This window comes from Ictidomys tridecemlineatus, chromosome 11 (assembly GCF_052094955.1).
Source record: "Ictidomys tridecemlineatus isolate mIctTri1 chromosome 11, mIctTri1.hap1, whole genome shotgun sequence".
NCBI classification, from domain to species: Eukaryota; Metazoa; Chordata; class Mammalia; order Rodentia; family Sciuridae; genus Ictidomys; species Ictidomys tridecemlineatus.
In genome coordinates this window covers 13,490,183-13,963,989 of record NC_135487.1, presented here as the reverse complement: position 1 = coordinate 13,963,989, position 473,807 = coordinate 13,490,183, and the positions used below count along the sequence as shown (strand labels likewise).

Genomic DNA, 473,807 nt, shown 5'->3' with positions numbered 1-473,807 from the left:
TTTTTTTTTTTTTTTTTTTTTTTGTGTGTGTGTGTGTGTTGAAACCCCCAATTTGAGACTGTTGAAGGATTTGGGAAAGACTTGGATGAAAAGACAGAAAGCAGCCAGGGAATGTATTTTCAGAAACGACAGCTGCAGCAGCCACTTTTGAACTCAGTGGGCAGTGCCAGAGCCAGGAAGGGGCAGAGTGCCAGCCCAGAAGGCGGGGCAGGGAACCACTCTCCCCTGAGCCTCCACTCCTGGGGGCCTGGCTCCTTTGTCAGGGCTTTGCACGTGGGATCCTCTGTAATCCTCAAATCAGCTCTGTGAGAGGGACATTGTCATTCCTAGTGGGAAACTGGGATCTGGAGGGTAAAGGAGCCAGGAAGTGGTGGAACAGATTCAGACCTACTTTGAGTCTGACCTCACAGTCCACTGTCCTGGTCCATTTTCTATTGCTGCAACTGAGTGCCACTGACTGGGTAATTTATAAGAAAAATAAATGTATTTCTTGTAGTCCAAGAGCCTGGCACCAGCATCTGGTGAGGGCCTCCTGCTGCAGGAGAACATGGCGGAGGGCCTTACACAGTAAGGCAGAGCCAGCGGGCTAACTCCGGTCTCTGTTCCTTTTAATACAGCCACTACTGCCATCCTTGGGGCCACACCCTTGTGACCTCATCTAATTCTAATCACTGCAAGGCAAGGGATCTCCATCTATTGATCTCCACCTCTAATTACCATGATCAAGATTTCTGGAGATGAAATTTCCAGAACATTGGAGGCTTATTTAAACCATGGGGGCTGGGGATGCGGCTCAAGCGGTAGCGCGCTCGCCTGGTATGCGTGCGGCCCGGGTTCGATCCTCAGCACCACATACCAACAAAGATGTTGTGTCTGCCGAGAACTAAAAAATAAATAAATATTAAAAATTCTCTCTCTCTCTCTCTCTCTCTCTCTCTCTCTCTCTCTCTCTCTCTCTCCCCCCTCTCTCACTCTCTCTTAAAAAAAATAAAAATAAAAAATAAATAAATAAATAAACCATGGTACCCAGTACACTGAGCCACCTCTGCAGTCAGGTTTCTCCTCACCTCCAGGCCAGGAGTGGAGTGAGGGTCAGCCAGAAATGGTAATCCAGAGATTCTAGTCCTTGCAGACATCAAGTCATGGTGGCAGGTCCTGTCACGGGGCAGCTACGAGGCTGACCAGACCAAGTCTAGCAGGAGACTTCTTGAACACAAGAGCTGGCTTGCATTCTGGTTTCTTGAGAGCTTCCTATCTATCGGGAGCTCTGATTTATTTTGGTGCTGGGGATGGAACCCAGGGCCTCCTGCAGTCTAAGCACACACTCTACCACTGACCTTCACCCCCAACGGGTGCTTTCCACTTTTTCATTTATAAAGTCTTAGGAGATCAAGGCTGGTATCATCATGACTACACCACAGATAGAAGTTGAAGTTCAGATCACATGGCTAGAAAGTGGAGATGGGAACCCAAGTAACCCTGGCCCCGAGGCCGGGACTCTTAGCCGCTGTGCCCTTCTGGTCCATGATTTAGAGCTCTGTGCTGCTACTGCAGAGCCGTGTGGCATTTCCCCTCCCCAAAGAGCTTCAGCTGTATGAGAGATAAGGAAGGGCTGAAGGGGGAGGGGGATCCCCATTGATTGACAGTCTCCTGTGTGTCCAGAACTGTGCTGGATCTTGCCACCTTGCAACTTCCTGGGAACATTGGAACTGTCATCATGTCCTACGCACAGAGGAGAGGAATTGAGGTCCAGAGGGTGAAGCAATTCAACTAAGGTCTCAGAACTGGGATTTGTGCCAAGATCTATTGTGTTCCAAACCCCATGCCCAAGCCGCAGAAGTAGGACAGCACTGAGTCCTCCGCCCACATTTCTCAGTTATAGTGTCAGGGAGAAGGACCCAATTTCCCCTAGGAGCAGGAGAGGCCACTCTGAAACTCCTAGGTGGCCGGGCATGGTGGGGCAAGCCTATAATCCCAGCAACTCCGGAGGCTGAGGCTGGTCGTAAATTCAAAGCCAGCCTCAGCAACTTAGCAAGAAAGACCCTGTCTCTAAACAAAAAATAAAAAGGACTCAGTGGTTAAGCACCCCTGGGTTGAATCCCCGGTACCAAAACAAACAAATAAAATGAAATTTGGGTGGCAGAGAGCTCCCACTTCCCCCTACAGATGGCAATTCCAAAATCTGACAGGGTAGGGTCACATTCAAAGACTCAATCAACCTCCCTCCTTAACTGTTTACGGAGCATCCATCTCCCATGTGCCAGGCTCTGTGCTGGGCACGCAGCAATGCAGGTGAAAGTCACAGTCTCTGTCCCTGAGAGAAAGAAAGCCTCTGTGTTAAGGCATGAAATGAAAAAGTTGTGTTTTTTTTTAATGTTCAAAAAGCAAGTTGTGCTGTTATCCCCACGCTATTTAAAATCCAGCTTCACAGAAGAGATAAATATATTTTGTTTGATTTTTCTGGGGCTGGGGATCGAACCCAGGGCCTCCCCCACACACTAGGCAAGTGTCCTGAGCTCTACCTCCCGCCCAGGAGAAATAAGTATTGAATATTTCCCCTGTGCCAGATACTAGGCGACACAAGCCCTTTAATAGAGTGCAATGAAATCACAAGAAAATAATGTCCTACCGCAGGGGACGGAACAATTAATTCTGTTTAGGGCAGGGAGAGGGAACCAAGGAAAGTTCGTCTCACGGATGATACCTGAGCTGGGTTTGGAAGGGCAAATAGGAGCTTCCAGGCAACCCAGGAGCGCCTTCAGGGGGTGAGGGCCACTGTGTGGAAAAGCCCTGGGGACATCAGAGTGTGTGGGTGTCCCGGGTGTGTGTCAGAGGGCCGCGGGGCGGGGACTGAGATGGACAAGTACCAGATGTGACGGGCCACAGGTGCCCATCGGAGGAACTGGACGGTAGCCCATACCCACTCACCCTGCAGAACGGGCGAGAGCCAGCAGCTGCTCCAGTGTGTCTATTCCAGCGCAAGAAAAGGCAGGCGGTGAGGGTGGAGGGGAGAAAAGAGCTAATTGCCAAATTTGGGAAAATGAAAAAATGTTCATCTGCAGAATTAATCCTGAACCGCTGCTATTTTCATTCTCCCGCTGGTGGGAAAAGGCAGAGCCGAGCCACGCTGCGGCCTTCTTCCAGGTGTCTGGAGCGAGGGCGGCCAGGCGGGGCTGGCTCCCACGGAGATCACAGGAGCCAGCCTTGGACGGCGCCAGCTGTGGGCATCTGGAAATCCAGCTTCCTCCTCTAGTCACTAGATACGGGGTAAATCAGAGTCCAGGATTTTCCCAAGGCAGCGAGCTTGGCAGGATATTTAAATAGCCTCAGACTCAACCAGAGCCAGGGGAAGGCTGGGCCACCCAGGGTAGAGGGATGTGGTTTCTAGACTCCGGAGGGGTGTGTGGGTGATGGAGTGAAGTCCCTGGGCTTGCACAGGGCTAGAGGCACTAGTAGGTAGTAGAGGCCTTTTACTGGGCCGGGCCCACTGGAAATGCAGGCTGGTCTCAGTAATGGGGCAGCTCAGTGGCTTTGGTGCATTTGAGGGTCCAAGGACCCAGACAAGAGAGGACCCAGACAAGGGAGGAAGGGCTCTGCTCTGTATCATCTCCTACATGCAGTCACTATTAATCCTCAGAACCCAATTAAATGAATTAATGCATGTCAAGAATTTTGCCTAGCGCTCGCCTAGCATGCGTGCGGCCCGGGTTCGATCCTCAGCACCACATACCAATGAAGATGTTGTGTCCGCCGAGAACTAAAAAATAAATATTAAAAATTCTCTCTCTCTCTCTCTCTCTCTCTCTCTCTCTCTCCCCCCTCCTCTCTAACTCTCTCTTTAAAAAAAAAAAAAAAAAAAAGAATTTTGCCTAAAACTTGGTGCATAGTGAGGCTCAGTATATGTTGTTAGTCAGATACCCAAATGGTTGTTTTTTTTTTCTTACTAGTGTATTTAATCCCCACAGCTCTAGGAAGTAGAAATCCACCATTTAAAAAATTGTTTTACGGGCTGGGGATGTGGCTCAAGCCGTAGCGCGCTCGCCTAGCATGCGTGCGGCCCGGGTTCGATCCTCAGCACCACATACCAACAAAGATGTTGTGTCCACCGAGAACTAAAAAATAAATATTAAAATTTCTCTCTCTCTCCTCTCTCACTCTCTCTTTAAAAAAAAAAAAAAAAAAAAAAAAAAAAAAAAAAAATTGTTTTACAGTTGAGGAAACTGAAGCACTTGGCTCAAGGACACACAGTTAAAATTGACAGAGCTGGAAAGAACGTCTACCGCTCAACAATGATAACAAAATGAATAACCCAGCCGGGCCCAGTGGTGCACACCTATAATCCCAGTAGCTCAGGAGGCTGAGGCAGGAGGATCTTGAGTTCAAAGCCAGCCTCAGCAATTTAATGAGGTCCTAAGCGACTCAGTGAGATCTGTTTCTAAATAAAATATTACAAAAGGGCTGGGGATTAGGCTTTTCCGGAAAGCACCCTGAGTTCTATCCCTGGTACCGAACCAAAACAAAGAGCTTGGGGGCGTGGCTTAGTAGTGGAGTGCTTGTCTAGCACATATGGGAGGCCCTGGGTTCCATCCCCAGCACTGCAAAAGTAAATATATAAAAAAAAATACATAAAAAATTTTAAAATAGGCAAAAGACTCTAGTAGAGGTTTCTCTGAAGACACACAAATGGTGAATAGTGAGCATGAGAAGACGCTCAGCAACACTAATCATTAGGGAAAAGCCAGGTGGAGTGCCACACACCTGTAATCCCAGCAAATTGTGAGGCTGAGGCAGGAGGATCACAAGTTTGAGGCCAGCCTCAGCAACTTATCGAGGTCCTAAGCAATTTAGTGAGTCCCTATGTCTAAATAAAATATAAAAGGGGGCTGGGGATGTGGTTTCGTGGTTAAACACCCCTGAGTTTAATCCCTGGTACAAAAAAAAAAAAAAAGGAAATGCAAATCAAAATCAAAAACCACAATAAGAAACCAGATGCAGTGACGCATGCCTGTAATCCCAGTGGCTTGGGAGGCCGAGGCAGGAGGATCTCGAGTTCAAAGCCAGCCTCAGCAACTGTCCAAGGCACTAAGCAACTCAGTGAGGCTCTGTCTCTAATAAAATACAAAATAGGGCTGAGGATGTGGCTCAGTGGTCGAGTGCCCCTAAGTTCAATCCCTGGTACCCCCCCAAAAAAAATCATAATGAGAAAGGGACTTCATACCCATTAAGTTAGATACCACAAAAAGAAAAAAGAAAAAGTATAAATACAGCTGTGGAAAAACTGGAACCCTGTCCCTGGCTGATGGAGTGACAAAAAATGGTGCAACCAGTTTGAAAAAACAGCAGGGCTGTCCCTCAAAGGTGAAACAGAGAATTATCATGTGACCCAGCAGTTCCACATCCACGTACGTGTCCCAAAGAACTGAAAGCAGGAGCGCAAGCAGACACCTTCAAACAGGTGCATTTTTGTTAGTAGCTGCATTATTCACAGTAGCCAAAAGGGAGAAGTGAGTCCAACGTCTGGAGACGTCTGAATAGATGAACCGAACCCAAGCCAGCCCCACACAGTGGCATAGTTCTCAGTCCTCGAAAGGAATGAATTCTGATCCATGCTGCAGCAGGGATGCATCTTGAGAACATGCCACGTGAAATAATTGGCTCACCAAAGGACAAATGCCACATGATTCCCCTTGCAGGAGCTACCTCAAATAGTCAGACTCACGGAAGCAGAAAATAGTGCTGTGGTTGACGGGGACTAAGGGGAGGCCACGCGGGGAGCTGTTGTGTAGTGGGTATGGAGCTCCAGTCTGGGATGATGAGAACATTCCAGAGACGGACGGTGGTGTCAGTTACAGAGCCATGTGAGCGTACTTTTTAATGCCACCCAACTGCACGATGTGTAATGTGGTAAATTTTACGTTGTGTGTATTTTGTTACCATCACCACCACAACAAAGCAACGAAGCTGGAATATCTAGGTCTGGCTGTCCCCAGAGCCCCTGGGGAGGGTTTCCTGGATCCACTTTCTCCTTCCTAGGAAAAGGAAACTCAGCGGCAGAGCAGGCAGTCGGAGGCTGGCACGGAGGTGCCCCGGGACTTGGTTTGGTGTGAGTTATCATGCGCACGTTCCTTGAGGTGGACTTATGCAGGAGAAAATTTCCAGTGACCTATTTCTCTTTGCAACCAGACGTGACTTCCTGGGCTCCCTAGGGGCCCAGCACAGTGGCCTGCACATAGTTGTCTCTCAACAGTGCTTGTCTGGTGAATTCTGGAATTCCCTCCTGAGGCACAGAGGGGAGCTGCGGCCTGTGCTTCAAGTGGCAAAAGCCCTGTGGGGTGGCAGGATACGATCAGATGGTGAGAGACACCTGGGTCTGGAAGCCAAGAGAGGCCGTGAGCTTGTATCCTGGCTCTGCTGCTCGCTTGCTATAACCTTGAGAAAATGCTTTCCCATCTGCTCCATCCCTAAATCCTGGAGTTTGGGAAAGGCAACCCCCGGAAGGCATCCTCAGCCCTGAATAGACTCCACAGAATAACTTTTTAAAAACTATGGTAACATACACATGAAATCGAGCCTCTCAACCATCTCATAATACTTTTTGCTCCCTGTTGCACCCTGGTGAAGCTGAACTATCTGCAGCCCTAGAGGCTGTAGCCACCTCCAGGAGTAGCTAAGGACTGGAAGCCATTATGCAGACTGTGGGCACAGTGTGGGGCAGCCAGCCCCGGGAGGGCTGAGGGACAGCAAATCAGAGAAGCTGAAAGGTGGCCGAGGGAAGGAGCTAAGGTTGTGGAGGCGCTTCCTCTACCCAGGTTGTGTTAAGGGTCTCTGCAGACAGGGTCCTCTCGTGGTTGCAGGCAGAGCTCTCTGTCTTTATTTTTGGTACTAGGAATTGAACCCAGGCGCGCTTTACCACTGAGCTACATCCCAGCCCTTTTAATTTTTCTGTTGAGACAGGATCTCCCTAAATGGGCCAGGCTGGCCTCAAACTTGCCATCCTCCGGTCCCAGCCCTCTGAGTTGCTGGGATCACAGGTGTGGCCACCACACTGGCTAGAGGCCGACCTCATGTCTTCAGTGGGCAAATAGCCCAGAGAAGTTAGGAAACTTGCTTCCGGTGGACCCACTAGGCTGTGAGGTTAGAGTCCAGATCTGTCTTAAAGTTTTTGACTACTGGGGCTGGGGTGTAGCTCAGGGGTAGAGTGCATACTCCACGAGGCCCTGGGTTCCATCCCCAGCACGCTAAGAAAAAGTTTATATCCTTGGAAGGGAACTGCCACCCTCACATGCCACCCTCCCATGGCCCTGAGACACGTGGAAGGGCCTGCTGGCCTGACTCTTTCCTGGGACAGCATTTGGAGCCCACGATGGGCATGCGCACCGCACAGGAGGAGCAAACATTGACTTCCCCACTAGGGTGTCTTTCCTTCTATTCACATCCCCTGACTACAGGAGCCCTGACTCTCCTCCCTTTGGGCCTCCCATCTCTACACCTTAATGTCAAGGTTTTAGATCTTGGGCTACCAAGGTCTGTAAGGACTCCACTGTTGGCAGGCGTTGGTAGAGCCGAGCACCTACTGAGACACAAACCCCTTGTGGCTAATAAAGATGATTTCTTCTGAGAATCCCATGGACTTAAGCTGAAAACAGCCGAGAATAAGAGGTTCCCTGAGGGCACTGGGCCCATGGACCTGGGTGAGGCAGGAGGCAGAACTGGACCCTTTTTTTTTTTTTTTGTAGGGGCACTCCACCACTGAGCCACATCCCCAGCCCTACTTTGTATTTTCTTTAGAGACAGGATCTCACTGAGTTGCTTAGCGCCTTACTGGTGCTGAGGCTGGCTTTGGACTCGAGATCCTCCTGCCTCAGCCTCCCGAGCCACTGGGAGGACTCTTTTATTAAAAATTTTTTTTTTTTGTAGTTGTAATTGGACAGAATGCCTTTATTTTATTTGTTTGTTTTTATGTGGTGCTGAGGATCAAACTCAGTGCCTCAGACATGCTAGGCAAGTGCTCTGCTACTGAGCCCTAGCCCCAGCTCAGGACTGGATTCCTGATAGACACGGCTGTGAGTGCAGACATTCCATGCAGACTTTTTTTTTTTTTTAAATATTTTTTAGTTGTTTAAGTATCTTTATTATTTATTTATTTATATGTGGTGCTGAGGATTGAACCCAGTGCCTCACACATGCTAGGCAAGCACTCTGTCCCCGAGCCACAAGCCCAGTCCCCCATGCAAACTTTTTTTTTTAATATATATATTTTTTAGTTTTAGGTGGACACAATATCTTTATTTTATTTTTATGTGGTGCCGAGGATCGAACCCAGTGCCTCACGCATGCCAGGCGAACGCGCTCCACTCGAGCCACATCCCCAGCCCAGCCCCATGCAAACTTTTAAAATGACTATGAAAAGTTGGGCATAGTGGCGCATGCCTATAACCTTGCAATTTAGGAGGCTGAGGCAGGAGGATTGCAAGTTCAACGTCAGCCTTAGCAACTTAGTGAGGCCCTGTCTCAAAATTAAAAAAATAAAAAGAGCTGGGTCTGTAACTCAGTGGTTGAGTGCCCCGAGTTTCATTCCCAGTACAAAAAAAAAAAAAAAGACATTAGGAGTCTGGGCGGAGGTACATGCTTGTAGTCTCAGCTACTGTTTGAGCCCAACCAGGGCAAAATAATTAAGACCCTGTCTTAAAAAAGGAGAGGGAGGAGAATGAGGAGAGGAAGGAGAAGGAGAGGAGGAAAAGAAAAAGAAATTAAGGCTCTTCCCACCTTACGCCCGATCCCAGTTCGCCCAGAGAAAAAGAGCAATGATCCCACATGCCAACAAGTCACTGGGTCATGAGAAGATTCCTAAGTCCCCCTCACCTGTCCCGCGCTCTAGAAACAGCAGAGGGCTGGCTGCTCAAGACCCAGAACTCCTCTCCTTCTTTCTCCTGATGCAGTGAGGCCTGGGCCCTGTTGCCTAGGACTTTTCCAGGATAACACCAAATCTCCTGGCAACTCACTCAGCAAATGTCACATCCTATTTATTGAGTGCTAGCTCTAAGGGACTCTTTAAATGACCAAGAAATGACCCCACATAAATGAATAATAGGTAAAATGTATTAAAAAATGACCATGAGGGCTAGGGCTATAGCTCCATTGGTAGAGTGCTTGCCTTGCATGCACAAGGCCCTGGGTTCAATCCCCAGCACCAAAAAAAATTAAAAAATAAATAAAAATAAGATAAAAATGTGACTATGAGCCAGGGAATGGGCTTTGTATTTTTTTATTTCTCACGATAACTTCAGAAGATAGAATCTATTTTACAGATGAGAACTGTGGCTTGAGGTGAAGAGTTTTCTCTAAGGTCATACAGCTAATTGGCAGGGCGGAGAATCACACTCAGATAATTTGGTTCCAAAGGGAGTGCCCTAAGAGGTGAAAGCTTCCACTGCCCCGGGGGCCCTGGGTGTCCTGGGAGCCCTGGCCAGCTCAGCCCAGGAGTAAGAAAAAGGGCTGCCTGCAGGAGGTGATGCTTGAGCCAAGCTCCAGAGCAGCAATTAGCCAATTGGCTAAGGGGACAGAGGATGGTTTGGTGGTACAGGTAATAGAAGCAGTCAGCATATAGGCCCCAAGGCAAGAATGATGGCATTGTGGCAAAAGATCGAGATGCTCTGGATTCAAGGTGGAATGTAGCAGCAGGCTGAAAGTAGCACCCAGATCCTAAAGGGCCCTGGATTTAGATATAATCCTGAAGTCAATGAAGGGCTTTTAACAGGCAAGTTAACAAAAATCATCTTTTCTAGCCAGGTGCAGTGGCGGTGCCTGTAATTCCAGTGGCTCAGGAGGCTGAGGCAGGAGGATTGAGAGTTCGAAGCCAGCCTCAACTCAGAGAGACCCTGTCTCTAATAAAATACAAAATAGGGCTGGGGATGTGGCTCAGTGGTTGAGTACCCCTGAGTTCAATCCCCAGTACCTCCCCGACTCCCGAATCAGATTTTCTTTCTTTTTATTTATTTATTTATTTATTTATTTTTTGTGGCACAAGGGATCAAAACCAGGGTCTAACACATGCAAGGTGAATACTCAACAGAGCTAAGACCCCAGCCCTTTTTACTTTTTATTTTGAGTTAGGGTCTTGCTCAGTTGCACAGGCTGGCCTTAAACTTGCAATCCTCCTGCTTCATTTTCCTGAATAGCTGGGACTTACAGGCATGTCCCACTTGCCCAGCCCAAAGCAGCTTTTCTTCTTGACAGTGACTCTGGCTGTGGTGAAGAGATGACTGTGTTGCAGGCAGTGTAGCAGAGCTGACCTGGAGTTGGTGCCTTGGGTTTGAATCTCAACAGTTCCACTTAAAAGTTACACGTGTTGCTTTTTCACCTTTGAATCTCAGTATCTTTAATCGAAAATGAGAATATATTCATCTTACAGATTGTTAGGGGACTGTGTTAATGTAAGAAAAATGTTTAGCACAATTGTACCTTGGCACATAGTGGGTAATCAATAAACATTAGCTGCTTTGTAGTAAGTAGTGGGGAGGTGTTAAGCAGGGCCATGCTTTTGGATGAGGGAGCTGTATCTTTTTGACTTTGCTCTCTACAAGCTTCCCCCTTTGATAGCCTGAGGCCAGAATCTTATCAGGGACGTTGACATTATTTTGCCCAAGGTCTATCTGTTTCAAAAGAGATAAATGTTCCTGAAGTGCTTAGCAAGGACCAGGCACACACTAATTGCCTGATGCTTGTAGCTATTAAGTTAGGAAATGAAACTAGCTCAGAAAAGAATAACAATTAAGCAATTATCAGTTTGTTATCACCCTAGTGTAAATGAGAAGTCAAATCTTTTTCTGGGAACAGGTTTTGATTGGGATAAAGAAGCCTGAGATCTCAGAACATAAAATGAGAATCTGGGGAACTTAAGGACCTCTTGGGAATTTTTCCAGGCAAGACTGGAGAGGCTGCAGAAATCCAATCCTAGATAACAAGGTGTTACAAATCCAAACGATTTAGGATTCCTCAGTAGGAAGTAGCTGCTGCCTTCCTGTGTGGAGATGGGGATGAGGTTTTCTTTTCACCAGGGAACTGTGGAGCCTCAGCCAACAGCGGTGGCAGTGGTGGTATCTTCTCTTTTATCCCAATGGGCGCTTCTGGGGACCCCAGGGGCTGTCATGAATTAAGCATCCACTACATGTAAAGCTTTAATTAAAAAAAAAAAAATAGAAGGCAGGTGGACAGGGTGAGGCAGTGTCGCCGGAGTCAGAACTGGGCTCTAACCTTGAAGGTCAACTGTTGTCCACACGACCCTGGCAAGTCTCCAGTTCGTTTTGAGCCTCAATTTCCGTGTGTGTGTGTGTGTGTGTGTGTGTGTGTGTGTGTGTGTGTGTGTGATGGCACTGAGCCTCTCTTGGCCTCAGTTTCTCCACTTGGACTGCACAGGACTGCATGAGCTAGTGAAGGCTCAGTGCCATGCCCGGTGGCCACTGGACTACTCCGAGATCCGGAGGCTCCTTTTCCCTCAGTGCTACTGAGCGCTCGGGGGACGAGGCTCTTGCACGGGGCTGGGTGTGCGGGGTGAGGGTGGGAGTGATCGTGATGGAGCCAGCGTGGGGATTAAAAGACCTTATCAACGAGTGTTGCCCCAGCATCCGACGGACGTGAGGAGAAGACCATGGGCTGCCCCCTCAAGGGGCGCGCCACTCCTGGGGTAGGCTTTCCGAAGAGCCCATCCAGAGCCCTCGGTTAAGGATGCTGACTAGATACGGAGGGTCACATCAACTTGGGACCAGGCAAGGTTCCTCCCAAAGAAAGTGGAATTCCGATCCAGGCTTGGCTGGCTCAGTCCCTGCCCAGCTGAGCGACCTTGGACCGGTCACTTTTCCTCCCCCGGCCTCCTCATTCCAATTCCTTCCCAATGAGTACGGGCAGCGTGTCGACATAATGGACGTGAACTGCGTCGCCCAGGGCCTCAGACTGGTATCTGTTATGCTAATAAGTGCCCGGGGCGGGCGGGTTCCTATCCTCCCGCTTTCGCTCGGGTTAAGCGGTTCTCTCCGCAGGAACTGGGGTTTGTCGCCTCGCCGCCCCCGCGGGCAGGGCTCTGCGGACCGCAGACTCCCAGGCCGTTACCATTGTTCTTCGAGGCTGGGCCGCAGGGGAGGGCTCTCGCCGGCCAGACCTCGCCTTTGGTCTCTCCCTCCGCCCCGCACTCGCCGGCGGCGAGCCCGAGAAGCCCCCTAGCCGATCTTTCCCGAGGCAGGCAGTCAGTCCTAGAGCGCTCCCGAACGGAGACCGAAGACGCGCCCGAACGCTTCCGAAGAATCCCGACCGCTCTCTGTCTCCGGAAAGAGCCGAAGGTGCTTCCCATCCTCGGCCTACCGAGTCATTCCGAAAATACCCGAAGTTTTCCGAGCGGCCGTCCTGCCGGACTGCTGGAGGCGGCCGCAGCGCCATGTTGGATGCTCTGCTCGTTGAGTGAAGAAAATCCGCCGGCATCGCCTGAGCCCCGCTACCGAGAAGGGCGCCGCTTCCCCCGGGGAGGGGGATAAAGACCCCCCGCCGCCGGCCCATGAGGATATTGCCGTGAAAGGTCCGGTCTCTCCGCCTCCTGCCCCCGCCGGGTCCGGCCCCCCCCCTGGGGTCGCGTTGTCACGGAGACCGGCAGCCGGTGGTGCTGGCCCGCGGGGCGGCTGCTGCTGCCGGCGGCGGCGGCGGCGGCGGCGGCGGCGGCGGCGGAGGGCGTGTGTGACCGGCCCCGGCCCCCTCCTCCTCCTCCTCCCAGCCTCCCCCCGGCCCCCCGCTCCCGCCGCCTCCCCGGGTCAGCCCCCAACCCACCCCCCCGCTGCCCCCGGCCCCTGCACCCCGGCGCGCCCGGTCCCGCTCTGGGGGGGTTGGTGGCTTCGCTTTGCCATGAGTTTACCGCAGAAACCGGCTCTGAAATCAGGCTCAGCGGCTGCAGCAGGAACCGGACCCGGCACCGGAGCGGCGGCGGCGGCGGCGGCGGCGGCGGCAGCAGCAGCAGCAGCAGCGGTACCGCCTCCTCACCCGGCGGCGGCAGCAGCGGCGGCGGCGGCGGCAGCAGCGGCCCCTCCTCACCCGAACATCAGGGCCCTCCAGACCCAGGCGCCCCAACAGTATCCTTTTCACCTTCCTGCCGGCCTTTCGGCTCTTGTTGCCGCAGCCCGGGGGGACCCCGCAGTCCGGGGGGACCCTCTTGCCCGCCGCCACCCTTCAGCCAGGAAAGGGACTGCCGCTCAAGCCCAGGCACCGGGCTTGGCCAGAGCTTTTGGGGTTCCCCGGCAGCAGCACTGCGGGGCGCACTGGGACCCTCCGCAGTACGGTGAAAACTAGCTCCACTCGGCCATGCTTCTGCTGCCCTTCCCTTTTAGATCTGGGGAACCTTCTCTCTTGTCGCTGCCTCCTCTTCCTCCGGTGGCCCCCCTCCCCTTTATGGGGCAGAATTTGCTGGTGCCTGGGATCGACCCCGCAGGCGAGGCTTTCCTCTGGTTGTGGTGAGGATACACACCCTCCTACTCCTCCTCTCCCTTCAGCTCCCTTTGCAGCGGGCCTTGGTGGGCTCCCCGAATCATTATTAATACATAATAAACTTTATTGGTAAATTTCCTGTTTGAAACCAATCAGCTCGTTCCCGAGGTAAGTTGGATTTTCAGTCTACGGTGAAACGTACAAAAAAGCCTTCCCTCTGGCTAATGTTTTTTTTAACGATTGGGGGAGTTGTGATGTGGTTTGTGGTGGAGCGCGATCTAAGGAGGAAATGTTACACCGGACGCTTCCCTGTCTTTGACCTTTTTAAAGGAAGAGGAAATTAACTGACATTACCCATCACCCCCAAAGGTCTCACTGCTTGGAAGGCTTGTGTTAGGACGAATATTTCTAAAGGGCTTTAATTTGCTCTTCGTAGGCCTGATGTTTTCCGGGGTAGCCGGGCTCCTGGAGGAAACGCTGGTATTGTGTCTTACGTTATTTGCTCGATGTGGAATTTTGGACAGCTTTGATTGAAAAGTCTTGGTGATGAGGTGTTTTAGTCAAAAACTAGCTGAGGAAGGTAGAACATTTTATTAATGAATTCCATAGAGGCATAGAAAGGTGTTAGCTACCGAGGGTAGCATTTCATGCACCTCCTCCTCCTCTCAAGCCTTGTATTTCTGTTAATCAATAATAATTGGTTGGATGTGTTTTGGGGTTTGAATCATGATGAATTTGATTTTTAGAGATAGTAGGATGTTTGAGTAAGTAACTCCTCTGAGGGCCACAGATTATTTCACAATCTAGTTTGATTCTTGTCTGTATCAATTACTTTGAGAAGGAAAAGGCATCTCCCTTCCAGAGTCATTTCAGGTCATTGGTTTTTGTCAAGTGTCATTTTCTCTGTTCTTTAAATATTGTTAGTCCACATTTTTCAATGCAGGCATTGTGGCGCAGAGGAAAGATAAGTTCCATTCCAGTGTGATGTGTGTACTGATTTCACAATGTTTTTATCCTGCATGATTCTGTTCAATTAAGAATTGTTTACCTATGAGAATGTTGAGTGTTGCTCCTGGAAAACCTGGTTAGTTTTGATTAATATCCCTAATTGTTTTACTGTGAGAGAAGGTTGATTGGCTTGCCTGCTTCAAGGTAGAGGTCAGTGCTGGATTTCCTAAGTACTTCTATCTTCCATTAGTACTTTGTGAGTTTAAGTTTTTTTCTAATTTCAGTTTTTTCCCCCTTATTTTCCATACTCTTGGGTAAGACTGGAAATTTCTGTATTGTGTCACCAAGTGCATTATTCATTATCTGCATTTTTGAGATGTTTTGGCAATTAAATGGAAGTAATAAGTAGGACTGCATTGCTGACTATGACAGTGCTTGGTGAATTGAGTAACTTCCTAGACACAGAGACTGTGATTTGAGTGTTTTTTAAGTTTGCTTTTCTCAGTGGTTTTTCGTGAAGAGAGGACTTCTAAAAGCTCTGAGTTGGTTGTAACAGAAGCAGTTACTAGTTCTGCAACTTAATTTTCCTTTGAATAAAAGAAACAGTTAGAGATAAATTTAAGATATTATTTTCAGTGGGGATAAGTTTTAAACTTATCTGGTATATTAGATACTTAGTTTTATGTAACTTCAAGGTTTAATTTTGTCTCATGTCATTGAATCTAAAATTAATTTTCCTCTTGATGTATATTCTTCAACTCGTTACCTTCCTTTCCCTTTGCTTTATGTACTGAAAGGTTACAATTGCTAAAATATAAACACATTATATAAATAGTAAATGAGTTAGAGGTTACAGATTTCATCAGAACACACTAGTGGGGAAATGATATCAACTGGTAATGGAAACTGGTTAGAAATGGATTGAAACAGAGCAGTTCTGTTTTTCTAACCTGAGGGAATGTGGGAATTTGTATTTAACACAGTGGTCATCATGTGATTAGTTGATAACATTGAAGCATCCAGGCTGGAGTGCAGAACTAGAGTTGCTTTTTCCATAGCTTGAATAGATCAGTTCCTCAAAATATATGGGTACAGCTGTTTGCATCAAATTAAGGAGTTCAGACATTTTTAATATATATAAATAGGAGCGAGAGAGTCATATGGCAAGGTGTCCTTCATTTGTACTTAGTGTTCAAGTGACAAATGATAAAACGAAGGGAAATGTTAGCAATAATGAATTTGAATGTAAACTGGAACCTGCTTAAGTAGGCATCAGTTTTTCATGGCGGGACCCATAAAACCATTTCAAGTAGAAATGACCTCTTTGACTGTGAAGATGGGGCTTGGTAGATAGTAGGGGCTGGAAGAAGAAAACTCTGATATGAAAAATGCTAAAAGCAAGGGAGAAATATGCTTAGAATTTTGATAACATAAGCCGACATGGAACTTAGAGTTTTTATTAAATTGTCACTTCAAAATATTTGCACTGAAGTCAGACACAGTGGTACATGCCTGTAATTCCAGCTGCTTGGAAAGCTGAGGTAGGATTGCAAGTTCAAAGCCAGCCTAGGCAATTTAGGGAGACTCTCTCAAATTTAAAAGGACCAAGGGATGGAGCTTAGTGGTAGAGTGCCTGCCCAGCATTTGTGAGACCTAGGATTCTATCCCTAGTGCTGGGGGAAAAAAACTGCTGTGAGGTCTGCTTACCCCAACCTGTTAAGAGGTTGAGGGCTGGGCTGGGTGGTGCACACCTATAATCCCAGTGGTTTAGGAGGCTGAGACAGGAAGATCCTAAGTTGAAAGCCTCAGCAAGTTAGTGAGGCCCAAAGCAACTCAGTGAGAGTCTGTGTCTAAATAAAATACAAAATAGACCTGGGCATGTGGCTCAGTGGTAGAGTTCACCCTACCCAAAAGAAAAAGGTTGAGAGAGGCTGTGTTGAGAATATTTAACATTTTTTTGGGGGGGGAGTTGGTGATTTAACCACTTTGACTTTTTTTTTTTTTTGGTGCTGGGAATGGAAGCCAGGGCCTAGCACATGCTAGGCAAGTGCTCTACCAATGAGCTAAACCCCTAATCCTTTAAATTTTTTTTTTTGGGTACCAGGGATTGAACCCAGGGGTGCTTACCCACTGAGGCTGGCTTTGAACTGTAGATCCTCCTGCCTCAGCCTTTCAAGCCTCTGGGATTACAGGTGCATGTAACCGGCTTAATATTGTTTTGAGGCTGGGTCTCCTCAGTTGCTCAGGCTGGCCTCAAACTTGGGATCGATTTTGGAATTGATTGAATTTGTTATCCTTTTGTCTCAGTGTCTGGAATAGCTGGGATTATAAGCATGTACCATGGCACTTGGCTCAACTTTTACATTTTGATGAAAGCTGCTTTGACCTTTTCCACAGAAAATTGTCCGTACACAGAAAATCTGGTTTAGATTTTTCAGGACATTCTTGGGTCCCTGTTAAAAGTCTAACTCTTTAGATTGAAACTGGTTATCCTTCAGATTATCAAGACAAATGAGTTTGAATTCAGGTGCCCAAATAGTTTTTACTTAAACAGAACAATTTTATAGTCTATTATGAACACAAAGATTTTTTCTTTATATGAAAAGACTTCAGAGTGTAATATCTCTCAGGGCTGTAGACATTTCTGGGGAGTCTAGTTGCTGTTTTGGGGCAGCCAGATTGATGAAGAAAATTGGGCTGGCTAAGGTGGTGCACACCTGTAATCCCAGAGGCTCAGGAGGCTGAGACAGGAGGATTCTGAGTTCAAAGCCAGCCTCGGCAATTTAGCAAGGTCCTAAGCAACTCAGTGAGATCCTGTCTGTAAATAAAATACAAAATAGAGCTGGGGATGTGGCTCCGTAGTTGAGAGCCCCTGAGTTCAATCCCTGGTAGCCCTCTCCCCAAGAAAAAAGAAAATCAGTGCGTTCTTTGAAGGAACTAAATTCGTAAAAGACCCATGTCAAACAGAAAATGGCTGTGTCTTCAGCTGTTTTGTCATAGAAGTATGATATTATTATTTTGTACTGGCAATAGAACCCATGGGTACTTTACCACAGACTATATATTCCAATCCTTTTTATTTTGAAACAGGGTCTTGCTAAGTTGCTTAGGGTCTCACTAAGTTGCTGAGGCTGGCCTCAAACTTACCATCCTGCTGCCTCAACTTCCTCAGTTCCTGGAATTATAACAAGTACGTGCTAACTCTGTTATGCATCTAGTCTGGGAAGAAGGAATTAGGGATTCCTAGAAGAAGTTGACATCTGAACTAAATTAGATGCATTGTACCACTACACCTAGCTGATATATGTGATTAAAAACCAATATTCCTGTTGCTGTTTTTTTTCTTTTGTATTATAGTTTTCCTTTTTTTAAAAAAAATATTTGTAGTTGTAGATGAACACAATACCTTTATTTTGTTTGTTTAGTTTTTTTATGTGATGCTGGGGATTGAACCCAGTGTGTCATGTGTGCTAGGCAAGTATTCTACCACTGAGCCACAACCCCAGCCCTATAGTTTTTCTTTTTTTTCCACCCTCTGTTGATTTTCAGTTTTATCTTATAGGTTGGAGCCAGTAATGTTTGCTGTATTCTTTTTTCTGTTTGCCAAAGCTAGATCTAAAAAATAACATTAGTAGCAATAATAATAATATCCATTTATTGAGTGCCTACTATCTGGGAACCATACATGCATGATTTTATTTATTTCTCCAAGAATTTTAATAAGGTAGATATTGTTGCTGTTTTATGGATAAGGAAACTGGAGTGCAGAGTAGTTAGTAATGTTGCCAGGGTTATCTTCCCAGTAAAGGGTGGTCTGTGTTTTGCACTGCTATGACTGACTCCAAGCCTATAGTTGCCGTTTTTATTATGCTGTGCTATTTCTTATGCAACCTGCATGTAAGAATGAGAGGAAGAATACTCTCCTATATTTGAGAGCCAGGGGAAAGTCTATATACAGAAAAGAAGCTCTGTGGAGTAATCTAGAACATAGTGATACTGTACCATATTTAATTAGTTCATAGCTACAAACTGCTAGACAAGTAGGTTATCTTTATCTCACTGATCTTTAAGCAGAAATTCTTTACATTAGACTCAATTCGTGTTTCTCCTTGTTCAGAAGTCAAGAAGTCCTCCAGCAAAATATGATAACTAGTAACCAGGCCCTTGAGCATGCCTCTAGACAACTGCTCTACCACTAAGCCACATCCACAGCCCCAAAAGGTTTGTCTGCTAATGGTTTGAAAACCATGCGAAAACTCTATCCATTTGTCATTGTTAAAATGAAGAGGACTTCCATTTGGGCCAATTATATTGGAGCTTTGGCATAAGTGGTAAAGTTGGGCTGGGGTTGTGGCTCAGTGGTAGAGCACTTGCCTAGCATGTGTGAGGCACTGGGTTTGATTCTCAGCACCACATATAAAACAAATAAATCAATAAAGTCCATTAATAACTAATAAAAATATTTTTAAAAAGTGGTAAGGTGAATTCATTTGTTCATTTATTCAGCACCTTCTGTGTGCCAGACTGGTGCTAGGTCTGGGGTTGAGGACTCAAAAGAACTTGGTCCACTTAGGTAAACAGATAAAATATCATGAGACAAGTACAGTGCTAACTCTATTATGCATCTAGTCTGGGAAGAAGGAATTAGGGATTCCTAGAAGTTGACATCTGAACTAAATCAGAAGGATGAGTGTTACCTCAGGCTTACCTAGCTTCTCTTCTGCCACCTACTTTTCCTAATTCCATTGTTGTTGCTGATGCAAGGAATTTTAATAAAGTGCATTTCAATCATGTTTGAGTTTTTTTTTTTTTTCATTTATTTATTTGTTGGATCTGGGAAGCTAGTGAAGGTGCCATAGAAAGCAGTGGTAAACGGGCTGGGGATGTGGCTCAAGCGGTAGCGCGCTCGCCTGGCATGCGTGCAGCCAGGGTTCGATCCTCAGCACTGCATACAAACAAAGATGTTGTGTCCGTTGAAAACTAGAAAATAAATTAAAAATTAAAAAAAAAAAAAGCAGTGGTAAAAACACTTATTGCTATAGATTCAAAGTATCTTCTGCACTATAACCTCAGAAATTAATTTATGAAGAGAAATGCAACTAATCTTTGCTAGTTTTCCCACTTTATTATATAATAACCCTCCCCTTTTGATATTAAATACTGGCTTACAAATGGTACCTGCTAGCCTTAAAATGTATGATTTAGTTTGGTATATTCAGCAGTGCCTCTGACATGCAGTAGAAAAATCTGGGTTTGAGTTTGGCTCTTCCATTTTAATAAATGTATTGTATTACAGTAGTCACATTAACTGCTTCTGGTGTCAAGTTTTCCCTTCTCTAAAATATAGAGGTTATCTTGGGAGGCTGGGGCAGGAGAATTGCAAGTTTGAGATGAACTTGGGCAACTTGTGAGACCTCAGCAATTTAGGGAAACCGTGTCCTGTAATTTGAGCAACTTGGAGACTGAGGCAGGAGGACTGACTGATTGCCCTTTGGAGGACAGCCTCAGCAATTTTGTGAGACCCTGTCTCAAAATTAAAAATTTAAAGGCCTGGGGGGAGCTGGCATTGTAGTTCGGTGATACAGTGCTTGCCTAGCATGTGTGAAAGAAAACAAGAGTATTTATGACATTTATAACTAAGAGGAAGAAAAATGCTCAGGCATGTAGCTCAGTTGTAAAGTGCTTCTGAGTTCAATCCCAAGATCCTAAACCCTTCCCCCAAATTAAAAAAAAAAAATAGATTCATTTATCTAGTGATCTTGATTTATATATAATTGGTTGTGATTCTAAAGATTATGCTTTGAGGTTTGTTTTGTTCTTCCATGTTTAGGGGAAGAATTTATAGGGACTAGTTGATGGTATTTGTCTTATGGACAGTGACATTTTTCTAGGAAAACTTATTATTTTTTTAAGTCTTTTTTTAGTTGTTGATAGACCTTTATTAATTGATATGTGGTGCTGAGAATCCAACCCAGTGCCTTACACATGCCAGGCAAGTGCGGTACCGCTGAGCCTCTAGTTTTTGTCTTGTTATTGGGTTTAGCCAAAGAGATTAAAGTGCCCCAATCCTGTTAGCTAGTGTCAGTTGTGGGATGTTTTGAGACCAAAAGGTCTTATTTAGTGTCTGGCTCACTCAGTTGGTTCATTGTGAAGTATGAGGGAAAAAGTAAGTTCTGGAATAAACTCCTGTGATAAGACATAATCTATTTTTACTTTAAGAATAATACATTGGGGCTGGGATTTGGCTCATCGGTAGAGCACTCACCTAGCATGGGCCGGACCCGGTTCGATCCTCAGCACCACATAAAAATAAAGGCATTGTGTTGTGTCCATCTGCACCTAAAAAAATAAATATTTTTTTTTTTTTAAAAAAGAATAATACATTGACCTAAAATAATAGGAAACTATTATTTTACTGATTTTTAGCCGTGCGTATGACTTCAAGCAGTGAATAAACTGCAGCTGAGATTTACATGGATGAAATACTGCAGGATCTCAAGCTACTTCTGAATTCTCAAATGGCTTCTAGTTCCTTGGCTTGCTGCCAACCAGAAGGCATTTTTCAATCTCCTGTAGCCTCAGCTGAAATTTGAGACAGTTTAAGCTATTTTAAGTGTATGTGAAATTTGTCAGTTTTTATGACCTGTATTAACTAGTAGTTGTTTTTTACTTTTTTTGAGCCTGGTGTGTGCTGGCTGAGTCTTGTCAATAGAATGTAAACTCCATGAAAGCAGATTTTTGTCTTTTTTATTCACTGTGGACTTGTCAGCATCTATAATAGTGCTTGGCAGATAGTAGGCAATTGGTAAATATTTATCACATGAAATGTTGAGTAAGTTGGAGTCTGGGGATCAATTTCAGGTAAGTTTTAGGGCAAAAATAGATGGCATCACAACTCAATTTTAGCATTCAGGAGTGCCCTAAAATTGTTTTGCCTTGATATGTAATCGAATTGAAAATGGTTCTGTAATTTCCTTTGAGATGGGATATCATTGACCCAGTTTATAAAACTTAAGTGGCAGACTTGGATTTGAAGCATATTATTGAGGTTTAGGGTTGATATAAAGGCCAAAGAGGAACATCTATGGTCAAATGTTAGTGTTCAAAAACTTGTTTTGTGATTACATGAAGCAGGAAATTTAAAAAATAGAGAAAAACAGGAAGTAAGAATCATCCATAATCTTGTTATGTAGGGGTCACCACTATTAACATTTAATATTTCTTTCCTGTTCTTTTTTTTTTTTTTGTATAGAAATTATTTTTGCTGGGGACTGAACCCAGGACCACCTGTGCCCTGAACATGTGCCCACTATGGATTTTAATTTTTTGAACTTAAAATTTTGTCCTTTTTTGTAATACAACTTTTTTTTTTTTTTTTTTTTTTTTTTTTTTGTGGTTCTGGGGATTGAACCCAGAGCCTTGTGCATGCAAGGCAAGCATTCTACCAACTGAGTTATATCTCTAGCCCCTTTTAAAAATATAACTTAAGGTCAAATTCTGTACAGTTTGTATCTTTTGAAGTTTTTTTCTCTTTCTTATGGCACTGGAGATTGAATTTGGGGCCTTGCACATGCTAGGCAAGTTCTTTACCACTGAGCTACACCCAGCTTTTGCATCTTTGTTATTTTGTTACTTGACTGTATCTTTTATCAAAAATTACCAGCTGGGTGCGGCAGTGGTACACGCCTATAATACCAGCTGCCTGAGGTAGGAGGATTGTGAGTTCAAAGCCACCCTCAGCAAAAGTGAGGTACTAAATAACTAGGCGAGACCCTGTCTCTAAATAAAATACAGAAATAGGGCTGGGGGTATGACTCAGTGGTCGAGTGCCCGAGTTCAATCCCCAGTACAAAAAAAAAAAAGAGAGTCCCCCACAAAATTAAGAAAGATTTTTATTGGTGCATTATAATTATTCATAACTGTGAGATTCATTGGAAATATTCACTTTTGAATAGTTAGTTTAGAATATAAATGAACTTTTGGTTCTCAGGAATGGTCTTTTTACCATTGGTGTGTGGCTCAGAAGTTATGACTGCTCATTAGAAAGAGGAGAGCTCAGGGGCTGGAGATATATAGCCCAGTTGGTAGAGTCCTTGCCTTGCATGCACAAAGCCCTGGGTTCAATCCCCAGTACCACAAACAAAACAAAACAAAACAAAACAAACTCTCAAACCTTTATCAGTAAGTCAAACATTTTTCAGTTATTGTGTCTGTAATAATTTACAATGCTAAAACTCAAATGCAACATCACATTTTCCTCCTATGATTATTTACATTATTACATTTATTTATTCTTTAGAAACCACTGTAATCCATATATTCATACTAAATTTTGAGAAAAGCTAGTGGCCAGAGTGGTGTTTGTATACATATATAGTCTTCCCTCCCCTCCTCTTTTCTCTTTTTCTCTCTTTTTCTTTCATTGATGGAACAGAGGATTGAACCCAGGGGTGCTATACCATTGAACTATGTCCCCAGCCCTTTTAATTTTTTTGGTTTTGAGGTGAAATCTCCCTCAGTTGCCCAGGCTGGTCTTGAACTTGCTCCACCCACCCCCCTCCCCATTTCAGCCTCCTGACTTTTGGGGATTATGGGCATCACCACCATGCCCAGTTTATTTCCTTGATTTTTTTTTTTTTTACTTGGTTTTCAGGAAGTGTTAATATTATCTAGGGAGTGATTAAAGGGAGGAGGAAAAGACCATACAGGATTCAGGTGGAGTTAGGAAAGCAGGCTTGAAGTGTGGGAACAAACAGAATTTTGGAATGACAAGAAAAGTAAGCAGAGAAGAAGAGTGAGTACAGCCAGTTTTGAATCAGAATATATCAGAATATAATTTTTCAAGGAGAATGGAAAGGATTGAACCCTGAAGGTAGAAAAAAGTAATGTAAGAAAGGATAAATTGGATGACTCCTGACTTTTTTTTTTTTTTTTTTTTTTTTAGTAGGCCCTAGGAAATAGTACATAACCATATAAGTTGCCCCCAGTTCTCCCTGCCCTAGGCAAGTACTAATCTAATTTCTGTCTCATGTATATAATATTATATAAGTATAGAAGTCTGAGACCCTAGGTTTAATACTTGGCACTTCAATAACAAACAAACGAAGACAAAACAAAAAACTTGAGAGATCAGTTAAAAAGAAAGAAAAGAACTTAAGACCACTGTAGGCAGGGTTTGTATGGAAAGAGGGGATATGTATTATGAGCAGGTGACCAGCATGAGCAAAGATTTGGGCTTGGAACAAGCATGGTGTATGCTGCATTTTCAGGGACCTGATCCATGGGCTTGGAGTGGAGGATTCTGGTGGCAGAATATGCAAGATAATGAATCTAGGTTCTAGGGGTTTGGGGATGAATAGAAGAAGTTAGACTTTTTATATATGTGAATTCTTTTTTTTTCTTTTTATTACTAGGGATTGAATGCAGGATCTTGGAAATATAATATTTATCTTTGTATTGTTGAGCTGTGAGTTATTTTGGGCTGGGATGTAGCACAGCATCAAAGCGTCTGCCTTGCATTTGCAAAGCCCTGAGTTTGACCCCCAGTTCAAAAAAAAAAAAAAAAAAAGACAAGAGTTATCTTTATATTCTGAGTATAGACCATTGGTCAGAATCGGGATTTTCAAACTTTCCCTGAATCAGTCTTTTCATTTTCTTGATGATGTCTCTTGAAGGGCGAAAGTTTTTTAAATTTTATTTATTTTTTTGTGGTATTAGGGATTGAACCCAGGGGTATTTTACCACTGAGCTTTGTCCCCCAACTCTTTTAAATTTTGAAACAGTGAGATAGTGTCTTGTTAAGTTGCCCAGGCTGGCCTTGAACTTTATGGTCCTCGTGCCCCAGTCTCTGGAGTATAGTGGGATTGTTAGTAGGAGCTGCTGTACCTAGCTTAAACCAAATTTAGTCCTGTTGTTTTTTTTTTTTCCCGTAAGAGTTTTATAATATTAGGTCTTTGATCCATTTCAAATTATTTCCTGTGTACAATGTAAAGTGGAGGTCGAACTTTATTATTTTGTATGCAGATATTTGTTGTCTCAGTACCGTTTCTTGAAAAGACAGTTCTTTGCTTAGTGAGTTATCTTAGTGCCTTGTCAAAAGTCATTTGTATTTCTTTTCTCTCTTCTTTTGTGGTACTAGGGATTGAACCCAGGGCCTCCCACATGCTAGGCAAGCACTGTACCTCCAGGCTTCATCCCTAGCCCTGTATTTCTTTGTTTCTTTTTTTGTTGTTGTTGAGAAACCGACATTGAAACAGTATTTTTGAAACTTTGTTTTTGTGCAAATTAAAATCTGAAGTGGGAAGATTAGGAGAATAGAAATGGCATCACAACTACAACTAGTTTTTTTTTTGTTTTTGTTCTTGTGTTTTAGTACTGGGGATTGTACCCAAGGTACTTAACCACTTAGCCACATCCCCAGCTCTTTTTATTTTGGGACTGGATCTTGCTGAGTTGCTTAGGGCCTTGCTAAATTGCTGAGATTACGGATTTAAGCCACTGCACCTGGCACATGTAAAGTTTTATAATCAAGCATTTAAAATTTACTGAGAGATGTGCTGTTCATAAAATATGGCCTATTGAATAACTAAACTAATACCATTTCTAACTTTCTTATAAAACAGAATAACTAATGAAATATTCTGGCTGCTTTTATTCTTAAGGTAAATTCCCACTAGGCAAGGATAGCCTTGTAAAAAATGAAAGTATAGGCAGTTGACTACTTTACTGTTCTGGGGCAGACTTGGAATTGTGTGTGAAGTTACAGATTCTTGGGTTATTGTATTTCACATTAAATGTTAGTTCTGTCCCAAGGTATTTAAGTAATTTTAAATTTGATTTTTGATTTACAAGGTTATATCCTCGGGCTATTCTAATATATACATTATTATTTAAAATTTTTTAAAAAGTTGTTGATGGACCTTTATTTTATTTAATTGTATGTGGTGCCGAGAATCGAACTCAGCGCCTCATGCATGCCAGACAAGCTTGCTACCACTGAGCCACAACCCCAGCCCCATATGCATTATTTTAAAGAAACAGAATTTAGTAAATAGTATTAGCCTCTGTCAAACAGGATTCTTTTTGCTATTTAGAAAAAGATCACGTGAAAGGAGAGGCATTTTATAATTTTACAGGTCTAATAAAAACCATGGTTATTGGTTTTGGACAGAATTTTCCACTAGAAAAATCTCTTGAGGGACTTAAAATTGAAGTATTATAGTGAGGGAATGGGATTACTGATTTTGTAAGATTATACCTACTTTTTAAGTTCTGTCCATTTGGGAGGCTGAGATGGTAGGATCATGAGTTCAAAGTCAGCTTCAAAAATTGAACAAGGTCCTAACTTGGTGCGATCCAGTCTCAAAATAAAAAATAAAAGGGGCTGGGATGTGGCTCAGTGGGTTTAATCCCTGGTATCAAATAAAAACAAAAACCAATAAGGGAAGTGGGTCTTAATCTATATAGAATTTTAATGACATCACTGGTTAATATTGTTGAATCTTTGAGGCTAATATTGTCAACTGATACTTGCAATTGTTGATCTTTTTCAGAAGTATTGGAATTTGGAACCAGTCCAACTTCCTGAGGTAACTGCAGTTCCAAAGGCAGACAGCAGAGTACTTGACCTTAACACGTACCCTTGCTTGTTGTGGTGACTTAGGCAAGGCAGTGAAAGCTAAATGCCTCTTTAGAAAGTAACTCCTATAGAGTTACTTTTTTCCCCTTCATAATTGATAAGTAGCTTGTGGGAGACACTTTAAGACTGTAAATAACATTTCTTCTCCTAGTGGATTTTGTCTGCAGCAGTGACTTCATTCCTGTCCTCCTTTTTTTTTTTAATTTTTTTTAGTTGTAGGTGGCCACAGTATCTGTCTTTATTTATTTTTTTATGTGGTGCTGAGGAACAAACCCAGTGCCTCACAAGTGTGAGGCAGGCGCTCTAGCACTGAGCTATAGTCTCAGCCCTCCTGTCCTTCTTTTAAAAAATCACAATTAAGGAATCCCCAAATTAATACACATTAGCTTATTTTCCCCTTATACATAGTAGACTCTTTTAATATGTTAAAAGATGTGTTTGAAGAATGGTTACCATGAATCATTGATTATTCTAAGTTGTAGGGGACTTTTGCATCCTCTGGTTCAACTTTCTGTCCCTAATGCCTTTGCTCCAGAGGCTGAGGGGGGAGGTCTGAGTATCTTTCCTAAAAATAAAGTTTGTGCCAACTCAGAGTGATTTGAGATCTTCAGTGACATTGACCACTGACCTAATAGGGTGACCAAAGTTCTCTTTTTTCCTATAAAGGGCCTGATTTGAATGGTAAATTATATGATTACCCCATCTAGTAACTGTTTCAGAGCTTAGAAAATTATGAGTCTTCTATGCTATTTCTAGATGTATTACTGATAATTTTGAGACAGCATTTTACATTCTTTTAACAATTTGTGTTTAATCTTTTTTAAGTTGTGAAGCTCTTTAACATTAGTATGTGAACCTAAATAGGAGCAAATTATTGTTAGCCCCATTTTTTAAAAAAGAAAAACTGTATTTTGAACTAGTTTTTGACTTATAGAATATTAATATATTCCATACCATAGTACAGTTTTCAAGAATAGGAAATTTATACTGGCACAATCTCATTCAACCTTTATGTACCTCATTCATCTTTTACCAATTTTCCCATTATATCCTGTTTCTGTTCCAGAATCCTAATAGCATTTTAAATTTTTTCCCCTTTTTTCTCTCTTTCTCTTGTGGTATTGGTGATTGAAACCAGTGTCCTTCATGTTAGGCAAGTGTACTACCACTGAGCTATAATCCCTGCTTGTTATTTCTTTTCAGTCTTCTCTAGTCTATAAATGTCCTTCGTCTTCTCTTTCATGACCTTGACGCTTGTGTGTGTTACTCAGGTTGAACCCAGGGCATGGCACATGTTAAATACATGTTCTACCTCTGAGTTACACCTCAACCCTGAACTTGACACTTGAAAAGATTCCTGATCAGATATTTTATAAGATGGCCCTCAGTTTGGATTTATTCAGTGTTTTTTCATGAAAAGAATGAGGTTATATGTTCTTTCTCAGTGTATCATATTAGGAGTGATGTGTCAGTGATGATAAGTTTATTAAGCTGGTGTCTGCTGGTCTTTCTCCTATAGAGTTTTTCCCCTTCAAATTGATAAGTAGCTTGTGGGAGATACTTCAAGACTACAAATAAATGTTTTTTCTCCTGGTGGATCTTGTTCTTTTTCTTTCTGCATTTATTGATTGTACTTCTATGAGGAAGAACTTTTTCTTCTTATTTATTTATTTGTATCATCATGTGCTCATAGGTACGTATTTTATTCTGTGAGTTAATCCATAATTATTATTTGTTTTGTCATTCAATTTGTTCTGGCTTTGACCTTCTGGGGTTCCTTCAGGTTGACTCCTGAGTTCTCTGAATAAGCCACTACCTTTAAAAAGAAAAAAATTTCTTTGCTTTCTGGTTCACAAGGTATTCCAGCCTCATGTTGTATTTTCCCTGTCTCTGTCTAGGGATCAACCAGTTCTCCAAGTACTCCCTCCTCCTTGGGGTGTTTGTCACTGAGCTACATGCCTAGCGCTTGTTATTGAGACAGGTCTCATTAAGTTGCCGAAGCTGACCCTTGAATCTGGAATCCTCCTGCCTCAGTTTCTTGAGTAGCGAGCGCGCTACCGCTTGAGCAACATCCCCAGTCCCCCAGCCCTTTTTTATATTTTATTTAGGGACAGGGTCTCGCTGAATTGCTGAGGCTGGCTTTGAATTCGTGATTTTCCTGCCTCCGCCTCCTGAGCTACTGGGATTATAGGCATGCACCACCGCACCCAGCTATTCATTTTCTTATGTCCATTTCTTACATGAAGATAGCATACTACAGATAATTTGGGGTCTTGTTTTTTTTTTTTTTTTTTTCTTTTTCAAACAAAATTATACCCTGGGGGTTGGAGGTATAGATCAGTGATAAAACACTTTTGAGGTCCTGGGTTTGATGCCTAGCACCACAAGGGAAAAGTATACTCCAGAAATCACTGTGTCTGTTCAGAAGATCTTTCTATTCTCTTTTATAGCTGCAGAGTATCACATTGTGTGGGTGTACCAAGTGTCTTCAGCCACCCATATATGGTGTTTAGGTTGTTTCAAATATTTTAAAGTTACAGAGATGTTGCAGTGAATGACCTTATGCTTATGTATTTTGTATTATTGAAGGATTCTCTTCAGATTAACTATCTTTCTGATACATTAAATAGCTTTTTACATTTTTAATTATTGAGCGTGATTTTTTTTTTTTTTTTTTTTTTTTTTTTTTTTGGTGAAGGGCGTTTGATCGAACCCAGGGCCTTGAATGTCTAGGCAAAATATCACTGAGTGTTATCCCCAGCTGCAGTCTGTAACAACAGAGAATAGTTGACTCAGTAGTGTCTGGGTTACTGGATATTTGAATTTTATTGTTTTTATTACTTCACTGTGAGTATGTTGTTAAGCTTTGAGTATTAGATGGGAACTTGGATTAACTGAATTCTTATCCTGAAAATTTTGAGAGTATAAAATAGTTTGTTTTGTTCTTTAGAGTGTTTTCTGCATTTTCAAAATATTAATTCAGAAGCATGATATTGTTACAGTTCTTTATTTTTTTAATTTTTTTAATTTTGGAAATTGAACCCAGGACCTTGTTAGGTGGCAAGCACTCTATCATTGAAGATTTGGGTAGACTTGACATTAAGGGGAAGGACATCTATAGTTGAGGGAAGTGGTGTGAACAAAGTCTTAATTCAGAAATGGTGAATGGTGTGTTTGCAGTCAGAAGACCCATTTGGCAGAAATAGAAAGCAGTGAATGTGTGGTGTGGGGGACAGTTTTGGAGAATCATCCCATTGCAAGGGGAGGTTTTTGAAGACCTTGTTATTAGAGAAAGGTGAAAGATTGGATGGATTGAGATGGACAGGAAGCATGGATACTACATAGTAGGCTATTGAAGGTTTTCTGAGGTTGTGCTGATGCACATCCAGACTAGAGGAAAATGAAATGGAAAGGATGATCACATCTTGAAGCTGTCATAAAGGAAGAAAGCTTAGGGCTTGAATATCGTTGATGAAGAGAAAGCATTAAAACTCACTCTGAAGTTTGTTTTGTTTAGTATTGTGGTAATGGGCATCAAACCCTGGGCTGTATGCTAGGGGACACTGAGCCGTGTCCCCACCTTTTTTTTTTTTTTTTTTAAATTGAGAATACGGTTTTGCTAATTACTCAGGCTGGTCTTGAATTTGGGTTTCTCCTGCGTCAGCCTCCCGAGTAGCTGGGTTTATAGGCAGCTGTAATATTTAAAGACTAAAACATGATGTTGTCATTGATGGAGTAAGAAAGACCTAGGATTTAATTTCCTACATCATTTTGAGAGTGGATAGATAAGTTCAGTTTAGGACAAGTTGGGTTTTAAATGAATGGAGCACTCCATTTAACAAATGAAGATAAGTAAAAATGTTAAATAGGGAAGATGGAAGCAGAAAGGATTGGCAAAACAAGTCCATGATAATATAAGCAAAATGGAGAGTGAAGAGAAAAGCAAAAGATTTTTAGTAGTCTGTGCAGTGGCTGGTTATTTGAGGAAGCTACAGAAAGAGGAAGGAGCTGCTGAGAGGAAGTAGAGAACCAAGGAAACACCCTCATTAAGCTTTCCAGAATAGGTTCCTGCTGAGCTTTGTTTATATAGTTGGAGAAGTGACATTTAATACTTAACAAGAACATTTGAATTATGTGTAAGTCATTGTTTTTACATATAAGGAAGATTGAGGACTAAAGAGGAGTTTTTTTTTGCTTAATTTGGTCCTTAAAGGACTTGTTTTAATAGTTTTGTATAAGTCCATACTTTCACTTATTTTCTTTGATCCTGTAGTTTATAATTTAAAAATTTGAAATTAATTACTTTATTTATGGGGCTGGGGATGTGACTCAAGTGGTATCGCGCTCGCCTGGCATGCATGAGGCACTGGGTTTGACTCTCAGCACCACATAAAAATAAAAATAAAGATTTAAAAAAACCAGTCAAGATGGTAAATTAAAAAAATACTTTATATATGTATTTAGTTGCAGGACAGAACACCTCTATTTACCTATCTAATTATTTATTTATTAATTATGTGGTGCTGAGGGTCGAACCCAGTGTTTCATGCGTGCAAGGCAAGTGCTTTACCACTAAACCACAACACCAGCCCTGAAATTAATACTTTAAACTGCTATCTCTCTTACTTACTCATAGACTGCTATTGAGATTCTGGGCAGTAATTACTGTGAAACCATTAATTTGAATCTTTTTTTCTTCTTTTTTTTCTATATATGCTAATCAATAATTGAGCATAGCATGATAGGGTTAAAATCCTTAATATCCACCCCTACTAACACTATGCTGTACTTCTAATCTCAACACCATTAATTGACAAATTTTGTGTAGAAGAAAAGGAACTATTTTAGTTAGCTGATTTTTGCCTCCATATTATGGATTGATGTATAATTTCTTAGACTTTTTTCCTTTTTTTTTTGAGACTGTGGTCTTACTTATGTTATCCAGGCTGTCCTGGAATTCCTGGATTCAAGTAATCTTTTTGCCTTAGCCTCCTGAGTAGCAGGGGCTATAGGTATGTACTTATGCCAATCTTAAGCTTTTTTTTTTTTTTTTTCTTAAATCTGCGGATTGAACTTAGGGGCACTTGAGCACTGAGCCATATCCCCAGCCTGATTTTGTTATTAGAGACAGGGTCTCACTAAGATGCTTAGCGTCTCCTCACTTTTGCTGAGGCTGGCTTTGAACTCACAATCCTCCTGTCTCAGCCTCCCAAGCCACTGGAATTACAGGCATGGGCCACCCCTCCCCCAGCCCCATTTTAAGCTTTTTGAAATAATGAAAATAACTTGTGGATGATAAATGTGTGGTCCTAAGGTATCTAGCTTATAGGTTGGAAATTGATTTGTTGTCTGTTATTCGCATTAACTAGGAGCTGGTGGTTTGGCAGTCTGTTTTGTATGAAACAGGACAAAGCAGAGTTGGGATACTTGCTCCAAAGGTTCTAAAGAAAAATCTGGGGGGCTGGGGTTGTGGCTCAAGTGGTAGAGCACTCGCCTAGCATGTCTGAGGCACTGGGTTTGATCCTCAGCACCCATAAAAATAAAATAAAGATATTGTATCCACCTAAAAAACTAAAAATAAATAAATAAAAAGAAAAATCTGGTCTGGGGTTGTGTTGTAGTTTAGTGGAGAGTACTCATCTAGCATCTGCGAGGTCTTGGGTTCAATCCTCAGCACCATATAAAAATAAATAAAGGTATTGTGTCCAACTACACCTAAAAAAGAAAGATTTTTCTTTTTTTTAATATTATGTATTTTGATTGAATCATTCAGTACATTCTGGGCTAAGCACTAAGGATATAGAAATTATATATAGTTTCTGCTTTCAGGAAACTTATAGTTTAGAAAGCAAGTAAGAAGGAAAACAGGAATCTTTGAGCATAGGGTCTAATGGGACCTCTGTAGGACGATCATTGAACTTGAGAGGCAGAGGTGAATGGGAGAAGATTGGGAAGAATGACGGAATTCAAAAGCTTCCTAGAGAAGGGGATAGTTCTGGATTGAATCTGGAAGAACAGATAAGCCATGTGAGGAACAGGAGAGGGATAGAATATTCCAGCTAGTAATTAGCATGTCGAACCAGGATACTGAAAAATGACATTCATTATTGTTAGAGCCAGGGTTTGCAGGGGAGGAGTGGACAGAGATCACAGGAAGGACTCTATCAGCCATGCTAAAGAGTTTGAAATTTACCCAGATGACTGTAGAAAGCCATTAGAACTATAGGGTAGATGATGTTAAGGGCAATTTGTGTTTTATAAGATTCCCTCAGAATCTGGCAAGGTGGCACATGCCTATAATCCCAGCTCCAGGGGAGGCTGAGGCAGGAGGATCACAAATTTGAGGTCATCCTGGGCATTAGTGATACACTAAATAAAAAAAGGGCTGGGGATGTAGCTCAGAGGCAGCTCCTGGGTTCAATCCCAGTACTACAAAAATTAAAAAAAAAAAAAAAGATTAAAAAACAAGGAGGAGGTTCTTAAGATGAGGAGGAGGTACTGGGTATATATAGAGGGATATCACATCAGTAGCTCTGTAGCTCCTTTTAGTTCATTTAGGAATGTTGAAATATTAGGTTGATTTGGCTGCTTTTCCCCCCTTAAGTCAGCATGTTGTTATGTTGCCCAGGTTGATCTGAACTCTTGGGCTCAACTGATCTTCCTGCTTCTGTCCCAAAAAACTGGGACTACCTATGCATACCACCACCTGGCTTTGGGTACCTTTGAAATAGAAAAGGAAGTTAGTTGTGTTCAGAGTGTAATACCTAGGTAAATCATTGGGTATGAAACCAGTAAGCAGTTAAGAGGAATTTTTCAGTCCAGTCCTTTATTGGAAATGAAAACTTTGAAAAAAACTGGGCAGACCGGTAGTTGCTAGGAATGCTGAGGCAGGAGGATCACAAGTTTGAGACAGCCTGGGAAACTTAGCCACACCCTGTCTCAGAATAAAAAGGGCTCGGGCTGGGGTTGTAGTTTAGTGGTAGAGTGCTTGCTTAGCGCGTGGAGGCGCTGGGTTCGATTCTCAGTGCTGCATAAAAATATTAAATAAAATAAAGGTATTGTTTCCAACTACAACTAAAAAATAAATAATAAATAAAGGTATTGTGTTCATCCACAACTACCAAAAAAAAAAAAAAAAAAAAGAAAAAGAAAAAAGGCTGGGGACCTAGCTCAGAAATATAGCAGTTGTGTTTTAGATGTGTACTGCCCTGGGTTTGTTCCCAGCACTGAAACCAAGTCAAAACAACCCATCAAAATTTTGAAAAAAATATTTAGAGAAAGGGGATTCTTCTTATGACATAAGGATTCTTAAAGATGAAACTTTTTGACTCTTGAGAAGTGAAACTGAGTTGAAAATGCTCAAAACCACAACCAGAGATCTTCTATTGGGTGTCGGAGGTTTCTGTGCCTTTCTGGCCCTCAAAAGATTAGCAGTTTGTTTTATCTACTCCCTCCATTCTTCTCTCTGTACTTTAAGTAGCATTGTGTGATCTAAAAAAAAAAAAAAAAAAAGCCTTTGACCTATTATTTTGGTTATTGGAAGTACTTTTGTGTGTGTGTCTGAGCATGTATAACATTAGTAGTTATGTAGAGACCTAGGTTATTTGGATCAGGCACATTGCAAGTGATAAGAATGATTTTTGAGTGGTCAATTGTCTGTGTTCTGGTTCATACATCTTAAGAAATGAACTAAATGCCATTTAACCAGTAACACTGATTTTGTGGATAAAGACTTACATTAGTTCTGCTTTGAGAAACAGAGTTATTTATTGTACTTTAGGAGCTGCTAGATGAGTCTCATGCTTCTTAACCCTTAACTAAGAAAAATGCAGCTTGCTGACAATAGGTGGTTTTACAGGCCTGTGAAACTCAACAGCATGTTCAGCAATGTAAACAATGGCAGCTGTCTTTTGCTGGCTTCTCTGTTATTTGAAGTGTAATGAAACTGCTTCTCACAAATGGCTTCACCTGCTGACTCATCTTCCAGCCCCTAAACAACTATAGTGCCCAGCATTATTTAATTCGAGGACTGAGAATAAAAAGAACCAAAGTCTTAGAACGTGAGGGTTGGTGGATCAGGAAAATTTTCTAACTCAGCCCTTATTAAATGGCCTCAGCTATCAAAAAGAAACATTACTGTGACAGATGCCACAGTGATACTTAAAAAATTAGTGATACTGCTTTTTAGAATGCCATTAGAATCTTCTGAATAAGCAAAGACCTTTTCCTTTTGTGGGAGTGGAACTCAGGGACACATGCTAGGCAGATGCACCACTGAGCTGCATTCCACCTTTTTTATTTTGAGACAGGGTCTCATTAAATTGCCCATGGTTTCAAACTTGTGGTCCTCCTGCATCCGTCGCCCAAGTATCTGGGATTGTAGGTGTGTGCCACCATATTCTAAGGGAGGACTTTTTTCTCTCTAGGAATCCTTGAGATGTAGAATTTTTTATGCTTGCTTCAAAAATAATAATGTTATTCAGAAAGTGGCTAAAAGTAGTTGGTAAAGAAGCACACATTTGGGCTGGGAATATAGCTCAGTTGATAGAGTGCCTGCCTCGCATGTATAAGGCCTTGGGTTTAATCCCCAGCACCACCACCAAAAAAAGGCACAAATTTAATGACTGCTGTACACTTCAGGAGGTGGGGGGGGTTGATGTAAAAAGAGTGGCTTTAAAAAAAAAATAGAGTGGCTTTTGTGCCTGAAAGTTGTTTTAAAAAAATTTTTAATTGATTTCTTATAATCTTTGATGATGATGATGATTATTTTGTATGTGGTGCTAAGGATTGGACCCAGTGCCTCACATGTGCTAGGCAAGCACTCTGCCACTGAGCCCTAGCCCCAGCCCCTGAAAGTTTTTCATATAAATAGAAAATAGGTTTGAGACAGGCATAATGATAGTGACTCAGGAGTCTGAAGCAGGAGGATCTAAGTTTGAGGCCAGCCTCAGCAACTTAGCAAGACCCTGTCTCAAAAATAAAAAATAAAAAGGGCCGGGGAAGTGACTCAGTGGTAAAGTGCTCCTGGGCTCAATCCCCAGTTTAAAAAAAAAAAAAAAAGATTTGAGAAAGGAGTGGGAAACATTGGAACATTTAGGAACTAGTTTACTAACAAGTGTATAAATTGATCCACCTGATACTTGGATTGTTAAGGAGGCTTGCTTAAATTTATATGAGCTCTCAGATCAATGTTTTAGATTTTTTTTTTCCTGGTTGTTCTGGAGATTGAAACCCAGGACCTGCGCATGCCAGACAGCGTTCTACCACTGAGCTACACCCCTAGCCTATGGTTTAGATTTTTTTGATGCAAAAAAACCAAATCATTTGCAGAGATGATTCTATATTTCTATAGATAGAATAGGATTTCTATAGATAGGTCCAGGAATCTGCATTTTTTTAAACCAATACTCCAGGAAGTAAATATTCCATAGTCAATAAAGTGAAACCATTGATGCAAGGTCTCAGGTTTTTTTTTCTTCTTTAATTAATCTCAAGATTCCTTTAAACTATTGAATATTGTTGAGGACCTTGAAGAGCTTTTTTTTTTTTTTTTTTTTTTAAGTTTGAGACAGGGAAGCATTTATTAACACCACACGCCAACCAGCAGGGCCAACCAGCCACTCCAAAACAGCAAGGCAGTTAAAGAAAATATATTTAGTAAATAAAATGATTGGGCACAGTGAATTGGTACCAATTGAGATGGTTTGGGGATTGTTGATGCTAAGATAACAGCACCCTGTGAGGAAAGAGAGGGAGGAGGGGGAGGGAGATAGAATTGAGCGTGGGTACAGATTTGCCCTTGAGATTCAGGCTTGGCAGAGGGGAGCAGCTCGACCCAGGTGTCTCTGATTCAGCCATTTGCTGCTTAGTGAGGTCACTCTGGCCCGAAACCCAAGGAGCACAGGGTGCTCACCAGATATCAAGACAGGGACACAGTGAACCATGAAAGCCACGTGCACTTGGGAGACAGGCAGACGAAGCTGTCACTTACCTTCATGATGAGGACCTCAAAGAGCTTTTGCTGTATGAAATATATCTGTTAATATTTATAATATTAGATATTAAAACAATTGAAAATATTTATTTAATTTAAAAATAACAGTTATAGACCCATTAGATATTAACAAATAACTTTTCTGAAAATGAAAAATAAGTTTCTAAAACAAATGTAGTGATAAGAGTGGCTTTGTTTTATAGTGGCTTCTAGCTCAATAGAAGATAGCTAGATTGTCATCCACTTCTGCATTCATTTTTTGTATATAATACACACACACATATATACACACAGTCACACATTTTATTTGTTTTAGTACTGAGGTTTTAACCCAGGAGTATTCTACTAATGAGATATATCCCCAACCCTTTTTATTTTTTTAGTTTTACACAGGGCCTACTGAGTTGCCTCGAACTTTCAATCCTTAGGCCTCAGCCTCTCTTTGGGGTGGTGGTGGTGGTACCTGGACTGGGAATTAAACTACGGGGCACTTGACCATTGAGCCACATCCCTAGCTCTATTTTGTATTTTATTTAAAGACGGGGTACCTTGTTGTTGCTGAGGCTGGCTTTGAACTCGTGATCCTCCTGCCTCAGTCTCCCAAGCCACTGGGATTATAGGCATGCACCACCATGCCTGGTGGAACGTGGATTTTTTAAAAAATATTTTTTAGTTGTAGGTGGGCACAATACTTTTATTTATTTATTTATTTTTGTAGCTGTAGATGGAAAGCATGTCTTTGTTTTATTTATTTTTATGTAGTGCTGGGATCAAATCCAGTGCCTCATGCGTGCTAGGGAAGCACTGTACCTCAGAGCTATAGCCTCTATTCATTTATTTTGATTGGTGCTAAGATTCAAACCCAGTGCCTCACACATACCAGGCAAGCGCTTTACCACTGAGCCACAATCCCACCCCCAGGTACTTGGATTTTGAAAAATGAAGGTAGCTAACATTTGCCTCTCTGCAAGGGCCTCGTTTGTCAAACAGATTGAATTATTATACATTGTTTTTAGAGAGTGAAGAGAGTTTGAAATAACATTTATGGATTTTTTTTTTCATCAGGGAATTAAGGGAGAAAAAGGGTGGTTTTGTTTTAGTTAAGTAGAAACATAACTAGTTAAGCATTGTGTTCCTTAAGTATTATGATGAAGTTAAGTTTTGTTAGTGACATCATGACAAGTAGTTTAAAGTAGTACTTTGAATATATGCATCATTAAAAAAAGCCATATTTTTAATGATGTGGCAGATTAGTGCAGCATTTTTCATGATGCCGAATCTGTTATTTATTATGGAGTTTTTCTTTAAAGTCCTTTGCCATCTTGTCCTTACTGTTATGGCTTTTAGCTGGGGCTGCAGCAGGGCTGAGCCAAAAATGGCTGCTACTGCAGCAGGGGCGGGCCATAATGGTTCTGGTGATGAAGCAGGAGTAGCAGCTTGGGGAGAACACCCTGGGTCAGGTTTCTCTTACCCGATGTTGCCCCAAGAATTAGGCTTTTTTTGTGGAAGAGTTTCTGTATTGCAGATGCTGCTGTTGGGAGGGATGCCACTGAGTATTGGGATTTATAGCCTCAGCAGGGGAGCCACCTTTTCTCTGCAGCAGTAAGAAATCTTAGCAGATGCTGTCATTCTTGCGCAGGATTGGCCATTTTCAGAATGCACTAGGGCTTACCTGTGTCTCTCAGTTGATGAAAAATAATTGTTGAGAATGATGCTGATTTCTGGCTTAGTGGGTGAATTTACTGAAATGTAAATCATCATTGAGGGATGGAGTGGGAGAATTACAAAGGTCTTCCCCCATGTGCAGCTGGGTAAGGAATACTGTGCCACATCAAAAGTAGATAAGGTGGGAGATATGTGGTTTGAGTAGAAAACTGAAGTTGCTTTGTGTGCCCTTCTGTCCCCTTCCAGAGTGAATCACTGCCATTTGATGGGGTGTGTTTGTGCTTGAGTTCCTGTTCTTTCTGTGTGTGACTAGAAGATAGGCATGATGTAAGAACACCAAGATCTGCTGCTTAGCAACCAGGAAGATATGGTATATCTGGATGGACAGTAACATACTACTTCGTTTCTTTTTCAGTGTGATGAAGAGAAAAAAGCTTTTCTGCTTAAAAACAAAAAACCATACCAAAAAGGCCCCTTTCCCAGAAAGGCCATATGTGATGTGATCATGGTAGAAAACACAGAAAAGAAAAATAGTCATAACTCCGAAACTCAATGACAACTGTAAACATTTTGATAAAATTTCCTCCAAGGAATTATTTGTACACATGTGTTGGCATTTAGGTGTTTATGTATATACACAATATTTGGATAGCTGCAAATAATTTTGTTAATGTAACTTTATATATTTTTTTCTATTTTGATATATTGAGGTATTTACAATTCAGTAAACATTTTGAGGGCCTTTTTTTTTTGGTAGTCGGTATGTCAGTTTTGAACTCAGGCACTCTACAACTGAATTACATTATCTAGCCCTCATTTTTATTTGTATTATTTATTATTTTTTAGTTATAGATGGGCACATTTCTTTATTTTCATTTCTTTATTTTTATTGGTCCTGAGGTCTAACCCAGGGCCTCATGCATGCAAGGCAAGCACTTTACCACTGAGCTACTACCCCAGCCCTCATTTTTATTTTATTTTACTTTTTATTTTTTGTAGTTATAAATGGACAAAATGCCTTTATTTTATTTGTTAATTTTTATGCAGTCCTGAGGATTGAACCCAGTGCCTCATGCATGTTAGGCAAGCGCTTTGCCACTGAGCAATAGCCCCAGCCCATCATGTTTATTTTTTGATATAGGCTGTTATGATTCTGAGACTGGCCTCAATCTTGAGATTCTTATTCCCCAGCCTCTTGAATAGTTGGGATTATAGACACGCACTGCCTAACCCCTATTGCTGGATTTTTAAGTTAACAGTTTTGCTCTTAGGAATTCTGAGACTAACATCTTTGTTCATAATGTTTTTCCACATTTCAGACATTGCATTAGTAAAAGTAAAAATTACTGGGTTAGCATTGTCAACATTTAGGTTAATTGACACATATTGACATCTTTTCTTTTTCCTTCTTCTCCTTGGTTCACTGGGGATTGGAATGCAGGGCCTTACACTCGCTAGGCAAGTTTTCTGTCAGTGACTCATACCACCAACCTGCAGACATGTATTTTTACTTTGTTGGTCTGTATTCTAGTGCTTGCTGTGATTTTGCTAGCATTAACTTGTGTAGTTTTTATTTTTTACTTTTTTTTTTTTTTTTTTTTGGTGTTGGGAATCAAACCCAGGACCTCACATGCCAGGTAAGCACTCGATCACTGAGCTAGACCTCTAATTAAATTTTTGTTAATTTGATAGGTGAAAATGATATACTATATTTTAATTTGTATTTCTTTTTCTTTTCCTTTTTTTTTTTTTTTTGCAGTGCTAGGGATTTTGAATCCCCCATGCAAGTACTTACTTTGCCTCTGACCTACCCATTCCAGCCTCTGTATTTTTCTCCTCCTCCCTATCTCTGTTTTTTTTTTTTTTTTTTTTTAAATACTGGGGATTGAACCCAAGGGTGCTGAGCCATACTCCCAGCCATTTTTTAAAAATATTTTTATTTAGAGACAGGTTCTTGGAGTTTCTTAGGGCCTTGCTAAGTTGCCGAGGCTGGTTTGGAACTCATGATTCTCCTGCCTCAGCCTCCTGAGCTGCTGGGATTACAGGCATGGGCCACTGCACCTGGCTCCCCATCTTCTTTATTCTTTTTGGTGGTGCTGGGGATTGCCTTGCCCATTGGGACCCATTCTTTGTTATGTAAGGACTCATTTATTATAATCTTTGTGGCTCTTTTTACAGTTAGGCCAAATTGAATCTCAGTTTCATTGTTGAACCTTTTGTTACCCTAGCTATTCTAAGGTGTTTGAGTCTTGTTCTGTTTCATCTAAAAGTGACTGAAGCAGATACTGTTAATTGTTAGGGGGAGAGATGTTATCTCTAAAAGATTACTCATGGATTCTTGAGGTTAATTTTTGGAGCTTTGTCTCAAATATCAGAATCATGTCTTTGTTTTGGAGGATAATGTAGGTTGAACCTGGAGCCTCATGCATGTTAGGTAGGTGCTTTAAAACTTCACTATACCACAATCCTTTTTTAAATTTTATTTTGTGACAAGGTCTCCCTAAATTGCCCAATTTGACTTCAAACTTTCAATCTGCCTGCCTCGATATCTCAAGTAGGCGGGATTACAGGTGTGTGCCACTGTGCTCTACTCAGAATCATCTCTTAAAACATGAAATCCTCCCCTCCTGGCCACCTGAAATTGATTTATTGTATGTTTGCTTTCTTAAAATATCTTGTATGTTCAGTAAGTGTTTGTTATAATTAATTTTATTTATGTTGTGTTAAGAAAAACCAATAGATGTATTTTATTGTACATTACAGAAATGCATTAATAAGTGGAATTCCCTGTAGTTCATTCCTTCTCAGTTAACTGTCTGATGTCTTTCTCCAGAATATTTTCTGTACCTGTTTTTTTTTATATTTATTATATATATATATTTAGTTGCAGGATGACACAGTATCTTCATTTCATTTTTATGTGGTGCTGAGGATTGAACCCAGAGCCTCACATGTGGTAGGCAAGCCCTCTACCACTGAGCTACAATCCCAGCCCTTTCTGTACCTATTTTAACATTTCTAAATTTTAACTAAAATTGGATCATCTGCTTCATAGTGTTTTTTTCTTGTGGTAGTCTCGCTTTATCAGTGGTTTTGCATTTTATGATTTCAGTTGCCTGTGATCTACAGTAGTCCAAAAGTAGTAAATGGGAAATTCTAGAAATAAACAATTCTTAAGTTTTAAATAATTTTTATTATAATATGTTGTTAATTTATTGTTTATTATTAATATTTTATGTATATTAAACATGTAGAGGGTTTGGAATACTATCTGAGGTTTCAGGCATGCCCTGTGTGTGGTGGAGCCTATGTTCTGAGGATAAGGGAAAATTGCGGTCAGATTTTTATTCTCTCTCTCTCTCTCTCTCTCTCTCTCTCTCTCTCTCTCTCTCTCTCTCTCTCTTGTTTTGTACAGGGAATTGAACTCAGCGACACTCCACCACTGAGCCACATCCCCAGTCCCATTTTGTATTTTATTTAGAGACAGGGTCTTACTGAGTTGCTTAGTGCCTTTCTTTTGCTGAGGCTGGCTTTGAACTCATGATTCTCCTTCCTCAGGCTCCCGAGCCGCTGGGATTACAGATGTGGGCCACCGTGCCTGCACTTCTTGATTTTAATGTAGATTCTTCCACTAGTTATCATATTACCAAACCCTGAGCCATTGTGGCACTCAGAGGTGCCAGGTGGCCTAGCTTTGTTTTTTGAGCATGCCCTCTGTTGGCCAGGACTATTTCAGGCCCAGATAATAGGTTTGCATTTTAGTAACGGAAATGAGGAAGATGGAGAGATGCCTTCTATTTTAGAGAGCACCTGTCAGAAAGGAGTCATATGCTAATTATACTTTTTATCAAGAAAGGAAGCAAAAGTTGGAGGGCAACTAGCAGTGTATAGAATATAGGATTTTTATGAATATGTACCCAGTGGAATCATGAACTCATAATAAGTGCTTAGTCGGTGGTAATTTATGTTTTAGAGCAAGTCCTGGGCTGGAATTGAGGCTCAGTGGTGGAGCACTTGCCTGGCATGTGTGAGGCCCTGGGTTTGATCTTCAGCACCACATATAAATAAATAAATAATCCGTTGACAGCTAAAATTAAATATATATATATTTATTTTACAAGTCCTTTGAGTATCTGCTCTTTGCCTAGTTCTTTGCTCGACTATATTTACTCTGGAGCTTTAAGGAAAACTGGTGACAAATTTGCTTGCGTATTTATTTATTTATTTACTACTAAGAATTGAACCCTGGGGGAACTTAATAACTGAGCCATAATCCCCAGCCCCAACCTTCATTTTTTAATTTTTAATTTCGAGACAGGATCTTGCTAAGTTTCTCAGGGCCTTGCTAAATTATTGAGGCTGGATTTGAACTTGCCATCCTCCTGCCTCAGCCTCTGAAGCCACTGGGATTTTAGGCGTGTGCTACCACACCTGGCTCAAATATATCTGTTTAGATAAACTGCTGATTTACAAATTAGCTTTACTCTTTTTGGATAGATGTTCATATGAAAGAATTAAACACTCATTTATTAAACTGAAATAAAAAAGCCTGTTGTATGTTTGCTGAGTGTTGAAAAGGAAGATTTTGAATGAAATAGGTTTCTTGAGATATTCAGTCTGGGCTAAATGATTCTTATACCAGCTCACACACCCACATATAAAAGAATTTAAAACAGTGTAATTGAATCATAATCCAAATAATAGAATTATGTTTTAATTGTATCTTTTATTCAACTTTATGATACTCAGAAATTCACCAATAAAGTCTTTGTTAAATGTGTCAGAGAATATTGAAATCTCTAGTCATGAACTTAGAGAGTGAAAGCATGTTGTATAAATTTTCCCAAGAGATTTTTCAGCTTGTTTGCTTCCCCTATCCCTACACCCAAGTTCAGTAAAATTATTTTACTTATGGTTTGAATTTTTAAAAATTTAGTGTTTTTGAAATATGATTTTTCAGTATTTAAAATACTAGATATGCATATTGAAATGAATTATAGAAATGAACATGGTATAGAGTTTGGGGAGGATATTAGTGTAGATTACCTACTTAGCATGCTGGAAGGCTCTGGGTTTGATTCCCATCACCACCAAAAAAAAAAACAAAAAACGTAAAAACGGTGATTTCTGGGTCTACAGCATGCATGTACTTTCAGCTGCTTTGCAGGGGATGAGAAAGGAGGATCATATGAGACTAGCCTGGGTAACAACCAGATCCTTCTTACTGTCATAAAATTCTCATTTCATTTGGCATATTTCATTGAAAGAAGATTCAGTTCTGGGCTTGGTATGTTCTTTTGTATGGATCAGATTTTAAAGCTTTCTTACAGCTTCAGATGTAAGAAATAAAATGTATTAAAAACTTACAAAGGAGACATTTTGTGCTCTTTTAATGACAAAATATAGCATTTACTTAAGAACTTGGTGCTCCAGGGCACCCAAAGCTGCATGAGTACTATGTCAAGACAATAGCTCTTTATCAGTCTTTTGTCTGTTTAAAAATATTTTAATGGTGGCTGGGCTGCACACCTGTAATCCCAGTGAATCTGGTGGCTGAGAGGAAGGTCAAAAGTTTATCTGAGCTCTGTGGGTTAAGCACTTCTAGGTTCAATTCACAGTACCAAAAAAAAAAAAAAATCTTCTACATTAGTTTGTATTCAAATTATGAATGACAGCAGTGATTTCATTTTAGCAAAATATTTCTCTCCTGTTATTTCTACTTCTGGTGTTTATGTTCTAACCTTGTCATTGAAGTTTTTCTTCTGTTGTGAGTAGTAAATAGTTTGCAGTTTTAGTCATGCATTTTGGAGGCCTAATTGAGAGGTAATTCTGACCAATGGGATTAAATAAACTTTGACTAGAGGTGATAAATACATGATTATGTTATGGAAGGAGAAAGTAAATTGCCAAACCAGTGCTTAAGTAATAGGATTTGTAAGGCAAATTTGGCCTTTTGCAGATGCTCATCATTCCCTTTTAAATGTAGGCTTTTTTTTTTTTTTAATATTTTTGGTAAGATTCCATAATCCTGTGGAAAAAACACTAAACTTTTCTTGGCTTTCTTTTTACTCTGCCTTTCCCTTTACCTGCTTGATCTGCTGCTAACATCTGATATTTTCTTTGGGATAATTTTACCTCCTTGTGCTCAGACTCTTCCTCTGTAAATCTGTTAAACAGACTACACGAACTTCTAGGTCCTTTTTGACCTTATATTTTTAGTTTTTATTTAATTTATTTATTTATTGTGGTACTAGGGATTGAACTTAAAAGTGCTCCACCACTGAGAGCTATGTCCCCTACTCTTTTTAATTTTTATTTTGAAACAGGGTTTCACTAAGTTACTGGAACTAGCCTCAAATTTATGATACTCCTGCTCCACTATGTCTGGTTGGCCTTATGTTTTTATTAGCCCATGATTAGTGCAGAAATAGCCCTTTGTCCCTTTTCCCATCTTTTACACTAAAATACAGTAAAACCAAGTATCAGTTAGCTTTGCAAATATCTTTCACATGTATTCTCCTTATCTCATTGTTCTACTCTAGTGAAAACTGGAGGTGACTTATATTAACCCAGTATATATTTTTCTGTACTGCTACAAATGTACATTATAGATTTTCAAATCTCTTTATTATTACTTTAGCTGAAGAAGAAATCATTAGAATTTTTAAATCTCAATTGACACATGTATATTTTTTCCAGCTTGTAAGGTATTTTCTGAACTTAACTTCCAATGCTGTATTTTTTTTTTTTTTCCTCCTCTTCCTTTTTTCAGGGCTGGGGATCAAACCCAGGACCCTGTGCATGCTAGCTAGGCAAGTGCTTTACCACTGAGCTACACTCCCAGTCCATTAACATGCTTTTTTTTTTTTTTTCTTTTATACTATAGATTGAACCACCAAACCTTTTTTTTTTTTTTTGGTACCAGGGATTGAACTCAGGGGCACTCTACCACTGAGCCACATCCCCAGCCTTATTTTGTGTGACCCAGGTCTCACTGAGTTAGTTGCTTAGTGCCTCGATAAATTGCTGAGGCTGGCTTTGTATTCTGGATCCTCCTGTTTCTGCTTCCCCAGATGTTGGGATTACAGGCATGTGCCACTGCACCCAGCCACTATTTTTTACTTTTTCATTTTATTTTACTTTTGGATACCAGAGATTAAACCCAGGGGTGCTTAATCACTGAGCCATATCCCTAGCCCTTTTTTTTTTTTTTTTTAAAAATTTTGAGACAGACTCTTGCTATGTTGCTTAGGACCTCACTGAGTTGCTGAGGCTAGCTTTGAACTTGTGATCCTCTTGCCTCAGTCTCCTGAGCTGGAATTACAGGTGTGGGCCACTATATCTTGCAACACTCTCTTTCTTTTCTTTAAAAAAATATTTTATTAGTTATTGATGGACCTTTATTTGTTTACCTTTTTATATGTGGTGCTGAGAATTGAACCCAGTGCCTCACATATGCGAGGCAAGTGTGTACCACTGAACCATAACCCCAGCCCCTGCAACACTATTTTTCTTAATAGAGTTTTTAAGTCTTATTATTGACTGATAACTAGGAACTTGTAATTTGAAAGAGCAGATTTGATTGTGAATGCTCAATATTTTGAACTGTTAAGATTTTAATCTTCTGAAGTTTAGGGACACAACCATTTTAAATTACTTTACTCAATGAAATAAAATTTTATGTGATATTTTATTAAATATGTACAGTTGTACTTATATATGTATGTATAAATATATAAACCAAGGTTAGTAAATATTATCAGTGTTGGCATTTTTATTAAATATGGTCTGTTCATTGTTAGTGGGTCTAAGTAGAAGAAGCTAATGACATTGATATCCACAGTGGAAATCTGGTAATACAGTTGAAGGACTGAACCCTAATATCTCTACTTTCTTAATTATAAATGAGAATAGCAATCTTTGTTAATAGGATAATGAAGAGGGCTAGAATATATGCAATGCCTTGAACCAATCTGGGTGCTTTATCTTCAGCAAGCAGATATTTTTCAATCTTTAGTGTTTGTGATCTTTGGATTTAAAAGGCTGCCTGAAAGAAAGTCTGGTCTGTTAGTAACTACCTTTTAATTGTTGGAGGTGGTAGCAGTGAGTGGAACAGCTAAGTCAGAAGCTGCTGCTTTTATATTTTGACACATTGATAGATAGAACTGTGGTAGAAGGTAAAACTGTTTTCTTCTTATTTTTTGAGGTGAGCCTAAGTTCCCCAAAATGGCTCTGAATTTAGTGGTCCTTCTGCCTCAGCCAACTTGAGTGACTAAGATTATAGGCAGGTGCCATCATGCCTGGTTTCTGTGTTTCCTTCTTGATTACTTCACTTTTATATAAGTAGCAGTGATATTCCAGTGTGGCATGACATCAGCCTTTAAGAATGAAAATTTGAGGGGCTGGGATTGTGGCTCAGTGGTAGAGCACTCGCCTTGCAAGTGTGAGACCCTGGGTTCGATCCTCAGCACCACATAGAAATAAATAAGTGAAATAAAGGTATTGTGTCCAACTACAACTAAAAAAAAAAAAAAAAAAGAAAGAAAGTGAGAATTTGAAATTAATCACAGTCTGTCTATAAAACGTAATGTTATTTAACTCTGGTATATTGTCAGTTTTGCTTTAATAGGATTTTTAAAAAGAATTTAAACATGGAAAATTTGACAAGATGTTTGTAGTAGAATATTTGAAAACTTTAAAAGAGGGGTGGGGAAAAAGATCTGCTATAATTTCATTATTCAGAGGGAACCTTTGTGGTAGTTTGTCCTGGGCTCTGCTTTCCCTTTCCTCTCGCTTGCGCACTCTCCTGTGCCTTATTCATGTGCAAGTACTTTACCAGAAAGCTACATCCCCACCTCTCATTTTCTTTTATTTGCTTCAGTTCTATAGTATTTGAAGCTATAGATGGGACAAGAAGAATCAGGAAGGTTTTTAGAAGGGTTTTGTTTTTGTTTTTGTTTTTGGTAGTGCTAGGGATTGAACCCAGGGCCTTCTGCATGCAAGGCAATCACTCTCTCAACTGAGCTATGTCCCCAGCCTTAGAAGGGTTTTGAATATTAAGTAAAATGTTTGGACTGCTCAGCATTTTAACTTTTTTTTTCAGGATAAAAGCACTTTTTACTGAATTAGTTTTGAAGATAACTATCAATATTCAGTTTGGCATGGAGAACAGTTAATGTTAGTAATCTTATGTTGCCTTCCTTTTTCCTGCACAAAAAATTCTAGGTTGACAGCTTTTTTTCTTTCACTATTTTGAAGCACTGAAAAAAAGGATTGTCTTCTGGCTTGCTTAGCATCTGACAGTTCTTATCTTTGTCCTTTGTATATGTAATACTTTCCCCCTGGCTGCCTTGACTTTGATGTGTCAAGTTGTGTTTGTTGGTTGGTTTTATATTTATCCTGCTAGGAATTTCTCTAAGCTTTGTGGATCCATGATTTGATATTTTTCATTACTTCTATTAAACTCCAGGCCATTGTCTTTCCAGTATTTTTGACCTAGCCTTTTTTCTTCCTCCTGCCCCTTCCTTTCAGCTTTTTTCTTCATTTAGACCATTGTTACTTTGCAGTGTCAGTGGATTCCCCTCTCCCTCTTTTCTTTCTTTTCCGGTTTCACTTTGGATAAATTCTATTGATGTATCTTCATGTGTCTTTAGGTTCATTGATTCTTAGTCTGTTTACATTGTATTTTTTTTTAATTTCTAGCCTTTGTATTTAACTTTTAGAATATTTTCCATCTTCTTGACGAAATTACCCATCTATTCATATATGTTGGACATCCTTTTCCTGAAGTCCATTAACATATTAATCATAATTAAAGTTCCTTGCTGGGTGTGGTGGTGCATGCCATTGATTCCCTTGACTCTGGAGGCTGAAGCAGGAGAATCTCCAGTTTAAGCCCACCTTCAGCTACTTAGCAAGATCCTGTCTCAAAAAAAAAGGGGGGGGCGGGGCTAGAAATGTAGCCCAGTGATAAAGGACACCTGCATTCAATTCCCAGTACTACAAAAAGAAAAAAAATTAAAATCCTTGTCTTGGTAGTTCTAGCATGTGGGTTATATAAAGTCTACTTTTATTGATTATTTTTTCCTTTCAACTCAGATTGTTCTCTTTTTGTGTCTGTTAAGTTTAGATTAAATGTTGAACATTGCATAGGGAACTTTAAATAGTATTGTGGGCTTAGAGATGAGCCCAGTTCTTTTGGGTCATTAGTGTAGGGTATCCAGTCATGATCAAGTGAGCTAGTTTTGTGTTTTGTTATCATAACCTGTAGTACATCACAAGCTTCGGAGTCTTTCTGTGGCTGCTTTACTCCAGTGAGAGAATAGTGTAGCTTGCTGCTTGGTGTGAAGATGGTGAAGGAGGAAGTTTTCCTGATTTAGCCCCCATCTTATGCGGATCCTGTCTTCAGAAATAGAGGCCCCAGAAGTGTGGTTTTGTCAGTGCTCCCACCTCTCCTCCCTGTTGCAGTTACTGATTATCTTGTATTTGTGATTGTTTTGGTTGAAAGTTTCCTATCCCTTGCCCAGTGGTCCGAGACGTGTGTGTTATATCAGTGTAGTGTCCTGACTTAACAGGGGTAGAAGCGTTTGTTATCTTCTTATTCTGGCAACAGATTTGTGCTGATGTCTTAGGGGAGAAAAAGTTTGCTGCCCTTTCTCCTGTGGCCTTAAGACTGTTGCGTCATAGAAGAAAAGGAGCTGGAGAGTCCTAGGGGGCCTTGTGCCTGTTCCCAGCTGTAGCTGATCACCTCCTGCACTCCTGTTCAATCCAGTGGGACTCTCTTCTTTCTTTTGCTAAAGACCTATTAAAGAGCTTGCAAGTGAAGGTAGAATTCCTGATGTGTCTAGGACACCTGTTTGGGAAACTGATAGCTCACACTTAGCTTTTAGGTATTTATTAAACTTTAAGCATATATTCTTCTTATTGTTGTATTACCACTGTTTTTCTCATGATCTCTTATGTATGGTGTATGTTCTGTCCTTTATTGGGAGACCTTGTCCCTCTTTGGAATTCAGTTAATTTGGTTTCCTTGCAACTTCAGCTCTCTGATGGACTGAAGAAATGTTGGGATGTTTTATGTTATGTGGCCTTTTCACCTTTTATAGTGGGTTATAATGTTCTTTGCAACTTTCTGTATCTTAAACAGAAATATCTAGTAATAACCTTTAGAATTAATTAATCTGAGTCAACCTTTATTCCCAGGAGGACTCAGAAAAGTTGTAATCATTTCAAGAAAGATTATAAAAACATTTGAAATACTAGGTTAAAAAATTATGCTAGATTAGAAAATCAAGGCAACAGGAAAAAAAGAACAGGGATTAAAACATAACCAGGCAGCTTTTGGCTCTCTGAGAACAGATAGATAGGGCCCTTCTGAGAGGACCAGATTTCATTGTTCTTTTCAGTTCTTCTTCAGCTTCCTTCCCCAAGACCCTCAATAAAATGGTTTGACCTCAAGCAAAAGAGAAATAATAAAAATAAAAACCCAACCAGGTAGATCGTGAGTATTCTATGTAAATGAATTCCAAAGGCCTGGGATGATTTCTGCACATGAATTTGAAGTTTTGATCTGATTTTTTTCTAAAAGTTTTTTTTTTTAATTGTTCTTTTTATTTTTTATATGTGGTGCTGAGGATTGACCCCAGTGCCTCACAGGTGCTTGGGAAGTTTTCTACCACTGATCCACAACCCCAGCCCTGGATCTGAATTTTATAATGATCAAAGCAAAGTCAGTGTCCAGACTTTTAATAAATTCTTTTTTTTTTTTTAAGCTGGGTTATGGGGGAAGGGGGAGCTCTCCTATCTCTTCTGAACAGTCTTAGCAAATTGTCTTTACCTTAACAGGCAATACATTCTTTTTTCATGAGTGTCTTTTATTTTTTTGGTGTCAGGGCCGTGTGCATATAAAGTTTTTACTCTTACCACCAGCAGCCCCTGTGAATACATTTTAAATAGTGGAGTGCATTATGTAATACATAAGATAATCTATCTTGAATATAGATGTCTTGTACCTTGTTTTATTATGTTTCATTTTGTTGTATGTTGCAGATACTACATTTTCCTAAATCCAAGGTTTATTGCAAGCTTCTGTCAAGCAGATCTGTTGGTGTATATTTTCCAACAGCATATGCTCTCATACTACGTCACATTTGGTCATTCTTTTAATATTTCATATTTTTTCGTGGTCTGTGGTCAGTGGTCTTTGTTATTATAATTGACTGTACCTGTATAAGATGGTGAATTTAACTGATAAATGTGTATGTTCTGACTACTCCATTAACCTGCTGTTCCCCATTCTCTCTCCCTCTCTTCAGCCCTCCCTATTTCCTGAGACACAACAATATTGAAATTAGGTCAGTTTATAAGCCTATAGTAGCTTCTTAGTGTTGAGAAAGCCTAGAAGTGAGGAAGCCAGTGAGGAAGGCATGTTGTGTCTGGTGGTAGTATAGTGAAAACCTAGCTGTAGAGCAGAATGTTTTTGAGATGATTGCTGTTCCAAACATCCCAGAGTCCTTCAGAACAGTCTATTAACATAATATTGCTGGGAGTCCAGGATGGCTTTATGCATAGGTGGGGTTAAGGAATTTATTCATTTGTTCACTTATTCAACAAATGTTGCTTTTGTTTTCATACTGGGAATTGAGCCCAGAGGTGCTCTATCTCTGAGTACCATTTCTAAGCCCTTTTTAAGTTGCCTAGGGCCTTGGTAAGTTTCTGAGAGACGTCTTGAACTTGTGATGATCCTACTTCAATCTCCTGAGTTGCTGCAATTACAGGCGTGAGGTATAATGCACCCTGCACCATGCCTGGCCCACATATTGTATTAAGAGCTAAGTGTGTAAAATGGTATGTAAACAAGCCCTTTTCTTACAAAACTTGTACTGGAGGAGAAGGATAGTATCCAAACACATAGTATCAGAGGGGATTAGTGCTGGGTGGAAAAATAATGCAGAGTTAGATTGGAATGGTGCCCCAGAGAATGATTAGAAGTTGGAGCAATTTGTTACTTTATGTATTGTGATCAAGGAAGGCGTACCCCTCATCCCCATCCCAGTACTGGGGGTTGAACCCAGGGCACTATACCGTTGAGCTACATCCCCAGCCCTTTTTAATTTTTATTTTTAGACAGGGTCTCCTTAAGTTGTCCAGGCTGGCCTGGAACTTGTGATCCTGCCTCCCAAGTAGCTGGGATTCCAGGTACACCATTCTGCTCAGCATGAAGGCTAGTTTTTAAAGAAGAAATTTCAGTGAAAGATGAAAGTGGTGGAGATTTAAGGGGATATCTAAGTATCTAGTGCAGAATGTGTGAGGCAAAGGAAAGAGAAAGTCAAGAGTCTGAATTTGTCCTCTATACATAATATTTGAGGCAGTATAAGAAGGCCAGGTGTTGTCAGCATAAGGTCACAGAAGTAGTCAGGGGCAGGTTCCTGTAGGTCTTGTAGAAAATGATAAGCCATTTTGGGTTTTATCTTGAGTGAGGCAGAAAACCATTAGAGGGTATAGAGCGCAGAAATGATATTTATGTGCCTTATTTTATAAGGGTACTGTGATTTAATGTATACCTACCATCTAGATTCTGTAATATTTCATTAAACTGCTTTATCATGTGTTGATCTTTCTGTTTATAAGTACCAGAAGACCCCATTTTATTCCAAAATTTTGTTTAGTTTCGTAGACAGCATTTAAAATTATTCTTTTAGAATAATTTTTCTTTGAGCATGGTAGTATACTCTTAGAATCCCAACAACTCGGGAGGCTGAGGCAGGAGGATTACAACTTTGAGGGCAGCCTCAGCAATTTAGTGAGACCCTAATCCACTTAGAGAAACCTTGTCCTCTTGCTATCTCTCTGTGAATATCTTTGATACCTGATGCCTTGTTTCACTTATCTTGACATGTTTGCTTATTTAAGTCTCTTAAGTTCAGAATCAGTATGTTGTTTTTAAAATTTTTTTCATTAAGCAAGATAAAATCTTGCTTTAAATATAATTTTATTTAGAATCAGTACTTTATGTAAATACAATAAAATATTGTGGTTGAATATGGGCTCTGGGGTTAGAGTACCTAGCTTTAAATAACATTCTGCATTTTTTTTTTTTACTTTTCTTTCTTTCTTTTTAAATATGTTTTATTTATTTATTTTTTATGTGATGCTGAGGATTGAACCCAGTGCCTCACACATGTGAGGCATGCACTCTACCACTGAGCTACAGCCCCAGCCCTTGACCGACCTTCCTTCCTTCCTTTCTTTTTGCCTTTTCCGTGCCTATTTTTCCATTCTGGAATGGGGCTAAATAATAGAAATTTTCTCCTAGGTTTGTTGTGAATGACTTAATGTGCATAGAACAGAACCTCCTCTAGGAAGTGCCTAGTGATATTAGTTATTGTATTATATGGAATACATAACCACAGAACTCATAAGGGCTTTTATTATTAAAAAGTGAGGTCATTGTTTCAGTTGTGTTTTAAACACTGTTTCTAGGCCTTCCCTGTTTTTGTTTCACAGTAACTTTGTCAGCACTTGAATGATTTTGATGGAATGTGCTAACTCCTGGAAGGCCATTGGTAGTGTGTGGTTCATTTTTCCATTTTCAAATAAACTTGTGACTAGTAAAAGTTTAAGTGTTAATATCGTTCTGAAATTTATCTCACACTGGGAACAAATGTAACTTGGGCTTGAGTAACTAATGTACTTACTTATATTTCTCTAAATATAAAGGATCATCTTAACTAAAAATACTGAGTTCAGTTTTCTCATATTCATCTGTCTTCTGAAAATTGCTTAAATATGTTAATATACTCTGATATGCTAACATAGTAACTTTAGAGCTTTAATACCATTAAATAAACTTGTTTGTTAGATCTGTGATTATAGAAATATTTATTAACTCAGTTATTTAGGGTGAAGAACTGTGATGTCATGTTTTATCATAAGGTATTCTCTAGTTGTTTTCTCTTTGAAAAGGCTCTTCCTTTTATCCATATATGCTCCATGTGTAAAAACCAGATTTGATCTTTTTACACATTAGTATTGTAACAACTGCACAGTTATTGAGAAGTCCATGGCTCTTAGTGGATATATACTTAAAATAAATTTCTTGCCTCCCAGTTCATACCAGTGTAGTAGCTGATATTGTCTGGTTTTTTTTTTTTCTTTCTTTTTTTTTTTTTGTAGTTTGGGGGCAGAGTCAGTTTGGGTTAGGACTTGTGAAATTTATTTTTATTTTACTTTTTAAGATTTTATATATATATAGATAGATAGATAGATAGAGAGAGAGAGAGAGGGGGGAAGGGAGGGAGGGAGGGAGGGGGAGGGGGGGAGAATTTCAATATCTGTTTTTTAGTTTTTGCCGGACACAACATCCTTGTTTGTACGTGGTGCTGAGGATCGAACCCCGGGCCGCACGCATGCCAGGCGAGCGCACTACCACTTGAGCCACATCCCCAGCCCCACTTTTACTTTTATTGATTAACAGTTAAGATAAAGAATGTGTTCTTTAGCATTTGTTTTTACAAAAATGAAGGCGTTTATTTGACCAGTTTAAAATGGTTAATTTTAATCTTATTCAGAAATTATGTTAACTATTTAGAAATGTACTTTGTTGAGAAGCCAAAAGAAATGCCACTTTAATGCCTTCTTTAAGAAAGATTGCATAGAACAATTTAAAAACCAACACCCTGAGATATTTTGGGTGGAACGATTTGAGAAGATTTCAAATTTCTGAAGAATTCTGACTTTTGCAAATTTCCTCCAGCCCCTCCCTAGAAGGCTGCTGACTACCCCCAATCTGGCCTCTGCCTTTGTTCTTGCCTTAGGGAGTTGGCATTCTATAGAAGCAATTTGCAGTTTAGCTTTTAAATTTGCGTATAGAGTATCTGGTTCACTAGCTCTCCACTGAATAGTATTTCTGTACTTTTCATGGGATCTATGTGATAGAATATTGCTTGATTATAATCTGTGAAAGAACTTTTTCTGCAGATGTTTGTTTTCTGTTATTTAAAATGTTTCCTAGTGCAATTTAAGTCTTCTCTCCTCCCTCCTGCATTTTCATCTCTCCACCTACCTTTTCATCATGGTACCAGTAAATTCTAAGCCATGGTGTTGGCCAGAAGGCTCTGATTTACTTCGTTTTAGGTACTGAGGTATCTCACTGTGTTGGCCAAGTTGGCTTCAAACTCACTCCTTTTTTACCCAGTAGCTGGAACTGTAGTTGTGTGCCGCTATACTCCATAATTCCTTTCTTAATGATTTTTTTCCCCAAAGTATTTATTTTTCAGTTGTAGTTGGACATAACACTTTTATTTCACTTGTTTATTTGTTTATTTTTGTATGTAGTGCTGAGGATCGAACCCAGGGTCTCGCATGTGCGAGGTGAGCTTTCTACTGTTGAGCCACAACCCCAGTCCCCGTTATTTTCTTTTTATGTGGTGCTGAGGATTGACCCAGTTCCTCACGCATGCTAGGTGAACGAGCTCTACCTCTGAGCCACAATTGCAGCCCAGTTCCTTTCTTTTGATTGACTGTATTTTTCTACCTTTTCCTCAGTGTTTACTCTTGTGTTATTTAAGCATACCACTGTTATCAGAAAGATGTCTTAACAACCATTAAATACTTTGATAATTTGCCGGTAAGAGAATATGGAGACAATAATAAGAAATTTTCTAAGGGGAAAATGCCTGCTCATCACATGGAACAACAGTTTCCACAGGGGTTTTTTTTTTTTTTTTTTTGGTACTGGGCATTGAACCCAGGGACACTTGACCACTGAGCCACATCCCTAGCCTTTTAAAAAATTTTTCTTTAAAATATTTTTTTTAAATTTTGAGACAGGGCCTTGCTAAGTTTTATTTATATTTTAAAATATTTTTAGTAGTAGTTGGACACAATACACTATAATAAATAAACTCAGCGTCTCACAGGTGCTAGGCGAGTACTGTACTGATGAGCCACAATCCCATCCCCCTTGATATGTTTCTAAGGCTGGCCCCAAGCTTATTAGTCTCTGTGATTTCAAATGTGCACCACTGTGTCCTGCCAGAGAGTTTTCTTTTAAAATTGGATTTGGATTATGTTACTATGTGTTACTCCTATGTTGACTTCATCTTTCCCACTGTGCAGTTTTACCTTGATACATGATTTTGGCTTGCAAGTGTTTATTTAGGCTCTGCAGTCATCATGATTCCAGTCTTGCCTGAGTCTGGACCTGTAGCTGTGTGAAACAGCAGCACTACCAGTCCAAGCTCACTTGCAGGTCTTTCACATGTGTTATGCAAACTGGCAGACTAAGCCCTCAGCTGATGTGTTAATGCGTTGCAAAGAAGTTTTTCACACATTTAAATTGTGTTGTTTTTTTTACATCAGAGTACTCAATATTGTTGGTCTGGACTATAGTAATTGAATTATAGCTGAATCTGAATTAGCCCAAACTGAAGAAAGTCTATCATTTGACCTAGCAGGAAATTGTTTTTATTTGTGCTAACTGCCAAAAGTATTAAAATATTAGATACATGAAAGCACATTAAAAAATGAGATGTTTATTTAAAAAATATTACGTTTAAATTTGTAACTAATTTTCCAAATAATTTGTAATATGTGGGGGATAAAAAAGGTCATTCTTTTTTTCTCTTCCCTAGTATGAATTAGTTATTTAATATTTTTGTTTCCCAATATATGAGAGGATGGAAATTATTCGACTTCTTGTTTTTGTTTAGAAATTACAATTTATTCTTTAGTGTGAAGGAGTTTTCCTATCTTGAAAAATGTTCACCTGACGGTTAGTATGGTAGGAATATACTATAGTAGAAGTGCATTATTAGGAGCTCATCTAAAGTTTTATCCTTTCAAAATGAAATACAGCAACATTGGGCTGGGGATGTGGCTCAAGCGGTAGCGCGCTCGCCTGGCATGCGTGCGGCCCGGGTTCGAGCCTCAGCACCACATACCAACAAAGATGTTGTGTCCGCCGAAAACTAAAAAATAAATATTAAAAAAAATTCTCTCTCTCTCTCTCTCTCTCTCCCCCTCTCCCTCTCTCCCTCTCTCCCTCTCTCCCTCTCCATCTCCATCTCTCAGTCTCTCTGAAAAAAAAAAAAAAGAAAAAAGAAATACAGCAACATTTTAAGTTTTCCTTTCACTCGAAAATTTATTGTTCACATATTCATGAATACACTCTAAGAGGGGAAATAGAGGATGGTGGCTACAGGGAGTGGAGCTCAGATGACCTGAGTTTTTTCAGTTGTGCTCTGACTCTAACTAGCTTGTATCTTTGGGAAAGTTCCCTAACCTTTATGTTCCTTAGCTTCCTGAAAATGTGAAACAGGTTTACTAATAGAACCTACCTTACAAGGTCCCCCCCCCAATATAGGGATCGAACCCAGGAGTGATTTAATTGGTGGGTCAAATTCCCCAGCCCCTCCCCCCAAATACTTTTTTATTTATTAGTTGTAGATGGACACAATACTTTTATTTATTCAGTTTTATGTGGTGCTGAGAATCGAACCCAGTGCCTCACACATGCTAAGCAAGTGCTCTACCACTGAGCCACATCCCCAGCTCCACTTCCCAGCCCTTTTAAATTTGATAGGCTTTTTTTTTTTTTTTTGTAGTTGTGGATGGACAGAATGTGCCTTTATTTTTATGTGGTGCTAAGGTTCAAACCCAGTGCCTCACATGTGCTAGGCAAGCACTCTGCCACTAAGCTACAGCCTCAACCCAGTCCTTTTAAATTTGATACAGGGTCTTGCTAAGTTGCTTAGGGGCTTGCTGATTTGCTGAGTCTGGCCTCAAACTTGTGATCCTCCTGCCTTAGCCTCCTGAGTCACCGGGAATACAGGCATATGCTACCAGGCTTAGCTACAAATTGTTTTAGGTCTTTCTTTTTTTTTTTAAAAGAGAGAGAGAGAGAGAATTTTTTAATATTTATTTTTTAGTTTTTGGCGGATACAACATCTTTGTTTGTATGTGGTGCTGAGGATGGAACCCGGGCCGCATGCGCTACCGCTTGAGCCACATCCCCAGCCTCTTGTTTTAGGTCTTAAGTGACAGATACATGTGCATGCTTTGTATGGAGCCCACCTTAAAGGGAGTTATATGTAGAGGTCTGCTATTCTTGTAGTGCTTGCTTTTAATCCCCCACACCTTCCCAAAGCTGTGCTAGACTGGGAGGCATTTCTAAGTAGCTTCCCTTCCTGTCTCTTCCAGCATCCCCTTTTCCTGTGGAGCAAATTGAGGTAGAGCAATTGAAAATTTTTTTTTTGTTTTTTTTTTTTTGTATAGGGGTTTGAATTCAGGGATACTCAATCAGTGAGCCACATCTCTGGCCCTTTTTAAAATTTTTTATTTTGAGACAGGGTCTTGCTGAGTTTCTTATGGTAAGAAACTCAGCAAGACCCTCAGCTAAGTTGCTGAGGCTGGCATTGAACTTGGATCCTCCTACTTCAGCCTCCCAAGCCACTGGGACTACAGGTGTATGTCAACAAGCCTAGCTAGACTTTGGTTAAAAAAAAAAAAAATTTTTTTTTTTGGTTGTAGATAGACCCAATACCTTAAATTTTTATTTTCTATGTGGTGCCAGGGATTGAATCCAGTGCCTCACATGTGCTCCGCAAGAGCTTTTTCCCCGAGCCAAAAACCCACCCAGCCCAACTTTTCATGGTGTAAGTGCATGTTCTTATTGGACTATTAGACTTTGAGGTTTTCTTTTGTTGTTGCTGTTGTTGTTTTGGTACTAGGGATTGAACCCAGGGACACTTGACCACTGAGCCACACCCTCAGCCCTTTGTATTTTTTAATTTTGAGATAGGGTCTAAGTTGCTTAGCGCCCCACTAAGTTCCTGAGGCTGGCCTTGAACTTGAGATCCTCTTGCCATAGTCTCCCAAGTTACTGGGATTATAGTCATGTTCTGCTGCACCTGGTTAGACTTCCAAAGTTTTAGAATGTGAAACCTTCGGCTACCACATGTGTGTACTTTAGCCATTCCTGACCACTGTAAAAGAACCTCCCATCTTTGAGGGTTGTGGTATGTTTTATAAGGCCAAGTGGAAAGGTGAAAGTCCATTTAGGTAGTATTTTCATATTTTACCTTAGATCATATTTTAGGCTCAATGCTGAGTTTTCATATTTCTTAAAATTTAACATATCACCTAAGTGTTAACAGACCCATGTGGTCAAATACAAAGATCATTATTTGCACTTGGTGCAGCCATTTTAAATAAACGTACTAGGAAAATGATGCTGTCATTTTTGGCAAATTTTTAGTCTATTAATCTTCACAGTTATTTCTCAATCTAGTTCATATTCATTTTACCCATTTCCTTTAATTATATCTTATTAAGTCTATTTAGTCCAATAATTGCCTTTTTTTTTTTTTTTTTTGGCTCCTGGGACTGAAGTCAGGGTCACTTAACCACTAAGTCACATCCCCAGTCCCCCATGCCCCCTTTATGTATTTTTATTTAGAGACAGGATCTCACTTAGTTGCTTAGGGCCTTGTTAAGTTGCTGAGGCTGGCTCTGAACTTGCTGTCCTCCTATCTCAGCTTCCTGAGCTGCTGTTATTACAGGTGTGTGTCATCACGGCTGGCTTATTAATTGCTTCTTAGTTTGTATCAAATTATAAACTAACAATAGCACTCCAGGTTCCAATTAAAAAAAATTAGCAAACAAAAATCCATTACAATATGCATAGTCTTTAGTAAATATGTCCTGTAGATTTGAATCCAAGATACCAGGTTTTTTTTTTTTGTTTTTTTTTTTTTTTGGTGCTGGGGATCGAACTCAGGGCCTTGTGCTTGCAAAGCAAGCACTCTACCAACTGAGCTATATCCCCAAATGTTTTGTTCATTTTTAACAGATAGGGCTCTCACTGTATTGCTCAGGCTGGCACCAAACTCCTGGTCTCGTTTTATTTTTTTTTTTTTTTAAAGATAGAGTGAGAGAGGAGAGAGAGAGAGAGAGAGAGATAATTTTTAATATTTATTTTTTAGTTCTCGGCAGACACAACATCTTTGTTGGTATGTGGTGCTGAGGATCGAACCCGGGCCGCACGCATGCCAGGCGAGCGCGCTACCGCTTGAGCCACATCCCCAGCCCTCGTTTTATTTTTTAAATAAAAATGGAAATGCTGATTTGCTTTATGTACATAGCATATAAAATGTATGTGTTGTGGGGTGGAGGTGGGGAGAGAAAGAGAGAAGGGGGAGATATGTCATCATTACTGGAAATTTTCTTGAGTAAAAATAGAAGTGTGGGGGCTGGGGTTGTGGCTCAGTGGTAGAGCACTTGTCTAGCATGTGTGAGCCACTGGGTTTGATTCTCAGCACCACATTTAAGCAAATAAATGAGGGTCCATTAATAACAAATAAAAATATTTTTTAAAAAACAAATATGGGCCCGGGGTTGTGGCTCAGTGGTAGAATGTTTGCATGGCATGCTTGAGGCACTGATAGGATCCTCAGCATCACATAAATGTAAAATGAAGATATTGTATCCACTTAAAACTAAAAAATAAATATTTTTTTAAAATGTTAATTTTTTTTTGTATATATAACCCCCGCCCCCATAAAATATTTGTGGGGAATACAGGTAGGAAGAAAGAAGCGGGGGAGAGGGAGAGTGAGAATGGCCAGAGAAGCTAGGGCTTCAGGCACACATGCCTCTTGTACCCAGTTCAAGATACCAGTTTTAAATGTGTATATCCACTGAAAAGGGGTTAAAAAAAAAAAGACTATGGTACTGAATATGAACCTCAACAACTCATACAACCCAACCTGAATTTCTGTACAAAAGCAAGAATGTGAACTTTTAAATCAGACTTGTGCTAGAATTCAAGGTCCACTACCAAGTTAAGTTTCCCTTTCTATAAAATTGTATTCTTAAAAAGACTGGGCCAGCCGGGGATGGTGTTGTATGCCTGTAATCCTGAGGCTCAGGAGGTTAAGACAGGAGGATCGCAAGTTCAAAGCCAGCATCAGCAACGGGCCAGGTGCTAAGCAACTCAAGTGAGACCCTGTCTCTAAATAAAATACAAAATAGGGCTGGGCATGTGGCTCAGTGGTTGAGCACCCCTGAATTAAATTCCTGGTACCAAAAAAAAAAAAAGCCAGGTGTAGTGGTACATGCCCATAGTCCCAGCAGCTTGGGAGGCTAAGGCATGAGGATTGAGAGTTCAAAGTCAGTTTTGGCAACTTGGCAAGGCCCTGTCTCAAAAAAAAAAAGGGTGGGGTGGGGTGGGGGTTGGGAATGTGGCTCAGTGATTAAGTGCCCTGGGTTCATTCCCTGGTACTGAACAAACTAAAAAAACCAAACCAACAACCACTTTAGTGCATTTATTTTATATTTTATAATAACTTTTATCCTGTAGTATTCATTGTTTTCATAATTGTGAATACCCATATTTTAGAAATTTCCTTCTCCTTTCTTTTTTTTTTAAAGAGAGAGTGAGAGAGGAGAGAGAGAGAGAGAGAGAGAGAATTTTTAACATTTATTTTTTAGTTCTCGGCGGACACAACATCTTTGTTGGTATGTGGTGCTGAGGATCGAACCCGGGCCGCATGCATGCCAGGCGAGCGCACCACCACTTGAGCCACATCCCCAGCCCTCCTTCTCCTTTCTTAAACCTATAGTGATTTGACCTTTTATATAATTTTAGGAAAGTCATGTTCACTAATTTTAGAAGCAGTTTTTCAAAGTGCTTAAAATAATTATGTGTAGGAAATTTCTGGAAAGATGCAAAATAAACTGGACAGTGGTTACTTTTGTGAGAATTAGATTGGATGGTGGCAAGTACTTTTCACCTTACATCCTTCTGAACTGGTCTTTTCTACTTCATATCCTCTGTATTAAGTGGAGGTTTTCTTTAGTAGTAATCAAGTGGTACTTAGGTTGTGGATGTAAATTTGTTTCTCCTGTCTTCAAAGTTATTTTTTAATTTACCAAATAAAGATAGCTGGCATTCTTTAATATATTCCATTATTCTCACTGAAATAGTTTTATTTTCGAAATAGTATGGTTTCTAGAAGCCATTCCTTTGGGATGTATAGAAAATTCATTCATTTGTAAATCATGACCTAATAAAAAAATGAGCCTGCAAATTGTACATAAAATTGACTTTTTATTACTGTCACGAGAAAGGAAATTTAGCTTTGTGAACACTGGCAAATTACTTAATTTGAGTCTTTTTAACCCCATCGTTAATCAAACATTCATTTTATTTGATTATCTTCCAGGACCTCTTCCAAATCTCTTATTGTATAGTTTTGTACCCATGCAGTAATTCTTAAGTGTTATAGTAAAATTTCTAATTAAGAAAAGTCTTGCTAACTATCTGAATAAAACTTTAGTTAATAAAATGTGTTTGCATTCTGATTGTCTCATAAGTGAATTTAAATATAGCTCTGCAAAAAGTCAGCCATACACATACATAAAAATTTTAGTCATGGAGATAAATTTGAAAAGAACATTTCCAGTAGTGGCAATATATTCTCTCTCTCATACATACACCATGCTCGCCCACAAGGGCACACACTCATTTTATGTGTGTGTTTTATATGTGTAAAGCCTGTCAGTATTTGTATGTTTACTCTTAATACTGGATAAATGAGCTTTGTTTTGTTTAAAACTTCAAAGGACATGATGCCTAATGCTAACTGTAGCTTCATATTTGATTTCACAGTGGGTTATGTATTGGATTTTGTTAAACTCTCTCAGCTCCCTCACCAACTTATTTTACTTGGTGAAGTTAAGGCAGTGAGGGAAATGTGATTCACACCATGAGGGTCAAAGTGTACCACTGAGATGGGAGGTCTCAATAAAATGCTTAATAAAACATTGAATTGTAGTTTTATTAGAGAATCTTATTTGGTTTTGTGGCCTTTTGAAAAAACACCTGAACAGAGAAATGAAATGGTTTTCTTAATTTTAATCTTTTCTGGTGTCTTCTCACACAAATAGAGGGATTATCCATTCCTGGAGTCCAAAGTGGAAGACAAAAGACTATATCCTCTGTGATTTTCTAAATGAACTAGATTGCAAGGATCAATATGAAATAGAAGTGCCATTCCTGGAATCTTGTTTAATAGCAAGTATGATATAATGTAAGCAGGGTACACAAGTCCTTCTTGCTCGTCTGTGTTAATAGACAAAGGTCCAGCAGTGGTGTGCTTGGAAAGCTTTTCTGTGTCTATGTGACCTTCGTCCTTATTGTAGCCAGGCAGCTGAGGAGATATCCCCTAAAGAAGCAAAACTCCCCATCCTCCCACTTCTTTTGCTTAAAAAAAAAAAAATTATATACAGGGACACTGAAAGGCCTTGCATTGACCAGAAGGACAAAGAGTGCTTTCATCCTCAGGGTTTAGCCAGAGCCGGTGTGCAGGGCTCTTGTTAGGCTCTGCACTAACCCTTTCTCTTACCACCCCAGTCTCATTGTTCATGCTTGGTGCTGCAACAACTGGATCATTTTCGGTGTTTTTCTTCCTTATTTAAAAATAAACAGTAGAGAAAGAAAAATCCAGTTTCTTGCAATGAAAAATGGAAAGTAAAGCTTTTTTTGTTATTGATTTGGATAAAGTAAGTACCCTGTTGTATCTAAGTGCAGCAGTGTAAGACTTGGTCTTGGTAAAATTTTCCTTATTTGTTTTAAAATGTACAGTCAAACAGGGCTGGAGTGTAGCTCATTGGCACAGCGCTTGCCTGGCTCCAGCCAGGCACTGGGTTCATACCCCAACACCCCTCCCCCTGCCAAAAAAATCCTCTTTATATTATCATATCTCATTTAACTTGATTGTGCTTGTTATTAATCCATGAATTTCTAGAATCTTTCACCAGTGTCAGGGGAAAGATTTATCTGTTTATTTCCAGTAATGGGGATTGAACTTGGGGTGCTGTACCATTAAGCCACCTCCCCAGCCCTTTTTATTTTTTGAAGACAGGGTGATGAGCCTGGCTTTGTAATCCTCTCTGCCTTAGCCTCACAAGCTGCTGGGATACAGACTGTGGCACCAGGCTTTTGCCCTTGTTTTACACTTTTCTTATATAGAAATAAACCATCAACATGAAATACAAGATTTTAAAAATTATTTGTTTTATTTGGATATATAAATGTTATGAGATAGAGCTGGACTATATTTTACAATTTTATTCCCAAATTAAATTACGCAAGAGTTCTTTGCCATTTTTTTTCACACAAGTGATTCATCTTTAATGAAATATTTAATGTATGTAGAAAATTATAGAGAATTATGTAACAAATGCTTGTGTACCTACCATTCAGCTTTGTTGTATTGGCATGCTTTAAAAAAATGTTTTTGGTACTGGGGATGATTGAACCCAGGATTTCACGCATGCTAGGCAAGCGTTCTAGGCATCCCCATCCCTTTTTCTAAAATTTTGAGACAGGGTCTCATGAAGTTACTGAGGCTGGCCTCCAACCTGACATCCTCCTGCCACAGCCTACCTAATCGCTGGGATTACAGTCACCATGCCCAGCTTGATATATTTGCATCATTATTATTTTTAATATGTTTTTAAGTTGTTGATGGACCTTTGTTTTCTTTCTTTATTTATAATCGATACTGGGAATTGAATCCAGTGCCTCACACATGCTAGGCAAGTGTTCTGCCACTGAGCTAGAACTCTAGCCCCAGCCTTAATGTCTTATATGCCTTGTGAAAGTTTATGATTATTTTATATTATTTTATTACCTCATCTGTCACAAAGTTTTTAAGTAATTTGTTAAGGTAATCCTAGTATGTCACAGTTCATTACCCTTACATAATATCCACTGGAAAGTATTTTTGAGCTTTTCAATCTTAATCTTACTATTATTATGTGTGGGAAATTTTTAGATACTACAACTTGATTGTCACTGTTCTAAAATGGGAATCTAATATACATGGTGAAACTATGTAGATGGTGAAACTATGTAGATATGTTCTATAAGCTGTTGTATGTGGTTGAAATAAGAAGGAAGTTTTTTTTTTTGTCAGTGGTCCAGCAGCTATAAAACCTGTACTTATTATTTTTTTTAAATTTAGTTGTAGATGGACACAATACCTTTATTTATTTTTATGTAGTGCTGAGGAATGAACCCAGTGCCGCCTCACACATGCTCTGCAAGTGCTCTAGAACTGAGCTATAATCCTAGCTTCTGTACTTCATTTTGAAATTTATATAGGAAAGAGGAATTGCTCTTAGAGTTCTTTATAGTTAGCATTGGTTTATTGTGTGCCTACTATTTGTGCCAGATACTGAGTTAAATGCTTTACATAAGTTGCTTCATTTAAATTATACACCAACTCATTTATCTATCATCCATCTATCTATCTATCTATCTATCTATCTATCTATCTATCTATCTATCTATCTATCTATGTATTTATTTGGTGGGGGTTGCCTGGGATTTAACCTAGGGGCAATTTACTACTGAGCTACATCCTCAGCCCTTTTAAAAAATATCTTAGAGTTTCTCAAGGCCTTGCTAAATTGGTGAGCCTGGCCTTGAATTTGATCCATAGCCTCCTGAGCAGCTGGGATTACAGGAGTGTGCCACAGTGCTTGGCTGTACATCAACTCTTTGAAGTAGATGATGTTATTGTCCTGATTTTCCAGTTTAAGAGGCACATAGTTGTAGATGTTTAAATATAACTTGTCCTGGCAGTCATACTCGGTAGTAAGCGGAAGAACTGGAGTGCTAAAACCAAATTGGTATGAGATAAGTGGTTGGAATAAACTACCTCCTGAGGTCAGTATTACTAGAAGTATTGTAAATATCTTTGGTACAGTCTGAAATTGATTTGTTTTAATTAAATTCTGGGCTTCAAGTTGAAGTATATTCAAATTCTTTGAAACCAAAGTGTTGGCTGGGATTGCTAGTTCTAAAGGACTTGTGTGGAATGTGAGTGATTGAACCCGGAGCTCTTAGACTTAGCGAGTGTCCTGGCTTAGTCTATTAGTTCTGGCACCTGGTTGATACAGACATCTCATGGTGGTGGGTATGGTAGGTTCTTACCTTCTTAAACCTGCTGCCAGAGAAAAGGAAAAGAGAGCTGGGAGAGAGGAAGGACCAAGGGGGTCTTCACTTTCACAGTGATTTGAACTACTCTGATGAGTGAGAGGAGGAATGGGAAGGACCTGTAGTGTAAGATCCTAAGAATAAGTTGAAGAAGGAGAATTATATGACCATGGGCTGAGGCCTGCGTGGAACAGCTGTGGAGAAAGTTTTTGTTTTTCTACTGAGATATAGCCACAATCGTAAACAACGATTCATAAACAATTCATAAACAAACACCACACACACACACACACACACACACACACACACACACACGGAAACACATGTATTTTTTTTTTAATTTCATTTTTTATTTTGAGACTGGGTCTCACAAAGTTGTTAAGTTTGGCCTCAAACTTGGAATCATCCTGCTTCAGCCTCAGTGGGATGCTGGGATCATAGGTGTGTGCCACCACCTCCTGTTGCCATTTCTACATTTTAGAATTTTACTAAACATGAGCTAATGAAATGCATTCCAGCATACATTTCATTTAATTCCTTATTTTTTCCAGAAATAACATTAATGAGTAATCATATTTAGTTGTTCTTATACACAGTGGTTCTCTGTTATTGTGAATGAAAAGCCTTTTGGATTTTTCATGACCTCATTTGATGACCATTTTTGAGTTAGCATGGCATTGCTAGTTTGATAGGGTGCCCTTACTTGCTCAGAGAAATGTGCTTCTGGCCTACCCATCTTGATTTACTGAACTTGTTAGTACTTTATTTTGTATATTTAAGGAGTGGTGAAAATTTTACTCCTAGCATCAGTCATTTAAAAAAAAATATAGTTAGAGAGGGACAGCATGCCTTTATTTCATTTTATTTTTTCATGTGGTGCTAATGTGTGATAGGCAAGTACTCTGCCACTGAGCCTTAGCCCCTGGCAATCAGAGTCTTTATGAGGGTATGTGGATTTTTTAATGTCTATACTGTTGAGAGAGTCAGAATTTTAGTAATTAAAGTAGGACTTTTTTTTTTTCCTTTTTCATTTTATCAACATTTTCAATATCAGTGTTGGGTAAAACTTCTGGTTTCTTAGCTCAAATCCAAGTAGTACCAAGGTGGGCTAATAATTTCTAATAATGATAGTGTTCTTCGTGTACGTGTATTCTCAAAAAAAAAAAAAAAGAAGCCAGTTTTTACCTTTCACATAATGTCTGTGATGAAACACCATAAACTATTCATTTAATTATGTCTTGACCCTTGAGTATATAATTTGTCAAATATTCTGTGTGATAAAATGGCACAAATCACTTCTGTTACATAGTTGTCTGATAATGAAAACCACTTGTATAAGTTAGTTGTATGCTCATCTATGGTCTTTTTAAAAATTTTTCACCATTTTTACTTGAAAGAATGACAGACTATGCTTATTCATGCTTGAATATTTCACAGATACATTATTAAAAACTTGAATGTTCTGAGTGTGGTGGTGCATGCCTTTAATCCAAGCAACTCTGGAGGCTGAGATAGGAGGATCATGAGTTCAAAGCCAGCCTCAGCAATGGTGAGGCCCTAAGCAACTCACTGAGACCCTATCTCTAAGTAAAATACAAAAATAGGGCTGTGGGTGTGGCTTAGTGGCCAAGTACCCTGAGTTTTAATCCCCAGTACTCCCCCAAAAATAAATAAAACAATAAGAAAAGGTGAATGTTCCTTTGTCTTCAAGAAAAACTGTTGCTAATACTAAAATTATAGTTTTCAAGCAAAAACTGGAATATTGAGGCAAAAATTTAGAATATTGGAAGAGTTTCCAATATCCCTATCCCGCAACCTTGAGAGCTTCCCAGTACTTAACAGTCTTCCCTAATGAGACCAGTGGTGGTATTAACAGGTATGAGTTTTGAGATCAAACAGAGATATCAGGAAAGGTCTGCATAACTTAAAGTACTGATAATTACCGGATGATCTGTACATAATGCTACTAAATAATGCATAAAATGCAATGTGTATGAATTGATTTCAGTGTAACAGTATATGAAAAATTTGGAAGTATGGTTTGGAACTAAGTTGCTTGTAATGTTTAAAAATTATCCCTTATTGGGCTGGGATGTAGCTCAGTGGTAGAGCACTTGTCCAGCATGTTTGAAGCCTTGAGTTTGACCCCTAGCACTGCATGAAAACAAAAAAGAAATAACAAAAAAATTAGAGTAAAATAATTTACTGAGTTTTGGTGTAATATTGAAACAATGCATAGTAATCAGGAAAGACTGTTAAAATGCCTCTCTCTTTTCCGGGAGAGGAGATTTTCTTCATAGACTTAAAATGTTGCAATGTATTGAATGCAGAAACACATTTAAGAAGTCATCTGACTTATTAGATTTATCTTCCTTTCTTGATGTTAAAGACATTTACAAAAGTGTAAAATAGTGCCAACCTCCCCATTTCTTGTCACTTGACTGTTTTTCCAAATAAAAAGTGTTATTTGGGTTAAAATATAGTTCATATATTATTTTAGAATAAGTTAATAGATACATAAGATTCAGTCAGCATCTTGCTGGGTATGGTGGATGCCTATAATCCCAGCAGCTCCAGAGGCTAAATATGATTACTCATTAATGTTCTTTCTGGAAAAAATAAGGAATTAAATGAAATGTATGCTGGAATGCATTTCATTAGCTCATGTTTAGTAAAATTCTAAAATAAATGTAGAAATGGCAACAGGAGGTGGTGGCACACACCTGTGATCCCAGCAGGAGGATCAAGAGTTCAAAGTCAGCCTCAGCACAATAATGAGGGTCTGAGCAACTCCGTGAGATCCTGTGTCTAAAATAAAATACACAATAGGGCTGGGGATGTGGTTCAGTGGCTAGGCGCCCCTGGGTTCAATCCCTGGTATCCCTACCCCCCACCCCCATGCAAAAAAAAAAAAAAAGCATTTTAATATCAGAGTCCACTTTTTTTTGGGGGGGCTGTTCTGAGGATTGAATCTAGGGCTTTACAGATATTAGGCAAGGGCTCTACTACTTAGCTGTATCTCCAGCTCTTTTATTTTATACTATTTTATTTCATTTTGTCTTAATTTTAAAGCAAAATCTTGCCAAGTTTTCTAGACTGGTCTCAAACTTGTGATCCTCCTGCCTCAGCCTCCTGAGCAGCAGGGATTACAGGTATGTACTACCAGGCCACATTGTTAAAATGTTTGTCTCCATGGCCTGTTATTTTAGATTTATCATTTTTTTCTCCTTTCTTCCTTCCTTTTTTTTTTTTTGGTGGTTCTATGGATTGAGCCCAGAGACTCGGCATGTGAGGCACATTCTCCACAACTGAGCTACATTCACAGCCTCTGTTCTTATTAAATCAGATTTAATGACAATTGCACTTAAGATAGCGTTTACTTATAATATCTTTTCTTACGTTCTTTCATCTTTTTTTTTTTTTTTTTTTTTTGCATGCAAGTGTTCTTCCCTCCTTTTTCCTTTTCTAAGTATAGCTTGGAGGTTAAAACCATAGGAGACAGAAAGAGATCAGGTGAGCTGGGCACATGCCTGTAATACCAGCTGTTAAGGAGGCTGAAGCAGGAACCTCATAATTTCAAGGCTAACCCTGGCAGTTTAGGGAGACCCTGTCTCAAAATAAAATTGCTGGGGATGTAGTTCAGTGGTAAAGCGTTTGCCTAGCATGCAAAAGGCCCTGGGTTCAATCCTCAACACTGTTCCTTCCATCTAACCCCCACAAAGTTTATCATTTAAAAATTAATCCTCTTGCTGGCTCTGGTGGCTCATGCCTGTTATTACAGTAGCTCGGGAGGCTGAGGCAGGATGATTGTAAGTTTAAAGCCAGTCTTGGCAACTTAGCAAGACTTAGTGAGACTCAGTCTCAAAATAAAAAATGAAAAGAAAGGCTGGGGATGTGGCTCAGTGGTTAAATGCCCTTGCTGAAATTATTGGTAAACTCCCGCCCCCAAAACAAAAACCCTCTCCATCTAGGCTTGGTGGCATATGCTTGTTATCTATCTACTCAGGAGGCTGAGGCAGCAGAATTGAATGCTCAAGACCAGTCTGGGCAACTTAACAAACCTCTGTCTTAAAAATTAAAAATAGACAGGGCTGGGATGTTGGTCAATGGTAGAGTGCCCCTGTGTTCAATGGTCAGTACCAAAATACATAAATAAAATATCAGTTGTTGTGTCTGTCATATTCCAAGGAAGTATGCATCCTACCTAATCTTCATAATAATTCTGTGAGACAAATTATTACCATTTTATGAAGAAACAGCTTTGGCAAAAGGTTAAGTAGTTGCCAGTTTAGGAAGTAAAGAGATCAAAATTAAGTCAGCTCTTATTTTTCTTTAAAGCAGATACTTTACATTTTGACTGTTACTTTCAAGCAACATAGAGTCAGCACTTCTTTCTGGTAATTTGTTTTCCTTCTCCCCCTTTTTTTTCTGCATACTTAGAGGTCCCTCTCTTAACGTGGGTCCTCTGGGTTGTCAAGTCTTTTTTATCTGATTGGTCTGTGGTAACTAGGCAGCTGGTGAGGCTTCTTAGGCAGGATTTTCAAATAGGACTTGGATGTTTGAGACGGCATCTGTACTCTATTAGGAGAGGCTTAGTGTGGTTTTGGTGCCACATCCCCTTTTTCCCCAGTCTTCACGTGAGAGAGTGGTCCTTTGGATCATTCAGACCAAGACTTAGCTTGGCAGAGTAATCCCTACCCTAAAAACCTTTAAAACTTAAAAAGAGAAGCTTGCAGCTTTGGGTTCTAATTAAGTTTGGAACTAATTTACTTCTGTTAATTCTTTAATGAGGTACATGCTAAAAAAATCTGTGATCTAACTGGAGGAAAAAAACATTAGATTTAGAAATAATGATGAAACAGTATCTGAATAGTGTTCTCTCATCTAAGATATTATTTATTAAATACCTACTCTGTATATACTACATAAGTACCTTCTAGCTTCTGTATAATCATTTAATCTATTTTAAAAAAATATTTATTTTTTAGTTATAGGTGGACACAGTATCTTTATTTTACATTTATGTGGTGCTGAGGATCAAACCCAGTGCCTCATGCAAGTTAGGCGAGCGCTCTACCTCTCAGCCACAACCCCAGCCTCTGTTTAATCTTTTTTAAAAATATGTTTTAGTTTTAGATGGACACAATATCTTTATTTATTTATTTTTATGTGGTGCTGAGGATCAAACCCAGTGCCTCATGCACTTGAGGCAAGTGCTGTACCTCTGAGCTACAATCCCAGCTCTCATTTAATCTTTACAGCAGTTCTTGGCATCATTAATTTCTGTCTTTTTTTATTATTAATAAATAGAATAACTGAGGCTAAGGAAGGAAAGGAAAATGTGATCTTTTACAAACTAGGACAACCAGGAATCCTATCCAGGTAGTAGTTTGGAGTTGAAGGGAATTAAAGTTAAAAGAATGAAGGAAAGACATTTCAGATATTAGGAGTTGTATGAGCAAACAAACAGGAAAGTGCCTGGTGTTTTTTCTATTTGAGAATTTTTATTTTAGGGAGTTCAATAGGAGGGATCTCAAGTAATTGTGGCAGTTGAATCACAGGGTTTGAATTGGAGGTAATTTGGGGAGTGATTGTTTATTGATGACCACAGTGTGTTCAGAAAGATTGGTCTAAGAATGTGCAGTGTGAATGGAAGATGAAGAGATACTAATTGGGAAAATCCAAGTAGCTACTGCATATAGAGGCTACAAGACAAGGACTGGGCTTGTAGCTCAGTGGTGGAGGGACTTCCATGGCATTTGCAAGGCCTTTGGTTCAGCCCCTAGGACTGAAAAACAATGGAAGGAAGGAAAGAACAAGAGATATTTGATGTTTGATACTAGAAAAGAAAGTATCTAGAATGCTTACTTGGTACAGTCATAAAGCTTGGTGGGAGGCCAGCTCTCCCTTTGTCTGAGTTTTACTAGAATCTTCATGTTAACAGCCCAGGACACTGAGAGAGAGAGATGGCAGAATCAAAGCAGCTTTCATGGTTATATGCTCATAACCTAATGGTATTGTTTGATTTGAAGCATTAGGAAACATTTAGAATCTTTTTTGGGATTGATACTGGGAATTTGAACTCAGGGGCGCTTTACCACAGCCCTTTCATATTTTATTTTGAGATAGGGTCTCAGTAAGTTACTTGAGGGCCTTGGTAAATTTTTGAGGCTGGCCTTGAACTTGTGATCCTCTACCTCAGCCTCATGAGCAGCTAGGATTATAGGCGTGTCACTGTGCCTTAGAAGTTTTATATGCTTATCTGTGCTTGAATATTTCATAACAAAATACATTAGAGATATCAGAGATAGTCATTGTTGTCAATGACTTAAGTTTTTTTTTTTAATAATGTCAACTGATCTTTTTTTGCTAAACTGTAGTATTACATTTATGTGGAGGGAGAAGAGTTAAATCAGTTAAGTGCTGGGAGTTAGAATGTAGATAACCTTGAATTTACATTTAGAATGCCATCTTTAAAAGTGACATTTGGGTGTTTTAGCATTTTTAGACTATTAAATTGGAACATGACACTGAATATGATTATATTATGCTTGAATTTATGGAAGAAAGTCATCTTGACTATGTTCATTGTACATAAGAAATTGATAATGCTGAAACACTTTCTATTCAGGGCTGTTTTTTAATTCCTTTCAGAGTTTGTTGTTTGAAAGAAATGCAGCTGACTGTTGTAAGAAAGAAAACATCTTTCTGGGAATTGGGTGTGTCTACAAAGAGAAAGGAAAACACAGTTTTTCCATATCTCAGAATAGCCAAATAAAATACCATTGACTTCATATGAACCTGCATCCTAAGAAATCATGTTTGAAGTTCCATTTGTGGGAATTTTTTTCCCCCTCAGTAAGGACATTTTAATTGAAGATTGGAAGTAAATTATAAATGATGTAAAGTTTTTATTCTCCTTGTTGATGCTATTTTAATCAAAAGTTAAAAATAGCTTAATTTTTTGCTTGTGATTGAAAATTGACTTCTGTTATCATATTTGTTCATTGCGTCGGTAGAGGACCTGCTGTGAGATGTACTTGCAGAATGCTTTTCAACTGTTGTGGGCTGTGCGTTTGCAAATAGATGGAGTAATCTAAAATGTTTGGGTTCTACTTTGATCTCATTAAGAATGATGACTACAGAAAGAAGGAAGAGGATTACATTTTCTGAGTGGTCATGGTTAGTATCTTATATTGTTATTTCTATTTATCACATCATTGATTTAAAGATGAAAAATTAGGTTTAACAAAATTTTAATGGGGTAGGGACTTTTGGAGAAAATTTTGGTAACATAATTCTCCTTGAAAGCTAGCCTGGTGGGAAAAGTATCTTCAATAATATAGGTCTTTTGGTATGAGACGGTTAGGTGAATTAGTTTGACTAATGATACTGGTTATGCAGATATAAATAAGAGAAGCAGTTCTGTCTAACTGATGTCTCTCCGTATAAATTTCTTTGGGGTTGAGCTCTGTTGCTATTCTGCATCTACTAAGCTGCTCACCTTGGGAAGAGCTGTTAAATTAGATTTGACACATTTGATAGCAGAAGGAAATGCTTTCAAGAAATGAATAAGTATCTGTTTTAGATTCACTGTCCCATGTGTCAAAGATCAGACTGTGTCTTTGATAATTTTGTCAGTATGGAACAGATAGCATTTTTTGGCTTTTGTGTTTGTATGTTGTGGTATGTGTCAGATGCTTCCAAAGGTGTACTTTTCCTCACCACACCTTTCATTCTAGCTTTTCTAAGATCTAAATTAGGAGAGCTCTTGGTGCTTTTAGGGAATTACTTAGCTGGAACCTAGGAGGTGCATCCTTGAAGGCCTTGCCCTCTGGATAGTCCAGAGAAAGGAAAAATCATGATCTTTTTATAGTAAAGTGCTTTATATAATTAGCATCATCACAAGCCTTATTTTATTTAGTGATTCTGCATTCTTATAAAATTGTGGTGAGGAAACAGGTTTGAGGAGGTTAGTTAATTTCCCAAGATAATCTAGCTAGTAAATGATGAATCTGGTATTCAGGTTTTTGTCTTTCCTGACTCTGAAGTCCATACTCTTCCTAGAAGGTCCTTGTTTGACAGTAGTTAGAAATGTACAACATAGTCTACAAGTAAATCAAATAGTTCATTTTGTCCTAAAATATGTTTTATGTTTATATTCAGTGACATATTAAGGAGTTTATTGCTTATGGTATTAAATTTTCATTGCCTGATTTAGTAGGAGCCTGAAACTTCTTGTCCTGAACCCTTTTTCCTGAAAGATAACACCCCAAGATTGATTAAAAAATTAACTTCTATGGCATATTATGCAGAATTTGAGAGAAAAATTCCAGTGTTTAGGTATAGATTGTTTGCTAATAGTAAGGAAGAAAAAAAATGTGTACCAGCCGGGTGCAGTGGCGCCTGCCAGTAATCCCAGCGACTCTGGAGGCTGAGACAGGAGGATCGAGATTCAAAGTCATTGCTTCAGCAATGGCGAGGCACTAAGCAACTCAGTGAAATCCTGTCTCTAAATAAAATACAAAATGGGTCTGGGGGTGTGGCTCACTGGTCAAGAGTGCCCCTGAGTTCAATCCCTGGTACCGAAAAAAAAGAAATGTGCACCATACATAGCAGTGAATAATAATATTTTGAAAAAGTTCTCTTAAATTGCTGAATACAAGTGACACACCTAATTCTAGCTATTCAGGATGCTGAAACAGGAGGATCACAAGTTTGAAGACAATCTGGGCAACTTACTGAGATTCTCTAAATAAGACAAATTTTAAAATGGGCTAGGATGTAGCTCAGTGCTGGCCTGACATGTGCAAAGCTCTGGGTTCACCTGGCATGGTGGCCCGCACCTATAATCCCAATGGCTCAGGAGTCTGAGGCAGGTTTGGGAGTCAAAGCCACCTTAGCAACAGAGCAATTCAGTGATACCCTGTTCCTAAATAAAATACAAAAAAGGGCTGGGAATGTGGCTCAGTGGTAAAGTCTCTCTGGGTTCAATCCCCGGTGCCCAAAACAAAATACAAACACAGACAAAACAAAAAGCCCCGGGTCCAATGCCCAGTACTATAAGAAAAAAGACAGTCTACTGAATTCATCCAAATCTTGATGTGAGGACTCCCTCTGGAGAATCTAGGAGATTTGAATATGAATTTGATTTGCTTCATTAGCAAATATTCATTTTAAGAAATGAAAATAAGATGGGGTTTTTTTTTTTTTTGGTAACTTTACATTTTAAAATTTCTACTTTAATATTTATTATAATTTGTGTTGAAATCGGCCACACAATTTTTGTTTCAATGTTGTATTAATCTTTAAGGTTACAGTATTATGGGAACTGGTACATACACAAGTGCACTTCTTACATCAAGTCCTGGAAACTATGTAAATGATACTTCTCTTTTAACTCTGGTCACCAGGAAGCTCAGATTCTAATTGATATTCATTATTTGTATTGTGAGAACTTGTAGCCTGCTATTTTTCCATTATTTACTTTATTGTAGTACTCTATTATATATGTCCTTTCTAAATCACTTTAAATCTGTTGTGGAAAAAAACAAAACATCATAAGATAAAATAATGGAAAAATAAACTCTCCCATGACCAGGGAAGAAACAAATAAAAAAGACAATAAAAAATCTTGTAGTTTAATAAAAGAAGATAAATTTTGTAACATGTTAATATGTTGTAGTTTATTTAAGCCTTTGTTTTTAGAAATTATTAATACAATTAAGTATTCACTTTACTAAACTTTACTGTTCCTACACTGGAAGATTGTAATGGAATAAGAAAACCGAGAGCCCCTATATCTGCCTTTCTCTCCCACTCCACTCTAATAGTGGCCAGTGAAATAGACAATGGTAGGGGCTGGGGATGTGGCTCAAGTGGTAGCGCGCTCGCCTGGCATGCATGTGTCCTGGGTTCAATCCTCAGCACCACGTACCAACAAAGATGATGTGTCCGCCAAAAACTAAAAAATAAATATTAAAAAAATTCTCTCTCACTCTCTCTTTTAAAAAAAAAAGAAATAGACAATGGTAGAAGTAGTTATTTGTGTTTACATATGTTAAGAGAAGTTTTCTTGGTATCTGCATTTTTATTTTTTTTTTAAATTTTATGTTTGTGTTAGGGTCTCACTGTGTTGCTTAGGGCCTTGTTAAGTTGCTGAGGCTGGCTTTGAACTCCTGATCTCCTGCCTCACCCTGTTGATCTGCTGGGATTACAGGTGTGTGCCACCTTGTCTAGCAAGAGGTTTCTTTAATAACATATGCTTATATTTACTTTAGGAGTGCATCTCTTTACAAGATGTTCAGTGTGATTAAATAATAGGAATATCTGAGCCTTTGTCTTTATACTTACAGTTAGGATTAGTATTGTTTTCATATTTTGTGATTTTTTTTTTTTTTTAAAGATAGGAATGTCATGCTTTTGGTACTTGGTGTTGACCTTTTTATCCAGCTTTAAGGATTATGTTAACCTCTTCTTTACTTACCTGCCTACTTCAGGAGTGACAGTGAACATTGATGCCCTAAATCTGAGACACAAGTAACTTTCTACAGCTGTATATATCTAATTAAAATTGAGCATAACTATTGTTAACTAATTTCTTAGTTAAATAGAAATTAGCTCCTCTTCCTTTAAAAAATATTATTGTAACTTGTATGAATTGCCATGACAGTGCTTATGATATCACTTGTTTTTGTACCAAAACTATACATTTGAGAAACCTATTAACTGTGTGACTGTGTTTTGAAATGCTCTGCTCTGGAGGCCTGGAACTTATATCTTATCCAACAAAACCTGTGAATTTAAATTCTAGGCCATTTTAAAAAGTAAAATTTTTAAGATAATTTCAGTGGCTCAGGAGTCATGATAGCTAACTTTTTTTTTTTTAATGAACCCAGGGATGCTCTATCACTAAACTACATCCATAGTTCTGTTTATTTATTTATTTATTTTTTGAGACAGGGCCTTGCTAAGTCATTTTTTCTATTTACTTATTTACTGGCTTGAACCTTGTGATGCATCTGATTCAGCCTCCATGTCAGTGGAATTACAGGTGTTTGCCTTCACATCCTACTGGAAGCTAACATTTATTGAGGGTTATTATATTACCAGGCACTGCTACATTCCTTAATATAGTGTTTTTTGTTTTTTTAAATGCTGAAGAGATTTTTACCAATTTGTTGGATAGGGTATAACTGCTCATGTAGTCTTAAAATTGGTTCTCTTGCTTTCTGGAGGGCTGACAGATCAGTTACCCTGTCTCCATGTATCAGCAGCAGTGTAAAGGCCACGTAGTGTGAGGCCACATAGTGTAAGGCCACAGAGTGTAAAGGCCACATAGTGTAAGGCCACATAGTGATGTGTTCCTTGGACCCCCCACCAGTCTAGTGGTGTTCCTCCCGCATTGGCCACTGCTGTGCAGAGTGCTTTGCTTTGCTGAATCCTCCTTTGCTTTCTTTTTAATGTGGATTGTTTGCTTTTTGTCTTTGTTATCAGGGATTGAACCCAGAGGACCTTAACCACTTAGACACATCTTGTTATTTTTTTTAAAAAATATTTATTATTTAGTTGTACGTGGCCATACAATATCTTTATTTCATTTTTTATGTGGTGCTGAGGATTGAACCTAGTGCCTCACGCATTCTAGGTGAGCATTCTACCACTGAGCCACAATCCCAGCCCCATACCATCATTTTTTATATTTTTATTTGAGACAGTGTCTCACCAAGTTGCTTAGGGCCTTCATAATATTGTTGAGGCTGGCTTTGAACCTGTGATCCTCCTGCCTCAGCCTCTGGAATTGCTGGGATTATATATGTGTACTACTATGCCTGGCAAATTGTAGTCATTTCAGTTGCTTTTCTCATACAAAATTTCTTGACTCAGGGCTACATTCAAGGCAAGGCAAAGCCTATAGAAAAAAGGAGGACAAAACCAGATCAACACCCCCCCCCACTCCACCAAAAAAAAAAAAAAAAAAAAAAAAGATACAACAGTCATGCCCCTTGTTGGACATTGGCCAATATAACTTTGTTCCACAATATCCATTTCTGGTATACTTTTCAGAGTCCCCGTGCATATTGTTTTATATGTCTGGAATTTTCAGTTGTGAGAGAAAGAGACTGTATTATTTGGGACTTATTCAATATTAGCTTGGTCAAAAGCCTTCATTCTTAAAATCATTTTCCTTTTGTTGTTTTTGGGCAGCATAACCATATACAACTAGTGACATTCTTGCGTTGCTTTTTAGGCCTTATAATTCAATTATTAGTTTAATTGGGCTTCATTTTCTGTTGTCTCAATTTTGTCAAGATTCTGTTTTTTTCACTTACAATTTATGGATTTATTTATATATATATATTTTTTGCTTACAAATTGTAACTTTAGCAGATGGCTAATCTCTCAAGTGTATTGAATTTATTTTTTTCTGACCAGTTATGTGCAGGGGTATACCTTACTCTAGCATCCTTTTTATATAAACTACAAATTATCTAATTTCAATCAGTATTAATGATATCTTTTGGGTCAATATAATAAATCAAATTAGGTGAAATTTGCAACTGATCAGTTAGCTGTACTCAAAATGGGGTTTATTTCATGGATTTCAAATGGGAGAGATTACTGGGAATCTTAAATTAGAAAATTAAGCATAGGATTAGATTCAAAATGAAATGGATCAAAATCAGCATGATGAAATTAAATAAGCACAGAAGGAATCCCAGTGATTTGGGAGGCTGAAGCAGGAGGATCACAAGTTCAAAGCCAGCTTTAGCAATTTATCAAATTTGCCCCCCAAACCCCCAAAAGAATTCACAGTAATTTTTTTCCAGAGTAATTTTTATAGCTATTGAATTAATTGTGATTCTTCATTTTGTAATTGTACATATTTATTGGGTACATTTTTAAAATTTAATATGTGTACAGGTATAATGAGTAAATCAGGATAATTAGCATCTTCATAAACATTTGTCATTTCTCTGTGTTGGAAACCTTTGAATTCTTCTCTGCTCATTGTTGGCTTTTTTTTTTTTTTGTACCAGGGATTGAATCCAGGGGTGCTTAACCACTGAGCTGCCTTGGTGATATCTTTTTTTGTTTTTTAAATTTTTTAGTTTTTAGTTTTAGGAGGACACAATATCTTTTTTATTTTTATGTGGTGCTAATAATTGAACCCAGGGCCTCACGCATACTAGGCAAACGCGCTACCACTTGAGCCACATTCCCAGCCCTGGTGATGTCTTATGAAATAAAAAAATTTTTAATTTTGGCGAAATACAGTCTCAGTCTCTCCCCCCCCCCCCTCTCTCTCTCTCTCTTTCTCTTTCTCTCTTTATAGGCTTTAATGGAAGCTTCAGTTCTGCTTCAACTTAGAAAATATTTAAGTGATAGACTTTATTTTCTATTCAAGCCTTTGAAATTAACAATTTCTCTAATTTATTAATTTATGGTTGTTACTACTTTTGGTATCATACCTAATTGTCAAATCCCAGGTAATGCAGATCTGTGTTTACTTCAAAGAATTTATTGTTTTAGCCTCTGCATTTAGGCCTTTAATCTGTTTAAAGTTAATTTTTATTCGTTTAGTGAGTTAGGTATTCAGCAGCAGTTTTTTTTTTTTTTTTATACCAGGGATTGAACCCAGGGGAACTTAACCACCGAATCATGACCCCTGCCCTTTTTTGTATTTTATTTAGAGACAGGTTTCTCACTGAGTTGCTTAGGGTCTGAGACTGGCTTTGATCTCATGATCCTCCTGTCTCAGTCTCCTGAGCCTCTTGAGAATTACAGGCATGCACCACCCCACCCTGCCCTTCTTCACCCTGCCCCCGCCTCCTCCCCATTTTTTTTATGATATTTATGATTGAACCTAGGGTGCTCTACCACTGAGTTACATTCCCCAGCACTTTGTATTTTTGAGACAGACTTATTACTGAGTTGCCCAGGCTGACCTTGAATGTTTATCCTCTTGCCTCAGCCTCTAGAGTAGCTGGATCTTCTGGCATGTGTCCCAATGTCTGATTGGAAAAGGTAATTTTAAATTGTCTTTCCATAACTAGTCAGTTTTAAATCAAGCTTCAGTAGATGTGAAAATTCCAAAGAGTGTAATTTAGGACCTTTTAAAATATTTTTTAAACATCTTGAATTCATCTGGATGATTTTTCTGTAAACTTTTTTTTGGTCAGGTTGAGGATTGAATCCAGGGTCTTTTGCAAGATAGACAAATACTTTACCACTGAGCTGCATTCCCAGCCCTCTGTATTTTTTGTATTTTGAGACAGGCCTTGCTAACTTGCTCAGACTGGTCTTGGAACTTGTGATTTTACCCACCCCTTAGCCTTAGCCTCCTCGCTTAACCACAGAATTCTTATAGACTTTAAAAATATATGTAGATTCTTTCTCAGTTTTGACTAGTACATTTCCTTTTTAAAGGTCAGTTAAAATTTCTTGGAATATTTAAAATTTCTTCAGAATATTCTGGTTTGTTTAAATTGGAAATCTTCAAATTTTCAAAGAGCTATCCCATTGGGTCAGTGCTAATATTAAAGGGTCTCATGATTTCCAAAACTGTATTTTAAAAAGTGCCTCTTTTGACAAATTATTTTGGTATCTTTGTGAAAAATAGGGTATAGTCTAACAATTCTTCCATTATTCTCAAGTATTATACAAGTTCACTTCCTGTTCATTGTCAAAACTATGTGGAAACCAGGAGAAAGTAGAGAAGGCTAAGTTGCCTGATATTACCATATTGGCCTAAACCCTGAGTAAGAAATCGTACAAGAGTCACGGCTGTGGCATGCTGTGCTATGCTGTGCTCATCGCTTTCAGGTCTTCCCCAGAAGAGGCAAAGAAAGCTGTGTTTCTCAGCAGAATGATGACAACATTGCAGAAGAAAGAAGAATGTGGAAAGGGATCAAAGAAAACCTTTGCCCCACCTACACAAAAATTGCATAGCATGATACCACGTGGTCCCAACTCACACAGAGAAGAGACCCTGGGGATCAGTTCTCTAGTGGCAGAAGCCAAGGCAAGCCCACCAAAAGCCAGGTTAGAAAAGGAGGAGAAGCAGCTACAGAGGATGGTCCAGGAGTTGGTCAGGAGAAAAAAGGAAAGGCTTAAGACAAGCTCGCACAGAAGAAGGAAAAGGGAAAATCAAGTCTTACCAATGCAGAATTTGAAGAGATTGTCCAGATTGTGCTTCAGAAGTCCCTTCAGGCGTGCTTGGAGATGGGATCTAGTCTTAATTTTGCAGACTTCCTGTGTTCAGACCAATTCCCAGTCAGGCAAAGAACCAGGCATTGCTTCTGCTGCTGATAATGATAATGCTGTTGGAGAGAGGAAAGTGGTACCTCATACTCCAGAGACTTCAGCCTCTGTAGAAGATGTCCCAGAGATAAGAACATCTAAATCGGCCCAGCTGGTTCCTGTACCCTCTGAGAAGAAATTAATAGACTTTCCTTAAGCAAAAGAAAGAGGGGGGAAGCTCATGATGAAATAATGGAGAAAGTTCAAGGTGGGCATGAGTGCAGAGAGAAAGACCAACCAGAGAAAATGATTCAGAGTGATTCTCAGATCACAGGTCATCAAAAAGGGGAAGAAAGTGGTTTTGGTCAGTGTTTAGTTTGGGTCCAGTGTTCCTCTCCAAACTGTGAGAAATGGAAGCAAGCGGATGCGTGGGAATATTGACCCTTCAATTCTCCCAGATAATTGGTATTGTGACCAGAATACAGACTTGGATTATAACTGCTGTGATATTTCTGAGGAGATCTGGACAGGGTGTGAGAGTGATGTGGCCTATGCCTCCTATGTCCCAGGATCCATCATCTGGGCCAAACAGAATGGTTACCCCTGGTGGCCAGGCATGGTCGAATCTGATCCTGATCTGGGGGAATATTTTCTCTTCGATTCTCATCTAGATTCTCTGCCTTCTAAATACCACGTGACATTTTTTGGAGAAATAGTTCCTCGTGCTTGAATCCCAGTCTGCATGCCAAAGAATTTCCAGGAGCTGTCCCTGGAGCTAGCAGGAGTGAAAAAGTACAGGAATAAGGACTACAGCCAGAAACTGGTGGCAGCCATCATGATGGCTCAGAAGGCAGAACAGATCAACATTGGGGAGCGGGTCAACTTATTTGATTTCTGGAGCTGTTACAGTGGATCTGACAGCAATGGGGATGGAAAAGACCTAATTCTTTCTGTGGCTAACAGCTCAGTGTCCTACTTGGAAAAAGAAGAGGAGGAATCAGAGATAGAGGAGGAGAAAGAAGAGAAGAGAGACCCAACTTTGCCTGGACCAAAACACATTCAAAAAAGCCCAAGGCAAGACGCATGACAGATGGACAAGACAGGACCCTGAAAAAGAAGATAGTGAAAAGACCTCTGGGCAGTGAATCCATAGTGTCTCCTGTACCCATAACGGGAAGGAAAGAAGGACAAGGAATTAAGATCTGGACCAGCCAGGCCTTAAGAAAAAATTTCAAGTTCCCCAAACTAAGGCCTCAGCAACCAACTTGTCTCAGGAAAAAGAAGTTAGAATGATGCCAAAGGGCCTGACCCACCAGCTCATCACACGGCCTGTCCCTTGATGGGAAAAGAAGAGCCTAGACCCCAGGAACCACTGACTAAGGAGGCTGAAAGTATCCCCACTGAAGATGAAGCTTCCAGTGACCTGGACCTAGAGCAACTCATGGAAGATATTGGAAGAGAGTCCAAGGAGCAAGGGGAGCCACAGCATGGAGAGGATGCAGAGGGGTTCCCTATGGTCTTCTTTGAGGAGTAGTCCTCTGCTCTCACCCTACTATTCTCTGCAGCAGGGGGAAGAGTCACTTGTGGGGGTACCTGAGCAGTTGATATTTTTGGGGTTGTTAATTGGCTACAAAGTTCAAGTCAGTGGTGCAGTTTATGTGTTAATAAAGCAGGTTACTGATGTGAAAAAAAAAAAGAAATAGTATAGAAAAAGCCCTTTGCAGGGGAGGGGAGGGGGGATAATAGGGGATAGGAAAGGTAGCAGAATACAACAATTACTAATTGGGCATTATGTAAAATTGTGGATGTGTAACCAATGTGATTCTGCAATCTGTATTTGGGGTAAAAATGGGAGTTCACAACCCACTTGAATCTAATGTATGAAATATGATATGTCAAGAGCTTTGTAATGTTGTGAACAACCAATAAAAAAAATAAATAAATTAAAAAAAAAAAAAGAAAAAGCCCTTTGCATTATTTGTTTTCTTCTGTTGACATTGTTGCCTGTTTGTGGAGCAGTATTTGTGTGATGGTATTTGTATTCTTGCTCGCTTTCCATGTGGAAATGATAACTATGACCATCGAGATAGTAGCTTTTGTTTTAGGGTAGTTGGGCAAGATTTAGAAACATTCATCTGGTTTCTGTAAATGGAACATTAGCGTTTGAGCAAATGAAAGTAAGATTATGTTGACTTTCACTCTTGTTTCTAATTTGTGAAAATCTGCCTCTTTTCCTTTTTCCACATTTTAAAAAATTGGTGCTTTATAGTTGTACACAGTGTTGGTGTTTGTTGTTACATATTCATACATGCACACAATATGACAATATAACTTGGTCACTGTCACTCCCCAGAAAATCTGCCCAGTGCCAGTTGTGATTGCCGTGGATCAAGAAGGTTCATCTTGTAGAGTGTTTACATTCATGAGGATTCAGTAAACATCTGTGGTTACAAAGCTATTAACCTCTTCCTTCTTTCATGGTATAAATAAAAAAACATATCATTGTGTAATCTCATGGATTGTTGGATTTCTTTGATTAAACAGATATTATCTAAGTTTTTTATTTGCTTGGTCGGCATTTAATTTAGAGTATATGTAGTGAGTACTTTAATCATTTCATTTTACTTATTTTTGAAATTTGCCTTTTTTATTGGAGTTAGTCTTTATTCAGTTACTTCATACCATCTGTGCAGTCTTGCTAATGGTTTTGATTGCATTTTCTAAGTATGTAAGTCAACAATTTGAATAGGTATGCTACTGCATTTTATTTTGTTGGTACTGGGGAGCAAACCCAGGGCTTTATGCATGCCAGACAAGCACTTTACCACTGAGCCGCATCCCCAGCCCACTACTGTATTTTAGTCATAGCTTTTAAAAAGTTAAGGTCAACATGTTTTGGAGCCATTGTGCAAGTATGTTATACTGTTCTTTGGTCAAATTGGAATTGTAAGTGGTAATATGAAAAGCTGTTTGCTTATTATCTTAAGTTCAAAAGGAAGTAAGCAGCTAATGATTTAGGCTGGAGATTCAGAGCTTGATTAGAATTGATAATAAGCTCAGTGGCAGTGGGAATTAGGAGGAAGTCTGCTGTAGAATTTGCTGTGTGTGGTTTCTTTCCCTTTCCTCCTTCCTCTGTCCTCCTCTCCCTCCCCCCCCCCCCCTTTTTTTTTTAACTGTACTGGGGATTGAACTCAGGAATGCTTTACCACTGAGCTATCTCTCCAGCCTTTTCTTATTTCAAGGTCTTACTAAGTTGCTGAGTGCTGAAGTGGGATTACAGGCCTACACCACCATGCCTGCATCTTGTGTTATTTCTTCAGGAGAAAAAGTTTAGTAGGGCTGAGCTCATACTGATTTATGTAGGCCTTTTAAGTGAGGTAGTGGGCTAAACATCCTTGTTATAAGTTAATGGGTTTTTAATTTTTGTTTGAAACAATGCCTTTTATTTTATTTATTTTATTTTTATGTGGTGCTGAGGATCGAACCCAGGGCCTCGCATGTGCTAGATGAGCCCTCTACTGCTGAGCCACAACTCCCACCCAAGTTAGGTTTTTCTGAAGAGATAAAGTTTACATTCCATGTAATTCATACTTTTAAGAGTTCATTGTTTTTTAGCATGTTTATGAAGTTGTACAACCATCAACACTATAATTAAAGGAAAAAATTGCTCCCATAAAATAAGTTTTTCTGGCTAAATTCATTATCTGCATAGATTGTAGTAATGACTGTTTGCCATTGGACAGATAATTGAGCTTGAGCTAAGAATTCAGAACTTTTCAAAAGTTTTTAGTGATGCTTCTTTGACACTTTTATGGAGCGGACTAATAATTTAGATCATCTTTTTTTTTTTTTTTTTGATACCAGGGATTGAACCAAGGGGCGCATAATCATTGTGCTGCATCCCCAGCCCTATTTTTGTATTTTATTTAGATACAGGTTTTCACTGAGTTGTTTAGGGCCTCGGTGTTGCTGAGGCTGGCTTGGAATTTGCCATCCTCCTGTCTCAGCATCCAGTATTACAGGTGTGTGCCAGCACTGGGCTTTAGTTTATCTTTAGATGGGCCAAACATATTTTGAAAAGTTTGTGATATTTTTCTATCTAGCTATTAAATTTTGTGCCCTAGAACTGGTTGATATAATAGGAAGAGCATACTTACAGACTATGAGGAGACATGGTCTGGATATGTAATTTAGCCTTTTGAATTTGGCAGGTTACTTAAGGGCATAATATTAAGTGGTTCAGTGCAGACAGTGTAATTGGTTAGTCACATATCAGTCTTGAAACTGTTCTCTGCATTTCTCTTTTAATTGTTTTTATTTTAATTAGTTTTTTGTACAGAACACTCCACCATATTCTCTTTGTCATTTTACAGGGAGCAAAATAAATGAAGTCAAGGGGGAAGATTATTTGTTAGTGTATTGTTTGCCAAATGAAAGACTGTCTCAGGAAGCTTGTAATTATAGTAATCATTTTAGTTTACAAAGCAACTAATAGACACCATGAGTCCTACCTTTTCTTTGTACAGTTAAGGGAAGTAGCTCAGCCTCTTGGGCATAGAAGATAACTTACTTGAGAAGTTATTCTCCATTGTGAGGATTAGTCCTCACTGGGAAAAAAGCAATAATGTAGTAGTGTTTGGTTCTGTAGAAGAAGAATGACTGTATTTTCTACCAGTCATGTGACCACAATGCAGAAGTCTAATGCAAAGAAAGTTTAATTTCAGCTGAGGGATAATCTTCATTCTGAAGAACTAACTAACAAGCTTATATTAAGGACACTTGTCCTAAAACCTATTAGGTTTGTGCTTTGAACATTTTGTGTGTGTGTGTGTGTGTGTGTGTGTGTGTGTGTGTGTGCATTGTTTGGAGGAGGCTGTTCCTATGAGAAATGTTTTAGCTTCCTCACTTTTCAATGCAACATTTTAAACCAGTTTTTTTGTGGGGGATGGTGACAGGTGTTAAATTATTGTCTGAGGCTGGTAGTCTAAAATGCTGTCTAGAGACTGGTATTGTCTCTGACAATTAAAGGGTAGGTTTTTTGGTTTAGTTCCCCTCTTTAACCTCAGTAAACTGGTTTGGCTATTTGGATATAAAGAATTTTACTTCTGGGGCTGGGGATGTGGCTCAAGCGGTAGCACGCTCACCTAGCATGCATGCGGCCCGGGTTCGATCCTCAGCAGCACCACATACCAACAAAGATGTTGTGTCCGCCAAGAACTAAGAAAAAATAAATAAATGTTAAAATTCTCTCTAAAAAAAAAAAAAAGAATTTTACTTCTAATAATTCTGTCAGATTTTGGCAACTTGTGGTCATTCCTTAAGATTAAAAAAAAAAAAAAGGGCAGAAATTACTATTTGCAGCTTTTACTTTTTCTTCCAAACCATCTTACTGAATTAGAAAGGGAAATGCTATGAGAAGCATTAACTGTTTTTTAAGAAAAATTTTTAGTTGTAGATGGATACATTTATTTATAAATATATTTATAAATGTATTAACTTATACAGTTTATATTTATTTTAAAATTTATATTTATTTATAAATATTTATAAAATTTACAAATGTTTATAAAATTTATTCATAAATAAATATATTTATTTTTGTTGGGAGGGTGGAGTTTCCAGGAATTGAACTCAGGGGTACTTAACTACTGAGTCACATCCCCAACCCTATTTTGTATTTTATTTAGAGACAGAGTATCACTGAGGGCCTTAGCACCTCGATTTTGCTGAGGCTGGCCTTGAACTCTTGATCATCCTGTCTCAGTACCACCGCCCCGGCTGCATTTTATTTGAAGGAAAAGAATCTTATTTTGGATTTATGACATTAAGAGTCTTATTTTTGAGATTAAAAATCATTGAGAATAGCCTCAGTTTTGTTGGCACCATTGGATTTATTGTCATTCTGTAAAAAAAAAAAAAAAAATTTAAACCACACAAATAATTTGTATCCAGTTTAGAAGAACAAATATATTAGCCCATCACCCAGGGGTAATTGTTATTGATCTTTTGTTTGTCAATTTTTTTTTCTTGTGATGCTAGAGATTGAACCTGGAGGCACTCAACCCACTGAACTACATTCTTACTATCTTTGTAAATTTTATTTTGAGATAGGGTCTCATTAAGTTGCTGTGTATGGCCTTGAAATTGCAATTCTCCTGCCTCAGCATGCTGAGTCAGTCACTGGGATTTCAGGTGTGCACCCTTTTTTTTTTTTTTTTTTAAAGAGAGAGTGAGAGAGAGAGGGACAGAGAGAGAGAATTTTAACATTTATTTATTCTTAGTTCTTGGCGGACACAACATCTTTGTTGGTATGTGGTGCTGCTGAGGATCGAACCCGGGCCGCACGCATGCTAGGCGAGCGCGCTACCGCTTGAGCCACATCCCCAGCCCCCTGGGTGTGCACCCTTGTGACCACCAGATTGGTTGTCATTGTTGAAGAGGCCTGGAATTCACAAGCATTTTCTATTCCAAAATATCACCATACCAGGCAGAAGAGTTTTAAAGTTGAATAAAATGATAGTCTTTTGTTTTGAAGTTGAATAAAATGATAGTCCTTTGTCTTTAAACAGAAGGTCTGTTGATGTGCTAAAATATTTTAATCTATATAATGTCTGTGAGACTGTTTTTGAAAATGGGGACTTGGTGGAGTGCTGTGGGCAAAACCAGAAGGAATGAATTGTGTGTTCTATTCCTGTGATGTAAGCAGAACAGACTGGGCCTTTGTCATCAATTTTCACTTGATGAGTTAGTGTTATCTTCCTGAATATATTCTGGTTATCCTTCTCTAGTCTTTTTCCATAGTAAGTATAGGTATTGCAGTCTTATCATGGACTTAAAGTTTGGAAAAGTTTTATAATTGTTATTTGTTTTGAGTTTCCATGGAATGTATATAATAGGAACCACTTTTGAAGAGATTGGAATAATCACATTAGCAAAGTTGAATTACTTTATTTTCTAGTTTCTGTGGAGGAAAAAGTATATGACTGCACTAATTGAGTAAAAAAATGCTTGGTTTTAGGCAGAATTTTATGGTGGTGATTTTTCTCTTACTGCTAGTGCAGTTCATTTTTGAGTTCTCTTATCCTTAACTCACCTTTCTAGAATTCCTAGAGGACCTGTGCCACAGCCTCTTGAGGACCGAATCTTCACTCCTACTGTCTCAGCAGTCTACAGCACGGTGAGTGTCTCAAGTTTGTCTTATTGTATGTCTGTTTTTGCACTGGAACACTTGGCATTACAGGATGTGTTTGGTTGTTTGATATATGACAAGAGTTATGTGAAAGGTTCAATAAACTCTGAATAGAACAAGATATATATGATACAATAAGATTTTTAGGTCCAAGAAGTGTATACCTGCACCTTTTTTTCTTTCCATAAATGTTAAGCTTTTGCTTTGTATTATGATTCTTTCCGTACACTTTTTTGAATTTTTCTAATCTTTATTTTATTTATTTATTTCTATGTGGTGCTGAGGATTGAACCCAGTGCCTCACATGTGCTAGACAATGCTCTACTGTGGAGCCACAACCCCAGCCCCATTTTTAAATTTTTTCTTAAATAATTTTTCTTTTGCTCTTTTGTTTGTTTTTGTACTAAGGATTCTACTCAAGGGCACTCCACCACTGAGTCATATTCCCAGCCCTATTGTGTATTTCATTTAGAGATAGGGTCTCGATGATTTCCTCAGCACCTCACTTTTTGCTGAGGCTGGCTTTGAACTTTCGATCCTCCTGCCTCAGGCTCCTGAGCTGCTGGGATTACAACGCCAGGCTTTTTTGCTTTTTTTTTAATGGATAAAACACCTCATTTTATTTATTTATTTTTGTGTGGTACTGAGGATTGAACTCGGGGCCTCACATGTGCTAGGTGAATGCTATACTGTTGAGCCACAACCCCAGCCCCATTTTTTTGCTCTTTTTAACTTTTTTTTTCCCCTTGTACCTTTCCCCTTCCTGGTTGCATATAAAATATGCAGGAAGATTGGAAAAGTGAATAGTAGAGGAAATTTAATTTTTTTATATCAAATGATTCATTCAGATTAACAGGTGAAGGTATATTTAAAAGAGGATGAAGGTAATAAAATTAGAAGCACATTTTAAATGCTTTATAGTGAATCTCAGGAAATTGAAAGGATTACGAGAGTTAAACCTATCATTTTCAATATTTAAATTCCAGCTTTGTGTGATAGTGTACCACTATATGCCCAGCTAATAGGGAGGCTAAGGCAGGAGGATCACAGGTTTGAGGCCAGTTTCTGCAATATAGTGAGACTTTGTCTCGTAATTTTTAAAAAAGGGCTGGAGATGTACGTAGATGGTAAAACACATAGTACTGAAAAACACTTTTAATTTTTTAAAAATATATAATTTTAGTTATAGGTGGACATGATACCTTTATTTTATTTATTTATGTGGTGCTGAGGATCGAATCCAGTGCCTCATGCATGCTAGGCGAGCACTCTTCCACTGAAGCCTAGCCCCAGCCCTGAAAAACACTTCTAAAGATTTCAGTTCTACATGCCATGTAATATTATGTGCTAATAAGCAAACTTATAGTCTGGTAGGGGTGATGAGTCCTTAAGTAATTATGATCTCAAGTGACAATATAGAGCAGTGATTTTTATATGTTTGAGCTATGAATCACTTTTAGAATCTAAAAACATTTGCAGTCTTTAAAGTACTGGGACAGGGAAACATCATGTTTGTCAGACATATTTCTTTAAAAAAATATATTTTTAATACTATAAAAGTATACCTTCATTATTGGAAGTATTTTTAAAATTATAAAAAGTTACAGAAAGAATATGAAAAAATTCTTGTAATCCTGAATGATTTTTAGAGACAACTACTATAATCATCTTGTTTTGGATGTAGTTTCATGTCTTTTTTTCTGTACTATAGGCTGAAGAGTAAGATGTTCTATCCTAATTGGTGACTTTATATTAGCTTATCCTGTATTGTTTCTTAAATACTAAATGGTTACAATTATTATAAGAATTTAGTCATGCTTTTTTGGTCATGTTTCTAGAGCTTTTATTGTGTATACTTAAAATGTGCTGGAGTTTTGTTTTTATGAGATAGACAGTAATAAACAGACACCCTTCCCCCCACACTACTGTTGACTTGTATGCTAAAAAATGCGGCAGGATAGAGGAATACAAAATGACCGAGCAATGGCTCCTAGGGAAAGTCTTTTTGAAAAGGCATTTAAGAGTTGGGTATGGTGGTGCACACCTATAATCCTGTCCTGCCTTCCTCCCCACAAAATAGGGCTGGGAATGTAGCTAAGTGGTAGCGCAGTTATGGATTCACTCCCCAGTACTACCCCCACCCAAATAAATAAAACACAACATTTCAGACTTGAGGTGTAGGGGCTGGGGTTGTGGCACAGCAATAGAGTGTTCACCTACCACATGCCTTGTGTTCGATCTTCAGCACCACATACAAATAAATAAATAAAGGCATTGTGTCCAACTACAACTTAAAAAAAAAATGACTTGAGGTGTAGCTCAATGGTAGAGTGCTTCTCTGGCATGTCTGAGGGTCCTGGGTTCAATCCCTGTCCCCGTCCCCCGAGTAACTAACCAAACTCTGAAAAGAAGGCATTTAAGCAGAAACCTTAGAACACTTCTAGAGAAATTATTTATAAGAGAAGGAACATTAAAGAAGAGGCCCAGAAATGGCAGTGGGCCTACTCTAGTCTTGGGAATACATGGGTGCCAGTGTGCTGAATTGGAGAGGTTGGGTTGGTCTTGGTCATGTATGTGCTGTAGACCATGATGTAGGTTTGCGATTTTAGTCCAGTTGTGATGGAAAGTCAGTGGAGGATTAAGAGCAACAGATCTGAGTTACTGGAGCTACCCCATGGAGAGTGACTGTGATGAGGGCAGGTGGTGGTGACATGGAAGCATAGGGCTTAAAGCATTACATTGTTTCCAGTATTTGCTGTTATGGAATAACTTTGAATTTAAAGCATTTTCTGTGTTTTGGGTGATTTTTTAAAAAATAACTTTTAGAAATATGATTATTGGCTTAAAGAATAAGTATGTTATTAAGATTCCTCATAAATAAGGACATGTATAATTCTGTAAATTTACTATTTTGGTGAGAAGATTATCAAAATTCTTCGAGTGGTAGGACAGTGCTTGGTGCACAATTTACATGAAATATTTGAATCTTAAAGTTTTCAAATTAGTTAATTTAATGATACTGGGGATTGAACCTGGGGTGGGGACGTCTCACATGCCAGATAAGTGCTCTGCCCTGAGTTACATCCTTACCACTTTTTAAATTTTGAGGATCTTTTTTTTAAAAAAACATTTTTTTTTTAAGTTGTTGATGGACTTTTATTTTATTCAGTGCTGAGAATCAAACCCATGCTAGGCAAGTGCTCTATCACTAAGCCACAACCCCAACCTGATGCACTTACTTTTTTTCACTCCACAACTTTTGATATTTATCCACTTGGTGCTTTTGTTAATGATTTGTCCCTTTAGGTTGATGGGTAATATTCTATTATGTGAAGATGCTACAACTTTATTTGTTAACTTTTGAAGGACATTTGGGTTATTACCTGTTTGGGGCTATTACAAATAAATTTGTTGTGAACATATGTGAGCAGATATTTATGTGGTCATATACTTTCATTTTTCTTTAAAAAATTTTTTTTATTAGTTACACATGGCAATACAATGATCTTGACATATCATACATTTGAATCAAATGGGGTATAATTTCTCATTTTTCTGAGTGTACAGGTTACAGAATCACATTGGTTTTACAGTCACGTATATACATACAGCAATACAAGTGTCTATTTTATTCTGCTGCCCTTCCTATCCCCTCTTCCCCCACTCCCCGCATCACTTCTCTCTACCCAGTGTAATGTGACACACTTTTTTTCCCCCTCACATCATCATACATGTATGACTCAAAATGGGATAGGGAGGAAGAGCATAAGATTACCATTAAATAGGGAAGAGAGGTGGGAGGATCTTTTTTTTTTTTTTTTTTTTTAAATATTTTCTTTTGGGCTGGGGATGTGACTCAAGCTGTAGCGCACTCGCCTGGCATGCGCGGGGCACTGGGTTCGATCCTCAGCACCACATTAAAATAAATAAATAAGTGAATAAATAAATAAATAAATAAATATGTTGTGTCCACCAAAAACTAAAAAATAAATATTAAAAAATTCTCTCTCTCAAAAAAATTTCTTTTTGTTGTTGTTTATAGACCTTTTATTTTTTTTTCAAAAATTTATCTATATGCAGTGCTGAGAATTGAACCTAGTGCCTCATACATGCCACTTGCTACTGCTTAGCCCCAGCCCCAGCCCCAGCCCCAGCCCAGTTTTGAGGATCTTGCTAAATTGCCAGGGCTGCCTTCAGATTTGGTGATCCTTATGCGTCAGCACTCCAAGTAATTGGGATTTGCAGGTGTGTCCCACCATGCCTGCATGGATTTAGTTTTGCAGTTAGTTTTTCAGTTGGACTTTGGCTGTTTATAGTGACTATCATATGTGCAATAAAAATTAAGTCTCTTTTTTCACTTTTGCAGTGTTGAACACATTAGATAAGAAAATACGTGCCTGGGTGCTTTGAATTCCTATGTGTCCCTTGTCTCAGCCTCAGAATTATGTATTGGTCATTATTCCTCTAGTGTCTAGTTTATTAGCATTATTGCTGTGTTATACAATGAAGGCTAACCCTCAACTCACCTTTTATTGCCTTGGCATATGGCACCCATGGGTCACGTACATGGAGTTGGTTAAATTCCTTGAAAAGGAAGTCTTTAAAAAGTACATAAGATTTTGATTTTTTTTAATGTCTGTTATTCTGTCATTTAGACTTCAAGTCTGATATCAGTCATCTTTGATAGCTTTTCTGCTGATAATCAGAGAAGCATCAAAAGTTTAACTTGAGCATTTGGAATTCCTTTCATGATACACGCCTGGTTATTTTGCATTTACTTTATTTTAACTTAGTATATATAAATTTGTCCTTGAGATATTTATCAGGGATGAGAGAGAAGCTTATTTCATTATATGTGAGTTGTAATGTAAAGAAAAAAGAATCAAGGAAATATTTTTAAAAGTCTAGTAAAAGCAGCATCCATAATGGTATAGAAGAATTGGAAAAATTGGAGAGGCATAAGCTAATTTGAAATATAGTAACTGTTAACTTTTTTATTTTCACCCTTTTGTATTGAACTATGTAATTTTGCCATGTTGTATAGTTTTTCTTAATTTATTTTATTTAAAGAATTAGATTTTGACTATTATTATTAATATAATTGTGGAGATAAACTTAATGAAATAATGATTTTTACATAGGGATTGGAAGTCTGTATTCTGGGAGATTGGAAGGATTGCAATATTAACTCATTATGAAAAATATCCTTGTAAATTATTTAAATTATTCTTTTATAAACAAATTAGTCTTTTTTTTTTTTTTGGTTTCCCTCACCTTTATTTATTTATTTAAAAAATATTTTTATGTTTTAGTTTTCGGTGGACACAACATCTTTGTTTGTATGTGGTGCTGAGGATCGAACCCAGGCCACACGCACGCCAGGCGAGCGTGCTACCGCTTGAGCCACATCACCAGCCCCTCCAAGTGTTTTTTAAATACCAAGTTTAGTATTTAGTATACCAAGAAGGTAGTAGAGGACGTAGTGGATATTTATGGAACCTTTGGTGGAGTGTCAGGATTCTAGTGGATTTAAGAGGTTAGCATGTTTCTTACCTTAGATCGTTAATTTACTGTGGCTACTAAATCAACCTAAAGTGAATTCTCAATTTTTTTAAATCATGAATTTTATTGGTATTAAAAATTAAGTGGGCTGGGGTTGTGGCTCAGCGGTAAAGTGCTCTCCTAGCACGTGCGAGGCACTGGGTTTGATCCTCAGTACCACATAAAAATAAATAAAATATGAAATAGGGCTGGGGATGTGGCTCAGTGGTCAAGTGCCCCTGAGTTCAATCCCTGGTATCAAAACAAAACAAAACAAACAAAAAAACCCACTAAAACCCCCAAAACAAACAAAACCAAAAAAGCATTCTACTGTCATGTATAACTAATTATCACTAATTTAAAAAAATTTCAAATAAGTCCACCTTTAAATATTGATGGTTAGGTCACATGTAGTGGTGCATGCCTGTAGTCCCAGTGGCTCATGAGGCTGAGGCAGGAGGATCTCTAAGTTGAAAGCTAGCCTCAGCAATTTAGTGAGTCCCCAAGCATCTTAGTGAGACTCTTGTCTCGAAATAAAAAAATAAAAGGTGCTGAGTATGTAAATCAAGGGTTAAGCACCCCTAGGTTCAGGTTTAATCCCCAATACTAAAAAAAAAAAAAAAAAAAAAAAAAAGTTAAAGAATGCAGTTATATCACATTGAAGTGTTAGAAGAATGAAGTAGGTAGGTATATATATGACTTGGACTGATCTCTGATATGTTCATAAATGATTGTCATGGAGTAATTATTGTGTCACTGTATTTATTTATGAAATAATTATTTGTAAATATAAAAAAGATTTGAAAGAATATATATCATTTTACAGGGCGGGGGGTAAAGGGTGTTAGATCCAGGAACACTATACCACTGAGCTACATCTGTTGTCCTTTTAATGTTTTATTTTGAGACAAAGCCTTAGTAAGTTGCTGAAGGTGGCCTAGAATTTATGATTTTTCCATTTCATTCCTGTGTTAACTAGGATTACAGGTGTGTATCAGTGTCCCCAGTAAATCAAACTATTTTTTTCGTTTATATTAACTGTAGCTACATCCCTAGTTTTCCCTCTTTTTAAAAAGTATTTTTAGTCATAGATGGACACAATCCCTTCATTTTATTTATCTATTTATTTATTTATTTTTGTGTGGTTCTCAGTGCTCTACCACTGAGCCACGATCCCTGCCCCCATCCCTACCCCTTTTTGTTTTTTATTTTGAATTAGGGTCTTGTTAAATTGCCTAAATTGGTCTTGCTCCTTCCACCCTCCTGCCTTGGACTTGACTCTGGAGTGGGAGTTGCTGGCATGTGCCAGTTTACCTGCTTTCAGACTATTAACGGTATTATCCCATTAGGAATAGAATGAAGTGGAATTACTACTTTAACTCCCCGTTTTAATAATAATAAATATATTTACATATTATTTTAGCAATTAAAAATCAAAAGTAAGCTTTAAAGTTATTTTTCTTCCTCACCTTTAGTGCTAGTGATCTGATTAGTAATTCTGTCCTGATTAAATCAGTAGATTCACAGTAGCCTTAAAATATTCCCTAAGGCCCCAAATAATATTACATTAGTAGTAATAAATTGTGACCTTCAATTTTTCCATTGTTTCCTGTATTATTGTTATCAAACTTCCATTATGATAGTCACATCTAAGCCTTGTATTAAATTCATTTTGGATTGAATTTTCAAAAGTTTTTAATGTATCCAAGATTATATTTACATCATTTCCTTATTTCTGGTTTTCCTTTTTATTTCTTTAGAAAATTAAAAATAAATAAATAAAATAAATCTCATTCTTACCCTCTTCAGTTAAACCTCTCACTCAGCACTTTTAAATATTTTTATGGAGTTCAGATGCTGTTGCTTGCTGCTATTTGTTTTTTTCTTAGTTAAAAAATCTTGTTAATTAGACCCAATCTTTATTCTAGCATGCCTTTCTTTCTTATTGAATAACAGGTTTGCCTATCTGTTGTGGTAATCTGAAAAGTATTTGAAGTTACTTTTCTATGTCCTTGTAAATGTACAGCAACCAAAAAAGTCTTTGGCCTCATGGAGTCTGGTGTTAAATCTTTAGCCAAAACATTGGAGATGTGGCAAAGTTATTAAAGATGTCGAGGTAAATAATTCAGTAATAGGTTATTGGATGATATATATTTGCAGGATTTTGTGTCAGATGAAAAAGAGAAGAAAATAGTGAAAACTATGATTGTTGAAGTCTTTTAAGAGTTCTCAATTTACCAGGCAAGATGGTGGTGCATCATTTTAAGTACATGTGGGAAAGTAAGGAGGTGACATTAATGACTATATAAATTGCAACCAATATCTGTAAATAAATTGTAAATAACATTTATTGGTAGAGTTCCCATGAATTCTCATTAGGCAGAAGTACTTGGAAGAGGCTTGGATATGACTCAGTGTGGTGAAGAGTATGTGCCTAGAATGTGCAAAGCCCTAGGGTGTGATTCCAAGCACAGTCTCCTCTCCCCACCCCCAACAAAAAAAGAACTTTTCTTATTGAGGAACAGGTTTGCCTATCTGGTGTGGTAATCTGAAAAGTATTTGAGTTTTTTTTTGAATAGTATTTATAACTGTTCTTCCATGTTTTTTCTTTCTCTTTTTTCTTTGGGTACAGGGATTGAACTCAGGGTCACTTGACTATGGAGTCATATCCCCAGCCCTTTTTTGTATTTTATTTAGAGACATGACCTCATTGAGTTGTTTAGCACCTTGTTTTTGCTGAGGCTGGCTTTGAATTCCCAATCCTCCTGCCTCAGCTCCCCGAACTGCTGGGATTATAGGCTTGTGAACTTTTTAATTGTTTTATTTTTTGGGGATTGAACCCAAGGCCTTGCAAATTCTAGGTAAACCCTCTATCACCAAGCTGCAGTTTCAGCCCCTTGAAGTAACTTTGGGAAAATCATTCATTCAACTGCAATTCAGTTGTACAGCATTCATTAAAATTTCTGAATTTTGAATTTTGTTTCTGTTCATCTTTTACGCTGATTAATGACATTTATGAAAGTTGGGATTCCTTGTTAATATTCAGTGTAGATTTGCTCCTTAAATGTTAAGTCAGGTATCTAATTAAAATGTTATTTGGTATGTATTTATTTGATTTTTTTTCTCCTTCAAAAGAAGGATTAACTTTGAAGATAAAAAAGGGAATAGGGTAACACTGGGGTTGGCTCAGTGTAGAGTGCTTGCTTAGCATGAAACAAACGTATTATGTCCAACTACATCTAAAAAATGAATATTAAAAAAAGGAATATGCTATTGTGAAATGTCAATTATTAATGGGTTTTGAATTTTTCAGATGAAAACAGTAGAAATAATAATCAAGTTCCTTTTGGAGAATTTTGGAAACATTTTTTACATTATAGAATATTACATTCATACTCATTTAATAAATTATTACATGTATCATATAAACAAAACTGATAATGGATTGGTTTAAGCCAAAATTGGTTAAAGGGTATTGGACTAATTTCGTGACAAAGTTGTAATATTTTTAGGAAAAAAGTAATGAAGATCATTTTTACCTCGAGGCATACATTTATTATTGTCATGAAGTTGGTGGCATAAACAGAGAGATCATTTTTAGCTGTAACCTTTGATAGACACAGGCATATTTACTGCTTTACAAAATTCCCTTTTATTTTATCATGCACGTCTGTTCACCAATGATGCCTGGACAAGTGATTGTGAGGGTTACCAATTCTGTTCATAGTACATTTTAAATGTTGTTCCATGGTGGTTTATTTGCCCTACATCATGTATTGATATTTAGTTGGTAGTTTAGTAGAAAGGTATTCAATTTCTTTAGCTGTTACTAACCCCAAAGATCCTTGGGTTTTCTGTCATTTTTTTTTTTAAGATTTATAAATCAGCAGTTTAATTTTTTGCTTTGCTCAATAAACATTTGTTTAGTAACTTAAAAAAATTCAGACAAATTAATTAAAAACATTTGTCAAGTATCTCAAACTTGTTCAAAGGAAGAGACTTTGAAAGACCAAAGAGTTTTTTTTTTTAATTGATAGAGGTATTTATTGTGTGGGTGTTCAAATATGTACAACAAATCCTGGCAATATGTACAATTGTAATGCACCAATAAAAACTCTGTGTAAAATAAAAAGGTATTTATGGAAAAGAAAAGGAAAGAGGCTTAATATTGATGTTTGACTAAAGGTACCTAGATTCTGATGGCTGTTTTGTGTATGGGTGTGCTTTTTGGAAGAAAAGTCATTACAGTCTATCTGAAATTGATCATGCATTTTATCAGGACTGCTAATTATTTTTTTAGAGCAAGCTTAGGCAGTGAATGTCTTGCAGTTCTTCTCCATGTGGAGCAACATTGTGAAACACAGTCAGGAGACACGGTGTTGAGAAATTTATCTCAGGGAAGGTGAGATTTGCCTAGAGTTTCTAAGGATGAATAGAGATGTGCAGGTGAAAAAGATACATATGTTTGTGAAGTTTGATAAATACTGGAAAATTTAGAACATAGCAAAATATTGGTTGTTGAATTTTGAAGTCCACCATGATGTTATAAACAGGAATTAAATAAACAACAGCTTCAAATTGGAATGTTGGTAGTGGCTGGAAGTTGTACCTAACTGCAATACAGCAAATGTGGATGCAGAAAAGTATATGCACTAAGAGCTTTATTGACATTCCATAAACCTTAAATATATTTTTCCATAAAATTTGATGTTCATATTGCTGAATTTGTGTGATCATGAAAATCTTTAGATTACATTTAGTGTACAGTATATTGTATAACTATTTTGATGTCCATTTAAAATAATTATACAATGAAAATAACTTTATTTAACAAGATTAAATCCCCAGGGATTTTAAAGTTTTGCTATTACCCTAGCAATGGCACTGCAGGTTGATGTTTTTTTTTTTTTTTTGGTACTGAGGATTGAATCTGAGATACTTTGAGCTACCTCTCCAGCCTCCCCTGTTGACCTTTTTGAGACAGAATCTTGCATTGTTTTCTGAGCTGGCTTTGAACTTGTGATCCTCCTGCCTTAGCCTCCTGAGTTGCAGTGTCCCTTGTAGCAATAATACAGCTAGCAGTATGCATGTTCAGTAGTCTGCCTTCTGCTATTTTGGGTTAACTCAGTGGACTAAAGCATGCAGACACAACATGCTAGGATTGCTAAACCTGTCACTATTATGTTAATGTTAGCGTTTGTTAAACTTTAGTAGTCAGTATTATCTGGTATACTGTGTGAAACTATGTACATATTGCTGGGACCTCACACAAAACAGATGTCAGAGAGGCCTACGGATTTGCACTTTAAACCTGTTCCCAGGTGGTGGTGATGCCTCTGATCTCAGAACCCATCTTTTGAACCACTGCTTTAGGATTAGCAGAGACTTTACTGTCTCCTATACAATCTGCATAAATGAAAACCAGAGGAGGAATTATTTCAATCCAAAACTGTTCTTTAGTTATATGCTTAATATTAGAATTTTAAATCAATAGTTTAAATATTTGTAAAAAGATTGAATACAATAGCTACTATTTTTGAAAAAAATTACGGATGGATACATATTTTATTTTTTTTATGTGGTACTGAGACTCAAACCCAGTGCCTCACACATGCTAGGAAAGCGCTCCACCAGTGAGCCACAACTCCAGCCCTAAATAGCTACCTTTTTTGACTTTTTATGGAGCAGGCATTGCAAACCATGCTTTAACGTGTTAAATAAACTTGCATGATAGTCTTTTAGTTTTCTCTTTTACAGAAGAAACTAAGTTCAAATACTTTGCTTATATACTTTCTTTGTACAGGAGCCAAAATTCAAACCCAGTTCTCTTGACTCTTAAGACTGAGTTTCTTGGGTGTGTTCCTTATTTTAAGTTTTTGTTTGGAAAATGATGATCTGTGACTCAGTCTCAGATTAGGGACATACATCACATGTCTTATGTGAGTTGGACTATTAAATATATTGTGGTTTTGATAACTGAATTTATGCTTTCTTATATTTGAATACTAGGCTCAGAGTTCTAACCATGGAATGAAAAAGAATTCACTTACTTTGAGTAAGTCACATAACTGGTTTATTGTAGCTGAATGAAGAGCAGTGGAAAAATAAGTAGACCCTATATTTTAAAGAAATTAAGTTGTAAGATGGGAAATGACTAGTACCATTACAGCTATTAAATATATACCAACAATCTTCCAACTCTGTGACAATGGAATTTTGAACATGTAAAAGAGAATGTGCTCTATTAAAAAGCCATCACCCATCACAAAGCTCTCAAATGTTTCTCTTCAGGACAATGGATAGCCTATGAAAAGGTCCTTAAAAAAGTAGCAGATTAATTTCTTCTGGTCATATAGAATATTACTGTTTGTTATGGGTAATTTTACTGAGTGGTTTGGGCTTAGTTAGGGTTGATAATCCTTACTACTCTCCAGTTTTTTCTTTAAAGTAGTTATCCTTAATTGATCAAGATTTTGTTATTGAACTGGGGAAGATCATTAGAATTTTAATTCAATTCTCTAGGCTACCATTCACAATAAAAGAAATAAAATCTGGTTGCTATCTTGGCCTCTTTTCTGTACTATAAGGCAGCTCTGGCTACCTGAGGTATTCCTCAGTTGATAAGCTTAGTAAGGTTTACACCCACATAGTGATATCATAGTGAGATTTTCTTGAGTTAATAACAGTATAATACTTATATGTCTGAGTGGCCACTTGTCTGCAAGTACTGTAATAAGTACTTATTATGTCTTATTCTCTGCCTTAAGGATTGAAAGGAGACACAGAGTGAGACTCAGTGCTGCCTGCTTTGTGTGGCTTTGTGTGGCTTTGGGAGCGCCAGAGGATTATAGTACCAGCTTGTCTTCCTCAGCTCCATCTTTGGCTTAAGAAGGATTTTATAAGCTAATCTGGAAAACTAATCACCAAGTTTAATAGTTTGTTCACTATAAAATTAATATGTGCTTGTTAGAAACCAAGAGAAAAGTATGACAGAAAAAAACTGGTTTGTGATCTTGCTAACGAAAGGCTCATGCCACCTTTTTGACATGTTCTTTGCAGTAGTTTTGCTGTAAAAGCTATCAGAGTACTAAAAATTCTCACCCTGTTTGCTTTACTTAAATTTATGCCATAAAGTAACTTCTTATTGTAAAAAATGTTTTTTCCTAAATATATGTTTTGGGGATGTAGTTATTTGTTTTCCCAATGGGTTATGTGTTTTTACTATTAAAATATAAGATTCAAATGGCTGATTTATAGCTTTAAATTTTTTTCTGATTGAATAATATTAAGTAACAAAAATAATTCCAAAAATTGTAAAATAATGAAAAGCACCCTTTATCTTATTTTTTAGAGAAACACCTATTCTTTAGATTGAATTATTCCATGTTTCATATTTTTTATAGACATATAAATTGCACACACATAGCTTAACAAAATTCATACTTAAAATACTGATTATATGTTGCATTTTATCTTAATGCATCATATTTATTTATTTATTTTTAAAAATTTTTAATTTGTAGATAGACACAATATCTTTATTTTTTTTTGTTTATTTATGTGGTGCTGAGGATTGAACCCAGTGCCTCCTGCATGCAGAGGCAAGTACTGAACCACTGAGCTACTACCCCAGCCCTGAACACATGATATTTATATTGTTCTGTATCAGTGTACAATTGTACATCATTTTATCGGACCTTGAATGTGTCATTAAATTCAGGACTACATCATTCTATGATTTTTGGTTATATTGGGAAGAAAGCCACTTTCAGGGTAGAAACGTTTTTAAGCAACTGCTCCTTTTATACTATGATTTATATAACTAGTCATATGTCGGTGGATATTTGAGTTATTTCTATCTTCTTGCTTTTATACATGATGCTGTGATGAATGTGCTTGCCTATAGATCTTTATTATCTAGATAATTTCTTTCTGATTATCTTTAAATAGCTTTAGCATTTGCCCATCTGTTTAATGAAAATGTTCAGAACATGGCATGTACATGCTTTTAATAAAAGCATATAAATATATATGGATTTCTGATGAAAAGAAACAAGTCCCCATCTATTCTTTTTTTTTTTTTTAAGAATGATTTTTTTTTAAGTAGTTGATGGAACCTTATTTTATTTATTTATATATGGTGCTGAGATTTGAAGACAGGGCCTCTCATATGCCAGGCATCCCTCTACCACTGAGCCACACCCCCAGCCCCTCCTGGTCTGTTGTTTACACCCATCCACTTTCAAACATTTTTGTTTTTATTTCCTCTTCTATTAACTCTGTATCTCTAAGCAGTAGGAGATTTCTCCTATTTTTTTAATTTTTATTTATCATTATCCATTGGCTTTTACTTTGACAAATGGTATTTTAGTTTTTTTCTTTCTTTCTAATAATCCTCTATTTGCCCACGTCCTTCCAACAGAGTCAGGTTATTTTTATTCCTCCTTAACAACTAATTAAGTGAACTTTGGGAACATGGAGTTTGGGTAATTGATGAAAATCACATTCTAAAGTGAATTAGAAAAGAGTTGTTTTCTTTCTAAATTCTGTTTCTTCCTTAACTCTTGCCTTTTCACTCTTTAGTCCTCCTCCCCCACCCTCCATGTTTTTTTTTTTTTTTTGTAAAAGAGAATTTATATTGAAGAAAAATGATAATCTCCATGCATCTTTTCCCTTGGGATCCTCCAGAACACCCACGCAGCCTCTAGATGAAGCTGACTAAGCATGAGGAACACTATTTCTCTATTTAATCTAAATGTAGAGTTTTAAGTATGATATCAATTTTATCTCTTGGGATTTTCTCCTATGTACTGGATGAACCTGAATGAGTACAGAAAATTTGGTTGTAAAGAACATGAGTGTACCTTTTAGAAATTTTGCTCATTTCCTTAAAGAATCTTTATCAGAGGATATTTCTTTACACAGTAAGTCCTTTAGTCACTAGCATATGTGTGTGTGTGTGTGTGTGTATGTGTGTGTGTGTGTATATATATATATATATGCTTGAATATATATGTGTATATGTACACACTTATATAATTTTTATAGTTTTTTTGGTAGTGCTAGGAGTTAAACCTGAGGACTTGTGCACACTCTACCACTCAGCTATATTCCTAACCCCTTTTGTTATATTTTTACTTAATTTGTTTTTTGATGAAATGGGTCCATGATCAGCTCTTACATTTACTGTACTTTTTTTTTGTTTGTTTGCATTACTAGTGAGTGAACCTATAGGTGCTCTACCCCTGAGCCACATCCCTGGTCCTGATAATTTGTTTTTGTGGGCATATCAACAACAAAACAGATTTGAGGAATTAGAGAGCTTGTTATTTCAAGTGATAAAACTCATTTACACCCCTGTCCTCCCACCTGATTGAACTCAGGTGAACTTTATTAATAAGCTACATCCACAGCCCTTTCTATTTTTTGAAACCGGATCTAGCTAAGTTGCAGAGGTTGTCTTTGAACTTGGGGATCCTTCTGCCAAAGCTTCCCAAGTTTCTAACATGTACCACCACACCAAGCCACCTATTTATTCTTTTTTTTTTTAAGAGAGCGAGAGAATTTTTTTTTAATATTTATTTTTCAGTTGTTGGCGGACACAACATTTTCATTTTTATTTTATGTGGTGCTGAGGATCGAACCCAGTGCCTCGAACATGTCAGGCAAGCGCGTTACTGCTTGAGCCACATCCCCAGCCCCCACCTATTTATTCTTAATTAACACATTCATATTCTAGAAATAATTATTGATCTTGTATACATACAGTATAAATTCATGTACTTGTACTCCATGCTTATCAATGCATATTATATTTAAATATAATTTCGATAATGTTTCATTGTGGGTAGAAGTATTTATTGGTAAATTACACCATATTTTCTCCTGGTGTAATGTATTTGCAGGTAGACATCATAAGTCCTCTCTGACATTCTTTTTTTAAAAAAATTTCTTTATTTTTTACATGGTTCAAACCCAGTGCCTAATGTGCTTTATAACTGAGCTACAGCCCCAGCCCTTTGATGTTCTTGATTAAAGTCATTACTGTTTTTGAAATTGGTCTTTTCAAATTTAAACACTAATGAAAACCATCTTCTTACTACCCAGTTTGCTTCTCCAATTCTAGCCTCTGTGTACAGCTCTCTCCTATCTTTGCTAAGATATAATTAAAATATCTGCCAGAGTACAGTGGTACACACATGTAACCCCAGTGACTCTGGAGGCTGAGGCAGGAGGATGGCAAGTTTGATGCCAGCCTCAGCAACTTAGTGCTATCCCATCGTTAAATAAAAATAATAAAAAGAACTGGGGGCGTAGTTCAGTGGTTAAGTGCTCTTGTGTTCAATCTCCATTAATGTACAGAACAAAAACATACATTTTACTCATTTAAATAAATGTATAATTAAGTAGATTTTAGTATATTTATAGTTGTATAGACAATCAACAGCACAGCTATTTTTAGGACATTTTCATTATCCCCAAAAGAAACCTTACATTCCTTGGTCCATCACAGTTCCACCCACAGTGGACAACCAGTTGGTCTGCTTTGTTTGTTTTCTTCAAATGATTTTCTTTCTTTTTTTTTTTTTTTTTTAAATATTTATGTTTTAGTCATAAGTGGACACAGTGTCTTTATTTTACTTAATGTGGTGCTGAGGATCGAACCCAGGGTCTCATATGTGCTAGGCAAGCACTGAACCACAACCCCACCCCATCAGATGGCTTTCTTACAAGCAATATGTGATTTTTCCACAGCCTGTCTACAGTCTCTTGAACCAGTCTTTTTTTTTTTTTTTTTTCACTTTATTCTCTTCTCAGCCATTACTTTTCAGGATTCTGTCCTTAATTCTTGGTTGGAACTGAACTGTTCTCAAGTTGTATCTCAGATGCCACCAAACTTTTCCAGATTCTCAGACTTACTTCCTTCTGGCTTGTTGCTGTACTTTAAATATACATCCTATATGATTTTTCACATAGTTTATTTTTTTATTCACCTGTGACTTCCTTTCTATTGAGACCTCCTCAAGGACAAAGACATTATCTTTGTTACTCTAGGGCTTAATATAGTGCCTAATAGAGCATTGGTGCACACTAAATATTGACTGATGCAGGGCATGTGGACTGAGGAGTCACATTGAGTGAACAGTGTTCCTCCTGGCTTTTATTCTGTGCTAACATCAACAGAGTCATTAGCTTAAAAACATTCCTTTTGGTCTTCTCTATGATATGAAGTCAGTGTTGATATTGGAACTGCTGAAATTTGGTTGATGATCTTTTTTTTTTCTTGGTACTGGGGATTGAACTCGGACACTCAACCACACATCCCCGCCCTATTTTGTATTTTTATTTAGAGACAGGGTGTCACTGAGTTTCTTAGTGCCTCGCTTTTGCTGAGCCTGGCTTTGAACTCATGATCCCAGCTGTGTTGAAAATCTTTTAGTCATCTCATGTCTTTTGGAATTGTGAGGTTTTGATTTTAGTTTCAGACATTACTGATTTATTCTCTGTCAGTCTTTGAGAAAGAAACCCTTTGAAGAAGCATATGAGCACAACCTGGAGTAAGCAGTTAATATAGACCAAATGGATTTCAGTACTGGTGTTTGCCTTTTCTCTCTCATTTATAATTTTCAAACTTTTTCATGTTTTCATTTGTTAGTCATGGCACTTAGATCAGATGCTATCTAGAACTTTGATAATGAACCTACCTCTAGATTGCTTTCTCTAGCCTTGACCCCTTAAGCTTAAATTCATAGATTGAATAGGCTACTTTTTGTTTCCATTTGGATATCTAATTAGCATTTAAACCTCTACTCTTGAGTACTGGCCTCTTAAATCTCTTCTCCCTGCCACCCTCTGTATCTTCCATCTAGAAAATGAATATTTCAAGCCATGCTCTTAAAAACTGTCCCCGATTTTCATTAAGCTGTCACTCTCAAACGTACTACATAACTTGTTTTTTCTGTTATGCTTTTCCTCAGCTAGAATGCCAACTCCACGAAGACAGGGATGTGCCTTTAAGTCCCTTTTGTATCCTATGAACCTCGAGCAATGCCTGGCATAAAGTTGGTTCTCAGTAAATAAAGTCCAAGTGTTAACCATCAGTCCTTATTGCTTTCTGTTTTACCCTGTCAGTGAAACGGTAGCAATTACTCTTGGCTTTACCTCCAAATTAAAATTCTTATAATCCAAATTAGTGCATTTTTTTCCTTTTTAATTTTTTTTGTTGTTGGTAGACCTTTTTTTTTTTTTAAATTTATATGTGGTGCTGAGAATTGAACCTGGTGCCTTACATATGCTAGGCAAGTGCGCTGCTGCTGAGCATTTACTTTCATCCTTTTTATTACTACTGTTTGAAGCCATCATAAGTTATGGCTAAAGTTATCTCTGTGGCTTTTTAACTCACGTCTCTGCTTCCATTCTTAGATTGTTCAGTTAACCAACATAATCCTTGGAAAATATCAGATCTAGTCATGCTACTGATTAAAATTTTCATTTGATTCTTACTGGGGGGGGCGGGAATTCCAAAGTCTTTGCTTTGTCTATGAAGCCCTTAAGTAATCTGCCATCTCTTTTCAGCCTCCTGAAGTACTGACTTCCCTTTCACTGCAATAACTTGAGTCAAGTGGATTTCCATCCCTTGACCTTATTAAGACCTCAGGGATGGTCTAGCTTTGTAGCTCATTGGTAGATTAGTTGCTTAGCATATTTGAGGCCCTGGGTTCCACCCCAGGGCCTCAAAAACAAAAACTTCAGAGTCTTTTACTTGCCACTTTTCCCCCCAATGGTGTATTAATTTTTTATTGCCACCTAATAAATCTCTGTAAACTTTTTTTTTTATAGAAAATGTAGATTTATTTGTTATGCTATTACAAAGACAAAACAATTATCATTAGAAGTACTTGGAGGACTTTCATTTCAGTTCACTGTTCTGTTACAGAAAACTAACCTAAGATGGTGGAAATTAAATGATATAACCTAAGAGGCTATACAGGGTAGACTGGTAAAACAGGGCAGAAGGAGCAGAAGGTAGCTAGAAACACTCTTGTCAGTGGCAGGATCTGTAGCTAGGATATTTCCCAGGAGGCTACTACAGAGGCCTGAATTAATTAATTTGGCCCCCAAATCAGTAAAAGACTCTTGACTCTGTGGAGAATAACAAAGGCTGATCACTCTGAGATATTTGCCTTTTCTTCCCACACTCCAAGCTCCTGAGCATGTTTATCACAGGTCTGCTACCGTACAGATGATTCATACAGCAAAGGCAGGAATTATAGACTTACTCATAGGGTACTTAGCACAAAGTTTTGGAGTAAATGATAAACTACAAGTACCCCCTTGGATGAATTAATTCACCTTTAATAAAGTTTGTAGTTCCTTCTGCTGGTGACAACTTGCTGTCTCAGGATAGTCTGTCTTGAGAAAGAACTGGTTTAAATGTTGAGTTTTGGAGAAGGAAAGACTTTCATCAAGCCCACTCCAAAGTGGAAGAGGCACCAAGTTCTCTCCTAGTTATAAGCAGAACTTTTAAGCAACATAAATTATTTTCAGAGATCAACATCTGCATCCTCAGCAACTGTTGGTGTGGTGTCTATCTTCATGCCATCTTCATAATCTCTTACTGAATCTTCCGTGCCGACCCCAGCCATGTTACACTGGCTGCTCACAAACTGAGAAAGTATTCCTTCTAGTCTCTCCAGTGTGGCTTGCCCTTCTGCTGTTAAATGGGATAATCCTTCTTCATAGGTGTAAAATGTAGGAATACCTCCCTGCCTTTGTTCATGTGCTTCCACATCATATTCTTCTCCATCATAATCATCTGAGTCTTCATCCTCAGGATCTGGATGCAAAGCCTAGCATTCACAAATTGCAGTGAACCTCACCTCCAATGCTGATTTATCACTAGGCACAAATCAAAATTCAGTAATAGGTTCAACATCATCATCACTATCTTCCTCCTCTTCTTCAGCAAGAGATTCTTTTGATTATTCTCCAAATTTGCCATTCACCATAACATACAAATGCTCTCGAGGATAAGCATTTAGGTCTCTGGAGACTGAATGTAAACTAATGGTGGGATATTCCAGTGAGAATCCTAATCCAGAACCATCTAACCAAGACAGGCGGCTCTCTGCGATGTAAAGAGCGCCAATACCAAGGCCCTTTCCTTTCCATTCAGCACAGCCTCTGTATCTGGCTGCTGTTGCTGAAGCCCCTCATCCTGCCCCAGTGGCGGGAAACTCTTTAGGAAGCTCATCGTACCTGGGAGCATGGAAACAGATTCTCAGAAAGCTAAGACACAGCAATACCCGCTCGCTGCAGCACGCCCTGGAAGCGGTGGCAAGCACCCCCAAATCTCCATAAACTTAACCGTTTAAAACATTATTATTTCTGTGGGTCTGGGCACTGCTTAGCAGAATTTTCTCTTCAGAATCTCATTAGGCTGAAATGAAGATTTGGCAAGGGTATAATCTTATTTTAGGCTTTGGTTCACTTTCGTAGTCACTAAGGTTGATTGAAGAATTTATTTCTTTGTGGTTGTAGTACTTAGCTCCCCTACTGCCTTGCTGGCTCTTGGGTAGAAGTTGCTCTCAGCTTCTAGAGGCTGCCATCGTATCCTTAGAGTGTGGACCTTTTACAGTACAGCATTCTGCCTAGTCTTAGAGGTCTAGAGGAGAACGTTGTCTGTGATGACCCAGTCTGTCTTTGGAGAGTTCATCTGATAAATTCAGGCCCACCCAGATAATATCTCTTAATTACTTCAAAGAGAAATGATTAATTTCCTAGGCACCAGAGTGATATCTTCAGGGAAATTATTCTGGGTGTATTACTTAGGGAACATTGAGAGCCATCTTAGAATTGTTTATAGCAGTTCCTTGTCTCATCCCCAAGGATTCACTTATGGTATACTCTTTGTTACCTTTTTTATAGCTACCCAGTTTTGGAGGGCAGGTTTTTTCTTCACTTTTGCTAATGAGTAAGGCAGTTACATTAACAAATGAAAAAACAGCTAATGTATTTCTGGTTTCTATTGGCTAGTTACTAAATATGAAAAGAAAAGCAGCCCTTTTGATTGAATCTGGTGCCGAGTCCTTAATAGAACTTGCATGGCATCTGTTTGCTTGAATATTAATTTATTATTTGAATCGCATGAATTTTTCTTTTTTTTTTTAAAAAAAAAGATCAAAAAATACTTGACTATCTGGAATTTCATGAAATTGAACCTAATAAGCATAGCTAAGAGTAGGAAAAGGAGGAAGGCATTTTCTTTCTTTTCTGGCAGATAACTTCAGAATAGTGATAATAATGTTCAAGAGAACTCGAAAAATGTAATAATACTAAATTAAATGTCCTTTTAGCTATTGTAGTGTTCCTTGTAGTTGAGTAAACAGATTTTCTTTATTTTTCGGTATTTATAGATTTTGAGAAATAAATTCTCTCAAGGAGGAATTAGGAAGTTATGAAAATCTAATGAGAGTGAAAACTCATTCTACTGCTTGATCAGCATGAAATGTTGAGTTTCAGACACTGGGTGCTGCAGGAATCAAACGTGGCCTGGAAGTACATGGGCAAGGCGCCTTGACTTCTACCAGGAGGGTGGATGGTCCTCCTGTTTCTATTCCTAGCAAGCGGTTCCCCTTGCTTATGACAGCAGCAGCTCGAGGTTACAGTATTCGGGATTGGCTAATTTTAAAGTTGGGGGAGCGAAGGGCTATAGTTAAAATGGCTACACTTAAGGCTAAATATCATATTCTGAAAATGGACCACTGAACTTTCTCTTTCTCACAGTTGAAATTAGCCAAGTAAAAACTTTGGGATCTTTCCAGTCTTCCCCAAATGAATTTGGTCATTTCCATGTGGGTGTTGCAGCTGTTGGGATGTTTTTAGATGACCTCACTAAATAAACTTCACTTTGAGGAAAAAAAAATAAGCAATGACTTCTCAGACATAAACCATGTGCTTTTTAGTTTTACATGAGCCATTTATTGATAAGAAAAAAATCATTTTACTTGATAGTATCCTGGAGTTTATCATTTTAGTAAAGATTTAATTACTGTTTTTCTCAAATACTTTTTTTTGGGGTGGCGGGCAGGTACTTAGGGCTTGAACCCAGGGATGCTTAAGCACCGAAACATATTTTGAGAAAGGGTTTCGCTAAGTTGCATAGGGCTTTGCTAAATTGCTGAGGCTGGTATTGAATTTGTGATCTTCCTGCCTCAGCCTCCCTAGTTGCTGGGATTACAGCTGTGCCCCACTGCTCCTGGCTTAAGTACTATTTTTTTGTTGTTGTTAGATATATAATGAATAGGTAATAAAACACTGTGACAGGTACGGTGGTACATGACTAATTCCTGCAACACTGGAGGTTGAGGCAAGAGGATAGCAAGTTCAAGATCAGCCTCAGTAAAATAACTAGAACCTAAACAATTTAGAGTGGGGCTGGAGTTGTGGCTCAGTGGTAGAGCACTTGCCTAGAATGCGTGAGGCACTGGGTTCGATTCTCAGCACCACATATAAATAAATAAAATAAAAGTCCATTAACAACTGAAAAAAAGGGGCTGGGGATGTGGCTCAAGCGGTAGCACGATTGCCTGGCATGCGTGCGGCCCGGGTTCGATACTTAGCACCACATACAAACAAAGATGTTGTGTCCGCCGAGAACTAAGAAAAAATAAATAAATATTAAAAAAAACTAAAAAAATATTAAAACAAACAATATAGAGATACCCTGTCTCAAAATAAAAATTTCAAAAAGGTCTGGGGATGTAGCTCAGTGATAAAGCACCCCTGGGTTCAATCCCTGCCGGGTTTCTGTTCTCGTGACTAAAAGGCTCAGGGGTCACTCCAGATAAACTGGACAAACTGGGCTGCATGAAATAACCACACAAGAGACACAAATACCTTTTTGTTTGGGGTTGCTGTGACCTTAAGGGTCCTCTGACCTTAAGAGTCCCCAGAAAGAGAGTGAGAGCACCTGCTGACCCCTTTTATTGAGAAGTTATTTAAATGAGGCAAGGGGTCAGGTCTCAGGGGCTGAGTCTATCTTCATGATGTCCACTGTCAGCAGGTTGACTGACACCTGGGTAGGCTACACCCAAGGGCACAGTAAGAGAAGGGGACACACACAAGGCACTTCCATGGAAGATTCTATCCTAAACAGGACAAGGAGCTATATTACAAAGCAACAGGTGAGCATAGCTTCACCCATGAGGCTGTAGCAAGACACACCCATGTCCGATCCTCGAACCCAAGAAGGGTGGGGAAAGCTCTGCCACATCTCTGCGACTGAGTGCCTCAGACCCAGCTGGGGAGTGTGACCCAAGTCAGGTGCAAGGTTGGTCTCCCACAAATCCCCACTACCAAATAATGTAAAATACAAATTGAAACATTGGCTTGTGTGTAATAACAATAATTTATGTTCAATCAGTTCATATTTGTGTATAATTCAGTCATAAGTCTATACATGAATATTTGTAGGAAATTTATATTTGGCTGGACATGGTGTTGCCTGCCTGTAATTCCAGTGACTTGGGAGGCTCAGGAAGGAGGTTTGTAAATAGGAGGCCAGCCTCAACAATTTTAGTGAGGCCCTAAAGAATTTAGCCAGCCCTGTCTCAAGATAAAATATAAAATGGGCTGGTAATATGGCTTAGTGTACTGTTAAGCACCCCCAGGTTCAATTTCCCGGTATGAAGGAAAATTTTGGAAAATTTGGAAGCTCGTGTCCCTATTTATCTGGAATTACTGTATGACAGCATTGTATTGCAGCTGAGGATCACACTGCTCCCTAGGGAAAGCAGAGATGGGTAGCCATTCTTTCCAGTTCTCCATGTGTCCTAATTCCTGTTGTTTACCCCTGGCCACTTTCCTCCATATTTCCTGCATGGTATTTATTTCCATGGCTCTGTAGTCAAGAAAGAACGATCATGTTTAGGGAACTATTACTATTTGAATATTGTAGTATATGATTGATAATTCTTAATTGGCCGGGGTACTTGATGGAATTAGAAATAAGTTAGTGCTAGATAAATAACGACTCACCTTAGGTTGCACGGTCATTAGGATTTACCTTAAATATTTCAAAAGGATCTTCAATTTATATTGGTCAACAACAATTAAATATCATTGATATCATGGGACACTGTCTTTAGGTAGCAGTCTAGAATGAAATTTCACTAGCATGCTGAAGTTTTCACTAAATAAAAATTTCAAGAGGTTTTCTTGCATCAGTGTTTCTTTTCTGAGATTCTTTCTACTCTGTTGAATAATAGTGTAACTAGTAGCAATGTAACCAATATTTTATTTCAAATATTAAGTAGATTGCTTGTTTTTGTCTTTAATCTTTTTTTGGAGGCGGGTGGGTTATGCATAAAACAGCATAAAACTTATAAGCAGAACTTAATAATAAAGCAGAAGTTGTATTCTCACCCTCTAATTAAAAAAAAAAGATTCACCCTCTAGTTAATAAAATGAGCTAGGTGTGATGGGTCACACCTATAATCCCAGTGGCTCTGGAAGCTGAGGCAAGATAGCTGGATCATAGGTAATTCTATTTTTAAATTTAGTAGCTAATGCCAAATTGTTTCCTAAAATGGTTGAACCAATTTATATTTCCAGAAGCATGTGAATGAGAATTCTGGAGGCTCCACATTATTGCCAGTGCAAGGATATTATCTATAGTGAATAAAAATATATCTCGGTCATATTATCTTTTAAATGTAAATATAATATAAATTTTGAAAAATGGTTGATGATTTTGATTAGGATTAATATTTTATAGAAGATAATTTTTCTTAAACTTTGAAGGTGGTTAGGTAGTTGCCAGAACCTATCCCTCTGCTTCCTGTCTCATAATTGAAATCCTTAGTCAAGTAGTACTTTTGGTTTTGACAAAGTACATTTTCTCTTTCGCTTAGACATACACACATCTGTCTCTGTTTGTCTGTCTGTTGATCGGGATAGAACCAAGGGCCTCATGCATACTATGCAGTATCTCTATCACTCAGTCACATCCCCAGCTAGACATTTCATTTTTTGTTCCCAGGAGTACTTAACCACTGAGACCCATCCTGAGTCCCCTTTTAAAAATATTTTATTTTGCCGCAGAGTCTTGCTAAGTATCGTGTCTTGAATTTCTCTTCCTCTTGCTTTAGTCTCCAGGGTCATTGAAATTACAGGCTTGTGCCACCACTCCCTATAGACATTTGCATTTCATGGAGCAATATAATACTTTAAAAAAGGATTCTCAAGGAGGGCTTTGAGGCACTAACTTGTAATCCCAGCAACTCTGGAGGCCTCAGCAGGAGGATTGTTAACTTCAAGGCCAGCTTCAATAATTTAACTAGATCCCTTAGCAAAGTGAGGCCTCACCCCTGGGTTCATTCTCAGTATCTTTATCCCATTCTCCCCCCAGAAAAGCATCTGAAGTAATTTTCAGAAAAAGAAACTGACAAATACTGAATTTTATCAGTAATCGTTTTCATAGTTTTTGTCATTATATAAAAGTGCCTCTTAACGGGTTTAACTAGTGTCTTTTTTCTTGTTTATTCTTGATTACTTTATATATTTATTTCAGTTGGTACCAATTTACATATTTAATGTTTTTTGTTCAATTATATAGCTTCATTTCCTGATTGCTTACCATTTCTAACTTTTTTTTGTTCCTTCATAGTATTGTTGGATGTATCTTTAAGTTCCTAATTTCAATTTCCTAATTTGAGATTATTTCCTTAGTGCACATACCTCAAAATGGAATAATGGGGGGGGATATAGCTTTGAGACAGTTATGACTCATTGCCCTATAGTTTTGGGGACATAGTATACCTATTCATAGTATCCTATGTATATTCCATTTGTTTAGATCCTTGCCAATAATACATGAGCTGGTTTTTCTTCTTTTTTACTTTTGCTAGTTTAATTGACATGCACTTTGCTGATTTAGTGTTTGCTTATTTTAAGTTAGTGGCATTTTAAAAAGTTTTCTATATTATGACTTCTTGTCCTGGGCAGATTTGATCATCAGTTGTTTTTTCAGTGTAAAATTGGAGAATTGATCTAACATGGATTTTATATAGCTGACTTCTTTGTTTTCCTTTTATGTCCACTTTATTATTATGTATTTTTATACCAGTGTCTAAATATTTTACCTTTTATGTAATATAATATTGATGTTTTACATTACTGGAATATCAAAATGACTTGTTCTAAAAATACATGGTAAGGGCTGGGGATGTGGCTCAAGCGGTAGCACGCTCGCCTGGCATGCGTGCGGCCCGGGTTCGATCCTCAGCACCACATACCAACAAAGATGTTGTGTCTGCCGAGAACTAAAAAATAAATATTAAAAATTCTCTCTCTCTCTCTCTCTCTCCCCTCTGTCACTCTCTCTTAAAAAAAAAATAAAAAATAAAAAATAAAAATACATGGTAAGAATACATATTTATAAGCTTAGTTGGTGAGAAATTTGCTTATTAGTGTTCATTTCCAGATAGTTTTCTAAAGTAGATGTTTAATTAGCAATCCAATTTTTTCCTCTGGTGAGCTTTATAAATGTTGTAATATATGGTAAATCTTGTGCTCTTAGAAAATAATGTTCACTCAAATTTAATAGCAAAGTTTTCCAATAAAATGATAATCAAAATTATTAAGAAGCAAGGAACAAAGTAGATTGACAATTATAAATCTTAATCTTTGAAATGCAAATTAAAAGTAACTGAGATTTCATTTCCAGTCACAATGGAAGTTATCCAAAAATACAAGTAACAATAAATGTTGTCAGAAGTGAGGAAAAAGGTATACTCATTCATTGCTAGTGGGACTGCAAATTGGTACAACCACTGTGGAAAGCAATGGGGAGATTCCTCAGAAAACTTGGAATGGAACCAGCATTTGACCCAGTTATCCCACTGCTTGGTATATACCCAAAGGACATGGCCACATCAGTGTTTATAGCAGTTCAGTTCACAATTGCTAAGCTGTAGAACCAACCTAGGTACCCTTCACCACGTGAATGGATAAGGAAAATGTGGTACATACACACAGTGGAATATTATCAGCCATAAGGAAGAATGAATTTATGGCCTTTGCCTGTAAATGGATGGAACTGGAGACTATCATACTAAGTGGAATAAGCCAATCCCCCAAATCCAAAGGCTGAATATTCTCTCTGATATGTGGATGCTGACTCACAGTGAAGGGAGGAAGGGGAGAAGGGGAGGTTCACTGGATTGGACAGAGCTGGGTGGGGGGAAGAGGAATATCGGAATGGGAAAGACAGTAGAATGAAGCAGGCCTAACTTTCCTATGTTCATACATGAATTACATGAGCAGTGTAACTCCACATCATAGACTACCACCAAAATAGGAAGTTATACTCCATGTATAAATACTGTGTCAAAATACATTCTGCTGTCATGTTTAACTAAAAATTCAAAAAAATAATTTATAACTTAAAAAAAAAGCTTAATCTTTGGTCACAGATGTTAGCATCAATTGTGGCTCTGGATTCTAGCTAGTTTTATAGGAGTTTGTTTTAGCTTTGCAGGTACCTGAACCTAAAAGTGTGTTTTTGTTTCAAGATATGTAAGGGATTCTAGGGCTTGATTACCAACAACTAGACTTCTGTAGAGCTTCTGACTGAGGAAATTCTGGGAAAATCTAATGTCATTTGGAGACCACTTTGCTTTTCTTCCTGGACAGAGTTTTGAACTCTTGGATAGAATTTAGAATATCTAAGAATTGAGATGAACGAAATATCTAATTGAATTTTAGCATTCTTTGAATTTTGAATGCAAACAACAGTTGCAGTGATATAAGACTAAAGAATATACATTACTACAGTATGAATTGGTCTTAATATTTTTATATCACTGCAGCTGCTTCTTGATTTATGATGAGATCATATCCCCCAAACCCATCAAAAGTTTGTAAATATTTAAGATGAAAATGCTTTAAATAACCTAATGTACTGAACATCATGACTTAGCACAGCCTTCCTTAAATGTACTTACATTAGCCTGCAATTCTGTAAAACCATGTAAAACAAAATTCTAATTTGGAATTGCACCTTAAATATCTTACATTAGCCTTCAGTTCTGTAAAACCATGTAAAACAATATTCTAATTTGGAATTTGCACCTTGAATAGGATCAAACCCAGTGCTTCCTCCCCCCCCCCCAAAAAAAAAACCAATCATGATTGACTACACAGAAAGTGAAAAACATAATAGTTGTATAGGCATGCTTTTGAGCTGTTATAAAGTAAAAATTTGAATGTGGAACCATTTCAAATTGAGGATTGTTTATAATTAGTTTTTCTTATCTCTCTTTTTTTAACTTCACACATTAAGAAACATGATTGTGTATTTTTTATTTTATACATTAAAAAACATGATTATGCCAGGCGCAGTGGCCCACACCTGTGCCTCAGGAGGCTGAGGCAGGAGGACCTTGAGTTCAAAGCCAGCCTCAGTAAAAGCGAGACACTAAGCAACTCAGTGAGACCCTGTCTCTAAATAAAATACAAAAAAAATAGGGCTGGGGATGTGGCCCAGTGGCTGAGTGCCCCTGAGTTCAATACCCCCCCCAAGAAAACACATGATTATAAAAACATATCTGTATTTTCTGCTATATTGCCAGAGGGTTCGTGGCCCATCAAAATAAGAACCATACTCTAGGTAGTGTGAGGTGGTACATGTCTGTAATTCTGTCTACTCCAATGGCAGAGGCAGGAGGACCACTAGTTTGAGGCCAGCCCTGGCAATTTGGTGAGACTATGTCTCAAAATAAAATAAAAAGGGCTATGGATGTACTCAATAGTAAACAGTTTGCCAAGCATGTGTGAGGCCCAGTTCAATCTCCAGCACTGGGCATGAAAAAAAAATGTTTCATGGACAAAAGATTTTTTTTCATGTTTGTAGAGTATAAAATTGCCTAGCATTCATGGAGGTTTGCCAAAATGTCATTGTTAATCTAGGTTTCTGTCAGGGAGAAGTGCCTGGTAAAATTGATTGCTATACTCTGGGAGTGACCCTAGTGAAGTAGTTTCTTATTGATCATGGTCTCATGGACAATTTATTGCCAGCAAGAAATGGAGAAAATATAATTCTGAGTACATAAAAGCATGCTAATTTTTTTGTGTTGTTGTTATATAAGTTCAACATCATTGCATTACATTAGAAAATATAAATGGGCAAAGAGATACATGTAATGTTTTAATATTTTTATATTTTCTCCTTATAGAGCTTTTAAATATTGTATGTATGTATTTGTGTATCTGTGAGCACACATGTAGGCAAACATGCATGGAGAAACATGTCTACATATGTACATGTATATGTATTTTTAGATAGACTTTTTTAAATTAAAAAATCAAATTGTATTTTGTAATAACTTGCCCCCTTTAGGTTCAGTTTTATTGAGGTATTATTTTTATAGAGTAAAATTCACCCTTTTTTCCCCCTGTGAATTTTAAGGAACATATATAATTCTTACTAGTCAAGATAAAAAAAGTTTTGTGACCTCCAAAAATCTTCTTGTGCTCTTTTTATAATCCTCTCCTTCACTGTAGCCATTTATTTCTTTTTTGTTCCTTTTACAAAACAGCTGTGTGAATTCTTTCACTTATTTTTCCTTATTAAACGTCAGGTTTTGATATCATACTTCAGGAATCTTGTATCAAATTTATGGAAATATTCATGTGTATTTTTTCTTACAATTTAAATTTTTCATTTTTGAAAATTTAAGCCTTTATTTATTTTGGTACTTATTTTAGTGTAACTTTTGAGTGGAAAACCCAGTTTTTAAAGATGAGTTAACTATTTTATCTGTATTTATTAGGATTGGGTTACTAATATAATTTTCTTACTAAATTTTGATTTCTTTACAGGTAACACAAGTAGCAAGACAGCCGGGACCCCCAACCCCTTCCCCTTATTCAGCACATGAAATAAACAAGGGGCATCCAAATCTTGCGGCAACGCCCCCGGGACATGCATCGTCCCCTGGACTCTCTCAAGTAAGAAAAACAGTTTTCTTGGGGGGGGGGGTTTCAGGTAAAACCAGCATTTCTGTTTTTCTAAAGCAGACCTTAGAACAGACTTTAAAGTAGCATTATAAAATATTTTTAGAGTAATTTCTGTTGGGTCTTTAGTATCTTTAGACATAACCTCCCATTTGGTTTCAAATATTTATTTTAGTTTGGAGTGATTGAAAACTGCCATTGATATTTAATATTCCTTTTTTATTGTTTAACAAATTAAGAATGTGATTCTAAAGTTCATTGAAAATATCTTTACAGACATGGGTTTCCTTTTCTATGTTTAATCTGCTGTAGTCTTCCTACCTCAAGTTTTTCCTACCTGGAATTTTTTCCCCCTCTGCTTTTTCCCTCGAGTAACTTTAATGGGAGTTTTTGTATGTTGGTTTGGTTTTCGATTTTGCAGGTAGATAATTTGAATTAATAGGCTTAAGTTTTTGTTCAGACATTCAGCAACTGGTTGAAGATGCTATGTCTCTGGTTCTTTTTCATTTTAAGTTTTTCTCCATCACATGCCTATTTGGGTTTCCTTGTGATTAAGACCTCGCTGGTTATGAAGTATCCTGTTGGAACGTGGAGAGAGACAAGCCAATAACCTTGACTTGTTCTGTTTGAGATTGTCAGTATTACATGTCAGAGTGGCTATTTTTAATATTAAAATTATTTTTGTGTCATTTTTAATTTTTGCTGTAATATTTTAGGACTTTTAGATCTATGAAATAGTAGGAGACAATTGAAATTACTTAAAACGATTATAAAACTGATGATTTTAAGTTAGGCGCCGAAAGTAATGAGGTTTATATTACAGAATGTTTAGAAAAGGAATTCCAACTGTCAGATCACGACTGGTCTAGCTTTTTTTTTGTTTGTTTTTCTTTTTTTGAAATTTTTTCCTTAGTTGTAGTTGGACACAATACCTTTATTTTATTTATTTATTTTTATGTTGTGCTGAGGATCAAACCCAGTGCCTTGCACATGCTAAGTGAGCACTCTATTGCTGAGCCACAACCCCAGCCCCTGGTCTAACTCTTTTAAGTAATATATGAATTAATTTGTCATGGACTTATTAGTAGTATGCTTAAATTCAGCCCATATCAGTCTAGTATAATTGTGAGTTTTAAATATTGAAAGCAAAACGAAAGGAATTCTTAGTTGTTTAAATAAGGCTCTTGTGTTGGTTTCTGTATCACTGAGTGGAGGCACCCGACCTGTAATTAAAGTGTATTAGGTCTTAGTCTCATCAGGAAAGGTAAACCTCTTAAATAATTGTAATTAAGTTGAATACAAAAAGTGCAACATAAGGAATTATTAAATCAAATTGGGGTTTGGAATAGTGATGGATTGACTAAAAGGAAAGAAATCTCAAGAATCCAAGAATAGTAGATGTATGGAGTAGCTGCTTCTATTAGGGCTAAGGTGACTCTTCCTTTTTAATGCTGATATCAAAGCTGTTGGTCCTTCCTTTGAAAATTCCTCAAAATTTGCCCTGTAGTGAAGATTTGGAAAGCTTCCTTCTTTACCACTAATAATCTGTAGCAAGGAGCTACTGCAGTGTATGCTGGACCAAGGCTTTTATAGCATGTCTGCCAAAGATAATTCAGATAACATTTCTGAATTATGAGTGCCAGTTGGTAGAGCTGTATGTGTTGCGACCTAGACTTGCTGCATAAGTTTATTTTGTCTTCTTCCTTACTCAAAATTGGAATTTGGTCAAGATAACAATGGCAAACACAGTATACATTGTCTTGTACCTTTTTTCCCTTTATGTTAGATAGTGTTAGGGTCAAGACTGTTATTCTTAAACTAAAGTCTGGACTCTTAGGAAGGGGCATGGCCGGTCTTTCTAAGTAGCATTGGTGTCATGTCAAGTTAGTAAAACTTACTGGAAATCTACTGTCTGGAACTCACCAGAATTCTTCCTTCTATGGTGCTGAGGGAAAACTTGTTTGCAGGGAGGTTTCTTAAAAGAGGCTCTCTGCTGCAGACCTGCCAGAGAGTACTAGGAATGGCTTTTGGCTGCTGGAGACAACTGCCTGCTGTGCAAGGCAACAGAAGCCTAGCACTGAATGGGAGCTGATCACAGGAGAAGCTAAATTTTGGAGATGCTATCTGGACTGCAGGAGCCTATTGCTAAGGCCATGAAAACCAAGAAGCAAAACCCACTCTTCTTGCAATATTGCTACAATGCCCTCTACTGACAAAAAGTTTGACATTGTGTCAATCGAAATGTCAAAATATTTATAGAGCACAGATCCATTTTCACACCACTGGCAAAAAGGGTGAATTTTGAGCTGAAAGGCTAGCAACTGATAATTGGCATATAGGGGAAAGAGTTTTTTCCATTTGAAATTCTTTACTAATTTCAAATTGTGATTTAACCCAAGAGTGTGGCCCAAAGCACTAAGGTTTTCTGAACGCCAGGACATCATCTGTCTCCTTACACTTTTTTAACATAATAGGATAATAGGGTAAGGAAGGCTTTTTTAAAAAAAAATTCCCTTAAATTGTCATACTTGACAAAATGGAAAGTTTTGTGGAAAACTCAGTGTTCCTAAGTTTAACAGTTTAAACGGTTCATGGATCATAATGAAAAGCAGGACTTTGAAAATAGAGTAGACAGGATTCTAGGCTTGGAGTCAGATAGACACTTTTTGGTTTTATGATATTGAATAAATTACATAGTGGGGTATTGGAATTTTACTATTCTCTGAAAGGGTTATTATGATGATTATGTAAAATTCTGTCTCAGAACAAAATACACTACATTTGAGTAAGTGACGTTTTTTATTTTGTATATATATGTGTGCATGTGCTTTTGTAGCCTTGTCTGCTAACTCTTCTGTCTAGTATTAGTATGAAACTCAGAAACTGTCTTTGAAGTCTTTGCCTATTCCTGATATTAGGATAAAAGTAGGACCAAGCTTGGTCATTTTCTCTTGGTGATAATGTTTTTTATTATTGTGAACAAACTATTAGATACAAATCAACCGAGGAGAAAGTAACAAACTAATTTTTAGCCACATGCCCTTTTTCAGTGTGATATTCTCCTCTGTCTCTCTGAATTAATCCTTTTCTACAGAATAGCCAACTGAGGGCTGGAAACATAGCTTAGTGGTAGAGCTCTTGTCTATCATGCTGGAAACAATAGAGCTGTGAAAAACAAAACAAGCCAGGCATACCAATAAAATAGCTCCTTACTTATAATATTCAATGGTTTACACGAAATTATTCTATTAGGTTCTTTTTTAATTTTTATTTATTTTTTTGTAGTTGTGGATGGGCAGAATGCCTTTATTTTATTTGCTTATTTTTATGTGGTGCTGAGGATCGAACCCAGTGCCTCATGCATCCTAGGCAAGCGCTCTACCACTGAGCCTCAGCCCCAGCCCCTATTCTATTAGGTTCTAAGTGAAAGAAGGTATAATGAGGAAAGTGTATTACATAACTTTGAAACATAAAAGACAAAAATGTGGAAAATTGTTCTCAACTTCCTTTTTTTATATGTGTTTGATGGACCTTTATTTTATTAATTTATTTATATGTGGTGCTGAGAATCAAACCCAGTGTCTCACACATGCCAGGCAAGCGCTCTACCATTGAGCCACAACCCCAGCCCATCCCAGCTTACTTTTTACATTTTGGTAACAATAGATGATTCATCTACTTATTTCCCTAAAATTCTTATTTTACACATGCACATGCATGCCACATGAAAGCACCTGCCTGGTTTTAAGGCTTTTATGTGTATTTTCTTTTTTGTTACTTCACTTGTCATTCTTTCTTTAAGCACCCCGTCCCTTAGAGATTTTATTTAGTCAAAGTCAGACATTAGATTTTTATAGGTTAATAGTTAAAATGACATTGTCAAACTGTAACATGGTGAGATAATAGAATCTTTTTAGGTGTGGATTCTTATTAGTTGCCCTGAAAGAGTTGCACTGCAGCACTTAGGAAAGGGCATGGCGTGTCTTTCTAAGTATGTCCTTACTTTAGGATGGTAAAGAATTTAGCTGGTTGCAGTGACACATGCCTGTAATCCCGGTGGTTTTCAGGTTGATGCAGAAGGATTTTGAGTTCAAAGCTAGCTTCAGCCACTTAGTGAGGCCCTAAGCAACTTAGTGAGACCCTGTCTCTAAATAAAATATAAAAAGGGCTAGGGATGTTGTTCAGTGGTAAAGCACACCTGGGGTCAATCTCTGCCTCCCCCCCCAAAAAAAAAAGAATTTAAGTTATTTTGGGGTGTAGATCTCAGAGGGTTCCTTTCTGGAAAAGTACACACTGCTTGGGAGTAAAGAGTCCCAACCTTCCAACCATTATTTCAGACTTAACCATGTGGAAGTTTCTATCAATTCCCTCATTTCCTCTTTGTAAATAAGAGGTATATGCCAGATGTGTTAAATGGATTTTGAATTTCCCTTAAGATCTCCATGGACTTAGGAAACCAGCTTCAATGTAAACAGTTATCAGTGTGAAATTTTAAATTTAAGATTTAAAATGAACTATACTTTGCATTGTTTCGTTCTGTCTTTAAAATATGTATATATCAGAACTTTATTCAGATTATTTGAATTACTCATGTAGTTACAGAAAAAGTTGAATCAATTTATTGTTTAATTGGTGATGCGCATATACTTTAACATAGTTAATTTTCACAAACAGACTAAACTGTAACTGATTACCTGCTTAATCAACATCTAGATTTTTTCTTCTTTCTCTTGATCTTCCTGTCCAGACCTTTGAGCTTTAGGAGTTATGCTTGCAGGAATCAATGAGAAGACATGCTGAGAATAATGCCAAACAAGCTGGGTGACTTTTTTTTTTTTTTTTCCTTTTCCTCTCCTGTCTACTAGTTTGGAGATTTCATTTGATTTCTTTTTTTTCTTTTCTTAGTCATGTTATGTAGCAAACTGAGATAGTACATACTGTGTGATTCAATGATTAGAGTATTTTCTATGAAAATACTCAGCAAAATACTTTTTCTCTCAGGTATAATGATTAATCATGATATTTACTTTAACACTGTAGTTTTCATCAGTAGTAGAGAATGAGTTTCTAAAGACTTCTGGTCCCCACAAGATCTTTTGCTTTTTCAGACTTTATTTTCATTTCGGGGATCTTATACTAAGAAAAAAGTCTGTTCTGCCTTGCTGTGTCATTGACTATTATAGCCTTGCAAGGTGCATTTTTTTACTATTAAGATGAATTTTTATTTTACTTCATGTAAGTTTTTGAACTATTTTTGTATCTTATGTGTCCTTTCCTTTATTTTTGAAGAAAATAAATTTTGAGTTTGATAACTATGACAAACTACCTTGCTAACCAGTATAAATAAGAGTGAACATTAGTTTTATTCTTTTTTTAGTTATAGATGGACACATACCTTTATTTTATTTATTTATGTTGTGCCAAGGATCGAACCCAGTGCCCCACATATGCAAGGCAAGCATTCTACCACTAAACCACAACTCCAGCCCTTGGTTTTATTTTTAATCACACTTTTGTTATTGAAGTGGATGAATTTTGAATTTACTTCAAAAATTCATATATATATATATGTATCTTTATATATATATCTTTTTGAGGGGGAGGAAGACCAGGGATCGAACTCAGGGGCACTCTAGCACTGAGCTGCATCACCAGTCCTATTTGTATTTTATTTAGAGACAGGGTCTCACTGAGTTGCTTAGTGCCTCACTTTTTGCTGAAGCTGGCTCCTGAGCTGCTGGGATTACAGACGTGCACCACTGCACCCAACTAAAATTCATACTTTTAATGTTCCCTTTCCACACTTTGAAATGTATTCTGGCCATCTAAGTGTCTGAGTTGAATGGTGTTTGAAAGCCATATTCAGGGAACATGGGGTTTTGGTATCACCTTGGGTATCTGCACTACTGACTGCATTGAGTGCTTTGTTAGTGCTTTAATTCTGTTTAGTTGTTTTCAATTGATAATATGCAAGTGTACTTAAAAATTTACTTTTTGTTGAAAATTTCTTCAACAAATATTATCATCAGACACTTTATAAGTAACTAACCTTTGCAAATTCATTATTGTGAAGTAAGTTAGGAAGGTGTATAAAATATCCAAATCATTTATTCTTGTCATATGCTAAAGAATAGTGGTAAACACTTCTAAGTTTTGTTAGTTAATTCTCTAATCCCATGTTTTATTTTATTTTAATGTGGCAACATTGGATTAGAGAATTTCAGTTCTCTTTTGTCATTTTTGTTTTTATTAACAACAGCTACAACTGTATTTATAAAGTAGGACTTCATCAAATGTTTTCCTGTTAGATGTTTCATCTTTTATGCAGTCTTGGGTCTGTTCCTGAAATGTGCCTAGAGCAGTTTTTGTATGCTGATTATGCTTTACTTTGTTTTGCATGTAACTAGCAAACAATTTCAGTGATTTAAAAAATTTTTTTTTCTTTGTTTAGTGCAATTATTATTCAAACTAGTCCCCTTAAACCACGAATATGAGGTTCTATTGGGCAAATCTGCAAGGGTAGAATCCTTATTTTATACATTTATGTATTAATTCAACATTTTTTTTTAGCAAGGATTTTATAAGAATAAAATTGTAATTTCATAAGTATTTTTTGTCTCTGATGTAAGCTCAGTTTTTTATTGGTGATGTTCATTTTCATCTAAATTCTATCAGGGCAAAAGAGATTTAGAATTTTGTTTCTTTTATATTTGAAGAACTGTTTCTTTTGTATATAATTGAAAGATTCCTTTTGATTTCTGTTCCTATCACCTACTATGAAAAACATCTCTCAGCTTTTCCCTTGCAAGTTTACCTCTTTGGAAAATCACACTTACTGCTCCTAAATTTGGAGGGGAAACTCACTTTAGTACTGCCAATTCTGTTTTTAAAAATCTGATTGTGGCATTCAGGGTTGTTTATTTATTTATGTTTTTGAAAATTGATGTTTCAATTAGGCTAGAGAAATTAGCATGTGCCAGTAAATTTCGGGATGGGAAATAGAACAGGTACCTTTTAAGCATGAGTTTGTTCTTTGTTTGTGGTGCTGGGGAACAAACTCTTGGCCTCACATATGCTAGGCAAATGCTTTACCACTGAAGTGCATCCTCAGCCCCAGAACAGCTAAGTTTTATATATAATTTGGAAGTTGGGTAATTAGACTGTTCAATTAAAAGTGCTTCTGAGGGCTGGGGATGTGGCTCATGCGGTAGCGCACTTGCCTGGCATGCGTGGGGCCTGGGTTCGATCCTCAGCACCACATACCAACAAAGATGTTGTGTCCGATGAAAACTAAATAAAAAAATAAATATTAGAATTCTCTCTCTCTCTCTCTCTCTCTCTCTCTTTTTTTTTTTTTTAAAGAGAGAGTGAGAGAGAGAGGGGGACAGAGAGAGAGAGAGAGAATTTTAACATTTATTTATTTTTTCTTAGTTCTTGGCGGACACAACATCTTTGTTGGTATGTGGTGCTGCTGAGGATCGAACCCGGGCCGCACGCATGCTAGGCGAGCGCGCTACCGCTTGAGCCACATCCCCAGCCCTCACTCTCTTTATTTAAAAAAAAAAAGTGCTTCTGACATTTCTGACAGAAATACATATTTCATGTATGTATGGATTTGGAGAGCTGTGAGTTATAGACAGGACTCTGGGGGACAGGTCAGCAGAGGGTGTAAGTACCATAAAAATGTAGATGGCAGATGGATATATATGCTTATTCAGATTTAATGGGGGAAGGGCAGTGTGCAGTTTGTAGAGATGTAGGAGAGGGGAGAGGATAAGCTTCATACAGAATTATTTGTTTTAGGGCTGGGGTTGTGGCTCAGTGGTAGAACACTTGCCCAGCATGTGTGAGAAGCACTGGGTTCGATCTCATATATATTTGTTTTATAAGAATAAGATGAAAGGTTTACACTACCTTCCTAACTACAGATATGGTATTTTAAAAGTTATCTGTCTTTATAGAACTAAAAATTATCAATTTCCATGAATCAGCATTAAATGAAAAGCAGAGAACACAAATCATCTTGCATGGTACTTTTAAATTCCATCAATGAATAGTGGAGAGGTTTAGTTGCATTTAGAGCAAGTGGAATCAGTTAATTGTAAAGAATGAATACTAAGAAGTAGAGGTGACTATTGTGAGTCTTTTAACAGTTTATTTTACAAACTAACAAACTTGTCTTAATGCATGAATTTGTTTCCTGTTGTTTTGGTTTTTTTTTTTTTTCCTCCTTAAATGTCTTTTCTATTCACTGTTGGTGGTTATTTTGTGTGTCTGGGTAGCAGGGATTGAACCCAGATGGGCTTAACCACTGACACCCCCCCCCCCCTTAATTTAAAATTTTCTGTTTTAAAATTTTTTTCACTAAGTTGTTGAAGCTGGTCCTGAATTTGCAAACCTTCTGCCTTAGCTTCCTTAGTTACTAGGATTCTAGGCTTGCTGTACTGTGCCCTGCTAATGCCAGTGACTTTTTATTTTTTTAAATAATGAGGATTGAACTGAAAGCTGCCTAACCACAGAGCCACATTCCCAGCCCTTTTTTATATTTTATTAGAGACAGGGCCTCACTGAGTTTCTTAGGGCCTCACTAAGTGGCTGAGGCTGGCTTTGAACTTGTGATTCTCCGGCCTTAGCCTCCTTAGTGCCACCAGGCCAGGCTCAGTGATTCTTAATTTTAGACAGTATGCCATAGTAGCAAAGACTTTATTAATCCAATTATTTTATTTTGGTACCAGATCTTGAATTCAGGGGCACTCAACTAACGCATATTTTTTATTTTATTTAGAGATAGGGTTTCACTGGATTTGCTTAGCACTAGGCTTTCGCTGAGGCTGGCTTCAAATTTGCAGTCCTCTTGCCTCAAACTAACGAGCTGCTGGGATTATATGCCTGCACCATTGATCCTGGCTAATCCAATTCTTATAACTCTTTATTACCTATAAAATTGCACATCGTCTTTTACAGTTAATTTTTCAATTTTGGTCTGTTTATTACAGATAACATAACAACCCAATTATTTGAGCAGGAAGTCATGGCCAGCAGTTGTCAAAGTTTTGTCAAAAAAAAAAAAAAGTAAATTACACTATTTCAAATTTCGGGGGGTGTTGGTACATGAATTTTTAATACACACCAAATGATTTTATATAGGAGATGCTGAAGTAATCTAGAAATTAATACCTGTAGGAAGCAGGTGACAGTCATAGAGCTGAGGTAGTGAAAAAAAGAAATGTGGTGTTGCCCTAACCTAGGAGTTTGCAGGGTAGGCTTTAGGACCCTCGTTCTGACCTCTGTTTATAGAGTCACTGTAGGCTGGTCCTTGACACCAGAAACTCAGTAGGCAAGACACTGAGATGAGGCTGGCACTTTGCTGCTGCCATTTCTCAATGGGTGTGAGAGGCATGGATTATGGGGTCCTAATGGAACTGGTGTGTGGCACCATACTGACATAGGGTTAGAGCACCCTCCCAACTGGCAGATGGGGGACAGCTGAGAGTGGTGAAGTAATTGGGCAAATAATTGTAAAAGGATATGTAACTTCCTTAGCTGATAGGAATCAGAAAATCCCAGTGAATTCTTTTTACAAGCCAGGAAAGGGGAAATACAGAGAAAATGTGACAAGACAGCAGGACTGAAACATGTTGGTAGTAGTAATAATGACATAATTTAATTCCCCATTTAAATAGTTACTCAGATTGGTCATAAAGTAAAATCTAGGTATATGCATTTAAACATGACACAGAAAGGTGGAAACAAAAGCATTCGCAGGAATGAATAAAATGAATAAAAATAAAATTGAAAGTAGGTATAAGCCACCTGTAGAGGTCAATGTATAATGCAAGGTCAATATTTAGTGTTGGGAGCTGGGGATGTGGCTCAAGCGGTAGCGCGCTCGCCTGGCATGCGTGCGGCCCGGGTTCGATCCTCAGCACCACATACAAAGATGTTGTGTCCGCCGAGAACTAAAATAAAAATAATAAATAAATAAATTCTCTCTCTCTCTCTCTCTCTCTCTCTCTCTCTCCCTCCTCTCCTCTCTCTTAAAAAAATATATATTTAGTGTTGGGACCTTTACAGAAGAAAGTTGTCAACCTCTGGCATATCTGTAAACTTTTTCTCTGTAAAGGGTCAGATAACAAATATTTTGGGTTTTGTAGTTTGCAAACACCTTTCTTAGCTAGCCTTACAAAAATATGTACAAAGGACTATAGTTTGCTATCCCCTAATATAAGTGACACAGTAAACTTATACACACACACACACACACACGAAGGATACATATATATGAGAAATAGAAATTTTGTGCACATTCAACTATATAGATTGTTCATCATGATGTTTAAATGATTGGTATCATTTAAACATCATGATGAACAAACTTTTTTTTTGTTTTTTATTGTTTTTGGTACTGGGGATTGAACTCCGCATTTAACTACTGAGTCACCTCCCAAGCCCATTTTCTATATGTTATTTAGAGACAGGGTCTCACTGAGTTGCTTAGTAACTCGATTTTGCCGAGGCTGTCTTTGGACTCGCAGTCTCCTGTCTAAGCCTCCTGAGCTGCTGGGATTACAGGCGTGCACCATTGTGCCCAGCGTGATGAACAAATTTTTAAAATGTGAAGGTGCTTGCTTCCATAACACACATACTAAAATTGGAAAAGCACAGAGATTGGCATAACCATTGTGCAAGAGTTTCACACAAATTTGTGAACTGTTCCTTATTTTTCAAAGTGAACCTCACTGTTAATATATAAGTATAATGCACTAATAGAGACATTAAAAATTATATGAAGAACTTTAAAATAATTGAAGATATTTGAACATCATGTTTAGGAAACCTTTAAAATTATATGGATAAATTTTACGATAAAATATAAATGACTGGATAATTTAAAAGACGTGTTTTAGTGGCATTTCTCATTCAACTAAGACAATGCTATTTTCCCCTAGATACTCATGGACTTTTGCAAAATTTGATCACTTTTTGGACTACAGAGGAAAATGTTAAATTCTGATCATATTTATATTTTTTTCTGAATATATTTGTAATAGTTTAACAACAAAAGAAGAAAAATTTATTTAGAAATATGATTAAATTAAAACTGAAGATATGCAATCTTTAGAAATGAATGGCAGACAGCATTTGTTTTTTCTTTCTATTTTTGCAGTCCTGGGCAGTAAACATAGGGCCTCACAAATGCTAGACAGTATTTTAAGATGAAATTTGCGCGAAACTACTAATGTGTTACTAAGACAAAAATGTGTATGTAACCTATAAGTGTCTTCAGAGAAAAGAAAAATTGTAAATGATTAATCCAGTGATTTGAATGGAGAACTATTTCACTCTAAGGTCAGGATTATAAATTTTTTCTCAGGTATACTCATGCTAACTTCTTTTTTTTTGGGGGGGGGTACCAGGGAAACTTGATTATTGAGCCACATCCCAAACCCATTTTGTTTTTTATTTAGAGACAGGATCTCACTGAGTTGTTTAGCACTCCACCATTGCTGAGGCTGGCTCTGAACTTGAGATCTCCTATCTCAGCCTCCTCCTGAGCCGCTGAGATTATAGGTGTGCACCACTGTGCCCGGTTTCATGCTTGCTTCTTATTCTGAGAGTTTTCATGGAAAATACTAGCTATAAATGCCACAGTGATATGTTTTAATATAAGCAGTCAAGATTTTTATCAATTTGGTTAACTACCTTGAAAATATCTTCAGCTTTGAACTGACCAGCTAATGCTCTGTGTTGTTTATATAACTAACTTGTTGATGGTGTCAAAATTTTATATGACTGTGGGAGGGTTGGAGTGATAGGGATATCACAAATGATGACTGATCTAGCGCATCTTTTCAGAAGGTATTGACCATTTGTTTTTGGAAATATGTTTATCAAAGCCCTTTAGTGCCCATTGCAGTGGCACAGGCCTATAATCCCAGAGAATCTTGAGCCTAAGGCAGGTGGATTGCACGTTTGAAGCCAGCCTCAGCAATTTAGCAGGGCTCTGTCTCAAAAAAATGAAGGGCTAAGATTGTAGCAGAGCACCCCTATTTTTAGTCAGTAGTATGTGGGCGTGGAGGAAGCCCTTTGCCTATTTTTTAAAAATCTGAATGATTTATATTTATTTATTTTTGTTGAGTTTTAGGAGTTCTTTATACATTCTGGATTGCAGTTTCTTATAAGTTATATGATTTACAAGTATTTTTTACCATCTTGCCTTGTATCTGTTAAGTGTTTTTGCACAGGTTTTTGATTTTGATGAAGTGTGATTTCTCTTGTTTTTTCTTGTTTATGATTTTATTCATAACATTGATAAGAAACCATTGAGAACTTTCTTGATGTTCTCCTCTAGAAGTTTTATACTTTTTTATTGTTGTTGTTGTTGTTGTTGTTGTTGTAGATGAACACAATGCCTTTTTAATTTTATTTTATTTATGTGTGGTGTTGAGGATTGAACCCAGTGCCTCACACATGCTAGACAGGCACTCTACCGCTGAGCAACATCCCCAGCCCCAGAAGTTTTATACTTTGGTATAAATCTTATTTTTAGGTCTATGATTCATATTTATTTACTACTTATTATTACAATTTTTTTCTTTTTAGATACACATTTTGTGTTTCATTGTTGCGTTAATTTTTGTTTGTGTAAGGTGTAAGGTGAGGACCAGTCTCATTATTCCTGAAGTGTACACACACCCAGTTTTCCAGCACTGTTTGTTAAAGAGTATCCCTTCCCTACTAAGTAATCTTGTTGAAAATCATTTGATCATATCTGCAAAGTTTATTTCTGGGCTTTCTGTTCTTTTCCTAGTAGTCTGTATGTTGTATTAATTCTAGTGCTATTCTGATTTGATTGCTGTAGCTTTGCACGGATTGAATATCCCTTATCTGAAATATTCAGAACCAAAATTGTTTCAGATTTTGGAGTTTTTGCCTGGAACGTGGTGTAGAGTACTGAATTTTTGGATTTTGGAATATTTTGGAGTATTTACTGAGAATGCCTAATCTGAAAATCTGAACTCTAAAATACTCTGAGTCCACGTTTTGGATTTTGGATCTGTATAGAAAAAAACAAGCTCAGACTTGATTTCTTCTACTATATATACTCTAACAACAAAGATTACTTCTCATGCTGTGTAGGTGTTTTCCCCCCATCCTCCAGGCATGCAGTTCAGTTCTGTTGTAGACACCAACTGGTTACCTCTACTTCAGGTCAGTTCAGTCATTTATTTATGTGGAGGAGCCTCAGATATCTTAGATTGAGGGCATAGTTGCTGAACTGATCCCACTGCAGTTCCAGTCTAAAGCTTGTGAATCCTGAAACTGACAGTAAATTGGGGTTCCTAGAACCCCGTCTTAAGGTCTGATAATTTGATAGAGAGGCTTACAGAACTAAGCGAGACATTCTATTTAGATTTGCCAGTTTTATTGTAAAGGATATTTTAAAGACATAAACAAGCAGCCAGATGAAGAGATACACAAGGCAAGGTGTGGATGGGTCTCCAAATTCTATCCCCATCTAATTGGGGTGAACCACCCTTCTGATTCAAGTATGAGTTCTCATTCACCTTCCTGAAAGCCTTCACATGTTTGACTGTCCAGAAGTTCTCTGAACCATGCTGTTTTGTGTTTTATGGAGACTTCATTACACAGGAATAACTGCATATGTGCTGAAATGTGATTGGATGAAAAGGATATGATCTGCTGAGTGCTGGTAATTCTAGCTACTCAGGAGATCAAGATGAGAGGATTGTGAGTTTGCGCCCATCCTGGGTGACTGGTCAAACCCTGCCCCAAAACAAGAACAAAAAAGGGCTGGGAATGTAGGTCAAAGGTCCGTGTAAGGTATCCTTAACCCTTCAAACACACACTCACACACACACACACACACATATATATAATTTAATGCTGATAGACCGGATGAGAGTCCCAGAAGATGGAGAATCCCATATCGAGGCCTGTCCGGGTTCTTTTGTATTCCTTCCTCCTTATGGGGCAGAACCCTTTTCTATTATGAGGGTCTTAATTTTCTGTGAGACAAGGTAGGTCAGTCAGCAGCCGCCAGGAGGATGGGGAAGGAGAGAAGAGGCTTAAGGGTTTCCCTGATCAGCCTTGTGTAAGAAAAATTCTAGTTTCTATAGTTTGTCTTGGGGAGAAAAAGGTACATGTGAAAGGGGGCAGAAGACAAGAAAGACTCTTTGCTTTCTGGGCCTCAAAGTATCCAAACATTTTTCTAGTCACTTAGGAAATAATAAAGGCTATGAGCCAGGAACCATGGATGACCCTCCCTGCCATATGTATATATATGTCACATTTATCCGAGGAGTATTTTGGACTTCAGATTTTTTAATTAGAGGTACTTAACTGACAGGAAAGTTTGAAATCAAAGGGAGACTTTCAATATTTTCTTGCATTTTTAAGATTGTTTGGCTCTTTGGTATCCCTTGCAATTCCATATGAATATTTAGATGGGTTTTTCTATTTTTGCAAAATTTGTTGTTCACGTTTTGATAGGAATTATTTTAAGATGTGTATATCAGAAAGGGCACCACATTTCCCCCCTAATTAGAAGAAGGAATCATTTCTTACAGGTGGAATTAAGTACTTTGACATAGGTACCATTAATAACCAGGAATGTTCTTCAGTAAATAGGTAACTTAAAAATCTTTTCTGAATTACTAGATGTAAGAAGAACACATCATTTTTGTCCTTTGGTTTTTGTTGGTTTTTGGAAACGAAAACTTTAAAATGTATTCTCCTTTGAGGTTTGATGAGCTTGCCCTAAAGTTCATTTCAATTAAAAAAAGAATCTTGTACCACAGGATTAAAATGAAGTTCCATGTCAATGTGTGAAAGCTTCTAAATGTTCTACTTGGGAAGTAAATTTTCTTTCATTTGTAAATCCTGGGATCAAAAGAAATTGTGATTCCCATGGGCTAGAATTCTAGGTTTTTCTTCCAGTGTGGAATGTCTACTTTGTTATTTTCTTGGATCTTCTGTTAAATCTCAGATAATTACCAGTTTTATTTGTGGCATGGTGTGTGCCTCTCTTCTAAACTTGTATATAGATTTTCAGAGTACTGGGTTTTGATTTTTGTTCTTAAGGAATCAGGGGAATGTATTTGCCCAAAGCAATCACAGTTCAACAGTTAGTTCTTTGCATGGAACACAGTGTAGAAACTGATTTCAGTTTTTACTTTTTCAATATTTATGTATATGGAGATTTTCTTCTTTCTTCTAAAGCAGTAGCAGATTTAGAGAAAAATGTTTTGAGTTACCAAGAGTACGCATTATAGAACTCAACATGTGAGCAAGAGCGGCCAGTAGCAATTTCTTTGAAATGAGAAGTCACTAAATGTCCAGCTGCCATGTTCAGGAAGTCAGTGAAAAGTTCTAAGGTGTGCTAAAGGTTCAGAGGGTGTATGAAGGTTCACAGAAGGAGTTGGACAAAGAAGCTTGACTAAAAAGCCAGCTCATTCATTTACACAATCATTTGACAATAGTTAAGAATGGAGGGAAGGGCTGGGGATGCGGCTAAAGAGGTTATGCGCTTGCCTGGCGTGCGCGGGGCGCTGGGTTCGATCCTCAGCACCACATAAAAATAAAATAAAGAAGTTGTGTCCACCGAAAACTGAAAAATAAATATTAAAAAAAAAAAGAAGGGAGGGAAGTAGCAAAAAGTCATTGGAGACAGGCCAGCAGACAAAGGTAAAGTATATCAAGGACCTCTTTGCTTTTTAAGAGTGATTGTCTTAATAATTTCAACATTAATTTAGCCAGAAACATGAAACCAGAAGAGGGTAAAACAATAACCCTCGCCCACCACCACACAGTCACTAAAGTAACAGAGGGATTATAAACATTTGTATAAAATGAAAACGTCAGAAGGCTGATTGCATTCAGAAGGCATCCTTGACCAAATCTTTGTCCTTGTCTTCTGCTTAGATGCAGTTACTCTAAAAGCCTTAAGAAAAACAGATTTATTAAAGAGTGGCCATCTCTCTAGGATTTTATAAAAGATAGTTTTATACTAGAAGATATTAAGCATAACAGGCTCATAAAGGAGATCCCTTGCTTTTTGGATCGAAGGACAGGTTCTCCTAAAACATACCACATCCCTCAGATAAGGGAGCTTGGTAGAAGGATCTGACTGAAAATATTTAGAAATAATTATAACTAAAAGCTGCTCTTCCCTGTACTGTAACTTGAATGGTAACAGAGTGTGATCCAGTGTTTATTCTGTATTTTTATCAGATTGCCATATTTAAGGTTGATATGTTTGTGGTAGATAACATTAAAGGTTATTCTTAGAGCATTTCTCACTTCATGGTATTTTAAGTCATTTATAATAGCTGCATGACATAAGTACAACTTTCCCCATTTTGTAGATTGAGGTGGTTGAAATTGTTTCATGTTCCTTGTTAAGGGACCAGTTCCAGGTCTCTAGTCACCAACCGTTGACTCTTCCTTGTGTTCTTATAATTCACCATAGTATTTTATTTTAGGCTCTTTTAAGATAAACCAGGTCTTTATAAATCCTTTTGAAAATACAAGTACCAGTTAGAACATGATGTTTTGAAATATTAGGTTTTAATTTTATTAACAATCATTCTGAAACCACTTTGGGAAACATAATTGCGCAAAATTGGGGCCTTATAAAAATTCATTCTCACAGCGTTCAAACTTCTGATTCTTCAGTGTACACTTGAATTGGGAATTTAAGAAATTAGTGGAGGGAGGAGGTGGTGTGTTGTGTCTTGTGTGGCACTTGAAAGGAATGAGAACTCTGGCTGGGGACATTACAAATGGTAAGAAACTACCAACTAAATAAAGGTGGTCCTTGAGGCTATGGAGAGATTTAGACAGTAGTAGAGGTGAGAGTGGTGTCTCTTGGTGTAAGGAACAGAAAGTGTCACATTTAGCAGCAAAACAATCAGCAGTGCAGAGATATATATATACCTTTGCTATCTGGGAATGCAGTAAACCACAGCATTTCCTTTATTGGCTTATGTTGCTTTTATTTATAGACTTGGGGGAACTGAACTCTTACTGTGTAGGAAAAGGTAAGCCTTGAATAATACAGTAACTATTGTGGGAACATAAGTAGCCTGCCAGACCGATTTGTATTGTGAATACCATCCTGTTATTTAAATGTTAGTTGTTAGGAGCACAGAATTGGTTTTATGTGTAATCCAGTGTTTCTGTGCTCAGAAATGGGAGAGATCTGGGACTCAAAGTCCTGTTTCCCCACTAGAATCATCTGATGCTTAAGTCCTGTTTTCCATAGTTCTCATTTAATTGCTGGGTATGAGGCCTAGGCGATTCTCATGGGCATTTGGGGTTAAGAACAAAGCAGTATGGCAGCACCATTTTTTTTTTTTTTTTTTTTTGGTATCACAGACTGAACCCAGGGTTGCATAACCACTGAACCATTCCCCCTTTTTATATTCTATTTAGAGATAGGGTTTTGCTAAGTTGCCTAGCACCTTGCTGAGTTTCACTTTGAACTCAGGATCCTGCTGCCTCAACTTCTGAGCACTGGGATTACAGGTGTGCGCCCCTGCACCCTGTGACAGTAAGTATACCCACTGCCTAAAGGCCCTTTTGCTCAAGGGTTTTCAGTGAAAGAAGCAAAAAAGGCTCTTGTATCTGAGTGTGGTGGTGCACACCTGTAATCCCAGCTGCTCAGAAGGCTCAGGTAGGAGGAACTGGAGTTGAAAGTTAGCCTCAGCAAAAGTGAGACTCTGAGCAATTTGTTGAGACTTTGTCTCTAAATAAAGTATAAAAAGTAGGGCTGGGGATGTGTCTCTGTGGTCCAGTTCCCCTGAGCATTCGAACCAGTACACAAGAACTTAACAATTGGGACATTTCTTAATTCAGAAAAAAATAACTGTGGTGATTGAGAAGCCATTTCTGTTTGGTAGCTACAAGCAACTAATATCTTTTTTTCTTTTTTCCTTAAAAAAAAAAAAAAAGAAAAAACAGATAATATACGTCTTCAAATTTCTTTTTAAAGTAGCAAAACTTTTCCCCCATATGACTAGTAGTGCCTGACCCCATAGTAAGCCTCTAAATCTTTTAATGAATGAAAATTAACTATAGCTGCAATTTCCTAAAATTACTACTTTTTTGGTTGATGTAGTATGCGTATTTTATTTTACTTAACAGAGAATTCTTCTTGAGTAGTGCTGTTAAAAAAAATTTTTGGAGGGGGCACAGTTCAGTATAAATTTATTTTCCATATATAAGCTAGAAACAAATATTCTGTTTTAAAACTTTAGAGGACTTTTTCTGAGGAAGGGTATGAGATTCTTTAATAGATATTATAATTATTCTGTTGTTATGACTCGAAGATTGAGTTCCTAAGCTGGACAAGTCTTTTGTCAGGATAATATGGCAGGTCTAAAGTCTTTTAAACCAGTTCAGTATTATAATGAATAAAGAATTGATGACTTTTTTTTTTTAAAGCAGGTGACCTCATTTATGGTTTGAATATTCCCAGAACATAATACATAAATAAGCATTTATTTATTTGGTGATTAGGTATAAAAAATACTGTCTCTTCCAGTGGCTAGGGAGGCTGAAACAGGAGGATTATGAGTTCAAAGCCAGCCTCAGCAGAAGCGAGGTGCTAAGCAATTCAGTGAGATCCTGTCTCTAAGTAAAATACAAAATAGGGCTGGGAATGTGGCTTAGTGGTTGAGTGCCCCTGAGTTCAATCCCTGGTACAAAAGAAAAAGAAAAAAAAGAAAAGAAAAATAAATACTGCCTCTGTAGGACTGATTATACATGTTAAGGTGTTTGAAGAAAGAGAGAAATCATCTTTGTGTGTGTGCATACTCAGTTATTAGTATTTCAACTTAAAGAGTGTGATGTGAAATCAGTTTACTTTTCAAAATTGTCTTATTCTAGAACTGTTTTTTAAAATATTTTTTCATTGTAGTTGGACATAATACCTTTATTTATTTATTTTTATGGGGTGCTGGGGATCACTTGCTAGGCGAGCGCTCTACTGCTGAGCCACAACCCCAGCCTTAGAATTATTTTAATGATAAATATTTTTTAGAGCTGGGTTGATAGAGTAGTATGCCAAATACAGTTGTTGAAGTGGGTAATGAATGATTTTAGAGTGTACCTCAATTTGTGTAGTCCTGCTCATTAAATATGTTTTTGAGGTTACAGTAAATAATTGAATGGCCTTACTGTGGAATAAAACACATATTATGACTTAAAGAGTTGTTGAGTTGCCTAAAACATTCATTTAAAAATTTGCAAAGGCCCCAATTAAGTAAGAGAACTATTTGTGGTAGATTGCATTTTAAACATAGCCCTTTTAATTTTCTAGTAGTACTGCCCCTCATGGTGAAAAGAGATTCCATTCAGAAATGAATAACCTCTCTACTGGAGCATTTTTGAAGAGACCTTGGGTACTTTTCAGCATTTAAACTATGATAAAGTCCCCAAAAGATTTCCCTCCTATTATCTAACTAGAAAGAATTGACCATATAGTCTTTCCATTCTCTCTGTGGCAAGGAACTCTTTCTTCCTATTCAAACTATAGACTCTGCAAAGGAATTCTTCGTTTTCTTTAGTATAAAGGATAAATACTTATGTATTTAGTATAATAGTATAAATACTGATGTATAAATACTTTAGTATAAAGTATAAATACTTAATGTATTTAGTATAACACATAAGTAAGCATTTACCTACAGAAAGAGAAGCTTCATTAAAAAAAAAAAGAGAAACTGGGGTGTGAATCCCAGTTCTACCTTTTGATAATTGTGATATCGTGGGTAAGATATCATTTGTTAAATGGAAATAACAATATGTGCACCCAAGAGTGATGTGAAAATGAAACCAAAGAACAGATGCAAAGGCCCTGACAATGCTGTACACTCAATAAATGTTTGTGGCATTGCCTTTGTTACAGTACCTTTTGTGTATTAATTTTATTTATTTTTAAGTTTGGAAGTGACTGGGGGTGTTTCAGTGGTAGAGCACTTGTGTAGCATGCCTGGCCCGGGAGCGAGTAGAAAGGTTGCAGTTAATTTTATGGAATAAATTGTTTGTCTGGTATTTCATGATATTTTATTATCTTGATTCTAGGACTTTTCTGGGCTCTAACAAGTTCATGATACTTTAATCAAACTGAAAACCAGGCCTGATTAGTAAGCATTAGTATCATTAAATGTATTGTTAAAAGCTTTTATTAGCTTGATTCTTGCTATTTTTATTCTGTGTGATTTATTTCTTTCATAATGTTGTTCCCACCCCTCGTTAAAAAAAAAAAAAGCTTATATACTTCAGCGAAGCTGATATATAGAGTTGTTTAGAAATTCCACAACCATCACTCAGAAAGTCATGGAAATTATCTTGTTCTCATTTAGAAACACAGTGAAATTAACATTAATTATTCCAAAAATCATTCTGCAGCATGAATTCTCAGGCAAACAGTAGTGCACATGAAAAAATAAAAGTTCTGGCTGATAAACATATGTGTTATTTGCTTTTTTGAGAAGCAGTCTTCGTTCTGTTATGATGGACTTGTAAAAGAGTCTAAGTGCTAAAAATAGGTCATTACTTCCTGGTTTATGTATACAGGTCTGAGATGTTACATATGGCCTTTTGTTCTTTTTTCTCTATCACATTTTCATTCCTTTTTTACCTTTTGTTCATTAGTATTATAGCATCTGGGCAAAAGAAATTATGGGTAATATTTAATCCACTGGTGTTGCTCTTGTAAATAGAATTTAACTCTTGTAAATAGAATTTAAGATGAGGAATTTTGTAAACAATCCCTAAAATGATATCTTGATCTAAACAGCTGAAACATTTTTTACTAAATCAAATCAAATAACAATTCTTCTTCAGGATTAGAATGGGCCAGGCACAGTGTCGTATACCTGCAATCCCAGCAGCTCTGGAGACCAAGGCAGGAGGATTGTGAGTTCAGAGACAGCCTAAGCAATTTAGTGAGGCGCAGAGCAAGACAGCAAGACCCTGTTTCTAAATAAAAAATGCCAAAAGGGGCTGGGAGTGTGGCTTAGTGGTTAAGTATTCCTGGTATAAAAAAAAATTAGAATGGGAAAGAGGATGTATTTGGCTAGATTGATTGTACTTTGTTTCAACTGAGGGTTGATTGAGATTTATTCCAAATTATCCATAAGAAACATGTTTAGAATTAGATAGATTTTGATTTATAATGTAGGTATTTTTGATTTATTAGATAAGTTATGTCATTAGGCATGAGAAATTCTGCCAAAGATTAACTAGTAATAATACGAATGAGAATTTGTCTAAAGAAGAGGTGTTATTTTTCATCTTTCCTGCCTATAATTTTCTTGGATATTTATTTATGATAATTTATAACAATTTGGCTCTTAAGGGAAACATGTGTACTGCATTCATAATGTTATTGGTTATAGTAGAAAAGTTGGAAGTAACAAATAAGAAACCTCATAGATTTGTTGTGGTAAATAGGAGTCATGTGTTTTGATGTCTATTAAAACCTATTTGAAGCTGGGCACAGTGGTGTATGCATGTAATCCCAGTGGTTTAGGGTTCAAAGCCAGCCTCAGTCATCTATCAAGGCCCTAAGCAACTTTATGAGTCCCTGTCTCTAAATAAAATATAAAAAAGGGCTGGGGATGTGGTTCAGTGGTTAAGTGCCCCTGAATCCCTTGTACCCCAAAACAAAACAAAACAAACAAAACCCCCCAAACCTATTTTAAGCTGTTAGAATGTTTCCTTCCTTTTTGTCAGGTTTTACTATTAAGACAACAAGTAACAAGGTGTTAGAAACCCAATCCTTCTACAGTTATTTGGGTGTCAAATAACTTGTAGAGTACATACTGTGTGGTAGGCACCAATGGGTTTATATGAAAAGGGCTACCCCTCAAATTTTAAACAACATATTTGTTTTCCTTATAAACTATCAACTGTGTACTTAAATCATTTATTTCTCTGAGAATTTTGAATATGCCTAAGTTTATGTAATTCTGTATTCTAAGCTTAAGAACAAACTTGGGAATTAGGAAACTTGGTTTTGCCATTTGCTTATCGAATCTGTCTCTGCTAATATCCCATTAGTAGGTCTTCTGGGAAGCCCATTGTTTTCTTAAACTTTCTCTCCTTTCCTCTATCTACTTACTCTATGGAAATTTCAATAACATTAGCTTCCTATAACTTCTTCCAAGTGGATATTCTTAGTTTTCTTTAACATTCTTTGTATCTTGAAACGCACGCTCACCATTTTCCTGGCCCTTCCTGGAGAGGAAGGAAGTGCATACATATACAGTTGTCCTTGTTGCCATCATCTTTAATTTTCCTGGAAAGATCTCCACATTCTTTGAGAATTTGAGGTCTGACTACCCCCCCCCACCTCTTCTCTTTTCTTTTCTTTTCTTTTTTTTGGAATTGGGGATTGACCTCTTGATTTTATGCATGCTAAGAATATACTTTGCTATATGGCTCACAATTTCTGCATTTTACTCTTTTCCTCCATCTATCAGGTGGACTTCTAGCATTCATTGTTGTCTCATCTAGCCATTGCACATGGGCTCCTGTATCATCCTCGTTTCTCCCTCCTCTTCTTCTTTTTTTTAATTAAAAAAATTTTAAATACATTTATTTTATTTATTTTTTATGTGGTGCTGAGAATCAAACCCAAGGCTTCTTGTGCTGTGACAGAAGAGCCCTGCTGAGCCACAACCCCAGCTCCTTTCCCTCTTCTTTACCTCTTCAGAGTAACAGCATGTCTAGCAACCCATAGAGGCAAAGTCTAGTTCTGTACTATTCAATGTGGTAGCCACAAGAGCCACCTGAGGCTTTTTTGTACTTGAAACAGGTAGTATAAATTGAGATATACTGCATGTATAAAATGTACCAGTTGTCAAAGCATTGGTACAAGAAAAAAAAGAATATAAACATCTCTCATCTCTAGTTTTTTAGGGGCTGGTAGGAGGAATTGAACTTAGGGGCACTTGACCCCTGAACCACATCCCCAGTCCTTTGTTGTATTTCATTTAGAGACAGGGTCTCACTGAGTTGCTTACTAGCATCTTGCTTTTACTGAGGCTAGCTTTGAACTCATGATCCTTTTGTCTAGCCTCCTGAGCCTCTGGGATTACAGGCATGCGCTACTGTGCCCGGCTCCCATGCACATCTTGACATATTATTCATACTCCTTATAACACTTTGTATGTTTTCTTAGTTGTTTGGTACATTTTAAATTCCTATTTACCGGAATCCTGTCCTTTTCAACGGTATCTATTTAGCATCTTCTAAGTTAAAAAAAAAATGTAAAGCAATTTTGCTTTGAGTCCTTAGTAGTTGTATTAAAAGTCTAGAAGATTTATCTTGCTGTTTAGGGATGCTTTAGAATGAAAACCTAGGGGATATATTGGTCATCTCCAAATCGGACAAGCTATATGGACAGTGGAATGATACTGGATCCACCTCCACCTGAACTGAAGAGGCTGTTTTCTCTAAAGTAGATGCATCATAATTGAGATGAGATATGCCAGCCCTAATTTGCCTCTTGTTTTTGCTTGCCTTTGTTTTTGTAATGTCAGGAACTTGGTGTATTGGTCAAGGTGGATACAGATGGGGGTAGAATTATGTGATGCCTAATTAAGCTTTATCATGAATTGGTCGCTGTTACTCAGGGAAAGTTTTCAGGAAACTGCAACTTATTGGTGGGAATGGCCAAGTGTTGTGGTAAGACAGAAATTTCCACTGAGTTATGGGGAACAGGAAGTGAAGAGCCTGCTATGGGTAGGTGACTCAGCTGTTCGGTGAACCTATCTCATGTGATTGAGTTTGTGTGTTCTGTTTATTCTTGGCAGAGTAAGTACATGGAGTCACATTACACAGCAGGCAAAATGTTTATTTAACCAGCACAGTGATGATCTAAATATAACTTGTGGGGTACTTTGTTTTTCTTACTATATTTAACATCACAATGTAGAAAAATCAAAATGGAGACCCATCATTAAGTGCTTTCTCTTACAAATAACTTTTGCTATATTATCAGTCAGTACCATTTTGCTGCTTTTAATGTAAAGGTGAAAATTTGATATTTAACTATAAACTAGGGAAAAAAGATAGTCTTCTAATTATCCAGAAAATAATTCAGCACCATTTCATTTTAGCATGTATTTTAGACACATGGGCCATCATTGAAGTATTTATGTTCTGAAATTTTTATATAGGAACTCATATTTTTGTGTGATTATAGTAAATACTTTTAAAAATGGAAATATTAGTATTATAGTTTTTAAATTTTATGTTAAATTATGTAGTAATATTTTGATTTTTGTTTACTCATATTGTACTGAAGGTCAATGCCACCTGTACTGTAATTGAGTCTTCATTGTATCAAAACATGGTCATTATTATGCTGTGTACTTATTTATATGCTTGACTCAGAAGGAAAGAGCAGTGGAATGCTGGGCACACAAAATAATCAATCTGTTCATTTGGGAAGCAAAGTTTATGATTTATTATTTTTGGCATTTACATGTTCTCCCTCTTTTGTTTGATTACTTTTATTTTATTTTTAAATTTGTTTAATTACTTATACGTGAGAGCAGAATGCATTTCATGTTTTCGATCTTTGAGGTTCAGGATATACACTGTACGTACCAAGTCTCGGATTGTTTTCTGAAAGATAAAGGGAAACTAGATTTATTTCAAAGAAAGAAAAGCCAGCCTTCTGTTTACAGTAATGCCTATTGAAGTGGGAATATTGAATAATTGTAGTAGTGTATTGAGTTATATTATGTATAGTCCTAGATGTTATGTATAAAGTAAGTAATATGTATTAGTTTATGGTTGATTAAAAGACCTTGCATTACAAGCTTGCACTGTATTAATTTGTTTTATTCCATTTTAGCTAATCAAATGAGAGGATTTTTCAGTATTACATTGTTAGAATATTTGATGAGATTTAAATTCCAGCAGTTTTTATATTCATTAGGAATTTTGTGTTACCCTAGAATGTAATATTGACATGCATATCTTCTGATTCACTTTACCTAAGTGGGACCCAATTTAGCCATCATTTGAAAGGCATTCCAAAAATTGAGCCACTAATATGGGTCCTTTTCGTAGTAGACAGATGGCAGATTTGTATTTTTCTATTAAGATTACCTTTCCGAAGAAAAATAAGAAAATGGTTTCAAATGAACTCTGCTAATCCACAGGGGTAAGTTGTGATTTGGGGAAAGAGGAAGTAGTTCCCCAATTCCTGTCTTGTTGTAGTTGCAACAGCAGACATCTCATTGAACCTCCTGATTTTCAATCAAACACAGTGTTTTCCCTCTGTGATAGAATAATTACTTCCTGTTTTCTTAAATTATTCGTAGTTTTTCTTGATGATTATGTAGTTTTTAAAAGCAATATCTCTTAATTTGTGAGATGGGAAAATATGAATTATTTTTAGGTCCTTTTGACTCTTAGTAATAAAAGGAAACGTTTTTCCCTTAAATGTTCTATGCAGACTACTAAGTGTTGATTATAATCTGTACTGAGTGGTTTTTGTGTAGCTGCTTGCCAGTTTTGAGATCCATGTGTTATATTGTTGCTTATCAAGTTGTCAGGTGTTAGCCAGCTCTTTTTTTATCATGTACTGCTTAAAATTCAAGAAGGTACAAGCAGGTATACACATGTATATATGTAAAAGTATGTATTAATCCAACATCCAGTTAAATGGGTAAGTGCAGTTGGAACAAACTTGTTTGTTTTATTTATTAGACTTTTGTGATAATGCTATTTTAATTTTAGACATATTTTTAATTGTAAAATACATACAACATAAAATTTACCAAAATAAGCTTATGTTGTTTTTGTTTTGGTACTATGGATCAAAGGGCATTTCTCATGCTAAACAAGCACTCCTCCTCCAAGCCACACCCCAGCCCTTTGAACATTTTTAGTGTATAGTTCAATATTAAGTAAATGGAATCAAGCAGTATTTGTTTTTCTGTAACTGGCTTATTTCACTCAGCAAAATGTCCTCAATATTCATCCATATGGCGTAGTGTGCTGTCAGAATTTCATTTCTTTTAAGGCCGAATATTTTTTGTGTGTAGACATAATTTGTGTGTCAGTAGACCTTTAGGTTGCTTCTGCCTTTTGACTTCGATGAATGATGCTGATCATTTCTCCCCATATCCTTCCTTTTTGTTTATTTGAGTTTTTGTAGTGTCATATTTTGATTCTCTTTTCATTTCCCTTTATAGATATTTTATATTTGTGATTATCATGGGAATTATGTATAAAATACCAGTATTAAAAGAGTATAAAGTGATAACTTAAATTGCTTGCCAAAGTCTTCTCCTTTATACTTTGGTCCCCTTTTCTTTATGCTGTTGGTATTACAAACTACACCTTTGTGTGTATGTGTGTGTGTGTGTGTATCCATTAACATTAGATTATCATAGATACATAATTATATTTATTGTGTATCCATTAACATTGATATGTGTGTGTGGGTTTTTTGTTTGTTTGTTTTGTTTTTTTGTTTTTATTCCAGGGATTGAACTCAGGGGCTCTTAACCACTGAGCTACATCCCCATCTCTTTTTATTTTTTTATTTTGAGACAGTCTTGCTAAGTTGCTAAGGCTGGTCTCACACTTGGGATCTTGATGCATCAACCTTCAGAGTCTCTGGGGTTATGGGGGATGTGACTGCTCCTAGTAGATATATACTTCTTAATGCTTTTATCTTTTTTTTTCATTTGTTCTAATCAGTTATACATGACCACAATGCTCATCTATTCATTGTATACAAATGGAGCACAAATTTTCACTTCTCTGGTTGTATACAAAGTAGGGTCACACCATTTGTGCAGTCAAACATGTACCTAGGTGCTTTTATCTTTTAAATCTGTCTGCTGATAATCTTATTGATGATTTTTTTTTTAAAGAGAGAGTGAGAGAGAGGAGAGAGAGAGAGAGAGAATTTTTAATATTTATTTTTCAGTTCTCGGCGGACACAACATCTTTGTTGGTATGTGGTGCTGAGGATCGAACCCGGGTCGCACGCATACCAGGCAAGCGCGCTACCGCTTGAGCCACATCCCCAGCCCCTTATTGATGATTTATTGTATACCTCGAGTCACCTACCTTGCTCCTTAGAAGATTCTTTATCTGTCTTTCAGTCTCTGTTTTACATTCCAAGTAATTGAACTTCTTGCTTTTGTTACCCATCTTTACTCAGATTTGGGAAGTGTTAAGCCACTGTTTTTTGAATTATATTTCTGATCCCTTTTCTCTTTCTTCTTTTGTAATGTGAGTATTGGTTCACTTGATGGTATACCATAAGTCCCAGAGGCTCTGTTCACTTCACTTTATTTTCTATTTTCTTCTTTGACTTGATTGTTTTTAGTAATCTTGTTTTAAAGGGCGATGATATTTTCTTTTGTTTACTTGATCCAGCATTTGAACCTCTCTAATAATTTTTCCCAATTTATTTACTATATTTTTCAATTTTAGAATTTTTCTTTCTTTCTTTCTTTCTTTTCTTTCTTTTTTTTTTTTTTTTAGAGACATGGTCTCCCTTAGTTGCTTAGGGCCTCACCGTTGCTGAGGATTGCTTTGAATTTGTGATCCCCCCTAGCTTCTGGGATTACAGGTGTGTGCCACCATGCCATTACTAGAATTTTTCTTTTTTTATAGCTCTTTTCTGATAGTGAGATAGGGATTTAGGATAAGGAGAGAGAAATGGGGAATCTTAGGGAAACACCCTTCAAGCCATTCATTAATATAAAGAAAACATTGTGGTAGACCTTGTCCCCACACCCTTGTATATTGAGGGAAATATACCACCTCAGGAAAATTGGCGTAAAATGGTGCAGCTTCAGCCTGGATCCACCTCCAGTCCAGCCCCTGACAACATTGGACCTTCTATAAACATTGGACCCCCAGCCCAAGTCAAGACTGCTTCTCAATCTCAAGACAGCCTACATTCTCTCTTGAATGTATATCTGCCTTCTTAAATAAAGCTCTGTCTGGCTCATGCCGAAATGCTTTTCCATCACGTTTGCCAAGAACCCCATGGCCCCTGAGTTGAGTTCCCTCTCCTCTGGGAACTTTTGAACCCTTTTCCAGAGATGTCTCTTCTCCTTTGACAGTAGTCTCATTTTGTTTATATTTTTTTCTGATTTCATTTAGTTTTCTGTTCGTATTTTTTTTTTTTTTTGGTGCTGGGATTTGAACCCAGGGCCTTGTGCATGCAAGGCAAGCACTCTACCAACTGAGCTATAGCCCCACCTCTGATGTATCTTTTATTTATTTATTATTTCTTTGTTTACCTTTATTTTTGAAGTCTTTGTCAAATAATTCAAGTCTGTTTCCCTATGGGTTCTGGAGATTTTGTTCCTTTGGATGGGCCATGTTGCCCTCTTAATTTTTAGGCCTTATGGCCTTTTATTAGAAATTACATACCTGAAGAAAGAGCCACCTCTTTCAGTCTTCATGGTCTGTCTCTGTGCTAGGGCAGATTGGCAGTCATCAACCTGGCGTTAAGGTCATAGATGTTTTCTTTGTGTATGTCTTCATGCCCATGAGTATACTTCCCCCAACCTCCCTTGGTATATGTGGGTTCTTTTAAATGTAATGCTTACCCTTTGAGTGTTCTTTTAGGCAGCAACCTAGGTTCATGCCCATTGCTTTCCAGTGTCTTGGAGCCAGTTTACCTTTCAGTTAACCTCCCCTGCTAATATAAAAACTATGCCTCTGTTCCCATCAGCACTCCAAATCAGTCCTGTGGGCAGCCCCTAACAGGCCTGAGTGTTGCAAACAGGTTCTACTTCTTTCCTTCTGTCATAAGGGAAGAGCTGGGAATTGAGTAGATTTCTCCTGACTTGTCTTTATAATTTAGTTATGTAGAGCCCAGATAAATTGTAAATTTTATGAAGTTACAGTGTAGATGGAAAATTATTACTGAGATCATAATAAAATGATGTGCTACACCTGTGGAAATTTTGGAGAGTGAAAACAAACTGTCCTGCAGTCATCAGGCATGAGAAAGTCTCTCTCTTTCTAACAAAAATTTAAGTATAGGTATACAGAGTGAACTTTTCCTATTTTAATAGCCAGAGGCAAAGGAGGAACACTTTCAGTTCTAGTATAATTAGAAGCCAGTGTTTCAGCTGTATGCTTTGTAGGGTCCCTCCATATATTTTTTTTAAAGTTGTAGTCAGACACAATACCTTTATTTATTTTTATGTGGTGCTGAGGATCAAACCCAGTGCCTCACATGTGTTAAGCAAGTCCTCTGCCACTGAGCCACAATCCCAGCCTCCCTCTATACTTTTAAAAATGATAGAGCGCATGCCTACTGTGTTGATGTCCTGGGTTCAGTTCCCCTAACAGTGCAAAACCAAACCAAACCCCAACTCTTCAGAGTTTTCAGTACTTTCAGTGTGTTATATCTGTTAATATTTACTACAGAAGTTAAAATTGAAGAAATTTTGCACACTTATTTTGTTTAAAATAAAAATTAAACAACATATTAGGTTAACATTCTCATGGAAATAATATCTATCCAAATCAAATAAAATGATAGGAAGAGTGGCATTGCTTACAATATTGTAGATCTTTTTAATATCTGCCTTAAAAAAATTATTTGGAATCTCAGATATATTCTGCCTGATACACAGTATATTCTATCTGTTGAAGCACTTGAATGGATTATTATCTATGATTTTTGTGACATTATATATTGGTCATTTGGAAATATCATTTCCCTAAATTAAGCATATCTTCCCTACTAAAAACTTTTATGTTATACAATATAAAATAACCATTTTTATAGTATGCAATATAAAAATAATTACATTATCATTTTAAAAATCTTTATAAGGAAGTATGGTCAAGCTCGTGGTGGCAGACACACATTTCCAAAAGTTAATTTTCACTTGAAAATTTGAATTTTAACATTGGTGATTACTTTCAGTTTTTCTTGAAATAGCAGGTTGCTTTGTTCATTTATAAGAAAATATCTGCCACATACCAAAGTCTACATAAACAATAGTTTGTTAGTAAAGGTAAAGTTTGTCGTTTTGAAAAAGCATTTAGTTTGCCTTGTAACTCAAATGTTTGTATAAGCACTTTTACTTGGTGAAACCCTCTTACCTCTGTGCTGTAGAATTGTTTCATGTCTTCTCATTTTTTCACTCAGCATATCGAACAGTTGTTTGCATGGCATTTGATTCTATTTATATATCATTTTTAAATGAGCAAATTATAGAGTCAGAAAATCAGTTGATTGTCTGGATATGGTGTCAACTTTAATAGGGCAGAGTAGTATCATGGATCCTGTGAAAGAACTTCTCTGTATTTGTAATAGTGATTACAAGAATCTATGCATTTGCTAAAATTGCATAGGACTAAATGTACTCACAGATATTGATGACTAGAAAAACCTAAGTTAATGGATTGTATCAATGTGGTTTTTCTGGCTGTCATCATATACTATACTTATGTAAAATTGCTGTTAGTGCAAGTAGATAAAGAGTGTATGGATACTCCCAAAGTCCATATGTATAATTATCAAAATAAAAACTAGTAAGTTACTGTTGTGACATTCTTAAATACTGCATTTTTTTTCCTTCCTCTTGTAAAAAATAAGAATGTAAGGTGATAGTGTTGGTGGTAAAGAATACAAAGACTACCTTTGCCTTGATTTTTGCTAAGGTACCAGCACCTTATTTCCCTGTCATTTGTGCAAATGTCATCACAGGCAGATAACATCTTAGTATTAATATTATAAAGTATTCTAACTCTCAAATCCTCAGATAGGTTGACATACATGCCCAGGGCTGTGATGCACACTTTGAAAATGAGTGGCTTAAATTTCAGTCTTATTTAGTTGGGGAAAACAAAACTCATGCTTATAGTTTCATAAAAAGTTCCCTGATAGGTATGTGATTCTCTCTACAGTGTTTCATGTTATACTCCTGTTTGTTAGATTTTACTGCACTTCTCTAAATGTAGAGTTGCAGAAGTTTGTAGTGATAAATTATAGGCATCAGAAGAGTAAAACTTTTATTAGTAGCAGAATTCTAAACCTGGCCATATGTGACTATTTAAACTCGAAATGATTAAAGTATATATAAATAAAATTTAAATTGTATGGTTATCAAATGTAATCAGTTTATTTTGTAACATGAAGAAATTCTTGGTCTCTTGTGAACTGTATACAGTTAACACTACTCTACCCTCAAAATGGTTGTTTATACCATTTGAGTGGCTCAGTGGTAGAGCACTCACAAGGCCCTGGGTTCGATCCTCAGCACCACATAAAAGTAAATAAATTAAAAATAGAGGCATTGTGTCCAACTGCACATAAAAAATAAATATTTTTTAAAAAAGGTTGATTATAAATTGTGTTTTCTACCAAAATAAAAATTTTTATTTGAGTAAAATTCATTAAATAAAATTAAATTCATTTTGTCAGTTGCATTGGTCATATTTCAAGTGACTGTGATTTATAGCTACCATTTTAGAGAGTGTACATATAGAACATTTATAATCATTTTAGAAATTACTTTCTGTGTTGATTGGGTAGAAGATAGTTGTGAAGAGACTGAAGGTACCTGCAAACATGTAACAGCATAGTCAAAGAGTTGGTCTAGACTTCAGTATAGTGTGATTGTTTCTCTGATAACATTTATGTGTCCGATATTTGTTACTAATACGAATGAATTAGCATATATGTGTGCATTTATATACATATGCATAATTGTAAAGAAAATTAAAAAAAATTTTAGTTGTAGATGGACACAATATCTATATTTATTTTTATGTGGTATTGAGGATCGAACCATAGGCAAGTGCTTTACCATTGAGCTATATATAGTCCTAGCCTTATAAAGAATTTTTAAGCAAGTTAAGGATTTTTAATTTAATTTAATTTTGTCGTAACTCTTTATTCTTTTTAATTTAAAAATTATTCCAGGCTCTAGGGTGATAGAAACAGATTTAAATGTAGTACCCTGTGCATTTTCAAATTTTACATTCCAACTTTATAATCAATCTGGATTTTTAAAAAAAATGAGTCATGTTTCCCTAAATGGTGATCTAGTTTTCCTGACATATTTTATTAATTTTCTTATGTTCTGTTGATTGATTTGAAATGCCTGTAATATATTCTCTGTAATATGTGGGTTTATTTTAACATTTTGTCTCAGATTCATTCCATACCATTAAATTATTATTAGTTAATGGTATAACCTTTTTATAGATTCTATAATTCTATAAACAAATTATAGAATCGAAAATTAATATTTTTTTGTAGTTGTAGATGGACACAATGCCTTTATTTTATTTGTTTTATGTGGTGCTGATGAGGATTGAACCCAGTGCCTCACATGTGCTACAGAGCCACAACCCCAGTCCCAAATTATTATTATTATTATAATTTTATTTATTTATTTATCTATTTGTTTATTTTTAGTTGTAGGCAAACACAATATCTTTATTTTTATGAGGTGCTGAGGATTGAACCCACTGTACTAGGCAAGCACTCTAGCACTGAGCCATAACCCCAGCCCCAAATTATTATTTTTTAAAATACTGTTATTTGTAGGTGAATACAATACCTTTATTTTATTTATTTGTATGTGGTGCTGAGGATTGAACCTAGTGCCACACATATGCTAGGAAAGCACCCTATGAGCTATAACTGTACCCAGCCCACCATTAAATTATTTCTTTTTCAGTGACTGCAAGGACTGCCTTCTCTTGCTGGATAAATGCTTCTTATACCTATATTCGTCTCTTTATTGATAATTAAAATTCTCAGAAAATAAAACATTCATATCTCAGACCTCACTTATGCTCAAAACCCACAGTATGGTGTTTTCTTTGTGTTAGATTTCAGTAAATATTATTGATATTTCATTATGATTTATGAGTTGACTTTCTTGATGTACCTATTTTCTTTAAAAGAAAACAAGGGTTCTTTTGTACATAAGGATTATACATTATACAATTTTCTCTTGTCACTTAATGTAATAATGTAACACACATCTTCTCATGCTAGTATATGTACATTACCTCATTCTTTTAAGATTATGCTGTATTCTCTCATTAGTTAGGCATAGCCTAATTTCACCTGTCCTATATATGGCAATTAGAATGTTTCTATATTTTTTAGAGCGCACATTATGAAGTTTCCATAGAGTGAGTTCCGAGAAAACGAATTATAGAATCGAAAATTGAGTAAATGTTACCTAATGGTTCTTTGAAAACCTGGTAGCCCATCTGGGCATATTCACACATATGCCCACTATGGCAGTGTCTACTTAAAGAATTTATTCTTTATGGCAGTGTTTAAGAAAGAATCTTAAGGGCTGGGAATGTGGCTCAGTGGTAGAGTGGTTGCATAGCACATGTGAGGCCCTGGGTTCAATCCTCAGCACCACATAAAAATGAATAAATAAATGCATAGTGTCCATCTACAACTAAAAAATATTTTTTAAAAAAATTGTCTTAAAGCAGGCTGGATACAGTGGTACACACCCGTAATTCCAATAGCTTTTAAAGTCAGGCAAGAAGAACACAAGTTCAAGGCCAGCCTTGGCAATTGAGTGAAACCCTCAGTGAGAATCTGTCTTAAAATAAAAAAAGGGGCTGGGGGTGTACCTCAGGGGTGAGTGCCTTTCTAGTATGTGTGAGGCCCTGGGTTCTACCCTCAACACTATAAAACAAACAAATAAAAGATCCTTAATATTAAGGGAAATGATGTTTCATCTTTGAAAAATTCCTGAGTCATAGTAAGCTATGTTTTCTGTTGCAATGGTTTTTGTACGGTTTAGTCCATTGTCAAATGTTTATTTTTTTAACATATCTATATTTTGAACTAATTAATATGTGGAATTGTTAGCTTATTTTGTCTTGCAATGGAATTCACCCTCAAATTTCTGTTTTTGGTTAACTTGCCCAAAGGAATGTTTTTAAAATAGTTGTTATAAATTTAAAGGTCATTAAGTTCTTACCTTACAAAAAGAGTGTTTCATAAGGACTGTTGTGATTTGCTTGTCTTCACTGGTATTTTGTTGACAATTTGCTAGTTTATATACTGGCTAGTTCTGTTTTTACTGTTGTGTCTCCTCCCCGTACTGGTGCTGTACACACTGAGCTTTATCCCAGCCCTTTCTTTTTCTTTTTTTTTTTTTTTAAAGTAGTAGAGGGACACTACTACTTATTTATTTATGTGGTGCTGAAGATTGAACCCATTCCCTCTACCACTGAGCCCTAACCCCAGGCCCTTTCTGTTTTTTATTTATTTATTTTTATTTATTTTTTAAATTTTTAAAATGTTTATATTTTAGTTTTTTCGGCAGACACAACATCTTTGTTTGTATGTGGTACTGAGGATGGAACACGGGCCGCACGCATGCCAGGCGAGCGCGCTGCGGCTTGAGCCACATCCCCAGCCCTCTGTTTTTTATTTTGATACAGGGTCTTACTAAGTTGCCCAGGCTGTCCTCTAACTTGCAGTCCTCCTCCTTCCCTCAGCCACCTGCTTTGTTGGGATGATAGGCATGCATCACTGTGCTCAGCTTTTGCATTATTTTTCAACAAGGCATACTAATAAATTAAGGAAAGTATTATAGAATAAGTTTACCAGTGAACTTTATTAATCATGCCATTAAATACAAAGGATAGATAAAAGATAACAGAGGCATCTTTTACCAAGTGCACTGCTTGCAGCAACAATAGATACAAATCATACTCATTCCTAAGAAATTTCTAAAGGCAGCCATAAAGAATGGACAAGTGGTCAGAGAGAGAATTGAGTAAGCGGTAGGTAAAATTTGTTTATTAAATGCTAGTGTTAAGTACCCCATATTGTTAATGTTGCTTGTATGTATGGCTCCATTAGACATGATTCTTTGCATTTAGATACAATTGTATGCAGTCTCTAAGCTAGTTCTTGGCATATATGCAGTGTAAATATAAGATAAAATGTATTTGGGGTTTTAGGATTTTTTTTTAAATTTAGAATAGAATGCCCAAGCTACAGTAAAATGCAATTCTTTGCTTTATTAGTAATCATTTGGGAGCAGTGATATAGTCTATAGAAGGCCCATTGGGAGCAATCTTGATAGGACACCACTCTGTGGTTAGGGGTGAGTGTTATTACAGAAAAAAGGAAGTTTGTATCTGAATGCTAATCCATGTACTTCTTTTTCCTTTGATTATCTGTTGTAGTTTTTGTTTCCAGTGTTGATAATATTACTCAAATTTTAATGAGGTCAAATATCATTATGCATGCTTTTAGCATGTTCTATGAAAAACAGTGGGTTACTTTTCTTTGGTCTCTGTAAGAGCTCACTTTACTTTTGAAGTATAGAAAGAAATAATATTTTTACTGTTTTCACAAGTTGTATATTTTAGTGTTATAATATTTTGACAACTAAAAGCTTATACTTCACATAGCAATTGAATCTTAAGAAGGTATCTAGATATCCTAAAATCAAGGAGATTCATCACAAAGAAATTAGTTTCTGGATATTTGATGATTTTCTTCAATTTAATGAAGAATAAAATTAACATTTTAAAGTTATATCCAAATGCTTTTGTAGAATTTGAAGAAGTACTGTTCTGATCTAAATCTGGCCAGAATTGATTTTAAAAAATCTTTCATATACCACATTTTCTCCTAAGGTGAATAGTCAAGATTTTCAGCATTTGACCATGATATGTAGTAAAAGCAATCTTGGTGAAAAACAAACCTGAATAATTTTGGGGGGTTTATGTTTGATCCAGTTATTAAGTATTTAATAGAAATGAGATACTTACTGCCATGTTTTCCAGTTTGTGAACAGTTGTAATAGAACTTTGGTAAGAAATTAAATCAACCTCATGTTGAATCTTAGTGTTATCTTTAGAGGGAACTATAATAATAGATATCCTATTATAGGTTGCCAGATATCCTCTGTGTCTGTTATGAAACTTTCAGTTTTGTTTTCATTATTTGAAAGACATGATGAATCTTTTCAAACATTTACTTTAAAATTGGTGAGCCTAGTTGAACTTCTGTCAAATGGTAAACAGGGGCCAGAAGTTATAGATAATTCATTTATTCATTGAAGCAAAGTTGCTACTTTCCAGATGTGTCCTTTATATAGTTATATAGTATAAGACACTTAAATTTTCTAGTCTTTGATTTCCTCATTTATAGAACTGGTAATTGTGGCAAGTAAATTTAACTGCATAATGATTTACCTCATTAATCTCATTTAATCTTAGCAACTGCTTTGTGAGGTTAGGTGGTGTTCTGTTTTATATTCATAGGGAAAAAACAATTCATGCCCAAACCAATCACAGCATTAAGTAGCTATAATTACAATCTGAATTGAATTGGTTCTGTTTCCTGAGCTTCTTCGAATTTTACTTTAAACATGTTGTAAATCTTTTCTAAATTCATTCTCACAGTTTTTAGCCTTTATGTCTTATTTTCAAAAAAACCTATGGAAGTTAATATGGGTATGATCACTTAATTTAGGCTCTTATAAAGTTCTTACCCTTTGGTTTTTATGGGATCATGTAGAAGGATTAAGGTGTAGGCTTTGGCAAGAGACCAGTTAACTGTGTGCGCTACTAGTTGTGGTTATGAGACGTCTTTCATAAGGGCTGCCTTTGGGTAATGAGTTAACCACAATTGAGTTGGGTTCTGTTTGTGACTTGGACTTTCCATTTCAGAAATTGATGCATTTACAGTGGGTTTTCTTTCCACTCAGAGTTTCAAATAATTGTGCCTCATCTTTGGGTTGCTGTTGAATCCTTATTATGGAGATTTACAGTAATTTATAAAAAAAATGCTGTGCTGATCCTTAGTTGCTACATATTGTAATAAGTTAAAATTTAAAAAATAGAATTGTAAACCACATTAATAACCATTTTCATTAACTTTTTTTACAATCTTGAATTTGAGATGCCATGCCATATTTTTTCAAAATATGATATTGTTCTTGCCATTCTTTGACAGACCCCTTATCCCTCTGGACAGAATGCAGGTCCAACCACGTTGGTATACCCTCAAGCCCCTCAGACAATGAATTCACAACCTCAAACCCGTTCTCCGGTAAGTAAACAAAAGCTTGTTCCAAATAATATTTTCCACCTTAGTTTGTGTGTGTAATAGCCTGGGTTCATTTGGCAAGTATTTTTACTGGATTTTGGACATTTGTTTCATAGTTGATTTATTATTATTATTAGTGTTATTGGTTAGCATTGCATTTTCAGACCTTATCTTAGGAATAATTTGAATTTATTATGAAAAAAAGAGGTGGAGCTTTTAGGTCATTTTTGCCTGTCTGTGATGATTCTTTAAAGTCTGGTTGCATTCAGGTGTACTTCATTTCAGCTGTTAATGTGAGTGTTGTACTGTTCAAAATCCAGAAGAGTAAAGCATAATGATTTTTTTAAAGTAAACTGAATTTTGCTAAGTAGTCTTAAATTCTGGTGGTTTGGGAAATAAGACTTCTGACTCATTGTCACTGGATCAGTTCTAATCATTTTACAGTGTGGACATGTGCATGACATACACCAGGGGTGTATTCATTTCTTCAAATGGTAAATAAATTGTCATACAAATGCAAATGCTATCATCCTTTTTGTTTATACTTCACCTGGATTGCAACAAGTACTACAAACATTGAGAATTTACTCAAGGTTCATCCTTCTGTCTCACGAAAATATACAGTGGCTTCAGCTGTCCATCCCTTAGAACATCGTTTCCTGCCCTGCATGATGAGCTTTGGCTAGAAGGTGTTTCTGTAACAGCTTTCATTGTATCTCACATCCCTCTTTGTACCTCAGCTCTGTGTATTCTTCTGAATACAGAAAATCTTCTTTTTGTTCCCCACCACTGCTTTTTTGCCTGGAATACAGGAATACTTCATTACATTAGCTCCTATTCATTTGGTTTTATGCATGAATCCAAATTGTTGAAATGTACCAAAGACTTGGTCAAAGAATTAGGACAGCATAGACTGCACCAAAATGTAATCTCTTTCTTACCCTCTTCCTGTCTTTTCCCTGTGGCCCTCTTTTCCAATACCTGGTCTTAGATCCTGGTTCTCCCCACTGGGTGGAAGAACCATTCCAAGGAGGAGGGACTTTTGTCCTAGTTGCCTGTTTGCTTGTGTGTGTCTCTCTCTTTCTCTCTCTTTCTGTCTCTTTTTCTTTCTTTCTTTTCTTTTTTTCTTTCTTTCTTCTTCTTCTTCTTCTTTTTTTTTTTTTGCTGAAATGGTCAACCCAATGTCTGGTGCAAGTTTGTTCTGAGAGTGGTTTGGGGATGTGGACACTTGACTACTTGGAGCGGGCCTGGGGTCTCATCAAGTCAATTTAGATAGGCCCTGGTTTTAATCATTAAGCATGGAACATTATGGTAAGCTCTGATTGCAAAGAGTTCTGTGGACCTCTTACCCTTCCCCCTTTTTCTAATTATTGGAAAATAAAAGAATTAAATTTACATGGTTAGAATTGGCGCAAAACCTGACTGAAGAGCTGCATCTCTAAACCAGTTTTTTTGACAGCCCAGCAGAACAGTGCCAATACATTGCACAGACAACTGGAAGAGGAGGAAGGTTTTGGAACAGACTCCCGTTTACAGGTCCTTGGCTGGAAGAGGCTGGATAAAATACTGCATTGTAAGCAATATAACAAACTGTACTTCTTGCAGGCAGTGGTGCCTCTGGCACTCATAATTTTTGACCACATCCACTTATTGGCTGATGAACACAAATGCATTGATTGCTTCCTCTCTGAAAGTCTAACCTAGCGTGGCAGTTTTTGCCAGGCATAGCGGGGAAAAGAATAACAAATTGGGTGGGTCTTCTCTATTGGGAATTAGTTAGGAATAATTTGGGGTTTAGGTTTTTCTTTATTTTGAACTTGAAGTGGGATATTCTTTTCAGATAAATTTGAATTTAAAAGATAAATTTCAAGGCTTCTTTAAACCCCCCCTTTCCATTTGATAATTGAATATCAAGGGGGAAATTACCTATAGTTGTCAGCCATTTTTCTGTGGTCATAAACTCTTCAGAGACTATCCTTTATGCAGTTTTTTGCCATCTGCTCTGCTAGTGACCATTACCACCCCCATTACTAAAAACCACACATATAACATTCCATTACATGCCCCAAAACAAGTGCAAGACTAGCAAAACCTGGACTATTCTTGCTTATTGTTTTGGGTTTGATATTCTTTATTTTGTTTATGTTGGTGCTGGGAGGGTGAAGTTGGGGTATGAAATATGGCAGTACTGCATTTTCTGTTTACATCCCAAGTTGCCATAGTCTAGTCTCATTCATCCCACAGCTGTCCTAACTGGGAAGGAGAGGAGAGGTAAGGTGTTGCACTAAGGAAGGGCACTTCCCATGGCTTTGTAGAGCAGCTGAGGCTTACTCCATTCTATTTCTGCATTAATAGGCCATTGGCAATTACACAGTTTAGGCTTTTCTGTTCTTCATTGGGCAGCTGACCTTGCAATCAGGTGGCTTCAAATGCCCTCACTTTTCTGTCAGATTATCTTTGTGCCTTTATTTCTATTTGAAACTTAGTATCTTAGTTAAGTTCATAATGTGGGACATCTTATTAAAAAAAATACTAATAAGCTACCTATCTATTTCATTTTCTTATTGTTTTGGAACTCTTAAAGCAGTTTTTTATTAATAGTCTGTTAAAAATAGTGAAGCTATTGATATCTTGAAATTGGGAGAGAGAGAACAGTTTGGCTTTTGTAATAACCTGTAACCATTGGTTATTTTTATATTTTGTGGTGCCAAACACTAAGTTACATCAATGTCACATTGGGTAAACCAAGTATGCATAGAAGGGTGAGTGCGTGAGTGGATGGGTGGGTGGCATTAACATCGATTCCAAGTTCACATAAGGCTGCTTTCCTTTATATCTACAATCCTCACCATCTTAAAGACCCCTCTTAAAAAAAGAAAAAAGAAAAAAAGAAATTTTCTCTTTTTAATTAGAGCCAGCAGCGACTACAGTTTGTTCTGTTGCTTACAGTTACCCTCAGCATTAAGACTATTGTCATTCCAAATGAAAAATTCAATAGCCAATGGTGACTAGTGCAAAATAGACTAGGGTACTATCTCAGGGTACTTTCCCACTACCTTAAGTTGTGGTTTTCTTTTCTTTCTTTCTTTTTTTTTTTTAATATATGTATAATTTTATAAGGTAGTCCTCTTTGTTAATGGAAAGTTCTCTACTGAATGGAGCATTCCAAATATGTAAAGTTTCAACTATTATATTAGAGCTTTGGAAACGGGGCCTTTCTGTGGAACAGTGATAAGACAGGTACTGCTGTACTCAGGTTACTCTTTTACATGGCCCTTCTCTCCCATTTTCTTGAAAATTCTCCTGTGAAGAAACATCTTACTTCCACCCCCTACTTTCATATCACATGGGTGGTATTGCTTATTCTTGTCCATAACAGAGATATGATCTATTTTGTTCTCGTAATTGGAAAATTAAAAGACATCAATTTCTTTGAAGATAATATTTTCTCCAATAACCATAACTGCTGCTGTGACCACTATTCTGAAAAACTGATTATAGTGTTTAGCCAATTATTATGGCCCACCTAACACACCCCTACACTATAAATCATTAGGGAGTCTTTCATTACTTAAAACAATAGTTGATATTTTTGTTTTTAAGGTGAATTCTTGACAGAATTGTCTTCTGGGTTATCTGACATTTTGGCCATTTGGTCTAATGCAATTTGTTTACATTTTTGTGTGTGTGACACAGTGTTATTTGGGAAAACAATTCTGAAACTCTTGCAAGATTCTGTTGCATATGATTTAAATTCTGAGCACGAAGGATTGTTTCTTAATCTTCAGTCTAATTTATCTGTGATAATAAATTCATGGAATGTTCTTCATAGGAAGTATGAAGGTATTAATACTTTAAAGGTATTAAATAAAAACCCTGTGTGGTTTACACTGAAAACATTTACTTTCTAAATATTTTCATTATTAAAGGGGGTGATTAACATCATCCTACCTAATGTATTAGTACTATATAATATATAGTTGTATATGCCCCTGTATCTTTTTCGGTCCTTTTTAATTGAAACATAATGGAAGCCAAAGTTTGCTCTGTTGAATTGTTTGATTTTAGAGGTTTGGCAATAGAAATTTTCATGAATGAAGAGCTTTTCTTCCATTCTGAGTTGAAGGAAGCTTTGGAATATGTGTTATTGACTTTGAAGCACTGTATGATTTAGCTGAGGAATTAGGTTTCCTTTTCCTTTTATTCTCATAACAAATAGCAATAGGGACATAAGTATAGTGTTTGCTGTTCTCAACAAATAAGAATGAGAGATTTGACTTTTTAAATTCTTTTTTCCTTCTCAAGCCTATAAATAGTACCATTTTGATTAATCATGTAAGACACTGATGTTATTTACCAGCTATTTGCTTTGACATGCCTGGTATTAAATTTAACAGTTAAGTATATTTAAAAAATGTATTTTTCATAAACCTTTATGCTTTAACTTCAAGAAATAAGAGGAAAATACAGAAACTTCAAATTCATGTATAAGATCCCTCATTTACGTTAAGAAAATTTGCTATTAGTCCTGTTACATTTATTTCCTGCCAGACATTATAATGATCTCTTGGCTATTTCTTGTAATGTAAACGCATTTCTCATGTCATCTGGCTGTATCAGTTACATATAGCATACTTGATTTTCATGTTTGTCTTAATATAATCACTCAGTGTCTAAAACTTTCATCTGCCTGATTTAGGCTTTATTTATTTATTTGTTTATTTGAAGTATTCCTATTAGAGAGTACTCTAGGTATCTAACAGCTTAGCTGTTTTTCTTCCAGCTGATAAATGACAAACTATCTTGGTAGTGTTGTTAACCTGTTGAATCTTAGTACCTGTCTGTCACTGTCCTGCAGCAAAGCTTTGACTGTTCTATGTTTTTTTTTTTTTTCTTGTGGGTTTTTTCTTTTGGCATATTGTGTGACATTTTGGTTTTTGTTGTTGTGTTTCTGACTCTTTGTGCCTTTCCTTTTGTGTTTGTTTTCCCTCCTTTTCTCAGTTTGCAGCGGGGCCTCGACCTGCCCATCATCAGGTACTGTACCCTTGCCCCTTCACTATCACCCTTAACTAATAGGCGGGAGCTTCAGTAGCTGCTGACTCTTAGAATGCTGCCACCCAGGGAATCACCCAAATTACTCTTTCCAGAGTAGTTTCTATCGGATGTAGTTCAGTTCTTATTGTCCTTTACTAATTCCTTTGCATTTTGTTATTAATGTACCCCTTTGCTTCTGTTCACAGCAAATTTTTTTAATACTCTGATCTTTTTTTTTTCTTTGTAAAAATTAGACAACTTTGAAAATTTAGATATATTAAGACTTCACAAACTTTGTTGATCTCTATATTGTTGAAATTTAACTGAATGGAGCAGGCAACATTCTAAGGGTTTTCTGTTAACATTCTGATGTAATTTGTTTTGATGTGTATAAAATAGCTTTAGTATTTCTAAAACCACTATTAATATCAATTACTAACTTAGACCTAATGACATTAACAACAACATACATTGAATTGCTGTGTAAATTATCTTTATTCTTAGCATACATATAGAAAATAGATGCCTTATTTATGTTTAATATTTTTTGCCTACTGGTTTATTAAAATGAATTTATTATAGGAATTACAATTTTAAAAATGTGCATGCCAGTACTGTGTTATTTATCAAAACTTAGCATTTTGGGAGAACAAAGACTTTCATACACACCTTCCTCCTACTTTGGAGTGTTCTGAAACATCTTCTCCCAGTGTCCTGGGAGAAGTTTAGGGTAGACTCTGATAGATCAAGGTTGGTATTACCAGCTCTATTGTGTAACCAGTTGTTTTAAGCAAGTCTTTCTGAGCCTGTTTCCTCATATGTAAAATATGGATAAAACAGGGATAACACCTTCTTTTACAGATTATATACACGTAAGGTATTGATACAAAGTAAGCAGTCAGTAAATGATAGCTGGTTTAAGTATTATTTTTATGCAACATAGTACTGTCAAAAATATAAGGGAAATATTACCAGTATTTCCCAGTGGTGTCATATTTAGAACTTTTATTACTGACTAAATGGATACTGTTTAATTGAAGGCCTTCAGTACAAGAATCAGTTTCTTAAAATGTCGTGCTTCCAATTTGGATAACATAATGACCTTCCACATCCTGAAGTGTTAAAAGTATTTTGTAGGAAAATTAATTTTAAATGAATCGGATGTCTGTCTAGATTTCATAAAGAAATAAATCTCGGGTAGTTTTTAGCCTTAAAAGATAGTATTGTAGGGGCTGGGATTATGACTCAGTGGTAGAGCACTCGCCTAGCATGTGTGAGACACTGGATTCAGTCCTTAGTACCACGTAAAAATAAATAAAATAAAGGTATTGTGTTCATTTATAACTTAAAAAAAATAGTATTATAAAGTGCTTTAAGAGTTTGGACTTTGATCTAGGCATGGCTCACTTGTAATCTCAGCAACTCAAGAAGCTGAGACAGGAGGGTCTTAAATTCAAAGCCAGCCTTCGCAATCTAGTGATCCCCTAAGCTACATAGCAAGACCCTGTCTCACAATTTAAAGAAAGTGTTGGGGATATGACTCAGTGGTCATGGGTACCTGGGTTCATTTCCCAGTACCTGCACATCTCTCTCACCTCCACCTGCCGCAAAACAAGGGGGTGCGGATCTGGACTTGCTATCAGGTAGATAGACCTAGGTTTAACTGTTTTTAATCTTCTCAGCACTGGGAATTAATCTTAGAGGTACTTTACCACTGAGCTACATCCCTACCCCTTTTTATTTTGAGAATAGGGTCTTGCCAATTTCCTGAGGCTGGCCTGAAGCTTGAGATCCTAATTTCTCAGCTTCCTAATGATTCCTTATTATTATCTGAGTGTTCCCCCTCAGATAATACACAGCTTCAGTTTTGTTATCAGTAAAATGGAGATAGTAATACCATCTCAAGATTAATATAAAGAATCAGTGAAGGCTTGGGCTGTGACTCAGCAGTAGCACACTTTCCTGGCATATGTGAGGCACTGGGTTCAATTCTCAGCACCACATATAAATAAACAAAATAAAGGTCTGTCAACAACTTAAAAAAATAATAATAATAAAAAAGAATCAGTGACATAATGCAAGTAAAATGATTAGCAGAGTGAGAATCTAGGACATAAAGGTTACTACTAGTACTGAGAAAGATAGGCCCTTAGGTAAAAAGGTGATATTATAACTTTCGTTTTTTAGTTGTGGTTCTAAACAGTACCTTTATTTTACATATTTATTTTTATGTGGTGCTGAGGATAAATCCCAGGGCCTCGCACTTGCTAGGTGAGCTCTCTGCCACTGAGCCAACAACCCCCACCCAAGATATTATAATTTTTTTATGCAGTTTAGTCCAGGCTACATATGCAAGGTTGAAATTTCATTCCCTGTCAAGCCAGATTCTCCTAAAAGAGAAATCTGGGAAATCTGCATTCAAGAACCAGAGTCAAAGAAACATGTAATTTGCGAATTCAGTGGTGAAAAGGAATTGGAAAAGTTTTCTGAGCTGTCTTTTTTTTTTTTTAAGTTATTGATAGCTCTTTATTTTATTTATTTATTTATCCGTGGTGCTTAGAATCAAACCCAGTGCCTCACACATACCAGGCAAGTGCGCTACCACTGAGTCCCAGCCCCAGCCCCCTAAGCTCCTTGATATAAGGCACAGTTTAGTTTCTGTTTTTTTACATGTTCACTTTGTATACCTCTCTTTCTCTTAAGGCAGAGCATTAGTAAACGGAATTAACATTACCCTTGGCCTCATTTCTTTTTGTAGATTGTCTTGCAATAGACTGATGGAATGCTGGGTAGGTTTTGAAACTAGTACCATATTACAAAATAACCCGTGCCCACCTTCTTATAAGAGTAGCCAGGTTCTTATAGATTGTTTATTAGTTTTAAGTTCTTATTAGTTTTTAAGTTCTATTTCTCTGCTTGTCTTCAGTAGCAGTGGTCTTTAAATCAGGATATTATAAGCATTTATAAATAGTTGACTGAGAAATTTGGTTTTTTAACTTTTTCCTGAGTTATTAAAGGCATGTGATATCAGTTTATCCTTACTTCATTCCAACAATCCAGGAAAACTTTTAGAAATCTATGTGAGGCAAGGTTTTTCATGAGTAATATGATTCAGAAAAGTGTTGGCAGGTTAATCTTTAGTTGTGCTCAACCACTGAGCCACATACCTAGCCCCTTTTTATTTTTTATTTTGAGACAGGGCTATACTGAGTTTCTTAGGTCCTTGCCAAATTGCTGAGGTTAGCCTTGAACTTGTGATCCTCCTGCCTCAGCCTCTTGAGTTCCTGGGATTACAGGTGTGTACCACGATGCCTGCCCGGCCTGTAGTTCTGTTGGCTTCCCTGCAAACCAGGAATACCATGCTGCATTTAGAATTATGTCGATTACTTCTTCCTGGTACCATCAGTTTGTGGCTTTTGCAGGGATACTTTAAATTATTAGATATTTTCTTTCTTTTTTGTCGTGGTGTTTTCGTTTTGGGCTTTTTTGCATTTTATTACCTGAAGAGCTTTTGGAATTGTAGTTTTCTTCAAAGGTAAAATAAAAAGTGTTGAGTCATTTTATTTGTAAAACACTCTTAGCTTTTTTTTTTTTTTTTAACACTGAAAATCACAAGGTAATTAGAGACTGAAAGAACAGAAAATACATTCAGAATTAAAACAAGCCGTTGGGGCCTGGGGATATAGCTCAGTTGGTGAAGTGCTTGCCTTGCATTCACAAGGCCCTGGGTTCAATCCACAGCACCAAAAACAAAAACCCCAAAACAAGACATTGATATGATTTTTTAGATTCTGACTTGTTTATTTCAAGTGTTTGGTCTTTGAAATCTGTGTAATTGTGGTTTAAAGTTATGTATGTACCTATCCTTATTTTACTTTCAGGTTTCACAGTAGAGATCAGGTGGTTGATTGCATACCATGACTTAGTCTTCTTTTCATTATGAGAAAAACCAGGGAATTAGTATTTAGAAATATTCATGGAATCAAATAATTTCACACCTCGAAGTGTTTGTAAATGCTAAATACTATGCATAAACAAACAACAAACTTCAAAAACCTTGACAGTATGTGCCACCAAGTAATATAGTACCTGGTGACAAGCATTGAAACTGCATTTTCTTCCTATTGTAGTTTGTTTTGTTTGGAGGGGGAAGAAACAAAACAGAAACAACTCCCACCCCCAAGAATAATTCACTTATGTTATTTTTTCAATATAATCCCTAAAGATTTCTCTACTGACAATGGTGCTGTTGTATGTCTAGGTTGAGACATATTTGTATTGCTTTAGGTAGTTTCATTGAGTTTTGAAAGTGAAGTAAACCACAAGTGAAGGTTTGTGGTTTGCCTCTAGGGTCAGATCTGGCATGTGAATGTGAATAGGATAACAGATCAAGCAGCTAAACAATCTTGTGACCAGAACTCAGAGCTTTATGAAGGATAGTGATAGGCATTTGGATCTGGGGTCTTGTTCACATGGAATTATAGAGTGGGGAGCATGAAGAATGGAGAAAATGCCTATCAGGAGTTGACCCTCATGCTTCAGCTTTTGTAATTACAAAATGGGTACAATATGCTCATAAGTGATAGAAATTATGTAATATAACCCCTATTTTTTGTTGGTGTTTGGGAATTAAAGTGCCTGGCCTGCCATATAACAGCCAGGTCTGCTCCTTTAGCAGCCAGTCAGCTTGCCTTTTTCTTTTCCCAAACATATTTGATCTATGAATGAAGTCTTCCACTAGGATGCTCACTTCTCAACTGTTTTCTTAGGGATCTGACTGAATACCCCTTGTTCTTGATAGAATTCTTAGTTTTTCCTTATCTGACCTAATATTCCAGGGCAGCATTGTATAGTACAGTTTTCTTTGATGATGGAAATGTTCTGAATCTGCACTGTTCCGTACTATAGCTACTGGCCACATGTGATTATTGAGCACTGGAAGTGTGGGTAATGCAGATAAAAACCTGAATTTTAAATTTTATTTCATGAAATATGGCTAGTGACTACCACATTGGAGAGCTCCACTCTTGGCCTTTCATCTTCTGATTCTTGGTGAAACCTAAATTATATAATATTGACCACATGTAGACAGGGAAATACAAAAAAAAAATTTAGACTGAACTTTCTTAGTAAATTATGAATCAGGTTGATACCTGGGTGATATCCCACTATGTGGACTTTTTACTGCTTGTCCTTTTGTAACTTGTCAGAGAATCTTAGCCTGTCCTTCAACAGCATTTTAGACTTTGAAAATATATTCACCAAAAAAAAATGTCTTAATTGAAGATCTTACTGCTTATCCTTCCAGTACCCTGACTTATATTACTGCATAAAGATAGGGATGTCAGGAAACATAGTTTTGGCATGTTTATTGCTTTCCCAAAATAATAAGTACTCAGATTTCCCCTCCTCATGTGGGAAGAACTGTTGTGATTGAATGGGATTTTTTTTTTAATATTTATTTTTTAGTTTTCAATGGACACAACATCTTTTGTTTGTATGTGGTGCTGAGGATCGAACCTGGGCTGCACGCATGCCAGGCGAGCGTGCTACCGCTTGAGCCACATCCCCAGCCCATGAATGGGATTTTTCTGGATGCTAAAACTGAGTAGAGATTTTCAAAGAATTTCTGATTATATAATTTGTTAGAGATGTGTTTGTTTTTGATGCTTTCAGTGAGCAATGTCATGCAAAATAATGCATCATAATTATTAGCAACTTCTAAAAAGCATTTATACTATTATTATTGGCCAGGAAACTTTGGGTAGTGTGGTAAATTATTGCATCTCTAGAAGAATTGTACAAGAGGAAACATTTTTCTCGATGGCTTTTGGAATGTTTCTGGAAAAATAAACAATCATGAATATTTCACCTTCAGCCTCTTTTTTAAGTGTATCCTAGCTCTTTGAATCTGCCCCCAATTATATATCAAATGAGTATTGTTATTCTGCTCTGCCATTCTACTCTGGCAATATGGTAAACCATTAAAAGACAAGGAACTTAAGTACTTGAACAGTTGATTCTTTTCTTGTGCATGGTTCTCTCTTTTCTGTTCTAATGGTCATGTAGTTTGGTATTGCATGATCAAGATGTTATCTAAAAAAATCTGTACAGTCTGAACTGATTGGTTAAATTTGCCAGATAAATGCTTCAAAGGAACAAATAGCAAGAATCCCTATATGAGCTTCCAAACCAAACAAAGAGCACAGACGTGAAGAGCATAGCTTATTGACAAATTATTTATAAAGAAGATTTAAGGGTTTTAAATTATTCTAATTCAGTACTAGTCAGTGGCAAAATGTAATTGACAAAAGCGTTTCTGTGATTCTTGTTTTCATTAATGAATCACATGTGGTAGTACTTTGAGAAAATGTTGCCCACTCAGCAACAAATAGTTTCTCTTCTCCCTCTTATCCCCCTTCCATGCCCTCCTCTCCATTTCTCTTGTCTATTTTTGGTTTTAGGGACTGAATCAAAGGTCTCTTATGCTAGAAAAGTACTCCACAACTGAGCTTTGTCTCCAGTCTAGCAGATATATTTTGAGTGAGGCAGACCTCACCTGAATAATAATAATGTTTGGTTGTGTATTTTGTGAGACTTTTGATTAATGGGACCAAATTAAGAGGACAGAGCAAGCTGGCCAGGAAGTTCAGAGTCCATGTTGACAGGTGGTGAGAAGGAAGTGATTGGCTTGGGAAAAAAATAGTGGAGTGAATGTCTACAGTGGTGACATTCTTGAGGTAATGTGGAGATGTGTCACTTAAGGAGAAAGATCTGACTTCACTGTGGTTTTAGGGATACACATGGAGTGAGTGGGCAGATGATACAGACTGAAAAGTTTGGAGCCAGTAGAAAGAAAGCATTTCACTATGAAATAGAGCTGTGACTTGGGTTGCCAATGGCATGTTGTGAAAAGACTTTGTAGCTTTAGGTAGATGATAATACTAAATGTCATATGCTGTCCTTCCAACCAGGAGTGTTTGACTCTTAAAATGATTCTTCACTCCTCCAAAGAAGAAAAGGAATTCAGAAGGATTGTAAGCAGTTGGGGAAAATCCCTTCTAATATATATTCCTTTTAATAACCTGGGTTTATTGTCAATGCCCATTCATCTGAGAATCTGATTTTTTTTTTTTTTGTCCTACTACTAAATCTAATTCTTCATTTGTCATTGGATACTTGGAAAGAGGCACAGAAATAAGAATCCACTTTTTTTTTTTAAATTTCTTTTAATTTCTAGCTGGTACAGCTTTTCTAGACCTATACATATTAAAATCTCACAGCTCTATTTCATAGTGAAATGCAATTCGGATACTGATGACCACACTTGTTTGAAGTATGTTGTTGTTCAAGGTCATGAGAAGGTAGCTTGTATAATAGTTAAAAGTACACACCTAGAGGCTAGAGGTATAGCTCAGTGAGGGAGCACTTCCCTAGCATAGGCAACCTAAAGTACATACCTGGAACATGACTGTTTAAATTGTAGATGGGAATTGACCTTCAGCAAGTAACTTAACCTCTATATCCCTCAATTTCCACATATCTAATGGGGTGTTAATAGTAGTGCTTGCCTTTGAGATTTGCCCTGAGGATGTTGCTTGGGATGTTTCCTGGTAGGTAGTAAGTACCATATAAAGTGTCACTGTTGTTATTTAAAGAGCCTATATACATTTCTACCTAGCTTCAAAGCTGAAATCTTAGTGTATGAACATTATTGTATGTCAGTATAACTACAAATTTTGTGTTTTGTTGGCTTCTCTGTATGTTAATATTAGGAGTATCATTAGAAATACTTTTTGTTTCAGTCACTAAAGGAAATACTACTCTAAACTCCCCCTGAATAAGATGTAACCTAGGTTATTCTAGTTACAAATTCCATTAGAATAATATGAAAATAGTAGTTTTTAAGAAAAGTCTTCCCTAAATGTTAAAATTATGGGAAAATTTTGCCCGTATCTATTTTTCTTCCTCTGTGTAAGTGAATGTGTAAGTTTCTTCCCTTCTCCTTTGCCACCCCAAAGTGCCATGTCTTTTTAGGCAATTATGTGAGTGCCTTAACAAAATTTGGTGGTAATATAACCAAAGTAGACTATCTATCACCTTTTTGATTGTTTTCTTGTTTTGGCAGTCCCCTAAGAGTTGATGGAAAAGGATCTCAGTATGACTCTTTTTATCCACTGTCCTTGATGTCTAGTAATAGTCAATAATTTGAGCAGATGGATGACTTTCCTCTCCTTGAAGCCTGTAACATTTTTGTGGTCCTGATATATTAGCTGTGTTATCAAAATGCTTAAGTTCATCTGGGAAAAGTGTTAACAACTCACATACATTTATATATAATAGATTGCATCTGCTGTGTAGTTTTTGAAACTTCAGTCCAGCAATGGGAAGTTTACTCCTTCAGTGTTCCTATTTGAAGACAACAAAAGTTGTTGTGCCTGTCACTGCAATGTGTCAGTGGAGATAACTAGGAGTTGGTTCTATAGTTTGGGCCTATCCCAGGTTCCTGGGATATCAACTCTGCCTCTTGTGCTTTCTTTGCATCTCTATCAGCTGCTTTGTGGCCTTCCCCATTGGGTTCCCCCATTCACTTCATTCTCCTGTTTATCTTTCTCTTGCTTTTCTGACTTAACCTCTTAGGGGCTTTATTTGCCTGGAGGTGTGAAGGTTGAATGGGGATGAGCCTTGGGCACTAGATTACAATTTTCCCACCTCAGCACAAGATGACCAGTTGCTTACACTTTTGGAGTATCTCAATGCTTAAGAATACGACAGTCCTGAGTGGGCCCAGATGCCAAAGTTTGGTTTTATTTGAACCAGTTATAACACTCATGTCTAGAATTATGAACCAATTCAGGGGATCTTGGCTCTAGACAGCATTTAAAAATTATTTTTATAGCTCTCCATTTTAGATCTGGCCTATTAGATGTCTGATTGATTAGTTGAAAAGAACAAGTTTCTATCATGCAGAGTCTGACATAAATTGAAATTTTTAGTTATTTCTTAGGACATTTACAGACTCCTAAATAACAAATGACACTTTTATTGTTAAATCTTATCTCTATTTAAGATGGAGAGTAAATCATAGTAAAGCTAAATATAATAATAATGGCCAAATCATATAATGGCCATCTATGAGCCTAAGTAGGAATCAGTAGTTCCAACTATTCTTGTGCTATCAAGCAACAATCGTTTTTAAGATGATAAAACTTTAATTTTTTGTTGTTGTTGTTACTGGATTTACTTATTTTCAATTGAATGTGATTGAAGCTTTGATTCCACATGTGTTTGAATTCTCAAGTGGAAAATTGTCATTTCGATTTTTCTAGACTTCTTTCTTCTCCTATGATTACTAAATAGAAAGATTTTTTTGAGCTGCATGCTGTGTCTACCCCTTCCTACTGATCTGTAAGCTTTTCCATTGGCTTTCTTTCTGTTTCCTGCTGCTTTCTTGCTTCATAATTGAAGGGAGGATTCAGACCCATTCAGGTAACAAACTACTGGTTCTGCATGGCCTCTTTATTTCTCTGTCCTATTATTATTATTATTATTAGATTGGTTGTTTGCTGATAAATAAATGCATTCATGTTGGAAATATGTTATTGGTTTACAGTTTCACGGCTTTTAGGCTTACAGTGAGAACCATAAATAATTATAGGTAGTGGTTGCTGTTTGAGAGATTGGAGTTCTGCTCATTCTAGACCATTCCAGGCCTGTCTAGATTTTCTATTTTGATTGCAAACTGTTCTAGAAAGCAAAATTGAGTTCAGGTTAGGATGGCATTTTGTCACCTTTTTCAAAAAGAACGCTTAGTTCGGCACGTGACAACATATAGATCATTTTAATTTTCCTTGAATGAACTGGGATAAAATTTTTACATTCAGGGCTGGGAATGCAGCTCTGAGTTAGAGCACTTGCCTACCTTGTATGAGGGCCTCAATTTGATTCCAAATACAAGAGGGAGAACACTTGAGAAAAACTTTATTATTCAGAGAGACTTCTTAAAACATTTTATAAAACTTGGGTGGTAATTTTCGGGGGAACTCCTTTTAATTTTTAACGAGTTGATTATGAGCCACCTATTATGAAAGAGCAACAGTTATACATCAGAAAAGTTTTAGAGAAACATCAGATATTCTTTGAATATATTTATCTTAAAATTACATCATGTTTTTATATTGCATTTAAAAATTAATAATATGGTCCAGGACATTCATTTTAAAACAGCTGAGGCTTTAAAGTTGAGATTACCCCATTGTTTTCAAATGTGAAGACACTGATCAGAACTTTACTTAATATATGAAGTATATTTTGTGAACCCATTCATTAGGCAGTTTATTCTCTTTTCATGTATATTATGTTTCGAATTGGAGTCCATCAGATTATTATTAGTGGAAAAAGGAGAAAACTCAAGATAGTAAAACATACATATTCCCCTTAATTAAAAAAAATTCTTTCTCCCCCTCCCAGTTTTTCCAGAGGCCTCAAATTCAGCCTCCTCGAGCCACCATCCCAAACAGCAGTCCTTCCATTCGTCCTGGTGCACAGACACCCACTGCAGTGTACCAGACCAATCAGCACATCATGATGGTTAACCATCTGCCTATGCCGTACCCAGTACCCCAAGGGCCTCAGTACTGCATACCACAGGTAAAGTATCGCTCAGGCCCAGCTAGGCCATTGATAAAGTGGGAATTAGCCCAGATTCTCATCAGAGACTAGCAGGGAGGGTGGTTGATATCATTGATTTTTTGGTACTGTGTAAATTTTCTCATTGGTTATGAAGATCTAGCCATTTGGTCACTTCCCATAAAATTACAATAAGATAATTGAATATCTTCTTATCATGTATATAGGTGTGTATAAATGAATAAGAATTGAATATAATTGAATAAGATAATTGAATATCTTCTTACCATGTATATAGGTGTGTATTTACTCAAAAATTCCTAAGATGATGGAGACATGTAGCTCTTACCTTTTCTGTTTCCCACAACCAGACTGTTCTACTATAGACTTAGTAGTTATTTTGTTCTTGTGATGTCATTTATTGGCACTAAAAGTTAACAGCCAGAAGTCATTTTGTAGTGAGCTGATGGTTGCCTGTGTTGATTTGCTGAATAGTTTTACTTTCATTTTGCTTGCATCTGGATGGGAAGCAAACATTTTGATTGTGTATAACCACCCGTATCTTCGCCTCTTTTAAATGATTACACACACACACGTATTACTTGGTTTTTCCATAGTAAGCTACCTTCATATTATGCATGAACGTCTATACTTTTTCTCTTCTAGTACCGTCATAGTGGCCCTCCTTATGTTGGGCCTCCACAACAATATCCAGTTCAGCCACCGGGACCGGGTCCTTTTTATCCTGGACCAGGACCTGGGGACTTCCCTAATGCTTATGGTAAGTAGGAAAAAAATCAAACAACTTCTGCTAGTTTGTTTTATTCAATTTGTTATTTCAAAGGTTAGTTTAGGCATTGAAGCTTACTTGTGGGAAGGATTTGGAAATAAAATCTTGCAAACTTCTGTCTTGAAAGCTACCTTTTTTTTTTTTTTTAAAGAGAATGGCTTACAAGGAAAGAGTATTATAGGAGTATATTTAGTTCATGACACCTTCTGAAGGAGTTGGTAGTTCTGGTTGAATGAGCCCATGTGTCAGTCGTGACATCTGCTATGATGGCATAAATATAATTATTTCCCTTTGATTTATTTTTTTTCAGGTATTTACCTCCACCCTGTATCTGAGAGAGTTTAGTAATGTCTGTCTTTCCCACTGGGATGTAATATCCACAAAGGCAGGGATTTTAGTTTGTTTTATTTACTGCTATATCCTCAGCTCCTGAAACAGTGATTAGTAGGCACTTGGAGAGTGTATGTGGGAGGACTGAGGATAACTCAGTGAACTTACGATTATTTACCTGCAAAATTGAGATATATTCTGTGCCATGGGAAGGTTTGAGGATTAGTTCAAGTAAAAATGCTTTGAAAAATTAAAGGTGGTTTTAATGCCACACTTATATATGACATTTAAGCCAATACTGAACCAAGATGTATTAAGAAGTACTTATATTACCAATAAATTTTTATTGTATTTGACACTTAATTTAATTCTGCAGTATTATTAGGGATATAATCAGTGGATACTAGAAAAATTAAGCTTAAAAATTAAATAAGCATTGGTCTCCCCCAAACTCCTAATACCAGCAAAGCAGACCTTAAAATTTTAACTGGCCTAATATAGTAATCTGTCCATTAGCCAGTTTCCTTACATTGAGATTTAATAGCTTAGTTAAGAATCTTTACATAAAATTGATTTATATTAGAATAGCCCAGGGAAGTTTTTTTTTTTTTAGTTTTGAGGTGAAATCAGCAAAGCAACCATGTATACCTGACTTTGCTTCTTTTAGAGAAGGTAGGTACCTTGGCCAATATTAATATTGTCTTTTGAAATTGCCATTTCAAATATGTATGTTAATCCTCGTTAAATGCCTTGAATATATGTTTATTTGATATTTTTAGAACAGCATCTAATTCAAATATGTGAGTTTTTTGTTTGTTTTTTCGGGTTTTTGTTTTTTGCTGGGGATCAAACCCAGAGCCATGCATATGCTAAAAGTAAGTGTTTTTCTCTGAGATACATCTCCAGCCCCATGTATATAAATTTTAAAGTTAAAAATAACACATCCAATACCCAGTTGGTTTGTGGAGGTGGGCAGTACCTGAGGAGACAGGGTCTCACTGAGTTGCTTAGCGCCTTAATGTTGCTGAGGCTGGCTTTGAACTTGTGATCCTCCTTCCTGTCTCAACCTCCTGAGCCACTGGGATTACATGCATGCGCCACTGCATCTATCCCAGTTTTTGAGATAAAATATTGCTGGTACTGTTCAAGTATTCCTAATGTATCCCTTGAATTGAGCTATAAGTCACTGTTTTCATACAGTGTATTGATCTTTATTCTGAAAATTTAAATGAAAGTAATTTGTAAGTATAACATTGGCTATCTTTTTAATTATTTTTAAAATAGGAAAATTGTAAGATGAGCTTCTTTCTTTTAATACTTATTTTTTCGATTTAAGTGGGCACAATATCTTTTTTTTAAATTCATGTGGTGCTGAGGATCAAACTCAGTGCCTCAAGCATGATAGGTGAACATTCTACCACTGAGCCACAACCCCAGCCCCTAAGATGAGCTTCTTAGAATAAACATACTAGAATTAAACAATATTTCTCTTTTAGTATCATGTTACAAAGAGAGTGTAATCATTTCTTATAATTATAAAATCATTTTTAAAAGGTTTCTGTTTACTCATAGATTATGTAAATCACCTGTGGACTCTGAAAACAACTTGGGTCAGATTTTTACTACAAGTTTCTAACTGCTCTCTCTATTGCTTTTTATAAATGACTGCAGTGTATAAACTATGGATGAGTTTTCATGAAATCATTTGTAGATTTGATTATACAATGTTATACCATATTTTGACTTGCTTTATTTCTGTTAGAAATGATCATTTTAATGAAAATGAACTCTGTTGAGGTTCACTTATTGCTCAGGCATTATTGATGTCTGTTCTGTTTAATAAGAATTCTGTTTTCCCCAGTAAATTCTTTTGCAAGTCTAACTACCATCTAATGGGTAATATATTCTCTGGATTTAAACACTCTATGATCTTAAATTACTTTATTTCAACCAAGTGTGTTGTCCTACACGAGACCTTGTCTGAAAAAATAAAAAAAGGGCTGGGCAAAATTCCTGGGTTCAACCCCAAGTACCCCCCCCCCCAAAAAAAAAAGACGAGAAAAGTTTATTTTATTATGAAAATTGTTAATGCCAAAAATTGAAATTATAGAAAATATATAAAGCTGAAATAGCCAGTTTCTTTTCATTCCCATCCCCTAAAGAAGCAACATTTCATGGTTTGATTTATATTTTTCCATTTATCTCAAGTGTACATAGAACTGTTCATAATATTCTAAAACTTTCTGGAGGTTTATCAATCCCTCCTCACAGAATATTCATAAACATTTCATTTCATATAGGATTTTGTTTTTGGAATGAGTCATAATTTATTTAATCCTTTACTGTTAGAAGTATAGATTATTTTCACAATTTGGGTAGCCGTTTCAGATTTCAAGTTAGGCAGTAGTAAAAATCTTTGTATCATAATGAGAGGGTCTGGTGCAGTTGTTTCCATCAGTTATAAGTCCCTCAGATGTAACATCTGGGGACAGCTGTTCTGGTCTTCATGGTGCAGAAGCCGTGAATATTCCACTCCTATTCCCTGTTTTTGGAACCTTTTCTCCTCTTTCTACTCCTAGGTCGTTGTTTTCACCATTTACCTTTTCTGTTGGCATGGATTCAAAATGGATGTGGGAATAGGATCAGAGTTTGTGTCCTGTTCTGAGACAGAAAAGCATCCACTGGCAAAACCTATTAGGAACAGATCCTGAGACTTGTTCCTTCTTGCTGTGCTGCTTGAGTTTATGAATTAAATGGTCTTCTTTGCAGAGGGTTTTTTTTTTTTTTTTTTTTGCTGGTGGTTTCTTTTGGGAGCGGGTATTTAATGCTGGGGATTGAACCCAGGGCCTTGTGCATGTGAGGCAAGCATACTACTAACTGAGCTCTATCCCCAGCCCCTTCCTTTCCATTTTTAGCTTTATATTCCACTCTAGCATTCTATCATTTTATTTCCATATGTACTTGAATTCTTGAATAATGATTCTCAAGTATTTTTGTCTTCATCAATTTCTTTAATCATGATCCAGAAATTCTCCTAGTTCATTATAATTCCTGGAGTGTTTGTATAGTTTCAAAGAAAATGAACTAATGATAGTATTTACTCGATATAAACTTTTCAGTTTTTCTCTTGTTGGTGTTTCTTAAACACTTTGAGGCCTTTCTTCTTGTGTCATACAAATACCTAATGGAGACATGACATTATTTTTAGGTCAATCCTATGGGATTTTGGCCCAAAGATGGCAAATTTAGATTCATGGGCAAAAGAGGGTGGGATGGTTAATGGGTAGTCATTGCAATAATGTTGGTAAAGGGGGAACAAAAAAAAAGGGGGGGGAGAAAGATCGAGAATTAAGCATAGTTACAGTTTCTATTCACTCTTGCTTCAGACCAGTATATTTCACTTTCTTCTAGTTTTATATGATTTCCTCCTCTCTGCCATCTTTTCCTGAACTCTTTTGGGGTTTTCGTGTCAACCTAGACATTGAACCACTATCTTCATCTTCATTTCTGAAGAAAATTCAAAGTTCCAGATGTCTTTAGAAGGCCTATAATGTGTAAAACATCATGAATAGGTATTATATGGAATGCAGATGTTAAAATATTTCCTGTGGGCTAGGGTTGTAGCTCATTTGTGGAGCACTTGCCTAGCATGTGTGAGGCACTGGGTTGATTCTCCACACCACATAAATTATATATATATATATGTCCAATGACTGCTAAAAAGAAAATATTAAAAAAAGTAAAAGATATTTCCCTGTCTTTCTAGATCTTACCATACATTTGTTTCATATTTATGCTTTCGTTTTACCAATGAGAAGAAACCTAACCATTGGTTACACTAGTAGTACTAGACCTTTTAATACCATAGGCATGTATAATGAATAAAAAATGAAATAAATGAGGTATTATTTTAATATAAGAAAGGTATTTTAACAACAAAAGAGTAGTACTGAAATTTTTTTCTTTTCTTTCTTTCTTTCTTTTTTTTTTTTTTGCAGTAGCTGGGGTTGCAGTACGAGGCAAGCAGTTCTACCACAGAAATACATACCCAGCCACTTTTTCATTTTTCATTTTGAGACGATATCTGGTTTAGTTGCCTGGTTAAGCTTGAACTTGCAATCTCCCTAGATTAGCATGAATACCTGATCTTAGCCGAGCCACACTGCTGACCCGTATGGCATTTTTGGGCCTTTAGTAATGCTTTTTGTGGAACCATTGAATAGTTGGGATTACAGGTATTTGCCACCAGGACTGGTGGACTAAAATAATTTAAAAATAGGCATAGTTCTTTATAAAAATTGAAGTTGGGAAACCTATAAGAATATTTATGTGTATTTCATGGTTATTATTTTTGTATTTTTTTTTAAATAAATGACAGCAGAATGCATTACAATTCTTCTTACATGTATACAGCACAATTTTCACATCTCTGGTTGTATATAAAGTATGTTGACACCAATTCGTGTCTTCACATATGTACTTTGGATGATGATGTCTGTCACATTTCACCATCCTTGCTAATCCCCTGCCCCTTTCCTTTCCCGCTCACACCTCTGCCCTGTCTAGAATTCATCAATTCCTCTCATGCTCCCCTTCCCTATCCTTATATCAACCTCCTTATATCAAACATTCGGCATTTTTTTTTTTGGGATTGGCTATGTTTGCTTAGTATTTATTATTCTCCAGTGCCATCCATTTACCTGCAAATGCCATGATTTTATTCTCTTTTATTGCTGAGTAAAATTCCCATTGTTATTATTATATACATTTTGCCACACATCATTTATACCTTTTAGATAAGTTGGGGTTTATGAGCCACTGATGTAGGTCAGCAGTTTTTCTGTAAGGGACTGGATATTAAATATCTCAGGCTTTGCAGGCTGTATGGTACCTATTGCAACTATTCAAACTCTGTCCTTATAATGTAAAAGCAGCCTTGGCTGCCAGGTGCTTTGGTAGTGCCTGCCTGTACCAGCTATTTGGGAGCCCTGAAGTGTAAGGATTGCAAGATCAAGTAACCTGGACTATTCAGTGTTATTCTGTCTCAAAGTGAAATGAAAAGGGGTGGGAATGTAGCTTAGGGTTAGAGCACTTGCCTAGCATGCATAAGGCCCTGGGTTTTTCATGCCTAGCACCACACAAAATAAAGAAAATGAAAAAAAAAAAAACACATTCACAGTAGGTAAACTACTATTTGGGAATGTCTTTCAATACTTGGGGTTGTTGTTGTTGTTGTTGTTCCAGGGATTGAACCCAGGGGCACTTAACCACTGGAGCCATATTGCACTTTTTAAATTTAAAGATAGCATCTTGCCGTGTGTCTGAGGCTGGCTTTAAACTCACAGTTCTCTTGCTTCAGCCTTCCAAGCCCGTGGAATTATTATATGCATGTGCCTCCATGCTTGGCCCCAATTCAGCTTTATTCAGAAAATAAATGGTGGTAGGATGGGTTTGGCCCTCAGACTATAGTTGAAAGACTGATCTAACTAAACCTACTTCATTCCATGCATAGGAAACCGGAGGTACAGAGATAATAAATAACTTTCTTATCTGATAAATGGTATGCAAAAATTATTTTGTGTGTGTGTGTGTGTTTTAATGTAACTGGGGATCAAATCCAGGTTTTGTACGTGTCACATTTTTAATAGAACAAAAAGTATATTTCAGTGTTCCTGTTGTTTAGTAGGGTAGATTTCTTCTGCTGGTGCCCACATTTGAGAAAAAAACTTCATCTTTTACTTGATTGAGTTTAACCACACTGTATTGAAAAAACACCCATTTGTGTCAGATTTATTCTGCAGCATGTGATATACCAGCCTTCTTGCCAATTGTGTTGACTCAAAAATGCTTCATTAGAAGAATGCTATATCTGTTTGTTTGTTTGTTTGTTTGTTTATTTTAAAGAGATTCACCTTTGACATCTTATTTTACTTAGCTTGAAAAATATGGGGAGGTGGGCAGATTATGTTGCTTGTCTAGCTGCATTTGAAACCAATTTTAAGAGTTAGTTTTCTGAATTTCGTAGCTAATGATGTAATAGGGGACTATAAAATTATTAAAGCTCTACTGTGAGTATAATTTACTTGCTGGTAGAAGATGTCTATTTGGGGTTTTTTGTTGTTTTTCTTTGTAAGTTTGCATTGAACTTAACTGAAACTCTAGTCTTACCCTATACCTACCTCTTTTCTAAATACGATTCTCTAAACCTGATTCATATCTTTAAGGTCTTAATACTGCAAATCTTACTGCTTCCAAGAAATTTTCACTTCAAGATGGTGAGGATGTTGATCATATAAATGACAGTGATAATAAGGCCAACAGTATTGTTTGTTAGTAACACAGATTTTTTTCCTGTACCTTTACCTGAAACTTCATGCACATTTATTTTCTTTTTCATATCCTTGCTCCTACAGTAGACCCATCCTTTTATGCACATGTTAGATTCCATCCTATACCCACTTAAAGCTGTCACTATGCTATTCCTCTTTTCCCTACATTGTCACCCGTTAACAGATGATATGTTTTTTATGCCAATATTAAATTTGTTTCTTTTAGATGCCTTATTGTTCTTTAGCAATAGCCCCTTTTCACCATTTACCTTCCACAAGAAAGCTTTCAAGAAAAAACAGTTATCTATCCTCACTGACTTCATTTTCTTTTGTCATTTTTACTTATTGACTCTGCCCACATCAGACCTACCTCTACCCTGTCACCTCTCTACCCAAACACCTTTTTAGGGATAACCAGTGATTTCTACTTTTAACACATCTTGAGTTGCACTTTCAGGACCTTTTGACACAGTTGTACACTTCCTCATTCTTGAATGGTTTTCTTCATTTCAATCACTGCCTTTCCATTTCCTTTGCTGATATTCCTTCTTGTTTTCTCACCTAACAAAGATTTCAACTTTTGGCTGCTCCTGCTGCTGCTTTAAAAAAAAAAAAAAAAGTATACTAATTTCATAAACTATCTAATCTTGTGGTTTATGTTATCTGTATTCTAGCAATTATTAAAAGGGTATACTGTAGATTTGTGTCTTTTTTTGCTTATTTGGTATTTCCATTTGAAGGTTTAATAAACATCTCAAACTTGCTCAAAATTGAACTCTTGATTTATTTCCCTTATTTTTCCTCATTTCCATGAATAATGTCTCTGTTCTTTCACTTGCTTAGGCAAAACACTTTCATAGTTTTTCCTAAGTTGTCTTCCTCTCACACCAACATCCATCTCTTCATCATATCTTCATACTCTGCTTTCAAAATATGCAGTTTATCTTCACTCCTAAGCACTTAGTTTGATAGTAATTACAATAATCATTTAAGTTTTTAATGTGAAAAGGTTCATTGGGAGTACCAGGGATGGAAGGTATTTTCAGGCACATGGGCAGTATAGTCAAAGGCATGAACAAAGTGAAGGAGATTGATTTTGTTCAATTTGGTTGAGATTGGTGTACTCCAAGGATGTAGTAGGAATACGTTAGAACTAGGGCAGCGGGTTCCATAAGTGAGAACGTGGAGTTTGGCCACTGTCTTTAGGCACTTGTTCATTCCCCTCCCCACAAACTTTAGGACATTTCCCAGGTTTTAATCATGGCTCCCTATGGCCTGGTGCTCCATCAGTAAGAATCTCACCATCCTCTTCTCCCCAGATGATTAGGATACTCCCCCTTTTCCCCGACCAAGCCCCCACACAGACTCACTTTTATTTAGGAGTCACTATTGCAGGTAGTGGACTGGCAGAATATGATGTTTTAAAAGCAGCACTATAGTTCAATTTATGTTTTAGAAAGATAACCCTGCTGTCAATCCACAGGGGAGTTCTGTGTGTAGTTGTTTTCATATTAGATGTTTATGAATGTTCAAGAAGTTGCCTATTTTTGGAGTAATTTCTTGACCACTTTAGTAACTGGAGGAGAGCTTGTGGGAAGAAATTACTCAGAATGTTGAGTAGATGATGTTTATTTACTTTTTAAAAGGGATTCTCTAGTGACACAGTGTCATTGATGGTCTTACAATGTGTTTGACAAAATAACTGAATGCTTTTATTTTTTTCAATTTCTTTAGGAACGCCTTTTTATCCAAGTCAACCAGTTTATCAGTCAGCACCTATCATAGTGCCTACACAGCAACAGCCCCCTCCAGCCAAGAGAGAGAAAAAAACTGTAAGATATCTTTATTAATTTTTTATTTAAAAAGTCACATTATTCACATATCAAATAATTTTACTAAATTCTTATCTCAGTTTACATAAGTGTTCTTTTGGTTGTTGTTTCTTCCTTGATAGCCTCACCATTTAATTCTACCTGGAGGATTTTTATTGGCATGTTATTGAGAAGTTGTACTTAGCGTTTGCTTGATATCAGCTTTCACCATTCACTGGGCTATATGACAGCCTTAGAACTGATGATTTAGTGTGCCAAGTTCTCATTCAGTGGGAGGAATATTAGCTCAGTTCTTATATACTGACCATCTTTTACCACCAATCCTAATTAGCTCCCTGCTAACTAATAGAAAAAATAAGCCAAAATATTAAAAACAACAACAAAAACATCCCTTTTATGAAATAGATTTAAAAAAAAAAATCAGCATTTCGAAGTTTTCTAAATTTTAAAAACAAAATACTGAGACTTTGTCTAATAAGTTATGCCCGAGAGATTTAAGTATAATATAGAGTATAGAAACATAAAATTCAAATTGCAGAGTATTTTTGTAAAAGAGAGGCTTGTGATCTTTTATAAAATCGATGATGTTTATAATCAAAAGACACTCCCACATTCATACAGAATAAAGTAGATAGAAATAATGTTACAGCATTACTTTTGAAGCACTCTAATAAAACTGAATGAGGTTTAAAATGTGATACTTTATTATTAGGACCAAATTACTTGTGAGTGTTCATTTCATTATAAACAGGACACACCAGTGTAGTTTCTTGACTCTACAAGAAATTGTACAGTTTGTATAGTTTCTTGTAGAGTCAAGAAACTATGCTTTGGAAATGATGAATCATGCTACAATATTTTCATAACTTAAACAATATTTTCATAATGCAGAAAAATGAATAAAAGTGATAATGAAAATGGAAATCAGTAATAATAGATATTATTGTTAAATAAACTAGAATAAATGAAGCAATACTTAACCTGAAAAATTAGCTGATGTATAAATTTTAATTGAAGAGTCACTCCCCTCTAAATTTCATATCCAGATGATTTTGTTAGTGAATTCTGAGAATTCATCCAAGAAACTTTACCTGAATTAAGCTATACAGATCAGGAACAGCAGAGGGGGCCCTTTACACCAGGATGGATTGCCAGGACCTGTTCTGACTTCGATAAAGCACCTTCTCCACTGACATCTATAAGCATAGGGGCCTTAAAAAATCAAAATGAGACCACTCACTGTTCTGTGATTAGCATTTTCTTAAACAAAAAAAGTATATCTTGATGATTATTCCATATCAGTATGGTAGGTTCTTTTTTTTAACTGATATTTAATTGCAAAGATGTAGAATAGTTTTTTTAACTATTCTGTTCTTGATTTGCCTTTTTGACATTTTGATCTCTTCTCTGGGAAAAATAATACTTCAGTGAGCTTACTTACAAAGTATTGGGTAAATTTCTATTCCTATATTGCAGGATGTGTTAGAGAATCATTTAGGTTATTTAAAACTTTATTTTGCCTAGTAACTTCTAAATGTGAAAATGGTTTTGTGAACTCTGTAAATAAAATTAATATGACTGTTTTGTGGGCTAGGGATGTGGCTCAAGCGGTAGCGCGCTCGTCTGGCATGTGTGCAGCCCGGGTTCGATCCTCAGCACCACATACCAACAAAGATGTTGTGTCCGCCAAATACTAAAAAAAAAATAAATATTAAAAATTCTCTCTCTCTCTCCCTCTCTCTCACTGTCTCTCACTCTTTCTTTAAAAAAAAATGACTGTTTTGTTAAACAAGTGTAAATATTTTACAGTTTTGATCTAGAAATTCAGCCAAGTAGGTTCTATTATAGCTTATTATTTTAATTAGTTCTTCTCAGAGGTAATGGTCTAAATTTCTTTGAATAGCCCTATATGTTTCTGTGATTGAAGTAATTTCAGATGTGGTGATTATGAACTTGATGGTTGATAGATTTTTCAGTTTATACCTTTAACTCATATGCCTGTAAATCTGCTAAGTAGACACCCATCTCTTCCTTTGCCATTTTATTACTCTTGTAGATAAGAATTCGAGATCCAAACCAGGGAGGTAAAGACATAACCGAAGAGATTATGTCTGGAGGTGGAAGCAGAAATCCTACTCCACCTATAGGGAGACCCACTTCCACACCCACTCCTCCTCAGGTAAGGCAGAGTGAGCCGTGATGGACAATGGTGTTGATTTGTTCATTAAATGCTACTGAACTCTTCTTTTATCTATAGCTACTTTCTGTGCTTTCCATTTCCATCAGTTGTCTCATAGCCTCGAATATCTAAATGGTATTTAAATAGGCATATTATTTCTCTTTGCAAATTGTTACAACTCCAGATTTTTATTGGTAATATTTCTATGTATTGTCTTCACATTCAGAGCACAGCTGCTGTCACTATTCCTAATGAATTATGATACCAAAAGGAGCCTCATTCCTATGGAAATCTCATCATTAAATGAGTATTTTATGTTTTCAGTATGGAACCTGAGGAATTAAATGTTGCACTATGTAACATTAAGGTTGAGAATTTAAACATTTTTACCAGTGTTGCTTACAAACGAAAGTTTGCCTGTGTCATTCAGAGCATATTTGGATGTATAACAGATGTACTTCTCACCTTTGAAGAATACATAAATCAGCTTCTCGAATGGAAAGTGTTGTCTTTAATTATTTACAAGAGTTATTTGTAAATTCTGTCAGGCACAATCTTGGTGAATGTAGTTATGTTGGTCTCCTAAGAATTTGCTTTCTTATTTTTAGAAATCAAGACATTGTAGGAGGAGTTGTAAATTTGCAATACAGAATGGAATTCCCCAAATCTGAGAAAGTTTTTAATTTCATTAGTGCGTCACCTTAAATTGTGATAAATGATTCAGAGTTCAGTGTTTTTCAAATCTTTGAAATTCTCTAACGTTTGAGCCCGGAATATAAAAACAAAAGCAAAGTTATTAAGGAGTAGGGAACTTCCTGCTTCCCTCTTATGGCTGGATGAGGAGATTCCTTCGAGCCTGATTTATAAACAAATGATACAGATTCTCCAATATAAGATATTTTCAAATAACAAACTGTTGTCTTGATTTTAGTAGTATAAGTTTAAAAATATTCTTAAATATTGAGCTCACAAATAGATGTCTTAAGAGTCCCTTGAAAATTTTATGAATTTGAATTGTCCTACAATTTAATCCTCTGTTATAATGATATGTTTTAACTTGGAAATGTTGTTAGTCTCTGGCTGATGATTATCTCAGACTTCCATTATCCAGATGAGTACAAAAGTGGCTGTCTAGATATGTGATTTGTAAGGTCATATTAATGATTGCTCTGTACCATTCCCTATTTTCCCCTCAGCAACTGCTCTGAAGTCTGATTAACTAAGAAGGTCTTATATGTAGTCTCTTCCCTGGATGTAAGCATGAGACAGACAGAATTTCCAAACTGAAATTATTTACTTAGGTGCTCTATCAGGTGAGGGTATTCTATGACAAAAATTTTCGATCAGGGCAATCACATTTTAGTCTTTATTGTCAAATATTAATTAAAATATACTGTCAAGAAGTATAGTTGACACCCTATGTTGATTTGTATTTAAATTCTTAAACATGTATTTATCTTTTTGCATTTAGATTTCTTAGGAGGTATGGGTTTGTTTACCTTTTTGTCTTTCAACCTCTTAAGCCTATCCTATTTTGATTATTTCTCTGTCCTTAGCTGCAGTAATGACTTTACTTTCTATCTTTCTCCAAGGACTGTGGACCTAAACATGAGCTGATGTGTCTCAGTAATCATAAAAGTATATTAAATATACACTTTGGGGTGAGAAAATGTCCTTAGTCAATAATAGTGATGTTGGTAATTCTCTTTGAGAATTGTAGTATATCTATAAAACTTAAGGTTAGTAGGTGATTTTTCATTTAAATCCACACTTTGTAAATCCATTGTCCTTTCAAGTGCATAAAATTCATGTAAGGAGGGAATAACTTTTTAACAGATGTGTACTAGAAATATATCGAAATATATATTTTTCCTAACACAACAACAGTGCAAGCATGAAGATAACTGATAATGACATCATTTTCTGGAAAAATAATAGAAAGTGGGGCACATGGTGAGAGAGGACAAACATGGTTAAGGAAAATAGTTATTCCTGCATGATTATTACATTTTTAAAAACTGTTGATCCATTGTTTCAAAAGAAGCTAGAAATCCTTCCATATCTTTAACAAAAATGCTGTTAAGTTTTATGTTTTATTTATTTTGGCAACTAATTCCATTAACTGATAGTACAATTCCAGCCAAAGAAAATCAAACAGATTTAGCGTCAGGGGTTTTAATTTCAGCGCAATTCCAAACAGCTCCTGAACCACATCACTGCTGAAGGGACAGCCCTCTGCATCCAAACTTAGTTCTAAAAAGTTCCGAAGGGCTTACAGGGTGCCTCCCTATCACTGAGTTAGTTCTAGACTCTTCAAGGGACAGAATTAACAGCACAGACTCAATAGTGTCAGATCACAGAGACCCACCAATGGAAGAAATAGTACAAAGGGTGTAAGGGAGAGAGAAGAGACAGAGGCAGCTCTTCAAGCTTCAATACCTGGATTTATAATAAAACACAATGTAGCGTGCACAAGGGATATTTGTTGAAGCACGCACTGAGTTTGATTTTGGCAAGCTCTTAAGCTGTTGTGATATTTTCTAATTTGGTCTTGACATCTTTTAAGAGTGGCTGTAAATCTATATAGGCCCCTCTGTAGGAGAGCTTTGACCAGGGGCAAGTTAGGTTTGAACGTGTTGGTCAAGAAGGTACAATAAGGAAATTAAACCAAAATATATGGATCCCCAGCACCACCCAAAAAAAAAAAAAGGAAAGTGGGGGTGGGGTGGGGGTGGAGTATTTTTTATCCCTTGGAGGTTATTGACCTTGTCAGGAGGTCAATGGGAAGCCTAGAGGCATCAAGGAGCTCAACCAGCAGGCGAGGAGAAGGGAGTAGAAGAAGAAATAAAGATCTGTGGGCCATGCTTTTATTAAGCTCTGTGGGTGTTCTCTCTTAGGCTTCCCATGTGGTTGTGGTTTGGCTAATCTAAAGAAAACAGCCTTGAAAGTGAAACTGATTTACCCTGGTGTTAACCAGTGGGTTTTATCATGGTCAACAGCTGTGCAATGTGTTGGGTTTTCAGTCAGTGAGATGAGAAGCAACCTATATCATGGGGCAAGTTTTATTTAGGCAAAGCCCAAAGATTGACACTGGGTTTCACATAACTTATGTTTGATGCTTAATCACTAACTATATTAAAGACGTTCATAACAAAAGCTAAGGGTTCATTGGCAAACTGCATTGGGTTTATATGAGGAAAATGGGGAGGAGAAACACATTTTTTGCTGCTGCTGATTTTTTCCTAAGAAGTAATGAATGGAATTTGAAACTGCCCTCGAGATTTTTATATATCATCTGTGTATAAAATCTGCATTTGTGTATACATGGACCCTTACAGATGATCCTAATGCATAGATTTAGGTGTTCTCTGGTAGATATCATGGAGAGAGGTAGAGTACTAGAAGTTGGTCTCTGTCACTTAGATTTATGACCTGTGATAAGAATATTAAACCCTTAAGCTCCTATTTTTTCATAATGAAATGAAAAATGAAAGATTTTGCTCAATAAGCTTATAATTTCTTTTTATCTCAAAATGGAAGAAAGGGAGAAAAATTGTTACTTTTTTCCAGCAACAAATCCCTTAGCTGTTGCTGAAGGCAACAAGGTATAAGGAGTATTCCTGTACTAAGAAGTGTGCAGCTGCCTGATAGTCTTTAGACTGTTAGGAACCAGTGGTATATCAAAGTCATTAAATTTTTTTTTTTAATTAAGTCGACATCTTTCTTTTTCTTATGTTCCTTTGTCTTTCTCATCTTTCTTTTTCAGTTTGTGTTTGTTTTTTGGCTTGGTGTTTTAGAATTTTTCTTATTTTAAAACAAAGTTATAAGGTAGGAAGGGGTCTTGAGCAGATACAAGTTAGGAAACTATTGATTGCTTTAATATCTCAGGAGATATAGGTAGCCTGTCTTGTCAGTAGGTTATTTAGTCTTACACTTGATATCTGGATATCTCAAACTCTGACCATTTCTTAATCAGTTCACTTCATGCTTTAGCAAAAGTTTCTTAAAGGTAGGTTGAAAGCACTGGTAAATAATATTCATGTTATAAGTTCATATGTACAGTAAGGAGGTGAGTTCCTGATTACAGAAGTCGAACGTAATGTAATATAAGTTTAGTCTTAAGTTTTAAAGTACCATTTTGTTATCTCAGTTATAAGCACTGGTGAATTAATACCATTCTCTTCCCTGAAATAGACAGGTATAGTTTTTAGTGTTGACTGCAATAAGATAATGGTTATTTTATTAAATCACACTTCATTTAAAAAATTTTTCTTAGTTTTATATGGATACAATATCTTTATTTATTTATTTTTATGTGGTGCTGAGGATCGAACCCGATGCCTCACACATGCCAGGCAGGTGCTCTACCACTGAGCCACAACCCCAGCCCAACACTTCATTTTTAATAGTTGAGCATTTATAACCTTCCTTGACTTAAAAATGTACTTTTCATTAACATGAAAACCTTATAAAGTTAATAGAGTCAAAACTGTGATATCATAGTGAACAGAGCCTTTAGGTTGTTAAACTGTAGTTTAACCCGAATCGTACAGTCAATCAGTGTTTCCGACTTAGAGTTGTGGAACAGGGTTGTTTATTTCACCAGGTCTGTTTTCCTTAAGGTTTTATTAAGATTCTCCAGTAAGAATTTCCTAAAGGAATTGGAAAATCTGAATTTGGGAGTACTTATATTATTCATTTTTGGAAGTCAGAGGTACAAGTACATTTTAAGTTTTTTGGGTATCCCAATAAAAATTCTCTTTGAGAACATTAATCAAACTAAAACTTATGTCTTCCCTCTTAAGTAAACTTTTTTCACATAATTCCTCAAATTATATAATAGTCTTTGCTTTTACTGTGGTCTGACTTCACTTTGATGCTCCATGTCAGAATCCATTGTTGTCTGTGTGACAGTGCCTATTTTCACTGTCCACTTTCAATCAGATATGAAGAAGTGATCTTGGAGACTCATCCTTCAGCAACTATGGTGTTCACAGTTGTCAGGGATTACAAAAAGTCTTGCAAGGAATCGTAGGACTCTCTGGTTCAGTCTTTCGTCTATTATTTAAAATGTTTTTCAAAATGAAAACTTCATTTTTTATGTGTGTACAAATGATATTTTCCTTGAAAAGAACAGTAAAGTTGATAGTAAAGAAGGAATTTGCTACTCTAAATTCTATTACTAAGCATTAATCTTTGTTAATTTTGAGGTGAATTTTCTCCCAGGCTTCTTTCAATGCATATTATTTATTAGAGTTCATAGAGCTATTTCACACTCAGCATTTTTTCAGAGATTATTCATAAATATTCATGTTTCACTATAGGTGTATTACAATTTTGTTTTTCCAGACCTGTACATGTAAGAAAGTATAATTTTTAATGGTCATCTGCCAATACTTTGGATGTACCATAGTTGATTGAATTCATAGGACTTCATATTGTTTCTTGTTTGTCACTAATATTAACAGTGTTGTGGTGAAAAATGTTGTGTACCTATGTTTTGGTTATTGTATTTCTTACCATCTAAACATTTATTGGTTAATCTTGTAACATTAGTATAAAAGAATACTTCTTTGTCTAGTTTTGCTTCTCTGATAGATTAAAAATAATGTTTCAATTTATTTTTACTTATTGTTTTTGGTGTCCCTGGTTATTTTTGTGTGTATATGAAGGTATCTTTTGTCTTTGATACACTTTTTTTTTTAGATATTTTATGTTTATCTGATTTATACGCACTCTATATGTTAAATTTTTTTTGACATATGTGAGTTGTCTGTTTTTTTGCCACTATAGCAATATCATAGACTGGGAAATTTATAAACAATAGAAATTTTTTTCACCCATGCTTCTGGAGGTTGGAAAGTCCAAGAACGTGACATTAGTCTCTGGATAAGGCCTTCATGCTGTATCATGCCATGGAAGAAGACAGGAGGGTGAGGAAAAAAGGGAATAAGAAAGAGCCTATCTCACTTTTACAATGAATCTATTCCTGCAATATCAAAAATCTATTCCTGAGAGCAGAACCTCATGCTGAATTACCTCTTATTAGGCCCCACCTCTGAACACTGTTGCACTGGGAATTAAGATTGCAACTGTGAATTTTACTGAACACATTCAAAACTCAGCAGTATGTTAACATTTTTCTTGTTTAATAATTGTGTTTTAACTTTGTTAATAGTACCTTCTGTCACAGAAATTTTAAAATGTTTTCATTTACAAATTTCCATACTTATTTATGTTTGGAGATTTATAGTTTGAAAGACTTTCCCATCCTAGATGAAAGTTTCGATTATTTTACATTCACATTTATATTTGATTGATACAAAACTAATTCTGATATATAACCATGAAGTATGGGTTGTACAAATGGCTTTTTTCTTATTTCAATATTTATTGAATAGTTTGTCATTGTCTCTTTATTTTGAGATGTGATTTTAATCATTTACTGTACTGACTTAAATACTATATTATTCTTTTTTCTGCTACCAACAACACAGACAGGACAGGGTGACCTGAAGAGAGGTTTATGTTGGCTCATGATTCTGCAGGTCCCAATGGGGAGGGGCTGCATCTGGTCTCCTAGACAGAGACCTGAGTTGTGATAAAATGCATCACAAGGCAAGAGACAGGGAGTGTGTGTGTGTGTGTGTGTGTGTGTGTGTGTGTGTGTGTGTGTCTATGCCCCTCTTCTCATATGGCCACCAGGACTCAGTCACTGGAGCTTCATGCTTGTGTTCTTATCTCCTCCTAACTGCCTCCCAAAGATCCCACCTATGCTTAGCATAATCCAAAAAAGTTTCTGCCCTCTTAATACCTCACCTTGGGGTTTAAATTTCAACACATAAAATCCTGAGGAAAACTCAAACCATAGCCAATCCTATAGTTTGTAATACGTATAATATGTTTAAATGTATAGAGAATTCGAATCCATGCATTAGAATCCATGCATTTATTTTTTTTTCAATTTTTAGTTGTATTTGCACACAGTACCTTTATTTTATTTATTTATTTATTTTGTGTGTGGTGCCGAGGATCGAATCCAGCGCCTGGCACATGGTAGGTGATCGGTCTACTGCTGAGCCACAGCTCTAACCCCTCAAGGATGTTATTCTTGCTTCTATAGTTTTTGTTTATTTTCCCCCTTCCCCTTAGGCACTTTAAAATAATTTTCTTAATATCCTCCAGTTTAACTCAAAGCTTTTTAATCTTCCTGATACCATGGTACCTTTTCCTTGTTGCAGAGGAATATGTGTTGTTTTGTCAAGTCATGTTTAAAGGAAAACATTTCATCAGTGCTTTAAGCCTGAGTAAACATTCTGTAGTTTATTATGTTATCCTGTTATTCTCTTTTGCTTCATATGGTTAGTTTATCTGTTCGTGTATAAAGGAATTTGAGTTTGCCACCGCTGTGTTTTTTTAGGTGTTTGGTATACTTACCTTGTTTTCCTGTTTTTGGTAAATTATACTATAATCTACCCTAGTTGCTACAGTCTTTTTTTGGTTGGGGGGGGGATACTGGGGCATGAACTCAGAAGCTTTACTACTGAGCTGTACCCTCTGCCCTTTTTGATTTTGAGACAGTCTTGGTCAGTTGCTAAGGGTCTCCGTAAGTTGCTGAATGTGACCTTGAACTTGGCAATCCTCCTGCCTTAGCCTCTGAATTGTTTGAATTACAGGCAAGCACCACTGCGCCTAGGCGTCCTCTTTAAATCATCTTTCTCTCATACCCCACATCCATTGCTTCAGCAAGTTCGAGCAGCTTATTCTCATCTTCTCACTGCTACTGTTGTAGCCTAAGCCACTTTGGCCTCCTCACTAAACCACAGGAACTTTCTAATCATCTCCTCTGCATCCATTATTCAGATTAGATCCCATTCCTTCCTATTGAAAATCATCCAGCATTTCTCCACTGCTGATTCAAACATACAAGCGTTCATAGTCATACAGTTTTGAAGATCCGTACAAGGTCATATGTAACATTGGCTACATCTCTATACCCTCTCATCCACCTTCTCCACATTGCATTGCTATTGAACTCCTGGCCAGCTTACTTCTGCTGCAGGACTTTTGCTGTTACTGTTCTTCCATGTGGAATGCAAACCTGCCTCTACTTCCTCTGGAAGGCAGTCTTTGACACTCTATAATGACACTCCCAGACTCCTCTGTCTGTTCTTTAATTTTATTCATAACATTAGCCTCTGCCTGACACTTTGTGTGCTTATTTTCACATTTGTCACCTGTCTCCATCATATACAAGAAACACTTTATCTTGTTTAGCACTGAGCTTAATGTATGATACTTATTAACATCATTTTAACGTGTGTGAAACACTTTTCTATGGAGAGGACAAGATTTTCATTTCACAGCTAAGAATTAAGATCAATAGGTGAAAACACTTAAAATAGTTAAAATTGTCTAAACTTGACATGAACTCGACCATTGGAAATAGTGAGTTCATGTCACTCAAGATTTTCTAATACAGCTGGTAGTTTCTTGGAAAAGTGTAAAAATAAAGAACTAATCTTTATTGTTTCTATTCCAGTTCTTACATCCTATGACTCCAGCATAATATTTCTTGTTTACTCATTGTTACTGTTAACATTACTGCTGTGTATTAAAGTATTCATCAGGCCTGGGGATATAGCCCAGTTGGTAGAGTGCTTGCCTTGCATGCACAAGGCCCTGGGCTCAATCACCAGCAGCCCCCCTCACACACAAATATATATATATTAATATCATATATTGCTAGGTATAATAACATTTTGGAGCTTCAAGTTTTATACCCAGTTTTCAATCTGATCTCCACACTCAGGTGGCTTCACATGCATTTCCATACGTTTGAATTCATGGTCTTTCTTCCCCCTACCCCTTGACCCCCAGTGTCACCTCCAGTGTGACTAACACACTAGGTTTCTCAGAAACTAGAAACCTAATGTCTTTCTTTTTACTCCTCTGCTCATCATTGTTTCCCCTCCATAGGGGAATGGAGTTATGAACTCCTGTTAGTTTACCTCCTGTGTTTAAATCAATTTTTTTCACATTTACCCATTACCACCAAAATTAGTTCCCTTGGGCTGCTTTGCTAACCTTATAAATTGTATTCTTGGAACTATCTACCTCCCTCCAGTTCATCCTCCATGAGTAATTAGAATTAACTTTTAAAAACATAATTCATATTATGTCACATTGCTGCCTTAAAACCTGTACATGGCCAGGTGCATGCCTGTAATTCCAGCAGCTAAGGCAGGAGGATTGCAAGTTCAAAGCCAGCGTCAGCACCTTAGCAAGACCCTGTCTCTAAATAAAATATCAAAAAGGGGCTGGATATGTGGCTTAGAAGTTGAGCATACCTGGGTTCAATTCCTGGAAATAAATAAATAACCTGTGCCTGCCTTACTATTGCTGTGGAAATAAAAGACTGAAATCCTTGGTGTGACGTATAAGACTCTCTCTGTTCTGACCCCTGCTGCCTCATTTTATACCAGGCTTACTGGTCCTTCTGGTATTATTCTCACCTTCTCATACAACTTGGTTGATCACATAATTCTCTTCCTTTTGGAGACTTCATATTGGCTGTTTCCTCTGCCTGAAATGCATCCTCCTACACTTTCTATGCCTATCCCATGGGTGAATCCATATTGACTCTTTAAACTCATGCTAAATGTTGCAGACAGCTACTGGGGAGGCTGAGGGAAACAGTTTAGAGTGAGCCCCTGCCCCAAAATGAAAATTAAAAATACCTGTGGATATAGCTCAGTTGTTTGGTGCTTGTGTACCACATATAATCCTAAACAGCACCACCAACAAAAAAAAGTCTTCCACATACATATACAAAGTCAGGCCCCAGATTATATGTTAGCTCTGTTAATCGTTTCCTTTGGTCCATGAACCTAAAAATTATGTCCAAGTCACCAGTAGATTCTCAGTGTATTCCCATACACAGTATAGATTACCACATATTCTTACACATGGAAAATACAAGGAGGAAACACCTGTACCACATGCACCCCCTTTGTAATGATTCAGTGTGGGTGATTCTCTGCCACTTATGAGAGAAGCATGTTTTGGTCCTTTTTTCCTTTGTAACTGAGTATGTTAGGGTTTTGATCTTCAGTGGATGCTGTACTTGCTTTTTGCTCATATACACTTTATACTTGTTTATGCTCTGGGTTTATAGACATTAAATACATGAGATGTTTTATACAAGGATTATGTTAAAGTTACTAATAGAACTTGAAAAAATAAATTATGCTTTCATACCTTTAATTATAGAATATGAAACATTGAAGTAGCCTCTTCAACTGGCAATAAATTACATCAGCTTTTTTTAAGAATTTTTTTTTTAGATGTTGATGAACCTCCATTTATTTATTTTTGGTGCCGAGAATCGAACCCAGTGCCTCACCCTGCTAGGCAAGCACTCTGCCACTGAGCCACAACTCCAGCCCTCCATCAGCCCTCATCATTAAAATTTTTTATTTTTGTAACTATTTTTAGTCTTGTGCGAACTCATAATATAGGTATGCACATGTTTTCTGTCATATGCCAGATAGTAAAATTTTTAAGCATTCTAACTATATTATCCCTTTCATCTGTACTCCTTTGTCATTGTAGCCCCCAAAGTAGCCATTTATAATATCTAAATAAATGAGCAAGTGTATTTTGACAAAATGATATTTATGGACACTGAAATTTGACTTTACATAATTTTCATGTGTCAAGACATTTTCTCCTCTTTCTCACAACCCCAATATTAAAAAATGTAAAAGCTGCTTATTTTGTGGACAGTACAAAAACAGACATGTCACCTCCATAATTGCTGAGTATGTACTTAAATATCCTATCGTATACACAGTGAAAGTAGAAAGCATTGGATGGTGACCTATTTCTGCAGAAACAGTATGCTGCTATGTAAAGAAGAATTAATTTGAAATTGTACGAAGTATTTAAGTAACAGTTGCAAATGTCATTAGTATTTTACCTAGTAGGTAAACATTCTGTTTTTTAAAAAAGTAATTAATTCCTCCAGTATCTGGGCCCCATTTGAGACCAGTGCTTTAATATATAAATCTTCATTAAAATTGTCTCTCAGCTAGAATTTATAAAGGAAGTTCATTTCTTAGATACTTTTAGGAGTTGAATTTTTTTTTTTGATACTGATTGCCCATTAGGAATGATTTTTACAAATATTAATTCCCAACAGTAGTTAATTTAATTGAATTTAATTGTATTCTCAATAATGTAGTTTAATTTCTTTATGTCAGTGAAAATGCTTATACCGTTGTTTGTGATGTTTTCAGTTATAGTATTAAGGTGTTTCCTGATTTTTATGAATTATTAATTAAATAAACTGTTTATAGTTGAGTAACTTCATTAAGAGATCAGAGGTGATGGGATGGAAATATAGTTCAGTTGGTAGTGTGCTTGCCTTGCATATACAAGGACCTGGGTTCAATCCCCAGCACCACAAAAAAAAATAGAATAGGTGAGATTTGAGGGTTAACTAAAATTTGAGATTATACTAAATTAAAATTAATCCAGAATAAGGTTGTTTAAAAAATTATATGTTAATATGTTGTCAGTTTTGGAACTGTCAGAGGTCTAGAGAATGTCAAAGTTGTAAAAAATTGAAAAAATGTAGGATCTTTAGTTTCTTTTCATTTTATAATTGAGGATACTTGAATAGTACTTCCCCAGGATATTGCTGGATTTGGAACTTTTTTTTAACCAACACATTATCTCAGTCCTTTCTTATCACTGTTTATTATACATAAATCCTTCCAAGGACTTTGCTAATTTAAAAATGTCTGTGTAGTTGTCTCTTTTATATAATTGAAGGGACTTTACATTGAAAAGTCCTTGGATCTAAACAAATTTATAGGTATGAGTAGCATTTTATTGTCTTTAACATTTCATCTGATCTGTGGATGTCATTTTGTTGACTTTCATTTTGGTTTTTAAGTTCCCAGGCAACTGTGGAGTAGTTAATATTTTTTTCTTCTTTTAGATCCTTAAGACAGTTTACAAATCTTTCTTTCTTGGGAAATGTGGATAACTGTTTATTAACTGCTAAGTAACATGAACTGTTTCCTTTTTTTCCGGATCTGTTTTCAGCCAGTAGAATCATGTTTTTATTTTTAGCTATGAAGCCTTCCTAATTCTTTATTTAAAATAGTACAGGTTTTTTACCTCTTGAAATTAAGGATTCAGGGTATAGTCATCCTCACAGTACTATATATTTATTTATTTCTCCAGGATTCAAAATAAAAGAAATAACTGTTCATTTTTATACACATGGAATACTCTTAGTAGTCTTCATTTCGTAGTAATTATGGAATGTGAGCACTTTCAATGTCTAATGAATAGACAAAATTGTAGCATTTTCCTCTTTATCTGCAATTCTATTCAGTTCACATTCATAGTCAAATATGAATTACATGTTGTACATTCTGAAAAAGCAGTGTTACCTCAGTGGTACCTATCATCGTGTATATTTCATTTATATTACCGTTTTAAGTCTTTTAATATTTTACTAATCCTCATTTTTTTTAAACTGGCCCTAATCTAACCAGACTCTTCACATCTTCATCTCCCTATCTCATCCTACCCCCACAAAAATCAATACAGAATTGGGCAGGAAGCTCTGCTCTGATAGCACCAGTTGAATTCAATGTAGATTAAATTACAAAAATATTGACCTTAGATCTCCGAGGAGAGACACTGCTTTGTTTTGTGGCTTTTGTATAACCCTGAAATCCCGAAATATCTGGTTGGAATGTGATGCTTTGTCCCTTCTTGTGTAGTTCTGTTCCCTCTAAGTTGCATAATGGCTGTAATTTTCTCAACCTACTTGCTTGGATTTTAATAGGCATCTTTCATTCCCGTACAATGGCCAAGTCAATATGAGAGATTCCTCATGATTCTGAAAAGCCACATATTTTACTTGGCTTTCTGATTCTGAAAAGATACCTAGAAAGTGAAATGCATATAGATGGTTTTCTAAGTTGCATTTCATCTGTATGATCACAAGGACATAAATGAACAGAAATCTCTACTCTTCCATTGACAACTGAGTGTTTTTAAACCCTTCACATTTTCATTTGTCCTGCTTTTGAAAGATGAACTACTTTACTAGGTAATTTTTTAAGTGAAATTGGCCAAATCCTTTTGGTCTTTGACTGGGAGGATTGTAAATTACTTCTCAAATGTGTCATCTTTTATTAGGTTGAAAAGTCAGCATGTCCTTAGAAGGAACACTAGAAAATGAAATGTACTAATAATTGTTGTGTTGTCTTCTCTTAGTGTGATTAATAGTAATCATCTTTTTTCCTTCCCCCTTTCTTGCTGCCTCTTTCCTTCCCTTCCCTGTCTTCCCATGTACTTTTTGAATTTATTATAAATTGACCTATGTTTTTTTCTCACTTCCTGTTTTTTTTTTTTTTTTTTTAATAATTTTGTGACCTCCTGCTCTATCTTCCCCATTTGCTTGGGTCCCATGTTGCTAGTTTTTATGTTCGCATGCTCATTATCACCCTTTTTTGTACTTCAAATCCCAGCAGCTGCCCAGCCAAGTCCCTGAGCACAGCCCTGTGGTTTATGGGACTGTGGACAACGCTCATCTTGCTGCCAGCACCCCTGTCACTGCAGCTAGCGACCAGAAGCAAGGTTTGTGTATGACTATTTTCCTCCCTCTTACTTAATAGTCTCTTTTTTCTTAATTACATTGCCCTTAGCATTCAAAAGTAAAACATTTGGAACTATTTCATCACTCACTTTTAAACAAGTCTTTGAGATTGAAAATATTCTACTTCTGGGAAACTAAAGTAGGCATTATTAGTAAAAAATTTTTTTTACATTTATTAATTCCTTACTATCTTTATGTATAGATAAAAACTAAGATGCCTCAGACTTTTTTAAAAAAACAAAAAACAAGGGTTGGAGGGGAGAGTAAATCAAAGCATATATTATTTTACAAGAAAAACACAGATTGATTTATACATTCAACCTGTCTTTGTGTAATTTACTATTTTACAAAAGATGAATTGTTTCCCCTTGCAAGATTGGGCTGCTATTACTCTCACCCTAATTAGAGAAAGCATTGTTCAAATCCTGGCTCCATTGGGTACTAGCTAATTGGTCTTGATTGAGATCACTTATGCATCTCACTTTCTTATAGAATAGGATGAAGGCATACCTCACAGAGTTGTGAGGACATGCCTAGCACATGAAAAGTGTTTAGTAAATTAACACCATTATTATTGATGTAGGAATCATACTAAGTATTCCCTGATTGACCTTGAAAATGAAGTGGCAAATGTTTGTTGAAGTAAATACCATGCCTTTTGGAATAAAAATGGAAAACTTCAAGGGAAATCTTGTGCCCCAAACTGGATATCAAAGTCTTTCCTGCTTAGTTGGATTTTAGCCCTAACTTTGCCAAAATTGGGAACTGATTCTCAGAAAGAATAGGGAGAAGAAAGTAATTGAGCATGCTTTCTAATGGTTTCTAACTTCATTCTAAGAATGGGTGGAAATAATATGTGTTACCTACTGGCTTTTTTTAAAATACTTTTTTAGATATAGATGGACACAATACCTTTATTTTATTTATTATTTTTATGTGATGCTGAGCATCGAACCCAGTGCCTCACTCCTGCCAGACCAGCGCTCTGCCACAACCCCAGCCCTATGTTACCTGCTCTCTTGAGTTATAAATTCCTAAAACAAGCCAGGAGTGGTGGCGTACTCCTGTAATCCCAGTGGCTAGAGAGGCTGAGATAGGAGGATCATGAGTTCAAAATCATCCTCAGCAATGGTGAGATACTGAGCAACTCGGAAGACCCTGTCTCTAAAATACAAAATAGGGCTGGGGATGTGGCTCAATGGGGTGAGTGCACCTGAGTTCAATCCCCTGTACCAAAAAAAAAAAATTTTTTTTTCTTCAAACCTTAATATGCTATCGCTGGCTATTATTAAATATATTTTCTAAAAATTATCTTTAAAATAATTGAAATGGCCCATAAAATGGAGTCATTTAATATTAAATATTTTTGGCTAGACTGCAGTTTATCACAGGTATAAACCTTCTGAAAGATGGAGTTGTAATACATGATTTTAGTGGTTTTTCTTTTTTTTTTTTAACTTCATGGAAAGGTAATATGGCATTTTAAAAATAAGTTGTTTTTTTCCCTCCTACCGAGTATTTAGAAACCTACTTTAAACAGGGGTGGTGGTGGGGGTGAAGGTGAACAGAGGCATGTCTTGCATTGTGTTTGTTGTTAAAAAGTAGTTTTAAATCAAAAGATAGAAAATGAACCCTGACCTGTCATGCTTTTAGAAGTTGCATTGGCAAATACTTCTTTACTACGCTATGTTCAGAGTTAAAGGTAAATTTTTTAATATTAATGTCATCAACCTTGAAGAAGGTATTGAGGAAGATTACTCCCTACTCCCATTTAAGTCAAAATTTATAATGATTTTAAGCTTTGTGAAGAAGTTTGTTTCAAAATTTTACTTCGTTACACTTTTGCCTAAAAGAAGGAATAACACATTTAATGTTTCCTGTGCAGTGAGACTTTGAAATGTCATTGCATGCTTTCTTTATAGCTATGATGATATATGATGATGATACTTCTCATATACCTGAGGACAGTATTATCTCTTTTAGAGTTACTTTTCGGAAAAGAATGCTAAGATTTTCAGATTATGAGATTCTTTGTTTTATCATATATTCCTAGATTTCCAGACAGGGAAATATAGAATTCATGAGTTTGTTCAGAATTTTTCTTGTGAGGGCAGGGGGAGTTAGTTGAATAACAGAATCCACTTTTCAGGGTGATGTACTTTGTAAATAAGTGCGAATTGGAGAAAATGTATATTAACTACATTCAATAGAACTTATAGATAATCCTTTGCAACTACTTGCCATCTTCAATCATAGTACTAAGTGTTCACCAGAAAATTCAGTAACTATTTTATAATTCTAGCCATAACCTGATGATTAAATAGCCTTCAAAGTAAGCTTTTGCTTTTTATGAATTTACTAATTCATCATTTTTATTGTTTAGCAGTGCTGGGTATCAAACCCAGGGCTCCACACATGCTTTACAAGTGCTATACCATTGATATACACACCCTGCCTTCACAGTTTTTTAAACATTTAAATGTATTTGTATACACACACACACACACACACACACACACACACACACTTTTTTTTTTGTACCAGGGATTGAACTCAGGGGCACTTGACCACTGAGCCACATCTCCAGCCCTATTTTGTATTTTATTTAGTGGAAGGGTCTCACTGAGTTGTTTAGCGCTTTGCTTGTGCTGAGGCTGGCTTTGAACTCAAGATTCTCCTGCCTCAGTCTCCTGAGGTGCTGGGATTATAGGCATGTACCCCTTCACCCAGGCTAAACGTATATAATTTCCATACTATTAGAAAGTGCTCACCATATTTTAGATGAATGTGCTTTTTTTATGCTTACATTCTAAAATTTTTCCTTAATCATATATTCCTTTCAAAATTTAAGAATGCACATATAAATTGTTTAAAAAGATTGTTATTACCTCCCCAAATATATTATCTGTTCTGCAGTTAGCAACGAAAGTGTCATTAAGTGAAGGGTTTGAACTAGGTAGCAGAATTTCATGTGAGTTCCCCCATCTCTTTCCTGCTTCATTTACCTAAATAATTCTATTTTCATGAGCCTTTTCTTCCCAAATTAGAAGAACATGAGCTTTACAGTCATTCTCAGGCTTGAGCATTTCCTGGTTATGTGACCTTCAGTTTCCTCATCTGTAAAACAGAAACATAAAACTTTTCCATCCCACTAAGGGAACCATATATGTATCGTATTTAACCTAGTCCCAGTCACATAGATGTCTCAGTTTTTGACATGAAAAGCTGATATGGTTTTCAAAAGACAAAGGTTCCTGAGAAATACATTGTTTCTCATTTGTTTAGTGTTTTATGAAGTCAAGGAAGTGCCTCATATTGATATGTAGAGAAACCATTCAAATAATTAAAATCCTTGCTTGGTGTTCATGGTGTAGACACAGCTGAAATAATTACTGTTTCCTAAGTGAGAAAGTGTGTTCAATCTAATGTTTTTGAGACTGTGGCATAGATAATTAATATAAACAGCTTTAGAGGGGGACTTGTACTCTTAGTGCTTGTTGAAAGCACCTAGTGTGTAGTATTTAGTGAATGGTATTCTGCTGTAATTCAACTGTTCCCAGCAGTGTTCAGCTTGGACTCTGTTGGCAGTTAGGACTGCTGCTGCTTAGTCAAAGGCGAAGGTCCCTCAATTGCAGGCTGCTTAGCATTCCTGGTTTCTTGTCTACTAAATGACATAAACACCTTTTCAGTAGTTGTTAGACTTGTAGAAACCAAAAGGCTGTTGGTTCCACCACCAGTTAAGAATTATCTTTCTTATAAATATGGCACATTGATTATCTAATCTATGGATATATGAAATGAAAAGATCTTTACTCATTACCCAGAGACTAGTGTTAAAACCCAATTTGGTAACTTAAGAAATACTTAACACTAGTGGGTTTAATCTCTACATGGCAGGTTTTGTCCTGTTTTTAAAACATTTTTTCAATTAAAAATAAGTATATAAACTTTTCATATGACTAATCTTTTCAGGCCCTATTTTTACTATTGAATAGTATACCATTATATGCCTAGGCCATCGTTTATTTAATAAATTGTTTGTTGTTTGACATTTGGTTTATTCCCCCCACCCCTATTATATGTTGCCTTAAATACTCTAGACTAATCTATCTTGGTTCACTGTTACATAATTGTTTCCTTAGGAAAAAGAATTAAAGATGGAATCCCTACCAATTCCTAAAGGTGGCCAAAGTCTTAATAGTCTTTACAAAGGGATAAAATACATCTTATGTATTGCACTTTTCAGTTTTCTGTAAAGCTTCAGTTTCCTGTAGTTAAAGAAATTTTATGTCAATGAGACGCTCTTGAAATAAATTTTGCTTCTAATTTTCTTAATACTAGATTTTTTTTCAAAAGTGTTATAGTTCTCTCAGTCCTATATTCTTGTTAGATTGTTAATGTGAGAAGTACTATTGTCTTCTTAAATTTATTACATCTTGAAGGCTGTTATAATTTAATATTCTTGTTTTGATTATTTTGTTTCCTTTTTGTTTGTTTCACACATGGCTAGGTAAGTGCTTCACCACTGAGCTAAACCCTTAGCTTCTGATTTGCTTTCATGAAATGATATCATATAATATCTGTGATCAGTGAGGCAGTTACTGCAGTGAGTTGGAAATTATTTTCATCAGATATTTCAAGGAAATTAATTTTTATCATACCATACATATTCCACCCAGAATTTGTATATATATATAAATATATAGAGAGAAGTAATTTCTATACATATGGGATATATATATATACATTCTGGATGGAATATATATTGTTCTGAAAACTATTGTCTCTTTGCCTGACAACTTATTCAGAAGAATTTGGCTGTGAGACCCTATTGATCTTATTTCACCACTACTATAAATAGGCAAAGTCCAATTTAAAAGCCTTTGCTTCTATATCCGTAAATTGATGTGAATTTGGAGACTATAAAGTGTAGTGGAAATTATTGAGTTAACCTTTAACAGCTTACTGGTAGATTTACCATCTGTTTATCTGATTAACAACATACTGTTTTTTACAGACTTAACTACAATTTATTATAAAGACTGATGCATGAATTATAGAGGAGAAAATTTCTTCCAGTTTAAATTGTCTTTTCTTTTCATTGGAGCTTCTTACAGTGCTTCAAAAGCACAAGACTTAACATCAGTCTAAATCTCATTTATTTTCATCCTTTCAGGGATGAATCTTATATCATTTACCTGGAAATTTTGTTAATTAGCATCACTTTTATTCTCTGATACTGTTATTGTTACAGTTTCTCTTTTTTCCTAGATATTATTCTGTTCATGTTTTATATATTATTCCAAAATATTACAGACATGTTTAGTCATTGTTCTTTTTGGTTATATTTATCTGAGCATTAACTCTCTTTTCTCCCTGACGATTTACTTTACACATAAAGACACAAGGTGCATTTCCATTTCTATACCTATTTCTGGTTATTTAATTTGGGAGAAATGAAAGTTAATTTCTAAACTTTTTTTGTGCATACTTAATTTCACTAATGATCAGTTTCACTGATATGAAACTGATCAGTGGTTTGTCTTAAAACAGAATTTATTATCCAAGTCATATCTTTTATTTTTTACTATTTTTAAGTTGTTAATGGACCTTTTTTTTATTTATATGTGGTGCTGAGAATCGAACCCAGCACCTCACATATGCTAGGCAAGCATTCTATCACTGAGCCACCACCCCAACCCCAAAGTTTTTTTAAAGTAAAGATTCCTCCAAATGGTTAAATATATGGAAACATCAGTCTGTATAATTTAATTTCTGATTATTTGACTTGTGCTGTATTTCCACTATAGTGTAAACTTGGTGGAAAAGTTTTCCATAAGGAGCAAGATATGGTAGAGATGCAGATCTGCCTACCTTACAGTATGGTTTAGCTTCATTCTTGGTGAGCTTTTCCATTGTACTCTTGATACAATTTTATTTGGTGAGTTGATCCCTTCTCTTACTCCAAAATAAACTTTATATGTATTGGAGACCATGTAATAGTGGGTGTAACTAGAAAAAAAAATGACAGTGTTTTTGAGGTACCAGATGATTTGTGATGAGATGGAAAAAAATTGTCTAAGGCATTACAGTGTAGTCTTTGGTCCAAGAATTGTTATTAAAACTTTTTATTGTTTTTTTTTTTTTTCTTCTCCAGAAGAGAAGCCCAAACCAGATCCAGTGTTAAAGTCTCCTTCCCCAGTCCTTAGGCTAGTCCTTAGTGGGGAGAAGAAAGAACATGCAGGCCAGACAGCTGAGGCTACCACCATAGAATCCATACCAGAGCATCCTCTGCCTCCATCACCTACCACCGTTTCTTCAGTTGCTCGAAGTACAGTTACTTCCCCCACTTCCGCTGCTCTTGGTAGCCAACCAATATTCACCACTTCTTTAGATGACAGATGTGAACTCTCTTCCTCAAAAGAAGATACAGTTCCCACACCCAACCCTATATCCTGCACAGAAACATCAGACCCTTCACCAACAGATGAAATTGACAGTAATATATGCAAGAAACCCTGTAGTGTAGCATCTAATGATATGCCACTGATTTCTAGTGCTAACCTAATTAATGAGATGAATGGAATTAGTGAAAAATTACCAGCCACAGAAAGCATTGTGGAAATAGTAAAACAGGAAGTATTGCCATTGACTCTTGAATTGGAGATTCTGGAAAATCCCCCAGAAGAAATGAAAGTGGAGTGTATTTCAGCTCCCATCACCCCTTCCACAGTTCCTTCCTTTTCTCCAGCTCCTCCAACTCCTCCAGCTTCTCCCCCTCCACTTCCAGTCATTGTTCCTGCTGCTGCCTCTACTGTGACTACTCAGAGTGCTCCCACTGCAGTACAGAGAGTCTTCGAAGAGGAAGAAAGTGTAAGAACTTGTCCTAGTGAAGATTCAAAAGAAATTCAAAACAAAGTAGAGGTAGAAGCAGATGGGCAAACAGAAGAGAATACAGATTCTCAGAACTTAAATTCAAGAAAGAGTCCTACCCCAGGTAAGCTGTTCTACCATTAACAATCTTATGTTTGCTGAACACGAAGAAGAGGCAGTGTTTGAGTTAATTTTTAATTGGCTGCTTTCCTTGACTTCCAGAAACATCGAATGAATGCTGAAATTCCTAGTCTGGTTTCTTCAGTGGTGTGTTTGTGTTTTAGTACAGCCTGCAAAAGAGTTACTTCATTGTCTAAAAATGCAAATGAGAATTTCCAAATATACTAAATGCCTCCAAGGTATATGTCTCTGTACACATTGGGTCATTTTTTAAAAATTTTTCTATAGTTGATTAATATTTCCTCAGTGGTTAATTTTTTTTTTTTTGCTTAGGTGCTAGAAATCAATAAAACCAGCATTGGTAGTTCCTGATGCTTCTTACCAATAAACCCCTAAGTTAAAGGAAGTCTTCTGTGTATGAGCTCTTTAAATCTTAGGTTTAGGAAACAACAATGACAACCTCAAAGCTTTACAGCTACATTTGGAAAATGAACGTGTGCTGAGTAAATTGCAGATAAATGTGGTGTTCTCCCACTTTTTCTTTTTCTTTTTTTTAAACTTTTTTTCTTTCTTTCTTTCTTTTTTCTTTTTCTTTTCTTTTTTTTTTTGTAGTTGGACACAATTGACTTTATTTTATTTACTTATTTTTATGTGGTGCTGAGGATCGAACCCAGGGCCTTGCATGTGTGAGGCGAGCGCTCTACCGCTGAGCCATAACCCCAGCCCCCCCTACTTTTTAAAGTTTTATTTATTTTTTTTATAAATTTTTATGTAATTAACACATTCAAAGTTGTATATTCTTCCCAATTCCACTTGCTTTTTAATGTAGCATCACCTAGAATCTTAGGAACTGGCCACTAGGTTTAAATTTTTATCAATTTTTAAAAATTAAACTTTTGATTTATCTGATGTTTATTACCTGATAAGTCAACCCCCCACCCCTAAGTATATTGGGGATTTGACTTTTAACAAGTCTGTACAGCCCATCTTTTTCAGCGTAGTCATGTGCTATATAATTTGCTCTGTGTATATGGCATTTACTTTGCTTAAGCAAAATGGGGCATGTGGACAAATGTTTTCATTTCCTTATGTTGATCTTGGAATTGGATTTGATCACGAATGTCCTCAGAATTTGTTTTTAACTGTGGACTTGGTAGGCAGACTTGACAAACCAAAAGTCTGATCCCTACTCTTAAGATACGGTTCTCCTGCCCAGCTCAATTCTTTAGGTAGTTTCCTTATCATTGTCCGTGGAGGTGTTGGTCCCCTTGAACTATAGAATATCTAGTTAAGCATAGTGAACTAGTTGTGAACCTAGGCCTTGCACCTAAATAGTCCTCCCGCACTTTTTCACCTTCATTTTCCTTGAAGTAATTTATCAGTCAAGTGGCCTGATACTGGACATTGCCCAAGGATGATGAGAGTGGAGTACTCTCCTTCTGTCCTTGCTATTACACATTTGTTTGAAATGAAAATATCTTGGAATTAGTAACTAAAGAATAAAAAGAGCTGTGTTTTGTATGACTAGCAATGAGGTAGAAATTGGTGGTGATAGGACGTAAGTCTCTTGACATGGTAGTTAGTAGTTCTGTAATTTCCCTTTTTGTTTAAATGTCTTTAGAACCAATTGTCAATTAGTCTCAAAAACCTTTGCAACTATAGCTTCCCCCACCTTTTTGTCTTGGTATTAGAGATTGAACCTGGGGTGCTTTACCACTGACCTACATACTCCACTCTTTTTGAGACAGGATCTGACTCCATTGCTTAAGGCCTTACTAAATTGCTGAGGCTTGCCTCAGCCTCCCAAATTGCACTTACGTATTGTAGTGTAAGAAATTTATAAATGATAAATGTATAAATGATAACTAGTTTTTTTTTTTTTTGGACATCAATAGTTTTTTTTGTGTGTGTGTGTGTGTCTTGTTTGTTTTTCATTTGAGAAATTCTCTTGCTTTGTTGCCCAGGGTGGGTCTGAAACTCCTGGACTCAAGAGATCATCCTGCCACAGCCTCCCAAGTAGTTTAGGTTTATAGGTGTGTGCCAGTGCACCAAGTCAGGATAAATTTTGGGTGCCAGCTTTTCAGAGTAGTTTCTGCCTAAAAATGAATTGCTTCAAAGGTGGCTTCAGAAAGCACTTGCTTTTAATGGGTATTACACATAAATAAAACTATACACAGTACAGAGATACTGTGTAGTATAGTATAGTATAATAGTATATTATGTATACATACATAAAAATGCTTGTATTATATATTTATGTGTGCATATATAAATATATGTATATATTTATATATTTTATATATGTATACATTTTACTATACTACATAGTATCTATGCTATTGATTCAGTACTGTATAGTATCTCTATATTAACTACTGTGTATGTGTGTGATGTCAGACATGAGGTCTTTTCTCCTTTGCTGGATACATTTTCTTGCAGTTATTCCTGAGTGGAGCAAAGTGCAGTGGGTTTGGATGCTTAGGGATTGAAGAATGACTCTTTATGAAATGAGAATTGTGTGTTTGTGTGTATGTGTTCACTATGCTTGTGACAAGCCTCAGAGATTGGACAAACTTTAGACTACTTATAATATTTGGTCATTTTAAGAATTCAGTGCAAAAAACTGTTAAGGGGTTTCTTGAAGTCTCGGGAATCTTTGTCATGATTTTTGTTCTTCATGGGGAAGAAAAGAAAGAGAATGTTTTTATGGAAAAACAGTTTTAATTTATCATCTGGGAATTCATTTTGTAGAATTTCAGGCATTCTCTCTGTTATAAAAATCAGTATTTGAAATTCTAGGGGGTTTTCCAATTTTTTAATTTATTTTGGTTTTTTTCGATCTTGTTCATAGTGTATTCTTTCTTTGTATATGAGCACAGGTAAATGTTCCTGAATAAAGATTAAGGACAAGTTCTTCCAAAGTAGTTTTGTATTTACTTTATCTGCTGTAAGTATTTAGGACACTATTAGTTGGAATTTAGTCTGGTTTATTATCCTAAACCTGCATTTATACCCCACATAGTGTGACACAGGTGCTGATGTTTCAGGGTTTCAGCAGTCCTCTCCTCCTAGCTGAAACAGTCCTCTCTCCCCATATGGGTGTTGGAATGTCAATTCTTTGGCACGATGCCCCACACCCCTAGACGTCTAGCCCAGCAGAGCAACTGACCTTCTCCACTTGATTGCCTTCCAGAAGTTCACCTTATATTCTCACAAGCTCAGCTAAGAGTGGAGGAGGTTTTCCAGATTCTGTAGGTCACAGGACAAGAGATTTATTTCTCAAATGAAGATATGGTTGAATGTTTTAGGAAGATGTTAGTAAAGTACCAGTTCATATACCCAATCAAGTTGCTGTGCTCTCTTTTGAGTTAAGTATAAATGGAGCATATTTTAATTCAGGTGAAAAAAATTAAGATTGCTTTCTTTATTCACAACTATATGAGAGTATTGAAAATACTTTTAAAGAAAACAGTAACCATAAAACTAGAGTAAAAGTGTTGCATTAGTGTGAAAAAAAATCTTATTTCAGCTGGATTAGGGAATTTTGAAATGTATTTTAACCTTTCCTCAATTTACACATTCTAAACAGGATTTGAAATGTCTTTGGAAATTTTAGTTGCTGAGGCCAAAAGTAGACCACCAGTGGTTTGAGTGTCTTCCAGTGATCTTAACACACTGTGCATCCTTATCCCTTGACTTCATGTTTCTCTACAGACATATATCCTGGAACCTGAGTAACAGGACCTTCTTACACATTGCTCGTTTCCTGTCACCTGCCAAAACCAGCAGAGCAATCCTTAAAGCAATCATTCTTAACTCCCTTTTACAGGGACTTGATTCTGAGTGATCCTTTGAGATAGGTTTTCCCCACCTAATTTGAAAACTGTTTCCTTCAAAGATGCCTATAAAGTACATTTCCACCATACCATTCTTATTTTCTTTTTATTCTTCATAGCACAGTCTTAGCTATTTCCTGGAAAATACTGTTGATGGGTCAGATTCTGTCCTTCAGGGAATGCAAAAGGAGCCCCTGTGCCCAGCATCTTGCACAGTTTCCCTTTGCCTCTTCATTTGAGATCTCTCTCTCCACTTCTTTTTTTTTTTTTTTTTTGTAGTTTTAATTTTGTACTTTTAAATGGACAGAATTCCTTTATTTTGTTAATTTTTATGTGGTGTTGAGAATCAAACCAAATACCTCATGCCTGCTAGGCAAGCCCTTCGCCACTGAGCCACGAACAGCCCAATAGTAGTTCAGGTACTTGCAGCAGATCTTCCAAGTTTGGTTCACTGGATATTAAGTAACATATATGTCCTAAAGTAGACAGTTTGTTTAGAATTCAGCTCCCTTTCCCCCAGGCTCAATATAACCCTCCTTCACTATGAGGGACCACTGTGCTTGACCTGCTTGACTTGAACTACTCCTGGAAAACCTGTCCTTGTGCACACAGCTTTGAGGATTGTTACCACACCTTTAAAAAGCAATTCTCCCTGCTAATGCAGACAAAAGCCCCAAGTGCATTTTCTGTAATATATATTTTTTTCTCCATGTTCTATTTTCATATTAAATATTTGGTAATTTAGTTGTAGTCATGATGAAGTTATCTTATTAGTTGATATTTATAGAAACTTTCTCAGGCATCTCAAGCATTATTATTTTAATTGATCAATTATTCCTAGAATATAATTGTTTTTTGTTATACTGATGATCAAAATAAGGCAAAGAATGTTAAATCACTTTCTCAGACTCATAGGAGAATCATAACCTTTTCTTTGTCTCATTCTTTTTTTTTTTCAGACACGGTTTCTCCATTGATTCAAAATTCTTTAAGTTTTTTTTTTTAGTATTTATTTTTTTAGTTGTACACAATACCTTTATTTTATTTATTTTTATTTTTGCTGCTGAGGATGCAACCCAGGGCCTTGCACTTGCTAGGCGAGCGCTCTACCGCTGAGCCACAACCCCAGCCCCCTTTAATTTTTTTAGGATTTGTCAACAATACATCTGTATATATGTTGACCATGATTTAGAGGGAGATGTGAAAGCCCACCTATTTCCAACTACAAGTGGTGACTGAGCTTCCATTATATGTTTATTTTGTCGAGGGCCTCAATAGGAAGTGAGATTTGAGCAGAGCTGCCTGTTTTATAATCTCTAATTTTTCAGTCCTTTTTGCCTTTGGGGAAACCTGCTTAGCAAAACTTTCTCTGAATCAGTGCTATACCCTTACCGGGGATTAATTTAGGGGCACTCGACTACTGAACCACATCCCCAGCCCTATTTTGTATTTAGAGTCAGGGTCTCACTGAGTTGCTTAGCGCCTCAGCCTCTGGGATTACAGGTGTGCACCACTACATCCAGCTAACTATGGGATTTTATAATGCACCAAGGATGCGTAATAAATCCTTGCTTTACAAGTTTTATTAGGAAATCAGGAACTAAGTTGCTTAATTTCATTTGTTCTGGCAACATTAATTTTATCCACTGTGACATACCGTCTTCTGACTTCTGGACCACAGTCATAATTCAAAGCAAAATCTCTTTGCACCAGAAAGGCAGTGGTTTTACATAGACAAAAAAAAGTGTAAATATTGGGATGGATAAGGTGAAAAGATGAGGGAGCTCTTCCTTCTGTTAAGGTGTGCTTTATTGTTTGTAGTGATTCCATTTTTTTAAAGTTATGGGAAGTTCTGCTCTTTGAGTACCATTGGCAGTGTAGACTCACTGATGTTCAAATAGGAGATTGTTTTGTTTGTTTTGTTTTGTTTCCCCAGCCAGGTTTACATATTTAAGGTTCTGTGCTGTGAACTTTATTCAGAGATGAAAAGCATTGAGTAGACAGGTAACTACTTGTATTGTAGTCTCTTCTCTAATTGATTGACATTTTTGCCCCTGAACTAGATTTACCTTGAGTTAAGTTTCAATCTATTCTGATGATTATAAAAAGAGGCAATAGAGAGTTTACTAAAATGTAGAAATGCCTAAGAGGCTGCAGAAAGAGAAGTAAAATATAATACAAAGGCCTAGAGTATATGCTGAAGGTTTATTAGAGTCGTGTTAGTTATCACTGGGAATTACATAATGTACTGTTCTCTGCTAAGCTTTTTTGGAACAAACCACCTACTTAGAATCACTTTCCTATTTCATCTTCCTAATGACTTTGACATACTATGTCATCAGGATAACAGATGAACTACATTCTTCATGCTATTCTTCCAGTCTAAGATGCAAAATAACAAAATAAAAACTGACAACCAATATAAAAAAAGAAGGTAGAATCAGAGGAAGAAGTGCAGGAATAAGGTAGAATTGAAAAGAGAGTATTGTTAGAAATAAATACAAGCGTTTTGAAGTTACATCATCATTTTCATTCCAACTCCATTCTTTACTCTCTCCAGAATGGGAAAGCTCTCTGTGGTAAAGATCTGAAATAAGGACAATGTGTAACCTACCTAACAGAAATTTAACCAGTGTTATAAAGAATATTACCCCTGGATTTAATTTTATTTGTAGGCCATGTATTCTTCAACAGATTTTTAGTGAGCATCAATTATGGACTAGGCACTGTGTCAGATGCTGGATATATATCGATCACCAATAATACACAATCTTTATTCTCAAAGGGCTCAAACTCAAATAATTATATATATATACACACACACACACACACACACACACACACACACACACACACATATTTTTGGTACTGGGGATTGACTCCAAGGGGATTTAACCACTGAGCCACATCTCCAACCTTTTTTACTTTTTATTTTGAGACAGGGTCTTGCTAAGTTGTTTAGGGCCTACCTAAATGCTAAGGCTGGCTTTGAACTTGAGATCTTTCTGCCTCGGCCTGGGATTACAGGTATGCACCCTCTCCACTGAGCTCAAATATTATATTTTTAATTTGAATCTTTATGTAGAGTAACAGTACATTAAAGATTGGTGTTTATTTGTACCTCCATAGAGCAGTAAATGGACCTGATATTGATCAAAAGATCGGAGACCAGAGAAGCATAAGTCTTACAGAGACAGATTATGAGGCTAATAGTCCAGTGATTTCATTTTCATGTAAAAGAATTCATTTCAGAATCTTTGGATTTGAAGAGGCACTTAGATGAGAGTTAAATAAAATCATTACTTGAAACCAGATAGAAGTCTTGATATTCTAAGAGGTATTTGTCCAGTATCAAACAGAAACAGCAGGAGATGATGATAGATAGGAAAATGGCTGAGAGACTTAAGGATTGTGTTTGTATCAGAACATACAAAAATGGTACCAGGAATTTGAGTATAATGGTGAGTAAAGCCACTGAAATTGTGATAAGTTGTCATCCTTTGCTACTGTGAGAAAAGTTTGAAGAACAAATAGATAGAAGAATGACTGTGGTAGTATGAGATCTCAGGGATATCTGAAGGGAATAGGGAAGGAAAAAGAAAAAAACAAAAACTAGCAAATAGCTAGACGAAAACACTCCAACCTGTTAAAGCATGAAGAGAGGAGCACAGAGTAGTGCATATTTTCTTCCAGTGTCCATCCCATTCTAGAGCATAGCCCAAACATCTGACCAAGTTGGGGCTTATAGACTAAAAACTTAAGAAAAACATTGTCTCCTCACCTAGCGGTATCAGAAATTGGACTCTGATGACAAAAACTTGGATCCTGCAGTACTCTTTCTGCTAAGCATTTTTGACTATGAAATCGCCAATTCATTTCCTGGATTAGTTGAAGGACTGGTGTGCCCATCCCCATTGCAGATGTCTGACATGGCAATCCTGTTGAATCGTCCATGGACCTAAGAATCATGGTTTGGAGACCAACAGCTGTTGTTTGGGTGTGATCAGGGACTGAGACCAGCTTATGTAAGGAAGCCTGCTCTTGAACTGGTATATTACTTCACCAGTCTACCCAGCAGGATAGTTTCCATGGAGCTGCTTCTGTTTTCTTTTTCTGACCTTGCAGCAACAACTTATTTACCTCAATTTCTCTAGTATTAAAATTCTGTATCAAAATTTTCTTAGCTTTTCTTGGCCTTTGCCTTTTCAAAATAGGTACTTGAGAAGTGGAAAAATTAGCAGATTATTTTCTCTTTATAAATCTGAAGCATTGCATTTAGGATTTCATATGGATTAATTTTTCCTATGAGTGTTTAGATTACATAATAGATTCTTAGCATTTTAAAATTCATTCAGAAATAAATTACGTGTAAATTTTTCTGAATACATCTGTTGTGTAAAATAATTAAACTGTTTGAATTAGTCATACAGTCTCTGTTGAGAAACAGGCTATTTTCAAAAAACATTTTAACAATCAGTTACATATTTTATCAGCTATATGTTCTATTTACCAACCTTATTTGTCTATTAAGATGAAATTTATGTATATAGGACTAACTACAGCACCTACTTAGAGCAGCTTACCTGCTGAGCAGAAATACTGGAGGCTAGACTTTTTTTTTCCTTTGTGAGACAGGGCCTCATCAAATCAGATCCTGCTTTAGCTTCCCAAATTTCTGGGATTACAGGTGTGAGCCACTGCACCTGTCTTCTTTTAAGGTACTGTGTCTCCCCTGCACCCATTTGCTTTATGATATATATAGAAGGAAAGAGAAGACTCCTCCTTAATTTCAGCTTAATTAAATTTCACAATTCTTTTTCTGTTGGTTGTGTTTTCAAAGATGGCACATTTACATGAAAGACAATTTCGTATGAAGTCATAATAAAATTTTAAATTTTGACTTGGCAGAAAAACAATCAAAAGACCTATGATGTATACAAGGTTAATTTACCTATGGATAATACTTATTATTACAATTTTTTAGCTATTAGTTTAGCAAATATTAGAATGTCTGTTACCTTGGAGAATGGAGGAAATCCAACACTCATGTATTTTTGATAGAATGTAAATTACCTCTACCTTCTTTTCTTTTTTCTTTTCTTTTCTTTTTTTTTTTTTTTTTTTTGGTATGATTGCTTGAACCCTGAGGTGCTTGACCAATGACCTACATCCCAGGGTCTTGCTATGTTTCTTAGGGCCTCCCTAAGTTGCTGATGTTAGCCTTGAACTTGCTATCCTCCTGCCTCAGAAAGGATTACAGGTGTGTTCCTCCATACCTGTCTTATTTCTACTTTTGTGGAACTAAGTCTGACCATTTCTATTAATAAATACATATATAGAAAGAGAAAGAGTATGTGTTCACTTTTTTTTTTTTGTTAACCTATTTTGGAAATAAAAGTTAACATTGGATACGGCGTGTGTGTGTGTTTGTAAACACATACATATGGACAGTGCATATGATAAAAAGCAAAACATAGTCTCTTTCAAAAGGAATGGTGCATACATACTATAGGATATTGGGCTTCTTTATGACATAAATTTGTATAATGATCCAGGGATTTTCTTAATAAATTTAATTGAAAGCCTTTTGCAGAATACTAATAAATAAACTTGTATATTTGGTTGTGATTATTTATATGAACCATAAACACTATACTTAAGATTGTTAACCTGCTGGGGCAAGATTCACCTTAGACAAGGAACATTGGCTGATTTGGAGAAAGAAATTATATTTGTTTGCTCCAGTTGATACTTTAGGCATTTAAAACAAGAAGAGGAGATTGGAAATATAGCTACCTGGTATAGCAATTAACTACAAGTTCAAGGTCCTAGGCCCTGCACTGCAAAATAATAATAGAAGAAAATTTTTAAATAAAGGCAACTGAAGTAAGGGAGGGAGGGAGAAAAAATACTCCTTGGTATCCCACTGCTTGGATTTAAAGATATTTGATTTCATAAATGGAAAAATACTATACCTGTAACTTTAAACCCTTTTTAAGGTGCTCAGTATTCATAGAAACACTACCATTTTGTGGTCAGTGCATAATTAGGTACATGACTATGCTTAGGTTTTAATTAACACCTTCACTGAGATGTAATTGACATTAGATTAACATACAAATATTTAAAGCATTTTACTAGTTTTGATATTTATATTATTTATTTTAAAAAAAATACTTTATTAGTTGTTGATGGACCTTTTTTAAAAAAATGTATTTATTATATGTGGTGCTGATAATCGAACCCAGTGCCTCCCATATGCTAGGCAAGCGCTCTGCCACTGAGCCACAACCCCAGCCTCTAGTTTTGATATTTTATATACTTTATATAAACTGCCTCTATCATCAAGATAAGATTTATTACTTCCAGATTTTCTCCTTGCCTGTTTATCCTTAATTCTATTCCCAGGCAAGCACTGATCAGCTGTTTGTCACTGTAGATTGGATTGCATTTTTTAGAATGTCATATAAATGAAAATATAAACTCTTTTATGTGACTTCTTTCACTCAGAAATTTATCCCTGTTGATTGGGTATTTAGTAACCCTTTCGAAAAGAATTGCTGAGTGTAGATTTGCTACTATTTCTTCAGTGGATAGATAAATTGGTTGTTTCAAGTTTTGGGCCATTATAAATAAAGTTTCTGGAAACACCTATGTGCATGTATTGTATGGATGTATGATGTCATTTGTTTTGGTAAATATCTATGGGTGAAATATCTTGGTTACATATATACATTACATATAAGTTTATCATATATGTAGGCATATATTTAGTTTTTTCAGAAATCTCAGTTAATGTTCCATAGTACCTGTGCCATCTTATATTCCCACCAACAGTGTATAAAAATTTTGGGCTATGCTTTTGCTGGTGAATTTTTTTCTATCCTTTCCTATACATATGCAGACCTATTTCTGAATTTGCTCATTTTCCCACCTTGATCTAGTTGTCTATTTTAATGACAATACCACATTCTTATGATGTAAGTCTGAAATCAGATAGTATTAAGTTCTCCAATTACATTCCTATTTTTCAGAATTGTCTTGGCTGTTCTGGGTTCTTCCCCCCCCCCATATAATTTTTGAATCAGTTTTTTTATTTTCTGCCCAAAAATCTGTTGGCATTTAATTGTTTTACACTGTTTCTACAGTCAGAATTAACATATTGCAATATTTAGTCTTCTCATCAATGATATTTATTTAATTCTTTAATTCTCTAGAAGTACCTCATATAATAATAAGGTCTTTTGTTAAATTCTTTTGATGCTCTTATGAATGTATGTTTTTATTTATTTTTGTTAATCGGTACTATGTGGAAATGCCATGTATAGTAGTTTTTGTCTTGTGTCCTGCAAAGTTCACTTTTTTGGGGGGCCAGGGGTGAGTACCAGGGATTGAAATCAGGGGCACTCAGGACCACTGAAGCCACATCCCCAGCCCTATTTTGTATTTTATTTAGAGATGGGGTCTCACTGAGTTGCTTAGTGTCTCACTTTTGTGTTGCTTTTGCTGAGGCTGGCTTTGAACTCGAAATCCTCCTGCCTCAGTCTCCTGAGCTGCTGAGATTATAGGCGTGCACCACCACACCTGGGACAGAGTTCACTTTATACTAGTTTTATTCACCTTTTTGTAGAGATTTCCTTGGATTTTTCTACATAGATTATGTTTTATATGAACAAAGATAGTTTCACTTCCTGTATAACTAGATGAGCTTTTTCTTTTTTCTAATTAATTGCACTAGCTAGAACCTCTATATCAGTGACAAATGAAGTGTTGAAAGTAAACATTTTGTTCCTGTCTCGAGGAGAAAACACGTCTTTCATCATTACATTGGATGTTAGCTACAAGATTTATTTATCCAGTTGATAACTGATATTCATCTGCCCTCATGAGGACCATTGGCCTGTGTAATTCTCATAATCATCATTTATATACCTGGGTGCTGCTGTCCTCAAAGGAATAGATACTGTTTTTTCCTTACATATTTGGTAGAATTCACCAGTGAAAGCATGAGTAAAATATAATTCATAATGAAGAAAAAAATCAATTGAAACTGACTTGAGGTACTTGGTAAAATTAGCAGAATGACGAAGTGTTGTAACTATATTTCATATATTCAAAAAGCAGAGATAGGAATTGACATAATGGAAAATACAAAAGTTGATGGAACTAGAAAACTTATATGGAGGACTTGAAGAGTGTAATCAGCCTACCTCATCTAATTGACATTTTATTAAACACTGAAATAGCAAGTACACTGTGGCAAATTTAACAAGATAGATCATACACCATGGTGCATAAAACAAATTCTAATGAGTCTGAAAGGATTCAAGTGGAAAGTGGTATGTTCTTTGACCAGGTGCAGTTAAATTAGAAGTTGAGAAAAATATCCCTGGAAATCCTCCATATATATGGAAACTAACCACATACTTCTTCATAACTCAAAGTCAAAAGGGCACCTGTCAACTGTTTTGAACTGAATGCAAATGAAAACCCACCAGCAAAATTTGTGGAACATTCCATATATTTACTGTTGTGACAGATCATCTTAAACTTAGTGATGTAACAATTTGTTCTTTCAGTTTTGGAGGTCAGAAGCACAAAGTAAGTTTCACTGGGCAAAAATCAAGTTCTCAAAAATCAAGGTCTCTTTCCTCTGGAGGCACTATTGAGAATCTGTTCCTTCCCTTTCCATTTTTACAGGCTTCCTGAGTTCCTCAGCTGGGGTCCTTCCTTCACCTTCAAAGCCAACAGGAGAGCATTTTCAAATCTCACTCTTAGTCTCCTGCCTCTTCTTTTCACTTTTGATTTCATTGGATCCACTGAGTTAATTCATGATAATGCCCTTCCTATCTCATGATCCTTAATTTTATTACATTAGTGGTACTTTTGCCATGTAAAGTTAATATTTATGGGCCAGGGTTTAATGCATGGATATTTTTGGTGTTCTATTTATTTTTATTATTTTTATTTTATTTTTGCCTACCATACTACTACGACAATATTTAGATGGAAGTTTATACCACTAAACTGCCTATATTAGAAAAAAGAAAGAAATTTATATTGTTGACCTGATCTTCTATCTACTGAAACTAAAAGAACAAATTTAACCCAAATGAAATAATTAATGTAGGAATTAAATGAAATAGAAAACAGGAAAAAGCATAGAAAAATATCACACTATTCTTTATTGAGACTATCAATAAAATAAACCTGGATTTGACTCTTGTTCTGATGATGTTTTACTGTTAATGCCAGAATGGAAACATTTTTACTTGTGTTATATATGTCTGTCTTTGATTTATTATGTATGTCTATTTTAAATCTAGACTTCTTGTTTATCATACTTTTTGGTTTCAAGGGCTGGACTTGAGGACTGTCTTACACTATTTAAGCTTCTTGTGAAATAGTCGTAGAGCAGAAGCCTATTTTTTTAACACATTACTGGAAGCATAATTACCAAACAAACATTTCAAATACCGCACCCTGAATATATCCTGAAAAAATCACTGATGGACTTAGCCTCCAAGTGTTTCTTTTGTGGGCATCTCAGTCACCCACTATTCTCACATATCGTATTGCCATCGTGATTCTTCGCCAGTTCAATTACAGCTTCATTGTAAAACTTAGCCTTATCTTACCTGGTTTTCTTCTTCATGCTGCACCAGTTTCCTATTTGATATTTTTTTAGATTCCCATTAAGAATTCTTTTAAAAAGTTGGAGGTGGTGACAGAATAGAATCCACAACCTATTGAAACCAGTTTGAGGGACAAATCTCTTCAGCATGAGATAGTCCAGATGATTTAGTGCGAGCCTGTAGGATCAGAAAGCTGTGCAAAGATAAAGCAAAATAAAAATGTAGACAAAACCTCAGGAATGAATGAGAGAGATTAAAGTAAAGCATTAAGGGTAGGAACTCTCTGAAGGTTCCATTGATGGAACATTCTATTCTGTTTAGTACAATTCTGTGACAATGCACTTGGACCCTTGCCCTTCCCTCACCAGTAGTGAAGTATCAATACAAGTCTTCATTTCCTTTCCTTTTTTTTTTTTTTTTTGGTTACTTTAGAGGTTTTGGACAGTTTAATCTCATATTTTAGAATTGGGGAGGTTGCCGTGTGATCCAGGAGAATGGAGAGCTGCAAGACTGCTAACTCGGGATCTCTTGGCACCAGCTCCTCAGCTAGTCTGCTCAGTTCAAGCACTCCCAGGCCTTTCCATTCTTGTTAATAGATTTTTAGGGGGACAATCTGCCGACCCATAAAATCCTTCCCACGAATGTATAAAAGCAAAAACAAAACAGATTGAACCCCAGTATGGTTTTGGTTCAGGGGATTGACTCCAGGAGCACTTTACCACTGAGCTATATCCATAATCCTTTTTATTTTTTATATTGAGACAGGGTCCTAGTAAGTTGCTTAGAGCCTCACTGAATTGCTGAGACTGGCTTCAAATTTGTACTCTTCCTCTCGACCTCTGGAATCACTGGGATTATTGTCGTGCATTATTGTGCCTGGCAAACAGTTTTTAATATTTAGTAAACATTTACAAAACTGCAGTAAGCCATCACAGATATTCCACTTATGAAATTGCATACTAAAAGTATCGATTCCTTCCTTCCTCTCTCACTTCCTTTCTTAGTACTGTGGTTGAACTCGGGGGTGCTCTACTACTGACCTACATCTCCTGCCCACACCCCCCCCCCTTTTTTTTTTTTTTTTTTTGAGGCAGGGTCTCACTAAATTGTGAAGGCTGGCCGCAAACTTGCCATCCTGCTGCCTCAGCTTCCTGAGTCACTGGGATTATAGGCATGCACCCCATACCCAACAGTGTTGTTGTTGTTACTGTTTGATACCAGGGGGACATAACCACTGAAAGACATCCCCAGCCCTTTTATTTTTTATTTTGAAATCATCTCACCAAGTTGTTGAGGCTTCCTGTCTTAGCATCCAGAGTACTGGGATTTTAGGTGTGCACCAGTGAGCCAGCTTAAGTCTTTCATAGAGCCAGGCAGATAATAATCCATTTCATATGTATTCTTTATACAACAGTGACTTGTCCTCCTGTGATAGGACTTCACCAATTTAGTTTATCCTAAATTTTGATAATTTTGGTGACCATCTGTTTCATTCCATTAATACATGAAATTTCTCATGTTTCTGTACCAAAGCAAAGAACTAGGTACCCAGGAAAAACTCCCATGACAACAAAGAGATAAAACAATCTTTCATGATGTTTCAGTTACAAAGAGTTGGCTCCCTGGTTCTTAAATATTCTGTAGTTATAATGCTGATAAGAGGCTTCTTTACCTTGTCCTTTTTTGGCCTTGAACCCAGGACCTCTCACATGCTAGACAATAGAGAAGTGCTGTGGCACTGAGCTTTGTCTCCAGCCAGTCTTCTTTAGTTTTAAAGATTTACATATATATGGATGTGCATATATATTAAATCCAGTATATATATAAATTTGCCAGAATTACCATAAAGCATATCAGGAAAGGGATTTGTCAGGATTTAACTCATCAAAAATTCAAAATTCTTCGGCTGGGGATATAGCTCAGTAGTGCACTTGCTAAGTAGACCCAAAACCTTAGGTTCAATCACCAGCTGACAAAAAAATAACGTAAATCCAAAATGTTCTGGACACATACATCTAACATCCCACTCTCATAGCTTAGTGAAAGGCTAGGTGCACTATTATTGTGTGTCCATGGTGATAAATTGGCTGAGGTTCATTGCTGCTAGCTGCCCAGCATTGTGATACATAGTATCATGTATTGCCCTAACCTGGGAAAATAGCAGAATTCAAAATCTGGTGTAAATTCTTCCCGAATGCCTATTTCTTTCACATCATTATGAAATTGGAAAATCAGAAGTCGATATAAAGTCGCAAGTTTTCTCTGGCCAGAAATCTAAGTAAAAGAAGGAAAGGACTGTTTGTTTTTAAGACCCAGGAAATATTGAAAAAACATATTAAACTCATAATTTACTTGGGTACTTATCTGATTAATGAAAACATAAAAAGAAATTATCTAGTAAAGGGAAGCAATATTAAATTTGCCTATAAGGTATCTTTTATTAAAGTTGATTTCAGTTTTAATTACAGAGCTAGTAAAATACCTCATTATTAAACAGTTACCTGTCATCAGTACAGTGGCACATGCCTGTAATCCCACTGATCATAAGTTCAAGGCCACCCTCAGCATGTTCGAAAGACTGTCTCAAAGTAGAAAATGTAAATGTCTTGGCATGTGGCTCAGTGGTTAAGCACTCCTGGACTCAATTTCTGTCCACCCCTGCAAAAGAAATAAACTAAGGAAGGGTCAGCCTAGAAATGTAGCATATGCAATATGTTATCAACCTGTTTCACATTCTTTTAATGTTTCCTTCCTTCCTTCCTTTCTTCCTTTTTTCATTATAAATGTAATATAGGTTGAGTATCTCTTATCTGAGCTTGAGGCTAGAATTGTTTTCAGTTTGAAAGTTTTGAGCAGTCCTGGTCTGGAAACTGAAATGCCCCAAAATCCAAAACTTTTTGAGCCTTATATTGGGTCTGAAAAAGTTTCTGATTTCATAGTTTTGAATGAAGATTGCACAAACTGTCCTAAGACTCCCATGAGTTCTCCAGATCCTCAGGAGAAAATAATACACAAAATTATAATGTTCAGAGTGAAATCAACATAGTTTTAAGAATGCAGTGTAGAGTGGTTGTTTGGCATGCCCTGAGGTCATGGGTTTGACCCACAGCATTGCAAAGAAGAAAAAAAGTAATCTAATAATCTAGTAATCTAATAATATAGCAATCTAAAAAAAAATAATCTTTTTATAATCTGACCTAAAATCCAAAACAAAAAGCTTCCACATAAGTGATACAAGGTCAAACAGGGCTTGAGGGTTGGGATCTAGGTGAGTGGTGAAGTGCTTGTCTAGCATATGTAAAGTCCTGGATTCAATTCACAGTACAACATACACAAAAAAAGGATTTGAAGTAGCGAATGAAAACCAACTTGAAAGCTTTACTTTTTTTCTCCCAGTTTTAAATTATTGTTTAAAACATTGAGCCAGGCACAGGAGAGTCCACCAGTAATCCCAGTGGTTCAGGAAACTGAGAATCTGGGCTTCAAAGCCAGCCTCAGCAGTGGTGAGGTGCTAAGCAACTCTGTGAGACCCTGCCTCTAAATAAAACACAAAAAAGGGTTAGGGGTGTGTTTCAGTGATCAAATATTCGTGAGTTCAATCCCTGGTACCAAAAAAGAAAACTGAAAAACAGGAAAAAGTCACCCATTTTTCAAATAATGTAGTCTAAATATTCATGGTTTTCTTATCCTTACATTAATAGTTCTATGGCTGTAAATGTATATGGGATATAGTATATTGGGATTTTTACATTTTGTCCTTTTCCATTTTTTCAACCTTCATTTAATCTTTATTTTGCTGTTTCTTTCTTCTGTGGTGTTGAGGATCAAACCCAGAGCCTACTACATGGTAGGCAATTGGTCTACCACTCAATTAAGCTTTATAAAACTAAATATGCAAATATACATGTAATTGTAGTTTTTATAGTACAAAAAGTAGAATATGCACCAGAATATTCACAATATCTCAAGAGATGTGTCATAGTTTTTTGTACCTTTATATCTTTCTTTATATCTTTTTTATACTTTATATACATGATTTAAAAATAGATTAATCTAAGTATGTTCACGCCAGTTTATGCCTTTATACATGTACTTTGTTGTGTTTTTTTTTTAACATTACAATTTTTTTTTAACAACTTTATTTTACTTGTTTATTTTTGTATGTGGTGCTGAGGATTGAACCCAGGGTCTCACACATGCGAGGTGAGCACTCTACCGCTAAGTCACATCCCCAGCCCCTGCATTACAATTCTTTTTTTTTTAATGCATATAAATATATTTTATAAATATAAAAACCTTTGTTATATTATTAATGCTTTAGAATACTTGAAATGTTAAAACACTATATCTTTCATTTAAATTTAATTTTGTGTTATTTTTTGTAAACAATGCCAAATAATGTTTTATATAATGGGCATAAATAAAGTAACACTGCTATCAGATAATTATATTGCAATAAACTTCATACCTCTTTGTTATTTTTTGCCATTGAATGTGCCAACCCATTCTTCATCGTGCTATTTTTGTGGTCATTTAGAACAAAAGGGTCAAATTGATACTATTGTCATTTAAAAGGATGATATGATTAACTAACGGGAAAGAAGATATCATCTGCAGTTAGTCTCATGGGAGTATATGCTAAATGATCAAAAGGAAGTTCCACCCAGTCTCCTCCACTATAGCAACATCAAACTTACTTATAATTTTCTTACTCTAACCAGTGGATCTCAATTGGTTAAAATAAGATTGGTGTACTGAGATGGATTCAACCCCATCGTTTTACAAGCAAAATTATTTGAATATGTATTATTTTCATAATGAGTTATTCAATTTTTGATAGATTCATTTCAGAGAATTGGAATATATAAATGTGGAATATGAACTGTGTAAGCCCTGAATTTAGAGAATCAGAATTTTGGATAGGAATCCAGGTTCTATTTTTTTTTTTTTTTTTTGGTTGCTCAAGATAATACAATGATCTTGATATATCATACATTTGATTCAAATAGGGTATGAATTCTCATTTTTCCACATGTACAGATTGCACTAGTATTGCTATATGTATATATGTGGCTGTATAACCAATGTGATCCTGCATTGCAATTCTTAATACATATATATACCACAATTTTTGATTCTTTGTATATGAAGTATGTTGACACCCAGTTCATATCTTTATACGTATACCTTGTATAATGATGTCCATCACGTTCCACCATTCTTGCTAATCCGATACCCTCCCCCTTTCCGTTCCATCCCTCTTCCCTATATAGAATTCATCTATTCCTCCCATGCTCTCCCTCCCTACCCACTAGGAGTCAATCTCCTTATATCAGAGAAAACATTCAGCATTTGTTTTTTGGGATTGGCTGACTTCACTTATCTTCTCCAGTGCCATTCATTTACCATTATGCAGCATTTCTGACATCTATATGGGTCAGGATTTTAGACCAAAATCTATGATTTAATTATTTTTGGAGTTTTTCTAGAAGATAATAATGTTTCTACAAAGAAAAATTGGAAAAGACCTTGATCCAGATCATGGTTTTACACAGAGCAGTTCCATGGGATACATTGTGTCTTAAGTGCTTTTCACTTTTCTGTATGGGCCACTATTTTATGGAAAAGTTTTTCTCGGTACTCTCACTCACTCCCTTCCAGTGAAACTTTCAAGGAAAACTTTTTTTTTTTTTTTTAATGCACATGGGTTTAATATAAAACAGTAAATGGATCTTACTACATCACCCCTAACCCTGTTCTCCTACCTCATTGGTTGTCTCCTAGTTTGCATTGAGATATTTGTTAGCTCTTAATTTACAAAAGTAGCAACTTGACTCCTAGAGCCCATATGAAAAGTAAATGAAAAGCATCTTACCTCGGGGATGACTTATAAGACATCTCACTGTAACTGCACTGTTTTCCTTTTTAATCTTAAGATGGAGTCATTTCTAGGTTTGATGTGGCATAATTTTCTGAGATCTGTGTCTATTCCTGGAGTGTTAGTTAAAAACTGGAGTATTTGAAACCTGATAGTGTCTTTTTTTTTTTTTTTTTTTTTTTGGATCGGGGTTTGAACTCAGGGGCACTCCACCACTGAGCCATATCCCCAGCCCTATTTTGTATTTTATTTAGAGACAGGGTCTCATTGAATTGCTTAATGCCTTACTTTTTGCTGAGGCTGACTTTGAACTCGAAATCCTCCTGTTTCAGCCTCCCCAGCCACTGGGATTATAGGGCGTGTGCCTCCATGCCAGTCTTGATATAGTTTGTGTGTGTGTGTGTGTGTGTGTGTGTGTGGTGTTGGGGATCAAACCCAGGGCCTTTGTGTCGGAGGCAAATACTCTGTCAACTGAGCTATGTCCCCAGCCCCTCGATGTAGTTTTTGACATAAATTTTAAACCTCTGCAAAAAAAAAAAAAAGCAAAAAATAAATAAAATAATTTTTAATACCATTGATTAAACTCTATGTCCCCAATATTTTTCTAAATGTCTATATAGGTCATTTCATAAATAAATTATTTTTTTCTCATAAGTAAAAACTTGCAAAAACCTTAAAATAACAATATGGCTTTTTGGTTACAATATACATTTATAATACCTCTGTCACACAGTGCATTTCCTGTTTGTTCAGTCAGCAGATTTGAGTGCCACACTATAATGAATCAGAAAGGAGAGAGGAAAGCCTTAGCTTATCTTGAATTTATTTCCCCTCGTCTAGCTAGTTTGCTATCAGTTGTCCTACACATCAGGCTGTTCATCTCTGTCTCTTCTGATCCTTGTGCCTTTTGTCTCTGTTTTCTTCCCTTCCTCTTCTGCCCCCTTTCCCCAAACCACACAAATTTTGCTGCCCCTCCCCATCAGTAAAGGTAGGAGAGGGGCTGTATATCATTATCTCACCAGGGATTAGTTCTCTGTGTTTCTGTGTTCAGTTTTTAAATGACTGTCTGTTGGATAGTTTTGTGCTCTTTTCTGTCCACCTCTTTTTTCTAAGTTCTAATCAGTATTTTAGTCACTTGAACAAGGTAAATAGCAGTTCATTGTGGTAAATGGTGATTCTTAAAAAAATAAGTAAATAAAATAACTCTTGGAAGATTTTAGGGTTGGGTATATTTGATGTATTCTTGCAAAGAAAAGTTTTATATACATCTTACTTTGGTTTTTGTTGTTTAGCAAATACTACTTCTGAATTTATATTTCATCCCAATGAATCCTACATAAAATGATCTTCCCCATTTACATGAACGGAATTTAGAGCTGAATTCATACCAATAAGTAGTAAAATAACATTTAAAATCAATTGTACAGATTGTCTGAACTCTGGAAAGAATAAAAGCAAAATTAAAAGTGAAAGCATTTTGGAGGATGCTTTTAAAACAGGCTGTTTCATATATATATCAAAAGATCCGTAAAACGTAGGCATTATAGGAGATTCTTATTCCATGGAAGACTGTGAGGCAATGGTAATTTTAAGCTCACCCATAGGTTCCAAACTTTGAGAAGATGGTTTATTTTGAGTAGGCTACAAAGTAAGAATTACAGGTGGTCCACTGTTGTTTTCTTGTTTATTGTGGTCCCTGAGGAGAAGACAGACTAGTTTTGAACTATGTTATCAAAGATTTATATAATATTTTTGCAGCTTGGGAGGCTGATCATGAGTTCAAAGCCAGCCTCAGCAACTTAGTGAAGCTCTGAGCAACTCAGCGAGACCCTTTCTCTAAATAAAATATAAAAATTGCTTGGGTTGTGGCTCAGTGTTATGATAGAGTAATTTTGGGAAGAAGTGATGCATGTCTGCTTTCCTTGTTCCCCCAAACTGTATGTCCACACCCTCTTGTTTTACCAAAAAATATTTGTGGCTGTCCCAGAGTTGAATTAAATGATCTTACATTTCTGTAGGGAATTTGATTAGTTGATAACCCTTTGTCTTTGGGTTTGTTCACTTGTGGTAATGCCATGGTATTAATGACCTTTCTTTGTCTCTTCTCTCTGCCTGTCCAACTTCCTCTTGTGTGTTGTCCTGCAAGTTACCTTCTGCAGTATTGTTTTACTATTTTCTGTATATCATTTGATAGTTAAATTATAGTTAAAATTTATATTCAGGTTTTGAATGAATCTATGGAATGTATATGCCAGGTGAATTTTTTTGTAGGCCTTAAAACCTGGGGGTTGTGGCTCATTGGTAAAGCGCTTGATAAGCATGCATAAGGCTCTGGGTTCCATCCCTAGTATCACCCCCTACCCCAAATCATTTGTAAGCCTAGTCTTCCATTTGGAATTTTTGATACAATAGTGAAAATAACCTCTCTTCTTAATTTTTACCCCAGCAATATTATATAGACTGATATAGTGTAATCTGAGATGAAAACAAGTGTTGTAAAAGTGCTTCTATCTAGTGAATCCTCAATCAAAGTATCTTTTTGTTGCCTAGAAAGATTTAAAAACCCAAATCTCAGACAAATAATTTTTATAGTTTAAAGGCACCTTGGCTATCTAGTATCACTCCAGTGCTCTTGAACTATTCAGAGGCCTGAGAACGTGACATGCCTAGGATCACACAACTGGTTTAATAGGAGTCCACCCAAGTCTAGAATTGGCTCAAAAGTCATTTTTCCTTTGTAGATACTACATACAGGTTGAGTATTCCTTCTCTGCAATGCTTAGAAATAATAGGATTTTTTTAGCTTTCAGAGTTTTTCTGATTTGTGTATATTTACATAGACTTTATTGATTAAATATCCCTATTCTGAAAATGTGAAATCCTCTGAATTTTAGATTTTGGATTTTGATGAATATTCGACATCTATATTACATGCATAGGTGTGGCCTACTATGAAATAGAATGAACCTAGGCCAATGGTTGTAAATCTTTGAAATGGTACGAAAACATTTGCCTTTGCAATATCTCTGAGCTACAACTCCTTAATTGTTCACTTAATCATTTAATAGTCTCCTTGTGCAGGTGAAGTTCCACTGAATTTGAGTACAGGTATCATTTAACTCTAATTCCCTCTATGCCTTTGCTTGGCAAGTAATGGACATGATCTTGTTTTTCAGCTCAAACAGTCATGACTACACCAAAGACATGGAAGAAACCAAAAGATCGGACCCGAACCACTGATGAGTTGTTGGAGGCAGAATTGGAGGTAAGAGACAACAAATCTCTTTAGCTTATCTTCCGATAATTGGTGCCATTTCAGGTATGAAGTTGTACTTCTTTTAGTACCATTTCCCAAACAAAACTTAATGTATTTTGTTCAGAGACTAATTTTTTAAAATCCATTTATAGTAGCATTTTAAAAAGATTTTTAGTAACATGTTTAATTTTATTGAATTATTGTCTTTTAAAATAAATCTTCTAAACTTGCCAACTTTTGGTTAACTCTTCCCTTCCCCATAATTCAGTATTTTCTGTATATTAACCTAAATGAAGATTAATCTGGTAACCAAAAATGGTTTTTAAACGAAACCATTAGCTGGGGTGGTAGAAATATCCAATCCAATTTAGGGACATTTATTTTAAATCTGTTGTCTTTGTATCCCAGTAACATAACTTTTTCTCATGTGGGTGGTCCCTCTTAAAATAAGCCTCACCAGATTTTGCTGTAGGTTAAAACATAACAAGTCTAAGAGTTGTTGCAAAGAAGAATCAAGAACAAATTTAGTCTTAAGGCTTGCCCTGACAATTTTCTAGTATTAATCTCAGCATCTTTAGTGTTATGTATTAAAATTTATACATATGGGCTGGGGATGTGGCTCAAGCTATAATGCGCTCGCCTGGCATGCGTGGGGCACTGGATTCGATCCTAAGCCCCACATAAAAAAAATAAAGATGTTGTGCCCACCGAAAACTGAAAAATAAAAAAAAAAAAATTTATACATAAACAATCTACATGTAGCTTTCTTCCCTTTTAAGCTAATCTTATAATCTACTTTATAAAGTAGTTCTTACTGAACATTAACATTAAAGTGATATTATTTAAAATGTAGCCATTATTTGAAGGTAACTTTAGATGCATTTACTTCATAAGGCTTTACTGGCTAGTTAAATTTTTATCTCCTCTTTCAATTAACCAGTACCCTTTGTTTCTTCCCTGTCATTGCTCTTACATGGTGCTCAGTTACTCACAGTTGTTTCCCATAGCAACCACTAAAATGTTAAATTGGGTTTATTGGGATAAGATTTGTCAATAAATTAATAGAGATGCATATATTTGCTGTGCTCCCCTTGTAGCTGAACAAGAAAATTATGTTCCTTTAGAGAATAAAATACCTTCTAGAGGCAAGGGAATTATATGCATTCCTGGTGTGACTACCAATTCATAAACTCATTTCCCTATAGATTCAGCTGGTTTTTTATCCATTTTCTTCTATCATACTTCATATTCCTCTGTGCTGTGGCTATCTTTCACAGAATTGTTGAATGTTAAATGAATGTACCACCACTCCCATGTCCTCAGATGTTCATCTTGTTCTTTAGCTTGGAACTAGCAAACTTTTCCCATGAAGGCCCAGTTAGTGATCCGTGTCATAATTCCCAAAAGCAGCTGCAGACAATATGTAAATGAATTAAATAGTATATTCTAGTAAAATTTTATTAGTGGACACTGAAATTTAAATTCCTACATCATGAAATTTTCCCCCACCATTCCAAATTTAAAAACCATCCTTACTGATCATGCATTGCAAAAACAGGTAGTGAACCAGAACTGGCCCGTGGGCCATATTTACCATAAACTTACATTAACATGTTATTCCTCAAACAAGAGAACTTATATTTGTTTGGAAGCAGTCACTTATTTTCTAACCTCATAGTTTAAAAATAAAATTTTGTAAGTCATTTGCAAATATAGACTTCTTTCAGAAATCCTTGTCCTTTACCTTTCATAAAATAGGATTTGTTAGTTTAACAAATATTGGATGCTTTTGCCTTCATTTCCACTGATTAAGCTCTCCCTCTCTTACATTATTTTCTCAAAAATAACATGTTTCCATCGGACGTGGTGGCAAACACTTGTAATCCCAGTGTCTTGGGAGGCTGAAGCAGGAGGATCATAAATTTAAGATCACCCTCAAAATTTAGTGAGGCCTTAAGCAACTTTGTGAGACCCTGTCTCAAAATAAAAGTAAAGACAGAGCTGGAGATGTAACTGAGAAATAAAATGTCTTTGAGTTCAAAGTCTAATACAAAAGAATAATTATAATTTGTTTCAAAGGGGACATATTGGGGAACGATATTGACCAAATTATATCATATAGTTTTTCTCGTGGGTAGATGGGGTACTGGGCATTGAACTCAGGGCCACTCAACCACTGTGCCAAATCTCCAACCCTTTTTAGTTTTATTTAGAGACAAGGTCTCAATGAGTTGCTTAGTGCCTCGCATTTGTTGAGGCTGGCTTTGAACTCATGATCCTCCCGCCTTGGCCTCCCACGCCTCTGGGATTACAGGCATGTACCATGGAGCCTGGCTTGCTATATAGTTTTTATGTACAAATATGTAACACAAAGTCGCACTGTTTATAATTATAATGTACCAATAAAAATATGGAAAAAATTAATGTGTTTCAGACACGCTTATATACTGGATTGTTAAGTCAGTACAAACATTTCAGCAAGTTCTTCATAGCTTAGGAAAATAACTTGAAGGATGCTTTGTTTTAAAATTGCTTGTTGGAGTCTTGGTAAACAGCCTAGTGGTCAAATGCTTGTCTAGCATACTCAAGGTCCAGGGTTCAATCCCAGCACTGCAAAAAAGTAAAGAATAAAAATAAAATAAACCTGGGTGTGGTGGTACTCACCTATAATAATCCCAGCTTCTTGGGAGGCTGAGGCAGGAGGGTCAGAAGTTTGAAACTGCCTTCACAAGTTTGTTAAGACCCTTTTGCAAAAAAAAAAAATAAAAAGGATTTGGGATGTGGATCAGAGGTTAAGCACCCCTGGCTTCAATCCTTAGTATCACAAATATAAATAAAATTTCTTGTGAAGCTGTTAAAATTTGTTTATAACTTTTGGGACATTTCATCAATCATTATATATACATAGTTGCAGTCTGATTTTCCTATGTTTTAAAAACCTCACTGTATTAAGAAACTTGCTGTTTCAGTTAAGTAGATTGTGTTTCAACAGGTTCCTGTATCTGGGCATGGTGGCGCATACCTGTAATCCCAGTCTGAGGAGGATTGCAAGTTAAAGGCCAACTTCAGCAATTTAGCAAAACTATGTCACAAAATAAAATAAAAAACAAGGAGGGATGGGGATGTACTCGGTGATAGAGTACCCCTGTATTCAATTCCCAGCACCCCTCCCCACCCACATACATAATAGAACAGATTCCTATAAAGGATTCACATTTGACCATTCAGCTAATGTGGTGCTCTTATACTTCAACCCATTTTTCTGAGTGAGCAATTCAGGAACAGTTACTACATTTTCAGACTAGTTTGATAAGAGTTTTATCATGCTGAAAGAAAATTCATCATCATACACATTTAATTCTCCTATTTTTGTTGATTCCGTTGACATATCCCTAATAACAGTATGCCTCAGACTCTGCAGTGATTCTGTTTGCTAAAGTACAATTTGTTATTTATGTGTGAAGTTTACTTACACTTCTTTTTTACAATTAGGAATTGAATTTTGAAATAAATTCTGTTTTTATGTGATTCAGCTTTACAGAAAAGAGGACCCAGTAAATGTTCTTCTCTAAAATACGTTTTTTTTTTATTTTAAAAGATTTGAAGTAAAAATTCTACATAATTATATAATGTAGATATCCTGTATTTACATATTCAACACATCAATTATCAACGATCTAGGAGACACAATGGTGTCCTGTTGTGGTCCCCGCTACTTGGGACTCTGAGACCATTGCTTGGGAGCAATGAGATTGTTGAGTCTGCCAGGAATTTGAGGCCTATCTGGGTAACATTGTGAGAACTTGTTCAGGGAGGAAGAAAAGATTTTCTCGATGACTTGTTCTTACTTATAAAATTGTATTTCTAGGTCATTATGGGTTCATTTAGACCATATTACAGTATAAAATTTTTTTTTAATGAGGCTTCTGATTATGATTCAATTTTAGTAGACCTGTTATTCTCAAAGCTTAAAAGATGCCTCCTTTCTGCCACATTTTATAAAATCATTGTCAAACTTTATTTTCTTGGAATTTTACATCTCTCTCTCTCTCTTTTTTTTTTTTTTAAGTTTCCATGTACTGTCCCTGTCTATGGTTGTGCATGTATGTTTATCTACATTTGCATAGACTTTCCTTTTCCATTATTTGATCAGGGCTTGAAAACATCTGTTTCTAAAAATAACATTTTAAAATTTAGTATCTTTGATCCATGAAGAAGAAAATTTACTAGTATTACATCTGTTGTAATACTTCTTTTATGTAAGCAAGTAGGATTTTTCACTCAGACTTTAAAAAAATAAAATAAAACATTATTTCATAAATAGTTTGGATGAATACCTACTGGCATTACCTTTTAAAGACTGTTTAAAGTCTTCATCCCCACGCTCTTCATTTCTTAGCCAGAGGACAACATAACTGTTTTATGTAGGGTTGTGTTGAATCAGCCCTGATTTTTTGGCTCCTGATCTAGTATGGAGTTACCAACTGGGATTTCTCTTTCCTCAGTGCTAATTTCAGAGGGTTATGTTCAGAGTGCCAGCCTTCATGGAAAAAAAAAAAAAAAGATTTAAATTTCATATAGAGCTTTATCCCAAACAGTTTTGATGGCTCATGAGGACCTTAGAAAGTCATTTTGTTTGATATCTGACACCAAAATAGTAAGAAATAATACGAGGAATAATTTTAATTCTTTTTTTGCCTTTAAAAATAGATTTCTTACTTCAGAACCCAGATTTCTCTCTGCAGATTTGTATTCTCAGCTTTTCCCCCCACGTTATAGCCTCAGCGAAGACTGAACCAATAAGAAAAACAGATTTTAACCAAAAAGTGTCTTCCTTATAAATGATGTGTGATTTCCTTTTAAAGACTTTCAACTATCCCCACGCTCTTCATTTCCCAGCCAGAGGACAACATAAAATATACTCTCTAGTGTTTCTTTTTATATTTGCTGAGCTTCAGTGGCATGAGGAGGAGTGCTTGTTTTAGATCTCTGACTAGGACTCTCATGCTCATCAACTTCCAAGGATTAGCAGTTCTTTCTTTTCTAACTTTGATACATTTGGATTTCCTTAGTCACATGTGAAAGCATTTCAGTAGCCAATTGAGTTGTCTGCTTTATCCCAGATGATGAAATGTAGAAAGATTTTTTTTTTTAAAGTTATAATTCTAGTGCCAAATGCTGAATACAGAAATTGTTATCTGGAATGACATGCTCTTCTAATTTTTGAGGATGTAGATGTAGGGCTTTATGTATATTTTCACATACGAAAAAAAGGTAACTTCTGTGTTCACTTATGCTTTAGCCTAAAGCTGAAGAGCTTTCAGTTGACAGAGTACTTGAATCTGAACAAGAAAAAATGAGCCAAGGGTTTCATCCTGAGAAAGACCCCTCTGACCTAAAAAAAGTGAAAGGTTTAGAAGAAAATGGAGAAGAAGCTGAGCCTTTGCGTAATGGTGCTGAGAGTGTTTCTGAGGGTGAAGGAGTAGATGCTAATTCAGGCTCCACCGATAGTTCTGGTGATGGGATCACATTCCCATTTAAACCAGGTAAGTTCACCCCTCCCTGCCTTCCTGCGTACCTCTTTCTTTCTCCCCTTTACTTTGCTGCCTCCTCAGAGACACTGGATGAAGGAAGAGGCTTAACACAGTGTTATAGATTAGTGACTAGCAAATCCAAAGAGTTCTACACTGCAAAAATGATATCTGAAGCTGGTGCTCCAGGAATTTTTTTTAGCATTGGAAGCACCTCTGGGAGAGGGAATCCGTTAGTACCAGGCTGTTGGAATTCAATAAAAAAAAATTTAGTTTTGTTTTAAATCAAGGGGCCATTATAGATATGACCATGTTCCTTGACATTGTCATTTCATAAACTTTGAACTTGCTTTATTGACAGAAATCACTCTGTAGAACTGAACTCTGACATAAATCATCCAGAAAATATGACTTAATTATTGAATGCCTGCATTATGGCAGGTGAAATGTGTGGAAGCACTAAAGGACCCTTCAGCAAACCATCAAATAAATGTATCAAACTTGTGCTCTAGGCTGGGAGTGTGTAGCTCCATGGTAGACCATTTATGTAACATGCATGAGGCCCTGAGTTTGACCTCCAGCACCACAAAAACCAAATTAACAGCACTAATGTCCTCATAATCTGTAAACCGTGATTAACTTTGAGATTTATGGAGAGAGTTAGTGTGAATATGTGGGGAAAGGTGATTGGAAAAGATGCAAGGTTTCTCTTATTCTGTCAGTTTTACAGTAAATTTGGCATCAGGTAAGATTTGATTGTAAATGTACTGTCCCTCTAAAAAATAAAAGTGCTTCAGTTGTGGGTCATAAAGTCATTATATCTATTACTGTGAATTATAAGTGAAATTTTTGAAAATCATTGATTTATATGTAGAACTGACAGAATAAGAATAAAAAATAATAAAAAATCATATACTGATTTTTTCCTACCAATAAACTCCCCTAATGAATTTTAAGAAATTATAGTTATTCTCCTATTTCATCCCATTTTTAGAAACTAGTAGACCAAAATAAGTTTTACGCAGAATTTTTAATTTTTTAACTGTAGGACCCACTGTTTTGAAATTGCTTTTCATAATCTAGGCAAGCACTTGTAGCCACCAATCCTTCTTCAGGAAATTGAGATAGTATTGCCGTTTTTAGATTATATAAATCATACTTTTGTTTTACAGGGAAAGGTACACAGTTATGGGCCTCAACTATAATTGACTGACTCTCTTTTATCCCTATAATACAGTACCCAAAAACAAAATTTGGATAAAAAGCAGCTTAAAATTTAGATCCTGAGGAACTCTTAGCTTTTTAATAAATAAAGTAAATAGGGTTTGGGTGAAAATATCTGCAAAGCCAGGCACAGTAGTGCATGCATGTAATCCCAGCAGCCTGGAGGGGCAGAGATAGAAGGATTGTGAGTTCAAAGCCAGCCTTAGCAACCTAGCGGGCCCTAAGCAGCTCAGCCAGACCCTTTATAAATAAAATTTTGTTTAACAAAAAAAAGGAGGGGGCCTGGGATGTGGTTCAATGGTTAATTCCCCCTGGGTTCAATCCCCAGTACCAAAAAACAGAAAGAAAGAAAAGAAAATATCTACAAAATTCTCCCAAAGCATTCATGAGTATATAACTTACACAATAGAAACCACTAATATAAAGAGAACCTGGTTTGCTATCATAAAGTGATCTGGAGTTTTGCCAATTAAAAGAAAAAAATCATGGCTTGCTTTTATCATCCAATAAAATTTTATATGGAAGTTCTCCAATTTTATATAATAAGAATAAGGTTAAATAGAGATAGCTAGTACAGTAGCATAGTATCAAGGTAAGTGGTATGCAAAAAAAACTGTTTTAAAATTCATTTAAAAATATTAGTTCAGAGTACTTTTAGAGTCAGGATATTTGGAGAAAGATACATACGTTCTGTTTTCAGGTACTTTATTTTCTTCTTATTAAACCACAGGCAAGGATGAAAATTGGCTCAGTGGTGGAGCACTTATCTAACACAGGATGGGGAGGAGCCCTTGGTTCCATCCACCCCCCCACCCCAAAACAAAAGCTACTTAGATGGTTCGTTATCTTAAGGAAGTTTTTTGGTTTTGTTTCGAGTTACCTTTTTCTTTTCTTGAAAACATTTCCAAGTAAATAGCTAAAGTACCTCTGTTTTTCATGAAGCCAAGGATTGCGCCAAATTCCTTATTTCTGACATATCTAAATGATTGTTATTTGACTTAGTGAGCATTATTATATGTCCCTGACCAAAAGTTGATTAGTGTGGATGTATTGAAGTAATTTCTGATGGCTTCCAATTATTATTATTTTTTTTTATCCAGAAGTATCCAGGAGGGTTGAAAACACAATTGGTAGTTTAAATTGTTTACATGGTATTTTCTGTCTATAGTTCATTGTTGCCTTTGGTTTTTGTTTCCTTGTTTGTTCATGAAGAGATACATGTTGGAATCTATTTGTATAAACAGTTTTCTGCCTACATCTGTCCCTCTTTCTAGAATCCTGGAAGCCTTCTGATACTGAGGGCAAGAAGCAGTATGACAGGGAGTTTCTGCTGGACTTCCAGTTCATGCCAGCCTGTATACAGAAACCAGAGGGCCTGCCACCCATCAGTGATGTGGTTCTTGACAAGGTAAGCTGCATTCTCTGAGAAAGGTAGGTCTTTGGGTGGAGCTGGTTTTAACTATCGGTGTAAATATGTGAAGATGTGAAGTATAAGCAATTTTTAAGAACTATAATACCACAGAGCATTTGAGTAAAAATATATAATGTATAAGAATTAGAATTTCCCAAAGCATTGTTGGATTTTAGGTTAGAGGCATGTTGAAATCGACATTTGAGTGGTGATTTTTTAAAAATTCATTAATTTGTCTGCTTATTATGGCTGTTTCCTAGTAATGTGGTAAAAATTTTGTGGTTGTTGGGGGAAACATATGACTAAATTGACACAGAACTCTTTCCCCACTGTTCTAAAATTTTCTTATGTAATTCTAGCCTCACTGAGGACAGGTCAGAAACCTAGAAAGCTACTTGGAAGAGTAAACTTAAGATGGGAATCAATATAGTTCAAATAAGGGGTATCTCAATTTTTTTCTTAGTGATTTAAGCCTCCAGTCCTGTTGGGATAGGTAGGCATCCTTCCTGATTTTCTGTATGAATCATGGACTTAATGGATGCAAACAAAAATTATTACTGTCAGTGTTTGTTGTTTAGATTAAAAGGAGTAAAATGGGGTGCTTAAGTAATTTCATAAAAATCAAAGATGAACCAGTGCTGCTAAAGAAGTTGGAAGGTTTGGGGTGGGTTTTTTTTTTTTTTTTTTTTTTGGTTTGTTTGTGTGTTTATTTTCATTTTGTGGTATTGAGGATCAAACTTAAGGCCACAAGCATGCTAGGCATGTGCTCTACCATTGAACTGTAACCCCAGCCTCTGAACTATGCTTGAAGAGGAACTTTTATCCCTCATAAAAATATTAATTTTCTTATGGATTGAGATACCTGCCCTTTATGCAGATATCCAGCATCTGCTTATACTGACCTTATTTATATTATTTTCCTTTTCCACAGTAATAGGTCTTCCTATATCTGTGTCTGTATCTAAGTGTCCTCTCTTAGGTACCTGTGTGAGGATAGTTGAACAATTAGTGGTACATTCAGAGGCTTCGTCATTATTTCAGAGTGCAGGTGTTGTATTCAGTTTCATCATGCTCTTAGAAAATATTTTTGCCTATCTCATTACCTTATTTTTCTCTTGCTTTAGCCATTCATTAAATGATTTTTCACCGAGCTACTTAGTTTTGCTGACTCCAAACTCATGTTATATGCTTAATCAAAGTCAAATATCTCAGTTTAACAAGGCAGACAAAATGAAATTTTTTAAATGGATTTCACATGAAACATTTCTCCTTTGAGACTTGTCTACTCTCTGTATGTGAATTACTAATCTTAAAATGACAGCATCAAAACCAAAATGAACAATAGCAAGATATCTAATAGGCCATGCTCTGACACCCTGGTGAATATCTTCTAAAACAAATTTCAAAATTTGGACATATTTCAGAAGATCTCAAAATACCTTGCTTGTTTTATATCCTTCTGTGGTTCTCTGCCATTAACTGATTGTGTGTAGCGTTAATCAGTCCCAGGACACAAGAACACTATGTTTGCCCTGTGGCTCTGGAGCTAGCCCAGAAGAAGCTGCCATGGGTCAGGTTGACAACTTTTTAGTCAAAGGTTTTTGTTAATTCTTTAGCACTGAATGCTCTGAAACCTGTTGTAAGCTTTGTTTTTCCATCATGCAGATCAACCAACCCAAATTGCCAATGCGAACTCTGGATCCTAGGATTTTACCACGGGGACCAGATTTTACTCCAGCCTTTGCAGATTTTGGAAGGCAGCCACCTGGTGGAAGAGGTGTGCCTGTAAGTGTAAGTTCCCTATAGTCAAAATTAGTTAGAAAAACTTTCATAGATTCCATAACATCTTGTCTAATGGCAAGACAGAGTGGCTGATTATTAGTAGCTGATTCCTGTAATAGAGGTGAAGACAGTCCTCTCCATACAAATATTAAAGCAAATAAATACACTTGAATCATTTTTACTTGAAAGAAACTGGTCTGCATTAATTTGATCTTGATTTTCTTTTTGTGTTTGTTTCTTCATGTTTATTCCATTGAATTGACTTGCAAATATTTTTAAAAGTAGACCAACCTTTGATAGCATTCCTATTTTGTTTTCAGGTATCCTGGTATACTGCAGATCTCTGATGACATTCAGTAATGTTCATCTCTTTGTCTTTGTTTCTACAGATTTGCAAAGTGCAGAGCAGGCACGGATTGCCAATTCTGGAACAGAGCAAAGCCCCAAGTTGCACTCCACTGGCGATTGCACACCCACCCCTGAAGAGCCTGCCTCTAGGGGTGCGCTGAATCATTTTTCTTTTTTAAATGATAGCCTATGGTGTTATAATATTTTTCATTTTGCTTTTCTTATTTACTTTAGGTTGTGTAGTCAAAATGTAAACAAATAACATCTATAAAAGACTAGTATTGGTAAACTGCAGATTGCCATTGCACCCCCAGTGGCAGGCTCTTCAGCGGTGGAAGTGGCATCACCAATGGACTTATGCTGGGGCGCTGCACTGTGCAGGATTCGGCAGACACTGCCTACTCCATGCTTTGTAGATTTGCAGAAAGCATGGGGGAAAGTTGCCAAGGACATGACTGTGTCATTTCCCCTAAACTAGAATAGCATAGGGTGCACTTAATCCAAAATCTGAATTAACTCAGGGTTTCATGTGTATTTTGAAGAGTTCTCTTTTAAGAGAACTTTATTCTGTGCTTATATAAACATGTTTACATAAGGTGACACTTTATTTCCTCATCACCTTTTTATTTCTGTAATGGCAACTTTTTTTTAATTGGTTGTTCAAAACATTACAAAGCTCTTGATATATCATATTTCATACATTTGATTCAAGTTGGTTATGAACTCCCATTTTTAACCCGTATACATTTTGCAGAATCACATCAGTTATACATCCACGTTTTTACATATTGCCATACTAGTGACTGTTGTATTCTGCTATCTTTCCTATCCTCTACTATCCCCCCTCCCCTCCTCTCCCATCTTCTCTCTCTATCCCATATACTGTAATTCATTTCTCTCCCTTGATTTTTTTTCCCTTTCCCCTCACATCCTCTTATATGTAATTTTGTATAACAATGAGGGTCTCCTTCCATTTCCATACAATTTCCCTTCTCTTTCCCTTTCCTTCCCACCTCTCATCCCTGTTTAATGTTAATCTTTTTCTCATGCTCTTCCTCCCTGCTCTGTTTTTAGTTGCTCTCCTTATATCAAAGAACACATTTGGCATTTGTTTTTTAGGGATTGGCTAGCTTCACTTAGCATAATCTGCTCTAATGCCATCCATTCCCCTGCAGATTCCATGATTTTGTCATTTTTTAGTGCTGAGTAGTACTGCCTTGTGTGTAAATGCTCCACTTATCTATTGAAGGGCATCTAAGTTGGTTCCACAGTCTAGCTATTGTGAATTGTGCTGCTATGAACATCGATGTAGCAGTATCCCTATAGTACGCTCTTTTAAGGTCTTCAGGGAATAGGCTGAGAAGGGCAATAGCTGAGTCAAATGGTGGTTCCTTTCCCAGGAATCTCTATACTGCTTTCCAAATTGGCCGCACCAATTTGCAGTCCCATCAACAATGTACAAGTGTACCCTTTTCCCCACATCCTCTCCAGCACTTGTTGTTGTTTGATGGCTGCCAATCTTACTGGAGTGAGATGGTATCTGAGGGTGGTTTTGATTTGCATTTCTCTGGTGAGCATTTTTTCATGTACTTGTTGATTGATTGTATATCCTCCTCTGAGAAGTATCTATTCAGGTCCTTGGCCCATTTGTTGATTGGGTTATTTGTTTTCTTATTCCTTAATTTTTTGAGTTCTTTGTATACTCTGGATATTAGGGCTCTATCTGAAGTGTGAGGAGTAAAGATTTGTTCCCAGGATATAGGCTCCCTATTTACCTCTCTTATTGTTTCTCTTGCTGAGAAAAAACTTTTTAGTTTGAGTAAGTCCCATTTGTTGGTTTTTGTTTAAATCTTGTGCTATGGGTGTCCTATTAAGGAATTTGGAGCCCGACCCCACAATATGTAGATCGGAGCCAACTTTTTCTTCTATCAGACGCAGAGTCTCTGATTTGATGTCAAGCTCCTTGATCCATTTTGAGTTAACTTTTGTGCATGGTGAGAGAAAGGGATTCAGTTTCATTTTGTTGCATATGGATTTCCAGTTTTCCCAGCACCATTTGTTGAAGATGCTATCCTTCCTCCATTGCATGCTTTTAGCCCTTTTATCGAATATAAGATAGTTGTAATTTTGTGGATTGGTTTCTGTGTCCTCTATTCTGTACCATGCTGTTTTTGTTACTATTGCTCTGTAGTACAGTTTGAAATCTGGTATCGCTATACCTCCTGATTCACACTTCCTGCTTAGAATTGCTTTTGCTATTCTGGGTCTTTTATTTTTCCATATGAATTTCATGATTGCTTTATCTATTTCTACAAGAAATGCCCTTGGGATTTTGATTGGCATTGCATTGAACCTATAGAGAACTTTTGGTAATATTGCCATTTTGATGATGTTAGTTCTGCCTATCCATGAACAGGGTATATTTTCCCATCTTCTAAGATCTTCTATTTCTCTCTTTAGGTTTCTGTAGTTTTCATTGTATAAATCTTTCACCTCTTTTGTTAGGTTGATTCCCAAGTATTTTATTTTATTTTTTTGAGGATATCGTGAATGGGGTGGTTTTCCTCATTTCCAGTTCAGAAGATTTGTCGTTGATATACAGGAATGACTTTGATTTATGCGTGTTGATTTTATATCCTGTGTAATGGCAACTTTTAAAACCTGCTTCAGAATAAGACTGCAGCATGTGAAAACAAATGTTACTTTGTATATATTTATTTATTTGCCTGAAGCTAAATACTTATTCAAGGTACTTTATAGCATGATGGAGGTGCTACAGAAAATTTCCCTGATCTGGAACATATTGTTTATTGAGCACCATCTCAAAGACCTCCATGTGTGTGAAAATCTGTTCACACACAGGTTCAAGGTGTTACCTTTATCTATTTTTTATAAATATTAATTTTTTTTTTACAGCTTGAATTTCCTCACCAAAATGTCTTAGAAAGCAGCTTTCTAGAAACTCTTTTATAACCTTTTTCCCCAGCACTATTTCCCTTCTTGATAATTTCAAATTATATTTGCATTACCTTTTATTCTGGTTTTGGTTTATAACATTGTTTTGCTAACATTTGAAATAATGTTCATGCCATTTTTCTTATTCTCTAGATTATAGCATCTGTGGTTACTTAAAATTGCTTTGTTCATGCCACTCTCAGAAGGTATGAATTACCGTGTCTCCTCTTCCAGTGTATATTGGCACTTATCATTACTAGGGTGCTTTTCATTGTTTTTCTAGTAATTAGTTATAGCAAAATGGAAATATCAAAAGAGTTTAATAAGCTGTATATTTTAAAATATAGACTATAAGTACAAAATTAATTTTAAAACCATGTCACACTGTGTATTTGACCACTCATTCTTATTCCTACATATGTCAGACGAGTTATTCTGATGCATTCAAAGTAATGTGACTGAGAATAAGATATTATCTAGAATTTCTAATGTCTCCCCAAAGATCATTATTATTTAACTAGTTTTCTATAAGTAGTTTCATTACATGTCAAAAGCTAGTTTTTATGGGAAATTTGGATCTGTCAGGGTGGTATTGATAATACAAACATTAATACAGTAGTTACACTTCTAGCCTTTACTGTAGCTAACAGACATTCTTCGCTTAATTTGTTCAGCTCTCCTTGGTGTGTTAATATAGTTCTAGATGTTCACATCATAGGACATAAATGTCTTAACATATAAAGGAGCAAAAAAATAATGCTCTTTGGGGAAAAATAAATAAAATAAACAGCAGCTCAGCTCTTTGTAGTTTCTGGTTCTATACCTCTGTCATTTTCACCAGGTGTCCAAATTGGCTTATGATTAATTACCATCCTAGCATATTAAAATCTGTTAGATATGCTCCATAGTATGGCTTAAGTATCTATAACTTGTATTATAAACATTTTTGCAATAGACTTACTTGTTACAAAAGAGTTTTAATGTACAGTAATTGTTTTAAAAATATTATACAAATGTGCAGATTCATACAAATTTTTATAAGTATTCCTTGATGGACAGTAAAGTGCATATCTGTTGGAAATACCCAGAAGGATCATCTCTGTAGGTTTTGTTAATCAAATTGTTTGGCAGTTTTGATGTTAATTTAATAGTACTCTGTTTATAGATATCAGAGAAAGTGCTCCAAAAGAATTGTCTTAAGAGCAACTATGGACCTTGTTTAATAAATTGCCATTTGTAATCAGTTTAAGTACCCTTGAGATTAACTGATCTGTTATAAAAATCCTAGGAGTCAAGAAGTTCCTGTATTCATATAATCTCTCTATAAAGGAACACCTGGTTACCTGTCTTTGAAAATAGAGCAAATGATTCTGTTTTCTTTGATTATTCAAGTAAGCAGAGGATTTTTTAGTTATAATCTCTAAAAGACATAGAAGCAATGAATATTAAATTCTAAAATAGATTTGTATATTTCTTATTTAATACATTTTTTTAAATTTAAAATTAGTAAAAAAAAATTAAACTTGTAGCTCACCTAGGGAAAAAAAAAAAAAAAAAAACAACTCTGACTTTAAATTAGAAAACCCCAAATTTGGACACTTTAGGTCCCAGTTTTGTGTGTGTGTATGTGTATGTGTGTGTGTGTGTGTGTGTTTGGTAATAAGTCATTCACCATGTGGTGCTTCTTTTGAAAAATAAATAAATAAATTTATAAATATAAATATATAAATTTATAAATATAAATATATAAAATCTATAAATCTGATGACTTGTATTGTTTTTTTCTCATTCAAAAAAGAGACATAAGGGCTGGGGTTATGGCTCAAAAGAAACAAATATTTAAGTCCACTTGTCACTTTTTTAAAGACAACCCTTTTGATTCTTACTGATGATTGATGATGATATCTTGTATAGTTTTGAGGGGTTGTTTTTGCGGTACTGGGGGTATCAAACGCAGGGCCTTGTGCATTTTAAATAAGCATTCAACTATATCCTACCTGTCCTTGCACAGTTTTAAGGTCCTTTTACATACTTTGTATCCTATAATCCTCAGAATAAACTTTTATCAGTAAAACAGACCTTGTATTTATGAGAAAACTTAAAATTCAGCAGATAAGAAACTTGCCAACAGTAATTTTGCTCATAAGTAGGAGATTTGTATTCATGAGTCTGGTTCTTCTGTCTCCTGATTCCAGATGTTGGTATTCCAAACAGTGACATTGTTTCCACACTGAAAACGTGAAAGAGTTGGAGATTGATTAATTGTACATATTAAGGATTTTAAAACATAGTAAATGTTTTTAAATATTTGAAGGTTCAAAATATATACATAAATATTTGTGAACCCTGTTTATCTTATATTTGTACAGCAATACAAATATCATTTTTAAATTTATCATGGGAACTTGCATGGAACTTTATCTTGGACCAACAACTTGCCAGTTAGCCTTTCAAGTCTATCTTTTCTTTGAAGCATTATTATTATTTATTAATATTTCTCACTTCTGTATTTCCCACTTGTAAACCATACATATTTATCTTGGGACAGGTAAAGGAATAAAGCATAAATAATCTCTGTCACTTTGCATATTAAAAGGTTGACTTTCATTGGCATTTGCTGTAATTTTAGGAAATGTGCACACAATGACTCTTAGCATGCTTTTGAATTAATTTCCTTTCATTACACAGACACATTTGTATACCCACACATATTTATGTGCAACTATGAAAATTAAATGTGTTAAATTGTTTGCCTGAGCTGTGTCATCCTAGCATTGAAAGAGATTGAAAGTCAACGTATTCGAGTATAACCTGGATTATAAGAACCAGACAGTACTTGGTTTACTGCAATTTTCTTTAAAAAATTGTTTGATCTGGACTACCAAATCAAAGTTGCAGTTAAAAATAAAAGTTCTTGTGGAGGTACAATTAGGTTTAGCAGCTGTTACCTGTTTGTATTTTTTAGTTTTTACCGTCTTTCTGAAATATCATTTCTGATACCTCTGTGTTTAACTGATCTATTTTTTTAATGTTCACTAAAATGTATTAGATCATATTATCATTACTATGTTCTTAACTGGATATATTTGACAAGATTGGTATGAATTCCCCAGAAGTTCTAACTTTTGATCCTGATGTATCTCTGATGTTACTATTTGTAATTAGTATAAGAGAATAATTTTGAGAGTGAGTGGTGTGTAAAGGATTTTATCAATTTAAACCTCATACCAAACTATCTTTTTATATAAAGTATATTAATGAAGTCTATACTTAATTTGAAAAGGGCAACATTGGGTCATTAAGTAAGATATGATACTGGTCTGTGCCTTATATGAAGATTATTTTCCTTTCCAATGTCAATATTTGTTCAGCATTTAAAATAATGTATCAGAAACAATAAAGGTCATCATCATACAACAACATGTCTGAGAGGTAACAGGGCTTAGGATCAACCCAATGTTTTATTTATTTCTTTGTTTTGTGTACTTGGGGATTTAACCCAGTATCAGTTTTCTACTAATCTAAATAACCCGCCCTTCTTTTAAAAACAGAGTCTTTAGTGAGACATGAGCTTGAGCTGCATTGATTAAGGCCTCATTAAATTCCTGAGTCTGGCCTCAAAATTGTGATCCTCATCTCTTAGCCTCCCAAACCACTGGGATTACAGGCATGTGCCACTATACCAGGCCCAATGTTTAATCTTGCAGATTGATTTCCAAACATTTAAGGGAACTATGGTTATAGATATTTTAACATTCAGAAACGTAACTTTTAACTTACCCTGTTAAATCCTATAATAACAATACTTAATATGGTGACTGCTGCAACATGTCAACCTATATTGGTGTTTACAGGAAGAGTATGGTGGTAACCTAGGAGGAACAGGGAGCTAACTAATAGAGAAAGACATTTTTTCAAGGAGTAATTTAGTTTGACTCTCATTGATTATAAGAAGGGCTTATTTTGGTATTCCTGACCCAGCAAATTTAGAGCCATTCAGTATGGTCTGCTTTAGGGATATGTGAGAATACATACCTCAGTGATATAGAGAATTTTAGTGATGAAGTTGAATGTGTTTGTATTTTACCCTAAAAATGTAAAACCCAGTTTTTAAAGCAAATTTATGACTAATAACGTCTTACCTGTAAATTTTTTGCAATTATGGAAAGTGGTCAGTCCTGTTTCATAACTTTGTAGATGTTCAGCTAGAGATAGTCTTTTCCACTGGGAACAACTCTTTTTGTTTGTTAGTTTTGCCACTGGGGACTGGGGACACTTCATACCCAGCCCTTTATTATATTATTACATTTTTTAATTTGAGACAGGGTTTCCCTAAATTACTTACAGTCTTCTTGCTGCAGCCTCCTGAGTTGCTGGAATTACAGGCGTGCGCCACCACGCCTGACTAAAAGCACCATAACTTTTTCCTCTCATTTAGGACTTCAGAATCAAAAAAAATTATAGAAGTAGAGAACATTATATAAGTTCATGGTATTCTGGGGTTACAGCACATCTAACTTGAGGGCCTAATCTTGTATCTCGAAGTATATGGTGTGAACATCAGGCTTGAATTGAACAGCAAAACAGATACAGTAAATTGTTAAGTACTCTGAATAGATATAATATTCTTGTCCTAGTTGTTGAACGTTGGGCCACGGAGATCTCAACCTGGACAGAGAAGGGAGCCCAGAAAGATCATCACCGTTTCTGTAAAAGAAGATGTGCACTTAAAAAAGGCAGAGAATGCCTGGAAGCCCAGCCAGAAACGAGATAGCCATGCTGAGGATCCTGAAAACATCAAAACCCAGGTGAGAACAGGAGCAGATCCTGACATTGTTCTAGAGTTAAATCATAACATTTTAATTTTTCTCAATGTTCTTTTGCCTTATTAGTATGTAGAAATATCAGTTTAAGACTTTTTATACTTCTTGTAAAAACATTATTCTAAAAGCTATCATGGATTCTATTTTGTCTTGAAATTACCATTTCTGTGTTTTTTCAAAACAGTTATGTCTGGAAGGATCATATATGAAAGGCTTCTATCATTCAGGCTTACATTAATGTTTTCTTTTCTTTAAAATACATCTTTATATTCTCTATGTTAAAGCCCCTTTATCCTGTGCTAATCTTATCTAATTAGTACATTGCTCTAGTCAGTTGTTAGGCCTTCTTTTTTTCATACCAGGGATTGAACCCTGGGGCACTTAAACCACTGAGCCACATCCCAGCCCTTTTTTATATTTTGAGCCAAGGTCTTGCTAAGTTATGTAAGGCCTTCCTAAGTTTCTAATGCTGCCTTTGTACTTGTGATTCTCCTGCATCAGCCACCCCAATTGCTAGGATTACATGTGTGCACCTCTGAGGCCTTCATTTCTAAGAAACTAAAATTTGGAGTTTTTTGAGATAAAATGAAATTTTCTGTATCTTTTTGTTTATATTCTGCTCTCAGACCTCCTTAGAGTAAATTGAATGAATTCCTTTTTTAATCCACAAAATATTAATTTTTGCGTATCAAGTTATATAAAACTGTAATTCCCATTTTGTGGTACATTACCTAGGTAACATCTGCTGTCTCCTTTGGATGTTCTTGTTTCTAGGCATTCACACTAGAATCTCTCACAGATCACATATTAATTTTTCAGTCTTAATTTTTTTTTTAACATCTTTTATTTATTTATTCATTCATTCATTCATTCATTCATTCATTCATTCATTTATTTATTTATTTATTTATTTATTTATTTAACCATTAGCAGTTTTAGTGTAGCAGTTGAAAGATCCAGCTCTGGAGACAATCCTGATTCTGTTAGGCAAGTTCTTAATCTCAACTACAAAGTGAAGATAGAAATAATATCTATCTCGTAGGACCAGTGTGAAGATGAACTGAGATTATATGAAGCATTTGGCATGGTTACCAGAGCCTAATCATGTGCCTAGTATTTTGATGTCCTTGGACATGTCTTTGATTTAGCACCAGCAAAGAACTTCATACAGATAGCAGATAATTATTGAACATTTGTTAAATGTTTTAAACCAACAACAAATGTTGTTTATACAAAGCAAAGACAAACATGATTTGATCCAGCAAAAAGCCAAGCTGTCCAACCTTGTTGGCTGTTTGCCTTTGTTCATCCCTTCAATGATGTCACAAAATTTGTCAGAAATCTCTAATTATGTCCTCCTTCACATTCACTGAAATCAAGTCCTTTATTTTCTGTCTCATCTGAACACACCTCAACCTTTAAAAAAAAACAAAAAAAAAAACTTCTATACTCCTTTTCTATAGTCCTTTCTTCGTTCCTCCTGAGAAATGCTTAACAATAATGGAGACCTAAGTATCTTCTTAAGACAGTTAAAAATTCCTACTGGATCTTCATTATTGTTTTGTTTTAATAGGTAAGACCCTTGTGTATTGGTGCCTTATGTCATTAGATTATTACTAAACCTGTGAAGAATAAACAGATATTGTCCCTTTTTTCCATGTGGAAATGGTATCTTCAGGAAATAAGTTTCCTATAGTGCTATGGTTATGGGGCAGTCCAGTTCTTGTGACTTGTAATCTGCTTGTCTTTACTCTGTAGCTGACCCCCTCCCATTCAGAATTCTTATCTCAGAAACAGAATAATTATATTAACATAAATGCCATTAATTTAGTCTTTTCTGCATAGGTGTACCCCATGTTGCCTATTGTTCTTGATATTCTTTTCATTTTGTTAAATGAAAAGAAATAATATCAATATGTTATCAAGAAATAATATCAATATAATAGGTTTTCTTTTTGCATATACCATCAGAAAACTCTGTCTCTCTTTTATCCCTTCCACTCTACACATTATCTTCCTTCTTGGTGAACCGTCATGTCCCCACGGCACTTCCAGGAAATCTCCACCTGAGATTTGTCTGCACCATGCTGCTGTACTGCTTTGGTGCTGGTGCTGCTGGGTTCCTTTGCTTCATCTCTCTGTTCTTTGTGATGCCTAGATCTAGTTCTGTTGCCTGATTCACTTGCCTGAAATACTGATTTGACTTTTTCTCTTCATCTGAGCTTTCTGATTGATTGATTGATTGATTGATTGATAGATAGATAGATAGATACATATATACATACATACATACATACTAGGGCTTGAGCTCAGGGGTGCTCTACCACTAATCTGTATCTCCAACACTTTTATTTATATTTTTATTTTGAGACAGGATCTCTCTAAGTTGCCATGGCTGTTCTGAAACTTAGGATCCTCCTTTATCAGTCTCCCAGGCTGCTGGGATTATAGGTATTGCCATACCTAGCTTTATCTGTGTTTTATAAAGTAGCACTGAAGAGTCATTTTCTCTCACTTCTAATGAACACTACTCTGATATTTCCAGTTTGTTCTCTCTGTCCCCAAAATAAGAGTTTTCAGTATTAATTCCTTCCTAAGCTGGGCATGGTGGCACACGAATGTAATCTCAGAGACTCAGGAGGCTAAGGCAGGAGGAACACAATTTCAAGGCCAGCTTGGCAGATTTTAATGAGACTCTGTCTCAGAAACGGATGAGATTGTGGCTTAGTGGTGGATGGCCTCTGGGTTTAGTCTCTGGTACCACTCACAAAAAAACCCCACAAACTTCTCTGGCATTTGATTGTATATGCTCATTGTGTTTATGGTAAGGATTTTAAGTGTAGAGGGATTAAGAGAGAGAGAGAGAGAGAGAGAGAAAGAGAGAGAGGGAGGGAGGGGGAGAGAGAGAGAAGCAGGGAGGGAGGGAGGGAGGCCGGCCTTCCTAGGGCTAGGGAGTGGTAAATGTTTGCAACCCCCAGTATCAAAATCAAACAAACAAGGAATAATCCCTTCCTAAAACATTTTCCTCTTTCTCAAATATTTTCTCCCTTTTCTTTTCACTTAGCCAGCTTTTTCCTTTCTTCATAATCTAGCCCAGTTCTCCTTTCCTTTTGAGGTCATTTCTTGACTAGTGCAGTGCCTGTGACCTACAATACTCCATTTTCTGGTGTTGCTTTATCGCTTTGTAAATATCTTACCTGTTCAGCTAGGTTTTGATACAGTAACTATGCCTTATATGTCATTTGTACCTAATGTCGAATTTTGTAGACATGAAGTAGAGAATTACAAATGAATGAGGATTTTCAATAAATACTTATTTCCTATTTATTGTCCTTTTTTTCTATGCTTATTATTTTCTGAAAGTAGAAATAGTTGATGCTCTTTTACTAATATAAAGGTGAGTTTAACATTTCAAACCTGAAAGAAGATATTATCTTGGTTGACTTAAGCCTTTTTTCTTTGTCTCTCTTTTTTGGGGGGAGGGGCGAGGGTACTGGTGATTGACCCTTTACCACTGATCTACATCCCCTCCCTTTTCTTTGAGACACTAAAGTCACTAATTTGCTGAGATTGGCCTCAAACTTTAATCCTCCTCCTCAGCTTCCCAAATCACTGGTATGACAGGTGTGTGCCACTGTGCCCAACTTTTTTTTTTTCTTTTTAAAAATCAAAACTGCCTTATTGCTGAAAATTTTGCCAATGTAATTTTTTAAAATTTTTGTTTGATTTATTATCTCCTGCCTAGAGAAAATGTTAGCATTTTCTACACAAATTCTAAATATCCTTGTAGTCAAGTATTTTTTAAAAAATAAAATTTTATAAGATTTTGTGTTATTATATCATAGTTTCTTGCATACTTACAACTTTTTTTGTCGACATAATTAAATGAAAGAAACATTTCTTTTTTATATACATTTCTATTATTGTTGGCAAATACCAACACTGACTGCCACCTCAATCAAGATATAAAACATTTTCATTAGACCTCAGTATTACCTTGTACTTACCCTTTTTCCTCATGCTCATGTCTGGTAATCAGTAATCTATTCTGTCCCTGTAATGTTTCTTTGAATCATTTTAACCATGGCTTCCTATACTTAGCATATGTATTTTATATTCACCCATATCATTACACATGTCATGAACTGTTTTTGTGGATGTTTTCTTTTAATTGTCCAGTAGTGTTAGTTTGTTTATTCATTTACAGGGTAAACAGTTGCCAACTTTTGGCAGTGACCACTAAGTTTGCCATAAATCTTTACATGCAGGATTTGTGTGAACATAAATTAGTTACTTTGGATGAGTTCTTCGCTGTGGGATTGGTGAATATATATTTAACCTTATTGTAAAATGCCAGTAAAGTTAAATGTTTTCCAGACTGGTTTTAAGTTTGGTGTTTCTGCTGGCAAAGAATGAGAGTCTCAGTTGTTTTTCATTTTCCCCACCATATGCTGTTTCCTACTTTTTAAAGTTTAAGTCGTTCTAATGGATATTCTGTCCGTGTATCATTGTAACTTTAATGACTTTGAACATCTTTTCATGCACTTTTTTGCAATTGCTACATCTTCTCTGGTAAAGTTTCTGTTTATATATTTTGCCCTTTTTCATTGAGTGATATATTTTCTTACTGTTGACTTTTCATAGTTCTTTACATATTCTGAGTTCTCTACATATTTACAGATTTTCTATGATATTCTGTTCTTTATGTTCTTATTTTATAACAGTGTTTTTCACAGAAAGCAGCTTTTTATTTTGATGATATATAGTTTATTAATTTTTACATTTGTGGATTGTGCTTTTGCATGCCATTTCTAGGGAAATCTTTGCACGACACTAGAATACAAAGCTTTTTTCCTATGTTGTCTTCTAGAAGTTAATAATTTTTATATTTAGTTCTGTGATCCACTTTTACTTGAGTTTTGTAAAAGGTACAAGATATAGATCAATGTTCATCTTTATTTTGAATGTCCCGTCATTCTGTCACAATTTGTTGACTAGACTGTCTTCACCATTGAATTCCCTTTGCATCTTTGTTGCAAATCTGTTCATCATATATTTGAGACTGTTTGTCTATTCTCCATTCTATTCTTTTGAGCTATGCGTCTATCCTTTGGCCAGTACCACAGTTTTTATTTAGTCCTATATATAATTAATATTGAAATCAGATTATATGAGTTCTCCATTTTTTCCCCCCAAAACATTGCTCAGGCTTTTCTCTTTGGGTCTCTTTCATCAGTGATTTATTGTTTTTGCCATACAGCTCCTGTGAATATTTTATTAGATTTTTATCAAGCTTTTTTGTTGTTGTTTTTGATTTTGATGTTATAGTAAATGGCACTTCAACAGATTTTTATTTATTTGCACTTGTCAGTGTACCCTGTAATTGCTAGACTGACTTATTATAGTAGCTCATTTTGTAGATTGTTTATCATTTTTCTACATACACAGTTACATCATCTTTAAAGTATTTCTTCCTTTCTAATTTGTACACTTTATTTCTTTTTCTTTGTCTTATTGCACTAATTAGCACCTCCAGTATGATGTTGAATAGGAATGGTAAGGACAGATATTTTTGCTTTGTCCCCAATCTTAGCAGAAAGGTCTGAATCTTTTACCATTAAATAGGGTTTTAGATTCCCTTTTTCTAGCTGAGGCAAGTTTTTTTCATTCCTAATTTGATGAGTGTTTCTAAAATATCATTTTAAAAGACTCTTGCCTAGTATTTCATAACATAATTTATATTACACTGTAATTTAGAAAAAATCCTATAGTTAACACATTGAAGTTATTTTCTACAAAGGATTATGATAGAAATTATTGTATCTAAAATCTTTTTACCTATCCCTAAGGGCACATCCACAGTTTCATAACTTTTGATACATATTGTCACATGGGCGTTGGAAATGTCCCCAAAAGGGCTGTTGACTAATAGAGTGTGCTCTTGAGATGCACAAGGCCCTGGGTTCAATCCCCACCACCAAAAAGAAGAAAATAGACAATATTCTTGCCAACAAAGTTTAAATGTATTTAGTTCCTAGAGTTCTCATCATCAGTTAAAAAAAAAAAAGTTGGATAATTTTTTTATAAATTGCTAAAATAAATTTTTTTAATAAATTATATTTTTAAAATCCTTCCAGAATACATCTTATTGTCATAGTTAGGGTAATGTTCTTTTCTTCTTTGTGATTCTTTAGGAACTTTTTAGAAAAGTTCGAAGTATCTTAAATAAATTGACACCACAGATGTTCAACCAGCTGATGAAGCAAGTGTCAGGACTAACTGTTGACACAGAGGAGCGGCTAAAAGGAGTCATTGACCTGGTCTTTGAGAAGGCTATTGATGAACCCAGTTTCTCTGTGGCTTACGCAAACATGTGTCGATGTCTAGTAACGGTAAGAAGAAAGGAAGGAGTAAAACCAGAAATCTCCGAGAGGTATATTCTCCCCTCACTACACATTCTTCCCAGAAATCTTAATGGGGCAATGTAAAGGGGAGAATATATTTTTAGCACTTATTAATATAATATCCTTATTGGATAAAAGAAACCAACCTTATTAAAATATATCCACAGGGAGGGGATGTGGAGAGCAGGGTGAAGTGGGCATGAAGTAGTCCTGTCAGCATAAGGGAGATGGAGCTGCTGTGGCAGGGCCCTTGCCTGGCCTGTGAGCCCCTGGGCTCAATCTCCACTGCCTCAAAAAATAAATTAGTAATGTGAAATTATTGTGTAGGAATCAAGTTTCCTGGGACATCATGTTATATAATATTAAAGCAACATTTTACTGAATTTGAAATTAAGTAACTTTTTAGTTTTAATTATAGCTTTTATGAAAACAAAAGGATGATTTTCTTATGGTTAAAAGGTTTAAAACTGATAATTTCATCTTTTAGAAACTGTTAGGTTTATCTTTACATCATCCATAGCTCTTATTTCTCCACATCCTGTCCAAACTAGGAAAACAGGATGGGAGATCAGTTTCTGATTGGTGTTCATTGTACTCCAGGTATTCTGCAATCATACAATGCCACATTCCACCTGTGTTTTCTCTTTTACTGTTACCAAGGTACTTGTATCAGAAATGCATGTCCTTTAACATTCGGGATTTTTCTTAATTATCACAACTTATTATCATCATACCTTGCTTCTTAGAAACAAGCTGTGAAAATGCAAAAGTCTGTTGTTCTACCAATATTTTTGAGTATCTATGTCAAAGGTAGGTAAATCTGTTTGGATTTGGAAAAAGTAACATCTTCTATCTTTAAGGAAGTTCAAAATACATAATTGGAAAAAAAAACAGTATTTTTGAGGGGAAAAAAAAACATGTTTGTGATGTTACAGTTTGTTGAGTGTGATTGAATAATTTAGACAAAATATAAATTAGACAAAAACAAAATCATTGTGTTAGTAAAAAGATAAACTTGTATGAAGCAAATAATGTGTTGGTCCTGAGGTGGTGTGGATAGGGGAATAGGTAAAGAGAAGAAAGAATGTGTTCCAGGAAGGTGCCTGTCTGAAGCAGTAAGCATTTAATGATGGTTACAGTCCTAACTTTGAATTCTCACACTTCTAAGTTTAAAATATAAACTTTAAAAGTAAATTTCAAATTCCTACTCTGCCACTTGCAAACTTTTTAACCTTACTTAATATTCTTGGTTTCAGTCCCTAACCCCAAAATAAATAAAGGGGAATAGTTAATCATCTCTTTAAGCCTCAGATTTTAATCCCTAAAATAAGATTGATTCATACAATTTATGGTATTGCCAGGATAAAGAAAGTAAATGAGTTAATTATTTAATGCTAGAATGAACTAAAATATTCAATGAACTAGATCAGTAGTCTCAATTGGGGCCTCCCTCCACCCCCCAATTGCTGGGAATTAAAGCTCTCTACCATTCAAGAGTACATTTTTTTTTTTTTTTAATATTTATTTTTTAGTTCTTGGCGGACACAATATCTTTGTTGGTATGTGGTGCTTAGGATCGAACCCGGGCCGCACGCATGCCAGGCGAGCGCGCTACCGCTTGAGCCACATCCCCAGCCCTCAAGAGTACATTTTTAAGAAAGACTTTTTCAATTTATAAAGCAAAGTGATGTAATGGATTTGGCTTTCCAAAATTGCTTTGTAAATAGGACATGTATGCACCTGTATACATATGCACAGGGACACAATATACACAGGTGCCTCCTCCATCAAAGCCTACCTAGGTAAAATACCACGTAAGGCTTACAAATAGCAATGGTATGTCATGCCTGTGTGTATGTCTCTGCCTTTGCTTGTTCAATTACAAATGACTGAAGATGCCTGCAAAATCCCTCTTTACAAACAGCAAAGCATGTAACTAGAATTTAGCACCTAAATATTTTAGGAGGAAAACACTTCAAATATGAGGCAAATGGAGAAAAGTGGTCAAGAGAAATTTCCTATATCTAAATATGTACATAAATATAATTTTTAATTGGATAATTGCAACGTTAAATTGCTGTGCTTTGGGCTGGGGATGTGGCTCAAGCGGTGGCGCGCTCGCCTGGCATGCGTGCGACCCGGGTTCGATCCTCAACACCACATACAAACAAAGATGTTGTGTCCGCCGAAAACTAAAAAATAAATATTAAAAATTCTCTCTCTCTCTCTCCCTCTCTCTCCCCCCCCCTTAAAAAATAAAATAAAATTGCTATGCTTTTGTTTCAACCATAATTGAAATGGAAGTTTCCATCTCAGAACCCCTCTAGAATATTGGCTCCCAAGGACAAAGGCTTTTTTCTTTTGTGTTCACTGCTTAATTCCCCTTGCCTAGGATACTTCCTGGCATAAAATAAACCCTTGGACTGTGTTGTGAGTGAGTGGGTGAGTGATTGAAATGAAAGAAAACCAACTGGAAGAAGTTTCTTTGATGCTAGTGACTACTTTCATTGCTTTCTATCTCTGTTATGGTAGACATGCTACCTCAGCTACAAAGAATTCTTTGTTACGTGAGATCCAAAACTTGTAGTGTTGTTACATTAAGTGCTTAAAGGCAAATCATGTGAAAAGTGACAAAATAGACTGAGAAGGCAATTGAGATAGTAAAACCTCAAACATATTTAAAGCCCTGAGGGGTCTAGGGGTTCAGCTCAGCAGTAGAGTGAACTTACCTAGCATGCACAAGGCCCTGAGTTCCAGCCCTACCACCAAAAGGAAGAAGAAAAGAAAAACAGAGGTAAAGAGAGAAGGCAAGCCCGCCAACCAGCTTGCAATTACAGACATGAAAAGCCAGCCTTAGCAAAGTATGTTGCCAGAGCAGTAGGAGGGTTAGTGATATGTGGCTGACCCAAATGAAGGTCACAAATGTGTTGAAGGAAAGATTGATCAGAAATGACTTACCTTTTCTTAACTGACCCCGCTTTTGAATTGTGTGTGCATCACTTACCACTGTCTCTTTGAGTATATCTTTTTTTTTTTTAAGTTGTCAATGGACCTTTATTTTATTTATTGATATGTGGTGCTGAGAATCGAACCCAGTGCCTCATACTTGCTAGGCAAGCACTCGGCCACTGAGTCACAACCCCAGCCCCTTCTGAGTACATCTAATGAAGAGATATATATATATATATATATATATATATATATATTTTAATATTTATTTTTTAGTTATTGGCGGACACAACATCTTTGTTTATATGTGGTGCTGAGGATCGAACCCGGGCTGCACGCATGCCAGGCAAGCGCACTACCGCTTGAGCCACATCCCCAGCCCATGAAGATATATTTTGATGTCTATGTTCACAATATGAGTAGTCTGATATGTATTTGGCAGGTGACTTACTAAGATCAGAAAATAGCCACTGATACATAGTATATTACCATGGATTCCTGTCATATTTGAACAGTGACCTTATTGTTGTTCACATTTTAAAAGAGTAAAACGTACTTTAGAAATCAGTTTTAGGATTAGCACATAGTGTTATTTGTTTACATTATACTGGTTGTTCCAAATACTTTACCTCAGACTAGCATATACTTATGCAGAAAAATTGTCAGTGGACCTTGGGTTACCATTAGCATCTATATGTTCTGAGAGAGCAGTGAAAATAATATGCTAACCAAGGTCAAAGCCTGAACCTCCATTTTCTTTTTGACTATTATAATTATTGCACAAATGATAGCCTTTGATGATTCTGTTAGTTTGATCCTTTTGGGGATAAGGATTGTCTGGCCTCAACACTGACAAATATGTTAGTAGTACAAATTCTGCTGGTACCTTTGGAAGGTGACTAGGTTAGATGAGGTCACAGAGTTAGAGCACTTTTAGTTATAGGTTAGTGCTGTTGTAACAGGAAGAGATACCGAAGCTGCTTCTCCTTTGTATGTGAAGATACAGGAAGAAGTCAACTGTTCAGGCCAGGAAATGGGTCCTCAGCTTATCTGCCAGCATCTTGATTTCTGACTTCTCAGCCTCCAGAATTGTGAGAAATAAATATCTATTGTTTAAGCCACCAGTCTGTGTTATTTTTTATAGCAGCTCAAGTATATTAAAGCAAATAGTCTTCATGTTTTTCCCCAGCTAGCCAATTTCAGTGGGTTTCTGATCAGCCAGTATCCAGCAAATAATACATTTTGACTTAATGTCATAGTTCTGTTGAATTTATCTTCTCTTAATGATCCCAGATTTTTTTTTTTTTACCATGAATCACTATTCTCAGAGGATATGTTCTCATTGATCCATTTCCATTTTTGCACAGCCTAGTCAACTATCCCCAGAGGACAATAAGATTATGTTCCAAAGAAGTCTTTTTAGGGAGCTGTGTAGATAGTCGTTGATTTAGTAGGGGTGTGTGTGTGTGTGTGTGTGTGTGTGTGTGTGTGTGTGTGTGTGTTTTTCCCCCAAACATGTACTGTTCTCCTGTTTATTTGGTTTTTGTACTTCTGTGTGAATGTGTCTAAATTGCTTATGCATAATCACGTATTTTTTAATGTCCTATACCAATGAAATTTCCCTTGACCATCATTTGGGGATAGCAGATGGTTCAATTCTCTTGCTTTTCATTCTTCTCTTCTTATTGCTTAGTGAGCTAGCTATTGCTTATGTTCTTTCTTGTTAGCTCTGTTATTATAAAATAGATGACTCTTAATTTTTATTTATACGTATGTCAAATACAGATTCAGGTGTTTAAATACAGTTTTATTAGTTGTTGATTCAGCCTTGACTATATGGCAGCCACTACTGTTTGCTTTACCTAGACTATCTATTTAATCTTCTCAACAGCCCTAAGAGATAGATGTTATCATCCCCATTTATGAATGAAACAGATTAATTGAAGCTAAAAAATCTGACCAAAGTCACATAACATTGCTAGAATGACAACTGTCTCCAAATCTCCTTTTTCAACAGCTATTTTTAGAACATCTTGGAAATGAAGGGACTGAGTCTTAATGAATTAAGTTATTGAAGTACACACAGTTGATTTTATAGAGCAGAGATTTAGACCCTGATTTTGTTGACTCAGAATTCATAGTCTTTCAGTTTTAATGTTCTAAACACTTGTTGTAGCTTACTTAACTGACTTATTAATTAAAGTGTTTCCACAAAATCTGTTTTATTGTATGCTCAAAGCTGTTCTCCCTGTTGGACACAGGTACTATACTTCCTTTGTTTTTGATATTGAAACTGAAAGTTGGATTAAAAGAATTGCCTTTGTGTATATAGCAAGTGAGCAGATCTTTTGATTCTTAAACTAAGTCTTTCAACATAGCTTCCCTACTCCTAAGGGGTTAAAAGAATTGATGAGAGATCATTCTTTACCATGAATCTAAAACACAACTCCCATGACTTCCTTGCCTCATTTGATTTCTGTTTCTGTCACCCAAATCATCACAAGTTATATTTATTTCATTTTTTTTTTTTTGACTGATTGAGGGGCATTAACTCTGGTCCCTCTCACCATATGGTGTGACATGGGTTTTCTTTTTGCCCACGTTTCTCCCACTTTCTGCACAGTAACTCCATAATGCAGAAAGCATCATTCGGGTTGATAGATTATGCCCCAGAGCATTTTTATCTGTCAGTTATATACTTAATTTACTTGATGTTAGTGAATATGACAAGAAGATGGAGAGGTCATTATTTTTTTTTTAACTTGAGTTCCTAAATAGCAGTAAATTGGATATAAGTAAATTTTTAGAACCGTTAGTTTGTTCTAGAACCTAAGTCACGTTGGTACTCTATTATATACCAGTCTGTTTATGGATATACTTTATGATACATCCCATTTTCTTTGGCATTTCTTAGTATTATCATGTATTTTCGGTCTTGTATTTTAGAAGATGAAGTCCACTTTGGCTTTTGCTTTGGAAAACTGTTTCTTTTGTATGGCATTTCTCAAAGGTTGATGAACTCCTCAGCCTGCTTATGGGACTATGGAGTAAGCCTATGAAATGAACTATACTTGCTTGTATTTCTTTGGCTTAAATTTTATATTAGCTTTACTGTAGTTGTCTAAAAAACTTATTTGCTCATGTTCCCCTCTTTCTAAGTTAATGTTTCCTATTGAAAGAGGAACCTGGTGCCTCAGTTGATTAGAACTAGATATATTAAATAATCTTCCATTTGCAATAGGGAAGGAACATCAGTCCGGCACAGCTACACCGTAGCATCGTGCCCTCCATTCTCAAGAAGTTCTCTAACTATTTAGCTTCAATCAGCTATCCAAGTCCATTCTGTTTGAAAATATTAACTATTTTGTGAATAGAAATAGAGTGTCTCTTCTTTTTCACCATTTTCTCCCATTAAAACCTGGAGTAAAGAGCAAGTATTCATTTTAGAATTTAGGGATCCACTTTGTGATTCTAGAAAAGCCATTTTGCCAGGTTATACAACAGCTATTCAAAATTGTGCTGGGGAAGTCATATGTAAAATAAAATATTATACTCAGAATTATTGCTATAATATGATTCATATATATGTGGTGGGCAGGGGGGGTGCATTCTTGGGATGGGGCCTTGTGCATGCAAGGCATGCACTCTACCAACTGAGCTATATCTCTAGCCCTGCTACATTTTTTTTTCTTGAGACAGGGTTTTATTAAGTTGTCCAGGCTAGCCTCAAACTTGTGGTCCTCCTGTCTCAGGTTCCCAAGTACCATTATTACAGTCATGCCGCTATATCTGGCTTTCTTTGTATTCTTAACATATTCATAAGACCATCGCTGTGTTTAGCTACAAGTAACCTTGAGAATATGAGCTATGTGGTTACTAGAAACCAGTTATTATTGGATGTGGTACATCTTACCTCCAAATGGCCCATTTCTCCTCTGGGTCTTTGTATATGTCAAAAGAATATTTCTAATGAAATATTCTTTGTTAGGCTAATTTTGGAGAAATAGTATATTCTTTTGGCACAAAAGAAGTGACTAGTTAACATACTACTGATGATCAGGGTGAGTGCTAGAATTATTATTAGGACATTTCTCCTGAGAAAAGATATTTTAGAAGTCCCCAAATGTCTTGTCTTCTACTTCTTCCTAATGATCTCTAGGAAGTTCTCTCCTCTGGCCTTGAAATTCTCCCCTATCTTATGTCATTTTTATTTCTTTAAACCAAAATGCTTACAATGGTAATTTAAAGAATTAAAATTATAACCCTTCAGAGTTAGAAGTCTAAATAAGTGCAGGGTTGTAACTAATAATATGACAAGAATCCTAAGTCAGCTGGAAGCATGGACATAAAAGATATGTTACATTTGTGTGAGAATCCGTATATTAACACTGAATCATGAAATGCCTGAAATTTAAGTTGTATAGGGTTATAGCATGCTTACCTGTAGTTCAGTCAGCATTGTTTTGCACAATAAAGAAAACAGGTGTTTTTTATGCCTTTAATCTTGCTCTTTTGCGTTTTCCTATCTGGATACAGCTGAAAGTACCCATGGCAGACAAGCCTGGCAACACAGTAAATTTCCGGAAGCTGCTACTAAACCGCTGCCAGAAGGAGTTTGAAAAGGATAAAGCAGACGATGATGTCTTTGAGAAGAAGCAGAAAGAACTGGAAGCTGCCAGTGCTGTAAGTGATTTCACAGAAAAACAATGCTGTTTGCTTTGAGTATTGTCAAATAGAATTTTCTCCTTTTCTCTTTGAGAAGAGGCCTATAGACTTTTCTTTTCTTGCAGAGGTGCCGTACTGATATTTAGGAGAATGCTTCATTCCTTTTAGTGTGAAGTATTAAAACAACTCAACCCTCAAAGCCAGTTTTAATATTCATTCTAAGCCTGGACTTCAGAGAAGGTCACTGAGTTCTAGAAATCTGAATTGGATGCAAACTTTTGGGGATGTTCTGTTTTCTGAGGAGTAGGTCTGTAGTTATATCATTTTCAAGGGCATCTCACCCCCAGAAAGAGTAAGGCCCACAGACCTTGATGTCTCTTGGTGGGACAGTGTTCATCTTCAAGATGCTATTATTCTTTCTGGTACAACAGCCAGAAGAGAAGACGAGGCTTCATGATGAACTAGAAGAAGCCAAGGACAAAGCCCGACGGAGATCTATTGGTAACATCAAATTTATTGGAGAACTGTTTAAACTCAAAATGCTCACCGAAGCCATCATGCATGACTGTGTGGTGAAACTGCTGAAGAACCATGATGAAGAATCCCTGGAGTGCCTGTGCCGCCTACTCACCACTATCGGCAAAGACCTAGACTTTGAGAAAGCGAAGGTAAAAATCCAGAAACTCAGAAGCCTTTAGCAGGCAGTCTTTGTTGGTTGCAAAAAACTTAAGCTGTCAACAGAAGTGTTGCATTTTACTCCAACAATCTACTCCATTTGTTTTTCTTATTTTGTTCCACTCATTGTCATTGATTAAATGACAGTGCTCTTTACCACATTTGCATTAAAATTAGAGGTAAGGAGCATCCAGTTTGTAGAATATTCATGTATTTGTCCCTTGTTCTTTTTTCTCTACTTCATGACCATTTTATAGTTCAGTTGTTTGTATGGCAAAAATCAACTGTGTATACTTCAAAAGTTAATTCATTGAGACTCAGTCCCTTCATTTCCAAGAAGTTATAAATGAAGGAGAATATAAAATAGCTGTTCAAACAGGAGTTTTGGAGACTGTCATCATTCTAGCTTTAATTAATCTGTTTTATTCATTGGGGATAATAACATCTATCTCTTAGGGCTGTTGGGAAGATTAAATAGATAGTCTAGGTAAAGCAAACAGAAGTGGCTGCCATATGGTAAGAGAAGAATAGCTACCATGGACTAGGCCTGATGGTGATGGAGAAATAAAGAAGTCCCAGTAACTTGCTTAAGTCTGCGGTCTGATTACTGACACAATTATTCAATCAGAACATAACAAAACATTAAAAATACTGTAATCCACACCTAACATTGTGCTGTCCACAAGGAATGTGGAAATTAGAAATAGTTGAACGAAAACAATGTCAGAGCTGGGCATGATGGCACATACCTATAATCCCAGCACATTAGTGAGATCGTGTCTCAAAACAAAAAATTAAAAGGGTTGGGGATATAACTCAGTGATAAAGTGCCTGTGGGTTCAATCCCCACTACCAAAATAAATAATAGTGTTTATTATGTCATAAATGTTTTATAACCTCTGTGTCAGCTAGTATTATGTATGGTTATAACAGAACACCCCCCCAAATCCATCACTTATACAGAGTTGGGGATTATTTCTCCGTAGATAACAAAGTTCAAAGGCACACAGTTCCAGCTTAACATCTTAGCATTCCTAAGGCATAACCCTGGTCCTTATTCTTAGTAGAAGACAGGAAAGGAGCAAAGTACAGTCACATCTCTCTTAAAGAAGGTTTCAGAGCTACAGTACAACTTCTTATTTATATTTTGGCCTGTAATTAATCACATCACCAAAGTCATCTGCTTGGGAGCCTAGAAAATGTAGTCTTTAGTTTGTTGGTCACATGCTCAATTAAAAATGGTACCGTTACTTTTGACTGTAAGCTGTTGTTCCTAACTGCTAATCTACAATTTTAAATTAGCATTTAACATGTGAATTTGTCATCCAGGAATACTAGTGATTTTGTCTTTTGCAGCCGCGTATGGACCAGTACTTTAATCAGATGGAGAAAATTGTAAAAGAAAGAAAAACCTCATCTAGGATTCGATTCATGCTGCAAGATGTGATAGACCTACGGCTGGTAAGTAAGAAAAAAAAATAAATTAGCCTGCCATTCCAGTCTCTTTGAGTTAAGTAAGGATGTCCTATTATTTATAAGCATTAAAAACTTAATGTTTTTGCTTCAGGGCTTAGAAGGTCTGGCAGACCTCCATAAGGAAGTTACATGAAAGAACGAAAGGTCTCTTGCCTATTACATGTTTCTTCTTAGTCCAGTTATCAAACACATTACAGTTTTGAAATTGACCATTCTGAATTCAAACTGTGGTCAGTTTGTAAGCTAAATAATCAGAAAGTCTCATCTTCACAATGACACATTTAACTTCACTGAGGCTTACATTTTTAATCTCTAAAACTGAGAATGCTGCCTACCTTGAAATTTTGTTATAAAGATTGAATGAGAGGGCAGGGGATGTGACTCAAGCGGTAGTGCGCTCGCCTGGCATGCGTGCGGCCCGGGTTCGATCCTCAGCACCACATACTAACAAAGATGTTGTGTCCACCGAGAACTAAAAAATAAATATTAAAAAAAAAATTCTCTCTATCTCTCCCTCTCCTCTCTCACTCTCTCTTTAAAAAAAAAAAAAAAAAAAAAAAAGATTGAATGAGATAACTATGCAAAGTGCCAACTCGAGATGTCAGTGTTTTCTTCTCTGCTGTCTTTCCTGTAGACCTTCCTGTTCTGCTGCTTTTTTTCCTCTTTTCGTATACCAGAGTTGGGGTTTATTTCTCCTTATATAAACAAAGTTCAAAGACACACAGTTCCAGCTTAACATAAGGCATAACCCTGGTCCTTGTTCTCAGTGGAAGACAGGAAAGGAGCAAAGTACAGTCACATCTCTCTTAAGGAAAGTTTCAGAGCTACAGTACAACTTCTTATTTATATTTTGGCCTGTTTTCATTCTTTGTCTTAGTTTAATTCTGATAGGGACTGTCCTGCAGCTGAAGATGAATATGGGCACTATCTCTCTGTCTTGCATGCAGGCCAGTTAGCACTCATGATGGTTAGCATGTTTTGTTAAACCCAGATGAGACCTTAGGATCCTTCTTATCACCAAAGTCCTTCCCAGCTAATCAGAATTTGCATATTATTAAACTAGTTTCTAGCCATGCCCACAAATCACTTTTATTAGGTTTTGGAACTGTGTCTGAGAATGGAAGGGAGGAGTGTAATTATACAGAGACAGCTTTCGTCCCTACAGAGGGGAAACCGGAGGGTGGATTGTATGCACTTAGTGTCAGTACCAGAATCACAGTGTTGAAGGAGGAAGCCTGCTACTCATCCTTGATTTAGAGCCTCTCTGAAATATGATATGACCTGAGTAGCAAAATGCCTGATTTTGTCAGTACCAAGGAATCCTTATTCTTCTTGATTCCTTGTCCCTCTCTGCCTGTGAATTGTAGAAAATGATGGTAAAATACATTTGGCCCAGCTGGACGGGGTTGATTAAGGAGAATTTAATTCTGTTGCTCTATTCTCTAGACTCCATGTAGTGTCATATATGAGATAGAAACTGCCATAATTTCAGATTTATAGGTAGCTTATACTTTTCCAGCAGTACATACATTTTAAAGATTTTTCGATTTTATTTCCAGTTATCTCACTAGTAACCTTATTTTCTACTTTTATAGTGTAATTGGGTATCTCGAAGAGCAGATCAAGGACCTAAAACTATTGAACAGATTCACAAAGAGGCCAAAATAGAAGAACAAGAAGAGCAGAGGAAGGTCCAACAGCTCATGACCAAAGAAAAGAGAAGACCAGGTAAGGGTGGAAGGCCACTGAGCTTGGAAGAACCTGGGAATCTGAGGGGTAGATATGTAAGAATTCTTTATTCCAGTGTGAAATGAGACCACTGAGAATAACCCAAAGAATGAGAGTGACAATTGTTAAGTGAACCATTTTCCCCTAGATATCAGTCATTGCTTATATGGAGTGGTGCATGCCTGTAACCCAGTGACTCAGGAGGCTGAGGCAGGAGGATCGAAAGTTCAAGGCCAACCTCAGCAATTTAGTGAGGCCCTATATCAAAATAAAAAGGCTGGGAATGTGGCTCAATGATTAAGCACCCCCAGGTTAAATCCCCAGTACTAAAAAGAAAGAGAGAAATAGAAAAAAGTAATTTCCATCTAACTTTTCACAAAGTATTCTAGTCATTAACTACAAAGACCAGATGTGGCCCTGCCTTGCCCACACTGAGTATTCATTTGTGTCATTTGGTTTTTTTAATAAGTCAGTCAGGTTCATGGAGAGCCAATATAAGCAGAGGACTCTGCTTGATATTTTCATTCTGTGGGCACTAAAGGGCCTGTCACCAGTACTTGCACAGCTTCTTTTGTCTTTTTCCTTGGTTTTGATTGAACTGGCTGAGTTGAAAATATTGCTCTCGGGCTGGGGTTGTAGCTCAGTGGTTGAGTACTTGCCTGGCATATGTGAGGCACTGGGTTCATCCTGAGTACCACATAAATAAATAAAGATATTGTGTCCATCTACAACTAAAACAAAAAGTGTGTGTGTGTGTGTGTGTGTGTGTGTGTGTGTGTGTGTATTGCTCACTCTTTCTAATGACTTGGGATAATGAGAGACTGGCTCACTCTGTTCTCCCTGTAGGTGTTCAGAGAGTGGATGAAGGTGGGTGGAACACGGTACAAGGGGCCAAGAATAGTCGAGTACTTGACCCCTCAAAATTCCTGAAAATTACTAAGGTGAGTGTGACATTTAAAATTTAATTTACAACACTTCTGCCATAAGTCTCAAAAGTACTTGCTCATAAAAAAATAACCACATTGCAAAGCAAAAACAAAACCACATTGCATATTTTGTGGCATGGTTGTTTGGGGACAGATACTTTTCTACAAGTTAGTATTGTTCAGTGTATTCTACATACCTGTTTTAGCACTAGTTCATTTTATTTCTGAGTTTTTTCTTTTTTAAGTTTTTTATTTTTTAATATATATTTTTTAGTTGTAGAGGATCGAATCCAGTGCCTCACATGTGTTATACAAGCTACAGACTCAGTCCTCTGAGTTTTCTAAAGAGGAAATCCCTGGGTTAATCCCAGCCACTTGGGAGGCTGAGGCAGGAGTATCAAGAGTTCAAAGCCAGCCTCAGCAAAAGCCAGGCGCTAAGCAATTCATTGAGACCATATCTCTAAATAAAATACAAAATAGGGCTGTGGATGTGGCTCAGTGGCCAAGTGCCTCTTCAGTCCCCAGAACCCCAAAAAATTTAACCAGGAGGGCTGGAATTGTGGCTCAGTGGTAGAGTGCTTGCCTGGCATGTGTGAGGCACAGGGTTTGATCCTCAGCACCACATATAAATAAGAAAAAGATCAGTTGACAACTAAAAAAATTAATATTCTTTTAATTTAACCAGTAAAGATATTAAATTCCATATCCAAGGACTAAAAGAATTCTCAGAGAGCCTATTAGAAATCATTCTATAATAAATATTTAATATATTCTCCCTTCCTCTCTCTTGAGAAATCATGGGTAGAAAGAAGAAAAAAGTTTCTTTTAGCAGATGTTTCTAGCAGTAGGAGTCGATAACTATAAGTAGGGCGAAGAATTTAAGGGAATGTTAAATTTGATAAAAGTGGACATCGGCACAGCTGAGGGGTTTGTGCAGATGGTTTGCGAGTCTCTCAAGACCCTAACTTGTAATTGGTTTTCCAGGGTTCTCAGGGCTGGCAGCCTGCCAGCAGAGTGCTGAGCACAACCTAAAACTAATGTGAAAACACCAAATGAGAAAAGATAACTGACAAAAAATTAAAAGAGTCAGAAAACTGGATAATAAAACATACAAATGAACTAAGTCATTTGTATCTTCATGGTTTTGTCGAAGCTTTGCTTCAGAATAAAGATTCCCCTTCAGAATGTCTCCATGTAATTCACTATAATCATATTCTCTAGGATTCTAGTATATTCTTATAATTGTTGTTTAGGTCACAGAGCAGGACTTTCGCTTCTCAATACAAATTGATTCCCATCCATTTCCAGCAGAAGACAATTTTAATTAAAGCCTTACATTTAAAAAATTGCTCTAGCATCAATTCAGCTGGTACCTAATAACAACATTTTTGTTTTTAAATATTACATTTTTGTGCATGAACATGATAAGGAACAATTCTGGAATCAATCCTCCACATCACTACTGTCCTATTTTGAAAAATAAGTAAAATTGTGTGTTAATAAAATTTGTGTATTCAGATAGTAGTTCTGTAGGTACTGTGTGTCAGTATGCTACAAAAAGTTCAAAACCATTAAGAATATTTATTGTTAATTGATAGAGATTTGTATAAAAGTAGGTCACATAGCAAAGCAGTACATCCGGAGTTGTCAAAATATAGCAATACTTTCATTAGAAAAAACTGCATTCATCTTTTTGTAATTCTGTTCACTTCTACTGAAGTTGTGCTTGGCTAGTGAAACGTGAAAGATATCAGGCACCTTAACTCACTGCACTCACTGTCCATTATTCCATTCTTTTATTCCCCTTTATTGAATACTCTCATTCCACCCGCCATTCCTCACCCAATGTGAAAATTTTGTGTCTCTTAACTTGCTTTTCCACAATAATGTAATATTTGTGTATTTTCTTTCTTTTATCTTTTTTAAATTAATGGGCACTATACAAGAGGAACCATTAGAAGCTTCTAACATTTTGCAAATTAATAAACCATCTTAAATAGGAGGACTTGAGGGCATTCCCCAGACCAGTGCCTTCAAATTTTGTTCTGTGGAAATGAATCCAAAGAAGTGACTTAGAGGTTTCAGTGATCCCACTTTAAAGGGAACAGTTCCAGTTTATGTTTCTTAAACTGGCATTCCAAACAAAATTTGTTGCTAAAATTGGTTCTACTGAACTGAAGAAGAAAAAAAGAAAAACTATTTTAGAATATTTCCTATAATTGACTTGTGACCACTATATTACAGCCCACAATTGATGAGAAAATTCAGCTGGTACCTAAGGCTCAGCTGGGCAGCTGGGGAAAAGGCAGCAGCGGTGGAGCAAAGGCAAGCGAGACAGGTATGTGCACTGGCCTTCTTCCAGCCTCCTGCTAGCTTCTCCCTTGGGATGCTCTTCTATAGTCACTGCATAACGATTTTAGGAAAAGATCTGTAGACTGATCATGCCCCAGATGTTATTTTGGTGGCCCTCTCTAGCATAAACTAAGATTTACTCATTGAAGAGGATCTTTGGTTAAACCATTTTTAAATTTTGGCAAAACCTTTTTAGTTCACAATGTCTTTTTCATATACTTCTATTTTTGATAGACAACGGTAATTATACATATTTATGGGATATAGTGTGCATTTCAGACGCACATATTATGTATAATGATAAGAGGGTAATTGGCATATTTATCAGCTCAGATGTGTATATTTCTTTATTTGGGGAACATTCAGAAAACTTCTAGTAGCTGTTTAAAATGTTAATTAACTATTGTCAACCATAGTTTTTCTACTGTGCTATAGAATATCAGAACTTATTTCTCCTATCAGTTTAGCTAAGTGGTTAGGAATTAAATCTGTTAGGGTCCTTTGTTGTTGTTCACAGTTCAATCTAGTTACAGATATTACTGGGGCCCCAAGTTAAAAGGGAAACTCATTATGTTGAAAAAGAGTGTTAATTCATAGAAACATTTAATTTAAAGGGTTTATAAAGAAAAGCTTAAAATATTTTTAAAATTTCTATCAAAAATCAGTTTTTGTCAGCTATGGCTTTTTTTTTTTTTAAATTTGGTAGTTATAGATGGACACAATGCCTTTATTTTTATTTACTTTCATGTGGTGCTCAGGATCGAACCCAGGGCCTCATACATGCTAGGCAAGTGCTCTACCACTGAGCCCCAGCCCCAGCCCCAACAGCCATGACTTTTTTTTTTTTTAAGAGAGAGAGAGACAGAGAGAATTTTTTAATATTTATTTTTTAATTTTTGGCGGATACAACATCTTTGTTTGTATGTGGTGCTGAGGATCGAACCCGGGGCCACACGCATGCCAGGCAAACGCGCTATCGCTTGAGCCACATCCCCAGCCCCAGCCATGACCTTTTTAACTAAAAATGTTTGAACCATCACAAACATGACTGCTATCTAAGGAAGTCCAAAGAAAAGCTAAAATCTTAACCTTCTCATATATTCTTCCTACTAAGAACTTTCACTTAACTTTTTAAAAAATTTTAAAATGTTACAATTCATTTAAACACACATGCATGATTTTACATAAATGGGATCATAGCATTTGTATGCACTTTGTTTAAGTGCAGTATTTTGGTTTACATTTGCCTGCCTCCTTCTTGCTATTTACCATAAGCATCCCTGTGCCCTGTAAGGATAATTTACATGTTTTTAAAGGTGCACATGCTTCTAATGAACAAATGTTTTTAAACACTATTTACATACAAATTTCCTCCAATGCTTTAGTTCTCAAAAGTAGATGTACCAGGAGATTAGCATCACCTGAACCTGTTAGAAATTCATGTTCTCATTCCAGGTATAGTGTTTCTCACCTGTAGCCACAGCTACTGGGGACACTGAGGCAGGAGAATCCCTTTTGCACAAGAGTTTGAGACCGATCTGGATAACATAGAGATCCATCTCTTAAGAATGGAAAAAAGGGCTGGACATGTGGCTCAAGCAGTAGCGAGCTCGCCTGGCATGCGTGCGGCCCGGGTTCGATCCTCAGCACCACGTACAAACAAAGATGTTGTGTCCGCCGAAAACTAAAAAATAAATATTAAAAAAATTCTCTCTCTCTCTCCTCTCTCACTCTCTCTTTTAAAAAAAAAATATATTAAAAAAAGAAAAAAGAATGGAAAAAAACAAAGAAATTCCTTCTTGGGCCCAGCCCAGGAAGGCAGATTAATGAGCATTTGCATTTTAGTCACGTGTTTGTACCTTTTTCTAAAATCTTAACACCTACAGATGCCTTACGGTCAAGTGCTTCCAGTTTAAACAGATTCTCTGCTCTGCAACCTGCAGCCCCATCAGGGTCCACGTCAAACACATCTTTAGAGTTTGATTCCCGAAGGGCTTTAACCAGGTGAGAATTCCACTTTACGAGTTTATTCAAGGCTGTCCTTCTTCCCATATGTCTGTGTCTCATATATATGTAAATTATGATGGTAACCCTATGAATATCTTCTATCATACCTAAAGTTGATTTCTTTTACTTTTCTCACATACACATACACACACACACACACATACACACTATATATATATATACATACGTGTGTGTGTATATGTGTATATATAAAAATATGGGAGTTTTGTTTTGTTTTGTTTATACAGGAGATTAAACCTAGGGGTGTTTAACCACTCAGCCACATCCCCAGCCCTTTTTATTTTTTATTTTGAGACAGGGTCTCACTAAGTTGCTTAAGGCCCTGAGAAGTTGCTGAAGCTGGCCTCTAACTTGTGATCCTCTGGCCTGAGCCGCTGGGATTACAAGCATGTGCTACCACACACTATGATTTTAAAGTAGGAACAAAATTAGGTATTGGGTTTGGGATGTGATGGGGCAGAAGAGTATAAGTTTTCTGACAGATAACTAAGAATTTGCTCCTTAATACCCTCTCACACACACACACACACACACACAAACACACCCCAAAGAGCACTGGAGGCATGTCTAGGGCTTGCGAAACTACTACTCCTGAATGTTGTTGAATAATGTGACATGACATCCCACCCATACACTTCTGTTACACTGTTCAAATTATGTGAGATTGTCCTTTAGCTTTCACTTGTCTCTATGCATATTCTGCTATCTTTCTACTTTTTTATTGTTGTTGGCTAGTTTACATAGTCACTTATTCTATTGGCTGGTTTCTATAGCGTGATTGGGGACCTATGGTATTGTGATAGGAGAAGAGGATTTTTGATACATGCACTTTCAAAGTTGAAATTTCTTTAAACTTCCAATACTTTTTTAGAAAAATTAATTACTACAGTTTGATTAGGTAAACCTTCTAACTATCTTACTCATTCCCTAGGCTTCTGAAACAAAGTATTCTTAGCACCTGCCAACTTTTCAGGAGAACTCAAATTGTCATTTGCTATTGAGGCATTTGTTGGCTGTTTGCTCTGTCATAAGTTTTTGATGGCTTTTCTTTTTAAGTACTTATGTATGTTCTTTCATAGTGGTTAGATCTTTGTCTACCTCGAGTCTCTTTTTTCATATTTACTTCACTGCTTTTGAACTGTCATGATCTGTGAACTGTTGTTGCAGCTGTTTAGAATTGTCTAAGAAAAGAAAAGAAAAAGTTGAGTGAGTATAGTGGTACACACTTGTAGCCCCGGTACTAAGGAGGTGGTGTCCACCTATAATCTCAATGACTGGAGAGGCTGAGACAGGAGGATCACTAGTTTGAAGCCAGTCTCAGTAACTTAATGAGACCCTGTCTCAGAGTAAAAAGTAAAAGGTTTGAGAAGTTGTCCAGTGGTAAAGCACCCCTGAGTTGACTCTCCAGTCCTCCTCCACTCCTCAAAATAGAACCATTGTTTTTTTTTTTGTTTGTTTTTTTGTTTTTTTTTTTTTCAAAGACTAGGGCAATATACATGCCTATGGCTGTTCAAAGCCTACTTCTACTTGGTTCTTTTTTTTTTAATTTATTTTTAATTTTAGGTAGATACAATATCTTTATTTTATTTTTACGTGTTGCTGAGAATCAAATCCCATGCCTCACGCATGCTAGGCGAGCGCACTACCACTTGAGCCACATCCCCAGTCCCCTCTACTTGGTTCTTAATAATTTCCATGTTTCTGGAGAAATAAAGTATTATCATATAATTTCTTAAATAGTGATTTCTTGTTCTTAGGACATTTGTTTCCCTTTAATTCACTATTCTCTTGCTTTTTATCACTGTCTTTCTTTCTAAAAGCAGTTTTAAAGAACAAAATAAGGAGTTGCCATTGTCATTTAATATTTTTAAGTAGGTAGAGGTATAGTTCAATGGTAGAGTACGTGTTTAGTTATCTCAAGGCTCTGGGTTAAATACCTGGCACCGAAAAGGAAAATTAAAAATTCTAAGTAGTCCCTTTTACCCTTAGAGGACAAAACTTAAATAAAATACCTTAATAAATATTTCCTTCAAAGCATTCTGGGTTTTTACTTATTCATTCAAAAAATTCTACTTTGAAATATAATTTGTACTTAATGCATCTAGTTACCTGTGGAATGTTATTTTTCATGCCTTCAGTGTCATTTGATAAGTTGGATATAAAGGAGAGAGGGTTGTCTTTCTTTTAAAAAGTGTTGTTTTGCCTTTTAAGTCGTGGAAGCATGGGCAGGGAGAAGAATGATAAGCCCCTGCCACCTGCAACAGCTCGTCCAAACACATTCATGAGGGGCGGCAGCAGTAAAGACCTGTTAGACAATCAGTCTCAGGAAGAGCAGCGGAGGGAGATGCTGGAGACCGTGAAGCAGCTAACAGGAGGCGTGGACCTGGAGAGAAACAGCACCGAGGCCGACCGAAACAGAACCAGGGAGTCAGGTTAGAGACTTTCTAGGGACAAGAATAGAGAAAGATACAGCCTTAAATTTGGGAGGAAAACCACAAAGGAGACTTTGTGCCTGAGCAGAGTTCAGAAACAGCATACCAGAGCAGCACACGTGCCTGTGCCTTGACAATGACAGGACCACTCCATCATTCTGTAACACCATTCTCATTCCCTAGTATGTCTTTGCTGAGAAGTCATCAGATTTCCCCTTTCTCTGTTAAATGTTATGGTGACAGAGTTCTCCTGCTGTATGTTAAGCAATCTGAATTCCTCAGGAGTCTCTTCAGCACCCTTCCTTGCACTGCTGTTAGAGAGACATGGCCATCTAATGTCAAAGATTTTACTTTGTTAAGCAACAAGGTGTCAGATTGTGTTTTGTTGCCATCATCTGCCCTGGCACCTTCTGTGGGTTGGATGCGTTTAGCATGTGTATGCTTAAAGACTTGCTCAGGTGATAGTATAAACGTCACTTCATGTGTTTAACCTGTGTTTCAGTTTTCTCATTTATTAAATGGGGTTAAGTGTATCTACCTTAACTCTATAGGGTTATTGCAGATGAAATGAAAAGGTAATATATAAAAATACTTGGAACTTTATCTCATAAATAATAAAAGTTTTCAAAAGGTATTAGATAGCATGATGATGATGATGACAGTAATTAAAAATAATTTAAAGAAATTTTTTGGCATTTTCTCAATCTTAACTATGAAATAACACTAGTTGCTTATACCATTAATATGGCTTTTAAATTTGTTTGACTATTTAAATTGTTCCTTTTAACCAGTCTGTTTAAATAGACTTTAGAGGCAAATTGAAATTTCTTTTTCCAATTGAGAATAGGCTTTAATTATGTAACTTTGGGGACATTTGATGTTCTTAGGTACTTTGGGAACATAATAGGATAAGAAATGAAAATATGTATGTGCAGTGAGTAATGTGACATAGCTGATCTGCACAGAAGTACGGTACAACTGAGAAAACCTTTACGAAGGAAAGGAATGTAGTTCTTTGAGAGAAATTAACAAGAGATCAATCTGGAATCAGGGCAGAGGGACCACTAGGAATGAAACAGGTTTACAAGAAAGGACAGCTATGGAACAGATAGTAGGAGAAGCCATGGCATGTTCCAGCAAATGCCGTAGGCCCGTGTGGTTAGAGCTGTGGTCAGCACAACCCTAGCCTATGTGAATTCTGAAGGTATTTTGTGCTCCTCATGGAAACAGTGTAGAAGAGTCAAAATACAGAAAGGAACAGAGAAACTCGTAGACTCTAAAGGTGTATAATATGCCTAAATATTGTTGATTATTATTATAAATTATGAAGTTAATTAGTGCATATCTATGCCAAAACTTTCTGAATTGTTTTTACATCATCTTGCTTCATCATACTTACATCTATTAAATGGCTCTATTGAAAAAACAGTGTAACAACATAAAAGTAATATCACTTTCATATGGTAATTTTTGTCCTTTTTATTTTCTCACTTTTTAAAATTTCATTAGCAGTGAAACCAGAAATGTCAACAGTGTCAGCCCCTGACAGGCCTGTATTGTCAGAAGAGGAGATGGAGAGAAAGTCCAAATCTATCATTGATGAATTTCTACACATTAATGATTTTAAGGTAAAAGAGATTTAAATAAGAAAGAAAGCAGCAGGACAGAAAGCCCTGTGACAACCATGTTTAGTAACTTGGGTCTAAATCAGATGTCATTGTGACTGATAAAACTTAGACTGAGTGATCTAAATTCTACATGGTTCATTGTGCTTAACTCTGATGCATTCTGCCAAGTATTGTCTTTCAAATTAATTCTGAGGTTCACAACATGGAGTGGTTGGGGAGAAGCTACAGGTGCCAATCCAGTCTAAACCAGGGAAAAACAAATTGACTTTGATATTAATGAGCAAAAACAGTACACAGTCATTGTAAGGTATTTCTTACACCCAGTTATACTTGCTGTAGTTGTTTAAACATTCCCATGTTAACCCTGAAATATGGCTGGCATTATTTTTCTTTGTTTTGTAACTGAAAAACTGAAACACAAAGGGGCAAGTGATGTTCCAGGGTCTGATGGCCTAAATGAGACATTTAAAGTCATGGCTTTCAATATGTCCCTCTTTAGCCCTTACCTTCCCCCTGTGTTCATTTTAAGATGGTAGTGAGCAAAATAGATGCTGCCTGGCATCATGTGCTCTGTAGTGTGTTGATGGAGACAGATCATATACAGGTAACGCCACAGTTATTTAAATTGTAGGGTCTTAGGAGATTATATACTGGACTGTAGTTTGGTGCTCTGAGGTCTGGAAAGGCTTTTTTTGTTAAAATTATCTATCTGTTGGGCTGGATTGTGGCTCAAAGGTAGAGCGCTTGCCTAGCATGCATCAATCCAACATCACATGTAGCAGCATCACCTATAACTAAAAAAATAAATATTTTTTTAAATTGTCTGTTAAAATATATCACATATATTAACTACTTTTGCTTTGGCATTGTCAAAAATACTTAAGACACTTGAATTCTTAACAATATAATCATTATCTGCTTTCAATATACATAAATCACATTGGTTAGCCAGGCTTTGTGGCACATACCTTTAATCCCAGCACTTTGGGATGCTGAGGTAGGATTTCAAGTTCAAAGCCAGCCTCAGCAATTTAGCAAGATGGTGTCTCAAAATAAAACAAAAGGGGGCTGGGAATGTGTCTCAGCACCCCCTGGGTTCACTCTCCAGTACCCAAAAAAAAAAAAAAAAAAAAATTACCTTGGTTATCTATAGCCCAGCTCAGAAGCAGGGAGCAGTTTTTGATAATGAGTAAGATAGGACTATTTTGCAGAAACCCTTGGAAATGCAGCACCATAAGTGAAGATTAATTGAAAAGGAGCTAAAGAATGTACCTGATGTACTATATTTTATTAGCTAATTTCTTGGCTAATGAGAGTGTTCTCGTAAGCTGGCAACCCAGCTCTTTTTCTTGCATGGAAGTAGGGAAATGTGAAAGACTTAAGAGCAAGTTGAATAGCTATGGACAGTGTGAAGCAAGTACAGAAAGGGAGAAAGCAGTGGGGATTGTCTTCAGACATAATTTGATGGATATACAAAGTTAGTGAGTGACAATTTTAAAGATGACCCTGTGGTGAAATGCAAGTACAGGAAGAAGATAACCTCACGAACACTTAGGTGTGCAAGAATATCCTTTGGAGGATCATGAGCCCCAGCCAGGTCTGCAGTATGAAGGGGGCAGAGTTAGTTACAACTTCAGAATTCTAATTTGCAGTATAGTAGAGGCAGTTGTACCTGCAGAGTGGCCCTAAGAACCAGGTAATAATATTCTACATTTATTGAGACTTACTCTGTGCTGTTCTACATATTTTATATGTATTAGTTTATGTAATCAAAGTTGATATTATAATGCCTGTTTTTACAGATAAGAAAGCTGAGATGCATAGACATAAAAGTCACTTGCTCAAGATCTTACTGCTAATAAGCAGCCAATTAAAAGCCAAACTTGAACTTCAGAGCCCAAAATATGCTTTATCTCGTCCCCTTTAGGGTATTAGTATGTCAGGCTAAAGAATTATAGAATGCATCCTAAGAGGGTTTTTTTTTGTCTGTGATCCTCTTCATAAGTGCCATAAATTAATATTATTGAACCTTTATTTTATGCCTGTCAAGGTGCCAAGTGCTTTCCTATATATTTTTTATATACATTTCTCCTTGTAACCTTTTGATAGAAAGCACAGGCTAAAAGATTGTTCTACTCCTTAAGTCACATATTAGTAAGAGGCAGAGCCAGGAATCAAACCTTCATTTGTCACACTCCCACATTTTGGGGATACTACCTGAAAGTAACATAATACATACAATAAATAATATCATCTGCTTCTGTGGACTTACATTCTAGTGCAGAGACACAAACAAGACTGACCCTAAAGATAGTTCAGGAATAATTAAGCTGTAGCTACAAAAAGAAAAACAATGTTTCAGTACAGAGAAGTAAAACTAGGTGGTATGATAGCCAATGGGGAGATAATCAGAAGACTATCGGAGGTGTTACTTCTACTGAGAGCTCAGAGACAAGAAGAAACAAATCATGAGAAAAGAAGATAGCAGGCAAGGTTGTGAATTGCTATGATACAATTTGTTGACCCTTTATGGAGAAACTGACTCTTCCTGCTGGGGGACACATAGGGTATATATGGAGAATTAAATACTTGAATTTATTCTACCTTTTCCCAAAAAGTAATTGTAATGATGTTGATGAGGTTAAAATGAGGCAAAAACCCAACAAGGATAATGAGCACTTGAAACACCAACAGCAACACAACAGCTGCCCTGAATGCTACAGAAATACCAGTATCATGAAAAGACAAAAAAGAGTTGCGGGTGGAGGGGCCTGGGGATATAGCTCAATTGGCAGAGTATTCACCTCACATGTACAAGACCCTGGGTTCAATCCCCAACACTACCCAAAAAATAAATAAATAAATGAAAAAGAGAAGGGGAGTCTGCTTTAGATTAGAAGAGTCTAAAGAGACATGGCATGGAACGTTGGTTCTCAACAACAAGAAGCTATTTGGACATTTGGGGACAATTATGGAAATTTGAAATGTCCTGTATATTAGATGATATTTTTATCTAAATCAAAGTGAAGACACATAGTTTTACACTGGATTACTCTTAATTTTTCTGTAGTTTTGAAATTTTTTTAGGTAAGAACAGAGGAGGTATAAAGTAATAGAAGGGAAAGAGAGCAGTCCCACTGAGATACCAAGAGGAGCCTTACATCCCTTACTTCCCTTTGCACATGTAACTTCCAAGAGGAGCTGCTTTTTACAGAAATCTAACCAAGAGATTTTGGACCAGAGTAGCAACAGAGCTGCTCTGGCTAAGAGTAGGGAGTTAATGCTGGTGATGGAGCAACCTGGCTGTCAGGCTTTCATTCCCTAGACCAAAGATATTAAGCTGGCCAGATCATTTCCACAGTAAGCACTGGTTAACAGAGCCTGGCACAGAAACCTCCTCCAAGGACTTTAGCACTTAACCTAATCATATCACTGAAGTTTAGCATTCCGAAGAGGAAGACCTCTTTCATGGAGATGGGGAATGTCTTAACAGTCCCAGCCAAGGTATCTGGGCTGCCATGTTGAGGCCTTCAAATCATGGCATTGAATTTCAGTGTCATAATATACCATTTTCAGTTTCTAAAATGATCAGAAAACAGGTGAATGTTATGTAGAAAAATACCTTTGGGCTCTGATCTTCTAATTGTTTTTTGAATAAAATTATTAACCTACAAATGTTGGCCTTTTGAAGATCTCTCTCTCTCTCTCTCTCTCTCTCTCTCTCTCTCTCTCTCTCTCTCTCTCTCTCACACACACACACACACACACACACACACACACACACACTCATAAACCCAGACACCCATACGCCTGCTAGGATCTCCCTATGTTGTCCAGGCTGGCCTCAAACTCCTGGGCTCCAGTGATTTTCCTGTTTCTGCCTCCTAAGGAGTTAGGACTATATGGATGCATGCCATCGTACCCAGTTTTCTCATTAATATGACTAACTTGCCTATATCAGTCTACCTTTTACTGGACTTTCAACAAACAAAAACTTAACTTCAAAAACTGTCTTGTTAACACAGCTTTCTACTGACTTTATCATAAACAAAAGATTTTAAGGTTGTTTAACACCAGATTTTGGAGCAAGCCTTTATTTGCTATTTGAACAGGAAGCCATGCAGTGTGTGGAAGAGCTGAGCGCCCAGGGCCTGCTACATGTTTTCGTAAGAACGGGAGTGGAGTCTACCCTCGAGAGAAGCCAGATCACCAGGGATCACATGGGCCAATTGCTTTATCAGCTGGTACAGTCAGAAAAACTCAGCAAACAGGACTTTTTCAAAGGGTCAGTATCCTCCTCAAGAGTACCATTCAGGGGACTGGGATTGTGGCTCTGTGGTAGAGCGCTGGCCTAGCATATGAGTCACTGGTTCGATTCTCAGCACCACATATTAATTTTAAAAAACAAAATAAATAAATAAAAGGTCCATAATAACTAATAAAAATAATTTTTAAAAAAGAGTACCATTCAGTAACTAGCCTTCTTTTTCCATACATGAAAATCATGTCCACTGTAGTATGTTGAGCCAATATAATATATTGATCATACATTGCTTGATTTGATGCTATTTTTTAGATTGTGTTTGTACAGAAAGGTTATCTTCTGATTTTTCTGTGTTTTATTGTTAGACCTGCATCATGATGTCAGTAGTGAAGCTGACCTTAGCCTCAGGGAAACTCTGAGCTCTTCTCCATCTCATTTTCATGTAAACCTGCTTATTCTTTTGAGTTTACTTTGTGAGAAAAATTCTGGAAAATTGATTTTAAACCTTATCCTTTTAGTAAACCATGGTTATTTGGACCAGAAAGTGCTCGCCTCTCCACTGTAGCCCCATAGCAATATAACTCCATTTTCTTAATGATTTACACTGTTACAGGTTGACTTCACTATAATTCTAACCAGTGACTGTTGGTGAGATTTGGCTGTCTTTAGCGTTGTATCCCCATTTGAGCAACTTCTGGCATATTATGGTGCATCTTCACCATAAATGCACAGGTTAGGTTCTTTGTGACTCAGCCACAGAATCTTACCCTGGGTGAGATTTTTAAATCAATGTTCAAGCTATACATGGTCATGCACACCTGAAATCCCAGTGACATGGGAGGCTGAGGCAGGAGGATTGCAAGTTCAAAGCCAGCTTTCACAACTTAGTGAGACCCTGTCTCAAAATTTGAAAAGGGCTGGGGATGTAGCTAAATGGTTAAGCAACCTGAGTTCAATCCCTGGTTATGTATAATAAATAAGTACATACCTTTGTATATATAAGTTAGAAAAAATTTCATATCATAAAAAAATTTGTTTTTGATTTTTGGTTACCAAATTTTGCACCAAATATAAGCATAGAATCACGTCCAGCGCTGTCAGATATCCATTCTCTAAAGGAATAGGTATTAAGACCTTTAGGTCTAGAGATCAAACTGGAATCTACCATCTTACATTGACTTGGGCATATGCTCACTGAATTGGTGGTGGTATGAATTCCTTGTAAAACTTTTTTGCCAAGCTCATTCTTCTAAATTAAATTCATATATGACGAAATGCCTCTTTGTACCTTTCTGTTGTCATTTCAGATATGATTAATCTCTTAGAATGTAACTATTAAATACCATTTTTGAAAAGTGATGACATTGTCCTTGAGGCCCGAGAAAATTCATAATTGTCCCAGGATCATTAAGAAATTATCTTTCAGCAATAAGCTGGGTTTATATAAATTAAGGGGCTAGATTAAGGCCATTTGAATCAGTTAACTTAATAAGAAACTTTAGCAAAGCCAGAATGATGTCCCAGTTTTATGAGAGAAATCTGTGCTTCGCTGCAGTAAACAGCAAGTAAGAGCAAATGAAGGCACCTTCACTCTTAAAATCAAACTAAGGTCTCTGATCCCAGCCAACCTAAAAATAGGTACAAGCTTCTAAAATTCACAGTAATGGAATCTTTCTATATCACTTTGTAAGGATTTACATTTGTTCCCCAGACTTTCTGGAAATGAGAGTGCTAGATTACTGTTCACTGTGTTCTGTTTCTTCTGACAATAGTCAGAAGTTCCTTCACATCTAGGAAGTGTAGTCTATTTCCAGGTTATAACTGAACTTACAAAATACTCGTTTAATTTCTAGGATTTCAGACAGTTGCATTTCCCTTTTGGTGATTTCCTGAAAGAAAACTATCATCAGACATGGTGTTTACACTCTCATTAGTGGCGGTACTATTGCTGCTGCTTAGAATAACTACCACAACTACCCCCTTTTATTTAGATGGTAAATGAGATCAACATTTCTGTGTCTCAGCAAATCACTTCATCATTTTACATCATTGCTTCCTTCATTGCGGTGGCTCCAGGCCTCACCTTTGATAATTAGCTAGACCTTACCTGGCCATCTTTAAATCAAGTCTTGTGCAAGTTGTGGAGATATATTTGACAATATAGCACCCACCTTTTCCTAAGATGGAAACAAAAGGATAGCCCCACATGTCATTATTCATCAAGAACCTTCTTGCAAGAAGCTCAGAATTGCAAAGTCCATACTGTTCAGATAGGTCATTTCATAGGAGCCACAGACACTTCCAACACCCAGAAGATCTCTGTTCTTTCAGAATATTTTCAGGATCACCTTTGGGTGCTACTGCTGAGATGTCAATTTCTGAGCAGTCAAGGAAGCAGTTTCTGCCCAGTTCTCCACCCCAGGAATGACCTGGGAAGCATGGGAGAGCAGAAAACTCCAGGTGTCTGGTCCTGGTCCTGATAATATCATCTAATGTTCCCTTCAGGGCATGTACTGCTAATAGTGTCCTGAAATAGAAGTTTCATTTAGGCTTTATAAGTAAACCTTAGATTAGCTTCTTTGGAATTTTCCTAAAAGATTCCATATAACTGTGAGTATAGTAGTTGCTGTGTATAAAACCTCCACAAAGACTACATCAAGCCATTCTTTGGGAATTTTCAGGACTTGAATCTAAATCCTTCATGAAACAAATTAGGTATATAGGTAGGTCGGTTGCTTTACATTAGTGTACTTGTTTATTTCTGGGTTTTCTTTTCTATTCCATCAGTTTTGTCACTTCCATGCTGTTTGATTGCATTTGCTTTACAATATGTTTTGCCCAGGGAGTGTGTAATGCCTCCAACTTTTGTTGTTTTTGCCAAGATAATTTTTGGGATCTTTTGTGGTTTTATACAAATTTAAGAATTCTTGGGGCTGGGGTTGTGGCTCAGTGGTAGAGTGCTCCCTTAGCATGTGCAAGGCCCTGGGTTGGATCCTCTGCACCACAATAAATAAATAAAATAAAGGTATTGGGTCAAATACAACTAAAAATATTTTTTAAAAAAAGAATTCTTTTTTCTAGGGCTAGTGTTGTGGCTCAGCAGTAGTAGAGCGCTCGCATAACACGTGCGAGGCCCTGGGTTCAATCCTCAGCACCACATAAAAATAAATAAATAAAATAAAGGTATTGTGTCCATCTATAACTAAAAAATAAATAAGAAAAAAAAGAAATATTTTTTTCTATTTCTAATGACATTGGGATTTTGACAGGGATTACCATATTGGGTGGTCTGAATTTGAGATATCTTTCCATCTATTGATTTTCTTTAGTTACTTTCATTAGTGTTTTAAAGTTTGCATTGTGCAGATACATCTTTTACCTCCTTGGTTAAATTTACACCTAAATATTTTTGTTGTTGTTGCTGTTCTAAATGGGGGTTGGGATTGAAGCCCAGTGGTGGAGCACTTGCCTACCATGTGTGAGGCACTGGGTTCAACTCTCAGCACCACATATACATAAATAAAATAAAGGTCCATCAACAACTAAAATAAATAAATAAATATTTATTTATTTATTTAATATATATATATATATATATTTTTTTTTTTAAACGGGACTTTCTTTTCTTTGTGTTTTGCAGTACTGACAATTGAATCCAGAGGTGCTTCACCCAAGCCACCTCCCCACCCCTTATTTTTCAACACAGGGTCTCAGACTAGCCTCAAAATTGTGATTTTCCTTTCTCAGCCTCTCAAGTTACTAGGATTACAGATATGTATCATGACACCTGGCTAGACATGGAAATTTTTTTAAATTTACTTTTTGGCAAATTTGTTACTAGTTGATAGAAATGGAACTAGTTTTCTCATGTGCAGCACAGTGGATATGCTGGTCACTGCATACCAAGAGACAAAGATGTGGTATAGCTCTATTTCATTTCTACAGTCCACAAAAGATATGTATTATGCAAAGATAATTATGTAGAGCATCTGCATACCTAGGATTTTTTTTTAAATCATGCAAAAGAACTTAGTGACTACAAACATTAAAAAAGAAAGTCCCACAGCTCTGTTCTGTGGAAATCCTTTGCTTAGCCAACAACAACAACAACAAAAGTTTCTTATCAGGATTATGTTTTTAACCACTAATTTTATTCTATAAACTGTTCCATTGATGAAAAATAGAAAACTGCTTAGTACTGTAGTCCCAGCAGCTGGGGAGGTTGAGGCAAGAGATCCCAAGTTCAAAGCCTGCCTCAACAACTTAGCAAGACCCTGTCTCAAAATGAAAAACCAGAAGAGCTGGGGACATGGCTCAGTGGTTGAGCACCCCTGGATTTAATCCCTGGTACCTCATAAAAGTGAGGAGGATAGATACAAAACCAAGGCAAGAATATGAGTATCTTATCTTTCACTTATGATGTGAGATGGTCATAGTTGAAAGGACAGAATGGCTACAGTTATCTCTTGGGTATATTAAATAGCTTAATCTAGAGCCCACAGAATGATCTGGCAGGATCAAGTGATTAACCCAGAAATCCTGGAATCCTGCCCGAAGATGTTCCATAAGTGGCACATTAACAGCTGAAAAGTGTGCATATAATGAGAACAGCCAAGTGTCTGCTGCATAGAAAATTTGTGTCAAATAATTGCAAGTGGTGAGGTCAGTAGGTTGACAGTAAGGATTCCTGAAACCGAGTTAGATGATGTGGCTGAGCTATATATTGTTTTGAAATAACAGCTCAAGAGAGGTGACCTTACCTTGTAATGGGAGCTCTTTTTAAGTGAAAAATTTTAATCCTGTGTAGCCTTCTAAGCTGAGTGGCATATTCTGGCTAGAAGCTAGAATTGCAGTGAAAAGGCATGTGCAAATTTAGAGCTCGGAAAGAATATAAATTCAAAATACAGCCAGCTCTTAACCTCTTCATTCATTCCTCCCGTGTGCCATACAATCATGTGCATGTCCCCTTCACCTCTGTTTTTATAATTTTAAATAGTGCTATATTCACACAGTTAACAAAGACTTGAATTATTTGCACTTCTGAGTGAATAGCTGTTATTTTCAGCCCGAAGAAGGCTGCTTATGTATTGTATTTGACTTTCTAAGTTTCATGTTTGATTCCCAATTATTTTACTTCACATTAGGAAATATTTATATCATAAAAACCTAAAACCATTAGCTTTTCTTTTGCAGTACAACAGTTATGAGGATGATAATGTTAGTAATATCAGACTCTCTTATATCCATCCAGTTTTCCTGTCATAAGGTCCTCCAGGGCAAGGTTTTTTGTCTTTCTTTCTCTTTGTGCCTGGCCTGCATTGCAATGGTTAGTTGGTGCTTCTGACTTCATAGAGGGTATAATGTTAACTTTGAAGTATGAGATTACTTGGATAGCCCTTCACCCAGGACTTTATATACAACTATCTCTGTTTCATATTAAAATCTTTCAAATGTCACCTCCATACAGAAGTATTTTTGGTTCATGCTCTTGAGAGCATTAGCCCTGTCACAAGACTCCTTTTGTCTGTTCTGTTCCTTTTCTCCTGCACACTAGTATAAGTTCTTCAAGAATGGCAGTTTGTTTATCAGTCACTTTATGGCCAGACCAGTGCCTGACATAGCAGGTGCTTGATATGTATTTGTTGAGTGACTGATTTTTGGTCTCTTTATTTAATATTAACATTTTAATTATATTTGTATTGATTTTTTTTCCTGTTCTTTTTCAGTTTTTTAGAAACTTTGGAATTGGCAGATGACATGGCCATTGATATTCCCCATATTTGGTTATACCTTGCTGAACTGGTGACTCCCATGTTAAAAGAAGGTGGAATCTCTATGAGAGAAGTTATCATGTAAGTTATATTTATTTTGGATGTATATCAAGTTAAACTGACAGAGAACTCACCTGACTTTCTAGCATAATATTGTCCCATTAATGGCTCTGGAGACTCTTAGATACAGCCTGTGACTCTTTTAGACTTCTAATTTTATTTTGAAGATTTTACTAGATTTACACTAGAGACAGATTGAAGATATGATAGCCCTGTGGTCCATTGGGGGTAGCAGTGACTATTGATAATGCTCTAGTCATGTCACTGGAAGATGATTGCTTCTAGAAGCTTAATGTTAATCTGGCTGTTCTATCTATCATTGTTTCAGTTGTTGTCAGAATTTACATTGTAGTTTGTCATACTGGTACCTGCATAGTACATGTTCATAGTTATAATAAAAGTATTGCTAGATTTGCATGTGTGGGGGGAATGGTTACTGCATTATATAGACCAGTACTTCTGTTCTTCAAAACAGTAGTATTTCCCCCACAAATTGTTGATATATAAAAATCTGACTCCGCATACTGTTGTGTATGTCCCCACCCCAGCATACCCCCCCCTTTTTTTTTTGGAGATGCACAAAGTATATGTATTGCGGCACATAATTCAAGCATATGTATGAGAATCCTATAATAAAACAAAACAATAAAAATGATTTAGCTTTGTTTAATTCAGCATTACCTCACATAATCAATGAAAGAATCCTTTACTTTGAGGAAATACTGGAATCATTGCTATCCTATAGAATGAAGTTTGGGAAATACTAATTCAGACTAAAATAATTGGTCCCTTTCTATTTCATCCATATTCTTGAGAAAAGCTTTTCTTTTTTACAATACTTTATGACTAAGCTTCATAATTCCATTACCTACAAAGGTACTTCTCCACTTTCTGCTTGAAGTGGTACTTATGTAAATAGATTACTGAGATTGATCTTTGTGTTGCTTCCGTCACTGAAGTGGCTAAAGAAAAAAACAAAACCCAGGAATTCTAACATCCCTTTTCTGCTTCTCCAGGAAGCATAAGGTGACCCTAAAGTCTCCAAAAGCCTTCTGCTGAAAAGGACTTGGAGCATATCCTAGAGCTTTGACCCTGCTGACTTTTATTTAGGTTACAAAGTGTCTATTTGTTTGACACACATTTTTGCTTACTACTTTAGCACAGAGAATTTCTTCAGAGGTACTTAATCACTGCTCCTATCTTTTACAGAGAATTTAGCAAACCTTTACTTCCTGTTGGAAGAGCTGGGGTCTTGCTTTCTGAAATATTGCACCTTCTATGCAAACAAATGGTGAGTGTTCAACTGAGTGTCAGACTCAATAGCATGTTAGAAAGGGCAGTGATCTTGATCGTGTGTTTTCTGTGAACACCTCAGGTCTCGGTGTACAAATAGTTCCATTTCCTTTTAGCCTTTGAACAAAGTGAGGGCTCTGCTTCAACCTTGTTTCCTTCAGAGGTGTATTGTCCTTCTGTTTACCAGGTCTTGGGAAAGAATTTTCTAATCCTAACTAGATTTACTATAGTTCTAAAGAATCTTAAGATATATTTTATTTGTGGTTGGTAATTTTTCAATGAAAACTGCTCTGCTTTTAGAGTAAGATAGGATTCATAGAATGATTAGTTTTGTTAACTTTTGGGTCATTTGCATACAAGTCTGATTAAAAAGAATTGGTAAAAAAGACTCTGCAGGATGGTGAATTTCTTAAATTCACTTTTGTTAAATATGTAGTCAGTGCATGGTTATTCTCTGCAAAGCTCTCTGCTTGGCTCTCAGTCTACTAAGATTAAACTAGAGAGTAAGATGGATATATCTAAACTAATTATTTCAAAAGCATGTGGAGGTGCTCTATTAGAGGTCAAAGAGGCTGAAGGATGTGTTGTGGCATCCAAAGGGGGATGAAATGTCTAGGAAGAGAGATGTCAAAACAAAACAGAACTCACAAATGAACATTCTGCAGTGATTTCTAAAGTACTCAAACCCAAGCCAGAGATATTGGTATGTTTGATTACAGAGTTTCACAGATACTGAGGGTTTTCTTTTTTTTTTTAAGTCAACGTTCATCTCACTCTAAATCTGCAGAAGATCTTCTGTACCCCATTTGTGTAGTAGTTATTCGTAGATGGATGCACTAAATAGCCTGGCTCTGCTGATTATTTCTATTAATAATATTCTTTAGTTAATGATGCTAAAATTTTTTATTTTACTGAACTCTGTAGTTTTTATGTTTGTAATTCCCTCCTTGGCTATAGTCTTTATTTAAAACTCAAACTCTTCTTAACTTTTATTTTTATAAAAAGAAAACAAATTTCTACTTATAAATTAAACCATATTTTCTTAGACCATAAACTCTGAGCCAGAGAGCCTGATTTCATATCCTGGATGTATCAGGTTATCAGCTGGACCTTGGCCTATTTACTCTATGGAATAATTTATACATCTTCTTAGATGCCAGCTGCAAACTCAAAACATTTTTCTTTATCATAGTCTCTGTCCAGGCAGTGGGCTTGTACCTCCTCATGTTTTTCCAGCTGATGACAGCTTTGCTCTATTGTTTCTTGGGCTCAACCTTGTACTCCTTGCCCACAAAACACTTCTTATGCCTAGTTCAGGAGCAACAGGTGCCTCTTATAACAGGAAGTATAAATGTGATCTGCAGTGGAGAGGGATTCCAGTGTGGCTTGTGAGTGGCTCTAAAAGCAGGTACATGTACAGAGCCATCTTTCCATCTAGAAAACAGACAGTGTTAAATTTATAAACCTGCATGTATTAGACTCTTTAATGGTCATATTAATAAATCCCGAATACCAGTTTAATGTTTCCCAGATTAGTCATCTGATAAATTATTCAATCTAAATAACTATACTTCAAATATTCACCATTATATTTGTATACATTCAGACCTCTTATTTTGAAAGTCAAGAATCCTAAGAGATTAATGTCATATTAATAAGGAAAGGTTTTCATTTCACTCTTTTTTTTTTTTTTTTAAGATCCTGGGGATTGATCCCAGGAGTACTCTACTACTGAGCTACATCTGCCACCCCTTTTAAATTAGATTGTGAGATAGGATCTTGTCAAGTTGCCAGGTTGGCATTAAACTTGAGATTCACCTGACTTAACCTCCCAAATCACTAGGATTATACCCATGCACCACTGTACTTGGCTCATTTTTTACTCTTTAGGGTTCTACGTCCTTGACCTCAAGCAAGCTTTTTTCTTCTTCTTCTTCTTCTACTTCCAATGTAAAAATTAATGGATTGGATTTATCTCTCTTTTAGAGCCATAAGAAAGTGGGCGCCTTATGGAGGGAGGCTGATCTCAGCTGGAAGGACTTTTTACCTGAAGGGGAAGATGTACATAATTTTCTCTTGGAGCAGGTGGGTAAGAACAAGACTTATATCTTTTTGTTGTTGTTTGTACCAGAGATTAAACCCAGTGGGGCTTAATCACTGAGCCATATTCCCAGCCCATTTTATTTTTTATTTTGAGACAGGATCTTGTTAAGTTGCCTCGCTAAGTTGCTGAGGCTGGCTTTTGAGCTTGTGATCCTTCTGCCTTAGTCTTCCAAGCTGCTGGGATTGTAGGCATGTGCCACTGCCCCAGGACTGTCTTCCATATGATACCAGTTGGTCTGTTTCATAGAGGAAAGGAAGATAATTTCATTAGTATTCTGGTATTAAGATTAGATCAAAATAATAATCTTAGTTAAGAAATCATCTTAAGTACATGTTTTAAGGGCACTCTCCAACTGTACAGTCATTAGAGGAAAGATAAAAGGTATGGAGAAATTTTAAAAGACAGCCACACTTAGAAAATGAGCTAAATAGCCAGGCACAGTGGCACACATCTAGAATCCAACTATACAGAAAATCACAAGTTCAAGGCCAGCCTTAGCAATTTGAAGCCCTAAGCAACTTAATGAGACCCTTTCTCATAGACAGAATAAAAAGGACTGAGGAGGTAGCACCCCTGTTTTCAATCTCCAGTACCATATCTCTAAGAACTTGAAATGAACTGATAAGTAAACCAGGTGATAGTACTAAAGAAGATCCAGGTGTACTGAGCTCTGGGCCTGGGAAAGGCAGAAGAAGTATGAAATACTCTTTTGGTAATGGGAACTAGAATGCCCCTTACCAGATAGAGGCCTGGAGATAGGTCTACACTACTTGAAACTTCACAAATAAATAATTTCAAGAAAGTGGAAACAATCATAGCACTAGTACCGTAAGCTGGCCTGCCTGCAATCTTGATAACTGGATCAAGAAATCTACAAGGTAGAGGACTGCAGGACTGATTTAGTCTGGCCCTAAATAAGTAATTTGGGAGAAGGGAGAGTGGTCTGGGTAGAGGCAACTATAAAACTCTGTTAGACCAAGGAAGATGAGAGAGAAAGAAAACAAAACTCTCTCAAAATGATCTTGCAAGTCAAAGTAGTTGAACAGTTGAGGAAGACTAAAGCTAAGGAAGGTAATAAATCAGCAGTAAGAAGAAAATAATCACTATAGGTAAAAAAGAATAAGAAAGTAATCAGAAGTTGACCTTAAAATAAATGTATCAAGCTGGGCATAATGAAACACACCTGCAGTCCCAGCTACTCAGGAGGCTGTGGCAGAAGGATCATTTGAGCCCAGGATTTTGAGGCTAGCCTGGGCAACATAGCAAGACCTGTCTTTGGATATAATGCAATGGGGGTATAACTCTGTGATAGAGCACCTCTGGGTTCAATCCCTAGTTCAAAAAACAGTAAAGTAAGTATATTGTTGTGGATAAAGACAGCGTACTAGGTTGCCATGGTAGCTTTCATTTGGGTTGGTAGGTAGCTTTCATTTGGGTTGTGGAAATAAATGGAGGAGCTACTGCCAAACAGTAGGAACCTGTGGAAAGCACAATTTCTGATGCACTATTGGGCTCCCAGAAAGTAGACAAATTCTCTTTCAAGAGATTAAAAATAAGAGGAGAGAGGAAAAAGCCAGAGACGAAACATGAATTCTGAGCAGTAAGCACATGTGAATACCATGTTGCCCGAAGAACAAATGCAAGAGATTGTGGAAGAAGCTGAATTGGTTCAGTTCAGCATTAATTACCCTGGCTCTAGAAAAAGCAAGCCACAGTGCTCTTTAGAGAAAACATCCTTAACATTGGTCTGCCCCCATACTTTTTTTTTTTTAAATATTTTATTTACATTTTAGTTTTCGGCAGACACAACATCTTTGTTTGTATGTGGTGCTGAGGATCGAACCTGGGCCACACCCATGCCAGGGGAGCGCGCTACCGCTTGAGCCATATCCCCAGCCCCTGCCCCCACACTTTTTATCCCCCCACAAATACACATTACCTAATATATGGCTTAACCCTTGTAGAGTTCATGTAGTGTACAGTGAAATGAGTCACCATGAATGAGATCGAATAAATAAGCAGAAAGTGGTAGATTTAGACTCCAGTGACTTGAGGTAATGAAATTATCTATCAGTCAGAATATAAAATATCTCTATATAAAAGAGAGGGAATCTCCAAAATGAGCAATCAAGAAGCCATTAATCAGAACAACTGGAGAGGTTTTAAAAAGTGAATACAAAAATTAGCTGGGTGTTGTGGCACACTCCTGTAATCCCAGCCACAAGGGAGGCTGAAGCAGGAGGATTGCAAGTGCAAGACTAGACTCAGCAAAGTAGCGAGACAGTGCCTCAAAAGTAAAAAATAAAAACTAAAGAAAACTTTACAGTACAAGTTTGTTGCCTTCTTCCTTAAAAAGTCACTAATTTTGGATGGATGGTGCTGGGAATTGAACCCAGGGGTGCTTTACTGCTGAGCTACCTGAGCTATAGCCCCTGCCTTTTTTTTTTTTTTTTTTTTTGAGACCTGGTCTTACTAAATTACAGAGGCTAACCTCAAACTTGCAATCCTCCTGCTTCTGTGTTCTGAGTGGCTGGGATTACAGGGGTGGACAACCCCACCTGTCACCAGTAATTTTGATTATAGACTTGTTGTTAAAGAAATAGTATTGCCCAGTCTGGCCCCAGACTCCGGATCTCAAGTAATCTTCCTCTCTCAGCCTCCTGACTGTGGTGTATACCACTAATGCCAGGTTTACGGAATTTTTTTAGAACTACCTAAGAGTTAAACAATTTATAGGATCATTTTCACACTTGGATTCAGAATGGTCTGGAGGTATTTTAAGAATTTAAAGCCAAACCATGGGGTATGACAGCTCTATAGTGATACTAATATTGAACCAATGGTTATATACCGAATGGGAGTTAAATTATGCCCTTGCCTAGGACTCATGCCCAGCTTTAAAGAGCTGTGTTCCTACCCAAGATTGAAGTTCATAATGATTTGGAGGTAAGCATATCCTGAGGAGCAATCATAGCAAGCTTGTTTGTTTGCCTATTTTTATTTTTTTAACAGAGAATCAGATAAAACTTATGAAAAATTAGAGAAATCTTTTTTTTTTTTTTTTTTTTTTTAGAGAGAGAGAATTTTAATATTTATTTTATAGTTATCGGTGGACACACATCTTTGTTTTGTATGTGGTGCTGAGGATCGAACCCAGGTCACATGCATGCTAGGCGAGCGCGCTACCACTAGAGCCACATCCCCAGCCCCTAGAGAAATCTTCTGAATAATAATAGAGTGATGGTCTTTGAAAACTAAAAATATAAATATGTTCTGTTGATCTTTTTGATTCCTGTAAAACAGAAAGTATAGCCCGTGGCTTTGTTTCCTCTCAGGATGATAATATTGTACTACATTAATTTGTTTTACATTTTATGTTTCAGAAGTTGGACTTTATAGAGTCTGACAGTTCCTGTTCCTCTGAAGCACTTTCAAAGAAAGAACTCTCTGCTGAAGAACTCTGTCAGCGCCTTGAGAAACTCATTATTGAGGACAAAGCAAATGATGAACAGATCTTTGACTGGGTAGAGGTATAGAGACCATGTGATCCTCTCTGCCATAGAGATAAGGAAGGTTCTTGTGTGACCCTCTCAATTCACACACCATATCTTTTCCCTTTGTGAGAGTTTTTAAAAAGAAAAGATAAAAACATAATAATTGAGCTCACACTACATAAAGATGTTTGTTACTTTTATCTAATCCTAGCATTAGTAAATCTGTTTATCTCTTAGCAGGTCTGTCTTTCCTATTGACCTTGTTTGTTAATATCTTTTCTTTTTTATTTTTTAGGTTTAAGTGGACACAATATCCTTATTTTACATTTATGTGGTGCTGAGGATCGAACCCAGTGCCTCATGCATGCTAGGCGAGCACTCTACCACTGAGCTCCAGCCCTATTATCTTTTTTTTTTAATATATAATATTTATTTTTTGGTGTAGATGGACACAACACAATGCATTTTATTTTTATGTGGTGGTGAGGATTGAACTCCAGTCCTGCCCGTGCTAGGTGAGCGCTCTACCGCTGAGCCACAATCCCAACCCCAATATCTTTTCTTAATCTGTAGTCTTCTCTTCATTTTTCTTCAGGTCTAGTCTATTCTTTGATTCTAGAATTATAATATTTGGCTCTGATTCATAGAAGAAATATGCAGTTGATATTTTTATAACAGAAGAAACAGATTGTTTGAAGAGGTATTTATTATGTAATTACATTTAGGTAATTAGTTTATTTTTCTCAAACTGTGCTTCAAATCTAATCCCTTTGAGAATTTTAATTGATATTCAGTGTTTGAAATTGCTCTGTCAAGCCAGGCATAGTGACCCACACCTGTAATCCCAGAGATTTGGGCCAGCCTAGGCAATTTAGCAAAATTCTGTCTCAAAGTAAAAAATAAAAAAGGGTTGGAGAGGGCTGGGGCTGGGGCTCAGCTGTAGAGTGTTCGCCTACCACGTGCGAGACACTGGGTTCCATCCTCAGTACCACATAAAGAATAAATGAATAAATAAAATAAAGGTATTGTGTCCAACTAAAACTTAAAAAAAAAAATTTTTAAAAGGGTTGGAGATATACCTGTAGGTTCTATCCCCAGTTCCAAAATGAGATTGCTCTGTCAAACTGTTTATTAATTATTGTTTGATTAAAAAAGTAAGGGAACATTATTATTTTGTTTCTTCTTCAAAAGTAATTGTTTAACCTTTGCAGAAATAACTCTGAGGTTAGACTAGTCTGGCTTCAACTCAAAGTATTTTTAAAAAGGTATAAACCAGGAACTAGCTATAACACATAAATGGTCATGAAACATTGTACACATGGCTTTTGGCACTTTCTCCTGCCCTGCATCACCTCCTCTGCTGCCAGTTCTGGTGCCACACATTTCTGTTCTGAGGGAGACTGCTTGTGAAGCCTCTGGCTGGAGCACAGTCCTCCGTGGCCACTGCACTGCTGCCCAGAAGAGCTGGCCATGTCACTCAGGCTTTCCGTCCACTCTGCTCCCATGGAGCCAACAGTTCCTCCCAACTGATGATGAAGATTAGGCATTAAACAAAGAGAACTGCTAGTTCATCTACTTCAGTCTTAAAATTCATCAGTACTGGGCTGGAGGCGTAGCTGCGTTGTAGAACACACTTAGGCATGAGGCCTACACTCAATCCTAGTGCCAAAAAAACAAAAATTCATCAGTACTAAACTTACCTCTAAATGTCTTTGAAATCCTTAACTTTTCAACCCAGCAGTTTATAACAATGTCTTTAATTTTCCCTGGCTAGTCATTTCAAGCTTGACCCTCTTCGTGGCAAGTACCATACATATACTCTATTCAAAGAGGCTGAGACAAGCTTTAATTTTTTCACAGGCATAAGGAACATAAACATTGAATAATATTTAAAATACCTGCCCCCAAAAATGTCTCCCCATCACATTAAAGTTAAAATGAAAGAGCAATGTTGGCATGTACACACAGAACTGCACAGTGCTGAGGAATACTCCCCTGCAGCTATGGTGTGCTAGCCCCTAAATTATAGACCTGGCTAGATCATTAATACGGATTATTTATTGAGGAATCATGTTTTTAATTGGCTTCAAATACACATGATAAGTCCTCTAAGACCTAAATACTGCTACTTGGAATATTTTCACATAGAACTGGCCGTAGCCAAACTATTTTAGAATGAATTGAAAATTTAATGTTTGCAAGGATGTGCAAAAATGTGACTCTGTCTGTCCTTAGTGCCAGGTTAGCCCTGGTTTGGGGAAAATAATTTCTGTGGTATGCAAGGGTACATTTAACTGTTTTTTGTTTTGCCTTTTTGTTTGTTTGTTTGTTTAAACTTAAGGCTAATCTAGATGAAAACCAGATGAGTTCACCTACATTCCTTAGAGCTTTAATGACAGCCGTTTGTAAAGCAGCTATTATAGGTAAGTGACATTTCTGGAAGTAGGTTTTATTTATTTATTTTGTGTGTGTGTGTGTGAATGGAAAATTTATTTGCTCATTTCTTGCATTTGAAGTACTATTCTGAAAGTAGGTTTTAGTATCTGAAATCGTTATTATTTCCACTACTGATTATATGGTCTGATTTTTTATTGTCTTCAAATCTTGTCCTGTATAGCTCAGTTTTTGTGCAAATGGGTAGCATTTCTGTCTACCCTGCCTGACCATCTCAAATATGGGACAAATAGATGTTCTTGTCTCCAAAGAATCCAATTTGAGCAGCTACTGTTCACCTTGTATTCTACAATTCAATAAGTTGTTGCATGCATCCAGGGGTGGGAGGGTTTGTTGTATGTGGCTCCCCTGCCTGTCCTAGTGCTGAAGATGGAACCCAGGGCCTCACTTATGCTAGGCACCCACACTTCCACTCAGCTACATCCCAGTCCACATGGAGCTTTTTCCTTATCTATTCACGTCCATCATTCAAGACCACCTCCTTCCATTTTGGAGTTATAATGAAGGGGTTCAGTATTCTTAACCTAATATCAACGGAGGGCTTTCTCATCAGGAAAGTCACATTTTATAATAAATGCCCATATAAGGAAAAAAAGTACCAGCATTTTCTCCTGCTCTGTGTTGACTTGATTTTATGGGAATTGACATTTTTATTGGATATTTCTGAATTATGTAGATGAGATAAAATTAGGATTGGTAGAAGCCCTAAATATTCCTTATTATTTAACAATATTTATGAGGACATCAACTTAGCGTTAGGTGGAAATCCACATTTTTGGCACTCAAGTAAGAAAAAAAATCTTATCAGTTCAAGAGTTGTCTCAGAGGGCTGGGGATGTGGCTCAAGCGGTAGCGCGCTCGCCTGGCATGCGTGCGGCCTGGGTTCGATCCTCAGCACCACATACCAACAAAGATGTTGTGTCCGCCAAAAACTAAATAAATAAATAAATAAATTCCCCCCCCCCTCTCTCTCCTTTAAAAAAAAAAAAAGAGTTGTCTCAGAATTTCAAGTCTTTGTCATTCCACATGTAAGCTCTCTGGGGCTGGGGTTGTAGCTCAGTGGCAGGGCACTTGCCTAGCATGGGTGAGGCACTGGGTTCAATACTTAGCACCACATAAAAATAAAATAAAATAAAGACATTCTGTTGATCTACAACTATAAAAATTTTACAAAAGAAAAAAAAAAGCTGCTGGGGGTGGTGGCACATACTTGTAATCCCAGTGGCTTTGGAGAATCAAGAGTTCAAAGCCAGCCAACTCAGTGAGACCCTGTCTCTAAATAAAATGCAAAATAGGGCTGGGGATGTGGCTCAGTGGTCGAGTGCCCCTGAGTTCTATCCCTGGTTATCCCCTTCCTCCACAAAAAAAAGAAAGCTTCTGGCCATGCCTGTTATCCCAGCAGCTAAGGACGTTGTCAGGAAGATCAAAAGTTCAGGGCAAGCCTCACTGTCTATCAAGGCCCTAAGCATCTTGTCAAGACCCCTGCCTTTAAATAAAAATAGTAAATGCTGGGGATGTAGCTCAGTAGTAAAGCTTCCCTGGGTTCAATCCTCAGTACCAAAAAAAGAAAGACTTTCCTGCCACTTAATTTAGCTTCAGAATTTTAATTTTAAGATTTTCTGTAGGGTGAATTGTTTTCAAAGTGAGTTTTAAGTAGTAGGTGAACACAATACGTTTATTTTATTTTTATGTGGTGCTATGTATCAAACCCAGTGCCTCACGTGTGCTAGGCAAGAGCTCTACCACTGAGCCACAACTTCAGCCTCTCAATGTGAGTTCTTTAAGGACATAAGTCACAAGCTATGTAGAAAGAATTCATAAAATTTTTTAAATGGAACCATAAGACTTCCCCATTTTAAAAATCAAGGTTTAGGCCAGGTGTGGTGGCCTGTGCCTGTAATCCCAGCTCTTATGAGACTGAAGCAGAGGGATCACAAGTTTGAGGCCTACTTTCCAGCCGAGGGCCTTATAAGGAATCTAACCACTGAACTGTACCCCAGACTTCTAATTTCCTTTTATAATGTTGCTTAAAAGTACTCACTTGAATTCCTATTATTATTATTATTATTATCATTATTCTTCCCTGGATTTAATTCTCAATACTGAAAGGGAGTGAGGAATTAATCAAGTTAAGGAGTGCAGAAGCTGCTTTAAAAACCATATTGGGGCTAAGGATTTGGCTCAGTGTTACGCACTTGCCTTGAATATATGAGGCCCCAAATTCAGTCCCCAGCACTTAAAAAAAAAAAAAAATCCCCCAAATCCTAAATTGTATCCCATGATAACTTCAACAGAGAATAGAAAATCTCATGCTTCTTGGCTGAGGAAGCTTTCCTCAGCCCCTTTTTATCTTGCTTTTATCTCAAAAGGCATAGAATGAGGGGTTTGTTTGGTGTTTTTTTTTTTTTTTTAAGAGAGAGAGAGAGAATTTTTAATATTTATTTTTTTAATTTTCGGCGGACACAACATCTTTGTGTGTATGTGGTGCTGAGGATCGAACCTGGGCCGCACGCATGCCAGCGGAGCGTGCTACCGCTTGAGCCACATCCCCAGCCCTGTTTGGGGTATTTTTTTTTTCCCTCCACTATCATAATAGTCTTTTTCCTCCTAGGAATAGTAAAATGGTCCCAACTCTTGTATCCTTCTGGAAAGATTTGGATGAACTGCCACTTTAATTTTCTTTTTTTTTTGTATGTGTGCATATGTGCATATAACAATGCTTTTATGGACTACAATGTAAAATTTTGATATGTTATCTTTCCACCAAAGTGACAAAATATTGGGGGAAAAAAATCAAGAGAAAAGGTTTATTTGCCTCACAATTGCAGAGTTCTTGTTTGCTTGGCTCCATTTGTTTGGACCTGTAATGAGGCACAGCATCATAATGGGGAGCACAAGATATGGAGCAAAGCTGCTCACTTCGTGGTGTCTGGAAGCAGAGAAAGAGAAGGGTATGGGCTCCCCATGTGCCCTTTAAGGGCATGCCCCCAATAGCATAACTCTTCCTTTCACTGGATCCTGCCGCCTAGTGTTTCCACCACCTCCCAGTTGCCCTACAGGCTGGCAGCCGAGCCTTTAACATATGGGACTTTAAGGCACACTTCATACCCAAACTAGAGCAGTTTGTCTACAGTGTGGAATGATTAAATCAAGCTAATTAATATATATCCTTTTTGTATCTTTTTCATGGTGAGTCATTTGATTAATATTGCTTTTGTAGGTTGTTGTAAAACTACTGTCACTTTTTCATTATAATTAAAGGTAAATAATTGGGTGCACTATTCTTGAGGGATACAAGAATTCAAAATGCATCTCTCCTCCATTTTTTATTATTTTTGAGACAATATCTTATTAAAAATATTAGAGCATTTGGATTTCAGAATCTTGTCTTGGAGCCCCTTACCTCCTCTTTCTGTACAAAACCCTTTGAGTACTATTGTCAAAAAACTGAAAGTGGTTCTGTGTGTTAAATCCTTAAGTATAATGCCTACTTCCTCTATTTCCTCTAGCTGACTGTTCTACCTTCAGAGTGGACACTGCTGTTATCAAGCAGAGAGTGCCGATTTTACTCAAGTACCTAGACTCAGATACAGAGAAGGAACTGCAAGCACTTTATGCACTACAAGCATCAATAGTAAAACTTGATCAACCTGCCAGTAAGTTTGCCTCATGTTGTTATAAATTAACCAAACTAGTGGGTGAGATTTATCCAGACCAAGACTTCAGAGGTGAGTGAGGATTTGAAGATGGGTAATAGAAGAATCACTAACAGTAACAAAAACTCAGCCAACATCTTAAACATATCTGATATTGTTTATTTGTTTCATTTTTGTTTTTGGAGACAGTCTTACTGTGTTATACTAGCAAGCCTCCTCCCTCAGCCTCCCAAGTAGCTGGAACTATAGCCATATGCCACTGTAATGGGTTCCAAATTGAATTTCTTACAGACTTATATGAGAAAATGTCAAAAAGAGCCAGGCACAGAAGTGCATTACCAGCTGTTCAGGAGGCTAAGGCAGGAGAATCATGAGTTCAGAGCCAGCCTCAGCAGCTTAGTGAGGTCCTAAGCAATTCAGCAAGACCCCGTCTATAAATAAAATATAAAAAAGGACTGGGGCTGTGGCTCAAGGGTTCAGTTCTTATTACCAAAAAAAAAAAAAAAAAATGCCAATAAGAAAACTAGTTTAGGGCTGGGATTGTAGCTCAGTGGTAGAGCACCTGTTTAGCCCTTGTGAGGCACTGGGTTTGATTGTCAGCATTGTATATAAATAAATAAAGATCCATTGACAAATGGATAAAAAATATATATATTAAAAAGAAAACTAGTTCATATTAGAGATTTAATACTTACTTTAGAGGAGATCTGACATGTTAAGGCACTGGGTTCAATCCTCAGCACTAGGGGGGGGGGCAGGGAGAGGGAAGAAAGGAAGGGAAAAAGGAAGTTGTGTTCATCTACAACTAAAGAAATATTTTTCAGGGCTGGGGATGTGGCTCAAGCGGTAGCGCGCTCACCTGGCATGCGTGCGGCCCGGGTTCAATCCTCTCAGCACCACATACAAACAATGATGTTGTGTCTGCCAAAAACTGAAAAATAAATATTAAAATTCTCTCTCTTCTCTTTCTCTCTCTCTCTTTAAAAAAAAAAAATATATATATATATATTTTTCAAAAAATGTTTCTGGGGTTGGGGACATAGCTCAGTTGGTAGAGTGCTTGCCTTGCATGTTTAATCCCCAGCCATCACAAACAAAAATGTTTCTGTACCATTAGTTATGGAAATCATGCCACATGTGCCTTACATGCATTTAATGAAGCAGTCGTGACTAAGAAACTGAATTTTTCATTTTACTTAGTTTAAATAGCTACATGTGGCTAGTGGCTACCATATTGGACAACTCAGGTCAAGGGCATGATATTGTGAATAGTCTCGGGGATAATACTTTCCAGAATGCTCAGACATCCAGCAAAAACCTTAATTATAACCATGGCATATTTAACAAAGTATTTTAGAATAATTTTCAGTTACAAGTTACTCATTCTTGGCTAACCAGACAAATAAGGTAGCCTGAACACACCCTAGTCTTAATGATACTGGTAAATTGATAACTCTGTTAAATCTTAGAAGATTCTTTTAATATTTTGTGACAGCTGGTACACGTTTGTTTTAGAGATGGCACTGAAGAGTAGTTCTTGGGCACTTCTTTGTTGGGATGTTTTGCAAAAGTTTTGCTTCTATCCTGGAGCTGCTGAATCTCTCCAGGAGATACAGGAACAGATTAAAGCTAATTATCCTAAGAGTGCAAGTGAAGAGCCATCTAAGTCTGAATCAGAAAATATGATTATTTTTTCCTTCTCTCAAGGTCTTTGAAAGATCATTTAAAATCCTAGCTTATTTTTCTATATTGTTATAGGAAGAGGACCTTTTTGTCAAATGAGACATCAAATGGTTGGATGAAATTGATGCTATATGCTTAGCCAAATTAAAATGTCTTCTGTAATTACCATAATTCCATAAGTCATCCCTGGAGAGCTGTTAGTTTTAGATTTACCAGCAACAGAATTGTGGCCACTGGTTCCCATTTTCCTATAGACTAACCAGAGTTTTAGAAAAAGAAAAGTGATTTCAGTAACTCTGAAAAAAAATTTTAATATGACTCATTCTTTTTTTTTTTTTAAAGAGAGAGTGAGAGAGGACAGAGAGAGAGAGAGAGAGAGAGAGAGAGAGAGAGAATTTTTAATATTTATTTTTTAGTTCTCGGCAGACACATCTTTGTTGGTATGTGGTGCTGAGGATCGAACCCGGGCCTCACGCATGCCAGGCGAGCGCACTACCGCTTGAGCCACATCCCCAGCCCCTATGGCTCATTCTTAATCTAATGTTTGTTGTTTATTCTGTTACCTCCTTCCATCATTAATCTGAGTGATTAGAGAGCTGATAATAAATGATTTCTTTTTCTTTCTTTTTTTTTTTTTTTTGCAGTGATGTATATTGAACCCAGGACCTTATACATGGCTAAACAAGCACTGTAACACCGTCTAGCCTCAAGGAATTTTTTTTTTTTTAAGAATAATAAATGTAATTTTTATTCTGGCTTAATGCCTCTACCAACTTACTTTCTCTCCCCCCACCCCCATTTTTTCTTTCTTTTCTTTTCTTTTCTTTTTTTTTTTTTTTCCTTTTTGGTACCAGGAATTGAACCCAAGGGCTTTTAAGTATTAAGCCACATTTCTCCAGCCCTTTTTAATTTTTATTTAGAGACAGGCTCTCACTAAATTGCTGAGGCTATCCTTGAATTTGTGACCCTCCCGCCTCAGCTTCCAGAGCCACTGGGATAATAGGCCTGTGCTACAATAAGTTTCTACTCTCTGAGGAATATAGAGAATTAAAATTACTCAATTTGGACATTTAAAACAACAAATAACTTACGTTCACTGGATAGAAATCCAGATGAGATAGCTTTTGCCCATGTTTTTTCGTATGAATGATCACTCTTTTCATTTTTAAAACACAGCATTTGAAGGGGAAAAGAATTTACCCTGCCTTTTTTCCCCTTAATATTTGTTAAAATTATACTGCAGACTTTCAAAAAATGGAAAAAAAAACTATAAAGAAAAAAGTAAAAAGAAAATTTAAAAAGAAAGTGATAAGTACTCGTTTTTATTTTTCAATGTGTTTAGATTGAGAACTTTATAAAATGAAATGGCTTTACCAATATTAGAAAATAGTTTAAATTGAATGAAATAGTAGGAATAAAAAATAATTTAGGCTGCTTAAATGGTCTTTTACTCCTTGTTGGATAAGGAGTTGTGTAGGGTTGGTGTTCTTTGTGGGGCTGAGCTGAAGCTGGGCTCTTCACCCGGACTGCATCCATATGTAGCCCAGCTGTCCTGTAACAGTGATTATTTTTTTTTATTATCATTTTTTTAAAGTTAGACTTTATTGAGAGAGAGAGAACTTTTCAATATTTATTTTTTAGTTCTCAGCGGACACGATATCTTTTTTTTTTTTTTAATTGGTGCTAAGGATCGAACCCAGCGCCCCACGCATGCCAGGCGAGCGCACTACCGCATGAGCCACATACCCAGCCCCCTGTAACAGTGATTATGATGAATGTTGTTGATGCTCTTTTCTGGGAGAATGAATGTGCTTTCATTCATTCATTGCTCTTCCTCAAAACTACAGTGTCCCAAAACTGATGGCTTATTTTGAAACCCTTACAGATTTGCTACGAATGTTTTTTGATTGCCTGTATGACGAGGAGGTGATCTCCGAGGATGCCTTCTACAAATGGGAGAGCAGCAAGGACCCTGCAGAGCAGAATGGGAAGGGCGTGGCCCTGAAATCTGTCACTGCGTTTTTCACATGGCTGCGGGAAGCAGAAGAGGAGTCTGAGGATAACTAAAACTTCAAATACACAAAACGAAACAAAAGAAACAATTTAAGTATTTTTTTAAAAAGTTTCACGTCTTCGCCAATCACAGTGCAGCAAGGCCAATTCTCGCAGAAATCCCCACGTGTGCACGAGTGGGAGAGGGGAAAGAGAACAAAGGTGATCATGGAGGAAAAAGGTACTGGAAACAAGTAAACTTCCATCCTGAGGGCGGGAGCACTAAAACCAAAATACATGTATTATTTATAGAAAATATTTTCTGTTTTAATCTTTTCTTTTTAAACAAGGACTCATACTTAAAAACACATTTAGCAAAAAAAAAAAAAAAAAAAAAAAAAGTTGAGAACTTTTAATTTATTTTAAGGACTGCAAATGCCAGTGTGTAATTTTTTAATTTGCAGTTTCTGTAAACAACTTGTATAATAGAAAAGCAGAGAAATAAATGTCCCTTCCCTTCATATGCACCTCACGTTTGTTTTAAGGCATAGTAGTTAGTCCAGATTTGAGAAGGTTTGGGGTGAACAAGGTAAGAAAGATATCTCTCTTTCTCTTTTTTTCTTCTTTTTTCTTTTCTTTTTTCTTTCTTTTTTTTTTTTTCTGGGCATCAAATCTTTCTGCCTGCCTCTCAGCTTGCTTCAGAAAATTAAAAAAAAAAAAAAATCACAATAGTAATCAAAACATACATAACCTTGGAACAGAAGGAAATGCTGTGGACCAGAGAACTCCAAGATTGTTCAAAAACAAAAAGTGCTACCCTGGAAAAAGTACTCTTAATACTTTTGAAATCTTTAGAGCAACTTTAAGGCTTGTAAATACATAGAACAAATATTTAAAAAAAAAAAAAAGAAGAAGAAGAAGAAATTGACTCAATACTATTTCTTTTCACTTTCAAAATATAAAGAACAAAATAAAGACAAACATTGCAAGTTTAAATGAAAGTAAAGCGACTTCTCCTTTTGACAGCTGTTGCATGTGTGCCCATCCCTGGGAGGTGCTATCTGGCTATTCATTATCTAATCCAAATCATTCCTGAGGAGTGTGGTATGTGTATGTGTGTGTGTACGTGTGTATGTCTTTTTAGTTCACAAATGAAAGCTATTTTATGGGTAGAGAGGGCATTTGTGTTTGGGTGGGGATGCTCTTCTGGGAGTCCTGGAAAAACTTGAAACTCCAGCTAGAGATACACTTTAAGTAACAGCAAACCCAAGGTGACTTTTAAAATGACAAATTCCCCATTGTGTATCAGGGTACTATTTTACTTTGAGATTTCCACTACCACTGATTTTTAAAATCTCTTCTCAATTGCCTGGAATATTTAGGAAATCCAAAGATGTCTTCTGAAGAATGAGGGGGGCACCTAAGTTATGCTTTTTCATAGGGGTGGGTTTAAAACCAAACTAGTACCATATGTGGAAGGTGACATTGCTCCCCAGCTCCAGCTCCGTGCAGGCCATACTGGTGAGTATAAAGCCAATTTATGAAGAAAACCGGGCTACTTCCAAATAAATAGTCTTTATGTTTTGTATCTGGATAACCAGAGATTTCTGTCAGCTTCCATCTATTAAAAAAAAAAATAATACAGAATAAGACTTGTGAAACACAAGAACAAAATTTTCTCAAGCAATTAAAGGTTTTTCATCAGTGTAATTGAATACAGTACAGAATCATGCTGTATATAAGCCCACTGAGACCATTCTGAGTGGTGAAGAATTGAGTCTGGAAAGTCTCTTGACAAACTTGTGACAATATTGCCATAAGAGATGAGGCCTGAGAAGTCATTTGGGGTCTGGATACAGGCCCTGCCTGGGAACCCTCAATTGGAAGCAATCATCCAGGTCTAGGATATACTAAGTTTTAACTGCCTTCAGAATCAAATTCAGAGAATTCTGATCCAGGAATCTCCTGAATAATAGGTTTTTAGAAGACTATTAATAACACTGGGGGGCTGGGGATGTGGCTCAAGTGGTAGCGCGCTCGCCTGGCATGCGTGCGGCCCGGGTTCGATCCTCAGCACCACATACCAACAAAGATGTTGTGTCCGCCGAGAACTAAAAAATAAAAATATTTAAAAAAAAAAAAAAAAACACTGGGGTGTGGGGTGGGGAGTTAGAGAAGGCAAGTGGCGACTGCCTCTTGGGAGTCAGTGGCTGTCATTTGCAGGGATCTAACCAGGAAGGACTTTCAGGTAGTAGAGATGGCCTATTCATAATATTTTAGATATAGACAAGTGTTAGAAGTGGAGGAAAGAAATATTTTTAGAAGGAAAAAAGGGGAGAAAAACTTAAAAGATATAAACATTTATAGTACAATAACAATATTTGAAATCTCACCTGTAGCAGGAAGTATGATGAGGAGATTACAGAGAACCTTTGGTAGCTTGTTGCTGTATACAGGGAATGAAGTGGCCAAATATGGGCTGGAGTTGTAGCTCAGTGGTAGAGCACTTGCCTAGTATGTGTGAGGCACTGGGTTCAATCCTCAGCATCACATAAAAATAAATAAATAAATAAAGGTATTGTGTCATCTATAACCAAAAAAAAAAAAAAGTGGCCAAATATGGCAAAGTGAGATCATTGCTCCCTACTGAGTCCTACTGAGCTGTGAGGTATTGTACTGAGTGTTCCCTCCTGTCTTCTTGCTGGAAAGCAAGGTTTGATGGATTTTGTTTCAAAGAAATAGGAGCATTGGCAGCCTGTACTCCTTCAAGATGTAGCAAATGTGCTGTTATGCAGGCACAGTACTTTTGTAACTAATTTAGGTGTCTGTGGTTATATTCAAGCCAGTTAACTTATGGGTACATTGTAACAAGTAAAAGTTTGGTCATTTTGGCCAAAGGAACATGATGCCAAAATAAACTCATTGTACATTCTTTCATAGGCCAATAAGTTAGTCACAGCTGCATTGTGTACTAGTTTTAGTCAACAAATACTTAAAGGATAGAGGTTTAGCTCAGTGGTCAAACCCATACTTAGCATGGGTGAAGCCCTGGGTTCAACCCCTAGCTCTGCCTCAAAAAAAGAAAATATATATATATGTACTGAGTATGGAGTGTGACAGTGCTGTAGCCCTCTGATCTCTTGGAGCTCCTGTTCCTTATGGAAACAAAACTAGAGGTTAACACGCTGCAGAAGACCCTCCCTTGCCAAGTGTCTATTCCTTATTCTGGTACATCTTTGGTTTGTTTTTTGTCTCCCATTTGCAACAATTAAATCCAAAAGCAGCTTTTGAGCTACTCTCCAAACAAGTTTTCATTTGGGGCTTTTTGACACATCCTTTCGTTTCAGATGACCCCATTCAAGTCAAAAGGATTTAAGCTGGGGACAGAGAATAGGCTGTTGGATCCAGCTCTGTGTTTTCATTACTCAGGGTTTGTTCTTTTAAAAGAAGAAAAAGAGGAATGATCCAGCTTTTCAGTTTTGATCATTGTTGGCACTTCCTCCTGTGTGCCTCATTTTGGAGGGAGTAACCTTTTGCATTGCTTCTATTTGTTTGCATTTCTATTTCTTATTGAGTTACAATACCGCACTATAAATTCACCCTTGTAGAGAGCACAATTCAGTGGTTTTATCATGTTCACAATTGTGCAGTCATCACCATTGTCTTAATTTCAGATCATTTTCCCCCTCAGAATATAATCCCATACCCATTAGCATTCACTCCCCATTTGCCACTCTCAGCCCTAGAGCCGGTAATCACTGACTGACTTTTGTTCAGGGACCTGAAAGCAGGGATTAGTCCCTGAATTTTCCTTCTTTAAGTACGAGTGTAACTTTAAAAAAAAAAAAAAATCAATACTTTTGGTGGTTGTACAGAAACCCCAATAAATAATAAAAAGAGTTTGCAAAGCCATTAGCTTCTGTTTGCAACACAGAAAATACATGTCAATTCTGGACCAAAATAATTTCATTGAAATACTAAAAGTGATATGGAAGAATTAAAAGAGATTTGCAGCAACTGTTTTTAGTGGTCAGCTACAACAAACCAAACTAGCAGCTGTATTGTTCATCAAGAGTAGGTTTTAATTTACAGTTAAAGAGTGTCTGGTGTTTAAAAAAACAGCTTATGAATCATAAGACCAAGGTTGAAAAACAGAAATTGTATTAACACCACCAGCAAGCACAGGGTCCTCTCAGTATTCTGCCCTCCTATTTTTGCAGGATGCACACTCCCCAGTGTTGTACACATCATTTATAGTTATTAAAATCAGTCTCTATACAGGGTACCTATAGGGTAGTATTAAGTCCTGAAGAAGCACCAAGCAGTTTCATAGGCTTAACAATCCAGATCACAAATTCTGAAGATAAAATAGATTCCATTTTGCCTTAATTTTTATTTTATTGGTACTGGAAATTGAACCCAGGGCGCTCCAGCACTGAGCTACATCATCAGCCCTTTTAATTGTTCTTTTTTTTATTTTGAGACAGGGTCTGGCTAAATTGCCCAGGCTGACCTCAGATGTCCAGCCTCTTGAGTTGCTGGGATTACCAAATTTAACTTTTTTTTTGTTTTTGTTTTTTGATGTAACGTGAAAGTATGTTTACAACTATCAGCTAATGGTAAACAAGTGCCTGAACATTCCCTTCTGTCACTCTGTGGACTGGCAATATATGACCTGGGAAGTCTGCCATCCTAATACTGGCAACAAAAGTCTGGTCATTTCGACCTCTTGTTTCTTGTTACTTAAGTAATTCTTGCGTTTCGGATTCCTTTGTGAGTCGGTCTTACCACGGTGTACTCTAGAATAGTTAAGGCAGAGCTGGAGTTAGAGTCTGGTATTTTATTTGTCCTTTTCCTTGAGGCACACTTGTACCTAACGTCTGTTTATTCAGAAACCTGAGCTGCTCACTTGCCATGTGAGAACCGCTCAGTAAAGAAGAAAAACATGGCCAGCGCAGTGGTGCACACCTGTAATCCCAGCGGCTCAGAGGCTGAGGCAGGAGGATCACGAGTTCAAAGCCTTAGCAAAAGTGAGTTGCTAAGCAGCTCAGACCCTGTCTCTGAATAAAATACAAAATAGGGTGAGAGATGTAGTTCAGTGACTAAACACCCCTGGGTTCAATCCCTGGTACCAAAACAAACAAAAAACATATAGTATTCAGATATGACCTGCATAGCCAAACCGTCCCAGCCACTTGGGAGATTAAGGCAGGAGGATCCTTTGAGCCCAGGAGTTTGAGGTCAGCCTGGGAAACATAATGAGACCCAGTCTCCAAAAAGAATGTTACATGGATGACTTAGTCAAGTAAGAGTAATGGAAATTGAGAAATCCTATAAGTTAACTGACAATAAAAGCCTGGCATTTCAAAATTTGAGATGCAGCTGAAGTTCTACTTTCAGGTAAATACATGGTCTTAAATGTCTTTCAAAAAAATGTGGACATGCCAAACAGTGAAGTACACCTGCAAGTTCTAGCTACTCGGGAGGCTGGGCAGGAGGACTGCAAGTTCAAGAACAGCCTGGGCATCTTAGCAAGACCCTATCTCAGAAATTAAAAGCGCTGAATGGCCGAACCATTGCACAGCATTCCTGAGACTCTTGGTTCAATCCAAGAAATCTAAAAGGCCATCAGAGGAACCAATTGGAGAGAAAATATTTCGTGGGTGGTTATCAAGAGTTCATAAAGGAAGAAGTCATGCATGCATTGTAGTGGAAAGAGGTTCTAGACCAGAATTGGGTTCTGTGGCAAGTACAAAGAATGGTGCCTTCAAAGAATAAAGAAAGGATTGCAGAATATGATAAGAAGTCATTCATCCTTGAATGTGCCCTATTAAATCAATCCAGGTTAACTTTTTCTGGACAAATAAGGGGAAATAACTTTTTGAAACTTGCCTTTTACTGTCACGGTATATATGATGATTTTTTAACCACACAGGTTGTTCCGTAAGATTAAATGGAGCTAAAAAATCCTATCACTTCATTTTTGCAGTACATTTTCTATTTTGTATAAAAACACAAATATTTACCACGTTACTGTTGCCTACAGTAGAGTAATGTGCTGTTTAGGTTTGTAGCCTAGGATCAATAGGCTATACCATACATGTGTAGTAGGTTATCCCATATAGGTGGGTAGAAGTACACTATGTTTGTACAACTATGAAATCTCCTAAGGCATTTTTCAGAACACATCCCCCGCCTCATGAAGTGACTGTATGACCATCCTGTCATTTAGAATTCATAGATATCAATCTTGATTTAAAAGAAAAATTATTTTTCAACAAAAGAAATCACAGTGCTTTTAGAAATTATATCCAGTCCACAGAGTTAGCCACACAGTATACTGAATAAGTGCAGCCTCTTGGAGTGAGCAGTTACAGGCAATATCAGGGTTAATCAAAGTATGGGCCTTGGATAGCAGCACCAGTAAGTATCACCTGTGAGCTCATTTCAAGTGCAAATTCACAGACCTCAGATTACTAAAACAGACCGTGAAGAGTGGAAGGAACCCAAGAAACTTCTTTTAACCAGATCTTTGGGTGATTTCTTGGTGCACTGAAATTTTAACCACTGCCCACCAGTAGTTCACCTCCCTGCCACAGTTTATAAAGCTCTTCCAAAAGCTCATTAAAAGCAAGCAAACTTTTAGAATCTTTGGGCTTTTGCTTTCTCGTCTATAATACAGAAACAATAAGCCCTTCCTACAGCACTAATAATACCTACTAAATATAAACAAATTTATATATAAATATATATTAAATACATATATTAGTAATATCTATTCAGGCAATGCAGGGTGGCATCTGACTGGTCTTTCCACCATGCTTGGACATGTAAAGTGGTACTCCTTCCTTTCACTAGGTGGGTGCCTGAGCACAACAGAAGACTTGTACTTGGCAAGAACTGTGACCTGTGCTTGGTTTCTGGGAGGCAGTGTCCCCCCAACCCTGCAGAATTCCTTTTCACCATGCAGTCTGTATTTCACGCCTTGGGGAAAACATAGTGAGTGTATTTTGAAGCTTTGGAGTTGGAAAAACAGGTATAGTAAAAACAGCAATAGTATAACCCTGCCAGGATGTTTCCACCTGTTTTTTCATCTATTAAAGAAAACACAGTCTTTCTCATAATTTTATCATGAGGATTAATTAATGGAGATCAGATAAAATTGCCCAGAATTTCTGCCTAGGGTACCTAGGCTCTGCTCACCCATATCAAGTGTTTTTTCATTCTACAACCTTACGTCACTTTTGGCCACATACAATCAAATGACACTGTCCATAAATGTAGGAGATTATGGTGGTTTGCCTCCCAACACTTAATAGTTTTATCATTTTTTTTTTTTATGGCTCAGTGGTAGAATGCTTGCCTAGCACATGTGAGGTCCTGGATTTGATCCTTGGCACCACATAAAAATAAAATAAAGGGATGTTATCATCTACAACTTAAAAATAAAGATATTGTCCATCTATAACCAAAAAAAAAGCTTAGTGTCCTTTTCAAGTTATACATTGTACACATTGCTCTAAAAAGAAAATGAGTGTGCTTTTTTTTTTTTTTAAATGAATACTGTTAAAAATGCATGTTCTGTCACATCCAGCTCTGGCCTTGTTCCTACTGGAAGAGATGCCAACCACTTTGGATAAATAGATTCTTATATTAAACACACTCGCTGGCTGGTTAGACCAAATTCCAGTGTTTTCTTACCAGTATCATGGACTCAACAAGCAGAATGTGAAGCAGAAACACAGAAAGTATGTTAAATTTCATCATGGGCTTTTTGGTAAAAACATCTGTTGGGAAGAGCAAGGAGCATCACAGATAAAATGTGAATTTTCAGAGTTGAACAAATGGTTCCAAGAATTATGCTACTCTTTCCACAGTATGGGTGACTGAAGGTCACATGTTTGAAGAGTATTCAAAGTTAGTGCAGTTTCAGCTTGTTTTATAACAGGAAAAGGTCTTTTCCATCACCATATTTTTCAATCTCTCCCCCAATAGGATCTAATTTTATAAATCTGATTTAAAGAATTCTGTTGTTCCAATCACAGATTTTTACTCATGTTTTCCTTTACTGTATTTTTTTTTTTTGGAGGTGGGGGATCTTTTCAAATGCCCCCATATCTACATGGCCTGAAAATTTCAGTTTGCTGGGACTTCCCTGGTTTAAGAATGGAAAATTCTGCCTTCCACTACCTGCCCAACCTTCCCACAGTAGATAAACAGAGACAGTTTATCACCTGGGTATCACTGAACTGCCCTTACTTTCTCAACTCAGATAATCCCCAGCCTGACTGACCTTGATGCTCTTAAAAGATGAGCCTTTAAAAAAATTAATTAAAAAAAGAAAAAGAAGATGAGCCTAGAAAACCACATGGAAGGAGGGACATATTGTTGACACATTCACTTCATATTACACAGAACTGGATATGATCTGCTTTTTAAAAAAATATTTAATGGTAGATGAACACAAAGTATCTTTATTTATTTTTATATGGTGCTGAGGATTGAACCCAGTGCCTCATACATGCGAGACAAGCACTTTACCACTAAGCTACAGCCCCAGCCCCTGGGTATCTACTTTTAAGTAAGTCTGGCAAGTAGGATCTCTTCCATCTGTGTAAAGTGCAGTTGCTTGCGTCTGGCATTGTAAAAAGAGAAAGACCTATCAACGTAAGAACCAGAACCTGATGAGAAAGGCTGCAAAGCCAGGCCTGCTATTTTCTTTGGAGTTTGCACAACTAAGTACCCCGTTACCTTGGTCCTAGATTCCCTTTGCTACAGGATGGAAGACGCCTCTGGTAACATTTCCAAGTGTTTTTGATCCCTTGAGGGCTGAGTAGCAACTCCAATAAGTCAGATGCTGCAAACTGAAGAACAAACTAGACTTAGTTTACTTAGTTTACTTTACTTCTTTCCAGTAAAATCTTGGCACGTTCAGAACTCAGGTAAGGGTTGTAGGAAGAAGCTTGATTCCTATTCGACACCTAGGACACAAGTTCCCAAATTCCAAATGGCAAAATTAATTTAGTAGATTGCAAGGAACATTTGAAAAAAAAAAAACAGGGATGTATTTTAGGGCAAATGTTATTTTGTAAAAACTTGCTTGATTTTTATGTACTGACTCATAGTTCTTTGTTCAGAAATGTTGAGATCAGATAGATATATTTCCAAATTCGGAAATTTTCAGTTAAAGAAAAGTTTCAAAGTTGACTGATGGCATCTTGGCCTCCTTAACACTACAAACAATACAAAACTGTTGTGGGGCTGGGGATATAGCTCAGTTGTGCCTCATATGCACAAGGCCCTGAGTTCAATCTAGAACCACAAAAAAAAAAAAAAACACCCTTTGGGGCATGGGGCATGGAGTGATAGTAAACCTTTATCATCAGCCTCCATTTTTTTGCTAAGTATTTGAATTGTTCGATCTCTTGCCATCTCTTTCCAAGCTGACGCTTATTTTGAGAGTCACTTCCAGTCTTTCTGGCTGGAAACCAGAAAAGTCAAGTAACCACCAACTGTCAAGGCCATACCTTCTGAAGTGATCCATTAAAAGCAGAAGTCTGGCTTTTAATGACTTCTGCATGAAATTGGAACCCTCAGCTATGATTCTTTGGAATAAAGATCAACCCTGTTAAGAACAAAATATTTCTTTCCCCACCAGCCAATCAAGAGTCTTCAGGGGCTGGGGTTATGGCTCAGCAGTAGAGCACTTGCCTCCCACGTGCAAGGCCCTGGGTTCGATCCTTAGCACCATATAAATATAAATAAATGAATAAAATATAAAATAAAGTATAAAAAAAGAATTAGTCTTCAAAATTCTCCTTACTGACACAAGGTGGAATATTAATAAGACTAGTAGATGTACATTTCTTGGGGGCAGGGAAGGGGGACGGGGATTGAACATGGGCCGCTTACTCACTGAGCCACATTCCCAGCCCTTTTTTTGTATTTTTATTTAGAGACAGGGTCTTGATGAGTTGCTTAGGGCTTCACTATGTTGCTGAGGCTGGCTTTAAACTCATGATCATCCTATCTTAGCTTCCCAAGCTGCTGGTATTACAGGTGAGCACCATCGTTCCCAGTGGTAGGTGTATCTTGTGCCTGCAGTGCAGTACTCTAGTCATTATTAGAAGCTACAGTTGCTTCAACTTTTTTTTTTATCTTTATGCCTAACAATTCAAAGTCACCTACTTTGTTTTTCTGTACAAAACATGACCTTTTAGCCTAACAGACTTAAGTGACACATATTCTTAAATTTGAGGAATAACAAAACAATAAGCCATTTATTGCCTTGACAACAGACTGTCAAGTCTGCAAAGCTTGCAAGACGCTTAAGTTTGAACAAGAATCTGACTTTTCAAAAAGGTTGTTTTTTTTTTGTTGTTGTTGTTTTGTTTTTAAGTTAGAAATGATAGTTACACAGCAAGGACTTATTAACACTTTCATTTGGGGGTTGGGGGTATTGCTCCCAGAGTTAGACTCCCAGGTATTATTCTTCTGATCCCTGTCAAGGGCAAAAACTGGTTAAAAGATATCATTTTTGGTTAGAGTAATAAGATGTCATAGAAGAGAATAAAGATTAAACCAAAGGAATAAATATGAACATGGAACTAAAAGGATTCTTGGTAGCAGTATGACAAGGTGTTTTTGAATGAGAGGGTCTTCTTGGTGCCTAGAAATCCACTCTTTTTTGTGGGGGCAGGTACTGGGGATTGAACTCAGGGACATTCGACCACTGAGCCACATCCCCAGCCCTGTTTTATATTTATTTAGAGACAGGGTCTCATTGAGTTGCTTAGGGCCTCACCATTGCTGAGGCTGGCTTTGAACTCAAGATCCTCCTGAGCCACTGGGATTACAGGTGTGCACCTTGTGTCTGGCTAGAAGCCCACTCTTTGACAGCAATCTTCATAGATTCCATAGGGGCTAACCTGCTCTTGCAGGTTGCCAAGGTGGATATTTCAACCAGTGTGGAGAGTTAAACAACTGTTTACCTTTTTTTTTTTTTAATCACTGAAATCACTAGTGACCTCAGTAACTTTTTTTTTTTAAAGAGAGTGAGAGAGAGACAGAGAATTTTTAAAATATTTATTTCTTAGTTAACGGCGGTAACAACATCTTTGTTTGTATGTGGTGCTGAGGATCGAACCCGAGCCGCACACATGCCAGGTGAGCGCGCTACTGCTTGAGCCACATCCCCAGCCCAACTGTTTACCCTTAAAGGGCACAAAAATCATATCATTTTATTACAAAACACAATTGAATTAAATTTCTAATTCTAGCTCAAAGTAAAACAAGTCATGTTGGTGGCATTCAAGAGTCCGAGGCAAGAGAATCGCAAGTTTGAGGCCAGTCTCAGTGTTTAGACCTTTTACAGAGAAAGGAGTAAATGTGGGGCAGTCTGTGATAACTGCATGATTCTGCTCAGGGTCCCCATTCTAGGAAATCCCTTCTTAGGAAAGCTCAGAAACATGAAGAAACATAGGATTTGTGAACTAGAAAAATATGGTTAACCTGGTGCATGCCTAAAGTCCCAGTGACCCAGGAGGCTGAGGCAGGAAAATCCCCAAGTTCAAAGCCAGCAACTTAGTGAGAGCCTGTTTCAAAAATAAAAAATAATGGGCTGAGGGTGTGTTTAGGGGTTAAACACCCTGGGTTCAATCCTAGTACCAAAAAAAAAAAAAAAAAAAAGCTAAAGATGTTAGAGATGAAACTCAACGGTGCAATGCTCCTGAGTTCAATCCCCAGTACCACAAAAATAAGTAGTCCAAGTGACATAAACTATAAAATCATACCCCACAGTTTTTAAATTAATATACAGCTACATATGTAAAACAAAACTGGCTAGATATTACATTTAACAGAGGTGAACTACTTTAACCAATGACCATGTATAAAAAATAAATTTCAGACCCCTTTATAAATAGAGAACTTGGGGCTGGGGTTGCAGCTCAGTGGTATTGTGTCCATGTACGACCAAAAAAAAATCTAAAAAGTAAAGAATTTAGAGCTTCAGTTTTCTGCAAGTGACAGCCTTAGTGCTGGCTTCTGCATGTGTTTGTGTTCTTCAGGAATAATTTTGTTTCAGGGTTTTCCTTTTGTGTGTGTGTGTGTGTGTGTGTGTGTGTGTGTGTGCGCGCGCGCGCGCGCGCAGGAGGGGAAAGGGGTATTGAGGATGAAATCCAGGGCTTGTGCATTCTACCAATTGAGCTACATCCCCAGCCTCTGGGTATGTACCTATTGTGAACGACACAGCAAGTTTTATTTTTGTTTTTTTAATTTTTAAGCAAAAATCTGAAAGAGCAGAAATCTACCAGTTTCCTTTTGAGTCAACTTCTTATATGAGATGAGGCTGACACATTTTAGAGTAAAGGAAGAAATGTAGGACGTTTCAATTATATGAATTCATAAAAATGGAATATGTCTTTAAAAAAGGAGGCAAAGGACTGAAACATTAAAAATGAATGTTGTGGCTCAGTGGTAGAGTGCTCGCCTAGTATGCATGAGGCACTGGGATCGATCCTCAGCACCACATAAATATAAAATAAAGATATTGTGTCAACCTAAAACTAAAAATAAATGAATAAATAAAAGAATGTGAACGAATGAAGAAATTGCACAAAATGACGCCTAGTCCTTTTACATTTTTTCGGCACTGGGGATTAACCCAGGGGCACTTAACCGCTGAGCCACATCCCCAAACCTTTTTTTGTAATTGTTTAAAATTTAGAGACACGGCTTAGGGCCTCCCTAAATTGCTGAGGCTGGCTTTGAACCTCAACCTCCCAAGCTGTTAGGATTACAGGCGTGCACAACCGCGCCTGGCTCCATAGACCTTCTTAACAACTTTAGTATGACAACGGGAGTAAGGGAGAATGAGTAATGCCATCAGGACATCAGTGACAATCTTCACCTAGAAAAGAATCCTTGGTGGTGGTGGTTAAATTTGAACTGATGGAGTAGTGATTGGCTATGGCTGTGAAACTGATACGAAGGTTATAATGCTCATGGCAGGGCCAGGGGAGCCTGGCTAGCGTTTAGTTTTATAAAAAACCTTTAGAAAGACTGGCACACGCATGAGTGTTCATCAACTGCTGTGCGCTTGGGGAATGCCAATTCACTATTTCCTATATTCATTACCTGCAGCCACTCCCTGTCCCCCCAAAATACATCAGGGGAAATGAAAACTTTAAGCATGAAGTCTTTCCAAACTGGTTTTGAAGATTTACGCCTTTTTCTATTACAGTAATTAGGATTTAAGTTGCTAAACTATGTTGAAACCAACATAAATATGCCATTCGAAGGCATTCCCTGTCTTCGGATGGCTGGGTTTCCTTTTTGGGTAGGGAAAGCCCCACGCCCACGTGCGCGGATTAGGGACCGTCTCATAGATGAGAAAAGCAACTTTTCAGACCTTTGTCCCAAGTCACTACACTACACTTTCTTGAGACGTTCTGGGACAAAACTGAGGCTCTGTATTCTCTGCAACTGTTTTCCCAAATCCATCACGGTCTTTGAAGGCAGCGTCCCAAGTGAAAAGTGGGAAGTGTCAGCTCCTCTAAAGGCAGACGCACCGCCTAGCGGAAACCCAGGGAGGTCCGCAGTCTGAGCTGGAGCAGAGAAAGGATAAACAGGGAAACCAGTGCCGCCCCGGAGCCCTACCACGTGCACCAACGCGCCGCTCCGCCCGCGCCCCAGTGGCCAAGCGCCCTCTCGCGCCCCCTCGCGCCCCCTCGCACCCGGCCGGGGCCGCACGTCCCGCGCGCTCCTTCCGCGCGCGCGGGGGGGCGGGGCAGGGCGGGGGCGCGCGCGCGGGGCCGCGAGTAGGGGGGCGGGGCAGCAGAGCTCGGCGGCTGGGCCTGGAGGACAGCGGCGGCGGAGGCGACCAGCGGCTGCGGGAGAGGCGCCGAGAGGCCGTACGGGACACGGGCGCCAGGAACAGGGAGCGCAGAGGTAACGCAAGACGGAACAGGCGGGCGGGGAGTGAGCGCGGGATCGCAGGGCCCCGAAGGCGAGTGGCGGAGGCCGCCTGCCCGGGGCGCCAATGCCGCTCCCCAAGTGGAGGGGGCGGGGCGCTCGGGTCTCGGGAGGAGGCGCCTTTTGTCTGCCTTTCGCGGCCGCTCCGCCCTCTCCCCTCCCCCCTGCGACCTAGCCCCCTGCCCCTCTAGCGGACGCCTCCTCCGGGGCCCTCCGGCGCGCGCGCTCCCGCCCTTGTTTTGTTTGGACTTGGGGGAGGAGGGGCAATGTCTCCCTGGCCGGGCACCCCCCCTGCGTCCCAGCGCGCCTGCGCCGGCGCGCGCAGCCGCGCCCGGATTGGCTACCGTCTCGCGCATGCTCCTAGGCCGCGAGGCCTGTCGGCCGCCGCGCCCTCCCCTCACCCCATTCCCTCAGCGGCCTTCGGAGCCGGTTCGAAAGATGCCGGCGGCGGTGACTGGCTGCGGCGGGCCCGCCCCCCGGGTTCTCCGCCCCCCCCCCGCCGCCATTATGGAGCTCCCAGCGGTGAGTGTGCGGAGGCGAGGCCCGCGCTTCGCTGTCTCTCGCGTGGCCAGGTCGGGCACCGCCACGTCCTTGCCGAGCGGAGCCCGCGGCTGTCACCGCTCCGAGCCTCGGCGGTCGGCTTCCGCTGCCCCGAGCGCCCCTGCCCTCTTCGCCCGATTCTCTCCCAGCTGTCGCGTGTCCGCCACCGTGGCCCTATAGCGCTGCCGCTCGCTGCCTCGCCTCTTTGTCTTGGCTGTTCTTGTTCGCGTCCCTCCGCTTTTCGTGGGCGCGCTGTCTGCTGTCAGCTTCCCTGCTATGGCGGCCTTGCGCTTCCGTTTTCCCCTGTGCCTCACCTAGGACTTGGAGCCCCCGCACCTTAGGCGGTGTGGTTTCCATCAGAGCAGTGCTTCCGTAGGCTGTCAAAAGATAGCATCGCCAGCCTGAGTGTGTGTAACCAGGTGGAGGCAGAGTGGTGAAGTGAGAGCGCTGCATCTGAATTGACCACTCTTCTGTGGCCGGGGACAGTCACCTAACCTTTTTGAGACAGAAAATTCTCTCCTGCACAGCCAGAGAGGACTGGTGGGCTGTACTAGCCCTTCCGCATGTAAATTCTCCCTTGGTCGGTTCTTGTACTTCCTGACTTTTCATTGCATTGACAAGCTAGAGGCCGCTAACAAATACGGCTTAGAAATGCACCCGGACCTTTTGAGCAATTGTCTTGACTTAATAGTGAAGTTAGACGTGACTGGTGTTATTTTGGAAGGTATTTTGGATTTGTTTAATCTGGCATAGGCATAAAACTACTAGCTTTTAAGAATTTTACTGCTCCTTTCAAAAGTGTAATTTGTATCAAAGTAGATGTGACATTTTAAAGAGTTTTTTGAGTTTTTATTTTTTAAGTTTACTTGGAAGTTGAGGACTGGAAGTTGGTTGAGGAAGTATACAGAATTCATACATAGATGAAAATCTTAACTCTACCTATTTCGATTGATGATCTGGAGAGGAGGGACCACATAGTGTCTTTGGCATCTATGCTCGAGGTTCACAGACATGAAATATTAATTTACTTTAATATGAAAGTGAAAAAAATTGTCAGCCAAAGTACAGGGATTCACATTTTACAGGACTCATTATATTTGAGTATAGTGAAAGATTTTGGATCGGGAACAGTTTGAAGTACATAATTAGTGTTGTTAGACTGCGTAGAGTAATACATATACTTTCTGGCAAATTAAGAAACAATAGTATTTTCCCTGAAATGCATATTGTTAAAATACCTTGTTAAATACCTTAGTTTTTCTGTTTCTTTTTCTTTGGTTCTTTTTTTTGGGTGGGGGGTGCGGTACTGGAGGTTGAACTCAGGGGCACTCGGCCACTGAGTCACATCCCCAGCCCTGTTTTGTATTTATTTAGAAACAGGGTCTCCGAGTTGCTAAGCACCTTGCTGATGCTGAGGCTGGCTTTGAACTCGCAGTTCTCCTGGCTCTCCCGTGGGGATTACAGGCATGCGCCACCATGCCCTGCTTGCTTTTCCTTAATATGGAGGGAATACAACTGAAATTTTGAAGTTTTTATTTCTGCAAGTTCTTTATTGCCTGCATTACAACTTAATTTAGGCATTTTTGACAAAAGCAAATCTTTGTATTGTTAATCTAACATTAAACTCATAAAACAAAACAAAACAAAAAAGTGAGAACCACATAAACCACAGGTAAATATGGATTATTTGTTTGGGGCATATATAAGAACTCAGGTGAAAAGCATATTTAAGTTTCAGTTATTCAGCCTTTTACAAATATTTGTTGAGCGCATATTCTGTGCCTGGTGTGTTCTTGGGCACTGAGTATACAATAGTGAACCAATTAGATAAGAACCCTGCCAGGGAGCAAGCATGGCAGCTTTTTTGAAAGTCTGATGATTCAGAAGTGCTGTAAAAAATGTTTAGTTATGAGGTACATGGTGAGGTTAAGGCAGAGTCAATATTAATTATATAGAGAATTATATAGAATTATATCCATATAATTCTCTTTGTAATGAACAGTGAATTTATTAAATAATCATTAATTCATCTGTTGTATAGAAAGTATTACAGACTGAAGTTTTTGTGTTCCATGACATTAGTAAGGGAGTTCAGAGCTGAGGCAAACATTTTATTTATTTTTTATGGTAACATTTATTTAGGACTTTATTTTATTTTCATTTAAAATTTTTATTTTAGTGTGAACACAAGGAACTTTACTGCTGAACTACATTCCTAGTTCTTATTTTTATTTTGAAACAGGTTTCACTAAGTTGCTGAGGGTCTCACTAAGTTGCTGAGGATGGCCTTGAATTTATGATCCTATGCCTCTCACAAGTCACTGGGATTACAGGCCTGTGTCACCAAGCTCAGCTTTTGTTTTTTTTTTGTAGGGGATCAAACTCAGGGCAGTTGCTCTACCACTGAGCTACCTTCCCAGCCCTACATATCTTAATATTTATCCCAAATAACTAGGTTAAGTGTTCTTCACATATGCTAAATACAGTAGTAGATACCATCAGGTGTTTTTTTTTTTTCCCAATAAATATTTATGAAGCATTTATTGTATTTTGGTTGCTGTTGTAGACAGTAGTGGATTAAAGTCCTAGTCCTTTTAGGGCTTATATTCCATTAGGAGAGACTTAATAACAAGTAAATATATATTAAGGTACTGTTAAATGCTTTAAAGAAACCTGAAGAATAAGAAAGATGAGAGGCCTTTCTAAGGGAGTAATATTGAGCAGAGACCTGATTGAGAGGTCCAAGAAAGAGTTGTTTAAGGAGAAAAGTAAATACAAATACCCTGAAGTGGGGAATGAGCAGAGCACATTGCAAGAGTTAAAAGAAGATCTGTGTCTTTGGAATTAAGAAAGTAGAGTGATGGGTAGTGCAATAGAAGATGAGATTAGTGGAGTCAGTGGGTGATTTTGAGGTTGTCAGGATCTGGTTTATCACATTGCTGTGTCCCCCCATTCCTTTTTAACACTTGTTTTAATTTTTTTCACTTTTTTGGGATACCTGGGATTGAACCCAGGGCCTTAGACATGCTGGATAAGTGCTCTACCACTGAGCTATATCCCAGAGCTTAAATTTGATTTTGAGACATTCTTACCAAGTTGCCCAGGCTGGCCTCAAACTTGTAATCATCCTGTCTCGGCCTCTCAAGTAGTTGGGATTCCTGTTATACTCCACCTGATCTGGCTGTTTGTTTTAATTTTGAGTAATTTGAAGAGGTTTTTGCATTTTTTCCAGTATTTTGTTTACAAAGAAAAAGTGTGTGTGTGTGTGTTTAATATCAATGAATGGGGATTCCTGAAGGTTGCTATTGACTTTGTGGTAGCATTTTCTACCCAGCTGGTGTTATTGTGGGTTAAGAAAGAAAAATTCATTAGCAGTATCACTTTACCAGGGATAACCCCATTGTTATTTGTAGTGTTTGCATATAAAAATATCAGATTTGCCTAGTTTTATTGTTATTATCAAGGAAAATACATTACTATGAAAATGCTAGTTGGGTGAATAAACAGGTTTGTGTATTGAAATCATCTCAATAGATTTTTAATTTTCACATACTTGAATACTACCCTTAAGCCATCCTGGCCTTCTTTTCACAGATAAGAAGAAAACAATGATTTTCATGTTTGTATTTTGAGCATTTTGTGAAGTGAATTGCAACATAAGCATTGTATGTAGTTTTTGAAACAGTTAATTTTAAATATTTGTGGCTATTCGTACGTAATTCACTGTTGATAGTAAATTTTAATGCATTAATTTCTCTTCAGTTTTTTTCAGTTGCCCTTCCTTGCAACTATATCAACTATATCAGTTGATACAGTATATCTGTATACTATATCAGTATACTGATACTATATCAGTATCGAAAATATATTATTGCTCTCTATGTTCCCATAAAGATTTTCCCTATGAACATGAAACTGTTCTGAATTTGGGTTTTTTTTTGTTTGTTTACTTTATCCTAGTTTGTCTTAGCTTGAAATTATTACCTGACAAGTTGAAAGTTCTTTAATTCCTAGACAGGATTGGTGCTTAAAAGTAGAAGTTGAATGTCTAGTTTATCATTCCTCAACTTTTTGTTAATGGTTCATGAGCTCAGAGATCTACATTACATGACCATTTTCTTATTGAGAAGTTTTATTATAAAATATCAAGTCCCCAGATGAGATTTTTGAGGAGGGGGACGTGTTAATGATAAGATAAATTTGGTGACAATATAGATTTTATCTTTAAATAATTATGTACTTCTGTACTCATTTGCTTACATTAAAAAATGTATCAAGGGCTGGGGTTGTGGCTCAGTGTAGAGCGTTTTTCTAGCATATGTGAGGCACTGGGTTCGATTCTCAGCACCACATATAAATAAATAATAAAATTAAGGTACTTTATCTACAACTAAAAAAATATTTTTAAAAAAATGTATCAGGGGCTGGGGATGTGGCTCAAGCAGTAGCGCACTCGCCTGGTATGTGCGGGGTGCTGGGTTCGATCCTCAACACCACATAAAAATAAGAAATAAAGATATTGTGTCCACCTAAAACTAAAAAATAAATATTTTAAAAAATGTATCAAATAAGGTCTTAGAAGCATACTTTTGTAAATCCTTAGGTCATAGTCTAAATTTACTTCTTTGGGTTTAGAGAAGGGTCTTAGAATGTCACGTTGCTTGGTATTTTTTGCCCTTAATAAAGAAAAAACAATACTTAATAAAGAAAAAAAATACTTCTTTAATGGAGATAGAGTTAAGAATACAGTTAATTTTTCTGACCCATGAGAATAATAACAAAAGCCTTCTCTTTAGTTAACTGATCTTTGACTCCACATTTGAATAAACCATTTCTTCGTCACCTATTCTTTCTTTCTAAATGCCTGATGTTATTAGGAAGGCATGGGGTTAGTTTCCTTATGAGCTTTCTTGTCCTTGTTGCCTTTATTCATGCGGAAGGTGCAACAGCTGCTGTGGCTCATGCATTCGTCTTGGTTGATGCTTTACATAGTCTATATTTTGACTGTGGTTTTATCTTTTTTAATAATAACTAAGTCATCTGTCACTTAACTATAAGTTTATAGTTTTTTCTCCCTCTTTGGATGTATAATAAATTTAGATGTTTTAGTTTAGTTTTGTTTTTGTTAATCTTCACACCAGGTCTCTTCTGTGCTTTAGGTTGACTCTTCACCACACTGAAACCGTTAGGAAAAATCCTTGTGGTTAACAGCAGAGGCTTCAGAGTGTAACCTGTACTCGGGCCTAGAAATTATTTTAAATGGCGACTGATACGTCTCAAGGTGAACTCGTCCATCCTAAGGCACTCCCACTTATAGTAGGAGCTCAGCTGATCCACGCGGACAAGTTAGGTGAGGTAGGGGCTGACGCATTCTTGAAGCTCACTCTTGGATCAATCCCTGACTTCAGGCCTTGCTGGGTTCTTCTTGGTACATGTTCCTTCTCTTATTTTGGGGAGACTAGGTTGTGAATCTGAAAAGATCAATAGATAAAAAAGTTCTTTTCATCTTCCCCTTTCCCTAAAATTCCTGAGAAAACCTCCAAGCTTCAAAATGTATTCCAAATCAATATAATTATTTACATTTGAAGTTCTGTCTAAAATAAGATATTTTGAAGACTTTTTCTTAAAAATCATGTCACTTCAAAAAAACTTTGGTTGGTAATGATTTGCATCAGATCCTGGAGTCGACTTGAAGAATTATCCTACATCTTTTGACGTCCAGTTAGGCCCCTTGAGAAAGAAAAGAGAATATTTTTATACATGTTTGATTATGGCCATCTCTTTTCCTAGAAGGTAGAAGATAGCACCATGCCGATTCGTCGAGCTGTGAATTCTACCCGGGAAACTCCGCCCAAAAGCAAGCTTGCTGAAGGCGAGGAAGAAAAGCCAGGTAAAACAAAGCAGTGGTACAACCTAAAAAGACAAAAAATTTTACTCCAAATTGGAATAATCCATTAATCCCTTTGAACTTAGTTGTTCTTTTTTGTGGCTTAAGTGTTTTGGGGGAACATTCAAAGAGGGAAGCTGTAGCTATTTGTATGTGACTTCCAGACCATGTGGGTAAGATTTTACCTAAAGATTTTTGTCTCTAAAGATTTTTGGAAGGTGAAACTGATGTTCTTGGAATTAAAAACAGAAAAACAGGGAGAATAGGATCAGTTAAAGAGCTGCAGTCTGGATATGCAGTGTCATGGAGATAAGACTCTGTGGAGTCATGAAAAACTTGGGGCTTTCAGGATGGACAGAGAAAAATTTATCCAGAAATCATAAGGCCTTAAGGGAAGTAAGTGGATGATCAAAACATTGTGTTTAACTGGTATTTGTGGAGAAGAGATTGGCCAGTCAGAGGCCAATGAATGGAGAGAAATGTAAATCCATCAGCCTGGAGTACTAGTGTTCTTTTATGGCGTCATTAACAACCCGGTCTTCTTTTCCCTGCCTTTGTTTTTGCAGTACTAGGGATTGAATCTAGAGGTGCTCCACAATTGAGCTATATCCCGGTCCTTTTATTTTTTTATTTTGAGAAAGGTCTGAGTTGGTGAAACTGACTTCAGATTTGGCAATCCTCCTGCCTCAGCCTCCCAAGTGGCTGGAGTTGTAGGTGTTAGCCACTGTTTTGCCTTTTTCTTTTTTTTCCTTGTCCTTGTGACTTCTTTCTTTGCTTATTCTTTTCCTTTTTTTTTTTTTTCCTTTCTCCTTTTATCTCTAGTTTACCAGAGATGAGCACACTGTGCTTCTCTTGTCAGACTGTTAGAAATATATATTTACTGATCAGCCCAGGTTAAAAAAGAAAAGATATGCATCATTATTGCATTTATCCCTTGATACAGTAGGGATAAGAGAAAAATTTATTCAGAAATCATAAGGCCTTAAGGAAAGTAAGAGCCTGGATTTTGTCTCAGAATCCTCAGGAGCACAAGTATAGCACAAGTGTTTTGGGCACTCTGGCCTGATACAGTTAGGTAATATGGGAATTGGAACATTAAGAAAGTAATGGGTGCACATGAGTTCAGGATTGGTTATCTGCCCAGCTCTAGGATAAGCTACTAAATCACTAGTAATATCAGTTTTCAGGATCCATGGTAGAGGATTTAGATATGTAAGATATTAGAGAGTCAGCTAAAAATATGTAAAATAATTGTTACTTCCTAAGTTCTATATTTGTTAAATTTTTTCTCTGTCAACTTTTTTGTTAAATAGAAATAATTACAGATTACTCATTTTAAATTTTATAAATTAGTTGGATACAGTACCTTTATTTTATTTATTTCTTTTTATGTGGTGCTGAAGATCGAACCAGGGCCTTGCACATGCTAGGCAAACACTCTACCGCTGAGCCACAACCCCAGCCCATTAAGCAGTAATTCTTAAACAATTATAAGCATACCTCAGAGGTGTTGCAGTTTAGTTCATGATGACCTCCATATAGTGAACATGATAAAACAAGTCATACAATTTTGGGGAGTTCCTAGTACATATAAAAATTACATTTATACTATGCTGTATTCTATTAAGTGTGTGTCAGAATTATGTCCAATAATCTATTAAGTATTTTTAAATAAAATAGTACTGCTCAGAATGCTTACAATCATGTGAATGTTCAGGGACTTGTAATCTTTTTGCTGCTGGAGAGTAAAGTGTTGATGACCACTGACTGGTGGTTGCTGAAGTTTGGAGTAGATATGGCAATTTCTTATAATAAGATAACAGTGAGATTTGCCAAATTAATTAATTGATTTTTTTTCAGAGAAAAGTTTCTCTGTAGCATTAAGTGCTGATAGCATTTTATTTATTTGTCTATTTTTTACATATTTACTTATTTTTTGTGGTGCTGGAGATTAAACCCAGGGCCTTGTGCATGTGAGGCAAGCACTCTGCCAACTGAGCTATGTCACCAACCTCCTCCCACCCCATCCCCACTGGGCGGTTAACCATTGAGCCATATCCCCAGCACCCCCAACACCTTTTTCTTTTTTTGTGGGGGGAGGGGTACCGGGGATTGAACTCCGGGCCACTCAACAACCAAGCCACCTCCGCAGCCCTATTTTGAATTTTTACTTAGAGACAGGGTCTCACTGAGTTGCTTAGTGCCTCATTTTTGCTGAGGCTGGCTTGCGATCCTCCTGCCTCAGCCTCTCAAGCTGCTGGGATTACAGGTATGCGCCACCACACCCAGCTTCCCAGCATTTTTTAATTTAAGAGAGAGAATTTTTTAATATTTATTTTTCGGTGGACACAACATCTTTATTTTATTTTTATGTGGTGCTGAGGATCGAACCCAGTGCCCTGTACATGCCAGACGAGTGTGTTACTGCTTGAGCCACATCCCCAGCCCCGTCTTTTGATCTTTTTTGTTTTATTTATCTATTTATATGCTGGGCTGAGGATTGAACCCAGGGCATCACACATTCTACCTCTGAGCCACAACTCCAGCCCCCACCCCAAGCCCTTTTTTAAAAAAATATTTTACTTAGAGACAGGGTTTTGCCAAGTTGCTTAGGGTCTTGCCAAGTTGCTGAGGCTGGCTTTGAACTCACCATCCTCCTCCCTCAGCCTCCCGAGCCGCTGGGATTACAGGCGTGTGCCACTGCGTCCAGCAGCATTTTCATTTTGAATAGAGCTTCTTTCAAAATAGGAGTCAGTCCTCTCAAACCCTGATGTTTTATCAATTAAGATTTTTTAAAAATATTTATTTAGTATTTGTTTTTTAGTTTTAGGTGGAAACAATATCTTTATTTTATATTTATGTGGTGCTGAGGAACCCAGTGCCTTATGCATACTAGGTGAGCACTCTACCACTGAGCCACAACCCCAGCCCTGTCAATTAAGTTAATGTAACATTCTAAATCTTTTGTTGTCATTTTAACAAATTTGCAGCATTTTCACCTGGAATAGATAGTAATACCTCAAGAAACCATTCTTCATCCATTCAATTTTTTTCATAAGTTTTCACATCTTTAGACTCCCTTTGTGATTTTAGTTCTCTGCTGTTTCTACCACTTCTGTAGTTACTTCTTCCACTGATATTTTGAATCCTGCAAAGTCATCCATGAGGGTTGAAATCAGCTTCTCTCAGACTGTTGATATTTTTTACTTCCTCCCAAGAATCACAGATGTTTTTACTGGCATCTAAAACGGTGAATCTTTTCCAGAAGTTTTTCAATTTACTCCACCCAGATCCATCAGAGAAATCATTATCCATGGCAGCTGTGGCCTTACAAAATGTATTTCTTAAATAATAAGACTTGAAGGTTGAAATTACTCCTTGATCTGTGAGCAAGGAGGCTGTTTTGCTTTCTTAGCATGCATGTGTTCACTGGGATAGCAGTTTTAATTTCCTTCAAGAATTTTTCCTTTGCATTCTTTTATTTTTATGTGGTGCTAAGGATCGAACCCAGGGCTAAAAAACTTGGCTACTATTTGTCATGGAAGTCTTAGCTTTTGGTCTCTTTGAGCTTACAATATGCATACCTAGTAAGCGTAATCATTTCTTGGTTTTGCCTTAAAAGGAGAGATATGCACTTCTTTTCACTGGAACACTTAGTGGTCATTATAGGGATATTGAGTACCTAATTTCAACATTGTGTCTCCAGGAATAGGGAGCCCTGAGGAGGGAGAGAAAGACAGAAACAATTGTTTCAGGAGAGTAGTTAGAACATACATTTATCAGTTAAATTGACTGTCATTTATGTACATGTTTTGTGACAGGCAAAATGATTACAGTAGTAGCATCAAAGATCACAGATCACTGTAACAGATATAATACTTTTTTTAAAAGTTTAAAAGCATATGATGCTGGAAGAAATGACATCAGTAGATTTACTCAGTTTAGGGCTGCTATAAAGCTTCAGTATATTAAAAACAATAACAGTATTATCCACAAAGTACAATAAAAATGAAACCCAAAAGAGATATGCCTCGTTTTGTTTTGTTTTGGTGCTGGGGATTGAACTCAGAGTCTCATACATACAGAAAATAATGTAAAATTAAACTATTTCAGGAAAACCCAGTAAATGGTCCTTAGCATTTCATCTTTTTTAGAATAAGGCAATATGTAAAGAAACATGCTTAACTTATAGAAAGTTCTTACCTGTGCACCAGTTAGGTTAAATTGTTGAGGTCAGGGGGCAGTTTGAGATAATGTCAAAAAATAGTACATCTTGGGCTGGGGATGTGGCTCAAGCGGTAGCGCGCTCGCCTGGAATGCGTGCGACCTGGGTTCGATCCTCAGCACCACATACCAACAAAAGATGTTGTGTCCGCCGAGAACTAAAAAATAAATATTAAAAATTTCTCTCTCTCTCTCCTCTCTCACTCTCTCTTTAAAAAAAAAAATAGTACATCTTATTGTGGAGATCTTAAATACAGTTATTACCTATATCTCCAGTGATACCATTGTTATAATGAAGGTCTACCCTTATACTTTGTGATCCTAGATATATAGGATAGAGTTGTGGGAACATTGTAGACCAAAGTAGGACAAGAATCATTCACTCAGTACAAGTCTTGACCTAATGATTCACCCTGAAGCATTTACAAAATCCTCATAACTGTGAGGTAAAGATACTGAGACTCAAAGATGTTAAAGAAGTTGCCCTAAGATTATTGAACTGGAAAGTTCTAAAGAGTGAACTTGATATTGTGGATGAAACAAAATTGCTAATCTGCCATGACCTCTTAGAAAGTTATTGTTTTGTGAAATACTGTACCTGTGCTTCATCTAAATCCAAGTGGAGTATGCTTTGGTGTATTTATAAATGATGGATTCAGTTTCCGAAATTAAGCTTTTTATTTGCAATTTTTCAAAAAGCCTGAACTTGAATCTAGTTGTATCTTAACCTAAAAATCTTCAGTTTTGCCCAAGCCCCAAAAGTGAAGAGTTTGGAATAGATTAGTCTATGGAAGCCTGGGACAGGAATTGCAGTTAATAACTAACTAGTCTGAAATTTGTGGTTTAGAATTTTAATTTGTTGAGAAACTGAATTCTTTTACAATTATGATTTTGCAGTTTGGTTGTAAGAAAGAAATGGTATTCTTCTATTCTCTTAATGTGAAGGCCACAAATAGTTTTCATCATTATTCTGGTAATTAGTTCACATAATTTAAATGCTCAAACTCTTCAAGTATATACTTTTATTCTTTGCCTGATTTTTGCCACTTGAGTTCTTTGAAGTCCCTGCATAAGCGTGCCTGCAGTTCTGTTTTATGGTAGCTGCTGAAAGAAATATGCTGTGAAGAACAGACACAAACAACAGATCTCATTGTCCCCAGCCCTTTGTATTTCTACTCGTTCTCCTCATTCCACCTGGAAAAGACATATTTTCAATTCTCTAAGATTTGCCTGTTAAATTAAAAAAGACTAAGTTTCTTAATTATGGGTATCATTGATGTTGCAGAATAATCAAAAGATTTAGGTATATGTGTAATTTCCTGGCCTTTTCTTACATAATTGTCTGGATAAATACTTGAACAGATAGTCCTACTGACAGAATGAGAGAGAGCTGGAGGTGTAGCTCAGTGGTAAAGGTGAAGCCCTAGGTTCAGTCCTCAGCACCGTGGTGGTGGGAGAAAAAGAAAATTCTACTCAGAATTATTTCTTCGTATTTTAGAATTCATCTGCTAACTGGAACATTTGGCTGGTCTGTTTAATTTATTTTATTGCCTTAACTCCAATGTATCTGATTTTTTTTTTTTTTTTTTTTTTAGAACCAGATGTAAGTTCAGAGGAATCTGTCTCCACTGTAGAAGAACAAGAGAATGAAACTCCACCTGCTACATCTAGTGAGACAGAACAACCCAAAGGGGAACCTGAGAATGAAGAGAAGGAAGAAAACAAGTCTTCTGAGGAAACCAAAAAGGAGTAAGGAGTAGACGTTATTTTTACTTACAATTGGAGATTACATAAAAGGACTGCCGATCAGAAGTATTACAACATTGGTTTTTGCTAGGTGTTTGCTTTTGGGACTTACTTTTTAGAATTATTTGAAATAGTTTTATTATGTAGTTATATGGCTTATTAGAGTATATAGTAGTTAGAACAGTTAGAGTCATCCAGCTGTCTTTACTTTTGGCTTTGTGGTGTTTTTATTTTTAGAATTCACTGTGGGAATTTCTGATACTTTAAGCGTTGTCAAAATCTCAATAAAAAGTGAAACATGGGTGTAAAAATCTGACCTGGAAGATATTTAATTGTTTAATTCCTACTTCACTGCCAGGAGTGTATTGTTTCCTGTGCTTCTATTATAATAAACATCTGTCAAACCTTGCTAGAGTGACCTAAAACTGTATGCTTGGAGACATTTTCTTTTTATTTATTTATTCTAATTAGGTATATATGACAGCAGAATGTGTTTTGATTCATTGTACATAATTGCAGTACAACTTTTCATTTCTCTAGTTGCAGGTGAGGTTGTACAGGATCATGTAGCATTGTACCATGTGTGCTGTCATACATGTATCTTTCCTGCCCCCAGGCCCCCTTTCCTTCCCTTCTTCCCCTTTGCCCAATCACAGTTAATGACATTTTCAACTGGTGGTGATGTTAAACATTTGAAAGCAAAATTTGCAATTGATGATTTGTATCTATAGGAGATAGTAGCAATTGTTTTTTAATTTTATTATTGTTTTCGTTTTTTTGCAGGATAACTGGTATTATTCTTTCAGTAGGTGGCCAGGATGGTTAGAGATTACTTTTTAAATAAAATAGCAATAACTGTACTTTCTAGATGTGGTATAATCCTGAGGAAATTCTTTATTCTGTTTTCATGTTTATAAGTAGCTATCCTTATTTTTAAATGTGAATGAAATACTGTTGTTATTATTTAGAATAAAATTTTACATAAGGTACTTGCCTCAAATTGTTTTGATAAACATAATCTCTAATTCTTACAATACCTTGAATGTCTTACTATTTCATAGCTGAGGTGACTTAGCCATTACTTGCTAAGATCATATAGCTAATTCTACAGAGTGTTCTAGCTAAAACTCCAACCTAGTTTTCTGCCTTCTGAGTTTGTGTTCTTTCTGTCATATGATATGTATGTATTGTAGTGGTAACTAGTATACATTTTTATGTGTATATATGTATTTTAATGTACTGGTCCTTTATACCAGTGATAACTTATTGGATTCCTCTTTTGCACCTAAGAGAAAACATCTTTTTAGTTCATTTATAGCACCCAGTGTTATTTAAAAAGTAATATTTTGTAAATTTTTCCTTATTGTACATATTAACTTGGTGCATAAAAAAGTGAAAACATTTCTTTTTATACTTCTCTAGTCTTTTCCCTTTTCTGACTTTATGGTTGTCCATCCAAGGAGGATTGTTTTCAGGGATTCTACAGATAACCAAAATCTTGAAATGTTCATGTCCCTTAATGAAAATAGCATAGTACTTGCATGTAATTTAGGTACCTCCTTCTATATACTTGAAATCATCTCTAAAATTATTTATAATACATAACTGTTCTGTATTGTTTAGGGAATAATGACAAGGAAAATATTTGTATGTGTTCAGTACAGATGGGATTTTTTTTTTCTTCAAATATTTTCAGTCCTTGGGTACAGAACTCAAAAATATGAAACCCACAGATGCAAAGTGCCAACTGTATCTTTATGAAGAGCTTGTCTTGCATAATAACATTTTGTTGTTGTTGTTGTTTTGTTTTAAAGTGAGAAAGATCAGTCTAAAGAAAAGGAGAAGAAAGTGAAAAAAACCATACCTTCCTGGGCTACCCTTTCTGCTAGCCAGCTAGCCAGGGCCCAGAAACAAACACCGATGGCTTCCTCCCCACGCCCCAAGATGGATGCAATTCTGACTGAGGCCATTAAGGCAAGTTTTTATTTAAAACAATTATCTTGGATTTATCCTGTTCATCTTTTGCTTATTTGAAAATGGCATACTCTGTCCATACATTGTTTTGCTTCCTAAAGGAATAATTAAAAAGCCATGTTGAAGATCAAGTTTTTTAGTATAATCTCATTTGGTGAGTGATGTTCTTTTTAAAAATTCATATTTATTGTAACAAGTAATTTTTAAACTTTAGAAGTTTTTTTTTTTTTTTTACTCAGATTATTAAGTAGAGTTTTTATTTGATGGCTGAAAATGTTAATTCATTCAACAAACATGTAAGGATTATCTTCTCTGAGTCAAGCAACTCTGCTAATGATACAGCATAGACATAGGTCAGGTCCTTTCCCTCATAAAATCTGATTGTAACTAAGGAAATAATTCTGTTTATTTGTGTGAGTTACTGGGGCTCAAACCCAAGGCTCTGTGCATGTTAGGCAAAGTGCTCTACCACTGATCCACATCCCCAGCCTAACATTATTAAAAATACATATTGCAAGTCAGATATTCATAGCAGTTATCTTTTACATCTGAACTAAGACACCCTCTTAGTTACATTTTGTTTCAGTACCTAAACATTACAAAATATTGCAGAATTATCCTCCTTACCTAGCTTATGACTTTGCCTATAACTCATTGCCTTTCTTTAGCTTATTTTTAATATTTTAGTGATATTTTCTTATCTGATGCTGTATTGTGTAAATCTGTATAATTTTGTATTATTTCACATGATCAAACCATAAGAGGAGTTAAAAACAGACCATTTTTTAACTCCTCCTTAAGAGAAGTTAAAAACAAAACCTCATTTCAGGGACCATGTTGCTGGAGTCTGGGTAAGGATTGGGGAAAGAGGGATTCAGATCATTTTAACCAAGAGTGGTGTACATAGGAAGGAGCAGTCAGGTTATCATCTGAGAATGAACTGAGAAGGGAGATCCTCAGACCTCTTTCTTCTTTCCTTAAGGTTTTTTAGGCTCTCACCTCCTTAAGAAAACTTTCTTTTTTTTTTTTTTTTTTAATAAGACACAACAGTCATTGCTTTTTTTTTTTTTTTAAGAGAGAGAGAGGATTTTTAAATGTTTATTTATTTATTTTTTTTTTAGTTTTCGACGGACACAACATCTTTGTATGTGGTGCTGAGGATCGAACCCGGGCCGCACACATGCCAGGCAAGCGTGCTACCGCTTGAGCCACATCCCCAGCCCAAGAAAACTTTCTTGAAGCCAGACAGTGGTGTTATCCTGTACTTGCACCTACTCTAGAGGCTGAAGCAGGAGGATCACTCAAGCCCAGGACTGAGTTTGAGGCCACCCTGGGCAACATAGAGAGATCTTGTCTTACAGAAAAAGAGGGAGAAGCTTCCTTGGTTTAGAGAGCTTGACTGTAGTAAGGTCTTTATTCTTTGTGTAGCCTCTCCTCGGGAATTTTATTTCATGACCACTCAGCCTGGGTTTGAAGTAGCAGTTATTTCAAGCATGAAGAAGGGGACTAGGGCTGGGGTTGTGGTTTGCCGGTTAGAGGGCTTGCCTAGCATGTGCGAAGCCCTGGGTTCAATCCTCAACACCACATAAAAATAAAATAAAGGTATTGTGTCCAACTACAACTAAATAAACAAAATATTTAAAAAAAGAAGAAGAAGGGACTAAAATTTTAAAACAAAAAATTAAGAACATTAGGTTAAGGCTGGGGTTGTGGGTTTTTTTGTGTGCTTTTTTCTGTTGACATTCATAGAATGCCTGCAAAGATATATTGGTTCTGATGTGCTAAAACTCATTCCTAAAAATTGCTAAGACATATTTTCCTATAAGTAATAAAAATATTTGACTTTCTTCATTTTGCCGGGGAGGGGGCGTGTTACCAGGGATTGAACTCAGGGCCACTCAACCACTGAGCCACATCCCTAGGCCTGTTTTTGTATTATATTAGAGACAGGATCTGGGTTGCTTAGCCCCTTACCCAATTGCTGAGGCTGGCTCTGAACTCGCAATCTTCCTGCCTTAGCCTCCGGAGCTGCTGGGATTACAGGGGTGCATCACCAACTTTCCTCATTTTAATACTAAAGATCTATCTTCTCAATACAAAACATAATTAAAATAGAGTATTTGTTAATATACAGACTGTTGTTCATGTGTTTCTGAACAAGTTAAAATTGTTGCAAAAATATGTAATAATTATGTATTTCTCCACAGCCATTATGAACTGAAGTTATCTGTTCATTCTTCCCTACCTTACTTACCATCTGTTATCAAGTTCACTTCCAAAATAACTTATTTTGAAAGTATGTGTCAAGTTCTCTAATAAAAATAACTAGTTTAAAGTAACGTATATGGTTTCATAAATCTGTTTTCTAGGCATGCTTCCAGAAGAGTGGTGCATCAGTGGTTGCTATTCGAAAATATATCATCCATAAGTATCCTTCTCTGGAGCTGGAGAGAAGGGGCTACCTCCTTAAACAAGCCCTAAAAAGAGAATTGAATAGAGGAGTCATCAAACAGGTATTGTCGGAAATAAGAATATTTGGGTTGGGGGTGTGGCTTAGTGGTAGAGTACACCTAGCATCTATGAATCTCTGGGTTTGATTCCTGTTATCAAATAAACAAAAGGAATAAGAATATCTTGTGTGTACTATGAATCAAAATGCATTTTGCTGTCATATATACCTAATTTAAAAAATTTAAAAAAATATCTTTTGTATCAGCTATGCTATGTTGTTCATATTTAGTATCATTTAGGATCTTTATGTTCTTTTGTGTTAAAAATAAGTTGCATGATGTTAATACTTAAGCTTAACCTAATGTTAGTATTTAAGATTAGGCTTGAAAAACACATTGCCAGTTGCTTTTATAATTAACTATCCTCCTGAAGAGCAGAAGAAATAAGGTAGTATAATTTTTATTTTCCTTACTTAGTTGGATTATTTTGGAGACTGCTCGTGCTAGAAATCACATAGCAATGAAAATGCGAAGTAGGTTAAGGAAGCCTGTTATTGCAGTAGCAAAGAGGACAGTTGCTCTTATCTTTGGTTTGTTAGCTTTGAAACCTAATTTATTTGATTAGACTTTTTATTTATAAATTAGCTTTGTAAATAGGTTCATCTTAATTGGTTAATACTTAAAACTATCAAAGACTGTTAGAAGAACCAGGGAAACCTGAGTTAATTGAGATCAGTTCTAGAACCAATGCTGATTCCAAGTATAGTCTATGTTATCTTGCACAGTTATTAAGAATTGCTTAGAACAATAGCCATGACATATTGAGTGTGTGTCAGGTGCTTATGGGTTCATCAGTGTACTAAGGATTGAACTCAGGATTGCTTAACCACTGAGCCATGTTCCCAGCCCTTTTTTTGTATTTCATTTCAAGACAGGGTCTTGCTGAGTTACTTAGGGCCTCGATAAGTTGCTGAGTTGGCTTTAAACTCAGGATCCTCTTGTCTCAGCCTCCTGAGATGCTGGGCTTATAGGCATGTGCCACCCAGTGAAGAGAACATGTCTTGCTGTGTGGCACTTAGAGTCTGGCTTTCTCAAAATATGTAAAATTGCCGGTATAGTGGAGTTAAGGTCTGTACGATTTTTGATTATTGTGAATCAGCTTTAAACTTGTATGAGAGTAAGTGCTTTGTAATATGTGATAAGACTTAAACATACAATCCTGTGCAATATTTATCAGATTATTAACCTTTTGCATAAGGAATAATCTGCAATTAGTAAACCATGGTGAAGCATTGCAGCCTGAGACCAATGGGGGCCTAAACTTGCCAAGGAGCTGTTTTCTTCCAAGACAGCGAGGGGTTTTCTCATTTCTTTTTTTTTTTTTTAATTACCCTGAGAGATTTTTGTTCCTTCCTTTCATGGGATAAATTTTATGTTTTGTTTTATAAAAGCTGATAGTAGATTATTTAACCCAGTTTCACAATAGCGTTCTTCCCCAGTTTTATATTTGTGGAAACAAAAGCTCAGAGGTTTGAGTGGATTGTCCAATTTTGAATAACTAGATGGTACCAGAGCTAAGATTTCATCCCAAGTCTTTTGACTCCTCTTCTATTGTTCTTTTGTCTCTGAAGAGCAAAATAACACTTCTTGCATCATGCTTTATAATTCTCTTATTCTAGTATAAAGTTACAAATATTAGAATAATTTAAAATAAAAATTATTTTACTTCAGGTAAAAGGAAAAGGTGCATCTGGAAGTTTTGTTGTGGTCCAAAAAGCAAGAAAAATGCCTCAGAAATCTAGAAACGCAAAAGTAAGTCAGTATCACAGTTTGACCACTGAAATACTATTACTACTCCTAAAAATAGCAGATATATGGAGTGTTTACTATGTGTTGTTTTTTCTACCAAGACTACTAAGGCCGAGAAAGATGATGAGTAATTGTCTAGCTAGTAAGTAGAATAACCAGGGTGCAAATCCAAGCACTCTAGCCCAGTTAAGCCCATGGTCTTAAATGCCTTACATTGAATTATGGGCAGTTGTATGAATTATATAACCTTTCATGAGTTTTTTTTTTTAAGTAGAGGAGGTATGAAAGTATATTTTTGCCCAATAGTAGATCTAAAAACTATATTCAAAGCCAATTTTCTTTTCTTTGTAAATACTAACACTCCCCCAAGACATAATAATTTCACTTATGTAAAATATTTCTGCAATAATAAAGGGAAATGCCTAATATTCCATCTATGTCAATACTTAGAATCATGAAAATTCCCCTGTATCTTTTTCACAACTCTGAATGTTTTTCTTTTTCTTACCGCTTTCTTTTTTTTTTTTTAAATAAAACTAACACTTTGAAAATAAACTTTTGTGTACTTTCTGCCACTACACTTCACCCTTTGTTATTGAAGGCTGATAATGAATTAAAATCTTTAAATATATTATTCCCACTTTTAACTCTCAATATAAAGTTTTTATTGGGAAGAAATGGCACATAAGTGAATTTAACTCCAGTGTGGTATGATTTACTTGAATGTGGGAAAAAAGTGATTATTTTCTATTTGCTAATTGAATTGGCAGTCGACTGAGGAAAGCCCTTGAGTTGTATATAGAAGTATATGAACTCTGAAAGCTTTATATTCTGTAATGATCATAATTTTTGTTATTGCATTTCAGAAGAGGAGCTCTGTGGTAGATCCAGAACCACAAGTAAAACTGGAGGATGTCCTCCCACTGGCCTTTACTCGCCTCTGTGAACCTAAAGAAGCTTCCTACAGTCTCATCAGGAAATATGTTTCTCAGTATTATCCTAAGCTTAGAGTGGACATCAGGTATTAGCCATTGATTTAAATCATGATTTCATGAGAAAGGAGACAAATTAAATATTCAGGAAGGAATACTTTTTAATATATATTTTTTTAAATTATTAGAGCTATGTTATACATAGTGGGATTCATCCTGACAAACTCATACATGTATAGAAATCAATTTCAGGAAGGATGGATTACTTTTAGCTGAGCTTTGCAGTTTTTTGTTTTTTGTTTTTTTTTAGGGTCCCTCTCACATTGTATTTTCTTTTCCATATCACCTTATATAGTTTTTTGAAACTTAAGCCACATGGTTTTTTTTTTTTTTTTTGGCAAAGGGATTGAACCCAGGGACATTGAACCTCTAAGCCACATCCCCAGCCCTTTTTAAAAATATTTTATTTAGAGACAGGGGCTCGCTGCGTTCCTGAGGCAAGCTTTGAACTGGCAATCCTCCTGTGAAATAGCCTTCTGAGCTGCTGGGATTATAGGCATGCGCTACCGCACCCAGCCACATATTCTTTTATAAGATCCTGATAGAATATAGGTGTCCTTCCTTATTTATGGGGAATTGGTTTCAGGACCCCCCTTGATAGTGTGCTCTACAAATTCTGAAGTTTTTTAGTAAATGGTGTAGTATTTGCATATAGCCACATGTATCCTTCTGCATACATTAAATCATCACTAGATTATTTATATAATGTAAACATTATGTAAATCATTTTCATACTGCATGGTTTAGGAAATAATGGCAAGAAACAGTTTGTACACAATCAAAGACACATTTTTCCCCTGAATATTTCTTTTTTTTTTTTTTAAGGCTATGAACTTTTTTCTTTTTTAATTTTTTAATGTTATTTATTTACTATTTTTATGTGATTCTGAGGATTGAATCCAGTGCCTCACACATGCCAGGCCAAAGCACTCTTCCACTGAGCCACAACCCCAAACCCCTAAATATTTCTGATCTGCTATTGGTTGAAGCCCCTCCCTGTTATAGAACCTTGTGGACTTCTGACTTCTAACTGTAACTGTAACTTCTGACTGTAACTGTTTACCTGTCAGCTGTATATACTCTTTTTTTCTTTAATATTTTGTTTTAGTTGTACTTGCACATGATACCTTTATTGTATTTTTATGTGGTGTTGAGGATCGAACCTAATGCCCCGCATGTGACAGGCGAGTGCTCTGCCACTGAGCCACAACCCTAGTCCCCATATATACTCTTAGATACTCATTTTTCATTTAGATTTATTATAGAGCATGAGAGAATTCAGGCTTCAATAAAATTTAGCTCCAACCTGGGCACAGTGACTCACACCTGTAATCCTACCTGTAATCCCTGCTACTTGAGAGACTGTGGCAGTAGGATCACAAATTCAAGATCATCCTCAACAACTTAGTGAGACCCTATCTCAAAATAAAATATGGCTGGGGATGTAGCTCAGTGGTAGAGCATTTTTGGGTTCAATCCTTAATTTTGCAAAAATAAGTTAAAACTTAGCTCTATTCACAAGTAGCATATCTTCATTTTAAAAACATTGAAAGAATTTTGATAATTTTTATCATCTGGAATGATCATTTAAATTATCACATTTGCTCAGTTGTGGATTCATGCAGACATTAATTTGTTTAAATTTGTGATTCTCAGAATGTGAGTTTTAAGTGTGTTTGTAGAACATCTTTGTTGTGATGATCTTTGGAAGACTGGTTATTTAATTCAGAGTCATTCTACAGAAGGTTATTTTACTGAATATGTATCCTTCTGATACATTTTAGTCCAGTATTTACTTGGGTTACTTGGGTGAATGAGGTTTCAGTTCGGAAGCCACGGTTTCAGTTCAGAAGCCACGTTTTCAGAAAATCCATTTTTGATCTTGAAACTACGCAACATAAGTGTTAGTGAAATAGTGAAAAAGAAAAGGACATCATAAGGTCAGAAAATATGATTTTAATAACTTGACATTCATGCGTCTTTATGCTATGAAATATGGTTAGGCAGATATAACTGTGGATCAGAAATGCATTGTATAATGCATTTAAAGATGGAAACACATTTCATTTTTATTTCCCTTATTCTCTATTTTTTAGTGACTGGAAACTATATTCTCCCCCAGTAATAAATATTTTTTTGTTTCATTTTTTTTTTCCTTTCCTAGATTTCTACTCTATTTACATAAGAATGTGTGTGGTTCTCAGTGTGATTGTACTCCATGTCTGTAATCTTTTGAAACATTTTTTTGGCATCATCTTATTGAAACAAACTTTGCCTGATAATAATGGTTTGTTTACTCAAAGATGCCAGTGAACCTGAAGACCTTTATCCATGACCTCCCCTGCCCCCATCCCCATAGCTAATTCTAGGAATTGAACCTATGGATGCCTAACCAATGAGCGACATCCCCAGCCCTTTTATTAAGTTTGAGGTGAGATATATATACATATTTATATAGATGTATTTTCAATTTATTTACTTACTTACTTTTGTTGTCAGTGGACCTTTATTTATTTATATGGGTGCTGAGAATCGAGCCTGGTGCCTCATACATGTTAAACAAGTGCTCTTACAACTGAGCTACAACCCAAGCCCTTCATTAATAATCTTTTTCTCCACATTTTTTATTTTTGCATTATACTTGTACATAATGATGGAATTTGTTGTTATGTATTTGTACAGGTACTCATAATCCATGACTTTTTTATTGGTAGCTTTTTTTTTTTTTTGATACATTTTTTTCCCTCTTCTGTGAAATCATTGATTTTCTCTACTCTGATCACAGTGGAGTCCTGTCATACACTTTGAAAATGGAGCCCCACTTCCTTGGCCAAACAAAAGAACAATTAAAATGTTTCAAAAATATGAATTGTTGGGTTGGGCTATAGCTCTGTAATAAAATGTTTGCCTGGCATGTGTGAGGCACTGGGTTTGATCCTCAGCACCCATATAAATAAATAAAGATATTGTGTCCGTCCACAACTAGAAATACATACATATTTTAGAAATTATGAATTGTGGTGTAGCTCAGGGGTACAGTGCTTGCCCAGCATGGGCAATCCCTGAATTTTATCCTAGCACTGCAAAAAAAAAAAAAGAAATAAAAGAAATTGCCTATGCTATTTATATTTACTCCCCTCCTACTTTCTCAAACCCACTTTTTTTATTTTTTTATTTTTTTGAGTGGGGACTAGGATACTGAGGATTAAACCCCAGGGATACTTAATCACCAATCCCTATTCCTAACCTTTTTATTTTTTATTTTTGAGATGGAATCTTGCTAAGTTACTGATGTTGGCTTTGTACTTATGATCTTCCTGCCTCAGCCTCCCAAGTTTCTGGAATTACAAAGCATGCGCCACCTCACTGAGCATATAAACCTACTTTTGTCACACTTCATCCCCATGTTTTACTACTCTTTGCTCTTGGCGTCACAGTGTCTTCCACATTGCAAATTTCTTAGCCTTAAGTTGCTGCCCTCTCACCAGCATTTAACATACTTGATTCCTCACTACTTAAAACATTTCTTCACTTGCCCTCCAGGGTATGACACCTTCTTGATGTCTTTTTTTTTTTTTTTTTTAGTTGTAGATGGACACAATACCTTTATTTATTTATCTTTATGTGGTGCTGAGGATTGAACCCAGGCCCTTCTTGATGTCTTACTGAAGCCTTACTACTCCTCTTTTCAACCTTTTAAGGATTTCATTGACTCTTTAATATAAATAACCCCCTGTGTTACACCTTAGGCCTCTGGTCTTTTCTGTACATACTCACCAGTAATTGTTTCCATTTGCAAACCTTCAAATACTACCTGTACACACACATTAATTCACAAATGTGTTAAATATAATCCACATCTCCCTTTTAACTCCATATTCAGATGTATAGACACTGTTCAACATCACCACCAGGATGTTTAACTTAAGTATCCAAAACTGAACTCTTGATTATCCTCCCCAACTCCAGCAAAACAAGCCCTGCATTCTTCCACATCATCTTACTTTAGTTAATAGCAGCAGCATCTTTCCAGTTGTAGAAACTTTGTGCTGATTTCTTCTTTTTTTCTATGTCATCTGTAAGCAATTATTTGGCTTTATCTTTAAAAGATATCATTAAAGCTGGGCATGGTGGCACACACCTATAATCCCAACAACCTAAGCTCTAAGCAACTTAGCTAGACCCTGTCTTAAAAAAGGGCTGGGGATGAGGCTCAGTGATTAAGAGCCTTTGATTAAATCCTTGATACCAAAAATAAAGTATTGTTGAACAGACTACTTCTCATCACCTTCACCATGAATCTCTCCCAGGCTAATACCATCTCCTATCTGTATTAGAACACATAACCTCCTGCTATTTTTTCCAAGGCCCCCTTCAGTCTATTCTTTGTTTTTTTAAATACCTTTAATTTTATTTATTTTTCTGTGGTGTTAAGGATCGAACCCAGGGCCTTGCATGTGCTAGGCGAGCACTCTACTGCTGAGCCACAACCTCAGCCCACCCCCTTCAGTCTATTCTTAACATTGCCAGCCAAAGTGAGACTTTAAAATGTACGATCATGTCACCTTTCTAACTCAAACCCCCCATTGGCTTCCCAGCCCCCTCATAGTTAAAGAAAGAGTTGTCGTTTTTCAATTTTAACATTTTGTGTAAAAAGGGGCAAATTTAGTGAATTATTTGGTCTTGTACACAAAATTATAATTTTAATGCTTTTCACATCCATGCTGAAAATTTGCAGTTTGGTTAAAATGAAAGGAACACACATTTCTCCAAAGGAATTTTTCATACCATTATATACATTTCATGAGAAAGTTTCAAACACTTTTTAATGATCACAAGTTACCAGAAAATAAAAGATTAAATTTGTGCAGATATTGATCTATATATCAGATACATACAGAAATAATGTAAAAACCTATGCAGTTTACTTTGATCTCTATTCTCAAAAGATTTGCCTAGGGACAGATCCTTTTCTTTTGTATAAATGACTGTGGCTTTATTTAAAATATGAAAATCAAAGGAAGAAACCCAGTTTAACCTCAGTATTTTTAAAATCCCTTCCCAACATCACAGAATCATTATCAAATATGTAGCACCATAATACACATGTTGTTGAGAGAGGTTATTCACATCACACAAAATTAGTAATAATAATAAAAAAGCAAGAGTCTTTAAAACAGCCCATAAGACATTACATGTCCATTCCATCTCTGACCTCAGTTACTGCTCTTTTGTCTTTTACTGGCCTCATAGATTACATTTGCTGTTTCCTTTGCCTGAAAGGTTTTCCCTTCTTAATCTACTTTGCTGTTTTTTTCCAAGGCCCCTTTCAGTCTATTCTTTTATTATTATTATTTATTTAATTAATAATTACTTTACATCAGGTTTTTACTCAAAAGGCCATCACCACAGACCTGTCTTGACTGCTTTATTATTATTCCAAGTTGTAGGTGAGTGCCTTCTCATTGTGTTGTCACATGGTAGAAAAAGCCTTTTCTACTTTATAAACATTCAATTTTGAACATTTTCAGAATGCATGCAAAAATAAAGAACTATCATACTAATATCATTCCTAACAAAATAATAATTGCCTAAAATCTAATACCAGTCCAAGTTCACATGACCCAGTTGTCTCCAATGTGACCTTTTACACTTAAGCTGCTGAGATTTTAGTCAGACATGGTCTACATATTGCATTTTATAGATATGGTCAACCAAAACCTCTCTCCAGCCCTGGCAACACAAGATTTTAGTCAAACATGGTCTACATATTGCATTGTAAAAGAAAAAAAGAGAGAGATTCATCCTTTGCTTAATTGTTAAAGCATGTCACTGTTGTAGACTAATGGTAATAAATGATGAGTTTTGGGGGTGCCCTAGCAGTTTGAAAATTTGTTCTTTGTATGATACCTGGTTCTTTATGTATAGGTAATAACTTTTTGCTTCTTTGATTGGAAAAAAACAAAGGATGCCAGCAGAGTCAGAACTTTAGATTAGGAAAAACCCTTGATCTTTAAATTTTTCTTTCATTGATGTATTTATTACTATATTTTGTTTTTTGTTTTTGTTTTTTCCTGCAGGCCTCAGCTGTTGAAGAATGCTCTGCAAAGAGCAGTAGAGAGAGGACAGTTAGAACAAATAACTGGCAAAGGTGCTTCGGGGACATTCCAGGTTAGAAGCCAAAGATTTGGGTTTCGGATCCTCTTTATAATCTAAAAATGTATTGAGAAACCCAGAGAGTTATTTTGTTTTTTGGTACTGGAGATTGAAACCAGGGGTGTTTTATCATTAAGCTACATCCCCAGCCCTTATTTATTTGTTTGTTTGTTTGTTTGTATGTATTTTTTAGTTGTAGATGGGCACAGTATCTTTATTTATTTATTTATTTTTTTTGTGGTGCTAAGGATCAAATCCAGGGCCTCACACTTGCAAGTCAAGTGCTTTACCACTGAATTACGATCCCAACCCATTCTCTCCCCTTTTTATTTTTTAAAATTTTGAGGCAATGTTTCATGAAATTACTTAGAGCCTCACTAAGTTGCTGAGGCTGGTCTTGAACTTTCGATCCTCCTGCCTCAGCTTCCCAATATGCTGGGATTATAAGCATGCGCCATTGCACCCAGCTAGAGTTTTTGTTGATGTGGGTTATACCAATAGCAGTATTTACTGTATTAGAAATTAAAACTGAGGAAGTTTTAAAATACTTACTAACTCATTTAAAAATAATGGGTAACTTGCTGTAGTGACTCATGCTTGTAATCCCAGTGAATTAGGAGACTGAGGCAGGAGGATCACAAGTTGGAGTCCAGTCTCTGCAACTTAATGAGACCCAGTCTCAAAAAGGACAAATTGTAGCTCAGTGGTAAAGCACCCCAAAGTTTAATTCCCAGTACTGTAAGAAAATTTTTAAAAATTACATTTTTCATGGAAAATAATTATTTTCCCTCAAACTTTTTTTAATGAAGAGAGAAGCACTTTTTGTATTTTTTTGCAAATGTCCTTAATATCTAGCTTTAATAGATAACTGGTATCTGTTCCAATGTATTTGGAGTCTATGAAGAATGTCCAGCCTCACATAGAAATACAGTTAGAAAAAGGTGGAGTATAGTAAGAGAACTTGCAGAAAGTTGTGGATATTGATTGTTCTTTGATCCTACCAAAAGTCTACAAATGGTAGGTTGGTTGTTTTCAATCTTTATTGAGGTATAATTTACTATATACCCTAATACATACTCAAGTTAAAATTTATAATTCAGTGAATTTTAATCAATTTATGAATTATTGACACCATTGAATTTGGGACATTTCCAGTGCCCAAAAAAGATCCCTTGTGCTCATTTGTAGTCACTTAACATTGCCACGCCTAGCCTCAGGCATCCTGGTGATCTTCTTTCTCTATAGATTCTGCACATTTCATAAAGATGTGAAACCGTTCATTACATGGCCTTTTGTATCTAGCTTCTTTCAGTTTTACATATTGTAGCATGCACCTGCACTTTTTATTTATTTATTTTTTAGCTGTAGGCGGGCACAATACTTTTATTTATTTATTTATTTATTTATGTGGTGCTGAGAATCGAACCCAGTGCCTCACACATGCCCAAGCAAGTGCCTAGCCACATCCCCAGTCCCTGTCTACAGTTTTTTATTACCAAGTAGTGCTCCATTGTGGCTCTAGCATTTGTATTATCTGTTCATGAGGTGATGGATATTTGGATTATTTCTACTTTTTACTTAAATTGTGAATTCTGCCTGTGAACGTTTATGTCCAAGTCTTTGTAAATACATACACTTTCTCTCTCTCTCTTTTTTGTCAGTATTGGGAATTGAACACAGAGGCACTTTACCACTGAGCTATGTCCCCAGCATTTTTAATTTTTTTATTTTGAGGCAGGGTCTTGATGAGTTGCTGAGACTGGCCTCAAACTTGAAATGCTCTTGCCCCATGCTCCCAAATGCTAGGGCTTCAGCTGCAGATGTGTTTTCATTTTCCTGGGATATATGTCTAGGAATAGACTTGCTGGGCTACAGGGTGAATTTGTGTTTTAAGAAACTGGCATTTTGAGGGACGAGAGGTGGGAGGGAAAGGGAGAGAGAAGGGAAATTGCATGGAAATGGAAGGAGACCCTCATGGTTATACAAAATTACATACAAGAGGAAGTGAGGGGAAAGGGGAAAAAAAAACAAGGGGGAGAAATGAATTACAGTAGATGGGGTAGAGAGAGAAGACGGGAGGGGAGGGTGGGGGGGATAGTAGAGGATAAGAAAGGCAGCAGAATACAACAGACACTAGTATGGCAATATGTAAAACAGTGGATGTGTAACCGATGTGATTCTGCAATCTGTATACAGGGTAAAAATGGGAGTTCATAACCCACTTGAATCAAAGTGTGAAATATGATATGTCAAGAATGATATGTCAAAACTATGTAATGTTATGAACCACCAACAATAAAAATTTTTAAAAGACTGGCATTTTGCACCATTTTATATTCCCATCAGCAGTGTATAAGTTTATCTGTATTCTTGTCAACATCTGCTCTTATTCTTTTTATTATTAGCTGTACTAGTAGATATGAAATGGTATTTGATTACAATTTTGATTGGCATTTCCCTAGTGATTATTGATGATGAGCACTTATAGGCTGTTAGTTTCTTTCATGAATGTCTATTCAGATCTTTTTGTCCATTTTAAAAACAAGGTTATTTGTTATAAGAGTTCTTTTTTTTTTTTTTTTTTTTTTTTTGGTACCCAGGATTGAACTCAGGGGTGCTCGACCAATGATCCACATCCCCAGCCCTATTTTTTTTTGTATGGGGAATTAAACTCAGGGGCACTCAACCACTGAGCCACATCCCCAGCCCTATTTTTTGTATTTTATTTAGAGACAGAGTCTCACTGAATTGCTTAGTGCCTCACTTTTTGTTGAGGCTGGCTTTGAACTCGCGATCCTTCTGCCTCAATTCCCTGAGCTGCTAGGATTATAGGCCTGCGCATTGCACCTGCCCGAGAGTTCTTCATCTAGATAAAAGTCTCTTATTAGATATGACTTGGAAGTATTTTTTTCTGTGACTTTATTGATAGTATCTTTGAGAACATAAAAGTGTTTAATTTTGATGAAGTTTCATTTATCAATTTTTTTTTTCGCTACCAGAGTTTGAATTCAGGGGTTCTTGACCATTGAGCCACATCTCCACCCCTATTTTGTATTTTATTTTGAGTCAGGGTTTCACTGAGTTGCTTAGCGCTTCATTGTTGCTGAGGCTGGCTTTGTACTCGGTGATTCTCCTGTCTCAGCCTCCTGAATCACTGGGATTACAGGCATGCACCACCATGCCCGGCATTATATATGAAATTTAAAAATTGTTTGTGCTTTTGATCTTTAATATCTGTTACCTAATTTAAGGTCACAGCAACATTGAAAAAGATTGTTCCTTTCCTTGTTGAATTGCCTTGACACCTTATCACAAATCAATTGACCATAAATACAAGGGTTTATTTCTAAACTTTTCAGTTCTGTTCTGTTGAACAGAACTATTTTTTTTTCTTTCTTTTTCCAGTGCTGGTAAGTGGAACCCAGGGCCTCACACATGCTAGGCAAGCATTCTACCACTGAGCCACATCCCCAGCCCTGCAAATCCGTAATGTTGTAACCACTGTCTTGATGACTATAGCTTTAGAGTGAATTTTGGAATTTGGAATTATAAATCCTCTTTTTTAAGAATGTTTGACTTCTGGTGTGTGTGTGTGTGGCGGGGAGCCAGCTGAGATTTTGGTGGGAATTGTATTGAATCCATAGATCACTTTAGGAAGAATTGTTATCTTTACTTTTTGTCTAGTTGTTTTTTGTTTGTTTGTTTTTTAGGTGGACACAATATCTATTTTATTTTTATGTGGTGTTGAGGTTCGAACCCAGTACCACTCTCATGCCAGGCAAGCATGCTACCACTTGAGCCACATCCCCACCCTTTTGTCTAGTTTTTTAATCCATGAATCCCAAAGGTCTCTTCATTTTTGTGATTTCTTTCAGCAGCATTTTATAGTTTTCAGTCCATAATCTTGAATTTATTTTGTTAAATTTATTCCTGAGTATTTCCGAGCTATAAGGTATGAAAGGGTTTTCTTGATTTAATTTTCAAGTTATTCTTGCTAGCCTATAGAAATATAGTTGGCTTATCTAAATATCTTGTATCCTGACCTTGATGAACTGATTTACTCATTATAATAGGTTTTTGTTTGTTTTGGTAGATTCCTACATATGGGATAATGTTGTCTGCAGAGATCATTTTACTTCTTCCTTTCCAATGTTGATTTTTGTCTCTCCCTCTTTTCCCATGGTGTCTGATCCTCTGAATCTCTCCATGTGATTTGGGCTCCTCACCAGAAGGGTGGTTGCAGGATCACAACTTTTTTCTTGTGATGATTAGCTCCCAAAAGGAAAGAGGTAGAAACTGCAAGGCCAGGAAAGAGCTTCCCTTGGAAGTAGCACAGTATCACTTATACCGTATAAAGATTCACAAGCATTTGCCCAGATTCAAGAGGGTATAGGAATACTTTCCAGCCTCTGATGTGGGGAACTGGTAACAAGGATGCATTGCTGAAAAGCAAATGGAGTAAAAGAGAATGTTGTGGCCACCTTCAGAAAATGTAGTGAGTCACAGTAACATGGTCACACTAATCTTGATGACTTTTTCTTTTGCATGTCTGATTCTTAGAAATGTCCAGTGCTATGTTGAATAGAAGTGTGAGAGTAGACACCCTTGCCTGTTCCTTTAGAAAGCATTTAGTCTTTCACCATTATGTTAGCATTAGGTTTTTCTTAAGATTCCTTGATCAGTTAAGAAAATTCTGTTCTAGTTAATTGGGAAATCTATCGTGAATGGAGTTGTATTTGGCAAATGCTTTTTCTTTGTCATTTGAGATGATTATGCAGTTTGTGTTCTTTATTCTGTTAATAGGGTCTGTTACATTGATTTTTGTGGTAATGACTTAAAGATTAGTTGCCATGACCTTTATGTATTTTCTTCTATAAAATATACTGGTCTGTCTGGATGTTTGAATGAATCTTTTTATTATTATTATTATCTTATTATTATTATCATCATCATTATTATTATTACTTTAGAAGTTGATGGACCTTTATTTTATTCATTTATTTATATGTGGTGCTGAGAATCAAACCCAGTTCTTCACACTTAGTAGGCAAGCACTCTACCACTGAACCACAACTCCAGCCCTTCAATGGATCTTTTAACCAAGTATAATAATGTAACAGTGCATGGGTCATTTGGAAAATAATGGTTCGCTGGATTATGCAAATTTTTTAGATGTTGACATTTCATTGGATAACAACAAAAATCAATTATCAACTCTTATGAACAGTACTTAAGTATTTGGAAGATAGCAAGCTCACAGTGAGAGATGCAGGTTTTCCACAATTCAGATTTTCTATTGAAAGGTTGACTTTTACATTGGCAACAAAATACTGTTAGTTAAAGTGACAGGCTTACTTAATTCATTTTCAAGATTATGACTTCCCTACCCTAAAGTTTGAACAACCTATCTCAGTTCCTTCAAGTAAAAAGGGTATTCCATAAAAATGTGGCTGGTTCAGCTACAACTCACTCACACAGGTACTTTACAGCCACTGTCATACCCCCATATGTGCAGCAGATGTGCTTTACTTATTCTTCCCCTTCCATCCTGTAAAATATTAAAAGAGGTGCACTCGCATGGTTATTTAAATAAAATAATTGTAACTACTTCATAAAGGGCATTCCTAAATGAAATCAGACCTCTTTTCCCCCCTATAAACCATAAATATGTAGCAATGAAGATGACAATAACTACTTGTACATTTTTCTGTCTCCACGTTGATTTATAGTACGATGACAGCAGTTTTATTGACCAACAGTGCACATGTCAACACAGTGAAACAGGCAGATCACATGAAAATAGTTACAGTCCTCTGAAACGTTCTCAGGAACCTCTAGGGGTTTCGGGACCACTCTTTAAGAACTAGTATTATGGAGCATTCTTCATTTTCTTCTTTGCCTGTTTTGCTTATTGTGCTAATCTCATTCCTCAGTTTTTTAGCCTTGAAAAAGGCTATGTAATTTTCTATTTATGATACCCTAAATATTTATCAAATTTTTTCTTTTGTTTTTTTTTCCTTATAGGATTAAAAAGGCTGTTTATTATAATTACTCCATTTTTCAGATCCAATAAAAGGAAGTATTTTCTGTGGGGAAAGCAAATTAACCTACTTATTGGGATAGAATTGTAGGTATCTCTGGGTTAGGTTAGCTGTTACTGTTTTAGGGTGGATGGAGGGGTAGATAGAAGGAGAAAATATCCATAAGAGGGGTATGGGCTCCTCAGTTAGATTGAATACCTGGTAAATGGGAAGAGAAAGTCCCTAACCTGACAATTTATTGTAAAACATATCTGTGCTGATGCAGGAACTCCGACCCACCTGGTGCAGAGGAGTCTTGTCTTGACCTGCTTTGGGAGAGTGTTGTCTTGATGCTTTTCTCTTCCTCCTTGGAAAACAGCTGAAGAAGTCAGGGGAGAAACCCCTACTTGGTGGAAGCCTGATGGAATATGCAATCTTGTCTGCCATTGCTGCCATGAATGAGCCGAAGACCTGCTCCACTACTGCTCTGAAGAAGTATGTCCTGGAGAACCACCCAGGGACCAATTCTAACTATCAAAGTAAGAGTCAGAGTTGAATTTAACTGGGATCAGGGCAGTTTTCTTGGGGGATGAAGGAACCAAAAGAGAGATGTGTCAAAGCATTAACTATTGACAGAAAAACCAACAAGGAGTAGCTTTACAAATTTATCATTTATGAAAAGAAAAACAAATCATCAAGGTGTATCCTTATTTCAAGAGGCTGATCGGAAGTTGATTTTACTTTACTATAAAGGTTTCTGGGATATTTTTTTTTATTATTGTAATTTAGATACATCTTTACATTCAAAACACCTCAATTATATTTTTGCCTACTTCTGTTTGCCTGCTTTTGTTTACCACAAAATGTATTTTAACCTTAAAATGAAGCCAGTGGAATTCTTAACTGCTTAGACTATTTCTTACTGACTTAAGCTCTATAACAAAGTATTTTGTTTCAATAAAGTATATTTGCCAGGCTGGGGTGGTAGAGTGCTTGCCTGGCATGTGTGAGGTACTGGGTTTGATTCTTAGCACATATAAATAAATGAATAAAATAAAGATCCATCAACATCTTTTAAAAATAAAAATAAATTAACTATATTTGCCTCAGGAGGTGGTGATTTGAGATTAGATACCTTAGTTTATGAGATCTTTCATAAATATCCAGTGTGAGATGTGATTACTTCGTAGTGAGCTATTAGAATAGACACTAGGATGTAAAGTGAGGAATATGGGAATCAAGTAACAGAAAATGCAAAACAGACTACTACTTAAGTAAGAAGGTAATTTTGAAGTCATGACATTAACTTAACATATGCAGTATGTATTTCTTCAACATAACGAAGTAATGCTTTCTGATTGTTTTCTTACCTACTTTATAAATTGGTATTTTTATCTTTTCCTTACTGTATTTAAAATATATATTTTGTTTGTGATTTACCCTTTTGGCCAAGTGTGCTAAGAAAAGATGACTTTTAACTATTAACCTTTTCAGTTTCACTGATTTTTGCAGCTGTTTTTTGTACATTGAATTGCAATGTTTGTTTTACTTTGCAGTACTGGGGATTAAGTCTAAGGAGTGCTCTACCCACTGAACTACATTCCCCAGCCCTTTTTATTTTTTTAATTTTCAGACAGGGTCTTGCTAAATTGATGAAACAGCCCTTGAACTTGAGGTCCTCCTGCCCCACCCTCCCAAGTCACTGGGACTATAGGCGTGTGCCCCCTTACCCAGCTTCATGATATGTTTTTGATATGTCTTTGTATAAAAGATGAGAATTAATGAGGCCTTCAGCATCTACAATATTATTTTGTTACTGTTTTTAGACTTGTGAGGACTTTGTTCTGTTGATCTTTGCAGATAATTCTCCTAGATGATTATTGATACCTATGGGTATATAATAGATGTTTGAATGAAAAAAAATAATGAAATATTTTGTGTTAGGTCTGCTCTTAACCATTTATGTGTTAGAAGTTACCTAACTAGGGCTGGGGTAGTGGCTCAGTGGCAGAGACCTTGCCTCACACATGCGAGACCCTGAATTCAATTCTCAGCACCATATAAAAATAAATAAAATAAAATAAAGGTATTATGTCCAACTACAACTAAAAAATAAATATTTTTTTAAAAAGAGAAATTACTTAACCAGTCTAAGCTGTGAAATGAGGAATTTGGCTCAGTGGTCTCCAATGTCTCTTTTCATCGTAATTTAACATTTGGGGGGTCAGCAACTGGGGCACTCAACCACTGAGCCACATCTCCAGCCCTATTTTGTATTTATTTAGAGACAGGGTCTCACTGAGTTGCTTAGTGCCTTCTTTTTGCTGAGGTTGGCTTTGAACTTGTGATCCTCCTGCCTTAGCCTCCTGAGCCATTGGGATTACAGGCATGCGCCACCATGCCCAGCTATAATTTAACTTTTGCCAAATTTGGGGGCACTAAGTAAGTGTTTGGTGAACTAATTTAATACCTTTGATCACGAAGGAGTCACTTAATGCATGTCAATTACTGTATGTATTGAATTACCAAATATGAACAAATACATAACTTTCTTTATTCCTGAATTTTTGTTCAGTGCATTTGCTGAAGAAAACTCTACAGAAATGTGAAAAGAATGGGTGGATGGAGCAGATCTCTGGTAAAGGATTCAGTGGCACGTTCCAACTCTGTTTTCCATATTACCCCAGGTGAGCACTTGGCTCTTACTTTGAAGCATTGGTCATTGTGAATTTAATCAGATTCTAGTTGTTGTTAAATTGAATACACTGAACTGGAAACATTTGAAAATAAGACCTATAGCAGTATCATTTTGGAGTAGAATAGTTCTCAGACAAGTTTTGACTACCTTTCTAGAGTTTATTAGTAATTATTATATTATTATTAATCATGCATCAGATTCTTTGAGATCCTCAGATGTTTCCCTTGCCCCCCACTCTTTTGTAGCACTAGGGATCAAACTCATGGGTGCTATACAACTGAGCTGCACCCCTAGCCCCCCTTTTTGAGGAGGGATTAGGGATTGAACTCAGGGGCACTCAACCACTGAGCCACATCCCCAGCCCTCTTTTGTGTTTTATTTACAAATAGGGTCTCACTGAGTTGTTGGGGCTGGCTTTGAACTTGAGATCTTCCTGCCTCATCCTCCCAAGATACTGGGATTAAGGGCCACCCTGTGCCACCCTGCCCCATTTTTTGGAGCATAAGTTGTCACTTTCCCTTTTTATTTATTTATTTATTTATATACAGTGCTGAGAATTGAACCCAGTGTCTCATTTATGCTAGGCAAGCACTCTACCACTGAGCCACCATGCCACCCCTACCCTTACTCTTTTTGAGACAGGATCTTGCTAAGTTGCCCAGGCTGGCTTCAAACTTAGGATCTTCCTTCCTCAGCCTCCCAAGTCTTAGGCTGGCTTTCTTTCTTTCTTTCTTTCTTTCTTTCTTTCTTTCTTTCTTTCTTTCTTTCTTTCTTTCCTTCTTTCCTTCTTTCCTTCTTTCCTTCTTTCTTTCATTGAACCCAGGGGTGCTTAACCACTTAGCCACATCCCTACCTTATGCTTTCATTTCCAAAATTCCCTGGCAGAAATGTCTTCTTTGATATAATGAGAGCAACTAAGATCAGAGCAGGGAGGAAGAGCAGGAGGAAAAGATTAACATTAAACAGAGACATGAGGTGGGAGGGAAAGGGAGAGAAAAGGGAAATTGCATGGAAATGGAAGGAGACCCTCAATGATATATAAAATTACATATAAGAGGTTGTGAGGGGAATGGGGAAAAAAAAACAAGGAGAGAAATGAATTACAGTAGATGGGGTAGAGAGAGAAGATGGGAGGGGAGGGGAGTGGGGATAGTAGAGGATAGGAAAGGTAGCAGAATACAACAGTTACCAATATGGCATTATGTAAAAATGTGGATATGTAACCGATGTGATTCTGCAATCTTTGTAATGTTTTGAAGAACAAATAAAATAAAATAAAAATAAATAAATAAACAAAGTACCCTGGCAGGTACCACTAAGATCCTAGTTTAGCAACAGTCAAGTGTAACTTTCTTTTTTTTTTTAGAGAGAGAATTTTTTAATATTTATTTTTTAGTTTTCGGCGGACACAACATTTTTGTTTGTATGTGGTGCTGAGGTTCGAACCCGGGCCGCACACATGCCAGGCGAGCTTGAGCCACATCCCCAGCCCAAGTATAACTTTTTTAATTCGTCTTTGTGTACAAATATAAATGTTACTTGGTTGAATGCATATTATTTGAATTTTAAGCAATGAAGTCTTATATTCCAGGGGCTGGAGTTGTGGCTTAGCGGTAGAGCGCTCGCCTTGCACATGTGAGGCCCTGGGTTCGATCCTCAGCACCACATAAAATAAATAAACAAAATAAAGATGTTGTGTACAACTAAAAAATAAGTATTAAAAAAAAAGTCTTGGGTTGGGGTTGTGGCTCAGAGGTAAAGAGCTCGCCTACCATGCGTGAGGTACTGGGTTCAATTCCCAGCACCACATAAAAATACTTGTCCACCTATAAACTAAAAAATAAATATTAAAAATAGTCTTTTATTCCAATTTAAAGATGTATTAAAGGGATCAATATTTTTACCATTGAGGGCAAAACAGAGGGGATCCTTGTTGAATTTCTTTAGCCCTTTGGAGAGACTTAGACATTGAAGTCTTTTACCATTAGTGTAAAGGCAAAAGGTACGCACTACTCTGCAGACCGTTCACTGCTATGCAATTGTAGCTCATATGGTACTAGACCACTCAGGAGTTTAATAATTGCTTACAAAATAAATGAGTAAGGATCAATTTTATTAAATGCTGGGAGGTAGGGAATAATATATGGGCTGGGTCTTTGAAGTTCTGTCTTGAATGTATGTGTTTAAAATGTTTAGTTGTAATCTGATTTTTTGTGTGTGTGTGTGGTACTAGGGGTTGAACCCAGGGCCCCATGCATGTTGCGCAAATACTGTTATAACTGAACAACGGGAATTCCCCACCCCTTTTTCATTTTAAGACAGGGTCTCACTACTTTCCCCAGGCTGATCTTGAACTTGTTCCTCATGCCAGAGCCTCCTTAGTAGCTGGGATTATAGGTGTGTGCTTCTTGCTCCTGGCTGTAATCTTACATTTGTAATTTAACTTGACATTACTGAGCAAACGTGGACAGAAGTGGGGATTGTCCAGGGAAGAGCATCCAGGTTCACATTATTTTTTCCTGACAACTATGGGACTTCTGTTTTACCCCCTGGCACCTTAGCCCAGGAGTTCTGTTTCCAAAGAAAGAGCCAGATGATTCTAAAGATGAGGATGAAGATGAAGATGAGTCATCAGAAGAAGACTCTGAGGATGAAGAGCCACCTCCTAAGAGAAGGTATGGATCTGTTGAAAACCCTTGTTATGTTAGGATTGTAGGTGTCCTAGAGCTGAGATAGTACTAATGGAGGGACTGAAGGCAGAGAAGTGTTTTAACCCATCAGGATCCTTTTCAGATTCTGAATTTATCTTGAAAATTCAGGGACTCTGAATTTAAAGCAATGTGAACATGTAATGTGTTCTTTGATCAAACCTATACATAATCATAGAATGGTTATTCAAAGAAAAATAGTTCTATATTTTTGTAGGAAAATGTTATGAAGTTATGTGTAGATTTCCATGAATTGGTTGAATTTTACTCAATTTTAATAGAGTCTCTAGTGAAAAATTAAGCCACATTCCTATTCTTAACATAGGTGACTTGGATGTTTTCTGTATTTCTTTAGGCAGAGCAACTGGTTGTCCTGGAAAAGTGAATCTCTCATGTACTGACTGCCTTTACTCTTTATTATCACAGGTTGCAGAAGAAAACCCCAGCCAAGTCCCCAGGGAAGGCTGCATCCATGAAGCAGAGAGGGTCCAAGTCTACACCTAAAGTTCCAGCTGCCCAGCGGGGAAAAGCTAGGCCACTTCCCAAGAAAGCTCCTCCTAAGGCCAAAACTCCTGCCAAGAAAGCCAGACCCTCACCCTCAGTCATCAAGAAACCTAGTGGTAACTCCTCAAAGAAGCCTGCAGCCAATTCAAGAAAGGAAGTGAAATTGCCTGGCAAGGGTAATAAATCCACCATGAAGAAGTCTTTCAAAGCAAAAAAGTAAATTTTATAGGAAAAAATGGGTATCATGATGAAATTAAGAATCTTATTTTATAAGGTCAGTGTGCATTTGTTTCAGTTTTGATGCTTATAAAATTACACTTTTTTTTGTCCAGTATGAACTATTGTGGGGAGGGAACATAAATAAATCAATTTAGGCATTGTTAGCTTTAGGTGCTGTTTTTGGTGCCTGCCCCTTCCCTCAGTCATTTTAATTTCTGCAATAATCCTGAACTTGCCTAAACTATATAATCTATACTTGTCCTTTTTGCTTCCCCTACCCCAACTCCTATTGTTACTTTTCCTCCTTCCAGTTTTATCTAAACAGTTGCAAAGATTTTTATATTTGTAGAAAGCATCAAGAACAGGATGCTGGTCAGGTGCTGGAAGTAAAAAGGAGACAGTGTAGCACTGACTTCATTGTGAGCCTCCTCCCTGGAGACATCAGCTATGGCTATAACACTTAATCTTATTTGTAAAAATCACTCCACTAACCCTTTATCTCCAACTGTAAACACAGAGACAACTTAGCTTTGGAAATAAGCCCAACAGTACAAGCTCATTAGATTTTGAAAATGTACCACCTCTTTGGGTCATTTCTCACATTGATCAAACCTCTAGGTATTTTCCACTGACCCAGAGAGCATTGTATTCTCTTAACAGCAAGCACAAGTTCTCTGTACCACTTGCTTTTTGACTGAAGGAGAATTATAGAAATATATTGAATTTAATTTCTGGTGTCACCTGTGTTACCAAAAATCAAAATATATAAAATCTTCTTGATCAAATGTTAAAATATATTTTTGAATATTTGGAGCATGAGTTGTCACTTCCTGTTTGCCTTTTTTTATAAGGAAACGTTGGAGAATTACAGCATTGCTAATGTAGAAATGTTAAGTGGAAAAACATACAATTTGCTAAAATAAACTAGATTCCAGATTCATCTGTGGATATTTTTTCCCCCTCCTTTCTTTCCATAGCACTTTTGATATCAAGCAAGTGGCTTCCTTTTTGAGATATTAAAAAAGAAAAAAAGAAAAGAAAAAAAAAAGCAAATGAAGCCCTACTACCTAACCCTTTTTTATTTGTATTTGTTTTAGTGTTGTGAAGTTGTGTTAAATAGCACTAGCTTTCTACTTGAGAAATACCAATTTCTGGTTATCATTTATCTTCCCTGTGGCACTTGACATTTTAATTGTCTTAAACTTTTTGGTGTATATCTCCTGGCCCCTTGAGAGCTGGCCAGAAGCAAAAGGTGTTTGTTTTATATTCATTCCACTTGCATTGTCTCCTGGGATCCCTTCTGCAGCTTAAGTATGGCTGGGAAATGGACTTGAGAAGATTGGCTTGAAATAGATCAAAATCATGTGTGATCCCATCATGCGTTCATTGGAATTTGTGTTGCATGTAAGGCAATCTTTCCTGTTGTAAATCTTCCTTTTTTTATGTACATATATTTTGAAAAATATGAATAAACATGAAATTTTAAAAGCTGCTGAACTGTAGCTTATATTTAAAAATTATCTAGTATATCCTCAGAAGTAGCTAAGTGTAGCCGTCCCTTTGAGTCTTTTCTACTCCTGGCAATGGACATTACCACTTTCTTTTTAAGTACAAGCTCCAGTTTATTTGCTTTTAAATTCTTATGTTGATGATAAGTAATGTTTCTAGATATGTTGATCCTGGTTATTAATGATTTAAAAATTTTAAAAATCACTTTGTTGGGCTGGGATTGTGGCTCAGTGATAGAGTGCTTGCCTGCCATGTGTTGTGAGGAACTGGGTTTGATTCTCAGCACCACATAAACATAAATAAATAAATATCCATCAACAACTAATAAATATTTTTTTTTAAAAAGGAAAAAAATTTCACTTTGTATTAAGGACCATTTCAAAGTCATAGAGTCCAGTCTTTCATAGTAAATAAATGCTCAATGTTCAGATAAATCCTTGGATTGGGGGAAAAAATTACAGCACTGCAAAAGATAACAGACAATCACTGGAGTCCTAATTCTAGAAAGTTTCAGACAAGTAATAGGTCTTAATAATATGGGTTAGGTACCTGTGCTAACTATTCTATTTTAGGGGGCTAGGAATATAGTTCAGTTTAGAGTGCTTATGAAGAGTAAGAAATCTGCTCACTTAGCTGTTGAGAGCCACAGCCAAAGGGGCCCCAGCAAACTTCCAGCTGCCAACTGATTGGCTCCTCTGCGGTGATGGTCATTGGGTTGTTTCCCCGCCCTTTCAGACCGCGGAGCTGCTCATTGGGGGACTTTTTTTGGCTCCACCCATGTGACCCAGCCAATCGGCCTCAAGAGCAGGAGGAGTGGGGGAGGTTGAGAGGCTTGTGGGAAGCCTGTGGTGGCAGTTGGGCTCTGAAGGTTTTTCCTGAGGAGCTATGTGGTTTGGTGTGTGTGTTCTAAAAATAAAGTTCCTTTCTTTTGACAAGTGGCTCCTGAATTGTGCCCAGCCAGACTTCGGCATTTGGTGGCCCGTATGGGGAATCGAACCCGCGACCTTGGCATTATCAGCACCGAGGACCATATGTAGTATTGGACAACCTAAGGCAGGCACGGTCCCTAAGCCACATGTTTGTTGTTTAAACAGAGAGGGGGAGATGTTGAGAGCCACAGCCAAAGGGGCTCCTAAATTGTGCCCAGCCAGACTGCAGCACTTAGCCAAAAAGTTCTGATAGACATTGTGGCTCTCAGGCTACGGTGCTCTCCTGGGATAAGCAAACTGAGGAAACCAGATAGTATTCTATGGTAGTATTAGAGAATTACCAAGTAATTATACAGTGACTTAAAATAACAGGGTTGAATAGGTAACATTTCTTTGTAATACAAGGTCTAATATGAACAGACTTGACTGAATTAGCAAACGTGACTTAATTTTGTTTCCCAGTCCTCTACACTTTTTATTTTAAATAAATGAAAACGGAATGCATTATAATTCTTTTTTTTTTTAACATTTATTTTTTAGGTGTAGATGGACACAACACAATGTCTATATTTTTATGAGGTGCTGAGGATTGAACCCGGGTCCCGCCCATGCTAGGCGAGTGCTCTACCACTGAGCCACAATCCCAGCCCCATTATAATTCTTATTACACATATAGAGCACAGTTTTTCATATCTCTGGTTGTATATAAAGCACGTTCACACCAATTCTCTGCATTCCTACTAAAACAAGTCCTTTCTCTTCTATGCATAGAATATAGTCACTGAAGGAGTAGGATGGGAAAATCCAGAATCTTTAAAAACTGCCAAGGGAAGGCAATGAAGATGGCTGTTTTTGAGTGATTGGTTTTTTGTTTGTTTTTGTTGGTACTGGTGGGTTTTTTTGTTGTTGGTTTTTTTTTTTTTTGGTATTTGGAATTGAACTCGGGCACTCGACCACTGAGCTACAACCCCAGCCCTATTTTGTATTTTTTTAGAAACAAGGTTTCAGTTGCTTGGTGCCCCACTGTTGCTGAGACTGGCTTTGAACCCACAATCTTCCTGCCTCAGTCTCCTGAGCTGCTGGGATTACAGGCAGGTTCCACTGCACCCAGCCTTGAGTGCTTGGTTTTTAATTCTGGTTTTGCCGCTTACTGTGACCTGGAACAAGTTACAGAATCTCACTGTGCCTCAGTTTCCTTTCTGTAAAACGGGAACAGTAAACTATGACTATGACAGTGTTTCTCGGATTATATGTGATAATGTGCCTTTGGAAAAAACTCAGTATTACCACTTGTTATTTAGAAGTGGCAAGTGTCCCAGCCCCCCACTTGTTAAAGGTTTGGTCATTAGCATGTGGGCACTGTTGTAAGGTGATAAAACTTTTAGGAGGTGGGGCCTGGTGGGAGGAAGTTAGGTCATTGGGGGTGTATCCTTGAGGGGATTGTGGGACTCCAATTCCTTCCTCTTTCTTTCCTGGATGCCATGAGGTGAGTAGCTTCCTCTGGCATGTGCACAGGAAACTGCTCTCCTTATGGCAAACTGCCTGCCACAGGCCCAAAGGCAACAGGCAAATAAACCTTCCCCTTTTTTTTTTTTTAATATTTCTTTTTCAATTATAGTTGGACACAATACCTTTCTTTTACTCATTTATTTTTATGTGGTGCTGAGGATCGAACCCAGGGCCTCACAAGTGCTAGGCAAGCGCTCTACCGCTGAGCCACAACTCCAGCCCAACCTTTCCTTCTTATCAGTGAATTATCTCAAGTATTTTGTTACAGTAATGGAAAGTTGACTAATACTTCATAAGATGGTCAACCTTATGATACTTTACCAAACATACTCAAGGGATTATAGAGAAAGTTCCCTTTGCTAAGCAGAGATATAATAGTGTTATTTATGCATTTATGTACAGTATCAAAAGAAAGTCAGTGGTAAGCTGGGTGTGGCGGCACACCCCTGTAAAGCCAACAACTTGGGAGGCTGAGCAGAGGATTAAGTTCAAGACCAGCTGTAGCAACTTAGTAAGATCCTATCTCAAAATAAAAGACCCTGTCTCCAAAAAATTGAACTGAGAGTTCAATTCCCTACTACTAAACAAAGAAACAAAAAACCTTATTAAATTTTTTTTTTTTTCTAACAGGGATAAAAGCCATCAAAGTTAAAGATCTTGTAAGAAATGACAAAACTTCTCAGGGAATACTTTAATGGTCTTTTTCCAAGAAAGACCAGAATTTCTCTTTCATGGATAAAACCAGAATTTTTATTTACCCCAAACAGAGTTAAGGTAATTAATATGATTTTTTCAGGTTCCAAAGATGGGAAATCTTAAGTATATAATCGTGATTTTTAAAATTAAAATTTCTCTTAGAAGGTTAAAGTGCAGTCATTAGTGAATATGGTTGCCTTAACTTCTTTTGACATATCAGTCTGATGACAGAATCTCAGTTTGAATGAGAATAATTTCATAAACTCTTTAAAGTAGGTTTTTTGTATTTTTTTATTTTTAAGTTTTAGGTGGACACAGTATTTCCACTTTACATTTATGTGGTGCTGAGGATCGAACCCTTGTGCTTGCTAGGTGATCACTCTACCACTGAGCCACAACCCCAGCCCTTTAAAGTAGGTTTTAACAAAAAGCAAACTATGACTACAGCATGCAAAATTAGGTAAATCAGGAATTATGGAAAAATAGCAAAGGTATTGAAATATTTAGCTCTTGTTTTCATGTAATTTTTCTGTTAATTATACCCAATGGACAAGATTAAAACACATCTGTTGGGGCTCGGATTGTGACTCAGTGGTAGAGCATGGGGCTCTGGGTTCAATCCTCAACACCACATTAAAAAAAAAATAAATGAATGGATTAAAGGCATTGTGTCTAACTACAACTAAAAAAAAAAACTGTTTTCTAAGATTTACGCAGGATTACACTTTCATGAAGTAAGTTCACATGGTTGGGCAGGATCAGGTTTCATCTATGTTAATGCTTCTGTTTTATTACTAAAACGAGGTCTTCATGTGTCTCAGCAATGGTATCTTTTTTTTCTTTCTTTTTCAGGTTAAGGAGTTAGCAAACAATCCCTCTCTGGGCACCTGCTGAGGTTCATGTATCAAATGAGCCCATAAGCAGTTTCAGAGTGTAAGAAACACTGACAGTGATGAGCTGGAGTTGTAGCTCAGTGGTAGAGTGTTTACCTGGCATGTTTGAGGCCCTGGGTTTGATCTTCAGCATTTCATATAAATAAATAAAAGATCCATCGGCGACTAAAATATATACACACACACACACATACACACACACACACTGCAAATGAGTTCACTGAGCCACCAAGTGAGTACAGAAGCCACTTAACTATTGAAGTAAACAGAAAGTCACAGTTGGAAGGGACCTTGAATGATCTAAACTTTTCACCCTATGTTTCCCTGCCTCGTGTACAACACAACCACTACCTATTATTCAGTATACCTTTTCAAAAACAAAGGCATAAGACAAAGAAACCAACCAAAATCCTACAACTTTGATTCTAGAAAATCAAGAGAATCTTTTTTTAATAATCTCTGGGCTTATATCATGAAGCTGCCACAGGAGGTTCCAGACTGGGGCTTTCTATACAACTAGATACTGGCTTAGTAATCATGAGCTAGAATGTTAGAAGTGCCAGCTCTTAGACAAATTCTGAAGGAAAGAAATCTCAGCACCCTGCTGTCTTGTTACCTGTTTTGATTTGCCTAAAACCTAGAGTTTCACAACATCCTTACTTACCTATTTCACTGTTCAAGAGCTTTTGCTTTTAATGAAATTTTTCTTGTGATAAGCTCATTTGCTTATGTTCTGTTTGTGTAACTCAAACTTGGCCAATACATTGTATAGAGTAAGAAATTTTCATTAATTCCAAATTGATCCTGGTTAGTATACAACTTAGCATCTAGCACGTTGTAGCTGTGGTTCTGTGCGGTGATTCTTGGGGACTGTGTCAGTTACCATTTGTGTGTCCTTGCCCCTCCCCCACTCAGTTTTCCTGAGCCTTGATTTTGTCATATGTAAAATAATGGGCTTTGAATCTATAATCCTTACTTTTTCAGAATTTCAGAGAAGCAATGTGGGAGGCTCCAGTATCAAACAACCTCGTTGGCTGCACTACAGTTAGGGTTGCGTTTCAGAATATTCGGAAAAACAGTGTTTTGGGAGGTGTTATTGTGGTGGTGGTGCTGGGGATGAAATCCAGGCCCTCATATGTACTAAGCACCTTCTATTACTACATGCCCAGCACTGACTGAATTATTTTTAAATAAATGAGCCCAAGTATCCAATTTTATGAAGATTCAGTTTTTGTTGTTTACCATTTGTTGTAGTTTCTCACCCAGATAAATTCTCAAAAACACACGAAAGAGAGCATTAACTTTCAGAAGTAAGTAAGTTTAGCTAACTTTCCCAAATTGAATAAATTCTAAGTCCTCCTTAGTGATTTTGCACACTGATAGTCCAGGCAGCAAAACCTGGCAAGAAGGTTCAAGATTATCATACCATATGCCTGCCTTCCTGCCTTGTGGGTTTTTTTTTTTTTTTTTTTTGGTAAATCTAAGGACACTTTACCACTGAGCTACATCCCCAGTTCTCCCGGCCCCTTTTTTGTTGTTCTTTTGTTTGTTTTTTGAGAAGTGATCTCACTGAGTTGCGGAGGCTGACTTCAAACTTGAAATCCTTCTGTCTCTGTTTCCTGGTTGACTGGAATTAGAGGCATGTACCACCAAGCCTGGAGAAAACACACATTGTTAGGAACTTACCTATTAGAAGATAAGAAAGGCGGGGGAAAGGAAGAAATAAACACAGCACTGAATTTAAAAATCCAGTGAGCAAGCAGGTGGTGCATGCCTATAGTCCCATTTGCTCAGGAGGCTGAGTCAGGAAGATTGCAAATTTGAGGCCAGCCTCAGCAGTTTAGCGAGGCCCTAAGCAACTTAGTGAGACTGAGTCTCAATGAAGAGGCTGTGATGTGGCTCAGTAGTTAAGCACCCCTGGGTTCAATCCCTGGTACAAAAAAAAAAAAAAAAAAAACCAACAACAAAAAAAACTCCACAAAACATGAGAACTTACCCAATTAGATTATGATCAAAAAGTCTATATAGATCAATCGATCAACAGATAGATAGAAATAAATATACAGTTGCCAATACAGATATCTATCTATATATGCTGGCAAGGATGGAGAAAAGGGGCAACTCTTTTACACTATTGGGATTGTAAATTAGTACAGCCATCATGGAAAACAGTACAGAGGCTCCTCAGAAAACTACATGTACCTATAGTTTTAGCTACTCAGAAGGCTGAGGCATAAGGATCCCTTGAACCTGGGCCAGCTTGGGCAACAGTGAGACCCAGTCTCAAGAAACCCTAGCTGGGCATGGTGGTGCATGCTTGTAATCCTAGAAGTTTAGGAGGCCAAAGCACAAAAAGTGCAAGTTTGAGGCCAGTCTGGGCCACTTAGTGAGACCCTGTCTCAAAATAGAAAAGAACAAGAACTGGAGATGAAGCTCAGTGGTAAAGCACCTCTGGGTTCAGTTCCACTGCAAAACCAAAAACAATCAACCAGCCCTAAAACCTACTATCTGATCCAGCTAGATGTCAAGGACATCCCCCTCGCTCCCATGTTCATTGCAGCATTATTTGCAGTAGCCAAGATATGGAGTCAACTGAGGTGTCCATCAACAGATATAGTGGTATGTACACACTATACTAGTCATAAAAAAGAATAAAATCTCTTGTTTGCAGCAACATGATTAGAGAGGACATTATACATTATTATGTAAAATAATAGGTGAAATAAGCCAGACAAATGCTGCATGTTCTCATATGTGGGATGCTTAAAAAAGTTGATCTCATAGAAGTAGAGGCCAACAGGTTGGGGAAGGTGGTTGTTGGGGACAGAGATACAGTTAGAGGAATATGCCTGGGGTTCTATAGCACAGCAGGGTGACCATAGTTAAAAACATTGTGCATTTCAAAATAGCTAGTGAAAAGGATTTTGAAAAGAAATGATATATTAGAGGTAGTACATATGCCAATGGTCCTGATTTGATAATTAATTACATATTGTATACATGTATCAAAATATCACATTGTACATCATGAAACTACTATGTGTCAATTAAAAGATAATAAAAAGCCAGGGAGCCAGGAAGAGAAAGAAGCCAGGTGGGCTTCTTAGCTGCGGCCACCAAAGGTCTAGGCAGTCACCAGTTGCCCCCTGGGCCACATATGGAGCCTCAGCTGGTTTCTTTTTCAGTGTGGACGTAGAGCAGGGCTTCACTGAGAACTGAAACTACTTGATATGCAATTTTTTTAAAACTCCATTAAATGTTACCAGCTTGCTGGGTGTCGTCATGCACACCTAGTAACCCAGCTACTCGGGAGGCTGAGGCAGAACGATCTCGAGCTCCAGGCTAGCCTGGGCAACTCACTGAGACTCTGAAAATAAAACTTGAGTGGTAAAGTGCCGGGGTTTCAATCCCCAGTACTGGGAAGAGTGGGTGGGGAAAGAGGGAGAAGGGGAGGGGGAGAGGAGGAGGAGGAGGAGGAAAGAAGAGGAGTCAGTATTAGTCACTGTATCAGTTTGCTCAGTCGGCCTTAACAAGCACAAGAGACTCCACTCTGAACAGATACTCATGGTCTCACAGTTCTGGAAACCAGAAGTCCAGGACAACAGGACCCACAGGGTTGGTTCTTTCTGAGTCCCTGAGGGAAGGGTCTGTTCCAGGCCTCTCCCCTTGGCTTGCAAATGAGCATTTTCTCCCATCGTCACTTTGCCTTCCCTTTGTGCCAGTTAATGTCCAAATTTCCTCTTATAAGGACACCAATAATATCAAATTCAGACCCACACTGATGACCTCATTTAATTTAATCACTTAAAAAAAATTTTAGGTGGACACAATATTTTTATTTTACATTTATGTGGTGCTGAGGCTCAAACCTAGTGCCTCCTGCATTCGAGGCAAGCACTCTACCACTGAGCCACACCCCAGCCCTAATTTAATTCTTTAAAAAACCTCTGTGGTTAAATTTCAAGATATTGGAGGTTAGGACTTCAATGTATGGATTTGGGGGAGAAGGGACACCATTCAACCCCTAATTTAAAACACCAGTGATCTGCATCACCTATTTTAGGGGGGCAGTGTTGGGGGTAAGTTGCAGAGATAGCCATCAGGATGCTCCTAGGAGAACAGAATGGCTGTGCTCAAGGGGAAAGTCACTGTCATCAGGAGAGGGAGTTACCTGGGGGACAGAGGCAGTAGCGGAGGCAGTAGCGTGTGCTGTGCACAGTGGGTGAGCAGGAGCTGCTGCTGGGCCCAAGCCCGCTGCTAACGCACTCTCTTGGCTCCAATTCCCAGTCCTATTGTTGGAGATCAGCTTCTCACTGATGTGCTGCTGCTTCCCACTCACATTCGTCAGCTGGCAATTCCAGTGCCAGAGTCCGGGATTTGAGAGAGAAACGAAGATTATGATAGCAAGCTCACACCTGTGAGGTTTAGTAATTGTCGTTGACTCATCAGGAAATACCATGACATGGCATGTGTGCTAGCGTGTGCAATCATGACTCTTACCCTACCCCATCTTCCCTTTTTTTTGTCATTCCCTTCCCTGCTTAATATGGGAAACTCCTTTGGGCTTCCTGCACAAGGTGAGTCATTAATCCAATGGTTGAAGCAGTGGCTCTTGAGAGCTGTTCTGCCATGAATGGCAGTTTTAGATACATATGCCTGGCCTGGGCGGAACTAGGTTGGCTTGCCCAGGAGACAGATGACTGACATCACTGAAGTTCAACTTCAACATAAACCTTTGAGCCTATACCTCCAACGTACTTTTACTTGGGGGAGGATACCAGGGATTGAACTCAGGGACACTCAACCACTGAGCCACATCCCCAGCCCTATTTTGTGTTTTATTAGAGACAGGATTTCACTGAGCTGCTTAGTGCCTTGGTCAATTGTGGAGGCTGGCTTTGAATTCGCAGTCCTCCTGTCTCAGCCTTGTGAGCCTCTGGGATTACAGGCGTGCACCACTGCACCTGGCTGCATTTATTTTTCCACGTAGGACTTTTGTGGTATTTTATGTTCTGTTGTAAATTTGTGTCATTGGGACCTAGCACAGTGCCTGCCATTCCTTCTGAAAAAAAGACTTAAAAGGCAAAATTCTCCCTCTGGGTTTAGCTCTTTTATCAACTGAATTTAATTCCTTGGATTTTGACCTGAAACAAATTCCAGTCATTGTTTTTAGAATTGTTTGTATCTGAGTGAATTATATGTATCAGAAACTTGTTGGTGTTGGTATTTAATAACAGTTCCTTGTTTTGCTTTCTCTACATAGTCTCAAAAGAGGGACAATGGATTTAGTAATTAGTGTGACCTCTTAAATTTTACATGCTTTTAAAAAAAGAGTTGTAGAGGTGAGTTTTTTTTTTTTTTTAAAGAGGTAAAAGGAATTGTCCCTTTAACTTCTGAGTTTCTGAGTTTCATAAATTGTATTTTCTGAGAGCAAGACCAACCTACAAACAAACCTTGTTCCTTCTAGGTCCTGGGCTGGAGGCTGGAGGCTGGCAGTGGTGAGGCCACTTGACACATGGATTCAGTAAACCCTTGCTGTTCAGTCACATACAAAAGAGACTCAAGAATAAAAGCAAAGCCTAATATCAGCTAGTGTTTGCTGAGCGCTTCACTTACCATGCGTCAGTGCTGTGCCAGCTTTTTGCCCCCATTAACTCCTCTGAATCCTTACATGGCTGTGAGTCAGGGTGGTAACACCACTTTACAGATGAGGCCCCTGAGGATCAAAGTGATTAAGGTGTTTGCCTAAGACCCCACTTCTAGTAAAAGGAAGTGCCTAGATGTGGAACATGCCAGGAATTACATCTCACTGTGGCCTCTGGCAGGGTTTCCAGGTGCCCAAGGAGACAAGTGGAATGCCTAGTATGGCTGGAGTGGCTCAAACCTGCCCGGACCCTGAGGTCCCTAGACCCAGATCCAATTTCCCAAATTGGCCTCTCTTACGGGATGCCTCTGCCTCTGCCGGGGCACGCAGGCTTTGGACCCTTGTGTCCTGGCTTTTCCGTGGTGTGGCACATGGACAGTTTACGGCATTTTATGCAGATTTCAGGTTTAATACGCCCCAAAGGCTTGGCTGACTCGAATTTGCTCTTTAATTTTTGGCACCTACAGGGAGCCTGGCCTGATGCAAACAAAAAAACGCTCTCCCGCTCAGCGCCGCGGCTGACACTGGCTGGATTCGCTTTCCCATCTTCCTCATCTAAGTGGATTTCCCTGAAACTCAAAGGACAGGGTCAGTCAATCCTCTTATGAGAACGGCCAGACGGGAAGAGGATGCCCGACACCCCTGCCCCCGGCTGTCTTGGGGCAGAGGGAAGGTGAGACTGGTCCAGCTGCCCAGGAAGGCCAGGTCAAAACCACCATCTCAAAACGCCTACTGAGAGCCGGCTCTGTCCAGCGCCCAAGGGCTCTGTGCAGTGAGTGAAGACTGGCCCGGGTCAGGGACGGCTTTTCGGTTGAGGCTGGAGAGTCGCCATCTGGATGACAACCCTAGCCCAGGCAGAGGCGCCCTCGGCGAGCAGGGACAGCGCCCCCATCCCCCGGCCCTTTAAGGTGGAGCGCCCCAGCGCGAGTCGACGTGGGCGGCGCCAGGGACCCTCGCGGCTTCTGATTGGTCTGCGCGATCGAGCGGAGCGGCATCGCGGGCCCCGATTGGTGATGCTGGGGGTCCGTTCCCGCGGCCACGTGGGGGGCGCGCGGCGCGGAGGTGGCAGGGGCGGGGCGGGACCGGGACTCCGCGGCTCCAGAGACGCGCAGGGCTAAGCCGAGGGGACCGCGGGACGCAGCTGCAGGGACTCGGAACTCGAGAAGCTGCGGCCGCAGTGAGTGAGCGCGGGAGCTGGGGGGCGGGGGTGGGTCCGGGGCGCAGAGGTGCGGAGGGTCTCGGAGAGCGAGGAGCACCCGGCGCCTCCGTCCGTCGCGCGTTTCCGTCACCTCCACCGTGTCTCCTGCGGCTCCTTGGCCTGAGGACTTTTTCTGCCCCGCCTGTGGGCTGTGGGCCGAAAGGCTGGCCTTGCTCCTGAGGTCACAGCCTACGCTGCGGAGCGCTCTGCTCCTCCAGGGGGCTAGCCCCGAGCCCCCACGGGCAGCACTTTCCTCTCAGATGTCTTCTGTTGAGGGAGGCCGTCCTCGACCGCGCCGTATTAAATAACATCTTCTCTTTGCACCACTGAATGCTTTTCTTCAAATTATCCGATCCCTCACTGAATGTCGTCCCTTCACCCCAACTTGGTGCTTTGTGAGGCCTGGGACTTCTGTCCACCTTGCACATGGTTGATGCTTAGAAATGTTCTCAGGAGGAATAGGTCAATGAGCAGCCCCAGGAGGGGGCCCCTATAATGATTCTCACTTCACAGCTGGGGAACTGGAAGTTGAGAGGCTAAGGGACTTGATAAGGTCACATCAGCTGACCCTGTTGGACCTCAAACCATTTCAGTGGTTGCAGCACAGTCCAGGGCAAGTGGCGCTGTTGGAGCAGTGTGTCGGAGCAGTGGGAACCAGGCAGGAGATTGGAGTTCTTGGGGCAAACTCAGGCCATCTGGCACATAGCCAGAGGGGCAGCAGCCATTCTGTTGGTCATATCTGTCCCCAGCACCTAAGATATTCCCCTGCCCCTGTGACTGCTTCCTTGACTCACCTGCTGGGCAGATTGGGACCCACTAAACTGCAGGGGTGGACACCCTGTTTATGTGGATGAGGGGAGTCAATAGAAGGGTACCGTGGCCTAGGGACAGTGTCCTGGTTTTGCTTCCCAGTGTCCCTTTTTGTGCTATATGACCTTGGGCAAGTGACTGACTTCCTGGACCACCTTCGGCTGAGCTCAGAAGCAGATTAACCTGTCCAGTTCCCTGTCCAGTTCTAAGCAGGGCCACCTCAGAAGAGCAAGAGGAGAGCCCCAGACTCATTCCAAATGTCTCTTTACCAGGCGCCTGTGTAAAACTTAACTCTGGTTCAAAGAGAAGTGGGTGTTTGTACCTGAAATGGGTGAACAGGTCCATTTCCAGGGTTAGGATGAGACTGGTGCCCACCCTGGTCCTCTGGGAACCTCCCAACTCCAGTTGAAATGCCCTGAGGCTAGGGAAGGAGGTGAGGAAGGGAGAAACTGTTTCCAAGGAAGCTGAGGACCAGAGGGACAGGTAAGGATGGGACTAATGGTGGATGGGGTGGGCAGTAGAGAGCCTGTGACCTGACCTTCCCACCCCTGACACTGGGGGACACTGGGAACACTGAAAACTGCGGCTCTGGATCTGGAGGAAGGAGGCTGTTTGCAGCCCTAGACAGAACCAGCTGTCTCTGTGTGTGAGTGTGCTAACCCTTGTGGCTCTTTCTTCTCACGCTTAGTGCCAGAGGGACCACCAGGTGGCAGGGGCAGGGTGTGAAGTGTGTGCTTGATTGCTCCCTCCCAAAGCTCTCCTTTGTCTCTTGCTTTTGTCTTCTCACCTGCTCTGTTCCCACTTCTGTAGCTGTGGCCTCTCTATCCACTGCCCCCTCCCATGCTTATTTTGTGGTCCAGCCCCGTGATGTGATTATGAAGTTAAAGAGTGGCTTCACTGGGAGCCCTGCCCCCCTCCTTACCTGTAACAGTCGTCACGTGGCTTTAGAGCCAGTTGCACATCTAACTTTGCTTTATTTAAACATCAAAAGTACAGTAGAGAAAGGACATGATGTGAAAAAGGACATGATGGATCAGAAAGCAAAGGGTGTGACAGCCCAGAGAAGCAGGAGGGGGGTGGTATGGGGAGACCTGGGAGGCTTCAAAGGCACAACGAAGCCTTTATTTTCCATCTCTTCCTGTGCTGGCTGCTCATTGAAAGTGGTAGATGGCTGTTGGCTTCTGTGTACTAGCCTGAGCCTCGAGCTGAAGGTCATAGGCAGGTACCTGGGCTCTTGGCACAGAGCTTCTGTCCGGCAGCACCCAAACCCTCCTTCTCCAGGCACTTGCAAAGCTGGGTTGCAGCACACCTAGGATATGCCCCTCCCTGCCCAGGTCCTGTCTGACTTCTCCTGTCTCCTGGTGGGAGTCACAGCTCCAGGCTGGCCTCTGTCTTGCTCTCACAGACCCCAGGGTCTGCTGTCAATGTGGCCCAGACAAGGAGGCAACTAAAAGTTACCAGACCCTGTGGTCTTCTTAAGCTTCCTCCCGAACAGCAGTTTTTGGTGTTCCTATTCCCTGTGACCACGTTGTTGAGCATCAGCTCCAAGCCTGGCTGGCACTGTGCTTGGTACCTGCCCAGCACTGAGCTCTCATGGGTACCTCTCATTATCCCAGGTTTGCAGATGAGAAAATGGAGGTTCAGGAGGTGAGGCAGCTTTCCCGAAGTCACGCTAGATTTGGATCAGGAGCTGTCTGACCAAGTCAGTGGTTACAAGTCGGCTAGTGAGAGAACTGGCCAGAATGGGGGCAGATGGAGGTTCTAAGTTGGCCTCAGGAAACTCTGGACAGAGCTGAGGCCTTGGGAGGCCTTGGCAGAGGCATTCGGCCGCACTTTCTTGCAACCACTGGGACGCGGAGGCATTGATGCCACAGTTGTTGAGCACCAGCTGAGATTCTGAGCTCTAATGGGAAACAGGTACTGTCCCTTGAGCAGTCTGGTAAGGGAAGTTACTTTGCTGCCCACTAGTGGATCTGGGCTGTGAGCCCAAGGAAAGACCAGAACCTGGGATGGGAAGAGGGTGATGCGCCGCAGCCCCCGGATGATTGTCCACCTTCTCCAGGTCCTGATTCAGCTTGAGTGCGTGGCCTGATTGGGTTCTGGGTTTGTGATCTCAATGTGACCAGGTGCTTTGGGAAGGGGCTGGAATCAGGCTGGGCCAAATGAGCCAGGACTTGAGAAGCAGGTCCCCAGCCTCATCAGCTCTGGCCATGCAACTTGTGAGCGGGCCACAAGGCTATTTGAATGCTTTCTCTCCATGAGAACGGGCGCCGTGAAGGCAGGCAGGTTTCATCATTCTTTTCAGAGCTGTGTTCCCAGGGCCCAGGACACTGTCAGCACATAGCAAGAACTCAGCGAGGATTTGTAAAATAAATGACCGGAGGGTGAACTCGGGGCCTCTGATGGGGGCATTTGCCTTACCTGCTTGGAAACCAACTTTCTCCCCTGCCCTTTGCAGCTTTGTCTCCGTGAAGCTTGAAGCTGGGCATCCTGGGGGCCATGCAGAGGGCTGGGGCAGGGGGTCGGAGGGCCTCCGACTGCGGGCCTGCCCCTTACCGGCCCAGGTGCATCACCAAGTTTGCCCAGGTGGGTGGGCTGCTCCCTCCAAGTGTGCCCTGGTGGGAAGTCTTTGGGGACAGGCCCTGGGGGTGGGGAGGAGCTCGGGGTCAAGGACCTGCTTCCCCGTCTCCCTCCCTGACCCAGGCTTTGTGATGTGTGTGCACACACACGAGGAGTTGGGCCCTCAGAGGGCTTGAATGGGAGAGCAGCAGAGCCTGGGTCTCTGTCACGGCCCACGGCTTGCCTAGCAGAGCAGTGGGCCAAGCGGGGGAGACCTTGGAGGATGGGGTCAGGAGCTGTGGGCCTGACTCCCCTGCCTTGCCTCATCCTGCCCCCTCACCAAACAGTATGTGGGCTCCTTCCCTGTGGACGACCTGGACACCCAGGACAGCGTGTGGCTGGTGCAGCAATGGCTGTGGGCCCTGAAGGTGAGGGGGATGGGGACAAGGAGACACCTCCCTGGTAAGGATCACAGTCTTGGGATGTCAGACTGGGAACAAGCCCTGAGACTAGATCCAGCCCCTCCCCAGTCATAAAGAGGGCATGTGAGGCCCCCAGAGGGGCAGGATGAAAGGGACTTGAGAGGTGGCCCAGTGGCTACCCACAGCCAGGCTCCCAAAGCTCTGTCCCTCATGCCCAGTGAGTCCCTTCCCCTGGCCCTGCAGCTTGAGGCCACAGCCAGTAGACAGGGGAGGTGGTCGTGAGGTGACCACCTGTGGCCTGCCTGGGGGTGTTCTGTATCCCCACTTCTCTCCCTTCTGGGGCATCCGTCGCCTGGAGCTTTGTCACCTGGCAGACAGGGTGGATTGGCTGAGCAGGGCCAAGCCTGGGAGGTGACAGCTTCTCCCACCAACACTCTTCCACCCAGGACTGTCCCCGTCGCCGTGCTGTCATCCTGAAGTTCAGCCTTCAGGGCCTCAAGGTCTACAGCGGGGAAGGAGAGGTAGGAGCTCAAGAGGGTCAGGTGAGAACTCAGCAGGGACAGGAGTCTCCTCTCTCAGGACAAGCTTGCTACCACCTGCCCTGGCCTCAGCTCAGCCCTGGAGAGCTCCTCTGGGGGCCCCTTGTGTTCCCCTTTGCTCTGCCTTTGAGCACTCTTTCTTTTTTTGGTTTTGGTTCTCGGGATTGGACCCAGGGGTACTTAACTACTAAGCCACATCCCCAGCCTTTTTTTTTTTTTTTTTTTTTAAATTTTGCAATAGGATCTCACTAAGTCATTCAGGGCTTGGCTGAATTGCTGAGGCTGGCCTTGAATTGCAGTCCTCCTGCCTCAGCCTCCCACGCCACTGGAATTACAGGTGTGCGACACCACGTCGAGCTGGACATTCTTTCTTCAAGGGCCTGTCCCCAGAGTCAAGCTCTGGCAAGTTTCTCATCCCTGGCCCTCCAAAATCTCCTTTGGGGGCCACCCTTTGGCCCAAAGCAGGGACATTATCCCACGAGGTTTTGGTAGGTACCATGCCTGGTATTGGACACCCTCCTGTGGCTGCAGAAGGGGCCCATCTCAGCTGGAGATGGCAGCAACCCCTGCTTGGGTGCCTGTGCCCCAGAACCATACCTCACAACTGCAGTCCCTCTCACCTAAGGTCGTGGTGAGCATGGAGTCCCATAGCCAGGTGTTGTGGGCTCCTGAAGTTAGATCCTGTGTCGCTTGCACGGGCTTCCCTATACCTATCAGCAGCCCATCAGAGGGGTCCTAGGGTTCTACCCACGTGACACATGTCACAGCAGGAGATGCTCAGAGGACTGCACTTAAACGGAGAACCAGTGGCAGAGCCAGGGTTCATTCACTGTCACATGGCCAAGTGTGACCCAGGCATGCAACCCAGGGCTGGCCACTACACCATGGCAGGAGATCACTGCTCTGCCTCTGGGTTCCATAAAATAGGGGCAATGATCCCAACCTACGGGTCTGCAACTGGGACAAGCCCAATACCACGTGAGGGCGTTATGGGGTGGGCCTGCAAGGAGTGAAGGCCCGTACCCCAGGAGCAGGTGGCCCTGCCCTAGGGTGCAGGCTAAGCGTAGGTGGTATGTGGGGCCCCAGGACTGGCCACTGCTGCCCAGGTGGGGTCTCATGAGGCCCCGCTCCTGCTCTGCCTGTCCAGGTGCTCCTGATGGCCCATGCCCTGAGACGCATCCTCTATTCCACCTGGTGTCCTGCCAATTGCCAGTTTTCCTTCATCGCCCGGAACCCACGCAGCCCCGCCAGCAAGCTCTTCTGCCACCTTTTTGTGGGCAGCCAGCCTGGAGAGGTATCGGGCCCGGGCTGGGGCAGGGACACCACTGAGGCTTGAGTGGGTTGTGCTGAGCGCCGGGGCAGGTTTCAGGGACAAAGGCCTTTGAGATTGGCTCCCCTCCAGGGAGCCTTCCAACCTTACCACACTGGCCCCTGCTTTGGCTCTGCCCACTGAAGACCCTCTCAGGCCAGTCAGGGGCCTTGCTCTTGGAGATGGGCGGTCTGGCCAGGCCTTTGCTCATGCCGCCCTCCTTGCCTGGAGGGCTTGCCCCTCCTTTCTCACCCCACTCACCTTTAGGGCTCTGCCCACCTCCACCCCTCTGCATGGCTCCTCCTGTGGAGTCCTGTGGCAGGACCACACTCCAGCTGCCCGCTGTCACTAATTAGAGACATTTGAGTTCTTTGAAAGCAGTGCCTTGGTCCGGGTCTCACTGTCCCAGGGCATGGCCCTGGGCGGGTGGTAGGGTGGGCACTAGGCAGGAGGTCTGGGAAGTCAAAGCCAGCGTGGCCGTAGTGTGACTGAGCCGTGACAGCCAGTTTGGCCAGTGGAGGCCGGGTTTGGGTCCATCCATCAAGGCTTCGCTGTTACCGCTGAATGTCAAGCCCTGTGCTGAATAGTGGGGTGACAGGTAGCTGAAGCTCACGGTGCCAGCTTGCTGGGTCTGGCTGGCATGAGTGTGGGTGGGATGTGTGGAGCTCACTTCTCTAGCTCCTCTGAGGAGCGCAGGAGGTGGGGATGAGGAAACTGAGGCACACAGAGCGCCCTGTCCTGCCCTGGGTCACGGGAGCTGCAGGCTTAAATCAAAACCCAGGCCCTGCTCATTGCTCTGAGCGGGGCTGGGGCAGTTATGGGGAGGGATGGTAAGCCTTGGCGAGGTGCATGTAGCCCACCGTTATCTCCCCTGCTCCCAGCATGAGTGACACTTTGCCATGGTAAGTGCCCCTATGTGTTAAAGGAATGGGGCCCTTGGTAGGGAGGCTGCTTGGTGGTGAGGTTCTAAGGGATTAGGAGGAGTTTTCCCAGGAAGAACAGCGAGGGGCAAGGGGCTCCCTAGCCCTGGACTGTGGGTGGCTCATGCCCAGGTGCACCCCAGGAGGCTTCTCCCAGCTGCGCCCCTCCCCCTCCTCAGGTCCAGATCCTGCACCTGCTGCTCTGCCGCTCCTTCCAGCTTGCTTACCTCCTGCAGCACCCGGAGGAGAGGGTGCAGCCTGAGCCCTGCCCGGGGCCTGCAGGGGACGTGTCCCTGAAGCCACTCTCCAGCCCTGGGGGCCCCCCTGCTATGGTGCGGGAGCCCTTCGGCCGTGATCAGCTCTCACAGAACGTCCATGCTCTGGTCTCCTTTCGGCGGCTGCCTGCTGAGGGGCCAGTGGGTGGCGGTGGGGTATGCAGCCCCCAGCCCAGGGGTTGCGGGTTAGGGCAAGGGCTGGGGGGGGGGGTGTTGGACAAGTGGTGGTTTGCCTGACCTGGCATGGCTGGGCCTGAGTCTGTCTGCCCATGGGCCCCTCTTGGTGCCCTAGAAGGAGCTGCCAGAGTCCGAAGGCCGTGGGGGTGCCCGCCATGCCCGCCTGGGGAATCCCTACTGCTCGCCCACGCTGGTGCGCAAGAAGGCCATTCGCAGCAAGGTGATCCGCTCCGGGGCCTACCGAGCTTGCACCTATGAGACACAGCTGCAGCTGTCGGCTCGGGAGGCCTGTGAGTTGTGGGAGTGCCCCTGCCCCTGTGCCCCAGGGCTGGCGGAGGCCAGTGCCTGCATGCTCTTGCCAGGCTGTGGCTGTACCCCATGGAGGCCTGTGTATGAGTGCGTGTGCATGTGGGTCCCTGGGTGTGTGTGTGCCTCTGGGCTTGCGGGGTGGTGTGAACTTTAACTGGGGAGTGGGTGTGAGTGGGACTGTGGTGTCTGCAGGGGGCTGGGTGTGCACCTTTTGGGCGGGGAGGGAGGCTTGGTTTGGAGACAGATGATGGGGAGAGGACCTGTAGTGGTTGGGCAGGCCGGCGGACATGGAGGGATCTGGCCACTCTCCCTTTGACCCCTGGGTGGTCTCCATAGTTCCTGCTGCATGGGAGGCATGGCCCCGCACTCCTGGTGGTCCCTCGTGCCTGGTGGAGAGTGAGGGCAGCCTGACAGAGAACATCTGGGCCTTTGCTGGCATCTCCAGGTAGGAGGGAACTGGCCTGGCCTAATGTCCAGTTCCTTGGGTTGGGCAGAGAACTGGCAGGGGGCCCCTGCAGACCATGACATGTGTGCAGCCCTGTGTGGGGGCAGAATGACCTGGCTTTGGTGACGTCAGGCCTGTCACAGGCCAGCCTCTTCCTAGAAGTCAGCTCTTTAAACCTCTCTCCTGATGGGGTCTCAGAGGACCCCTGGGGAATCTTTGAGCTCCTGAGAGCTCCTTCTCATTGACTAGCAACTCTGGGCCAAGTACTGTTGTGGTTTTTTGTTTTTCTTTTTTCCAGTGTTGGGGGGGGTAGATCAGGCTGGGGACGCTTTGCCACTGAGTGACATCCCCAGACTTTACCTCTCTTTTTGGGGAACAGGGTTTCACTTGGTTGCTGAGACTGGCCTCAATCTTCTGATCCTTCTGCTTCAGCCTCCCGAGTAGCTGGGATCATAGGCCTGCACCACGCAGCCCAGCCAGGCGCTGCATGTGGAAGGCATTTATTACTTCCCAGGCTGCCTCCGTGCTATTGGGGTTCTGTCCCTCCCCAAAGCAGCAGCCTGGGGCTGAGACCAGAGCAGGGCTCTAACTTCAGCGTCTTGCTCTGCACCCCAGGCCCTGCGCACTGGCCCTGCTACGGAGAGACGTGCTAGGAGCCTTCCTGTTGTGGCCTGAGCCAGGCACCAATGGCCAGTGGTGCCTGTCTGTGAGGACGCAATGCGGGGTGGTGCCCCACCAGGTCTTCCGGAACCATCTGGGCCGCTACTGTCTAGAGGTAAGAAGGAGGCCCCTGTCCCTGCCCTGTCCCATCTCTGGCTCTGCCTCTTGCCATGATGCCCCACCTTTTCCTAATTGGTGACTTCCTGAGTCTACCTCACATCCTGTTTGACTTTCTCTGGCCCCACCCTAATCCCACTTTCCACCCCCTTCCTCTGCCTGCCTTGCTTTCCCACACCATAGCCCATCTTTAACAGAGGAGGATACTGACTCAGAGAAGACAGGGACTTGCCTGAACTCACACAGCCTCTGGGATGGGGTAGTGAGGCTTTTCACACGTGTGCTCATACTTCCAAGATGAATGCCTCAGTCCTTCCCAGGTTGGGAAGAGAGAGGAAGTGGTGTCTGGCCCTGCCATGACATCATAACTCGAAGCTCTGATTTCTTGCTCTCTAAAATGGGTCCCTGGGGGACAGGGCACTGGTGTGAGCCTAGGGCAGGGAACTGGAGCTGAAGACCCTTCCTCCCCAGCACCTGCCTGCAGAGTTCCCCAGCCTGGAGGCCCTGGTGGAGAGCCACTCTGGGACTGAGCGCAGCCTCTTCTGTCCCCTCGACATGGGCCGCCGGAACCCCACCTACGAGGAGCAGGACAGTGGGCCTGAGGGCAGGCCCCTGCGGACTCTCCGGCCCCTGGGCCATGCCAAGTCTGAGGCTGAACTTCAGGGCCTGGGCTAGGCCCTGCTCCAGGACTCCCTTACCCAGCCCCCAGGCCTTCATAGCTGCTCTGCTCTCCCTGCTCCCCACTGGCCACCATTCCATCGGTCTCTGCCCCGGATCACTTTTCCATTGCTTTGCTGCCCGTGGGAGGGGAGCCCTGACATTGGAGATTTTTCAGTGGCTTCTCATAGGACACGTAGTCGTTCGAGGTTCCAGGCGGAGCTACAGGGGTTCCATATCTTCTGAATGGCTTTGGGGCTTGTCCTGGCTTCCACACTGCTCCTCCACAGAGCTCTCCGAGGGTTAGGAGGCTTGCTCACCAGCAGAGGTGCAGCCTTTCCTAAAGAGACCAGGTCTCTGGAGAGCTCCCAACAGGAACCAGACACAGAGGGAGTGTGAGTGCACCAGCTCCGCTAGCCATTTGGCTGCCAGGGCCCAGGGTGCATCTGCAGTTAGCTGCAGACTGCAGTCAGTTTGGTGGCTGCCTTGGGAAGCCACCTGATGCTGGCATTTCCTTTATGCAGTGCTGACCACAGCCATCAGGGGCTGCCCCACTTACCAGGCCAGTCCCACTGGGGATGGGCAGGGCAGAACCATCCACAGGTAGAAGTAATGTGAGCCCTGCTAGAGGAGGCCTGGCCTCAGCTGGCTATGGGAGATGCAGGAACCATCCTAGTGTGACTGACGAGTCCAGGGATCCCCTTCATCAGTAAGCTCACTGACAAATGTGAATCTGCCCGATTAAGTGCTGGGACAAGTTCATTTTGGATGAACTTCTATCCTGAGGCAGAGGCCCAGTCATGTGTCTGGGGACCACCATCTTCCCATCTGGGGTTGGCATGTGCCTGTTCAGTGCCTTGAAGGTAATGTATTTCAGACTCCCTGAGGGAGAAGGCAGCACCAGCAGGATAGAAAGAAGGGAGGCACCCCGGGAGGGAGAAGGTGGCCTCTTGGAGGGTCAGGCCTGTGGTGTCTGCATCTAGCCCCTCACCAGGACATGATCTGGCCAGGGACCTTGTCAAGTGAGGTGTCCATTTCAAGGAATAGAGGGGACATGTCCTCAGGGACTTGTCACTGGAAACGTGCCTGACTTCATCTGAATGGAGGTGGGAAGCTGGGACTCCGCAGCCACCCCCGAAACCCACCCACTGCCCCTGCAGAGCACTGGCCGGCTGTGGGAGTCCCCAGCTCCGAGAGGGATTTAGTGATGCCTTGGGCCTAGGACAGGAGCATCAGAGATGTGCACTTAAGGGAACCAGTGATAGGCCCAGACTTGGGCATGGCTCATCTCTGGGAGGGCTGGGTTTTTTGTGTCAATTACCTGTGTGGACAAGAGATTGGGGGGAGGGGACGTGTTCAGCACACTGAAGGGACAGGCCTTCCCCAAGCTCTTTGACATTCTTCAAACGGCCTTTATAGGTGACATGTTAAAAAAGGGGCAAGATTTTTGGCCCACGCTTGCGGGCTCCCCATGTCTTGATTAGAGACCACATTTTTGTCCTTGTTCCTACCAGTGCCACTGGAGAGCCCAGCTTTCCTTACTGTGTGGACTTTCAAACAAATAAAACTCATGTCTTCAGATGGTCTAGTGCAGACTTTTCTTTAGGAGGCATGGTCTTCATCTACCTCACCTGTTGGTTTTTGTCATAGTCAGCTGGTGCAGGGTGGGACGCCAGATAGAGGTTTTGTCCTCAAGGGCTCAGAATGTCCAGAAGGACCATAGGTAGGTGGGTTTAACCAAATCATATCCTTCTTCTGCTTTAAACCCCTTAAGGGAAAAGATTCAGCACCTCGTGCTCCAGCAGCTTGCCATAGGACCTTTGCGCAGCCCAGACAGGTCTCACTGACCCCCTTCCCTTTGCTTGATTCAGCTCCTCAACTGTCATGTTTTAGCTCCAGTCAGTCTCAGGATACCTGACCCGACTGCCTAGACTTAAGTCCCCCCCCACACTTCCTGCTGTGCTGGGCCTTTTAGCTGCCAGACAAGTGCTCTACCATTGAGAGGCATCCCCAGAGGATCCCGTTAGTTGTCCCACCAACTGGTTCTTCAGTTCGTAATTGCGTTCACTGATGGGATTTTGTGGGGGGTTGTTTTCAGAGTCAGTCTCCCCCGCCAGACTCCGGCCTGCAGGAGGGCTGTCTCCCCCACACCTGGCACCAAACTGACACTGCTTCTGTGCCGGGGGACGTTGCGCAGAGCCAGTCTGGTAGGGCCAGGTGGCCTTCGCAGCCCAAAGACTTTGGCTCAAGTTTTTTTGTTTGTTTTAAAATCTTGAGTTTAAGAAAGAACAGGGTGGCATCAGAGGAGGCCTCGAGCTGTGAACGCTGCGGGCTCTGGGCGGCCTTCCCCCGGGTCCACACGCAGGTGAGGACAGAGGACTCCTCGGTCGCCTGACCCTGCGTGAGGCCTCGCTCCCGAGAGCTCTCGCCCCGAGGTGACACAGGTCTCACTGACCCCCTTCCGGCGCGGGATGGACGCCTCTCGGCGCTGGGGCCGTGGGAGCCTTGCGGCCGGGCACCGCTCCGCGGCCCGGCTCTGCCGCCCAGAGAACGCGCCGGGGTTGCGGGCCGCCCTGTGACGTCACGGCGTTGCCCGGCAACGGCGAACGCCGTGAAGGCGCGCGCGCGAGCAGGCGGCTGGGGCGGCTCCGGGCCTGGGTCCTGCGGCGGAGCCCGCAGCGCGGATCTCCCACGTCCCCCGCCCGGGCCCGGCCCCAAGGACCGGCGAGCCCGGGCGCGGGAGGCGGCGGCGGCCCCGGCTCGGGTCCTGCGACTCCCCCGCGGCCCCTCTCCGCCTCCTCTCGGGGAGCCCCGCGGGCCCTCCCAGCCCCCCGCCGCGGCCCCGCCCCCGCCGCCAGGCCCCGCCCCCCGCCGCCGGCCGCCGGGACCCCGGCGTCCCTGTCGCGCCGCGCCCGGCAGGTCCTGGCGGCGGGGCCATGGCCTCCGAGTCGGTGAAGGTGGTGGTGCGCTGCCGGCCCATGAACCAGCGCGAGCGGGAGCTGAACTGCCAGGCCGTGGTGACGGTGGACTGCGCGCGCGGCCAGTGCTTCATCCAGAACCCGGGCGCCGCCGACGAGCCCCCCAAGCAGTTCACCTTCGACGGCGCCTACTACATGGACCACGTCACCGAGCAGATCTACAACGAGATCGCCTACCCGCTGGTGGAGGTGAGGGCGCCCCACAGGCCGCCTTCCAGACCGGAGGGGCCTGAAGGGACAGAGGGCCCCCAGGGCCCTGCCCCCAGCCGGGCAAGAAGGCCCTTAGGAGGGGGAAGCAGGTGGCTAGCAGCAGGTTGGTCTGAAGACTGTGTCCAGGCCAGACACAGCTGGAACCTGCCTACCTACAGTGGCCATCCAGGTCTCCACTGAACCCAGCGCCAAAGCTGGTCTGGACCCCGTCCTTTCCAGACCCTTTCCTGAAGAGCTCCAACTCCCAGGACCCATCTGCCGTCCACCATCGTCCCAGACCTTCAGGGACCCTGAAAACTCTAGCCCCTTCCCCAGCCTCCTTGAATCACAAGAGCCTCCGGTCTCCCCTCAACCTCCAGCCCAAGCCATGGCCTACACTTGCTCCCCTTTGAACCTCTCTCCCTGGCACCCTGATCCTCCCCTGGGTCAGCACCTAGTAGTAGCATGGAAGGGTCTCAAGGGGCCCTGCTTCTGAGAAGGCTGCAGGTCAGGCTTGTCCTGGAGGAAACCCTAACAGGTCTCCTCTGCCTCAGCATTTCAGGCAAAGGGGGCGAGGCTTCCTGGCTTTACAGGGCTTTTACCCTCGCTGTTGTGACCTGTGCTCCATAACAGGGAAGGCACTCACATTTCACACGTGGGGAGACTGAGGCCCAGAGGGAGCAGACTTGCCCAAGCTTCTGGCAGAGATGGGTTGGGAATGACAGACACCTCCTGTCTCCTGGCCAAGGGTTCTTGTTTTTCCACTGTCATCGCCCTACCACTCAGTGAATTGTTGATTCAGTGACATGTCATGGGCTGTTCCATAAAAAAAGGAACAGTGGGGTGATGCTGTATGCGCCCTCCATTGCTCAAAGCTGTGGGGCTTGGTGGGATAGCTGAGGCTCTGGGAAGTCGTGTCGTGGAGACACTTCAGCTTACTTAACTCAGTGCTTCCAAAACGGATTTGGCATGGCCACTTTGTCTTTTGGCCAGCGGGCCCCCTAACATCCTAAGAGCACTCCCTTTGGCTGCTCCCATCTCTTTTGCCAGGAACCAGTTAAAACCCTGGAGAGGGTTGATGTGTCCTGAAGCCCAGAGCTCCTGGGTGACCAGGACCTGAGCAGAGACGATGCCCAGAGGATGAGGGAAAGTCCCCCTTGGGGATGCTCCTGGACTCTAGGGATAGCCAGGTTATCCTCTGCTGGCCTGGATTCCCAGGCTGCAAGGGACCTGAGAGATCATCTGATCCAGCCCTCCTCTTTCATCGAATCCATGAATGTCCACTAAGTGGACACCAGCCCTCACCTGCGTGTGTCCACCGAATGCAGTTCGCTTCCAAAAGTGCCCTGTTTCACCTGGGTTTGTGGGTTCTAGGAAACTGTTCTTCATACTGAGTCAAAGCCCTTCCTGGAGCTCCAGGGACACTTTCGGTGGTCCCTGGCAGATTTGAAGACCATGTTCTCTCTTGGCCATCCTCCTCTAGGTTGTTAGCCTTGCTCCTCCCGGTCCCTCCTCATCCTGGAATCATGCTGTAAGCAAGCCTCTCTCAGGTCCCCAGGAAGCCCCAGCTTGGAGAGGGAAACACCACAGACAAGGTGATGGCCTGTCAGAGCTGCCCTCCAACTCTTCTTCTCCTGCGTTCTACAGTGCCAACACCTGCCTCTGGACGGTCCACAGAGCCTCAGACTCCCGTTCACTCACTCACCCAACTAACTAGCATCTCCATAAAGGCCCCTATTCTAGGCATCGGGAGTGCATATAAAGGAGATCTAGATTCTGCCCTCAGCAAGCTCAAGGTCAGGGGGAAGAGCTCCTAAGCTAACAGTTCAGGGTGATGAGCTAAAGGGAACCAATGGGGAGGACTTCCAGGGGGAAAGGAGGTCTCAGCTGAGACCTGAGAATGAGAAGAGTCAGCTGGGCAGGGAGGCAGAGGAGAAGGCCCTGTGGGTGGAGACCAGCATGCGGCATTTGATCTTCACAGGAAGAGCTGGAGTTACCATTCCCGATAAGAAACGGGCCTGGAGAGTTACGGAACCAGTTAGGGACAGTCCTATCCCAGTACCCAGTTCCCATGTCTATCTGCTGCCTTCTATTAAAAGAAGCATGCAAATAATATGCAAAACACATGCAAATCTCACACATGTTAGCTCTGAGTCCTGCTCCAAGGGCTATCTGGCTGTTGACTTAGGCCCAGGACAACCTCTAGGAAGCCTTTAGTCCAGAACCCTCCCTTCATTCCTGCCACACGAAGCCCCCAGCAATTCTGCCTTCATTTTCTGCCCTTTTTCTCCCCCACTCCTTAAATCCGGGCTCCATTCCTGAGCTTTTGTCCCTGGGTGACTTTTTCAATTCTCCTCTCCACACTGCCCCTGGTTGACTTAGGATGCCCTCCCTTGTACTCCTCCTTCCTGTCCTGCCTGTGGCCTGGTTGAGGACACTTCTTAGCCTGCAGCTCTGCCACCTTTCCCTGCCCCTTCACACCCAAGGCCTCAGGGTCACCTCTGCTGTTTTGCCCCTAGTCCATGCAGGGGCCATATACCAGGCTTCTGCCATGGCCAGGCTGAAGAGGGTGAACCTGTTTTCTGAGACATCAGTGCAGTAGAAACCACAGAATTGGCCCCTGGGACGTTTGGAGGAAGCAGAAAGGGGATGTGGGGCAACTTAGGATATGTTTTAATTTTAATTTCAATAGTTGGAAAAATATATAATCTTTAATGCAATGTCATGGGAATTATTGCTCAGGATGACACCAGGTTAAAAAAAAGTCCATTTCTGGGGCTAGGGATATAGCTCAGTTGGCAGAGTGCCTGCTTACATGCACAAGGCTCTGGGTTTGATCCCCAGTACCCACACACGCACACACAAAAGAGTCCATTTCTGGGCTGGGGGTGCAGCTCAGCAGTAGAGCACTTGCAGAGCATGTGTGAAGCCCTGAGTTCCATCCACAGCGCACACAAGAAGCAGTCCATTAACTGCTGATTTCATCAAAACCCTTTAGTGAATAGTAACACAGGTGAAGTGGCAGAACTAGGGCGGCAATGCAGAGTGGCAAGCTTTTGTGACTGGCTCCGTGTGTGCTCTTCCTGTGAGGGTCTGGGGGTATCAGTTGTTAGGTGGGACTTTTTCAAAAACTTTGTTTTGCCTTAGAAATGACCTAAAATTTTTTTCTACAGAGAGCACGATCCTATGCAATTTCCTGGGATGATGAAAATGCTCTGTGCCCTCCCTCCAAATAGGGCAAACAGGACGAGACTATGCTGCTGAGGAACTGAATTTTAATTTTATTTAATTTTAATTAAGTTAAATTTCAGTGGCCACATGTGGCTTGGGGCTACTAAACTCGATGGTACAGTTGACAGCACTTTCCAAGGCAAATATCCCTTGAGCCACATACATAATTCAAGTTTCTCTAGTGGCCACATTTTAACAAGTAAAAGGAGACAGTTAAAACTAATTTTAAGAATATAGTTAACCTGGGGCTGGGGTCGTGGGGCTGGGGTCATGGGGCTGGGGTTGTGGCTCAGTGGTAGAGCACTCACCTAGCGCAGGTAAGGCCCTGGGTTCGATCCTCAGCACCACATAAAAATAAATAAATTAATTAAAGATATTGTATCCAACTACAACTAAAAAACAAATATTTTTTAAAAAATAATTTATAGTTAACCCAAGCTGGGCACAGTGGCGCACGCTTATAATCCCAGCAACTTGGGAGGCTGAGGCAGGAGGATCAGGATCATAAATTCAAGGCCAGCTTCAGCAATTTAGCAAAGGCTCTAAACAATCTAGCAAGACCCTGTCTCAAAATGAAAAAATAAAAAGTCTGGGGGATGTGGCTCAGTGGTTAAGCATCCCTGGGTTCAATCCCTGGCACCAGAAAAAAATATATATATAGTGAACCCAATATAAAAATACCATTTTAAGGGAAAAGCACAATAACAAATGTTATCTTCAAATAAGAATATTAATGAGATATTTTATATTTTTCCTTCATACTAAATCTTTGAAATCTGGTATGTATTTTACACTTTTGGCACATCTCCGTTTCAATCATCAAAATGAAACAAAAAATAAAGTTGTGTTTTATGGAAGAATATTTTGTATTGCTTCTGTCTTTGTTGTTGTTTTAATTTTGTTTTTGGCACTGGACATCGAATCTATTGATGTTGTGCCACTGAGTTTCATCCTCAGCCCTTTTTACTTTATTTTTTTATTTTGAGACAGGGTCTTGCTAAATTCTGAGGCTAGATTTGAACTTGCAGTCCTCCTGCGTCACTGGGATCACAGGCCTGTGCCACTCCTGCTTTTATTTTTAAATTTAAATTAATTAAATTTTTAAGAGGCTGAGATGTATCCAGTGGCAGAGCACTTCCCCAGCATGTATGAGGTTGGGGTTTGATCTTCAACACCACAAAAGAATGTTTTTAGTTAAAATAAATTCATTTCCTTATTTGGACCCGGCACGTGTCCAGTGCAACTAGCAGCTACCCCAGTGCACGAAGCAGCTGTGCAGTGCAGCTGTATTTCTTTTCTTTTTAAATTTTATTTTAAAAGTGATGGTGTGATGGTGCACCCCTGTAATCCTAGCAGCTTAGAAGACTGAGGCAGGAGGATCACAAATTCAAAGCCAGCCTCAGCAATTTATTGAGGCCCTAAGCCATTCTTTCTCAAATTAAAAAATAAAAAGGACTGGGGATGTGACTCAGTGGTTGAGTGTCCCTGGGTTCAATCCCTAGTACCAACAAAAAAATTTGTATTGGTGCATGATAATCATGCATAATAGTGGATCATTGTGCATACTCGCACATGCATATTATATCTCTTTTTATGTAGGCTCTCTTCCTGTTCGGGTCCCATTGGTACTGTGGAGCCACTCCATGTTTTCCCAGAGGCTTCATGACCCTCTCTCTCCTGGCCCATGGGTTTGAGAAGCCCAGCCTCAGGACATGGGCTCCTGCCTGTCCCCACTCTGATGGGATTGGAGGGGTTCCATGCGTGAGGCCCACCTCTCTGAGAAGCTGCAGGAACTCACGCTAGTCACGATTTCCTTGGACGAGGGAGAAGAGTTCATTCATTCACTTCTACCCCATAAAAGTGAGACCTCGTCTTCTTGGGGACCTGTGAATAGCGGCTCCTGCCTTCTTGTCCCACAGCTCTGGGGGCTGCCCGCTGAGCTCTGATGTGGTCCACAGCAGAGGTCCTTCAGTGGAACCAGGTGTCGGTGCCCGGTAGGCCCTTGAGCCCTGCGAGCCGTTCTCTGGGGGCAGAGACCGTGTCCTTGTCCACTCTTGTCCAGCCAGAGCACGGTGCCTGGCACAGAGAAGACAGCCAGTCCCGGGGGAATAACTGTAGAGATGAGTGAAGAATGATTTAGAAATGGCACCCGAGTCACCTCCAGCCTTCCTTCCCAGCCACCTCTTCTGTGCCCCCCACCCGCCCCTGCTCCACCTCTGCTCAACATCTGTCCCTTGTGTCTTTGCTCCAGCTGTCCCCTCAACCTGAGGTACCTTCTTCCTGTCACCTGTCAAAATCCAAGCTACCCTTTCAGTCCCCCAACCCAGTTGGACCTTTACCACCCAGAAGCCTGTGCCTGGTTCCTGCCATGTCCTGTTTCACTTGTTGGCACCCCTCTCCTGGCCGGTACCTCTGTGGCCTGGGGTCAGCCAAGTGCTTGCCCCGTGGGAACAGATTCCTACCCCTGGACTACAAACTACCGGAGTTGTACCTTAGGCCTCTCCACTCCTTACCCATGCCCCCGGGTTCATTGGTGGGATACCCAGGGAATTTTCCGGAGTCTGTGGGTCTCTGATTGCCCACCTGGGCCTGGTCACCTGAGTGCCTGGTTTTGGTTTCCTCCCATGCAGGGAGTCACCGAGGGCTACAATGGCACCATCTTTGCCTACGGCCAGACGGGCAGCGGAAAGTCCTTCACCATGCAGGGCCTGCCAGAGCCACCGTCCCAGAGGGGCATCATCCCCAGGGCCTTTGAGCACGTGTTTGAGAGTGTTCAGGTACGGGCCTCTCAGAGGGAGAGGGCAGGGCCAGCGCCCCAGGTGGCCCCAGGGTGTTTCTGGCCTGTGCCGTGGACTGTGGGATGAGGTCAGAGCCCAGCCTAGACTTGGCGCAGATCAGGGGTGGCAGACACTGGTTTCTGAAAATCCTGGTGGAAGAAAAACTTAAAGCTGAGAAAATTCTGCCAGTCCCACGTCTTCCTCCTGCCATTTTTGGATCTTAGCACTCACTTGACATTTCCCGTGGCTGTGGAGGTGGAGCACTACAGCCGAGGTGGTTATAGCAATATGGCTCCCTTTGTATCAAGCAGTTGTCACGGACCAAGAAAGGCCCCTCGCGTAATGATCTCGCTATCCAGCCTGACCACCACTCAGGGACACGAAGGGGCTGGGAGAGCTGCCAGAGATCAGCCCAGAGTCAGTGCTGGCTCCAGGCCTTACCTGTGGCCTCAGTTTCTCTGCCTGAGTAATGGACAGGCTTCTTTTCTTCCCCATGTGGTTTATTGACAGAATTCTGCAACAGGGTGAGGCCTGAGGCTCCCCTGAGCTGGAGAGGTGGGGGCTTTGCCAGAAGGATAGGAGGGCTAGGCCGGGATGGGGACTCGTGTCATGCAAACCTGCGTCACCCTCTTCTGGTGATTTGCCGGCTGTGGAGGCCCAGGCCTGGCAGCCGGAGGGAGGCTTTGGCCTCAGATGTCTCTGTGTGTCTAATCGCCACAGTGTGCAGAGAACACCAAGTTTCTGGTCCGGGCCTCTTACCTGGAGATCTACAATGAAGATGTCCGTGACCTGCTGGGGGCTGATACCAAGCAGAAGCTGGAGGTGGGTACAGACCCGTGTGGGGAGGCCATGGCCTCCCTTAGGAGTGCAGGGAGCGCAGCCTGCGGGTGCAGGTGCTGGTCTAGACCAGAGTCAGCCTGTGGAGCTTCAGAGTGTTTTCTGTCAAGCCCACGGTGCAGGAGAGGGGTTCATGGGCCTCCCACCCAGCGCACGAGGGCAGTCTGGTCCTGGGCAATGCCATGTCTGAGTGTTCAAGCAGAGGGAGTTTTGTGATATATTTTTACTTAAAAAAGTGATTTTCTTTTAAATATTCATTTTTAGTTGTAGTTGGACCCAAGACCTTTATTTTATTTATTTATTTATTTATTTATATGTGGTGCTGAGGATCTAACCCAGGGCCTCACACATGTTAGGTGAGTGCTCTACCACTGAGCCACTACCCCAGGCCCTTGAAAAAGGGATTCAGCCGGCAGCTGGAAGTTTGCTGGCAGCTGGATCATCAGCCGGCAGCTGGATTCTACTTGTAAGAAATAACTATGGAAATCTCTAAGGGCCCTTCATGCTAAAAGAGAAAGCTTGGTCCCATTTAATACCTGTGGTGACCTGCTGGGTAAAGATTTTCATTTCTAATTTACCACTGTGGAAGGGAGGTTTAGAAGGGGTCATGAATGCAGGGTGCAGGGGCGCACACCTGTCACTCCAGGGACTCAGGAGGAACAAGGCACCGAGGTAGGAGAATCGAAAGTTCAAGGCCAGCCTCAACACCTTAGCAAGGCCCTGACTCAAAAAGAAAAAGAAAAATGTGTGCGGGGTATAGTTCAGTGGCAAAGTGACCCTGGTTTCAATACCCCATACGAAAAGAAAAAAAAGAATAAAAGGAAAAAAAAAAGGGTCATTAACTTGTCTAAGTTAAATATTGCAGCAGCAGGCTGAACTAGGTCTGTCTGATTCAAGGTCCCGGGTCTCAAATGTCATTTTGCTGCTGCTGAGCTCAGGTTCTGAGGCCTTATTCCCTTTGAAAGGGGACTCAGGATGGGGCTGCACAGGATCGCTGAGTGTTGAGGAGGGCAGTTGGGAAGAGCGGCAGGGCTTACTGGTGCCCAGAGTGAGCGACTTCCTGTTGGGACTGAGAGAAAGGAGGGTGACTGTGATGGGCTGTTGCGGAGTGGAATCCTCCAGGGGCAGCGTCAGGACAGATCAGCAACTCGCAACAGCTTAGAAGGTTAGGGCTGGCTCAGTCGGTGACCCTTGTGCAAGTTTCATAAATTGTCCTCAGTCTCCTAAAAGCCTAGACTCAGGATGGCTGATGTCACTTCACAGCGGTGGGGAGCAGAGTTAGATGTTTGGGGTTCTATCCAGATAGGCAGAACCAGGCTGGGCTTTGGGGAGCCCAGGGAGGTCAAGAGACCTGCCAGGACAGGGTGGCCAGCCAGTGGCCGGGCTGGACTCAGGTCTGAGGCTCTTGGCCTTTGCCTGGCGAGAGGCACTGCTATGTCTCCTGTCGGAGGCTCCTTATATGCTGACGGGTCTGGCCTGGTGCAAGGAGAAAAGAGGCCAGTGGGGGATGCTGACCCCGCTGTGCAGCCAGAGCCCCGGTGGGCCGTCTTCCTGCCATCTTCCCGCTGCTCCGGCTCTGCTGCTGCCCGTCCGACCAACCCCCGTTGGAGGCCAATAACAAGCCAGTGATTTCAGTTCCAAGGAGGGAGGGACAGTCATCCGTTGATTCACTTATCAACAGAGGCTTACTGGGAAGGCCCTGTGGGTGCCAGGTGCCAGGGCCAGGCCACGCGCTGCACCAGGAGTGAGCCCCTCTCGCCTCCCAGGACTCCAGCCCCTCCTCCTGCTCACTCTGCAAAATGGAGCTTCTTCCTCTCCAGGCAGGAGCCCGGCCGCCCACCTGGAGCCTCTGTGCCATCTCCTCTCTCCTGGCACAGCTGAGTCAGAGCTCAGCCCCCAGACGGGAAGCAGGGCGAGGAGGCAGCACAGCTCCCGTTGGCAGCTGCAGAAGGCCAGGGGCTGGGCCACCTGTTTGCAGCCCTCCATCAGCCCGCGCTGGGGCAGCGGGGCCTCTCCTCCGCTTCCAGGACCCTAGACGACCTGGGGACCCCGGAGGCGCCTTCCTGCCACTGCACACACAGGCTTCAGGCTTGGTGAGCCCGCTGCCTCCGGCTGCTGGGGCACAGGCCTTAGGTGCTCCCTCAGGCTGTCCCCGAAGCCTCCTGTGGAGGGACTGTTCTCACCCTTGACGGTGAGGAGGAAGCTGAGGCTTAGTGCACCTTCCTGTGACCAGCCAGGGCTCCCCTTAGAAGAGTGGCGAGGGGTTGAACTCGGGGCCACATTTCAGCACAAGCTCTAACCTGGGCTTCATGGGGGCCTGTTGATTTTATAATTAGAGGTCACTGGGTCAGCAAAGGCCTGCAGGTCATTTTGGGGTGTTAGTCTCCCTTCCCCGAGCTCCTGCAAACACCCGGGACCCGGCCCAGTGGTGTGTGGGGACAGGCCCATGGGGCACGGGGCTCAAGTTGCGTCCCCCCACCCGCGTGCAGGCAGAGCATTAGGGCCTGCCCCTCCCCATGGACTGGGACTGGACCCTGGACACGTCCCTGATCCTGAGTTTCTCTCCTTCCCTGTCTCATCCCGGCCGGTTGCCATGGTGACCTTGCTCTGAGCAGTTACCAAGGAAGGGGGCATGCACTGGCCGCTCGATGCCCCTTGGCGTCTTCCCAGGGCAGGGCGGGAGGGTGGCAGGGGAGGAGTAGCAGGAGGACGCCCCTGGGGCATCACAGGTGAGGGAAAGACTTCCTGGGGCTAAAACAGGGGAGACCCCCTCCTGAGGGATGTCCCTCGGTTGCTCAGGCCTGAGTCAGTGTCCTTGTCGTCTTTACGTCCTGGTTCATTGAGCCCCGCTAAGTACCTGCGGCATTTGTTTTAGATTGTTCCCTCCACAGCCTCGGAACAGTCTTGCAGAATTAGGATTCATCATGGCCACCGCACAGACGAGGGACTTGGGGCCCCAGGCAAACGGATTTCCCACCTAGCAAGTCACAGACCAGGTTTCCTGCCTGAGTTTGTCTGACTAAATAAGAAACTGGCTAAATAGGTGCTTCCTGAAGGCAGGTGCCCAGGCCCTCCTTGGGCTCGCTGTGCACAGGTGGGTTCTGAGTTCCCGAGGTGGGCAGGCCTCAATACTGCCACAGAGCCCTGGGCTGGTGTCCAGCCACACTGTTTGCAGGGACTCCTGCTTCTGTCCTTTGTGCTCCTTCTTACCACCACAACTAGGACAAGGTCAGCCCTTTGTCACTTCAAGCTGCAGTTCTATGGGATGCTCTCTTTACCCTGTCTCTAGAGCCTTCTATCACCTCTAATAGCTGTGTAGCCTTCAACAAGTTGCTTAGCCACTCTGTGCCTCAGTTGCTTATCCATTGCATGAAAGCCCTTCAAGCTGGGTCTGGCTGCTTCTGCACTTCACACCTGAGTAGAGGGGCCCAGCCTGTGCTTGCCCACACACAGCAGGGGCCCAGCCCACTGGGGACCCTTGAAGCTGCCTGGAGCAATGCATCTGAGCCTTCAGTGTCTCCAAGCAGTAGGGCCATTTGGCAGACAAACACCTGTTGTCCTAATTCATTCCGCTCTTGCCAGAGTGGTTTTGTTTTCCTCTCACACTTGAAAAATATTGCCTTTCACAGCTCTGTGTCACCGCTAAACAGCGTGGCTGCCTGCAGATCCAGCCGGGAGCTCCCGGATGTGCTACCTGGTCCCTGCTATTGCAGTTAGATTGGGCCAGTTTGATCCTTGGGGGTTCTGGGATGCGATGCAAATGGCCCTTCACTGCCACCTCCAAGGGCCTGGGGACATCCCCGTGGCCCTGGAGGAACTGCAGAGAGGCAATCAGGAGCCACATGGAAAGATTGGAGACCAGTCAGAGCCCTCGGGTGACTACAGAATCAGCCCCAGGGAGCTGAAGCCCCCAGTCTGAGAACCACTTCTTGGGAATTATTCTAACAATGACAGCCCAGACCTCAGCTGCATTCCGCAGGCAATTCCCACACACTGGGCGCATGCTGATCATTGTCTGTGCCTTATTTTACTGGATCTTTACTGTAGTCCCCTATCTCATACCCATTTTACAGATGTGAAAACCGAGGTTCGGGTTAGGTCACTGGCCTGAGGTCTCACAGCAGGCAGGAAGCCAGGGCAGGTGCGCTGCCTGGCCCCGCTGTGCTGCAGGAGGGCCTGGTTGCCTGGATTGGCCCTTTCTCAGGTTTCTTGGGGATCTCTGATCCCAACCTCGGAGGCAGGAGGCTTTGGCCCGACCTATTCCTCCTGCCACAGCTGAAGGAGCACCCGGAGAAGGGTGTGTACGTGAAGGGGCTGTCCCTGCACACGGTGCACAGCGTGGCCCAGTGCGAGCGCATCATGGAGACGGGCTGGAAGAACCGCTCGGTGGGCTACACCCTGATGAACAAGGACTCCTCGCGCTCCCACTCCATCTTCACCATCAGCATCGAGATCTACGCCGTGGGTATGTGGCGGGGTGGGGGGAGGGAGGCCCCGACCACCTGAGCCAGGTTCCCGCAGGCCCCAAGGGAAACTGGGAAGAGATGCCCTGACCCTGACCTTTGGGAACAGCTGGTGCCCCCTGCTGGGCCCCTGCTTCCTGGGTAAACAGCAGTACCCAGGGCTGAGCCAGCTCCACTTTTGCTCTTTTTAGTGGCACTAGGGATTGGCCCGTGCTTAACCCGGAGCCACATCCCCAGCCCTTTCTATTTTTTATTTTGAGACAGTGCCTCACTGAGTTACTGGGACTGGCCTGGAACTGGTCATCCTCCTGCCTCGGCCTCCCAAGTTGCTGGGATTACAGGCCTGCACCGTGGCGCCCAGCCCGGCACTTTTTTTCCTATGAAATTTTCAGACGTAGTTGGACTCTTCTGCTCTTTGTGGTTCTTTCGTGGCGTTCACCCCAGGCCCATCTCCTCACCGTGTCTTTGTGATCGTGTGTGGCCAGAGGACAGCCCATGGCTCATGCTCTTTCTAACCCCTCCCCAAACAAGGGGTAAAACCAGCCTAGCGCTGTAACTAATGCTGTGAGGGACATCTTTGTGCTCAAAGCCTTTTCTGCCTTGGGAGGCATCTCCTCGGGTTAGTTAGATCCCGGGACTGGACTCAGGAAACAAAGGGAACGAACAGGTTCACGGCTCCTGGTACATTTTGGTACATTCTGCAAATAGCTTTCCAGAGGAGTAGTATGAAGTTTCTTCCCCCCGCGCCCCCGCTGTGTGTGTGTGTTGGGGGGTGCTGGGAACTGAACCCAGGGGTGCTCGACCACTGAGCTACATCTCCAGCCCCTGTTTTATTTTATCTTGAGACAGGGTCTTGCTAAGTTGCCCCGGCTCACCTGAACTTGTCCTCCTGCCTCAGCCTCCCGAGTGGCTGGGATTGTAGATGTGCACCTGCCCCCACAGCTCCCCCCTTCTCTTTCTCCTTTTAAACCTGAAGAACGAAGCCCCTTGCATGTCTGTCACTACCGGGTGCAGCCAGACTTTTACTGCTGTGCCCATGGACACGACTCAGGCCAATGCTGGTCCAGCCCGTGGGAAACAGGGAGGAAGCTCCGTGCCCCGTCCACTCCCTCCCACATCCCGAGTTTGGGCCTAGTTCACAGAGAAGTCAGAAACAAATGATTTTTACCCCCTTTCTCTTGGGGAGTTTTGGTGACCTCGTGACCATGACTAAGAACCTCAGTGGCACGAAGCAGCAAGCTGTCGTGGCATGGGCTCTGCCCTCAGCCAGGGGCGCCAGGGTTCTGCCAGTGGGTGCCCTGTGGGACCCCACCCAGTCAGGAGGGTTCGGCTCCCTGCACGGGAGGAAGGCTGAGCTTTCCAGTCCAGGGGGAAGCCATTTCCTGCAGTTTTGTAGCCACTAAGGGACAGAATCAGGATGTGACCCTCCAGATCTGTGTCTTCAAAAACCTGTTTCTAAGCCCCGTGCTCCCAGCCAGTGCCTGGCTCTCCTGTCACCCCCAACGCCCAAGGTCTGCTCTACTGGCACAGCCCCAGGCCCTGCAGAACTGTCCCTGTTCCCAGAGGAATGAACCCCCAATATGTGCTGGCCCCAGGTAGATCCTGCAAGAATGTGCCACCAATCTACTCTAGAAGATTGCTAGTCTCACTTCATGGATGTGTGAAATTGAGACTCAGAGAGGTGCATTGCTCTGCTAATGTCACACAGCAAGGAGGAGGCAGGACTGCATTGGGAACTAGGTCCAAGGATTTCTAAAGCATTTGTGTGTGTGTGTGTGTGTGTGTGTGTGTGTGTGTGAAAGAACACACAAGAAGTCTGTAGGAATTGATGTGGTGGCCAAAAGGAATCCTGCTGCCTTCAGAACACTCTGTCCCTCCCAGACTGCGCTCTCTGGAAAAAGATAGCCCTGGGTTCTGGTCTTGGCTCTACTTCTTGGCAGCTGGGCGACCTTGGGAAAGTTACATGCCCTTTCTGAGCCTCAGTTTCCTCCTCTGTAAGATGGGCACAATGGTTGCACCTCCTTTGTGTGGCTCCTGTTGGCCTGATGTGAGGCCTTGGGTGGGTGGTGGGCCCTCAGGGCCTGGTGGTGAACTGCCATAGCTACCGAGGACTCACCCACGGTCCGCCTCCCGCCTGGTTGTCTGCAGACGAGCGGGGCAAGGACCACCTCCGAGCCGGCAAGCTGAACCTGGTGGACCTGGCAGGCAGTGAGCGGCAGTCCAAGACGGGGGCCACCGGGGAGCGGCTCAAGGAGGCCACCAAGATCAACCTGTCGCTGTCCGCCCTGGGCAACGTCATCTCGGCGCTGGTGGACGGGCGCTGCAAGCACATCCCCTACCGCGACTCCAAGCTGACGCGGCTGCTGCAGGACTCCCTGGGCGGCAACACCAAGACGCTGATGGTGGCCTGCCTGTCCCCCGCCGACAACAATTACGACGAGACCCTCAGCACGCTGCGCTACGCCAACCGGGCCAAGAACATCAAGAACAAGCCGCGCATCAATGAGGACCCCAAGGACGCCCTGCTCCGGGAATACCAGGAGGAGATCAAGAGGCTCAAGGCCATCCTGGCGCAGCAGATGAGCCCCAGCAGCCTGGCAGGTGGGCGGCCCGGGTGGCAGGGAGGCTGGGAGCAGCGCCCACCTCCGCCTCCACCACCGACATGGCTTCCGCCTGGCCCTCCCCTAGGAAGAGGCCAGTCTGCCTGACCTGTCCCTCAGCTGCAGGCCCTTGTCGCCCACTCCCCGCCTCTGGGCTCATCTGTCACCTGCCTGCCCACGTCTCTGGCAGCGTCGTGAGCTCAGCAGCGGGGTGACTCACTTCCCCACGCCCCACCCTGTGCCTAATTAGGCACCTTGTCATTGCGGCTTTCACGCCCAGGCTCGGCTGTCATCTGGCAGGGGATCGTGCCAGGAGTGGGCCTGCAGGGTGCGGCCGGAGGACTCTGGGACCCCCCTGTTCTCAGTCCCCCAAGGAGGGAGCAGAGAGCCTGGGCTCATCCACTCCGGCCGTCCTGCCCACCGTCCTGTGCCCTCCGTCCCACGTGGCCCTCCCTCTGCCCACGCACCTGCCATCGCCAGTCACCCATCACCAGTCACCCATCACCAGTCACCTCTCCCTTCTCATCTGCCTCCCGCCTCCCAGCCAGGCTGCCTGCGCACTGTCTCCCCTCCCTCCCCTCCCTCCTCCTCCATCTCCCTCCCTCCCTCCCTCCTCAGTCCATCCCTGCATTCACCCATTCTGACCACCAGCCCCATCCACGGCCACCCACAGACCCATGCTCCACCCTGCCACCCACTCCTCCATCTTTCCTCCCACCCACTGCCCACCCGTCCAGGATTCCCTGAGCACCACCTCTTCGTGTGGCTGCGTGCTGGGGACACAGCCATGACTCAGACCCAGGGTCTCATGGGGCCCAGGTCTCCTGGGCCAGAGGACGCTCCAGCAGACTCTCACACAGCGACAGACTATAGGGCAGAAAGGAGTGTGTGGCCAGGTCTGTCTAGGGGTAGCCCGTGGCCAGTCAGAGAAGGCGCACAGAGGAGGCCGTGGTGAGCCCGTCTCGCAGGGTGAGAGTGGCTGCTGTGGGCCGCAACACGCAGATTGCTGAGGAACACGGGGCGGGGGCAGAGGTAGCCAGCTCACCTCCTGTGGGAATGGAGGTGGAGGCCACGCTGGCTTGTTTTTGGCCGGGATCTGGGAATGGCCTGAGAGATGCCCGTGAGACCTCAGCCTGGATCTGGCTCACAGGCCCCCAGACAGCCCAGGCCGCCCTGGCCAGGAGCTGAGCCTCCAGCCAGGCCTGTGGAACTCCAGGCTCCAGGAGCCTCCCCCGGTGCTGGCTAGGCCTGGCCTTCCCTCTGGCTCCTGGCGTGTTTCTAAAAAAATTTTAGCAAAATGTGAAACGTTTGTCTGCGTTTGCTGGTCCCAGTCTTTCTCCCCGCTCCCTCTGTCCTCCCTCCAAGGAGCTGTCCTGTCTCTCCTCCCTCCATGGTCACCTTTGGCTTTTCTGGGGTTTCTGGGGGAATCCAGGACCTGGCAGGGGGACAGCTGAGGCCTGGCTGGTTGGAGTATTTCTGCTGGGCTCACAGGCCTGTCCTAGCTGTGGATTTGGGATCTGGCCTTGCGCCCTCCTCAGCTGCACCCTGCCCACTGTCCCCCTTACGCCGCTCCACTCCAGCCACTGGCCTCTAGTGTAGTCCCAGACCTGCCCCCGGGGCCTTCACACTCTGTCTGGGAAGCCCTCCCCTGGATTCTGCCTCCTCCTCCTCCTCCTCCTCCTCCTCTTCTTCCTCCTCCTCCTCCTCCTCTTTCAGCTCTCTGCCTTCATCTCACCTCCTCTAAGAGGTCTTCACAGTATTCAAAGTGCAGCCCTCCTCGGGGTCCGTACCTCTGAGCCTGCTCCCCGAGGTTGGTTTCTCTGTACACATCTCCTGTGACAGGTGACACGTTTTGCTTGGTTCTGTTTTTGCCTTTCTCCCCTGGTGGAAAGCTCAGCATGGCTGTGGAGTTTCATGTGCTCTGTCCAGTGCTGCACCCCAGGGTCTGGATGCACCTACAGATTTGTTGGATGACCAACGATACTTTATATAGAGACGTGTCTTTTCCTAGTCGCTGCGTGACTGATTTCTGCTTAGTTCCTGCAAACCCAGTGCCTCGCTCATGGCTCCTTACCCATGTTTTCCTCCTAGCTCTGCTGTCCAGCCAGGCACCCCCAAAGCCTGTCCAGGTTGAGGAGAAGCCCTGGCCCACCCCTGTGATCCAACAAGACACAGAGGCGGAGAAGCAGCTAATTCGGGAGGTGAGGCCTGGTTATGTGGGGGAGCAGGCTTGCAGGAAAGGGAGGGTGACTGCTGCTTTAGGCCTGGGAGGGCCAGAGAACACAGGATAGCACCCCCTCACCTGTCCCATGGGGCTGGGGCCGCGGCCTTCTCTTTGTGCTGAAGAAAGCTAGGGCTCAAAGAGTTGTTGTTGCCTTGCCCAAGGTCATAGCTATGGAGAGTCTGAGCCAGGATCTGAACCCAGGTTCCTGGCTCTTGCCTGCAGCCCATGCCTTGGGCACACATGTGTAAGGACAGCAGAGGGCACGGGACAGCCCCAGGAGCGCATCCTCCCCAGGCCTGAGGGGAGGGCTGGATATGGATGGGAATGAGCCAGGTCAAGGTCATTTGGCCCCATGCAGGAATCTCTCTTAGCAGCTGCCAGCCAGCCCGGGGCCAAGAGCCTGGCAGCCCAACTGACCACTGTCAGCAGAGTGTTGGCCTCCTAGGAAAAGCTGCTGCTGGGGACACCTGGGTCTTCCACATGTGTCTCCCAGGGTCCCTGGGAAGCAGGAGGGCAGGTGGAGAGCTGATGGGCAGAGGGAAGGCTGAGCCTCCCAGCTTAGGCTCCGTCCCTGCTCCAGGTGCTGAGCCTGTAGTGGAGCTTGACATTTGATAGTCCCTTTAGGGAAGTGGCTTCTCCTGACAGTGGACCTACTGCCAGGCAGAGCCAACTCTGCAGGGGTCTGTCCTAGCTGCTTCTGCACCTGGGCCCCTGCCACTCAACTATGACCTCAGCTGGGGGCAGCCCTCAGGCCCTGGGTCTGCCTGTGCCAGCTGCGGGGCCTGGTGCCCAGGCTGTGGACAGTGCAGCTGGTAAGGCCTGGGGCCTGTCTTGTGGGCTGGGGGTCCCGGGAGCCCAGCTGCTCAGTTCACCTTTTCTCCTATGAGTCTGGGGCAGGGTCTGGTGCCAGGTCTGTCTCTGGAGCCCTGGTCTGCCTCTGGGGAGGTGGCGGCAAGGGATGGTGGAGCACAAGCCCACAGAAGCAAGAGAAGTCAGGTTTGCAGGGCCCCGGGAGGGTGTGGAATCAACTGGTGGACTTTGGTTAGATCCAGGAAGGACTGTCGGACTGGAGCTGTGATCACGGCTTCCCCAAGGCTGCCTTGTGGAGCGGGTGCCCAGGCTGTCCAATGAGCAGGCGCCACCGCCCCCTAGTGGTCATCATGGGGTAGGGACACCCTTCCTGGCAAGCCACTGTGAGACTGTATACAGGAAGATGGGAGGGTCCCTCTGGTCCCTGGGGATGGGTGTGGCCAGCGTCCACCGGAGTGTTCTGCGTTTCCACTGACACTGAGACTCCCTGATAACCCTGGAGTTTCTGCTCCGAGCCACTTGGAAGGGTTGAGGATGTGTGTCCTCCCTCCTCCCTGCCGTTTGTTCTCCCTCTTGACTGTCATATTTACTGCACTTGCCCCCTGCCTGGGACTGGGTTTCCTTTCCTCTTCAGCCGGCAGATGCTCAGGAGGGAGGCCTCTCTGTGTGGTGGAGGGGCTCAGCTAGGAGCCCAGGTGCGGCAAGGCGCTGTCTCCAGTCCACATGTGAGATTTCCTACTGGAAGATTCTCAGGGAGCAGCCAGCCGTTCACACCACACGTCAAGTCCTGCAGGGCGCTGTGGCCTCGGTCTGGTTGCTGCAGCTCTCTGGGCCCTGTCTGCCCGTTGGGCTCTCATGCTTGCTGCCAGTGTGGGCCTGGGCGTGCAGGGGGAAGAGCTGTCTTCCTGTGGCTGGGTTGTGGAGCTGGCCACCTGAAGTTGGGGGCTGGCCTTGCTCTCCAGCCCCATTCAGCCCTCTCCAAGCCCACGCTGCACACTGTAGCTGGAGGGCCTGTGGGGCCCAGGGAGGTTGGGGTGAGACTGGTGGGGAGCCTTCCAGTAGAGAGGATGGCAGGGAGTTGGGGACTGAAAGGCCTCCAGGCTCTGCTCCAGAGGTGGCTGATGGCCACAGGGGGCGCTCGGCAGCCTGCAGGTGGACGGGCAGGTGACAGCGCCCATGGCTTCGGTGTTGCCGTGTAGGCAGACGCAGGAGTTGTGGGGGCGTGCAGAGTACAGAGAACAGATGAAGACGGTGGGGACAGGGCAGGGTGCTCAGCCACTTAGAGGCCCCGAGATTCAGGGCCCCTCGTTTAACAGTGAGAAGGGTGGCTCCGCCGCGCGTTCCCAGACTGGCTTTTCGGGGCGCAGGGCTTGGTGGCTGAGGCTGGGCGCACCAGGGTCAGGCCTGTGTTGGGAGAAAACTGCAAAGGACTCAGGGTGAGCAAGCGGGTGCTGGCTCAGGAATGAGGGTGCGCTGGCTGGGATTCTCAAGGAATCGAGGACGGGGGTGGTGGGCGGTCTTCCAGGCTGTCAGAGAGCTGCCCCGTTGGTGGTGGAACCTCCCCGGGCCTCGGTGACACTGCGGCTATTACCTGAAGTACAAATGCATCTGAGGATGGGCTGAGGATGGGCTGAGGGGTGTCCCAGGGAGTGCACATCAGAGAAGACGATGCAGTGGCAGAGTGGCAGGGGTCTTCCAAGAGTGTGGTGGGGACATGGCTGAGGGGCACTATTAAGCTGAGGCCTGGGGAGAACCTTGCTAAGGAGCAGGAGAAAGTACTGTGTCTGGATTGGCAAGTTACTGGTCACCCTCCAGTGTGGCAAAAATGAAGAGTGATTGGGCTGAGATGTGGCTCAGTGGTAGAGCACCCCTGGGTTCAGAGTATAGGCAAAAAAAAAAAAAAGTTCTTTATTCTGGATAAAAGTCTCTTACCAGATTTATGTTTTGGAAATATTTTCTCCTACTCTGTGACCTTCTTGTTAGTAAGTCAAAGTTGAAAAGTTAAAAGGAGAGTCCCTTCGTGGGCTTGGGGTGCAGCTCAGTGCTAGAGCGCTTGCCTGGTACATGCAGTGCCCTGGGTTCCACCCCAGAACTACAGAAAGCAAAACGCACAGGGCAGATTCAGAGGGGTGATCCCTGGCCAGGCTGCACAGGGGGCTTAATGTTCTTCTTTTGATCACTTGTATTTCCTGTGTCATTTTTAAAAACATTTTTTAGTTATACATGGACACAATATCTTTATTTTGTTTATTCACTTTTTTGTGGTGCTGAGGATCGAACCTGGCGAGGCACGCGTTCTGCCACTGAGCCACAACCCCAGCCCCTTCCTGTGTCATTTGAGTAAGCACAGGGAACACTGAGAGCCAAGTGGTGAGTGGTGGTAAAGTGCTGGCCCCTGCTTTCCCCCTGACCCCCAGGAGTACGAGGAGCGCCTGGCCCGGCTGAAGGCTGACTACGAGGCAGAGCAGGAGTCCCGGGCCAGGCTGGAGGAAGACATCACTGCCATGCGCAACTCCTATGATATGAAGCTGTCCACGCTGGAGGAGAACCTGCGGAAGGAGACAGGTGGGCACGCCCACCCCCTTTAGAACCAGCATTTATAGACTGCACTCCACACCGCAGGCCCCACTCTTTAATCCTCACACTGGCCCACGGGTAGGTCCACAGTTATCCTCATTTTGTAGATGAGGAAACGGAGGCCCAGAGAAGGTAAGTAACCTACTTACCTGGTAAGGTGAAGTCAGGATTTGATCCCAGGCCACCTGGCCCCAGACCAGTGTTCTCACAGTGATGCCGCATGTCCTGGTGCTTGGCCACAGGCTTGCCCAGCTCAGGGCTGACTTGTATGTGTGCAGTGTCACCCTGGTTTGAGAATGCAGTCCCTGCCCCCAAGGTTCTGCGTCTTCTACAGTCTCCTCTTATTTTTGAGCCCGTTTCCAAAGCAACCACATCCCACAAGGATCCAGTCATTAGCAAGTGTGAGCTTGTGTGGAAGTTCCTGTCTTTGTTTTGACCTTTTAGGATGCTCCCTTCATGAGTATCATTCAAACCCCCAGGCTGCCAGGCGGCTGGGCTCACCTAGGGCTCACCCAGGATGGCAAAACCCTTCTCCTGTGAGACTCAGTTGGGCTTTCCTGGGTGCGGGGTACACGTGGGTGCTCTGTCGCCCTCTCCTCATACCTACCCCAACCTAGGGAAGTAGGACCCCCCAGATCCTCACCCAACAGGCTTGGAAACCAAAGCTCAGGTTCAGGACACCAGCCAGGGAGAGCACATCACGTTTCAGCAAAGGGACTCAGGGCCAGAGTTGGCGCTCACCTGGAATCCCAGCACCTCTGAGGCCGAGACAAGAGGACCAGTCTGAGGCCAGTAACTTAGAGAGACTGTCTCAAAATAAAATGAAAAGGGCTCAGTGGCTGGGTGCTTGCTCATCATGTTCAAGGCCCTGGGTTCCAGCCCCAGTACTGCAAAAAATAAGTGTGTGTGTGTCGGGCGGGGGGGGGGGATCAGGACCCTCTTCGGGAGCCTAGAATATAAGCAATAAAGAAATGGATGGGGGCTGGGGATGTGGCTCAAGCGGTAGCGCGCTCGCCTGGTATGCGTGCAGCCTGGGTTCGATCCTCAGCACCACATACCAACAAAGATGTTGTGTCCTCCGAGAACTGAAAAATAAATATTGAAAATTCTCTCTCTCTCTCTTTCTCTCTCTCTCTCTCTCTCTCTCTCCCTCTCCTCTCTCACTCTCTCTCTCTCTCTCTCCCTCTCCTCTCTCACTCTCTCTTTAAAAAAAAAAAAAAAGAAAAAAAAGAAATGGATGGGACGTTAAGGGGTCGTCTGAAGCCCCTGAGCTGGACTGTGTGAGCTCTGTCCCAGCTGGGAGGGAGCCTTGGCTCTTGACCGAGACACAGAAAAAGAGGGAAGGGGTAGCTTCTAGCATTTTCCGTCCTTCATAGTGTTCCTTCCAGTTTGAATATTAGGCCTCCAAGGACCCTTACTTGGTTTCTGGAACACGCATCCCGTGTTCACATACCTTCCGAGTTCTCAGCCCTGGAGGGAGGGAGACCCATGGGGCCACCTGCTAAGTGAAAGGGCGTTCCTAAGTCAGCGGAGGTGGGGAGAGCCTGCGCTTAGTGGATGGGGAGATCCAGGAGCAGAGAGGGCATGGTGCTGGTCAGCAATGGCTTCCTGGAGGAGGAGAGGGAGGCTGGGTTTGAATTATGATGGAGAGAGGACATGGGGCAGGGATGGACGGCAAGCTGGACTCCAGGGACCGGGAGGCTCTGGTCAGCTGGCTTCCTGGAAACAAGGTGTGGGCCGCTTCCTGGGGGCGGACCCCTCCCCCTCCCCTGTAGAAAGCTGCAGGACGCTCTCCTTCTCTGCAGAGGCTGTCCTGAAGGCAGAAGTCCTCTACAAGGCCGAGGTCATATCCAGGGCCGAGTTTGCCAACACGACCGAGCAGCCACCAGCGATCCAGTACGAGCTGGCGGCGAAGCCCGAGGTCTTCTCCACGCCCCAGGAGCCCTCTAGGTGCGAGGTTTCCTGGGCGTCGGAGTCATCGCCGCTGGACTCCTCCATGTCTGAGGCCTTACCTGGTGCCGAGGAGTTCTCCAATGGAGAGTTCTCTGTGCCCGAGGAGGAGCCCAGGAACAAGTACTTCCTGGATGACTATCTCGGCCAGGCGGCTGCTGGGCCCCCGCTGGAGGAAGAGAGCGCTGTCCAGGGGGAGGGACTGTCGATGCTGCCGCTGCAGCTGTTGCCGAGCCTGCAGGACCCTTTCGCCGAGGTGGAGCTCAAGCTGGCCAGACTGTCCTCCACTGTGGCCAGGATAGACGTACCCCAACCAGGCGCACCCCAGGTCCCCGAGCAGGTAGCTGACATAATGCATGAGGCCCACAAAAACTGAGCAGGCAACCCTGGCTGACCTGCTGCTGTGGCAGTGCCTCTGCTGGGCCTCAGCATCGGGGCTGGCTGGGGGCACCAGGGTCCACAGGCCAGTAGGAAGGTAGGGACGGAGGTGCAGGTTATCCAGGTAGATGCCTGTCTGGTGAGGAGGGCACCTGCCCAGGGACCCTGCTGAGGGTGGGCCTGAGAGACCAGGTGGCCTGGTCCACCCTCATGTGCTCGCAGGCTCAGGGCAGCACACTGGATGGGGGAGTGTCGACCCCCAGGGCCTGGGCCCTGCTCTCCCCTTCCTGATCCTCTGAGTGGTCCTTTCCCTCCTCAACCCTCCTTTTTAAGTTTTCAAAAAATGTTCTTCTTCACTCCTGCTGAGTCTCTGCTCCCCTTTCCTAAGAGAGAGAGAGAATGAGCTCAGGCCCTCGAAATCCCAGGCCCACACTCCCTCAGTTATGTGACCTAGGACCTTTGCCTCCCCAGACCTCAGAGTGCTGGATGTTTGGCATGAGATCGTGGAGGGCACAGGCCCTGTCTTCCCTGCTCTTCTCTCCACCCCTTGGGCCCTTCTCTCTGCAGACAGGCAGAGGCGGCTGTGGGAGCGGGAGCAGCCCTGGGGAGCTGCAGTGGAGGTCAGGGGCTGTGGGGGAGTAGAGGGTGGTTCTGGCCCAAACCATCCCTCTTCCTCCCACCCTTTTCTCCCTGGAGCACCCCTCCCCACCAGAACTGCCGGAGCCCAGTGACACCAGTTCGGAAGCAGAGGTGTCCAGTGACCTCCCACTCAGCACCGTGAGTATCTCCCTGGCCCTCTGCGTGACGTGCTGGGGCTCCATTCAGCTTTCTGTGAAACGCAGGCTTGTCCCCTCCCTCCCTGGGCCTTGGTCTCCTCTTTCATGAGACAGGGACTATCATCCACCTCCCGAGACTAAGCAGTATTCAAATCAGAGGAAGCACTGCTTTTGGTTGATGTAAATGAGACTGAGAATTCCTCAGCTTCTCTGTGTGCACTGGGTCAGGGCTGGTAGCCCCTGAGCACCACCAGGAACCCCTCCAGGGCCGTGGAACCCAGTTTGAACCTGCCCTTTCTCTTCTGCACCCCTGGGGGGGTGCCAGGAAGCCTTTACCTTACCCACTCTTATGGAGGATGCTGACAGTGGGCTGTGCCCTTGAGCACTGGGTGAGGCTGGCATACAGCTGGCTCAGTAGGTGGTAGAGTGACTGGAAATCCCAGCTAGGAGGTAACATTGAGGGGGGACCCAGGCATGAAGGAAGGGGCCAGGAAGAGCAACAAGTACCAAGTCCTGTCACTGGGAAGCCCTTGACTTTCGTAGCAATACAAAATAGTGCTGGGGTGGTCGAAGGGTGGACAGGATGACGGGTAGGGGTAGTGCTATGGATATAGCAGCCATGTTGGAAACTGGATTTTCCTGTAAATTAACTCGACAGGAAGCCATGAAGGGTTCCTGTCAGGAAAGGGACATTGTGATCAGTTTATATTTTTTAGAAATTGCCCTGGTTGCCGTGTAGAGACTGAATTGTTGGGGGTAAGACAGAAAGCTGGAACCGTTTTGGGGGTGCTGATGTGTCAGTAAAATTTCATTTAGGTACAATATTTTTATAACTGGGTATAGGTTGAATATCCTGTACCCTATCAGAAATGCTTAGGACCAGAAGTGTTTCAGATTTTGCAGTTTTTCGGATTTGGGGATGTTTCCATAAACTTTAACAGTTGAACATCCCTTATCTGAAAATCGAAACCTAAAATGTTCTGATATCTGAAACTTTGAGCATTATTAAACTCAAAATATTTTTAGATTTTGGAGCATTCTGGGGTTTTATGTTTGGATTAGGGATGCTCAGCCTGTGTCTCTGAGCCAGAGGTGATCTGTCCCAAACTTTGGCAGGGGGGTGTCCCTTATTGGGAACCTGCAAACTTGCCTCTAGGTCGGCCTTCCAACCCCGTCTTGATTTCTCCCTGTGTTCAGGAAGTGGATCTAGTCACAGAGGTGACAAATGAGGTGGAGTCCACAGCAGAGCCTGGCTCTTGGATGGAGGCTGAGGCCGAGGCGGCCCAGGGGACCCAGCCTCAGCCCCTGCATCCTGTGGGGAGCTTGAGCAAGGAGAACGTGGGTGTGGAGGTGGCTGTGCTGACTGAGGAGCTGCTGGATCAGCAGAAGGTGCTGGCCCGGTAAGCACTGCTGCTCAGGCAGGGGACCCCACAGGAGGGCGGGAAGGAGCAGGGGCTGGTCTGGGGTGGGTGGGATGTGCCCGAGAGCTTCTCCCTGTATCCATTGATCTGCGCCCTGCTCTCCCTCCACTGGGCTGAGGTGTCAAGGTGTCGGGGTGCCACAGCTGGCTGGGCAGGCAGGCCTCCACACTGAGCTATGTTGGCTGCCCCCAGGTTCTGGTCAGGCACCTGCTGGGGAGCAGCAGCCCTAGGGAGAAGTAAAGGGGCCATGGTGGCCCAGCCTCCCGAGCCTGGCTCTCTCTGGGTCCTAGCTGAGTCCCCAGTTCCTCTGGCTGGCCTCCACTGCCCTCCATGATGTGGGACTCACCTGCCTTGGGAACAAGCCACCCCAAGGCCCCTGGGACCTCCTGGAGAGCTGGGCTTTCTTCAGTTACTTCATGGCTTTGTCAAAGTCACTGTCCTGAGCCCACCACTCACTTCTGCTGATGGGGATCCCATTAGCCCAGCTCCAGGACAGTGGGCCAGGCTCAACTTCCTCCTGATGTCCGCACCACAGTTCAAGCAGGATCTGAGCTCTGGGCACCAAAAGGCACCCAGAATAGGGTGCTGCTGGGTCTGCAGGGACCTCCCTTCCGGGGGCACTAGACATCCAGGGTCTGGACCTGTGCCTGCATCTGGGCAGAGAGAAGCTAATGGGACCACAGCCCCACTGCCTGGGCTCCCTGCGGCCTCCTGCCCCTTCAGGCAGACTTTCAACCTCCCTGGGCCCGGGCTTCTCATCTGTAGAACGGGTGACCTCATTGGCCGCAGCCTGAGGAGCCGGTGAGGGTAAACAAGGCAGCATCCAGAGGAGGCCCCGGCGTTCCTTGTGGCTGTTCTCACAGTGGGGTTTGGAGTGAAGGTCAGGGAAGGGGACTCCTGAGCAGGGTGTGCCGGCCACATGCCCAGGTGACGATCTGCGTCTGCAGCGGTGTGGGCTGGCAAACTGCTGGGAGGAGCTCAGCCACAAGCTGGAGGGAGCCTGGGGTGTGTATGGAGAAAGAAAGAGGGGCCCTGGTGTCCCTAGGTGGGTTCTTCATCCTCATGGGGTCCCAGAAGGACTTTTAGCAGAAGAGGGGCTTGGACATGGTCCCCTTCTGTCCTGCTGCCAGGGAACCTAGAGGACACAGCCACCCCAGGGCCTGGCTGCCCTGAGTTCCTTTCTCCCCCTCCTTCACACACACACACACACACACACACACACACACACCCTTCCAGGAACCCTCTGATGCCTCTTGTTCCCTGGCCTTCCACCCCTTTGGAAGGAGGCAGGGCCTAAAACGTTCCTGTGGTGCTTAGACAGTGGAGAGCCCGTGGGCCTCTGTGGTTATTTAACATTTGTCCTTTTTTCTTTTCTTTTTTTTTTTTTGGCACCAGAGATTGAGCCTGGGGCGCTCTACCACTGAGCCACATTCCCAGACGTTTATATATATTTTTAAATTTTGAGACAGGGCCTTGAGGCCGGTCTTGAACTTGTGATCCTCCTGCCTCAGCCTTCGGAGCTGCTGGGATTGCAGGCCGCGCCGCTGTGCCAGCCAACATTTCTGCTCTTAAAGGGTCTGGCAGCATCAGGGCAGGGGGCCTGGGGTACCTCTGAGACCATGGGAAGACTCTCGCCCCTCCTGTGGCCAAGTGCACAGGCTTGAAGTTAGGTGGATGTGGAAGGAGCTCTGGTGCCTGAGCAACCAGCGTCTGGTGCCCGTGCTCTCTCTGGGCCCTGGGGCTGTGGGAAGGACGTGGTGAGGTCGGCCCAGGCAGAGCTGTCCCATGGCAGAGGCTCCCTCATGGGCAAGTTCTGCCACGTTTGCTTTCTCCTCGGTGCTGGCAGCCTGCAGTTGCTGGAGCAGCAGGTGGTGGGCGGGGAGCAGGCCAAGAACAAGGACCTGAAGGAGAAGCACAAGCGGCGGAAGCGGTACGCGGACGAGCGCAAAAAGCAGCTGGTGGCGGCGCTGCAGAACTCAGACGAGGACAGCGGGGACTGGGTGCTGCTCAACGTCTACGACTCCATCCAGGAGGAAGTGAGGGCCAAGAGCAAGCTACTGGAGAAGATGCAGAGGAAGGTGAGGCGGCGGCCGGCACCCCGCCCCCAGCCCGGGGTCACAGGATGCGCAGGGCGCACAGGAACTTATTAAGCCCTTATTAAGCACCTGCTGTGTGCCATGCCCTGCTCTAATGCTGGCAGCCGGCAGCATTCACAGTGCAGGTATGTCCCTGCTGTCCGGTCTAGTGTGAGAGAGTGTGCAGGAACTAGAACGCCCCGGGAGGATCAGCAAGAGGCCCGGAGCCCAGTGCTGTGAAGAGAGTGCCAGGGAGGCGCCTCCTCCTGGCTTTTTCCCTCCCCTTGTGTTTGCTACATCCTCAGCCCCACCCCCGCCTTTTTTTTTTTTTTTTGATACCAGGGATTGAACCCAGGGTTGCTTAACCACTAAGCCACATCCTCAGCCCCGCCCCCCTTTTAATGTTTTGTTTTATTTTAAAATATTCTTAGTTGTAGGTGGATATAATACCTTTATTTAATGTATTTATTTATTTTTGTGTTCTTCTGAGGCTGGAACCCAGGCAAGCGTTCAACCACAGCCACAACCCCAGCCCTTATGCTTTATTTTGAGACAGGGTCTTGCTAAGTCTTTAGGGCCTTGTCAAGCTGTCATGGCTGGCCTCCAACTTGCAATCCTCTTGCCTCAGCCTCCTGAGTAGCAGACTATAGGTGTGCACCACCACACTTGGCTCAGGTTTATGGAAGGTGAAGTGCACAGAGACAAATTTCATTTGCACAAAGTGAGTGTCCCCACGTGCCAGCATCCAAGACAGAAGAACTCCAGGTGGTCACAGTGGGGGACAGAAGTGTTCCCATGAAGGGGACTGAAAGACGGGAGTCAACTTGTGGGGTCCTGAGGGCAGAGTGTTCCAGGCAGAGGGAGATGCCAGCCAGAGCTGAAGGGGGCAGGAGGCCAGCAGGTGCTAGAGCGGAAGGAAGGCCAGGGCAGTGGGGAGGGTGCAGCTGCCTGTGGCTGTCACACTCCCTTCTTACAAGTGCAGCCCCTCCAGCCCCTGCACATGGGAAGCTGAAGTTTCTCTACCGCTGAGCCCCAGCCCCTACCTTTTTTTTTTTTTGTGGTGCTGGGGATTGAACCCAGGGACCCAGGGCCTTGTGCGCTCTACCAGCTGTATCCGCAGCCCGCCTCCTTTAGCCTCTTGGTTTCTGATATTTCTTTGGCTGTCTTCCTATTTTTCTCTTTCTTTCCTGAGGTTCAGTTAGAGTCCCATTTTACATCTTCTTGGTTCTTTTGGGTCCACTTCTGTTTTAAGTTTTTCAGTTTCGTATTTGAAACTTTCATACTTGTGGACTTTGCTGAGCTAATTTTTCTCAAGTTGGGTGTTATCTGTCTGTCTTTTGTGGCATTGGTTATGGAATGCAGGACCTTGTGCGCCAAGGGAGCGTCCTGTACTGAGCCACGCCCCAGCCCTGTGTTACATTTTTAAAAAAATATTCATTTTTTAGTTTTGGGTGGACACAATATCTTTATTTTATATTTATGTGGTACTGAGGATCGGACCCAGTGCCTCACACATGCTAGGCAAGCATTCTAACACTGAGCCACAACCCCAGCCCTTGTGTTAGATTTTTTTTAAAGATATCCTTTGTTGATAAGCACAATTTGTTGTTGCTGGGTTTGTTTTTTAATATTTTTTTATTTGTCAATGGATCTTTATTTATCTATATGTGGTGCTGAGAATTGAACCCTGTGCTTCTCACATGCTAGGCAAGTGCTCTACCACTGAGCCACGACCTCAGCCCCTCTGGGTTAGATTTTTGATCTGCATGTTTGGTTCTTGTGAGAATTTCCTTCAGCAAAAATAGTTTGTTTTTCATTTCGGATTCTTTCAGCAGCTTCGCTTGGATGTGTCTGTTCTCTGCTAGTTCTGGAGTCTTATTTTTCTGGACTGTCGGGAACTGTTGAAGATGGAGGTGAAGGTTTGGGGCAGCCAGCTCGGTTCCTTCCTTTAGGGGCTCACTCTACTGTTTTCTGTCTGACAAACATTTGATGAACTGATAAAAAAAAATCAGGCAGCCCAAAACAAATTCAGATAGAAAGGAAAGGTTGGATGTTAGAGGAGGGTCACGTCATGTTTATAAATTAGCTTAGAAGTATTGATCCCTTTACAAGATGGATTTTCCTGTCCAGGAGCATGACTTAGCTTCCTGTTAGTTCAAATCAAGTTTTGTGTCCTCCAGGAGTGTTTTCCCTGTCTTCATTTAGATGTTGGATATACCTTGTTAATTTTATTAAAATATCTAGTTTCTTTTTTTCTTTCTTATATGAAGTCTGCTCCCTCCCTCCCCCCCCCACATTTTTTTTTTTTTTTTTTGCAGTATAGGGATTGAACCCAGGGACATTCTACCACTGAGCTACATCCCCAGAACTTTTGACTTTTGATTTTGAGACAGTCTCACTAAGTTGCTGAGGCTGCCCTTGAACTTGAAAGCCTCTTACAGCCTCCCAAGTTTCTGGGAATACCAGCATGCACCACCATGCCAGTCCATTATATCATATAACTAAGTATTATTTGCAAAATGAAGGTTTTTGGTTTAAAAAGATATTTTAAAAATTGTTGTGAAATAACAGGGAACACTTCTCAACTTATCCTGCAGGACTAGTATTACACTGATACCAAAACCAGACTAAGATATCAGAAAACTATGGATGAATATTTCTTATGACTAGAGACATAATATGCCCCACACAATACTAGAAAACCAATTCCAACAAGATTAAAAACAAAAACAAAAACGGATTATAAACCATACTGAAGAGGAACTTATCCCAGGAATGCAAGGCTGGTTTAACATTCCTCAAATCAATTAAGGTAATACCTCATATCAATAGAATCAAGGACAAATGTACTTGCCTTGAAGGTATAATGGGTTCAATCCCAAGCACTGTATTGAAAAAAAAAAAAGAGAGAGAGAGAGAGAAAGGGGAAAAAAAAGAATAAATAACAAACATCACAGATCAAGATCATCTTAATAAATTTGAAGAAAACATTTGATAGAATTCAATACTTGTCATGATAAAAATATAAAGCAACCTAGGAACAGAAGGGAACCATTTCAACCGGATAGAGGACATTTATGAAAAATCCCAGCTTTCATCTTTTTAAAAAAAATTGTTTTATTTATTTACTTTTATGTGGTGCTGAGGATTGAACCCAGGGCCTCACACTTAGTAGGCAAGTGCGCTGCCCCTGAGCTACAGCCCCAGCCCCAGGTTCCATCTTTTTAATGGCAAATGACCAAATGTTTTGCCCTAAAGTCAGGGAATAAGAAAAGGAGGTTTGTTTTCTGCACTCCCATTGGATACTGGGCTGGAGGGTGTAACTGGGACAAATGGCAAGAAAATGAAAGACAAGGCATCCAGATTGGAGAAGGGGATAAAACTGTATCTGCAAATGACATGATCTCGTGTATAGAAGGAATCCACTTAAAAAATTGGAATCATCTGGGCACCTTGGCACACACTTATAATCCCAGCTAGTTGGGAGGCTGAGGCAGGAGGATCGCAAGTTCAAGGCTAGCTTGGGAAATTAGTGAGACCCTGTCTCGAAACATAAAAAGATCAGGGATGTAGCTCAGTGGTAGAGCACCCCTGGGTTCAATCCCCAGGACTGCAACAACAACAACAAAAACTAATTAGCATCAGTAAATGAGCTCCTCAGAGTTGTAGAATACAAGGTCAGTAAAGCAAAATCGACTGTATTTCTTTATACTTGCAATGAACAATCTGCAAATAAAGTGAACACTTTAATTTACATCAAAAATAATAAAATAGGAATAAATTTAAAAAAGAAGTGCCCAATTTACATTCTGAAAACGTTAAAACATTGAAAGAAATTAAGACCTAAAGAAACAGCTGCGTCATATTCAAGAAGTAGAGGACTTACCCCTGGAAAAATGGCAGCACTCAAAGCCATCTACAAATCGACTCCATGAGACTCTCTCTCAGGAAGAAAGGGCTGGAGATGTGGCTCCATGGTTAAGCATCCGAGTTCAATTCTTGGTGCAAAAAAATAAAAAGAAGAGAAAACTTTGTTCTTGAAAGGGCACTGTCGATAAAGAGAAAGGACAGTTTACAGAATGAGAGAAAATATTTGCAAACCATATATCTGGTAAGGTACTGTGTTTTTTACAACCCAGTCATAAAAAAGACAACAAAAACCCAATTTAAGGATGGGAAAAAAGATACAAATGGATATTTCTCCAAAGAAGACACACAAATAGCCAATAGGCACATGAAAAGATGTTCAGCATCATCAACTCTTTGGAAAATGCCAGTCAAAACCACAGTGAGATACCACTTGACAACTGTTATAGTTGTGATAATGAAGACGGGAAACAAATGTTGGTAAGAATGTGGAGAAATTGGAAGCCTCATACCCTGCTGATGGGTGGGAGGCATGGTGCAGCTACTGTGGAAAACACATTGTTAACCCCCAGTGGTTAAGTATGGTGTGCCATGTGACCCAGCAGTTATGCTCAAGAGAGGAAAATATGTCCACTTAAAAGCTTGTACAGTTGGCTGGCTCAGTGGTGCACACCTGTAATCCAGCAACTCGGGAGACTAAGGCAGGAGGATTGCAAGTTCAAAACCAGCCCCAACAACTTAGCAAGACCTTGTCTCAAAAAAAATAGAAAGAGCTGGGGATGTAGCTCAGTGGTGAATTGCCCTTGAGTTAAAAAACGAAAACCAAAAAGTTTGTATACTTGAGCTGAGGCTGTAGCCCAATAGTAGAGTACTTGCCTGCATTCATAAGGCCCTGGGCTTGCTTCCCAGGATTGAAAAAATATATATATACACTAATCTTTATAACAGCATTATTCATAACTCCAAAGGGGGAAAACCAAACAAGTTTGGGGAAACACGAAGTGTGGTACAGCCATATAATGGAATATATTTGTCGATAGAAAGGGATGAATATAGAGGTCATCCATGTTACAGCCGATAGAGGCTGTAACATGGATGACCTTTGAAAACATTATGCTAAGAGAAGAAACCAGCCAGAAGAGATTCCATGTGTATGAAATGTCCAGAAGTGGCAAACCTATGTGGGCAGAAAGACTAAGAAAGATCGCTTAGGGCTGGAGGTGAGGGACTTGGGCATGACTGCACATGGGTCTGGGGTTTCTTTTTAGGGGATGAAATGCTCTAAAATTGATTGTAATGATGGTTGAACAACTTCATGGAATCGTCAGAACCACTGAATTGCACACCTTACATTTATTCGTTTAGGAGGATCTCACCATGTTGCCTTGAACTTCATCCTCCATCTCAGCCTTCTGAGTAGTGGGGACTACAGGCATGTGACCTGACACTGGGCTTGAACTGGACTGTGGACTGTGGGCAGTACATGGATTGACATGTGCATTATATCTCAATAAAGCAGTTTTAGAAATTATCAAGGCTGGCAGAGTGGCACACAGCTTTATCCACCCCCCCACCTGGGAGACTGAGGCAAGAGGAGTGTTTGAGCCCAGGAGGTCAAGGCCAGCCTGGGCAACATAGTGAGGCCCCATCTAACAAAGAAGTCATTGTGAATGATTGTGGATGTTCAAGAAGATTTGATGATGGTGACCACGAGCACCATGCATGTTCCACTCAGCTTAGGAAGCAGAAATCAATCAGTGACAATCCCTGCTATATATGTGTCCTGCCAGGTGTCTTCCATGCTGACTAGGAGATGACAATTCCCAGCAGTTTGTGACATTGTTCTTTTTTTAAACCTCTTTGGTGGTTTATAGTTGGTGCATTATAGTTGCATGTAATGGTAGGATCGTTACATATTTGTATATGCACACCGTATAACAATATAGTTTGACCAATATCCCTCCCCAGCACATCCCCACTCCCCTCCTCTCATGCCCTGTACCCCTCCCTCCATTTTACCCATCTCCCTTTGCTTTTCATGGGATCACCTGCCGCCTTTCTTTTCCTTTTTCCTCTCTATCTTCCACATATGAGAAAACATATGGTGCTTCACCTTTTGAGTTTGACTTGTTTCACTTAACATGATGCTGTTTTTTGTTTGTTTGTTTTTTGTTTTGGTACCAGGGATTGAACTCAGGAGTACCCTCAACTACTGAGCCATACCCCCAGCCTTATTTTGTATTTTATTTAGAGAGAGGATCTGAGTTGCTTAGCACCTCACTGTTGCTGAGGCTGGCTTTGAACTCGAGACCCTCCTGCCTCAGCCTCCCACAGGCGTGTACCACCACACTCACCTATTTAATTTGACATGGTGTTTTCTAGTTCCCTCATTTTCCTGCAAATGACGTAGTTTAATTTTTCTTGATGGCTGAGTAAAACTCCAACATTTTCTCTATTCACTAATGGACACTTAGGCTGGTTCCATGGTTTAGCTATTGTGAATTGTGCTGCTATACACATGGGTGTGCACAGATCACTGTAGTATGATGAGTTTAATTCTTTAGGATAAATCCCTGAGCAGTGGGATAGCGGGTCACATGGTGGGTCCATGCCTAGTCTTTTTTTTTTTTTTAATATTTTTTTAGTTGTAGATGGACACAATACCTGTATTTGATTTATTTATTTTTATGTGGTGCTGAGGGTGGAACCCAGGGTCTCATACGTGTAAGGCAAGCGCTCCACCACTGAGCCACAACCCCAGTCCCACCATGCCTAGTCTTTTGAGGAACCTCCATACTGATTTACATATTGGTTGTACTAATTTACAATCCCACCAACAGTATAAAAGTGTCCCTTTTTCTCCACATCCTCTCAGTATTTAATATTATTTGTTTTCTTGATGACTGCCATTCTTGCTAAAGTGAGATGAAATCTCAATGTAGTACTAATTTGCATTTCTCTAACTGCTAATGATGTTGGATATTTTTTTTGTATATTTGTGTTTTTTAACATTTTTTTAGTTGTAGGTGGACACAGTATCTTTATTATTTATTTTTATGTGGTGCTGAGGATCAAACCTAATGCCTCAAATGTGCTAGGAAAGTGCTCTACTACTGAGCTACAACCCCAGCCCCTCTAGTAACATTTTTAAAAAAATTTTTTTGTAGGTGGAAAAAATTAATTAATTTATTTTTAAATGGTGCTGAGGATCAAACCCACGGCCTTACATGAGAGAGGCAGGTGCTCTATCACTGAGCTACAGCCCCAGCCCCCCCTTTTTTTTTTTGTATATTTGTTGGCCATTTGTATTTCTTTTGAGAAGTGTCTGTTTAATTCATTTGCCTATTGATTAATTGGGTTATTTGATATTTTTGGTGTAAAAGTTTTTTTGATTTCTTTATATAGTTTAGATGTTAATCCTTTGACAGAAAAGTAGCTAGAAAAGAGTTTCTCTCTTCATATTCTTAATTGTTCCCTTTGAAGTGCAGAAGCTTTTTAATTTGATGCCTCCCCATTTATTAACTCTTGTCATATGTCCTGAGCTTTCAGGGTCCTATTGAGAAGGTCGTTGTCTGTGCCTCTATGCTGGAGTATTGACTCTACAGTTTCTTCCAGGAGTTGCATAGGGTGAGGTGGTGCACACCTATAATCCCAGAGACTCAAGAGGTTGAGGCAAGAGGATCACAAGTTCAAACCAAGCCTCAGCAACTTAGTGAGACTCTGTCTCAAAATAAAAATAAAAAGGAGGGCTGGAGATGTGGCTCAAGTGGTAGCGCACTCACCTAGCACGCATGAGGCACTGGGTTCGATTCTCAGCACCACGTAAAAATAAAAAAAAATAAAGATATCGTGTCCACTTAAAACTAAAAAAGAAAAAATTAAGAAATTTTTAAAAAAGACTAGGGATGTGGTTCAGTGCCTTAAGTTCAATTCCTGGTATTCCCCTCCAAACCCCTGCAAAGGGAGAAGTGGGGGGAGGAAGAAAGGGAGAGAAGGAGAGAGAAGGGTCTAGTCTCCTTCTACATACCAGTTTCCCCAGCACTTTTTGTTAAAGAAGCTGTCTTTTCTCCAGTGTATATTTTTGGCATCTTCATCTAGGATCAGATGACTGTATGTGGGTTTGTGTCTGTGTCTTCTATTCTGTACCATTGGTCTCTGTGTCTGTTTTTATTCAGTACCATGCAGTTCTTGCTACTATAGCTCTGTAGTATAATTTGAAGTCAGGTATGCCTCCAGCATTACGTTTTTTGGCTTAGAATTGCTTTAGCTATTCTGGGTCTCTTATTATTCCAAATGAATTTTAGTACTGTTTTTTTCTAGTTTTGTGAAGAATGTCATTGGCATTTTGATGTGGGTTGCATTGAATCTGTATATTGCGTTTGGTATAGTAGGGTCATTTAACAATATTAACTCTGCTTATCCATGGACAAGAAAGGTCTTTCTTCTGAGGGCTTCAATTTCTTTCTTCAGTGTTTTATAGTTTTCATTGTAGAAATCTTTCACCTCCTTGGTTAGATTCATTCCTAGGTTTTTGGTTTTGTTTTTCAAGGTCGTGAATGGGCTTTTTTTTTTTTTTTTCTGGTTTCTTTCTCAACAGATTCATCCTTGGTATATAGGAAAGCTGTTAATTTTTGTGTGGTGATTTTGTAACCTGCTCCTTTATCAAATTTGTTTATTGGCTGTAGCAGGATTTGGGTGGGGTTTATTGGACCTTTTAAGATCATATAATCTGCAAACAGTGATAATTTGACTTCTTTCCTGTTTTTTCATTTGTATTTTTTGTAGTTGTAGATGGACAGCATGTCTTTATTTCATTTGTTTAGTTTCATATGTGATGCTGAGGATCGAACCCAGGGCCTCACACAGGCCAGGCAAGCGCTCTGCCACTGAGCTACAGCCCCAGCCCCTCTTTCCTGTTTTCCTTCCTTTTGTTTCCTTCTCTTGCTAATTGCTCTGGCTAGAATTTCAAGCACTATATTAAATAGGAGTTGAGAGTCGACATCTTTGTCTTATTCCAAATTTTATGGGAAATGCTTTCAGTTTTCCCCCATTTATTATTAAGATTGGCTTTGAGTTTTTCATACATAGCCTTTATGATTTCTTCTGTCCCTCAGTTTTTCAGTGTTTTTATCATGAATAGTTACTGAATTTTGTCAAAGGCTTTCTCTGCATCAATTGAGATGACTAAGTGGTTTTTTTTGTCCTTAATTCTACTATGTGATGAAGTACATTTATTGATTTAAATAAATAATAAACCATCCTTGCATCTCTGGGAGAAAACCAACTTGGTCATGATATACAGTCTTTTTAACATGTTGTTGAATAGGATTTGCTAAAATTTTGTCAAGGATGTTTGCACCTAAGTTCCTCAGGGATGTGGACTGTAGTTTCTTTTCCTTGGTGTGAACAATGTTGTTCTTTGCGAATCACCTGTACCTGCTCCTCGAGGAGTAGAGTGCATCAGGGGTCTTGGGGCTCAGGCAGAACAGGGTAGAGTTGGCACTACAGTCACCTGGGCTTAGGAGGGAAGGGAAGGGCCAGTTGTGGGGAGTGGAGACCAAACCATCTGGAATGCATCAAATTAAGGGGCAGTGTTTGTCACACCATGACAGAGCTATAGACCTGGGAAAACAAGAGCTGTGGAGTCTGAGTTTCTGCCTGTTGCCACCCTTAGGAGAGTCACTTGTGTGACTCAGAGACCTACTAGGGCTTTGGTGATGGTCGTGTTGCACATGGGTACTTCTAAAAGGCCCTGTCATGAGTGTAGGATGTGGAGTAGTGCCCGAGCTGGCAGCGGGGTTGAGGGTCAGCTTTCTGCACACTGTGGACACACTAGGTGCTCATTACCTGCTGGGTGGAGAGGTGGGAGGAGAGTATTGGATGGGTGGAGAGATCAGTGGGTGTCAGAGGGGGATAGGGGGACGGAGAGTTGGCTGGACGGTGGTGAAGGCGAGAGGCAGAGGGTGAGTGGACCAGTGACCAGTGATGAGGGCGGCTGGCAGGCCATGGACAGGGCGGCCCGCCGGCATCTTCCCCTGCTCACTGCTCGTCATCATCCTTGGCTTTCAGCTCCGGGCAGCAGAAGTGGAAATCAAAGATCTGCAGTCAGAATTCCAGCTGGAGAAGATTGATTATCTGGCCACTATCCGTCGGCAGGAGCGCGACTCCATGCTCTTCCAGCAACTTCTGGAACAGGTGCAGCCCCTGATCCGCAGGGACTGCAACTACAGCAACCTGGATAGGATTCGGCGGGAGTCATGCTGGGATGAGGAGAGTGGCTTCTGGAAGATCCCAGAGCCCATCATCATTAAAACCAGCCTTCCAGTAGGTCAGGAGCTCAGCTGCCCCATGGACCTCCCTGCCTCCTTCACAGTTGGCCGCTGTGCAGAGGGAAAGGGAGCCTGGCCTCTCCCTGCAGGTTTTGGGTGCAACAGATGCATGACCCTGGGCACCCCACATGCCGGGCCCCTGGGAGGGTGGCATTCTCTGAAGGCCATGATGTAGGTTGGAATTCTGGCTGCACCATTCCTTGGGTGACCCCTTGGGGACTCAATGTCCTCATCTGTGACATGGGATGAATAATAGGACCTTCCTTAGAGTTGCTGAGAGGGCTATGACATGTTCAGACATGTGGAAGCCTTCAAGCACTGCCTGGCATGGGGTGCGTGGTCCCTGGTGTCATTACCATTGTCATCATTGTTCCACTCCATCCCTACATCAGCCCTGCCAAGGGTGATGGTCACGACGCCTATCACACATGCAAGGAAACCAGTCTCACAGGGTGTGAGTGACTTACCGGAGCTTGAAAGCCTGGCAGTGAGCTGCAGCACCGAAGAGGGAAACCAGCTGTTCAGGGCTTGGGCCTGGTTCAACCTCTGCTTTGGTCGCTGACCTCCTGTGTGACTTTAGGAAGATCACTCGCTGACCTTCTCTAGGCTTCTTGACAAAATCAGGGGTTGGGTGAGATAATCTTAAGGACCCATCCACCTTGGTCGAGTCTCGGAGTAAAGTCAGATTTGCTGTGGCGCTCTCTCTAAAGAAAACACAAAGAGAGACAGAGAAGCCAGCAGGGGAGGGGCGAAGTAAAAGGGCTGCTCGCTGAGCTGCCAGCTTTATTGATATCCATAGGTTACATTAGCCCCGTTGGCATCATAAGAACGTATGCTCGTTGTATAAAGTTACTGTCCTGTGGGCAGGTGTAGGCGCAGGGACACATGGTGTTGTCTGAGAGAGCTCCTTTAGCCCCAGAAGCTGAGTGTCTGAGACCAAGGTTGAGGATGATAAGACTCTAGCACAGAGCCTCCTCACCAAGGACATTACCATAGCAGCTAGGCTCTGAGCATGTATGAGTCATCTTACGGGTTCCAGGGAGAAACTGTGGAATATTCCAAGTGTGAAAAACAGGGCACCTGTTATCCTCCGGGAGTTTGCTCACCAGAGGAACGCTGCCTTGTACATCTCCACAGCCAGAATCTTTATGGCTCTCCCCATGCACAGACCTGGGGAGTCACAAGCTCTCCCTGGCCAGTGTTGGATCAGGGCCTCACTCTCCTGTTAAAACTCCAGCTGGCTCCATTTCCCATGAGCTTTGGGCAGCAGCTGAATCTCTCCCTTCCCCCACCCACCCATCATCCTGGAAGTGGGAGAGTGGCTTTTCTGGCATCTGAGCACTCCCAAGGACATTCCTTAGGTGGGACTGGGATGTGGCTTTTTCTAGCCCAAGCCTGGCTTGACGCCACCTCTGGGACAGTACCCCACCTGTTCCCTTCCACCATCGGCATTTCAGCTCTTGTTTTCTCATAGCAGTTCCAACTGGGCAACAGAACAAGTCAGCCCGCAAGACCTCTGCACCTGACAACGGGGAGCCAAACATGGTAAGGCCCATGGGAGCGGGCAGGGTGGGATGGGGTCTCTGCTCCCACAGCGAAGGGGCCAGCGTTGCTACTGGGAAGGGGGCTACTTTCATCATGCCTAAGGTTGAAGCAAGGGCTGAGCATGGATCTTTTCTTTTCTTTAAATTTTTTAAGTTGTCAATGGACCTTTATTTTATTTATTGATATGCGGCTGAGAATCTAACCCAGTACCTCACACATGCTAGGGAAGCGCTTCACCACTGAGCCACAACCCCAGCCTGAGCCTGGATCTTTTCTGTCACTCATTGGCACCTGGACTTCAGTCCCCTCTGGCCCTCAGTCAGGGGCACATATGCTCCAAAGGACCAGAGGAAAGGTAGACAGCTGGGGGCAGCCTGTCCTACTGGTGTCCAACAGAGGCTTGAGCCTCAACCCTAGAAGACAAATGGCACCTTCTCATTCCCTGGACCCTAGTTGGTCACCAAGGCCAAAATGGTCCTCAGAGTGCCCACGAGCAGTGGTTGGGATTCTAAAGTCATTTAATTTCATAGCTCCCATGTTTTGTAGTGCAATAGTAACGTGGATCCTTATATAGCAGGAGTCACAGTCCTTTTCTAAAAAGGACCTGAAAATAAATGCTTTAGCCTTTGTTGGCCATGTGGTCTCTGTCACAACTCCTCAACTCCATCATCCTAGCACAAAACCAGAAATAGATGGTACATAAATGAATACTGTGTTCTAATAAAACTTTATCTACAAAATAGTCTATGGGCCAGATTTGCCCGTTGGCTGTCATTTGCTGACCCTTGCCTTAAGTCATTATGAACGTTTCAGAAACACACACAGATCATACAGTTCCAGTATGTCCAGCCAGGCTCCTCTGCCTGAGCAGCACAGGGTGGCCTCTTGTGCTGGTCTGGAGCTAGACTGGCTGCTTTGATGGCTTAACTTCATGGAAAAGGCAAAGTTGCTGTAAAACAAAGCAAAACATTCTTTTTTTTTTCCCCCTGCCTTTCTATGTTTTTGTTGGTGCATTGTAATTGTACCAAAGAGGGGGGTGATATTTGTATTTGCACATAACAGGTTGGTCACAGTACTTCCCCTTTCTCTCCCTTTCCCCTCACCTTGGTCCCCTTCTACTTTACCAGTATTCCTTCTAACATCAGTATTTTTGTTAAGTTAGTGCATCATAATCATGCGTAACAGTGGGATGCATTGGTATACTGCACATGGAAATAGTATAATTTGGTCAGTTTTGTCCCCTAGCACCTCCCCTGTCCTCCTCTGTCCCTCTCAATCCCCTTTATTCTATTGCTCTCCCTTCTAACTAATAGTGATGCATGCATATCAGTTTTTCAGAGCAGTGCAGTTTATAATAGCCAAGTTATAGAATCAGACTATATGTCAATCCAACAATGAATAAATTAAAAAAAAGAGCATATAGGGCTGGTATATAGCTCAGTGGTAAAGTGCTTGCCTCACATATGTGAGGCACTGGGTTCGATCCTCAGTAGCACATTAAAAAATAAATAAAGATATTGTGTCCATCTACAACTAAAAAAATTTTTCAAAAAATACAGTGTCTATATACAATGGAGTTTTACCCAGCCACAAAGAAGAATGAAAAGAAGAATGAAACTGAGTCATTTACTGGCAGATGGATGGAGCTGGTGAACGTGATGCCAAATGAAATAAACCAGACTCAGGAAGTCAAGGGTCAAATGTTCCCTCTCATTTGTGGAAGCTGTCATCAGTGATATCTGGGGTTCTCAAAGTAGATCCTAAAAACTTCTGTTCAGTTCACATCCACAGACTTTGCATAGCACTCCAGGTCAGGGTGTTTGGGGAGACGAACTATGCTTGTCTGAAGGAGTTTACAGTCTCACTGAGAAGCCTGTTCCTGCTGCTTGAATCCCAAGTCATGCAACTTTCCTCTAAGCTGCCACCTTGAATCTCTCTCAAAAATGAAGTCTTAACCTGCAACCACAAAAAGATTATGTGAAAGCACTTCTAGTTCCAAGAGACAGATGTCAAATAGTCACAAGCAGCCAGTGTGGTAGTGCATATCTATAATCCAAGTGAATGGGAGGCCAAGGCAGGAGGATCACAAGTTCAAGGCCAATCTCAGCAATTTAGCAAGAACCTGTCTTAAAAAAACAAAGAAGGCTGGGGATGTGGCTCAGTGATAGAACACTCCTGGGTTTAATCCCCAGTACCACCACTAACAAAAACAAAATAGGAAGTTTATTGGTTCATATAAGTAGACTAATTTCAGGCATGGCTGGATGTAGGGGCCCAAACTGTGAGGGTTTTATGTCTTTCCCTCTTGTTTTTGGTACGCTTTCTCCACAGCGTGGGAAAGATGGCCTGCAAACGGTTATGATCCAAAAGGAAGAGAGACCTGGTCCCTTAAAATCTCACTCTGAGGCTGGTGGAAAGGTTCTCATTAGCTCTGCCCAGGTTATGGGCCTATTCTTGGATCAATTACTTTGTTCAGGAGGATGATGCTCTGTGATTGGCCCAGTGTGGGTCATGTGTCTGGCCCTGTAGCACAGGGCCCTGTGGATGATCACCCTGCTGGGAACCTGGTGAGGGACAGAACGGAGAGAGTCAGTCTATGACAGCAGTGAGGAGTGTCTGTTCTGGGTGACGGAGAGGTCAGGATGCCAGTCACAGTGGTCATAGGGTAGCTGCGGGCTGGGTACTCTATTCCTTGTGCTGTGGAGTTTGGGCTCTGTATCACCCTTGCCCCTGCTGGAGCTGGCAGGAGGGAACAAGGTACTCCCCATCTCAAGGGAGGGAAGGCAGGTGTGGGCCTGGCTGGAGACAACCGCCTGATCCCCACCTTCCTGAGTTGCTCCCGGGGCTCCAGGGTCTGTGGCAGATTGTGCTGCCATGGGCCATGATCCCTCCAGCCCTCTGGTGCAGCCTGGGGGAGGCTCAGGCCAGCCCCACTCCACCAGGCTTCTGGAGGCTGCTGAGCCCCAGGCAGGGGGCCCAGATCAGCTCTGCGAAGATGAGGGGTCTTGACCCACTAGGATTTGACATCTCAGCAGGAGGAAGACCGCTACAAGCTGATGCTCAGTCGGAGTGACAGTGAACATATTGCCAGTAACTACTTCCGTCCCAAGCGGGCCAACCAGATCCTCAGTTCAGATCCCATGAAGAGCCTCAGTGAGTGTCCTGTGCACCTGTGCCCCCTCCCCCACACCTAGGAAAGGCATGGGGGGTGGTTCTGGAGTTGGATGGACCTGGGTTCAAAACACCTTTCCCTCCATGAGCCTTGTGTTTTTTAGCAATAAAATGAGTGGGATTAGAGGAGATGAGGTGGGGAAATAACCAAGCCAGGGCCTGGCACATAGTAGGTGCTTGGGAGAAGACTGTGTGTGGCTGGTGTCTCCCCTGCCACACAGAGGGCCCTGGCTTGGTGCTGTGGGTCGGGTCTGAGAAGGCTGCTTCACATTAGGCTGCCCAATAGACGGCCTTTTAGGCTGCCCAATAAACTGGTTACTCCCCAGCTTCCTCATGCCGGTGTGGCGACTTTCCCCAAATGAGGACTGACTCTCTTCAAGGACCACCACAAGGGCGCTGGCAGGGCAAGAGGGCATTACAGGTGTGCGCCACTGCGCCCGGCATGAATCCTAGTTCTATACAGAGGTTATGTAAGAGACTGAGTGGACTGAGGAGTAAGGGCAGGAGTCCGAAAGAAGGGACATGAACATCAGCAGAGTCCTCCATATTGCAGAAGAGAAAACTGAGGCTCCGAGAGGTGGAGTGACTTGCCCGAGGTTACACAGCTAGGGAGTCCTGGGGCTGGGCTTTGAACCCTGGCTTGTCTGGCCTGAGAGCTCAGGCTGCCTCAGTTTGAGGCTTTAGAACCCCTAACCCCAGCCAGATTCTTTGGATGCAGATGTAATGCTGAGATCTCAACTAGAGCAGCCTTAGACTGTCCCACTGCAGAGCCAGGGCCTCTGGCTGGGAGGAGAGGGCTACCCGTCCTCCACCCTGCACACCCCAGGAGCTCTCTCCACGCCTGTGCGCACCAGCCCTGCCCTCTCTCCACAGCTCATCACAACTCGCCACCAGGCCTCGGCTCCCCGCTCAGCAACAACTCTGCCATCCCGCTTGCCCAGGCCCCTGAAATGCCCCAGCCCCGGCCCTTCCGCCTCGAGTCCCTCGACATCCCCTTCACCAAAGCTAGGCGGAAGAAAAGCAAAAGCAACTTTGGCAGTGAGCCTCTGTGATGGCAGCTGCCCGCTACCACCTGCCTTTAGGCTCCAAGAAACTGCTGGGCGGCCCCGCCCAGGCCTCCTCCCATCTCTCCCCACAGTGACCTGGGGCCCAGGGGGGCCCTCAGTCACTATGCCTGGGGCTTGGAGCTTGGCCGGCAGAGACTGCCGTCCTCCTCCTCCTCGGAGAGGCCTGCCCCGGCTCCGGCTCCGTGCACCGCATCAGTGTTCCTACCCACCCTCCCACCTTGGAACCGGTAACTTGGGCCTACCAGTGTTGTCCTTTGCCTCAATGGCCTCAGAAGCTTCGGACCTGCCTTGGCACCTTCATCACCAGCCCCAGCATTTGGATGACGCGCGACATCTTCGTGACTGAAATTTGTGCCTCCATGTGATTTGCCCCCTTTCCAGAGGGAAGCCCTGCCCTGCAGGAGGGGCACTGGAAGAGGCCTGGAGGGCGGTTCCACTGGGCTGAGAAGGCTGCTTCACATTAGGCTGCCCAATAAACTGCCTTTTAGAATAAATCCCCTCCCTGACCCTCTCTGACTACATCCCTGGGCCCTGCATCTCTGCGGCCATGGCAGCTGTCTGGAATGGGCGTTCACTGGCCCGAGATTTTAAAACCAGCAGGCTCCCTGCACCTGCAAACACAAAAGAGTATTTTTTTCTTTGGAGAGTGTCAGAGATTTCAAAGAATCTGTCACCCAGGGCCCCTTTGTGGAACTATTAATAGGACCAGGAGCTCACTCTGGAGAAGCTGGGGTGGGGTGCTTAGGTAGCCACAGAGGCAAGCCTCTGACTACACTACCCACCAGGTCAGAGACTTTAAGGGGAACAAAGAGCCTTTCTGAAGGGAGAGTGTTGGGTGGGGCAGGGCTCCCTCCTGTAAGGAAGGCAGAAGGTCCTGGAGGTTGAAGACCCGTATATGGGGAGGGTACTCCTGGTGGCAGAAGTTTCGTGAGCAAAAAGCACCAGGTGGCAACACTCAGCCCTGAGCACAGACAAGAGAGATGAAGCTGTAGCGATGAGGTCAGGTGCAGACTCGAGGTGAAGAAAAAACCTTTAGGTGTCCTGAGCTGTGGCAGGGGTAGGCTAGGGAGGGCAGGAGGAGGTTCCACTTGGGGTAGAGCCAGAAGGAATGAAGAGGAGGAGCGTCTGCTAGGGAAATGCATGGGGGAGGAGAGGCTAAAAGGGAAGGAATGTTCATGTCTTCTGGGACTAGGTGGCGCTCTTTCAGAGAATTTGAGCGTTTCTAGTCATGGTGGCTGGTAGGTGTCTTTAGACTTAAAAGGTTGGGTTTGAGGGGGTGCTGGGCAAATCTAGTCAAGTTAACCCTATATTATATATAGCTCTGGGCAAAACATATCAAATGATGACCATGCCTACATATAGTACCCAGAAGAATCTGAATCAAAGGTTAAGGCAACAAAGAAGACAGAAACAAGCCTCCTCATCCCACTCCAGTCAATTCCAGTTATCCATGGGACATCAACGGGCCCAAGTGGAGACTCAGTGTTTTTAGCCAAAGTGGACTTCGGGTTCCTGAAGAGTGACCTAGACAAAAGCTAGTGTGTGTGTGTGTGTGTGGGGGGGCTAATAATATACTGCCCGGTGGCTGTGACCTTAAAAGTCAATGAAAAGGGGTGGGGTTGTGGCTCAGTGGTGGAGCACTTGCCTTGCACAAGTGAGGCACTGGGTTCGATCCTCAGCACCACAAAAAAATATATTGTATCCATCTATGAAAAGCAAGTGAAGCTACGGGGTTTATTTTATTTTTTTTCCTCGCTAATGGCTTGACCCCTGGGACGGAGATGGGCAGGCAGGAGCTCGCAGTTCCCCTGACCTCGACCTTATCCCTCCTCAATCCGTCCCTGCTCTCTAGCCTCTCCTTCTAGAGGTTTGGGAGATGGGCCTCCCGGTCTGCCCTAGACTGGTGAGGACCAAGGAAGGGGCCAAGTGCCTCACTCCCATCCGGGACAATACCCCTTCGAAAGGGACCAGACTGCGCCAGAACCCGGCTCTGGACTAGCAGAGGAGCCGGACTGAGCGGAACCAAAGGGCATTCGGCCTTGATTGGTGGCGGCTGCAGAGCTGTCTCTTCAGTATTGAACCTTTTCCTCTTGGGAGGCGGGGCCTCAAGTCCCTTCTACCAATAGCATTTAAGGTGTCCGCCTCCGACTAGGGCACTTCCGGAAATGCTCCCGGCTTCTTACCATCAAAGTCGCAGCTGTTGACGCCCGGCTGGGAGTATCTAGATCACTTCCGGTTGGGACTCCACGGCCACGAGTCGCGATTGGTCGGCTGTAGACGGGACCTTTCCGGTGTCCAGGTGTGGGTTCTTTGGCTGAAATAAGAAAATGGAGCCGTGCACGGCGGCCCGTGCTTGGTCTCTCTTATGGCTGCTGCTACCCTTGCTTGGCTCGGTCTGCGCCAGCGGCCCCCGAACTCTAGTGTTGCTGGATAACCTCAACTTGCGGGAGACGCACTCGCTTTTCTTCCGGAGCCTGAAAGGTTTGAGAGCGGGGTCCGAGGGGACGGCGCGTGAGAGTCACGGGTGGGAAGGACGCCCGAGCCTGAGGGCATCACCATCCTCCCTGACACCCGCTTTTCTGGAGCAGGCGCCCAGGTGCGGCCTGCCGCCTGGAGTGGCTCGCGATATCTGCACAGGGGGGTTGGTTCCCTTTGCGTCCTGTCTGCCGTAGTTGACTGCTGTTTTTTTTTTTTCCCTCGTCCAGATCGGGGCTTTGAACTCACATTCAAGACCGCCGATGACCCCAGCCTATCCCTCATTAAGTACGGGGAGTTCCTCTATGATAATCTCATCATCTTCTCCCCCTCGGTAGAAGGTAAGGGCCGCGCGTCGCCGGGATTCAGGACCCCGGACTGACCCATTGCTTTCTTCTGATTCTTGGGCAGGTTCAGGGTCTGGGGATGGGTTGCCAGCCCTGGCACTGCTGCTGCCAAGAGAAGAGAAAATGCTAATTTCTAACCTGGGCACAATTAAGGGTTGTGGGGTTAAGTGTTCCATAGACCGTGGAACTCGGGCCCTGCCCCTCTGCAGAGAAGGAAGTTTTTTTCTGCACAGAGTCTGAAAGAATGAAGAATGCCTGATGGAGTTTGCCTGTGTGGAAAGAGGGATTGCATGTTATTAGTATGGATTAGTGTAAAGAGGCGTTGTGAAGATTGGTAGTTGACCTTAACCTCCAGCTGAGAAAAAGTCTTAGCAATTAGGCTCCTACCCATTTGATAGCAGCTGGATATGTTCAGAGGCTTAGCAGAGGGCTAATTGTTGAACAGAATCTTCAAATTATCTAGTAGAATATCTTCACTATTCTATTAATAGAATATCTTCTTCAAATTATTCCTGGAGCAGGCCCCCAGGCCCCTTATACTTTCACTATTCCTATTTTAGGAGGCAGTCTATTCCATCACTGTATAATTCTGTTACAAAGTTACATTAAACTGCAACTTGTGTCTTTCTACTGTGTTTGTCTGGGGAGGGAGATTCCCAGCCTTCCCCAGGGCCTTAGAAAACAAATCTGGTGCTTATCTTGCTGAAAAACAGTTTTCACATGGTCATAGCCTATTTAAGTGTTTCTTCTAATATCCCTAGTTTTTTTGGCCATGCTTTTGGTGAGAATGCTAGTGATTCCCTTCTTTATTTGCTTCTGTCTTTTCCTTGAAGGACTCATGTTACTCCTGTTTGTACTACCTTGTACCCTGCAACCCTCCCTCCCTTCAGTTGATGAAGCTTAGGACATCTTTTGCTTTGTTGACAGCTACTTTGTTTTCTGTAGTTCACATGTGATTGGGTTCTACCAAATCCCTTAAGTATTTTTCTCCAAAGGCCTGTCACTTACTATCTTGCTCCCCATTGCCCTGCAACACATGCCATTGGAACTGGCTTTTTGGAGGCAAGGGTAGTTGGATGGATGTGACCTGGACTCTTTTAAGTTAAGATCTTCAAATGAGAGGGCAGTTGGACTGGATCTGTCAGCAGAGTGATGGTTGTCTGTGTTTCTGCTGTATTTGGGACTTTGAAATATACACAGTCCAGTGGTTGGATAGTCCAGCGGTGAAATAATAAGGATAGAGCCTGCCCTTTGGAAGTTCTTTCAGTCTGTGTTTGAGAAAATAAAGATTGGAAATGAATTACCAAACCTTGTGTCAGGATTTAAGGTGGAGTGAAAAAGCTATCAAGTTGTGCTTTTGGAGAGACTGGGAAGGAAAGGAGCAGTGGGGAGATGGGATTGGAGAACATCGGGAAAAGGAGGTAGGAGAGATGCCACCAGCCTCAGATAGTATTTCTCGGGTTAGTCACTTGCGTATCTCCTTCCTGCTTTCTACCACATTCCATGTCACTGTACTAATAAACCAACAATGAACCCGGTATCACCAGTGCAAATGGAAAGCCAGTGTCAGGTAGATGCTAACTGTGAATAGATAGACTAGAACCAGTGCTGGTAACTTCTATTGTGTATTGTTGCCTGCTACAGGTTCTGTCCTCAGAAAGGAGATTAGCAAGTATAGAGGAATTCTAATGCTGGTATCAAACTTACGAAAAAGCTTGGAAAATAAATGGGAAGACAGTAACTTTGTGAGATTGAGCATTATGTAAAGACTGTCCACACATCACTATTGTCAGCTTTTTGATCCTGGTGAGTGGGTCCCACACCAGCAGATGCTGCTGCAGGAAGTCCTCTCAGGCACTCTTAGGGAGAAGGCTCATACTGCTTAGGGTCCAAGGTATGAGTTTGGCCCTGCTCTGGGTCCTTCTGCAGTCAGTAACCATATTAGCTCCGCCAGGTTGCAAACCTGGGCTGGCTCCCTTGTCCATGCACCAGTGGCCCCCGTCCCATATGGAATTAGGAGATTCCCAGGTCACGTGCGGTAGCGGCTCATTGGAATGACACAGGCTGCCGGCAACACTGGATCCTGCTCTGTAGATGGGAGGTGGGCTCAGAAAGGTGCAGGGGTTTGCCTCGTTTAAGCCCAGGCTGCTTCAGTTTCAAAGCAGGTGTTCAGTGTGTCCCAGGCCTCTACCCACTAGAGGCCAGCAGCTACTTCACTGCTATTGTGATAATCACAAATGCCTTCTAGACAGTGCTCTGAGGGGTACGGTCACCCCAGGTTGAAAGCCTCTTCTATTCCAAGAAGCTGCTTTGGAATTGTCTGGGGCTCTTTCTGGCCTTTGTAGGAGAGTGGCTCCTCCACAGGAGAGTGGCTAGATGGCTTTATACCTATGGTAAGAGGCAGCGTCCCCAAGAACAGAGTACTCTTTATACTTGAAGGTGAGGTGCTTTTTAATTTTTTCAGAGTCAGAAAAGGGGGCTGTTCCATGCAGACCTTCACAGAGGCCTTTCATGGACTCCTTCCTGTCCCCATGCCTAGTGGATGTCTAACAGACAAACTTCAATGTCTGGTCTTAGGAAATTGGCACTTTCATCCTTCCAGTTGCTTGGGCTCCTTGGGACTGTCCTTAATCCCTCTCTTTGGGTGGCAGCCACAGGCACCCCCTCAAGGCCCCTGTGGTTTACCTTCCTGCCCATGGGAAGACCCCACCCCCACCCTGCACTCTGCTGTACTACCTCTGTGTGACCTGGAAGCGCTCCTCACAGTCTGGACTTCATGTGGCCTCCTGACCTGTCACATTTCCACCCTCACTCCCTTCGCCTGGTCTCCACACAGCCACCAGGACCATCCTGAGAAAGTACAAGTGAAGTCACATAGGTCTTCTCAGAATCCTCCTGTGGCTCCCACTGCCAAAGCCCTCACGTGCGAGTCAAGTGCTCTACCGCTGAGCCACAACCCCAGCCCGAAAGGCAGTGATTCTAAGTGAAAGTTATATGTGACCTGAAATATGGTGCCCCGCTTGACATCCTTAGACCCCAAACATTAGTAGATGTTTGACTATTTCATCTAAACCTTTAAAAGTTCATGAATCTGAGGTGTTACTTGACTTGACTGAATCTTGACTTTTGGGAAATGAGGGCTCCTTTTCCAGATGGGGCACGGCAGCCCTCTCTTTCATTCTGGGCCCACTGGGGGTCCCATGTTGATGGATTGTGGCTGGTCTACAGGGGACCCCCACTCCTACCCTGAGTGTCAGGGAGCAGAGCCTGGTTACTGTGTCTGATGTTTTCTTTCAGATTTTGGAGGCAACATCAATGTGGAGACCATCAGTGCATTTATCGACGGGGGAGGCAGTGTCCTGGTAGCTGCCAGTTCAGACATAGGTAAGTTGGACCTGGGAAATTCTGGTGCTTTCCTCCATTCTCCAGGGAGCTTGGAAAGCTTCATAAATGGAAGCTGTCAAGTTGGCATTCTCTGGGTGGGCCTTGGCCAGCAGTCAGTGAGGGGGCTGCAGGCTGCTGGGTGCTCAGGCCCTCCTGTGCTTTGCTGTGACCGGACAGTGAGATTCAGGGCTTGAAGGATTAGAAACCCTGGCTGGGCTTTTTTCATTGTTGGCTTTGTTTTGGGGACTGTCCCTTAGAGAGAGAAGGCCCAGATATCTAATTGATTTTTGCCTTGTTTTTTTTTTTCTTCTTTGAAGTACTGGGAATGGATCCCAGGGCCCCACACATGCTAGGCGAATGCTCTACCACTGAGCCACACACTCAGTCCTTGTTTTCTATTTTGGAAAATTTCAGAGGTGCCTAGAAGTAGGGAGAGAGTTGCATCCTTAGTCCTCTGTGCTGATCACCCAGCTTCAGCATTCCTGGGCAGTCTGACGATGTTTTTTGTTTTTGGTGCTGGTACCAGGGCGTTTTACCACTCAGCTATATCCCCAGCCTTTTTTTTTTTTTTTTTTTTTTTTTTGAGACAGGCTCTCATAAGTTACTGAGATTGGCTTCAGACTTTTGATCCTCCTGCCTCAGCCTCCCGAGTACTGACACATTTTAAAAGTATGTTCCTTGTAATGGGGCATGACAAGGACTGGAGAACCCTGTCAACCCAGGTTCTTCAGGTCAGGCTTGGCTTCAGAGGGGTTTTTTGTCATTGTGTGTTTGTGGAAGGAGACCAGGTGGTGGTTTTGTTCCATCAGTTCAGAGTGTGATCCCTGGAGGCAGAGGCTGGCCTGATGCAGCTGCAGGGCACTGGTGTTGACCAGTAATGAGTGAATCATGGGGAAACCATGACCCTGTTTGGCTTGAGCCCACTGTAAGGGCTCAGGCAGGCATCTCTTGGGTCTTTGCAGGTGACCCTCTCCGAGAGCTGGGCAGTGAGTGTGGGATCGAGTTTGATGAGGAGAAAACAGCTGTCATCGACCATCACAACTATGATGTCTCAGACCTCGGCCAGGTAATCAGGCCCACTGCCTTCTAGACTTCTGGCATGGGTGGCAAAGCTCTGCTCAGCCTAAAGACAAGAGGGAGCTAGAGGGACTCCCTGGCCCGAGGAACCTTTTCTGGACACCTCTCTTTCCCTCTGCTCTGTAGCACACGCTCATCGTGGCTGACACTGAGAACCTGCTGAAGGCCCCAACCATTGTTGGGAAATCATCTCTAAATCCCATCCTCTTTCGAGGAGTTGGGTGAGTGAGCAGGAAGAGGCCTGTAGAAACCTGGGGAAGGAAGGGTCACTTGGTTTTGGAGAAGCTAAACCAAATTTGTGATTATTTGGGGGTGTTCCTTCCCCCAGCAGATGTGGGTGGGATTAATTTCTTATTGTAGCAAGAGGAGAGCTAAGTGTTTGGCTTTTGAGAGAGAAGGATCCAACCTGGGAAGAAGTGGCCCTGGTGATCCCTCGTCCTTTGGGCTCATTCCTGGGTCAGTGTCGGGCTGCTCTTCATTCCTGCTGCAGGATGGTGGCGGATCCCGACAATCCTTTGGTCCTGGACATCCTGACGGGCTCGTCTACCTCTTACTCCTTCTTCCCAGATAAACCCATTACCCAGGTAAGGACCTTTGCAACCTTGACCTTCCGCCTCTTGGGCCCGGTGGCAAAGCACTTTCTTATTGGAAAATAAAAACGATGCCGGAGGCACGCTTGCTGAGGGGACAGGGTGGAAGGAAGGGCGCGTGGGCAGAAGTGGTGTGCTCTCGGGTTCCTCCCTCAGATGAGGACACAGCCACTTAGGTGTCCAGCCTGTTGTCCTCTTGCTCTGGTGGCTTTGGCTTCACTTTGACCACCTCCATCTGTTCCCAGTACCCCCACGCGGTGGGGAAGAACACCCTGCTGATTGCCGGGCTTCAGGCCAGGAACAACGCCCGGGTCGTCTTCAGCGGCTCCCTCGACTTCTTCAGCGATGCCTTCTTCAACTCGGCAGTGCAGAAGGCCACGCCTGGTGCCCAGAGGTGGGGCTCCCCGGGGCGCTCGCACGTGGTCTGGGAGGTGCAGGTTGTTTGTGTGGAGAAGCCTGTGTGCTGTCTGGGGCTCTGGAATTCTTTGAAGATGACTTGGTTGCTTACATTGCTGCGGTTGGCACTCCACGCCTCTCATGGTCGTGGGGAGCTATTTGGAGACCAGCATTCCTTTAGAGATTTGTGTATTTACGGTGTAGGTGATGCCCAGGGCATCTGCATCTCTTCATCTTCTGATTTTCTTTAACCATGGCTCCTGAGAGCATGAGGCCTATGCACAGAGTCTTGCTTAGTGTGCCATCTTGGTGACCAGGGTAGCCTGTCCCATCAGGCACCACCAGGAAGAAGTTGGCCCTGGGCGCCAGCCTCTCCTTTTCCTTCCTGCAGGTACTCCCAGACAGGCAACTATGAGCTAGCTGTGGCCCTGTCCCGCTGGGTGTTCAAGGAGGAGGGTGTTCTCCGTGTAGGACCTGTGTCCCATCATCGGGTGGGCGAGACAGCCCCACCCAATGCCTACACGGTCACTGATTTAGTGGTAAGAGCTGGCGGGGGTGGGGGCCCGGGCCCAAAGTTTTGGCCAGATTGAGTCACTTTGACTCAGAAGCATTTGTGGGTCATTTTGGTGCCTGGGCTTGGGGGCATAAAGTAGGATGAAGACATTCACCTCTGTCCCTAAGGTTGTCAGTCTAGGTGTGGAGCCTGCACTAACCCATGTCTAGCAGAAGGCCTCGTTTTGAAGATTGTGTGTCACCATGGGAGGGGGGCGCACCACTTCACTGCCCGGGAAGTCAGGTTTATAAGGAAACGGCATTTCAGTTGGCTTTTAGGATGAGTTTGTCAGGCAAGAGAAGCAAAGCAAGGCATGAGGACAGTGACAGAGCCGGCGCATCTGGGAATGGAAAGGGCCTCCATGGATGGTCGACGTCCATGGCCAGGGATTCTGTGCCGAGCACCTTGGTCAGGCAGAGGTGCTGCGGGCACTGGCCCTGCTGAGGAGCGCAGGACGGTGGAAGGACTCCCACGGGCTGCAGGACTCGGGAGCTCCCTGCCGTGGTGGGAGGGCAGGAGTCACGGGCAGCACTGCCTGCAGGTGTGGCACCCTGCAGCCCCTGGCAGCCCCGGCTGACCCAGCCTTTCCTCTCAGGAGTACAGCATCGTGATTGAGCAGCTCTCCAATGGCAGGTGGGTCCCTTTTGATGGTGATGACATTCAGCTGGAGTTTGTTCGCATAGATCCTTTCGTGAGGACCTTCTTGAAGAGGAAAGGTAGGCAGTTCCTGCCAGAGAAGGCTGCAGGGGGCAGCCCACACCTGTGCTAGCCTCCATGAGGCCTGGCAGAGAAACAGGTAAACCCCTGGTGTCACTTCTTCCCCAGGTGGCAAATACAGCGTCCAGTTTAAGTTGCCCGACGTGTACGGTGTGTTCCAGTTTAAAGTGGATTACAACCGACTGGGCTACACCCACCTGTACTCTTCCACTCAGGTATGCACAGCGGGCAGTCCCTTCTTCAGCCAGCAATTCCCTGCCTAGGCCTCCAGTGGCCAGGGACTGCCAACTTTGTCCTGTTGCAGGTGTCAGTGAGGCCACTCCAGCACACGCAGTATGAGCGCTTCATCCCCTCGGCCTATCCCTACTATGCCAGTGCCTTCTCCATGATGGCGGGGCTCTTCATCTTCAGCATCGTCTTCTTACACATGAAGGAGAAGGAGAAGTCTGACTGAGGGGCCAGAGCCCGGGACTCTGCAGCGGAGAGCGGAGGGTTTTTACCAGGGCGGGTTGGTGATCTCGTTTTGTTTGTTTTGTTCTGAAGCCGTGGGAAACGGCACAGCCTTACCTCAGTCGGGGGGTGCAGCGTTGAGCACCAGGGGGAGGGGCCAGAGAATCATTTTTTATGCATTTTTTTCCACCTTGAATTGTGGTGTTTTTCATATGTGCAGTCACTCCCATTTCTAAAATAAAGAGAACTGTTGCCCCCACACTTTCCCTGCCCGAGCCTGCTTTGCTCTCACGCATCCCTAGATGCCCACTAATAAGTGGCTCCTTTTAGTTTTGCCAAGACTCAACTAGGAAATGATCCTAACTTCTCCTCAAAGGGTAAAATAAAGTTGTTAATACAGATGCTGGACTAAAAAAATTAGTACCTTGGTTGAAAAGAACCTTAAATATATATTCACCTCGCTGAAGGCTATAACTTTAAAAGCATGTGTCTAAGCGGGTGCAGCAGCACACATCCGTAATTGCAGTGACTCAGGAGGTTGAGGCAGGAGGTTCCCCAGCTCAGTGGTAGCATGCCCCGGGTTCAGTCCCTAGTACCACACACAAAAAGCGTGTGCAGTTAAATGTGGAAACTCTTCCCTGATGTTATGTGTCCACAAAATTTTCCCATCAGGGTGTAATACTCATTCAGAAAGCAAAATACTGAGTTCAGCACGTACATACTCTGCATTGTAAATTTGTATTTAATATCTCAGAAATGCTAGTCAAAAGGGAAATAACAAGTTTAAGATGCCACACTGTTAATTTCCATTTCATCAGTGATCTTGGCAATGTTAGATTAACTCAGTAGCTAGAGGAACACGGGAAAGGCTTTCTCTGTGCATTCCAGAACTGGTCCAGAAGGGGCACCTCACTTTCATGTTTTTTTGTGCTGACCCCTGAATATACTGACCATGCAGATGTCTGCCTCAGCCCAGGTGGCACATACCAACTGGTGCCAGGCCCCCCTCCAGAAGAACCACAGTCCATCCTCAGCACTAAGGGCAAATGTCACAAATTCTGCCACCCCCGCCACTGCCTTGGCCTGGATCCTTCATGCTGCCGAGCACAGGTCTGATCTCCCTTAGCCCAGAATCCTCCTACAGACCCGCTGGGCCATCACTTTGAGAGGTCTATGAGGCCAGAAAAGGGCCTTAAGGTTGGACTTCTTGGTGAATAATGACAGAGTATGATTTCCCACCTGGGTGACACTGCAGTCCCTTGGATTCATGCAGGGAATCTCACATCTTTATCACCGATACAGAGGGACCTCGCTGTCGGGAAGCATGCTTTGTAGAGTGAGCCCTATGAGTTCACCAGACCAGGCCTGGCAACTGGCCTGTGGGCCAATCTGGTGACACATGAAAATCAAATTCCAGTGTCCATAAATAAAGCCCTAACAGAACAGTCCCATTTGGTTGTTATGCTGCTTTCGTGCATTACTGAGTTGATTAGTTGCAATAGCTTAATTCACTAGCTGGCCCTCTACAGAGGGTGTTTCTGATAGAGACCAACATCTTGATTTTACAGGTAGGAGAAGCCAAGTTGACAGAGGGCATGAGCTTCATCCAAACCTGCACGGCTGGAGGTAGTGGCCGCAAACTGAACTTTGACTCAAGTAGTTCCTACCAAACCCAAGGCCTTCCCTGGCTGACCAGCCTCCCTGCGCCAGCTTGTCCTCTGACCCCCACCCTCCTTTGACACTATACACTTCCACCACACAGATGCCACTGAGTCCTTTACTAACACACCAGCTGGCACAGAGCCATCAGGGGGTTACCCGCCAGGAGTAGAGGAGGAGGGCAGCCTGGCAGAGCGCGTCACACTCCAGGTTGGCCAGGAACAGCACCTTCAGCTTTGTTTCCACGCAGCTCTTCTCCAGCCTGTTGGCCAACAGGGCAGCAGCTGATTGGTGGAGGAGCCAGCTAATCATCTTGTCTAATTTCAGATTCTTCAGGGCTAGGATGTGCTCGCCCCAGAGGCTCAGATGAAGCACGTTTGCAGCTACTCGGGCAGATGGTCTCTGCAAGAGGAAGGGAAGCTGAGGCTCAGGACAGCACCTACTTTATTAGTGTCCCTTCTCTGGCCCCAATCCAAGTCTCCCTCTGCCCTGCCCCTTCCTGAGACCCTTCCCTCTGCTGACACATACTGGCAGCTCTGCCCAGGCTCCAGGCCTTTGCAAATGTATAGCTGCGAATGGCCGCCCGTGCAGCGTTGGGATGGCCTTCAGGCACGGAAGGCCAGTGGGTATGGCTCTGTATGGTCCCTTGTACCAGGCTGGGGTATGCAGCCCTCATCACTTGATAACTGGGTTCAGGCACTAGTCTAACAGGCCTTTACTGAGCACCTGCTGTGACCAAGACAGCAGGCCCTGTGCAGCGAGAGGTCAGCAGGAAGCGGTGCGACAGCGGCTGAGGCTGCCTCAGCTCCTTCCACTAAGGAGTGCACCTGCTGCTCCAATATGGCTTCAAATACACTGGCCTTTGTGTCTCTTTACAGTAACTTCCATATCCGCTCTGGAGTTGTATTCTCACATCTGTCTGTTTAGATCTCAGCTATTTGCATAGGTTACGTCTCCATTAACCATTTCTCAAAAATGCATCCTCTTCCGTCTGAGTAGCTAAGAAACTAAACAAGCCCAGAAGGGCTGGGGATGCAGCTCAGTGGGGGCACACTCGTCCGACATGTGTGAGATCCCATTTTGAATCCCTGGCACAGCTAAAAGTAAAACAATTAAAAAGCCAAGAAGAGTTGAACTGCTGGAATTCTGACTAGATCTGGTGGCCAGCTCCCTTGCTTCTGTTCATTCAAAATAGATCCGTGTTCTGGACTTGGCCTTTACCTGTGCAGTACAGAGGCTCTGCCTGGTGCCTTAGCATTTATCCAAGTCTGAGTTTGCTCTAGAGCGTGAACTGAGATCCACAGAGTCACCCTGAGAGCCGGGGGACAGCCTCACCTTGCTGGTCTCTCGCTGGAGCAATGCCCTCACCAGCTGCCTGGTGTCTAGAGGCACCGACTCGGGCAGTGCTGGTAGTTGAGCCTCTTGGTAACTGCGGCTTTCAAGGTGGGCCCTGCCCTGGCCGTAAAAGGGATTGGCGAGCCCGAAGATTTCATAGGCGATGGCTCCCACCGCCCAGGCGTCGGCCTTGCTGTAGTCAATCACTGCTCTGGGGCCAGGACAGGCTGTGGATACCTGCTCGGGAAGTGGAGGATGAGAGGTCATGCCACTGGCAGGTTTACCTGTTCATGCTCCTGTGTTGTCACCCAAGCCTGGGGCTAATCTGAACTCAGAGGAGCCCAGGATCAAGTGACTTTTGGCTTAGACCTAGAAGGATCTGCTGAGGCTGCCAACTGGATGCTGGCAAAACAGACACTGGGAACAGCAGGGAGACCCAGGTTAAAGCACCGTGACAAGGAGGGAACCTGGGGTCTCTTCTGTCGCTTACGGAGAACATGGTGAAACACTTCTGAAGGAGGATGCTAATGGTGAGACTCACCTCTGGAGCCCTGAGGCAGCCATTCCCGCCCAGGTCCACATACCAGCTGGTGAAAGGCAACTGCAGGCCCACACGCTCATCAGCCAGGCAGCAGCCAAAATCAGAGATCACCAACCAGGGGCAGCCATCTGTAAAGGAGCAGGCAGAGGTAAGCCACCCCTTCTTACCCTTCTTCCCTCTCAGAACCTCTCAGGTCCCTATGAGAGCCACCAAGATATGGGTCAGTGAGCTAACAGGGACTGTACTGGCCCAGGAGTGCAGACCAGCAAGGCCTGGATGGAGCTGGCTCACCCAGAGCAGAATAGGAGAGCCACACCAGGGACGCGGAGGTGCCAGTCAGGAGAAAAGGCCCACAGAGTCCCCAGGCAAAGGACTAGATAAAAGTTGGCCTCCATCTAAGTAACTGTCTAATGATTGATTTTCTGGTAATTGGGGTTGTCCCAAGACCAGGGGAGCTGGCTTGGCTCCAATGATCCCTAAGGACACTTCTACCCCAGGAGTCTTGCATCTGAATTTGAAACCCTAATAAATCTAAAAAACAGGTGCATTAGGAATTGGTTATTTGTAAAAAGAATTCAAATGGTTTCTTTAAAAAGCTAGGTTTTTTAGTCTTTTAATTGCACATTTAATTCTTCTAAATCTTCCATTTCAAGAATTATCAGATGTGTGAATCTCCTTTGCAGCATCCTGGGCACGTGGCTTCTGCCTGAATGCTTCTGGGATTGGAGGCTCATTGCTTCCAGGGGCAGTTGGGCTGGCACTTGGACAACTCTTGCTATTTGAAAACTGTTTTTTGTTTTCTTTGTTTTATTGAGCCAAAAATCATCTTTCTTCTACTTTATTCAAGAAAAATTCAAATAAAGTTTTTTATAATAATACAATAAATAATAAATGCAGCACTAGGTTCTTGTTCCAGAAGTGGGCAATGGGGAGGGACTTGGGAGCTGTTACAGAGAGCCTGCCTCTGGAGGAGGGGCTGCTTGTCTCCTGTGAATGGAGCAAAGTGAGGATAAGATGACTTAGGACAGAGCATAAGAATCAAAGCGGACCCTGAGGGTCCTAATGCCCCAGCTCCCCGCAGTGCCTGAGGGTAGGCCAGAGCCTACCTGCATCCAGCTCCACCAGAATGTTGTCCGACTTGAGGTCTCTATGTGCGATGCGCTGCTGGACCAAATGGTCCACGCCTTCCAGTAACTGCAGGGTCATCATGGTGGCCAGGCGGGGACTAGGAGTGTTCACACGCAGGTACTGGCGCAGGGTACAGGGGTAGCTGGTGGGAGGTGACAGAACCTGTGGCCGTCATCCAGCATGGCCCCAGCACCTAGGTCAGTTAGGATCAGGCCTCTCCTCTTCCCCTCCCGAGGGCTTTTTATTTCCTTTTTCTCTCACTGTGCTGACATTAGGAAGGGCTGTGGCTCCACTTGTTCAGAGTGTTGGTGAGATAGTTCCTTCGGCCGAGGGGGAGGAAGAACTACTGTTTCAGGGCCAGGTGAGCCACAGAGAAGCGCCAGGAGCACCAGTGAACAGTGTTCTGAAGGTGACATTTGTTTTCAAGAGAAATCATCCTAAAGCCAGGTCCATGCACACTCTGCGCCACTAATGCTAACCCTAACCCTAACCCTAATCCTGAAGCCCCAGGGAAAGCCTCTGAGGGCAGGGACCAACTCCCAACGTGAAGATAGATAGTTCCTGGGTCCTGCCACTTCTTTTTTTTTTTTTTAATATTTTTTTTGTCATCAGTGGACCTTTATTTTATCCATTTATATGCAGCGCTGAGAATCGGAACCTAGTGCCTCACACATGCTAGGCAAATGCTCTGCCACTGCGCCACAACCCCAGCCCCCTCTTTTTTGCCGCTTACTTTTTCATAACGAGGAACAGCGTGCGTCCATGGCCCAGGCCTTCAGGGTGCAGACAAGGGGGCAGCACGTCAGGGTAGTCGGTCAGGGCCCCCGGCAGCAGCGGCACAGAGGAGGTGAAGGCGCGGACAACCCGGATGATGTTGGGGTGAGGAGCTAGCTGTTTGAGACCTCCCTTGGATTTTCTATTCAGCCAAATGGGACACATGTATCAGAGACACCAGTTGGAAAGATAATGATCTAAGGCCACAGCAAATACAGGTTTTCATTTATCTACTTATTTATTTACTAAATATTTACACGTTTGCCATGTTCTAGGTTTTGTATGTGATGTTGGGGTCAAAACCCTGATGCAGATGACTGACCACATTTGATGGCTCCCCCGATCCCTCCTTCAGCCCATCTGTCCCTCCCTCCATCTCCATCCCTCTCATGTAGCAGAACACAGTGGTGGAAAGACCCTGGTGTCATCTTGGGTATGAATGGCAGGTGTGTGCTGTGGGTCCTTGGCCAAGTTACAGTGCAAAGGGGTCTAAGGTAGTAACATCTGCATGAGGTTGTTAAAACACATAAAGTACCCAAAATCACATTCAGCAGAGCAAACAGCAAATATTGGCTGTTATGATTTTTTTTTAAAGTTTTTTCTTTTTAGTTGTAGATGGTCACCTTTATTCTATTTGTTTTTATTTTTATGTGGTGCCAAGGATCGAACCCAGTGCCTCATGCATGCTAGGCAAGCGCACTGTCACTGAGCCACAACTGAGGCCCTAACTGTTACAATTTTTTGATTCAACTAATGTCTACTGTTTTCATACTGTGTACTGGACATTGTGCTAGTGTGTGGCGGAGCTAATCTGAGGACAGGCAGAGGCCCTACCTTTATGGGTTTGTGACCTAACAGGAAAGCGATGCTCATTGAGTAATTATTTTAGCTCTGTAAGGACAGGGACCTTGCCTAAGTCATCTCCATGGTATTTTTAAGACAGGGTCTCCCTGAGTTGCTTAGGGTCTTGCTAAGCTGCTGAGGCTGGCTTTGAACTTGTGATCCTCCTGGCTCAGCCTCCCAAGCCTCTGGGATTACAGGAGTGAGCCACTGTGCCCGGCTGGGCCTGTATTTTGGATAGGATGGCTCTGCCTGCTGACTGGACCAAGGGTGACCACCTGCCTCAAGGGCAGTGAGCCTATGGCACATCTGAGGTCTGAGTGGTTAGTGGGGAAAAGGACACGTAGATTCTCTCTTTACTTAGGAGCATGATGAGGAAGCCTGCCAGTCAGCAGTGGAGCTGAGGAGGAAGGACACCACGGGATATGATGGAGCCATGGAAGCCAAGAGGGGAGCAGCCTCGGGTTGGCAGAAACAGAAGAGCCACGGGAGGAAGAGGGAGGCTGAGGAAGAGAGGAGGCTGCGGAGGGCAGAGGTGAGCAGAGAAAGGAGAGAGGCAGAGAGGCGAGGCTCGCCCCGTCCCTGTGCACGCCGAGCCTTGTGGACATGTCCACGGTATGTCCTTGTGCTGCTCCTTCTCCTATGTCATTCGTCCTACTCTACGCAGCACAGTTCCTGCCCTCGGGTCACTGGGTAGAAGGAGAATGAGGCCCACAGAGGAAGCTGTGGGGCCCAGCCAGGTGTCTGAAGCGGACTGGGCTGAGCCAGGGAGGTATGTGGGGCTGGGGCTCAGCTGAGACCTGCAGCGGCCCAAGTTCTGCAAGGTGCATCCCCAGGAGGTCCTGAGGCACTTGGTGTACTAGAGGAAGAGGAGACATAGGTGGGGGAAGTGGTGAGGGCCTGTCACAAAGGCTGTCCTGAGTCCACAGCTCTGAGGCTAACACACCTGCCACGGCCTCCTGTCTCTCGGCAGCCATGGGGAAGGGGGGTCGTGCTCCACGGTACAGCTGGACACGGGCACAGGCACATCAACCTCAAGCCAGCGGTGACACATGCCATGACAACAACCCAGGGAATGACAGGGACCCCTGCAGAAGGAGGGTCTGGGCAGGTGACGTAATGCTCACAGCTATGTGGCAGCACCAAGTCTGCTGACATCACAAAAGGGGCCACCTGCAGACACTCTGGGCCCAAGCAGCTGACATTCAGGAGTCCCTTCTCCCAACAAAGGGCTGCAGGGAAGGGACGTCCTAAGCCACCTTAGCCACTAAGTGACACAGGACACTCAGCCTCAAGGCAGCCCCCGAGCCCTCAATGGCTTTCCACTTGGAGCCCTTAGGTTCCTAACTCTGGCTTCTTGCTTTTTACAGAACTGAGACCTATAAAGCAGCTCTCCTGTCAGAGCTGCAGTGGCCAGACACAGACATTAAGGGGAGCACAAGTGTCTCCTCCGTCCCCAGTGTGAACGAGGCTTCACCGGGGCCTGCAGATGGGACTCTTGGGCTGCCATCCACCTGCTCCTCCTTCTGCTGAGAAAGCATTTTTCTTTGCTCCTTTGCGTAGGTGACGCCCCTTCCTCCTCCCAAGGACAGCTCAGATTGTTCCCCTGAGAAGCCCAAGTGGCCCTGCCCCTACAGTGTCCCCCCTCCCTTGGCGACCAGACATGTGCTCTTCTAGAGTTTACTGGGCTGGGCTTGTTGGGTTCTGCTTCGGCACTGAGAACTCCTGCGGGAATACATTGCTTTTGCTTTTTAAAAGCTCTTGGCACCATTAGGTGCCTGCAGATGTTACTGGGGCTTCCTCTTATGGGAAGAGAGCTCATTTGCACCACGAGGTGGCGCTGCACCTGTGCACTGCTTTGTAGGAATCAGAACTGCATCTACTCTCCGCATCCCCACTGGGCATGTCTGGATGCCCTTCTCTCACCTGCTCCAATGTGAATGAGCCGTCACATCACTAGTTGGGGTCAGAGGATCCTCAATCTTTCTCAAGCTGAATTACCCACTAATTGAAAATCCATCAACCATGATGTGGTTGATGGGTGGCACAGTCAACACACCGAGTGCGAGGACACTGGTGATGATTTTTCTCTCAATCCACAGTGGTTATGGTGGGCATAGGAGAGCTTACCTGTAAGTAACTGCTCCATACTCCCCAGTCAGGGCCACTCTGCTAGCTGGGACCAGCTCCTGGCTCATCTTCCTAAAAATGGCTTCACTGGAAGAGCCCGCCTGGAAAACATCCACAAAATGCATCCAGTTACACAGGACCAAGTGGGTTGCCAGTACAGCTGCTGCCTAGCTTTGGCTTTGACTTTCAAGATAATATAAGCAGCAGCAGGCCACAACTAGTTCCCTCCAGGAGAGGGAGGGGAGGCGCTACCCATGCCAAATCAGAGGAGGTGTCCCATGCCCCTGGCAGGTGAGGTGCAGGAGGTGAGGCCAGCATGGCCAGGACGCGGGATGCTTATTCCTCTCCTGGATGCCTCTGGTCACCACCAGCTCAAAACTGACCACTGGGTCACTAAGTCTCATTTTGCAGGCTCCCTTTGGCAGACAGACTAGAGCCAGAAAAGCTCCAACTGGATTAATTTTTCAGGATCACAGGGCAGCCTTCCACATCCCCCAACACAGAAACCCCAGGAGGAGGAAGAGCACCTGATTTTACCCACTGCATTACAAACAACTCTCAGGACTGCACAGCCTGTTAAGAACCAAGAAAATCACATAACAATCTGCAGTCCTTTACTCTGCAAACGCGACACCGGCCATGCCCACCAGGAAGTTTGATTCCAAGACTGGAGGTTTCACGTGCAAAGGACTCAACTGCTTGTTAGCTGTTGACCCAGCCTAATAACCTTCACACCCAAAATTTACCAAGAAACCACACTCTCCAGGGCCCAGCATGAGCTGCTGTCCCCTTTAGCCTGGAAGGATGCTCTGGGCAGGAGAGAGAACCCTGGGTCTTGATTAATTTTCTGGACCCATCTTTCAATGGCAAAGCTAAGACATTAAATAGAAATCTTTTGGTTTTGTGAGGAAAAATACTCTTAAATCCCCCAAAGCCTTGAGTTCTTGTGAGAGAGCTGAGAGCAGGGAGGTGACAAGCAAGCCTTTAATCTGGAGGTGGGGCTAACGGGGTTCAGAGCAGAGGAGCATGGTTCCTCCTCTCCTCGAGGCAGGTCACAGAAGGGGAGGGTGGAGGTGGAAGGGAGAGTGGCCATATGGTGACCAGAAATGAATTAAACACCCATCTAGGCACCTGCTACTCAAAGTGTGCTTCACTGACCAGCAGCCCTGGCGTCACCTGGGGACTTGCTGAAAAGAACCTCGGACTCTCTGGCCCCATCCTGACTTGCTAACTCTACCTTTGAACCTGATCCCTAGGTGGGCTATGGAGAGGTTATAATTGGAGAAACTTAGCTTGATTCTCAAAAGAGGACGAGGAAGCCTAACCACACGGGCCCCTTTCCTGTGGAGAACCTCTGTCTTTTCCTAGGTACTTCCAGGAAAAAGACTCCGCCAGGTCCGCTGTGATTAGCATTTTGAGAAATACCTACTTGGGAGAGGAAAGGCCCTATCCTTACCGAGATGTTCCACATCATCTTGATGGCGAAGGGGAAGGCTGGGGCTCCCAGAGCCTGCTCCCCTTCCTCTCCTTGTGGGCCTCTCCCTGGAAGAGCGCTGGTGGGCTCTGCCTTCTCCAGGTGCTGGGACAGGGTGGGCATGGTGGCTTCATACACAGCAGCGCTGCAGCCCTTGCCGATGGACTGTCCTATCAGATAGTCCTCCAGCCGGAAGCCCTGCCAGCGTCGCATGTCCAGCGCGTCAGGCACTGGCTTGTTTTTCTGGGTAAATATTGCCTATAAGGAGAAAAGAATGCACTGTGAGCCAGGAGCCTGCCCTGGCCCAGGGCCGTGTCAGAGAGGAACAGCGTGGAGTTTGACGGCTTGTCCTGTGTTGAGGCCATCCTGCATCTCTTCATTCAGAACAATCCTTCTCACACTCTTTCACTTCATTGGGGTCACCTGCTCAAGCCCAGCACAGCGTGGCCAGTCAGCCGCGAGGCCAGGGCTCCTGGGTCCTGCAGCGGTACATGCCCCTTGGCTGTCCTCAACCTGCTAGCTGTGACCTGGGCATCGGACTGTGGAGGCAGCTCCTCTGGGAAGCCCTCGCCTGCCAATCAGGAGTGCGGGAGCAACAGTGACCTCACTTGGGATGGCTTGGGAAGACAAGCGGGTGAGATGGGGACCATCCCTGAGCTGTCATCATCTGGTCTTCCTTCCTCCTGGGAGGGCTCTGCAGGCCCACCAGAGCTCTGACAGGACAGATAGAGGCACAGTGCTGAGGAAGAGAGGGCTGTTTCCCCCAAATCTGGGTTGTCCCCTGCTTCAGGTGGTGGTGACGTCATTTCTCCAGTCACCCAGGCTCTGCCTTTGCCCTTTGATGGTCTGATCTGTTGATGCCCTTTTCCAATTCCATGGTCAATCACTCACGAGCACCAGGTTGGAGAGCTGGTATGTTCCTAGGCAGAGCCCCTGGGGCACCCATCTCCACACTTGCCGTGATCACATGATCCCTTCACTGGCTCCAGGCCAGATCATACCACATTGCTTCCACATGTCACTGTCCACTCACAAACCTACCAGGAGCCGTTGAATACACTCGGCCCCCCATGTCTGCATCCCTGGATTCAACCAACTGCAGAAGGAAAGTACTCAGAAAAAAACTGCATTGTACTGAACCTTTTTTTGGTCATTATTCTATAAACATGGCATTTACATCATATTAGGTATTATAAGTTGTTCAGAGATGATTTACAATATGCAGAAAAGTGTGCAGAGGTTTTATGCAAATACTGTCATTTTAGGAGAGACTTGAACATTCGAGTACCCTGAGGGGGGGTGCTGGAACCCATTCCCTGGATACCAAGGGACGACTGTGTCTGGTCCTAGAGCTTTGCCAAGCTGGCAAAGCTGACCCCTCAACTACCTTTCCTTGCTACCCTGTCCCCACTGCCTGGGGCTCCGACTCAGCCTCTAACCCAGCCCTGAAGTCCCAGCCCATGGCAGCCTTCCTGCTGAAAAATTCCTCAAGTACTATATGCTACTACACTTTCACTATAACTTTGAACTTTTTAATCAGATTTCAAGTTTATAGTGGCTTGCCAATGAGTTTATAAACTCTATGGAGCACAATCAATATTTTGTACAGTAATTGCATATCAACCAGGTTTTGAGAAATCTCTCTGTGTGTATATCTTTTTATTTTGAAATAATTATAGACTCACAGGAAGTTGTGAAAAAACAGTACTAAGTGTTCTTTGTACCCTTCCCCCAGCTTCTTCCACTGTTGTAACAGTAGTACAATATCAAAACCAGGAAAGTCACATTAGTACACTGTTAACTATGGCCCTTACTCAGTTGTCACTGTTTAAACTTGCAGAGAGAGAGAGAGAGAGAGACCCCCTATGCAGTTTCAGCCATGTGCAGATTCATGTACTCACCACCACAATCAAGATGCAGAACTCTTCCCTCACCTCAAAATTGAGAACCCTCTGCGCTCTTTGTATCTGCATCATCAGCCGTGCCCCTGCCCCTGCGCAACCCCTAACCTGTCCTCCACCTCTGTAGTTTCTATGTCATGGAACTTATGGAAATGGGATCACACAGTATGTAACTTTCGGGGGCTTTTTCCACCAAGCATACTGCTGTTTAAATTGCCTATAGTTACAGGTGACTAGTGTTACTGTTAAGTAGTACTTCATCATGGATGTACCTGAGTTTGTGTAACCACTCACTTGTGGAAAGACATTTAGGCTGTTTTTAATGTTTTGATATTATGAATAATGCTACTATGATAATTTGTGTTTAGGATCTTTTTTTAAAAAAAAGTTCCATTTATTTAAATTGTGGTGAAATCTGCATAACAAAGTTTACCATCATTTCTTTCTTTCTTTTTTTTTGATGGTATTGGGGATTGAGCGATTGAATCCAGGGGCACTTTGCCACTGAGCTCCATCCCCAGCTCTTTTCATTATCCATTTTGATACAGGGTCTCAACAAGTTGCGAAGGCTGGCCTTAAACTTCAGATCTTCCTACCTCAGCCTCTCACCATCTCACCATTTTTTAAAAATACTGTTTTAGTTGTAGTTGGACACAATACCTTTATTTTATTTATTTTTATGTGGTGTTGAGGATCGAACCCAGCATCTTGCATGTGCTAGGTGAGCGCTCTACCCCTGAGCCACAACCCCAGCCCCCATCTTAACCATTTTCAAGTATACAGTTCAGCAGCATTAAGTACATCCACACTTTTGTATAGCCATCAACACCATCCATCTCCAGTTGCAAAACTGAAATTCTGTATCCACCAAACAACAGCTCTCCATTCTTCCCCAGTGTCTGATAACAAATGATTTACTTTCTACAAATCTGACACTCTAGAGACCTCTCATGAGTGGAATCATACACTATTTATTCTTGAGGTTCATCCATGTTGTAGCACATGTCAGAATCTCCTTCCTTGTTAGGGCTGAGTTATATTCTACTGGGTGCATATACCTCATATTACCTTTCCATTCATCCATGGATGGACACGTGGCTCACTTCCACCTTGATTACTGTAAACAATGCTGCTACCTTGAATGTGTTCATGTCCTTGATTTAAAGTTTTGGGTGTCTAATCAATGGAATTGCTGGATATGCTGATTATATTTTTGATTTTTTTTTGAGGAGTTGCTATCCTGTTTTCCATAGCAGCTACTTGTATACAACAGGTTTTATGTGAACATGGTTTTTATTTCTCCAGGTGAATGCCTAAGACTACAATGAGAAGGTGGGTGGTAAATGTGTTTAGTTTTGTAAGAAACTGCCAAATTACTTTCCATTTTATATTATCACACACTGTAACATATAAGAGATCCAGTTTCTCCACATCCTCACCAAAATTTGGTACTGTCATTTTTTATTTTAGCTGTTCTAATAAATGTGCAGAAAAGAATTCATTATGTTTTAAATGTGTATTTCACAAGTGGTTAATCTGGTACCTATATCTCCTGTTCTGCAATATATACCCATGCCTTCTGCCTTGTTTATGACTGGATTTAAAAACAAAACAAAACAAAACATGCATTCATCTAGAAACAGGGAACAGCTATGATCCTACTCCAGCCTGACCACATAGACTTTTAGTACTAGAATGGTCAGCTATGGTTGATTTTGTTCAAAAGAAGTCATATTCCTGAATTTTTAATGTGAAATTAATGGGTAGTTAAAAAATTTAAGACACAGGAGGATGAAGTGTGAGAAAAGGGTGTGTGAATGGTGAGCCTGGGAAAGGAAAAAGGTCTCTTTAATTTTAAGCAGAATGTATTGAATTTCCCACCCTTGGCTTTTGCCAGTTAAGCCATGCAAAAGACAAGGATTGAGATTGAGGATTAAGCCAGATGTCATATGTCACTCCAAACTAGTGAGAGCGCAAACGTGTGACACTCTGGTGATGAGGAACAAGAACTGGGCTGGAAATCAGGGAATACTGCTTGGTTCTTCACCTGCTGTTTCCTTCGTCCTGTCTCTCTCAGCCCTAACCTGTAAGATTCAGGGCTGCACTCATTCAGTAAGTTCCAAACTCCAGGAGAAGTACTGACCTTCCTCTAACAGGATGGAATTCTGGCTGCCAACAGCCTTCAGGCTTGAACTGCAGAGCTGGCTGGCTTTGCAGCCAGCTCCTGCTGGCCTACCCTGCAGATTTTAGACTTCCCAGCCCACAGTGAGCCAAGTCCTAAAATAGATCCCTTTAAATATACACACCCTTTTGGTTCTGTCTGGAGGACCCTGACTATGGAACTCTGGTCGAGCAGAATCAGAGGTCTCTGGGCTATTTATTTAAGCATTTAAGAAAGTCTAAGAACCTCTATGTGTCATATCCAGTTACCAGGGATAACTCTATACATGTTAACTAAATGTTAGGTCTATTTTCTCCTGCCATTCATAGTTTTTATTGTGGTTCAGCTATGTTACTGGCTAATCATTTCACTTAACCCGGGAGGCAGCCTGCCTCAGTGGTTAAGAGCATGTACTGTGAAAAACCAGAATTTATGCACTGCCTTTATTAGCTGGTAACTTTGAGCAGATCACTTATTCTGAGTATCTGTGCTTCTCCAAAGAAATTGGGGATGACTGGGCTCGGGTTGTAGCTCAGTGGTAGAGCATTTGCCTAGCAAATGTGAGGCCCTGGGTTCAATTCTGGGCATAACATATAAATGAGTAAAATAAAAATAAAGCTTCATAAACATCTAAGAATATATTTTTTTAAAAATTGGGGATGACAACTACCTCAGAAAAGAGTGGTATGACTTTGCTGACATTAAACTTTTAGAAAAATTATATAAAGCCACTTGCCATGGTGTAACTGGAGCTATAATTAGCAACACGTCTTCTAAAATCTGTTTTGAGGAAGGAAAACAAAATAAATGGGAGGTGTTGGATATTCGCAATGGTGAAATATACCAAACTTAACAGGTGATTTCCAAGGAATCTGCAGAACGTTTTGAAACTGACTTTAACCTTCACCTTCCCCAACACCAGCTCAAAGCTCCTCCCCTTAATCCTTAACCAAGCATTAAGTCCTGCTTGCCCCGCCCCTGGAAGGGTCCAATCACGGATCAGGATCCCGCACGCAGCCCGGCTCCAAGCCGGGCGACCCAAGAGCCGCCTCCCCCCCCCCCCACTCCCAATTCCCTAGCTGCTCAGGGCCTGCCTCCAGATTTGCCTCCGCTTCTGGCCACGCCCCATCTGGTTCAGGATCTGTCCTTAACTATAGCCCAGCCAACCCCGGATGAGGGCTCATCCATCAGCCCCGCCCCCGAACCGAGCCCCGCCCCTGCCTCGCTCAGGGTTCGCCCCGCCCCGCCCAGCGCGGCTCAGGCCCGCCTCCACTCTTAGCCCCGTTGGGCTAGCTCAGGGCAGCTGCGCCAGCAGCCTGGGCTCACCTGGATCTCCTGACAGGCTAGCGCCGCCCGCCGGCCCTCCGCCTGCTTCTCCTCTATGAGGCCCAACCCCAGCCCGAAGGCCAGAAAGACGGCTCGGCCATAAGGGCCCGCGCCTCCCCGGGCCCGCACCACGAACTGCCGCTGGAGCCGCGCCGCCAGCCCGACCACCGACTGGCGGAAAAAGCGGTAGCGGTCTGGGAGTCCGAGCCCGCGCGGCTCTGCGCCGGGTCCTGCGGCCCGGCCCCGGCGCTCTCCGCGGCCCCAGCCGGCTGCCGGGCCGGGCCTTCCCCAGCTGCAAGCTGGGCCAGGCTTGGCTGTGAAGCGCAGCAGCAGCGACCGACCCAGCTGCAGGCCCCGGCCCAGCGCCTGTCGCACCGCCATGGTGGCGCCGCAACCCGGTCCCGCTGCCACCACCACAAGCGTCCGGGACACGGATGACAACAAACTTCGGGGGCGGTGTCTCTGCGCAGGCGCGGGCGTCAGTGGGCGGGGCGGGGCCACGGCGGTTCCTCTCCCCGGCTCACGAGGGCGCTGTGTGCGCACCTGAGCGGCGTGTAGCCTCCTGTTGCTTTGCACTTTGCACCCGGGTGGAAGGGTTGCAAGCTCAGCCAGTTTTAGATGTAAGCATCACTGGTTCTGGGCCAAATCGAGAAATTGAAATAGAGAACAAATATTTATCAACCACCATGCCAGACCTTTTGTATATTTTAATTTTTTATAGGCAAGTGACAAAAGGGGCCGTGTTCCAGAGCACGTGCAGGTATTAGAACAGAAGTTAAAGTTGCCTTAACTGTTGAGTCCTTGCCTTCCCCATTTCTTTTAGGCTTCTTTACAGGTCTGCGGCCCCTGGGCTTTTTGAGACCCCAAGTGAAATCTCCCTCAAAGGTTTTCTCTTATCTGCATGAGCGAGCTTTGGGACGTGGAGGGGCTTGCCTAAATGCCTGTTACCCCAAACCGCTGTTTGGAATGGCTGATAAGCATATTCATTACTGAATGGCTTATTTTTTTCTTGTCCTTTTTTAAAAAATGGAATTTTCAGTTATACACAAAAATAGGATCATATTTTGGAACCCCACTACCCATCATCCAGCTTAACAGTTACCAATAGCTATTATTTTTCTTCACTTAAACCTTCCTATCCCCTGCCCCATTATTTTAAGGCAGACATCTGATTAATTCATTTGTTATACTTCAGTGTCTATTTATTTTTTTGAATTATTTTTATTAGTTTTTGATGAACTGTTTTATTTATTTGTTTGTATGTGATGCTGAGAATTGAAACCAGTGCCTCACACATGCTAGGTAAGTGCTCTACCGCTAAGCCACAATCCCAGCCCTCAGTGTCTAAGAGAGAACTTTAAAAAAAAAATAAAAATAAACAATTACCTCTTAAAAATACATTAACTCCATAATAACATTCAATACCTACTGAATATTTACAGATTTCCTCATTATTTTGTATTAGTTATTCAAATTGGGATCCAAAGTCTAGATGGTTTATTTGTTTGGTGGATTTTAAAAAAAATTTTTTTTAGTTGTTGATAGACCTTTATTTTATTTATTTATGTGTGGTGCTGAGAACTGAACCCTATACCTCACACATGCCAGGCAAGTGTGCCACCACTGAGCCACAGCCACAGCCCTTGGTGGGTTATTTTTTAACCAGGTACCAAGTCACCCCTGAGCCAAGAGGTATATTTTATGGCACTGCATTTTTCAAACGTCCCTGCAGTCTTAGATACCTGTGTTCCTTACCTGAAAGCTGATCATGAATGAAGGACCCTAAAGACAAAAAACCTTTTTGTAGGTGTGGCCATGTGTCTGTGTGTGATTGGGGGAACTTCAGGGCCAGGAGACATTTACCTGATCAGAGACTCACTGCCAGCATTGCTTGATGATAAAGGCACAGGTTACCCCTTTTATTTCAGGGTTATTTTCAGACTTGAGTAAGGATGGGAAGCTTGAGTAGAAGTCAGGCCACTGCAAAAGGATCTACCTTAGAAATGATGGGTTTAAACATACATAAGTAAATATATGAGATATGAAAATGTAGATATACAAATGGAAACCCAGTGATTTTCCTCCTCCTTTATGGACTCACAGAAATGCATACATATGTTCCCCAAGAATGTTCAGAGCAACATTGTTCAGCATTGTATAATAGCCCAAATGCCCATCTATAGTAGACTGGGTAAATTGTGGTATATTTCCTTAATAGAGTACTAAGCAGCCATCATTATATTCAACAACAGGGATGTATTTTGTAAATATACTGGTGAGTTATAGGCAGACCCAAAAAAGTAGACACTGTGATCCCACTATGTAAAGTTGAAACTGATCTATAGTGTTAGGGGTCAGGACAGTGGGTGCCTTGGAGGGTAGTTTCTCAAAGGAATGGAAAGAGATTTTTGAATGCTGGTGATGTTTTCTTTCTAGATCTGTGAATGTTCACATGACGAAAGTTCACTCACTGTACACCATGATTTCTGCAATTTTCCATGTGTAATATTTTTTTTTTCTTTTTATCTTGGTGCTGAGGATTGAACCCAGGACCTAGTGCATGCCAAGCATGTCCCCTGCCTCTGAGGTATGCCCTAGCCCTTGTGTAAAATATTTCAGTAAATACTATAAATAAAAAAAAAACAACTTTTTTCATATAATGAAAACTATTAAAAGTTTGGTCTAATTCACTCATGGTCTCAAGTTTTCAAAAAATAATGAGCGTACAATGGAATAACCTGTTAACAGTCACAGTTTACTAAACTGCACTTGGTGGTTTAAAACAACTGCACTTGAATAATGCACTTTGTTTGGTCATAAACCTGGAGTTGAACTTTGCCTTGAAGTTGCATACATTCAAATCGGCCCATTTCCTCAACATGATAGATATACCTTCCACTATCTGGAGTCAGCCAACATTAAGGGACAGCTCAGATCTGGGCAGTCCTTACTTTGATTCTTCTGAAGGTGTTGCAGGAAAGAAGCCCAGGGCAGAGAACAGGCACAGTTTTATATCCCTTTTTGTTCTCCTTAAATACCAAGTCAAGGGACATGCAGACAGCAGGTGTTGCCAAAGGAGAGATTCTTCAGTCGTCTGAAGAGCCTGGCCCCCAGGTGTGCTTCTATGGGATGGACCCCTGGCCAGGGACAGGTGGACCACTATGTTAGCACAGTACATGCTCAGGGATCTCTCTTGTTAGGATCTGCCTGAAGACAGGCATCGCAGGCCCTTCTGATTTCCAGTCATGTTTATTTGGGAGAGACATAAATAGACGAATTTTCAATTTATTTATAGAGGCACATGGAAATCACATATTGGTTTTGATTTTTAAATTGTTTTTTTTAGTTGTGATTGGACGCAATACCTTTATTTATTTTTATGTGAAGCTGAGGATCGAACCCAGAGCCTTGCATGTACTAGGCGAGTGCTCTATTGCGGAGCCACAACCCCAGCCCCTTGTTTTTGATTTTATGCTTGATCTTAGACAATTTAAAGTTATGGTTTTAAATGCTCTTTTAAAATGATCCCACTGGAGAACAGTAAGGAGGAGGAGGGGAGAACCCCAGACTGCAGGGATTACAGGCTCACCCATGGAAACGCAGCTGGGGCGAAGGTCTCAAAGTTTAAATCTATTTGCCTCTGTGTCTGCCATTATAGCTCTTCTTTTTAAGGTTTACAGGGAGGGAACAAGAGGTTCTCTGAGATATTTAGTATTTTAACTACAAGGATTTTCTCTGATCTTCTGGAACATCAGCTTTTGCTGCATGGTCTAGGATGACTGCTCAGATTGTAAGCCGTGTTCGCTAAAGGACATTGTGTGGGTTGTCGGGAGTTAAGGGGTGCATTTTTTTATAAGCCTTTGGATTTGTTTCCCTAAGCTGTGAACAAACTTAAAGAACCTGTGATGCGTAACCACCTGCTGGAAATGAAATCTCCAGACCAATGTTAATTAACCTTCCATTGTATGCCGGACCCATTCACATCTCCTCCTGTAGAAAGATCTAAGTTGCTTCTGACAGCTCTGGGCCAAGTGCGGCTTGAAGCTTGATTCTCTGGCAGACATCCACAGTGAAAGGTAAGCAGGTGGGTTTTTGCACGAAGAGGCCTCTGGCAGGGATTTCAGAGTCGGGGGTTCTTATTCCTCTCGGGTATAGACACAGCCGTACCATGGCAGGCACCCAGGCCAGGCCTGTCCTGGGGACAATGGGTCCTGATTCATTCATCCCTATCTGTTCTCCTGGGAAGGAAATCTTTCCTTAGTGGCACCAGGTATGGCAGGGAGCAGGAATCTTTCCCAGATTCCCCCATAACCTCTCCCGTCTCTGCCGTGTTACCCCAAGAAAGTGAAAATGAGGACATGGGATGTGGTTTTCTGCTGACATTGCAGATTTAAAATTCTAAAAGAGAGACTCATTGATTCACAGAGCATTTAGTACCCATCACACATATACCAGGCAGGCTTTGATTGGCTCAGAGGCAAAAATGAGAGGAGGGTGGGGGGTCCTGGGGAGTCCACAGGATCTTTTCTGGTCTGTACTTTTCTGGTCTATACCTTTCACTCCAGGTGGGCAAGCCTGTGTTTTACCTGAGTTTTAGTAAATTATATAATATTCCTAAGAAGCATCACTTAATCTTCCAAAGGATGGGGAGGTAGGGCGGTGTGCGGAACTGATGCTAATGTAAAAATGGAAAAGGCAAGACACACACAAAGAGAAAAAGAGAGAGAGAGAGAGAGAGAGAGAAGAGAGAGAGAGAGAGAGAGAGAGAGAGAGAGAGAGAGAGAGAGAGAGAGAGAGAGAATGAGAATGAACTGTGGAGAGCTGTTGGACCTTCCTTCCCTCTCTAGACCGAATCTCTTGGAACTATTCCAGTGCTTTCTGTCCTCTCCTGGCAGGAGACAAGACACATTTTCCCAGAACAGCAACATCTTTCATCCACAGAGCGTTTCAGAAATGCTCTTTCTAAATTGCCAGCCCAGGTGGAAGGGGATTTTGCTAAAACTGTTGACAGAGCGAAGCTGCAGCCAGATCACAATCTCACAATCCTGCTACTACTCAAAACTCCTGGGCTGGAGGTTCTGATCAGACCTTGGTAGACAGTGAGATTTCCACATTGCCTGCGCCAAGATGGATGAGAGCACGGTGGCACTGGAGCCACCGTGACGTTGCCTTGTGGGGAAGTTCAGGCGATCGATCAGTGGTGTGTGCAGTCGATATTTCTGCTGCCCTACACTGCTTGTCTAAAGGACAAATACAGCTGTGTCACCTGATGCAGAAAGTCCTTCCTAGGCTCTCTGCCCTCACCCATAACCTTCAGAATGGAGCCCGAGGCAGCTCCTTAGTGTGGTAAGGAAGGTGCCTCACTTTTTGGTCTCAGGGTCTTTCTTGCTGATCCCCCTACCCTGCCCTTTATGCTGCATCAGTGCTGAATGATTTGGGGTTACCTCCTCCAAAAAGGCTTCTTTGACCTTCTCCAGACTGGACTAGATGCTCCTTCTCTGCCTTCCCCTCTAAAATACGAGCTCTGTAAGGACAGAGGTGGTGAGGTTTAAACCTTAGCCCCTCCAGCACCCCACCCAGGGCCTGCCAAGTCCCCAGCCTTTGTTTAAGAGCCATGGGGGAATACAAGTCCTCAGTGGGCAGGCTCATGTCCAAGGCCAAGGTGAGAAGAAGAGGTTGTGACTTGCTTTCGAACTTCTGGTCACATCAGTCACTCCTTCTGGGGAGGAGAAAGGGAAGGTGTGCAGAGAGGCCTGAAGATAAAGTCAGAGCTGCCCCCTCTCGCCCCTCCCCTGCAGAACCATCGGGGGCAGCCACCCTTTAGGATTTGTGCCACATTGTTGCTATTACATTTCCTTCCTTTTAATTCTCAGCTCAATGGTAGACTGCCCGCCTGGGCTCCTGGAATCCATCCCCAGAACTGTGCCAACCAACCAACCAACCAACCCAAAACAACCCCCGAGCCCCCATTGGCAGTGCATGGACACAGGCTCCTGATAAAAAGTCAGCTGCTTCCCTAAGCCTAGTCCCCAGCCCAGGGACAATATTTCCTTTTTACCTATTTTTTTTCCTGATAGTTTTCTTTACATCTCTTTTATTTCTTGATTTAGCAGATGGAGCTATTTAAAGCGCAAAACTGACCCTCCACCTCCACCTGAAGCTGAGGGTGCCCTTGGAATGGAGCTCAAATTCTTTCCTGAGGCTCACCACGCCTGCTGCTTCTGACCCTCTGCTACCTACCTACCTTTCTTTCTTCTTCTTTTTTTGTGGTGCTGGGGATTGAAGCCAGGGCCTGGTTATGCGAGGCAAGCGCTCCACCAACTGAGCCACATCCCCAGCCCCTCCTGTCTGTACTTTCTGTACTTTTCGTTTTTTCTTTCTTTCTCTTGGTCATGTGCATTTTCAGTTTCCACATCTGAAGAATGCCCACGTCTGCATATTTGTGCCCTTGTGCAGTCCCTTCTGGGATGTGGCCGGGTCTCAGTGGCTTGCTTCTAAGGATAGAATAAAGTCAAGATTGACAGGATGTTGCTTTGTCGGGTGGGGAGGTTACAGAAAGGCTCTGGTTTCTGTCTTGCTTCCTACTGGCTTGTTCTAAGAGAAGCCAACTGCCCTGTCAACGGCCCTAGGGAGAACAAAGGACCAAGTCATCTCAGCAACAGCTCATAAGGAACCGAACCTGCCGACAACATGTGAGCTGCCCTTGAAGTAGATTCACCCCGAGTCGAGTCTTCGGAGGAGACACAGCCCGGCCTGCCACCTTCATTGCTGTCTTGTAAGGGACCTTGAGCCACAGGACCTGGCTAGCCCCCAATCCTGGCCAGCAGAAGCCGAGAGCATACATGATCCTGGACCTAAGCTACTAAATTTGGGGTTAATTCATTACACAGAAATAGATAACTAATGCAACCATTATGCTGTCCATTTTTCTGTTCAGTCATAGAGTTTTTAATTCCCACCTTAATTCCTCCTTCACCAATTTGTATGTGTGTGTATTATTATATTCAATAATATTTTTAATAAATATATTTATTTATTATTTTAAAAACATGTAACAAACTGAGGCTTCCTTTGGTTTAGTTTCTGTGCCCATAAAATCAAATACAAGTGTGGGACTTGACCAGGAACCTAGGGTCTTGCAAATTCTAGGCAGGTGTTTTACCACTGAGTGACACCCCCAGCCCTCCCTCCTTCCCTCCTGCCTCCCTTCTTTCCTTCCATCCTGAGGTTCTGGGGCTTGAACCCAGGGCCTTGCACATGCTAGGTAAGTGCTCTTCCACTGAGCTGCATCCCCAGCCCCCCTATTTTTTTGTAAATATATTTGTAGTTGTAGTTGGACATAATACCTTTCTTTTATTTATTTATTTTTATGTGGTGCTGAGGAACAAACCCAGGGCCTCACATGTGCTAGGCGAGCGCCCTACTGCTGAGCCACCACCCCAGCCCCTCCCAGCCCCCCTATTTATTCTTGAACATTTTCTGGTTTCATTTCAAACACAGTCACTGAAGTATCCCCAGTGTCTGTCATTATAGCTGTGTTAAAAGGAAACCCCAAAGATTCGCACAGTTTACATCAGCAGTCTGCAGCAGCTGGCGAGAGCCGTGGGGCCATACATGCTTCTATTTATTTCCATGGAAATCTGGATGTGCTTTAGGCTCCGAAGACACCCCGACCGTGCTGAACACGGAGCGTGTACTGCTCTGCAAACCCAGATCCTCAGCTGCAGGATGAAATGTTTCTATTTTAAATAAACATCCCAGCCCCTGTAGAGTCAAATTGTTCTTCCAAGTTGTTCTTCCAAGTGGAAACCATTCAAATAATTTCTGGACTCTTTCTTTGGCGAAGAGTACCAAAACACTGGGTCCCGTCCTGTAGCCAGGCCCTATTTTTGTCACCCCTCTCCTAACCCCAGGCCTTACCTGGATGGTAAAAAAAAAACCCTCACTTTCCCACTGAGCCTGAGAGGTCCCCGAGGGCAGGGATTTTGTCGTATTGACTGATGTGTCCCCAGGATGGTTCCAGTCTTAGCACACACTAGTAAATATTAAAGGAATCAACAAATCGGTTGTAAAAGACTGTTGACTCTTTACAAAAATTAATCCATCCTCACGGGACCAAAATTTGTCACCCTTAATAAAGTTGAAGAGGTGACAATTATGGAGACCTTACCAAAGGTGGAACAGTGGACTTTGGGGGCGGGTACTGGGGATTGAAGTCAGGGTCCCTCAACCCCTGAGCCCCATCCCCAGCCCTATTTTGTATTTTATTTAGAGTCAGGGTCTCACTGAGTTGCTTAGCACCTGGCTGTTGCTGAGGCTGGCTTTGAACTCTTGATCCTCCTGTCTCAGCTTCCTGAGCTGTTGGGATTACAGGCGTGGGCCACTGCGCTGGGCAAACAGTGGACTTTTCATATCACATTGTTTCATTCTGTCCCTACAACAATCCTATGGGGTGGATACTGTCATTCCCATTTAACAGATGAGGAAACTGAGTTTCAGAATCATGAAATACCTTGTGCTAAGCCACATGGCTTACAGCCTGTTCAACTCCAAAGTGTAAGCCTTTAAACATTTCACTGTATCATTTTTCTTTATTTTATTTTTGTTAATTTATTAATGTTTTGGAAATTAAAAAAAAAACAAAATGTATACAAGAAAAAAAATCAATCGTTTATAATCTTAATAAGCAGAACTTTAAAATTGATGTAAATCTTGGCATATTTTTTTTCTAGCTTCTTCTTTTTAAAATTTCTCTACCTATTTTGTTGGAAATGTTTGGAAGACTGTTGCAAAGGTCTGAAAGCCATTTTAATGAAAAGCAGAGTGGAGTTTTGTATCCTGCAGCAACGAATGTTGGGACAACTGCTGTCTCCCACGGTGGCAGCAGGTGAGTCCGGGTGTGTGTGGTGTCCCCAGGCAGCAGCCCCTGGCTGGAAAAGACTTCCAGCGAAGGCAGACTTACCCGCCCACTTCCTGTCCTTCAGGGTAGCAGTCAGCTTTCTGTTACTGTGACAAAACACCTGAGGTGGTCAACTTTTTGAAAAGGAGGAACGGTTTATTTCGACTCACAAGATTCAGAGGTTTCAGACCAGGGTCGCTTGGCCCTGTTGCCTTGGCAGGAGTTCATGGCAGAGCGGGTCTGTTGACTTCATGGCTGCCAGGAAGCCAAGAGACAGACAGGAAGCAGGGAGGGGCTGGGGGACCCCAGTGGCCTCACTCCCTCTAGGTCCCACATCTCACAGGCTCAACCACTCCCAGCAGCACCTTGGGACCAATCCTTCAACACATGGGTCACTGGGTGACGTTCCAAATCCAAATTATAGCATCCAATTATTACTTCCCTTTCCTGACCAAAGGAACCTGAGTTCTATTTTTATCCCACCCACTGAGCTGGCCCCAAGGTCAGTTCTTCCTGAAAGGACACTTGGAGCTATCACCACCCCCCTCCAGAGGACCAGCCTTGATTCCTTCCCTATTCAGTCCTGACCTTCGTGTGTGTGTGTGTGTGTGTGTGTGTGTGTGTGTGTGTGTGTGTGTGTGTGAGTGTGAGAGAGAGAGAGAGAGAGACGGTCCCTCCATGGTACTCCTCACCTCCAGGACACATCACGGCCCCCACGGTGCCACCCACACTCGGTACTGCCCGGACGGCAGTGTGTATTTGTGGGTTCTGTTTACACTCCTCTTTTCCCGTCAGACTGTGGCTCAAGGGCAGAGACTGTGTTTTAGACATTTTCCTCTTTGCATTATTTAGCATATTCGATGTATAAAACCCTCATAAACAAGCACATCAGCTGTGGGGAAATGCTGGAATCAGGCAGACTTGGTTCAGATTCCGGCTCTGCCACTGACTAGCTCTGGGCGTGTGGCTCAGGTCCTCTGAATCTTGCCTTGTTCATTGATAAAGTGAAGGTGATGATCTTGCCCTTTGGTTTGATAAATGAGGGTGTAATGGGTCCATTGTGGTACACACCTCGGTGCACGGCGAAGTCCACAGAGCTTCTAGAACATAGGGGAGGTCAAGGGCCCTGGATTCTGTGCCAAGCTTTGCCATGGTCCTAGAATGAGAGCTCGATTCTCCGAATCCCAGCACCCTCATCTGTGAGAAGGGGAGATAGCCAGCTCCCACAGTTGTTGGGCATTTTCTATGAAAAATAACACACACGAAAGTCCACGACTCCCAGGAGGCCCCGAGAGGAAGCTTTGGGGGGTTGACCAGGCTCCCTTCACGCCCTTTGGAATCTCGGCTGCAGGCAGCAGGTGGACAGCGTCCAGGGCTCAGGTCTATGCTGAGCCAAAACCAGACTCTAGAGATGGTGTCCTCGTTGGCTTTCCGTGACTATAACAAACATCCGAGATGATCATCTCATAAAGACAAAAGGTTTATTTTGGATGCTTCAGTACATGACTGGTTTGCCCCCTGACTTTGGGCCTATGGAAAAGCAGCACATCATGGCAGGAGGGGGTGCCAGGAGCAAAAGCCTCATGACAGGAAAGCAAAAGAGAGAAAAAGACTGGGGTCCCACAGTGCCCTACAAGGTCATGCCACCCCTGACCTGAAGGTCTCCCACCTTAAAGGTTTCACCCTCCCTCAGCAGTGCCACAGGCTGGGGACCAAGCCTTTTAGACATGGGCTTTTGGGGACAGTCGAGGTACAAATGGTAGCAGATGGAAGAGAGGCACAATTTTAAAGTATCCGCTTTCTCCCAAGTAGACTGTCCAGGTCCTTCTAAATGGGACAGATGGCCCTGTGCCTGCCAAGAGCTGCAGCAACGACAGAAAGCAAACACATCTGTGCAAATCGGGCTGCGGGTGACAAGCAGAGCCGCTGGAACAGGCCAGGACCTCAGGCTGGGGCAGCGTCCAGAGGTGGAGCTTTAAAGAGGGCCATGGGAGGGAAAGCCAGGGACAGCGCGCTCTGAACCCAGGGTGGACGGGGCGCAGGAGGGCCCCTGCCTGGCGAGAGAAGCCCTGTCCCCTCACGGTGCTTGCTGGACTTGGAAAAGCGGTCCTCCCTGGCCCCTGTATGACGGGACCCCGTTTGGCTGGTGTCCTTAGGTCAGCAAAGCCACCTTCAGGAAGTTTTCTGGGTGGCTGTCCCCTTAAGCAGCTGTGGGAACCAGGCCCTCCTGGACAGGGGGTGTTCTTCGGCCTTCACTGGATTTTCTGCAGGTCGTCGGGCCCAAAGGAAGCGGGCAGCAGCTCCTGGACGGACTTGACCACGTACGTGCCGTCCGGCTTGGTCATGTACACGGCCCAGTCGGTGCCAAACTGGAAAAGAGACAAGGCCAGGCTGAGGGAGGCAGGCGCTGAGGGCTGAGGGGGACCTGGGTGGCTCTCACTCACTGCCCCACATTCCTCTGGGTGCCTTAGTTTCCCCATCTGTAAAATGGTAATGGCAGAAATTGTGCTTGACACAGAGACCTTGAGAGGCCCAACGGCCCGGGGCGCATGGTTGGTGGGCAATGTGTCCTCTGAGGGCTCACCCATCTAACCGCCAGAGGCCAACTTCTTTCTACTATGATGAATGACAGCTAAGGCCTGCTTCCCTCATTGTTTGTCCTTTACCCCTCGGGACAGGTCACATGCCTGCTTCATGATGCCCTCGGTAGTGCGCTTGCCTTAGTATCTACTCTTGGAGGTGGGTGCGGTTAGGCCCATTTTACAGATGAGGAAACCGAGGCTTACAGGGAACAGTGAGCTGACTCCCCCTCTTTCTTGTGCACTGTGAGGAACAACATTTGCTTGCTGTACAACCTCAGGCAGAGGATAAGTCTTTAGGGCTCAGCGTCTTGATCCATGAGACAGTTTTAGAGATGGGAGCATGTGGTAGGCAGGTCAGTAGGTGGGAGTTAAGTTGGTGGTGGTGTCATGGAGATGGTGTGCATCAGCAGACCCAGGCTCTCCCTGGCCAGGTGTGGTGAGATTTAGAGACAATTCCGGGAAAGACACATAGTATGGGCTCAGTTAAACGCACCCCTTCTGCTAGGTCACGCTGGCTGCCAGCGACCGCTCCGGTTCGCAGCCTCCACTTCTGTCTGAACCACCAAGTATTCACCAGACACCATCAATCTTCTGGCTTTTTCAGAATTAATGTTTTAAGGGAGACCGACAAGGGCCACCGATGCCAGCTCATCGTGAGCGGGTGCTCGGCTTCTCTGGAAATGGGGCTGATGGCATCTGCGTGTCTCCCGGGCTCAGGGCGAGGGCCAAACAAGCTGCAGTGTTCAGAGCGGTTGATGACATGGCGCCAGAGCTCAAGGGCCGAGTGTGTGGGGCTCTGAGCTGGTGGCTTTCACCTTTTGGGATTCCAAAGGACACATCCTCTTTGAGAATCCACAGGCTCACGGCCACTCCCCAATGTTCATATAAACCTCAAAAACTCCCACCTGGCCCAGATGAAGAGCCCGCGGTCTAAGCCACCCCTGTGGTTTCAGAGTTGGCGGAATCACTGCCTTCCGAAGGCGGCTTTTGTAACACACCCGTCACAACCCAGACGCTCCTTTTTACAAACGTCCCTTCATGCTCTTCTTTTTTTCAGCGTTTAAAAAAAATGTGGCAACATGGACATAACATAAAATTTGGCTTTTGAACCATTGTTAAGTGTACAATTCAGTCCCTGCTGTTTCTGGAATAAAATTGCCCTCCGTCTGCTGCGATGGGGCCCCATCTGGCCCCTGCCCAGGCCTCTGACCCCGTGTCCCATGGTCCCCTCACTCCACTGCCCAGGTCCTGTGCTTCTTGCTGTGTCTCAGTTCACCAAGAGGTGACCTTGTTGGTCTCTGGAAAACTCCCTGAACCACCTTCCCCTAATTTCTCGTGACTTGGATTTCTGCTCAAAGGCCTTCCCCTAGAGAGGCCCTCCTGGCCATCTGGAGCAGGGTGGACACCCCCTCTGTCCCAGGCCAGTAAGTACCAGGTGGCCTCTGTGTAACTGCTCGGCTCTGCTCTCCAAGGGACGGGGACCGTGGCCCAGGATGATACATCAATGATGGGCACAGAGGGTTCCAATAAAACTTTATTGATAAAGACCAGTGGCGGCCAGCTGTGGTCCACGGGCTGGCGTCTGCAGCCCCTGCTCTGGAGTGTCCCCGCTGTCACTTGACTCCGTTTCCTGCAGTGACTCACCTTGCCCTCTCCCTCTCACAACCTTTCTTGGACGCCTCCTTGTTTGTGTCCACCTGGGCCCCGGGGCCGCGAGCTCTCAGGAGGCAGGGCCTGACTTGCCTTGTCCCCAGCACTGGCTCAGGGCCTGGCACCCGTGACACCCACTCAGGAAGTATTTGCGGGAAGAAGGGGCCGTTGCAGTGTCTCCTGCGGGGTGGGAAAGCCCTCGGAGTCGGCCAACAGCACCGGGCCACTTGGCTCCTGGAGGCCAGAGCCAGGGCCTTCTGCCGGGGACCGGCCCGGAGGGGGCTCTTACCTCTCTCATGACCTGCCGGCAGGCCCCGCACGGCGAGATGAAGTCATCTTGCAGGTTACTGGGGAAATAGAGATGGGAAGGCAGATTAGTGTGTCCCGCAGCAATCCAGGTAGGCCGGAGCCCTGGACAGCTCCTGATTCAGACATGTGATGTCCCAGAGGCTGGGGAGGCGACTTGGTGGCCTCCCACACTTCCAAGGGGCAAGGCCAGCGGCAGGAATGCGGTCGTCTTCAGAGCATTCAGTGTTTAGGGAACACAAAGTGTCGCCTACCCTCTGGGGTTCCAGGGGTTGAGGAGAATTTGACTCTGGCCTTCATGAGATGGCTCAGCCCAGCAGGTGACAGAAAGCCGGATACTACTTTAAACAACATGTAGTTAGGACACAGAGTAAGAGGGAGACAAGCCCTGCCACCAGAGTGAAAGCGGATATTTCACAGAGGAGGCAGCATTTGACCCTGTCCTTGGAGGAACAGTAGAGGTCATACATCATCGCCATTTAGTGAGCAACTACTACCCCAGGCATTTGACATGCATCATTTCATTTAATTTTCAGAGTAAGCTGTGTGTCAGAATGGTCAATTTACAGGTGAGGAAGCAGGGTCAGTGAGATGAAGTGACAGAGATGCTGTCCTGAAGCTGGGTTTTTTTCTATGTTGTAGGCAAAGGAACTAAAGAATATGTGCAAAGGCCCTGATGCACGAAGAACAAGATGCATGAGACTCAAAGAGTAAAATAGGCTCGAATCTAAGAAAGCTTGGAGAGGAGGGGCTTAGAGCCAGGGGCTGCCGGTGAGAATGCAAGCACCTACAGCCAGCCCTCCAGTTCTGAGCAGGACTAAGGTCACCTAAAGGTTTAATTGGGAAACCCGAAGCCTGCTGGAGCGCCAGACCTTGAGCCAGCAGCAGCATCATCTCGCCTGCTGCACCCTGGCTTTAAGATACACCTGCAAGAACAAGGGACCTCAACTTCTTAGGTTTTCAGCTCCTCCTCTTGCAACCAACCTATGCGGGAACCTGGAGTCATTTTAACCATCCTCAGTTCTTGGGGAATGAAGTCATCTACCTCGTGTAGGACCGTGAGAAAACAAAATGAGGTGTGGCGAGGTGTGCATGCCCATATTGTCATCGTCTGTGCTAGTTCCTTGCATCTATCCTCGCTGTCGCGGGCTCAGTACCTTATCACATTTCATGTGTGCCATGTATTATTTTATGACTCCTCTTATTCTGTGTTAACAATATTTGTTTAACGTGTGCCAAGAACGTGCAGAGCATCCTGCAAAGCACCCTGTATGTATTGCCTCGTTTCAGACCAACATTTAGTGAGCACCTGCTATGTGCCAGGCACTGTCATGGGTGCTGGGACGAAGCAGTGATTGAGACAGACTCACGGTGCTCAGGAATTTACAGTCAAGGCAGGAGAGGCAGACCACCCACCCGCCGACCAGGTACCAAGGGAGGTGGGATGGGAGCTCTGAACAGAATAAAGGGGCTTAGGGGACAGAGGGTGCTATTTTATTTAATCTTCCTGATAATTCCCTGCTCCATGGAAAGGCGGGGTCCTCTCTGAGCATTGTTCCAGAAGTCCATGGGAACATGAAAAGGTGCAGACCTGGCCCAGGAGGCCCCCGAGCCAAGTTGACCGAGTAATGATCAGGAGACAGCTGTTGCACCATGGGCCTCTCCCATAAGCCTTTAGGGCTGGACTGGGTTATATCTGGCTTCGTTCCACCCACATAAACCAAGAACCTGCTCTGAGCCGGGCAGTCAAGGAAAAGGATCAACAAAGACAATAGGAAAGCCCCACCCTTCATGGTTGAGGGGGAATGAATCTGAATGTCAATGAGGTAACAAAGGCAAAAAGTGGGCAGTGCCCTGGGAGGGGAACTTCAGGTGAAATTCAGCCTCCCTTCCATGACCTGTAAGACCTCATATGATCTGGCCCCTGCTGAGCTTGCCACTTCCTGTCTTGTGGCATGCTCTGTCAACTACCCGATGAACAGTTCCTTGAACTTGGTGACCTGTTAGGGCATTCAAGGGGGGCAAGCATGTATTTTATGGGAAAGTTAGATTGACCAGTTCAACTACCGAAAGTCACAAGGAGGTGTGACCGCAACATAGTTCTAAGAATAACAATGGCCCTGGCTTACACTGTGCCTCTGGTCGGGGCACTGTGCCCAGGGTCTAGAGCATTTATTCCTCAACCTGCTCAGCCCTCACCCTTCTGCAAGGGTGAGGGCTGAGCAGGTACCCTTATCAACCTACACGTTAGTTCATGACAGCTGAGGCCCCTTGACCACGGCCACGGAGCTGGGACTGGAACCCAGAATCTGTTCACGCTACCTTTGGGGACCTTGCAGCCTGCTGAAGTAATAATGATGACTTCAAAACCGGAGTTTAAGATGGGGACATATTCTGCTCCAGACAGAAACCATCTCAGGAGACGCTGGGACAGCCTGTGGATAGACGTTACTCTCCCCATTTCGTGGATCAGGTCGGCTCAGAGACCGTGGCGCCATGCCCGTGGTCCGTGGGGGAGCAGGAGGCCTCGCTGACCCTGGAGCCGGAGGCTTACCCTTGGCTCCACATCCCTGCCCAGAGTCCCTGGAGGGCGGCTCCATCTGGACACTTCCTCCTGCCTCCCTCTTCCCCCTCGCCCCCCCCCCCCCCCCCCCCCGCCTTCCTGCCTTGAGTTCTGGTGGTTTGTGCCGACCTTGGTCACAGCTGAAGTCACGCTGGTCAGATCAGACAGCCTGGAAACCCACGGACCGTGGTGACTGCAGCTGGGACTCGGGCCAAGCTCATTCCTCTGCAAGCCAAGCCCACCCGGGCCCTGTGGGGGGACCCCTGAGCCTCTCCTGGTGCAGGGTCTGTCCTTAGAGATCTCAGAGGGGCTCGGTCTGTTCAGCCTTGTCCGGTGCCCAAGGGAGAACTGGCGTTTCCCATCCATCCCCTAAATCCATGCTCTCAATTGATCCAACCATGACACATTCCTGGTTTGGGGACACAGGCCCAGGGAGAATCACCAGAGTAGGACAGCTGGGCGCGGGAGAAACGCAGGTTATGTGTAAATAAGGACACTTGCTAATCGTGGCTAGCAATGCCCAGTCGTGTTTAAAAGCAGATTATGACCAAGAGCAAAAGGCTTTTTTTATCTGGAAAGTTCTAACGACAAGGCTTCTGCCCTGTTATCTTTTTGTTGACTTTCGTTTCTCTTTCTCCTGGATATCATTATTTTTATGAATCAGCTTTGAAAGTTATTTCTTTGAGTTATTTCTCAAAGAAATCAGCTTTGAGTTATTTCTCTCTCTCTCTCTCTCTCTTTCTCTCTCTCTTTGTCTCTCTCTTTTTCATTAAGTGCAACTCACTTTCTGATATTTGCTCATCTGCACAAAATGTTCCCGGCACAGCCTCATTTATTCTCCCAAAGCTGAAGGAAAGCCAGGACAGGGCTCTGTCATGGGGGGGGGGGCTCCGGGGAGCAGGGTCCTTTCTCCCTCCGTGTACGTGTGGCCGTCACCCAGAGAACAAACCTGGAGTGAGCTGGCCCACCCCAGGCCAGCCCATGGGAGCTCAGGGTCTGAGAAAAGCCACACTCACCAGCCTTGCTCTGGGCAGCTGCATGATGCTCTGTCCCCCGGGAGGACCACCTTGCCCATGGGGTGTGACCCAGGCAGCCAAATCCCCCAAAGACCAAGGCTTGGTCAGCCGTGGAGCCTCTTTCTGGGTGGGCTAACCTTTCTCATGTCATTAACTCGCTAGTGACAATCTCCTATAATATGCACAAGGGGACCAAAAGCAGCTCACCCGGGTCATTCAATCAATGTCAAATGAGTAAAGAGGTCATTCAGAGGGAGCCCTGCGGCCACCGTATTTGGGCCCAGAGCCAGCAAAAACTCGGCGTGCCTGCCTTGAGGGTAGGTCCCCAGAACAAGGACATTTGTGTCTGGGGCACAGAGAGAGCTGGCTGGGGTTCTTCCTCAGCCAGAACCTGGGCTGGAGCTGGGTTCGTCTGAACCACGCTCCGTCCCCAGCTGCCACCTCAGCAGCTGGTCTCCCTGTCCTGCTTCTGGTGCCCGGAGACGGGCGTGAGCTTAGGGCCGGGTTAGCAGCCACTGACCTCCTGGAACAGCCTGGAGCAGTGGGATGGCCCTGGAGTGGCACTCTGGGACTTGGGTTTTGTCCCAGCTCTGCCACTAACTCCCAGGAAAGTAGCTTGACTTCTCTGGGCCTCAGGTCTGGTTTGTCTGTAGGAGGGAACCTCAGCCGGGGTCCCTCCAGGTTTGGTCTCTGGGCTGCCTCTCTGTGTGCCCTGTGCCGTTGGAAGGGAACCCGCCCTGGTGTTAGGGCTGCTCCCGGGGCTCACAGGGACAGAGTCCACTTCTTACTTATCTCCTCGCCCTCAGACTCAGCAGGTCCTGCACCCGTGCCTGGCACCGAGGTGCCCAGGAGTCCCAGGTGGGGCCTTGGCTGAAGGGCTGCAGGAGGGTCCCTGTCTCTTGCCTCCCCCGCTCACCTGGAGATAACAATGGCCTTGAAGTCCTTGTGTCCCTCGGAGATGGCCTTTTGGATGGCATTCCGCTCAGCACAGTTGCCCAGTGGGTAGACGGCATTTTCCACGTTGCACCCTGAGGAGAGAGGAGAGCCCGGTGATCTGTCCAGCAGGGCCACTTCCTGCTGCGGGTATGCCACGAGGCTGGCCCATTCCAGGATGGCGAGGGACCGGCCCCTCCAACGTGGCGGGAGAAGGAAAGGGCGGTTTGACCTGGAGCCCTGGGGGACCCTGAGCCCATGGTGCAGTGGCCCTGCCCAAGGCCACTCGCTGCCTTCATTTCCCCAGCGCCTCCCTCCTGGCGCAGCGGGGGACAGGACGGGCCGAGCAGCCTCAGCACCTGCAGAGGTCAAGGTCAGGAGGTGCTGAGGCTAAGGAAGGTGAGCAGAGGGCTGGGAGTGTGGCTCCGTGTGGCACTCGCCTAGCATGTGTGAGGCCACGGGTTTAATTCCCTGTGCCAAGAAAAAAAAATTAATAATCAGTAAATGATAAATAAAAGTCAACAGAGCCCCAGGCCTGGATCTAAGAGTCGGAAACCCTGAGGTGGGACACCTGCAGGGGTTGAATGTTTGTGTCCCCCATCTTCATATACTGAGACCCAATCCCAAAGTGATGGTCTTCAAAGGTGGGACCTTTGCAGAGGTGACCAGGTCACAAGGACCCAATGAAGGGGACTGATCTCCATGGATTAAATAAATGCCTTAAAAGGAGGCCCCGGAGAGCTGCCCCGTGCCTTCTGCCACGGGAGGACACAGGGAGGAGGCACCATCTGGGAGAAAGGGGGCCCTCCCCAGACACTGCCGCCAGGGCCTCATCCCGGACTCCGCAACCTCCAGAACCGCGGGCTGCCCCGTTCCGCTGTGTATAAATAAGCCATGGAGTCCTGGTGTCGCAGAGGCCCTGATTGGAAGCTCAGGGCTGGGCAACGTGTCCATTGCCGGTCACCTGCTGCCTGGGTTCAGCCAGGCTTCTCTGTGAGTCCTGTTGCAAAACCACCATCAAATCAAAGAAATCAACTAACGGAAAACTCCCAAGCTTCGCAGGAGGTGCCCAGGATGGCACCAGGTGGCGGGCGATCCTGGGGCCTCCCGTGGGAGGTGAGTGGTGAAGGTGGCCCAACACCCTCAGAGAGAGAGAGTCCTTCCCAGTGCCCCTCTCAGGGGTCCTCCTGGGGACAAGGAGCCAGGGATGCTCCCAGGAGACAGTGTTGGCAGTGCCAGGTCGGCTGGCTGGGAAATGCCCATTTTCAGGGAGCTGAGACCATGAAGAAGTGGCCCCGGGAGCCAGGCTGTCTCCCGACCTTTGGGACTCGGTGTACGACGTTCCTCATCACTCTTTGTAGCTTGCTTTCTTCCTGAGGCAGAGACATTAATTACTCCCCAATCTCCATTTCCTATTCTTCCTCCAAGTGACCGGAGAGACCCCCATTCCAACAGGACTGACTCCCTTGTAGCACAGTGTGGCCATGTCATGACTGAATTTTGGCCAATAGGATGTGGCCCAAAGTGACAATGGGAAACTTGTGGGTTATGTTTTCTTTAATGAGATTCCTTACCTCTATTTCCTTTCTTTTCCTTTTCCATGAGCTGGAAGGTGGGAGCGGATGGAGTGGGACAGCTTTGACCATGAGGTGTATGTCATAGGAATGGAGAAGCAACACGAGAGAAGGGACTTGGGACCTTGGTCAATTCACAGAGCAGAGCTGCCTATTTGCTCTACCAACAACCTACTCTGAATTGTTATGTCAGAAAAAATAAAACAGAATTCTATCATATTTGAGTGACTGTATTTTGAGACCTTTTTGTTATAGCAGCGTAGCCTACACTCAATGAATATAAAAAGTGAGATACAACTTTAACAAAAACATCTAAAGCTGGGCTTGGTGGCACACACTGATAAGTCCAGTGACTTGGGAGGCTGAGGCAGGAGCCTCACAAGTTTGAGACCAACCCTCAGCAACTTAATGAGGCCCGAGGGACTTAGCAAGACGCTGTCTCAAAATAAAAAGTAAAAAGGGCTTGGGATGTGGCTCAGTGTTTAAGTGCTCCTGGGTTCAATCTGTGGTACAAAAAAAAAAAAAAATTAAACTATATGGCATTGGTTTGATGGTTGGGTGATATCAATGAGAGACACAGACAGATGTGGCAAGATGGCAGGCTGATGGCCCTTGTTAAGTCTGTGGCAGACTGCCATAACCTGAAGGGCAGACTGCATTACCTACCATTAATATTCCTCTACCTGGCAATGAGAAGGAGCCCTGTGGCCAGGATCTAATTAAGAGTGTCATTTGTTACCTTCCCACTCAGACTATTGTTCAGGTGCCTCAATAGCCAGCCCTGACATGCGGCAGCAGGAGGCCAGTTCTGGGAAACAGAGTTGGCAGGGTCGATAACCATGTCTGGAAGGGCCTTTTGGGTGTGGTGCTCCTGCACGGGAGGACTGGAAGCAAAGAGAGCAGGAGGCATCTGAGTTTTTGATGGAATTGAGTAGCCAAAGAAGGCTACGCTGCTGTAACAAAAAGGTCTCAAAATACAGTGACTCAAATGTCACAGAATTCTGTGTTTTTCTGACATAACCATTCAGTGTCGGTAGTTGGTAGAGCAAACAGGCAAGTCAGGTCCACAAGAGCCTATGATTGTTCAACCCCTAAAGAAACTCCTGAACCCCCAAAACACCACACGTGTGTGCACAGAACTAGGGGCCCCCAAAGGGGGCACATGTTAGATGAATGGCCAAGGAGGATAGTGACCAAGGAAGAAGCTCCCAGAGGGCTGAGCCAGGGGTCCCAGGGGACAGTGAAGAAGGGTCACCCCCAGGGCAGAAAGGGAAGGGGAGCATGTGATCCAGGGCAGGAGGGCTCCACACAGCGGTTTTCACTAATGGCCTGACGGCCCCCCTGTGGGTTTCCTGTTCTTCCCTTTGCTAACCCTTTGCTAACGTGAGATCTTACGGCTGCCGCCCTGTCCTGCTCCACAACGTGTATTGAGGGAATGGGGACAGATGATTATTTGGTCTATGGACTGCTATTGCCGGCCAGGGGACTAGTGACAGGCAGAGGCAGGCCAGGCTGGAGCAAGAGGGCTGTGGAGAGATCCGGCTCTGAGCTGGGTGCGGAGGTGGTCAGCGAGCCCTGCTTCCTCTGTGTTTGGCACCTGACCTCATTCCCAGCAGATAGTTCACATGGAAGCTGACATCTTTTCTCACATGGCCTAAGGCTGAGCCCTGACCCAAACTGGCCAATCAGAGTTCTCTGGGTGGGACTTTGGTTCCTCTCTGACACCCAGTGTGGGCCGCCCTGTCTCCATCCATCATGGGCGAGATCAATACCAGACATGAAACGCACAGAGGACTGAGAGGGAAGAGGTGAGGCCAGGTAGGGAGAGGAGCGTCTGGCCCGAGACAGTTGCCCCTGAGGGCCAGCTAGGTTCCAGCTCCTCCCACTGTTCAGTTAGGTGCACCCAGGGACTGAGAGAGGCCGCCTTTGCTAAAGGGCAGAGACTCTCCATTTAGGCCTGCCCGGCATCCCTGCCTTCATTTTGTATCTGTCTCCTATTGACTTAAACTTTGGTCTGCACATAGGCATGTTAAATGGTTTAAGGAGTGTTTACCTAAAAAACAGTAACATGAGGGCCACTTGCCCTCAATTCATCTAGCCCATCTTGTGCTCCTGGAAGACAGAGGCGAGACTCGCAGCATCCTGTTTCAGGCCCCTGAAATGGGACCTGGGAGTCCCCAGTCATGGCCCACTTCTAGGATCACAAGAGTGGTAGACAAATGATCTGGGGGGCACGTGGAAATGGGACCCTGGAGTGATAAGGACTTCTCGGGAGCCCCTTCACAGAACCAGGACCGAGAGAATGATCCATCAGAGCGCAGTGTGACCAAGATGGCTTAATTGTGCAGCCCACCCTACCCCTATCCCCACCCCAATTCCTCCTCCATTTAACTTGAGCCCCTGTCAGCACCGGGGCTCAGGGGCCGGGTTTCACTTTGTCTTCCCAATATGGCCACATCAGTTAAAGTTTCCTTTTCTGCTTGTTTTTTTTTTTGGGGGGGGGGCGGGCGGGTGGGGCATGTGGTCATTCCTGGTTAGCTGGGGCTTCAGAAGTCAGGCCTTGGGCCTAGGTTGCTGGTCACACATACATTCTCTTTCTGTCTATAGTAATTCATGAGCATTTCTATCCTTTGCATCTACAGATAAATCCATCCGTAGAGTAGGCCTGCTCTATGGATCCTGAGAGCAGCGGTTAACAGGTACCACGGCCCACGCTGGCTAGGCCCTCAGGCATTCATATTAAAATGTGCGTTATGAGCCAGGTGCTGGCACACAGCTGTAATCCAACTCCGGAGGCTGAGGTAGGAGGATCTCAAGTTTGAGGGCAGCCTCAGCAGTTTAGTGAGATCCTGTCTCAAAAGAAAAAATGAAAAGGGGTGGGGATTGGATCAGTAGTAAAGTGTCCTGGGGTTCAATCCCTAGCACCCAAAGTGAGTTATATGGCTGAGATAACTGACCCCTTATCACTCAACCTCCGCTGGGCTGACGGAAGTTGAGTGAAGAGATGAACCAGTCCCTCTTGCTCCCCAGCGTGGTCCCGATCCCCGCCACGCCTGCCTGCCCACACCTGCCCGCGGCTCCCACCTCTGCTGACCCTGCTGTATGAGTTAGGAGACGGGGCTTGGCGGCAGGATGGGAAAGGCACCCTCCTCACACTCTGTCTGAAGCGCCTCCTGGGAGGGAATCCTGGGTCATCTTGTGGTTAAAGGGAGGACTAGATGACCACAGGAGGAATTCAAGCCCCTTTAGAGAAAGTCCCCAATCTGGGGCCAGGGTAACAGCCCCAGGGACTGACCTAAAGTTCCCCTGTTGCTAGCTAATGTACCATTGGCGTTGCGGTTTGCTCCCGCTCTGTGCATTTTCCGATGGAAAATGAAACTTCACCATGCAGAGTAGAAAGGAAATTATGTAAGGTTCAGCTGTCAATCAAGGTGTCAATCAACCCCAAATGCCCTCCCTAAAGGAACTAGCACAGTGCAATAAAAGCAAGCTCCGAGGTGTAGACAGGGCCTTGGGCTACCTCCTAGCTTGTTTCACTTCCGTTTTCCTGGAATGAACTTCTGGTTTCCCAGAATGAACTTCTGTTTTCAATAAACCTCTTCTCTGCCTGCCAATTCTGGCTCAATTCTTTTCATGGGACACAAAGAGCCCTGGGACCCCTGAGAGCAACACCTGCTCTTGGCTTCTGCCTCTCCCAGGTTCATCCCTGCTGGCCTTCCTCTCAGGCCAGCAACCCTGGCCAGCCCTGACCTGTCCCTGACTCAGGCCTGACCCTTTTCCCAATAGACATGATTCACATAGACCTGGGGATTCCCTGATGAGTTGTGAAAGCAAATTGCCACATTTGGAGAAGACCCAGACTCTCAGGGCAAGGGCATGTGTCTGGTGGAAGTTCAGAAAGGTGACATTTAGAGCAGTCTTCCTTATCATGCGCAAAACATCTCCACAGTTAAGAGGAGAGCAGTCGTCCTGCTGGGAGCACCCTCCTGTCCCCCCCCCCTCGCCCCCGTGACTCAGGCGCTTTGCAGGAACAACCCTGAGGTTCTATCGGGTCCTGGGACTTGTTCTACTGGCTCTGAGAATTGGGAGAGGGACTGAAATTCCTTAAGGATCAATTGTCCTCCTTTGCAAAATGATAACGACAGGTATTGAGCCTCCCGTGGCATATCTGTGCTGAAGTCCCATGTCATCGAATTGAAATTAACTTGTTATCAGACCTTTCCAGATGACAGGAGAAACAACAGATTTCCCTAACGGGTCAGTTTCAACAGACGCGAGAATGCACTTCTTGCTCCTTGCACACACACAAACGGTAACCTGAGGTTAACCTGGCGTCTCCCTGTCCCTGCCTGCTGTAGACCAGATGTTGAGCCTCCCCAGGGCCCGTGTGTTGAAGGCTTGGTCCCCAGGGTGGCCTACTGGGAAGTGCTGCGGACCTCCAGCAGGAAGTGTCATGGGAGGTCCTGAGGTCACTGGCATGTACTCTAAGGGGACTGTGGAAACCGGGTCTCTTTCTGTTTCTTGCTGCTTCCCGGCTCCTGAGCGGGGTGGTTTATATGGCTACATGCTCCCGCCTTGGTGGGTTGCCCTGGCAGGGGGCCCAAAGCATGGGACCATTTGATCTTGGAGGAGGCTGGGGCTATAGCTCAGTTGATAGAGTGTTTGCCTTGCATGCACAAGGCCCTGGATTCAATCCCCAGCACCACCATCAACGTTAAAACAAAACAAAACAAAACAATGTCCTTATCTCCATTTGATCTTGGAGCAGAATCTTCAGAACTGTGAACCAAAACAAACCTTTTCTCTTTGTAAGTTAATTTCCTCCCGCGACACAAAGCCGACCCACAAACCATTTTAGAAGAAAAGTAACTTTGAAGTGATCGATCCAATTTTTGTCTTTTTGTTTTGTCTTCATCCTTTCTCTGCCTATAAATCAAACCACCTCTGCATTGTATGTCAGCATACTTATCCTATTTTATGAAATGAAGTGCTGCCTAATTCTGGGATTGGAAATAAAATCCATTAAGATCTTTAAACTAAATTGTTGTGATTTTGTCTTTTGATACCCTACATGCACACAGCCCACCCTGGTCAAGTCTGCTCTGATATCACCTCCGCAGAGAAGCCTCCTCTGGTCTCGATGTCTGAAGCTGCATCTCTCACCCCCTTCAATCTTCTGTATTACTTTATCCCAATTTAATTTTCTTCTCAGCACTTAACACTTTCTAGAAGCCAATGTCCCTAGTATCTGATTCCCCTATTAAAATGTGAACTTCCTGAGGGCAGAGACACATGGGGCTCTCGGTCACCATCACAGACTGAATGTTTGTGTCCCCCTCAAATTCCCTGCCAAAGCCTTGACCTTCAGTGTGATGGTATGAGGAAGTGAGGCCTTGCTCAGGAGGTTCTCAGGTTTCCAGGAGGCCACGAGGATGGAGCCCCCATAGGACTATAAGAAGAGAATCCCATTTTATAATAAGGTGTCCTGATAAGAAGAGACATTGGAGCTTTCTCCTTCTGTCCTGTGAGGACAGTAAGAAGGTGGCAAAGATTGGAAGGAGACCTTACGTAGGAGGGTTTCTATTGGCATCTTGATCTCCAGAACCGTTGGAGATCCATATCTGTTGGCTAAGCCACCCAGTCTATGGTGTTTTGTTACAGCAGCCTGAGTTGACTAAGACGGCTGCCTATCATTGAAGGGGTGCAATTTCCTGTCAGTGCTCCATCTCTGCCATACAAAGTAAGAACTGTACTTAGGGCCTCTAGCAAGTTCCAGTGTAACTTGCCAGTCTTGTTCAGGACAAAAGAAAAGAAAAGAAAAAGCCGGGGGTGTGGCGGAAGGCCACACACTATAATCCTGCGTTCATAAAGCAAACTATTGGGAAGTGCTGGGGAGTGATATTGGCCAGATGACATTGTTCTATGGTGTGCGTGGATGAATATGTAGCAGTAAATCACATCACTATGCACAGCTCTAATGCACCAACAAAAAAAGTAGAAAGGAAACAAAAAAGAAAGCAGGCCACCGTCTCCAGGCGAGCCAGCTCTTTCCTGGCAGTCTTGCCCACTCTACAGCACAGGAGAGCAGCCAGGACAATGCGATGATTACAGGACTGGACCACATAACCCCTCGGGGTGAAACTGCTGTTATTCCTCATTGCCACCAACTTCCTGCCTGCCACACACTGTGAGGGACCTGACCCTGCGCTGGCAGTTAACCCTTTCAGCAGTTGGGTAAGGCAGATGCTATTACAGTCCCTTCTTCCAGAGGCTAAACGCTGAGGCTGGTGGCCAGAGGCCAAGGACAGCTCTCTCTCCCAGGCATTTCAGCCCAGCTGTGTTTCCCACTGCTCTGGTGACCCAGTGGGGCCTGGGGTGGGATGATGTCACAGCATCAACAAGGAAAGAGATTCTCATGGTGAGATTTGAACCCAGCCCCGCAGAGAAGCGAGCAGAGCCGGAGGGCTGGTGCCCACTCTTCTCTAAGAGATATTACCACAGTTGGAGAAGCAGTTCTCACACCCAGCAAGTGGGCATCCGAATCTTCTGGAGGGCTTCTTAAAACAGATTTTGAAGTCCCCCCTTCCCCTGGAGTCTCTGATTCGACAGGTCTGGACTGGAGTCTAGAATTCACATTTCTAATGAAGAGGTGCCAAGCTGAGGGTCTGGGGCCACATTTGAGAATCCCTGGACTAGAGGAATGTCATGCCCGTGAGCTTGAAGAAATCCTAGCTGTCCCCAACCTTATCCTCTGCCCAATGCAAATGACCACTTCACCTATGAACTGCATTCTAACTAAACTACTGAGCCAAGGGATTTCAGCAATGCCCATCTCTGCGACGAGCCACTTTTGAGTGTCAGTAGAGAGAACTAAGTGATGTCTGGGGGGACAGAGGGCAACAGGGGTGTGGGGGTGCTGAGAGGAGAGATACTCAGCTGAGAACTGAGAAGCAGGTTAGAGACACCTGACCCAAACCTAGAAGAGCGGAAGGCTAGGGTGCAGGGAGTGGAGCCAGTCAACCCTGTGCAGGCACTGAGGCACAAAGAGGGGACCGCTGGGAAGCAAGTGGAGACGGGGGCTGGTTTGTGGGAAGAAAGACTGAAGACAGATTGAAGGGTTGACCAAGGCCCGCTGAATTTCACAGTGAAGCAGGACATCCTTAAGTGTCTTAAAGAGGTCTGCTCCTGGGCTGGGGATGTGGCTCAAGCGGTAGCGCGCTCGCCTGGCATGCGTGCGGCCTGGGTTCAATCCTCAGCACCACATATAACAAAGATGTTGTGTCCGCCAAAAACTAAAAAATAAATATTTTTAAAAAATTCTCTCTCTCTCTTTAAAAAAAAAAAAAAAAAAAAAAAAAAAGAGGTCTGCTCCTCTCAAAGCTGGTCCAGTAAAGTGGATAGGAAAGCGGGAGAGAGACCACTATCCGGGCTCAGTAAAGAGCTGAAGAAGCGAAACCAAGAGATGCTGTGTTGGGACACTGGCCTGAGACCCTTTCTGGTGTGTGATAGGTCACTGCCGGGTGTGTATGGGGGGAGGGACACTGCGCACCACCCTAGGGTCAGCCTTGGTGCTCCAGGACCATCATCTCTGCCCACAAACACAGGCTGAGCCTCCAACCCAGACTCCATTCCCCTCGGTTTCCCAGTCCTCCTCTGTCCCGACCCTCCTCCTTTCCTAACTTCCCTTTCCTTCAGCAGCTCCTTCTTCGCCAGCGAGTTCCTCCTCCCTTCCTCCCTGCAAACAACTGCGGAATGTCTCCAGCCACGGAATGTCCCATCCCCAGCCGGCCGTGCATGATGAAGAGGCAGTTATTGGAGGTATCATTACCATCCTGGGTGGCCCATCTGTGAGAGGCACAAGGCCTTGGCCAGGGCCACGGTGACAGAGGGGAAAAGATGATCATTACAAGGTCGAGACAGTGAGGCTGTCTCTGCAGCCAGACTTGATTTGGAACAGGATGGGACCCCAGCTGCCAGCGCTGAGGAACTCCAGGGCGGCTGGGCTTTTCTTCTTGAGCAAAGTCACAGAACTGGGCAGCGACTGCGGTAAGCTGTGAACTCACCGTGTCTAAAATCGCCTGTGCCTTTTCTACCCTCCAATCCCTCTAACCCACCTCAGGAGCCCAGGTCAGGTCTCCCAGGGTTACTCAAGAGCCTCTTCTCCAAGCCCCGCCTGCTGCTAGCGTCCACAGGAATTCTGTGAACTGCCCTCTCCTTCCAGCACATTCTCTCTGCCCCTTCTGCATATCCACCCAGTCCCAAGCGACCACCAAAAGTGCATGGCATTTGGAATCAGATCAAACTGAGTCTCAGTTGTCCCATGTTGGGAACTGGTCATCTTTTGGTTTTGCTTGGCACAGTCTCCACCCCAGCTCCATTCTGTGGTATTGGGCGCTTCCTCTTCCCAAGGAGGAGGGATAGGTGCATCAGCTGGCCCAATCACACTACCCCATCAGGACAACCAATTGGCCCAGGGATGTGCCCGTAATTCAAAACGGACCAATCAGAGTCCTTCTCTGGAATTTTTCCATCAGGAGTTGGTGGGAAGGAGTTCTTTCCCCTCTGGGTTTGAGGCTGTAAGAATGAGAAGCAGCTTCAGCCTGCACTTGTGTTCCCTGCTACCTGGGAATGCCCGCGCTTGGGGTAAAAGGAAGAAACTAGTGTCCACAGGATAAGGAAGGGCGCAGTGACCTGAGTTCCCGGGTCAGCCTGCCCGGGGAGCAGCGCCACCTGGCCCATTGTGCTTGCGATGCTCCGTGATTTCTAGGGGCAATCACCTTGACGGATGTGGTGGCCCTTACTCGCCCCCAATGTGGTGGCTGTGAGGTTCCAGGAGATCTTCTCCACCAAGCGCTTAGCGAGTGCTCCAGCCATCCTAGGTACTAATATCGCTGTTGGTCCCTGCCACCTTGTCCCCAGCACAGCCCAGCTCTGCCTTCAGCATCCCACGTTGAGTGACGCCTCATCCGTCCCTGCCCCTCCCCGCTGCAGATCCAGTACCACATTCCTGCCCTTCATTTCTAACACAGCCCGTCCCAGTCCCGTCCCTTTGTCCCACGCAGAGTCTCTCAGATCTTCCCTTCCTCTTCACCTGGCCTGCCACCATCCCTGTAGGAGCCATTCCTTCATGTGTTCCACAAGCCTTAACTGGGAACCCGTTATGAGCCAGGTAATACGCACACACTCACTGGACAGGTCAGTGACCAAAACAGACACCAGCCCCTGACTCTGCTTGCTGTGCTCCAGCCCTCCTCCAGAACCCAGCGGCCAAATTGTCCTCAACACCACTCTGATGTCACTCCTCTCCTTAATGACAATCATCGGCTCCCTATTTCCTTCCTCATCACATGGGGCGTGTCAGCCGGGCGCAGTGCTGTGCTTGCTCAGCAATCCTGAAGGTGGGCGATAAGACAGCTGCTCTGTCACTGTGCCAGCTGAGACTCAGAGGGTGAAGTCCATCCCCCAGGGTCACACAACAGCACCAGGATTCACACTCTGACCCCAGAACCTTGACCCGACACTCCTGAGCCTCTCCTGTGCTTCACTAGGACCCGCGCCAGCCCAGATCCAGCCTGTACTCCCCACGACCTTGACGGAAGCTCCTGCCTGAGTGAGGCAAGGGGACCTCCGTGAGGGCAGGGCTATGTCATTTCTGCTCTCTGAGGTCTACCCAGCACTGGCCCGTGACCTGGCGTGGAGTTGGCTCAGCAAGTACCTGTTGATGCTCAATGTGGGAATGACCAAGGCCCAGGCTTCACTCTGCCGACCTCCCAGGGGCCACCTGAGAGTGACCTTCTTTTTTTGTAGGTGGAAAGAAGGAGAAAAAAGTGAAGTAAGGGGTGGGGGGAGAAAGAAAGAAAGAGCGAGCAGAACCAGAGTATTCCGACATAGAATCTGGCTTTGGAGGGCTGGCTCCATTGCCTGTCTGGTCACCTGTTTGTCCAAGCAGGACACCAGTCCCGATGCTGGAAAACAAGTATGGAAGACAGCCAGAGTGGTCCCCAGCCTAGGAAGTGCTGTGGCCTGACGTGATGGACCCCATCCCCCACCACTGGCCCCTGGACGCCTCTGCCTCCTCAATCTAACTCAGCCTCAAGGCCAACACCTCCATTCATCCATCCAGTCAGTCAACAACGAGGGCCAGCCCTGGACCAGGCCGGTGCTGTGTCGCTGTAGGAGACCAATGGCACAAAGATCCAAGGCACAGCTCCTGTCTTGTGGCAGCACAAAGTTGGGGACAGGGTGACCATGTAAATGGACAATGACAATGCCACACAGGAAGTGCCCTGCAAGGGGTTACTGTAGGTGCTGGGCTGCATAGAGGCTTTCTGTACCATCTGGAGGGATGTGGAGGCCTTTTTTTTTGGGGGGGGGGTACCAGGGATTGAATTCAGGGGCACTTGACCACTGAGCCCCATCCCCAGCCTTTTTTTTTTTTTTTTTTTGTATTTTATTTAGAGACAGGGTCTCACTGAGTTGTTTAGCGCTTTGCTTTTTGCTGAGGCTGACTTTGAACTCATGATCCTCCTGCCTCAGCCTCCTGAGCTGCTGGGATTACAGGGGAGCACCAAGACTGTGCGGATTCCTTGTTCACGATGCTGTAACGCTGCACTCCGCAGAGTTGTTCCTGGTGCTGGTTAATGTTCAACACTCACAGAAATATCAGGCCATGCCTGAGCTCCATGTGACAGAGATTTTTTTGTCCCTTATAGAGAAGCAGACTTTGGAGTCAGGGAAATCTGGGTTCCCATCTCAGCTCTGCGATACTGGGCATGTGCCCGCTCAGAGCCTCGGTTTCCTTCTCTGCCTTGTGGGGTTGTAAGGACTAAATGAGTAGTGCTCCTTGCCTTCCTGTCACAAGCCAACAGTCCGTGGAGGGTTCTGCTCAAAGACCCGAGACCCCGATGTCTCATGAGACCCAACAGAACCTCGATATTCAAGAGACTCAAAGGGGCACCATGGCTTCCTATCACCTTCCTACCGTGTCCCCTGCTGTCCCTAAGCTGAGTGAAAACGAGTTTGAATTTGAGTACAGATAAGATTTGTTTATTTTAAGTTATTTCGTTGTTTGGTGTTGGAACTTACCAGGCAAGTGCTCTCCCACTGAGCTGCACCCCAGCCCCAGGTGAGTTTTTCCACAGCACCAGCAAGCCACAGGAAGGAGGCTAGGAGCCACTGTGCAGACTCTGGTGGCTTCCTGCCCCCTCCCAGGGCTTCCTGTCATTGCGGACACCCTCACCTCACCTGGCTTCTCTCCTCCAAGACCCTCGGCCAGGCCTGCCCCACCACTGAGGATGCCACCTCCTTGAGTTCAGGGAAGAGAGCAGGACTTTGGGGACCCCAACCCTGGGTTCCACCACCAGTGCTCCTTATGTCCTGGGGAGAGTCCTGCCGCCTCTCTGGGCCTCAGGTTCTTCATCTAAAAATGGGCATAACACCTAGATGACCGGGTGGGAGCTGAGGTCTTGCTCCATCCCCAGGAGGCCTCAACAGGTGCCAGGCGCAGGGAGCCTCCTAAGGCTTTGGCCCTTCCTTCCCAGCGCCCTGGACGGCAGATGGTCTTGATTTAGGGGCCTCCCTTCCTGCGACCCTCCTGCCCCACCTCCAAGAGTTGACAGCCGCGGGAGAAGTTCTCCAATCGTGTTTCCACGTCCTACCACAGTCGCGGGCAGGAGGCAGGGAGGGACTGGGAGGCCCAGCGCCGTCTCCCTCCACCTTCCTGGGCGCCCACCCTGCGTGTCCTCCCCTGGCCCCCGCCCAGGCTGCCGAGGAGGGGCCCCGGCGGCCGCCCTTACCCGAGAAGATCCTCCCGTCCCGGGTGAGCAGCGCGGCCCCCACCGGGAAGCGGCTGTAGGGACAGTAGGCGGACTTCTTGGCTTCTTGGGAGGACAGCAGCAGCCGCTGCAGGTGCTCAGGCTCCAGGGTGCAGGAAGGGCGCTCTTGGGCCATGTCGTCTCCCGTGGGCGCTGGCTGGGGCAGCGGAACCGAGTCTCCAGTCTGTGCCGGGACAGCCCGAGGGTGGCTCCTCCCCCGGGGTGTGTCCCTGCGCGCAGACCCGGCGGCTCCGGACGTGGGTGGCGGGGCAGGACCGGGCTGCGGAGAGGAGCCTCCCCCTGGTTTAGCTGAGAGGGTGTGGCCGTGTCCCAGGGCAGACGGGTGTGCCGTGCCCCTGGGTGTCTCGCTCTCTGCTCACACACTGATGGACGAGGGGCGAGGGCTTGGGACAGTAAGAGTGGGTCAGAGGGTGGGTGTCATTCTGTAGGAGGTGACTGTGGACACACTTCTCAGGTAGACTGCGGGTGGGTCAGTGTGAGATGTTAGATGTCCAAGGTCCTCTGCTGAGTGACCTTTTTTCTCTTTCACTGAGGGAAAGGATGAAACTGAAAGGGCAGGGCTGGGGCAACCACTGGGAGTCAAGAGTTACAAAAAGCAGCAGTAAGATTAAGGAAACTATTATCTCAGCTGGAGGAAACTTGGAGAAGATCTACTTAGTCATCCTCATTTTTTTTTCCCTTGGCAAAAGGGACATTGGAATTGGTGGTAAAGGAAATGGGTTTGCATTCTGACTCTGTCACTTACCAGTGAAGTCCTGGTGTGGACCCACTTTGTGACTCTACCTAAATCCAGCTATTTTCGTTAAGTGACTTGGCAAAAACCACATAGGAAGGGCAAATCTCCAGCCAAGGTGGCCAGAGTTGTCCCCAGATGTCCAGCAGAAATGAGTGAATCAGAGACTCCTCTGAGGGATGGGATGGAGTCTTAGATGGGGATGGGGGAAATTAGGGGACAGGCACGGGCAGTGAGGCTGGTGTCTCTGCTTTCTGGACCTGACCCCTCTCAGCCACAGAGATGGAGGCGAACACCTGGGAGCCACTGTGGAGACTGGTAGAGCTTGCCTCACCCCCCACGCCTGTCCTCCCCGTGCCAGGCCCCCTCCTCTTCCGCCATGTACAGCCCTCAGAGAGGGTGGAGGCCCTCAGCCTCCAGTTGCTCATTCCTATGAGTTCTGGAACCTTCACGTGGGAGCAGAGGCTTGGATCTCCTGTCTCGGGACAAAGCATGTCCACTAGACACGGGAGGTTTGGGGCCAGATTTCATTAGAGCTGGAGAAATGAGGGTGCCCTGCTGGCCTGGCAGGCCCCCGGAGTCCTCAATGGATTGTCCTGCCCTGGCCTGAGATTGGATGTATTTCCAGTGAGATGGATACTATGAGGGGTCCAAAGCCCTCTCTGACCCTACCTCATGCCATCCCCTCGGTGAGGGAATCTTCCAGAATCTGCGGGTCAGAGTCTAGGCACCATCCACCCCCTTTTTACTCAATGCACAGTTGTGGTAGAGGCTGACGTTCATACAGTTCTATCTATTGCCAGGCCCGATGCTGAGGCCATTACTGGATTTGAATGATTTCATTTAATCCTCCTCGCAAGACAGATACTGTTATTGCTTATAATTTACCGATGAGAACACTCGAGTTCACAGAAATCAGAGACTTAGAAACTGACCTCAAACCTGAGTCTGTTTGCACTGGAGTCCTGGACTCTCACCCACTCCAGATCCCTCAGGGAGCTGGTATAACAGACTGGCAAGGTGCAGGCCTGGGCATCAGACCAACCACTTCAAATCCTGCTTTGAGCACTTATTACCTGCTCTGCACGTAGGCGAGTGAGCTCATCACTCTGGGCCTCTCTTTCCTGATTTACTCAATGGGGCAACCCTAGTACCCTGCCCCCATGGTGGATCATGGTGACAAAAGTTTACTCTGCTCAGGAGGATTTCTCTTCCCTTTTCTCTTTGTTGTGAACTGCCAATTGTGCTTCCAGCCCCTGTCAGCATGTATAGGCCGTTGACATGGAATGAGTCAGAGCCCTTACTTTTCTGCTGAGTTAATGGGCTATTTCCCATTGTGCGAGAGCTGAGAGAGGGTGGTGGTGGTGCTGGGGAAGAACTCTGATTGTGCTGACTCT

At 40.7% G+C, this 473,807-nt stretch overlaps 7 protein-coding genes, 2 long non-coding RNA genes, 1 other non-coding gene and 2 pseudogenes across 68 annotated transcripts; 8 read left to right on the top strand and 4 right to left on the bottom strand.

The window, feature by feature from the left end:
• The first annotated feature begins 12,742 nt into the window (after positions 1-12,742).
• Positions 12,743-296,635, top strand: Eif4g3 (eukaryotic translation initiation factor 4 gamma 3). Of its 31 annotated transcripts, none has more exons than XM_078025492.1 (37): positions 12,743-13,109; positions 87,058-87,133; positions 116,570-116,698; positions 153,714-153,809; positions 155,266-155,379; positions 158,808-158,840; positions 168,309-168,329; positions 169,311-169,490; positions 170,136-170,250; positions 178,653-178,750; positions 180,807-180,929; positions 194,489-194,594; positions 200,771-201,610; positions 224,132-224,220; positions 229,514-229,757; positions 232,241-232,374; positions 234,043-234,162; positions 234,549-234,659; positions 242,100-242,270; positions 248,480-248,677; positions 256,175-256,321; positions 256,735-256,971; positions 258,335-258,439; positions 260,050-260,182; positions 261,029-261,123; positions 263,353-263,446; positions 265,347-265,464; positions 267,700-267,920; positions 269,433-269,548; positions 273,661-273,833; positions 279,539-279,664; positions 280,853-280,934; positions 282,923-283,021; positions 286,424-286,570; positions 288,876-288,957; positions 292,498-292,644; positions 296,213-296,635. In XM_078025492.1, the coding sequence occupies exons 1-37, from the start codon at positions 12,886-12,888 to the stop codon at positions 296,392-296,394; spliced, it is 5,526 nt and encodes a 1,841-aa protein (XP_077881618.1). In that variant the 5' UTR covers positions 12,743-12,885; the 3' UTR covers positions 296,395-296,635. The 31 variants fall into 31 exon arrangements, with proteins under 31 accessions (XP_077881618.1, XP_077881615.1, XP_077881617.1 ...); XM_078025489.1 differs by having other exon boundaries at positions 234,043-234,168; positions 269,430-269,548; XM_078025491.1 differs by having other exon boundaries at positions 194,486-194,594.
• LOC101960055 (zinc finger CW-type PWWP domain protein 1 pseudogene) lies at positions 78,061-85,332 on the top strand (annotated as a pseudogene).
• On the bottom strand, positions 106,231-106,998 carry LOC120890960 (methylosome subunit pICln pseudogene; annotated as a pseudogene).
• On the top strand, positions 127,326-127,429 carry LOC120891044 (U6 spliceosomal RNA). Its single transcript, XR_005735477.1, has one exon. It is a non-coding gene; the product is annotated as a U6 spliceosomal RNA (small nuclear RNA).
• Positions 296,636-310,114: 13,479 nt separating the features above from the next.
• On the top strand, positions 310,115-349,711 carry Hp1bp3 (heterochromatin protein 1 binding protein 3). 8 transcript variants are annotated; one of them, XM_078025516.1, is made up of 14 exons: positions 310,115-310,269; positions 315,993-316,188; positions 316,627-316,723; positions 322,540-322,693; positions 324,505-324,664; positions 325,786-325,851; positions 327,034-327,177; positions 328,846-328,926; positions 329,790-329,944; positions 335,996-336,086; positions 342,471-342,630; positions 344,667-344,778; positions 347,351-347,464; positions 347,924-349,711. In XM_078025516.1, the coding sequence occupies exons 2-14, from the start codon at positions 316,093-316,095 to the stop codon at positions 348,219-348,221; spliced, it is 1,728 nt and encodes a 575-aa protein (XP_077881642.1). In that variant the 5' UTR covers positions 310,115-310,269; positions 315,993-316,092; the 3' UTR covers positions 348,222-349,711. The 8 variants fall into 8 exon arrangements, with proteins under 8 accessions (XP_077881642.1, XP_077881640.1, XP_077881645.1 ...); XM_078025514.1 differs by having other exon boundaries at positions 316,624-316,723; XM_078025515.1 differs by lacking the exon at positions 310,115-310,269 and adding an exon at positions 310,691-310,815 and having other exon boundaries at positions 316,624-316,723.
• Positions 349,712-359,635: 9,924 nt separating this feature from the next.
• Positions 359,636-371,376, top strand: Sh2d5 (SH2 domain containing 5). 11 transcript variants are annotated; one of them, XM_040288045.2, is made up of 10 exons: positions 359,636-360,422; positions 363,867-363,994; positions 364,315-364,395; positions 364,836-364,931; positions 366,076-366,222; positions 367,337-367,588; positions 367,725-367,899; positions 368,255-368,363; positions 368,979-369,138; positions 369,612-371,376. In XM_040288045.2, the coding sequence occupies exons 2-10, from the start codon at positions 363,908-363,910 to the stop codon at positions 369,813-369,815; spliced, it is 1,311 nt and encodes a 436-aa protein (XP_040143979.2). In that variant the 5' UTR covers positions 359,636-360,422; positions 363,867-363,907; the 3' UTR covers positions 369,816-371,376. The 11 variants fall into 11 exon arrangements, with proteins under 11 accessions (XP_040143979.2, XP_040143985.2, XP_040143981.2 ...); XM_040288051.2 differs by lacking the exons at positions 359,636-360,422; positions 369,612-371,376 and adding exons at positions 360,458-360,577; positions 369,324-369,605; XM_040288047.2 differs by lacking the exon at positions 359,636-360,422 and adding an exon at positions 360,459-360,577 and having other exon boundaries at positions 364,836-364,910; positions 367,728-367,899.
• Positions 371,377-372,642: 1,266 nt separating this feature from the next.
• On the top strand, positions 372,643-415,556 carry Kif17 (kinesin family member 17). 10 transcript variants are annotated; one of them, XM_040288036.2, is made up of 16 exons: positions 372,644-372,964; positions 378,826-378,972; positions 379,693-379,794; positions 384,085-384,274; positions 386,421-386,873; positions 388,964-389,073; positions 392,324-392,471; positions 394,289-394,773; positions 395,508-395,588; positions 396,785-396,987; positions 398,855-399,086; positions 409,020-409,278; positions 410,757-410,824; positions 413,860-413,977; positions 414,322-414,416; positions 414,869-415,556. In XM_040288036.2, the coding sequence occupies exons 1-16, from the start codon at positions 372,734-372,736 to the stop codon at positions 415,406-415,408; spliced, it is 3,462 nt and encodes a 1,153-aa protein (XP_040143970.2). In that variant the 5' UTR covers positions 372,644-372,733; the 3' UTR covers positions 415,409-415,556. The 10 variants fall into 10 exon arrangements, with proteins under 10 accessions (XP_040143973.2, XP_021589666.2, XP_040143970.2 ...); XM_040288034.2 differs by having other exon boundaries at positions 413,857-413,977; XM_040288035.2 differs by having other exon boundaries at positions 410,754-410,824.
• On the bottom strand, positions 400,523-412,389 carry LOC120890659 (uncharacterized). The gene is made up of 4 exons (XR_013427561.1): positions 409,747-412,389; positions 402,970-403,131; positions 401,938-401,968; positions 400,523-401,077 (listed from the first exon to the last, which is right to left on the bottom strand). It is a non-coding gene; the product is annotated as an uncharacterized LOC120890659 (long non-coding RNA).
• Positions 415,557-417,296: 1,740 nt separating the features above from the next.
• Positions 417,297-425,312, top strand: Ddost (dolichyl-diphosphooligosaccharide--protein glycosyltransferase non-catalytic subunit). The gene is made up of 11 exons (XM_005317546.5): positions 417,297-417,543; positions 417,768-417,878; positions 421,182-421,268; positions 422,231-422,334; positions 422,472-422,566; positions 422,836-422,929; positions 423,181-423,329; positions 423,723-423,870; positions 424,480-424,600; positions 424,710-424,816; positions 424,906-425,312. Exons 1-11 carry the CDS (start codon positions 417,390-417,392, stop codon positions 425,053-425,055), a joined length of 1,320 nt encoding a protein of 439 aa, XP_005317603.1. The 5' UTR covers positions 417,297-417,389; the 3' UTR covers positions 425,056-425,312.
• A 1,502-nt stretch (positions 425,313-426,814) lies between these two features.
• On the bottom strand, positions 426,815-440,701 carry Pink1 (PTEN induced kinase 1). Its single transcript, XM_005317547.5, has 8 exons — positions 440,321-440,701; positions 434,915-435,190; positions 433,459-433,559; positions 430,448-430,630; positions 429,693-429,856; positions 428,587-428,714; positions 428,046-428,282; positions 426,815-427,112 (listed from the first exon to the last, which is right to left on the bottom strand). Exons 1-8 carry the CDS (start codon positions 440,699-440,701, stop codon positions 426,858-426,860), a joined length of 1,725 nt encoding a protein of 574 aa, XP_005317604.1. The 3' UTR covers positions 426,815-426,857.
• Positions 440,702-440,861: 160 nt separating this feature from the next.
• LOC110599094 (uncharacterized) lies at positions 440,862-447,379 on the top strand. 2 transcript variants are annotated; one of them, XR_002485023.3, is made up of 4 exons: positions 440,862-441,622; positions 442,859-442,907; positions 444,200-444,396; positions 446,431-447,379. It is a non-coding gene; the product is annotated as an uncharacterized LOC110599094 (long non-coding RNA). The 2 variants fall into 2 exon arrangements; XR_013427562.1 differs by having other exon boundaries at positions 440,862-442,907.
• Positions 447,380-450,683: 3,304 nt separating this feature from the next.
• On the bottom strand, positions 450,684-471,903 carry Cda (cytidine deaminase). 2 transcript variants are annotated; one of them, XM_005317545.5, is made up of 4 exons: positions 471,639-471,898; positions 458,253-458,364; positions 453,741-453,798; positions 450,684-451,588 (listed from the first exon to the last, which is right to left on the bottom strand). In XM_005317545.5, the coding sequence occupies exons 1-4, from the start codon at positions 471,790-471,792 to the stop codon at positions 451,472-451,474; spliced, it is 441 nt and encodes a 146-aa protein (XP_005317602.1). In that variant the 5' UTR covers positions 471,793-471,898; the 3' UTR covers positions 450,684-451,471. The 2 variants fall into 2 exon arrangements, with proteins under 2 accessions (XP_005317602.1, XP_021589657.1); XM_021733982.3 differs by lacking the exon at positions 450,684-451,588 and adding an exon at positions 453,323-453,631 and having other exon boundaries at positions 471,639-471,903.
• Positions 471,904-473,807: the final 1,904 nt, after the last annotated feature.

Coding starts and splice junctions, on each gene's coding strand:
- Ddost (XM_005317546.5), top strand. CDS start 417,390: ATGGAGCCGTGCACGGCGGCCCGTGCTTGGTCTCTCTTATGGCTGCTG. Junction 421,269..422,230: donor AGCTGCCAGTTCAGACATAG/GTAAGTTGGACC, acceptor GGGTCTTTGCAG/GTGACCCTCTCCGAGAGCTG. Junction 424,601..424,709: donor GACCTTCTTGAAGAGGAAAG/GTAGGCAGTTCC, acceptor CTTCTTCCCCAG/GTGGCAAATACAGCGTCCAG.
- Eif4g3 (XM_078025483.1), top strand. CDS start 12,886: ATGAGTTTACCGCAGAAACCGGCTCTGAAATCAGGCTCAGCGGCTGCA. Junction 169,491..170,135: donor CTCAGTACTGCATACCACAG/GTAAAGTATCGC, acceptor TTTCTCTTCTAG/TACCGTCATAGTGGCCCTCC. Junction 229,758..232,240: donor CACATTCCCATTTAAACCAG/GTAAGTTCACCC, acceptor CCCTCTTTCTAG/AATCCTGGAAGCCTTCTGAT.
- Cda (XM_005317545.5), bottom strand. CDS start 471,792: ATGGCCCAAGAGCGCCCTTCCTGCACCCTGGAGCCTGAGCACCTGCAG. Junction 458,365..471,638: donor GGACGGGAGGATCTTCTCGG/GTAAGGGCGGCC, acceptor CTCTCTCCTCAG/GGTGCAACGTGGAAAATGCC. Junction 451,589..453,740: donor GCCGGCAGGTCATGAGAGAG/GTAAGAGCCCCC, acceptor TCTCTTTTCCAG/TTTGGCACCGACTGGGCCGT.
- Hp1bp3 (XM_078025514.1), top strand. CDS start 316,093: ATGGCGACTGATACGTCTCAAGGTGAACTCGTCCATCCTAAGGCACTC. Junction 325,852..327,033: donor CCGGGCCGCACACATGCCAG/GCAAGCGTGCTA, acceptor TCTGTTTTCTAG/GCATGCTTCCAGAAGAGTGG. Junction 336,087..342,470: donor GTGCTTCGGGGACATTCCAG/GTTAGAAGCCAA, acceptor CTTGGAAAACAG/CTGAAGAAGTCAGGGGAGAA.
- Pink1 (XM_005317547.5), bottom strand. CDS start 440,701: ATGGCGGTGCGACAGGCGCTGGGCCGGGGCCTGCAGCTGGGTCGGTCG. Junction 430,631..433,458: donor TATGGAGCAGTTACTTACAG/GTAAGCTCTCCT, acceptor TTGGCTGAATAG/AAAATCCAAGGGAGGTCTCA. Junction 427,113..428,045: donor TCCAGCGAGAGACCAGCAAG/GTGAGGCTGTCC, acceptor TTCCTCTTGCAG/AGACCATCTGCCCGAGTAGC.
- Sh2d5 (XM_040288045.2), top strand. CDS start 363,908: ATGCAGAGGGCTGGGGCAGGGGGTCGGAGGGCCTCCGACTGCGGGCCT. Junction 368,364..368,978: donor GCCTTTGCTGGCATCTCCAG/GTAGGAGGGAAC, acceptor TCTGCACCCCAG/GCCCTGCGCACTGGCCCTGC. Junction 369,139..369,611: donor TGGGCCGCTACTGTCTAGAG/GTAAGAAGGAGG, acceptor CTTCCTCCCCAG/CACCTGCCTGCAGAGTTCCC.
- Kif17 (XM_040288033.2), top strand. CDS start 372,734: ATGGCCTCCGAGTCGGTGAAGGTGGTGGTGCGCTGCCGGCCCATGAAC. Junction 409,279..410,753: donor TAAAACCAGCCTTCCAGTAG/GTCAGGAGCTCA, acceptor GTTTTCTCATAG/CAGTTCCAACTGGGCAACAG. Junction 410,825..413,856: donor ACAACGGGGAGCCAAACATG/GTAAGGCCCATG, acceptor TTGACATCTCAG/CAGGAGGAAGACCGCTACAA.